The 486,434-nt window shown below is 41.7% G+C and overlaps 2 protein-coding genes, 3 non-coding genes and 1 pseudogene across 15 annotated transcripts; 3 read left to right on the top strand and 3 right to left on the bottom strand.

Annotated features, from left to right (window-relative positions):
• Positions 1–38,595: 38,595 nt before the first annotated feature.
• LOC120363816 (small nucleolar RNA SNORA21) lies at positions 38,596–38,731 on the bottom strand. Its single transcript, XR_005579253.1, has one exon. It is a non-coding gene; the product is annotated as a small nucleolar RNA SNORA21 (small nucleolar RNA).
• An 11,541-nt stretch (positions 38,732–50,272) lies between these two features.
• On the top strand, positions 50,273–50,436 carry LOC120363861 (U1 spliceosomal RNA). Its single transcript, XR_005579287.1, has one exon. It is a non-coding gene; the product is annotated as a U1 spliceosomal RNA (small nuclear RNA).
• A 47,617-nt stretch (positions 50,437–98,053) lies between these two features.
• Positions 98,054–107,458, top strand: CCKAR (cholecystokinin A receptor). Its single transcript, XM_003927497.3, has 5 exons — positions 98,054–98,391; positions 99,063–99,314; positions 102,717–102,978; positions 105,030–105,157; positions 106,157–107,458. Exons 1-5 carry the CDS (start codon positions 98,280–98,282, stop codon positions 106,699–106,701), a joined length of 1,299 nt encoding a protein of 432 aa, XP_003927546.1. The 5' UTR covers positions 98,054–98,279; the 3' UTR covers positions 106,702–107,458.
• A 41,908-nt stretch (positions 107,459–149,366) lies between these two features.
• Positions 149,367–425,536, bottom strand: RBPJ (recombination signal binding protein for immunoglobulin kappa J region). 11 transcript variants are annotated; one of them, XM_074395971.1, is made up of 12 exons: positions 425,380–425,536; positions 225,910–226,092; positions 202,304–202,342; positions 181,082–181,177; positions 172,475–172,640; positions 167,470–167,644; positions 163,075–163,212; positions 162,809–162,921; positions 155,418–155,558; positions 154,221–154,376; positions 153,754–153,857; positions 149,367–153,584 (listed from the first exon to the last, which is right to left on the bottom strand). In XM_074395971.1, the coding sequence occupies exons 2-12, from the start codon at positions 225,924–225,926 to the stop codon at positions 153,269–153,271; spliced, it is 1,461 nt and encodes a 486-aa protein (XP_074252072.1). In that variant the 5' UTR covers positions 225,927–226,092; positions 425,380–425,536; the 3' UTR covers positions 149,367–153,268. The 11 variants fall into 11 exon arrangements, with proteins under 11 accessions (XP_074252072.1, XP_074252071.1, XP_003927542.1 ...); XM_074395970.1 differs by lacking the exon at positions 425,380–425,536 and adding an exon at positions 271,375–271,490; XM_003927493.4 differs by lacking the exon at positions 425,380–425,536 and adding an exon at positions 271,143–271,359.
• On the top strand, positions 227,738–227,872 carry LOC120363813 (small nucleolar RNA SNORA42/SNORA80 family). Its single transcript, XR_005579251.1, has one exon. It is a non-coding gene; the product is annotated as a small nucleolar RNA SNORA42/SNORA80 family (small nucleolar RNA).
• A 51,342-nt stretch (positions 425,537–476,878) lies between the features above and the next one.
• On the bottom strand, positions 476,879–478,423 carry LOC101048207 (zinc finger protein 248-like; annotated as a pseudogene).
• Positions 478,424–486,434: the final 8,011 nt, after the last annotated feature.

The raw sequence follows: 486,434 nt of genomic DNA, 5'->3' as shown, positions 1-486,434 counted from the left end.
TAGCACTGTACCACAGCACACTATTTTACTTCGTTTTCTCCCGTTTCTCTAGTCTTACACCAGGAATAAGTAGACAATCTCGTCTCATCTAACAACTACAAATTAACAAAGACGTTATTGATAGGTTTTCTGCAAAGCATGAGCAATTCAAGGATGAATAAAACATTGTCCCAGCCTTCAAGGAATTTACCGTCTAGATTCATCCTCTTCCACGTATTCATTCGTTCAAGCATTTATTAACAATTCATTCAGCTTTCAACTTATTGAACATTTACATAAAAGGAATCATGTCGGCACAAAGGTTTAATAAAATAGGGTTCTTGCCTTCAAGGAAATACAAAAAAGATTTTTAGCAGAAATAAAAGTAACTGATTTAAATGATTGAAAGACATCCCAAAAGGCTAACAGCACCTCCACCTCCCCCCGCCAAAGGCCTAGTGAATAATACACACATTAGAATAACCTCACGAAAGTAATCGAAATTAAGTTCAAATGTATTTATGCATATCTTGTTTGTTTGTTTGAGACAGAGTCTCACTCTGCTGCCCAGGCTGGAGTGCAGTGGCCTGATCTCGGCTCACTGCAACCTCTGCCTCCCGGGTTCAAGTGATTATCCTGCTTCAGCCTTCTGAGTAGCTGGGACTACAGGCGTGCACCACCAGGCCTGGCTAATTGTTCTTGTATTTTTAGAGACAGGGTTTCGCCATGTTGGCCAGGCTGGTCTCGAACCACTACTGACCTCAAGTGATCCACCCACCCCAGCCTCCTAAAGTGCTGGGATTACAGGTGTAGGCCACAGCACCCAACCTGTATATGCATATTTTAAGAAAAGCAAAAGTAAGATTTCAAGAAAACAGACCAAGATTGCTGCAAAGGATACTCTAACGAGAAACAAAAGAGATCTTGTTCAATCAAATGCAGGTTCTAATTCAATAGGTCTCTGGTAAGAACTGGTAAACTGCATTTCTGACAAGTCCCAAGAGATTGTGATGCAGCTGGTCCAAAGGCTACATTCTGAATAGCAAAGGACTAAAGCAGGAAATAACACGAATTCAAAGGGCACGGCCTCGTCCTCTATGCACAACACTCTGCCATTTATAACACCACCATCCAGAATACTGGGATGATAAGTACAAATTCTAAATAACTCCCTTGGTATACTTTGTTTATCAAACCAAGTTTAGAAAGAGGCAGGCAGGAAAGAAACAAAGCACTTAAAGGCAATTAATGACAGACTCTATAAAATGCATTTTCTCTACAAAACATTCTCTCACAACTCAGAATTTCTCAAAGCTGCAGATAAGTAGATATTGTCAACTCGTCTATCTCAACACTCCACCCATCTGTGAATCCCCACCACAAACCTTACTTTGAACAAAGGGAGAGAGACAGATAGACAGACAGGAGAGAAGGCGCTACCGTAACAGTTCCTTTGCGATTGAAAGAGATGGAGTAATGAGTTGCCAAAGAGATAAAGATGCTTCGGCTGAAAACAGTAATAGAGCATTGAAGGGAGAGCTAAAGCCGCAGAACAGAAGAAAAGGCATAGTGCTTGGAGTCAGAAAACATTCTGGCATCCTTCTAGATCTGAGAAATGTATGAGTCTTTTTCCCTATCAGAGTTTCATTTTCTTCTCTCTATCAAGAATGTAAAATATCCAACTAAGGGAATAGTATGAGGAACAAATATACCAAGTATTAGAATATTCATATATATTAATAAATATTGAAATCGTGATAAAAAATAAAAATGCCCAGTACTATTGACAAGGGAATGGAAAGTAACTAAATAAACATAGCAACATATGGGAAAGTGCCCAGAACAATTCCTTGCACAGATGGAGATTCAAAATAATTTTGTTAAAGAAGAGAACAATAATAAGTTTAAAGCAACAATTACAAAGTTTGGATTTGATTCTGAAAGCACATCCAAGAAAAAAGAAAAAAGAAAAATCCCTTAATCCTAATATTTTTAAATTGTTTTTTACATACATAGAAGCAGATGTGTTGGAGTATAATTTAATTATACAATGCCCTCTGCTCTCTATTTCCAATTCAATTTAACACAACTTTTCCGACCACCTGCTCTAAACAAGAAATGGCAAGGAATACAAAAATGAGTAGGAAATGGTTCTTTTTCTCAAGGAATTTCAGTCACAAAGGAACAATGTGGCTGCTATATGAAGAGCCATTATGGTAAATAGACTACTTCAGTCTCCCACCTGTGTGTCTGGAAATTTTATTACTTCAAAGTCATTGTCTCATAAGAACTGAAGATACGGATTACCATCTCCATCCCACAAGGTAGAAGTTGGCCTTGAAAATTTGATGGCACATATACACCATGGAATACTATGCAGTCACAAAAAGGAATGAGTTCATGTCCTTTGCAGGGACATGGATAAAGCTGGAAACCATCATTCTCAGCAAACTGACACAGGAACAGAAAACCAAACACCGCATGTTCTCACTCCTAAGTGGGAGTTGAACAATGAGAACACATGGACACAGGGAGGGGAACATCACACACCAGGGTCTGTCGGGGGTGTGTGGGGCAAGGAGAGGGATAGCATGAAGACTTAATGCACACGGGTCTTAAAACCTAGGTGACGGGTTGATGGGTGCAGTAAACCACCACGGTGCACAACAAACCTGCATGTTCTGCACATGTAGCCCAGAACTTAAAGTATAATAAATAAAATTTTTAAAGAGAAGCATTTAAAAAAAAAAGAAAATTCTTACTGTACCCAAGGTGGGTAGAAAATGGGAAAACCCTCCATTTCTGACATTTCAGAGTGACTAACAGACGGATAGCAAGAGGGGCTGCAATTTTATCTGATTGGTTAAAACAATATAAACAGAGACAAAAGTAAAAGAGATACAGAGGGAAGTCTCCTCAAAATTCCCTCAAATTTAGGACGGAGATGCTTCTGGGCCAACATGTGTAGGGCTCTGGGCCCAACCCTGCCTTTCTCAGAACTGCTTGGTTTGATCTATTGTACATATAATGCTGTGTCAGATTTCACTGGGGAGGGGCAGAGGATGCATTTGAAAACCACTGACTAGTGGCATCACATGGCAAGGTTGTGAAACGCATCAGTAACAGCCTGCCAGCCTAACTCAACATTGAGGCACCCTTCAAGGGTACGCTGAAACATATCCTTACTGTATTCCCATGAGGGTGACTTGTATAAACTGTACCATCTACCGTGGAAAATACTTTCCACTGTTCTTTTAGAAAGAGACTGCTTTTAGCATGCGAGGTCTGCAGAATAAATTCAACTGTACATTGTCAGGAATTCACTTACAATAAATAAAGATCATGATGTGTGTTGCGTGTATCACACACGTCACAGGCCTCACTGTCTTTGGGAACAAATGAGCTCGTATTGATTTCAATTACCTGTCACTGCCTCATGTGCTGGCACAGGACGCCAACCCCTCTTCAGAGTCTCTTCACATTATTTCCAGGAGTCCTCAGGAAGTAATGCATGTGTGCTTACAAAGAATCTGGCTCATGATCTTCTGCTCTGCCTGCCTTGGTGATGTCTGATGCCCTCAAGCCACTGTCCAGGGTGCTTTCCTTGGCACTACCAAAGCACCAAAGGTGCTTAAACCCCAAGATTCACAAAGACCTTCATGGGGGGGAAAAAAAGCCCCTTCTGCTTCTGCTTGCCACCTCTCTTTACAACGGCAGTCATACCTCGTGTCTGAGTCCAGACTGTGTATCAGCCTGTGCTATCCTCCTCCACTTCCCCATTTTTCATGCCTATGGTCCCAGACAGTTGTATGTGAGTGGGAAAGACTGGGCTACTGGCTTCATGAGTAATCTCAGGGACCGTGCTGACTCTATGCAAAACATAACACTTACAGGAGAAAACCTGTGGTTTAAACGATAAGATCTTTGTTATTACCAACAAGTCTGGAAGAGAGTCCCAAGGTTGGTTCCGTGTCTCAAAAATGTCAAGTTTCTAAGCTCTTTCCATCTTTTCCATTCTACCACCCCTAGTGTATTGGCTTTCCCTCCATGGCATATTGCCGCAGGCTCGAGATGGCTGCTGCGGTTTCAAATATCTTGTTCTACCACCGTCTTGAAAGGCAGGAAAGAAGATGAAGCTGGAAACCATCATTCTCAGCAGACTAACACAGGAACAGAAAACCAGACACTGCATGTTCCACTCATAAGGGGGAGTTGAACAATGAGAACACATGGACACAGGGAGGGGAACATCACACACCGGGGCCTGTGGGAGTTAGGGGGAAAGGGGAAGGAGAGCATTAGGATGAATATCTAATGCACACAGGGCTTAAAACCTAGATAATGGGTTGATAGGTTCAGCAAACCACCATGGCACATGCATACCTACGGAAGAAACCTGCACATTCTGCACAGGTATCCTGGAACTTAAAGCAAAACATATAAAAAAAGAAAGAAAGGCAGGAAAGAAGAGGAAAAATTTTTTAAAGTTCTCAATGACTGTGCATGCATTTCTGTTTAAGAATATTTTTCAGCCGGGTGCGGTGGCTCAAGCCTGTAATCCCAGCACTTTGGGAGGCCGAGGCGGGTGGATCACGAGGTCAAGAGATCGAGACCATCCTGGTCAACATAGTGAAACCCCGTCTCTACTAAAAATACAAAAAATTAGCTGGGCATGGTGGCACGTGCCTGTAATCCCAGCTACTCAGGAGGCTGAGGCAGGAGAATTGCCTGAGCCCAGGAGGTGGAGGTTGTGGTGAGCTGAGATCGCCCCATTGCACTCCAGCCTGGGTAACAAGGGCGAAACTCCATCTCAAAAAAAAAAAAAAAAAGAATATTTTTCTGAGAAGCTCACAAGAAGACTTTCCCATATATCTTACTGCCTGAAGCTTTGTCACATGATCACCCCTAGCTACAAGAAAGTCTGGTAAGAGTTGATCTAGTGTTTTATCCGCAATCCTAGGAGAGAGATGAAGGAGTAGAAGAATATCTGGTTGCTTTTGCCATGTTGTCCGAAATGACTTTCACGTGAGAGCGGTGCTGGGATATGAACCTTTGTGAATGATATTTGGGCCACAAATAAACTACTTAAGGGTTAGACAATATCCAGATTACTTACCATTCACACGGAGACATTTGTGTGTAGTTTAGACCAAGCATCTAAATTATAGTACTTACCTAGGTGGCATTTGTTTAGTATCATGGTGACATTTTAAAAACGAAAAACAAATAAGGTTAACCCATTGCAAATAAGGCCTATGCATAGCAGATTACATGGCAGGAGCAGAACATTTGCAAACATCATTGTGAAAAGGACAAAAATCGATGACTTGTGAAGAAAGCAGCTTGCTCATAAATTGCTTTCAACTCAGGCCTCCCTATATCTGTAAGCCCCTCTGCTGGAATTTGAGAGGCTTCCCTCTGTGGAGTTGTACAAAAGAAATGAACATTGGAAATAGTCTATTCTCTAATACAATCTGTACAACTTGGGGCAAAAGAGGTTTACTAATGAAAAGTGATGTTCTAGTTTCTCCAGGCACTTCCTCTAGGTTTCAGCTAACAGACAGCAGGAGTCACTTGGCCTATTTTCTCCTCAATTCTGTGATCACAATTCTGTTCTCCTACCTCCTCGAACTACACCTAACACATTCATAATTGCACGTGTTCTCTCTCTCTCTCTCTCTCTCTCGTGTGTGTGTGTGTGTGTGTGTGTGTGTGTGTGTGTGTGTATTTCTACTGCCGAATGTTTCCTTTTATACTGTTCCTTCTTACTTTGGGCTTCCCTCCATTGCCTCCTGGGAACTTACCATCTATTTTAATCTTTCTTGTCCTTCCAGTTGTCTTGAAGGCCTAGCAATATGTACAAGACAAGCATACGCAGTAAGAATAGGATGGCTGCAATACTGGTCCTTGAGATCAAATTGAAGATTGCAGTTGGGCCTGTCTCTATCCATTATGGAAGTTAGCAAGTTGTCCATATGGACACAGATGGGGAATTATGATCAAGTTATAGGCCTGGAAATGTCAGAGGCCCAGTAATCTGGGAGCAGAGCTAATGTGTAGCAGAGCAAGGAGCTCTAGTGCATAACTGGCAGGCCCACTGTAGATGCTGTGAATAAGAAAGGGGTCTGGGGCAGGGACCAAGAGCCTGTTACCAAGACTTAAGCCTGAAGCAAACTCCATGTAGCAGACAGAACAACACATGGACACTGGAACAAGGTGGGTTTGTTAGCAAGGAGAGTCCTTTTAAACAGGACTCTCAATTAAGTGTTTAATACAAAGGAGAAGATAGAAGAAAAAAGACAAAGATCAAAGACAATGGTTCTTAGCTCAAAATGTCCTTGAGTTCTTAAGCTTTATCTAAAAAATGTATGAGACTATGTATGTATTCCAAAATATGCCTCTGTTTATAATATAACAATGTTTCAATAGTGCAACATCCAGAAGTTAATGCACCATTTTGATCCTTGCTTTTTAGCACATTCCAGACACACAGCTGGAGGCTCCCATGGACTACGTTCTCTCGAAAGTCCTAGTGACATTGAATCCAGTGGCCCCAGCCATACCCTTCTTGTTAACATGCCCTGTTGCATCTTCCTTTCCTCCCCTGTCTCACTTCCCCACTCCCCTACCAGTGTTTCCTAGAATTACTCCAATATACTCTTTATACTCAAATTCTTATTTTAGCATCTGCTTCAGGGGGAACCCAACCTGTCTAGTACCTAATATGTTGCCTGGAAGGTAACAAGTACTGAAGTTGTTCTGGTTGAAGAAAAGAAAACCCATTTCCAATTTGGATCACATGCCTGGGGAGGCTAGCAAGTCCAAAGTCTGTAGAGCAGACCAGCAAGCTGAATGTGCAGTTAAAAAAAAAAAAAAAAAGTTGATATTGCAATCTTGAATCCGAAATCCATAGGACAGAGCAGCAGGCAGAATTTCTATTTTCCAGCTTTGAGGAAGAATTCCTTCTTCTCTAGAAAACCTCAGTTTTTGCTGTTAAGGCCCTCAATGGATTAGATGAGGCCCACCCACATTATGGAGGGTCATTTGTTTTACTTAAAGTCCACTGACTGTAAATGTTTCTCACATCTACAAAAATACCTTTATAGCAACACCTAGATTACTGTTTGACCAAAAAACCGGGGACCATAGCCTGGCCAAGTTGACATACAATATTAACCATCCCAACAGACACAACAGGTTCATGACATAACCCTTTACCTGGCCATACCTGGCCCTTGTCCTGGTCATACCTTCATCCCCGAGTCTCATTTTACTTTGGCCCCTCCCTTCATCTCCCTGACATCTAGACTCTCTACAACAATTCCATTTCGATTTTCAGTTTGATGGAGCTCTATGGCTCACTACCCCGCTGTGTCGTTCTTCTGTCTGTGACATCACTGAATTGGACTCCACTCTTAGAGACTGACTTCTCGAGCAGGGTCCCAAGTCCCTTCCAGGATGCTCCCTGCAGGAATTCCAATCCAGTGGTTTGTTGTATAGATCCTTAAACAAGGCATAAGATTCTTTCCGGAATCCCCAAACAAAATGAAGTTGAGTTCATGGAACTACACATAAAATATATGTCAAATAGCACTTTTGTTAAGGAAAAAGAAAGGTGGCAAAATCACATGCAGCCCCTGGGGGAAAGGGGAGGGGCAGCTGTGACTTACCACTAGTATTATTGCCAGAGCATTTTTTAATGACATTGCTTACTGTCAAAGCATACCAGAAACCCTTTAAAAGAGCACCACTGACACATTATATCAGATAAATAAATCTTTCCATCTCAACTGACTCATTCGCTGGAACAACCTCATTTGACAATACAAATAAAGAAAGAGGACAGGAGAGGTGGAGGCTTAAAAAGTACATTTTTTTTTTTTTTTTTTTTTTTTTGGTATTCAGGGTGAGTAAAGATGTAACATTTTTTATAAATTTTAAGAATTGCTTTTATATTCCTGAAACAAGAACCATCAAAATTAGGACAAACTTGGAAAGTCAAAACTTTCATCTTCTTTTGACAAGAGGGAAATGTGTCCTTTTGAATAGCAAAATTAAAAGAATTGCTTCAAGTCACACAAGATGGAGGCGGAGTTGCAAGTTCAAAGCCAAATTTTCTGACAGTTTGTCCTGTGATTTTCCACTGTCTTAGTGTGTGACTTGTCACTGTCTCTTTTCTTTACCTATTTTTTTGTTTTTTTTTTGGTTGCTCCCTGCACAGATCCAAAGAAAGAACCTAATGTATCTCATTTAACTCTTACAACACCTCACAAGGTAGTGGTTATTTTCTCTGATTTTTACAGACTAGAAAACAAACACTTGAAAGGTAGATAACCTGCCAAAGTCACAATAAAGTCCAGAATAATAGCTGAGATTTGAATGCAGCTTGCTCACATTTCTTCTCTAGGATAAATCAGAGTAATTTTTGCCTCAAAAATGTTCAGGTGTCCCTTTTCTCCAGCAAGCCCAACATGGTGACTACATTGACAGTCCCAGAAGTTTTCAGAACTACTCCTTTCTTACAATGACCATATTTAAGTTTGATGACTCCTATGGACTGAAAAGCTTATAAAGTATGAAAGAGGAGAATATTTCCTCTTATTTGTTGTGCATTCTGCATATCTCTGTAAAATCTTCCTCTGTTATTAATTTCTAGATATTAGAAGAATAATAAGATTTTATTAAATCTTAGAGATGCAATCTTAAAAATGTCAGAAACATGATTAACAAAAAAAGAATATGAAACTTTGAAGCTTGATATACTATTCTTTTTGAAAAAAAATATAATGTTTTCTCTAATAAATGGATAGACCTAAGGGTCAGTTTTGCTATTTCTCACTTCAAAGATAATAATAAAATTCAAAGAATTGTTAGTTTTGTATCAGAGAGCAATTATTTCTTCAAGCTATTTCTTGATTTAAATAAGTCTTATCAGACTTTGAAGTACCTTTGCATTTACCAAAGAGACTATTGTTTCCTTGGAAGGATAGTTGTGAGTCCAACTTTTTTCTTTAGTAACTAAATGACCTTGTCAGAGAGACTGGGATATTGTTATGTTTAAAAAAATTATTTGAAGGAATCTGATTTAAATGTAAATGGGATTCATTCTGAGGCTTTGCAAAGAGTGGAGATCATTCGAGTGGAAGAGAGCAGTGATCACGAGCTTGGAGCTTACGGTCAGGTAGACACAGATTAGATACTGCCATGGTCTAGAATAGATGTTGATCCCCTCCAAAACTCATGTTGAAATTTGATCCCCAATGTTGGAGGTGGAGCCCAGGGAGGAGGTGTCTGGGTCTTGGGGCAGATCCCTCATGAAGAGATTAATACCCTCCCTCGGGGATGAGGAGTTCTCTCTTTATTGGTTCTCATGAAAGCTAGTTGTTGCTTCCTCTGTTATCATGTGATCTCTGCACATACCCGCTCCCCTTCAGAACTTCACCAGATGCAAATGCCCAGTCTCGGACTTTCTAGCCATCAGAATTGTGAGTCAAATAACACTTTTTTTTTTCTTATTTTTTGAGATGGAGTCTCACTCTGTCACCCAGGCTGGAGTGCCATGGCACGATCTTGGCTCACTGCCTCCCCGGTTCAAGGGATTCTCCTGCCTCAGCCTCCTGAGTAGCTGGGATTACAGGCACCCGCCATCATGCTGGCCTGATTTTTGTATTTTTGTAGAGACAGGGTTTCACCGTGTTGGCCCGGTTGAACTTGAACTCCTGACTTCAGGTGATCCACCTTCCTCGGACTCCCAAAATGCTGGGATTACAGGTGTGAGCCACTGCACCCTGCCTAACTTTTTTTTTAATTACCTAGCCTCAACTATTCTTTTATAGCAATGCAAAACAGACTAAGACAGATACTCAAGATGTTACCAGTTGTATGATCTTGGGTATTTTTCTAAGACTCTTTATATCTCAGCTTTCTCATATATAAGATGTGGATAATAATACTTCCTGCCTTATAAGGTTATTATCAGAATTAAATGAAACACTGGACATCACGTGCTTAGAAGGATGCCTCGTGTTTTGTAGGCCTGGGTGAATGTTTAAACCAATACTTCTCAAACTTTAATGAATATTATAATCATCTAGAGAACTTGATAAAAATATGAAGACTAGGGGCCTAGTCTATTTCAATGAGCTTGAGACTTTGGACTCTATTAGATTTCTAAGTGGATACAGTGTCATTATCTAGGTGATACTGATGTATAGCAAAGATTAAGAACTGCTGGTTTAAACAGCAACAATAAATACTTGTTCATCTTTTAAATATTCCAGGCATTGTGTTTAATGCCAAGAACACAAAGAAGAATGTATCAGTTTGGGCTCAGTTACAAAAAACAAACACCACCCTAGCTTTCTTAAACAGAAAGAAATTTGATCCAGACCACTAAACCCAAGATAGTTGGAAGGCCTTGGGAGCTAGTTCTAGATTTGCTTTTCAAAATTAACTCTCAGAGTCATACTGCCAAGGTGGCCCACCAAGGCAGCTGCTATCTCCACCATGATCACAGAAGCAGGAATCAGAAGACAGCCATCAGGAACTGTTGAGTTTGAGGATACACTGCCTTAGCTGCCACCTACTGATCAAGAGGCCACCTCAACCACCGCAACTCGCTCAATACTCTCTGAACTAGGAGCTGGATACTGCCTTGCTGCTGCAGAAACCCAGCACCTCCACAAGTGTGCTTGTTCCAGCCACACCTGCAGCGGCTGAAGATGGCCCCTACCTCACTTCCACCTTCCAAATCTTACATGAGGTCATCTAACTGGGGGAATTAATTTACATTTGGAGACCAGAAGGTAATTTTTTTTATTTTATAAATTTTTAATATTTATTATTTACACATAATAATTATACATGTTTATGGGGTACAGTGTGATGTTTCAATACATGTATGCATTGCATAATGATACAATCCAGGTAGCTAGCATGTTCATCACCTCAACATTTGTGGTGATAACTTTCAAGATCCTCTTTTTTAGCTGTTTTGAAATATACAATGCAAATGCCCATCAATCAACAAGTGAATAAACTGTAGTGTATATATATATATACACAAATATAGTGTACAGACACACACATACATATAGATGTATGTACATATATATACATACATATATATGTATGTATGTATATATGTATGTATATATACACACATACACATATATGTACATATATGTGTATATGTGTATATGTATGTATATATGTACATACGTACATATATATGTATATACATACATACATATGTGTACATGCATACATACATATATATGTACATACATACATACATATATATGTAAGTATATACATACATACATATATATGTACATACATGCATACATATATATGTAAGTATATACATACATATATATGTACATACATACATATATATGTAAGTATATATATACATACATATATATGTACATACATACATATATATGTATGTATATACATACATACATATGTATGTATGTATGTAAGTATATACATACATATATATGTATGTATATACATACATATGTATGCATGTAAGTATATACATACATATGTATGCATGTAAGTATATACATATATACACATATATATGTGTATATGTATGTATGTATATACATAAAGATAGTATATTCTTTATGTATATACAAAAAGAATAGTACATCAAGCTGCAAACATACATATATATGTATGTATGTATGTATGTATGTATGTACACGATATTTGCAGCAATCTGAATGGGATTGGAGACTATCATTCTAAGTGAAGTAACTCAGGAATGGAAAACCAAGCATCGTATGTTCTCACTCAGAAGTGGGAACTAAGCTGTGAGGATGCAAAGGCATAAGAATGACACAATGGACTTTGGTGACTGAGGGAGAAAGGGTGTGAAGAGGGTAAGGGATAAAAGACTACAAACTGGGTTCAGTGTATACTGCTCGGGAGATGGGTGCCCCAAAATCTTACAAATCACCACTAAAGAACTTACTTATGTAACCAAATACCACCTGTTTCCCAAAAACCTATGGAAATACTTAAGAAGAAAAAGGAAATATACAATACATTGTTATTTGCTATAGTCACCTTACTATGCAACAGAAATCCAGAACTCTTTCTTCCTACGTAACTGTAACTTTGTACCTGTTCACTAAACTTTCACCGTCCTCTTGACCCCCTCCCGTCCTGGGCCTCTGGTAACCACTATTCTACTCTCTAATTCTGTGAGATCAACTTGTTTTAGATTCTACATATGCATGGAATCATGTGGTGTTTGTCTTTCTGTGCCTGGCTTATTTCCCTTAGCGTTATGTCCCCCAGGTAATTCCATGTTGCCACAAGTGACAGGATTTCATTCCTTTTTATAGCTGAAGAATATTCCCTTGTGTGTATATACCAAATTTTTTTATTCATTCATCTACGAACAGACAATTAGGTTGATTCCATTTCCCGGCTGTTGTGAATAGTCACTCAGTAAACATGGGAGTGCAGAGAGCTGAAAGGGAACATTGAAATCTCTCTGGCAGTACAGAACCATGCACTGGAAGGGGGTTGGAAGAGATTCTGAGGATCAGCCTACCATATTCACCATAGATGATTGTATTAGTCTGCAAGGGTTGCCATAAAAAAGTACCACAGCCTGGGTGGCTTCAGCAACAGAAATTATTTCTCATAGTTCTGGAGGCTAGAAGTGTAAGATTGTGATGCTATTAGATTTGGTTTCTCCTCAGTCCTCTCTCCTTGCCTACAGACAGCTGCCTTCTTAATGTATCCTCACGTGATCTTTCTCCTGTGGGAACACACACTCCAGGTGTCTCTTTTATGAGGACACCATTCCTATTGGATTAGGGTGTCACTCTTATGAACTCATTTAACTTTAATTACTTCTTCAGAGGCCCTGTTTCCGAATAGTCATATTGGGGGTTGGGGTTTCAATATATGAATCTTTGGAGGACATAATTCAGTCCATAACCATGAGTAAGACAGACTTCTGCCCTGGAAGAATTTGCTTTAGGAGAAAAGATTATAAACGCACGGATACAGTTGCAGGTGCTAAATGCCACAACTGAAGTACGTAGACATTATGGGGAAAACAGCACCAGATGCAGGTGAACCTTTGGTGGTGAGTTATGTTTTTCCATACAGAGCTTATAAGTAGAATTCTTCACCCTTATTAATTCTTCTTTTCCATTCTAGACATATGGTTCTAACACAAGCTCAAGTGTTTAATAGTGAAAAGAGATGTTACAAGATGTACCTGTAGGTGGTTGCTGAAATTCTACACAAACTTTCACTCCTTTGACTTCAAGAGTAACCTAACTGTGGAAGGAAGGCAAGATAGCTTTTCTCACTAGCACCCTGTTTATTAATTGAAAAATACATAATAAGAGGTAACAGGATTGAACATTCATTGAGAAATATATGTATCTCTCCTTTAGGCCTTATCTCAGAATCATCTAGACTTTACAGCTACTATGGTCTGAGTGTTTGTGTCTTGTTAGAATTCAGATATTGAAATCTAACCCTCAAGATGATAGTATTAAGATATGGGGCCTTTGGGAGGTGATTAGGTTATGAGGGCTCTGCCTTCAAGAATGAGATTCATATTCTTAGGAAAGAGGCCCCAGACAGACATTGTTCTTTGTAACATGTGAGGATGCAGCTGGAAGGTGCCATCTATGAATCAGAAAGTAGACTGTCATCAGAAACCAAATCTGCTGACATCTCAATCTTGGGCTTCACAGCCTCCAGAACTGTAAGTAATAAATTTCTGTTACTTATAAATTACCCAGTCTAAGGTATTTTGTTATAGCTGCTTTCATTGAGTAAACCAACAGCTGAAGAAACTAAGTGACTTACTGTGGCTCACATGGAAGAAAATGGGAGAACTTGGATTTGAATCAGGGCCATCTGTTTCCAATGACTCTTATTTATTGTGCCAGAAAATCGTATCCTTTGTCCTTCTGACTTACCCAGGATTCTGACTCTTAAAGACCATTGCGGGAAGCATCTCAATCCTGCAGATCAAACCTTTGTACCAGAGGCTGACGTTTTTCCCTTGAATTTATTTATATTTTTTAATCTTTTTGCTGTCCTTTGAATATTTAAAAATCATTTAATGCTAGTTTTACTTTTTACATCCTTTCATGCCCTGGCTCTGCTTATTTTATTCAGTCTTGTTTTTTGGTTATTTTTTTTTCCAATTTCTCTATTTGTCTTATGCTTGTAGGACTTTCTTTCCATATAACCCTAGGTGGCAACTTTGAACTTAGTGTTCATTCTAGAGGACAGAGATCTAATTAAGGCCATGTGCTTTAGATGCTCAAATATTCACTTAACACATATTTATTGGGTGTCTTTCATGTGCCATGCGCTGTCCTAAACACTGGGGATTCAGCAGCAAACGAGATGGCCAAGGAACCTTATCTTATTCTGCTTATACCTCATGGAAGAAATGAACTATAAACACATAACCGGATTTTTTTAAAGGTGACCAGCTGAGATGATCATGATTATTTTGAAGAAAGCGAAACATGATGGTGGGGTAAAGGTGTTCGGTATATGGGCTGAGTGGTCAGGGATTGCCTCTGAGATGGTGACATTTAACAAGTCTGGGCCAAGCTACATTAAATTATTTCCAGCATCCAAATAATGCATACATAAAGGTACTTACTGTTTGTGTGAACAAATAAAAAACAAAGGCAGCAAAGCCCAATGTGCTGGTGATTAAAGTTTAGGTAGCTATGAGCAGCAAAGCTTCGGAAGGCTGATAAAAAAATGTGGACAAAAACAGACCTTTCTCATTTGGTACAATCTCCTGCTTTAGTAGGTCTTTTTCTCCTGTTTTCTGGGCACCAGGGATTTCTTTGCAAACCCCCCAAACAGATGTGTGTGAATCCTTAAAACTAAAAGTGATGTGTGGATATTCCTTCCTAATAGTAATCAGTAGGCTCACGGCTTAGTGTTTTAGAGACCCTGCCATTATACTGAAATTTTAAAAATGGGGGCTTCTGATTAAAAGTTGCAGCTAGATTGCTTCGGCCCTTTCTTTTACATGATATTTTCTCTTCAACTAATTTTTTATTATATGAGTTGTGCTATTTCATATCCAACTAACCTGTGTTTACTTATTAAGCTATTTATCATCAAAATCTGTGGCTTAAATTTTCAGTTATAGTCTGTGTAGTAATAAATTGCTCTTTGATGATAATACAGATTTGACTGGGTCCATGACTGGAAATCTGAATTATAAAAAATTCAGGCCATTCTATGATATTTACAAATAGACACATGTTTGTCATTGTGTGGCTAAAATACCCAGACAATTGACTGGTTTGGTTTTTGGGGTTTGGGTTTTGTTTTTATTCAATTTTCCTGCAGATGATTCAGGGTAGATAAATCTTAGAATTTTAAGTGCTCAATTTTCATGGCAGATTACAAACCTCTACAATCAGCGTAAGTTACCAGCTTTTCTCAGAAAGAATAGTTACTCCAAGGTCTAGGATCTTGGTTTCTCAGTCAGTATTCCCAGGAATTCTTTGATCTTAATCTTGCATGTAACCTTTGCTCCTTAAAATGATTTTCTGAATTTTAAACACAAAACGAAAATACTGAGGAAAACATAAAACAAATAGACTATTAAGATTTTAATGGCTTATCATTCAGCTAAGTGTTTTCCTTCCTTGTGAGGCCAGGCAAAACAAAAGGGAGCTAAATGAAAAAAAAATCAAACTTTTGGAGACTAACACATCATCTAAGATCATTTCCCATAATCTCATGAAGACTGGGAAAAGAACTGCTAAGTCTCCTGCCCTCTTCCAGAATGAAATTTATTTTGAAGGAATCATGCTAGTCAATATTCCCTAGGTTTGAAGTATCTGGAATAAATATCTTTCTGGAGCCACCAAAGGCTTCTGAGCCGATAGAATGGTGTCTTGTGATACGGCAGACAGAGACCCGGACTTGAGTTAAGGCGATTGGACTCTCACGTCAGCTCTGCTCCAAATCAGGGGTATAACCCTTTGGGTCTGTGTCTCATTTGAAAATATGATGTGGCTAGACAAGATGATCTTTCTGGATCTTCCATCAAAAATCTGTTGATGGGCTGGGCACAATGGCTCATGTCTATAATCCCAGCACTTTGGGAGGATCACTGGAGCCCAGGACTTTGCGAACAGCCTGGGCTCCATGGCAAAACTACATCTCTGCAAACAATACAAAAAAAAAGAAAAAGAAAAAGAAAAAAAAAATTAGCTGAGCATAGTAGCACAGCTACTCAAGATGCTGAGGTGAGAGGGTCACCTGAGTCCATGAGGTCAAAGCTGCAATGAGCCATAATTGTGCCAGTGTATTCCAGCCTGGGTGACAGAGCAAGACCCTATCTCAATAAAATAAAATAATAAAATAAAATCTATGATGGTGTAAAGCTAACAAGAAGTCCAGGAGCTCAGCAATACCACAGTGTAAGAAAGATATTTGCTAATGTGATGGAAGAACCCACTATTAAAAAGCATCAGTTGACATTTCTAGTATTCTGCTATCTATTAAGTGTCATAATACAATTACAATATAAAAGATTAATGCAGGGCCAGGCAAGGTGGCTCATGCCTGTAATCCCAGCACTTTGGGAGGCCAAGGCAGGCAGATCAGGAGGTCAGGAGTTAGAGACCAGCCTTGCCAACATGGTGAAACCCCATCTTGACTAAGAATCATTCTCAGCAAACTGACACAAGTGCAGAAAATCAAACACTGCATGTTCTCACTCATAGGTGGGTGTTGAACAATGAGAACATGTGGACACAGGGAGGGGAGCACTACACACTGGGGTCCGTTGGGGGAAATGGGGGAGGGACGGGGGGGTGGGGAGGTGGGAAGAGATAGCATGGGGAGAAATGCCAGATACAGGTGAGGGGAAGGAAGGCAGCAAACCACACTGCCATGTGTGTACCTATGCAACAATCTTGCATGTCCTTCACATGTACCCCAAAACCTAAAATGCAATAAAAAATAAATAAATAAATAAATAAATAAATAAAAAATTAGCCAGGCATAGTGGTGGGTGCCTGTAATCCCAGGTACTCAAGAGGCTGAGGCAGAAGAATTGCTTGAACATGGGTGGCGGAGGTTGCAGTAAGCCGAGATCGCAACACTCCAGCCTGGGCAACAAAGCAAGACTCCATCTCAGAAAAGAAAAAAAAAGATTAATGCAAGTAATAATGATTAACCTAGGGACAGAAGGTAATGATTATGCAGATGAAAATAACAAATTGATAGGCACTGGAATGGTAACATCTCCTTTTACTCAGACTTAGTTCTGTTACCTTTACGGAGCAACAACAAGACAGGCAAACTATGCTCGGCCTGCAGATCTAAGTAACAGCATATCTCACGAGACTTTCTCGGTCAACTACATGTTTAGTCCTCCCATTTTCAGTTTCCTTATTAAAGCCTTTGGATCTTGTGGCTCTGACTAATCAGAATGATTGAGAATTTCTTGTTCTCATTTTTCTTATCTGTAAAATAAGGGGTTTCACCATAATAACACTAAGATTCCCTAAATCTCTAAAATTCTGAGATTTTATATTTTTGGATGGTGTGAAAATCTGGACTCAAAATTAAATTCAACCAGTATAAGAAGTATATGCTACCAGCTATGCAGACCTGGAAAGAGAAATACCTCACCAGGAAGCAAAATGGCTTCCTAAATACGAAATTATTTCAGGGATATAAAATAAGACACTTCTAAGTGTTATGTTTTCCCTTCCCTCCAGAAAATCTCTCCTGCTGCCTTACTTTTAGAATTAGAGATTCATCTGTTTAACTTATGTTCTGATAAAATACAAATGGCTCTGGAAAGGTCATACATTGGACATTATCAGCCATTCTTTCCTTTGTTTGAATGATTTTTTTTTTTATTTGACCCTGTCTTCTTCCAAAAAGGATTTGAAGCTGCTTATTAGGAATGAGTTAAGCAAACGCATTTCTGAGATCAGAGCTCACGAAAGCCCCGGGGAGCCAGGGAAGAATGTGAGAAGGAGGACAGCACCAAGAAAAGCTCTATGTAAATTTCAAAGGGCTGTAAAAGCATTAGAGATCATTACTAATAACAGGGAAAGAAAGACTGGATGCTTAAAGACAAACCTGGTCTATTTCCCAGTGACTTCAACAGGTTAAATTATTCTTTATTCTTTTTATGGGGCTTAGTGTTCCTTGTCTAATTCTTTGGACACTTTATTAAACAGAAATCTATTCATAATTTTCTCTTTACCTTCCTCATGTTGTTTTCATATTTCCTGAATGGAACAAAATTCTATTAGTCACAGTTCTGCCTGGAACCATACTTCCAGTCTCACGATCTTCCCCATTTCCTGGAAATGCAAAGATCCGTTCTCTCTCTTTGCATAAATAGGTATCTAGTAAGCTCAGGAAGGAAAAAATGACTTTAATTTTAAATGGCTCTCTCAACACTGCCAGAGCTGATAGTAGTCCAATGGGGATAGTTCTGGCAAGCAAAGAAAAGTAAAAGCCCATTTTTCAAAGATACAAGTTTTAGCCACACATAACAACTTCCAGAAGTTTTTTAATGGGACTATAAAGATTACATATGGTTTGGGTCACAATGACAACATAAACTTAAGAAAGAAAGGAAAAGGCAGTTTTGAACCATGAGAATTGTGCTGAAAACATCTCACCTTACTGAAAGATGCCAGCCCAAGAATAAAATCTACCATGGGGGCAAAGAGCCAAGAAAGAGGTGAAGGCTTCTTGGTATAGGAAGCTGGCCTTTTGGAGTAGCCTTTTAGTCCCTGCTAGTAGAAACTAATCTTTTATTTTTTTACACAGGGTCTCACTCCGTCACCCAGACTGGAGTGCAGTGGTGAGATCACAGCTCACTGCAGCCTCAACCTCCTAGGCTCAAGTGGTCCTCCCGCTTTAGCTTCCCAAGTAGCCAGGACTATAAGCATGTGCCATCATGCCTAGATAATTTTTAATGTTTTTATAGATACAGAGTCTCACTATGTTGTCCAGACTGGTTTCAAATATCTGAGCTCAAGTGATTCTCCCACCTGGGCCTCCCAAACTGCTGGGATTATAAGAATGAGCCCTGCCTTGAACCTAATCTTGAACATATAATTAAACTATTCTATTAAGAAACTTTTTTTTACCACTACGTAACTGCTGACCTGAATTAGCAGTCACCAAAACAGGACTGTGGGATCAGGATTAGAAGTTCTATTTGTATGCATTTATCTTGCTCAAATGAAATTAGGCTTCATTATTGTATTAGTATGTTCTTAGCCTGTTAATAAAGACATACCCAAGACTCGGTAATTTATAAAGGAAGAGGTTTAATGGACTCACAATGTTCCACATGGCTGGGGAGACCTCACAATCATGGTGAATGAGGAACAAAGTCACATCTTACATGGCAGCAGGCAAGAGAGAGTATGTGAAGGGGAACTCCCATTTATAAAACCGTCAGATCTTGTGAGACTTGTTCACTATCATGAGAACAGCACAGGAAAATCCCACCCCCATGATTCAGTTACCTCTCACCAGGTCCCTCCCATGACACATGGGAATTATGGGAGTTATAATTCAAGATGAGATTTGGGTGGAGACAATTGTTCTTTACTAGAAGCAGTTATCTATCCTCTGTCCATGGTGCACACTCAGCTTGGGAGGTGTACTGGTGGAAGGATCCCATGAGGACCTGACAGTGGTAACCACAAGTATTTCACTTTCAGCAGCTTGAGGCACATCGGCTTCACCCAGGGGAAACAGATTTACAGATGCGTACTCAACTTTCAATTAAATTTCCATTTGGGAAATTACCTTCCCAAATGGAACAACAACAACAAAAAGATGCACAGAGAAATCACAGACCAACTCTATGGTGTTAATAACATAAGGGCATGCGCACAGAATGGCAAATCTGTTATTTTGGGGCCCCTAGTACAAGCCCTTTATCAGTCACATGTCCGTTTGTAAAAGAATGTTGTAAAAAATATATATGACTAGAAGTTGGCCAAAATTTCTCAAAAATATTAATGTCTATCTGAAATATAGGTGTATATCCACTTTCATAAATGATCATCCTTATTGTAAATGGACCTTGTGGTTGGGATATTAGTTATTGATAGTCTAGAAGGATCACAATTTGTAAGACCGTTAGAGGCTAAGCAGGCAAGAAGGATTATGGGAAGACAGCAAAGTAGGAACCACCAGGAATCTATCTTCCCACCTACACAACAATTACACTGGCTGAAACTGTGTGATATAACTATTTTGGAACTCTGGAGTTTATTGAGGGCTTGCAATTTCTAGGTGAAGGTTATAACAGTAAATTGCAGTCAATTTCAGCTCTTATCTCAGCAGCAGCAATCCTACAGGGTGAAGTGAAAGGACACTGGACAGTAACTTGAATCAGTATAAAGAAATAAAGATCTCAAGAAAGGTAAATACATGTGCAATTATAAAAGGAAGTATTATTGTAACTTTCACTTGTAATTCCACATATTGTCTTCTACATAATTTAGGAGGTAGCCAATAGAGTAAAAAAAAAAGTATTAATTTATGTTTTAGGGCACACAATGTAAAAAGATAATGTCATGACATCAATAACTAAAAGAGATGGGAATAGAGTTGTAAAGAAGCAGAGTATCTGTATGTTACTAAAGTTAAGATGGTATACATTCAAATTAGAGCATTATAACTTGCAGATGTTAAATATAACCCCAAAGTAATGACCAAAGAAAATATATAATGTACAAAAAAAAATGAAATGAGAAGAGAATTAAAACATTTCACTACAAAAAAAAAAAAAAAAAAAAAAAAAAAAACCAAACACAAAAAAAGATAGTATCACAGAAAATGCGGGACAAAGAAAAGCTGTAAGGTACATATAAAACAAACAGGAAAATAACAGTAGTAAGAGTCCCTTCTTATTAGTAATCATGTCAAATGTGAATAGATTAAATTCTCCAATCAAGAGATATACTGGCTAAATGGATTTTTAAAAGATCCAAATATATGCTGTCTTCAGGAGATCACTTTAGATACAAAGAAACAAATAGATTGAAAACGAAAGGATGGAAAAAGATATCTCATGTAAATAGCAGCCAAAAGGTGGTTTTGTGACTATTCTCATGTAAGACAACATAAACTTCAGATCAAAAAAATTATGAGTCAAAGAAGAACATTATATGTTGGTAAAAGGTTCAATATAGTAAGAAGATCAAGCAACTACAAACATTTAAATACCTAATAACAAATTATCAAAATATATGAAGCAAAAATGAACAGAATTGAAGGGAGAAATCGACATTTTTATAATAATTGTTGAAGATGTTAATAGCTTACTGTGAATAATGGACAGAAGAGCTAGACAGAAGATAAGTAAAGAAATAGAGAACTGAACACATAATTAACCAACTAGATCTAACAGATATATACAGAACACTAACCAACAACCACAGAATACACATTCTTCACAAGTACTCATAAGACGTTTTTCAGTATACATCATATATCAGGACAGAAATTAAGTTTTAATAGATTTTAAATGATAGGTATCTAAAAAGTATGTTCTCCAGCTATAAGTGAATGAAATTAAAAGTTAGTAACAGAAGGAAAATTGGAAAAGTTAGATTATTTTAAATTAAACATCATAATTTTTTTGAGTTAAGATCTCATTCTGTCACCCAGCTAGAATACAGTGCAGTGGCTTAATCATAGCTCACTGCAGCCTTGAACTCCTGCGCTCAAGAATTCCTCCCACCTCAGCCTCCTGAGTAGTTAGGACCACAAGTGCCCACCACCATGCCTGGTTATTACTTTTCTTTGGTAGAGATGAAGTCTTGCTATGTTGCCCAGGCTGGTCTCAAAATCCTGGCCTCAGGCAATCCTCCCACCTCAGCCTCCCAAAGGGCTGGAATTATAGGTAGGAACCACTGGCCCTGGCCGACAACACACTCAACAACCTATGAATTCAAGAGGAAATCACAAGGGAACATTTTAGTGCTTAGAGATGAATGAAAACAAAATTAGGGCATACCGAAACTGTGGCACACAGAGAAAGTAGTGCCCAGGACGAAATGTATAGCTATAAACACTTATATTAAAAAGCAGAACTCAAATCAACAGCCTAACTTTACCATTTATGGAGCTAGAAAAAAGATTAAACTCAAACCTAGGAGGAAGGAAATAAGAGTTAAGCAGAGATAAATGAAATAGAAAAAGAATAGAGAAAATCAATAAAACCAAAGATTCGCTGTTTGGATAGATCAACAAAATTGACAAACCTTTAGCTAGATTGACCAAAAGAAAAAAAGAGAGACTCAAATTACTAAAATCAAAAATGAAACTGGCAACTTTACTACTAATTCTACAGAAATAAAAAGGATTGTATGAACAACTATATTATAACAAATTGAATAACCTAGATGATATGGACAAATTCCTAGAAACACAAACCTACCAAGACATCATAAAGAAATAGAAATCTGAACAGATCTATAATGAGTAAGGAGGTTAAATCAGTAATTTAAAAATCTCTCAACAAAGAAAGCCCAAGACTTGATGGCTTTACTAGTGAGCTGTTTTAAACATTTAAACAAGAGTTAACACCAATTCTTCTCAAACTTTTCCATAAAGTTAAAGAAATGGGAACACAAAGAAATGTCAGGTCAGACAATGACACTACAAGAAAAGAAAACTACAGGCCAATATTTCTTATGAACATTGATGCAAAATTCTCAGCAGAATACCTGAAAATGGAACCCACCAACATATTAAAAGGAATGTATACCACTTCCAAGTGGAATGAGAAGATTGTTCAACAGATGAAAATTGATAAAGGTAATATACTATACTACTAAAATTAAGGAGGAAAAATCCAAACGATCACTTCGATTGATGCAGAAAAAGCATTTGACAAAATTCAACATTCTTCCATGACAAAAACCTTCAACAAACTAGAAATAAAGTTACCTCAACATAATAAAAGTCATATATGAAAAATGTACAGTGAATATACTACTCAAAAGTGAAAGACCAAAAGCTTGTCCTCTAAGATCAGGCCAGAGACAGGGATTATCTGCCTTCATCACTTCCAGTAGATACAGTACTGAAAGTTCTAGCCAGAGCAAATCGGCAAGAAAAAGAAATAAAAAACATCCATATTGATACTCCCTTTAAAATGGAGGGTGTGTGTGTGTGTGGGTGGGTGTGTGTGTGTGTGTATCTCTGATTTCATATTGAGTATTCTTCCATTAGATAAAGAAATAGGCCGGGCGCGGTGGCTCAAGCCTGTAATCCCAGCACTTTGGGAGGCCGAGGTGGGTGGATCACAAGGTCAAGAGATCAAGACCATCTTGGTCAACATGGTGAAACCCCGTCTCTACTAAAAATACAAAAAAAATAGCTGGGCATGGTGGCACGTGCCTGTAATCCCAGCTACTCAGGAGGCTGAGGCAGGAGAATTGCCTGAACCCAGGAGGCGGAGGTTGCGGTGAGCCGAGATCGCGCCATTGCACTCCAGCCTGGGTAACAAGAGCGAAACTCCGTCTATAAATAAATAAATAAATAAATAAATAAAATAAAATTTTTTCAGCCCATTCTCCTCCCTTTGAATGTTGAATGAAAAGAAAGTAAAAGTACCAAAGCATATTCAAGAAATTAAGAAGAAACAGAATTGTTCTTCCTCAGAGAAGAAGGTTAAATCATCTTTGAGAACAATCTGAGTGGTCTGAATTGTCTTGAATCATTTGTTTAACATTGGATTTAACTGTTCCAATATTTGGTAGAACTCGCTATTAAAATCGTTTTGAACTTGTGGTAGTTCTTCACTTTCCCCTTCTCCATTTTCTTTTTTTCCTTTTTTAGGGGTGGTAGAATAGAGTTTTATATAATTATAAATTCAGTGTCTTTAATGCTTGTAAGTCCCTTTGGTTTTCTATTTTTTTCTGACTCAGTTATGCAAAATTATATTTTCCTTGGAAATTGTTCATTTTGTATAAATGTTCAAATTTATTTGTATAATGTTCATACGATTCTTTTATTATTTTGATATCTGCTTTGTCTTAGTTTATCTTCCCTGTTTCATCTTAATATATTCATTTGTATTGTCTCCTTTCTAATTTTTAAAAAATTGCCCCCAAATATATCTATTGTATCAAACAAAATACTTCATTTGGTTGATTTTCTCTATTGTATTTAACAGGAAGGAAAACTTATTTCCAGAAGAAAAAAAGCATCCAGATTGGAAAGGAAGAAGTTAAATTATCTTCATTCACAGATGATATCATCTTATATATGGAAAACTTTAAAGATTCCACAAAAAAATTGTTGGAATAAACCAAACCATCAAAGTACCTGAATACAAAGACAACATAGAAAATTATTTGCATTTCTATACACTAACAAATGAACAATCCAAAAAAGAAATTGTGAAAGCTATTCCATTTATAATAGGATCAAAAAAAATAAAATACTTGGGAATTGACTTAACCAAGAAGGTAAAATGTTTGTACAATGAAAACTACAAAACATTGCTGAAAGAAATTAAAAAAGACATAAATAAATGAAAAGATATGCTCACAGATTGAAAGACTTAATTTTTTAGGATGTCAATACTATCCAAGTGATCTACCAGTACAACACACTCCCTATGAGAATTTCAATACTGTCTTTCAAAGAAATAGAAAAATTCATCCTAAAGTTCATATAGAATCTCCAAAGACCACAAATAGCTAAAACAATCTTGAAAAGAAAGAGCAATGCTGGAGGACTCGCAGTTCCTGTTTCAAAACTTACTACAAACAGTGACAACGGCATAAAGACAGACATATAGACCAATGGAAGAGGTAGCCCAGAAATAAGCCCTCCTGTACATGATCAAATAGTTTTCAGACAAGTGTGTCAAGGCCTTTCTTGTCCTTGCTGGGATATCTGGAAATCCACTTGCAAAAAGTGAAGTTGGACCCTTAACACGTATACAAAAATTAAATAAAAATGAATTGAAGACTAAATCTAATACCTAAAACTATAAAACTCTTAGAAGAAAGCATAGGACTTCAGGAAATTGGATTTGGAAATTATTTCTTGAGTAAGGTACCAAGGGCATAAGCAATTAAAAAAAAAAAAAAAAAAAAAAAAAAAAAAAACAGAAAATTGAACTTCACCAAAGTTTAAAAATGTTACATGTCAAAATACATTACCAGGTAAGAAGGCAATTCATAGAATGGGAGAAAATGTTTGCATTTCATGTATCTGCTAAGGCATTAATACCCAGAATATGCAGAGAGCTCCTAAAACTCAACAACAAAAAATTTAAAAACACAATTCAAAAATGGGCAAAGGACTTGAATAAACATTTCTCCAAAGAAGGCATATGAATGACTAATAAGCACATAAAAAGATTCTTGACATGACCAATAATTAGAGGAATGTAAATCAAAACTACAAAGAGACACTACTCCATCACACCTGTTAGGACACCTACAGTCCAAAAACACACACACACACACACACACACACACACACACTCACTAAGTGTTGGCGAGAATGTGCAGAAATTGGGAGCCCAATGTGTTATTGGTGGGAATGCAAAATGGTACAGCTGTTGTAAAAAACAGTATGATTGCCTCTCAAAAGATTAAAATAGAATTACCATATGATTCATCAATTCAACTTATGCATACATACGCAAAGTAATTGAAAGGAGAATATCAAGGAAACATTTGTAAACCCATGTTCCTGATGGCATTATTCACAGTAGCTAAAATATGGAAGCAGCTTAAGTGTTTATTAACAGATGAATGTGTACATAAAATATGGTGCTATACTATAAAATATTATTTAACCTTAAAAGGGAAAGAAATTCTGAGATATGCTAAACATGAGTGAAACTTGAGGATATTATGCTAAGCAAAAGAAGCCAATCACAAAAAGAAAAATACTCTATGGTTCCACTTATATGAGGTATTTACGGTAATCATAACCATAGGGACAGAAAATAAAATGGCAATTGCCAGAGAACAAGTGAAGGAAGAATGGGTAGATACAGAGTTTGATTTTTACGGAGTGAAAAGAGTTCTGGAGATGGACGCCTGTGGTGATGCTTGCACAACAATATAAATGTATGTAATATTGCTGAACTGTATACTTAAAAATGGTTAAAATGATAGATTTTATATGTGTTGTACCACAATAAAAAAACCAACAAGCTAAAACATGAATGACCCCTACCACTTTTCAGCAGTATTTTAAATCATGTGATATCAACCTAGTACTCTATAATATTTCACAATATTGAATGGTAAATATTTAGAATGGCCATATGAGATGTCTTAAAACTGAAACCAAGCAAGCGCAAGCCACACAGCACTGGAGGAAATACTCATTTTTCCCATGGTGGTGAAAACTGCTGAAACAATGCACTGAAAATAATAGTACTGTTACAAATAAATACATATTCATCTGTCATTAAATATTGTTGGAAGATGTACGAAAAAACCCACTGTTATAAAATGGACCAAATTAGAATTGGCACAAACTAAGTGGTTTGGGAGGTTCATAATTCTGTTGGGAGAAAGCACAGATGTTGCCAGCAGGTTTCACTGGACAGTTTGCAACATTCTGTTTTAGTAATAAACATAGGAAGGACTACGTTTGGGTGTGTGAACCTCTAAGGAAAGGTGTCTGATACAAGAATTCATTAGTTAATTCAGTAGAAAATGAGTTTCATTTAAAAAGAGGAAAAAAGCCACACTAACACTTGTGTTACCTGTGTGATATGGTTTGGCCGTGTCCCCACCCAAATCTCATCTTGAATTGTGGCTCCTGTAATTCCCATGTGTTGTGGGAGGGATGTGTGGGAGATAATTGAATTATGGGGATGGCTTCCCCTTTCACTAGACTCTGATTCTCTCTTGTCTGCCACCACATAAGATGTGTCTTTTGCCTTTCTCCATGGTTGCAAGGCCTCCCCAGCCATGCAGAACTGTGAGTCCATCAAACCTCTTTTTCTTTATAAATTACCCAGTCTTGAGTATGTCTTTATCAGCAGCCTGAAAATGTTCTGATACACTGTGTTAGTGTAACTCCTGATAGGGCAAGAGCTTTGATGGGAATAAATGAACACATTTGAGGAAAGGTTACAAAGATAAATTTCTTTAATGGAATTTGTGTAAGTATGCTTTAGTGAGATGAGGTGTGGCCACAACATATTTGGGAACCTGTGGTGAACTAAATTATTGGTCTCAGTTCTTTATTTTTCTGCTAAAAAATTCCATACCCTTGACATAAACTCATGGTGGGTGGAATGTTCTTACCACCGTTGACTTTGGGCTTACTGTGGGACTCATTTTGGCCAATGGGATATTAGAGGTTGTTGCATGAGCAGAGGCTTGAAATATGCTTGCCAGTTTGGCTTGACTCTGCTCACTTCTGCAATTGTCATGAGAAGAATATTCCCTGGGAGTTGGTACCCATTAGCCTGATCTCTGGAATAAGATGCATGCAGCATGTCTACTACCTGGCATCAATCCCAATCACCCACAGCTGGAAGCAGAGTTGCCCCAAACCTGTGAGCAAGAGATCATGCTTAAGCCAGAGGCCATTGAGATCCTGTTTGTGATCACTACAGCAACAATTGGCTGACACAGCACCCCAGATACAATGTGGTTATCTCAAGGTAAGATCAATGTCAAACACAAATATCTTGTTCATTTTTCCTTTAAGAAAAACATAAATACTCTAAATTTGCTAACCTTTTCTGTGATGACAAGTATCCAACTGAGGTACCCAGCTCATCTCATGGGACTGGTTAGACAGTGGGTGTAGTCCACAGAGGGCGAGCTGAAGCAGGTGGGGTGGTACCTCACCCAGGAAGCACAAGAGGTCAGGGAACTCCCTCCCCTAGCCAAGGGAAGCCTTGAGGGACTGTGCCATGAGGAATGGTGAATTCTGGCCCAGATACTGCACTTTTCCCACAGTCTTCTCAATCAACAAACCAGGAGATTCCTTTGGGTACCTACAACACCAGGGCCCTGGGTTTCAAGCACAAAACTGGGCGGTCATTTTGGCAGACACCGAGCTAGCTGCAAAAGTATTTTTTCATACCCCAGTGGCACCTGGAACACCAGCGAGACAGAACCATTCACTCTCCTGGAAAGGGGGCTGAAGCCAGGGAGCAAAGTGGCCTAGCTCAGTGGATCCCTCCCCCATGGAGCCCAGTAAGCTAAGATCCACTGGCTTGAAATTCTTGCTGCCAGCACAGCAGACTGAAGTCAACCTGGGACACTCGAGCCTGGTGGGGTGAGGGATGTCAATTACTGAGGATTGAGTAGGTGGTTTTCCCCTCACAGTGTAAACAAATCCAGAGGGAAGTTCAGACTGGGCAGAGCCCACTACAGCTTGGCAAAGCCCCTGTAGCCAGACTGCCTCTCTAGATTCCTCCTCTCTGGGCAGGGCATCTCTGAAGGAAAGGCAGCAGCCCCAGTCAGGGGCTCATAGATAGAACTCCTATCTCCTTGGGACAGAGCACCAGGGAAAGGGATGGCTGTGAACACAACTTTAACAGACTTAAAGGTTTCTGCCTGCCGGCTCTGAAGAGAGCAGTGGATCTCCCAGCACAGCACTTGAGCTCTGCTAAGGAACAGACTGCCTCAAGTGGGTCCCTGACCCCTGTGCCTCTAGACTAAGAGACACCTCCAGCAGGGGTCGACAAACACCTCATGCAGGAGAGCTGTGGCTGGCATCTGGCAGGTGTCCTTCTGGGACAAAGCTTCCAGAGGAAGGAAAAGGCAGAAATCTTTGCTGATCTGTAGGTTTCTCTGGTGATACCCATCCAAACAGGGTCTGGAGTGGACCTCCAGCAAACTCCAGCAGACCTGTAACAGAGGGACCTGACTGTTAGAAGGAAAACTAATAAACAGAAAGGAATAGCATCAACATCAACAAAAAGGATGTCCACACAGAAATGCCATCCAAAGGTCACCAACACCAAAGACCAAAGGTAGATAAATCCAAAAGATGAGGAAAAACCAGAACAAAAAAGGCTGAAAATTTCAAAAACCAGAATGTCTCTTCTCCTCCAAAGGATCACAGCTCCTCAGTAGCAAGGGAACAAAACGGGATGGAGAATGAGTTTGAAAAATTGACAGAAGTAGGCTTTGGGAGGTGGGTAATAACAAACTCCTCTGAGATAAAGGAGCATGTTCTAACCCAATGCAAGAAAGCTAAGAACTTTGAAAAAAGTTTAGAGTAATTGCTAACTACAATAACCAGTTTAGAGAAGAACATAAATGACCTAATGGAGATGAAAAGCATAGCATAAGAAGTTCGTGAAGCATACACGAGTATCAATAGGCAAATCAATCAAGTAAAAGAAAGGATATCAGAGAATGGAGATCAACTTAATGAAATAAAACATGAAGACAAAATTAGAGAAAAAAGAATGAAACAGAACAAACAAAAGCCTCCAAAAATATGGGACTATCTAAAAAGACCAAATCTACATTTGATGGGTGTATGTGAAAGTGACAGGGAGAATGAAATCAAGTTAGAAAACACTCTTCAGGATATTATCCAGGAGAACTTCCTCAGCCTGGCAAGACAAACCAAAATTCAAATTCAGGAAATACGGAGAACACCACAAAGATATTCCTTGAGAAGAGCAACTCCAAAACACATAATTGTCAGATTCACCAAGGTTGAAATGAAGGACAAAATGTTAAGGGCAGCCAGAAAGAAAGGTGGAATTACCCACAAAAGGAAGCTCATCAGACTAATAGTGGATCACGCTGCAGAAACTCTACAAGCCAGAAGACAGTGGGAGCCAATATTCAACATTCTTAAAGAAAATAATTTTAACCCAGAATCTCATACCCAGCCAAAATAAGCTTCATAAGTGAAGGAGAAATAAAATCCTTTAAAGACAAACAAATGCTGAGAGATTTTGTTACCACCAGGCCTGCCTTACAAGAGCTCCTGAAAAAAGCACTAAATATGAAAAGGAAAAACAGGTACCAGCCACTGCCAAAACATATCAAATGGTAAAGACTGTTAACACTATGAAGAAACTGCATCAATTAACAGACAAAATAACCGGCTAGCATCATAATGACAGGATCAAATTCACACATAACAATATTAATCTTAGATGAAAATGGGCTAAATGTCCCAATTAAAAGTCACAGACTGGCAAATTTGAATAGAGTCAAGACCCATCAGTGTGCTGTGTTCAGGAGACCTATCTTATGTGCAAAGACACACATGAGCTCAAAAAGAAGGGATAGAGGAATGTTTACCAAACAAATGAAAAGAAAAAAAAAAAAAAAAAAAGCAGGAGTTGCAATCCTAGTCTCTGATACCTGATGTAATACCTAGCCTCTGATATCTAATACCTTATGTGCTGCTGCTACCTGACTTCAAACTATACTACAAGGCTACAGTAACCAAAGCAGCATGTTACTGGTACCAAAACAGATATATAGACCAATGGAACAGAACAGAGGCCCCAGAAATAATGCCGCACATCTACAATCATCTGATCTTTGACAAACCTGACAAAAACAAGCAATGGGAAAAGGATTCCCAATTTAATACATGGTATTGGGAAAACTGGCTAGCCATATGCAAAAAAACTGAAACTAGACCCCTTCCTTACACATTATACAAAAATTAACTCAAGATGGCTTAAATACTTAAATGTGAGACCTATATCACAAAAACCCTAGAGGAAAACCTAGGCAATACCATTTAGGACATAGGCATGGGCAAAGACTTCCTGATTAAAACACCAAAAGCAATGGCAACAAAAGCCAAAATTGAAAAATGGAATCTAAACTAAAGAGCTCCTGCACAGCAAAAGAAATTATCAGAGTGAACAGGTAACCTACAGAATGGAAGAAAATCTTTGCAATCTATCCATCTAACGAAGAGCCAATACCTAGAATCTACAAGGAACTTAAACAAATTTACAAGAAAAGAACAAATAACCTAATCAAAAAGTGGGTGAAGGATATGAACAGACACTTCTCAAAATAAGACATTTATGCAGCCAACAAAAATATGAAAAAAAGCGTCATCACTGGTCATTAGAGAAGTGCAAATCAAAACCACGATGAGATACCATCTCACACCAGTTAGAATGGGGCTCATTAAAAAGTCAAGAAACAAGAGATGCTGGAGAGGAGGTGGAGAAATAGGAACGCTTCTACACTGTTGGTGGGAGTGTAAATTGGTTCAACCATTGTGCAAGACAGTGTGGCAATTCCTCAAGGATCTAGAAACAGAAATACATTTGACCCAGCAATCCCATTACTAGGTATACACCCAAAGGATTATAAATCATTCTACTTTAAAGACACGTACACTCATATGTTTATTGCAGCACTATTCACAATAGCAAAGACTTGTAATCAACCCAAGTGCCCATCAATGACAGACTGGATAAAGAAAACGTAGCACATATACACCATGGAATACTATGCAACTATAAAAAAGGATGAGTTCATGTCCTTGGCAGGGACATGAATTAAGCTGGAAGCCAGCATTCTCATCAAACTAACACAGGAACAGCAAACCAAATACCATATGTTCCCACTCATAAGTGGGAGTTGAACAATGAGAACATATGGACACAGGGAGGGGAACATCACACACCAGGGCCTGTTAGCGGGTGGGAGGCTAGAGGAGGGATAACATTAGAAGAAACGCCTAATGTAGATGATGGGTTGATGGGTGCAGCAAACCACCATGGCATGTGTATAGTTATTTAACAAACCTGCACATTCTGCACATGTATCCCAGAACTTAAAGTATATACATAAAAAAAGATAAGTAAATACATTTAAATGGTTTTTTCAAGGTAATATAATTTTTTAACAATGAGCTTAAAAGTTATTGTTTTTAAAAATACATATTTAGAAATATAAATGAAAAATAATGGCAAAAAACACAATTACTTTTGCAACAACCTAATATTTCTATTATGGGGGAATTATTTTTAAATTGGTTTTGGAATTTTTCTACAATTATTTCATGACTACTCCAAACAATTTCTATTTCTCTCCTGTTAAAAACAGCCATATCTACACACTTAAAAAATTCAGAAACTGAATTATCTACTGCTTAAAAATTAACTTAGACCTAGTTGGTAAGAACAAATACTTGACATCGGGGAAGATGGAAATTTCCTACCTGAATTTCAATTAACAACTCTTGCATAATTGATGGGTGTGAGTGAAAAATGAGTATCGTGATTTGGTAAGCAAAGCAAATTATATACTCCTTTTAGTTAGATCCACTTGGCTTTGTGAGCTATCTTTTTCAGATGTGACAGACATAAAATCAAGTATCAAAATAAGCTGAAATTAGAACCAGACTTTTTATTTGCCATGATAGAAAGCATTAAATCAAGATTTTCAAAAATAGGGAAGCATAAACTGTCACTTTGCTGCCACTAAAAATATAATTATTACTATTACTAATATAAAATGATAGATATAAATAATATTTTGAGTCCAAAGTTTCATATCATAAATAAAGCTATTTTAAAATATTTTATTTTTATATCATCCTTTAAGAATATCCATATTCTTGCACAATTTTATAATGCATGAAAAAATAGCACAAGCAAGCAATTTATAAATAACTAAACATACTTGTATCTAGAATAAACCCTCAAAAAGATATTACCGATAGGAATGGCACAATCAGAAATGTTTCAAGACCACTCATCTAAAATGATGCCTATTATTCTTATATCCATGGGCTCACATCTATGCCCTTCCTCTTTAACGTCTTTAGTTTCCCTTGGTGTCTTCTTTGTTGCTATTCAAGCATATACGCCCCCATCCTATCTTGAAATCAAACACACAAGGGGATCCTTGCTCAATCCTGTAGCTGTCGCCAAATTTCTTGACCAAGTGATCATCAAAACAGTAATGCCTGTTTTACTTGAATAGTCGCACTCCACTGCTTTTTGCCCTCACCACCATTTAAATATACATAAGCAAGCTCAGACCCTGTCCTTAAGACCCTGCAATATGACATCTGGCCTCTGAAACTGATAGTTTAAATGTTGCCACAGATCTTAAGGCCAAATCCAAAAGTCTTTCATTGGTCCTCCTTGTCCCCAGACAAATGTATTGCCCCTTTAAGTTATTTTTAGAAGTATATTCGAAAAAAATCTCTTAGTCCCATTCTACATTACTGAGGGAAATCCAGTTTCTTACCAAATATAGCTGAAAATTCCCAGATGAGTGATTGCAGTTACTTCTCTCCAGATAATTATGCCAGACTGTTTCTTTGAGTCCCTGTTGCCATCTTGAAACTCTTTCCCAAGTATAGACACAGCCCCTTTCCTCATTCCCCATGACTCTGATAACACAAGTTTATTGTAAGAAATTGTCACATGGGGCAAAAAAATTAAACATATTAGTCATAATGAAGAGGTAATCCTCCCTAACTCATTCCATGATGCCAGCATTATCCTGATACCAAAACCTGGCAGAGACACAACCTAAAATAAAGCTTCAGGTCAATATCCTTGATAAACATAGATGCAAAAATCCTCAACAAAATACTAGTCAACCAAATCCAGCAGTATATCAAAAAGGTAATCCATCATGATCAAGTAGGCTTTATCCCTGGGGTGCATATGCAAATAAAAAAATCAGACTAAAAACAAAAAACACATGATTATCTCAATAGATGCAGAAAGGGCTTTCAATAAAATTTAACATCTCTTTATACTAAAAATCCTCAGCTAACCAAGCATTGCAAGACATACCTCAAAATAATAAGAGCCATCTATGATAAACCCACAGCCAACATCATACTAAATGGGCAAAAGCTGGACACATTCCTCTTGAAAACCGGAACAAGACAAAGATGCCCTCGCTCACCACTCCTACTCAATATAGTACTGGAAGTCCTGGCCAGAGCAATCAGGCAAGATAAAAAATAAAAGGCATACAAATAAGAGAGGAAGTCAAAATATCCATATTTGCAGATGATATGATTCTGTACCTACAAAATCCCATAGTCTCTGCTCAAAAACTAGTTGATCTGGTAAACAATTTCAGCACAGTTTCAGAATACAAAATAAATGTACAAATATTAGTAACATTCCTACACATTAACAACATCCAAGCTCAGAGCCCAGTCAAGAATGCAATCCTATTCATTATAGCCACAAAAAGAATAAAATACCTAGCAATATAGCTAACCAGAAAGGTAAAAGATCTCTACAATGAGAATTACAAAACACTTTCCAAAGAAATCAGAGATGACACACACAAATGGAAAAATGTCCCATGCTTATAGACAGGAAGAATCAATATTGTTTAAATGGCCATACTGCCCATCACAATTTATAGATTTAATGCTATTCCTATCAAACCATCAATGACTTTCTTCACAAAATTAGAGAAAACTATTTAAAAATTCATAGGAAACCAAACACTTTTCAAAAGCTACACATGCAGGCAATAAGCATATGAAAAAATGCTCAACATCACTCATTATTAGAGAAATGCAAATCAAAACCGCAAGATGCTGTTTCACACAAGTCAGAATAGCTATTATTAAAAAGTGAAAAAAATAGCAGATGCTGATGAGGTTGCAGAAAAAAGTGAATGCATATACACTCACTGCTGATGGGAATGTAAGTTACTTCAGCCATTGTGAAAACAGTTTGGTAATTTCTCAATGAGCTCAAAGTGAATTACCATTCAATGCAGCAGTCTCATCATTAGGTATATATCCAAAGAATATAAATCATTCAACCATAAAGACACATGTACACATATGTTCAATGCAGCACTGTTCACAATAGTGAAAACGTGGAATCAACCTAAATGCCCAACAATAGTAGACTGGGCAAAGAAAATGTGGTACATATACACCATGGAATACTATGCAGCCACAAAAAAGAATGAGACACTGTCCTTTGCAGCAACATGGATGAAGCTGGAGGCCATTATCCTAAGTGAACTAAAGCAGGAACAGAAAAACAAAGTATTGTGTGTTATCACTTATAAGTGGGAGCTAAACACTGAGTACATATGGACACAAAGAAGAGAACAATGAACACTGAGGCCTTCTTGATGGTGGAGGTAGAGAGGAGGAGGAGGATTGAAAAACCACCTATTGGAAATGAAATTAAAGCAGAAGTCAAGAAGTTGTTTGGAACCACTGAGAATAAAGAGATAACATTCCAGAATCTCTGGGATGCAGCTAAAGCAGTGTTGACAGGGATATTTATAGTACTAAACACCCACATCAAAAAGTTAGAATGATCTCAAATTGACACCCTAACATGGCAACTAAAAGAACTAGAGAATCAAGAGCAAACAAACCCCCAAAAGTAGCTGAAGACAAGAAATAACCAAGATCAGAGTGGAATAGAAGGATATAGAAACATGAAATGAATCCAGAAGATGGCTTTTTGAAAAAATGAATACAATAGATAGCCTGCTAGCTAGACTAACAAAGAAGAAAAGAGAGAAGAATCAAATAAACACAATAAAAAAATGTAAAGGGGTTATCACCACTGACCCCACAGAAATACAACCATCAGAGAATTCTATAAATACCTCTATGCACATAAACTAGAAAATCTAGAAGAAATGGATACATTATTGGACACATACACTCTCCCAAGATTGACGCAGGAAAAGTTGAATCCCTGAATAAACCAATAACAAATTCTGAAATTGATGCAGTAATAAATAGCCTACCAACCAAAAAAAAGTATAGGACCAAATGGATTTGCAGCTGAATTCTACCAGAGGTACAAAAAGGAGCTGGTGCCAATTATTTTAAAACTGTTTCAAATAATTGAAAAGGAGGGACTTCTCCCTAACTCATTTATGAGGTCAGCATCATCCTGATGCCAAAACCTGGCAGAGACATAGCAAAAAAAGAAACCTTCAGGTCAATGTCCCTGATGAACATGGATGCAAAATCCTCAATAAAATACTGGCAATCTGAATCCAGTAGCATATCAAAAAGCTTTTCCACCAAGATCAAGATAGCTTCATCCCTGGGGTGCAAGGCTGGTTCAACATATGCAAATTAATTACATAAACAGAACTAAAGACAAAAACCACATGATTACCTCAATAGACACAGAAAAGGCTTTTGGTAAAATTCAACATTCCTTCATGTTAAAAACTCTCAATCAACTCGATCCTGATGAAACATACCTCAAAATAATAAAAGCCATTTATGACAAACCCACAGCCAATATCATACTGAATGGGCAAAATCTGTAAGCATTCCCCTTGAAAATTGGTACAAGTCAAGGATGCCCTCTCTCACCACTTCTATTCAACATAGTATTGGAAGTTCTGGCCAGGGTAGTCAGGCAAGAAAAAGAAATAAAGGATATTCAAATAGGAAGAGAGGAGGCCAAACTGTCTGTGTTTGCAAACAACATAATCCTATATCTAGAAAACCCCATCATCTCAGACCCAAATCTCCTAAAACTGATAAGCAGCTTCAGCAAAGTCTCAGGACACAAAAATCAATGTGCAAAAATCACAAGCATTCCTATACACCAATAACAGACAAACAGAGCCAAATCATGAATGAACTCCCATTCGCAATTGCTACAAAGAGAATAAAATACCTAGGAACACAGCTAACAGGGGAAGTGAAGTGAAAGACTTCTTCAAGGAGAACTACAAACACTGCTCAAGGAAATTAGAGAGGACACAAACAAACGGAAAAAACATTCCATGCTCATGAATAAGAAGAATCAATATCCTGAAAATGGCCATACCGCCCAAAGTAATTTATAAATTCAATGCTATTCCCATTAAACTATCATTGACATTCTTCACAGAATTAGAAAAAAAATTTTTTTAATTCATATGAGACCAAAAAAGAGCCCATATAGCCAAGACAATCCTAAACACAAAGAACAAAACTGGAGACATCATACCACCAGACTCTATGCTCCAAGGCTATAGTAACCAAAACAGCATGGTACTGGTATAAAATCAGACACATAGACCAATGGAACAGAATGGAAATCTTAGAAATAAGATATCACATCTACAACCATCTGATCTTCTAAGAACCTGACAGAAACAAGCAATGGGGAAAGGATTCTCTATTTAATAAATGGTGCTGAGAATACTGGCTAGCCATATGCAGAAAATTGAAACTGGACACCTTCCTTACACCTTATACAAAAATTAACTCGTGACGGATTAAAGACTTAAATGCAAAACCCAAAACTATAAAAACCCTAGAAGAAAATCTAGGCAATACCATTGAGGACACAGGCATAGGCAAAAGTTTTATGACTAAAACACCAAAAGCAATTGCAACAAAAGCAAAAATTGACAAATGGAATCTAATTAAACTAAAGAGTTTTCTGCACGGCAAAAGAAATAACATTTGACCCAGCAATCCCATTACTGGGTATACATCCAAAAGAATATAAATCATTTTGGTATAAAGATACACGTGCATGTATGTTCATTGCAGCACTATTCACAATAGCAAAGACGTAAAATCAACCCAAATACCCATCAATGATAGACTAGATAAAGAAAACACGGTACATGTACACCATGGAATACTATGCAACCATAAAAGGGAATGAAATCATGTCCTTTGCAGGGACATGGATGGAGCTGAAAGCCATTATCCTCAGCAAACTAATGCAAGAACAGAAAACCAAACACCATATATTCTCACTTTTAAGTGGCAGCTGAACAATGAGAACACATGGACACAGGGAGGGGGCAACAACGCTGGGGCCTGTCAGGGTGGTGGGGAGAGGGAGAACTAATGCATGTGGGGCTTAATACCTGGGTGATGGGTTAATAGGTGCAGCAAACCACTGTGGCACACATTTACCTATGTGACAAACCTGCGTGTTCTGCTTATATATCCTAGACCTTAAAATTAAATTTCATTAAAAAGACAAAACGAAACAGAAAAACACTACCTACTGGGTACTGTGCTTGTTACCTGGGTGGTGAAATAATCTGTACACCAAACCCCCACGACGTGCAATTTACCTCCTGTACAACCCTAAAGTCCAGCGGCTGCGTCCTTTTGTAGCAGGCAAGCATGGAAGTGGGACAGGAGGCGGAATTCGATACTGGCTGTCTGCCGCCTGAGCCCTAGGCTAGCCACCATGTTGCAGAGAGCCCACTCCTCCATCAGATTAAAGACTCCTCTCTCATATTCTCCCAAGTTCCAATGCCTCATAATTAGTCCCATGCAAAGGAAGCTCAGCTTCCAAAAGTCTCGGTCTCTGCCCGGCAAAGAAGACCTTGCTTTTACCACATATAAAACAGTTTAGTTCAATAGCTCTCAATCTTGACTACACATTAGAGTCACCTGGGAAGCTTTTACAAAATCCCGGTGATTGAGCTGCACCTGTGGAGAGCCTGATTCGCATGTTCTGAATTGGGGCCAGAGTATGGCTTATATTTGAAAAGCTGTCCATGTAGTTTAATGTGCAGCGGAGTAAAGCAGTTCCAGCTTCCTTGCTCATTGTTTTAGCTTTTCCATTCTAGTATGAGATTATATTCTTTTACATAGCAAAAGACCTAATCATTTCTTTTTTTCTTTCTTTCTTTTTTTCCTTGTCACACCACTGACTGAAGTAAAACAACACAGCATGCTACCACTTCCCCCAAAAGCGGTGTTTCCATTCTCCCCTTTCTTGATGGCTCACTAGATCATTAGCCACAGCCCCATTGAGTGCTTTTAAAAAGGGAGCTAATCATTTCTTTCACCCACCAAAAGGGAATCCCAATTTATGACCTTTAACAAAACAAATAACAAGCAGAAGCTTTGACATTATTCATTTTCCTTAAAGGCTGCAAAGACCCCCAGATCAAATCTGTAGGCTGGGTTCAAGGCCAAGGGCCTAAGTTTTTTCCACGTTGGGAGCTTGTCCTAACCCACAGAGAGACCAGTCCCTATATAGGTCTAGGATCATGGTAGTGGGTTGAATCTCAACTCTCTTTTCTAGAACAAACCTAGGGAGATAAGATTTTTCCAATTTTTATACTTTCCTGATTCACTGCAGCAAACACTTCCATCTCTTTATTTCACTGAAATTTCATCTAACTTGGCCAGAATGATGCCCAATACATCAAATATCCGTCCTCATCTCTATTCTCTTGCTCAATTTCATTTCGGCCCGCCCCCAGGCTCAGCACTTGGCTCTGAACTTTATCTCTTCTCCATACTTCCTCATATAAGAAATCGTGGTGAGATCTTTAGCAATTTCACCACCCTTTATTCTAAGAGTTGTGCTCAGTGCTGAGGATACAATGGAGAGTTCATACCGATGTAGTCTTGGCCTCAAAGGGCTTATACTCTAGTGGGAAGGGACAAACTTCTTCATAAATGGCAATTGTTATAAACACAGGCTGCCTTAAAAAAAGAGGGTGGGGAACAGATATCTGTAAGAACATGTAACAAAGGGATGTGTCAATTTTCTGAGATAAAGGAAGCTCCAGCGTTTAAGCTGGGATCTAGAAGACGAGTAGGTGAAATTGGCAGGTGGAATGGCTTTGGGACTCCTCAGTTGGCTGGTGAACTCCTTGAAGAGAGACATTGAGTCTAGAACTTTCGTTGTACCCAACCTTCAGCGTCAAGCTTCAGAAGCTTGGCAAGTATCTATTGATAGAAGATTTTCCAAATAGCAAAACACTTCTGAGATGATTATCTGCCCATCCAGCACATCTCCTCTAGATAGAGGAACAGATCCTCTCCCTCCAAATGAATGACACCCCTCACCCCAATCCCTCAGCCAATTCCCTGTGGAAGACAATTGTCTCCTATGCCCTGGGCCATGGAGAATGTTTCCAGGATAGGAAAGTGATCAGGCAGGGCCCAGCATAGCTTTTCTCTGGAATTTCTCCATTTGGAGTTGAAGGGACAAGAAGATAAAAAAATATGAAACTGAAGCAGCTGGTGACCCACCCCCTTCTCTGCCACATGGAAAAATCTCATCTTTTTTTTCTTTTTTGAGACAGGGTCTCGCTGTTGTCGCTGGAGCTGGAGTGCAATGGTGCGATCTTGGCTCACTGCAATCTCTGCCTCCCAAGTTCCAGCAATTCTCCTGCCTCAGCCTCCCAAGTAGTTGAGATTACAGGCACCCACCATGATGCCCAGCCAATTTTTGTATGTTTAGTAGAATTGGGGTGTCACCATGTTGGTCAGGCTGGTCTCGAACTCCTGACCTCAGGTGATCCACCTGCCTCAGCCTCCCAAAGTGCTGGGATTACAGGTATGAGCCACCGTGCCCAGCTGAGAAATCTCATATTTCATCAGTGAGAATAACAAAGAGAGATCAGAAAATACGTCATAAAGATGAGGTAGAGTTCTGAAGTATTGGGGTCCAGTTCCAATCCAGGTGCCCTTGGAGTTTCCATGATTCCTACAAGACTTGGTTTAATGTTGTGAGCTACCCCAGTTATAGGATTCACAGTTCTCCTCATTTCAGACAATTTGAGGTGAGTTGAGATTCCACCTGTTTCAACTGACAGAATCCTGATGAACTTGGCTCAACTCCTGTTCATAAACAGATTTTTTTTCTTTAAGTACTGGGATACATGTGCTGAACGTGCAGGTTTGTTCCATAGGTATGCATGTGCCATGGTGATTTGCTGCACCTGTCAACCCGTCATCTAGTTTCAGCCCTGCATACATTGGGTATTTGTCCTAATGCTCTCCCTCCACTTACCCCCACCCCCTGACAGGTCCTGGTATGTGATGTTCCCCTCCCTGTGTCCATGTGTTCTCATTGTCCAAATCCCCCTTCTGAATGAGAACATGGGGTGTTTGGTTTTCTGCTCCTGTGTTAGTTTGCTGAGAGTGATGGTTTCCAGCTTCATCCATGTACGTGCAAAGCACAAGAACTCATTCTTTTATATGACTGCATAGTATTCCACAGTGTATTGTGCCACATTTTCTTTATCTAGTCTATCACTGATGGGCATTTGGGTTGGTTCCAAGTCACAGACTTTTGAGAGGTCTAACTTGTCTTTAATTAGTAGCCAAATGAGTGTCCAGGATTTATTATAAGCCAAATTAACAAAGAATATGGCATTGGGGCTATTGAGATGAAAAAGAAGTAGGTACTTCTGTTTGGCACAATCAGTAAAGGGAACACCCAAGAATTAGTTATAAAACAGTACGGCAAGAACAGTGACAAAATTACGTACAGGATACAGTAATCTACTATTCCATCATAATTCCAATTGCATCTTGTCATTTGTATGTTATGGAGAGCTAGTTTTTAAATGATGTTTGTCCTCTCAGTTTTTTAAGCGTGCAAGTGGAATATACATTTTAAAATGCATGACGCTTTAGAAAAATAAGCCTGACAATTGACCTTTTTCATTCAACTGTGTGCCCATTTTGATGATTAATTTTAGGTGTCAACTTGACTGGATTAAGGAATACACAAATAGCTGGTAAAGCATGATTTCTGGGTGTATCTGTGGGAGTGATTTTGGAAGAGACTGGCATTTGAATCAGTGCACTGGGTATAGAAGATCTGCCTTCACCCCCTGGAAGTGAGCATCATCCAATTGGCCGATAGGCCAGTTAGAACAAAAATGCAGAAGAGAAGCGAATTCTCTCCTCTCTTTTGGAACTGATACACATTAGAACTCTGGGTTCTCTGATGTTTGGACTGGACTTTGGTATTTGCACCAGTGGCCTCCTGGGTTTCTCAGGCCTTTGGCTTTGGACTGAGATTTACACCATCAGTTTCCCTGGTTCTGAGGCTTTCAGACTTGGAATGAGCCACACCCCCAGCTTTCCTCATTCTTCGTCTTGCAGATGGCCTATCATGAGATGTCTCAGCCTCTGTGACCCTGAGAGTCAATTCCTCTAGTAATCGCTCATATATATAAAGTCATACATTGTTTAACGATGGAGACACAGCCTAAGAAATGTGTCGTTAGGTGATTCTGTTGTTTTGCAAACATCACAGAGCGTTATGTACACAAACCTGGGTGGGAGAGCTTCCTATACTCCTAGGCTATATGGTATGGCCTACTGCTTCTAGGCTACAAACCTGTAGAGCATGTTACTGTACTGAATACGATAGTACTAAATACCGTACCATAAGCAATCGCAACACAGTGGTAGTTTGTGTATCTAAACATAGTTCAACATTAAAAAGGTGCAATAAAAATATGATATAAAAAGACAAAGAATGATACACCTGTATAGAGCCCCTGGGGAACCACTGTTGTATATGCAGTCCGTCACTGACCGAAACATCATTATGTGGTATACAGTATATGTACAGTATCGGTTCTGTCTCTTTGGGGAAAATTAACTAATACAACTACTTATAATTTTGAATCAGGCAGCCAATCACCATACCTTTTTCTTTGCTATAGAGTAACAAATTATTTTAGAACAGGAAAGTTCAGGAAACATATTTGGTATAGACTAAATTTTTGTGCTTCCCCAAAATATTCATAAATTGAGACCTAATTCCCAATGTAATGGTATTAGGAGGTGGGACCCATCCCTTCCACCTTGAAATACACTTGATCTTGGACTTCCCGACCTTCAGAACTGTGAGAAACAAATTTCTATTGTTTCTAAGCTACCCAGTATTTTTGTTTTAGCAGCCTATATGGACTAAGAGAATATGGTTAGAGCAGGAAGTTGAGTAAACACATTGTTGCAAACCTTCCCCTCCTTTACCACGAATAGATTGATTTTTCTGCTTTCTTCACATATTTTCAACCCTTTCACTATTTTCCTCGGCCCCTTCGCGGGTTGAATCAAATCCTCTCTGAAACAGAATGAACTAGGACCCGAGGCTGTAATTCAAGATAAGAAGAGCATCCTCTCCGGGTGGATCATGAGGTCAAGAGATCGAGACCATCCTGGTCCACATGGTGAAACCCCGTCTCTACTAAAAATACAAAACATTAGCTGGGCATGATGGCGCGTGCCTGTAATCCCAGCTACTCAGGAGGCTGAGGCAGGAGAATTGCCTGAACCCAGGAAGCGGAGGTTGTGGTGAGCCGAGATTGCGCCATTGCACTCCAGCCTGGGTAACAAGAGTGAAACTCCGTCTCAAAAAAAAAAAAAAAAAAAAAGAAGAGCATCCGCTCTTTGCTTGTGATTCCTCTATGGGTATGTTCAGTGCCAGCTGGGGGTGCTAGACAGCACTGAGACCAACCAGGGGAGTACTGAGGAGAGCACTCAGCCTCCTGTAGCCTGCGTGGCCTGGGGCAATTAACCAGCCTCTGTGGATCTCTATTTGCTTATCAGTTAAATGGGGATGATAATATTACCTTCTCACAGGGTTCCATAGTGTCTGTTGAGTAGTAGTGGCCAATGAATGCCAGCTTCCCTCTTTCTATGGTACTGGGTCTGGCGTGGGTTGCATGCCAGCATGATGTCAGATCTCCCTCTGTTCTGGGCACAGGGAAGTCTTTCACAGCCCGAGATGTGGCCATTTATATACCCCCACCCCCCAGATTATCTCATTTATTCATTTTGAAGTTAGTTTTTACTTTAGATGGATCATTTTCTCTTTGGTAAAGGTGACTTTGAATTACATTTATTTTCCCCAATGTGTTAACAACAAGGCTCGGTGGAGTAATCAACAAGCAATATAAAAAAAGTTTGAAACTGTTTTCATCCACATAATAAGAATTAAATCATTTCAACCTCTGTATCATTGAGTACCAATCAGCAGGATCCTCCAGGGTGACTTTCAGCCAGCTGTCAGTCTCCTTAGCTCATCTTGTTGATTTAATGAGGAAAATCATTATCAGATTTTTATTAATTGTCTGAAGCAGTGCTAAGGAAGAGAGAGATGGAAATAGAGATAAATAGAGATGGAGATAGAGACTGAGAGATCCAGGAAGACCTGATCTTGCTTGCAGAGAGACACTGGGAATACATACGCTTGAACAGGACTTACAGCAAGGAAAAAAAAAATCACGAAAATGAGAACCTGGCCGATGGAGTATTACATCAGAAACAGGAAAGGAGCTCAATCAAGGAAACCAAAGTCAAGGATAATATGAGCTGGACACAGAGGCTCATATCTATACTCCCAGCATTTTGGGAGCTCGAGGTGGGAGGATTGCTTGAGGCCAGGAGTTTGAGAGCAGCCAGAGCAACATAGCGAGAGTCCATCTCTACAAAAAAAAAAAAAAAATAGTAATAATTTAACAAATTAGCTGGGCATAGTGGCATGCACCTGTAGTCCTAGCTACCCTTGAGCCCAGGAGTTTGAGGTTGTAGAGAGCACCATTGCACCCTAGCCTGGGCAACAGAGTGAGACCCTGTCTAAAAAATAAAAATAAAATGTTAATAATATGTCTAATCGCTTTTTAGGGTGGGAGCCAATTTTGAGTATATTAGCTCCAAGATATTACTTTAAGCCAGATCTTATCTTAAACACAGGGAATATATGACTGAAAACAGAAACTCTCTACCTTCATAGAGTCTACAATCTAGTGGGAAGAAACAGACAAAAATATAATAAGCTTTTGAATGTAAATATTACATGAGGTGGCCATTGGTCATTATGAAGAAAATAAAGCCAGGTGATAGAGTAAGAGTGGGAATGGTGGGATTGCATTATTTTGTAACTAATAGTTGAGAAGACCTTTCCATGAAGTGATATTTGAGCAGAGATCTGAATGGAGTGAGCTATCCAGCCATGCAAGGTATCTGCAAGAACACTCTTAGGAAGAGGGAGCAGCAAAGGCTAAGCCCTGAGGCAGGAGAGGCTTGACATGTTTGCAAAACAGTTGGAGGCCAGCGTGGCTACATCATGGTGGGTAGTGGGGTGGAAGGAGTAGGAAACAAAGTCAGAGAGTTGGCGGGGTGGCTGGGTGCCTAGGGCCTGGTAGGTCACAGAATGGCTTTGGGTCCTGTTTTGAGCGAGATGAGAAGCCACTAGAAAGCAATGGCAGAAAGACCATTGAGGAGGCTTTTGCAGTGACAATTTTGAGAGGTAATGGAGGCTTAGATGATGTGGAAAGTGGCAGAGGTGGAGGGAATGGCAGGACTGTGGGTAATTTTGAAGGAAGAACTGATGAAATGTACTGATACGAAATCCAGCTATGGAACCTGGAGAAAGCAAGGGACCAAGAATGATTCCAATCGTTTTGGCCTCTGAGCAACCAAAAAAAATGAGTTAACAGTTACAGAGACAAACAGGAACAAGTTCGAGGTTGGGATTAGCGCAGGGTGGAGAATCAAGAGTTTGGTTTCAATGTATCAAGCAGGGCCAGGATTGGGGTAAAAACCAATGAGGTACTCACCTTAGACACAAAATACAAGAGGCCACCCAAAACTCAGTAATCAACAGAAGTCACATTTGAATGCAATGTTTTTTAAATTTCAAATCAATTAATTGAATTAATAGTTGAAAAAGAGTGTTTTACTTGATATAATTTAGCTTTTAAAATAAATAAATCCCATATACTATTCAACATTGTATACACCTATAGTGTACAGCATAGAGTAGATAATCAATAACTCACTATTGAACTGAACCAAGCAAGCTTGATCTCCATCTTCCCATGTTTATTTATTTATTTATTTTTAATTATTATGCTTTAAGTTCTGGGATATATGTGCAGAATGTGCAGGTTTGTTGCATAGGTATACACGTGCCATGATGGTTTGCTGCATCCATCACCCTGTCATCAATAGATATTTCTCTTAATGCTATTGCTCCCCTATCCCCCCACTCCCTGCTATCCCTCCTCTAGCCCCCCCACTCCCTGACAGGCCCTGGTGTGTGACGTTCCTCTCCCTGTGCCCATGTGTTCTCATTGTTCAACACCTATTTATGAGTGAGAACATGTGGTGTTTGGTTTTCTGTTCCTGTGTGTGTTTGCTGAGAATGATGGTTTCGATTCATCCCTGTCTCTGCAAAAGACATGAACTCATCCTTTTTTGTGGCTGTGCTGAGAATGATGGTTTCCAGATTCATCCCTGTCTCTGCAGAAGACATGAACTCATCCTTTTTATGGCTGCATAGTATTCCATGGTGTATATGTGCCACATTTTCTTTATCCAGTCTATCACTGATGGTCATTTGGGTTGGTTCCAAGTCTTTGCTATTGTGAACAGTGCTGCAATAAACATACGTATGCATGTGTCTTTATAATAGAGTGATATATAATCCTTTGGGTATATACCCAGTAATGGGATTGCTGGGTCAAATGATATTTCTAGTTCTAGATTCTTGAGGGATGCCACACTGTCTTCCACAATGGTAGAACTAATTTATATTCCCATCAACAGTGTAAAAGTGTTCCTATTTCTCCACATCCTCTCCAGCAACTGTTGTCTTGAATGTAATATTTTTAAAAATCAAAGTTAATGCCAAAAAATTGATGTTGCACAAACTGTGAAAATTTAAAATAAAAATGACTGTGGTTGGTTTGTTTTATGACCCTCTATTATTGCACAGCGAGAACAGTCTTTTCCATCAGCCTGAGCTTCCTGGGCTGTGAGGCCATGAGATCTCCTCATTCTCTTGTGAGAATTGACAGTGGCATGCCGACAGGTTAGCCAATACAAGGCTTTACAGACAGCCTTTATTTTATTTTTTTAATATAGAGGTTTATTGCCTTTTTCCACTTGGTTTCAAATACTTGAGGATATCTGGATAAGGGAATATAGGCGCTCACATGCCTTCTTTTGTCTCGGGCTCCAATATGGCTCAGCAGGGCACTGCATCCAAGCAGGAACATTGAATTTGGATACAGAGTGTGAAGTGCAGGAGAAAAGCTGGAAGGGGAGAGAGAAGGCAGGAGCGTGGGCACCTAAATGTGGTATTTAAAACCTGGTTGAGATCAGATGGAGGCAAAGCATGAGAACAGAGAGATAAGAGGTCTGAAAAGAAAACCCTGGGAAGGAACGTGAAGAAGGAGAAACCAGCAAACGTGACGGAGAAGGAGCAGCCAGGAGAGAAAACCACAGACAGTGATGTCCCAGAACTCAAGAGACAAGAGCATTTGAAGAAGAAAGTATAAAACTAGAGTTGACCCTTGCACCACATGGGCATTAAGGATGCCGCCACTCTGCACAGTAGAAAATCCTCATGTAACTTTCAACTGCCCCCAAAGTTAATTACTAATAGCCTACTGTAGATCGGAAGTCTTGGTGATAACATGAACAGTCAATTAACTCATATTTTGTGTATGTATTATATATTGCATTGTTACAATTAAGTAAGCTAGAGGGAAGAAAATGTTATGGAGAAAATGATAAGGAAGAGAAAATATGTTGACTTTTTATTCAGTGGGAGTGGATCATCGTGGAGGTCTTCATCCTCACCGTCTTCGTATTGAGGAGGCTGGGGAGGAGGAGGAAGAGGACAGCTTCGTCTTGCTGTCCCAGCGGTGGCAGAGGCAGAAGAGAATTTGAGTGTAAGTGGACTCATGCAGTTTAAACCCATTTTTCGAGGGTCAACTGTATCCCGAGATTCTATCTTTTCATCTTTAATATTGGAAAAGGTCTTTAAAAGTTGTAATAAGCTTACAGGGGGTTGCATGGTGGGATCCCATAAAGATACGTCCATGTCCTAATCCCCAGAACATATGAATGTTGCCTTATAAAAATCCTGAGGCCAGGCATGTAATCTCAACACTTTGGAAGGCTGAGGCAGAAGGATGGCTTGAAACCAGGGGTTTGAGATCAGCCTGGGCAGCATGAGATTCTGTCTTTATAAAAACTGTAAAAATTAGCTGCACGTGGTGGCTGAGGTGGAAGGATCCTTTGAACCCCAGAGTTTGAGGCTGCAGTGGGCCCTCAGTCCCATGACCAGTGTCCTTGATAGAGTGCGGCAGAGGGAGATTACACGGGAGAGGGCACGGCCATGTGAAGACAGAGACAGATATGGCAGTGACGCAGTCACAAGCCCAGGAAGCCTGGGAATGATGAAGGCTGCCAGGAGCTGGAAGGGGCAAAGAAAGATTCCTCCTAGAGCATCCAGTGTGAGTGCAGCCCTGTTGACACCTGGGTTTTGGACTTCTGGCCTCCAGAACTGTGAAAGAATCACTTTCTATTGTTTTAGACCTTGTGATTGCAGCTTCTTTAATGTGGAGAATTCCCCCTCTGGCTGGCTATTTATAATTCCTCCGAAGCCTGTGGGCATAGACCCCGGGGTGCTAAACTGAAGGGCAGCCTCAACGGAGGGCAATGTGGCGATATTAATCAAAATTTCACACATGACATATCATTTGAACTAGCAGTTCCAATTCCAGGAACGTATACGGTTATACTCAACATGCCTGTAAAAATAAAATATGTATATGCAAGGTTATTCACTGAAGCATTGTTTATAACACAAAACTGGAAACAATTTAAACACGTTAACCTTGACATTCAATGAGCTCGATTCTATAGGGTGCCATAAAAATGACGCTCTTTTTCCTCTCATTGTTGAGCCAGCGCTTTTCTGCCCTGGATAAAACTGTAAGCGAAGCTCATAATTTTTCCTCCAGACATTTAAGATAATAAAAAGGCCTTTGGTAATTTTACTTACAAGATTGATCTTATTGTACTTGCCCAAATATCTAGCTCAGAGTAATATTAAAATTGTTCTATTCTTATTCTAATTAAGCTCTCTCCTTCCCCCATTTCGTTGGAAATGTGCGTTGGAGGAGGAGGCATGGCTGGCTGCTGCTGCTTTTCTTTGCCATTCCCCTCCTCCAGGCCCCACACAGAGTCTACCTCTGACTGCTCCACGATTGGAGGGCTAGGGTGGGTGTGGCAGGGGATCTAGGGGCAGCAAAGGCCTTAGCTGTTTGTCACAGATGGAATCTGACAATGGTAGGTGTCAGAGTATATTAACGAGATTCACACCAATGTAGTAACAATAACCCCAAATTAGCGTGACTTCACGGTGAAAGTTATTCTCACCCTTGTCACAGGCAACAGGCATCAGCGTTTGAGTGGCAAAGGGGACACAGGACTCTGCTCCACTCATTCAAAACCGCAACCTGCGGTGTCTTCATTTTCTAGGGCCTCTTCCTGCTCGGCTATTCATGGGGAAAGAGAAAAGGCATGGAGGATCCTGTGGGATCATCTACTTTAAGGCCAGGCCAGGTGGGAAGGTGTCTGTCATATCACTTCTGCCCACCCTTTATTGGCTGTCACTCGGTTATGTAGTCCCAGCTGCAAGGGCAGCTGGGAAATGTGGTTTTTGTGTCTGGGAGTTGGAATGCGTAGCATTGTCTCCACTGTATGGAGATTCTCAAAGCCCATTCTTTCTCTTGGAGGATGCTTTCAGAGATTCCCCAAATACGTCCCTTGTGATTGCAGCTACCTTAATGTGGAGAATTCCCCGCTCTGTCTGGCTACTTATAATTCCTCCAAAGCCAGTGGGCATGGGATCATCCTCCTTCTGTTGGGGTCCCATGAGTTGAGTGGAGTTCAGGCTGACCTCAAGCTGAATTCTTCTAATTGGTCTCCTGCTCCCATCAGTGAGGTACAGCTTGCTGCCAGTATGGGCCTTTCTACTTTAACCACATCTGGCTACTTCACCCAGCCACCTGCCTACAGAATTTTTCAGAAGTGGAACAAATATAAATCCCTATGCTTCTTTTACTCCACAGGATACATGCCAAGCTCTCACATTGGGCTTGAGGTGGGAAGGCAGCCCTCTCCTCCCCATCATCATGGAAGGAAGACAGACGCACATCATATGCGACTCTCTCTAAAGATCTTCAGCCTCGACCTTGCAAGATCATTCACTGTGATGTCACATACAGGTTTTTTTGAACTACCTTTTGTAAGGCTTGCATAGATGGTCTAGCAGCTCACACTGAAATGCGGAGACTCTGGACACATCGCTTTACTTAAGGTGTTTTGCAAACTTTTTTGTATTTTTTTAAAATGTAGTACAATATGTCATTATTTTGAAGGTGTTAAAAAAAAAAAAAAAGTCTTATTTTAGGCTGGGCACGGTGGCTCCTGCCTGTAATCCTAGCACTTTGGAAGGTAGAGGCAGGTGGTTCACTTGAGGTCAGCAGTTCGAGACCAGGCTGGCCAACATGGTGAAACACCCGTCTCTACTAAAAATACAAAAATTAGCCAGGTGTGGTGGCAGACGCCTGTAATCTCAGCTACTTGGGAGGCTGAGGCAGGAGAATTGTTCGAACCCAGTTAGCCAAGATTACATCACTGCACTCCAGGCTTGGTGACAAAGTGAGACTCCTTCTCAAAAAAAAAAAAAAAAAAAAAAATAGGTCTAGGACCTATTTTACTCCAGGTCCTAGAAACTTTGATTCCCATACTTACCTGACAGGGGAGATGCCATGATCACGGAGGTGGTTTTCCCAGGGTGAGGCTTACCCATTGCACTCCGGATGTACTGACCCCTGCGATTTCCCCAAATGTGGGAAACTCAACTGCATAATTTGTGGTAATGGTGGACTGTGTTCGCTCTTTCCCCTGGTTAAAAAAAAAAAAATTAAGAAAAAAAAAAGAAATTTTGATTCTCCTTCCAGTTCTCTCATTCCTAACTGGACAGCTATGGGCAGGTTATATAACAAGTTGAAGCCTCAGTTTCTTTATCAGTGTAATGAAGTAAGGCTATGCGATTCACAGAGTTATTACAGTAGTTCAATGGAACATTATTTACAAAAGCACCTGGCATAGCACCATGTACAGACAGTTAAAAAATGTTCAACTAGAAAGATGTTTCCTTTCTGTTCTAGAACAGAGATGGCCAACCTGTTTCCAAACTGAAAATGAATAAATAAAGTAACAGTTTTAAATTTATGTTTGCAATTAACAAATAGCTTTAAAGAGTAGCTTGAACAAGGGGATGAATTTGCTAGAAATCTAACCCAATCTTTCCCTTTCATGTTCTGTGTTGGATGCTCTGACTGTGTAGGCAGCATATTGCTTATTTAAGATGAACTAAGAGCCAGGAACAAAAATGAGGTTTAGATTTTACTTTATTTCAGTCACTCCCAAACCCAGTCCTGTATAAACATTACCAAACTGTAAACGTTGTCTACGGCTTTCTGGGAAGATCGTTATGAATATAAAATATGCTGGGTAGACTGATAATACATTTTGAAATAAAACAAAGAAAATATACCCAGCTTGCCACAGGCAATCGGCTTCCTTATCATTGTTTGGATGATACTTTGCCCTGACATACCCAGGGAGCCCTGTCAAGTCTGCACACGAGAGGACAGTGAAACGGGTGGTCCTGATGTGCTGAGCCAAACCTTGGCATTTGCAGTTAATACAACAAAAATCATGAGCCAAGCCTGAAGGGTTCCCGGAACCTACTGAGTGGTTTCTTTCACACTGTTTTCCGTACAAAGCGTGTCCTTTTGCTGGGAAACTGGATGTGTTTGAAAAATGGGCAACTCAGATAATTTAGGGAGTCACGGATGGAAATTTTAGCTGTTTCAGATTCCAGTGGCTTTGATCAGCTCCTGTCCTGTGTGAGAGTACTGAAGTTTTGAACAAATTGAGAAATGAGACAAAAGGGCCAGGTGCCGTGGTTCACGCCTGTAATCCTAACACTTTGGGAGGTGGAGGTGGGCAGATCACTTGAGGGCAGAACTTTAAGGTCAACGTGACCACATTGTGAAAACCCGGCTCTACCAAAAATATAAAAATTAGCTGGGTGCGGTGCCAGGTGCCTGTAATCCCAGCTGAGGCAGGAGAAACGCTTGAACCCAGGAATTGGAGGTTGCAGTGAGCCGAGATAGCACCACTGCCCTCCAGCCTGGGTAACAGAACAAGACTCTTTCTCAAAAGATAAATAAAACAAAATAATAAATGAGACAAAGGAGGCAGGCAGATTGAGCCCAAGTATTGCCGTTATCGCTGATAAACACTAGCAAGGGATGAGCATGGTGGCTCATGCTGTACTTCCAGCACTTTGGGAGGCCCAGTGGGGCAGATCGCCTGAGCCCAGGAGTTCAAGACCAGCCTAGGCAGCATGGCAAGATCACCCCTGTCTCTACCAAAAAATTTAAAAATTAGCCGGGAATGGTGGTGCACACCTATAGTTCTAGCTACTCAGGAGGCTGAGGTGGGAGAACCACCTGAGCCTGAGAAGTTGAGGCTGCAGGGAGCTGTGATCATGCCCGGGTAACAGTGTGAAATCCTGTCTCCAAAAAAAAAAAAAAAAAAAAGACTAGCGACATATCTGCACATAAGTGGATTTCCTAATTCTGAAACACAGAATTAGAGAAACCTCCTCAGTCCTAGATGTCCTGGGACCACCACCTGCCTCCCCAGTGTGGAGAAGCAAAGGGAGTGGGAGGAGCTGAGCTGAGCATGCACAGTTAATTGTTCCCAATTTACCAATCTAAGGCATGCTTCTCTGGGGTGGAGAGAGGCCGGTTTCCCCAATCAGTGGAGGGAAACAACAAGAGCGAGGAAGAAGCCTTGAGAACTCTGTGGTGGAACAAGAAATCACATACGTAAAGTATGTGAGCAGACCCTCCAGCCATCCACCCCCACCTCCCAGGCCAGCCAAGGGCTAAGCTTACTAACAGTTCCCAGCTCCAGGATCCTCAGGCAGCTGCTACCAGCCTCCTGGAGCTGACTTGTGAAGAGGAGCCTCTTTCTACCCTGGGGCTGGCTGCTTCCACTTTCACAATCCCATTCGATCTTCCTAGCAACCTTACAGGGACAGTGTAGGAGCTTTCTCTAGCTACTATTTAGCTAGTGAGGAAAAAGAAACCCAGGCAGTTTATAATAAACAACATGTATTCCTTCCCTGAAAACTGACCAACGTCCCTGGAGGTGGTCTCCAACCGCCAGTTCCTTCACACTATTTAAAGTTTTGAACTAAGAACACCAAGTAACAGTGATTGGAGCTGAGTCACATTAGTGGTGATTCTCTAGAAAAAAGAACCCGAAACATCCAAGGATAACGGCTGAATCACAAATTTCCTGGAGTTGCGTTGGGTCCTGGCTTTCCAGAGTATTAGATGTTGATCCTGTCACCAGATTATATGAACCAGCCATTATCTCTTAATTATCCTTTTTGCTTAAGGGGGCTAATGGAGTTGCTTAAGGATGTTTCAGTTGCCTTTCTGTTGCTGGCCACAAGAAGACACTGATGAAAACGGAGGTGGTTTACTCAAAGCTATAGTCACACGATGATGCAATCAAGATATGAAGCCAAGTGCTCTGTTTCCAAGCCGTGATGCACTTTGCGCCATATCCACTGTCACTCAGCATGAGGGTCATAGCCTGCAGTTGCCCATTTACTGATCTTCGGCAGCCCTCTTCTCAGCCCAATCCCCAACACCGCCATGCTGGACCATGGCTCATAGTGATAAGCCCATTGGCCTGAGAGTCAGCCATAGCTGGGTGTGGACCCTGCTTGGCCATGTGTTAGCTGTACAACTTGTTAATGTCATTCAGCTTACTTAAGACTCAGTATCCTCATAGATAAAACGGTGATGATGAGGTGGGAAGGTTTCCCTGACTCCTTTGCGGACTGGAACTGGGGTGCACAGGCACTAGAACTAGCTGGCTGCTTCAGTGCTGGTCGGGGTGGATTGTACTCACTCAGTCCCGCTGTGTTCCACCCTTCACAGGAGGAAGAGCACAGGTGAGTGGGCACAGGAGCTGGGGCAAGGGCTTTTGGGTGCTGGCAGGAGCAGAGCTCTGTGTGGCACCATGGCAGTGTCTAGAGGGGTGCATGCAATCCCCTGAAGCTCAGAGACTGTTATAGTCAGCACTCTTTTAGCTTTGCTGTCCACAAAAAGTTTCAGTGTTAACAGCTCAGTGGAAAGTCAGTGTGACATCCTTTTACACCCACACCCAAGTTCTCGTCTGGTGTTCAGCAGAAATGAGGTCATATTAACAAATTGAAGATACTAAATGTGGGGGATTTTTTTCCCAATGAAAGTGGCTCTTAGTAGGAAGGAGAGCTGAAAAGGGGATGGAGTAGGAGGATAATCTTTCCCCGAGTCTTGCCATCTCCTGCCGGACTCCTCACTGAAGCTGCGCCATTGAGCCATCCCTCTGAAGTCAAGCTGCGTCTCCCTGAAGTTCAACCACAGTCTCCCACGTCCCGCTGCTTCTCCTCTTCTCTCCTCCTCTCTCTGCTGGTGGAGCCTGGGGTTTTTATGAGCACAGGATGGGGTGGGGCGGGCCATGGGTGGTTTTGGAAAAGGCAACATTTGAGCGGGGAAACAGGAATGTATGCTCTCACTTTGGGGTCTGGTTCCAGGTTTGAGAATAGGACCCTCACCGGGGACCCACTCCTCACCTCCCCGGAATTTCCCTGCCTATTGACAACAGTACTTTCTTAATGGGGTTTTGTAAAGGTTTAAGGAGCAAATGTGCACGAAATACTTGACATAGTGCTTACCCTGTAGCAAGTGTGAAATAAATCTTAGCACAAATCACATGCAGTGGATCTTTATTATATGCAGATTTCTTATCTGTGAATTTACCTACTCCCTAAAATTTATTTGTAACCCCAAAATAATACTCACAGCGCTCTTGGAAGTCGTCTGCGGGCATGCACAGAACTGCAAAGCATTGGTGTCACTCCACGCACGTGATCACAGCTGACGTGGAGCAAGCAACGCTCCACCGTCTAGTTTCAGCTCTCATACTGATGTGAACAGGAGGCAGGGAAATATTGGGTACAAGAGGGTCATTTCCTGGCAAAGGCTGAACCCTCAAGCCTAGAACCACAGCTCTAAATGAGAACAGTTATCCCCATTTTCCTGCCCAAATGTTACTTTTCTGGCCTGCCCCATTCCCCCATCCTGTGCCCATATAAACCCTAGACTGTGCCCATATAAAACCCAGACCATCCTGTGCCCATATAAGCCCCAGACATCAGCTGGCAGAGAGACAAGCGGCTGAACATTGAGAAGAGAAGAAGCAATGGAGACTATGGATGGACGAGGCTTAACTTCAGATGGCCCGACTTTGGAGGGGAGCCCAGCTGCAGATGGCCAGGCTTAGGGAAAGATCACCTTCTTCCCGCACCATCCCCTGTCCTGCTCCCCTTCCGCTGAGAGCCACTTCTACCACTTAATAAAATCCTCCTCATTCATCATCTTTGAAACTGTTCATGTGACCTGATTCTTCCTGGATGCCAGACAAGAATTCGGGATGCCCTGGGTGCTGGAACCCAAAAAGGCTGTCACACTGACTCTTCATTGAGCTGTTTAACATTTAAGCTGTCTATGGACAGCAAAGCTAAAAGAGCATTAATTGTAACACACCCCTAAATGCTGCCGTTGGGCCAGAGTTGAAAAGTGCTCACCCTGGTTCCTGCGCCCACTCACCTGTGTGCTCCCCCTCAACAAGGGGCCGATTAAACGAGGTACACACCTGTTGCAAATCCCACAACAGAGTCAAGGGAACTCTCCCATCTCAATACTGTAGACAATAGTCCTTTTCGTGATCTTTTAATGCCACATTATTCCACATTTGTGTGCTTGCTTTTTGTTGCTAATTTTGCTGTTTAAAGTGTTCCCCATGCATAGTGCTAAAATCTTCCTCAGCACAAGAAGGCTGTGATATGCATTGCGAAGAAAACACACGTGTTAGTTAAGTTTCATTCAGGCGTGAGTTCTACTGCTGTTGACTGTAAATTGAATGCTAGTGAATCAACAATATATATCACATAAGGCATCTTTAAACACAAACACACATGAAAACAAGGTTATATATTGATCAATTGATGAAACTGTTGTGACCAGAGGCCCGCAGGAACTTAACCTTGCAGTTCTCCTAAAAATAGCTATTTAGGATTTGCTAATTCAGTGTTCATGTGAATTTTATGGAACACAACTATGGTGAATAATGAGAATTAGCTGTAATAATAGCAATGATAGGGCCGGGTGCGGCAGTTCGTGCCCATAGTCCCAGCACTTTGGGAGGCTGAGGTGAAATATACTTGCATAGAAGCATTTGTAAGTAGTATAAACTACACTGAGGATTGTGTAGAGGGGAGGAGGAGGCACTTTGCCTATCTCCTACCATAGCAATGACTTAGTGTTTCTTTCCATAGCTCCCCTTCTCTGCTAATCTGCTACAGAAGGGGATGGAGTGAGTGGGCAGTTTAAACTCAAAATCTATTTCTTTTTCTTCCTCTCCCTTAACTTTCCCCCAACTGTACACACTCTCAGCTTTCAGACTCCTCCTCCTCCCTCCAAGATCTTTCATCCCAAGCAACTCCATCAGACCATATCGTTTTGGCTCTAAGCATGCTCTGAATTCTACACTCACATTTGCGTATCTAACACACCATTTCGCAAACAAAGGGTCCTCCAGATATGTTATCGGGGCCCACCGTCTTGGTTACTGTTGCTGCATTAAAACACACACACACACACACACACACACACACACACACACACACTATATGGGCTTCACATAGCAAGAAGCATTTCTTTTCTTTCCCACAGTTCTTTGGGTGGGCTAGGCTTCTCCTGGTGGTTCCTTGGTTGCACATGGGGTCCACTGGTGTTACAGTCATCAGGAGGTTGGAATGTCCAAGATGGTTGACTCTCATGGCTGGCAGTTGGAGCTGGCTCTCTGCTGAAAGCTGAACTGGAGCAACTCAGGTCTCCATGTGGCCCTCCACTTGGTTGGGCTTTTCATAGCGTGGCAACTGGGTTCCATGAGCGTTCCAAGTGACGATCGAGCAAGACTTCATCAAAAAAAATAAAAAGGAGAAGGAAGGAGGGAGGGAGGGAGGGAAGGAAGGAAGGAAGGAAGAAGGAAGGAAGGAAGAAATAAAGGAAGGAAGGAAGGAAGGAAAAGAAAGAGAGAGAAAAAAACACACAGAAGTTGCTACTCTCTTAAGGCCCAAGGTTGAAAGTTTTACAGTAAAAAAATTCCCATCACTTTGTATAGTCAAAGCAAAGGCCAGCTTAAATTTAAGAGGGAGAGGAACAAAGAATTTGCACTATCTTCAATCTACTACACCCACCATCTTGAAAAAGGGGCTCATGCCTGTAATCCTAGCTACCCAGGAGGCTGAGGCAGGAGGATTGCTTGAACCCAGGAGTTTGAGACCAGCCTAGGCAAAAGCAAGATCCCAATTCTTAAAGAAAAAAAAAAGAAAGAAAAAGAAAAAGGATTATAAATAACGAATTATTTTTCTGTTTCCCATTCAAAGTACTTGACATGTAAAAGCAATAATGAGATTTTCTGACTTTTTCTATTTTTGGGGTTGAAACATGAACATCAGAAGGTTTACAGTGATGGCAAAAGATGGAAAGTACAAGTTAAAAATAGACCTTAATTTTCATATCTGCATACAAGTACCCTCTTTGGCTAAATTTTAAATCACAAACCCCAAAACAATTAAGGTCATGTTTTTTGGACAGCACTTTTTTTTTTTTTTTTTTTTTTGAGACAGAGTCTCACTCTGCCACCCAGGCTGGAATGCAGTGGCGTGATCTTGGTTCGCTGCAACCTCCACTTCCTAGGTGGAAGTGATCCTCCTGCCTCAGCCTCCCGAGTAGCTGGCACTACAGGCCCATGCCACCATACCTGGCTAATTTTTTGTAATTTTAGTAGAGACTGGGTTTCACCATATTGGTCAGGCTGGTCTTTAACTCCTAACCTCATGATCCACCTGCCTTGACCTCCCAAAGTGCTGGGATTACAGGCATGAGCCATCATACCCAGCCCCAGACAGCACTTCTTTATCTGCTCCCCATCCACAGCCTGCCTATTTCTCATCCTTTCACTCACCCTGGAGTGAGCCAAAAGGGGTATGCACCCCTGAGTCTGTACCACTCGCTGGCTCAGTGCCCCCAGCATCACACCCATCAGCTCAACTCTGTGCCAAAACTCTAATTTGCTCCTCTTCTTTATTTTCTTTGCAGATTCAGCTTATTACTAGCAGAATGATACATTTAAAATCTGACAGGAAATCAAAAAGCAATATATTTTGTGTTGCCAGTGAAGAGCAATTGTCAGACCGTAGCTAGCCACAGAAGCAAATCCAAACATCCTGCAGTAGCTGTAATGAAAAGGAATAGAGGATTCTTTTTAACCACCCTGTGTCTGCACCCACTTTAGCAATAAAACATTCACAATAACCTTATAAACAGAGGGAGCTGGGAGGGGGGGGAAATCTACTTTGTGACCCAAATCATTTCTCTTTCTAATTAAAAGAATCTCATAAGTCTAGATATGGATTAACTTAAGTTCCTCTAAAAGACAGAAAGTAATTTGGACAATAAAAATAATTAAACTTTCCAAATATGTAAGGGCAATTCTTAAGAGACTGGGAAAAACAAAAGCTTCTTCCTTTGAAATATAAATAATCTTCTGGAGTAGAACAGAGCTGAGTTTTAGGCAATTTTGAGAGGACTGAAATCCTTTCATTTTTGACTCAAATTTGTGATCTCGGATGAGCTTCCAAGTAGATTTTATCCCATTGACTTTGGCTTTGTATGGTGCAGACTTTAAAGGGGGCAAATGACACCAGAGGGTGATCAGTCACATTGTGCATGGTTTGCTTGACGGAAGGAGGATTGGCCTTTCAAGTAGTCATATCTATCGATCAGTTCCTTTGTGATTTCTTCTATTGCTTTTATGCTCAGAAAGTCCTTCCTCATCCCAGGATTGATTCAATATTTGCCCATTTCTTCTTCCAGTCATTTAGGGTTTCCTTTTGTACAGTTATTCTTTAACTTTTCAATGGCTAGAATTTATTTTAAAGTATTGTAATAAACATTTATTACGTTCTTGGTGGGCTAATAACTTTGATACATCCTTTGTGTGTGTGTGTGTGTGTGTGTGTGTGTGTGTGTGTGTGTGTGTTATGGGGGTGTCCTCACCTTGTCGTTTGTACTTACTCCACAGTAGAGGCCAGAAACTGGATGTTCCAGCAGCTGCCTTTGCATAGAGGGCACAGGCCTGTGACCCAGGCTCCACCATTCAGATAGTTCCATATGAAATTTTAATTTAGAAACCAGTGATAAGCAGAAGCAAGGGCCTCCAGAAATCCATTCTGTGGAGGGTGGTGGCACAGGCCTCCAGATATCAGACACAATAGCAGTAGTTCTGTGGCACCACCCTTTGCCTTGCTACAAGTGTGAGATCTGGAGGCTGGTACCTAGAAGGGAAGCTTTAGTGTTTCCACTACAGCTGGCCTGTTCTGTAATCTGGGCTTTGTTCTTGTCTGCATGGTCTCAGGCCCAATTCCTGACCTTCTTAGAGGGTTTCAGGGCTACCCCATCCTTTAATAATGTCAACATTTTCTTTTCCACTTACACTGGCTAGGGAGGTTTCTGTTATCTGCAACTAAGAATACTGACTGATTCAATCAAGCCATGAGATAAGAACTTACTTTTTGCAAATAACTAATCAATTTCCCCTACATGGCTCATTGAGAAATAATAATAATAATCTCTTTTTCCTACAACCAACTTGAAATGCCATCTTACTCTCTTAAATACACAGGGGTCAGTTTCTGTACTCTTGGTTGTGTTTGATTGATCAACAGTCAGTTAAATTGTCTGAAAAGGAAGGAGGGCAGACGACTATAAACCTTGTTCTGAGCTGCGACAGTGAATCTCTGTTTTCTGATTCCATCCACAGATAATTGTGTTCTTGCCTTGACTGCTATTTGTATCATTTAAAGTAATATGATTTTTACATTCTGAGTCATCACTCTAATTTTTTTCTTTAAGCAAAGCCAACTGTGGAGATGTCTAATCCTTTCTATACCTGTGCCAAGCAAACATCTTGATTATAGACAGAGAATTCTATTATTTAGCAATTTGAGGCTAGCAAATAAAAATTTAGGTGATGAATAGAGTTTTTCTATTTCACTGTATAGAATTGGTGGTGTAGACAGCTCTCTCTCTCTCTCTCTCTTTTCTCCTTTGCAGGAAGGATGGAAATTAAGGAACAAGTATATTTAACCAGTAATCCTATGATGAAGTGGATAATGGTCCAGGCTGATTTCCAGCAAGGGGTTCCTTGCTCCCGGCTGCCTCATTCTCTTCTTTAACCAGGTGTTCCCATGGAAACTCCCTCTTAAAAGCCTCAAGCCCAAAACGTAGGAAAAAGAGTCTTAATTTGTGCATCGTAAGAACAAGATTCAAATCCCAGTTTTACCACTCACTGGCTGTGCCATCTTGGGTAGCGGTCTCTGGGTAAGAAACAAGACCGGCATCAGGGTCTTGAGGGGTGTATTAGTGTCCTAGATGCTGCCATAACAAATGACCACATCTGGGTGGCTTGAAACTATGGAAAATGTCATATAGAAGTTCTAGAGGCTAGGAATCTGAAATCAAGGTGTTGGCAGGATTGGTTTCTTCTGAAGGTTCTGAAAGAGAATCTATTCCATGCCTCTCTCCTTAGCTTCCGGTGGTGGCTGGCAATCCTTGGCATTCCTTGGCTTCCAGGTGTGTCATTCCAGTCTCTGCTGCACCTTCACATGGCCTTCCTCTCTGTGTCTCTGTGTCCTCTCCAGCTCGCATGAGGACTTCAGTCATTGGATGTAGGCTGTACCCTAAATCCAGGATGATCTTGTCTCAAGATTCTAAATTACATCTGTAAAGATTATTTCTTTTTTTTTTTTTTTTGAGACGGAGTTTCACTCTTGTTACCCAGGCTGAAGTGCAATGGCACGATCTCGGCTCACGGCAACCTCTGCCTCCTGGGTTCAGGCAATTCTCCTGCCTCAGCCTCCTGAGTAGCTGGGATTACAGGCACGTGCCACCATGCCCAGCTAATTTTTTGTATTTTTAATAGAGACGGGGTTTCACTATGTTGACCAGGATGGTCTTGATCTCTTGACCTCGTGATCCACCCGCCTCGGCCTCCCAAAGTGCTGGGATTACAGGCATGAGCCACTGCGCCCGGCCTGTAAAGACTATTCCTAAGTCACAGTCTGAGGTTCAGAATGGACATACATTTTGGAGGAACGCTATTCAATCCATTACAATGAGCAAGGACAGATCTAAGCCTAGAGCCTGGCTGAAGTCAGTGCCTCATCCCTCCGTTCTCATCTGGATGTCTGGGAGACAAAACAAGCTATGGGTCAGACCAGAGAGTTAAATCAGGTGAGCACGAAATCCAGCTCCTCACAGACGGATAAGGCAAAAGGGAGACGTGGGGTGTCTGCAAGACCAACAGAGGGACAGAGATACTTGGAGAAGTGTGAACGTAACCAAAGGAGCAAGAGACTTTGGACAGAGGAGAGAGTTTGCTGTGCTAGCTACCTGCAACTGTCTTCCCACTTTTCATGAGAATTATTCCTGAATCAACTGGATCAGGTCCAAGCCAAGTCTCTCACTCCCATGCAGCCTCTGAGTTGATACAACCAGACGGTCAGCTCACATCCAGCAGCTGGAGTCTAGAATTTGGTGGGACAGGTGTCTGTTGTGCCTGGGAAAGCTCTGACTCACCAGGCCAGCCTCTGGTCCAGAAGCCCTCTCTGTGCTTGTTCCATTCTCAGGTCCCTTCTGCATTACCTCCTTGATTTTCACTATGCTTCCCCACTTGGAACCAAACCCTGGCGCATCTGCTGAGTTAGCCTCTCTGGTCTCCATGTTACTCCATCGGTGGATTTTTCAGACAATAATGATGCAGTTAAAACAAGTAACTCTAGTAAGTCATATCTCAGTGACTTAACAACAACAACAAAAAGTTTATTTCTAGCACATGCAAACTCCGATACCAGTCAGATGACACTATTTGGCAGTGTGCTTTCAGCAGTGACTCAGGCTCCACGCTCCTCCCATCATGTGACTCTATCACCTTTGGAGATCTTTGCTTCTAGCCATGTAGCTGGAGAACAAAACTGCATGGAGAATGGCAATGTGCCTTAGGGTTCTCCGGAGAGACAGAGCCAATAGGTTGTGTGTGTTGAAAGAGAGAAAGAGATTTACTTTAAGGAGCTGGTTCATGTGATTACAGAGACTGGCAAGTCCAAAATCTGCAGGATGGGCCAGCAGACTGGAGTCCAGGGAGGAGTCTGAAGGCTGTTTGCTGGTGCCAATTCTTGCTTGCAGGAGGCCAGTCTTTTATTTCAACCAGGCCTTCGGATGGATGAGGCCCACCCACATTACAGAGGGTAATCTATCTGCTTTACTCAAAGTCCCCTCATTTTAAGGTTAATCTCATCCAAAAACATCCTTCTGGCAACATCCATTATAATATTTAGCCACCTTTCTGGGTGCCATGGCACAGCCAAGTTGACACATAAAATTAATCATCATATGTGATATACTTTATTGTCAGTCCTGGAAGTGGTGGACATTACTTCTGACCACATTCCACCAGCCAAAACTCATCCCAAGGCCATGGTCTGTCCACAAGCAAGCTAAGGCATACCATCTTCACATGTGTTTAGGAAGAGGAAATCAGACTGCTGAACACCTACTTAGTGAGTTTCAACACAAAGAATCCTTATCTGGAAAGGAACCACTCCAGAAACGTCGGAACCAAGCAAGGAGGGTGCCCAAAAAATCGCCAAAGAGAGCAGAGAGTGGCCGATGTAGGGTGAGCTGGGAACTCGAAGCGGAGGGCAAATCAAGGTCCTGCTGACCAAACTCATTACCGGGAAATCTAATTTATAAAATTCAGTGGAATTAAAATAATATTAAGCTCTGACCAACAGCTTACATGGCATATTCTTTTCAGATGATACAGCTATGAAAATCACCAGAATAGAAAATATATTACTATGTGTTAGGGTTTGTTTTTTCCCAAATTCTTAATGCATGGGAAGTCCCTTTTGAGAATCAACTTTGAAAGAGGCACCCTTCCTCAGCATGGAAGCCGGGGAGTCAAGAGAACACCAGAAGCAATGGTTTCTGGGTAGTAAGAATGTGATGGTTAGAAAATGTAGGAAGTTGAGTCACCAATTACCATTATTGCCTAGTTCTTGTTATTTAAGAAGAGAATAATATAATGAAAAGAGCACATGTCTTGTAATGAGTCAAATAGAGTTTAGAAGCATGGATCCACCCCATCACACATCAGGCAAGTTAGTTAATATTTCTGAATCTTATTTATCATTTTTTTGAAAGGGAGATTTAAAAAACAAAGTTGGCCAGGAATGGTGGCTCATTCCTGTAATCCTGGCACTTTGGGAGGCCAAGGTCAGTGGATCACCTGAGGTAAGGAGTTCAATACCAGCCTGACCAACATGGAGAAACTCTGTCTCTACTAAAAATACAAAATTAGCTGGGCATGGTGGTGCCCGCCTGTAATCACAGCTACTCGGGAGGCTGAGGCAGGAGAATCGTTTGAACCCAGGAGGCAGAGGTTGCAGTGAGCTAAGATTGCACCATTGCACTCCAGCCTGGGCAATAAGTAAAACTCCATCTCAAAATCAAAACAAACAAACAAACAAAAAATAAAAAATAAACTTACCCACAAGCAGAGTATGTAATGCATGGTGAGTGCTTAGACTTGAAGTTACCTAAGAAAGCACCAGTCAGAATGAGCCAGGCATTCTATCAAATGCTCAGCATGTCTTATTTCATTGAACCATCACAACAGCATTATAAGACAGACACCATTATTGTTCTCATTTTCCAGATGAAGGAAATAAGCTCAAGAAAGATTTAATGACTTACCCCAAATCACACAGCTAATAAGTGGTATGGTTGGGATTTTTACGCAGGCAGTCTGATTCCAGAGCTTGTGGTTTCAACTGTGTGGTACCTATAATGTGCAGTGTAGAGCAAACATATATTAGGATGCTGGTTCAGATGCACAAATATATTATTGCTGGAACAGAACAGGGAATCCAGAAATGGAATAAAGACAGGTTTAGGAAATATGATAAAGGTGGTATTTCAGCTTAGAAGAAAAAGGGTGAACTTACTTAGACATTTTCTTGGGAGTAATTAGCTACCAGTTAGAAAAATTTAGTTCCTACGTTACATCATATTAAAAAGAAAAAGTAGCCAGGTGTGGTGACCCATGCCTATAATCCCAGCACTTTGGGAGGCCAGGGTGGGTGGATCATTTGAGGTCAAGAGTTCAAGACCAGCCTGGCCAACATGGTGAAACCCTGTCTCTACTAAAAATGCAAAAAATTACCTGGGCGTGGTGGCACATGCCTGTAATCCCAGCTACTCAGGAGGCTGAAGTGGGAGAATCGCTTGAATCCAGGAGGCGGAGGTTGCAGTGAGCCAAGATCACGCCACTGCACTCCAGCCTGGGTGACAGAGCAAGACTCTGTCACCCTCTCCAAAAAAGAAAAGTAAACTAAAAAGTATTTTAAATGTATTGGAGAAAAGTCAATTACTGACTGGAGAAGATTATCCTAATCATAAAGTGAAATCAAGAAGATCTTTTTATAAGGAAAAGCTAACAAACCCGACTACATAAATGTGGAGAGAAATCTATTTGGTAAATTAGAGTTAAATGAGTTACCACAGCATGTATAACGATATAAAGAATTTCTACAAAGTCAGTAAGAAGACTTCAAACAACCTGAAATGCTATGTTAAGGCAATTCACAGAAAAAAAATATTTCTGGCTGATAAATAGTAAAAAGGTAAAAAGAAAAGATTTAAAATAGCAACAAGATTTTCTTTCCACCTGTTGTCTGGTAAGAATCTTTTAAAAATGGACTACCTCCAATACTGGCAAACACGTTAAGAAAAGGGCACTTTTCTTTTCTTTTTCTTTTCTTTTTTTTTTTTTGAGATAAAGTTTCCCTCTTGTACAGGCTGCAGTGCAGTGGTGTGATCTCTACTCAGCACAACCTCCACCTCCTGGGTTCAAGCAATTCTCCTGCCTCAGCCTCCCAAGTAGCTGGGATTACAGGTGTCCGCCACCACAGCCGGATAAGTCTTTGTATTTTTAGTAGACACCAAGTTTCACCATGTTGGCCAGGCTGGTCTCGAACTCCTGACCTCAAGTGATCCACCAGCCTTTGCCTCCCAAAATGCTGGGATTACAGGCATGAGCCACCGCACCCGGTGGAAACAGGCCGTTTTCTACACTTTGACAGTAGTATAAACTGAAACAGCCTGTTTGAGCATCATTTGACAATATCAATAAAATTGTATATTTGTAACCTGTGACTCAGAAATGCCACTCTTGGATATTGAACCTTCAGAAATACTAATGCCAGTGTCTGAGGATATTTATTGCTCCATTGTTTATAAACATAGAAAATAAGCATGGTTTAGGTAACCATCATTGGAGAATGGATACATAAATAATGGTTTAACTGACTATAAAACTATTAGGCAGCCTTTGCAAAGAATGAGGCAGAGCTATACATGTTGACCTGAAAAGTGTTCATTACGTGCTTTTAGGTAAAAACAAGACTATTGTAGGACAGTAGAAAAATAGTCCCAATGACTACTCTAAGGTAGTAAAACTTGAGTATGGGCAGAGGAAATATTTTCTTCATACGTATATACTGTTTTATTTTTTTCAAATAGTATGTTTGAAATGTTTTCAAAATTATCTAGAAAGATTCCATTGTAATTTCTTACCAGTGATTATTTCTGGAGAATTGGGCCAGGAAGTGTGGGCTAATGGAAGGTAGGATTCTGTTTTTGATTTTATGTTCTTTATTGTTCAAAGTATTTGCAGGAAGTATGTATTAATTTTATGATAGCAAAAGCATAGAGGAAAAATACAAAACAAAAAGCAAAAGGAATAGACAGAGAATACCATCTCTAAGGTCAGGAGCTTTCACTGTTTTTTCTTTAATCTCTCTCTCTCTCCAAATAGAGAGGCTGGCTAAGAGTATTTAAAAGCTGAACATACTCCGATCAACCAGGTTTGATGGCATTTATTCTAAGGTACTCAGGGAATGGGAAGATATTACTGGAAAGCCATTAACCATTATTTTTCAGTTCTTTGGAAGAATAAAAGAAGCCCTCAAAAAATGAGAAAAGGTCACCATTCTACTGAAAATGAAAAAAAAGGGGGGGGGGTGACCTTGGTTCTTACAGGCCGGACATTTTTTCCTCTGTTTCTGTGACTGGAAAGAAATCAGAGAGATCCTTAAACAAGTAAAACTGCAAGGGCTCGGAGAAACATGAGGGTCTTCAGGGAGGAGAGGGGGTGATGTGGCAAGATGTCCCCTTAGTCTTTCTTCCTTTTCTTTTCTTTTTTTTATTTCAATAGGTTTAAGGGAAATAGGTGGGGTTTGCTCACATGAGTAAGTTCTTCAGTGGTGATTTCTGAGGTTTTGTTGTTCCCATGACCTGAGCAGTACACGCTGTGCCATGCCTACTCTTTTTCCCCTTTCTTACCGTACTCAGACACGTGGAGTTGCTGGCCTTTTGAAGGTGGCTCTGAGCAGTCAAACACCCCAATCCTAGAGCCTGGTGAACTGGGCCACATCCTCTCTGCTGCTTTTGCGAATGTGGAGGATGATTAGGGCTCAGCGGTAGAAACCCGGTTCACCTGGTGAAAGCCAGAAAGGGAGTGTCTCGGCTTTCTCTACTGAAACTCCCAGCTGGATCCAGATTCTGAGACACTAACTTTTTATAAGCTCTGCATTCTTCTGCATCGACTTCATTTTCACTTCACTCTTCTCCTGTGGCCCCTCCTCAGCTGCACGTCCAGTAAAAAGCCTTCTCCAGGTCAATGTCAAGATGACCTGTGATTGGCTGTGATGGGAAGTGGTCACTGAATGATTTTCACCTGGTGGTGTGTTACTCTAATATCTACTTCTGCACCCAGTGGTAAACTCCACTTCACAAGGACCTCACATCTCGAGAGTAGAGAAATTGATGCTAATAAATATTGAGATGGAACCAGCAACAGGGGGAATGATGCTGGATGAACAGTAAGTGTCTACTGCAATCACATTGGACAAATTGCCAAAAATACCTGATTCTCAATTTTCTGATCTGTATAATGGGGGTGAAATGCCTATCTCATGGAATTACTGAGAGGATTATAGTAATGTAAATGAGACCACTGTAATTCAGAAGATGCTACTCAAATAGAAGATATTAGTATCTCTATTGAACTTGAATGATAGGAAGCAAACTCCAAATACTGAAAAAAATAGACAGGGAAATGAATACAGAAAAAGCTGTCATTCCAAAAGAAATGAATATGGCAGTGGAAATAAATTAACCGGGACCACAACTTTAAAACTGAAGGGGTGGCCGGACGCGGTGGCTCATGCCTATAATCCCAGCACTTTGGGAGGCTGAGGCGGGTGGATCACGAGGTCAGGAGTTCAAGACCAGCATGGCCAACATAGTGAAAGCCTGTCTCTACTAAAATGCAAAAATTAGCTGGATGTGGCAGCAGGCACCTGTAATCCCTGCTACTCAGGAAGCTGAAAGAGGAGAATTGCTTGAACCTGGGAGGTGGAGGTTTCAGTAAGCCAAGATCATGCCACTGCACTCTAGCCTGGGTGACCGAGTAAGACCCTGTCTCAAAACAAACAAACAAAAAACTGAAGGGTTAAAAAGGCAAAGCTGATCCGACTTTCAAGATGGCCGCCTAAGAACAGCGCAGGACTTCAGCTCCCAGTGAAAGTGCAGAGGGTGAGTGGACGCCGCATTTCCAGACGAACTCTTATTGCCCACAGACCAGGAGATACCCAGGCAGAGGGGTCGCCAGCGTCGCAGTCCCAGCCGGTGCGGCTGTTTTGGCCCCCGCGGGGCTCATTCCGCCCGCGCGGCTGCTGTGACCACTCCCTGTTGCTGCGGTTCTCCGTACAAAAGCCACTGGTCTGGGAGCCCTCTTAGCTGGCGAGCAGAGCCTTGAGACGGCAGAATAGCCCATTCATCTGAAATAGCGAGTCAGGCCAGGAGATTCCTAGGCAAAAAATCCGCCAGGAGCCGGCGCCGCGGTTCGAGCCGACTCCGTGAGTCGCAGCACGGGAGATCCCGGCGCCTTTTCAACAAGCGACCGGAACGCGGGGTCGTTCAACTTAAAAGAAAAGACTCTGAGTCAGGGAGCCAGGTGATCAGGCTCGGTTGGTCCCAGCCCTCCACCCCCAACAACAACGAAAACAAAAACAGTAATTGGAAACCCTCTGGGTTGAGCCCTTCAAACCAAGCACAGCTGAACCGGGACGGTCCGGCTCCGTGGGGGAGGGGCTTCCGCCATTACTGAGACTCTCCACCGCTACGGAGGCAGGCAGCCGTTGCCGAGGCAACCCGCCGTTGCCGAGGCAACCTGCCACAACAGAGAGAGTCCCCCATAACAGAGGCGGGGCCACCATTGCCCAGACAGTTCTAACTACGCCCATATAAAAAGGACTGCAGGGAAGAGCTCAGGGCAGCTGGGCGGAGCCCACAGCAGCTCAGCAAAGCCCCTGCGGGCAGGCAGAGGCTAGGCGTGCTGCTAGCTGGGCGGGTCCGACCTGAAAAAAAAAAAATCAAAAAAGGCAGTATTGCAAGGGAAACTCATAAAGCTCCAACTCCCTGGGACAGAGACAGACAACAGGTGGATAAACCCACAAAAATGGGTAGAAACCAGCGTAAAAAGGATGAAAACTCCCGAAACCAGAACACCTCTCCTCCTAAAAGTGATCACAACTCCTCACCAGCAAGGGAACCAGACCGGATGGAGAAGGAGGGTGATGAAATGACAGAATCAGACTTCAGAAGATGGGTAGTAAGAAACTACAATGAGCTAAAAGAACATGTTCTAACCCATCGCAAAGAAAATAGGAACCTTGAAAAAAGATTGGACGAACTGCTGACGAGAATGGACAGCATAGAGAGGAGAATAAGTGAATTGATGGAGCTGAAAAACGCAACACGAGAACTTCGTGAAGCATGCACAAGCTTCAACAGCCGAATTGACCAAGCAGAAGAAAGGATATCAGAGGTCGAAGACCAACTCAATGAAATAAAAAGAGAAGGCAAGAACAGAGAAAAAAGCGCAAAAAGGAATGAACAAAATCTTCAAGAAATGTGGGACTATGTGAAAAGACCTAATCTACGTCTGATAGGCGTACCTGAATGTGATGAAGAGAATGAATCCAAGCTGGAAAATACTCTTCAGGATATTATCCAGGAAAACTTCCCTAACCTAGCAAGGCAGACCAATATTCAAATCCAGGAAATACAGAGAACACCACAGAGATATTCCTCAAGAAGAGCAACCCCAAGGCACATAATCGTCAGATTCACCAGGGTTGAAATGAAAGAGAAAATGCTAAGGGCAGCCAGAGAGAAAGGTCGGGTTACCCACAAAGGGAAGCCCATTAGACTCACAGCAGATCTCTCAGCAGAAACCCTACAAGCCAGAAGAGACTGGGGGCCAATATTCAACATCCTTAAAGAAAAGAACTTTCAACCCAGAATCTCCTATCCAGCCAAACTCAGCTTCATAAGTGAAGGAAAAATAAAATCCTTTGTGAACAAGCAAGCACTCAGAGATTTCATCACCACCAAACCTGCTCTACAAAAACTCCTGAAAGAGGCTCTACACATATAAAGGAACAACCAGTACCAGCCACTCCAAAAACACACCAAATGGTAAAAAAGCAGCAACACAATCAAGAATCAGCATCAACTAACCAACAAAACAGCCAGGTAGCATCAAAATGACAGCATCAAATTCACACATAACAATACTATCCCTAAATGTCAATGGACTAAATGCCCCAATCAAAAGACACAGACTGGCAAATTGGATAAAAAGCCAAAACCCATCAGTGTGCTGTATCCAGGAAACCCATCTTACATGCAAGGATACACAAAGGCTCAAAATAAAGGGATGGAGGAAGATCTACCAAGCAAATGGAGAGCAAAAAAAGGCAGGAGTTGCAATTCTCATCTCTGATAAAATAGACTTTAAAGCAACAAAGATCAAAAGAGACAAAGAAGGACATTACATAATGGTAAAAGGATCACTGCAACAAGAAGAGCTAACGATCCTAAATATATATGCACCCAATACAGGAGCACCCAGATACATAAGGCAAGTTCTTAATGACTTACAAAGAGACTTAGACTCCCACACAATAATAGTGGGAGACTTTAACACCCCATTGTCAATATTAGACAGATCAACCAGACAGAAAATCAACAAGGATATCCAGGACCTGAACACAGACCTGGAACGAGCAAACCTAATAGACATTTACAGAACTCTCCACCCCAAATCCACAGAATATACATTCTTCTCAGCACCACATCACACCTACTCTAAAATTGACCACATAATTGGCAATAAATCACTCCTCAGCAAATGCAAAAGAACAGAAATCATAACAAACAGTCTCTCAGACCACAGTGCAATCGAGTTAGAACTCAGAATGCAGAAACTAACTCAGAACCGCACAGCTTCATGGAAACTGAACAACTTGCTCTTGAATGTTGACTGGATAAACAATGAAATGAAGGCAGAAATAAAGATGTTCTTCGAAACCAATGAGAACGAAGACACAACATACCAGAATCTCTGGGACACATTTAAAGCAGTCTCTAGAGGAAAATATATAGCAATGAGTGCCCACATGAGAAGAAAGGAGAGATCTAAAATTGACACCCTATCATCAAAATTGAAAGAGCTAGAGGAGCAAGATCAAAAAAACTCAAAACCTCGCAGAAGACAGGAAATAACTAAGATCAGAGCAGAACTGAAGGAAATAGAGACACAAAAAACTCTTCAAAAAATCAATAAATCCAGGAGCTGGTTTTTTGAAAAGATCAACAAAATAGACAGACCACTAGCCAGATTAATAAAAAAGAAAAGAGAGAATAACCAAATTGATGCAATAAAAAACGATAAAGGGGATATCACCACAGATTCCACAGAAATCCAAACCATCATCAGAGATTATTACAAACAACTCTATGCACATAAACTAGTAAACCTGGAAGAAATGGATAAATTCCTGGACACCTGCAACCTCCCAAGCCTAAACCTGGAAGAAGCTGAAACCCTGAATAGACCAATAACATGGTCTGAAGTCGAGGCAGCAATAAAGAGCCTACCACCCAAAAAAAGCCCAGGTCCAGATGGGTCCACAGCTGAATTCTACCAGACATACAAGGAGGAGCTGATACCATTCCTTCTGAAACTATTCCAGACAATCCAAAAAGAGGGAATCCTTCCCAAATCATTTTACGAGACAAACATCATCCTGATACCAAAACCCGGCAGAGACTCAACAAGAAAAGAAAATTTCAGGCCAATATCCATGATGAACATAGATGCAAAAATCTTCAACAAAATACTGGCAAACCGATTGCAACAGCATATCAAAAAGCTCATCCACCATGATCAAGTAGGATTCATCCCGGGGATGCAAGGCTGGTTCAACATACGCAAGTCCATAAACGTAATTCACCACATAAACAGAACCAAAGACAAAAACCACATGATTGTCTCAATTGATGCAGAGAAGGCTTTTGACAAAATTCAACAACCCTTTATGCTAAAAACCCTCAATAAACTAGGTATTGACGGAACGTATCTCAAAACAATAAAAGCTATTTACGACAAACCAACAGCCAATATCATACTGAATGGGCAAAAACTGGAAGCATTCCCTTTGAAATCTGGCACTAGACAAGGATGCCCTCTCTCACCACTCCTATTCAATATAGTACTGGAAGTTCTAGCCAGAGCAATCAGGCAAGAAAAAGAAATAAAGGGTATCCAAATTGGAAAGGAGGAAATCAAATTGTCTCTATTTGCAGATGACATGATTGTATATCTGGAAGACCCCATCATCTCAGCCCAAAATCTCCTGAAACTGATCAACAACTTCAGCAAAGTCTCAGGATACAAAATCAACGTGCAAAAATCACAAGCATTCCTATACACCAGTAATAGACTTCAAGAGAGCCAAATCAAGAACGAACTGCCATTCACAATTGCTACAAAGAGAATAAAGTACCTAGGAATACAACTAACAAGGAACGTAAAGGACCTCTTCAAGGAGAACTACAAGCCATTGCTCAACGAAATAAGAGAGGATACAAACAGATGGAGAAACATTCCATGTTCATGGTTAGGAAGAATCAACATCGTGAAAATGGCCATACTGCCCAAAGTAATTTACAGATTCAACGCTATTCCCATCAAGCTACCAATGACCTTCTTCACAGAACTGGAAAAAAACACCTTAAACTTCATATGGAACCAAAAGAGAGCCCGCATAGCCAAGTCAATTCTAAGCAAAAAGAACAAAGCGGGAGGCATCACATTACCGGACTTCAAACTATACTACAAGGCTACAGTAATCAAAACAGTATGGTACTGGTACCAAAACAGAGATATAGACCAATGGAACAGAACAGAGGCCTCACAGGAAATACAACATACCCACAACCATCTGATCTTCGACAAACCTGACAAAAACAAGCAATGGGGAAAAGACTCCCTGTTTAATAAATGGTGTTGGGAAAACTGGCTAGCCATGTGCAGAAAGCAGAAACAGGACCCCTTCCTGACACCTTACACCAAAATTAACTCCAGATGGATTAAAGACTTAAACATCAGACCTAATACCATAAAAACCTTAGAAGAAAATCTAGGCAAAACCATTCAGGACATAGGTGTAGGCAAGGACTTCATGACCAAAACGCCAAAAGCAATGGCAACAAAAGCCAAAATAGACAAATGGGACCTAATCAAACTCCACAGCTTCTGCACGGCAAAAGAAACAGTCAGTAGAGTGAATCGGCAACCAACAGAATGGGAAAAAATTTTTGCAGTCTACCCATCTGACAAGGGGCTGATATCCAGAATTTACAAAGAACTAAAGCAGATCTACAAGAAAAAAACAAACAAGCCCATTCAAAAATGGGCAAAGGATATGAACAGATACTTTACAAAAGAAGACATACAGGAGGCCAACAAACATATGAAAAAATGCTCATCATCACTGGTCATCAGAGAAATGCAAATCAAAACCACATTGAGATACCATCTCACACCAGTTAGAATGGCGATCATTAAAAAATCGGGAAACAACAGATGCTGGAGAGGATGTGGAGAAATAGGAACACTTTTACACTGTTGGTGGGAATGTAAATTAATTCAACCATTGTGGAAGACAGTGTGGCGATTCCTCAAGGACCTAAAAATAGAAATCCCATTTGACCCAGCAATCCCATTACTGGGTATATATCCAAAGGATTATAAATCATTCTACTACAAGGACACGTGCACACGAATGTTCATTGCAGCACTGTTTACAATAGCAAAGACCTGGAACCAACCCAAATGCCCAACGATGATAGACTGGATAGGGAAAATGTGGTACATATACACCATGGAATATTATGCAGCCATCAAAAACGATGAGTTCACGTCCTTTATAGGGACATGGATGAACCTGGAAACCATCATTCTCAGCAAACTGACACAAGAGCAGAAAATCAAACACCGTATATTCTCGCTCATAGGCGGGTGTTGAACAATGAGAACACATGGACACAGGGAGGGGAGCACTACACACTGGGGTCTGTTGGGGGGAAATGGGGGAGGGGTGGGGGGTGGGGAGGTGGGAAGAGATAGCATGGGGAGAAATGACAGATACAGGTGAGGGGACGGAAGGCAGCAAAGCACACTGCCATGTGTGTACCTATGCAACAATCTTGCATGTTCATCACATGTACCCCAAAACCTAAAATGCAATAAAAAAAAAAGAAAAAAAAAAAAAAAAAGGCAAAGCTATTGAGGCAGTAAAAAGATCAGTGGTTGCCAGGGGTAACAGATGGAGTGAGGGAGGAATAGATGGAGCACAGAGGGTTTGCATGGCAGTGAAAACAGTGGTGGAAACGTGTCATTTCAAATTTCTCTGAACCCACAGAATACACAAGACCAAGAGTCAACCCTAAGGTGAACTATGGACTGTGGGTGATAGTGATGTGCGAAGTGGCTCATCAACGATAACAAATGTACCACTTTGGTAGGGGAATGTTGACAATGGGAGAGGCTGTGCATGTGTGGGGATATGGATGAGGGGTTAGGATGACAATTTGCTGAGTAATTATTCCTGACGTCAGCATAGGACATGTCCATCTGGAACCGGGAACCAGAGAAGTTTCAGTGCGGTGCCGATGAGGGGAGCGGTCAGTCTTGGCAGCCATAGATTGGAAACAGCAATTGCAGCAAACAGCAGCAGGAACCCAAAGTGGCCTCTAAAGGTAGACGTTAGTGTTACTCTGCAGGCAAGAAAAATGGTGAACTCTCTTCTCCAAGTGTAAATAAAGGCTTACGTGGCCTGCCTCTGTTCCCTGGCTCCCCAAATGGCCTTGGGTCGGCTCTACGTACATTTGGAACGATAAAGGCATTAAGGTTTGTTTTATGAAAAGCAAACATTTGTCCAACATTTACCTTGTTAAGGGCTGCGTGGACAGGGCCATTAGATAATGCTTATTTCTCTGGAGGAAATCAGCCTTTTTCACTCCAGTGGTAGAAGGGAGCTTCCATTGGGAGCACCAGCACGGAAGGCCAACTCCTGGCTTAAATCCCGCCTCCACCAAGACCTTGGCAAGGGCTCTAAAACCATCTCAGGGCTTCATTTTCCTCATCTATACAATGGGGATAATGCACTTTGTAGGTATGATATGAGAATTAAAGGAATTAACACCTGACACTCTAAAATGCACTAAAAATATTAGCTAAGATCATTATTACTACAACTAATTAATATCATTTCAACAGGGGGAATTGCCCATCTAAAATCAGAATTGCAATGAGACTAAAATGGGCTTTTCTATTGCATGATTTTCTAAACTGAAAAGCTTCCCGAGTTTAAGAAAAGGAAGAGAAGAAATCTTACTCTTTATTAAGACCCGTAAGGACCAGGACTGGGCTTTTCCTAGTTACTCGTTGGTTCTTACCACATAGAATAGTGACAGACACATATTAGCCGTTCAGCGTGTTGTATGTCAGCAATTCTACTTGCATTGCTTCAGTGAATCATTACAGTACTGAAAGGTATCACTTCTCGGCCCTTTGGCTAAGATCAGGTGTAATATTGGAAGGTAGCTGCTACAGCCATTTTACACATAACCCAAACAAAACAAAGATACCTTAAAAGAAGCACAAATCACGATATGAAAAAAATGCTCAATATCACTAATCATCAGGAAATGCAAATCAAAACCACAATCAGGTATCACCTCATCCCAGTCTGAAGGGAGTTATTATCAAAAAGACACACACACAAAAAAAAGCCAGTGAGGATGCAGAGAAAGGGAAACTCCTACATGCTGTTTGTGGGAATGTACCTTGGAATAACCTGTATGGAAAATAGTACGGAGGTTTCTCAAAAACCTAAAAATGGAACTACCGTACAATCTAGGAATCCCACTACTGAATATCTACCCAAATGAAAGGAAATCAGCATACAGAAGCCATACGGAGCCCATATTTATGGCAGCACTATTCATAACAACCAGGAAATGGAATCAACCTAAATGTCTATCAACAGATGATTAGATAAAGAAAATGTGGTGTATATATAAACAAAGGAATACTATTCAGCCATGGAAAAGAAATCCTGTCATTCATGGCAACATGAATGAAACTAGAAGACATTATGCTAAGGGAAAAAAGTCAGGCACAGAAAGATAAATACTGCAGATTCTCACTCACATGTGGGAACTGAAAAAATGAGTCCCTAGAAGTAGAGAGTATCATTATGATTATTAGAGACTGGAAAGGGTAAGGTGGAGGGGCGGATGGGGAGAAGTTGGTTAAGGGATAAGAAAATTCCAGCTAGCTAGGAGGAATAATACTAGTGCTCTGTAGCACTACAGCATGCTTAGAGTTAGCAATAATTTATTATATACGTCCAAAAAGCTAAAAGAGGATTTTGAGTGCTCCCAAAACAAAGAAATAATAAATGTTTGAGGCGATGGGTCTTCTAATTGCTCTGACTTGATCATTAAGTATCGTTTGCATGTATCAAAATATCATTCTGTATTCTATAAATAGGTAAAACTATATGTAAATGAAAAATACAAGAAAATATAATTTTTTAAAAAAGCAGCAGCACGAATTAGACCTCATGGCACTTAACACAACATCAATCTTTATGGAAGGCTGTACTGGGGAGGTAGCGGGATGAGAAGGTTGAGTAGATGATCACAAAGAAGGAACTACCTCGCAGAAGCCACCCAGACCCCCGTTCCACGACTCAAGACTCCACACATCAAGGAGCTGCCCACCTCATCTCTCCTCCCTCTTCACATCGCCAGCTTTCCTCAGCCACCTAAAGTTCGGTCTCTCTCCCCCCTCCACTCTCAAGTCTTTCTTCTGAGGAAGTCAAAAATCTTCCCTCTTTGCTGCTCCCAGTCAATGACAGTGTGATACGGCTGCCAGAGGCCAGCATTCCTGCCCACAGGGGCTGCTATAATGGGAAGCCTTTGATCTGGGCACCCCAGCAGTCCAGAGACTTCCTCAGAGCTACACTGTGGCCTGAAGTTACTCTTGTTCAGCCATCCTTCCTTCTCACTCTTTCTTCACAGATACCTAACCTGCCTCCTGCTCCTCCTGTTCCCTCTTCCTTTTATCCTACAGATACTTCACCCCATAAACCTTTGTTCTGATTCCATCTTGGCATCTGCTTCTTGAAAGACTGAAAATGCCACATCTTCTAAAGCCCAGCTTCATGATCCCATCCTTGTATTTTTCAAGGAAAGGGGCATCCCACTTGCTCCTTTCTGCCTCACCACCTCCCTCTATATTTTTCTTTAATAGTGCAATTCAGCTTCTCTTGGTTTATTTAATTTTCCTCCTCACCTCTCTCACCCTGATGGAACCCACACAAACTCCAATAAACAAGCAGGCATTGCAAGTGTGTTCTATTGTAGAGTGTGTGTGTGTGTGTGTGTGTGTGTGTGTGTGTGTGTGTAAAACTGGAAATATTCATAATCTCATATCTTTCCTTCTTTCTCTGTCACATGAAGATAAGGGACCTAAGGCTCCAAAGGTCAAATGACTTGGCCAACGTCACACACTGAGCACATGATGAAGTCACGTTCAATTCCAGGTCTGACTGACCAAAAAACCCATGCTGTCTTAACAAACCCGTGCACACCCTGTGTAGGCAAGTGCGTTTGTTGCAACATCAGTGGGTGTTTAGGACTCAGATGCATCTAGAGGCGTCGTGGGGAGAATCAGACCACGACCTTATTCCCAAGTATAATCCAAACGTAGCTGGATTCGCATTGGGGAACAGTTTGAGCCCTGCACGGGGGGTTCCCTAGTCACTTTCACAATCTGACCTGACCTAGCCTTTAGGGACTCATGCGTGAGTCCTAGAAAGAATGAATTAGAATAACAAGCCACTTTTCCATATGTTATCAATTACAAAAACTGTTCCGTATTAGCATCACTAATTTTAATAAAGCAGAAGAAAACCACCCCAAGCACAGAAACAGCATGGAAAATATTAATCACGAATCAAGTTCCTCTCAGTCTAGCCAGAAGCAAGAGCAGGCTGGGATAGTCTGAAGAGCCAGTTCCTTCAAATGAAGGAAATTGCCAATAAGACAGGAGCTGGAGGTGGGCAAGGAGGCTAACAAGGTAAATATTCCAGGGAGCAGCTGCACACATCTCCTGTGGTACCAGCAATACTGAGGATAGGCTCAGAATATTCGATGCCCCATAAAATGTTCTCTATGTGGCCAGGCACAGTAGCTCACACCTATAATCCCAACACTGACAGCCTGAAGCAGGAGAATCACTTAAGGCCAGGAGTTCGAGACCAGCCTGGACAACATAATGAGACCCTGTCGCTACAAAAAAAAAAAAAAGAAGAAAAAAAATAGCTGGGTGCAGTGGCTCACACCTGCACTCCCAGCTACCTAGGACGCTGATGTGGGAGGGTTCACTTGAGCTGGGAAGTTGCGTCTACATCGAGGTATAATCATACCACTGCACTCCAGCCTGGGCAACAGAGTAAGACCCTGTCTCAAAAAAAAAGAAAAAGAAAAAGAAAAAAAAAGGTGCTCTCCACTATCTATAAGCACCAAAGAACATTCTATGCCAGTGATTTCTTCCTTTTGTTTTCTCATTTAAAAGGGAGGTGGTGCTTCCTATCTTTCGAGAGCGAGAGCGTTGTCTTTGAATTCCATCCCCAGCTGAGCACAGTCGTGACATGTGGGCCATATTTAATAGATGAATGAGAGCTAGTCTGTAAGATAAAAGCAGCCCATGCATACTCTAAACAATTTGGAAATTAAAGGAAAGAAGAGAACACCCCTTCCCCTTTCCCCAAGCTCCTAAGCTAAAGGAAAGCGTAACAGTTTTCAGTTGGTCTGAAAACCTGTGCGTATGCTTTTGCTGTTCCTGGCTAGGGCCATCCTCCAGATTCCATGTTGATTGGTAAGAACAGCAGACAGTTAGCGTCACAGAAGTAGGAACAACCCCAGAGAGAGGCATGAGCCATTTCCCTGGCCCTCGGTTTATAGGGGTCATTCAGAACGGCTGTGGATTAAGAGCATACTGTAAATTCTGTGGCCTCCATTTCCCTCTCTCCACCCTCCCACAATCGAACGTTTGCATAGTAGCCCCATCAGACTCACCAGCCCCAGAAATACACTCATCCCAGCCCCAGTCCTCCTTCTTCACTGCTCTCTCTAATCTACAAGCCCCAGGGGAAAGCTGCTGAGCCCATCTCTGGGAGAAAGGGGGCCTCCAGTGTGCCTACTGCCCAGTTAAAGCAGGAGAGACTATGACGTGGACTCTGAGCTGTAAGTCTGGAAGCAATTTGCTTCCTGAAATGAGAAAATTCCAGCAGGCCAGTCAGGGAGGAATGGTCCAGCCAGAGGGGAGGAGGAGACAAGAGGGCATCAGTGAGGTGGTTTTCCCTGAAATGCCACCTCCCGCAGGCAAGGGCCAGCAGGCCCCAGGCCACCAGTCCCTCCCAGCTTTACCAAACTGAGGACTCGAGTGGGCTTTGCTGATGGACCACAGCAGTGCCCAGCCGGCCAAAGTCCTGTTAGAAGAACATGGATCTGCATTGTGTCAAGATTCCCCAGAGAGAAAGACAAAAAGAGCCTCTTCTTCTTATCCCTTGTGTTTATGAAGCTTGTCAAGAATGAAGCAAGTCAAATAACATCACAAATTGTGGCTACAAGGTCTGGCATCGTCATGTTTCATTGACAGAACCGTGTTTAAGATCACAGATAGGAGTTCGAGGAAGAGCATGAGGCTTGAAATATTATACAGAGATTATTCTAAGAGGCAGTGTGCCTCTTCCAAAGTTAGTGGGGCAGGAAAAGTGTCTAGCCTGGTTCTCTGTACACGCAACAGCATGACAGGTTGGGAGTGAGGAGCCAGGGGTACCGTGTTCATCATGGTGAAATGAGAAGAGAATTGATAAAAGCATATAAGGAAAGAAGGGAAGAGAGCGCATCACCTTGACCCATTACTAAGAGTCGGAGTGTACGTGAGCTAAGCAGCGCCAGGACAGAGACAAACAGGGTCAGGTGCCCTCTGATTTTTCTTTCAGAGGCCCCTGTCCCTGAGTCCCTCTGGAAGGCCAACTTCTTACTGGTTTTTCTACTTCCTATACCGAAGTCTCTTCTCAGATGGCCTTGAACATGGTTTATTCTGAGTAGAATATGTAAGAGCCCAATATGTTCTCAGTCCCCACCATCTGTTTTTTAATAAGGTTGAAAGATGGAATCTGGTGCTAGGGAAGACAGGGCATTCTGAAGCCTGGAGGGAGTGTACCTTGCAGTGCCCCCGACACATACCATGATTGACAGCTGTCTCCTCGGCCCTGGAGGTCAGGGAAGTACTTGGCGCTCTGAAGGGTGCAGGGAGGGGAGTTAGATGAAGGGAAGCCTGGGAAAGGGATTCTATATCAAGAGAAGAAAAAGAGAAGAGGGTTTTTTAAATTAGAGGTACATAGCATAAAGGTTAGCATGCTTCATATCGGCTTTGCTGAAAAACAGTTCGGCAACTTCTTAAAAAGTTAAGCATATGCTTATCATAAGACCCAGAAATTCTATTTCTTGGAATATCCGAGAGAAATTAAGACTTAGGTTCTTATAAAAACCTATATGAGATTGTTCATAGAAGCTCTGTTCATACTCGCTCACAAATGGAAACAACCTAAATTGTCTTCTATAGGTGAATGGGTTAAGGCACTGTGGTACATCACCCAAAGGAATACAGCTCAGCAGTAAAAAAGAACAAACTATTGACACATACAACAGCATGGCTGGCTCTCAGATGCATTATGTTGAGTGAAAGAAGCCATTCTTAAAAGATCACATACTGTTTGGTTCCATATAAAACAATCTTGAAAGACAAAGAGATAGTGATGAAAGGCTGGCCACAGTGGCTCATGCTTGCAATCCCAGTGCTTTGGGAGGCCAAGGCAGGAGGATCACTTGAGGCTAGATGTTTGAGGCTAACCCAGGCCCAAACATAGCAAGACCCATCTCTACAAAAAGTTAAAATAAAAAACAAAAATTAGCTGAGTGTGGTGGTGTGCCTGTAGTTGTAGCTACTTAGGATGCTGAGGAAGGAGGATCGCTTGAGCCCAGAGGTTTAAGGCTGCGGTGAGCTGTGATTGTAGCTGGGTGATCCACTCCAGCCTGGGTGACAGAATGGGGCCCTGTCTCCAAAAATTAAATAAATAAATACATAAAAGATATTGATGGATAACAGACAGATGGTCGCAGGAGCTGGGGTAAGGAAGGGTGTGACTCAAGGATAACAAGAAGTTTTTGTGATGATGGAACAGTTCTGTATCTTGATTGTAGAGGTGATTACATGAATCTACGTGTGTGGTAAAATTCATAGAACTCTATGAACACACTTCCCAAAGTCTATTTTCCTGTATGATTATTTGAAACATTATTTTAAAATTTTGACTACATTGAAAGGAGGGCTTGATATGGTTTATGGAGACCTGCCGTTTCTTACCAGGTAAGGTTTTGACTAAGTTTACCCATTCATCCACTCATCCATCCATCCATCCAATCCATCCATCCATCCTTCCTCCATCCATCATTCCTCCCTCCATCCTTCTCCCATCCATCCATGCATCCATCCATCCTTCCTCCATCCATCATCCCTCCCTTCATCCTTCTCCCATCCATCCATGCATGCTTCCAGCCTTCCTCTATCCATCATTCCTCCCTCCATCCTTCTCCCATCCATCCAAGCATCCATCCATCCCTCTTCCATCGATTTATCCATCCATTCATCCCTCCATCCATCCATTCATCTCTCCATGCATTCATACTAGGCAGGCATTAAGAGTGCACAGACAAAACATAAAGTTTCTGCTCACAAGGAATTTATGTAATAGAAGAGGCCAAGGCATATACTAGGACTTGAACATGGTTTCACGGAAGTTTATACATGGTGGATTGAAGGCTTCTACAAGGAGACCCCATTCAGATGGGGAAGGGCAAGAATGTCTTTGCCGTCAGAGCCTCTGTTTCCTCACTTGAAAGTTTGGAGAAAATAGTTTTTCCTGCCCGCATCTATTCTGAAGGCTTGTTGGGGTAATCAAGTGGATGAAGAAGGTCTGTGACCTAGAGAGCGTGGTTGTTTGCACAGGCTGTGATCATTCCGAATCAGAAGCTGTTTGGTCTCTCCAAACAAATGGGTGTTTTTAAGAACAATGAGTTTGTAGGCAATGTTACAGGGGGAAGAAGACAGGACTCCTCTCCATCTCCCCAGGCTGAGATTGTTATAAATTTGCTTTAAAAGCTTTTTGAATGAAAACAGAATTTTACTTCTATTCAGGCTTTCTCCTGCTGTGCTAACAATTTTATTTCTATAAAGTTGGCTGCAAGTAAAAATAAAGCAAGCCTATTGCAGAAGTTATAAACTAAAATCAGATGTGACCTTTTTCTACTATTTATCCTAAAAGATCTCTTGGACTTTGATTTTTGTTGCCTGTAGAAAACAGATTTATAGCCAACAGGTAGGAATTATTTTGGCTTATACATGGAAAAATCTTCTAAAAATTAGCAATGAAGAATAATAATTACCTTTAAGCATTTATTATATGTCAGGCACTGGGCTGAACATGTTATAATCATTATCTCATTTAATCCTAACAGCTCTAAAGGTAGATACTGTTACTACTTCCATATTACAAAAAAGGGCTCTAAAGCTCGAAGTGGTATTTATTCAAGTCATCTAGAATGTCAATATTTGTGCCAGAATTCCAGTCTAGGTGTGTAACTTACAAGGACAGGAGACAGAGAGAAAATATTTGTAGCATAGCTAATAAACGTTTGGTCAGAATATAATCGTGCACTTATAAATCAGTAATGAAAAGAATATGCTCAGAAAAATGAGCAAAAGAAATGAGCAAGTAATTCACCAAATAAAAAATACAAATGATCAATAAAATATAAAAAGATGCTCCACCTTATTAGTAATCCAAGAATGCAAGCTAAAACAAAGAGATACTATTTTTTATCCATCAGCTTGGAGAAAAGTTACAAAGATTGATAAAAAGTAATGGTTTAACATACATAAATTGCAAGTTTTATGCATTGTTAGAGAAAATACAAGTCGGCACCACCATTTTTAACAAAAATTTGGTGCATTTACATATTTTTAAATGCACATATTCAACATCCTGGCAATTCCAGTGTTTTGGTGTTCCTTCTGGAGAAACGCCTGCTGAGGAACTGGAGAAGGGTGTACAAAAGTGTTCACTATGGCTTTGCTTGTGAGGTCAAAAAGCAAAAACAATTGTGGTTTTCACCGTTACTTCCATTAAAAGTAATGGCAAGGCCGAGGCGGGTGGATCACGAGGTCAAGAGATCGACACCATCCAGGTCAACATGGTGAAACCCCATCTCTACTAAAAATACAAAAAATTAGCTGGGCATGGTGGCGCGTGCCTGTAGTCCCAGCTACCCAGGAGGCTGAGGCAGGAGAATTGCCTGAACCCAGGAGGCGGAGGTTGCGGTGAGCCGAGATTGCGCCATTGCACTCCAGCCTGGGTAACAAGAGCGAAACTCCGTCTTAAAAATAAATAAATAAATAAATAAAAGTAACGGCAAAACCCACGATTGCTTTTGCACCAACTTGTAAAAAACAACTTAAAGTCATTTAGTAAGAAAACAATAATAGTGCGGTGCATCTATGCTATGAAATGCTACACAGTAGTAAAAGGATATGTATCTATATGGGCTGAAAACCTCTAAGATGATTCTTAAGTGAAAAAAATGAAAGTTGCAGGAGGAAAAGATGTAACGCAACATCATTTGTGTAAACTCCTCATTAACATGCAACCATAGCAAGTAATTTCTGTGGATACAAAGTTAGGTATTTAATGTATAGAAAAAGTATATAAAATGAAGGGGTAACAATGGTTACTTCTAGGAAGGAATCTGGAAATAATTGGTAAAGGGAAATTTAGACATCACTTCTAATGTTTGAATTTTCACTAGAGAAGATGCAGTGCTCTCTTACTTTTAACTAACAATGAATACTTTTTTTAAAAATTGAGACAGAGTCTCACTCTGTCGCCCAAGTTGGAGTGCAGTGGTTCGACCTTGGCTCACTGCAACCTCTGCCTCCTGGGTTCAAGTGATTCTCCTGCCTCAGCTGCCTGAGTAGCTGGCAGGCGCCCACTACCATGCTGGGCTAATTTTTGTATTTTTAGTAGAGACAGGGTTTCATCATGTTGGCCAGGCTGGTTTCGAACTGCTGACCTTAAATGATCTGCCGCCTCAGCCTCCCAAAGTGCTGGCATTATAGGCGTGAGCCATCACACTTGGCCAATACTTTTTTAAAAAGAGAAAGAAATGAGCTGTGTCTGATTTCAGAGCCTAAGTATGTTGTCACATTGATGCTTAACCTATGGTTTATGGTTAGGTTTCAACAAGTTCATGAACTTCTAAAATTGTGCCCACATTGAGTGTATGTTGGGGCATGAACATCTTTTCTTAGATAAAGATTCACAATATTGGTTTCCAAAGGGAATCTGTCTTAGTCAATTTAGGTTACTATAACAGAATACCACAGACTAGATGACTTATAAACAGCAAACACTTATTTTTCACAGTTCTGGAGACCAGGAAGTCCAAGACTAAGGTGCTGGCAGACTCAGGTCTGGCGAGGGCTGCTTCCTGGTTCGTAAATGACCGCCATCTTGCTGTGTCCTCATGTAACAGAAGCGAAAAGAAAGCTCTCTGGGGTCGCTTTTATAAGGGAACTAATCCCATTCATAAGCACTCCAGTCTCATGACCTAATCACCTCCCAAGGCCCCACCGCCAAATATCATTACCTTGGGGGTTAGGATTTGACATATGAGTATTGGACAACATAAATATTCAGTCTGTAGCAGGATCCGAGACCCAAAAAAGGCCAAGGACAATTTTGGTGGCAAATGTTCCTGTTCTGTTGTGGCCTTAGGAAAGCTACTCAGCCTCTCTGGAAAATGAGGATCATAATAGTATTTACCTCGTGTGGTAGGTGTGAGGGTTATGCATCGATGTGTATAAAGCACTCAAAATAGAAGTCAATAAATATCAGCTATTAGTATTCCTTTTGTTGTTGCTGCTGTTTTTAATAGCTTGGAAAGAGCATGTCACTCAAGGGACTTGAGTTTTTGAAATGGTTATATCCCAAGTGAGATAGAGGGATAATTCTAACCAGTTTGAAAATCCTACAATTTCAGACTCTTAAATTTTCTTCCATATATAAAAATGATAAAATGACATTAAATGCCATCAATCCTCCCATCTGCTCATTCTTTTACCCCACAAACATTTAGTGAATGCTTGCAATGCACCAACTATTGCAGAAATAACTGGAGATACAACTGCAGCAAATGTGGTTGACAGGGCACTGCTCTCAGGGAGCTCAGGGTCCATCGTGGTGACCCCCGACCCAGCAGATGCGATGACAGCACTGCATAGTAGGCTCTGAGGTTGTGTGCTTGAAGCTATAACTATTCTGTGATCTGTAAGTGCCTAAGATAAGTTACTTTCAAATCCAAGCTTTTATTATTGGCAGGAGTAGAAATGATTATTTTCTGACATTGCTCTTTTAATTGAGTGGGTCACGAAAGGGTGGAAATACAAGTGTTCCATTCTGGCTCTCCCTTCCCAGTAATCAAGCCAGATAACCATTACGGTGTTTAAACATTTCAAGGCACTTGTGTTTCCAATTGCTTTCACTTTTAAACCAGTTAATGGATTCGGTAGCTGTTACAATCCCAAAATAGCAAGCAGACGTGTGGGTGGATCAGATGCCACCGGGCACAGCTCTGAAAGGTTCCCATAAAAGCCACGAAGCTTGTTCCCCCACGCCTCTGCGGAATGTGATCCTCAGGGTTTTAGTGACCCAGTGGTGCCCAGCAGCCTCCTCCTGGCATGATGGAACTTGGTAACAATAGTATAGCAGGGCATTGGGCTGGCTGCACTGAGACATAGACCTCCCACCACTCCAGGAAGACTCATCCATTTCTTTGCATCCTCTGATATTCCAGGGGGCTTTTGTCTCTTAATTTCCAGGGGATAAAGAAGTTTGGATGGGGCAGTGCAACAGGATAGTGGAGAGATGGAGGGCCACGGTGGCTTGGCCTAGATTTGAGGGCTGCAGTTGATGGGACTGTTTTCACAGGAGTCTTTCTAGGATCTAACCCAAGTGCAGCTCCTTGGGTGCTCAGTCCCCACTACCGCACACTGGTGCCTGAGGATGAGCCACTCCAGGACAGCGGCCTTTCGTGAGAATACACAGAAGATACAGATGCAGTATCCTTTCTATGTTCCGTGGCATTCTCATAATAAGATTCCAGTGGTTCAAGGTAGAACTTTCCCGCAGTGGGATCCAGGGCAGGGGATAAAGTCATGGGCGGCATGACATAGCCATAGCTAAGAAGGTGACTTGAAGGTGTGCGTGAGGTCTGCCTTGAGGACTCCCACGAATAACTGGAGGATGCTTCCCAGGGGGCAGCACACTGTTGGATGAGAAACAGGACAGCAGAAGAGAACATCTGACGGGGTATTTGTGCTCAAAAAATGGTGCTTTTTCCCCTCATCTCTCTAGAACTCAGACAGAACTTGCACTCACATGCACCGTCCCATGGGCTCCTAATGCCACCCTGTGAGGTTAAAATTATGATCTGCACTTCACAGATGAGGAACTGGAAATACAGACAGTCAGTGGTGGAGCCCAACTAGATCAGATCAGTGAAGATGGCCCAGTGAAGTAGCACACTGGGGTCCCATGTGTTCACCTCGTAGCAGTTGCCTCTTGGTTTCCTTCTCTGACTGGTCCTGGAGAGCCTAAGAAAGGGTGAGACAATTCTAAGCTAATTCTATTTCGGCTTTGTGTTGACTCCCAAGTTAAGAGAATCTCCTAATACCTTCCCCAGGGTCTACCATACGTTAAGAAATTTTATTCAAAGATTCATGTCCTTGAATCTCAAAGACTCACAAACCTCCTCCATGATTGTACTGAACACCAGACTGGAGTGGGAGCCAGTTTTCAGCCTCCACTTCCAATAGACTCTGGGAATTGTTACAGTGATACTTTGCACTATTGGAGTTGGCATCAAGCCTACTTGGGTCTGAGGGCTGATTCTGATATTATAATCTCTTTGAGACTCATTTTCATCATGTGCAGATGGAATTATAAAAATATCTACTTTCTAGAGGTTTGGGGAGGAATACTGACCAACACTTACATTGAGGAGTCACTGTAGTGACATGCAAAGCACAGCTCCTGTCCTCATGGAGCTTCCATCTAGTGTGCAGACAGGTGGTGACCCAACAATCACACAAACTGCGATTGTGAATACTGCCAACTTGATTGGATTGAAGGATACGAAGTATCGACCCTGGGTGTGTCTACGAGGGATTGCCAAATGAGATTAACAATTGTGTCAGTGGGCTAGAAAAGGCAGACCCACCTTTAATCTGGGTGGGGACCATCTAATCAGCTGCCAGCATGGCTAGAATACAAGCGGGCAGAAAAATGTGAAAAGAGAGACTGGCCTAGCCTTTCAGTCTGCATCTTTCTCCCGTGCTGGATGCTTCCTGCCCTTGAACGTCAGACTTCAAGTCCTTCAGTTTTGGGGAACTTGGACTGGCCACCTTTGCTCCTCAGCCTTCAGTCGGCCTATTGTGGAACTTTACAATCCTGTGAGTTAATACTTAATAAACTCCCACATATATATTCCATTAGTTCTGTCCCTCTAGAGAATCCTGACTAGTACACAAATCCACAAATCAATATTAAAAACCACAGTAAAGAGAACAAAAGAAAAGACCAGGAAACTGTGTGGGCAGCCAGTGGGGAAACTTGTTTTATTCTGGGTCCAAAGGCAGATTTCCCTGAGGAAGTGGCATTGGGGGCTGGGGATTAATGAGGGTTGGACAGTCCAGACAGACAGACAACATGTGTGGTGACTCCAGGCAAGACGGAGTGTGCTAAGATTATGTCACGGGGGAGAAGCGAGTCTGTGGCACACACAGAAAGGAGATGGGGTGGGGAAGGGTGTAAGATGAGGCCACAGAGGGAGGCAGGGGCCATCTAGGTCCCTGAGGAACTCACCAGAAGGGTCTGCAGAGTCAAGCAGGAGATGACATTCTGGCTTCCATTTTTAAACCATCACACAGGCTACTGCATGGAGGAGGGACTGGAGGGATCATAGGGAAAGCGGGAGGTGAGGGTCACATGCACTAGGGCAACAGCAGCAGAGATGGACAAAACTGGAAAAAATGAGGCAGAAATTTATCTTGAACCCATGAATGGACAAGACCACTCGATTAATTTCCAATGGGTGGGATCCATGGTAAGGGCTGTGGCGCCTGAGAGAAGAGAGAGAGCAATGAGGGCCGTGAACTGGATGAAGGCTGCTGGGAGGTGGGTTGACGGTGGGCCCTAAAGACTCACGCCTGTAATCCCAGCACTGGGGGAGACCAAAGAGGGTGAATCACTTGAGGTCAGGGGTTTGAAACCAGCCTGGTCAACATGACAAAACCCCATCTAGTCCCAGCTACTCATGAGGCTGGGCCAGAAGAATCGCTTGAACGCGCGAGGCGGAAGCTGTAGTGAGCTGAGATGGCACCACTGTACTCCAGCCTGGGTGACAGAGCAAGATGACATCTCAAAAAAAAAAAAAGGCAATAGTAGACTCTAGGTCAGGTGCAGTGACTATTACCTGTACCCAGCACTTTGGGATGCTGAGTTGATTAAAGGATCACTTGAGGCCTGGAGTCTGAGACCAGCCTGGGCAACATGGTGAGATCTTATCTCTACAAAATAAAAATAAATTTAAATAAGAATAGTAGACTCTGATGAGGTGCTAAGAAATCAGACAGGCACACCAGGAGCTGGGGAAATATCACCAATATTCCAACCAGTGTTGGAAATACCACCAGTGTTGATGTGAAAGCTACTGTGATATATCCTGATGTATATTAATAGCTGTGGAGTAGTGTGAGAAAAAAAGACTAGAAACTACACTATGCAGCCTCTCATTTACAGTGTTTCTATTCAACTTAGGCTGAGAGTGGCAGAAAATCCATGACAGCATTGGTTTTTTGAAGTAAAATCAATTTTTCTTCCTTACATAAATGAAGTTTAAAGGTAAGCAGTTCAGGTCTAGCAAATACGCCAGTTCTAAGATCATCAGGGCCGGGTGCGGCAGTTCATGCCTGTAATGCCAGCACTTTGGGAGGCCGAGATGGGCAGATTATTTGATGTCAGGAGTTCAAAGACTACCCTGGTCAACATGGCTAAACACCATCTCTACTAAAAATGCAACAAAATGAGCCGGGCATGCTGATGTGCACCTGTAATCCCAGCTACTCGGGGGGCTGAGGCACGAGAATCACTTGAACCCAGGAGGCGGAGGTTGGATTGAGCCAAGATCACGCCACTGCACTCCATCCAGCCTGGATGACAAAGTGAGACCCTGCCTCAAAACCTAAATAAATCAATATCTTTTATGCGTGTGTGTGTGTGTGTGTGTGTGTGTGTGTGTGTGTGTGTATGTATGTATATATGTTTGTATAAAAGATTGTCAGGAATCCAGGCTCAAGCATCTTGTTTCACTACATTCAACACAGGCACCCACCTCATGATACAAGATACCATCTCCAAGTCCAGTGGTCACATCTTCATTCTAGCCAGAGGAAAGATGAAAAGGAAAGAAAAGAACATGCTCCCTCTTTGTAAAGAAGCTTTCCAGAAGCAGCATGTTCATTTTTGCCTGCTTCTCAGTGGCCAGAACTTAGTCGCATGGCCCTATCTAGCTGCAAAGGAAGCAGGAAAACATCACTAACGCTAGGCAGTTGTGTACCCAATTAAAAATAGGAGACCCTGTTACCAAGTCAAAAAGAGAAGGGAAGGAGTCTCTGCCACACACATACTGCAGTTTATGACAGTGAATTGCAAATTAAACATCATTCCCAGCTCTTTAGAGCTCCTATCAGGTGATGAGAAAAACATGAAGACCACAATAAATGCCCTGTCTGGAATGGTCTTCTCCCGGACTGCCCTGAGACTCTTTCTGTCAATTCATGTCACTTCTTGATCACCCATCACTCTCCATCCCCAAATCCACTTTGTTCACTTCACAGCCCTTTTCACTCACTGACATAAAACTGGATTCACTTATTTGTTTATTGTGTGTCCCTCATAGCATGAGAGCTTGGTAAAGGGAGGGAATTTGTTTTGCTTGCCATTGTGAACAGCACCTGCCCCAGTTCCTGCTACAGAGCAGATGTTCAATAAATATTTGTTGATGGTATAAAGAAATGAGCAAAGCGCAGAATTCCTAAAAGATGCTCTGGCTTATCTTAGGTTTTGGTAAAGAAGAAATACAACTAGTAAATAAAGGCGGGAAACAGTGAGCATCTTTGATCATAAAAGACCTGCAAATTGGCCAGGCCCAGTGGCTCATGCCTGTAATCCCAGAACTTTGGGATGCCGAGGAGGACGAATCACTTGAGATCTAGGGTTCAAGACCAGTCTGGCCTGCATGGCGAAACCCTGTGTCTACTAAAAGTACAAAACTTAGCCAGGTGTGGTGGTGGGCGCCTGTGATCCCTGCTACTCAGGAGGCTGAGGCAGGAGAACCATTTGAAGCTAGGAGGTGGAGGTTGCAGTGAGCCGAGATCATGCCACGTCAATCAAGCCTGGGTGACAGGGCAGGACTTCATCTCAGAAAAAAAAAAAAAAAAAAAAAAAAAAAAGACCTGTGCAAATTAAATCAATCTTGAGGTACCTTTTTCAGTTATTAGCTAAATGAAAATGTTAAATTTGGATATCAGTGTTAAAATTTCCAGTGCTGACAAGCATATAATAAACTAGCTGGGCACAGTGGATCATGCCTGTAATCCCAGCTATTGGGGAGTCTCAGGCAGGAGGATCACTTTAGGCCAAGAGTTTGAGACCAGCCTGGGCAACCTAGCAAGACTCTGTCTCCAAAAATATTTTTTAAAAAGTAGCCAGATGTTGTGGTGCACACCTGTAATTCTACCTGCTCAGAAGGCTCAGCCAGGAGGAGACCTTGAGACCAGAAGTTTAAGTCTACAGTGAGCTATGATCACACCACTGCCTTCCAGCCTGGACAACGGAGGGAGCCCTCAACTCTAAAAAATGAAATAAAGTGGGCTGGACATGGTGGCTCACGCCTGTAATCCCGCACTTTGGGAGTCTGAGGCAGTTGGATCACTTGAGGTCAGGAGTTTGAGACCAGCCTGGCAAATATGGTGAAATCCCATCTCTACTTACAATACAAAAACTAGCCAGGTATGGTGGCGGGTGCCTGTAGTCCCAGCTACTCTGGAGGCCAAAGCAGGAGAATCACTTGAACCTGGGAGGCAGAGGTTGCAGTGAGCTGAGGTCGTACCGCTGTACTCCAGCACTCCAGCTTGAGACAGAGTGAGATTCTGTCTCAAGAAAAAAAAAAAAAAAGGAAATAGAAATAAAGTATACTAAACCAGTACTATGAAATAAGAGCTTTACAAAATAGTACGACCTTTTGGAAAGCAATTGCCCAGGCTTGCCAGGTGACCAGCTCCAGGAGATCATGCACCTTCTGTGGATATAAATGTAACTTTACGAGGTTACATTTGCATGGCATTCGATGTGAATGTTGTAGTTGTGCTGATGGCAACCCTGAAGTTACCAATGTACGTCAAATGTCACCAACATGTGTGTGCATATGTTCACTTATGAAGACAAAAAGCTAAAAATAAAATCTAAATATCCAATTTTAAGGAGATACTTTAGCAAATATGAGTACATATTATTAATGGAATAATAGACATCACTAAAAGTACTGTAGAAATCGATTAATGGGTCAGATGTACATTATTCAGGTGATAGATCCCCTGAGAGCCCTGACTTGGCCACTATGCAATCTATGCTTGCAACAAAATTTTACACGTACCTCATATATTTCTACAACTAAAAAGGAAAAAAAGGCCAGGCGCAGTGCCTCATGCCTGTACTCCCAGCACTTTGGGAGGCCAAGGCGGGAGGATTCCTTGAGTTAGGAGTTTGAGACTAGCCTAAGCAACACAGAGAAATCTCATCTCCACTAAAAACACAAAAAGTGCTCAGGCATGGTGGGGTGTACCTGTAGTCTCAGCTAGTGGGGAAGCTGAGGTTGGAGGATCACTTGAGCCCAGGTGGTCAAAGCTGCAGTGAGCCAAAATTGCACCACTGCACTCCAGGCTGGGTGACAAAGCAAGACCCCATCTCAAAAAAAAAAAAAAAAAAAAACCCAAAAAAAAAAAAAAAAAAAAGAAAACCCCATGGAATTATGGGATAATGTTAAGTGAAGAAAAGACATATACAAAAGAAATATACAAAATAGCATGTATCTAAAACAATTTTAAAATTCTCCAGATGATGGGGTTATAGATATTTTTACTTTCTTGTCTATCTAAATTTTTTAAAATACATTTTTCCATTATGCCACAAAAATCGTATTTCTCATTTTAAGAGAAAAATTTATCTTAAAGTTACATTTTCTAAAGAGTGATGAGTAGAATAATTATGGTATACAGAGTGTTATTCCAAATCTCTCTTTTTTTAAGAATGTATTTAGAGGAAAAGGCTGAACGGGTAACCACCAAATCATTACAAAGGCTATCCTGTGACAGTTCTATCAGGGTTGGTTTTAATGTTTCTATCGATATATTTTTTGTTTGTCACGATCATTTACTGAGCCCCTATGGCATGCGAAGCACTCTTACATGCACTGTGACAAGTAAGGTCCCAGCAGCCTCTGAGGTGTGTGTTATCACTGTTAATCCATTTTCCAGCGAGGAAATAAATAAAGACTCCGATAGGCAAAACTGCTTGCTCAAAGTCCAGCTACAGTTTACTAAGTGACATCTTCAAGTAGACACGGTACTGGTTTTCCTCCGTTCAAGGAGAGGGATCCATTCATCAGCAAAGGTCCGCGATGCTTTTTCGAAGGAGGCAGCTGGGGGCATGATGAAGAAGTTGAGAGGCTGGTTGCAAGCTGCCTTCTATGGGTACCAGGGGTACATGAGAGCCTCAGTGCATTAACTCTTCCCAGAGCAACCCAGCATGGCCAGCACGCAATGAGGAGGAAGAGAGGTCCCAGTCAGCCAGTTCCAGAATGCTGAGAAGGCTAGAGGAAGGAAAATAGAAAAAGCCTACCATGTGGCACTCTGAGTGAGTCTGGGAATGGAGTGAGAATGATGAATTCAGGGAAGCGCAATCTGAGCATCAGAGTGTATGGAGAAACTGCAGAGAGGTGAGAGAATTTCAAGAAATGTCAGGCTCCCCTATGAATTGAATCTTCCATAACATGAAATTGCCTGCTCACTACCTCTGAGTTTCTGAGTTTCTCTGAAAGCGGCACCACATTGAGAATGAATTACGTAGGGCCTCAAAATGTATTTGTGATATATTTATACCTATTTTTCCTTATTGTTAAAAAATTTTCAATAAGCATGTGATTAATGTCATAAAAAGGGGGAAAGTACATATAAATCCTTTAGGCATTTTAGAACAATTGTTTCTTAAAATGGAGAATAGTCTGGAGAACAGTAAAAAATATGATTATTCAGGAACCCATGGAGATTGCTCAAGTCTTTTCCTTCCAGGGCAGGGTTTGACAGAGAAGAGAGTCTCCAATACTTAAAGGGTTTTGTGGATTGCAGGAGGCACCTGGGCTTATGCCCTGCGGGTCTGTGTGTGTCTCAGAGAGAGGGGAGGCATTTATGCCATTCTAATTCACTTTAGTCCCTTTGTATCAATTCACCTGGAACCGTGCCTAATCACAGGGTAGGTCTCCAAGGTGAGAAGACATTTCCGCTTTGCCCAGGCTACTCATCATCTGTGTCCCACAGAGGACAGCAATTTCATGAGGACAGAAATTTCATCCACCTGGCTCACAAAATCCCTAGCACCAAACACAGCACCTGGCACTTACGAAGTACTCACCATAATGCACGTTGAGGAGTGAAACAAGGGCTGACTCTCTTGAAATGCAACAGCTTTTCCCTTGAAAGTGCTTTGGAATCTTTCTTTCTTTTCTTTTCTTTTCTTTTTTTTTTTTTTTTTTTTTTTTTTTTTGAGACGGAGTTTCGCTCTTGTTACCCAGGCTGGAGTGCAATGGCGTAATCTCGGCTCACTGCAACCTCCGCCTCCTGGGTTCAGGCAATTCTCCTGCCTCAGCCTCCTGAGTAGCTGGGATTACAGGCACGTGCCACCATGCCCAGCTAATTTTTTGTATTTTTAGTAGAGACGGGGTTTCACCATGTTGACCAGGTTGGTCTCGATCTCTCAACCTTGTGATCCACCCGCCTTGGCCTCCCAAAGTGCTGGGATTACAGGCTTGAGCCACCGTGCCTGGTGGAATCTTTCATTGCAATTCTTTTTTCCTTTAGTTGAACTCTTGGGTAATATGGTGTATTCATCTGCTTTCATGCTGCTAAACATACCCAAGACTGGGTAATTTATAAAGGAAAGAGGTTTAATGGACTCACAGTTCCACATGGCTGGGGAGGCCACACAATCACGGTAGAAGGCAAATGAGGAGGAAAGTCACATCTTACATGGTGGCAGGCAAGGCAGAGCATATGGAGGGGAGCTCCCCTTTATAAAACCATCAATTCTGGTGAGACTTATTCACTATCACAAGAACAGCAGGGGAAAGACCTACTCCTGTGATTCAATTACCTCCCATCCAGTCCCTCTCACCACACGTGGGAATTACGGGAACCACAATTCAAGATGAGATTTGGGCGGGGACACAACCAAACCATATCACATGGGCTTACAAATTCAAAGTGAAAAATCCAGAGATGGCAAGAAAAGGAATCAATGTAACACAGTTATCAATGGGTGTAATAAGCAATGAAATATTGGCCCCTCTAATTCTTGCTGTTTATTTATTCATATTTACCAAGCACATACTATATGCCAGATATTGGGCTAGGGTATTAAAGATATGAATACAAACTTTTAATCTGGCTGTGATCATGGGATAAATAGAGCATCTCTAGAATTAATTTTATCCATTAATAATAACAATTAGTATCCAGCACTATGTTCCAGGCATGGTTCTGAGTTCTTCCCATGTATTGTTTTATTTATAGTAGCATTTTGTCTTTCTTTTACAGATGAGCAAGCTGAGATTCAGAAAGGTTAAACAATTTCTTTGTTCACACTTCCCAGCCAGCCAGGGGTGAAGATCAGGCTTCAATTTCTGCCTTTTGATACATCCCCTTGACCTCTTAATGGTTCCCAGGGAGCGTTCTCACAAGCGACCCTGAGATCCTTCCTCACAGGTGATCTCCAAATCCCCAAGGATGCTGGATAAAAATGCAGATTTCCAGGCTCAGGGCTGAGGGATCAGAATCTCCAGGAGGAAAGTCTGGAAATAACCTTTTTTTTTTTTTTTAACAGTCTCATACTGTCACCTGGGCTGGTGTGCAATGGCACAATCCTGGCTCACTGCAACCTCTGCCTCATGGGTTCAAGCAATTTCCCTGCCTCAGCTTCCTGAGTAGCTGGGATTTCAGGCACCTGTCACCATGCCTGACTAATTTTTTGTATTTTTAGTAGACACAGGATTTCATTATGTTGTCCAGGCAGGTCTCAAGCTCCTGACCTCATGATCCGCCTGCCTTGGCCTTTCACAGTGCTGGGATTACAGGTGTGAATCACCACACCTGGCCAAAATCACCATTTTTAAACCACTAACCCAGGTAAATCTGTTGTGCAGTAAAGTCTGTGCAAAATGTACTCAAATACGCTGCCATTCCCCAAACCGTGAGTTCACAAAGTTGCAGCATCCACCACATCTCCCACTCCCACTTCCTGCCAACCAATGAGCAGGGGGAGAAAACAGAATAGGGAGAAGGGAAGAGAAAGGAGGAACTTGTCCCACATTGGGCTCCATTTTGGTTCAGAGCAGGTCAATGTCCAGCCCTCTGCTATTCTGGTTCTTGGGCCTACAGAGCCACTGTCCCCTCAGCCTTTGAAGCAGCTGCTGATGGGCCTGACCAGCCTAAGCGGGAGGCACCCTGAAGGGCTGGTGATGTCTGCCCAGCTGGAGCCGTTGAAGCAGCAGCCAAAACCCTGGATGCTCATCCCTTCTCACATCAGAACGCAGCTGCTCTGGGTCAATGCACGGTGAGCGGGGTCCATCATCTGTAGACAGGGAAGATTCAGCCAAAAGGACTGACGGCAGGAAGGAGGAGTAGAGACAAGAGCCCTGGCTCCAAACAGGCTGCATAATGCTAGAATAAGGATGCAAAGCTCCACACCATGGAAAGTGGCATGAGGATGGGGTCTGCAGGGTCCTGGAGGGGAAAATCCACCACTGGTTCTCACCAGCAAAGCACGAGGCCACTGGAAGCCTCAGCTTTCTCATTTGTAACAGGAAAATAGCCATTATTGTACGAAGGCTCTGAATACTGCTGCTATGATTTATTGAACATCTTTTGTATGTCAGACACTGTCTTGAGTTAATCATTCAATCTTCATAACAGATACCTATTAGATCATTTTGATCCCCATTTGACAGATGGAAACAAGTCTTAGGTTAAGAAACTTGCCCAAGCTGGGCACAGTGGCTCACGCCTGTAATCCCAGCACTTTGGGAGGCTGAGGCGAGTGGATCACTTGAGGTCAGGAATTTGAGACCAATGGATCACTTGAGGTCAGGAACTGGGTGAAACCCATCTCTACTAAAAATACAAAAATTAATTAGGCATGGTGGTGCATGCCTGTAATTCCAGTTACTCCGGAGGCTGAGGCACAACAATTGCTTGTGATTGGGAGTTGGAGTTTGCAGTGAGCCTAGATCATACCAGTGCACTCCAGCCTGGCCAACAGAGCAAGAGAAGAAAGAAAGAAGGAAAGAAAGAAGGAAGGAAAGGAAAGGAAAGAAAGAAAGACAGAAAGAAAGAAAAGAAAGAAACAAAGAAAGAAAGAAAGTAAGAAAGAAAGAGAAATAAAAGAAAGAAAGAGGAAGGAAGGAAGGAAGGAAGAAACTTGCCCAATATTTCCTAGCAAATAACCAATGAAGCCAGGATTTGATCCCAAGTCTGTCTGATGCCAAAGCCTGTCCTCCTAATGACATCCACAGCTTCTCCAATGTCCCTTCCCCTTCTGGTTTCTGTGACTAAGTGCCCCCAACCATGTGGTCTTCATGGTTTCAAAGAAAAGAGGCACCACTGTCATTCCAGCCCCACATTGACAGTAAAAATGCCAGTTAGTTCCTCTGTGTCTGCCAGAGACTCAGCAAGATGTAGCATGCAGCTCTGCCAGTGGAAGCATTATCAGTATACAAGGTGCCCCATGGGTATCTACAAAAGGGACCAAGTCTCAGTGTAGCCAAGCAGCGCATCAGAAATGCAGGTTCCACAGCCACTATCATCTGCTTTCCAAAGAGTGACCTCAGGAGGTAATCTGTGCAATGGGGGTTGAGGGACTTTCCAGCACCACAGAGCCTCATGGAACACCCAGACCTCTGAGCTGGTCCCTCTCTCTGATCTCATGTCCTGCTGTTTGCCCCTCACTCACTCCTGCTTCTATTTGTACCTCAATGGAGCCACACTCATTCTCACCTCAGGACCTTTGCACTTGCTGTTACTTCTGCTAAAAATCCTCCTCCTTTTGCCTGGGAAAAGCTGCCCCTGGATCTTGACTTCATCCTTCTTGTGGTTCAGGTCTCAGATCACAGTCCCCTCCTTGAGAAGCCTCTCCTGACCAGCCCTTCTAAATTAGCAGCCCCAGGCCAGGCACGGTAGCTCACACCTGTCATCCCAACACTGGGAGGCCAAGGCAGGAGGATTGCTTGAGCTCTAGAGCTTGAGACCAGCCTGGGTAACATAGCGAGACCTCCTCTCTTCTAAAACTAAAAAAAATCAGCTGGGCTTAGTGGTGTGTGCCTGTAGTCCCAGCTACTGAGGAGGCTAAGGTAGGAGACTTGCTTGAGCCAGGGAGATCAAGGCTGCAGCGAGCCATGATCACACCACTGCACTGCAACCTGGGTGACAGAGCAAGACCCTGTCCCCCAGATAAAGTCAGCATCCCCAATCTGTTTGTATACATCACATCTCCCTGCTTTACTTCCTTAGTAGTGCTTCCTACCTGAAATGATTTTGCTCATTATTTGCTGACATGCTAGAAAAATGCCTGGCAATGATTGAGTCTCAATGAAGACGTGCTGAATGAATGAATTCATGAATGAAGAGGAAATCTTAACATTTTTTGTAACAAGGACGCAGGTACCTATGTTCAAAAGTGCCTCGATCCTTCTAGGTAACAAGGGCAGAGACCACAGAAATAACACCGTGTTTAGTAACAACAACCACCCAGCAGTTCTGGCCACACGCACACCACCGGGCATGGTTCCAAAGCTAAAAAGGCACTAATTGCTTTTCTATAAGGAGGTAGAACACAGTCCCTCCTGTCCTTTAGGCCTGATGGTCTGCATTATCGGATCTGTTACGTGTTAATTGTTCCTGTCTCACACAGCCGGTTCTTCTGCATATGTCTGAGATGGTAACAGGTATAGAGGAGTACTGGGGAAGCATGTGTGTGTTTGTGTGTGTGTTTGTGCATGTGTACACATGTGTGTATAAAAGCAGCCACACTCTGAGAAGGGTTAACTTGTAGCCAGACTGTCTGTGCTCAGGGCCCTAAGACTGGCCCAGGAAAGGGTTGGGGGGTGGGGGCGTGGGGGGTGAAGGTGGAGCAGGCTTGGCTTACACTGCCTTTTCCACAACAGGAGGGCAAATGCTTGCCCAGCTGGAGTGAGCGTGGTGAACTCAAGTCGCCTTTAGGAATGGCTGAAAAAGCCCACACCTGGAAATCCCTCCCTCCCTGCTCTTCCACGCCAGGTTGCATTTGGGAGACGCTCCAGTCATAAGAGGAATGAGACGGGAGTGAGCAATTCACCAGCTCTCCAGCACTTGGGGGAAAGCAGCAGGCAAGGATGGATGTGGTCGACAGCCTTCTTGTGAATGGAAGCAACATCTCTCCTCCCTGTGAACTCGGGCTCGAAAATGAGACGCTTTTCTGTTTGGATCAGCCCCGTCCTTCCAAAGGTAAGTGTCAGAAGCTGTTATTTTAATTCAGGAAACTATTGAGTTGCAGGAGAAATCAGCAAAGGCAAGGCTGATAAAAACCATATATAATAAAGTCATTGTGAGGCAAGGCTGGATAAAGTCATATGTTCAGAAGTTTGCAGAAGATATTAAAAAGCAGAACAGAGTCAAAGATTCTTATTGTCCCCCATGGGAGAGTTAGGCGTTCATGAATAGGATTTAGGGGAACAAAAGCCGGGAAGAAGAGCTGAGTGAAGCAAGAGAGGGTACAAGTGTTAAAGCCTGAACTTACAAGCACAGCAGAAAAGGCGCTGTCACCACGCAGCTGTTGCCTTTTCTTGGGGGGAAACCCAGCGTGAAGTGATTAAAGCGAAATAATGCTTAGCAGCTAGGAAAGAAAGTGATCACTGTTCACTTGAGGAGCTTTGTTCTTAAGAAAAAAGTGATTACCAGACTGATCCTTTAACAAACCAACCTTCCAAAAACAAAATAATTCAGTCTCTGCTTTCCTCAGTTTCTTTCTGCAAAATGTTTTCAGGACAGGAGTCGTGGGTCCAATGATGTACCCCCGGTTGGGGGGGAAATCGGCAGGAAATCGCCCTTCGCTTCGGTTTTAGCATTCCGCTCTCATCACCTCCATCCCTCCGTCTTGCTCCTGTTACTCTCTGCAGAGTGGCAGCCGGCGGTGCAGATTCTCTTGTACTCCTTGATATTCCTGCTCAGCGTTCTGGGAAACACGCTGGTCATCACCGTGCTGATTCGGAACAAGCGGATGCGGACGGTCACCAACATCTTCCTCCTCTCCCTGGCTGTCAGTGACCTCATGCTCTGCCTCTTCTGCATGCCGTTCAACCTCATCCCCAACCTGCTCAAGGATTTCATCTTCGGGAGTGCTGTTTGCAAGACCACCACCTACTTCATGGGTAAGTTATGGCCGGTGACTCTTTCTGGAGCTTGCCCCAGGCCCCACTCAGCCCCAGACCTTCCCAAACCTCCGACAGTCACAGCAGAGGAGTCCTCTGAGGGCTGGAACGCAGAACATCAGGCTGTGCACAGCTGTGTGCAAAGACACTGGGGCTGGCTTGACGGTCCCTTACTCGTTCACCACAAGTCGGTCCCCATCATCCATGTCAGAGGTCAGTTTCTAAGAGTGAAACAAATCGATAGGAAACACACAGAGGCAGTGGATTTTGCTTGCTTCTGTGTGAAGGGAAGAGGGACTTGCCTGCTTCTGTTTGAAATCAAAAGTGACTTTAAGGCTGCTCTGTCCTCTGTCCCTTTCTGGAAGCTGTTGACTGTGTCCTGATCTCTATCCAACTTGAGTCCTGGCTTCTAGGGAGGGTGAGGATTATGGAGGAGGGTTCTTTGTCATTGTTTCTCTTGTTTTCTTGGGAACGGGACTATTTGAAAACCAGTTCTATCACAGTTCCAGATTCTCTTCTTAGAATTCACTTCCCAGCCCGTTCTCTGAAAAGCTGGGAGGTTCTCTGGCAGAGAGGAAGAGAGAGAGAGAAAGGTCTCTGCCCCTAGATAAGGAGTTGAATTGTTCCTGGGGGCTGTGGAGTCACTAAGCTGATTCTGATTGGCTGAGATATGTAGCTACTTGCATATGCCAATCAAAATGATGATAATGAAAATCAGAACAGTTAATGTTTTTAGTGCTTTTATGCACCCGATGTGATACTAAGTGCTTTACTCCCATGATCTTACTTACCACTCTATGAAGTAAATACAATGATTTTTCCTTGTCTCACAAGGGAGGAAACAGAGGCACAAAGAGATTCATAATGTGCCTAAAACCACACAGGTGGTGAGCCACAGAGCTGCAATTTGAACCCAGATTAATAGCTACACAGTGCTGAGCATGCTGCCTCAGTTTGCCAACCGTTGTGGTTCTCCTGAAGCCGAACAAAAAACACATTTCAATGTCCCCTCTAGATGCCAAATTGCCTTTTCCCTTGCCCTTTCTGAGAACTAGTTGGGAGAGGGGAAGAGGTGGGAAATAAGAAGGGAATTATTTTTTGTTCTGACGCAAGGCTTGCAAAATATGCAGAACTGAGTTGGGCTAGGGCAGCCTTCAAAGCTTTAGAAGTCTTCATTTTTCTCAGCTGAGGAAGTGGAATTCCGCACTGACAAAATGGTGATGAATTACGGACACTCGTGCTACCAAAAACCAAGAATGTATCAATCCATGTCCAAGTCCCCTGAAAAACAAAACAAAACAAAAGTTACAAAGGAAAAAGATTATTGTAAATGATCATTATTAAATGAAGCAATAATAACTAGCACAGTAGACATCCGAGGCCCATCTATATATTTCTTACGGTAATACTATTTGGGAGTCTTAACCAGAGAATGTGAATGGAGATTTAAAATGGGTGTTTGCACGGTGGCAAAACATTGTGAGTGCCACAGAATTGTTAAGTTTGAAATGTTTAATTTTACGTTATATAAATTTCAACTCCATAAAAAAAAAGTATTTGCCAAAAAGAAAAACATCATTCTGAAAGTATTTGCAATACCATAATGATTTTGTTGGATTTCTAGTTCCAATCATTTAGGTTCTTCTCTTAATTTTGCAAACTCCTCAATACTAACAATTAACATTCATTAGCTCCTAATTTGTAACAAAAAGAAAAAGAATGCCTGCCTGCCAGTGAGTTTATAGTTATTGAAGAATTGAGGACCCATTATGCAGAAATGACTCTTAGAGAGTTTGGGGCTATACTCTCAACTCTAAATGTCATCAACTCTTTAAGGTCAAATCCAGTAAAACACAGCAAATCTTATCCCCAGATGAGTGTTTAGTTAATGGTTTAGGGTCATAGACTCCTTTAAGACTAAGGAAAGCTAGAGCTAGGCTCCCTAGAAAAATGACATTTTTGGATATAGCTTCAGAGAATTAGTTTATATCTATAAGCATAACAAGAATCTAGGGACCTCAGTTTACGGACCTCTGCCCCCAAATTTGTATGAATTCTGAGGTTTAAGAAATCATGGCTTCATGTTTTGATAAGAAACATGGTTTCATGTTTTCATAAGAAATCATGGTTTCATTTCATTTAAGAAATCATGTCAATCACAGAATTGACAGAATTTATAGTGGAAGGACTCTACAGGGGATTTTAAGGGAATAATATAACATCTTAATAAGTACGCATATACAAATACAAAAATAATGGAAGTTCAGCTTTTGGACAATGCTGAAGCACATGATGTTATTTATTTTTGATTTTAATTTTTATTTTTTTCCATAGTCCATCTGAGACCAAGAAGTACATGATTTTATGTATTTTATTTTATTTTATTTTTGAGATAGAGTGTTGCTCTGTTGTCCAGACTGGAGTGCAGTGGTGCGATCTTGGCTCACTGCAACCTTGGCCTCCCAGGCTCCAGCAATTCTTCTGCCTCAGCCTCCCCAGTAGCTGGGATTACAGGCACATGCAACCATGCCAGGCTAATTTTTACATTTTTAATAGAGATGGGGTTTTACCATGTTGGCCAGGCTAGTCTCAAACTCCTGACCTCAAGTGATCTGCCTGCCTCACGCTCTCAAAGTGTTGGCATTATAGGCATGAACCATTGCACCCAGCCAAGAAATACATGATTTTAAATGAGGTGTATTTGGTATCTTTCTCACTGTAATGGTGATGCTTGCTCAGTCTGCAACATACAGAAAAGCAAAAACAATGAGTCGGGAGACTTTGGTCCCCACCCAGAGAAACCTTAGTTATAGTACCGGGCATTTTCCCTCATCTTTTTTACTACTTATGTTTTTCAACAAGCTACATTTTGAAATATAGATTGTTTCACTGTTAAAAACGGTATGTACTCAAAATTTTTAGAAAAAGCCTTCATGCCTCCGGCTCAGATCACAGTGACCTTTCAGGGTCACCGAGCCCTTGAGAATCTCAGGTCTTTAAGGTCAACTTCACTATTCAGACCATACTCGACATTAGAGCTTCTTTTCAGATTTCAGGAAAACCTCTTCGGTGGGGTCAAGAATGAATTTCATCCTCTTGGTTATTAATTAATGAGCACCTTGAGACCAAGCAGGAGTTAGGTGAAATCAAATCTCAATAAACTTATTAAAAATTGGTGATGGGATCTATTAACAAATTCATTTCTTTAACTGCCTTAAACCCATTCTGGAACACAGCTGAGAATAAATCGTCTTTTAAAAATATGCATACACAGTATTTCTTTACCTTCCAATTGTTTTCCTTTGATATCAAACCTGTGCAGATCAGATATGTTGAAGCTAATGTGCAAATAAACTTTGGATTTCAGAGCTAACATAACCGGCTTCTTTGTTCCTTTCCCAGGCACCTCTGTGAGTGTATCTACCTTTAATCTGGTAGCCATATCTCTAGAGAGATACGGTGCGATTTGCAAACCCTTGCAGTCCCGGGTCTGGCAAACGAAATCCCATGCTTTGAAGGTGATTGCTGCTACCTGGTGCCTTTCTTTTACCATCATGACTCCGTATCCCATTTACAGCAACTTGGTGCCTTTTACCAAAAACAACAACCAGACTGCGAATATGTGCCGTTTTCTACTGCCAAATGACGTTATGCAGCAGTCCTGGTAAGATTGCATTGTGTTTATTTTAAAAAATACAACTTGACATAGTTTTGTAATATTATGAAAAACTGAGACGCGTTGCCCAGAGTGGTTGGGGGATCAGTTTCTGGAGACTTTTTGAGAAGGTCATTCTAGCCTTGTTCTAGGACAATCATGATAGCAAACACTTAGCAAGCTCTGTTTTATATGCCATGCATATATTAAGTCAATCAGTCCTCTGAAAACACTCTAGGGTAGGTATTATTAGTACCGTGCCCATTTTGCAGTTGAGGAAACTGAGTCTTGAAAAGGTTAAGTTTCCCAATTCGCAAACCTAAGGAAGGGGCAGAGCCTCTGTGCTTAATCATTATGCAGTATGCTTTTCAACGCTGAGTGGAGGGTTAGGCTAGATGAATTGTAGAGCTATGCTTTTCTTGCTTTTTTTTTTTTTAATAAAACGTTTACTTTAAAATAGAGGCTGGGTCTCACTCACTCTATTGCCTAGGTTGGTCTTGAATTCTAAGACTCAAACGATCCTCCCACCTTGGTCTCCCAAAGTGCTGAGATTACAGGCATGAGCCACTGCACCTGGCCATGATTTTCTATGTCTAAAGAATTAAAACAGAGCAGGGAGTGAGTCTCAAATCCCTCATGATTTTTCTTAGAGCTGCAGCTCTGGTACTTACCCAGAGCATTTTACCAAAAATGAAAAGGCGAGGTTCTAATGCTGGTTCCTCTGCCTACTAACTGGGGGCCTTGGTCCAGTTCACGTAACCTCTCTGAACATCAGGTTCCTTATCTCTATAAGGAGTTAAAAATATGGATATTTTAAACATCTACCTCATTGGGCAGCTGTAAGACACAAAGAAGAATATGTGCATTAAAATGTCATTATAAAAAAGGCTACGCAAATTACAGGGTATTTTATTTACCAATTCCAAGGATGTTTTAGAAGCAGGGAACTAGACATTCAGTTAGAGCCCCAAACTGAGATCATCTCTGCTTTCTTTGCTTTCCTTCTTTCATTTCAACCAAGTAGCACCCACACAAAGGGATTACATTGCAAATGAGAGGGATAGTTCCAAGGCTTGAAAAGGAATCTTATCAAAACATGTCAAATTGAAATGAGAAATGGCCCAGCCACCATGAGCCTCTGACAATTTTATGGCCTAATCGTGTAACCTCACACATGCCAGACTGCAGAAGCGATTTAGGGGCCAGACTCATAAAGGAAGAGGCTGCAATTCCTCAGGAATCAAGGATGTTTAGAGAAAGCATAGCTCTACCCCGCCAGGCACAAGAATGGCTATGCCACTATGCCAGCTTCATGGGATCATGGAGAACGGATGCCCATGTAAATGTCTGAGCTGCTTATGGGTCAGAAACAGCCAGAATGGCATGTTTTGTAAAACACAGACAGGTTTCCATCATCCCTGCCTAAGTCTTTGATTATTCCGTTGTTTGGCAAATGGCATACTGTGATGCTTAAAGGCATAGCTTCTGGGAATCATATTTTGGGGGTTCACATTCCACCTCTGCTACCAGCTGTGTGACTTTGGACAAATTATTTAATCTCTTTAAGCCTCAGTTTCCTCCTCTCTGCTATAGGTATTAAGACAATAGCAGCTATCTCAATAGTTATTATGGGAGTTAAATGTAATGATATGTGTCAAATCTCAGTATGTAGCACATAGAAATCCTAAATGAATGTAAGCTCTCGTTTTTAAGGTTTTTTTAAAACAGCGTTATTGAAATGCTATTCACATACTCTCATCATTTTTTAAAGCTTACGTTCTTTTTAATACATAGACTTGTTTCAAGCACAGTATTAAACCAAACTTTTCCAATTAAACTAGTCCTTTATCAGAGACTTCATCTATAAAAAGAAAAGAAGTAAACAACTTATAATGACTGACTCTTACTCACCAGACGTGAAGTTGCCAAGGATATTAAATACTAGTAATTAATGTGTTTGCTCCAGCCAGTAAAAATCAACATAAACCCTATTCATTCCTTCCCATTTTAGTTTGAAGGCCTAAAGTTGCTGGTTATTGGATTTCTTTTGATTTCATTAGGCACACTTTCCTGTTACTCATCCTCTTTCTTGTTCCTGGAATTGTGATGATGGTGGCATATGGATTAATCTCTTTGGAACTCTACCAGGGTATAAAATTTGAGGCTAGCCAGAAGAAATCTGCTAAAGGTAACTATCTTGTGGCTGTGTGTTTCTGTCGAACGAGCACAAAAGCTTGTTTTCTATCCTTTAAATAGATATACCCAGAGTGTATGTAGAGTTTATTGGAACTTTTTTTTTTTTTTTTTTTAGACGGAGTTTCGCTCTTGTTACCCAGGCTGGAGTGCAATGGCGCGATCTCGGCTCACCGCAACCTCCGCTTCCTGGGTTCAGGCAATTCTCCTGCTTCGGCCTACTGAGTAGCTGGGATTACAGGCACACGCCACCATGCCCAGCTAATTTTTTGTACTTTTAGTAGAGACGGGGTTTCACCATGTTGACCAAGATGGTCTCGATCTCTTGACCTCGTGATCCACCCGCCTCGGCCTCCCAAAGTACTGGGATTACAGGTGTGAGCCACCACGGCCGGCCTATTGGAACATTTTCAAAGTATTCTTATTTTTTTATTTTTTACTTTTTGAGAGACAGAGTCTCCCTGTGTCGCCCAGGCTGGAGTGCAGCAGCACGATCTCGGCTCACTGCAACCTCCGTCTCCCGGGTTCAAGACATTCTCCTTCCTCAGCCTCCTGAGTAGCTGGGATGACAGGCACTTGCCACCACACCCGGCTAATCTTTGTATTTTTAGTGGAGCTGGGGTTTCTCCATGTTGGCCAGGCTGGTCTTGAATTCCCCAGCTCAGGTGATCCACCCACCTCAGCCTCCCAAAGTGCTGGGATTACAGGCGTGAGCCACCGCCCCTGGCTGAATTGTCATTCCTTAATAATTTTTTTCTTGTAACCTACATGCCTAAAATATTTTCATGATGGACATTCTATCCATTTTAAGTAGCTTTTTCTTGAAAGGAAGAACTTGTATAGACCAGTGCTTACCCACGTAAGCGTAAAGCCAGATTGCCGTTTTCCAGTTCTGGTTTGGTTTGGCCTTCTTGATGGAGGGAAGTGGGGGCTCCCTGCCTTCTACCTGGCACGACCCATCCCCAACAATGAGTGATGTCTCTTGCCCACCCAGAAAGGAAATCCAGCACCAGCAGCAGCGGCAGATATGAGGACAGCGATGGGTGTTACCTGCAGAAGTCCAGGCCTTCCAGGAAGCTGGAGCTCCGCCAGCTGTCCACCGGCGGCAGCAGCAGCAGCAGCAGCAGGGCCAGCCGCATCCGGAGCAGCAGCTCCGCGGCCAACCTGATGGCCAAGAAGCGAGTGATCCGCATGCTCATCGTCATCGTGGTCCTCTTCTTCCTGTGCTGGATGCCCATCTTCAGCGCCAACGCCTGGCGGGCCTACGACACCGCCTCTGCGGAGCGCCGCCTCTCGGGGACCCCCATTTCCTTCATCCTCCTCCTGTCATACACCTCCTCCTGCGTCAATCCCATCATCTACTGCTTCATGAACAAACGCTTCCGCCTCGGCTTCATGGCCACCTTCCCCTGCTGCCCCAATCCTGGTCCCCCAGGGGCGAGGGGAGAGGTGGGGGAGGAGGAGGAAGGCAGGACGACAGGGGCCTCCCTGTCCAGGTTCTCCTACAGCCATATGAGTGCCTCAGCGCCACCTCAGTGAGCTGTCCCTGACCCTCCACCACAGAAGGAAGGAGGGGAGAATGCGGAGGAGGAAGAACGGAAGAAGAGATCAGGAAGAGAAGGAAGCAGAGGTGATGGAGAGGGAAGGCTCCATCTCCAACAGGAACTCTTCAGAGTTTGCTTTTCAGCCTTCATCTGGATTCCAGAGCACTGCTCCAGTGGGGCTGTGACTTGGTTTCCAGGCAGTGCAAAGCAAGAAATGTTCAGTAACACTCACCATCGGAGAAACCTTGGCAGCCAGGAGCAGGAGCCCAGCAGGGTTCAGACTGCATAGGGAGTTGCCAAGCACATGTTCAGAATGGAGATGAGGGCCTGCTGAACTCCAAAACCTTCTAGAACATCCGAGGTGGGCTCTCACGCCTCCTGTGACACATTTCCATGCTCTGCTTTTTCCATTCATGCAGAATGATGGAGGTCGCTCTGCCTGCAGGGAGCCAGTCACTCTTTCCTGCATCCGCTGTAGCCGCCCACCTCATTGTAACCACAAAGAGAACACAAAGCAAACCCTCTCTAGCCATTTTGTCCTGGGTAAGATGGCAGCCTGATTTCTTCATCTCGAGGTTGGCCAGAAATATTCAGAGTCATAAGCTAGTTGACGTCAGAATAGCATAAGAAATGTCTGAAAGATGGAATTTTGAACTTAATGTTTCTTTTTCTCTTGAGGCTGGGCTGGCTCTGCCACCCAGGCTGAAGTGCCGTTGGACCACCTCAGCTTATTGCAAACTCTGCCTCGTGGGCTCAGGTGATCCTCCCACCTCTGCCTCCATAGTAGCTGGGACTACAGGCATGTGCTGCCATGCCTGGCTAACTTTTGCATTTTTTTTTCTTTTTTTTGTAGAGTTGGGGTTTCACCATGCTGCCCAGATTGGACTCAAACTCCTGGGCTCAAGTGATCCTTCCACCTGGCCTCTCAAAGTGCTGGAATTATAGGCATGAGCCACTACGCCCAGCCTTGAATTGAGCATTTCTACAGAGAAAAGAGTACATGGCAAATAGCTGGATGGAATACTATCTTACTATAAGAAATGTTAAGTGTCAGAAGATGCAGGGGATTTTTTTTTTCTATTTTAATGATATATATTACTTAGTTTCTCCTTTGTATGATGACATTAAACCTTACGGCTTCTTTGCCTTAACTCAATTTCTCACATTCATCTACACTTCCTTTTTCCTAGAAAAGATCTCCAGGAACAAAGGAGCATTGTAAGTTACATGTACCTGACCAAATGTAGAAGCACGTATAGTTGGTCCCAGAATGAAAACTGGCATACCTGGACTCAGTTAACAAATAGTTTTTGAATGTCAAAGCTGCCTATGCCTTTAAATGCAATCTGTACACTTGCCAATAACTGGTTAATTGTATGTATACATGTAAACCAAACACAAAATATGTTCTTTACATAGAAGCACACTCTTTGGTGTTTTTTTTTTAAAAAAAAAAAAAAAACAATAGTCGTTAGATACAGGAATTCAGCTAGTATTATACTTTTACGTTCCTTCATGACAGTTAAAGTTTCATGTGAATGTCATTTCTTAGCAGAATTAGTGTTGAAATATCTCTCCTCTGACTTCGAAATCTCAAATAAGATATAAGCTGTACATTCAGATACCAGAAAGTGCATTTCTAGAACAGTATGTATCAATTCAGTCTACCAACACTTCTTTCTTTTTTTTTTTTATTTTTTATTTTTTATTTTTTATTTTTTTTGAGATGGAGTTTCGCTCTTGTTACCTAGGCTGGAGTGCAATGGCGCGATCTCGGCTCACCGCAACCTCCGCCTCCTGGGTTCAGGCAATTCTCCTGCCTCAGCCTCCTGAGTAGCTGGGATTACAGGCATGTGCCACCATGCCCAGCTACTTTTTTGTATTTTTAGTAGAGACGGGGTTTCACCATGTTGACCAGGATGGTCTCGATCTCTCGACCTCATGATCCACCCGCCTCGGCCTCCCAAAGTGCTGGGATTACAGGCTTGAGCCACCGCGCCCGGCCCCAACACTTCTTTCTTAATTCTTTTAGAGCAACGTTGTCCTGTCTGCTTACACAAATAAACATGAACATGTTTTACAGAAGCAAGTTTGCCTGCTAGTGTGGGAAGCAAGCAGGAAATAAACCAAAAAAACCCCACTGTTCACAGTTTCATGCCTCTAGGTATCCGAGAAGTGAGCTTTGCTTTTTCTCGTTTCCATGGGGTCATGGCCAACCACTGATCCAGACCTGATGCTCTGTGTAGCACACAAGGATTTCAGTTATCCAAAAAATTCATTGTGGGAAGGGGAAAAGGGAAGAGTGACAAGCAATGATGATGAATCGCATCACAGATGTGTAACGGAAAAAGACGTGAGTGTCACATTTTCGGAGGATCTAGGTCAGATCCAGCGCCATGTTGGATGCAGTGGGTCTTAGCCAGCTTGGTCCACACCCTGGTTTTCGGGGCCTTATCTGCCCATATCCTCTATGGCTATTTCAACAGTTTCATTTTACTAGTCATGTGAAACTGCTACCTGGAATTTGGAGCGGGGATTGTCATGTGCTAACAGAAGGAATTCTTGAGTTTGTGACTAGTATAGGAGACCTTTCAAGCCGGACTGTTCCTCCGACTGCAATCTAATTTTACCGTCTATCACTAGCCACCTCAGTCAAAAGTTTCAAGGTAAAAATTCAGCAGACTCGAATGCGCACTGCTAAAATGGCAACGATAAAGGATGTAAGAAATAAAAATGTCTGATATTTGAGTAAGTCCTACATTAGCCACAACTTTCCTGCTGGAGAAGTAAGTCTTCCTTTCTAACAGTGTTAGCATATAAATGAAGATAAATTAGGTCCCCCATTATTGGGAAGCTCTGGAAGTTCCAAAGGCGTGTTAAACTAAAAATAGCTGCTAAATTCTAATTTCAGATTAGCAATGAATACTTTTTAGGATGACCACGTCTCGTTCTAAAATACATCCTGTATTTTATCCGGCAACCCTACCTTAAAATACTTTTAAAGCACATAAAAAATTTAAAAATGTTAAAAGCACATAAAATATGAACAAGTTGCCAGATAGAGAGCAGGAAAATGCCTCTGTTCCCCTAAATTATTGGAAAGTCTTTCACATATAGAAGCTTGTTTTAAAAAGAATTTTAAAGGGTATTAACTGTTAGAACTGTGTCTGTCCTTTGAAAAGGTCTGATTTTACTCTTTTTTAAAAAAATTAGCATAATTCTATTCTAGTACTTTCTATTCCATTAGTACTAGTAACTATTTTATTCTAGAACTTTACATTAACTGCCTTCATATTATGCTAAAGTAGAATGCTACTTTGAGTTTGAAATACAGTGGCTAATAGAGCTAAGAAAAGAGATTCATCATCATTCTCTGGTATTTTCTAGTGTCTTCTGGTAGCTTCCACTCATCCCCAGAGTAGCCCGTAGAACTTGAATCCTGGAATGGAGACTAGTATCTTTGCTCTTCAGTAAAGCTGTGTGTCTCGCTGGTTTCCTGTACCCCAGCTCCTGTGGAAATCTCGCATCATAAGTCTGTAGTCGTGAAGAAGCATGTATGTATGTATTTCTGTGGCTTGGTCACACACATCTGTGTATGCTTAACTGGTGTCCCCATCATTCAAATAAAATGCAACCTTCATGAGGCTGACAACGGCTGCTGAACCTCCGCTGTATTTCCCTCCAGTATTTCGCCCAGAACTCCGCACTCTGTGTGTTCAATAAACGCTGTTACTGACTCCCGCTGTGCCCTGTGCTTCCAGCGCCCTCATTCTGTCCACAGCTGTGATTCTCAACAAGCAAAGGTGTATTCTTGGGGAGGTGGAGGGGCATGATAGCAGAATTTCTAGAAGACCTTTTGCAACTCTGATGCATCCCCGCCCGAGATTCTGGTTGTGAGCATTTGCTGCCATCACTGCCTCCCCTTCTCTCCCCTCCTTGATGTGTGCAAGGGGAGAGGGTGAATGTTAATCAAAGTGATGCTGATGGGCTGGAGGAGATCCCCAAATGCCAGTGGGACCTGGATCCCAGCTTGTGTTCAGGCTCTTGACACCATCAATAGAAGGACTTCAAGGACGAGTCAGAAAATAGTGCAAGTATGGACATCTATTGCCAAAGGAAAAGTACATACTCAAGAAAAGGGGGTGCGGATATACCCAAGAGAGAGACACACCATGGAGTTTGGGGCTGCTGCCTCTACTCTATGGGTTTCTTTTTTTGTTTGTTTGTTTTTTTGAGACGGAGTTTTACTCTTGTAGCCCAGGCTGGAGTACAGTGGCACTATCTCAGCTCACTGCAACCTTCACCTCCTGGGTTCAAGCGATTTTCCTGCCTCAGCCTCTCAGGTAGCTGGAACTACAGGGGCACACCACCATATCCAGTTAATTTTTGCATTTTTAGTTGAGATGGTGTTTTACCATGTTGGCCAGGCTGGTCTCGAACTCCTGACCTCAGGTGATCTGTCCTCCTCAGCCTCCCAAAGTGCTAGCATGAGCCACCGTTCCCAGGGAACTCTATGGGTTGCTTTAACCAAGGGGTGGAATATTCATGAAGATTCCTGGGAAAAAGGAGGCGATCTCTCAAAACTGTCATGCCACCCATTTTTATACCAAATATAGCTGGTCTCAGAACTGTCATGGCACTGGTGGGTGTGTGTTTAATATGTTAATGAGCAAATAAGGAGATTCTAGGTAAAATCTAGGTCAGATCCAGCACCATGCTGTATGCAGTCAGTCTTAGCCAGCTTGGTCCACACCCCGAGGTCTTGTCAGCCCATAGCCTCTATGGCTATTTTAACAGTGTCCTTTTGCTAGTCATGTGAAACTGCTGCCTGGAATTTTCTGTTCTCCTGAGACCATCCTGTATTATTCCTGTCTCAAAAGGTGTCACCAATGGGAGGTGTTGACCCTGTGAATGATGTGAAGACACCGATAGAAGAGGGTTGGGAGCCTGTGGTCTATGAGATCCCTCAGCTTTGCGCCTCCTGCCCTCATTCCCTTTAAAGAAACAGTCAACAACCATCACCAGGTGTCTAAATCATACGAAAGTATCTAGTTCATTCATTAGCAGTGATAAATGTCATCGAAGCCACATGGCTCCCTTGGCCCTCCCCTCTCATCCATCCGCTCTCCTTCAGGGCCTCTCTGGGTACCTCTGGGAGACTTTCTGGGCCACCCAAACCCATGCTACATCTGCTGACCCTCCGTGGCTGACTCTCAGCTCCAAGCATGGCCCTTCCCTCCCTCTGCTTCCCTGAATTGGATGTTTCTGACTTCTCTGGTTTCCCACCCTCCCCCACGAACAGCCTCCTGGTTTCCTAAACCTGCTTCCACAGCCCAGGGCCAGCCCCACAGCAACTCCAAGCCAAACCTCAGGTCTTGGAAACCCAGTCTGGGTGTGGAATTTCAGATCTTCCTTCTTGCCTAGGAAGAGAAGTCAGACAAGTACACATTATTCAGCACTTAGCATTGTTCACGTAACATAACATGTGCTCAGTAAACATTTCGGGGAACGAGTAGATGCGTGAATGAGTGAATCCACTTGAATGGCGTTATTCCTTGATGCCAGTTCTTTCCTGGTGTCTTTGGGGAGGGTGTGCCTTCCCAATCAAGAGGACTTTTGCGCAGAGTGTGCGGTCATGCATGGTAAAGGAGACAGTTGATTGGCAATTTCATTGTGTTTCCAATCATCCTCGCTGTATGTGATGTCTGGTAAATTTTTCTTTTGAGTTTACTGACCATAAAAGCTTCTTCTGTGAGTAAAGAGGATATACTCTGGACTGGAAATTCTAAAACCTATATCCTAATGTCAACAGCTATCACTAACTTACAGTGTGGCTTCAAGCAAGTGAGGCCCCTCCCTGGGTATCAATTTCCTCCTGTACATAATGAGGGATGAGGGATTGTGGCTCTGATACTGTGTGACTCAGTGGGACAGAATGTGCTACCCTAGGTTGGATGCAGTGGCTCATGCCTGTAATCTCAGCACCTTGAGAGGCTGAAGTGGGAGGATCGCCTGAGGCCAAGAGTTCGAGACCAGCCTGAGCAACATAACAAGATCCTGTCTCTACAAAAAAAATACAAAAATTAGCCAGACACGGCGGCATGCCCCTGTAGTCCCAACTACTTAAGAAACTTAGGGGAGAAGATTGCTTTAACCTAGGAGTTTGATGCAGCAGTGAGCAAAGATCATGCCACTGCACTGCAGCCTGGATGGCAGAGTGAGACCTCATCTGAAAAACAAAAAAGGATGTGCTACTCTATTACTATTCCACACCCTCCCTTAATTTCATTCGCTTCCCATTGACTTTGCAACCAGAGAAGCTCCTTGACACCCTAGCACAGAACCAAGGCTTCCAGAACAAGAATAAAAAGGAGGGGCCCCGAGAGGAGTTTCCAGGCTTCTAGGTCACAGCTTCCCAGAGCAACTGGTGAGAGGCTTATCTCTGGACCACCAGCTTCATTCCAGTTAAGATGTAGCTATAAAAATCTACTCCAAACCCAAATGTGGCCTGGCATTGAGAAGGACACCAACATCTATTAAAGCCTGCCCTACATAGGCACTGTGAAAGTCACTAGTGACAGCAGGTGACAGTGAACACTGGCAGGAGGGAGGAATGAATGTCAGTTACATATGGTCTCTTATTTAACTCTCCAAACATGTGTGAGTCATTATTTTCCACATTTCACAGGTGAAGGGACTGAGGCTCTAAGGGGTGGTATTATGTCCAAGGTCAGACAGCTGGTGAATGACAGAGGCAGGGGTGAGCCCCATCCTCATTCTACCAGGCCACTGTGGGATTAGCTGGCATCCACCAGCTAAGTAAGCTGAATTTTGCATTTGTGTCCTGGATGCCTCCATCTCTACGTTTGCTTGTTTATTTATTTATTTATTTATTTATTTATTTATTTATTTATTCTTATTTTAGACACAGGATATCACTCTGTCACCCAGGCTGAAGTGCAGTGGCATGATCTTGGCTCACTGTAACCTTGAACTCCGGGGTTCAAGCAATCCTCCCACCTTAGCCTCCTCAGCAGCACTACAAGTGCACACCTCCGTGCCCCGCTAATTTTTAGATTGTTTGTAGAGATGGGGCTCGCAGTGTTGCTGAAGCTCATTTCAAACTCCTGGTCTCAAGCGATCCTCCTGCCTTGGCCTCCCAAAGCACTGGGATCACAGGCGTGAGCCACCGCACCCTGGCCCCTGTGTTTGTCTTTAGAAGGAAGATAATATACTTTGCCATTTCCTGGAAGCCAAGTGATAGTAACAATAAATGAACTTTCAGCAAATTATCTGCATTATTAAAGTAGATCTGTTTTCTCAGAATCATCAGAAAGGAGACAAATACAGTCCAACTGACCCATCAGCCTGCAATGGAAAGCTTCCTAGTTTTCCTGTTACCTTTTGATCAAATCCGCCTTTCCCTAGTGAAATGTGCAAGTTACTGTTGTCCATCGCTAGGATGTCCAGTGTCCCCTACAACTTCAAACTCGCCGTATCTAAAATGGAGCGAATTGTCATATTCCATATCACTTCTCTTCCTGATTCTTTCTAACTGCTCATGGTACCCCAGCCTTCCAGGTTCATAGGCTCAGAAATCTAGCTCGTCTTTTGAAAAATGGTCTCAGGAAGCGGTGAAGAGCCTAGTCTCTGGAGTCAGAAAGATGAATTCATTTCCTAGGCCTGGCTACATATGGAATAGTGGGCAAATGACTCAGCCCCAAAGTCTTAGATTCTTCATCCATAATACCCTACAGGGTTTTAAAATTTTTATTTTATTTCCAACTTTTATTTTAGATTCAGGGGTACATGTGCAGGTTTGTTACCTGGGTATATTGCATGTTGCTGAGGTTTGGGTTATGAATGATTTCATCACCCAGGTACTGAGCACAGTACCCAAGGTCAGTTTTTCAGCCTTTGTCCCCTTCTCTCCACACCCCTTCAGTAGTCTCCAGTAACTAATGGTGCCATCTTTATGTCCATGAGTACACAGTGTTGAACTCCCACTTATAAGTGATAACATGTATTACTTGGTGTTCTGTTCCTGCATTAATTTGCTTAGGATAATGGCCTCCAGCTGCAAAGGATATGATTTCATTCTTTTTTTATGGCTACATAATATTCCATGATGTATATGTGAAGCTGAATGGTAGTTCTGTTTTATGTTATTTGGGAAATCTTCAAACCGCTTTCCACAGTAGCTGAACTGTTTACATCCCCACCAGCAGTGTATAAACATTCCTTATAGGGTTTTTGTGAGAATTAAGTGATATTAAATAATATGACAAGATTTTAATGACATTAAATTTAAAAGAGATACCGAAGGAGTTCTAGGCTCAGCTTGCGGCTATAGACAGAGAATGACAAGTTGTCCAACATTTCAGAGTGGGACTGTGATTTGCTAAAAGATCATCAAATTTGTCCTTCATCGCCTGCCCCTTCACCTTTCTCCTGCCCCTACAAATACAAAGGAGAAAAAGAGAGTGAATTTCTCTGACAAGGGTTGTCAACTGAATGGGCAGGGAACTCGGCTCCATTTTCCTTTTCCCTCACCATGAAACCAGTTTTCAAACCTTGCAACCAGAAACGTTTGCAGAGGGTGGTGTTTTTGTCACAAGAGAAAACCGATCCTTTCTATCATGGGCCCTCAACTTAAAAACATTGCTCCAAGGGAGTTTGTGTCTCTGAGATTCAGAGTTTGTTCCTGGTGTCTAGTGTTGTGAAATGTCACAAAAGGGTGTGACTGGAGCCAGGTTTCCAAAGATCGAGAGTGTCTCGATCACTTAGGGTTTCTATAACAAAAACGTAGATCGGGTGGCTTAAACACTAGAAATTTATTCCTCACAGTTCTGAAGATTGGGACATCCAAGATCAAGCTGCCAGCCAGTTCTTGACCTTAGTGAGGCCCCTCAGTTCAGTCCTCTCAGTTCAGTCCCTGGTGAGGCCCTCTTCCTGGCTTGCAAAAGGATGCCTTCTTGCTGTGACTTCACTTAGCAGAGAGAATAATCATCTCTCTAGTGTCTCCTTATAAGGGCACTGGTCACATTCATGGGGACTCCACCCTCAAGGCTCAGTTACCTTCTAAAGGCCTCCAGATGCCATGACATTGGTGATTAAAGCTTCAACATAAGAATTTGGGAGGGGAACACAAGCATTGAGTTTACAGAAGAGATGGAAAGAGGGGTGGCTCCATGGACCCAGGAAGTAGCCAGGCCTGGTCACCTGGGGCAGAAGGAAGTCACATGGGCTATTCCGCCAGAGCAGGAGCTGACCAGAGAATGCGTCTCAGCACCGGAACATGACACAGTATTGGAGGTCCTCACACAGTGTGTGTGCGAAGGAGAGTGGTCTCTGGAAAACCACGAAGTTGCCCCAAAAGAGAAAGGCTCAGCATTTGCCAAAGGTCCTTTGACCATTGAAGAATTCTGCACGACATCACTTTTGCCCTTTTACCACTGACTTCTTTTTCCATTCTCAAGAGGAGGAAACGGAAAGAGAAACAGAGATAAGAAAAAAAAAAAAAAGACTACCAGCTTCTTCTTGCTGCAGATGCCTTGCCTTGCATCCTCTGATTTAGAGGAAAAGAAGGACGCTTCTAACTGAATGTGAGGTGAATGTTTGGATTTGTATTGTACTAAATACCTGAAGAGGAAGTTGTCTCAATGAAGAGATGAAATAGGCAGGAAAGATGTGGGAAAAGTATTGGCTGGGCAGAGATATGGCCAGGGCAGAATATCTAACAGACAGGGATTGAAGACAGAGGTAGAAGAAAAACAAAGCTGTTTCTTGATAATTTCACAACTTTCAATAAACTAATTACATGTGAAGAGTGTCTGACAAACAGTTCTTAATGAGCAATAGCCATTTTAAGTGATGTCTGAGACACTAATTTCAGTTATTAACCTGGTCCAGCTGGTCTTTTTTACTTGTATCGAGAACACTCTAAATCAGAATTAACTTCGTTACTCGTAACCCAAAATGTCACAGTGGCTGGCTAACTGGCCTCTCCCCCTCCCAATTCTTTCTCTCCTCCACTTGACCCCACTGTCTGGTATCAGATTGGCCTTGCCAATATAAGGCTTGGATCATTTTTCTACCTGCCCAATAGCTCCCCAGTGCTTAGTGGCTCAATTTCCTTAGCCTGGCATCCAGGTCCCCAGCAAGCAAGAGTCAATCTTTCTTCCCTGTCAGTCAATTTCCTCTTCCTTTCAGAACAGGTTTGCTGTTCCCAAGCACTGCCTCGGCTTGCATGCCTCCCTCAGTTTGGGGCACTCTCCTTTCTTTAGCTTTTCCTGATAAAATCTTATTCATTCTGCATAATTCTGCTCATCTGTTAACTTCCCCATAAAACCTCCAAAATTCTGTCAGAAAAGACTTTTTTTCCTGAGCTCTCATAACGTTGTCTGTATATTTCTTGTCATCTAACAACAGCTCAGTTGCCCCACCCTACTCCTTACCACTTGCTCATGAAACTCCATAATGGTACAGTGCAGGTATTGAGGGTTACTATGGTTTGAATGTGTCCCCCCAAAAGCATGTGTTGAAAACTTAATCCTCAGTGCTGCAGCGTTGGGAGGTGGGGCCTGATGCGATTGCTTGGGTCATGGGAACACTGCCTTCACAAATGGATTAATGTCATTATTTCAGGAGTGGGCTCCTTCTACAAGGACAAGTTTGGCCCCCTCTTGCTCACGCTCTCTCTCACCCTCTCTTTGGCATTCTGCCAGGTTATGACTCAGCAAGAAGGCCCTTACCAGATACAGGTCCCTTGGTATTAGACTTCCCAGTCTTCAAAATTGTGAGCCAATACATTCTTGTTTATCATCAATTACCTAGACTCGGGCATACTGTTAGAGCAGTACAAAACAGACTGAGACAATGGCATTATATTCACAGACAAAGAGCCCACTTCCAGAAGATAAATCATGATACATCTGAGCTAGACATGATCATCTCATTCCCTTTTGCTAGCATTGGTTTAGAGGTAGGTTTGGGTCCCAGTCTGGCCAGGAATGTTTGAAATTGAAAAAGAAAAAAAAAAATCTAATTTATCACAAGTTTGCTGATTTTTACTGTATAAATACTATCACAGAACATTTCAAGTCCCCAGCATGACCTCATTGAACAGGGAGCCGGGAAAGATGTGCTGTAGCACATCATTTTATAGTATTTTCACCACACAGATGCAAGAAACATAAATAACAAGAGCGTAGATAATAGCTATATGTAGTAAAATAATTAAAAAGTGATGCTGATCTACTTTGGATATTTGTCCTGGCCTAAAGCTCATCTTGAAATGTAATCCTCAATGCTGGAAGTGGGGCCTGGTGGGAGGTGATTGGATCAAGGGAGCAGATTTCTCAATGGTTTCGCACCATCCCCTTGGTGCTATCCTCATGATAGTGAATAAAATCTCCTAAGATCTGGTCATTTAAAAGTGTGAGGCACCTACCTCCCTGCATCTCTCTGTCTCTCTTGTTCTTGCTTTTCCTGCACAGCCTGCAGAACCATGAACCAGTTAAAACTCTTTTCCTTATAAATTACCCATGCCAGATATTTCTTTATAGAAATGCAAGAATGGCCTGATACGGGATGCATTTTGAGTATCAACTACCAAGTTTTCTGAAAATTTAACAACTGGCTTTTGCAAGTCAATACAAGCCAACTCTAGCACACCACTGGCTGTAGCCAATGAAGTGTAAGAAGGCTGCTTGATGTTTCTGGGCTTATTCATCAGTGTTTGTTGCCTTGTGCTCCAGTAACGAGCAACCCCAAAATGTAGCACAGGACATCATACATGAAGGTGTCATGATGGCTTCATGCACACCCATGCACAGAGAGACAATCATGTGAATAGGCAGCAAGAAGGTGGCCAAGTGCAAGCCAAGGAGAGAGCCCTTACCAGAAACCAACCCTGCTGACACCTTGATCTTGGACTTCCAGCCTCCAGAACTGTGAGACAAAACATATCTGTTGTTTAAGCCACCCACAATACTCCTTTGCTCCCTGAGGGATGCAGGATTCAAAAGTCCTCTCATTCCAAAGTCCCAGAACCAGCCCAAGATGGTCAGAGAAAATGGGACCTTAATAATGCCCCTTACATGGCATGAGCCAGAACCACTGAAAACTTAAGCCAAGGGCTCACATCTATTCTTTGATCTCTTCTCCCTCAATTGCTTCTGTCTTTCTCACCTGTTCTCTAATTTCAGTGATGTTCCTCAAGTACAGAGGCTCAGCTGCCACAAGAACACAGCCAGTTGAGGCAAATAAATGAGCCGGGCAAGGGAGAACACACTGAGCTATGGGACTTTCGGCCCAGCTGAAAAATTCTCCAGGGGTGGAGCAAGCAGATCCCAAGACCCAATTCTACAGGTGTTTTCTTGGGCACCTTCCAGGTGTAAGGTTGCCAGATAAAATACGAAACACCATTTGAATTTGAATTTTAGATAAACAGTGAATAATGTCTTAGTATAAGCACATCTTGTGCAATGTTGTAGTCATATTTACGTACTCTAACCATGAGCAGTCAATGGGATAGGCGTAGGGCAACAGGGAAGAAAGACCGAGAGATGAATGAGGACCATACTACAGCTGCACATGCAGAGGACATGGCCAGGATGCTCACATAACAGGCCCTGCGCCCATCTGGAAGGAAGGAAAGGAGTGCCTCTGGGCAATGGGTCTCTGACTCCTTCCCAGAGGCCCTCATTTGGAGTCAAGTCCAAGAATCCCAGCTGTGGTGTTTTCTTACAGCTGCTGTAGCAAATGACCACAAAGTTGGTGGCTTCAAACAGATTCGTGATCTTATAGTTCAGAAGTCTGAAATGGCCCCAGTGAGCTAACCTTAGGATGCCAGTAGGACTGCATGTCTTCTAGGAATTCCAGGGGAGTACCCACGTTTTACCTTTTTCAGTTTCCTGAGGAACCGTTTACTGTGGAGTGGGCACGTGGGGAGCCTGAGTGAATGGGACAGATCCTTGACTGGTGACCTCTTCTGTCATCTTCAAGGCCACATCAGCACAGCATCTTCAAATCTTTTTCTCTCTCCCATCCCTCTCCTCCCTTCTGAACCCTTCCCCTCCTCTTCCCATCCCCCTCCCCCTCTTCCTCCTCCTTCTTCTTCATCTTCTTCTTTCTCCGCAGTCTCTCTCCCCCATTCCGTCATTTCCTCTTCCCTCTTCTTCCTCCCCCTCCTCCTTCTTCTTCTCCTCCTCCTTTCCTTTTTTCCTTCCTTCCTTCCTTCCTTCCTTCCTTCCTTCCTTCCCTCCTCTTCTTTTCTCTCTCTCTCTCTGGGTTTCCATCTACCCATCTCCCTCTCTGCCTCTGACTCTCCCGCCTCCCTCCATAACCACCCTTGTGGTTGACGACACTGGCCTTCCTGGAGAGTGGCAGCCGTCACAGGTTCTGGGGATTCGGATGTGGTCATCTTTGGCAGGGGGGTGCATTATTCTATCATCCAACATTGTTTCTATCCTGTGACATTTTCCACCTGTCAAAGCTGCTGTGAAGAGAAAACAGTTTAACCAGGGTCCCTGGCTCCTGGATGTCTACAAGGGCAGTGCAGCAAATCCAGGTTCTGACTTTGGTGAGTGTTGCTAACCTCATTTTATAGTTGAGACTTTAAGAGACTGAGAAGCCTGCCCAGAGTCACACCACTGGTGAGGGCAGAGCAGGAATTTACACCTTTGGAACACACGTATTCATTGTCCCCACCCCCAGAAGAGGGACAAGTGAGCAAGGCTCAGGAGGGGCGCTCACCAAATGGTGTCCCCTTGCAGGGACCTGACTCCCCTCTAAGGAACTGAGTAGGTACCTGAGTCTGGACTCTTCTAGCAAATTCTTTGAAGTGCAAGAAGCACTGTCCACCAGGGAACCGTTTACTGTGGAGTGGGCACCTGGGGAGCCTGAGCGAATGGGATCAAATAGCACTTCTTCCCCAGACCAGAGCAGCATTGCGAGGACTCCCTGGTAAAAGTTACAAAAGAAAACCAGCGTTCTCAAATATGAATGTGCACAGAGAGCATGGGAAGCACTTAATAGAAATTCAGATTGCTGGGCCTTATCCCTAGGGCCTGGTGTGGGGCTGAGGAATATGCATGATTGGCAAGCTTGCAGGTGGCATGGATGTGGGTGGCTCATGGGTGCACCTTCAGAATTCCTGTTCTGGAACTTCCTGCTCCTCAGTAGGTTGTTTGCTTTTTGTTTTTTGAGACAGAGTGCAGTGTCTGTGATCTCTGTTCACTGCAGGCTCCGCCTCCCAGGTTCAAGCGATTCTCCTGCCTCAGCCTCCCAAGTAGCTGGGATTACAGACGTGCACCACCACATCCGGCTAATTTTTGTATATTTAGTAGAGACAGGGTTTCACCATATTGGCCAGGCTAGCCTCGAACTCCTGTCCTCAGGTCATCCACCCGCCTCAGCCTCCCAAAGTGCTGGGATTACAGGCGTGAGCCGCCTTGCCCAGTCTCTTCAGCAGGTTTGACTCCCTGTGTCCGAAGAGGAGTATTCACAGGGCCTTGGATCTCACTACCGCCCCCTGCCTGTGAGCCACTGGAGGGGCCTCTGAGTCACAGGCTGGGACTGAACCTGGACCAAAGTGGTCCAAAGGCAGGGAAGGCGGACCAGCCTTCCTATTCCCTAAACATTATGGGACAGACGAGGAATGGTGACATTGCCGGGGAGACAGGTGACATGGATTTGGGAGGGCACAAGATGTATGATGTCACCCACATTCCCAGCACCAGCCTCTGCCTCTCCCTCTCAGGCTTGACTCAAGAGGCCCGTTGCCAAACCGCCAAGACCGGCATAGTAATGGGAGGGTGGCTGGCGAGACCCCACCACAAGCTGAGGCCCTATCCTCGCTAATGTAGAGAGCGTTCCTGCGGTGACAAGGGGACAGGTAGCATGATGCAGCGGTACAGACAGGACTCCAGAGCCAGACTACCAGGTTTATGCCCAGACGCTCACCCTTGCTGGCTGTGAGCCCTCAGACAAGTCAATAACCTCTCCGGGTCTCCATTTGATTTTCTATGAAGTGAGGGGAGGAGAGCAGTGTCTATTTCAAAGGGAATTGCAGAGAATCAATGACATCATCTTTTCAAAAAGAATTTACATATCAAAGGTTCTCAAAAATGTTAGCTAATGTGCCGGGCGCAGTGACTCCCGCATCTCTACTAAAAATACAAAAATGAGCGGCGTGGTGGCTCACACCTGTAATCCCAGCTACTCGGGAGGCTGAGGCAGGAGAACTGCTTGAACCCGGAAGGTGGAGGTTGCAGTGAGCCAAGATCGCTCCACTGCACTCCAGCCTGGGCGACAGCGGGAGACTGTCTCAAAACAAAAACAAAACAAAACACAAACAAAAAGTTAGCTAACTAAAATTCCTTGCCAATGAGACAAGGCATGGTTGGAATTGTCAGTTTTGCTTCTGGCAAGCCCATTAAGAGGAACGCGGCACAGCAGAGATGCTGAATAAATATTTCTTGAATTTTGCAGTTATGTAGTTTTGCAGTGCACGGTTTTGCAGCTGTGCCCGTGTCTGCGCGTTTGCAAACCTTCCTTGCCTGTTCTTCCTGTCACCCCTCGTAGGTTCAGAGCTGGAAGAGTAGGTTCAGTGCCCTTCGACCTTCTCCATGGTCCTCAGCACAGCGTTTCCCCAGGGTGAGTCCTAATATCACGGACCAGCCCCCAGACATCACTTGAACAAAAGCTAGACAGAGAGAGAGATCCCATAAGACAGTTACATCACTTCCCCTAAACCTTCCTCTCCTACCTTGAAAGTGGGCTGCCAGGGTTTCCTTCCCTATAAAAGTGGGCACTCAGTGTTACTAATTCCTCACTCGGAGACTCCTTCATTATCCTAAATACTCCACTTGCAAACACATGGTGCCCTCCCCTCCTTTCTCACCCAGTCCCCAAGGGGGACCAGGCTGGATCTGCTGTTGGAGAAGATGGGGAGCCTGTTCCTGCTTCTCACAGACAATGTGCAGGGCAGGTATCATGCGGCCCAGGCTCTCCAATGGAGTGAATTTGCACAACATGAGCTGGGTCCTGCTGGTTCACTAAGGGTAAGGACTGCTCTTGCCCACTGTAATCAGGAGCCAGCACCTTCCAGGGAAGCAGAAAGGGTGCCTCACAGCCCTTTAAGGTTCCTATTCCTCCTGTTTACCCAAGTGGCTGCCTGTGAACCCAGCTGCCTGCAAATTGCGAGATCAAAGCCAAAGGTGAGCGGCACTGCGCATGTGTGCTGCAGGGCAAACGGGAAAATGTGTTTAGGTTTTGCTGTTGTCAGTTTTGATCTATCAATTTCTGATTTTTAGCCTGGCAGTGACAAAATGCACTTATTAACTATGAAAATAACCTTTCTATTGAATTTCCTGCAGGGAAAGGAAAAATCTCATTAAGGCGAGTCTGCAACTCTAGCTCCCAGGTCCCTGAACCTTTGTTTGTTTAAGGGGATTTTTGAAAAATTCCAGTATACCAAGCAACAGATAGGTTTTTTATGGGCGTGGGGGTTGGCCCCTAGTATTCAAACCAAAAATATAAAGGTCCAGTGAGGGAAAGGGAATCTAATCAGTTTTAGCCCAAGGAAGTAGAGTAAGTGGGGCCTGATGTCCTAGAGTTCAAAGTGAGAGGTGGAAATAGAGGAGCGTTTAGGAGAGAAGAGTTCTTTGCAGAATAAAATTATAATGCATTGATGGGGTGGCAGGAGACCCCCAACCTTGGTTAAAGCTCAATGTGCTAATTGTGAGAACCCACAGAAACCAAAAGGAACAAATGCAATGCAAGATACACTGTGAGGTTGGTCAACGTGGCCTTTGATATGCAGGCTGCCTGTGGAAAACTACATTATGGCCCAGCAAACATCACTATTAGCACATCCATGGGAGGCATATACTTCCCTGTCCCAGCATTATTGGGACTGACTGTGTGACTTGCTTTGGTCAAAAGAATGGGGGTTTGAAGTGACAGTGGGCAAGTTTTGAGCCTATGACTGAAAAGACATGAGTGTTTCCATTCCATTCATTCAGTATGAAGCTGGTCCAAGAAGGCCAAGAGAGACATGGGGCCAGATAAAGATCTTACCTGCAGCTTGGAGACAAGCCTAGAACAGATCAGCTGAACCCGAGTTGACCAATGGCCATGTAAGGGAGAAATAAATGCTCAATATATATCACTGAGTTTTGGACATTTTTGTTACACAGTGTTACTCTAGCGGTAGCTGACTGATACACTGTCATTTCTTTATTTCCTTCCACTTCTCTATATATGTCTCCCAATCTTTCTCCTCTGCCTTCTCCCTACCAAAACTTTTCAACCTAAAAGTCTAGGGTCAAGCTTCACTTCTTAGACTGAATTTCAATTACAGACTTTCTCCTCCCAAATGTGTGTGCTTTTTAAGTCACTTGTTTCTTTGCAAAAAGAAAGATTTAGTTATTAGGATTTGAGAAGTCAGCAGTCTCATGAGAACGACATTTACAGGCTGAGGACATTTTTTTTGGGTCTCCTGGTTTCATACTCCTAGCAGCCTGGAGTGAGGCAGACCCCAGCATAGAGCTAATTTTTCAGGAAGGCTCAAAATCCTGCAAGAAGGGCTTGGCAAAAGCCATGCATCTGTTTCATTCTATCATTTGCTCAGGGAAAGTTGAAGCCTGTTGGCAATTCTAGCTGGGCGTATGAGGACTTCTATTCCTCTTCACCCCTCCCTCAAAGTTTGGCCAGATCTCCAGTCCCAATGGCAGTATGTGTTCAAGAAGATGATTAATGTGAGCAGAAGGCTCCAGAAAATCTCTCAGGCCCTTCTGTTTATTAAATATAAAGAGCCATGTTTAAATATAATGCCAAAGGTATGACACACACCAACACGATCCAAGACAGACTGTTGGCTTTAACATTCCATAACCAGAGGTTCTTCAGGTCTTGACTTCCATGCATAAAGCCTCTAAAAGTTTTCCAAGAAGGCTCAGACCACTGAGGGAAGAAGTCAGCAGAGGCCAACAGAGTCCATCCACTTGTTTCCATCATCTGTTCCTAATGGCAGATGTTCCTGTGGCTTTTTTGGGTTGGGGTACACCATATAATGGAGTCAATGTCATGCACAATATCAGGAAGCCATTCCCTGACAGCCTGGCCTGAGCTGGAGAACACAACTATATGCGGTGTATCCCATAGCACCACAGTGTCTCATGTCTATTCATTTATTCCTTTAGTAAATAGTTCTTGAAAACCTACAATGTAGGTTCAGGTGCAGCTCCAGGAACCGGAAATGCGTGGGGTACAAGACAATGGCCAGGTTTCCTGGTTTAGATTCTAGAGGTGGAGAGACAGACAGCACACAAATAAACATACAGATGGTTTGATCACAAGGACTATAAAGAATGTATAACAGCGTGATGCGGTCAACCTGAATGGAAGGGAGTGTGTCCCAGGTAGGCAGGGTGGGTAGGGAATAACAGAGGCAGAAATGTCTATGCTGCTTATGCATTGACACACACCATTCTAAGAACTTCACGTATATTAACTCACTTAATGCTCTCAGCAACCCTATGGAGTAGAAGCTGTTACCTCCCCTTTTACAGATGAGAAAAGTGACACCCAGAGAAGTGAAGCAACTCACCCTGCTTCACACAGCAGAAGAGCTGAACAGCAGGCCCAGGTATTAGCACCATGAGTCACACTGTCACCTGCTGCCCCGCATACCGCCTCACGCACGGAGCAGGTGAGGTTGGAGTACAGGAATGGGTCAGCCTCATAAGGATCTAGGGAAGAGTATTCTAGATTAAAAAGTGAGAAAATCATTGCAGTCCTTTAGGCAATAGATGAGGGAGGAAAAGATCAGACAGCAGCACTGGACACAGGGAGAAGCGGAAGGTTTCAGATCTGTTTTTGCTCTGTGGTGTCATTTCTTATTTAAATGCCCACTTTTCCTGACAAGCTGGTAGATCCACAAGGACCGAAGCCTCATCTATTTTGCTTACCTTATGTCCCCAATGCCTAGTACAGCATTTAGTTCATAGATTTTTTTTAATAGAGATGGGGTCTTGCTATGTTGGCCAGGTTGAGGCTTGAACCCCTGGCCTCAAGCAATCTTCCTACCTTGGCCTCCCAAAGTGTTGTGATTACAGACATGAGCCGCCCCCGACATGGCCTAAAGATTTTTAAGTAATTCTGTATAAAGTAAGTAATTAGATAAGTAAGTAATTAAAGAGCATTGGGCCAGTCTGATGTTGGTTTGAATCCCAAATCCTTCACCTCCTTCACCTGTTTACTGTTCAACTCAGGCAAGTTGCGTAAGCTCTCTCATCCCGCTTTGATTGTATCTACAATGGAGATAATAAGGCAATCACAAGGTTAGGTGTGAAGAAGATTAAATGAGATAGCTTTTGTAAAGAGTCAATAGCAAGGCAGCCACAGAATGGTTCCTACAGAAATGTTAGCACACAACTTTCTTTTTTCCCTAAAACATAGAAAACCAGAATCATTTCACTGACAAGAATTTGTTCTATAATCGAGAGCTGAAAGGGGCTCGAAGCCCCTATTACTCTGTGTGCTCCAAGGACCAGCCTCACCATCAGCATCCTGTGGGAGCTGAATGAGGCCCGGCACAGTGGCTCACACCTATAATCCCAGCACGTCAGGAGGCCGAGGCAGGCAGATCACATGAGACCAGGAGTTCGAGACCTGCCTGGGCAACATGGCAAAACCCCATCTCTACTAAAAATAGAAAAATTAGCTGGGTACAGTGGCGTGCGCTTGTAATCCCAGCTATTTGGCAGGCTGAGGCAGGAAGACTGCTTGAATCTGGGAGGTGGAGGTTGCAGTGAGCCAAGATCACACCACTGCTTTCCAACCTGGGTGACGGAGTGAGACCCTGTCTCGAAAAAAAAAAAATAAATAAAAAGGAATAAAGAAACTCAGGCTCCACCCTAGACCACCAAAGCAGAACTTCTGGGGGAAAGGCTGGGTATATGTATACATACGTAGTCAGCATTGCCACCTCCCACAGGGTCTGGCTGTCCTTCCTCCCTCCCTTCCTTCCTTTCTTCTTTCCTTCTCTTTCTCTTTCTTCTTTCTTTTTCTCTCTCCTTCCTTCCTTTCTTTCTTCTTTCTTTCTCTTTCTTTCTTCCCCTTTCTTTCTTCTTTCTTTCCTTTTTTCTTTTTCTTTTCTTTCTTTCTTTTTCTTTCTTTCTTTCTCTTTCTGATGAAATCTTCTTTCACCCAGGCTGAAGTGCAATTGTGTGATCTCGGCTTACTGCAACCTCTGCCTCAGGGTTCAAGCCATTCTCCCGGCTCAGCCTCCCGAGTAGCGGGGACTATAGGCATGCATCACCACACCCAGCTAAGTTTTGTATTTTTAGTAGAGAGGGGGTTTCACCACGTTGCCTAGGCTGATCTCGATCTCCTGACCTCATCATGATCCACCTGCCTCGGCCTCTCAAAGTGCTTGGATTACAGGCATGAGCCCCCACACCCAGCCTCGCCCAGGGGATTCTTATCAAGGAGAAAGTTGGAATAGGTTGAGCCTGCTGCAGTTGAGGGTCTCGTGTCCTTTGTACTGTCCTGAACACTTGAACCCCAACCCTCTCCCTCCCTGGGGCTTGGTGCCTGGGCCTCCACACTTTGCTGCCAATCCATGTGCTGTGCTTCAGACACCTGCCACTCTGAGCTGGGCTTCTGGTGAACTGACAGGCGCCCTGTCAGACATCCACCTTGGAGTAATCAGCTGGGGCTGGGAGGTTCCAGTAGCATCACACACAAGGGGAAACTGAGCCTGGCTGGCTCGAACACCAGCATCACGGCACCCTGGGAGAAGTGGCTTCTGTCCTTGGCAATCCTCCTGGACCACCTGCTGTACCTGAAAAGCACAGCAGAACAGGATTCTGACTGTGAACGGCATCTTCCTTTTGGAATTATTCACCGCATAACCACTGGAGACGGAAGAATAAGAGGACACATTCTTCCAAGCCTCTGAAACACTACCCAGACCTGTCTGTGCACATTAATCAACTCTGAGCTCAAGGAATCATAAAAGTTTGTTTTTTTATATCGAAGAGATGATCCAGCCTTCTGGAAACTAAACTTTCTTTTCTTAGTTCATGCAGAAGTCATTTTGGTGAGCCACAGGGTCTGCTTTTCATTCTTTTTCTTTTTTTCTTTGGAGGCGGAGTTTCGCTCTTGTTGCCCAGGCTGGAGTGCAATGGCACGATCTCAGTTCACTGCTTTTCATTCTTGATGACTGTACCCATATGGGATTGTTAGAAGAGTCAAAAGAGGAAGTTATTAAAACCTTAACATCTTTGTTTTGTACCTCAGTACACCTGTTTCAAAGGGTCATTTAGAGACCATTTGTATGGGGATGGTAAACGAAGTGATTGTACTAAAATGTAACTTTCATAATGGCAACAATCCTGCATGCCACAACTGCCCCTCCTGGCACAAAGTGGGCCTTCAATACAGATTTCTTAACAAATCCATAAAGTATAGAGGTGCAAGCGGACTTTACAAAGATGCTTTCTCGATCACAATTGGCAGTCATGTTTCAGTTCATGTTTTTGTCGAAAGCTGTTTGCCTTTAAGCCTATACTATGCTCAGGCTGACTTGTGCGCTCTGTTACATCAAACTACAGAAAATCCATTTCCCAGGCCAAGTTTAAACTTACTGCCATCTACTGGCCAACACTTAAAATTATCCTCACTGGCATACGTTTAAATTTTTACTACCTGTGTGAAACAGAAAACATTTGCAGAAATTGTGGAAACATAATCTACTATAAAGACTTGAGGCCGGGCACGGTGGCTCATGTCTGTAATCCCAGCGTTTGGGGAGGCTGAGGCAGGAGGATCACCTGAGACCAGGAGTTCAAGACCAGCACAGCCAACACAGTGAAACCCTGTCCCTATTAAAAACACAAAAATTAGCCAGGAGTGGTGGCACATGCCTGCAATCCCAGCTACTCAGGAGGCTGAGGCAGGAGAATCACTTGAACCCAGGAATCAGAGGTTGCAGTGAGCCGAGATCACACCACTGCACTCCAGTCTGGGCAACAGAGCAAGACTCCATGTCAAAAAAGAAAAAAAAAAAAAACAAAACTGACAGTAGTATTCCATTTTTTAAAATAATGAACAGAAACTACAGTTTTTGCATTAATCGTGTTTTAAAAGGTTAGAATATATATATATATATATATATATATATATATATATATAACATATATATATATATATGTTAAAATATGTCTCCTAGGGCATTCTTGCAAAAAAAGAGCTTAGATTATAAATGACACCTTAATAAAATTTCTAACCAATAAATTGTGTGACAGGGCCTTTGATAGACGTGCTGTTTCTGCCAGGTTTGATGCTACTTCTTCGTAGACTGTGAGTCTGGGAAGGAGCAAATTGAGCTTGAAAGATGGAGATGGTCTCCTGAAGATGCTCAGGCCCGGAAAGTGGGGATTCACAAAAGCCTGGCAGGTGGGACTGCCCACTCAGGAGCATATGCCAAGTCCCCCTTCCCCACTCCCTACCAAAAAAATCTGGCGTGTGTGTGTGTGTGTGTGTGTGGTGTGTGTGTGTGTGTACGTGTGATTGCTATGCTTCTTAAGTATCTGCAACTGACATGGAGGGGAACAACAGCTCCCTTCACACTGCCCCCTACCCCACACTGCGTGTTAAAGAAAAGTCTGGCCCAACTTCCCTCTGAGGGCAGCAGAAGGAAAACACCCAGATACTGCAGCAGAGAAAACCACACAGACACATAAGCAAACAGATAGCTTCAATGTAAAAGATTGTTGCAAGACCCAGTGTGGCTCAGGAGTGGTCATCAAGAAGCTGCCGGTTCTGGAATGGGCCCTGATGTGAATACACTGAAGGCCTGGCAGGTGGCTTTTTTAGACTGATCACAGTGGCCACTACAGGTGGTTTTTTTAGACTGATCGGAGTGGCCAGTGCCTCACAGAATCACTAAGAGCTCACTCTGCTGGGGGCAGGCAGGCCGGCTCTGTTGTAGTCCAGGAAATATCTTCTTTCCTTGAAAGCAGATTTAAACTTTCTGAGAATTAATATTTGTTCCTAAGAACAGGTGTGTGTGCATGTTTGTGCACATGCGTGTGTGTGTGTGTGTGTGTGTGTGTGTGTGTGTGTGTATGTGTGTTTAATGGTTGCCCTTTGGACAACTTCTTACTGGTAGGGAACACAAACCCTCCAACCCCTTAACCCAAGTGACTTGCTGGGAAGTTCCCACAGAACTAATTTATTCTATAACTTCATCCAGTAAATAGGTATGGGGCCTTTACAGACACTTGGCTCTGGGAATACAGCAGTGGAGACAGATGTTTCCTTTCTCTTGGGTCTTGCCTTCTGGTGGGTGAGAAAGACAAGAAACTTGGGCACAAATGCAGGAACTGCAAGTGCTACACGCAGAATGAAGCAGGGAATGAGAGAAGAGTAAATGAGCCAGCGGGCTGGAGGAGAGAGAATTCTTGGGCTGGTCATCTTTGAGAGGTGACATTTGAGCCAACACTTGAATGAGGTGAGGGAGTCCACCATGTAGAAAACTCGGGAAGAGCAAATCAAGCAAAAGGAAAAGTGGACACAAAGGCTCAGGGCCAGGGAGCCCTTAGCATGTTCAAGGAACCAGAGAAAAGTGCTTTTTCATACACGATCTCAATGTATCCTCACGAAGATCCTAAGAATTACTGCTATGATCTTCATGTTAAAGATGAAGAAATTGGCCAGGCGCAGTGGCTCACGCCTGTAATCCCAGCACTTTGGGAGGCCAAAGCGAGACTCTGTCTCAAAAAAAAAAAAAAAGTTATTGATACAATCATAAATTGTATCATTTAAGCACAATTAAATTGTTATGAGTGCATAATTCTATGCATTTGACAAACACATATAGTTACATAACCATGGCCATAATCAAGATACAGAATATTTCTCTCACTGCAAAAATTCCCCTGGAGTCCCTTCATACTCAATGCTCTCTTTTCCCCTGTTCGTGAAGACCACTGCTCGGATGTCTGTCCCTCAGGCTTTGCCTTTCCTGGGTCATGGGATGGAAACCCAGAGTTCACGGCCTTTGCATGTGGCTCCTCTCACTTAGCACAGTGCACTTGAGATCCGTGCGACTGTTTCATGTCTTTGTGGTTCATTCTCATTGAGTTGCACTACACTGCAGATGTACTACCACAAATTTGGTGGCTTAAAACAACAGAAATTTATTCTCTCACTGTTCTGGAGGCCAGAAGGTGGAAGTCCAGGTGTCGGCATTAGGAAGAAGTCCAGGACTGTGCTCTCTCCAGAGGTCCGAGGGGGCATTCCAGTTTCCTGTCTCTTCCAGCTTCTGGTGGCTCCAGGAGGCCCTTGGCTTGTGGCTGAACCACTCCCGTCTCTGCGTCTGTCATCACGTGGCCTTCTCTTCTTCCTTTGTGGGCCTCTTAAAAGGACCCTTGTCATTGGCTTTGGAGCCTACTCAGACAATCCAGAATGATCTCATCTCAAGAGCCTTAATTAGATCTGCAAAGACCCCTTTTCCCAAAAAGGGTCACATTTACAGCTTCCAGGAATTAGCACGCAGATAGAACTTTTGGGGAGAGCCACCACTCCCTCCACCATATATGGATAAGCCACAATTTGTTGATTCTTTTGCCAGTTGAGGGAGATCTGGGTTATTCCCAGTTTGAGGACACTATAAATACAGTTGCTCTAAACATCTACTGGTCTTTGCAGGAACCCATGTTTCCATTTCTCTTGGTGGTGGGATTAGGAGGCATTACTTCACTCTGTAACATACAAGGAAAGTGCTGCAAAAAATGGAAGTGAATTAGCTGGGTGTGGTGGTGCAAGCCTGAAATCCCAGCTACTTGGGAGGTTGAGGCATAAGTATTGCTTGAACCTGGGAAGAGAGGGTTGTAGTGAGCCGAGATTGCATCACTGCACTCCAGGCTGGGCAATAGCGAGACTCTGTCTCAAAAAAAAATAAAATAAAAAATAAGGAAGTGGCCCACCTCTCTCTGTCTATCCCAAGTGGGCTTTGGTTCCTCCAGCTCTCAGCACACTTCTTCCCTACCCTGGCTTCAGGCATGTTCAGGTCCAGTTGCCTGCCCTGCTGCCCATGCTCCCACCCCCACACCCCTGCACATCCACAGTCCAGCACCGTCTGTTTACATAAATGGGCTTCTCCAAGGAAGGGCTGGAGAAGGGAACGGAGACTGAATCTCATTTCCTGGACCTGCTTCCTTGTGCGCCAGGGTTCAGGCTCAGATGTGGCAGGTTCTCTTTGTCACAAGCCCTGACTCATGAGTCCTTGGTGGCCTCGGGAAGCAACAGGTACACGGGCATCATGCTGCTGTGTGGGCCTCTGGCAGCCCCGCTGTGACCACAGCCAGGCTGACCCAGACAGATTGATAGGAGATTAAAAAAAAAAATAAAGGCACACCGCCAAGATGCAATTTTATAATCAGCCTGTAACTTGATTATCTCAAAAATAAATGAACAATCAATACCACTGATCTCAGCCTACTCCCCTGCCGAGACAGGGAACTTGAGCCTGCCTTGTGTTTGGCTACCCCTGTACCTCCTGTTGGTTCAAAGGAGTCTTGTTTAATGCCAACATTTGCTTTTGTACCTTTGTATGTATTTATTTTTCATTATTTGCTTCTGCTTGTCCTTGCTTTGCGTGAGAAAAACCCAGTGCAGGCACCCTTTTGTTCTAGCTGGCTCCTCATCTGTGAGATCCTGCACACCTGTGTGACCCTCAAACTCTGACTTGTCTCACGCTAATTAGGGCGCATCTGGGGAGGAAGGAGTCAGTGAGCTTATTTAGAAACACAGCTTGCTAATGACCACGCCTGTTCGCCAGGGATGGCTGCCTTCTACTGGGCAGGTGGGGTGGGGCGGGGGAGCAGTATGCCCTGATGCATCTATTGGAACTATTCCAGTTCCATTATTGACTCAGGGCTCTTTAAATTCTTTGTCCTTGACTTTCTGGCTGCAACACCAGCAGTAACTAAGCTCGACTGTGCTGTGTTATCATGGAAGGCTCCACTTTATCATTTTCCCCAAGGATTCATTCTCACCACTAAAAATCCCCCTCTCTAGCTTGAAATGCCTTGGTGTTTTTCAGGGATTCTAATTCCTAGCACAATCTCCATTGAGCAGAGCATCTGTTTCTACAGAAGAGGCAGAGATACATCCTAACTTCCTCCCAGCTCAACTTTGACATTCTCAGCTACCCCAGGAGCTAACTCTCTGAATTTTATGCAGCTTAAGTCATGATGGCAAACTTGGGTTCTGGGAGGCTGAGAACAGGGAGCATTCACCTTTCTTATTAGAGAATACAGATGGCTGCTCAGACATGGGTGAAGTCCCTTCTACCAAGAGAAAAGTCTCGGTGGGGTGAAAATTCAGCCGGCTTCCTTCCCATGTGAGGTCTGCCTTCCACCCCAAAACACAGCTGAGTTTCCGCATTGTCCAGATCAACCTAGAATTAGCTGAGGGTCAGCATGCCAGTCACTTTTCATATTCAGTTTTTTTTATGTTTATCAGCAAGCCTCCACGAGGCAGATAACATGACCCCATCTTACAGGAGGAAACTGACGGTTAGAGAAATATAACTAAGTGAGCTGTCCAAGACCACAGAGCTAGGAGTGAGAAAGCTTGAATCTGGTAAAGTCCAAAGATTTGTGCCTCTTGGGTTCCTGTTAATTTTCCCATATCATGCTACAGCTGCCCCTACAACTCCTCAGCTCTCACATCATTGACAATGTGCCTTGGTCACCTGACTTAGCTTCTCTGTGCCTCAGTTTCCTCATCTATGAAATGGGAATAAGAATTCCTGCACTCTGGAAATTTCTGTAAATTTCAGAAATGCAATCAGGCAGGTAAAGGATTTAGCACACTTCCTGGCACCTCAATGTTTAGCAAGTAGTATGATGATTATTTCCTAGTAGCAGCATTGAAGCTTTTGATGGTAGTCAAAGATCATAGAAACTTCCAGCCAGAAGTCACCTTTGAGCCCATCTCGCACAATCTTCCACTTTACAGAAGACACAGAGGCCAGAGAGTCTAGCTGACTTTCCTAAGGTCAGGGGGTCAGGGGCTGAAATGCCAGTCTGACTTGGGAAAAACAAAACAAATGAAAAAACTTTCCACCTGTCCTCTGAGCTGCCTAGCTGTATTCTGGGTCGCATGGTCTATTTTTTTTTTTTTTTTCTTTTGGTGTTTGGGCTGGGGAGTTGGGGGTGAGGGCAGGAAGACACAAATCACGATTGAAAAAAAGTGGCAAAGGAAAGGTAGTTACAGGCTAACACCCTAGGCTGCTGGTTCTCAAAGTGGGGTCTCTGCATTCACCTCGGCATCACCTGAAAACGTCTGAAACAGTTTCTTGGGCTCCAATCCAGACATTCTGAATAAGAAACTCTGGGAGAGGGTAATCTGAGTTTTAACCCTCAGGTAATTCTGTTGTAGGATCTATTGAACCATCACCCTGAGGCCAAGGATGGAAACACCTGGTGTCTGAGCAGGCGGTCTCCGTCTCACACACCAGGCACTGCTGCTCACAATGCCCTTCAGCTAACCACAGATGGAGCCTCTGAATCCTGTTTTTGAGTTCTGGGATACATGTACAGAACATGCAGGTTTGTTCCTCTGATATACACGCACCATGGTGGTTTGCTGCACCTATCAACCCATCATCTAGGTTTTAAGCCCTGCATGCATTAGGTATTTGTCCTAATGCTCTCCCTCCCCTTGCCCCCACCCCTGCACAGGCTGCGGTGTGTGATGTTCCCCTCCCTGTGTCCATGTGTTCTCATTATTTGACTTTCACTTAGGAGAACAGTCGGTGTTTGGTTTTCTGTTCCCGTGTTAGTTTGCTGAGAATGTTCCTTCTTGACACACAATCCTGACAACCATCACCACTTCGGGCCACGGGAAGGCACTGGAGCTGGTCACGTGTTCATCCGCACAGAGAACGCGTTACCTCCCTGGACTCAATTATCCATTCCGGAAGCAACTCCTGACATTTCTGCAGTCATGTTCAAGCCCAGAGCCTGGTACAGATCTGGGCCTGTTCCGAGAACTTTTTTCTCAACTGTCCCCTGTCTCCTTGGGGGTCTGGGCTTCCCTTGATAAGCTGGAGCAAAACTAAAACAAACATGGAGAGCAGCTCCACGTGGCGAGGCTGGGTTTGATCAGCAGCGGGGCTGTGGACCAGCTCAGAGGCCCTGGGAGAATCTCCAGCCTCATCCAACTTGTTAGTTCCCCCTGTAACGACAAAAACCTGTTAAGTGGAAGGGGCGCAACACAGGTTTTTGGAATCAGACAAATTTCGGTTTCTATCCCAGTTCCGTTGCTTTTGAGCTGTGGAATCTAAGGTGAGTCACTTAAGGTATCATTTTCTTATCTGTAAAATAGAAATAATACCTGCTTCTCAGAGCTGTTTGGAGGATTAAATAAGATGATCTATGGAGAGCCCCTGACTCAGCGTCTAGTTTACAGGACAAGAATGATACATTTACTCCAGGAGAAACCCTCTGTCTTTTGTCCGCCACAGCTCAATCAGGATCCTGGGTCAGTGAGTGAAGAAGAAAAAAAAAAAAAAAAAAAAAAAAAAAATCAGCTAAAGTGAACTATTCATGAAAACAGGAAATAGTAATTGTTTGATCTTTAATGTACAACTAAGGCCTTTTCTTTGAGAATGTGCCCACTAATTTACATTCTCCATGATTTTTCTTGCAAAAATCTCATCCCAAATCTCTGACTTCTGGTTTGGGTTGGTCTGTTTATCATTTATTTATATTTCAATAGCTTTTGGGGGTGCAAGTGGTTTTTGGTTACGTGGAGGAATTGTGTAATGGTGAAGTCTGAGATTAGTGTCCTCATCACTTGCGTAGTATATATTGTACCCAATATGTAGTCTTTTTAGCCCCCAACCTCTTCCTAGCCTCCCTGCTTCTGTGCTTCCAATGTCTATTATCCCATTCTGCATGCGTACACATAGCTTAGCTCCCATTAGTAAGTCAGAACATACAGTATTTGGCTTTCCATTCCTGAGTTACTAGAATCATGGCCTGGATCTCCTTCCAAGTTGCTGCAAAAGACATTATTTTATTCTTTTTTATGGCTGAGTAGTAGACCATGGTGTATATATACATTATGCATTCACTGGGCAACGGGCACGTAGCATGGTTCCATGTCTTTGCAACTGTGAATTGTGCTGTGATAAACATATGTGTACAGGTGTCTTTTGGATATAATGACTTCTTTTCCTTAGGGTAGACATCCAGTAGTGGGATTGCTGGATCAAATGGTAGATCTACTTTTTGTTTTTAAAGAAACCTCCATGGGGTTTTCCATAGCAGCTGCACTAATTTTCGTTCTCACCAGCAGTGTGTAAGTTGTTCCCTTTTCACCACATGCACATCAACACCTACGGTTTTTGTTTTGTTTTTTAATAATCCATTCTGGATGGGGTAAGGTGGTATCTCACTGTGGTTTTAATATGCATTTCCCTGATTTTGATGTTGAATATTTTTTTCACGTTCATTGGCCATTTGTATTATCTTCTTTTGAGAAATGTCTACTCATGTCATTTGCCCACTTTTTGATGAGATTTTTTTTCTCCTTCATTTGAGTTCCTTGAAGACTCTGGGTATTAGTTACTTGTCAGATGGATAGTTTGTGACAATTTTCTCCCATTCTATGGGTTGTTTACCCTGATGAACATTTATTTTGCTATGCAGAAGCTTTTTAGTTTAATTAAGTCCTATTTATTTATTTTTGTCTTTGTTGCATTTGCTTTTAGGGTTCCAGGTTTTCTTTCAGAATTTTTATGGATTTGGGTCTTAGATTTTTTTGATTCATCTTGAGTTGATTTTTGTATATGGTGACAGATACGGATCCAGTTTTCCCAGCACAGTTTATTGAATAGGGTGTCCTTTTCCTAGTTTGTTTTTGTATGTTTTGTTGCAGATCAGTTGGTTTTAAGTATTTGGCCTTACTTCTGGGTTCTCTATTCCAATTCCATTGGTCTGTGTAGCTACTTTTATACTAACACCATGCTGTTTCGGTAACTATAGCCTACTGTATAATTAAGTCAGATAATGTGATGCCTTCAGATTTATCCTTTCTGCTTAGGATTGCTTTGGCTACTTGGATTCTTTTTTGGTTCCATATGAATTTTAGGATGTTTTTTCTAATTCTGTGAAAAATGATGTTGGTATTTTGACAGAAATTGCATTGAATCTAAATTGCTTTGGGCAGTATGGTCATTTTCATGATATTAATTCTTCCTATCCATGAGCATGGGATGTGTTTCCATTTGTTTGTGTCATCTATGATTTCTTTTTCAGCAGTGTTTTGTACTTCTCCTTGTAGATAGCTCACCTTCTTGGTTAAGTATATTCCTAGAGTGTTTTTTTGTGTTTGTTTCTCAGCTGCTGTAAAAGGGATTGACTTCTCCATTTGATTCTCTGCTTGATGATCGTTGGTATATAGCAGTGCTACTAATTTGTGCACACTGATCTTCTAACCTGAGACTTTACTGAATTCATTTATTAAATCTAAGAATCTTTTGGAAGAGTCTTGTGGTCTTGTAGGTTCATGACCATATCAAGCTGGGCGTGGTGGCTTATGCCTGTAATCCCAGCATTTTGGGAGGCCGAGGCGGGTGGATCACTTAAGGTCAGGAGTTGGAGACCAGCCTGGCCAGCATGACAAAACCCCATCTCTACTAAAAACACAAAAATTAGCCAGGCATGGTGACAGGCACCTGTAATCCCAGCTACTTGGGAGGCTGAGGCAGCATAATCTCTTGAACCTGGGAGGTGGAGGTTGCAGTGAGCCAGATCCCACTACTGCAGTCCAGCCTAGATGACAGAGCAATACTTTGTCTCAAAAAAGAAAGAAAAGAAAATAGATAATTTGACTTCTCCTTTTTCAATTTGGATGCCCTTTATTTTTTTATCTTGACTGATTGCTCTGGCTAGAACTTCCAGTATTTTGAATAGGAATGCTGAAAGGGAACATTCCTGTCTTGTTCCATTTCTTACGGGGAATGCTTTTAATTTTTTCCCAATCAATACGATATTGGCTGTGGGTTTGTCATACACAGCTTTAATTATTTTGAGGTATGTTCCTTCTGTGCCTAGTTTGTTGAATGTTTTTAATCATAAAGGGATGCTGGATTTTATCAAATGCTTTTCCCACACCTATTGGGTTTTGTTTTTAATTCTGTTTATGTGATGTAACACATTTATTTACATATTTTAAATCATTCCTGCATTCCTGGGATGAAATCCACTTGATCATGGTGTATTGTCTTTTTGATGTGCTGCTAGATTCAGTTTTCTGGTATCTTTTTTTAAAGTTTTTTTTTTTTTCATTTATGTTAATCAGGGACACAGGTCTGTAGTTTTTTGTTATGTCCTTTCCTGGTTTTGGTATCAGGGTGATACTGCCTTCATAGAATGAGTTAGGGAGGATTCTCTCTTAAGTTTTTGGAAGTTTCAGGAGGACTGGTACCCATTCTTCTTTGAATGTGTGGTAGAATTCAGTTGTGAATCCGTCTGGTACTGGGCTTTTTTATTGTTGTTGGCAATTTTAAAATTACTGACTCAATCTCACTGCTTGTTATTGGTCTGTTCAGTATTCCTGTTACTTCTAGATTAAATCTAGGTGGGTTTTATGTTTCTAGGAATTTCTTCAATTCCCCTAGATGTTTGCAGTTTGTGTGCACAGAGGTATTCATAGTAGTCTTGAATCATCTTTTGTATTTCTGTGGTGTTAGTTGTAATGTTTCCTTAACATTTAAATTGTATTTGAATCTTTTCTCTTTTCTTGGTTAATCTAGCTAATGGTCTGTTGATTTTGTTTCTCTTTTAAAAGGACCAACTTTTCATTTTATTGATCTTCTGTAATTTTTTGTTGTTGTTTTAACTTCATGTAGTTCTGCTCTGATATTTGTTACTCCTTTTCTTCTGCTAGCTTTGGGTTTGTTCTTATTTCTTTGGGTCCTTGAGGTGTGGCATTAGGTTGCCAACTTGTATCTTTCAGACTTTTTGATGTAGGCATTTAGTGCTATAAACTTTCCTCTTAGCACTGCTTTTAATTATCAAACCCAAAGGTTTTGATAATTTGTCACTATTATACTATTATCATTTAATAATTTTTAAATTTCCATCTTGATTTCATTATTGACCCAGAAACCATTCCTGAGTAATTGTTTAATTCACATATTTGCATAGTTTTGAGGATTCCGTTTGGGGTTGATTTCTAATTTTATTCCACTGTGGTCTGAGAAGATACTTGATATGATTTCTATTTAAATTTATTGAGCCTTGCTTTGTGACATATCATACGGTCTATCTTAGAGAATGTTCCATTTGCCAATGAGAAGAATGTAAATAAGAATGAATGAACTGCAAGAATTCTGCAGTTCTTGAGTGGAATGTTCTGTAAATATCTGTTTGGTCCATCGTTTTAGAGTGTAGTTTAGGTTTGGTGTTTCCTTGTTGACTTTCTGTCTCAATGAATGATCTGCCTCGTGCTGTCCGTGGAAAGCTGAAGTCCCCTACTATTATTGTGTTGCTGTCTATATCCTTTCTCAGGTGTAGTAGTAATCGTTTTATAAATCTGGGAGATCCAGAGTTAGATGCATATATATTTGAGATTGTAATATATTCTTGTTGGGTTGACTCTTTTATCATTATATAATTACCTTGTCATTTTTACTTTAAAGTCAGGTATTAGGTAAGATATAAAAACAGTTACTCTCAGTAATATCTTTTTTTCACCTCTTTACCTTGAGTCTATAATATACCTCAGGTCAGTCTCTTGAACACAGCAGGTATTTGATTTGTGATTTTTATTTTTATTTTTTTCATTTTTTAAGTGGAGCATTTAGGCCATTTACATCCCATGTTAATACTGAGTTGTGAGACGTCGTTCCAGGCATTACGTTGATTGTTACCTACAGACTTTGTTTTCTTCATTATGTTGTTTTATAGGCCCTGTGAGTTTCATGCCTTCGGGAGGTTCTACTCTGTTGCATATCAACCTTTTGTTTCAAGATTCAGAACTCTATTTAACACTTCTTGTACGGCTGGTCTAGTAGTGACAAATTTCCTCAGCATTTGCTTGTCTGAAAAAGACGATTTCACCTTCATGTATGAAATTTAGTTTTGCTGGAGACAAAATTCTTAGCTGATGATTATTCGGTTTAAGAGGCTAAACATAGAACCTCAAGCCCTTCTGGCATGTAAGGTTTCTGCTGAGAAGTCTGCTCGTAATCTGATAGGCTCTCCTTTATAGGTTACGTGATACTTTTGTCTCACTGCTCTTAGAATTCTTTCCTTCACATTGACTTTAGATAGTGTGATGACTATATGCTTTGATGATGTCCTCTACAATGAACCTCAAGTTTGCATTTATTTAAAAGGTAGTTACGAAGTTGAGAGAGGGGTGGGGAGAGGAGGGCATGAACATAAAGTCGCCAACAGGGATGAAGTGAAGGTGACAAGGATTCTCTCCTTGACCAAACTCTAGCCAGGCTCCTCTCACCCTTTTCTCCACTAGATCTCAATCTTGGCCTATAAAGATTTGTACAAACACTAACACAGTTCTTAACAGCTCAAGGACACATCCCTAGGATGACCATATCCTCCCTTAAAGTGCCTGCCTTAAAAACTCAAGGCTTCCAAACAAACATAGTTTATGCCAGTCAACACCCAAAAATAGGGCCCCCATCTCTCAGTCTCTGTCCAGTGCCAGCTAGCAAGCCCAGATGGGTTTCTCATGGACCAATTCTTCCCCAACCCCTTCATACTTTTTGAAAAATACATGGGAGCTAAAATGAAACGGGGAGGGCTAAAAGAAAAATTGAAGAAAAACTGATTATGGGAAAGAAGGGTAAAGAGATGGAAAATAGATGATAAAAGAGAAGACAATTAAAGAATCCAGAGTGGTAGGGTCATCTGACTGGTAGAAATTCTAGAAAGAAAAGATAGAGACAATGGAAAGGAAGAAACTTTCAAAGAAATAACACTAGAAAACTGCACTGAAGTTCCCAAGTATCCATTTTGAAAGAGCCCAGTGGAATGTTCAGCACCTGCATGTGGAGGAAAAAAAAAGGTACAACAGTACATATGTATCAGTGTAAAATTTTAGAAACCAGGGATTTCATAATCCCAAAATCTTCTAGAGAGTGAAAAATCAAATAGATCCAAATAAGTAAACTGTCAGGGAACAGATATAAAAGAAAAAACCCACAGAACAAACAGCAGTCAACCAGAGGTCTCTGAAAGGAAGATTTTTAAGATAAAAAATTATTTTAATGATTATTTGATAAGTCCAAGTATTTGGGAAATAACTGATAGGAATTTAACCAAGTATAAATAAGCTCCATGACGGCAGAGATTTCGTCATTTGTTCAGTGCTGATCGCCAGTGCCAGGAAAAGTGCCTGGCGGATACTAGAAACTTAAAATTAATGAATCTGATGGAGCATTTAAAAATAAAGAGATTCGGTGCATAGAAAACTAAGTAGGGGAAGATGATGAGCTAATTAATTCCAATAAAAACAGTTGTACAAACAAGAAATACAGTATACTATACATACTGTATACTCTCACGAATGAACTGTAAAACAAGCACAACAATGTAAGCACTCGCCAGTAATTTAAGTGAAAACCGTATCTGCAAGTGTATTTAGAGGAAAGGAGGAGAGGAATAGCAACAAGATGTAGGCAAGCAAAGTCTTCATCTATCGTGGCAGTAACATGACAGACTTTTTACAGTCCTATATTCTTGGGATTTTTACAATCCCAAGAATCTCTTCAGTCCTAGTGTTTCCATTCTTGTCTCTGTGTTGGATCTCTGGTCTTGGGTAGTTGCTGTCACTTCCAGACACTTCTGTCACTGCCGTGTTCCAGGGTATGTTGTTCTTTCTCAAATTTCTGAATTAAAGCAGGGATCTAGATTGTCAAGGCAGATTGGCCACAATATCCCAGACACAGTCACCCATTTAGCAAATACTGAGCACCCAACATGTGCTCGGCACTGTGCTAGGGTCTACGGACACAGCAAAGAACAAAATGAAGTCCTCAGTCTCAAGGAGCTTTCATGCCTGTAGGAGGAGGCAGAAACCAACAAGTGGCCAAGTAATTACACAAAATGTCAGGTGATGTTAAGTGCTGTGAAGAAAAACAAAGCAGGTCAAGGGTAAAGAAACTGATGGGAGTAGACATATAATTTTGTATGTCTACATAAATAACCTTCAGGAAGGACAGATGGAAGCATTCTAGACATAAGGTACAGCAAGTGCAAAGGGTGAGAGCGTGTTTAATGAGTTCAAGAAGGTCAGAGTATTGGGAATACAGTGAACCCAGCGAGGGATGCAAAAGAGGAAGGCTGAGAATAGGAAGGCAAAGGTAGGAGGCATGAGGATGGTCTCGATGAGCAAAACAGAACGTCCATGAAGGTCTTTAAGCAGCAGAGGGACATATTATGAGAAAACTGGTCTGAATAGACCCTAAGATGGGAAGACAGGACGCTGCAGAAGCAGTTTTGGACCAGTGCCAGTTAGCAAGCCCAGAGGGGTTTCTCATGGACGAATTCTCCCATCTTAGGGTCTACTCAAACCAATTCCCTGAAAATTCTTAGAAAGATACTGTAACAATCAATGTGAGAGACCATGGTGGCTTCACCCACAGTGGTAGTGGCAGAGGTGTTAAGTGGCCAGAGTCTGAATATGTTTTGAAGGACTCAATGACTGGATGTGGCATGTGAGAGAGAGAACTAAATCAAGGCTGCCTTCACAGTCCTTCCCTGAGCAATTGGAAGAATGAGGCATTATTTACCCAAAGGGGAAGGCTGGCTGGGTACAGTGGATTAGGGTGAGGCAAGGGGAAAGAAATCATGAGTTCATTTGAAATAGAAATTTGGAATGCCTATAGACTTCAGATGTCAAATACACAGTTGTATTTACATTTCTGGAGTTCAAGTAAGAAGTCTGGGCAGGAAATATGAATTTTTGAATCGTTTCCATATAATTGGTGTTTCAATGTGAGATGGGGAGAGGTCGCCACAGGAGCAGCATAGTTGGGGAGCACCACTGCTTTGGTGATTTTGTTACTAGGTTAAAGGAAGTGGGTAAAACTTCCCAGGAACTGGAAGCACAGATGGTCCGTTTCCCCAATTCATTTTAGATAATTTCCATCAATATGGAAAGTGGGTGGGATTTGTAATACTTTCAGAGAAGATAATCACATGGCATCATTTTGTGTTAACAGAATTCAGGGGACGGGACTTTGTTGTGGAGCTGAGCAAGGTACAGAGGTTGGGGTGGTGAGAAGGAACCAGCAAGGGGGACTGAGAAAGAGCTGCCTGAAAGCTTGGCGTCCAGGAAGCCACGTGAAAAGGATTTCAAACATGAGAGGGTGATGAGCTGTGTCCAGTGAGTAAAAGCCTAGAATGTGCAGTATTTCAAGCCACACTATAATGAAGTGGTCTGCATCTAATGAACAAAATGTGAGCTTGCAATTTGTTTTTTACATCTCAGACAACAAAGTATTTCGTATGTCCTACCATGCTACTTTCAATCTTTTAAAATACGTTTTATATTACAAATGTGAAAACAAATAAACAAACACACAAAAAATAAAAGCAAAGCCTCAGGTTTGCCTGGGCTCTGGCGCCTACAAAGTTGTCTTTCCACTTGTCCACGATGAGTCAAACTCCAGTAACTGTGCCCGAAGCTTGCTCTTTGCACACGCTTGGCTGATGTTCAAATCACGTGACAGAAAATGCTACACATCACATTCCAAAAAGAGACTCCTTGGTTTTGTTGAAACATTTTCAGAGCAGGAGGTTTGCGGTGTGGTGGTGGTGGGCATGCACACCTGCACACACGTGTGTGTGTTCCAGCTCTCATTAGTGAGGGGAGTGCACATCTCAATTCCCTTCTGACAGCCCCTTTGGGCCCTCCACATTTCTGGGATTTCTCCCTTTACTTTGCCACTCTCTGCTCACCTTCCATCTACAATCCCCTCCCTAGAAGGCACTTGTGTTTTTGTTGGTGTCATTTAGATTTCAAATCACACTGTGGAAAAGAAAGCATGGCCTTTCCAGAGCCAGGCCACAGGAAGCTATCTCTAGATATGCCTGGCCAGTTTAGAGTCAGGAGGCCCATGCACAGCTCTGAGGATTGTCTCTGTCTATGAGTCTCAGCACAGATGCCTCTTACTAGGTTTTTGTGGTAATTTAGCCTCTTTCTTTTTCTTTTCTTTTTTTTTTTTTGAGGCTCACTCTGTCACCTAGGCTGGAGTGCGGTAGTGTGACGCTGGCTCACTGCAACCTCCGCCTCCTGGGTTCAAATAATTCTCATACCTCAGCCTCCCAAGTAGCTGGGATTACAGGCATGTACCACCACTCCCAACTAATTAAAACTGAGATGTTTCTTTTCCCCCAAACCAAAGGTTTTTAAAACTTGGAGTTACCCAACAGTCCTTTAACTTCCGCATACAGCAGCTTTGACTTGGATGTCAAAGGGCTCTGTGGTTTATATGCAAAGTTAGGTAATTAATGCAGGCCTCTGTAGGCAGCTGGATGGGAACATTTTGGCTTTTAGACGAGCCACATTATCACATTATCCGACTAGCTCATTTGTAATTTGGTATATGGGCTTTCTCAATTATAAGGAGAAATTGTAACTGTGTTTAAAGAAACAAGGTGGCAAATTCTAAAATGACTACTAGTTAACAGTCATTTGGAAAACAGTAACATTACTAAAAATAACTACTTTTGCGAAGCAAAGCCCCTCTTTCACTTTTTGTCAATCACTCTCACTTCTGCCACACAAAGCGGGGGTGTCTTTTGACCAGCGGCATTGGTGTTTCCTGGGAGCTTGCTGGAAAATGCAGAATCTCAGAGTCACACTGAAGACTCGAGAGTCAGACATGGTATCTCACACCCTTCTCTGGGTTCATCTCTTCTCTCCACACCCCTCCCTTGGTGATCTCATCAGGATGAGAGAGGCAAAAATGATAGCTTTAAATATCATTTCCAAGTGACTGACTCCCAAATGTCCCTGTCCAGCACAGATGTCACCCTGAGCTCCAGACATGGAGATCCAACTGCCTACTCGTCGTTTTAACTTGAAGTCTAACAGGCATCTCAAAATGAGCACAGCGCAAACTCTTGATTTCCTCTCCCATCCCCCAACTTGCTCCTCCTTCCACCCGCCTCCCCCTTCAGACTTCCTGTTACTCATCTAGTTGCATTCCTAAACCAAACCAAGAGTGACAGGGAGGCCGCTTCCTCAGTCCACCTGCGAGTTCCCTTGCCTTTCGTCAGCCTGGCTTCTCCATCCCTGCCTCCAGCTTGTCTGAGTCTACTCTAAGGTGGGGTTTTCTATCAGGAAACTCCTTCTTGGCATACAGCAATCCCAGAGTCACAGTTGGCTGTGTCAATGTCTGGTGGGCTTTCCTTGTCTCTTACTCCTCTCTCGACCCGTTCAGTTTACAGGGGTCATTCATTCTACCCTGATGAATGGTATACCCAGGGGTTGGTTACCCCAAGGTGGCTGAATCAGAACCAGAGAAAAACAGCTAGACCAGGCTTAAGTTACTTAACCAACTTCATCTTATTGTGATGTGTGCAGAGCACCTCCACTGCAATCAACAGCGACATGAGAGGCAGCAGTTTTATGCTGCACATCACATACTCTGTACCATAAAGACGTAATTCTCACCCTGGATGCTGCTAAGGTCCTTGGATGGTCAGATTCCATCTATCTCTTAGCCCTTTGACAGGTAAACATGCATCCATGTTGTTTTTTGTCTCTCCATTAGAAGAAAAGCTCCAGGTAGGAGGCCTTTATTTATTGCCACATCCACAGTTTCTGGCTGTGGAGGAGCTAAATTAACTAATTCAGCAAACAGTTATTAATACCTTGTCAAAAGCAGAGGCTAATGGCCAGGAGTGGTGGCTCACGCCTGTAATCCCAGCACTTCGGGAGACTGAGGCGGACAGATTGCTTGAGCCCAGGAGTTCAAGACCAACCTGGGCAACAGAAAAACCCTATCTCTACAAAAGATACAAAACAATTAGTCAGCTATGATAGGGCATGCATGTGGTTCCAGCTATTCAGGTGGCCGAGGGGGGAGGACAGCTTGAGCCCAGGAGGTCGAGCCTGCAGTGAGCCATGTTCGTGTCACTACACTCTAGCCTGGGCAACAAAGCAAGACCCTGTCTCAAAAAAACAAAAAGGCTGGGTGCAGTGGCTCACGCCTGTAGTCCTGGCACTTTAGAAGGCCAAGGTGGGTGGATCACTTGAGGTCAGGAGTTCAAGACCAGCCTGGCCAACAAGGCAAAACCCCGTCTCTACTAAAAAAAAAAAAAAAATACAAAAATTAGCCGGGGGTGGTGGCACACACCTGTAATCCCAGATACTGTGGTTGCTGAGGCAGGAGAATCACTTGAACCTCGGGGGCAGAGGTTGCAGTGAGCTGCACCCCAGTCTGGGTGACAAAGTAAGACTGTCTCAAAAACAACAACAAAAAGGTAGAGGCCAAGAATGTTAGCAGATGTCAATGGAAGGTTCCTCCACAAGGATGACAGTGGAGTCTCAGGACTGGCGCTGGGAATGCTCCCACTTCTTGCGGAGCGTCCGCTTCCTTCTTCTCGTTGCACACCAGTTCACTTTGATACTCCGTTCACACAGCAAAGCAAGGTCGATGGGATCTCCCAAGTTTGTTCTCCGCCCAGCGGCCAGCGGAGCCCGCCAGAAGTCTCTCAGCAGCCCTGAGTCTCTGAGTCACAGCGGGGAGAAAAGCAGTGAAGCTTGTTCATGGAAGGGATCTTTCTAGAGAAGACTGGCAAGTAGAGATGGGCGGGGCTCTGTGCCTCCTGACCTGGACATCCTTTCCAAAAGCTTCCCAGTGTATCAGCTCATAGGAATTTGAGGAGTAAGAAATATTTCATGTAAGAAATATTTCTCTTAGCACACAGAATAGAGTTTATTATTGAGCCTATTGCTTGGAGTCCTCTGGAATGGCTGGCTGGCACCTCTTCTCCCATTCTAGCAACCTCCAGGCCTCTCACCAGAGAAACTAAAGAGCCTCTAGAGGTTCCTTTTAACTGACTCTTCAAAATGTACAGGGAAAAGCAAGTGACCCACGCTCACTGGACCCATTATTCTCACCTGCAAAATGGAATCTTGATCAGGTATCTAAAGATAGTAAAGAGGGAATACATTCCAGTCCCCTCGGTAGGCTACTCCTATAATAAAAGATTCCCAACCTGCAGGACAAAACTCAGATGGAAAATGTTTCGAAGTGTCCAATGATGGCTATTATAGTGAAGGTCTACATTTCTAAACCTCTGAAGTATTACATTCAAAGCAACCATATCACTGTTTCCTTGAAAGATCACGCAAAAATCATGCCCGAGCACTGACTATCGTTGCTCCTAGAAGAACCAAAATAAAAAGATCCTTAAACCTGAGGACGGCCAAAGCAGATACTTGGACGTTGAAGCTAAACTAGCGCTGGTCGGGCAGGACAGAAACACAGCTAGGAGCTTTTGGTGTTCTCTCCTAACTACGCGCCATATTCCCCCACTTAAATGAAACAAATTAGCAAAGAAAAGCTGCACCATCAGCCACCAGGACGATAATCAATGGCAGGATGGTGTTTACAATTAGAGCACAAATCTCTGCCATGATTTCATACTCTGGTCCTCGGAGTTTGCGACTTCCTAAAGCGAATGTGAGGGCCAGAAACATGAGGTCTAATCTGAAGTCAGAAATGACTATTAGCTCTATTTATAGATGAAGATTCATTACCTTCAAGATGAAAAAGTGTTTTAAGGTAGGGGTGTCCAATCTTCTGGCTTCCCTGGACCACACTGGAAGAATTGTCTTGGGCCACACATAAAATGCACTAAAACTAATGACAGCTTTTTAGAAAACTGCAAAAAAAATCTCACGTTTTAAGAAAGTTGACAAATTTGTGTTGGGCCACATTCAAAGCCGTTCTGGGTTGCGGGCTGGACAAGCTTGCTTTAAGGTGTCCACAATCACTTTTCCCAGCTTTCTGTAATCTAGTGCATATTCAAGTGGCCAGGGGGACTAAGAATGTTAGCAAATAGGTCATATTTGTTCCCCAGACTTTTCCTTGTATCATCGAAATACAAACATCTGACCAACAATAACAATTGTCATGAAGGTTTAACAAGTAGGAGAAAACCAGAACATTACAGCTTCACCTAATTGTTGAATACCTATGTGCCAGGCATACGGACAGCCTTACTCTCAACACAAAGAACCACAGGCATAAACATCCAGTCATTGCAGGTCCTCACAGGGCTTGAGGCTCACAGCTCTACCTCTTTGATGAAACGGTCTCATTTGCACTTTATGTACAACAGTTGCATCTGTCTTCCTTCCATGTTTTCTAGTACCGAACTTTGTCAGGGTTTCCTTTTTAGTGTATCTTTCTAGTTTGTTGTTGTTGTTTTAGAGGAGGAAACTTCATTCTGTGCTCACTCACTAGATTTGGAAACTAAATCGGCTTGCATATTATCGTAACTGGTGGCCATCTAGGGGTTCAATGACCCCAACAAATACATAATTTTTTTTAAAGTTTAATGTGACCATGTAGTACTTACAGCAAGGAATACAAGATTATTCTAAATTCTAAATCAAGTGACTCACTGTCAGTCTCAACCTCTGGAGGCCTCACAATTTGAACCCCAACTAAATGTTTATTTCTAACCTAACAATGAGTATTCATAGCAAGATGTCTTTTGCAAAATTCTCATAACTTAGATTCTTTCTTTGGCGGGGTCAGTAACAACTGAACTTGCTATGATTTAAAAATTATGGGCCAGGCGTGGTGGCTCACGCCTCTAATCCCAGCATTTTGGGAGGCAGAAGTGTACGGATCATCATCCAGGTGGTCAGGAGTTCAAGACTAGCCTAGCCAACATGGTGAAACCCTGTCTCTACTAAAAATACAAAAATTAGCCAGGCTCAGTGGCGCGTGCATGTAATGCCAGCTACTGGGGAGGCTGAGGAAGAAGAATCACTTGAACTCAGAAGGCAGGGGATGCAGTGAGCCAGGACTGTGCCAGTGCACTCCAGCTCGGGGGTAACTGAGCAAGACTCTGTCTCAAAAAAAAAAAAAAAAAAAAAAAAAAAATTATGTAACTTCCCCATCTAATTGTGTTTCATATTAAAGAATACTATCCCCACTTCTAGGACCCACCCCCCGACCACCCAAAAGATAAACTATTATGTGTTCCTTCCTATACCAGACGAAATGACAATCTCATGTTGGAAAAGCAAATTACAGCTGAGTAATATTCTCCCATTTTGTAGAAATCAGCTGTAAATGACTCTGAACTGAGAGACATGCCCCTGGAGTGACAAAGCCCATGTCACCATTTACATGGGGGGAAAAAAATCTCTTTAAAGCACTACATAGTTAAAAACACTGACAAAGAAATTAAATTAGCAGAGCTATCACTTTGATGTGATATACCATGGTAAGGTAAGGCTGTAAATACACCAACTATGATATGGAATTTAATTTTATCTTTCTGAAGTGTTCTGATATCAAAGACGATAATACATGCATCAGGCACATTTGACAGAAGACTACAATGGTTTACATTTCCTTTTTATTTATTCCTTGGAACTGCTCATATTGCAGGTTTTTCATGGATGAAATATGGAACTGAGCAGATTCTTTTTTTCTACAAAATTATGGTATAAACTTGCTCAATTTTCTATCTTATTGCTAATAAACCTTACAGGCGCACAGTTTGTAAAATAAACCCCTTAAGGACTGAATGCGTAGAGCATGCTGCAAGGTACAAGAAATAAGCTAAAAATGAGCATATAAACCTACATCTGGACCAACACAGTACTGAATGCTGGCAAACATTTATCACAACACAGGGAAAAATTAACTAAAGGAGATACAGTTCAGTCCTGAAAGGGTTAAACAGAAACCCTAATATATTATTGTTTCTAACCATCCATCCCACATTACAGTGCTTGAAAACAAAGTCATAAGTCTGGCACAGAAATTACACACATTTGTTCAGTACTCATCAGAAACACAGCTGCTTTTGAAATTAAAGTAACTTGGTTACTAACAGCATTTTGTTTCAAAAGGAACCTCCTCCCCAGTAGATCTTCTGGTTAGCATGATTAGTTAGGTTAGTTCTCAAAAATGGCATTAGAAATCTCGTGTGAAAGCACAGATGGTACCAGTTTCATTAAAAACAACAAAACAAAACAAAACAAAACAAAACAACTAACCAGTTACAATTGCAAATAAGTCTGTGTAGTAAGAGTGACAAACATTTCACGATTAACTCATGTATGAGGATGCCTTTAATTGCCACAGTTTAAAGAAAGTGAGCAGCAAATTAGATAATATACTAGTGTTCAACTCTGAAATCACTCAAAATATAAAGGGCATTTTTATGGCCTTTAGCTTGCCTTCCCAATCTATGTGATAAATTAAATGCAATGAATAAAAACATACTAGATCAGAGACTCAGTTTCTACATGAATGTTTAGAAATTGCATAGAGTCATGAGAGCATTAAGATACATTTCTAAAACGGAATTACTAAAAATTCAAACATACTATAACTGAAGCACTCACCATTCTAAGAAGAGAATCTTTCTGAGAGTAAATGACTAGCATGTCTAATACTGCCATCACTGGAGGAGGGACACAGTCTACTATAACCAGAGGACAAGGTTCCTATAAATTATATACTGAAAATGATTCACAAAGCCATGAAAAAACATTTTTAAGCAGCTGACAAAAGAACTACTGATGAATAAGCTACAATAGACAAATCATTTCACTCTTTAGTCTGTGGTATGAGAATGGCCAAAAATAAGTGGGGAAAATGCCTGTGTAAGCACATTCTTGGACTTTTCAAAAAAAAGAGAAAGGGATTTACAATCTAATATTTCAATTATCTTATTGAAAGAAACAAAATAAGACAAACGTTTGTTAAAAAAGCAAAAGTTCATTTTAATAAAGTCATGAACTTGAAAAATTATTCTTGAGCTACAAAGCTGGATAAGGAATAGTTTGTTCTTCAAAAGTATCTCTTTTGTTATTGGTTAATTTAATATGGTTCCTTAACTAAAACCGAGGAAGTGGAGGAAACCTGTGGCCGTTAAAAGAAAAGCAGCACTAGGAACATGTCCATGCTCTGAACAAAAGCACTGCGTAATGACTCCTGCCATGACTCCAGAGAGGAATAACTACTACTCAGAAATAAGCAGTCTGTACGTAAGAGACGGTGAACAGTTACAACAAAGAAAGATAAGGCCACAATGAGTTCTGCCCTTGATCACTGAAACAGATTTAAGGTGTGAGGCAGGATTAGCTTATAAGAGAGAAGTGAGTGACTGGGGCAGATCTGAAGAAAAAAGGCGACATAGAATAAAATGCAGCCTGGGGGGTGATTAAAAAGGCTTGCAGTAAGAGAAAACCGCAATAACTGATTTAACCACCTAACGTGCTTTACAAATGACTTTCCCCTTGAAAACCGAGGAAAAGGCGATTTAAAGATGTTAGGAAGAGTATTTACAGTGGCATAGTCTGAGCAAAGAGTGAGTGATGAAGACAGCAAAGCTGGGAAAAAAATGCTACTACTAATTTCTAAAAAGTCTATTAATGGAAACTTTTTCAGAACAGCCCAAGACACCAGAAAGACAATGTTCTGTACAGAAACGCTGAAGGAAGTTACAGTTTTGCATTCATAAGGTACTGTGGCTCCTGTTTTATGGGACAGTAAAAGCTTACCACAATCTAGAGGTAGTTTTTACTCTAAGAAGGATGATTGTATTACTAGACTGTGTCATAAACATTACACACGTGGTTCCTGTACTAAATATAGCCCAATGAGTCTGCTGCAATTTCAAAGAAACCAAACAAAAGTATAACCAATGTTCAGGAATGAAAGCGAGGTAAAACTGGCAAGTTTAGCATGCAAGGCCAACATACAACCCTGAATGCAACCAAATCTCAGCTGAAAGGAAAATAAACATTTTCTGAGTTAGGAGACATTTGTGGAGATGCTCAGTATTAGAAAAGAGAAAACAAACAAAAAAGGCAGAGAAAAAAGTGAAAACATAAGTTACATTTGCATTTTATAATCTTACAACTATTTGTCTCTAAAGTACTGTCTTCCAGCTATTTTAGTTGATCATCTAATAAAAGCATCTTATGTTTTAAGATTACAATGATGTTCTGGCCTAGGCTACCCCTCCAACCCCCCAAAAAAGTAAAGATAATAAAACATGCTTTTGCTGACATTTTCCTCATTCTACCATAAGGGCACCATCTACCAACTGGTAGCAAATACTTCTCATATTTTTTGTCACTTGCCAACAAGGCAGAAAATACCCTGCTGAATGAAATCACTGGGAACATTCCAAGTTCAAAATAAAATGTTTAACTTACACATAATACAAGTTATGTACAAGATTAGGAGGGGGGAAACCTGAACAAATCCTGGAACACACATATGTATTTACGTTATGGGGAAAGGGGAAAGAATACTTCAAATATCAACATGTTCTGCGCCATTAACTCATTAATGGCTAAATGGCCACACCAAATTGCATGTGAATGTTAGAACCTCTTGGACAACCACTATAAATCCTTTTTTTTTTTTTAAAAAAAGGAAAACACAGAAATAACTACCAACAGTGTCTGAGAAGAGAGACTAAGTTAACATACATTGCATGTATTGCAGGCAAGGCAGAGGCATTTTTTTTTTTAAAGCTTTTGCACAGACTTCATATAATCTTAAAAAAAAAAAAAAATATGTAGGCCTTTACAAGATTTGACTTGCTGAAATCCAAACAATTTTGACTCACGAAGAGTCGTAAGACTTCAGCTGAAAAAAAAAAAAAAAAAGAAAAGAAAAAAGAAAAAGTTCCAGCCTTAGACCAAAAAAAAAAAAAAACCTGGAAGAGTATGATAATTAGATTAACCAAGCACGGTCAGGCTAGGAACCTGAATGTATTTTAGAGCAAAAGCTCAAAGGTGGGCGGGGAAGAGAACAACCTATTTGGTAACAAGGTGTACTATAATACCGTGATATAAAAGAAGGTATGGTGAAAATGTACCTTTTACTAAAGCTTATACAATATACAAGTTCCTTGGTCCATAAAAACTATGTTAGATTTGTGTCTTCTAGTTTGTTCAGCTTGTATTCCAGCCACATTATTTACTTCTTGCACATTTGAACAAAACCAAACAAAAACCAACCAACCAACCAACAAAACTGCTGAAAACTTGATTTCCAATAGTTTGTACATTTTGATGTTTTGTTTTGTTTTGTTTTACTGTGGCTTCTGCATTTCAAATCAGCACTTGTAGACAGATAATGGGGTTTTGAATAGTATCACTTGGTATGAAAAGTTTTCTCAAGAAACCACAAAAGATTGTTCATTTTTTTTCTCCTTTTTTGTCAACTGTTTGCCACACTCAAGTCAGTTTAAGTGCTAGCAAAAAGACGGTAGTTAGGATACCACTGTTGCTGTGGATGATGTGACACTGGTTGAATTTGTGCTGGCGTTTGTGTAACTTCCCTCGCTGTTTGTGTTTGATTCGTTAGGGGGCACCTGGCTTGAATTGGCTCGAAGGATCGCTCCTGCTGCGCTGCAGTGCGGCCGAGGCCCTGGTTCTGGTGTGTAGGTAAAGGTAAGGCTGGTGGAATAAATGATTCCATCATTTCGGACCAAAGTTACTGGAACCTGGACTGGTTGCCTGACCCATCTCCAACCTTCTCGGAATGCAGAAATGTCTGGGACGACGCAGAGCATACTTTCCCCACACCTGAGGAGGAAATATAAATCACTTAAAAGCACTTTAAAAAGCAAACTACATTTTTTAAATGAGACTTAAGGCAAGGTTGTTTAATACATTGTAATCAATGCCAGGAAAGAATCTCCTGTACCCACACCCCTCACAACCTCTGGATGATGTAAAAAGTTTTATCAAGTACCTGTACATAGTTTCAGCTTCTACATCCCCAAACCACACTCGTAAATTTGGAGTGAAATTCTGTCCTGTAAGTTCAAGCATTGCTACGTCCCCACCGCCATTCAACTGCAATTCACAGAAAATCACAACACTGAGAAAACTTTTCATTTTTCATTAAAGTACACAAATTAGATTCTCATTCAACTTTCATTTGCTTTTTTAAAAAAGGGCATTTAAAATGATTTTTATTACAAAGCTAGCTAAAAACATTTCAATTTAACAAACAAATTATTTCCATTTAAATTTTCTGGCAAGTATGCTCCTCCTAGTTTTTTTTTTTTTTTTAAATCAACAAATGGTGTATGTTAAAATCCCCAAATCACACAAAATTGGGGAAAAATAAAAACTCCCATGAAATGAAATGATGCCAAGTCATAGCTAAGAGTAACTGCAAAGAGCTAACGGCCAACTTGGATTAGGTGGTCTTACCTGAAGGCTCTCTACAACAGGCACAGGCGTGACTGGGGCAAGGACAGGGCCCATTCCCTCGTAAAATGTATACTCTGCCTTATCTGTGCTAATGATTGTCCAGGAAGCGCCATCATTTATCATCTCTTTATTTGGTTCTTTTGGGCATGGAGTGGCCTAATGAAGAAAGAAGTTTAGACACTAAGTTTTATACACTTCGTAGTAATAGTATAAGAAAATTCTACCAAAGTAACCCTCAGACAAGAGTTCTTAAGAAGAGAATTCGGTAAAAACTTAGAAACTTTCTAAAGCACGGTGCTTTGCCAATCCCTACATAAACACAAACAGAATATTAATACAGAAACCCCATGACATCAGTTTTTGTTATAATACAAACTATTTCAGTGACATATACCTTTCAGAACAACCAGTACAGGTACAATTTCATTAATAGCACAATATCTGTGATGTACATGGCTGTTTAAGACTCTTCAGAGACTCCTAAGAAAGAGAATGGGAGTCCTCATGCTTAGGAAACAGCTAGAAGCATATGCGCTTTCCACAGGAGGGACTCAAGATGGGAAGGCAAAGCCCCTACCCCTACCTTAACACACCTAGACCAGGGACTCACCATGCCTATCAGTGTGTGTGTGGCCATCTCTCTGGAACAGGAGTTTACAAAGGAGTTTCACATGAAACTGTACCTATCTTATTTTTAAAAAGGAGTTTCACATGAAACTGTAACTATCTTATGAAATCATCTGCCCACATCATAACTTCATGAAAGCAGAGTAAATGTAAAACATTAGGTTTTAAAGCATGTCATCATTACTATCTTGGGAAACCACGATGTAAATCTTGATGAGATTTTGAGCCTTCTCCCAGAAAAAAGCTTCGTCTATACAGTGTTTGCACACAATTTCAGAGGATTCAATGAGCACTGAAAATCTATTTTTGGACATCCTGAGGGGTTCTTCGTTCCTCAACTAAGAACCCTGGAACTAGATGTAACTGTTTTTCTGAGAACATGTTCATAATTTTGAGTTCTTCCTTGAGAAAGGATTGCTCACATGTCTGAGGACTGTGTATTAAGAATGCTCATACCTGAGATAAATATCTGCATATATAATTAACAGCAAATGAAAAGTTCGTATTTTTCTAAGCTGTTAACCTCCCAGTTTGTACATTTTAGATCTTACCAGTAATTAAAAAACATACCTGAAATTGAATTATTCTTTCTTGAGAAAGGCACAAGTACATTCTTTCTGTATCCTTAAGGTAAAATGCACATTTATGGAGTTGTGACACAGGATCATCTGCATCCAATAATGCGGTCTGCTTATCAACTTTCCTAATGATCTATATTTAACAATTAAGAAATAACAAAGGTCATCCACACATGGAAAGGATTTCCCTTATGTACAATGTCAAAAGTACACAGAAGTTATATACCATATAATAATATATCACTGTGTGTCCTATGCCTACATATATAAAAACATTCACAAACAAAAAGGCTAGGAATAAAAAACAGCTTTAGATTGCAAGCATGTCAGAATGTAGAAATTGTTACCCTCTTCCATGAACATCTAAAATAAAACCATCAGAATGGCAGGCAGTTGTTTTCTAGATCAGTGCTTTTCAAACATTAATGTGCACACAAATGACCTGGGGTTCTTATGAAAAATACAGGTTCTGATCTAGCAGGACTCTTGTGGGGCCTGATATTCCGCATTTCTAACAAAATCCCAGGTAATGTTAATGCCGCTGGCCTATGGACCATATCATGAATAGCAAGTTCTGACGATCTTTTCCAGTAATATGCATATAATGACAAATATTCCAACATCAAAGGGAAAAATCTCTAGAAGGCTACTGTCAGTGCAAACATCTTATATTCACTATCCAATACTTATGTATCTAAAAATAAAACAAAGTTAAACTCATGTTACAGATTACAAAATGGGCTTAGAGAGGTCAGATAAATTGCTCAAAATTACCAGTTTAGTAGCTGAAGGACCAGAATATGTCCTGATCCCAGGGCTGGCTGCCTGTCCAACTGATCTCTTTCCATTACACTGTAAAATCTTATAATCCAACTAGTCCACAAAGCACATGAATATCTGAAGGATAATACTATCAAATCCTACATGACACGTGACACCTAGAAGGTAATGGCTAAGTAGATAGAGGATCATGACCAAGAGCAAGATTTGACACAATAAACCTTTACTCTGTTTCCTTTTCTACTGATCACTTCCAACAACATACAAACATACTATCTCTCATCTCAAAATCTAAAGTAAAGAAAACCCGGACTACATGCCCCTGTCCCACCCTCTCACTACCTGCTTCTCTGCAAATGCCTCTTCCTTACTGTCCAATCTCCTGCAATCCCTCCAGCCTTTTATCTCAAAGACTCCACTACGACTGCTGTCAAAGCCACCAAGGATTTCCAGACAGATGCATCTCATGGCACTTTTCTGCCTTCATTTTTCTTCGTTTTCTCAGAAGCTCTTGATACATTTTGCTTTCAGGGCTACACCCGATCCAACTGACCTTTAGAATGCCCAGAACCAAGTCCTCAGCCCTTTACTCTCTTTATAATCTACACTGTTTAAAACATTTAGAGGTTGACAACTCCTAAATTTATTACAGATATTGATCGACTTACAACCTATGCAACTTACGACCATTCGACTTTACGACCACAATCGCTAGCCAAAACTGCTCTGCATCTGGCAGCGCAAACGTTGCCCAACTGGGCGTACGACAGTGCGGGGCAGCTTCCGGCAGCACTACCATCTCCATGTGCACCATTTCAACTGTTATCCCAGACTCAGTACAGCAATTTGTGTTTTGTGTCTTGGGTATTTTTCATCAAACCCCTCCCAAGATGTCTACCAAGAGGAAATTGTCTTTGTCTATGCCTCAGCCTGCCGAGAAGGAAAGAAAGGCCATCGATCTCCACACGAAAATGAAGGTAATTAAGCAGTACAAAGGAGGAAAGAAAGTGAATGTGATCGCACGTGATACGAAGTTACCACACTCGACTGTGTCGACGATTTTGAAAGATAAAGAAACAATTCGTGAAGCTGTGAAAGGTTCTGCACCCATGCGATCAACAGTTATAACAAAGCAACGAAGCGGGCCCATCCACGAAATGGAGAAATTCCTATATATTTGGATGGAAGATCAAATTCAAAAACGGACACCATTAAGTCTTTTTACTGTGCAGATGAAGGCAAGAAGTCTATTTCAGACTCTGAAGAAGCGTGCTGGAGAAGATTACAGTCAAGAATTTGTAGCAAGCACTGGCTGGTTCCAGAGATTCAAGAAAAGATTCCAAATGCACGATGTGTTTTGTCCGTATCGTGAAATTTATGGGAAAAAAAAAAAAAAAAGAAAGAAACATACAATTCAGACAAAACTCACCATGTTTATGAAAAAACCAACTCCGGTAACCCCGACTGCTGCCTCAGATGACGACATCAACGATCCGCAGCCAAGCACCAGCAGCCAATAAAATGTTTCATTCATGTTTATATATTTTGATATTTTTTGCAATGGGGAAAATGTTTCCTAAGGTATTTTTTACACCTGTATTTTGTATTTTTGTATGCATCTGTATTTCGTAAGTTTGTATGTTTTGCAAATATTAAACCTGTTGTACTGGTAATGCAGTGTTTTACTTAAACCTGACGAATGTAAAAGTAAGAAACAAAATGGTGTAGAGATGATACAAATGGCATAAAACGAACAAAGAAAATTATGATAACAATAATGAAAGAAAATTATGATAAAACATGACTTAAAGATTTTTATAACATCATTTCACAGTACTGTACATATAGCCTACTCAACTTACGACCAAATCATGTTACGACTGGTCTGTCGGAACCAATTGTGGTCGTAAGTCGAGCACTAGCTGTATCTCCAGACTTATCTTCTCTCTGGCATTCAATCTCTATGTACACTTAACTAGCTATTCAACATTTCCACTTCTGATGTCTAACAGGCATCTCAAGCTTACCATGTTGAAAATAGAATTTTGGATTTTCTCCTAAACTTGATCCTTTCAGGCCAACTCATCTAGGTTAATAAATAGCACCAGCATTCACTCAATCCAAAAACCTTGAGTCATCCTCGATAACCTTGCTTTCTCTCATACCCAACTATCCAATCTGTCAGTAAATTCTGTCAGGTCCACTTTCAAACAATCGGTCACCTCTCACCACCTTACTACTATGATCCGGGTCTAAGATAGCATCAGCTCTTGCCTCCATTGTGACAACAATCTAAACACCTGTCTCTGCTTCCACAGCCACATGGCCATGCTCCCTTCTCCACACAGCAGCCAGATGTATGCTTCTCAACAAAAACGAGCCATCATGCCCTGTTTAAAACCCTCCAGTGGCCTTCTAACAAACAGAGATAACATGAAGTCCTTACCCTAGATACAGAGGGAAATCCTACAAAATCTTGCCTAGGGCTAACATTACAGCTTAAGTTCCTGCCACTTGCCCTCTCCTCCTTCTGCTCCAGCTCCACTGGTTTCCTTACTAGTCCTCACACATCCCCTGCCTTCAGTTCTGTTTGCCTGAAATGCTCCTCTCTCAGTTAGTGGTTCTTTGACTTCATTCTGGTCCCTCCCTGGTGTCACTCTGTCACCCAGGCTGGAGTGCAGATGGTGCCACTGCACTCCAGCCTGGGTAACAGAGTGACACTCCATCTCATTAATTAATTCTAAAATTCAAAGACTTCCCCGACCTCTCTAAGTGCTCCTCCAATTCTCTAAACCTTTATTATCTTGTTTTGTCTTCTCATCGCTACATAAATCCCTTACATGGGTATTTGGCTTATCATGCTACCGAAATATAAACTCCAGGAGGAGAGGCACTCGACTATGCATGTCATTGTACCTCTAGCATCTAGACAGTGCCTGGCACACAGAAGGTGCTCAGGACTATTGTAGCTTGTATGTACACACGCCCAAATGTAATGCTTTCCTCCACAATCTTTAATAGTAACCTCTGTGAAGATTAAATGAATCAGAATATGTAAAGATGCTTACAATAGTGCTACTATTATGCAATGTATAGCTTTTATTGCTTGCCACACTTCGCTTATACTAAGAGATCATTTTGCTCCACTAATCCACAATTGTATAAAGCCCCAATCTTTAAAGTTAACATTTTTTATAATTACAGTTTTAGCTTTGTAGTTTATTAGAACTGTCATCCATCCTACTAACACTACCAATTTTTGAGTTTAAAAAACAGGCATTACACTTTTAGCAATTATATTTTCTAAGACAGTTGGTGAGACTAATTAAACACAAGCAAAATGTTTCAAATCAGGCTGAATGTGGTGGTTCATGCCTGTAATCCCAGCACTTTGAGAGACCAAGGCCAGCAGATTGCCTGAGGTCAGGGAGTTTGAGACAAGCCTGGCCAACATGGCAAAAACCCCATCTCTACTAAAAATACAAAAATTAGCCAGGCATGGTGGCACACTCCTGTAGTCACAACTATTCAGGAGGCTGAGGCAGGAGAATCGCTTGAACCCAGGAGGCAGAAGTTGCTGTGGGCTGAAATCGCGCCACTGCAACTCCAGCCTAGGCAATCGAGTAAGACTCTGTCTTAAAAAAATAAAAAGTTTCAAAACAATGCTAAAGTTTTAAAGCTGCATTTAAATTCAATAAGGTTAGGTTTTGGGGGGAATAATGGATTTTCTCAATGATGTAAGTCTAAAGCTTCCTTCCTCTAAGTCTACAGCACTCATTTACAAGTCTCCACCACAGGAGAATGGTAATTTTTCTACAGAACTGTTGCTGGTGTGCCCTACTGTTTCTCCACTAGCTAGTAAGAAGCACACTGAGAACATGGGCCACAACTGGTTTTTCATTCATGATGATAGTTCTTTGGACATAGATATTGCTGAATGACCTAGCTCTTCTCAATAAAGAAACCAAAGCTGTCCAAAGATTGTACCGAAACCTTGCTCTGATGATTTCTAATTAAGAAAAGGAAGAAAGAAATTTTAGAAAACAAGTAGTACTAACTCTAATTTAAACTATGTATGTGGTGGATTATGCGTCCAGAAAACATCAGGGGTTACTCCAACCAGCTCTCTCTTTTTCTCTAAGCTGGTTCTATAGTCTGTTTGTACAATATTTACCATACCTCTGAGGTTAAGTGGATACAGCCCTAAAGGACAAGAAACATGTCTTATTCACATTCTTAAATACTATACCTACTGAACGCTCAGTAAATATTGGTGAAATTTATTTTACTGGGTTGTTCACCAAAGCAATGATGTACTTTTATACCTTACACTGAAGAACACTGACAAAGCCTTAAAAGTGGAGTGAAACCAGTGACACAACAGATCTTAAATAACCCCCAACTCCTCGAGTATCTGACAACTTTGATCAGTACCTGGGGTAAATGGCCAACTGAGGTTTCTCATTAACTGGCTAGATCTGTGTGCACTGTGGCTGTTTTGAGAGCACCCTAAAAACAGAATGCGTACTTACTGAGACATTTATCCCATTAAAAGGTGGTCTTGGAGGGATAGTGTTTTCCAAGTAAAGCTCTCAAATGAGGTTGATATTCTAGGAAGCATTAAATACAACTTTCAGATAATAAGGTAGGATTATTCTTTTGAAGAGCCTATGCAAGCTACAGGATGTTATCTCTGTTGAAAACGGCATGTAAGCGGAGGTCAAAGGAGGTAGGAAGTAATGCAGATATCTAAAATCTAGATACGATTTTGAGAAAACTAGTCAGAATTCCTCAGTCATGAAACCCCTAGAAAGATTTATTTATCAGCATTTTAATAATGGTACTGTAACTTTTTCTAATAAGTTATTTTTTTATTGCAACATTTTTATATAAAGCCATATAGTTTTGAGTGGCTTCAATTAATGATGCCTTTATAAAAACTCCAATTAATGATGACTTTTAAACAAGGCAGACTACTGGTACTTTACAAACAACTGTAAATTGAAACATTGTTTTAAAATTTGGGGCTGTCTTCTAAATGGTTTGTATTGTAAACTATTGGTGATCAGAAGAATCGTCCTCCGGAATTGTGTTTCTGCAATACAAGCATTTAATACCAAAGCAAACAAACATCATCCTTGGAACAGAGGAAATGAATGAGAAGGGAAAAAAAATGAATAAATGCTGATTCAGATTTTTTGCTTGCTTCTGTCTTCTCTGTTTTTCATGTCCTTCACTCCCTAACATTACCCTTTTTATTATAATTTGTCTCAGCTGCAAACCTTTACCAATTACTGTTACTATACTTCATGTCTTCTAACCTATTGCATTGAGATGGGAAATAAAATCACCTTGTACAATCATGACAGAGGGAAAAAAACCAAAAACCAAAAAACAATAACAAAGAAATGAATCACTGGCTTAGAAAACTGTAGATTAACCCAGCCTCTGCTGAAATAGCCCCAGAAAATATAAGCCTGTGGAATATTTCACCAAAAAAAACAAATAGAAGGCATGTTTAGAAACAATACTAAACGTTCTACTTGCCCAACCTCCTCCATCTGACCTTGAATCAAACTTAATCATAAATCCCCTTCATCTTTTAATATAAATAAATTGCACTGTTTCAGAAAAGGAGAAGGAAAATTGGGAAGGGGTGGCGCTACAGAGGACTTTTCATTTTACTAACAAAAGTAGTTTTTACAGTTTCAAGATCTCCTTTACTGTGGTTGTTGAGACAGGATCTCACTCGGCTGCACCAGCTAAAGTGCAGTGGCACAATCACCGCTCACTGCAGCCTTGATCTCCTGAGCTCAAGTTATCCTCCCACTTCCGCTTGATACTACAGATGTGTGACACCATGCCTGACTAATTTTTTTTTTTTCTTTTTATGGTAAAGATGGAGTCTGACTATGTTGCCAGGGCTATCTCAAACTCCTGAGCTCAAGTGATACCAGGGCTAGTCACCTCTCCTCCTCCTGCCTTCACCTGTCAAAGTGCTGGGATTGCAGGTGTGAGCCACCATGCCTGGCTGAGTTTTAACGTCTTCTATTGAACAAAAGCCCTAAATCCTATGCCCCTCTCCCAAAGTTAGAAATACCAATTTTATTTAAGTTTTAATAAATCTATCTTCTTGTGAGAGAGTAAGCTAACAAAAATTATGCTTATATTTTGAAAGGAATAAGAATTTCTTCTTTTTGAAAACTTGGTCCTACATTGGGATATGGCAGGTACCACAAAAAATGAATACAGTATATCGCTGCATTAGTAAAGAAAAAAAAAAAATGCAATGTATAGTGCCCTCTACTGAATAGCTTCAGATAAACAGCCAAAAAGGAAATTGCCACCAAAATTTACTGGAAATCATTTAAGAAAAAAGTCATTAAAAATGTACTTGTAAAAACTGGCTAATTACCTTAAAGCACTTCCAAAATAAGGTACGGTATAACTGTCAACTATAAACAGCAGTGATTTCTGACATATTTTTTAAAATTAAAAGGCATAAAATTGAGGTATGTTTTTCACATTTGAATGTTGTGGCTTTCCTGTTTAAAGAATTAATTTTTACTTCATGTTATCACTAAAGCAAAAGAAGAGCCATACCAATCTTGGGAGTGCCATGCCAGTAACTGAGCACACAAGTTTGACTGTTTGTCCATAGTGGATATAGCCATCTCGGACTGTGAATTCTTCTCCTTCTGATTCATCATCATCCACTACAGTGGGTGGAAAAAGAAATCAAATTGTCATTTTTTGAATTCATTTTATGATGAGGCAAATGACAAAACTCAATCTATCCATGTAGCTCATTATCAAAAGAATTTAACAATTTCACACTAAAAACATTAAATGCACATTTTTATACTCACAGAGATGAATGTAAAATGCTCCCCACTGCTGTGAACTGGCATGAAAATTACCTCCTTCTACATGCAAGTATCTGGTACTAACTGTCTGGGATCGTAGTCGATTAAACAGAGCCACCTTTGTTCCTGAGGCAATGCATACTGCAAGAGAAAAACAGCTCTTATTTATGTGATTGGAGCAGAAGGTAGGGAAGGAGCACAAGAAGGAACTTCTGCTTGGCAGTTTATAATTATTCTTTGTTATCATTTAACAGTTTGACAAGTATTTTCACCTTCCAAGACAGTATAGATAATACCAAAAATGAAATCAAAGTAACTGTTATTAACAATATCCAGCTGATGATATCAAACATCCATAAAAATAATTTTAAAGGGAAAGCTACACAGAATGTTTAATGTGGTGCTGATTATTAAAGAAAAAAATTTTAAAATAATAAATGTTAGTAGAAATTTAAATGACCTATTTAAATGATGTATTTCTAAATATACTGATAAGAAAATATCACTGAATGGAAAAGCACATTATACAATACTCTGTATGCCGTGGTTCCATCAGGCAAAGTATATATTTTTAATATATGTTTGCATCCAACTCTACAGAATACATGCACAGAAAAGGGACTAGAAGGATGTTTATCAAACTTGATGACAAATGCCTCTGCATATTGTGATTTTAGAAAATCCTGCTTTCTTCTAAATACCTTAAAGTACCGTATGAAATTTCTTGAAAATAAATCTATGTAAGCAGAAAAATATTCTGAATGTGAAATATGTTCTCAGCCATCAAGAAACTAATATTCAGTACAACCACGAAGTTAAAGCAGTTAATAAAACTGTGTTATTTGAAATGCAGGAGCACACCACCACCTGTAAAGTAGGCTTTGCTTTTCAGCAAGAAAACAAGAACCAAAGGACAACAAACTTAAATCTGATCAAGATTCTAGACAAAAGATTCTCTCCTTAACCAAACTTTTAAGCAGGCTGCCTGAGCATTCAACTAGTATTCATCTTTGAGCCCTGCCATCAGTCTGTTTAGCGCAGTTGTAGCAAGAATCCTCCTAAATTATCCCCTACTCTGAATCTATGATCGCTTTAGCAGAAATCCTAAGTCAGGTCAGCAAGAAACGCCCTACCTGTGATGTCTCCTTTTAGTAAGTTTCCATCCATTGACCATCTAACTCTGCTCCTTGGCTATACATCCCTGATTGTCTGTTGTATTTTGAAATGGAACTTGGTTCTACACTAAGTCTTCTTTCCCAAATTGCAACAGTACTGAATGAAATCTGTCTTTCCAAATAGCAACCCCACTCTATTTCTTTTTGACTCTACCAATTTATAGAAAATACGTTAATATCAAATAAATGAAATTGGCAAAATCCAGTATGTGAAAATCTCTAGTGGTCAAATGTCTCAACTTACTTGAATAAATTGCAAGAGGTGGGGAGTGTCCATAAAGAATACTCAAGGACGTGTCGCAATATAAACTGTACTACGTGGTAGATCTGAATTTTGATTCAAGCAATCTGATTTTTTAAATGACATTTTAGACCATTTTAAATTTTAACACTGATTAGATATGCACCAAACTAAAATAAGGGCAGAAGCAAGTGGGGCTGGAGGTATGGGTATAGATGAAGATAAGATTGGTTGAATTTAAGATCACTGTTGAAATTAGAGAATGAACATTAAGTTTCATTTTATGATGCAACTCTGTCTACTTGAGTGTGTTTGAAAATTTTTCATAATAAAAACTAAGTGGTATTAGTGGACTGAATGAACTAAAATACAGCCAATATAAAAAACCCATGAGCTTATAAGACAAAATGAAAAGAAAGCAAGCAAAACAAATACCCTAAAATCCCACTGGTCACTTTCAAGGAATATGATCATTATTCTGCAAATGAGTAAACAATCAAGCAGCTAATCCTGCCTTTTCATTACATACTACAATTGAAGCAGAGAGCTGATACAGCAAAGTTCCTCTTCGTACAAAAAACTCCAGCTAACAAATGCAGAAGTTATGAATTTAAAAAATTAGAATATCACCATTTTGCAGCATTTAATAAAAGGGGTTTAAGCATCATCAATGGCTACTAAAACCATCAGGTTAAAGTGTGCTGAGGAACTTTATGGATGGATTAAACTAACAACAGCTGAAATACTATAATCAATCTTAACATGACAAAAAAATTGGATCACCAGATATTATGACTTTTGATCCAAAGAAAATGAATGTGTATTTCACCAACTAGTTCTGAAAGTTTTTATATCTAACCACCAGTTCATGGAAAATAAGAGAGAGAGAGAGAAACATGTAATCCAAACCCAGAATATGGAAATTCTGCAACAGGAAAAATGATCCAATTTCTTCAACAAATGACATAGAAGGAAAACAAAGGTGAGAGAGGATGAGAAGAAACTATTACAGACTAAAATGCATGGACCTTGTCTGAATCCATGTTTGAATAAACCACTGTAAAACAAAACAAAGCAAAAAAAACTATAAAAACATTGTGGGCCAATCTGATAAATCTGAACATGGAATGGGATATTAGATGGCATTAGAAGCTGCTGTCAACTCTGTTAGGTATAATGATGTTTCGAAAGAAAAGGCATGTATTAGTCACTATTGCAGAAATTCTGGTTGAAAGGACAGGATGAGATTTACATTAAAATACACTAGCAATTAGAAGACAAAGAGGTGCTGGTGGTGATGGAGATAATGAAACAGAATTGATAAAACTTGTTGAGGCTAGGTGGCTGGCTTCTCCCCTTTATATACATTTGAAAGTCTCAGCCAGCCACTGGCTCAAAATCCCAGCACTTTGGGAGGCCAAGGAGGGTGGATCACTTGAGGTCAGGAGTTCAAGAACAGCCTGGCCAACATGGTGAGGTAGAGATGGGGTGTCTCTACTGAAAAACACAAAAATCAGCTGGGCGTGATGATGGGCACCTGTAATCTCAGCTACCTGGGAGGCTGAAGCAGGGAGGATTGGTTGAACCTGGGAGATGGAGGTTGCAGCCTGGGCAACAGAGTGAGAGTCCATGTCAAAAAAAAAAAAAAAAAGTCTCCTTAATAAAAAGTTAAAAAAAGAAAAATGGGCGTGGAGGTTAAATTTATAATTCAAACAGACAGTATACTTCTTTGGTAGTCTAAAAATAGGCTGATGAGACAGCAGTCTCTGCCAGAGCAACCACATTACAAATTTTGTTTAGATTCTCAGGAAGGCCTGACAAAACCCATTTAATTAATAATGTTGAATCAACGGGGTGCTTTTTGACATTGTGGGTAGATCAATTCTTTGTGGAATGGGAACTATCTTGAACATTGCAGGACATTTCAATTCAGCATCACAGACTCAAGACACCCAAAGCCAACATCATCACCCTCTGCAGTCACCATAACAGAAAGAGAAAACTTCCCATTTCCCCAAAATGCCCCGAGGAGCACTGAGGAACAAACTCCTTAAGAACTGCTTCATTAGACCACATACTGTTGATTTACAAAAAAATTTTTTAAAAAAAGAGAATAAAGAGGGCCACAAAAATATTAGTAAAGAATGAATTGGAGAAAAAGGAACATTTTTACACTGTTGGTGAGAGTGTAAATTAGTTCAACCATTATAGAAGACAGTGTGGCAATTCCTCAAGGATCTAGAGACAGAAATTCCATTTGACCCAGCAATCCCATTACTGGGTATATACCCAAAGGATTAAAAATCGTTCTATTATAAAGACACATGCACACATATGTTTATTGTGGCACTGTTTACAATAGCAAAGAGTTGGAACCAACCCAAATGCCCATCAATGAGAGACTGGACAAAGAACATGTGGCACATATACACCACGGAATGCTCGCCATAACAAACGACGAGTTCATTTCCTTTCTAGAGACACGGATGAATCTAGAAACATGGATGAATCTAGAAACCATCTTTCTCAGCAAACTGACAAAAGAACAGAAACCCAAATACCGAGTGTTTTCACTCATAGGTGGGTGACGAACAATGAGAACACTTGGTCACAGGGAAGGGGACAACACTCACTGGGATAGGTGGAGGGGGGTAGGGGGAGGAACAGCAGGGGGCGGGGAGGGATAACACCAGGAGAAATGCCTGATGTAGGTGATTGGGGCGGGTGGTGGAGACCACAAACCACCATGGCATGTATGTACTTATGCAACAATCCTGCAGGACGCAGGATGTGCACAAGTACCCCAGATCCCTAAGTACAATTAAAAAAAAATATATTGAAAACGAAGAACAACAACAAAAAAGAATGAATAAATTGGCGATTGAAAAGGAAATTTTTAATTTAAAAAAGTCTCTTAATTATTTATTATTAATTATTAATGGTGGGAATTGGAGACAAATAAGAAAACTCAAGCATACATACAGTCAGCATTTTTCAACGACTGCTTCTTTTTGGAAGGTTTGGAGATGACTTTTATCCGCTTGCTGAGGAACACACCAATGTCATCACTGTTGCCATAGAACATCTTTACAGACAACATGAAGTGCTTTCGCTTGTCTGAATCAGATATGTACAATGTTTTGGCTGTGCAATAGTTCTGTGGGAAAAAAAAGTAATGTTTTAATAGCAGCAAAAACTTGTTTGTTTATGTAGCACCTACAACTCAGAATGACCACGGTTTAAGTGAAAATAAGCAACACAATTCCAATGGATAGCTGATAAAACCAACTACAAAAATGATCAACTGTAAAAATTACTGAATTGATTTCTGAAACGTACAAAATCTTCCCTATAAAGTCTATAAAACACAAACATTGTCATCTATTGTATCCTCTTTAAAAAACCATTTAAAAAAATAGTCCTTTCTTGTTTTATACAGCTCTACAATGGGGCCATGGAATTATCACTCAATGTTACAGCAGTAATTTTTAAAAGCAGAATTTTTACAGTTAAAAAAATCAGTGACTATCTTTCTGCAAAAAAAAAAAATGTGTGTGTGTATATATATACATGTATATAAATATAAAGCTATCAGAATTCGAGAGAATTATGTAAAAGATTTCAGCAGTTCTTCTCAAAATAGTGCATAGAATGTTTTTCTTTATATAGCCGAAAGCTAGAGTAATAATCACTTCTAAGTTTGAGGAAAACAATCACTTGTAAGTTTGAGGAAAACAAAGTGGATGACTATAAAATATCTTAAACCAGAAAGAGATTTAAGTATACTTTAAAGAACTATTTTTAAAAATGATTAACTTTGCCCAAAAGGACCATTCATATTCTATCACCAAAAGAAGTGAATTTAAAGGTAAAAGAGAAAATGCTCAAGGCATTATGTCAGTTTATGAGAATTCAAATTTTGATAACTGAAAAGATGGTATTAAAGAGTTATAGCACTTTACAAACAGCAAAGACACTTCAAAATGCTACTGCTTATATTATATGAGACAATTCTAAAATCTTTCCTATTCTCTTGATCCCTGTGTATTAGGGAGGGGTCTAAATTACTATCCTTTTCCAGATAGGATAGATAATGCTGAAACACAGTGCAAGTATCTAAAATATCTGAATTATATTTTTTAAAAGATCAACATTCCGCTTTAAAATTAAGCTAAACAAGTTTCTTCAACTACCTCTGCTGTATCTTCCTTTTAAAAAGCAGAGCAAATGTTACTCAGGAAACAGTTAATGCCTTCTAGGTTTTTATCTTTAAAATTTTACTCACAGACAGCCTTGGCAGCAGACAAAATTACTGCAATGGTTTACTGTATTTTTCATAGCAAAGCTATATGAGAAAATTCAGGTGCCATCCTGAACACTGTATATTCAATTAAGTTTTTAAAAATCAAAAGTTTGGTAAATGCTTTGAGAGGTTCTGCTCCGTAGAAGGCAAAAATAAAATAAAGCTAATCATGGTAATAAGAAAAATAAAAACAGGCTGGGGTAGTGGCTCATTCCTGTAATGCTAGCACTTTGGGAGGCTGAGGTGGGCAGACTGCTTGAGACTAGAAGTTCGAGACCTGCCTGGACAACATGGTAAAACCCCATCTCTATGAAAAACACAAAAATTATCCAGGCATGGTGGTGCAAGGCTGTAGTCCCAGCTACTCAGGAGGCTGAGGTGGGAGGGTCGATTGAGCCTGGGAGGCAGAGGTTGTAATGGGCTGTGATCCCACCATTGCACTCCAGCCTGGGTGACAGAGCGACATCCTGTCTCAAAATGAATAAAGAAACAAAAAATAACAGTACTTTGCAGTCACATTACTCCTTGCACCCAAGATCTCCAACACATTCAGAGACAGCATCTGTGAGCTGCTATACCCATGGGTCTGCCATACTCTTAAAAATGAGAACACTGAAGGTCAAATTAAGCCTAAACAATGAAATTGTTCTGGACCGTAAGATGAAGTCTATGAAAATGGGTATCAATGTACTAAAGCAGACAGTCACGGGAAGCAAAAATGAAATGTATATCTAAATGAAGGGAATCACATTCTAATGGGAAAGCTTAAAAATGTTGATTGCTTAATTTTTAGTGTTAAAATTAAAAGGTAAGCTCCATATCAGGAAAGAGAAAATACTGAAATCTAGCATAAATCGTACATATCCACAAACAAGAAAGAAAAAAAAGAAAAGGTTGGATAGTAAGACCTACACACAAAGAACTGCATTTTGTTTAGAAAAAACAAACATATATACATCTCATTGGAAAGAAAGGAAATATATCCCTAGTTACAATGAGTAGTTTGAATCCACAAAAATCAGAACCAAGATAACTTTATGGCAACTATTATTTTTAAAAAATTCTAAGGCCGCTGACCACAAACTACTCAAATTCCATTAAGAAGTAAAAAGTCACTGACTCACAGAAAACAAGCAAATAAAACTAAAATTACATTTGCTTTGCTTTTCTAAAAGGCCAAATTAGCTCATGGAATTCTAGAAGAGAAAATGGCATATAATTATCTCTCTAGAAACATCTTTGAAAACAAGATCTGCAGGCAATAAAGACATTGCCCTGAAAGGAAGAAGAAATACCAAATCTAATGTTGCAAAGTGATATTGCAGAAATGTTTGAATTATAGAAACAAAATGTTAGCAAGAGTATATGATATTTAATAATAAGAAAAACACAAATGTGTTAAGTAATCCTTGTTGCACAACTTACCTAGCTGCGACTATATAAAATGTAAATTTTTAAAAAGTTTTTAACAAATTAAAAACATTAAACAAAATCTGAGATCCAACATATTAGCTACACACAGCCAAATGTCATAACCATAAATTTAAAGGGCTAGATAGACTAGAATTTTGTAGTAGTAAATATTTAAAAGTACATTTTTATATTTAAGTATAAATACCAAAAAATGCAAAATGAATTTCCCATATTTCTCAATAACTAATTTGTATCACTTACTGAATAGACTATTGAAGGAAAATGGTATTTCCTTCAGTGAATGGAGGTTAAGTGAGGCATACAAGAGCAAAGTGCCTCTTACTGAAGCTCAGCATCCACTGCTCAGGACATCTTTGCCTACCTTGGTCAAAATCATGTTATTATACCTTTATGCTCTAAGCACATGATTATATATATATATATATATTTTTTTCTGACTGGGATGCCTTCTACTGACTCTCAGCAGTCTTACTTTACAAAAACTTCCCTAATAGCATTTTTCCTTAAAACTAACATATAATTTTGACTTACAGATACTGTACTATCCTATTACTAGGTATTTTAAATACTAGTTAAATGCTCAAGCTTTCAGGCATTCTGTTCCTCTTCTGCCAGTTTCTAGGCCTTGGGGAAAGGGTATACTGGTGGAAGTTAAAGAAAAATATAATCAAAAACAGCCATAAGATCTCCTCGTTGAGGGAGCCCCTGAAGTACAAAATTTTAATGTAACACTACTAAGCCACAAGGCTGCGAAAGGCAAGCAGTGACACTATTGGTTGGTTTGTTTGGTATTACCTCACTTAAAATTACTGGAAGCTGGAACTGGTTAAAATGAGCAATGAAGTAGGATTAAACAGTTAGATACACAGGTAGCTAGAATCCCTAGCTTCTCACTACCTATCTGATCCACTCATTTATAGAACTGAATGTCTAAATGTGAAGCCTGGAGGCATATAACTCTGAGACTTCCTAGGTAACAAGAAAACAGATGAGACAAGCTAAGATCTATTAGATCAACCCACCACTTAAACATATTCAGTACTTTAGCTCAGGGGTCATAATTTAGAAATAGTTTTACTGGTTTAAGATGAAACAACTTTTATTGTAGTAAGTATTATCCCAAATCTAATTTAAAATATATAGTCAACAAATCTTACTGACAAAAACTATAAAGTTATAAATTACATACAAATAGCTAAATTTGAAGGAGGCTGTTATTAAGACCTGTAGTACTTCAATTTGAGAATACAAATCCCCTAGCTCACCTCCATCAACACTACTTCCAACCTATATCCCTAGTGCCAACTACAACAAAGCAAACACTAAAATATTCAACAAAGATTTATCAAATAATGAAATAGCTGTTTATGCACTATTTTAGAAGACATTTATATAGTCACTGAGATCAGACTAACCATTTTCCAAATTATAGGTAGCAAGGAAAAATAAAATCACAGCTAAATTCTAAGTGAATAAAAAACTTTCAATACTAAAGGTACAGATTGGCTGGACATGGTGGCACATGCCCGTAATCCAAGCACTTTGGAAGGCTGAGGTGGGTGGATTGATTGAGCTCGGGAGTTCAAGATCAACCTAGGTAACATGGCAAGACCCCGTCGTTACCAAGAAAAATTAGTAAACTAGTTGATAAATTGTTTTCCCTAGAAATTAAAGAACCTGCACCACACACTAAAATTTGAGTAAAGCCAGCTGTGGCTGTTCTTGTCTAGAGTATCACTCTGCTTTACACTGATGTCGAGTAAACGTTTATGATCTTTATAACCCAGATAAATGCTTCCCAGAATATATAAATATATATATATATATATATATATATATATATAAAATTATATCTAGTATAAAACTAAGATTAAGACAGCAGAGTAAAACATTACTGAACAATGTATTTTTGTTGATATTTGAGTATCAAACCTCTGTCAAACAAAATGAGCATCCAGCCTCCTAAATTTATTACTGGCTTCCAACAGAAATCGGATTTACAGTCTGCTAAAACTGCTTGCAAGCTGAGGAAGCTTTCTGCATGCCACCTTCTGATGTCAGCAGCATAAGCTTCAAGAATGACTAGACCGAAGTTATCTCAGAGGCATATTTTTTGGTCCTAGTTTATATATTCAATAAACTGTTACCAACAGCTATTAAATAAACAAATCTCTACCACAAAAATGAATATGAAAAGTACATTCTGGTCCCATGGTAACCCTTTCTGATGAACTGGCAGTCTTGATTTACCTTTCCTTCCAAGTTTAGCTGCTGCATTTCTTGGTCACTATTTCCTATCCCAATAAATGCACACGGTTGAGACTCTTGTTCAGAACAACCATCACGTTCCATTTGTTCTTTTTTTTTCTTCCATCCACTGCCCATAAGATATACACAAGGAGGAGGGCAAAAAAACCTGAAGAATAATGGGGAAAAAACCAAAGCACAAATCAGTTAGATTCAAGAAAGCACTTCCTTTTCTTGATCATTATGAATACAAAATCATATTGAAATGCACCTATTTCCCAATGAAATATTTTGGTGAAGCGTTTTGTAATGCAAATAATCATGCTCTCGGCACAGAAATCAAGACTTCCACAATGACTATATCTGTTCAGGTAAAATACTGGAATTAGGTGTACAGTTACTTTTTAGAGTACAGAACTTATCTTTGTATTTTCACATGGCTCAGAGTTCCAAACTACCGGAATTCAGCAAATCCAGTGTACTCTAACACATTACAAAGCATGAAAAACCACCAGAAAATCTGTAATTACTAATTAAGGCTTATTCAAAATGACAAAATTGTTAATGAGTGACATTATTATTATGGATACTGCATTTAACTTTATGTGGTAATTAACCTGGAAAATTGTATTCGAGCACTGTCCCGAGTAGAAACATCAAAATATTAATAGAACTAAGTAAAAGAGTCAAAAGTAAATGGATATTCTGATTATGAGCACTGCTGTGTTTTACATAGCTTGAAATTTTACATACACCTGGACCACCTCATGCACTGTAGATATGTGAGAAATCTTTCATGCAAAAAGAACAAAACACTATATTCTTTCAACCCATAGACAACCAATGGTTTGTTTTGCCAATTGTCAAAAACCACCCTCAAGTTCTTTTGAGAATTACTTTCTTATAATCTCTTCTTTAGCAATTAAAAATATTATCTATTGCAAAGTCTAGCTCCAGGCTCATATTTTGCATAGCTTAGACCATCAATCCAGTCCTTATATAGGGTATAAATTCACACTGGCTCAATTATAATGCTGATTTAGACATACTTTAAAACATCTGTGTCATATCTCTCTGGGGACCTGAAAACTCAAATTAACTACATTAGCCACATAAGTAATATAAATGGGTGAACAGGGTATCCAATAAACAGGAATGTCAAGGATGGGCGCGGTGACTCATGCCTATAATCCTAGCACTCTGGGAGGCAGAGGCAGGCAAATTGTTTGAGCCCAGGATTTTGAGACCAGCCTGGGCAACATGGCAAAACCTCGTGTCTACAAAACAAGGCAAAAATTAGTGGGCATGGTGGCAGGCACCTATAGTCCCAACTACTAGGGTGGCTGAGGTGGGAGGACCACCTGAGCCTGGGAGGTCAAGGCTGTAGTGAGCTGTGACGGTGTACCTGCACTCCAGCCTGGATGAGAGTGAGACTCTGTTTCAAAACAATAACAATAATAATAATAATTAGAAATATCCTTTAGTTTAGTTAGGAATATCTTTAGTTTAGAACCAAAGAAGTTGGTTCTTTCCCTTCTTTCTTGAAACACACAGCCTCCACCACAGTCACTTTCACTTTTTGTACTGTTACTACATTAGTATGGAAAATTGCTTAATTTTCTTAATGCTAGTGTAAGAAAACCTGGAGCTTACATGCAGTGATAATCAACTACTGGTGTGTATATCCCCGCTCACATTCACGTGGCTGAACTATGGGTATGCAGGCCTAGTGTTGGTCCCATAATTGTTCAATAGATGCCTGAAATCAAATTTTATATGAAATACCTTTTTTTTAAATTTGGCAACTGATTTATACTTATTAACACTTTGTAGGCCAACAATATGCAGACTAAAAGAAAGAAACTTTATTTGCATAGATGCACGTGTATACGGACACGAGCAGGCTGTATCCGGCTCTCAGGTCTTCCTAAAGGTGGGAATATCTACTTCTTGTTTGCTTCCTCCTGTCTCTACAATATTATCTACTGAACTGACTCTGAATATATAATGGCACCTACCTTTTGCTCAACCCTAAACAGACTACTTTAGAGGCAATTTACACATGACTTACAAGAAGTAAGCTGGGTTTATTTAATATAAATTAATTCTCCAAATTATTTATTACAGCTTGAGTATGTCACAGATACTGGGGATACAGTAGTAAAAATAACAACAACAACAAAAAGAAGCAAAATTCCTGTCCTCATGGAGCTTACTTACACTCTAATAGGAGAAAGGTAACAAAAACAGATAAATGAGTAAAATAATGTGCATTATGTATGGAGAGAAAAAAATAAAGGAGGCAAGGGGTACCTGAAATGGGGACAACCCAAGGTGGCCAGGAAAAGCTTCCTTCAGATGATGACTTTGAGTCATAACCTAAAGTCATGTGGCCATCTGGGGCAAGAGCATTTCCACAGAGGAAAGAGCCAGTGCAAAGGCTCTGAGGTAGAAAGGACTGACCAACAGTGGGGAAACAACCAACAGACCAAAGTGGCTGCAGCAGAGAGCAGGAGGGGGATTAACAGGCAGCAAAGCCAGAGATAATGGACAAGTGGACCAAGGAGGCCCTAGGGATTTCATGGAGTGAGGAGGGAAGCCTCTGTAGTCCTCTCGTATTTATCTAATCCAATAGTAAACAGCAGTTTTCATCCTTGTATACTTACACTGAGGCCAAGGATATAAAGGTCACAGCCAAGGTAAAGGGCCCAGTTCCAGGTCACTCTAAGTTTGGAGGGAAGCCTGGATTAGCTGGGCTAGTTTTGGAGTGGGTTCAGTTCAAGTCTACAAAGGGGAACTTTCTGGCTTCTAATGCTGGGAGTCACCCAATGCTTACTATGGCACAGAATCAAATACCTAGGCTGGCACACTCTCAGGAGGTCGAGAAGGCATCAGTTTTGGAAACAAATCTCCTGCTAGATTTTACTGAACACTGAAGTTTAGACTCCTTAGTAAACTGGTGTATCAGCTATGAAACTCAAAGAGCTGTGCTTTAGTATAGGTCATGGATTCCTTATCTAAAATACTTGGGACCAATAGTGTTTTGAATTTTTTTTTCCAGATCTTGGATTGTTTGCATTTATACTGAGGGTTGAACATCCTAAATCTAAAATGCTTCAGGCTGGGCACAGTGACCCATGCCTGTAGTCTTAGCACTTTGGGAGGCTGAGGTGGGCAGATCACTTGAGGCCAGGAGTTCCAGACCAGCCTGGCCAACATGGCAAAATGCTGTCTCTACTAAAAATACTAAAATTAGCCAAGCATGGTGGCACATTCCTGTAGTCCCAGTTAGAAGGCTGAGGCATGAGAAACATTTGAACCCGGGAGGAGGGGGTTGCAGCAAGCCAAGATCACGCCACTGTATTCCAGCCCGGACGACAGAGTGAAACTCTTGCAGGGTCATGTTGGCAGTCAGGGTTTTCAGATCTTGGAGCATTTTTGGATTTTTGGATTGGGAATACACAACCTGTATACCAAATACAGTCAAATCTCAATGAACTATCATAAATAGTACTTCTAAATTTCACATCAGAAAAATATAAAGAGAGCTAAATTCATAAAAGAATGAGTAGTGCTGGTTTTCTCAAAAGCACTGTGACAAAATGCATGAAACGGTAAAAATCAGGTTGATAAAAAACTCTCTACTTAAAACACTGACCAAAAGATTCTATCTCGAAAGTGCTTTCCAACTATGTAATAAATAGAAGAAAAATGAAGACTTTTCAATAGGCTCTGAGTCTTAAAAAAAAAAAAGTCAACACACAATTATTTCAAAAAGCCATGATGGAAACAGCAAATCCAATATAAACACTGAAATTATTTCTGTATTGCTGATGGAATCACATCTTAAACATCCCAATATCACCATCCCCTAAAATACAGCAAATGAATCAAGTTGTTACTCAGACTTCAGTAACAATACAGTGGTTGAATAAAAGCATAGATAGAAAAAAAAAAGGGGGGCAAGAATACAGTCAAAAGAAACTAAAGGGAGTGGGGTAAAAATAAAAGGCCACCAAATTAACAGAAGAAAACTTAAAAACATATTTATTTATTTATTTACTTATTCAATTTTAAAGACAGAATCAGAGTTTCACTATGTTGCCCAGGCTGGTCTTGAACTCCTGGTCTCAAGAGATCCTCCTGTCTTGGCCTCTCAAAGTGTTGGGATTACAGGCGTGAGCTACTGCACCTGGCCTAAAATATATCTTATGTGGTATATTTTAGGCCAGGTATATGAAACCAACATTTTTTTTTTTTTTAATTTGGGCAGTTGGTCAATATATATCAGACACTCAGTGAAAAGTCTGACCAGTAAGTGGTTAGCTTACAGAGTTTAACTGCTGCTATAAAAAGATATCCTATGAAATACATACATTGCCTTTATTTTCTCATCTTTCCCAGCAGCTCTATCACCTATGACAAAACATACTTTCTCGCCACTTGGTGGCAATATGCACACATTTAAGATTTTATTCCTTTCATAGTTGTCTTTATTTTCAGAGACTGTTTCAACAACTCTTCTCTCAAACCTGGAGATGATGTCTGAAAACTGCCTTAAAAATTCAAAGAAGGTTTTTTGTCCATCCTGATATATAATGTAAGTTAGGTTAAACAGAATCCAAACTCATGACATTTGCATTATCTCGCTACCTTTGCAGAATGACTACTAACCTGTAATGATTATTCAGTTCACAAGGACCATATTTAGGAACTTTTCGTATACCACAATTATGCCAATTAACACAAATCTCAATATGACTTCAGAATCAGTCTAAATGGCTTTACTGTTAATTGTTTCAACAGCATCATTACTGCTACTGCTTAATTACTTCCTTTGAGAAAGCTGAATGTTAATATATCAAATGACGTATTAACATTTCCTCTAGATAAAATAATATTTTAAAAAGTATATTTTTTAACTTGAGAAGACCTTAATGAGAAATTAATCACTAATATAAATGGAGTAACCAGATGTGCCTTGCAAATAAATATTAGTTATTAGTTACCACACTTAATATTAAAAATAAATTTAAAACTTGGGAATAAAATTTCCTAACCAAGTATTTTTAAGCATTACTCACTGGAGTTATTTTGATTTCAAAAAGGCATAGCCAGGAGAACTGTGATCATGCCCCTAGGTAACCTCACGCCTTATGCATTTGAATCTCTTCAAAAGGGCCTGAACCAGGATCACCAAGAAAGAAGGAAGATCTTCTCTTCCTACTGTGACACTCCACCAACAATTAAGAGCCCAGAACTCTTCTCTGAATCCAGCACTTTGCCAGACATCTAGAGGGGCAGAATAGCATTAGCAGTCCCTTACTACTAACACCTGTTTTTTTAAAAACAATCAAGTACATTTAATGGGTTTCCCCTTTATTATAAAGTAATGGATGTCTACTTTGAAATTTTTAACACAACAAATCAGTAAAAATATAGGAAAGTAGTTACTCTGGCCTTTTCATCATTTTTGTTCATTTTTTAGACAACCTCAAAGTTTAGATTCTTCAAGCTTTCTTTTGACTGGGGTTTTAGACCAGCTAGGCCATGCCCAAACAATACAGAGAAACTGAAAATAGGCTGGGTGTGGTGGCTCACGCCTGTAATCCGAGCACTTTAGGAGGCTGAAGTGGGCAGATCACAAGGTCAGGAGTTCCAGACCAGCCTGGCCAACATGGTGAAAGCCTATCTCTACTAAAAATACAAAAATTAGCTGGGCGTGGTGGTAGGCACCTGTAATCCCAGCTACTCAAGAGGCTGAGGCAGGAAAATCATTTGAACTTGGAAGGCAGAGGTTGCAGTGAGCCGAGATCACAGGCAAGACTCCGTCTCAAAAAAAATTAAAAAATTAAAGCTACTACAACAAAAGATAAGGCTAAATTTTCCCATTTTAAATTAATAAAAACCACCACCAGCTCCATATGCATCTTTTTTTTTTTTTTTTTTTTAATTTGAGATGGAGTCTCACTGTTGCTCAGGCTGGAGTACAGTGGTGTGATCTTGGCTCACTGCAACCTCTGCTTCTCGGGTTCAAGCAATTCTCCTGCCTCAGCATCCTGAGTAGCTGGAATTATAGGCACCTGCCCCCACACCCAGTTGTTTTGAATTTTTAGTAGAGATGGGGGTTTCACCATGTTGGCCAGGCTGGTCTCGAACTCCTGACCTCAAGTGATCCACCTGCCTTTGCCTCCCAAAGTGCTGGGATTACAGGCGTGGGTAACCATGCCTGGCTGTATTTACGAACAGAAACCTTATCTAGACTTTAACACAATTTTCTAAATAGCTTCCCCTTTTGTTATCTCTACTGGGCCTCAGTTATTAAATGACACAGTGACTTTTAAAACTCCTGGTAAAGGTCCCTTGCATAAAACCTGGCACACAATAGCCAATCATAAATAAAGAATAAGTGAATTCAATTGTACTAAAATGCATCTTCAAAAATCCAGAGAAAGAAAAGCAGCTTGCCCAAGTTTAAAGATATATGATAAACATACATCTATTCAAAATTCAGTTAGAGGTAGCCCAGTCTCAGCTAGGTAATGGTAAAAGGGATAGTCCTAGGCAAAGTTAAGTTTACAAAGTTTTATGTTGTTAAAGGATCTTTTCCTCCTCAAGCCCTGCTCTAGATAACCAACATTCAAAGGCGAATGGAATGCTGTGGCAATTAGGGTAGCAAAAAGGGTAAATATTTGAAATCAGGCCCTCGGGAGTTCCAATCCTAGCTCCACATATTCCTAACTAATGTCAACCTGGACACATTTAAAGTCTCTGATCTTTAGATTCTTCGCCCACAGAATTTGGTTCATAACATGACAACTTTACAAAATTTCTCTGAGGATTATAACTTTAAAATATTTATAAAGCACTTTCAGAACAATGTCTGGCTCATGATTGGAGCTGATATGAAACTATTTCTACCTAAGATTCACTATGAGGTGCACAGCTGGCCTTTTAGATTTTTCTTCCATAATGATGGGTGTTGACTTTTTCTGTTTTGCTTAAAAAGCAGAAAACTTGCTATAAAAACAAAATTTTATTAATGGAAAAAAATACTGAATTTCTAGTATAAATTTCATGGCGGGGGGGGGGGGGGGGAAGGACCACTAATTTGATTTGGTATGCAATGTCCCAAACTAGAGATACCAACTTCTTCCCATTTTTAACCCTAAATCAGTGTTTAAGTTTTATTAGTAAAGTAAGATGAAATAATCAGAAATTAATAAGCCTGAATAACAACACCTGGCAGTATGAATAATAAATACTGTTATGGCTTATTCATCTTTGAGGATAAAACTCCCAATTAAATAGCTTTACCTTCTTGGCCAAGCACGGTGGCTCATGCCTGTAATCCTTTGGGAGGCAGAAGCAGGCAGGTGGATTACTTGAGCCCAGGAGTTTGAGATCAGCCTGGGCAGCATAGTGAAACCCCACTATAAAAAATACAAAAATTAGCCAGGCATGGTGGTAAGTGCCTATAGTCCCAGCTACTCAGGTGGCTGAAGTGGGAGAATCACCTGAGCCCAGTGAGCAGAAATCATACCACTGCACTCCAGCCAGAGCAACACAGTGAGACCCCATCTCAAAAAAAAAAAAAAAAAAAAAAAAAAAGCTTTACCTTCTTCTTAGCTCAGATCTAGTCAGCTTCAAGGAACTGCCTAATTCTCTTTTAGCATATAAGTTAATTTAACCACATACATACTACATTTCCCTTCTCTTAAGGATAAGCTGAGGTTTCCTCAACCCCAAACCTTAGTTTTCATTCCTTTTCTCTTCAGTTGGGTATCTTTCTAGCCAATTAAAAAAAAAACCTTTGGTCTTTCTCCATAAGCAGATTTTTTCCATAAAATGCCTAACCAAAAAATGCTGTTTGAGAGACTCGAAACTATTCACAAGAAAATTACAGTTACCAAGTGAAGAAACTACTTGGTGTGAAAGTCCCCAATTACACACACAAAAAAGCTGAAATTTATAGAATACTGTGAGAAATAGTTTTTATTAAATCACCTTGTAATTTAATTTTGGTTAATCTTCTTTATAGGTAATTTCTGTTGAGTCTACATTCAGGCAATATGAGAGTATGAATCCAGTTTTGCTGTTTCTTCTTAACAGCAACCCAGACAGGTATAGGATCAAGAGAGAGGGCCAGGAGTTTTCTTTATAATCACTCCATAGTTCAATTAACTTAAGCTCAAGAGAGTTTTAGGATCAAGAGAATGTTTAGCCTGTTCCTTTTCAAAACGGTACTTTTGGGGTGACATTTGTTTAAAAAACTATATTTCCCACCAAAAGAAAAGCTTCTTTGTGAATATGCGTATCACACAAGTAGTTGGGGAATGTTATATAGCCGCCCCCCCAAAAAACGTGAATTATTTCATTTTGTAAGATCAGGGATTTAACCAGATGACCTTTATTAAATTCTCCTTCTGACTTAAGTATATCACAATTCACTGTTTCTCTCCTTCCAGAGACAAATTCCCTATTTTTTATTTCGTACTAGCAAATGAACCCAGTAATCAAAGCCAACCTCTGACATGGATATTAATACATAAGTGGCAAATTCATGTGGTAACTACAATTAACTATCCACCAGAAAAACAATAATCTTACCTTTTTTCATTTCCATATGACTTCTGTGCAACTTTTGCATGAAGAATAAGTACTGTTTGATCCCCTCGCTCTTTTAAATAATTTCGCATAGCTTCCCTAAAATCAAATATAGATATTACTGTTACAGAGGTGAAATCCTTGATAAAATCTTTCATTACTATGCTCTGTAATGAGAATGTTTATATTTTTTAAAATAAGCAAACCTTAAAAACAAAAACAATAAAGCAAAGTAAATCCATAAATCTGAAGATTATACAATAAGACAATAAATACTGCTCATTTTCAGTTCTATTCCTTGTTCTTTAAAAATAAGAAACTGTCTTGCATTCTTTGAAATTTATGATATAGCTCAAACCACAATTACATCTTCCAGAATAACTAGAATCAACATATACACTGCTAATGTGACTTTAAAATATTATAAAGTTAATAAAATGCAGTAATTTTGTAGTTTAATAATGTTTTCCTACCCCAACTATCAGAAGCAATGTTTCCCATTTAACACAAAGGCCATAACAAGTCATTAGGTTATCCAAATGATCCTAAAATGACAATCCTATAAGGATCAAGAAAGGCCTATCATTCACATATAAATACATAATTATCTCAAGGATATTATTACATAAATAAAATTTAATAAAGGCTAATTGAAATCAGTGAAAATCAGAATTTTGAAAAAATTACAATGTTAATTCTTTTAAGTATAAACAACTCTACTTATTTATTGAGCAAATGCTCTATACAAAGTTCAGGATCTTAAATGCATTTATATACCCAATTGTTTTGCTAAGCAATACTAAATAAGCAATTTTTATAGTAAAAAGAAAGCAATCTCTACACAGATGAAACTATAACGATTCTGAATCAGCAGAATCCCAATTTCTTAGGATGTCTTACACATCCCAAACTTAAATGTTATTCTACTGATATTATAAAGACAAATATCAGGTATAAGAGGCTATCTAAACAATAGTAATAAATGATTAAAATGTGAGGACTTCTAGATTTACAAAACTTACACACTAAGTAGCCTGGGGCAAATCATTTAAACTCAACCAGCCTGACTCCTTAACTGAAAACTGAAGATAGTACCACCTCCCTTTCACAGGGTGGCTGAGGGGATTAAATGAGAGAACCTAGATGACAGCATTTATATTTACCAACTGAAAAAACCTGTTAGCTACAGGGCAGGACAGTAACACCAGGATATAAAAAGACTGAGAACTAGTCCCTACCACTGAAAAGGAACTCAAAGTCCAAAGTGTAATGAAATGCAATAATCCAAGTGGAGATATGTACAAACAGCACCAATGAGGGAATGCCTACGTAGAGACAGGGGTGAATGGTAAAGGACTACATGCTTGGAAAAGTTTCTTAGAAGCCCTAATTCCGAGAGAGAAGCCAGCACAAGAAGTGGGAGGAGGAAGGCGTAAGGTGTTCCAGGGCCTGAAAATAGTGTGAACAAAGGCATGAATAACTTTGCACATTCAGGCTAAGGAGTAAGGCAGCCACAACAATAACACAAGAGCAGCTAAAGTTTCTTGAGTGTTTACTATGTGACAGGCCCTGAACAAAGCACTTTAACTTCATTATTTTACTTAATCCTCATAATCCGAAAAGGTAAGTACTGCTAACACCATTTTGACTGTCATGTCCAAGGTCTTACAGTGAACAGCGGCAGTCAGGAATTGAAACAAATTTCGCGAGATTCTAAGGTGAGCCATGGCCATGAATAAGGTTGACAATGATAGAGTCAAACTATGGAAGGCTTTGAAAATTGACATTTGTATACTTAAATACTAAGTATAAAAGTTCAAGCTATTTCAAATATCACCCTATTAACAGGTGATGATAAAAGTGGTAATACATTTCTGCATAGCAAAAGAAACTATCAACAAAGAAAACAGACAACCCACAGAATGGGAGAAAATATGTGCATCTGATAAAGGTTTAATATCCGGCATCTATAAGGAACTTAAATTCATAAAAAAAAAAATAATAAAAATAGGCAAAGGATATGAATGCTTTTCAAAAGAAGACATATATGTGGCCAAGAATCATATGAAAAAAAGCTTAATATCACTGATCACTAGAGAAACACAAATCAAAATCACAATGAGACACCATCTCACTCACACCAGTCAGAATGGCTATTATTAAAAAGTCACAAAATAGCAGATACTGGAGAGGCTGAGGAGAAAAGGGAATATTTATACACTGTTGGTGGTACTGTAAATTAGTTCAACTCTTGTGGAAAGCAATATGGTGACTCCTCAAAGAGCTAAAACAGAAGCTTCATTCGACCCAGCAATATCATTATTGGGTATACCCAGAGGAATATATATACATCATTCTACCATAAAGACACATGCACACAAATGTTCACTGCAGCACTATTTGCAATAACAAAGACATGGAATCAACATAAATGCCCATCAATAACAGAAAGTGTGGTACATACACGCCATGGGATATTATGCAGCCATAAAAAAGAATGAGATTATGTCTTTTGTGGGAACATGAATGAAGCTGGAGGCTATCTTCCTTAGCAAACTAATGCAGAAACAGAAAATCAAATACCACATGTTCTCACAAGTGGAAACTAAATGATGAGAACTTATGAACATAAAGAAAAAAACAACAGTCACTGGGGTCTACTTGAGGGTGGAGGGTGGGCGGAGGGAGAGGAGCAGAAAAAATAACTATTGGGTACTGGGCTTAATACCTGGGTGATGAAATAATCAACAAATCCCCATGGCATGAGTTTACCTATGTAACAAAGCTTCACATGTAACCCTGAACCTAAAATAAAACTTTAAAAAAATATCCCGGAAAATACTTGAAGTACTTTTAGGAGAAGTATTGTTACATAGGTTATTCATTATGATTAAACCTTTAAGTATAAAAAAGGTGGTAGCATGCAGCAAAATTTTTAGAGATCCAGAGAAGAACTCAAAATGAAAAAAAAAAAAAAAATCCATCCTTTTGTGAATTGGGACAGGATCACCCATCATTTTTCTCTCAACCCCATTACAGAAAATCAATACTGAATTTTCAATCTAAACTAAAGGCAATGAGAGATCTTATTAAGGTTTTTAAAAAATAACATAATTAGGCCAGGCATGGTGGCTTACGCCTGTAATCCCAGCATAAGCTGGAACAGGCAGATCATGAGGTCAGGAGATCAAGATCATCCTGGCCAACATTGCGAAATCCTGTCTCTACTAAAAATATAAAAATTAGTTGGGTGTGGTATCACATGCCTGAAGTCCCAGCTACTTAGCCGACTGAGGCAGGAGAATCGCTTGAACCCAGGAGGCAGAGATTGCAGTGAGCTAAGATGGCGCCACTGTACTCCAGTCTGGTGACAGAGTGAGATCACATTTCAAAAAATAAATAAATAAAATAAATAATATGTAATTAATTTTACTTTTTAGTTGTTTAGTTATTATTTCTAGAGAAAGGATTCAAAAGCAGAGAGACAAGACAAACTTATAAACAGGCTCTCACACATCAAAGGTGAGATGGTGCAGAAGTCAAGGTCACTTTAATTCCAGCAAGAAGTCTAACAGATGCCAGCTAGGGGAAGGACATAAGTAGGAGTAAGTCTGAAAGCCTCTATTTTATTTGTAAAATAAGAGGCCATCATGGTGTCTAATGGATAAGAAAACAGCAGTAAATACCAGAAATACTTCCAGTATTTGGAAAGGGAAGCTAACTATGGACAAATAAAATGACTGAATATTGGTATCAACGGACCAGCTAATGTTGGAATCCAAAAATAATGGTGCCAATTCCCACTAACATTCCAAGGGAGGGAGCAGGGAGAGCATGCTCTCAAACCTGCTGGGTACTAGAGATGCAGCCTGGAAAGAGTGACAATGATGAGAGATGTGAGGTGCTGTAAAGTCAGGTGACTGAACATAAAGTTCAGGGTGAGTAAGAAAACAGAAGAAGGCTAGGCGCGGTGACTCACACCTGTAATCCCAGCACTTTGAGAGGCCAAGGTGGGCAGATCACCTGAGGTCGGAAGTTTGAGACCAGACTGACCAACATGAAGAAATCCCATCTCTACTAAAAATATCAAATTAGTCGGGCATGGTGGTGCATGCCTGTAATCCCAGCTACTCAGGAGGCTGAGACAGAAGAATTGTTTGAATCTGGGAGGCGGTGGTTGTAGTGAGCCGAGATCATGCCACTGCACTCCAGGCTGGACAACAAAAGTGAAACTCCATCTCAAAAAAAAAAAAAAAAAAAAAAAAAAAAAACGAAAAAGAAAACAAAAGTAAAACCAAAAGAAGGCCAATATCCTGAAAAAACTGGCACAAAATTTCCCAGCATAAAATTTGAAGAGCTGTTATACGTTTGTAATTTTAAGCTGTTAAGTCTATTTCCCGATACTAAATTCTATTTGCATTTGTAGTCTCTATTACATCATCTAGCAGTAACTTCATTGTGTTTGTCAGGTTTCATGTTTATTTTTCTTGTCTTCTCAAATAGACTACAAAGTCTTTAAAAACAAGACCCTATTTTACATTTCTATCCCTTTTGTGACAACTCAGGTAAAACAGGACACAAACTTGGTATTTGATAATATCCGAGGCAGTCACAAATCCTTTCTACAAAGATTTTAATTATAATCATTAAACAAGCTAAAATTAAGCAATTACTCTGCCAGTACTCTTCTAAGCAATTATTAACATAACCAACAACCTTGAGGGTAACATACTATTATGTACATTTTAGAAACTGGGTAGAAGTAACTTTTTTAAGATGATACTGAAGAGCGAGGATTCAAATCTAGGTAGTCTAGCTTGTGAGGACAAAATTATACTGTTAATGGTTATGAGTACAGCTTTGGTGTGAAATAGATCAGGGTCTGTTAATAAGGGTTTGTCAATCACTAAGCCTGTAAAATAAAGACAGTAATACCTCATATTGTGGGGGAAAAACACACACACACACTTTAAAGTAAGTTAGTCTCACAAACTGATAGAAAGCAAGTGTCAGAGTAACTTCTAGCTATTACTATTATTTTCTTAGAAAGAAGACTTCAACCTTCAATAGTTAATAAGTACACAGATGGCAGGGGGAGAGAAAATGTGACTTCCACTGAGGCTTTGAGAGCAAACTTAAAAATGACCTAGGAATGAATGAATGATCAGGCATCTTACCCAATGTGCAAAGCACAAATTTTGCAAGTACACTAGGTAAAGTGCACACTTATTCATTTTCCCACTGAAGATTTACTGAAAGCCTACTATATTCCTGGCACTGGGCATTCTGCTGGTTTCTGATACTGGATGTAACTGTTCACAGGTCTAAGATCTCAAGGTGCTTATGATGAATGCACCTGGTTTTCCTTCATATTTAGAATACAAATTCCTGAAAAAGTAACTAGAGCCTCAAGGTAATCATGAATAATAGCTGTCCTGTAAGAGTAATTTGCCAAACAGCTTCTTTCAACAATAAAAACAAACCGTTTTATTAAACAGAATATTAAACATTAAAAATCATGTTCTCTGTCAATTAAAGCTTGATCATTGACTTTCTGCACCTTAAGGAGCCATAAAACAAGGCAGTATACTCTAAAGAAGTACAATAAATAGTAAAGCCCGTCAAATAACAGCCCATATGCTTTTCATTCAAATAGAGTAAGGCTGGGTCAATCAACAGGATTTCTATCTCAGCACTGCTGACATCCTGGGGAAAATCATTTTCTGCTGTGGAAGACTGCACTGTGCATTGTAGGACTATAGCAGCATCACTAGCTTTTACCCTGCAGGTGCCAGTAGTACCCTTCCTTGAACTGTGACAAGCAAAAGTGTCTCCAGATGGTGCCAAATGTCAGGAAAGAGGGTAGAGTGGATGGTGGTCACATGAGTTAAAAACTATTGGGATAAACCCGAAAAATCCCAGTGGTAAGCTATCACAATCATCCAGGGTTTTTGTTTTTTTTTTTTCAAAATGAAAAAATAGTGAAAACTTTACTATTGGAAAAAACATATTATAGGTTTTGAAGGATCCCTGCCAATAGAATTACTATGTTTTATTATTGAACTGTTAAAAAAATTAATGAAAAAGTTAAAATTCAATTTTTTTGAGTAGTTACTTTAGAACACATTGTAAATTTTGAAGTCTGTTTACTAATTTCATTTAATGATTCCTTATATAAAATTTGCATTCTAAATGAAAACCAATTAAAAACTATTTGAAGAGTCCAGGAGCAGTGGATCACACCTGTAATCCCAGCACTTTGGGAGTCTGAGGTGGGCAAATCACTTGCGGTCAGGAATTTGAAACCAGCCTGGCCAACAGAGTGAAATCTCATCTCTATAAAAAATACAAAGTTAGCCAGCCATGGTGGCACGCGCCTGTATTCCCAGCTACTCAGGAGGCTGAGGCAGGAGAATCACTTGAACCTGGGAGGTGAAGGTTGCAGTAGGCCAAGATCGCGTCACTGTGGTCTGCTGGGTGACAGTGACACTTCCGTCTCAAAAAAAAAAAAAAAAAAAACTACTGTATTTGAAGACCATGAAACAACTACTTCTAAAGGAGTCTGCTCACTCAAAACACCGACGCTCCAATGATTGAAAAGATTTTATTTTTATCAAAAATAATTTTATTAACATGAAATTATGGCAAATGCCATTCTAGTTCAACATGTTTAATCTGTGAAAACCTCTGTCAACTTTTTGACTGTGGTTTGCTTTATGAAATTCAAACTTTTTTTCCACGGCAAAAAAAACTCCACAAAGAGAATGCTGAAGTGAAACATCCATGAATGGTAAGATAAGCTCATGTGCTGCTGTTTCCAGTGGATCTACTTTTACCAGTTATGCCACTGGAGTCGATGGGAGTCTGCAAATAAAGAGAAGAACCTGGTCCCAGTGTAAAGGTGAAAGAGAACTTCAGTTAAGGGAACATAATCAATGGTATTAAATATCACAGAACAGACAAGGAAGATAAAGATCAGAAAGTCTTCATAAATTTGAAATTTAGTTCATAAATGAAACAGCTTAATTAGAATCTTCTCAGTGAGCTGGTGGTGAGGCAACACCACTAAAGTCAGCTGCAAAATGAAAGGGAGGGAAGGAAGTGCAATGAACATGTCATGCCTCTTGGCTGCTAAGGAAAAGGGAATAACTAAGGATAAGGCAGAAAAGTCTGTCTCTTTACAGGATTTAAAAAATTTTGGATATAAAAGAAATTTTTTTTTTTTTTTGAGACGGAATCTCACTCTGTCGCCCAGCCTAGGTTGGAGTGCAATGGTGCAATCTTGGTTCGCCGCAACCTCCACCTCCCAGATTCAAGCAATTCTCTAGCCTCAGCCTCCCCAGTAGCTGGGATTACAGGCACCCACCACCACACCCAGCTAATTTTTTATATCTTTAATAGAGACGAGGTTTCACCATGTTAGCTAGGATGTCTCTATTTCCTGACTTCATGGTCTGCCCGCCTCCACCTCCCAAAGTGCAAGGGTTACAGGCGTGAGCCATGGCGCCTGGCCTAAGGGAAGTTTTTAATAACTAAGTTTGTTAAAACAAAAAAAGCCACAAAGAAAATGTAAAGATGCACTACAAAAACAAAACAAAACAAAACAAAACCAAAAACTAGTATCTATAAACCTGCTAAGTAGCTGAAGTGTAACACAGAATTCTGAAAAAGATGAAATTGGAAACACAGAGTGGGGTAAGATCAGCTCAGGCCTTAAACGCCATGATAGTAAACTGTACATTTAATCTATAGGTTAGTGTTTCTCAAAGTAAATTCCTGGAGGCAAGATCCCCTTAAAACAGAGTTGTGAGGTCCAAGACATATGGAAAACAATACATACCACATCTCCCTCTAGGACATAAATTATAGCAGTGAGAGTTCGCGGTGTCCTTACGGTGCTAACCGCCATTCTTCTGAAAACAGACTTCTTTACTTAGTCCCCGCACTCCTCCACACCTCTGTGACTGGTCCAAGGGGTGAGTGGAGTGAGTGTAGAGGAGAGGGAATAGGAGAAAACCACCACAAAGATGGGGGGTCCAGTCATCCTTATCTTCAGGCTCACTCTCTGCATGTCTCAAGTTGGATTACTGTCACTTGTAAAATCCAAATAATAAAAGTTCCAAAATGAACTCTGTCTTGTAGTAAAGAAATGTATTTCTGTTGTATCAAGAGTTTTCAAAGTAATCACACACACACAATATCACACATGTATACATTTTAGAGAGCTGAAGACCAAACTGAGAAACACTACAGGCCACGGTCATCAAATCACGAAGCAGCCTGTTTTTGTACCCCCTAGGAGCTAAGCATGCCTTTTACATTTTTAAAGAGTTATAGAACAGAGACTAATACCCAACAGAGACAGTATGTGGCCCTCAAAGCCTAAAATATATACTACTTGATGCCACAGAAAATGCTTGCTGATCCCTGCAGACAATTTTTAAAAGTAAAAGTTTTTAAAGAAAAGTTGTAAAACAGAATTCTAATTATTAAATCAATTCAGTATATTACACGGCTGACATTCAGTAAAGTTTGTTTTTTTGGTTTTTTTTTTTTTTAAATAAAACTCTTCCTCAAAACTAGACTTATGAACAACTGACAGTTCAGAAAGCTCAGCTTGACTCCTCATGTCTACTTCGGGCTGCTGCCAAAAGGCATCCGGATTTATACACAACCCCACAAAACCTCGAAGAAATGCCCTATTTTTGTCAGATTCTGTTCTGGCAGTCTCACTTTTCACACTGTCTCAGAAACTTTTTCTCTAAGTGAGCTCCACAGTAGTTATGGTTTACAAAGGAGCCTGTCTCAATCAAAGACACTTCAATGACATCAGATAAAATAAAGTGAAACCAATTAATGACAGGACTACTCAGAGCCTTAAACAAATCTTCAAGAGGAGGATATTTGTAGGCTTCATTTTCCAAGCTATTAGGCCAGACTAAGATCTCCTTGTTTTTCCCCCAAGGAAGCTTTCTGAGAACTACTATTTGCCTGGGGGCCAGTTTTTAAGATGACAATCTAGGGATACTATCAATAGTCAACAAAGTCCTGGTGCCCTTGTAAATACAACAAAACATGGAGGCTGCTATCCTACGAGTCTACATCTCCCAGTGACCAATGCCAAACAACAGTGCAGGTCCTGTTCCGAGGGAAACACCTGCAACTCTCACTTCAATCCCCTCTGTTTATGATAAAAGTAAAAATGTCTCAAAATTCCACAAAGTTTTTTGCAGATAAATAAGTAAATTGCTTTGAATCCTGCCACATAGCTATGAGACACAACCTTTCAAATTCTGACCAACTCTTGGTTTTTCCCTCCCCGCTCCCTACTCCCAAACAGGCATAGGCCGTGACATTGAGAGCAGTGGGTCATCAACACATCTGTAATACAACACATTTGTACAATAAGCCTAAAAGGTTATTGTACAAATAAGCCATTTTGCTACTTAAGGCTTTACATCTTGTGTTGAGAAAAATAGGAAACTAGAGGAATTTGAGAAGATAAAACGGCACAAGGTGATGACAATCAACGGCAGGTTCACCACCTTGGTTCTATTTCTAATCCTGGTCGATGCAAACTTGACTCTTCGAATCCCAGGGATCAGACCAGAGAGTCCCTTCCTACTCTATTCCATTCTTATTCTCTCAAGATACCCTACAACATGTGATTAGTCTAAGTAAAGTTGAATCACATTTGCAACCACTTGTTAATACAAATTATTTATCCATATATATAAGTTGGCTAACAAACAATATACAGCAAAGGTCATGTATTACTATTCATGTAGCAGATCAACTTTAGGGTTTAATTTGAGTATCAATTTAAATTCATTTTACATTTACCTACTTTATATGATGTTTGTTACTCATAGGGGTCTTATGATGAAATAAACTAATACATGATTAGGTTGAAACATGAATATTGCAACCTGCCATGCAAATAAACCTCTGTCTACCAGAAAAGGGCCAAAACATATTAATATGACCAATGTTAACAATTAAAAATGGATGGCTCTCCCTTCTCAAAGTGAGGAGATGAATCATAAAGAGTAACCAGAGTAGACAAAGAAAATACATTGTATTAAGAGTTTCTCATTAGACACTGGTAAAATGCTTCTAAAAATTACCTGCTATGGATAGGGAAGAGAAGATACACAAAAAGAAGAAAAAAAAAAAAAAAAAGCAGGGGTTTTCTCAAACACAATGCAATCCCTAAGTTAGTAGACAAATATGAACATATAATCATCTTAGTCCTTTTGTGCTGCTATAAAATAATAGCTGAAAATGGGTAATTTATTTTAGAAAGAGGTTTACTGGGCTCACAGTTCTGTGCACTGGAAGACTGGGCATCTGGTGAAAGGTTAGAGCTGCTTCCACTCCTGGCTAATGGGGGGCTAGCATGCAGAGATCACAGGGCAACAAAGGAAGGAAGAAAGGGAAGGTGCCAGACACACCTCCCATCAGACCCCACCTTAAACATTCGGGACTAAATTTCAACATGCTATTTAGAGGGTCGAAATATCCAAATCATAGTACCCATGTCAACTTGGACAATAGATATAAAGCTATTTTTTTTTTTTTTTTGTCTTCTTGAAGCAGGTTCTCACTTTGTCACCCAAAGTGGAGTACAGTGGCATAATCCTGGCTCACTGCAGCCTCAAATTCCCAGGCTAGAGGGATCACCCTACCTTAGCCTTCCAAGTAGCTGGGACCACAGGTGTGCATCAACACATCCAGCTAATTCTTTAATATTTTGTAATTCTCCTTCTGCTGCCCAGGCTAGTCTCAAACTCCTGGGCTCAAGCAATCCTTCTGCCTTGGCCTCCCAAAATGCTGGGATTATAGGTCTGAGCCACCATGCCTGGCCTGAAGCTTAGTTCTTAACCTTCACCTTAAGGTATTATTACTTACTCTGAGGCAACCTCCAAAGCAAGCCCAATAGAATTTCAGAAACTGATTGTTTCCATATAAGACCATGGCCACAATGTAGGTATATGTGAGAACAGAGAGGTACAGCAGGGAGACCAACAGAAGATGGGCTTTGCAAAAAGTATTAGGCCAAGTGACAGAGAAAAGGTATTCTGAGTGAGAGAACACTACAAAATAGTTAGAACAACTACAACAAACCTTGAAGAAATGGTAAATGTTTACGAAGAAAACCTCATGACATTAAACAAATTCAAGCAAAAGCATGAGTTAATGGCTACTAGTCTGGAGCGTTGCACGAGAGAAGGTTAAGACTACCTTCTTTGGAAGTCTTCAGGATTCCAGTCTAACCTTTTGGTTATTAACAACAGAACAGTCACATAGTACAAAAGAGTATTAAGCTGAGTAATATCTCTTTTTAAAAAAAGCACTTCAGAGCTCAGGCCTACTCATATCTAAGAAACAGGGACCTCAACACGACACACTAAGGACTCCTGAAGACCAATGCTTAACTGCACTGCAACTAAGATTTTCATGCTCTAAATGGCAAAATGATTTGAGGCTCTAAAAGCTTCAACAATACAAGAATAATTATTCTATGCATTAGCATAACATCTGATTATTCTATTTGAGTTTTTTGTTGTTTTTAAACTGACAGTCAAGTTATACCTGTGGGCCACCTTAAAGAGAGTACTTCGAGAGATTGGGATGCCCTTAAAAGTCAACACTCAATTCCTATCATATATATCCCTACTACGGATTCATAGTAACACTGAATAGTATATTATTAACTAGCCTTAATCAAAAGTTTAAACTCTGTGTCAGCAGAATTATGTTTAGAACACTATCTGAAAGATGATCTTGGAACAGGATGCTTTTTCAATATTGCTTTATTGGGAAAATGGGAGTAAGAATAGTGTATAATAGGTTTCAAAAAAAATTTTTTTAAGGAATAAATCTGCCCAATTTTAAACTCTCTAAACCTCAATGGAGAGAGAAAATGTTAAAATATTTTTCAACAAACAAAATAAAAGATACTAAAATTTTCTTAACTTGAATATTCTTTAAAGGAAAAATGGAGAGAAAACTATTTTAAAAAGCATTCTCAAGGCCCAGTGCGGTGGCTCTTGTCTGTAATCCCAGATTTTGGGAGGCTGAGGCAGAGGGATCACTGGAGCTTAGGAGTTCAACACTAGCCTGGGCAACATAGGGAAACCTTGTCTTTACAAAGAATATAAAAATTAGACGGGCATGGTTGTATGCACCTGTAGTCCTGCCTACTCAGGAGGCTGAGGTGGGAGGCTGGCTTGAACCCAGGAAGCAGAGGGTACAGTGAGCCAAGATTATACCACCACACTCAAGCCTGGGTGATAAAGCCAGATTTTGTCTCTTTCTCTCTCTCTCCCAAAAAAAAAAAAAAAAAAAAAGGGGTGGGGGGCAGGTGATACCTAAAATTGCAACATATCAAAAGGGAAATTTCTGATTTCCAAGTTTGTGCTTAATAAAATAAACTTCTATCACAGATTTAGCCATTGATTTCACATTTCCATTTGCTGTTATACAAACTTTTTGCTAAATCTGCCTTATTTTAGCTTCAATAATAAACAATATACATCTGTAGTTTGCTCTCTTTCAGAGATTTAAAAAGAAATAAAACTTACCTGAAGCCAGGCATAGTGGCTCACACCTGTAATCCCAGCATTTTGGGAAGCCAAGGCAGGCAAATCACTCGAGGTCAGGAGTTTGAGACCAGCCCGACCAACATGGTGAAAACACATCTCCACTAAAACTTAAAAATTAATCGGGCATTGTGGCAGGCACCTGTACTCTAGCCTGGGCGACAGAGCAAGACTGCCTCAAAAAAAAAAGAAAAAAAGAAAAAAAAAAACACAGAAAAACAAACAAAAAAAGTACCTGAATTTTCCCAAGAAGATAACACTAATCCTTTTCAGAATATTTTTAAAGTGTAAAATCTTCTAAGTTTTTAACGGCTTTATTGGGATTTAGTTGAAATCCAATAATATACACTTATTTTAAAATGTGCAATGAGACGAGTTTTGGCATATGTATATACACCATAACCAAAATCAAAATAAAGATACTCACAATTCGGAGTTTCCTTTCTGCCTCTTTGTAATCTTTCCTCCTGCCTCCCCTTGCCCCAGGAAACCATGGATCTACTTTTTGTCACTACAGATCAGTTTGCATTTTCTGTAATTTTAGGTAATATATACTCATGCAGTATATATTATTTTATCTTGATACATTTAGAAAAATACATTTAGAAAATTGAGTATAATTATTTTAAGATCCATCTATGTTGTTGCATGTATCAAGTTCATTCCTTTTTTACTGCTTAATAGAAATTCGTTGTGGAACACACTACAATTTGTTGATCCACTCACCTGTTGCTGGATATTGGGATTATGTCTGTGTTACTATTATAATAAAGCTAATAGGAACATTTGTGTTTAGGCCTTTGTGTTCAGATGTTTTCATTTTCTTTGGTTAAATATGTAGGAATGGAATGACTGGGCCATATGGTAGAGGTTTAACATTTTAAGAAAGTGTTAAATTATTTTCCAAAATTATTGTACCACTTCATATACTCACTGCCAATGTACTAGCTGTTCCACAGGATGAGGCCTTTAAATTTCAGACATTTTAACAGCTATATAATATTAATAGTACCTAACTGCTAGAAACTCTATGTGTCCCTCCGAAATTCTTATGCTGAAACCTAATCAGGAATGCCATGGTAGTAGGAGGTGGGGCATCTGGGAGGTAATGAGGTCATGAAGATGGAGCCTCCGAGAATAGGATCAGTGCCCTTGTCCCTCCTGCCATGTGAGCACACATAAAGACGGCCATCTATCAACCAGGAAGCATCTCCCAACAGACATGAAACACACTGGGGTCTTGATCTTAAGACTTCCCAGCCTCCAGAAATATAAGAAATAAATTTGTGGTTTATAAGCTACCCAGTTAATGGTACACTGTTACAGCAAACCAATGTGACTAACACACTCACTGTAGTCTTAATTTGCCCTTCCTTAATGGGTATTTGTCATATTCAAATTCTTTGGATTAGTATCTGTTCAGATCATTTCCGCCCTTTAAAAATTGATTATTTCCTTATTATTTACTTTTCAAAGTCTTTTAATCTTTGTTCTTTATTTTGATGAAGTAAAGTTTATTAATTTATTCCAGAGATTGTGTTTTTAGTATCTAAGAAATGTTTGCCTAATGAACAACATTTTCTCCTATGTTTTCTTCTAAAAGCTGTATACTTTTAAGTTTTATATTTAGGTCTACATTGAGCTATTTTTCAAATATGGTACTATGTATAGACTGTAGTTACTTTGTGGGGGGGAGGGTTAAAGGAGCAATGGATATCCAATTGTTCCACAGTTAACTATTAGAAAGACTATCGTTTTAAAAATCTAGCTAAATTGCCTTTGCACCTTGATTGGAAAGCAACTGACCATATCTGAATAACTACTTCTGGCTAGTAACACAATGATCTACTTAGCTATTTATGCCAATAGAATACTTTAAATTACCATAGCTTTATAATAAGTTTTGAAACCAGGCAGTATAAGTTCTTTTTGCTCTTGTTTGAATTTCTATATAAATTTTAGAAACAGCTTATCAACTATTACAAAAAAAGCCTGCTGAGATTTTGACTGCAATTGTGTTGAATCCATAGAATCAATTTGAAAAGAACTGACATTTTAACTATATATGTATTTGTTTGAGGCAGGGTCTCGCTCTACCATCGAGGCTGGAATGCAGTGGCGCATACATGGATCACTGCAGCCTGAACCACCTGGGCTCAGGCATTCCTCCTGCCTCAGCCTCCCAATGAAGCTTGGACCACAGGCCCGTGCCACCATGCCCAGCTAATTTTTTTACGATTTGTAGAGACAAGGTCTCACTTTGTTGCCCAAGCTGGTTTCAAACCCCTGGCCTTAAGTGAACCTCACACCTCAGCCTTTCAATGTGTTGGGATTACAGGTGTGAGCCATTGCACCCAGCCCACATCAACAATATTAAGTCTTCTACCTAAAGAACATTTAATTAGAACTTCAAGTTCTCCCAGTAGTGTTTGGTTGTCTTCAGTGTAGAGTTTTTACACGTTCTGTCATATTTTTGGGGAATTACATATATTTTTATACTACTGCATAAACTGTATTGCTTTCAAATTTCAATGTCCCATTGCTCATTGGTTTATAGAAATATAATTTAGTTGTGTAGGTTAATCATGTATTCTACTACCTTGCTAAACTCACTCATTAGTTCTAGTAGCAAGATACTGCAGTATTTTCTACATAGATGATCATGATATCTACAAATAAAGAGTTTTACTTCTTTCTTTCCCATCTAGGTGTCTTTCATTTCTTTTTCTGGCCTTATTGTACCAATCAGAACCTCAAATACAATGTTAAATGGAAGCAGTGAAAGCGGACATCCTGTGTTGTTCCTGAGGAAACATTCAGTGTTTGGTAGAGGAAAAGTATTCAGTGTTTCACCATCAGCACGTTGTAAAATACTGTTTTTTCACAGGCACCCTACAATGAGGAAATTCTCTTTTACTCTAAGTTTGCTGAGAATTTTTATTAAGAATGGATGTCAAAAGCTTTTTCTAAATCCCCTAAGATAACCGTGATTTTCCTCTTTTGTTCTATTAATACGCTGAATTACATGAACTGTTTTCCATTCCTGAGATAAAGCTCACTAGGTCATGACGTATCATTCCAGGAATATACTGTTGGATTCCATCTGAAAATTTGTTAAGACTTTTTATATCTATGTTCACAAGGGATATTGGTCTGTAATTTCATTTTCTTGCCTGCTTTTCACAACAGGGTAATGCTATGCTCACAGAATGAACTGAGAAGTATGTCCTGCTCTACAATTTTCTGAAAGAGTATGTATAGAATTAAGATAATTTTTTTTCTTAAATATATGGAATTCAACAGTGAAGCCATCTGGGCCTACAGTTTTCTTTGTCAGAAGGTTTATAAGTTCAATTTCCTAAAATATAGGAATATTCAGGTTACTTGTTTCTTGAGTAAGCTTTGGTAATTTGCTAATTTCAAAAAATTTGTGCATTTCTTCAAAAGTTGAGTATTACTGGTAAAAAGTTAATTGTAATATTTGCTTATTATCCTTCAAATACCTGTGACTCTGTAGTGATGTCACCTTTCTTGTTCTTGATACTAGTAATTTGTACAGAATCCGATTTCTATCCAGTATGATTGTCCTTCGGCTCGGAGAATTTCTTTTAACACTGTAGCTAAGGCCGATTTGCAATAAATTCTTTCAATTTTTAACATGCCTAAAAAGGTCTATATCTACTGGGTGTAGAATTCTAGGTTGACAAGTATAGGTCTCCCTTGAGCACTTCAAAGCACTTGCTCTCTTTGTTCCTGTCTTCCTCTCTTTGTTCCTCTGTGCCTAATTTGTCTTTTGTTTTCTGTTGTTGTTTTTTTTTCCTTTATCACTGACTTTAATCAATTTGATTAGAGTGCTTCCCGGTAGTTTTTATACTCAGGATTAACTGATGTTTTTTTTTTTTTTTAACTCTGTCACCCAGCTGGAGTGCAGTGGTGTGATCTCGGCTCACTGCAACCTCTGCCTCCTGGGTTCAAGTGATCCTCCCAACCTCAGTCTCCCAAGTAGCTGAGACTACAGGCAAGTGCCACAATGCCTAGCTAACTTTTAAAAAAAACTTTTTGATAGAGACAGGGTTTCACCATGTTGCCCATGCTGATCTTGAATTCCTGAGCTCAAGTAATCTGTCCACCTCAGCCTCCCAAAGTGCTGGGATTACAGGCATGAACCACAGCACCCAGCTTAGATCTGTGGTTTTACAATTTTCAGTAATTTCCCAGTTAGAACATTTTGCCATTATTTTTTCATATATTTTTTTAATCATACTCTCCCTTCAATGACTAACCACATATATATTAGGCCACTTGATAATAAACCATGGCTCACTAATGCTCACCACTTTTTTTCACTTTTTCTTTTCGTGCTTCATCTATTGCCGTATCTTTATGTTTACTAACCTACTCTTTGTTCATTCTGAAATTAATCTTAAGTACCTTTTTCCACCTTAAATATTGTAGTTTTCATCTTTGGAGATTTAATTTGAGAGAGAGAGAGAAAGAGAGAGGGAGAGAGAGAGTATGAGAGTGTGTGTGTGTGTGTCTGTGTGTGTGTGTTTATGTGTGTATCATCATCTTCTATGTCTATTAAAAAAGTTTCCTCTAGCTCAGGTATCTACTAATAGCTTGTAGGCCAAATCCTATCTACCACCTATTTTACAAATAAAGCTATACTTCACTGTACAGACACTCTTCATTGTTTACGCATTGTTTAGTGCTGCTTTCGTACTACAACAGAGGTGGGTAGTATGATAGAGGTTGTATGGGCAACAAAGCCTAAAATACATACCATCTGAGTCTTTAAAGAAAAATTTTCCCAGCTCTTGATCTTGGCATCTTGGGCTTATAGAACATAAATATAATAACTGTTTTAGGCTGGGCACCATGGATCACGCCCATAATCCCAGCGCTTTGGGAGGCCAAGGCAGAAGGACTGTTTGAAGCCAAGAGTTCAAGACGAGCCTGGGCAACATAGTGAGACCCAGTCTCTACAAAAAACAAAAAATATTACTGTTTTAACGTCCTTATCTAATAATTCTATCACCCATGTCATTTGTGGGTTGGTTTTGACTCACTGATTTTTTTCTTGTTATGGATATTTTCTTGCTCCTTTGTAAGACCGGCATATTTCAATTTTGCCCTTCTAAGTGCTGAATATTTTTCTATTCCTATGGTCTTGAGCTTTGTTCTGGTACACCGTTAAGTTTGATCCTTTCAATCCTTCTTTAGTTTGCCAGGTGAAAACAGAGCATCTTTAGTCTGAACCCAATTTTACATTACTACTAAAACAAAACCCTTCTAAGCACTCTAGTGAATGCCCTATAAATTATGAGCTTTTCCATTCTGGCTACTGTTAACAGGCAAAATTCATAGCCCTGGTGAACTTTAGAAATTGTTCCCCCTAATGTTTTTTGGATGGTTTTCCCCAGTTCCCACCATGGAGTAGCTTCCTTACACAAGCATGCTGATCAATATTCACCTGAAGACTGAAAGGAAACCTCTGCAGATCTCTGGAACTCTTTGCACAGTTCATTTCTCTCCACTCTGCAGCCCTACTAACTGTCTTACCCTCTGTGGACTCCCAGTTTCTCAGGAATCACTTATCCTTCCATGTCTGATGTTCAATATCCGGAAAATTATTGTTTTACATATTTTGTCCAGGTTTTTGTTCCAAGCCAGAGAGTAATTCTACCCCATGTTACTCCATCTTGGCAAGAGGCAAAAGTCTTTTTTTTTTTTTCTTTTTTTTTTTTTGAGACGGAGTTTTTGCTCTTGTTACCCAGGCTGGAGTGCAATGGCGCAATCTCGGCTCACTGCAACCTCCGCCTCCTGGGTTCAAACAATTCTCCTGCCTCAGCCTCCTGAGTAGCTGGGATTACAGGCACGCGCCACCATGCCCAGCTAATTTTTTGTATTTTTAGGAGAGATGGGGTTTCACCATGTTGACCAGGATGGTCTCGATCTCTTGACCTCGTGATCCACCCGCCTCGGCCTCCCAAAGTGCTGGGATTACAGGCTTGAGCCACCACGCCCGGCCGAGGCAAAAGTCTTAAAAGCTACTAAAGTTTTCCAAAGAGGGGAAACTGTTTAAAAGGCAAACAATGGAAAATAATGATAAAGTAAATGGGAGTTACTGCATATATTTAGGGGCAAAGAAAGGCAAATTTCCTCATGAAGTTTATTACTGTATTGATTGTTATTTTTAGAGGATGTTATTTTACATTAACTAACTTACTCATCAAAATACATCAGCAGTCACTCTAACTGCTGCTGGTAATGAAATAAAAATGTTAAATTTTAAATTTCAAAATGTTTACACATATGAATATAGCAATTCCACTTACCAGAATTTAGTCAACAGATTTTATATATAATATATATATATAAACAAGTAATTAAAAATATATTTACATGCCCTGTGAGACAAGCTATATTTTCCTAGTTCACTTAACCTAGAATATTTATATAATGCTTTTTCAAAAAAATATTTTAAATTTCAAAATAATACTGAGATTATAGAAGTGCTGTGAAAGCAGTACAAGCAGTACAAAGAATTCCTAGTCTCCTTTCACTCAGACCTCCGTAAGGCTAACATTTTACACCTTATTTGCATATTATGTTGTTCAAATCATTTAAGAGCACACTGCAGATATAGTACTACTTTACCCAAAATATTTCAGCATTTATTTCCTAACAATAAGTACGTTCTTTCATACAATTATCACTGATTCAATACTAATACCTAATCTACAGATTTTATTCAAATTTTGCCAGCTGTCCAACAGAAATCCTTTATGGGGATCCCTGGTGGGTGGAGTAGGTATTCTGAGACACTACCACTGTCCTCAGGCCAAATCAGGAGGGCCACCAGTTTTTGTAAATAAAGTTGTTCTGGAACACAGATATGCGATTCTTTTAGAAACTGTCTGTGGCTGATTTGGGGATACAAGGACAGAGTCCAGAAGTCCTAACACACTTAGTGAGGCCCTCTAAACTTAACATGCTTATTATCTGATCCATTACAGAAAACATTTGGCAACTCCAGCTTTACAGCAAAAGAAAAAATTTTTTTCCTGGTTCAGGATAACTATAGCTCTGTATCTTTGGTCTCCTTTAATCTAGAGGAGTTTCTCAATCTCTTGTATTTTATAACCTTAAAATTTAGGAAGCACACACAACAATTTATTTTCTAGAAAGTCCCTCAATTTATTTCTGTCTGACGTTTCCTTATTGTTAGATTTAGCTTATGCATTTTTGTCAAGAATACCACAAAAGTGATCATGTGTCTTTCTTGCGATGCACATGGTATCTATTTGTCCATTACTGGTGATAATAATTTACATAATTAAGGTGATGTCTGACAGGTTTCTTCACTTTCATGTTATTACTTTTCCCTATTATCATTAAATACATATTTTGTGAGGATATACTTTGAGACTCTGTAAATACTGTGTTTATCATCAAACATTAACCCAGTCGTGGAAGCATCCACTGATGATTTTTGTCTATTGAGGTTGTCAAAACCTTACATTCCTTCTACATTTATTAGGCAACGTGCTTCTGTAAGGAAAAGCTATCCTCTTTATCCCATTTATTGATTACAAATAATTTTTACTTATACAAATAAATCATATTTATCCTGAATTAATTATCTCAGTATAGACTTCTGAGCTGTTGTTTTATTACATGGTAATTAATCCATTACTATCATTATTTATCTTGATCAGAGTGTCCCAGATTTCCCCTTCAAACTGTCCTTGGTAAATCCTTCTGTAGGTCACCATCATTCTTTAAGTGTAACAGCTTTTTAAAATAATAGCCATAATTTGGAAATAACCTAAATGGTCATCAATGTGAAACATTAAATTAAAAACTGTATGAAAACAATGAAAAACCACAGAGCCATCAAAGGGAAATACCAAGGCAGAAGACGTACTGTTAAGTGGCGTTAGAAGGTGTAGAACAATGATAGAGTGTGATCTCAGTTGAGTTTATGAAGAAAAAGGACAGGCACATACATATATACATACAATTTGCTTCAAAGACACCAAAAATAAACTGCTAATGATGCGAGGTTTGTACTGACTATAGGACACGGGTATAGAACTAGGTCTCTTTATTTTACAACTCTGGCTGCTGGAAATTTTTAAAATCATTTAAGACTAATACTTTTAACATTAATAATTAAAATGTATACTGTACAACTTTTTATACTCAAGAATTGATAAAACTTGTGTTTTCTTAAAATGGGTAAAAATTTTGTTTTCCTTAAAATTCATTCCTAAAAGCATTTACTTTCAAATTTCACCTGCAATCAACAAATTGTGATGGGCTAACCATATCGAGATGTAGAAAGCTATCTCTAACCTGACATCCATGTCGTATTCACTACAGGAGACTCAAGACTAATTCTCAGGTTTCATTTTCCCTTTTCAATTACATCCTTTTATTTCTGTTTTTGGTTGGGGAGGGTAGGAGAGGGGAAAGAAAGAGAAGATGAGAATAAGTTTATACTCTACATAGTAATATCTGAATGACTTCAAGAGTACATAATATAATTTCTAAAACAACAGAGTCCATATTTCATAAAATGTGTGTGTAAAAAGCTGACTAATATAATGCTCACCTAGTAAGTCGTTTAGGTGGAGGCCGCTCACCAAATTTCCTGGGAAAAAAAATAAAGAAAATAAATTAAGTAAGCCACATGAGACACTCTACAGTAAGCTTTTCAGGCATCATAAAATCTCCGTTATGACTTACACTTCAATGTCACTGAAACACAATGAAGACAGAAATCCTCTGGTAAGCATTTGTATCCCAAAATTACAAAACACACATTTAAAAATGGTTCTTAAACACAAACAACATACCCTAAGTAAGCCTTATGGACCCACTCTGAACAAGTAGCACACTGATTACATGGGGAGGGTAGGTATCTTTTATGGATGACTTACCAATAAGACGACTAACCAAAGACCCTCACAAAGTTTATCATGTGTCAGGAACCAATGCTATACATCTGTTATACAACCTATGTAATCATTGTAAAATAATTCTATTGGTTGGGTGCAGCAGCTCACGCCTGTAATTCCAACACTTTGGGAGGCTGAGGCAGGTAGATTATTTAAGGTCAGGAGTTCGAGACCAGCCTGGCCAACATGGTAAAACTCCGTCTCTATTAGAAATACAAAAATTAGCTGGGCAGTAGTGGCGTGCACCTGTAATCCCAGCTACTCAGTAGGCTGAGACAGGAGAATCCCTTGAGGCTGAGAGGTACAGGTTGTGGTGAACCAAGATCAGGCCACTGCACTCCAGTCTGGGCAAGAGTGAGACCCTGTCTCAAAAAAAAGAAAAAAAATTCTATTAGACAGGTGTGTTGGTGTATGCCTGTAGTTGCAGCTACTTGGGAGGCTGAGGTAGCAAAACAGACTGAACGCAAGAGTTCAAGGCTACGATGAGCCATGACTGCGCCACTGTACTCCATCCTGGATGACACGGCAAGACTCTGTCTAAAAGCAAGAAGAAAATTGTATTGGGTATAAACAGGCCTCATTTTAAAGACGCAAAAAGCAACAAGCCCAATGTCGCAAAGTAAGCATTAGGCAGAGATGAGACATCCTAGATTTTAACTATTTAATTTGCCTATAGTCTACAGCAGGCATCCCCAAACTTTTTACACAGGGGGCCAGTTCAACTGTCCCTCAGACCGTTGGAGGGCCGCCACATACTGTGCTCCTCTCACTGACCATCAATGAAAGAGGTGCCCCTTCCTGAAGTGCGGCGGGGGCCGGATAAATGGCCTCAGGGGGCCGCATGCTGCCCGCGGGCCAGGCCGTAGTTTGGGGACACCTGGTCTACAGTCTTTAAAATGGCCTAGCATAGAAGCATTTCAGCTGGTTGGGAGTGGACAAAGAGAAAAGCAGGAGCAAAGGCAAGAAAGCACAACTCAGCTTGGAACTGGAGTACAACACGGCAGTTAAGAGAAAGTCTCCAGAGTAAGATTGGCTGGGTTTGAATCCATGATTTGGTATTTATTCGCTGTGTAACCCTGAAGTTACTTGACTCCCTAGATCTCAGTTTCCTCATCTGTAAAAAGGACACAGTGACTGTGCTTACCTCAAAGAGTTGTTGAGGGAACTAAATATATTAATCAATATACAGACAATACATAAGGCCAGGCACGGTGGCTCATGCCTGTAATCCCAGCACTTTGGGAGGCTGAGGAGGGTGGATCACCTCATTTCAGGATTTCAAGACCAGCCTGGCCAACATGGTGAAACCCCGTCCTATTAAAAATACAAAAATTAGCCAGATATGGTGGCACTGGCCTGTAATCACAGCTACTCGGGAGGCTGAGGCAGGAGAATTGCTTGAACCCAGGAGGCGGAGGGGTTGCAGTGAGCCAAGATCGTGCCACTGCACTCCAGCCTGAGCGACAGAGTGAGACTCCGTCAAGAAGGAAAGGAAAGGAAAAAGGAAAGGAAAAAGGGAAGGAAAAAGGGAAGGGAAAGGAAGGGAAGGGAAAGGAGGGGAGGGGAGGGGAGGAGAAGGAAGGGGGGGAAGGGAAAGAAAAGAGAGAGAGAGAGAAGGGAGGGAGGGAGAGAGGGAAGAAAACAGAGTAGTCCATGAAACACAGTAAGTACTCAATAATAGCTAGTAATTACTATCATTTTTAGTTACAAGTAGTTAAGCCCAAATCACTAAAGGAACTAAATATGATTTTAATAGAGATAAATAAGTATACGAAAAAGAAACTGTGGTTTCTACGTGATAACCTGTTATTTCCTCTGAAATAGGAAGCATACACTTCTAAAAGAGACAGTGAAGGCATAGCACTTGAACAAGAACAACAGAAGTTGTTTTTCATTTTGAAGCAAGATTGCAGTTATAAACAGTTATGTGACTTTTCCATAAACACAGTTATAGTGTATGAAGTCTTAGTTAATTAAAGATTTCTCTACTGTATTTGTAATGTTTCACAAGATTATTAACTTTGATGATAAAAGTCACAGGAACCCACTTAGTTCATTTTGTTGAGTAGTTAAATGTCCTAAGACACAGTTTATGAATTATCAATTCATAAGCAATAAGTATCTGTGACTGGAATATTTTAGTATTTTCATTAAACCTGCAATACTGAAAAACGGCTTTAACTGAAATAGCACAAAAGGCTGGGTGCAGTGGCTCACACCTGTAATCCCAGCACTTTGGGAGGCCGAGGCCGAGGCCGGTGGATCACTTGAGGTCAGAAGTTCAATACCAGCCTGATCAACATGGAGAAACCCCGTCTCTACTAAAAATACAAAATTAGCCAGGAATGGTGGTACATGCCTGTAGTTCTAGCTATTCAGGAGGCTGAGACAGAGAATCTCAAGAATCACTTGAACCTGGGAGCTGGAGGTTGCTGTGAGCCGAGATCACACCACTGTACTCCAGCCTGGGCAACAAGGGCAAAACTCCATGGGGTGGGGGGGAGAAAGCACAAAAAAAAATGGGCAAATAACCCAAGTTTTTGAAAGAAGATTTACTTATGATTAGTTCTATTTAGTTTTGTCATACATAATATTCAATTTCTAAAATCAGGAAACAAGGCAAGGCATGGTGGATCATACCTGTAATCCCGGCACTTTGGGAGGCCAGGGTGGGTGGATTGTTTGAGTTCAGGAATTTGAGACATGGCAAAACCCTGTCTCTACAAAAAGTACAAAAAATTAGTCCGGTATGGTGGTGTGAGCCCCTAATCCCAGGTACTCAGGAGGCTAAGGTGGGAGGATCACTTGAGTCCAGGAAGTTGAGGCTGTGGTGAGCCAAGATCACACTACTACACTCTAGCCTGGGTGACAGAGCAAGACCCTGTCTCAAAAACAAAAAGAAAGAAACAAAATACAGTGTTTTACTGGTAACACCAGCAAGGTGGCTGAGAATCACAGATTTCAAAACACTGATTAGCTATGGAATTAAATGCAAAAATTCTGCTCCTAAATCTTTTTCTACAAAAAAAAATTTTTACACTGATTAAATGTACCACTGTAACATATGATTACAATAAAACTGCATTAATAGGTTGTATACAGAATAGTTTACAAGAGCCAAAAATGTAAGCTACTTTTTAAAATACTTCTTTAGATATAGATACTTAGATATATCTGAATATGCAGTATTATACTTTATAAACAGAGGCAAAGTGAGGTATGACCAAATTCTACCTAAGAGCTTAAAATGATAAAAAAAATTTTAGAGACACACAGTTAACAAATGAGATAAAGCATTTGAATGATGCTGCCACCCATCGTACCAGCTACAAATACTAAATCTGTAACCACCAAGTACCCCTTTGGGATTTATGTAACACAGGACCTAACACAGATTTATTACATGACTAGTAAGAGATTCATCGCACTCAAAATTCAACTGTAAATTTTGCTCCTTGATGCTCTGAAATTCTGTCAATATTAGATTAACAAGTAGATACTAATTAAAATATCTAAGTCCTTTGTTTGAAATACCCATTAGATCAAGCCGACAATTACAAAACATGTCTGTGCAACAATACTCCTGCCCCACAGAAAGTATGTGCAAAAGGGCTCAATATATTTGTTTTTTGTTTTATTTTGTTTTATTTGAGATAGCGTCTCAATCCCGTTGCCCAGGCTGGAGTGCAGTGGCTAAATTACAATTCACTGCAGCCTCCATTCCCAGGCTCAGGTGATTCCCTCACATGATTTTATACAAAATGATACATCCTTCTAGGTACCATACTAAGTCTAGAAATCTCACAAATGTTACTAAGATCAAACTGCTTCTTCTGTATATAATAAAACATTTCTACTACTGGCATGTAATCCTTTTTAATCTTTTTAATGCATAGGCAATCATATTCCTGTTTATCTCATTAAAACTAATGGCTACTATAGATATAGGAGTAGGAAAAGAATAAGAAAATGAGTTTTCTGAAAAAAACTCAAAAGGAATTAGGCAGGTTGAGAAGGCAGAATTCTGGCTGGGCATGATAGCTCAGACCTGTAATCCCATCACTTTGGGAGTCCGGATCAGGCCAATAGTTTGAGTCCTGGAGATCAAGACCAGCCTGGACGACAGAGCAAAACCCTGTCTCTTCTAAAAATACAAAAAACAGCCAGGTGTAGCAGCTGGAGTCTGTAGTCCCAGCTACTTGGAAGCTGAAATGAGGGAATCACCTGCGCCTGGGAATGGAGGCTGCAGTGAGTTGTGATTGAGCCACTGCACTCCAGCCTGGGCAACAGGATTAAGACTCTATCTCAAACTAAACAAAATAAAACCAAAAAAAGACACTGCACAATTCTGAAGTTCACAATCAAATTAAATTCTAATTATTTAATAAGTCTACATAGGGCTACACATCAAAAACTGTCAAGTTATACTAAGGTACTACATGGATCCTGCACTCACCAAAATCCACTTCCACTACTAATTTGATTAAACAAAATTCATAATGTAATATTTATTTTATGCAACCAAAATAATCACTTCTCAGCAAAATGACAGCAGTCAGCTATAAATTACTCACAGATTGATTATAATTTAATAAATTATAAATCAATGATTGATTATATCGTCTCTCTATCTTGCAATGGGGGCACTGGGAAAGAAGGTACACGTTTTTATCTTTAAAGATAAGATGTCTACTGAAATGATCTGTGTTGAGAATCAAACCAAAAGTAAGTTGGACCAACCGTGTTTAGACAATTATTATGTAAAACATTTTTGATAATAGGTATATGGCGTATTTAACAATGGGAAAAAAATCAATTCCCATGCATCTAGGAGCCCTTTTAATTTCATGAAATAATGAGTTAATTCCTGTTTGTAACAAAGAAAAACTGCTACTACCCAATTTATCTTTTTGCTAAGTATAGATTATCAACATCTCATTTGCATGAGTAGGTTTCTCAAATTTCCTACATACTATATAAAATCTAGTTTATACTAAATGTAATAATCAATCCTGGCATATATTTAAAGAAAAAAGGTTATGATTCTGGGCTTTAACGACTAAAAAAACAAAGCAAAAATGAGCCAGAATATAGTTGATTTGTACCATGCTCTTTCCTTCTTGCTCTGTGTTCTGTATACTTTTCCCTCAGACTGATAGTGAGAATGAAGAAAACATTTGCTTCCCATCACCACCCAGTAATGCTCATATACTACTATGGCTCAAGAAAATTTACATTCTTCACCATATATATGTCGTAAGTAAAATTTACAACTAGCAAATTCATTTTACTTCAATTCCACTAACTTTCTTCTTCTAAGAAAACAACGATTTTATATTCAAAGTAAGAAAAGCTAGGGAAAATGCTAGCTACTGTAGGTAAATCTGATTTCATACACCTGGAAGGATGAGGTTCTTTTTTAAGCTTTAATCTATCATTAAACATAGTGCTTCTGACCCGTAAATAGTATTGAGGTTCCCACATATCCTCCAGTCCATTAGAATTTTTAAGTAAGTAAAAAACCTGCATACACATTAATATATATACATTTTTGTTTTGCTCACAGAAGAGGTAATGTTTTCTCCCAAACCAGATACATTTGCTTCTACATACGTCCTTAACAGATTGGTGAATATGACCACAAGTGTACTGAGGACAAATGTGATAAAAGTTATCAAAACTACACTATCTTAACACCTTTTCTGGCTAACAGATGCTTCACATAAGAAACCCAACTCAAAAATCACAAAAAAAAAAGAAAAAAAAAAAAGAAAAACAAGAAAAAACTTTTTTGAATACAGGAAAATACAGTAATTACACTGGTACAGAAAAAAAAAAAAAAGCAAAAATCTATCTAGAATGCTGCCTAGTAACACTACTAGAACTTTGATTTGAAAAACATAGCTGACTTAAAAAACAAACTCGTAGGGACACTCTACTTGCCGTCCCTTGGGTTGTGAAACTAAAAGTAACTTATTTTTTCTCTATTTCACAAATCTTTTATTTACACAGAAAATGAGATAAAATAATGGGATCAAAATGAATTAAAACAAGAAACATGGTGAGGTATGTGCTGGAGAGGAGTTTATAAAAAGCATCAACAATCCAAACTCACAAACCAAATTTTACACCAACGTACTGTAAATAGTACATAAATTTTATGCAGCTCAAAAGTACTGGGATTTCTGAACCATGCAGCAGCACTTGATTGGAGACAAATTTGGCCACCTGATCCACGCCCCCAAGGCAATATGAACCAAAAGAAGAAAACAAATAGGTGATATACATTATTACTATATTCTGTGATAACAGATAGTACCGGGAAGCTGCTTAGTAATTTAAACACACAAAAAATACTTAACAGGCTCATTAGTAAGACTGCTATTGCTCCTTGTGTCCAGATTTGTTCATTCACCAAATATGTATTGAGCACCTTGAGTAGGGGAACAATTATAGGTAGCTGGTACACATCAATGAATAAGACACACAAATCTATCTCCTTATGGACCTCAAATGCCACTAGGACAAATGAACAATGATGTAGCTTCAAAGATGTTCATCTATATAATGAATATCTTGTAATCCCAGCACTTTGGGAGGCTGAGGCGGGCAGATCACGAGGTCAGGAGTTCCGAGACCACCCTGACCAACATGGTGAAACTCCGTCTCTACTAAAAATACAAAAATTAGCTGGGCATGGTGGCAGGTACCTGTAATTCAAGCTACTCAGGAGGCTGAGGCAGGAGAATTGGCTGAACCCAGGAGACAGAGGCTGCAGTGAGCTGAGATTGTGCCACTGCACTCCAGCCTGGCAACAGAGCAAGACTCGGTCTTTAAAAAAAAAAAAGAAGAAGAAGAAGAAGAAGAAGAAGAAGAAGAAGGACCAACATCACTTCTCTGATACTCTATTACTGCCAAAAATGCAGAACCGGAATCTAAACATAAGGAATAAAGCCAAATTGAGGAACAAAGCCAAACTGTGGAACAGCTGACAAAATGAAACAAAAAACTGAGGAACTGGCCCAGATTAAAGAAGACTGAAGACACATAGCAACTGAAAGAGACTTACAGTCCAGAATTTACTTTTGCTATAAAAGACATTACATAAACAACTGACAAAATCTGTATAAAATCTGTAAATTACATAATAGGATTTTAACAATTAAAATGTCCAGATTTTGATAACTATACACTGGTTATGGAAGAGAACATCCTTACTTTTAGAACCACACACGGTGGTACTTAAAAACAACAGGGTATGATGTCTATTTACTCTCAGATGGTTTGAGGGGAAAACAGTTTGCATGCGTGTGACTACGGTTATGCACATGTGTACGTACAGATATACACAAGGATAAAGCAAATGTGGTAAAATGTTAATACTGAGGTATCTGGGTGAACTTTCTTCTAATATTTGTGCAACTTTTCTCCAAGTTGAAATAAAGAGAAGCACTCATTTCTTAATCAAGATGCTGGCCTACCTCTGCTTGCTACAGAACCTAGTAGTGACAAGCCTATCAAAAAACATTCATGGGAAGTGACATGTTAAGAGACTCTGGACAGCTTCTGGGTCTAATTTTTATGTTATTAAGATAATTATTGAAGAATTTCTTGCTGCAAATTTAAAGTTTGATAATACCCAGTGTCAGTGCACATGTGGAAAGAAAAGAACTTGCACACACTGTTGTTTTGAGTTTCAATTTTTGCACCCTTTTAACATTTTTCCGATGTCAATTATAATTAAAGATGTGTACTCTTTCGAACTAACCATTTCAATTCTGGAAATTTATTATACAGGTAGATAATCTGTTACTGTGCCAAAACATGCATACAAAGATGTCCAACAAAGCAAGTAGTAGTAACAAAAACATCCATGTGTACAACGAGGAATAAACTGCTAGTTAACACAGTACCTCCCAGTTATGCCTATATACTCACACAGACAGTCACTCAGTAACATCAATTTTGAAAGAGAAAATGAGATCTCCATTTCTCATCTCCCCTTCCCCAATGTATACGTAAAACACACACACCCTACACATGATTATCAATGATAACGGGCAGCAGCAAATACTGCATTTTGCTTTAAAATGCATAATATAATCTGACAAAAAAGCTGTGTTTTGTTTTACCAATTAAGTTTGGCTTGGGTAAACTGCAAGATAAAATTGCATTCACTAGACATCAACTGATGGTCACTCAAGCACGAACTCTAGAATACAAGTGGCTTAAAATAAAAACAGAGAGAGGCAGATAAATTAAGAATTTACAGCAAAAAAAAAAAGTCTCATTAAGCAAATTTCTCTAGGAAAACCATTTTAGAAAATATATGCTTGACTCAAACAAAGAATCACATCAAACCTAAGGGTGTTCCACAAAGAGAAATACAATGAAACTTTAAAGACATTCCAAGTGTTTATTGAGTTGTTACCAATAACTCCTTCAGACACCTCACTTCATCTTATGAACTGTCTTTAAAATTAAACACATGTCTTTATGAATTTCAGTCACAGTTTCCTGATGATTTTGTCTGCCTTTCAGTTTGGGCTTCTCCTATGCCCTTACCCAATGGAGAAAAGTAAGATAAACCTTTGAGAGAGGCAAAGTGTGTTGAAGACCTGAAAAGTGTCACTTGATCAGAGCACACAGAAAGTTTCTCATACATGCTAAGTGCATGGACTCAGGAACTAGGTTGCTTAAATTAAAATCCTGGCTTTATTGCAAACTAGTGGTGTGACCTGGAGCAAGAAATTTACTCAAATTCTCAATGCCTCAGTTTCTTCAATGGAAAACACAGATAAATGTACTTCCAATCAAAAAGGTTGACATATGTAAAGCACCTGTAATAGTGTCCATCACTGAGTAAGTCCACGACTACTCTTTCAAGGCTGGATTACTGAATGATATTTAATCTAATAAATACTGAGAAACTGAAATGGTCCCTTCAAAACAAGTATATATTTATATTGCCTTCAAATATCAATTTTATAAAGAATTACAACTCAACAACAAAGAAACTTGATGAATAAATGAGCAAAGGAATAGACATTTCTCAAAGAAAGATATACAAGTGGCCAATAAGCACATGAAAAGATGCTCAACCTCACTAATTAGGGAAATGTAAATCAAAATCATAATGAGATACCACTTCATTCCCATTAGGATGGCTCTGATTTAAAACAAAACAACAATAACAATAAAGGAACAAGGGTTGGCAAGGATATGGAGAAAACTGGAACCTTTTGTACACAGCTAGTGAGAATGTAAAATGGTACAGCTGCTATGGAAAACAATATGGTTCCTCAAAATATTAAACACAGAATTACCATACGATCCATTAGTTCCACTTCTGAGCATATACTCAGAAAAAATGAAAGCTGGGATTAAAAGACGGTTGTACACTAATATTCATAGTACCATTATTCACAATAGCCAAAGAGTGGAAACAACTCAAATGTACACTGAGAGTGAACAAATGGATAACAAAAACGTGGTACATACATACATATGATGGTATACTATTCAGCCTAAAAAGGAAATTCTGATACATGATACAACATGAATAAGCCTTGAAGATATGCTAAGCAAAATAAGCCAGACACAAAAGGACAAACATTACAGGATTCCACTTATATGAGGTACCTAGAGTAGTCAAATTTATGGAGACAGGAAAATTGGTGGCTACCAGGGACCTGGGGGAGAAGGGGGACTAGAGACTTACTGTTAAACGAGCACACAGGTTCAGTTTGGGAGGATGAAGCATTCTGGAGATGGATGGTGGTGACGGTTAACTACAATCACAACATCAATGTACCTAATGCCACTGGACTGTAAACTTTGTTAAGATGGTTAATTTTACATTATGTATATTTTACCACAAAAACATATATATTTAGTTTTTCCTTAAACTATGGCTTAGAGAGGGATAACTAAGCTCAGCTTTGAGGGGTCCTATGTTAGTGCCAGGTCAAGTGGCAGCAGCTGCTCAGTAACAGAAAAAAGACAAGTAGGTGCCAAAACTAGCAATAAAAAAAATAAAAAGGAGCCTGCGGAGTATATGTATGAATATAAATGGTTCCTATTACCATCAGGGTAAGGATACAAAAGCAGAGCGAAGCATAGTGAAGTCTGCTCTAGAATCCACACCTCCCTAGGAAGGGCCGCCAGACAGCACACTGCAAGCATCCCTTTCTCCAACTTGCTACATAACAGGCTTTGTAGGTGCTCTGTGTGTGTCCCAACAAATACTGCTGGAGACTGAACATATTCCATGGAAAATCCACAGTGTGATTATGGAAAACTGGCTTGTACACAGAAGACGTCACACAGTTTTCTTCCTTGCACTTTCCCTCTTATTTCTCACCCTCACTTCAAATTGTTAAGTAATCGAATTCTTTTGCCTATTTCACCTAAAACTGAGATGAAGAGGAAGGTGGGAAAATGGTAATAATTAATTGTTCTACTAGATTTTGGTTCCTTTTCCCTTTCACCATTCAACACACATGTAAGTGCCCATTAGGTCTAGGTACCACACTAGACATTTGGAACAGATAGTAACAAATAAGAAACTTGAAGCATTACAATAGCAGCTACTGGAGGGCAGGCATTATGTTACATACTTTGTATGCATATCTCACATCATACCCATATCAATCTTTATTTTTTGAGACAGGGTCTTGCTCTGTTGCCCAGGCGGGAGTGCAGTGACAGGATCTTGGCTCACTGCAATATCCATGGGCTAAAGTGATCCTACTCCCCAGTAGCTGGGACCACAGGTGCAAGCCACCATGCCCAGCTAATTTTTGTATTTCTTGTAGTAACAGGGTTTTACCATGTTGCCCAGGCTGGTCTTAAACTCCTGAGCTCCAGTGATCCTCCTGCCTCAGCCTCCCAATGTGCTAGGATTACATGCATGAGCCACCATGCCCAGCTCCCAGATCAATTTTACCAGGTAGGTATTATTATCCTCATCATACAGATGAGGAAACCAGCTCAGAAACTATCTTGCACAAGTTCATATACTGGTAGATTCGGTTCAAAATGTTTACTATATTACAATGTTCATGATTTTCTATGTACTCTGCATTAGGACAGAATTTAATTGCATTTCAATTATGGACACCACATTGTAAAAAGGGTGACAGAGGCTACGCGCAGTGGCTCACGCCTGTAATCCCAACACTTTGGGAGGCTGAGGCAGGCAGATCACAAGGTCAACAGATTGAGACCATCCTGGCCAAAATGGGTGAAACCCCATCTCTACTAAAAACACAAAAATTGGCTGGGCATGGTGGCACACACTTGTAGTCCCAGCTACTCGGGAGGTTGAGGCAGAAGAACACTTGAACCCAAGAGGTGGAGGTTGCAGTGAGCCAAGATTGTGCCACTGCACCCCAGCCTGGTGACACAGCGAGACTCCCATCTCGGAAAAAAAAAAAAAAAAAGAGAGTGACAGGATATGAATTTTTATAACAGGATTGTGAAGTGCACAACTGACCTAAAACTTTCGATGATACAGCACTGATTTGGTGTGTGTGTGTTGGGGGCGGGGGCAACAAAAAATCTGAAAGGAAACTTTCATTACCTTCCCAATCCTTCAGCTACTGACTAAATTTTATAAGGGTAAAGAGTAAAATTTTCTTTGATTACTACAAGTAAGAAAATGTTTTCTAAAGCTGTAAATATGGCTGAGTGCCATGGCTCATGCCTGTAATCCCAACATTTTGGAAGGCTGAGGCGAGTGGATCACCTGAGGTCAGGAGTTCTAGACCAGCCTGGCCAACATGGTGAAACTCTGTCTCTACTAAAAATATAAAAATTAGCTGGGTGTGGTGGTGGGCGCCTGTAATCCTAGCTATTACTCAGGAGGCTGAGGCAGGAGAATTGTTTGAACACAGGAGGCAGAGGTTTGCAGTGAACTGAGATCATGCCACTGTACTCTAACCTGGGCAACAGAACAAGGCTCCATCTCAACAACAACAATAACAAAAAATAAAGCTGTAAATACAAAATTCAGGAAATCTAAAGACATCCGTTATGGGAGCCACACCTAGACTACTACATACATATATACACTTGCATCTTGCATGTGTGCACACATATATGTATATCATAATCCGATTTATCTAAAACAAATTTTTCTTGCATTTTTCTGGCACAAGAACACTACGTTACAACTGCAATAGGGACTGTGAGAGTCTTCTGGATGTATGGCTTACATTATCAATCAGAATTCTGCAAAGAACTTTTTTTTCTAAATTGAAAAAGAATATGAAGATCTACATATACTTTCATTTAACTAAGAGGTTTTGGTTTCTTTTTTCTGTTGGTAGAAATTACGCAGTCACAGTACCAGTCTAGCCTCCATCAAACCATTTTTGGCCAATTTCTTAAGCAGCTAAGCCTCTGACACACAGTTTGGTATTTTCACGTACTTGAATCCAGCAGTGCATCTTTCCTCTTCAATAACACAGACTAGAGCATTTACGGAGCCCCACGAAATAAGGTCTAACACACAAAGGAAAGACTATGAGTCAGGTTTATAAGGAGTTAAGCTATTTCAGAGAAGCCTGCCCCTAAGGAAAAATTAAAGATAGCAATTCCCATTTTTAAATACATATAAAATAGGACATTGTAGATATTTTATACACAAGTTTAAATATACCCAATAAACTAAAATAACAGGAATCAAAATTCCTATGTTCAGAATGGGGGACAGCAGATTTCCAAAACACTTTCTGTAACACCATTCATGAAAAAGGAAATGCCTTTTTTGCTTGAGTGTTAATACAAAACAATTGTAACTTAGCTTTCTGTTACCATATATCATATTATAAGGATCAAACCTACACTTGTGGTAAAAATGAAAACCACTCTGAAGAAGCTGTCTTAACCACAATTCAAGCTTAAAGAATGGCTTTCTGCCAAAGAGTATCTGAGCCATCAAGCTGTCATGTTGCCTTCATGCATTGCTAGGACCAAAAGAGGAGGCCCACCACCTAGTATCCGCTCACTCAAGGCTCACAGGAGGCCATGGGACTCCGAAAGGGAAATAAACAGCACAGGAGCACAGGGCTTGATAGTGCAAGATCTAACTGCAAGCTGCTTTGCCTTGGGCAATACTACAGGCTGATTAATGCTTCTACAAACATCTGACAACATTTGCCTCTGCTCAGCACAGGCAAAGGAAAGGTCTGGAACTGAGACTGGCCAGACCACCAAGCACTGACTAAAGTATGCATCATCAGTAACTTATGGAAACAATAGTATATGAGGGAAAACATTGGGAGTAAGAGTCGGGATGGCAATGCAGAAAACAAGAACAAGGCCCCTAGTAAGTGCACACAATTTTCAGAGTTTTCAGTCATTTATGTTATGTATTTACTTGGTACTTTGCTATGCTATGTATGAACTTAAACTGTACAAGCTGCAAAGGTGTGTTACAGAGTTAATTTACTAGTTAACTGTCTAGTCAACAGCCCTATGCCAAATTGCTTAATTAGGAAACAGGAGATTAGTTTTTCTTTAAAGATGAGCTCTACTGGAGCTACTTAATTCTTAATATTCCTTCTCTCGCCAACTTACGCACAGGCATGTTTCCTAAAGTCATATGCAGTCTCCACTGTCTATAGCACCAGTACTACTGACCTCCCTCATCTTGCCTTCCACCACAGGCAATTCACTGACAAATTCCATCAATTTTATTTCCAAATTATCTTCTCTATCTCCATTCTCTAAATCAAGTGTCCCCAAACTACAGCCCGGCCCGCGGGCCACATGCGGCCCCCTGAGGCCATTTATCCGGCCCCCCGCTGCACTTCAGGAAGGGGCACCTCTTTCACTGGTGGTCAGTGAGAGGAGCACAGTATGTGGCGACCCTCCAACGGTCTGAGGGACAGTGAACTGGCCCCTGTGTAAAAAGTTTGGGGACGCCTGCTCTAAATTCCATAGGTCAGATGAAGTTCTCATTGCCACTTACACTTGTAGCTCTTCCTCGACTGGCTTCATATAGCAAAGTAAAGGAGACAGCAACAGGCAGAATACATCTCCTCATGTATATTCTCATTTAAGTCTCATTAACAATCCTGAGAGGTCAGCATTATTTCTAATTTAAAAGGGAAAAATGAAAGTCAGAAAGCCACAAGGTGAGGCTTTCCTTCACTTCTGACTCCACAATGATCAATAAAGGTTAAAGATAATGAGCCCCACATATAAAACAAATAAGGAAACCATATTTTGTTCTGTAAACTACTTATAGTCTTTGCCTTTCCAAAATAATGATTTTATCTCAATCCACTGAAAACATTTATTCTCTTTTCCCAGTAAACAAATCACCTATCATTACTTAATGTTTCAAAGAAATCACTTCTTAATCTGTAATCTACCTCTCAGTAAACCAAACTGTTGAATCCCAAGGATGAAATACTATAATATTCCAATTTGAGAATATGAAACAATATCATAATGTGAAATAAACCAGGGAAATTTGTGTTAACAGCTCTAGGGATCAGTCAAATTCAGACTCCTAAAGGATTATAATCTAGCAATGAAGAAAATGTCATACCACTGTATTTGCTGAGAAAAAAAGAAAAGAAAATGCCAACTTGCTTCCACAATAAACTGGAAATACACACTAACTATTTTAGGCTATAACTTTTAATGCTGGCTAATATTTTTTTTCTTAATAGCACACATGCCATTAGAGACATATGGCCAAAGTTATAAGCTTGTATTATTCACATTCAAGTTGACTCAAGTGTGTACAATATTAATATTGAGTTCTCAAATACAAATCTGTAAGCAGTAGGTGCCCACTACATGAATAAACTATAATAGCAAGTCATCTGTTAAAACACATGCAACAAAAATAAAAGGATTATGGAAGCTTAGCTATTAAACTGTATTATTTAGATCAATTACAATTTAACAATGATTAAAGCACAATTAAATGATGATTTAAAAAGCTGATCTGTAATGTCTAATTTCCACAACGGAGGAAAAAACTAAGTGATTTAACTTTTCAAATTTTACAATGCAGAGAAAAGGGAACTACTTTACCAAATTCAGGTAGCTAAAACTGATAGAACTATTTTTCTCATGTAGAATGCCCTACAAAGATACAACACTACAGGTTACTGTTATTACTTGCTCCACAAGCTTCAATTATTTTTGAAGCATGTTGCCACTTCAAAAAAGTCGTAATTCACATTTCTGACAGATGTTATAAAGAAGTGTTATCAAGATCTAAATGAGAGTCTCTCAATACACCTTAAACGTTCCCTCACGTAGTTTTGTTGAGTCTAAAACTAATTTATGAGAAAATGTGATATACCAAGTTCAGATCTCCAGCAGTTACACTCAAGACAATTCTTCAATTTAATAACAATAATCTAATAAGCTACTGTGTTTAAGACAATAGTGACAATATTATTAAACATAATGTTATTAGTTAACAAATTGGCTACTTGTACTTTTAAAATATTAGCAGCTCGGGATATGAGTTTCAGATTGAAATGAAATCCTTAATTCTAAGTAAAACGTGAACTTTGGAACAAAAATCAAGTTGAAGGGGAGTCATTCTAACTGTTAATTTTTTCCTACTATCCAGCAATGTTTTGGTTTGGTTACAGTATTTCTCCAAAATTAAAACCACCGGTCCAGGAATTATATTCAACGAGCTCTTTATTCTGAGAAATGCTACTTGTCCTAGATCAGCTCTCTCTTTTTTGGACAACTCCCAAGATCTGAGATTTATGCTATTTTCACAGCATCCTCCTGACTTCATCCTCACAGGCCAGATCACTTCTCACTTAACCTACCCAGTTGACTGACTCAAAACCAATGTTCATGTATTATTCTTTTACAGGCAGAATGCACAGCAAACTCTTTTGTTTGTTTAGGCTGTGTTTAAATGAGGGAAGGGAGAAGAGGGAGAATGGGGCTGGGAGGTTGGAAGAGAGGAGAGGGAGGAAAGCAAAGAACACTGGAGTACAAAAGAGCAGTGAAAAAAAAAGAGAGAGAGAAAAGATTGTTTGAGGGAGTTGTCAGAGCCACCAAGTTGAAGAGAAATAAAAAGAAGCAATAGAGTACCTAGTGGCCATAAAAGGGCAACTGTCTACCTCCTAACAAACCAAATCTGGTCAGTCCCAAATATGGAAATGTGCAGAGCTTTTCTTCTGTGGAATATGAGCATAGATCACAATCAGTCTTTCTTTATAAATGATCTCACATTTGGATATCTACCACTGTGAGAAAAATCTGGTGAATTATTACATAAACTCTTTCCATCTTTTGCTTCCCCAAAATCCAGGTTTTACTAACAAAAACAAACCCCAAAACCCCCAACACTTTTATAGGTATTCTAGAGCATCAGTTTCTGTAAAATAGGAATGTTAATTGTTAGCAGTCTGGAGAGCTGCTGTGAAGCCTAGGCAAATCACCTGGTGAGGGATATATGGTAAGCCAATATTGATTCAACGTTAGCATACACACTCAAGATTTTCTTGGCCTTCAGATTTACCAGTCCCCAACTCACAAAGAGTTCAATGATGACAACTTTCTAGAAATTGCAATCATTTCAAAATAAGACTACCTTCTTATATATCTAGTTATTCTCTCCATTTGTAAATTAAAAGCTTGGTAAATAAGAGTATTACCTGTTCTGCCATGACACAATAGATGCATGTCTGAAAAACCTAGTATTATCACAAGTTCATTCATTTAACTAATATTTGCTGAGTATCTGTTATGACTATTCAATGTCCCAGGAGATGAAGACATAGGAGTCAAGAAAATAAGCAAAATCTGTTAATGGGGGTGGGGGAAAGAATAGATCTAGAAAGTAGACCAAGGATTGAAAATTGGCTCCCTACAGGGAGAGTGATTGTTTATTTCAAATATGAATACTTTCAGTGGGTTTTGCCTGCACCCAGTCACCCCGTTTTATATAGCACATGTGTGTTGTCTCTGGCCTGTCCCTGCCCCAGGGCTAGAATTTCTCACTCAAATTAATTTTTCCACAGAAAATTCAACAATAAAGGAGTTTATTTAAAGTTAAATTTCATGCACATTTGATTAACCTAGCTGCCTAGCTGCTGGCACCAACACTTCTACAGGCATTTTTTTTTTTTTTTTTGAGACATAATCTTGCTCTGTCATCAGGCTGGAGCACAGTGGTGCAGTCTCGGCTCACTGCAACCTCTGCCTCCCGGGTTCAAGTGATCCTTCCGCCTCAACCTCCCAAGTAGCTGGGACTACAGGCGAGTGCCACCACACCCAGCTAATTTATGTATTTTTAGTAGAGACGGGGTTTCACTATGTTGGCCAGGATGGTCTCGAACTCTTGACCTTGTGATCTACCCGCCTCGGCCTACCAAAGTGCTGGGATTACAAGCGGGAGACACCACGCCCAGCCTCTAAAGGCATTTGTAATCCCTTCATCACCCTTGGGTGTCATCTCTGGTTACTGATCTCCATTTGGGGCCAACTAAACTAAAATGCAGTTAATTTCCTTCTAAAGTATACTCTAGGAAGAGAAATTTACCAAAGAAAAAGAATACAAGCCACTATCATACATAATGACAACTAAAGAAAAGAGACACAGCTTTCAAGAAACAAATGCCACAGAGAGACAACATGAAACCTTGTGCTTCCAACAGAATAACCAGCATGAGATGGAAAGTGAGTAAATGCGACTTAAGGAAAAAAAGAAGCAATCCTTTTATAATGCCCAAACACCAAACAATGCTATGGAAAACAGTAGGAAGAATCGGATAATCTGGAAGAAGACAAGGGGTTAATGTGGAATAGGGAGAATCTGGTGAAACAAAGCAATAGAAAAAAAAGAATTCAACTCTTCCATACTCTGAATCCATATGTTTTCATTTACTGCCTCCACCACTAAAGACATATGCCTACACACATCTGTACAAAGACAAGTAACCATCATCAGGGTAGTTAACACACTGATTGGGAGAGGTTATTTATCTTCTTTAATTTCAAACATGATTTCTAAAGAGCATATCATGCCCAATTCAGAGAACTGAACTATGTACTTTGACTCAATTTCCAAGAACTTGCAGAAAAAGATGAATTACATGTATTATCTTTTGTCCTCCTCTTTTGGCAAAGAATTCTTCCATTTTTCAACTCCCAAGTGTAGAAAACTAATGTGCAAATTCCACTGCTATGAAACAATTTACCACAAGTCATCATCCTCTTACTGTTTTCTGAGGTGAAAACTATATTTTAGACAATCTTAAAACATACATATGCTGATACCGCCCTACTTTGAAGCCTTATTTAATTTAAAATATTCACCAGAAACTCTGTGATCATCCTCAATAAATCTACAAAGCAAACGTCTGTTGTTACAAGGACCACTGTGGTATGCACAGGAACTAATCCAAGAAAAATAAAATTTTAAATGTTATCGAAATCTTCACAAAAACAGAAGCTTTAACATTTGAACATTTAACTACCTTCAATATTTGTAATGTATCTAACTTATGCTTAATTTTTTGCAACCTTTAATTTTATATTTACCTTCTGAATTAAAGAAGCATCTATTATACAAACAAGTCCTAACATATAAAGAATGAAAAATAAACTGAGAGGTTTTATTTTTATTTTTTATTTTTTTGAGACAAGACTCTTAATCTCTTGCCCAGGATGGAGTGTAGTGGCATGATCTTGGCTCACTGCAAACTTCAATGTCCTGGATTCCAGTGATTCTCCTGCCTCAGCCTCCCAAATAGTTGGGATTAACCACATCTGGTTAACTTTTGGATTTCTAATAGAGATGGGGTTTCACCATGTTGGCCAAGCTGATGTTGAACTCCTGACTCCAGGTGATCCACCCACCTAGGCCCCCCAAAGTGTTGGGATTACAGGTGTGAGCCACTGTGCTCAGGCTGAATTGAGAGGTTTTAGCATGCATCATTTTTTTTTTGCACTTTATTTTTATTTTTGAAATGGAATCTCACTCTGTTGTCTAGGCTGAAATGTAACGGCACAATCTTGGCTCACTGCAACCTCCGTCTCCCAGGTTCAAGCAATTCTCCTGCCTCAGCCTCCCAAGTAGGTGGGACTATGGGCGCCCACCGCCACGCCCAGCTAATTTTTATATTTTTAGTAGAGACGGGGTTTCACCATCTTGAGACCACCAGGCTAGTCTCAAACTTATGACCTTGTGATTTTTACTGGAGACGGGGGTTTCACCATCTTTGAGACCGCCAGGCTGGTCTCAAACTTATGACCTTGTGATCTGCCTGCCACGGCCTCCCAAAGTGCTGGGATTACAGACATGAGCCACCATGCCCCGCCTGCTTGTATTTTTTTTTTAACTGCATGGGTCTCTTCCATCAATACAAAGCAAAGGCAAGTCCTTCCACAACTAGGATGTACTGTGAATTTCTTACTTATGAACTTTTAAATATTAACCAGGGCAGGCTAGGTGCATTGGCTCACATCTGTAATCCCAGCTCTTCGGAAGGCCGAGGCAGGCAGATCATGAGGTCAGGAGATCGAGACCATCTTGGCTAATAAGGTGAAACCCCATCTCTACTAAAAATACAAAAAATTAGCCGGGCATAGTGGCATGCGCCTGTAGTCCCTGCTACAGTAGGCTGAGGCAGGAGAATTGCTTGAACCTGGGAAGTGGAGGTTGCAGTGAGCCAAGATAGCGCCACTGCACTCCAGCCTGGGTGAGAAAGCAAGACTCCATCTCAAAAAATCTATCTATCTATCTATCTATCTATCTATCTATCTATCTATCTATCTCAAAACATATTTATATATATATGTGTGTGTGTATATATATGAGGGCAAACAAATACATACACATCACAAAACAATACAGCAACAAAAAACAAAACCAAGGTTTCACAGCAAACTAACTGTTCTCTATCATCAAAGATTTTTTAAAAACTACTGATCTGGTAATACTTGTCTTAGATAGCTGAAGGCTTTTGTGGCTGAGGTCAGCTTGGTAATACGGATTTATTAGACTGCGTTTCATAGTTTTCCAGTTGACAACCACTAGAAATTAGGTCTTTGCAATCCCGTACCTACACAAGCCCCTGAAACAAAATTTTAGAATTGTGTGATAGACTCGTAACATTTTCTATTTTGTTCTTTTCTGTTTCATTTGGTGGGCAATGGGGTTCATGGGAGGCAGCAACTTACTAAATTGATTCCAGAGTGCGCTACTACTGGCAGTTTGAAAACCACTGATCTATGAGTTGATAACTATCACAATGTATGCCAAGAGACAGATACTACATCACTCTACTTAATAAAACAACCTTGGTAAATGTCACTCAAAAGCCACTGCTGCTATGTTCTCCTACTCTCTTCTATTCCTTAGATATTCTCTCTTAATAACCTTAACCTCAAAAAACAAAAGATGGTAGAAGGACCCCTGAAAGGAATGTAGATATGGCATACCATTAGAAGCCACGCTGAAACTTAAATGCCAGTCACTTCTTCTCAGAAGGCAAAATAATATAAAACTAATACCACTTCTAAGGGACATCTGTGACTAAGGAAAACATACACTAGTGGAACTAAACAACAGCCACATAAATCTGCATATATTTTATTTCAATCTTTTGATAAAATTAAAACAGGAGTTTTAAGAAATACATCCTTTTCTATATTCAATGCACTGATATTTTATTTTCTATATAATACATGCTTTAATGCTGGTCATAACCCACTGAATTTATTTCTTGATCCACTCATGAATGTGCTGAAACCTGCAACTTGAAAAACACAGCTTTAGAGAACACACAAATCAACCCAGCAGGGTAAGATGATCACAGATAAAGTAGCAGACCCCAGTGGCCAACTTCTTTCACTGATGAGAAAAAGTTCAAAGAATTAATAACATCTGTCAAATAATGATGGCTTATTTTGCTCTAGGAATAGCATAGAAGAGTACAAGACTCAGTCAGGGTAAGAAAAATGTAATAGCACACCCACTACAAAAAAAAGTTCTGATCTGCATTTAATAATCATCAATACTTAATCTGACACTGGCCTCCCACATGCCCAAACCTGCACTGGGTATATATGTACAATTATCCATATATAAATCATATTATAAAATTATGTAACAATTTGCTGTTTAAAAAAATATATAAATTTATGAGTTTTTTCAAGTCATTCTCAGAACTTGTTACAATAACAAGGGAAGCATTAGAATTGAAATGTAGGTGGGGTAACCCCAGAATCTAAGTAAGCTCTTAACCACAAAGTTATTAAGACTTACAGGCCGGGCACGGTGACTCATGTCTGTAATCCCAGCACTTTGGGAGGCCGAGGCAGGCAGATCATGAGGTCAGGAGTTCAAGACCAGCCTGGCCAATATGGTGAAATGCTGTATTTATTAAAAATACAAAAATATAAAAATACCAAGCTGGGCATGGTAGCTTGTGCCTGTAATCCCAGCTACTGGGGAGGCTGAGGCAGAAGAATTGCTTGAACCCAGGAGGTAGAGTTTCCAGTGAGATGAGATCACACCACTGCACTCCAGCCTGGGCAACAGAGTAAGACTCCATTTCAAGGGGGGGAAAAAAAAGTCTTGCAAAGAGAACAGGACTTCCCAACTCTAGCTGTACATCAAAAACCTCTGTGGAGTTAAAACCAGACAAATGGTTCTCAAGTGCTACCCCAAAAGAAAATGTTAATGTTGAGATATCAAGTAGTATAAAGAAACATATTTTGTAAACAACACATTGAACACTATCCTGAAACCATTATGTCCAAGAATATCTTTTGAGGGTGGATACTATTCTGTGCCATCAGACATAAAATTACTGATTGATTGATTGCCTTGGCTAATAAGCAGATGATTCTACCTTGGAACTTGATCAGACCACTGTGATTATGAATTAAGAGTTTAATATAAAGCAGTTTCATCTTAACAACTAAATTCCATTAAGAATTTAACGGCTAAGATACACCAAAAGGATTTTAACATGAGGTAGTCTAACTGATAAAAATCATGGACTATACCAGTATTTCTATTAAATTTACCCATGATAGATTTAAACCTCTGTCTTCCCAATATTGTTTCTTTTATTACCTAAAAGAGAGTTCTGAACCTAATGTAACAGCAATGAACTCAGCATTCTTTCTGGGTTGTTCACTTTTATCACTCTTTAAAAAGAGCAATTAATACCAATCACACAGTACAAAAGTTAGGTTTCCAACATTTCATATAATTAAGAAACTTTTTATTACATCACTCAAAATTTTACAAAAATAAAAACATCAAAGGTTTTTGATGGTTAAGTGGGTATTATGAAGACTAAAATTACTCTACTAGTAACCACAAGTAACAGCAAGGTTACATATCACAAACACATGAATGATTAACTGCATAAATACATTGGTAAACAAATAATAATCACAATATTAATTTTTTAAATTACTCATTTTTGGCCTGGCACAGTGGCTCACATCTGTAATCTCAGCACTTTGGGAGGCTGAGGTGGACGGATCACCTGAGGTCAGGAGCTTGAGACCAGCCTAACCAATATGGTGAAACACTGTCTCTACTTAAAATACAAGAATTAGCCGGACATGGTGGCGGATGCCTGTAGTCCCAGCTACTTGGGAGCCTGAGACAGGAGAACTGCTTGAACTTGGGAGGCAGAGATTGCAGTGAGCTGAGATTGTGCCACTGCACTTCAGCCTAGGCAATGGAGTGAGACTCCATCTCAATTAAAAAAAAAAAAAAGTAAAAACATAAATTATTCATTTTCCTTTATGTGAAAATTCTTTGTAAAAGACAAAACTGTACTAAAAGGTTCAAGTAAAAATTGTTTTGTTTGGTCAAACTGGTACCCCAACTGAAGACTTCATCCAATTATTTCCTGTTCAGGCTACCATAAAATGACAGTATTGCAGAGAACTAGTCTGTGATGTAAAAGATAATTACAGACTAACACATGAATAATCCCTAAACTATTTGGTGAATGAAATTACAGCTCATTACTATTAAAACCTAGGGAAAACATTTACCACAGTATTTTCCATAACTATATTTCAAAAAGAAAAAAGAAAATCCATGGGTTTTTGTAACAAAAAATACTACCATAAATCCATAACCACATCTATAATCAAAATATTTATATATCTTAAATATGCAATAACTAAATACAGAATATCTTAAATATGCAATAACTAAATACAGAATCATGAGTGTTCATTCTATCCATGACCCTGGAGTCACTGGGAGATTTCTAAAGCATACCTTTTAATCCACGCCATGGTACTTCAAGAACATGTTAAGGTAAGTCACAGCTTGGAACACTTCGATGCACCTCAAAACACCTCAGCCAGTGTATCTGTATCATTCTCCTTTCGTTTTGAGATCATAATGGTTCCGAAGAACTATAATGCTTCCATTTGAATGATAGTCTCATAATTTCAATGACTTAAAAACAAAAACAAAAAATAAGGCCTTAAGTGTTGGTATGTTAAACTATTAGTGCACTGTGTTAACTGCTGCCATGACTAAGAAAAACAAAAATCAGCTGCTACCACTGTGTAACACTGTCATTTTTTTATGTGAACCCTCATATGAATGAGGGATACAAGTCAGAGTGACAGTCCCTGCCTTTATCTTTCTAGTAAAACCCCACAAATCTCTTTGCCCCAATTGTTTCTTTAATTTTCTTCTCAAGGGAAAAAAAAATACTTAAAAGATTGGTCTGAAGACTTGCTAGGTGCTAGGCTTCACTTTTCAATGACCACTATTCTATTCTGTTTGGATGAGGGCCAGAAATCACCTATACACCTACCCAAAAGGAAACTTATAATAGATTAGGCAGAGGATCCTTCGAACAACGAACGCTCTTCCTGATGTTGATATTACTGAATCATGTTAATTCCATGGACATCATTAAACTGAAAACAGCTCCAGTTTCTAAAGCTTACTTCTATAATAGCATTCATAAAAATGAACAGATAGATGACTACTATCAAGTTTTACTGCCATTCTGTGATTGACCTGGCAGGTATCTGTTACTGTCTTCCACATCCTACCCCACCTTTCTTACATAAAAACATTTAAAAAAATTCACTTTTAGAAATGATATAGTAAGAAGTGTATGCATCACATTTGAAATCTACTAAGAATTCACTGTTTTTGCCACAAGTGTAGCATCATGTAGCTACAAGAAAGAACATTAAAGCTATACAAAGACAGTAAAAGTAACTGATAGCTAACTGATCAATAAATATATATATTTACTGTCATAAAGCAATTTAAATTACTTTAGGATGACTGATAAGGAAAATTTTATCATAGGCAAGCCATAAAAAGAGCTTCCTAAGAAAGAAGATGAGAAAGGTTCTGTTATACTCTAGGCATGTGGAACAGCTTGTGTAAAGAATGGAAGATGAAAAAGTTTCCCAGCTCAGGCTAAAAAGTATGTGCTAAGGAGAAAGTGAAACTATTTCCTAGTTGAAAAGGTAGATGTAACTGATTAAAATCTTTCAATCCACTGTCAGAAAAATTACATATTTTTAAGATTTAGATTTACTGTAGATTGTAGGGAATGTAGACTACAAAATGTAGGTCACTCTTCAGAAAGCTTATAATGGTGACAGAATTACATATAGGAAAGAACTCTACTAAAGTAGGGAAGAAACTAATGAAGAACAGAAACAAGAGACCTGGTCCAGTGAAATCTCTGCCTGTAGCCACAACCATATTTTCAAACTGATGACTTTAGCACATTAGTCCAACCCTCTGGCCCCTTCCCATTCCTTGGGACAAAAGGCCGGGAGCAGTGGCTCTCACCTGTAATTCCAGCACTTTGGGAGGCTGAGGCAGGCGGATCACCTGAGGTCAGGAGTTCGAGACCAGCCTGACCAACACGGAGAAGCCTCATTCTCTACTAAAAAATACAAAATTAGCTGGGCATGGTGGTGCATGCCTGTAATCCCAGCTACTTGGGAGACTGAGGCAGGAGAGTCGCTTGAACCCAGGAGGCGGAGGTTGCAGTGAGCCAACAGAACCATTATACTCCAGCCTAGCCAACAAAAGCAAAACTGCATCTCAAAACAAAAACAATGCATGGGTTTGGATTTATGACAGGCCCGTCCCCCTGGGCCTGTCGTCGTAACCCATGCCAGAGCAAACTGTGTCCCCAAACCATTGCCTGGCCTCTGTGCCCATAGGCTGCTGGCACTGAAGTGGTTGCACAGTGGAAAAGAAAAAAAGAAAGAAAGAAAGAAAGAAACAAACAAAGAAAAGAAAAAAATGGGATAAAAATGAAATAATAGAAGGGGAAATACTTAATACATGTAAAGCATTTAGAACAGTAATCTGGAACACAGTGATGACACAGTGAACTGGGAAAGCAGGCAGCAGTGAACCCATTGCCTCAAACCTGAATAAATGAATGGGCTTTTTTTTTAAAGAGACAAGATCTCGCTCTGTTATCCAGGCTGTAGTATAGTGACACAATTATGGCTCACTGCGGCCTCAACCTCCTGGCTCACTGCGGCCTCAATCCTCATGCCTCAGCCTCCTAAATAGCTGGAACTATAGGCATGCACCACATGGACAGCTAACTTTTTTTTTTTTTTTTTGCAGAGATGGGGTCTCACTATGCTGCCAGGCTGGTTTCAAACTCCTGGCCTCAAGCTGTCCTCCTGCCCTGGCCTCCCAAAGTGCTGGGATTATAGGCATGACCCATTGCCCCTGAACTGAGGGGACTGTTTTAAAAATATAGAAAGAAATGTTAGTAAAGCCACCTGTGTGGGAATTCGAAGACTAGAACATATATTACACCATCACTGTTTTTCAAAGTATATGTAATTTTGTACCTATTATACTTCCTCACAATAGTCTAATCACCATATATTAAGAACCCCAAGTCTTCTATCAACTTTATACTATACCTTTGACCATTATGGTACTTATCACTAGTAGGATACATATTTTATGCTATTTTTCCAATGGTCTTGATTAATTTGCACCGTATAATGTCCAGTCTTCTGTAATCATCCTTTTGGCAACCAACACTATTTTGTAACAATGGATCTATACAAGAGTGTGGTGGTTGGTAGTTTCATCAAACCCAATTTTATTTTATTTGCTCTTCAATAACTAGGCAATTCACTCTCTGATCATAAAAAAAAAAAAAAAAAAAAATACAAGAATCTCCCTCAAAAACATATAGAAAACACCTGAGCATAAGTGACCCAAATGTCTATCTACCAATGAATGGATTTTAAAATGTGGTAAATGCATACAATGGAATACTATTCTGTTGTAAAAAGAAACAAAATTCTGACAATGCTACATGGATGAACCTTGAAGACATTATGTAAGTGAAGTGAGCCAGTCGCAAAAAGACAAATACTACATGATTCCACTTACATGAAGTACTTAGAATAGTCAAATTCACAGAGACAAAAAGAATGGTGGTTACCAGGGACCTGGGGGCAATGGGGAGTTATTATTTAATGGGTTTGGAGTTTCAGTTTGGGCAGATGAAAACAGTTATAGAGATAGATGGTAGTGATGGTTGCACAGCAGCGTGAATGTACTTACTACCACTAAACTGTGCAGTTTCAAAGTGTTAAAATGGTAAGTTTTATTTATGTATATTTTGCCACAATAAACTGAACACACCTGATGAGGTACATAGTGGATAGGAACTTTCTTATATTTTGATATATTTTCTAAATAGTTCCCTTGATTTACAAATTGAACCTATTTCTATCATCTCTACTCATCCACCCAGAGATTACCCATATTCAACCATTTTCCTTCCCATCCTAAGCCAAGTCTTAAAAACTAATTTTTTAAGACTACTTGACGCTACTTGAGTCTGATGCCATTCTTTCACTTCTAATGCCTCAGTCTTTCTTAAGTTATTCCTTACAGAATCACTGTAATAACCCTATAGCCAATCACCTATCCTCAAAAGCCAGTCTTCACAATTATCACTAGCTATTTTCTTGAAATAAAGCTCCTGTTTTAAAACCTTTACAAAGGGTTCCATTGTTTCTTCAAATTTGAAGTTCAAAGCAAAACATTAAAAAATATCTTTCTGTCTGATCTAACCTACCTTTCTGGGCTCACTTTCACAAGACCATTCTGCTTTCCATACGCTATGCCAGATTCTTTACTCCCTCTTTCCTCACCATCCCCACTAGGCTCTCCTACCTCCATGCTCGAATGCATACTTCTCTCTGTGGAATCTTCTTCCTCCCAACTCCCATTGATATCTATTCAATTCTCAGACACTGCTATATGTTAATAGAAGCATGAGAACGATTTGGCAGTATCTAACTAAAGTATAAATGCACATATCCTTGCAACCAGCAATTTCACTTCTAAGTATCTGTCCTACAAAAATACTCAAACATATAGGACACAAAGATATTCACTACAGTGTTGTTTCTAAAAGAGAAAAACATCTAGTCAGGCAGCAAATGGGAACTGGCTAAATATATTGTTACAACTATATTATGGATATGGAATACTACACAAAATCATGATGGTGGTAACCAGAAATACATGCTGGTAAGAAAAGAACTAAAGAAGAATTATAAATTTTAAAAGTAAATACAACACATAATATACAATGATATGAGCCCATCTGCCCTGAAGAAAACCCAAACTGTATTTATATACTTTTATGTATATTTAAGTACACAAAAAAGTTGTCTGGGAGAATATACTCAAATTTTTAAGAGCAGTTATCTCTGGGGAAGGAAATGAAATTTGTGCAATATTTCAAATGGGTTACAGACAGGAAGAAGCCACACAGACTCACTATCTTACTTTCTCACTCCAAATCTAGGTGGCCTGATCTAGCTCCTACTCTACTTAGCCACTGATACAGAACTTAGCTAAATGGCAATAGCTACACAGAGCCCAAGTGCATATGCAGCCTGTCTTGGCACAGACTTACCTTGGCCACAAACTCCCTAGCTAAAGTTCTCACAGCTGCCAGTGACATACTCTGCAGGTCCAGCTCTGGCAGAGGTGAGAAAATAGCCACATTCTTACTGGGCCTCTACTCAGCCTTACCTTTCTACTGATGCTCTGTTTTCTTCCAGTTAAAGCAATGTTTACTAACACTGGGCACTCATGGTTTTTTAAATCTCTTACAAGAACCACATCCTGACTTGGCAGGAGGGTCAGAGGACAGTCCGTACTCAGGTATTCCTTCACAAAATCTCCTGCCCCAAAATTTCCAGAATTCATCTTTCTCTAACACGTAAAAAGTTTAAAACTGAGAAGTGGAAAAAGAAATGCTTCCTGAAGCTTTCACAGGAATCCCCAGTCTGAATTAACAATTCCCTCTTCTTGTATACCTCAATGCTCCTTGGGAAATGCCTGTTATATGAGCTATGGTGCTCTTCCTTAAGAGTTTCCTCAAGTGTACCTGGATTCCCCTATAAGGCACAAACTCCCAGGAGCCAGACTGTCTTCACTTACCCTTTATATAACTTAAGGTGTTCAAAGCTCTTATCTGTAAGGGGGTATTTTTGTTGGCGGGGGAGAGGTTAGAGTTTTGGTGGTTGTTTTTTTTTTTTTTAAGAGATGGGCATTTGCTCTGTTGCCCAGTCTGGAGGGCAGTAGCACAGATCATAGCCCATTGCAGCCCTGAACTCCCGGGGCTCAAGGGATCCTCTTGCGTAGCTGGGACTACAGGCGTGCACCCCCACCCCTCCTTTTTTTTTTTTTTTTTTTGTAGAGATGAAGTCTTGCTATATTGCCCAAGATGGTGTTGAATTCCTGAACACATGCAATCCTACCTTGGCCTTGTGAAATTACAGGTGTGAGCTACTAGACCCAGCCTTCTAACAACAGGTTTTTAAGAAATGTCTCTCGAGTATAATTTGTTTAAAATAGTTCATTGCACAATGTTTAACAAGTTCACAGATGGGATGTATTTAACTTCAGAATAAAAATGTCAGTAGACAGCCTAGGCAACAAAAAGTATATATAGAGAGAGAAGGCCAGGCCACATGGCACACACCTATAGTCCCAGCTACTGGGGGAGTTGGGGTCAGTGGGAGTAGCGGGTGTGTGTGTGTGGCAAGTGGCTAAGGTGAGAAGACTGCTGGAGCCTAGGAGGTTGAAGCTGCAGTGACCCGTGATTGCACCACTGCACTCTAACCCTGTACAAAAGAACAAGACCCAAAAAAGAGGGCAGAGGCAATATTAAATAAGAAAAATAGTAAGTTTTAAATGAAGTTCTATTTCAAATTATTTCATGAAATGAGAGCTTTGAGTTGGAAGAGAGAATATAAGCCTGAAAAACCAATACATATCACAGGCAAAGAAGAAAAGTATAAAAACTTTTAATGGCATTTAAATAGAAAACAGTCTATCTCTTATTTGTACTTAAAGGAAAAAAGCCTGTTTATATCTCCTTTACATTACAAGAATCTAAATAAAATTACAGTTTCTGTATATTGTAATTATTTGATCAGTTTCCCATGTAAAATCTCTTTGCTGGCTGGGCACAGTGGCTTATGCCTGTAACTGCACCACTTTGGGAGGCCAAGACAGGCAGATGACTTGAGGTCAGCAGTTCGTGACCAGCCTGGCCAACATGGAGAAACCCCATCTCCACTAAAAATACAAAAATTAGCTGGGCATAGGGGCACAAGCCTACAGTCCCAGCTCCTTGGAAGGCTGAGGCAGGAGAATCGCTTGAACCCAGGAGGCGGAGGTTGCAATAAGCCTGGGTCACACCACTGTACTCCAGCCTGAGGGACAAAGCAAGACTCTGTCTCAAAAAAGAAAAATCTTTTTGCCAATAAATAAAAATACAAATTTCTAATTTATCACATTTTCTATGTTTTCCTTGTGATCTACATTTGATGTTAAACAAAAATCCTGCCTTCTAGTAAATATTTTATATTTAAATAGGATATAAAAATAACATGAAAACATTAAGCTTACTTGCTGTAAACAGTCCTTGGGGCCGTATATGTTACACCATGATCTAAAAAATACTCTGAATTATAATAACAACAGCAAATAAGATTTAATAGTATATCTGAAGTATAAAAAGATTGTCTAGTATTTTAAATATCTCACTTATTTAGTACCAAACCTATGAAAGGCATAATAATTAATTCCATTTTATAGACACAGAAACTGAGGTTAAAGAAATCAAGTAACTTTCACAAAAAGATATTTAAGTGGCCGAACCAGAATTCAAAGCCTGGTCTCTCTGATTCCAAAACCAAATACCTACCACTGCATGCATTTAACGAATCAAATCAAAACAAAAGGTCTCTTCTGATATAATGTGTGTTTCTTTGCTGTGATCTGCTTCATAAGCAGCTAGTAATAGGGGAATGAGGTTGACATGAATAAAAATCATGTTATTTCATAGACAATTTTTCCTAGCATATTAATGTTTTGAAGCAACTGGAAATAACCTTTTCATGATTAAAGAAAAAATCCTTAGCAACAGATGAATATTTTAAGAAAAAATGCTGAAAATATACAAGTGCCTTTCTTTGTTGCAAGTAGCTAATGTAGTAGCTTCAGGAACTGCTATACTCTCCACTGGGTTTTGCTATGCTTTCCTTTCCACTGGGTTTTTCATTGCTACACTTTCTACTATTTCACAAAGCTACCAGTAAGTAAGAAGCTAGAAAACAAAAACAAAAACAAAAACAAATCTATATTAAAACAATGGATTAGTGATGAAGGCTACATGCTGGATTAGATTTCAATTTTAATGAAAATAGATCTAAGAAGCAACGTACTTCCAGGACTTACACGACACCACACTTCTGTACGTATTAGACAAAACACGCCCTATGAATCTTCAGTACCCATGGTCCTACCAGAATGCCATAGACAGCTTTCGTTTGGTTTTGTTTGAGGGTTTTTGTTGTTGTTGTTGTTGTTTGTGACAGTGTCTCAATCTGTCACCCAGGCTGAAATGCAATAGTGCAATCTGGGCTCACTGCAACCTCTGCCTCCCAGGTTCAAGTGATTCTCCTTCCTCAGCCTCATAGGTTGCTGTGATTACAGGCATGAGCCACCACACTCTGCTAACTTTTTATTTTTTTTAGTAGACACAGGATTTTGCCATGTTGGCCAGGCTGGTCTCAAATTTCTGAACTCAGGTGATTCATCTGCCTCAGTCTCCCAAAGTGCTGGGAGATTACAGGCGTGAGCCACCATGCCTAGTCTTGAGTTTTTTAATGATGTAAGTGCTATGGTCTGAATGTTTGTGCCCCCTCCCCAAAAGAGATATGTTGAAATTCTAATCCCTAATGTCACAGTATCAGAAGGAAGACCTTTGGGAGGTGATTTGGTCATAAGGGCATACCTCTCATGAATGGGATTAGTGTCCTTATAAAAGAGGCATAAGAGAGATCCTTCACCCCCTATTCCACCATGTGTAGACATATCTAGAAGATACCATCTATGAACCACAGCTAGACCTTCACCAGACACTAATCTACTGGCACCTTAGTATCGGACTGTGAGAAATAAATTCTATTGTTCATAAGCTACCTAGTTTATGGTATTTTGTTATAGCAGCCCTATAGACAAAGACAGTAAGGTAAATTCCCTTTATATTGAAACAATAATGAACATAAGCTAAAACTGCTACCATTGGGACAAAGACGCAGAAGTATACATTAATGCTACTCTGAATTGAAAACAATTTAAATACACAAAGATCAATGTCAATTCACGGTGCTCCTAAGGTAGGTATGAAAGGGAACTCCCCACCACAACCACACACCTCCCCTTCACCAAGCAGCTCTTAGCACACACTGTTTCTTAGTAGAAGATCTAGAAGTTAATAGCCATGGAGAGTGACTCTACTGCATAATCTGTATCAACTAGCAGTGGGGCCTATCTGGCATGCACATATTTCCAAATACATAAACGTACTATCAAAACAGAAAGCTCATACAGGAAGATACACATAGTTTGTAGAGAAAACAAGTAACATATAGCAGCTATTTTGATAGATACCATTGTCCTGTATGGTACCATACCATAACATTAAAGGCATTCTCAAGGCCAGGCATGGTGGCTGAGGCCTGTAATACCAACATTTTGGGAGGCCAAGCAGGTGTTCACAAATTCAAGACCAGCCTGGACAACATGGTGAGACCCTCTCTCTACAAAAAGAGGATAGAGAGAGGGTCTACCCTCTTTTTGTAGACCCTTTTTGTGGCACATACCTGTAGCCCCAGCTACTCGAGAAGCTGAGGTGGGAGAATTGCTTGAGCCCTGCGAGGCAGAGGTTACCGTGAGCCGATATCACGCTACTGCATTCCAGCCTGGGTGACAGGGCGAAACCCACCCACCTCCGCCAAAAAATAAACAAAGCATTCTCAGAAAAATTCTCTCATGATGCCTGGAGACATAAGTATGTAATCAAAAACTTCTGTGTCTTCTTCCTATTAGGATTAATATTTAACTTCAGGACTCCCTAATTCCCTTTTACTATCTCAATATTCTAGGTATTTATGTTCCTCAAGTGTCAGAGATCATGTACTAATGTACACAATGTTTCCACATGTACTTCTGAAATCCACAGGATGGGGCAAGGAGTTGGCATATTAAAAGGCAGAGCAAAATACTCTCAAGTAATTTTTTTCCAGTAACTGAAACCTAATGTATAAAAACACTTCTGTTTACTCCAGTAAAGTTCTCTTCCTTTATAATTATGTTTAGCCTGCACAATTAAATTAGTTCCTCTTCCTTAAGTATCATCAATAGAGTAAAACAGCTATGTAACCCATTTATGCCTAGTATTCCATTATTGGAACGCTAAGCTTGTGGGAGTTATTTATCCTACTGCTCAAGGTTACCACTAAGGTCTGATTTTTCACACACAAAAAAATTTGCAACCACTGGCATAAAATGGGTTAAAACCATGTTTCTTACCAAGAATTGACTAACCTGAGATTTTTTAAACCTGTCACAATGCAAAATCCAGAAGCCATGAAAGCAAATCATTCATTTATATGTAGCCTCATTTCACAAACTCATATCTAAAACCCGTTTCCCATATTAAATGATGGCAACCCCATAATTACCATTGCTCACGTCAAAAATGAGGAAGTCATCTTTGAATCCTGTCTTTACTTCACATGCCACATCTAATCCAGGCATACTCTGCCTGCGGATCTTTTACATTTGCTGTTTCTTCTTGCTAGAATGTTATCTCCCTTACATGCTGTCCATCCTCACCTTCTTAATGTCCTTTACTCAACTGGTCACCTATCATATGTCTATAGGCTGTAGGTTTTTTTCTCCCAAGCAAGATTTTCAATTCAGTACTTTAGGAAACTTCACTAAATTTAACGATGTACGTTCAGATGTCTTTTTTAATGTTTCTTTTCTATACTAGTGTAAGATAAGTAGTGAAATACCATGAGGAAAGACTTGTTCTTCTTGCGATGGCAGAAAAACTGATACATGACTTGGGAGATAATACGGACATAAACCAAAATGTATCTCTGTCAGCAAATTACTGTATAAATAAGCACATAAAAAGCTGCTGAAGATCATAGACAGAGGGGGCAGACTAGTATTAGAAAAATTACATAGTGTGAGAAATTTGCCATAAAGCTGGTAGTAAAAATCATTTTTCTAATATATCTTAGTTGATAGTCTTTGCTTGCTTCTTAATGAAATGTAAAAATTTGTAAGAAAATATCTACAGGAAAACATATTCTTAACTACAAATTCACTCCACAGTTAAAATTTATTATGTATTACATGACAGGCACTCTTGTAGGTTCAGAGCTAGAGCACTGAACAAAAAGATAAGGTCTCTGTCTTCATGGAGGGAGCTTCTTGACTTCTTTAATAAAAGCATTTTATGAAAAAACAGTGAGAGCATTATCTGCTACGCAAGTGGCTGCTTTAACCAAAATAAAACACATTTCTGTAGAAAGTGTACTGAAATTCCATCACACAAGACATTCATTCATTTCTGATCTTAAATTAGCAAGACAAGAAATTAAAGACAGAATGGCACAAAGTACTGCTGATGTAATAGATACAGTTAATATTGTAAAACAATACATCATCATGAGACAGAAAGTAACCGTGAAAATCTCTTGGGAGGGATCCAAAATGGCCGATTAGGTGCAGCTCAGGATTGCAGCTCCCAGCGAAAGCACAGAGGATGAGTGGACGCCACATTTCCAGACGGATTTTTATTGCCCACAGACCAGGAGATTCCCAGGCGGAGGAGCCCCAAGGGTCACCAGCGCGGCTGATTTGGCCCCCACGGCTGTTTTGGCTGGCGTGGCTGTTTTGCCAGTGCCCCGGCATGGTGGTTCTCCGTACAAAATACACAGGTCCGGGTGCCATTTTACCTGGAGATTGGAGCTCCTGGGAGACAGAGTCACCCATTCATCTGATTAAAAAGGGGACTGAAACAGAGCCAGGCCAGGAGATTCCCGGGTAAAAAAGCGCCACAAATCTCAGCGTGGCTGTTTCAGCCGGCGCAGTGGGTTGCCACACAGATCCCAGCACCTTTTCAACAGACCACTGGAACACCTGGGAGACAGAATCGACTGTTCAACTACAAAAAGAAAAAAAAAGAGGGCTCTGAGGCAGGGAGCCAGGTGATCAGGCTCGGCTGGTCCCACCCACACAAAAAAACAGCAATTGGAAATGCTCTGGATTGAGGGTTTCACAGCAAGCACAGCTGATTCCAGGATGGTCCAGCTCTGTGAGTGAGGGGCGTCCGCCATTACAGAGGCAGTCCACCACTACAGAGGTAGTTTGCCATTGTTGAGCCAGCCCGCCATTGCTGAGGCAGCCAACCATTACAGAGACAGTCAGCCATTATAGAGGTGGGCCACCATTGCCAAGGCAGTTCTAACTACACCCGTATAAACAGGACTGTAGGGAAGTTCACAAGGCAGCTGGGCAGAGCCCACAGCAGCTCAGCAAAGCCTCTGCAGGCAGAGGGTGATTAAGCTGCCTCCTCGTTGGGCAGGGCAACCCTGAAAAAAGCCAGCAGCACAACAGAAACTCATAAATAAAGTCCTAACTCCCCAAGACAGAGCACCTGGGGGAAAAAAAAGTGGGGGCAGGTTATGAGTTCTGCTGCAGCAAACTTAACTGTACCTGCCCAGCAGCTCTGAATGAACAATGGAGCTCACAGCTCAGCACTTGAGCTCCTATAAAGGACAGACTGTCTCCTCAAGCAGCTCCCTGACCCCTTTATATGCAAAGAGTCACCTCATAAAGGAGAGCTCAAACTGACATCTGCCAGGTATCCTTCTGGGACAAAGACAGCAGAAGAAAAAACTGGCAGCAACCCTTACTGTTCTGCAGCTGATGCAGGTGATCCCCAGGAAAGCAGGGCATGGAGTGGACCTAAGCAGTCCTACAGAGGAGCCAGACTGTTAGAAGGAAAACTAAGAAACAGAAAGAAAGAACTTCATCATCAACAAACGGGACGTCCACTCAGAGACCCAATCTGAAAGTCAACAACTACAAAGATGACAGGTGGATAAATCCACAAAGATGAGAAGAAACCAGTGCAAAAAGGACGAAAACACCTGAAACCAGAACGCCTCTCCTCCTACAAGGGATCACAACTCCTCACCAGCAAGGGAACAAGGCTGGATGGAGAACGACTGTTATGAATTGACGGAATCAGGCTTCAGAAGGTGTGTGATAAGAAATTTCTGTGAGCTAAAAGAACATGTTCTAACCCAATGCAAAGAAACTAAGAACCTTGAAAAAAGATTTGACAAAATGCTAACGAAAATAAACAACTTAGAGAGGAATATAAATGAATTGATGGAGCTGAAAAACACATGAGAACTTCACGAAGCATACACAAGTTTCAACAGCCGAACTGACCAAGCAGAAGAAAGGATATCAGAGGTTGAAGATCAACTCAATGAAATAAAACGAGAAGGCGGGCCAGGCATGGTGGCTCACGCCTGTAATCCTAGCACTTTGGGAGGCTGAGGCAGATGGATCACGAGGTCAAGAGATCGAGACCATCCTGGTCAACACGGTGAAACCCCATCTCTACTAAAAATACAAAAAATTAGCTGGGCATGGTGGCGCATACCTGTAATCCCAGCTACTCAGGGGGCTGAGGCAGGAGAATTGCCTGAACCCAGGAGACAGAGGTTGTGGTGAGCTGAGACCGCGCCATTGCACTCCAGCCTGGGTAACAAGAGCGAAACTCCATCTCGAAAAAAAAAAAAAAATGAGAAGGCAAGATTAGAGATAAAAGGAATGAATAAAATCTCCAAGAAATATGGGACTATGTGAAAAGACCTAATCTACATTTGATAGGTGTAACTGAATGTGACAGAGAGAATGAATCCAAGCTGGAAAATACTCTTCAGGATACCAAGAAAACTTCCCCAACCTAGCAAGGCAGGCCAATATTCAAGTCCAGGAAATACAGAGAACACCATAAAGATATTCCACAAGAAGAGCAACTCCAAGGCACATAATAGTCAGATTCACCAGGGTTGAAATGAAGGAGAAAATGCTAAGGGCAGTCAGAGAGAAAGGTCAGGTTACCCACAAAGGGAAGCCCATCAGACTCACAGCAGATCTCTCAGCAGAAACCCTACACGCCAGAAGAGAGTGGGGGCCAATATTCAACATTCTTAAAGAAATGAACTTTCAACCCAGAATTTCATATCCAGCCAAACTAAGCTTCATAAGTGAAGGAAAAATAAAATCCTTTACGAACAAGTAAGTACTCAGAGATTTCAACACCACCAGGCCGGCTTTACAAGAGCTCCTGAAAGAGGCACTAAACGTAGAAAGGAACAAACAGTACCAGCCACTCCGAAAACATATCAAATGGTAAGCAGCATCGACACAATGAAGAAACTGCATCAACTAATGGGCAAAACAGACAGCTAGCATGAAAATGGCAGAATCAAATTCACACATAACAATATTAACCCTAAATGTAAATGGGCTAAATGCCCAAATCAAGACACAGACTGGCAAATTGGATAAAAAGCCAAAACCCATCAGTGTGCTGTATCCAGGAAATCCATCTCACATGCAAGGATACACAAAGGCTCAAAATAAAGAGAGGAAGGAAGATTTACCAAGCAAATGGAGAGCAAACAAAAAGCAGGAGTTGTAATTCTCATCTCTGATATAATATACTTTAAACCAACAAAGATCAAAAGAGACAAAGAAGGATATTACATAATGCTGAAAGGATCAATGCAACAAGAAGAGCTAACGATCCTAAATAAATATGCACCCAATATAGGAGCACCCAGATACATAAGGCAAGTTCTTAATGACTTACAAAGAGACTTAGACTCACGTACAATAATAGTGAGAGACTTTAACACCTGATTGTCAACATTAAGACAGATCAACGAGACATAAAATTAACAAGGATATCCAGGACTTGAACTCAGCAAGTTCAGTCCTGAACTGAACCAAGCAAACCTAATAGACATTTACAGAACTCTCCACCCCAAATCCACAGAATATACATTCTTCTCAGCACCACGTCACACCTACTCTAAAACTGACCACATAATTGGAAGTAAATCACTCCTCAGCAAATGCAAAAGAACCAAAATCATAACAAACACTCACTCTCTCAGACCACAGTGCAATTGGGTTAAAACTCAGAATTCAGAAACTAACTCAGAACCGCAGAGCTTCATGCAAATGGAACAACTGGCTCTTGAATGTTGACTGGATAAACAATGAAATGAAGGCAGAAATAAAGATATTCTTAGAAACCAACGAGAATGAAGACACAACATACCAGAATATCTGGGACACATTTAAAGCAGTCTCTAGAGGAAAATACATAGCAATAAGTGCCCACATAAGAAGCCAGGAGAGATCTAAAATCAATATCCTATTGTCAAAATTCAAAGAGCTAGAGGAGCAAGATCAAAAAAACTCAAAACCTAGCAGAAGACAAGAAATAACTAAGATCAGAGAGAACTGAAGGAGACAGAGACACAAAAAAACCTTCAAAAAAAAAAATCAATAAATCCAGGAGCTGGTTTTTCAAAAAGATCAACAAAACAGACAGACCACTAGCCAGATTAATAAAAAAGAAAAGAGAGAATAATCAAATAGATGCAATAAAAAATGATAAAGGGGCTATCACCACAGATCCCACAGAAATACAAACTATCATCAGAGATTATTACGAACAACTCTATGCACATAAACTAGTAAACCTGGAAGAAATGGATAAATTCCTGGACACTTGCATCCTCCCAAGCCTAAACCAGGAAGAAGTCGAAACCCTGACTAGACCAATAACAAGGTCTGAAGTTGAGGCAGCAATTAAGAGCCTACCAACCAAAACAAGCCCAGGTCCAGATGGGTTCACAGCCGAATTCTATCAGACATTCAAAGGGGAGCTGGTACCATTCCTTCTGAAACTATTCCAAACTATCCAAAAAGAGGGAATCCTTCCCAAATCATTTTATGAAACCAACTTCATCCTGATACCAAAACCCAGCAGAGACTCAGCAAGAAAAGAAAACTTCAGGCCAATATCCATGATGAACACAGATGCAAAAATCTTCAATAAAATATTGGCAAGCTGATTGCAACAGCATATCAAAAAGCTTATCCACTATGATCAAATAGGATTCATCCCAGCACGTCTATAAACGTAATTCACCACATAAACAGAACCAAAGACAAAAACCACATGATTATCTCAATTGACGCAGAGAAGGCCTTTGACAAAATTCAACAGCCCTTTATGCTAAAAACTCTCAATAAGCTAGGTATTGAAGGAACGTATCTCAAAATAATAAAAGCTATTTACAACAAACCAACAGCCAATACCATACTGAATGGGCAAAAACTGGAAGCATTCCCTTTGACATCTGGCACTAGACAAGGATGCCCCCTCTCATCACTCCTATTCAATATAGTATTGGAAGTTCTAGCCACAGCAATCAGGCAAGAAAAATAAAAGGTATTCAATTAGAAAAGGAGGAAGTCAAATTGTCTCTATTTGCAGACAACATGATTGTATATCTAGAAAACCCCATCATCTCAGCCCAAAATCTCCTGAAACTGATAACTACAGCAAACTCTCAGGATACAAAATCAATGTGCAAAAATCACAAGCATTCCTATACACCAATAACAGACTTAAAGACAGCCAAATCAAGAACGAACTGCCATTCACAATTGCTACAAAGAGAATAAAATACCTAGGAATACACCTAACAAGGAACATAAAGGACCTGTTCAAGGAGAACTACAAGCCACTGCTCAAGGAAATAAGAGAGGACACAAACAGGTGGAGAAACATTCCATGTTCATGGTTAGGAAGAATAAATATTTTGAAAATGGTCATACTGCCCAAAGTAATTTACAGATTCAACGCCATCCCCATCAAGCTACCAATGACCTTCTTCAAAGAATTGGAAAAAATCACCTTAAACTTCATATGAAATCAAAAGAGAGCCCGCATAGCCAAGTCAATTCTAAGCAAAAAGAACAAAGCTGGAGGCATCACACTACTGGACTTCAAACTATACTACAAGGCTACAGTAATCAAAACAGCACAGTACTGGTACCAAAACAGAGATACAGACCAACGGAACAGAACAGAGGCCTCAGAGGCAACACAACACATCTACAACCATCCAATCTTTGACAAACCTGACAAAAACAAGCAATGGGGAAAGGATTCCCTGTTTAATAAATGGTGTTGGGTAAACTGGCTAGCCATGTGCAGAAAGCAGAAACTGGACCCCTTCCTGACACCTTACACTACAATTAACTCCAGATGGATTCAAGTCTTAAACATAAGACCTAACACCATAAAAACCCTAGAAGAAAATCTAGGCAAAACTATTCAGGACATAGGCATAGGCAAGGACTTCATGACCAACACACCAAAAGCATTGGCAACAAAAGCCAAAATAGACAAATGGGACCTAATCAAACTCCACAGCTTCTGCACCGCAAAAGTAACAGTCATTAGAGTTAATCAGCAACCAAGAGAATGGGAAAAAAATTTTTGCAGTCCACACATCTGACAAGGGGTTGATATCCAGAATCTACACAGAACTAAAACAGATTTACAAGAAAAAAACAAGCCCATTCAAAAATGAGCGAAGGATATGAACAGACACTTTACAAAAGAAGACATACATGAGGCCAACAAACATACGAAAAAATGCTCATCATCACTAGTCATTAGAGAAAGGCAAATCAAAACTACATTGAGATACCATCTCACGCCAGTTAGAATGGCGATCATTAAAAAATCTGGAGACAACAGATGCTGGAGAGGATGTGGAGAAATAGGAAAACTTTTACACTGTTGGTGGGAGTGTAAATTAGTTCAACCATTGTGGAAGACAGTGTGGAGATTCCTCAAGGACCTAGAAATAGAAATCCCATTTGACCCAGCAATCCCATTACTGGGTATATATCCAAAGGATTATACATCATTCTACTCTAAGGACACATGCACACGAATGTTCATTGCAGCACTGTTTACAATAGCAAAGACCTGGAACCAACCCAAATACCCATCGATAATAGACTGGACAGGGAAAACGTGGCACATAAACACCAAGGAATATTATGCAGCCTTCAAAAATGATGAGTTCATGTCCTTTGTAGGGACATGGATGAACCTGGAAACCATCATTCTCAGGAAACTGACACAAGAACAGAAAATCAAACACTGCATGTTCTCACTCATAGGTGGGTGTTGAACAGTGAGAACACATGGAAACAGGGAGGGGAGCATCACACACTAGGGTCTGTCGGGGGTAAACAGAGGAGGGACGGCGGGGGGTGGGGAGTTGGGGAGAGACAGCATGGGGAAAAATGTCATATATAGGTGATGGGGAGGAACGCAGCAAATCACACTGCCATGTATGTACCTATGCAACAATCTTGCATTCTTCACATGTACCCCAAAACCTAAAATGCAATTTTAAAAAAAGGAAAAAAAAAATCTCTTACACCACATGGAGTTCTGCTGTTTATCTCGTGGCAAAGCACTTAAAAGTAAAAGCGTTGTGAAACTTGATGAGTTACTCATTTTCTTTATATAAAACATTCCCCAAATCAATTACTTTTCCTGTAAAGACAAGTAGCCACCTGTAGTATGCCACCTAATGGACAGGACTATAAATCAAAACACTTAAACATGACATTTAAACAATGGCTTTTCAGCTAAGAAAATCACTTACTTATATAAAAATATAATGAACTTGGACCCAGTCCTTTGAATGACTCTATTCACAAAGTATTAACCAAACTGTTTAAAAGTAACAAGGTATATTATGTATATTTTACCACAACTTAAACAAAAAAGAAATGATATTCAAACACATTGTTCTCCCTAAAAACTACATGTGAAGATTGGCCAGGCACAGTGGCTCATGCTTGTAATCCCAGCACTTTGGGAAGCTAAGGTGGGAGGATCACTTGCATCCGGGAGTTTGAGGCCAGCCTGGACAACATAGCCAGACACTGTCTCTACAAAAATTTTTTTAAAAACATTAGCCAGGTATGGTGGCTCGTGCCTGTAGTGCCAGCTACTCATACTCAGGAGGCTGAGGTGGGAGGATGGCTTGAGCCCCTGAGGTCAAGGGTACAGTGAGCTGTGATTGCACTCCAGAGCCTGGCACAAAAAAAAAAAAAAAAAAAAAGAAAGGAAAACCTGTGATGATAAATAATAAAATGGGCTCCTACCATTAACTATTAAAAACATCTTTAAAACTTTGTTTACAGACCAGCTATGGTAGCTCACACCTGTAACCTCAACACGTAGGCAGCCTTGGTAGGAGGCCAACTAGAAGCCAGGAGTTTAAGACCAGCCTGAGCAACATAGTGAGACTCTGTGTCTATAAAAACATGCCTGTAACAGCTATCTACTTGGGAAACTAAGGCAGAAAGAAGGATGGCTTGAACTCAAGAGTTTAAGGCTGCAGTGAGCTATGCTCATGCCACTGCTCTCCAATCCGGGTGATAAAAGTGAGACCTTGTCTAAAAAAAAAAAAAAAAAAATCAAAAAACAACCAAACGAATTTTTTATTGTTGAGGTGAAAAACTTGTTTTATCTCATCACAATATTTTTTAACATTTCAAATTTATGTACACATTTTAGTATATTGGTACAGTACAATATGATAATCAAATATACTGGTGTACATGCTAACTTTCTACTTACTGATAAGAGCAAGCAATCAAAAATCTAGAGGCAATGATTTAGTTAAAAGAAAAAAACCAAAAACTGATGTATGTCCCACATAGCTCTTACAGTATGTAGATAAAGACTCCAAAAACAAGTACATTTCTTTGGCTTCAAAGTAATGAACCACGTCTATCACCTCATTTAGTACTAGAAGGACTGAGCAAAAATATCAAAGAATCAAAGCACAAACATCAACCCTCCAGGAAACAAACAGAGAATATTTTTCCTGATTAAAATGAAACAGCAGGCTGGGTGCAGTGGCTCAGGTCTGTAATCCCAGCACCTTGGGAGACCGAGGCGGGTGGATCATCTGAGGTCAGGAGTTCAAGACCAGCCTGGCCAACATGGTGAAACCCCTTCTCTACTAAAAATACAAAATTAGCCAGGTATCATGGTGTGTGCCTATAATCCCAGCTACTTGGGAGGCTGAGGCAGGAGAATCACTTGAACCCAGAAGGCAGAGTTTACAGTGAGCCGAGATGGCATCACTGCACTCCAGCCTAGGCAACAAGAGCCAAACTCCACCTTAAACACACACACACACACACACACACACACACACACACACACACAGCAGATGTAGAAAGACTCTAAGAGAATCAAATTAGTAAATGTCCTCTTGGTCACAGAATTACTGAATGTATGCCACTTTTAGTAACCCCTTTTTAATTCAGGCTTTCCATTAATATATAAGAAGCAGGGCAAGGTTACAGAAAAGGCAGCAATAGGAGTTAACAAGTTTCATCTTCTTTCCTCTTCGTGTGTTCCTTCCAATCAGCATCTACACATGTCAAGCCTAGTCCATCTTCAAAGCTCTACCTTTACACCTATGGCTCCACTCCCACCCTCCATGTTCAAAGCCACTGCTCTTAAAAGAGTTGCATACTTCCTTACCTCCAACTCCTCAACCACAGTAAGATCTCACCAGTTCACTGAAACTGTTCTTGCCATGGTCTCTGAAATCCTAAATCCAATGAAATTTAGACTTACCTCAGTCTCATTCCAGCATTTAACACCACTGACCAGTGTACCTCCTTCTAGAAGAACTTCGTCTTCATTGTAACACTCTACTATTCAGGCTTTTACTCTACCTTGTTTGCTGACAGTTTTCTTTTAATTGCTTTTATGCCTCTACCCATTCCTTACATTTTGGTGCTTGCCAAGTGTGTCACTGACTCACTCTGTCCAAAAGATCTTGCCTACTCCCAAGGTTCTAATTAGCATCTACTGGTCTTCAAGTATACATTTCCAATCGTGACCTCTCTCTTGAGCTCCTAGAATTGCATGTATAACTGGCCGATGGATATCTTCATCTAGCTTTCTCACAAGAACCTCAAAGTCGACATGGTTCATATCTGAAATCTTCTCCCCAAACTAACTCAATTCCTCTACTGTGCCTTTTACCTCACGGCCACCTCATCTCAACAAATGGTGCCACTGTTCCCCTGGCAACATGTGTAAAGCATCAGAATTTTTTTCCTTCTTGACAAATTTTGAATAGCTATAATGACTGTTCACTCTTACAACTTGTCCCAACTAGTTATATTAAAGATATAAAGCCCCAACCTATCTTCAAGGCAACTTGTCTTCACATATCTCAAAATGTCACTTTGTTCCTTTTAGAAGTCATGAAGAAAAACAGACTGAGCATTTCTTTTGACTTAAGCAATAAACTGTCTGGAAACTAGGTTATATTTATATTGAAAATATAGCCTGTTTTTAGAATCCTAATGATACAGGAGTTAAGAAGAAATTACTTAGGCAGATAGTGAGGGTACAGAAGTCCTTGGTAAGGTTTTCTAACGAAAAGCAACCCCAAATCATTTTCCTTTCTAACAAAGAGCAGCCTGTGAAATCGAACTACAGTCAGAGATGCCAGCAGTTGTGCTAATCATGTTCAAGATGGCGACTCCCTCTTCCCTTCTTTTTGTCAGCCATGTGTACAGCAAGGAACAGACAAGATGCACCGGCCAAGGGGGGAATTTACTTGCATAATAAAATTCGGGTGGGACAGGCAGCCTTCCCCCCTGTAAGCGTCATACCTGATTGAACCAATCTGTGAGCCCTATGTAAATCAGACCTCCCAGCCTCAAACCTGTAAAATCCAGTGCGTCCATAAAATCCAGTGCGTCCGCAGCCGGCTGGTCTTTTCCTCTTGGGAAGTCCCCTCTCTCCCACTAGAGAGAAAGCTGTTTTCCTTTCTCTTTCTTTTGCCTATTAAACCTCCACTCCTAAACTCCTCATGTGTGTCCATGTCCTAAATTTTCCTGGTGTGAGACGATGAACCTCAAGTACTTACCCCTGACAACAGACCCACTTCACTAATAATTGACTATTTTTGAAATTTCACTAACATAAATATACATGTAGATTCCCAATTTTGTGTGTTTGTGTGTGTGTTTTAATATCCAAATGAGAGAAGAAAAACAGACCTTTTAAAAAGAGAAAGTAATCCTGTTAGTAACAAGTGAAATCTCCAAAAACACTTCATTATAGAGCTCAGAAAAGGTGTGATTTTGTCATTTTAAGCACCAGCATCACTGTATTCTCTGAAAGTCTTCCCCATACACAATGGAATCCTACCCTCAATTCTAACAAAACCTACCAATGCCTCAAAGTACTGGATGGCGTAGTCATCTGACTAAGCAGAAATGAAAATAGCACGTAGATGACAGAGTAAATGAGAGTTTAAAAGGAGAAGTAGCAACTATGGAATCCCTGAGACTGCAACTGAGGCAGAAAGATACGAAAAGGGGACTCGTGATAAGAAAAGGAAAGCACTGGCTACCAGGCTTTCATTGGAACAGACGACTCTCCCCAGGGATGTGGCAACTATGTACACTTACAATTTTGGAAGCTTTCAAGTTCACTAAGTCATATTAATATCTACATCATATTCTGTTACCAGGTGTGATCTTTCAAAAGTATACCAAGTTGGTGTGATTAGGAAATTATCCAACATAAACATGAACCCTCAGTAGGCACTTTTTGGGACCAATAATAGGAAAGCCATCTGTTTGCTGAAAATAATATTCCTTTTCCCGAGTGACTACAGCTATCTATGACAACTGGGAAATCCCAAGAGAAGAAAAGAAATTTTAACTGCCTCAACACTTTAATTATTTATATAAGCTGTCCAAGAAATTAAAGTTAAATGTTACACAAAGGAATCTCTAGCCCCCTAATATTTTTTGGCTAATTATTCCACTGGTAGTCTACATCTGCTCTGCTAAAATTTGGTTATGAATCAGATGTAACTCACTGGCAAGCTTTTATATCTTTTTAAAAATGACTATGAATAATAACTACAATTCACAAAAATGGTTATTTTTAATGTGCACAAAAATCCTCCTGAAAACACGTCCCCCACAAAAGAACAGCTGCTACTGTCAAAGTTTAAACTCTTTTAAACACTAGGAAGAATGAGATTAAATTTAACGAAATTTTTTAAATGTTTAAAAATAAAGCGGCAGCTAATTTTAAGCAGCACATTCAACCTGTATTTTTTGAACCTCTTCAATATCAACATTTTATGATCAGGAAATGTGTTAAACACTGCCTTTAAACAGAATATGAATCTATTATGAGATTTGTATGTATACATAATTCAGAGATTTGCAAATATATACTCTAATGCCAGAAATACTGACTATAACCCCACACATACAGTGGGTCTTTGGGGTAAGATGGGGAGCAGGGACCCTCATTTGTTTCCATTGTTGCTATTCTACCCTTCCTTTTTTCCTCTTCTGCTTTAAAAGAAATACACAATTCCTAAGAGTCCTTTAAGAAATTTATCTTCTAGGTATATTTTGATTAAAAAATACCACATCTGCCTTATTATTTGTAGGTCAGCTCCCAGGTGATGTCTTTCAGAGTAAAACTACTTTTAATAATTACAGTTAGCTGTATGTCTCAATAACATATTAAAACCATATTCTTGGCCAGATGTAGTGGCTCACACCTGTAATCCCAGCACTTTGGGAGGCTGAGGCGGGCGGATCACTTGAGGCCAGGAGTTCAAGACCAGTGTGGCCAATACGGCAAAATGCTGTCTCTATTAAAAAGAAGTATAGGCTGGGCTCAGTGGCTCATACCTGTAATCCCAGCAATTTGTGAGGCTGAGGCAGGTAGATTACTTGAGTTCAGGAGTTCGAGACCAGCCTGGCCAATATAGTGAAATCTCATCTTTACTAAAAATACAAAACTTAGCTGGGTGTGGTGGCAGGTGCCTGTAATCCCAGCTAGTTGGGAGGCTGAGGCAGGCAAATCACTGGAACCTGGAAGCCAGAGGTTGCAGTGAGCCGAGACCACACCACTGCACTCCAGCCTGGGCAACAAGAGCAAAACACTGTCGAAAGAAAGAAAGAAAAGAAAAGAAGTACAAAAAAATTAGCCAGACATGGTGGCATACACATGTAATCCCAGCTTCTCAGATGGCTGAGGCACAAGAATTGCTTGAACCCAGGAGGTGGAGGTTGCAGCGAGCTGAGATCGTGCCACTGCACTCCAGTCAGGGCAACAGCATGAGATTCTTTCTCAAAAAAAAAAAAAAAAAACAATAAATAAATAAACCAACCATATTTTTCTGAAATAAAAGTGGGTATCATACATCATGCCTTAACTATTCCTATGTATAAGCTGGAAATGTGTAGCTTCAAATAACCCAACATTTATATCTTTAGACAGTAACTAGAGGTAAAGTATCATCTACAAGTGCTATTATACATAGTAGTTACTGTGAGCAAAAATATTTGATGACAGAAACCATGTCTACAACCTATCTTACAATTTACCTTCCCACATACCCAAATAATATGTTTAGAGAATCATTACAACACTCAAACAAAAATATTCCAAATTCCTTCAAAGTCATAAGAAGTAAAGATTACCAGCATAGTAACTCTCAGTTTGTACCATCCTAACTCGCCCTGCTGAAAAAACAGTCACCCTTAGGGATTCACAATAACAAACACAGAATTCATTGCAACTGTGGCTACGATTTGTAAGCAGCCTTTCATTGCTCCATAAAGGCTCATCATTGTAGATACTCATCAGTTTTTAAGCCACATCCACAGCTGCTGTCTTAGAAAAACAACAAAATTTGACAGCAGAGACTTTAAAATGACATTTATATAACAGTTTTACATAAAACAAAATTAAAAGTACTCCAGTATAATAGAAAGAATGAATGGCACATAGAATACCAAAAAAAAAAAAAAAAAAAATGAGAATCTTGAGTCACTGTTAATAGCAATACCTGTCATTTATATAATGCTAGAATCATTTTCCTAAGCTCCCTAGCATGTCAGAGGTATCATTTACACTGAAGAAAAGTGAAGCAGAGATACTACCCAAATTAATTAGTGGTGAGCAGAATGTGTTTCACGACCAGCAGCTTGTGTTTTTTGCACAAACCCTTCTTCCAAAATTGCATAGTGAAATGCGGAGACAAAAAATTCCACATAAACCTATTCCCTGTTCAACTTTACTCTCCTGCCTCAGATCTATAATCTGCCTGAACTAAGAGAGGCTCATCTGGTTAGTGAGCACACTCAATCATGTGTTGTCAAATGACTAAGTTAACTATGCATGGGAGAAAGGAAGGAGGAGGGGAAATGCTAGTAGGATCACCACATACTAAATCACACTATCGTTAGCAGATGTTCAGACTACAAAACTGCAATGGAATTGAAATCTGGAGATATGGGCTTGAATTCCAACTCTCCTACCAACTAGCAAGTAAACTTGACTACATTTCTGTAAAATAAGATAATACGGTTGGTTGCGGTGGCTCGCACCTGTACTCCCAGCACTTTGGGAGGCCGAGGTGGGTGGATCACCTGAGGTCAGGAGTTCAAGACCAGCCTGGCCACCATGGTGAAACCACATCTTTAAAAAAAAAAAATAATAATAATAATAATAATACCTCCCTCACTGAACTATAGCAAGGTCTAAACACAACTGGAGACCTCCTGGCTACTAAACACCACATTCAAGTAACAGATCATATTTAAAACACACTGTAGGCTGGCACGGTGGCTCGCACCTGCAATTCTCACACTTTGGGAGGCCAAGGTGCACAGATGGCTTGAAACCAAGGAGTCTGAGAATAGCCTGGGCAACATGGCAAAACCCTGCCTCTTAAAAAAAAAAAAAAAGTACGAAAAATTAGCCAGGCATGGTGGTGCGCAGCTGTAGCTTCAGCTATTCGGGAGGTTGAGGCTGCAGTGACCTGAGATTGAGACAGAGTAAGATCCTGTCTCAAAACACGCACACACAATCTGAAATAATAGCAGAGGCTCATTAAAACTTTGTAACAGGCCAGGTGCAGTGGCTCATGCCTGTAATCCCATAACTTTGGGAGGCCGAAGCAGGTAGATCACTTGAGGTCAGGAGTTCAAGACCAGCCTGGCCAACATGGTGAAACCCTGTCTCTACAAAAATACAAAACTTAGCCGAGCATGATAGCAGATGCCTGTAATCCCAGCTACTTGGTAGGCTGAGGCAGCAGAATCATTTGAACCCATGTTGCGGAGGTTGCAGTGAGCAAAGATCACGCCATTGGGCTCTGGCCTGGGTGACAGAGCCAGACTCCATCTCAAAAAAAAAAAAAAAAATCGTTCAACAAATACATATTGAATACACACTACTTACCAAGTAGTAGTAAAGACAAAATTTTAAAAGTAATTAATATTATGTTAGAAGGTAATGTATGCAACTGAGAAAAATAAAACGGGGAAAGAGCATAAAATTTGGAATAAAAAGCAGGCAAAGACGCTCAAGGAAAGCCTCACAGAGGTAATATCTGAGAAAGATCTGGAGGGAGGAAGAGATTCCTGTGGGTATGTGGGAGAACAGCATTCCACACAAAAGGAACAGCACCTGCCTGGATGGAGCAGAGTAGTAAGAGGAAGAACAGTAAGAGCTGAAGTCAAGGATAAAATGGCAGTCCAAAGTGTACAAGCTCTTAGACAAAGAGGAAGTTAGTTTTTATTTTGAGATGAGTAGCTACTGCAGGATCTTGAGAAGGATCCCTCAGCAACTTCACTAAGAACAAGAGCAGAGCTAAAGAAAAGTTAAGAGGATCCTGCAACAATTCAAGCTAGAGATGATGCTGATAATAAGAAACATAGCACATGGGGGCCAAGAGCAGTGGTTCATGCCTGTAATCCCAGCACTTTGGGAGGCTAAGGTGGGCATATCATGAGGTCAGGAAATCAAGACCATCCTGGCCAACATGGAGAAACCCTGTCTCTACTAAAAATATACAAAATTAGCTGGGCATGGTGGTGAAAGCCTGTAATCCCAGCTACTGGGGAGCCTGAGGCAGGAGAATTGCTTGAACCTGAGAAACAGAGGTTGCAATGAGTGGAGATCATGCCATTGCACTTCTGCCTGGCAACAGAGTGAGACTCTGTCTCAAAAAAGGAGGATAAAGAAAGACTTAAAAAAAAAAAAAAAAAAGGAGCATATGAGAGAGGAGTAAGAAACTATGTCATGGTTTTAGCTAGAACTGGAATGATGGATTTCCTAACTGAGATGGGAAACCCTGGAAAAAGTAGCATCATAAAGAAAAAAAAAAATCATTTTAGATGTGCTAGTTTGAAACGTTTTTTAGACACACAAGGGGAAATGTCTTTTGAGACAGATGGATGTAAGGCCTGGAGTTTAGAAAAGAGGTCAAGGCTGGGAATAAAAATTTGGGAGTCATCAGCATATTAATAGTGGTTAAAGCCATAATCATCAAGATCTGTGTTGGTGGGAACGTAATGCTAAGATCCAGAGGCTACATTCTGGACACTCCAAAGTTTAAATGTGGTGAGAAAACACTACAAAGGAGAATGAGGAAGACATGCCAGTGAGGTAGGAAGAAAAACAGAAGTGTAGTTTCCTGGAAGTCAAATAAAGAATATGTCTCTACAAGAAGGGAGTAATCTCAGATGTCAAATGCTGTTAATCAAGTAAATCAAGTCAGATAATGTGGTAAATAACAACTGACCACCGACCAGGCACAGTGGCTCATACCTGTAATCCTAGCACTTTGGAAGGCCAAGGCAGGCAGATCACTTGAGGTCAGGAGTTTCAGACCAGCCTGTCAACATGGTGACACCCTGTCTCTACTACAAATACAAAAATTGGTTGGGCATGGTGGCATGTGCCTGTAATCTGAGCTACTCAGGAGGCTGAGACAGAAGAATCACTTGATCTGGGGTGGTGGAGGTTGCAGTGAGCCAAGATTGCACCACCACACTCCACCACACCACACTTGAGACTCTGTGTCAAAAAAACAAAACGAAACACACTGACCACTATATTTAGCTGCATAGAGGGAACTGGTACGTTTTGCTGAAGTGATGGAGACAAATACCTAAATGGAATGGGAGAGTAACTGCAGACAGAAAGAACTCTTCAGAGGTCTGTTGTAAAAGGATGCAGAGAAACAGGAAACTAGAAGGGATTGTGGGGCCCAAAGGAAAAATAGCAGCACATTTGTATATTGTCAAGAATGTTTCAGTAGAAAGGTAAAAATTGAGGCAAGAGAGAAGAAAGGCTAGCTGGCTAGTCCAACGTCACAGAGTAGCTAAGAAGGGATGGAATCTAGTACAAAACTAGGCTACCCAAAGCAGAGTTCTCACAGCGGTTTGCAAACTTCAGCAGGCATCGGAATCACCTGGAGGGCTTGCTGAAGTACAGATGGTTGGATCCCCATCTCCAGAGTTTCTGACACAAAAGGTGTGCTGTGGAACCCCAAGAATTTGCGTTTCTAGCGAGTTCCCAGATGATTCCACTGCTGCTGGTCCAGAGACCTTATTTTGAGAACTACTGCTCTGTATCAAAAGGGGGGAAGACAGAAAAGATGAGTATAGACATTAGTACAAATGCTGAACACCTGGGTTATTCATTAAAAAAGTAAAGCTAGAGCCTACATCACATAACATACACCAAAACAAACAAAAAAGCCAAACTCCAAGAAGGGTTAAAGAGACACATCGATTTTTAAAATATAAAAGAATACACAAAAGAAAAACATATATAAAAATGTTTCCATAATGTTAGGGTACAGAAGATTAAAAAAAAAAATACCAAGCTGAAGGAAAAACTACAAATTTGACTACCTAAAAATTTTAATTCCTATATGACAAAAAATAAAAAGGAATCACAAATGAAAAATGAGGGGGAAAAACATAGAACTGACAAAAGTAATATGTGGAAAATAAAAGTTCTTATACAAAATGAGAAAATATATAATTCAATAAACAAAATGAATAGATAGCCTAGGCAACGTGGTGAGTTGCTGTCTCTACCAAAAATTTAAAAATTAGCCAAGCGTGGGTGGCATGTGCTTGTGGTCCCAGCTACTCGGGAGGCTGAGGCAGGAGGATTACCTGAGCCCATGAGGTTGAGGCCACAGTGAGCTACGGCTGTACCACTGCACTCCGGCCTGGGTGACAGAGTTAGAATCTGTCCTTTTTTTTAAAAAAAAAAAAGGGTAAGATTTATACATATATATTTCACAAGGAAAATACAAATGGCCAATAACCTCATGGAAAAACCAATGATTCCACTTAAAGATATTGAGATACAGCTGGGTGCAGTGGCTCACACCTGTAATACCAGCACTTTGGGAGGCCGAGGCGAGCAAATCACCTGAGGTTGGAAATTTGAGACCAGCCTGACCAACATTGAGAATCCTAGTCTCTACTAAAAATACAAAATTAGCCGGGCGTGGTAGTACATGTCTGTAATCCCAACTAGTCAGGAGGCTGAGGCAGGAGAATTACTTGAACCCAGGAGGCAGAGGTTGCAGTGAGCCAAGATCAAACCATTGCACTCCAGCCTGGGCAACAAGAGTAAAACTCTTATCTCAAAAAAAAAAAAAAAAAAAAAAAAAAAAAAAAAAAAGCCAGGCCCAGTGGCTGACGCCTGTAATCCCAGCACTTTGGGAGGCTGAGGCAGGTGGATCACCTGAGTTCAGGAGTTCAAGACCAGCCTGACCAACATGGAGAAACACTGTCTCTACTTAAAATACAAAATTAGCCAGGCATGGTGGCGCATGCCTGTAATCCCAGCTACTTGGGAGGCTGAGGCAGGAGAACTGCTTGAACCCAGGAGGTGGAGGTTGTGGTGAGCTGAGATCAAGCCATTGCACGACAACCTGTGCAACAAGAGCAAAGGTCCATCTCAAAAAAAAAAAAAAAAAAGTATCATGGTATTAGTTACCTTCACACATGCACAGATATGCTTATGGCAGCAATGTAAAAAAACAAAAAGTTGGAAACAACCTCAAAGCAGCCAGTAAGTGTGGGGAGCCACACCTACTGTCAGCCAGAACTACACAACAGATAATTGTTTAATGACCCAAGCAATATGCAGAACAATATGCTGTTTCATTGGTATAATTCAATTTATATAGAGGAAAGGACCAACAGAAGGACAGATAGAAGAAAAGATAAAAAAAGATTACATATGCATTTACATGCATTCAATAGCCATCTACAAAATGCTACACATCAAATGCTAAACAGGCTGGGCACAGTGGCTCACATCTGTAATCCTAGCACTTTGGGAGGCTGAGGCAGACAGATCACCTGAGATCAGGAATTTACGACTACCCTGGCCAAACATGACACAACCTGGACAAAAATTACCTGGATGTGGTAGAAGGCACCTGTAATCCCAGATACCTGGGAGGCTGAGGTGGGAGAATCGCCTTAACCCGGGAGGCAGAGATTGCAGCGAGCAGAGATTTGTTTTTTGAGATAGACTCTCACTGGAGTGCCTGAGCAATAGAGCGAGACTCCAACTCAACAAACAAACAAACAAACAAACATGCAATGTTAAACAGAGACCATCTGTGGCAGAAGCAAGGAAGCACTATACTGTCATTTAGGCATTTTTTTTACAATATATTTATAATTACTTTGGGAGGAAGTAAAACTTATTTTTAAGTTTGAAAGGATAAATATACCTTAAAATGTTAACGTGTTTTAATAGACTTACTTACGGTTTCTTTCCTTTTTATATTTTGTTACTTTTGCTATCAGGAGGAAAAAAACTTTATGTACAGCATTTTAAAAAGCAAAACCTACCCATATCCTTTGCAAAAACACCAAAAGCTTACTTAAATTTCTAAAGAATCTTTTTTCTTTTTAAAAGAAACAAGGTCTTGCTCTGCCACCCAGGCTGGAGTGCAGTGGTATAATCAGTTCACTGCAGACTCAAACTCCTGGGCTTAAGTGATCCTCTAGCCTCAGCCTCCCAAGTAGATAGGACTACAGACACACACCACACCTGACTTTTTTTTTTTTTTTTTAAGAGATGGGGTCTTTGTAAGTTGCCTACGCTGGTCTCCAACTCCTGCCCTCCAGCTATCCTTCCACCTCAGCCTTCAAATCTGCCATCCAGCAATCTTTCCACCTCAGCCTACGGAATAGCTGGGATTATAAGCCACGGTGCCTAGATCTCTAAAGAGTATTTCATAGCTATAGTAAGCATGACTCTTCCTTTCTCAATGCAAGAAACAGACATGAGCATGCCAAGGAAAGAACTAATTTAGAGTTTGGAAGGAAATTTATACCACTGTAAACATGCATGCATATCTCTGGGATCTAGTGAACTATCTTATTCACTTTGCATCGATTTAGCTTACAATTAATTTGTATTTGTCTGATGATATTTAGACAGGATTTTAGGGTAATATTGGCAGCAGCATAGCTTTCCAATCTCTCCCACATAAAACAGTCTTAAACTAAGACAGCAAAATCAAAATCCATGGGCACCATTTACAACAAAATTAGGTGACCAAGTCTCCCTATAAACCACCAAATACTCACAGGCGGGACAAACACCAACATCCAGACTAAAAAAGTAAGCAAGTGGGGACTGGGGAAGTTAACATGGCTGTCACAATAGTCTATGAGATGAAGCAGCTTGGAGAGTAAGGCAACGGCAGTGAGCAAAGAGAAGAGAACCCAGAATATCTGATAGGAAATAATGGATGCAGCCGAGCATGGTGGCTCACGCCTGTAATCTCAGCACTCTGGGAGGCCAACCGGCAGATCACCCGAGGTCAGGAGTTCGTAACCAGCCTGGCCAACATGGTGAAACCATGTCTCTACTAAAAATACAAAAAATTAGCTGGGTGTAGTAGCAGGCACCTGCAATCCCAGCTACTAAGGAGGCTGAGGCAGGAAAATCACTTGAACCAGGAGATTGCAGAGAGCCAAGATCACGCCATTGCACTCCAGTCTGGGCAACAACAGCAAAACTCCATCTCAAAAACAAACAAACAAACAAACAAACAAATAATGGATGCAATGGAGAGAGAGAAAGAGAGAGAGGTGGTGGGGAAGAGAAAGAGGGGAGAAACAGGAGGGAGGGGGAGAGAAAGGAGAGGGAGGAAGGGGTAGAGAGGGAGAGAAAGAGAAAGAAAAGACAAGAAAACAGAAGAGAAAAGAAAGAATGCAGAAGGGAAAGATTTGGACACCAATAAAATAAGAAAAACTGGCTAGGCGCAATGGCGTCCAGTACTTTGAGAGGCTGAGGTAGGTGGATAACCTGAGGTCGGGAGTTCAAGACCAGCCTGTCCAACATGGAGAAACACTGTCTCTACTAAAAGTACAAAATTAGCCAGGCGTGGTGGCACATACCTGTAATCTCAGCTACTCAGGAGGCTGAGGCAGGAGAATCTCTTGAACCCAGGAGGCAGAGGTTGCAGTGGGCCGATATCATGCCACTGCACCCCAGTCTGGACAACAAGAGCAAAACTCTGTCTCCAAAAAAAAGAAAAAAAAAGAAAAGAAAAAAGAACAACTGATAGTGGGAGGAAATAAGGAAGTTACTAAAGTTAATGTTTACCTGTGGCAGCCAGATGGACAACAGCACTCTTAACAGATATCAAGTCTATTTTATAGGATGGTATCAACAGATACTGGTGGTAAAAAGAACACGTTGTTTTGGAAAAACCAAGTTTAATGAGCCTGCAGAACAACCAGCAGGAATTTTTAAAATACGGATCTAAACATCCGCACTAATGACACAGACACAAAGTCAAAGAATAAATACAGCAAGAGGAAGACAAAAACTGCAAATCACAATACTTAAGACTGAAAGGAGAGTAAGTAGCAAAGAAGGAATAATCAAGTAGTGAAGATGGTAGCTTGTTAGTCAACAATAAAGACAAAACAAAACAAAACATAAGATGCGGGAAAATGAAATAGGCTGATGACTGAAATGAGGTTTGGGGATCTGGTGAAAAGAGGTTATTTACTTATGGCCTGGGTAAAAATCAGATTTTAATATGTAAGCATAAGGGATGGTAAAAACAAGATCAAGTCAAGTGATGAATAAAAGATATGGCAGTAGCTTGAAGTGAGAGGTAAGAAAGGAAATAAGACCGGGCACGGTGCCTCAAGGCCTGTAATCCCAGCACTTTGGGAGGCCGAGGCAGTCGGATCACCTGAAGTCGGGAGTTCAAGACCAGTCTGACCAACATAGAAAAGCCCCATCTCTACTAAAAATACAAAATTAGCCAGGCCTGGTAGCGCATGCCTGTAATCCCAGCTACTAGGGAGGCTGAGGCAGGAGAAAAGCTTGAACCCGGGAGGCAGAGGTTGTGGTAAGCCGAGATCACACCATCACACTCCAGACTGGACAACAAGAACAAACTCCATCTCAAAAAAAAAAAGGAAAGGAAATGGACATTAAGCAATTCTTATAGACCGAGCCTAGTCCTGCTGCCCCTTTGCATACACACATTTGATCCTTAGAAGAATTCTGATGTATGCTCTCCTTTGTACAAAAGGGGAAACCTAAGCTGCAATGCAATTAACTTGCCCAAGGCCACACAGGGTGCATACAAAATTTAAAACCTAAAAATTGGTCTGTAGAAAAAAAGGAATATTAGAAAAAACAGAAAATGCAGGCATAGCACTTTGGGAGGCTGTGCAGACCACTCTGGGAGCCGGGCGGACCACGTGAAGTTAGGAGTTCGAGACCAGCCTGGCCAACATGGTGAAACCCCATCTCTACTAAAAATACAAAAATTAGCTGGGCGTTGTGGCGGGCACCTATAATCCCAGCTACTCAGGAGGCTGAAGCAGGAGAATTGCTTGAACTTGGGAAGCAAACGTTGCAGTGAGCCAGGATAGCATCACTGCACTCCAGCCTGTGCGACAGAGCAAGACTCCATCAAAAAAAAGGCAGAAAAGGTGCAAGCCTGTAGTCCCAGGCAGGCTGAGGCAGGAGGATCACTTGAGCCTGGGAGGTTGAGGCAGTAGTGAGCCGTGATTTTGCCACTGCATTCCAGCCTGGGAGACAGAATAAGATCCTATCCCAATAAATAAGTAACATTAAAATCAAGCCAGGCACAGTGATACATGCCTGTAGTCTCAGGTACTCAGGAAGCTGAGGCAGGAAGACTGTTTGAGTCCAAAATTTCAAAGTCTGGCTGGGTAACACAGTGAGACCCCATCTCAAATTTAATTTAAAAAACTTTTTAAAAGTGAAATAGAAAATTTTACCTAAAGATATAAGTAGAGAAACGTTGAGTCCAAAGACTAGTCTAATCAAGTGCAACTTTAAAATAAGTTTATTTCCTAGAAATTCATTTAAAGGAATCTAATAGATAGAGATACCACTTTCCTCACAATGTAGTTGAGGACTGAGTAGATATTCAACAAAATGTCAGTTCCCTGGCCCATTAATATTATGTTTGCAAAACTATTTAAATGTTTAATATAAAATAGAATGTCAGTGTTTCCATTTCTTTAAATTAAGGAATACATAGTTGTTCCTTGGTATCTGTAGGGGATTAGTTGCAGGATCCTCCCATATATCAAAATCCACACATACTCAAGACCAGCAGTCACCACTCTCTATATACCACTCTTACATCCCATGAATACTGTATTTTCCATCCAAATTTGGAGAAAAAAATCCACATACAAGTGGACCCACTCAGTTCAAATCTGTGTTGTTGCCAGGCACGGTGGCTTAAGCCTGTAATCCCAGCACTTTGGGAGGTCAAGGCGGGTGGATCACAAGGTCAAGAGATCGAAACCATCCTGGTCAACATGGTGAAACCCCGTCTCTACTAAAAATACAAAAAATTAGCTGGGTATGGTGGCACGTGCCTGTAATCCCAGCTACTCAGGAGGCTGAGGCAAGAGAATTGCTTGAACCCAGGAGGCGGAGGTTGCGGTGAGCCGAGATCGTGCCATTGCACTCCAGCCTGGGTAACAAGAGCGAAACTCCATCTCAAAAAAAAAAAAAAAAAAAAATCTGTGTTGTTTAAGGGTGAAAGGTACTCCTAATTGTTAACAGTGATTATTTCCTGATATAAGACTACAGTGGCTCACCTCACACAATATACTTAAGTAACTTCTGAGACCAGGCATGGTAGCTCATGCCAGTAATCCCAGTGTTTTGGGAGGCCAAAGTGGCAGGATCACTTGAGATCAGGAGTTTGAAATCAGCCTAGGCTTCATAGTGAGAGACTCTGTCTCTACAAAAAATACAAAAATTAGCCAAAAGTGGTGGCAAGTGTCTGCAGCCCTACCTACTTGGGAGGCTGACATGGAAGGGCTGAGCCCAGGAGTTTCAGGCTTCAGTGGGCTATGACGGTGCACTGTACTCCAACCAGGATAGCAGAGCAAAACCTTGTCTCAAAGAATAAGTAACTTCTGAATTTCTTAAAACAAACATTATTTTTCTAATAAGAAAAATAATCTAGATGATTATTTTATAAAGATGTGAAATCAATTCCTAAGAAAAATTTCTATATCGATGGTCATTTCCCTGAAGTAACTATGAAAACAAGATAAAAATTAAATAAATGCCTTTTAAATTACATTAGAATTTAAACAAAAATGTATATGATAGCTTAGGTGGAGAGTGAATTTATGTTTATTTAATTATTTAAGCAACTGACAATTTCCAGGAGTTAGGTTACCTAAGAAACTGTAAGTTTAAGTAAATGACATGTCAGTAAGTCCTGTGTGCAAAGTATACATATTATATTGAATACAAGGGAGGAAGACCAGGACAAAGAATGGCTTACTTACTAATAATTATGAAATAACCTTTGAAAGCTACAGCTATCCAGGTCTTTTTTTAAAAAAAATTACAATAGTGACATGGCAACTCCCATTAATTCAGTAATAATTCATTTAATCAAATAATGGCCTTCATTATTATAAGCCGTAAGTAAATTGCCATATACTATCACCACTATCTTTGGAATGCTGAAATTAATTCATTTCCTTGACAAGTGGATAAGCATGAATGACAGATACAACAGACTTAATGAATTCCATAGTCAAGAGAGTAATATTGCCTTGGCATATACACTAAAAAAAATTCACTACACACATCATCATCATGTTCATAAACCAGACCATCTTTCAGTATAAAATTCTAAGTTGTAGCTTCTAGCCTTCTTTCTTCTCGCTCTCCTGTCCTTCCATCCTCCCTGCCAGAGGCTGTGAAAATAGCCAGCTGCAATGTATTACAGGTGGCATAACCAAGAAGCTAGAGAGATAAGACGTAGAGACTGGAGTGAGCCGGGGCAACTGCACCCAGCCAGTTCTTGAGTAGGAGCAACTGAAGAGGAATGGATAAGGAGATGTGCATTGAGGACAATTATGTTCCTAAAGAGGCCACCTGGTCAGTTAAAAATACAAGATAAAGACCATAAGTAACACCAAGAACAGGAACCCAGCAAAAGAGGAAAGAGCAGGCAGGTTCAGAACTGACCTTTTATGAAGCAACACTGGCCGCAGCACTCTACCGATCAAAGCTTAGGAGCTGAGGGATCTGCAGTCTTGATCTAAGCCTACACATATGAAAAAAAGGGCTGCTTTTTAAAAATGCAATATAATGTTAAAAGGCAGCTGAGTGGAATAAATAGAAAGGAATGGAAAAACAACAACAACAACATAAAGTTGGGCACAGTGGTTCACACTTGTAATCCCAGCACTTTGGAAGCCTGAGGCCAGCAGATCACTTGAGCCCAGAAGTTCAAGATTAGTCTGGGCAACATGGCGAAACCTGGTCTCTACAAAAATTAGCTAGACATAGTGGCATGCACCTAGTCACAACTACTCAGGAAGCTGAAGTGGGAAGACCTCAAGCCCGAGAGGTTGAGGCACATGACTGCATTCTAGCCTAGGTGACAGCAAATCCTGTTTCAAAAAAAAAAAAAAGACCAACATAAGCCTTCCCTTCCTCCAAAACAAACCAGGAACTAGCTCAGTCCCTGAATGTGTCTCAGCCATTATCCAACCTGTCTGTGTATATGTTTAAATGAGTGGATACTTTTAGAATGTATGATTAGTAAGGTCTTCTTCGGCTCTAAAACTTCCCGAAATTTCTGAAAATCCTGAGTCTAATGGATTTAATAATATATCTCACACGTGTCACAGAGGATGTAGTTACCATTCGATGGTATGTTACTCTTCAACAGGGAGAGTATAATATAAATAAGAGCACAGAGAATCATAGCTCAGCATCAGTACATACCACACTTCATCATGTTTAATCAAATCCTCTAAGATATCCTCACAGTATCTTCCTTTAAAGCAATCGACAGTCTTAACAACAAAAAACACTGTCTAAAATCAAACTATCATGCTTCACTTTAAGCACATTCAGAGACGGGAAATGTGTTTTGTTCACTTGTGAATTTCATTGTACTTCCATTCGGCTTCCTTCTACAGGACATATTCTAATGGCAGTACACTTCTCTAATTTTCAACAGTCTAAATGAGTTTTCTATAAGACATATGTTTCATGTTCCATTTCAAAAAATGTAGGTACAGAAAAGGCAAAAAACAGGATCAGTTTCTATGCAGGTTCTAGGTAGAAAAACCTGTATCTATGTGGAATGTCAGCCCTATCACTTAGACTAAGAGCCACCTAGTGGCAACTGTTATATATTACCAAATCTGTTCAAGCCATATTTACCCAGCAAATAACACTGGCAGATGGTAGGTATTCCACAATTGTGCAAGTAAGGTCAGTAAAATAATTGCTCCTTTTCTTACGAAGCTCACTGACAGATTAGATAGTCAATTACAGATAAATTTATATAACTGCAGAACAATGTTAAGTGTAACAGAAGTATGCAAAAATAAGTATTCAGCATTTATTAAAGACCTACAATAAGCACAACACTTTGTTAAGTAGGTTCTCAAATCTGTTCACCTTACTCAGAACTTTTCCTTTTCTGATTATTTTATCACCCAGGTTTTAATTTCAGGTTTTTTCCTACATTCCCTTCTGGTGGGTGTGTACCGCATTCCCATCTTATCTTTTAAATTCTACACTTCAGAAAAGGGGTAAGGAGAACCTATTTATTGAGCACCTACAATTACCAGAACTAAGCTAGGCATTTTCTATCTTTTATTAATCCTCACATCAATACCATCAAATATTACTGTCTTCCATTTTTTAGTCAAAGGAAAAGACCTAGCTTAAGTGACACGCTCATAGCCACAAAGTTATTTTAGTGACTTACAATTATTTTAAAGCTCCCTATATTACCCTGCTTCAGAAAGGGTTGCTTGACCTTTCATTCCTAGGCCCACCACCAAAATCAGATTTTGATTATATTCTCTTACGGTATCCACCAATTCCAATCTATTGTACGGTGTTTACATCCAGCCTTACCTCATCTTAAAAACTTCAATACCTTACCCCTATCCTCTGAATCCCTGATTAATATTCAAATAATCACCTTAGGCCATCTGAAATCACACCACATTGGGAGACCGAGGCAGGAGGATCATTTGAGCCCAGGAGTTCCGTACCAGCCTGCAAAACATAGCAAGACTGTCTCTACACAAAAAAAGTTTTACATTAGCTGGGGTTGCTGGTACACACCAAAACCTACTACTGGGGAGGTTGAGGCAGGAGGATCCCTTAAACCCAGGAGGTCGAGGCTGCAATGAACTATGGCTATGCCACTGTATTCCAGCCTGGGAAACAGAGTGACACCATCTCTAAAAAACAGCAACAAACAACAAACAAAACAAATAATCAGCTTAGCACCCAAGGTCTTCCAAGAGGCTCCCAATCACTTTTCCAGTTTAATTTCCCATCACTCCCTATGAACTCTCACCTCTTCTATGAACTCCCCTCCAAATGGACATAATCATTCACACCTTTGTTCCCACCAACACTAAGTATCTGTTACGGCACTTATCATAATCTCTCTTACACAATAATTACCTGTGTACTCTCTACTAAGTCATGAGCGACACCAAACCATTTCTTAGCGATCTTTATAGGACCAGCACATAACAATGTCTTAAACCTAATAAGTGTTCAACTATTTAATAAATAGGTTGTTATTAAAACAATACTACAAGGAGAGCCATTAAAGCATGGTTATACTATTAATATTTTCCTTAACACTCTTCCTACATGTCTTAGGACACCAATCTTTCTGCTTATTCCAAATGGTGTATGGATTAGGAGCTTTGTACAGCACTTGGTAATTTTTTGCATGAGAAATTTTATCACTCAAATTTTTTTTAAAATGTGAAAAAGTATGCTGGCAAAATAAGGCACAATCTTAGCAGGTCTGCAGTTTCCCAAAAGGGAACAAATGCCTTTTTTCTATTTATGCAAGCCAGTCTAAAGCTAGTATGTGCTGGAGGAAATCAGGCTATGTCCATTATTTAAAAAAATTTACAACATTTATATTACATAAAGCAATAATGTACTTCTATGACACAATCTTTATCATACTTATACAGAAGTTTTATAGAGTGAAAAACTTTTTTTTTTGAGACAGGGTCTTGCTCTGTCACCCACAGGGTGGAGTGCAGTTTGCTGCGGCCTCGAACTCCTGGGCTTAGGTGATTCTCCCACCTTGACCTCCCAAAGTGCTGGGATTACAGGCGTAAGCTATTAAGCCCAACGTAAACATTTTTTCTCGTGTTACATAAACTTTTTATGAGAAACTATTCTTGGTCACTTACAACTCTATCATCTAATTAACAATGCACAGATAATCATTAGCTCTTAGGCTAGGACTACTGAATAGAGAAAAAAACTCCAGAGTCAACTTGATTTTCTGGTGTATTCTGCTCCAGGTCAAACAGACGCAGCTTTCACTGCAATGCTTTTGCAACTCAGAATTCCTAAAAATCTGTTTTCTATGTTTTATTTTTTGTAAACTTAAAATGGTATAAATATTCTCAAGATTGCCATGAACTTCACCAATATGACTAAAAAGCTCTCACGCTTATCACTATGCATTGTCTCAACACATCAAAATTCCACAAATATTTATACAGATAGGTAATTACTACCACTTACAGTGCCTGTGATGCCTTCCCCAACATCCTACAGTAAGTGTGACATGTTTGGGAAATACATTACCCTTTTTAGACCATTAGGATATCATTTCATTCCCTTGAGCAGCAGGTCTAATGAGGCGTAAGAAACACCATGAAGTTGTGCGAGGCCTAAGAGGCATCCAGAACTGTGGGCAGAGTAAGTGTCTGAGAGATAGTAGCAGCTGGGCATTTAACATTCCTACATTGTTACAGCTGCCCAAGCAGAGAAGACAGCAGTAAGAAGTAGACCCCAAAAAGCTGGGGGTGACTCAATGATAACATCCGTGGTCAAGCAGTAATTTAACAAATATGTCTGTTTAAAATGCCAAAGCACATATTTCAAGGGTTGTGGTCCTCTGCACTAAATACGCTGCTGCCTTCCTAAAACATGAGCCACAAAATCACAGCTTGCAGTTTAAAAAGGTCCATCTTGAGCCCTGCTCATGAAAGGTTACCAGAGGAAACTGATTCTTAAAATAAAATATTTGTATAGAATGCTTTACTGTTTACAAGTCAGTTACACATACACTGTTTCATTTGACCTAATTTCACAAAATTTATCTTACTTGACAGTCACAATGTACCTGACAGATAAAATATTATTGTCCCCTATTTTGTAGAGGTAGAACCTGAAGCTTAAAGAAACTATCTATAAGTAATATGTCCACGAGACCTGAATCTCCCCATAGATTATCAACTTATTATTTGGTTTCATGGCATGGAGTCCCCAAAAAGCAGACTACAGTGTTCTAAGGTCTACTCTAAAGTGCATCCCTATCCACCTAGATACTGAAAACAATTAAAAATAATGGAATCTTTTGATAAACACTGAGAGCCAATCACATGAAAAACAAAATGAATTTTAAACTTGTCAATTTTGGACAAATATAATGTAGTATTTTCTAATAATAATAATTTTAAACACTTGCCTAAGAGCCTTACTATAATGCTCTCAGGGGATATGAGACTTCCTGTGGCTGAAAATATCAATTCCTCTTGGTACTTTGGTAAGTACTTCTTACAGAACCAAAGTCAAATATATATAAATTATACATATATTTATGAATTATACACACATACACTGTATACATACACACAAACACACACACATATATAATGGTGCCACACGAATTACGTTGTATCAAGGTTTCAAAGTAGTGAGTCCTGTGTTAAAAAAATATTTTTGCTGAGTCTCTACCATGTAATAGACAATCTTCTAAGAATATATAAATTAACCTGCCACTAAGTAACAGTATTTGGGTGGGATAATTACAACTTCATATCATGCTTCCAAGAGAATTACATACAGTATTTAGTACTGTATTAAATACACAGTATTTATACAGCCAGGCACCAAGTGTAGCTTGGTAGATCTGGTTAGAACAGTCCCTCAGTTTTGAGAAATAACCTGCCATTACTTTTCACACACTAGAAGGCGTTAAACCTCCAGGTTCATGCAGAGACATCAAAACTCTTAAATATGACTGGAGCACTGATTATGGAGAGAAAATGGCAAACAACTGAGTTGGAGAAGAGGCAAATGAAATAGTTATTGAAGATCCTATGTGCCACAATAGCTAACGACTTCTGAGTAACTGCTATGTGCCAGGAATTCTGCTAAATGCTTTCATACATTATCTCATTTAATCTTCACAATAACTTTCTGAGTTAGGAGTAATGATCTTGCAACTGATGAAGAGATTAACTGGTCAGGGGTTTTAAGTGGCAAGGGTTTAAGTGCCGGAGACAGAACTGGAACCCAGTTCAGATTAAACACTAAGTGTGAGCTCATAACCCTCCACTCTGTTGCCTCTCTTAACAAAGGCTGCTAGGGGGAGCCATTGAAAGGTTTTTAGATTAAGCAGTGATCAGATTTGCTCTTTAGAAAGACTGCTCTGCTACATGTGGAAGCTGGATAAAAGAGGTGACTCTAGAAGCAGAAAGAGGCTGTCAATATATCGCAGTAAACCAGGTGAGAAATGACAGCATGAACTGTAGCAGTGAGGATGGGGGAAAGAGATTCAAGATATTTTTAGGAGAAAAAATGATCATTCCTCAGAAATTAAATGTAAAGGGTTGGTGAGAAACGAATCAGGAATCCTGGCTTTGGGAATCAAATGGGATATGATATCATCTACCACGAACAGAGAATCTGCAAGAGGTTTCATTCAATCAGTAAGTATCTACAGAGTGTCCTTCAAATGCAGAACACTTTTTTAAGGCCAAGAGTCGAGTCTGAAATTATAGTCATGGTTATTAATATTGCTACATGCAGGCCAGGTACAGTGGCTCAGCCCTATAATCCTAGCACTTCAGGAGGTTGAGGTGGGCAGATCCCTTGAGGTCAGGAGTTAGAGATCAGCCTGGTCAACATGGTGAAACCTTGTCTCTACTAAAAATACAAAAATTAGCTGGGCTTGGTGATGCAAGCTTGTAATGCCAGCTACTCAGGAGGCTGAGGCAGGAGGATCGCTTGAACCCAGGATGTGGAGGTTGCAGTGAGCTAAAATTGTGCCACTGAACTCCAGCCAACACAGCGAGATCCTGTCTCAAAAAAATAAAATAGAATAAATAAAATATTGCTACACACAGAAAACAAAAGAGAAAAGGTATCCCATAATTTTATGTTATTACATTTGAGTTTTACGGAACTTCAATCTCATATGCCCCCCCACACACATACACACACAAAACACATCACCCTGTAATTTGTTTTACTTTCTCTCCCTATAAGTTTATGGGGGAAATAAAGTTATCTGTTTTATTACCCACACTGTAATACATACTTGGGACTTTAAAAATCCCACTATTACTACACTGTGTCTTGCCAAGAACTTAAAAACCTCCTATTTGACTTCCTATAAAATATGACCTACTTCACATTAGCTTATTTCAGTAACAATTCCTAGACCTTCACCAGTTTTCATCCAAGGATGCTCTCTGCGAATCTTAGGCACAGCAATCCTGTGCAGATGTAGCAAGTTATTATAATTCTCATTTTACTACATAGTTAGGAAACTGGCCTGGGGAAGTAGAGTAACTTGGAAATAATCACAAAGCCAGATGCCAAAAATAACAACTTTTAGTCAACCCATGAGAAAATACTGCCCCTAGTTGAAATAACATGAAATTTAGTATTAGGAGGAAGCAAAATGCAAAATAATGCTTCAAAGCCAAGTCCTGGGTCTTATTTCCAAAAATGAACAGAAGAATGAGATTTGTAAGAATTTTCAAACACAACAATTTTTTCCTAATGCCTTATCCATCAAGGGTTTCAAAGGTTATTTAATGAATTACATCTGGCAAAAACGGCCTTTCAACCAAACCAATTTTGATCTTACCCACTTAAAAAAACACTAATAGATATCTGTTGGTATAGGGCAATGGTAACTCTTTAACAAACCTAACTGCTTAAAATCCAACGCCTACTAGTGTATATTAGTACAGATTTGAAAATACTACAGGTCTCTTATTTTCTGAAAATATACTCACAGATGCATCAGTAATATGCATGGATAATAAATTTAAAGCTTTAACAGTTAATACTCAGAATGAAAGTTCTCTAGCCACAACTCATCCAGATTTTGAAATATGCTGCTGTTATAATTCAATTAAAAGCAGTTTTATTCCACCACAAAGTAAAAGTCTTACATGATTTAGAAACAAAAACACAGGTACAAGTCAGAGCAAAATACCTCCTATTATACACAGTATTTACACTTTGCTCCCAGTCGGAACCAGTGAGCTCAAGATTTTACTTTTAAAAGAATGATTTTGTACTAAGAACAAGTAAGGGAAACATAAGATTATTGGTAAAACCCAATCATGGGACCCGGACAGCAAATTTTCACACACAAAAAGAGCTTATATATCAACCATGACACCATGGTTTTCCATTAATTAAAATTCAAACTACTAATTCTAATCACAGCTAGAAAAACAAAAAAAATACTTTCCAATTCTCCAATACTCTGTTAGAGTAGATCTTGTATGTCCTCTATCAACAACACTTTACTATTGCAGAAATTCAGTTTGTAAATGAAATGACACTCCAAATGATTTTATGGGTAACATACCTTCCTTCTAAAAGTAGAGATCAACCAGTAGAAAAAAAACAAACTCTTAAAGAATACATTCAAAATAGCAATCCTGATAAATATACTACCTCCTATTCCTAGCACCAGAGTAACTCAAGTCATTAAAATACATCACACCACACCCCCACCCCCATTCACAGAACCCCAAGCTTTCAGTATTACCAAAACAATAAGAACTCTTCAATGGTCCTTTAACACTAGGAAGTGTCTTTAAAATAATCTCACTTGAAGTTATATAAAACGTTAATTTTTTGCTGCATTTGATTAGTATCTTCCACAAAGATCCTAGAAGCAGTATTCATCAACCAGAAATTGCACTCTTCGGTGCAGTCCTTATTTCAACCCCAATGGTGGGTCAGAAGGGTTGTCACGAATCTACAAAGCAAAAAGCACATAACTGTAAACTATCTAATGATTAAGAAAAAGCAAAACATTTATATATAATTCCCAAGCGGGATGCCTCTCCATTCCTTATGAGGCAGGAGTCACTGATAAACTCTAAATCTAGATTCTAGAAAATGCTGAAATTCTCCGCCCCAACACTCACAAGTTTTAAACATGGAAATTCACGCAACTCCTACTCACACGTCAAATGAATATCCATTGTGGATATCTGAAACTATTCTCAAATACTAACAGAAATATATATATACATCTTGAGCCTCCTTCTAACCGTCCCACAATACCCTCCAATCATCCTCAGGTAACCTAGATGCAAAGCTCCGACAGACAGCTGCCCTTGGCCTAGGCCGTCAGGAACCAGGAGCGGGGCGGGGGCCGGGGGGCGCAAGAACCACCAAGAGACCAGATCTTTTTCCAGGGCTACTGTTTCCAAGCAAAACAACCCACGGCACTAAAGAGACGGCGATGAAAATTGGAGACGCTTTAATCCCGAGAGAAAGGGGAGGTGGGGGGGGGGCGGATCGGGGGCTACAGGAAATCCCGAGAAAGGGGTACTAAAGAGGAAACTAAACTAAGTATCCCATGCATCTTTCAGACCCACGAAACAACAACAAACCGTTGAGTCTGTGTGCACTTAGAAGCAGCAGATGGAGTCCCCGGGGCTGAGACAGTTCAGCAGACGTACGTACACCGTAGGTAGTGGATAAATCAACCGATGACCGGAGGGGAAGGGGATGCGGAGAGAATAAGCCCGTGCATGGGGGAGACAAAGCCCCGGGGGGTGACCCAGAACCACAGAGAAGGGTGAGAGAGGACCCACAGGAGAAAAGACAATGGAAGAACCATTAAGGCAGAAATCTGGTGCCCGGGCTGTGGTAGGTCACCGGGCTACCGAGAAGAGTGGAGCACAACAAAGGGGCATGGGAGGAAGGACAGCGGAGGGGAGGAGATGGAGATGCGATGCGGGGCGCCACGGCTTGGACAAAGCGCCCAAGGCGGCGAAACAAAGGGCCGGGGGTAGAGAGTCGCGGGGGGCAGCGGGGAAAGACAAAGCGCCCGAGGCCGGGGGCACCAGCGGGGCGAGGCGGCGACGACTGCCGCGAGGAACAAAGCTGCACGGGGCCCCCAGGCAGGGCCCGCGGGAGGCGCGGAGCAGGCACGGCTCCCGCGGGCCCCGCGCTCCGGGCCGCACTCACGCCCGCACCCGCCCGCCTCGCCGCCGCCGCCCGCCCTCACGCGCCGGAGCCCGAGCCACAGCAGCGCAGAGCGGCAGCGCACGGCCACACGCCGCCGCCGCCGCGCTCGGCGCACGCGACGCCGCCCCCGCGGGCCCCTGGATGCCAAGCACGCCCCGGCCCCCGAACCCGCCGCCCGCCGCGGGCTGCCAGACGCCCGCAACTTTCCCGATTCCCAGCGCTCCGATTCCCTCAGACTTACCCTGTCACAACAGGCGCCATCTTCCACAAACTCTCGCCAAAACTCCAACCCTCGCGAGATTCCCCCCGACGCCTTCCCTGGTCCCTCTCCCCCTCCCCTTCCCTTTTTCCTCACTCCTCGATTCCACCCAGCCCCCGCGCTCCCTTTCCCCTCGCAGCCGCCGCGAAGAGCCAGATGCCTCGCGCGCCCGCGGAGTAGGGGATCCTGCTCGCTGCCTTCCCTGGAAACCTACCCAAGCGATGGAGCATGCGCAGGCGGCTCCTCCGCGGGCGAGCCCTCCGTTTGGTCCATGCGGAGTGCTCCGGTTATCCGGGTTTTGGGACGCGCCTTGAGAGACGTACGTGGAGACTGAGGAAAACCGGAGGGGATTACTACGGGGACAGGGAATGGAGGGGTCAGGAGGCGGGGCCGAGGGGAAGGGAGGAGGGGTCCTGGGAAAATCGGCCGCGTTTCACAGGCCTAGATGAAACACCTCCTCAAATGGGTGTTTTCCAAGCGGCTTCCCGCTCACTCTGGGTTCCCAGCTCTTTTCATTCATTCAAACGTTCCCTGGGCGCCTCCTTTATGCTAATCTCGGCGTTAGGTGCCGGAGCTTCAGAGGTGCCTGGGGTTCGGGCAAGTGACACGTCGGGAAGTGTCTCCTTTCATTACACCCACATGCTAATGAGGAGGCCCTTCCAGAGCTCCGCAAACGGAAAACTCATGCAGTTGAGCTTTCTCGCCTTCGCGTTCTCCTTGGGTGTGAAATGAGGTCAGGCCAAGGCTTCTGGCAAAGACACGCCTAATGGCTACCTCGTAGACACAGTTCTTTCCAGATGGGAAAACTGCCTTAGAATTGAGAGCCACATTCTCCCACCTCCGAGTCGGGCCAGAGGCCCCGATCAAAGCTCCCGCCGCTCGCGTGCTGCGTGGCCTCCCTAGGACCCCAACGCAACCGCTACGGTGTGTGAGCCCAGGTGTGTGTGGGGGGCCACTACTGCACAGGGAGCCGGGCCTCCCGAGGGGCTGACACGGCGGGGGATGCTGCCGGCTGCTCGAATCGCGCTTCTGGCCGCCTGATCCCGGAAGCCCCCGGGCGAACCTGGCCCGGCCGGGCACGGAACAGCACGATGCAGGGCCCGAACCCCGCCCCCTCCTCCTACCTGCAGCCCCCCATCTTTCCCCTTTCCTTCCTAGAGATTCCCAGATCCAGCACTGCCTCCCGCAGGGAGCCCCAAAACCCGGAGAACTGGAATTCGCCTCCCGAAACCTGCTGAAGGCGCTGCAGGATTGGCGCGGCCGCGCGAGCGGTAGTGCGCGTGCGCCAATGCAGGCAGTCCAGTCTCACGCTACACCTTCCCACCGCCTTCCACTACTCTGCTCAGACACAACACGGCCGTGGGAATTTCCTAAGCCTCGCGAGAACGCGCCCTCTGTTGCCTGGGCTTTCGCCCCAAATCTCGCGGAGCCCAAGCGGGACAGGTGTTTGTCTAGAGCTCCGGGCGCCGTTCGTGCCGCGCGTGCCCGGGAGGCTGGCAGCGGGCGGCGGGCCGCAAGCTGGGTGGGAAGGGAGCGGCTCGCCCCGGAGGCGGGGCGGGAGGGCGCGTGGCTGGGAGCACGGGGCGGAGGGCAGCGGGGGAGGAGGTCGGACGTCTAGCACACACACGCACACGCCCTGTGACGCTGGGTTGAAGACGAGGGGTGGGGAGCCTCGAAGGGGAAGCCAGGAGGTTGGAAGTCGCTCCCGGTGCGGAGAGTGAGCGGTCAGGGCCTAGGGCAGGAGGAGCCCCAGGCAGATCTCCCGGGGAGGTTTCCTGTCGCCCTCCACAAGCCTGGTACTTTCCTAAAACGTGCTAGACGCTGGGCCCCCAGCCTCTGGGAGCCGACAGACAGCCCCAGAGTCGGGTTTGAGTCATGCCTTGAGTCACCTAGTCTGGCCACCACTTCGCTTACTTGTTTAAGTTCTGATTCCCTTAGCTACTCTCCTTTAGCAATTGATTGTTTTCTTTCTCATCTACCCCCTGGCCCTGTGAGCTGGGTAGACTAAAAAAAAAAAAAAAAATTGCTGCGTGCTCACATTGCTGCCTTGTGTAGATTCTTGCTGCCGTTTAAGGACACGATTTTTTAAATTTCTTCTCAGTCTCTTCTTAGCCTTTTGAAGTAATCCTACAAATCAGTTTCTGGTCTCTTTTCCCTCTCACTAATAAGGCTTTTTTGGCTTTCCTTCACCTTTCCATATTTTTGTTAAAATATCCCATTTTACAAATTGCTGTGGCAGGTGCTGTAGTGACTACTGTTTTAAATGCATCCCTTCCTTGTGAATCATTCATCCAGTGAGTTCCTGATTACATTCTTCAACCAGCCACGTTTCAGATTGGCCCTGATGTGGTTTCTATACCACCCTTAACCTGGCGTTATCTAGAACTGGTGTCTTCCTGCTGACATCACAGCCCCGCAAACGTAGAGTTGAATTGAATTTTGATATTTGGAGGACAGTGAGTTCTCTAATAGGAGGAAATCCAAGTTGTTAAGTTGTTTTCAAGGTTTTAGGGATGTGTGTGTGTGTTTGCCATTCTTTTGATTATATATCACAGAGAAAAAAAAACCCACATATTTAAAAGCATTTAGTGCAATATCTCTGCAAGTCTGTTTTGAAACAGGATATCTCAGGAGGAAGACAAAGCCCTTGGGACACATATTCCTTGGAGCTGTCATCCTAAGAAGGTATTTCAGTCATAGCCTAGTCCAGACCACTGATCTATTTGGAATCATGGCCTTCTGAGAGCCCAGAGACCTTGGGAAGCCATGGTAACTACAAGCGTAATAACAGCTCCCCCTTCTTGCCCTAAAACATGCTCCCTTTGCAGCCCTCCTCAATCTGAGGAAAGGACAACTCCATTCTTCCACTTATGTCAAGAACCTTGGAGTCTTTGCCTCCTTTCTCACTCACCCAAGATACGATTGGACAGAAAATCATACTGGCTCCACCTTCAGAATACACTCAAAGCCCAAATACTGTCTGTCACACTTCTTTGGCTACCAGCCTAGTCTAACCCATTTCTTTCCACCTGGTTGAAGAAAGTTCCCTGACTCATTCTCCCTTCTTCCGTTTTTGCCTTCCCTAAATCAGTGCTAATAGAGCATTCTCAGTGACCCTCTAGAACTACCCCTCAACTTTCCTGTTTCGTTGTGAGGACCTAAACAGTGTGGCCTACTGCCAAACCCCCTGACCTCTCTGCCCTCACCTCCTCCTCTCCCCCTCACTCCATGGCTTCTCACTGGCTGCTTTTTCTTACTGTTCCTGGGACGCACCAGCCACCCTCTCAACTCCAAGCCTTTGCTTTTTCCACCACCTGGAATGCTCTTCCCTCAGACAACATGTAGCTCATTCCCTCACTCCTTTCTTCTCTGCCTGATGTCACCTCGTCAGGGAGCACTTCCCTCACACCCTTCCCAAGGGACTCCCATACTCCTCACCCTGCTTCCTGCTTGACTTTGTCCATGCCACCTATCATTAACTAACATAACATACATCACACTTGTGTGCTGTGTTAACTATCTGCCTCCTCCCATTGCAATGTAATCTTAATGAGGGCAAGGACTTTTGTCTATTTTGTTCATTACTCAAGCTTTAACTGCTAGAACAATGCCTGCTGCATTGTATTTGTAGAATGAATGGGGTGTCTTCCACTTTAGGGCAGGTAAAAATGATTCTGAAGACTCACTAAGCCTTCTAGGGTTCAGAATAATATTGGGGCTAGACTAGTAATGAGTACCCCAGTACCAGCCTGCCTGTGGAGGAGAAAAAGGCCTATAGAGCAACCACCTGTCTTGGTTTTTTACAAAAAGAAAAAAAAAAGTCTTCTGGGTTAGACTTGTAGATGAGGCTGCACTTAATTTTTAGAGTTTCCTTTACTCTCTATTTTAGAACCTCAAAGAAAAAACAACAAAAACACCACTAGCAGGATGAGTTGCTAGTGGGAGTGAAAATGAATATAATATTTATGGAAAGTATATTAGTTTGTTCTTGCACTGCTATAAAGAGATACCTAACACTGGGTAATTTATAAAGAAAAGAGGTTTAATTGGCTCGCAGGCTGTACAGGAAGCATGGCAGCATCTGCTTCTGGGGAGGCTTCAGAGAGCTTTTATTGGTGGCAGGCAGCAAAACAGGAGCAAAGCAGGCAACTTACACAGAAGAAGCGGGACCAAAGCGGGTAGGGGAGGTGCCACACACTTTCAAATGACCAGATCTCACGAGAACTCATTATCAGGAGAACAGCACCAAGAAGAAAATCCACCCCCACGATCTAGCCACCTCTCACCAGGCCCCACCTCCAACACTGGGAGTTACAGTTCGACCTAAGATTTGGGTGAAGACACAGATCCATAGCAGATCAGAAACCATTTGGCAAAATTTGTCACTACATATTTATCCTACAATTCCATTTCTAGAAGTTTATCCTATGAATACGCTCACACATGTAAAATTACCTATATTTTGCAGCATTACTGATGGTGAAAACAATACTGGTTGCTGGCTGCAGTGGCTCACACCTGTAATCCCAGCACTTTGGGAGGCCAGCGTGGGCGGATCACAGGGTCAGGAGATCAAGACCAGCCTGGCCAACATGGTGAAACCCCATCTCTACTAAAAATACAAACATTAGCTGGGTGTGGTGGTTCACGCCTGTAGTCCCAGCTACTCAGGAGGCTGAGGTAGGAGACTCTCTTGAACCCGGAAGGCAGGGATTGCAGTGAGTGGAGATTGTGCCACTGCACTCCAGCCTGGGGACAGAGTGAGATTCCATCTAAAAAAAAAAAAAAAAAAAAAAAAAAAAAAAAAAAAAAGCTGGTAACAAACATCAAGAGGTGTCTTTTTAAAAAAAAAAAAAATTATATATTCATAGAATGAAAGAGTGTATTTATTAATAAGCAGAGGCTGCTTTTTATGTACTTACCCAGAAAGATCACAGAGTTTAAAAAACTGCAAAACAGTGATATATATGTACTTACTATCCTATATGTGTCTAAAATGCCCCTGGAAGGAACACTAGAAACTAACAATGACAGGTCGAGTACAGTAGCTCACACCTGTAATCCTAGCACTTTGGGAGGCTGAGGCAGGTGGATAACGATGTCAGGAGTTCAAGACCAGCCTGGCCAATATGGCAAAACCCTGTCTCTACTAAAAAAAACAAAAATTAGCCAGGTGTGGTGGCGTGTGCCTGTAATCCCAGCTACTCGGAAGTTGAGGCAGAAGAATCACTTGAACTTGGGAGGCAGAGGTTGCCGTGAGCCGAGATTGTGCCACTGCACTCCAGCCCAGGTGACAAGTAAGACTCTGTCTCAAAAAAAAAAAAAAAAAAAAAAAAAAAAAACCTAACAGTGACTGCCTTCTTATGAGGAACTACAGTTGGTTGATGTAGGTGAGGGAGTGCCTTTCCTTGCAGTCTACTGTCTTGGATCCTTTGAATTTTGTACCATGCACATATATTTCCTATAAATACATATATGTAAAACTTAGGAAGGAAAAGAAAGAAATAGAATAAATGTGCAAGAAGACAAAAATTGTTTCCTTTCTTCTACTTTAGTAGAATTATTTTCTAGTAGAAGTTATGATTCCAGCTTGGTGGCTCACACTTGTAATCCCAGAAATTGGGAAGGCTGAGACAGGCAGATCACTTGAGCCCAGAAGTTCAAGAAAAGTCTGAACAATATAGTGAGACTGTCTCAATAAAAAACTACAAAACTTAGCTGGGCATGGTGGCATATGTCTGTAGTCCCAGCTACTCAGGAGGCTGAGGTGGGAGAATCGCTTGAGCCCCTGAGGTTGACGCTGCAGTGAGCTGTGATTTCGCCACCGCACTCCAGCCTGGGCGACAGAGAGAGACCCTGTCACCTGTCATATACACACACAGAAAAAAGTTATGTATGTAACCTATCATCTTGGTAGAATTAAAACAGCAAAACTGGCTCATGGTTCAAACAGCATGATTAGAGCATCTACCACTGCAGGTATCAGTGGTATTGATATCATCTTGGTATTTTACAAAAATAGGCAACACGAAGAACCCAACCTCCAAGGACTCCCTGTCTAAGAGAATACACTAATCAGTAGCAGTGCAATTCTATGCTAGGAAAGAGATACAAGAGTTTAACGGCTTGGGGATACAATGAAGGAAGACCTAACTTTTGCCTCATGGGCCCAGTCTTTGCAGAGATGACTTCTGAGCTGACTGATTGCAGTGGGAGTTCAGAAGACAAGAAGAGGGGGAAGCATGACAAGCACAGGAAACAGCCTGTTCAGCCTCTGAGGTGTGAAAGAGCATCTGCTGTTCAGGGGAACTCCAGGTGGGGAGTTGATGCACACAGAAAAGGGAAAGGCATTCTAAGCAGGGTCATCAGAAGGGCCTGGTAGAGCTGTGGTCCTCAGAACTTAGTGGGCATCAGAATCAATTAAGGACCTGAGTCTCACTCCCTAAGACGCTAAATGAGTAAATCTAGACTGAAGCATTTATAGCAGGTATTTTCAGCAGGCTGGTCAGAGATTCTGATACAAATTGTCCATGAACTGAGCTTTAAGATTTTTTTTTTTTTTTTTTTAAGACAGGGTCTCGCTCTGTTGCTTAGTCTGGAGTGCAGTGGTGCAGTCAAATGTCATTGTAGTTTCAAACTCCTGGGCTCAAGAGATCCTCCCATCTTGGCCTCCCAAAATGCTGGGATTACAGGCATGAGTCACTGCACCCAGCAAGAATCATTCTTTGTTATAGAACTTGAGTATAACCTTTATCTGGGAAGTTCTCACTAAAGGAGGTAATGGCACATAGTTTCTTTTTAAAAAATCAATAAATGAAATATTTAAATAGTGAAAGGGATGAGTTTGGAAGCCCCTAGATGAGTATCCAAAGGCATGCGAAGCAGCTAGTGGCTTGTGAGAGGGACATAACAGTTTGCTGTGGTGGTTTAAACACAGTGACACCTTTCTTTCTCTTTCTTTTCTTTCTTTTTTTTTTTTTTTAAACAGTCTCGCTCTTGTTGCCCAGGCTGGAGTGCAGTGGCACTATCTCAGCTCACTGCAACCTCTGCCTCCCAGGTTCAAGCAGTTCTCCTGCCTCAGCCTCCCAAGTAGCTGGGATTATAGGTGCACACCACCATGCCCGGCTAAATTTTTTTGTATTTTTAGTAGAAATGGGATTTCACCATGTTGGCCAGGCTGGTTTTCAACTCCTGACCTTAAGTGATCCTCCCACTTCTGCATCCCAAAGTTGCTAGGATTATAGCCATGAGCCACCATGCCTGGCCCCACAGTGATTTTGCTTCAACATTGCTAGGTATGTGATCTTAGACAAGTTGTTTAACTCGTCAGTGCCTCTGTTTCTTCCCCTGGAAAGTAGAGATGATAGCTTCTAATTCATAGGATCGTCAGAATTCAAAGTATTACTGTTTAAAGTACATAGAACAATGCTATAATATAATCACTATAGTAGTGTTAGTTGTTACTATTCAACAAACCCATAACTTGCATTCATCTCATCAAAAGTGTTACAGGCCGGGCGCGGTGGCTCAAGCCTGTAATCCCAGCACTTTGGGAGGCCGAGGCGGGTGGATCACGAGGTCGAGAGATCGAGACCATCCTGGTCAACATGGTGAAACCCCGTCTCTACTAAAAATACTAAAAATTAGCTGGGCATGGTGGCACGTGCCTGTAATCCCAGCTACTCAGGAGGCTGAGGCAGGAGAATTGCCTGAACCCAGGAGGCGGAGGTTGCAGTGAGCTGAGATCGCGCCATTGCACTCCAGCCTGGGTAACAAGAGCGAAACTCCGTCTCAAAAAAAAAAAAAAAAAAAAAGTGTTACAAAGCATGTCACAATGCCTTACTTCAAAAAGCAGTGTCAGTCGGGCACAGTGGCTCATCCCAGCACTTTGGGAGGCCAAGGTGGATGGATCATGTGAGGTCAGGAGTTCAAGACCAGCCTGGCCAACATGGTGAAACACCGCCTCTACTAAAAATACAAAAATCAGCTGGGTGCGGTGGCAGGCACCTGTAATCCCAGCTACTTGGGAGGCTGAGGCCAGGGAATCGCTTGAGCCCAGGAGGCAGAAGTTGCAGTGAACCCAGATCGCACCACTATACTCCAGCCTTGGCGACAGAATGAGACTGTCTCAAAAAAAAAAAAAAAAAAAAAGTTAAAACAGCCAAATAAACTGATGATTTTATCTCAGTTGGTGTTAATTCATTGTTTTTATCATATCCCACTCAGAAATGACAATATCATTATTACTGTCATTTAATTTCCAAGAGGATCACATGTCCAAAAGTTTGGAAATCCCCGTAGCCAATGGGAGCCTCTGAGGACACAAAGCAGGGTTTCTTGTTATCAGATTGTGCAGGGGCTCTGTGCCTAAGATGGCCTTACTGCTAACTCGTGTTAGAAACTAGAAGCTGCTCACTCTACAAATGCTTAACTGATTTTTTTTGTTCATCTTTATGTTTCTCTTATATTTATAACATTATCCCTGTCATTTTCTGCCATGTGCATGTGTTAATCAAGGTTAATAAAATGTACCAGAGACTGAAAGCGTGCCAAGAAGGATTCCATCAGACTCTGCAATTTTATATAGAAAATAAGCTCCAACTCCAGAATTAAAAGAAATAAAGAAAACACTGAAAATGAATCACAGCTTTAGGAGAACTTGAGAAACAAAAATAAATAGTCACCATTTTCTGTCCAATTGTGTTAAATTTTTCACAGGATTCTTTGGCCCCGGCAATTTCAGTTTTTTGCAGGCCTGGGTTAAGTTTTGCTTAGCTTGCTAACATGTGCAGCAGTTCAAGAAGGTAAAGCAAGAAATTGAATGGGCCATTTACTCTAGTGATGTGGAACGTGAATGGAATCAAATGCACATTTGGTGAAAAGAATGTGTACAAATCTAATAATTTGTCAGAAGTTTTTGTAGCTAATGTAATTGGAGGAAAATGTTTCCATGTGTGATTGATAGATTTTGTTCTTTTTACATCGTGAACAAGTTAAAGCCAGTTAACACTACCTACACAAGAAATGACAATGCCATATGAATAATAAAATTCTAGTTACCTGTTTATAAGGGAATATACTTAAATTTTGATTTCCTAAACTTTCCCCCTTTTTCATGCATCATATATTGCAGTGGCTTGGGTTCGGTGTTAAGCCAATGTTAAACATCCATAATTTTAAAAAAGCAGCTGGGGTACGAATGAAAGAACATTGAATAGCTTCACCACTAGGACTTCCACCACTAGCCAAATTCCCAACTTTAGGCAAGTTTTTTTCTCACCTGCAAAAGGTATAAAACCTATTGCATAGGGTTGCTTTATAATTAATTGAGGTATTACATAAAAAATCTGGGGACATAGTAGGCACTCAGTAAATTTCTTAGGAAATTATTTTAACCATACCCGTGTTCAGTTTTCTTGTATTAGACTAATAATACCTGCCTTAGAGGTTCATTGCATGAATCAAATTAGATAATCACAGGGCATGGTGGATCACGCCTGTAATCCCAGCTCTTTGGGAGGCCAAGGCAGGAGGATTGCTTGTGCCCAGGAGTTTGAGACCAGCCTGGGCAACACAGGAAAACCCCATCTCTACAAAAAATACAAAATTAGCTGGGAGTAGTGGCATGTGCCCAGCTACTTGAGAGGCTAAGCCCAGCAGGCCAAGGCTGCAAGTGAGCCATGATCACGCCACTGTACTCCTGGGTGACAGTAAGCACAAGACTCTGTCTCAAAAAAAAAAAAAAAAAAAAAAAAAAAAGATAGATAATTATGTGGGTAAGTAAATCGGAAAAATCCTGAGTAAAATCATGGTATTTAATTTTGGTTGGCACAATTGTTTTTAAGAATTTGACTGTGGTTATATAGGAAATCAATAGTACAGAAAAGATGCCTTTATTTTCTTCTCTGGCCTGTGTTGCTATTAACCTTGAACACATATGGCCTTTATCGCATTTTCACAGAAAACCTACTGGAAGGGTTTCATTCTTTGCATCTGTATTGCTTGGTATCATAGATAGTGTAATGATAAGCATCAGCTTACAGATATAACCTTTGTGGCTAGCACCCTTGTCCAAACCACGCTAAGAACTAAGAAGATCCACTTTGGATCCTGTTTATTCAAGCACTGATGAATAGTGACATAGCAAACAATTCACATCTTCTTAAGTACCTAGCTTTGTGAAAGATAGCTGACTAACTGCTAATCCCCTTGAACATCAAAAACGAAATTCTACATTGTCTCTTTTCAATAGTTGTTGCTATAATTAGGTCAATTTTTAAATTTTAATTAATTTTTAAAATTTTTATTGTCATCACAACGTGGAAATTTAAAAGAAACTTGTGAAATTACTACAAGAAAAAATCTCTAAGGAAATTTCTAATCATGCAATTAATAAATATTGAGCACATACTTCATTTGATACAATAGGTCTGTCTGAAGTTTCTTCTCAATCTAATAATGATGTATTTCATTTGTAAAATGCATTAGAGAAACTATTTAAAGGAATCTTTAAGACTCCATGTTAGATATTATAACGTATTATCCTGTGCTTTTGCTACTTAAAGTATTATTTTGATGACTAAATTCTGTCATAATTAGCATCCTGTAGAACAGGCATCCCCAAACTTTTTACACAGGGGGCCAGTTCACTGTCCCTCAGACCGTTGGAGGGCCGCCACATACTGTGCTCCTCTCACTGACCACCAATGAAAGAGGTGCCCCTTCCTGAAGTGCGGCGGGGGGCCGGATAAATGGCCTCAGGGGGCCGCATGCGGCCCACGGGCCATGGTTTGGGGACGCCTGCTATAGGAGGATGGTTAATATAATGAATTATATTAAAGTGTTATTAATATTCCACTAATGGATAAAAACATTTCTCAAGATCTTAACTACAAATCATTTTTCATCTCAATACTTTGGAAAAATTTAGAAATTGATGCATGCTTTTTTTTTTTCTGCCACCCTTCCAAAAACGTGGCCTAAATTTTACCCTCAGAATAACTTTTGACTTCAGTGAGACTTACAAACTATCATCCGGGAGAAGCATTTGGCTCCTACTTTTCTCAAGCCTAAAGTTCTCCAGAAATGTTCTTATGAGATGCAAATCTGATTTTCATCAAGCAGTTTTACCTACGTAGCATCATATTTTCCTTTACCGGCAAACACTAAGTATTTTATTTTTAACCAGCACAGCTATATCTGTATTTGCATGATGCTTTCCAACTTTCCGAAATAAGCAATGAAACACAGAATCTAGGCAAAAAAAAAAAAAAAAAAAAAAGAATTTAAGAACTGAAAAATGACCTCTGGAAAACAGATTGCATAGAGAAATATTTAGAGGGTTTTCAAAAGGTTGTATGCCCATCTAATATGCAACAGCTTTCTAATTATATATTATTTCCAAAGTGACGGTAAATATGACTGAGTCTCAAGCTCCATCACAGACATCAATCATCTCAGTCAGTCCTCAGGACAATGCTGACGGTCAGTAATTTTATTCCCGTTATTACAGATGTGCCTCAGAGGGTATGACTTACACAAGTCATTCTCCTAGAGCGGAATTTGTGATTGCCAGTGAGTTCTGTATTTTTTTGGCTATAAAATTTTAAATTTTTTATAGCCTGGTGCAGTGGCTCACGCCTGTAATCCCAGCACTTTGGGAGGCTGAGGTGGGTGGATCACGAGATCAGGAGTTTGAGACCATCCTGGCTAACATGGTGAAAACCCATCTCTACTAAAAATACTAAAAGTTAGCCAGGTATGGTGACACACGCCTGTAGTCTCAGCTACTCAGGAGGCTGAGGCAGGAGAATCACTTGAACCCAGAAGGCCGAGGTTGCAGTGAGCTGAGATTGTGCCACTGCACTCCAGCTTGGGCAACAGAGCAAGACTCTATAAAAAAAATTTTTTTTTAATTCTTTTTATTATAAATTGAAAGATAACATTTTATGTGAAGTACCCAGAGTATCAGATTATAATTTTAATAAACTAAGGTTATAAAAATGATTTATAAAAGTATAAATGATAAGAAATGCAAAAAAAATTTATTTTAAAATATATTTTAAATAGTTAATATATTTAATTTTTTAAAAAGTCCTACAAACAAGTAACAGTGAGTGTCCGAGAATGGGTGACCAAGACAGGGGCTACTGAATTTTAACCCGTTTGAATTTTCTGACACATTTATTATTTTAAAAAATAATTCTCCAAAGAAATGATAAGAAAACTACAGACCAATGCCTCTTATAATATAGACACAAAATCCTCGATAAAATACTTGCAAACACTCAACAAACTGGAATGGAAGGGAACTTTCTCAACCTGATAAAAGTCATCCATAGAAACCCACCACCAACATCAAAAGAATAAAACAAGGATTTCTATTCCCACCAATTCTATTCAACATGATACCGAAGGTTTTAGCCAGGATAATTAGGCAAGAAAATGAAGTAAAAGACATCAGATTGGAAAGAAAGAAGTAAAAGTGTCTATGCACAAGATCATGTCAATATACATCAGATGACATGATCTTGTATATTGACATGATCTTGTACACAGAAAATTATAAGAACTCGCCTGGGCACAGTGACTCACACTTGTAATCCCAGCACTTTGGGAGGCTGAGGTGGGCAGATTGCCCGAGGTCAAAAATTCAAGACCAGCCTGGCCAAAACAGTGAAACCCCATCTCTACTAAAAATACACATACAAAAAATTAGCCAAGTGTAGTAGTGAATGCCTATAGTCCCAGCTACTTGGAAGGTTGAGGCAGGAGAATCACTTGAACCCAGGAGGCAGAGGTTGCACTGAGCTGAGATCATGCCATTGCACTGCAGCCTAGGTGACAAGAGCAAAACTCCTCAAAAAACAGAAAAGAAAAGAAAAATGTAAGAACTCCACTCAAAAATTATTACCTGTACCACTAATACATATATTCAGCAAAGTTGGAGAATACAAGATTAATATAAAAAAATTGTATTCTATATGTTTTCAGTGAACCATCTAAAAACAAAACTAAGAAAACAATCCCATTTCCGATAGTGTGAGTATCAAATATCTAGAGTATCAAATTAAATAAATAAAGTACTTGGGAATAAATTTTTAAAAAGAAGTGCAAGCTTTATGCTCTGAAATCTACAAAACACTGTTGAAAGAAATTTTAAAGGATCCAAATTAATGGAAAAGCATCCCATGTTTATGGATCAAAAGGTATTATTATTAAAATGGCAACACTCACCAAATTATTCCACAGATTCAGTACAATCACTATCAAAATCCCTATTGGCCACTTTGTAGAAATTGACAAGGAGGGCCACAATTTTATGGAACCCAGAATAGCCAAACAATCTTGAAAAAGAAGAACAAAGTTGGAGAATTAACAGTTCCCCATTTCAAATTTACTACAGAGCTACAGTAAACAAAACTGTGTGGTGCTGGGTAAGAATAGACTTACAGATCAAATGAACAGAACTAAGAGTCCAGAATAAGCCTTCACATTTAGGTCATTTGATTTTTGACAAGTGTCAAAAGAATTCAGTGGGAAAAAGAACAGTCTTTGGAATAAATGGTGCTGGGACAACTGGATATCTACGTGGAAAAGAATGAAGTTGGGCCGGTAATTCACAACAAATTAAAACATTACCTTAGATTGTAGACGTGAATCTAAAAACCAAAACCATAGAAGAAAATATAGGAGTAAATCTTCATAACCTTGAATTAGCAGTGATTCTTAGCTGTGACACAAAAAGCCCAAGTAACAAATGAAAAAGCAGATAAATTGAACTTCATCAAAATTTAAAACTTTTGTGCTTCAAAGGACACTATCAAGAAGTAAAAAACGACAACCTACAGAATGGGAGAAAATATTTGTAAATCAAATATATCTGAAAAGGAACAAGTATCCAGAAGATACAAAGAATTATTAAAACTGAATAATAAAAAAACAAATAATTTAATAAAAAATGGGCAAAAGATCTGAAAAGACATTTCTCCAAAGATGTGCACATGACCATTAAACACATGAAAAAATATTCAGTATCATTAGCCATCATCGAAAAAACCAATCAAAACCACAATGAGATACCATTTCACACCTGCTAGTGTGGTAACAAGCAAAAAGACAGATAACAACAAGTGTTGACAAGGATGTGGAAAATTGAAACCCTCATACATTGATAGTGAGAATGTAAAATGATGTAATCATTTTAAAAAGCAACCTAACAGTTCCTCAAAAGGGCAACGATAGAGTTACTATATGACCCAACAATTCTACTCTAAGGTGTAAACTTAAGAGAACCGAAAATGTGTCCATACAAAAACATGAATGTTCATGGCACCATTATTCATAGAAGCCCCAAAGTGGAAGCAATGCAAATGTCCATCAGTTGATGAAAAACATAAAAATATCTAGAAAATAGAATACTATTAGGTTATAAAAAGACATAAAGCATGAAACACATCACAACATGGATGTACCTTGAAAACATACTAAACCAAAGAAGTGAATCATGAAAGATCTTTTATTGTGTGATTCTGAATGTCCAGAAAAGGCAAATCTATAGAGACAGAAAGCAGATTAATGGCTGTCTAGGGCAGGGCAATGTGTATGTGGGGATAACTGTGAAAGGATATAGGACTTCATTTGGAGTGATAAAAATGTTCTAAAGTTGATTTTGGTGGCAGCCGCACAACTCTGTGAATATACTATACACTACTGAACGTGCACTTTAAGTGAATGAATTATACGGCCTGGGAAGTGTACCTCAACGAAGCTGTTAAGCAAAGACAGGAGAGAGAGAGGAAATTTAACTTTATTCAATTACATGCTTGTTTTTTATGTAGTATTTTTAAAAATAGAGACGGGGTCTGACTGTTTTTAATAGACATTTGTCCCATGCAGTATTTGGGACATATTTATACTAAAAATTAATTTTTTAGTCATCTGAAACTATTAAAAATTTAAATGGACATGCTATATTTTATCTGGCAACCCAAAATGCACAGAGCAGTAAGACTGTCTCTAGCCAGGATCTCCCAGTGACCTAGTTGCCCTTTTAAAAGAAAATCCTATTACCATTTTCTCAAGAATCTTTCCAGGATAGTCTAAACAACCTTCGTTTACAGCAATCAAAGTTGTTAGCCCTAGCACAAAACAGAATCTGAAAAAAAAAAAAGGATCTCATAGAAGGATATCTGTGTTTTTTATTTGGACCCAGAACACTTATTAAAGGAATTTAAACAGAGGCCACGTGATGCAGGAGAATGGCTCAGATCTTAGTTCATACCAACTGGGAATCCTTGGGTATGTTCCTTAACTTCTGGGATCATTTGCAAACGGAGGATAAAAATACTCCCCTCATCCATTTGTAGTTAATAATAAGTAACACATGCAACGTACATTGCAAAATGCCTGGCACAAAGTAGTCATTGGATCAGCAGTCCCCTCCCTGTTTGGATGTTTTAGGGTGTTCATCTGTAACTTGCTTTCTTTCTTCCTGCCTTTTTTTTTTTTTTTTCGCCAGAGTTTGTTCTTGTTCTTGTTGCCCAGACTGGAGTACAATGGCGTGATCTCGGCTCACCGCAACCCCTGCTTCCCGGGTTCAAGGGATTCTCCTGCCTCAGCCTCCGAGTAGCTGGGTAGATTAAGGCATGTGCCACCACGCTTGGTTAATTTTTTTATTTTTAGTAAAGACGGGATTTCACCATGTTGCTCAGGCTGGTCTTGAACTCCTGACTTCAGATGATCTGCCATCCTCAACCTCCCAAAGTGCTGGGATTACAGGTGTGAGCCACCACGCCCAGCCAGTCATTTTTTAAAGAAGTTAACTGTGGGCCGGTGTGGCAGCTCATGCCTGTAATCCCAGCACTTTGGGAAGCCAAGGTAGTCGGATGGGAATTTGAGACAGCCTAACCAACATGGAGAAACCCCGTCTCTACTAAAAATGCAAAAATTAGCCGGGTGTGGTGGCGCACGCCTGTAATCTCACCTACTCCGGAGGCTGAGGCAGGAGAGTCACTTGAACCCGGGAAGTGGAGGTTGCATGAGCGGAGATCGTGCCATTGCACTGGAGTGCTACCACACTGTGGAGGACAGTGAGGCTCTGTCTCAAAAAAAAAAAAAAGAAAGAAAGAAAGAAAGAAAAGAAAAGAAAAGAGAGAAAAGGGAGGGGAGGGAAGGACAGGGAAGGGGAGGGGAGGGGAGAAGAAGTTAATTGTGAAGAGCTCTGGCTAGAACCACAGGTCAGGTAAACAGTGTGTCCGTGTAATCTTCTAAATTTGTCATCGGGTAGTTCAGTTGTTTCTTCAAAGCCTCTACTTTATCAAAGATTTAATACTTATATGATTCAAGCTCTAATGGCTTTATTTATCCTATCCCACTTTCAACTTATTGAATGTCATCTGTCATCCGTTGATTCAAAAAGTATTTCCTAAAAACCCACTATGAGTCAGGGGCTGTTACTTGGCACTGGAGAGACAGGTCAAGGCCCTCAGGGGACTTGCATTCAAGTATTCGAGTAGCAAGACTCAGATAACAAAAGAGCAACCACACAAGTCCGACATTTTAAATAATGATAAAGGCGATGCCAGAAAATTAAACAGGAGTGATCAGTGCTGGAGAGGGAAGGAGGCAGACTTCTATTCAGGTCAGCTGCCCTCTGAATAGTCAATTCCTTTTGCTTAGTTGTAAATTCCACCTTCTTAAGCTGCCCAGAGTGCTCTAAGTCTGCATTTCATGAAGGAAGGTTTCAAGCAATACAAGCAGAGAACAACAACATTTACGATTTAAAGTTCACTGTTTAGACTCTAGCACTATGTAGATATGAAGGTCTTCAGGAGTATAGACTTGGATATTTCTTCCTTCCTTTGGTTAAAGTCTAGATGGGAAAAGAAAAGTGATGAGCATTCAACTTCTGAGTGCCCGGTATAAAAGGGCAAAGCCTCCTGCCAACTATTAACAGTTATCATCAATGCCACGCACCCCCATTCCTGCCCACACATATACCTCCAGCTCTGCAAGCTGGATTTTTTTTATTCCTATTTTAAAGCAGGAAGAAATGAGGTGCCCAAAATTCAAGTGATTTGGCCAAGGACACTCTGGTCAGAAGTGGGCAAGTTAGATGTGATGCCGTCTTTCTGCTTCCAAGTCAAGAATCTTTTAATTTCTATCTGTTAACCTACAATTTCATGCTATTTGCACCCCTCCAGAAACCTTGCTTCTTCATTAAGAAGTTTGTGTTAAAAACACAACTGTACAGACAGCACGTATGTTAAGGAGGTTTGGCATAAATATTTTGGCATTGTTAAAAATCCAATATAATAACTCCCCACTTCATGTTGCCTGATTGGTCACATATTATCAGAGCTAATATTCAGAGATAATTATTTATTTTTAATGGTCATATTACTAAATTACTTTAAAAGGAGTCTTGGCCTGCCGTGGTGGCTCATGCCTACAATCCCAGCACTTCGGGAGGATGAGGTGGGTGGATCACCCCTGAGGTCAGGAGTTCGAGACCAGCTTGGCCAACAGGGTAAAACTCCATCTCTATTACAAATATGAAAAATTAGCTGGGCGTGGCGGTGGGCGCCTGTAATCTCAGCTACTTGGGAGGCTGAGGCAGGTGGCAGTAAGCCAAGATCACGCCATTGCACTCCGGCCTCGGCAACAAGAGCAAAACTCTGTCTCCAAATAAATAAATAGAGCAGTCTTAACTATCTTTTCTAAAATCTGCTTGTTATTTGCCAGGATAAAGCAATTCATATTTGTGTATTATAAACTTAATACAATTTATATGCAGAAAATCTTTTTCCTTTGTTCCTCCCAGTCAAATGATGCATTTTTAGCATGATTAAAAGCAAAACAGCCTAAAATGCTATATTTGTTCACACAAATTTCTCAGAATGGGGTATGAAAACTGAAACTGAAACATGACAGAGGTGGTGAAATCTACTCACATTCAATTACCAGTGGGCCGAAAAATATTAGCTACCGTCGGTGTCTACAGATCTACATGATGTGTTACTACTGATATTAAAAATAAGCATGAAATTTGGGGCAAATCCTCTAGATAAGGATGTTCTTCTAAACAGATTTAGAGAAGTTGATGAATTTCTAATCCATTAAAGTTAACTGAGGGCTAAAAAAATTAACTGAGGGATAAAAAGAGAAACACATAGAATATTATCATATTAAATTTTCCTAAGAAGGTAAGAATCACTTTAAAGTGTGACTGATTTCCATCTTCTTACTTGGCTCTGCCCTGACCCCAACTCCTTTATTTTTTTGAGATAGAAAGGATACCCTTGCTACATTCCTTTTTTGGAGTTCTTTTCTTTCATTCTTTTGGAATGGGAGAGAAACAAGTTGCTTCCCCAGGAAAGCCTGCATTTTTTGAGGTACAAATTCAGCTCTGTCTGACCTACCTTTTCTCTTTGGAGCCTCGATTTTAAATGTGCCTTCAAGGGTTAGTCTTAATTCTTAAATCGATTTCACAGGTTTACTTCTTTTTAAAAGCACATTTTCAGAATATGACTTTGTATACTGGTAATTTCTCTGGTCTTCCTGCCTCTAAAATTTGGATTTTCCTGACTTGATGACATAAGTTTTGGCGCCGGCCTTTGTCCCTCCCCTGCCCTGAATCAGTCTCCACTGTTAATAATACCAAACTAATGTGCTAAAGAACAGGCTTGTCAAGCACACTGCTTTGAACTCGAGTTTATAGGAATCTGTAAGCCAGAATGTTTTCTCCAATTATGGTTATAATGAACAAATACTAGGTTTTAAAAAGATCTTTTTAATACTTCTTCCTCTTCACTTACTGTAAAGAGTTTAGGTTCTCTGGAAGGCACACAGCTCATTTAACTTTGCCCATCTCGTGAAAATCCCCCGAGGAGTTTGTAAAACTGCAACCCATAATCTCCTCTTCAAAAAACACACTGATTATTTGTGCTATGCTAGTTCCAAATATTACAATCGTTTCTGGATTTTTGCCACATTCCTCTCTAGATGGTCATTGGGGAGACTTTGTTTATAACGTGTGTTTTGAATGAAATTTTAAAATTACAGGACCACAGGATGTGAGACTCAATTGTGAGTTAAACTTAATTTTTCATTTTTTCAAAGCGATCCCACTTAGATTACAACAATAGCAAACATTGAATAGAAAATGAGAAAAGGTATTTTTTTTTCCCCCAAGGATTAGCATTTGAAAAAAATATGAGGGAAAGCATGCTATTTTCGAGGATTAATGAATGTTTTTGAAATGGCCTATAGCATTCAGTTGGTGGTTCAGGTGAATTAAAACATTAATCTGTTTCATGGAAATCAGAAAAAAACAGTTTCATCAGTGATAGTGCTAAGTATCATTTTAAAATCGGAGACAAAACTCTGAATTTTGAAATAGTAACTCCCTCTCAAAACAGAAAAGTTCATGGAGATGAACAGTATTTTTTTTTTTTAATTTAAGGCAACATTAAAAACCTCCCTTGGTGCTGGATGCGGTGGCTCACGCCTATAATCCTAGGACTGTGGGAGGCTGAGACCGGTGGATCACCTGAGGTCAGATGTTCAAGACCAGCCTGGCCAACATGGTGAAACCCCATCTCTACTAAAGATCCAAAAAAAAAAAAAAAAAATTAGCCAGGCCTGGTGATAGATTCCTGTAATCCCAGCTACTTGGGAGGCTGAGGCAGAAGAATTACTTGAACCTGGGAGGTGGAGGGTTTTTTTTTTTTTAATTTATTTGTTTGTCTTTGAGACAGGGTCTCACTCTGTCACCCAGGCTAGAATGCTGAGTGCTGTGGTGTGCTCACAGCTCACTGCAGCCTTGACCTCCCAAGTTCAAGTCATCCTCCCACTTCAGCCTCCCAAGTAGCTGGGACTACAGGTGTGTGCCACCACACCTGGCTAATTTTTAAAATTTTTCATAGAGACAGGGTCTTACTGTGTTGCCTAAGCTGGTCTGAAATCGCTGGACTCAAGCAATCCTCCTGCCTTGGCCTCCTAAAGTAGTGGAATTTCAGACATGAGCCACAGTCCGCAAGTGATTTACATGACACAACCTTTCTGGAATTCCGTAAACACAGGATATGCAACACGGGTTAACCACTTGTCTAAGAAAGAAAATAAGCAGAGAGTTGCCCACAGAACACATCTTAACATTTGGGCTCCTATGTATGCCAAAAAAGTGATCCTTTTGAGTGTTTGCCTGAATAATAACAGGACCTTGAAAGCATGATGGCTATTTTAAATGGATGTTGCTTGTTAACAGAATGAAGAATGAATTATGGTCTCTGGATTAAGCTATTTTATTGTTGACCTTGATCTTCAGGGAGGGTGTGGTAGGTAACCAATTACAAATACGTAGCATGTATTAGGTACAAAGGAAAATATTCTACTTGGGCAAAAATAGAATATAAACATGAATGGAACTGATTAAAATGAAACTATTTGTTATTCATCAAAGTAAAGAATAAGATATTTAACAGTTTATATATGCCAGCTTCCTTAAAACTTGTATGAAATAGAGTGGCAAACAAATCAGTAAATAAATGGTCTAAGTATTGTCCTTCCTTGCTAATCCATTTGATTGACATTGAACCTGATTAATATTGCCCTAACTCAAGGACACCATCCATAGTCTGTAAAACTACATCCTTCTGTTGAATGTAGCTTTATGCTCAGCAGCTACATTCAACAGCAGTTTTAAGCTCAAGTCTTCTCCCAGCAACCTAATGCTAAAAAAAGAAAAAAAGAGTATTGTTAGAGGTGGGGTAGGTAGGGATGTGACTAACAGCCTTGTGTTCCTGTAATTATAGTGGGAGACTGCTGTGCCAAATATTAGGAACTTTTCTGTTCTACAGAAGAAATGACATCAGGAAGTTCAGCCACTACTGGTAATTACAGAAATTGCCAATTCAAGGAATCAAATAGTCCCTCTAAACTCCACTTAAGACAGGCCCAAAGGAAAGACATTCAGTGGAGGTAGAGGAAGTGCTTTCTCCCCATTCACATTTATAGACTCATTAATTAACACCTAATTAATGAGTCTATACATGTGACTCATTAATTCAGGTGCTCTTATAGCAGTTCTAAAGGGGATGAATCTGTTTTCTCAATTACTGATATCAAATGAGCATTGCAGTAGTGAAGTGATTTACTGTAGTTACGCAATTATATCCTTCCTCTAATTTCACCCCAGGGGTTAACTACGGCATCAAAATCTGAGAGTGGATTCAGCAGAGGGATTCAGATTGTAGAGGCGGAAAATCCCTAAACATCCTTGAATCATATGATCATTGGACCAGCCCACACTGAGTGGCTGAAGATCCACGATTAACGCCCCTCATCCAAGTTCCAAATCAGCCTTGCGCTTGATGTCATGATGTCACAGGGCTACGGGGAATGAGGTGACCTGCTCCCTTCATAGGACGATTTCCAGGTGTCGGGTGTAGTTGGGTAGAGTGTGCCTTTGAAATCTCTCCACATTCTTTCCCCTCTTCTACTGCCGTTAGTATCTCCCTTCCATTCACATCTCATCATCGTTTTGGCCCTACACTCTATCACATTAGTGCCCAGCTCTCTGCTTCCTAAAAAGCAGACTACCATTTTTTTGAGAAGCAGAGTTGGGCACTAAATGTCTAACTACTGCTACTACTGCAACTACTACTAGTACTACCAACAGTGAGATAGTTCATGCCACAAACGGAAGGAGAGAAGCACCTCTCTCCCTCACATGTATGTGCATGTGTGGAAGATAAACACACACCCACACACACACCACACACACCCACACCCACACACACCCATGCTCACACCTCCACACCCATATACACAGCCCTCACTCCCCACACCCACGCACACCCACGCACACACACCCCCCACACACACTCACTCCCCACACCCACGCACACCCATGCACACACCCCCACAGCAACACACACCCAGGAAAACACCCCCACGCCCACACACACACCCCCACACATACCCCCAAACACCCCCACCCCACACCCCCCACAAACGCACATCCATGCACACACACTCCGCCCCCCCCACACACACACCTCTCCCCCCCACAAACACACTGATGCACCCTTTCTTCCTGTACAACGGTCATTCTTGTTATTTCACCCCACAAAATCATTCTCGTGGAGGAAATGTAAGCCTAGTGGAGGGAAGAAAATGTCTTATCATTTCCCTGCTGAAATGTTTTCTTTTTTGTTTTTGAGATGGAGTTTCGCTCTTGTCACCCAGGCTGGAGTGCAATGGCGTCATCTCGGCTCACTGCAACCTTTGTCTCCTGGGTTCAAGCAATTCTCCCACTTCAGCCTCCAGAGTAGCTGAGATTACAGGTGCATGCCCCCATGCCCAGCTAATTTTTGCATTTTTAGTAGAGACAGGAGTTCACCATATTGGTCAGGTTGGTCTTGAACTCCTGACCTTGTGATCCGCCCTCCTCAGCCTCCCAAAGTGCTGGGATTACAGGCATGAGCCACTGCACCTGGCCTACAAAATGTTTTCATTTATTTATTATTATTATTATTACTTGAGACGGAGTCTCGCTCTGTCACCCAGGCTGGAGTGCAGTGGCACAATCTTGGCTCACAGCAACCTCCAGCAGTGGCATGATCTCCACTCATTGTAACCTCTGCCTCCTGAGTTCAATCGATTCTCCTGTCTCAGCCTCCCAAGTAGCTGGGATTACAGACATGTGCCACCACACCCAGCTAATTTTTGTATTTTTTTAGTACAGACGGGGTTTCACCATGTTGGTCAGGCTGGTCTCAAACTTCTGACCTTGTGATCCGCCTGTCTCGGCCTCCCAAAGTGCTGAGATTACAGGTATGAGCTACCATGCTCAGCCTGTTTTCAATTATTTACAGCTCCTTCTCCCAAAGCCCCAAACCCGTTAATCCAGAGGAAACGTCCAGAAGCGATCATTCCTAGGAAGGGCAAAGCCTGGTGAACAGAGCAATACCCCCCAGGGGTTCATAGTTTATCCTTGATTCTTCTTTCTGTTATCAACCGTATCCAACCCAGTGGGAAGTGTTGTTAGTCCTGTCGTTAAACTATGCCCACATCTAAAAATTTTTTTTTTAGGTGGAGTCTTTCGATGTCAGCCAGGCTGGAGTGCAATGGCACGATCTCAGCTCACTGCAAACTTCGCCTCTGAGGTTCAAGTGATTCTTGTGCCTCAGCCTCCCAAGTAGCTAGGATTATAGGCATGCACCACCATGCCATCTAATTTTTTTTGTATTTTTGGTAGAGATAGGGTTTCACCATGTTGGCCAGGCTGGTTTTGAACTTCTGGCCTCAAGTGATTCACCAACCTCAGCCTCCCAAAGTGCTGAGATTACAGGCATGAGCCATTACTCCCAGCCTACATCTAATAATTTTGACGATCTCCCCTCTATGCCCTAGTCCAGGGCACCGTCACCTCTCTCTAGGTATCTGTGTTATCCCCTTCTCCCCACTTCTACTCCACTTCCATCCCCTACAATCCAGTCTCTACAGGACATCTGGAGTAATCTTTTAAAAATGTAAATCAGATCATCTTACTCCTAAATTTAAAACTTCCTGGCCAGGCACCGGGTTCATACCTGTAATCCCAGCGCTTTGGGAGGTTGAGGTGAGCGGATCACCTGAGATCAGGAGTTTGAGACCAGCCTGGCCAACATGGTGAAACCCTGTGTTTATTAAAAACACAAAAATCAGCTGGATGTGGAGTGGGAGCCCGTAATCCCAGCTACTTGGGAGACTGAGGCAGCAGAATTGATTGAACCCAGGAGGCAGAGGTTGCAGTGAGCTGAGATCATTCCACTGCACTCCAGCCTTGGTGACAAAGCGAGACTCCATCTCAAAAAAAAAAGAAAAAAGAAAAAAGAAAAAAAAGTAACTGTGTGAGGTTTGGGATGTGTTGACTAACTTGATTGTGGTATCATTTCACAATATATACATATATCAAATCATCACATTGTACATGTTAAACTTGTACGGTTTTATTTGTCAATTATACATCAATAAAACTGGGAAAAATTAATATATATGTTAAACCTTAAAAAAACAAACCAAACGGCTGGGCGCTATGGCTCACACCTATAATCCCAGCACTTTGGGAGGCTGAGGCAGGTGGATCAACGGAGGTCAGGAGTTTGAGACCAGCCTGGCCAACATGGTGAAATGCTGTCTCTACTAAAAATATAAAAATTAGCCAGGCATGTTGGCGCACGCCTGTGATTACAGCTACTTGGGAGGCTGAGGCACGAGAATCACTTGAATCCAGGAGGCAGAGGTTGCAGTGAGCCAGGGTTGTGCCACTGCACTCCAGCCTGGGCAACAAAGTGAGACTCCATCTCAAAGAGAAAAAAAAAAAAGCAGATACTATTCATTCCTGAATGCAGGAATACCTGCTTGTCTTGTCGCTTTTTTGTTGTTGTTGTTTAGAAGGACCTTCCCCACCTTTTCTTATTGGTGAATATTTATTCAGTGATTATTTATTCTACAACTCCCCAGAATAGATTTTCCACATGACAAAGTAATGCCCTGATTTTCTGCCCTTGCACTGAAGCTTGTACAATGGTTAAGACTGTTCTTGGGCTGGGCACAGTGGCTCACGCCTGTAACCACAGCACTTTGGGAGGCCGAGGTGGGAGGATCAGCTGAGGTCAGGAGTTCGAGACCAGCCTGACCAACATGAAGAAACCCCGTCTCTTAAAAAAAAAAAAAAAAGAAAAAGAAAAAGACTGTTCTTGGACTCTAAATGACAACCTTATGATAACATCCTTTAGTCGTTCCCAACTTTTGATGCTTTTTATATGCCATAAAAATTAAGATTTGTATTACTGTTTGATGCAAAAAGGTTATACTGAGCCATATCCTGCTGTGAATACACCTCAACAGTGCTGATGCAAACCCATAACCCAGAAGGGAATCTTAATATACTAGGCATTCCAACAAATGGCTTCTCCCCCTATTTGCCTCTTTTTCTGGACTCTAGATTGTTCCACAAAGATCAACACTCATTTTCTCTGCTTTTGTTCATGCACATTAATTTTGTCTCTCTGCAACACTTCTGAAGCAGGTACTATAGAAATGTGGGTAATAAACAGAAAGCAAAGCCTTCTAAGTGCATACCTAGTTGTTCATGACCAATAAACAGTGTTCAAGGAGAATGCTTTCTATTTTTTAAAAGGAAGGATTATTTACTTTAGCATATCTACTTTCTTAGAGGAAGACCAGCTGGCTTCAGAAAGAAAGAAAGGTCATTAATCCTTATATATTTCATTTGTGGTTCTATTCTGAAAGGAGGAGATCCATTAATAGAAACCTTTATATGTACTATAATATTAAATAAAAGTGCGTTAAGTCATCTACTTTTGGAGGAATATTTAGGGTGTAATTTTCAGCGAACTGGAGAGAACCTAACAAAACTCGAGCGCTTAAAAGTAGGCACATTACCACTGAAGTTCAATTTGATTTCCTTTACGGCAGAAGTGGACAGCTGCTCGCACCTGCCTTTACTTTTTTTTTCCTTCAGGCAAAAGCTATCTATTCCAGGATCCTATGTCATATGGTATAAAGCTTTGGTTTCAATCAGTCACTAACATAGAAGCTTGGATATATTTGAAATTCCTTTTGGGGGAAAAAAAATTGGCCAAAGCGTTTGATAGCTTTGCTTCTCACACCCAGGCCAAACTGGGCTGGCTCTCTACTGGGACAAGAATGTATATTGGCATCTCATTCTTAAAGCCACAGAGTCACAGCATATTGGTCCAAAAAGGGATAGTCGAGCTCCTGTGGTCTAACTTGTTTTACTTTTATTTTTTTGAGACAGGGTCTTGTTCTGTTGCCCAGGCTAGGGAGCAGTGGTTCAATAATAGCTCACTGCAGCCTCAAACTCCTGAGCTCAAGTGATCCTCCTGCCACAGCCTTCTGAGTAGCTAGGACTACAGGTATGTACCACCATGCCAGCTAAGTAGAGATGGAAGGTGAGGTCTTGCTATGTTGCCCAGGCTGGTCTCGAACTCCTGGCCTCAAGCAACTCTTTCAACCTTGGCCTCCCAAAGTGCTGGGATTTCAGACATGAGCCACCATACCCAGTCTAACTTATTTATTTTATATTTTTCTTTAACTTTATATTAGCAGCCTGGCGTGACGGCTCATGCCTGTAATCCCAGCACTTTGGGTGGCTGAGGTGGGCAGATCACGAGGCCAGGAGATTGAGACCATCCTGGCCAACATGGTAAAAACCTGTCTCTACTAAAAGGCAAAAAAATTAACCGAGCTTGGGGGCATGCGCCTGTAGTTCCAGTTACTCAGGAGGCTGAGGCAGGGGAATTGCTTGAATCCGAGAGGCAGAGGTTGCAGTGAGCTGAGACCATGCCACTGCACTCCAGCCCGGCAACAGAGCAAGACTCCATCTCAAAATAAAATAAAATAAAATAAAATAAAATAAAATAAAATAAAATAAACATTATATTAGCATTCCTTGCTGTCTTTTAGCAAAGTCCTTAATTAATCGACAATATAGAATGTTTATATTATAGATACCTGTTACAAGATGCCAAGACAAATTAACAAGATTTAGCAGGCCGTTCAAGTACTCTCACAACTCTGATACTTTAGAGACAGTCCACCAGGCAGATCAACACTCAATTCCTGTATGTTCTCCAAATTCTATGCCTTAATTTGATAAGGACATTAGAGAACAAGGGACCTGGGCCACATTTTCTCAGCTTCTTGTTCAAATATATGAACCAAGTGACAGGCGAGACGTGTCCTCTGTATTTACATTCAGGGTTAATATGAGTACATCATTTGATTGACGATATTGACCACAATGTTAAGTGGTATTAACTCTACACAGTTCCGTGTGATAATGTCCTTCTTGAATTCAGTTTCAGGCAATGATCTCACTCTTGTCAGAAAGTGAAATCCCTGCAGCCTATCACATTTCTCTTTTCACCTTTGTTGCCAGAAAGATATGAACCAAATTTATTGCCAAGTGTTTTAGTATGATCATATCTGGTGCCTGGAAGTATTTACTCCTTTTTCTTTCTTTCCTTTTTTTTTATTTTTTATTTTTTGAGACAGAGTCTCATGCTGCCGCCCAGGCTGGAGTGCAGCGGTATGACCTTCCCACCACTCCTGAATTCAAGCGATTCTCCTATCTCAGCTGCCCAAGTAGCTGGGATCACAGGCACCTGCCACTATGCCCAGCTAATTTTTGTATTTGTAGTAGAGTCGGGGGTCTCACTACGTTGCTTAGGCTGGTCTCAAACACCTGACCTTAAGTGATCCTCCCACCTCAGCCTCCCAAAATGGTGAGATTACAGGCATGAGCCACCAGGCCCAGCCTTATTCCTCTTTCTTTCTTCTTAAACATTTTGTGTGTAAACTGCTTCAAGTAATTTTGGAAGTATATAAGTTAAGCATTAAAAAATTTAATAAAATAGGTGAAAACAGTTGGTAGGAAGTAAGGAATAGTCAATCTTCCTAATGAAACTTTTCTATGCAAAGACCTTTATGCCAAGTTCCTCGTTTGAGAGATAGTGAAGACACCTTATGCTTTGTGTCAGAAAACCTGGGCGTAATCCACAGCTATCCAACTTACTTGTTGAATGACTGTACAAAAGTGACCTCGCTTCCATTTCCTCATGTTTAAGTGGGTATATTAGTGCTGAGGATCCACTGGGTGGTTGTGACAATCCAATGAGAAAACAGGGGAAAATAGTTTCTGAACAGTGAATCACTCTAAAAATGTTGGTTGTTATAACTTCCCTAACTGTCTTGCATGGCTGAGCCACTCTGAGGAATACACGTTTGTGGAGGCTTTTGAAATAAATTCACAACTAAATTTGCAAGTTCTTTGATATCCCTACTTTCAAGAAGTGGATAAATCCCAATTATTCCTCTCTCCTAGAGTGTGTTCTATAGTCAGTAACTGATTTCTAGCGAACTGATTGTGGCAGCAGTGACAATGTGCAACCCGTGGGAATAAGTCATTACACGCATTATGGCTTCCTCCTTGCTCTTGCTGTTAGATCACTCATGGCAGGAGAAGCCAACTGCCATACCATAGGAGCATGCAAACAGCTCTACAAGGAAGTCCCTGTGATAAGCCATCAGCCACGAGAGCGCCATTGGCCATGAGAGCGCCATCTTGGAAACAGATTCTTCAGCCCCAGTCAAGTTTTCAGAAGACTCTATGTCCAGCCAACTTCTTGACTACAAACCCCTTAGAGACCCCAAGCTAGAACCTCCCAGCTAAGCCACTCCTGGATTCCCGACCCTCAGAAACTCTGTAAGAGAATAAATGTTTATTCTTGCCTTAAGCTCCTAAATTTGGGGGTAATTTGTTGCTCAGTGATATATAATTATAAACTGTCCAGTTATCTACCCATCCTTTTAGAGAGCACTATCGAGGACTAATAGCAGACTTTACTCTTCCCAGATGTTGTTATTGAAGGATATTCAGGTACTCAAATATCTTAGAATCACTGAGTGGGAAATCACCCCAGAGTCATGTGCAAATTTCTCATTTTGCAGATGCAAATACAGAGATGCAGAGAGAGTTCAATGAGGTGCTCAAAGACATTTAAATAAATGACAAAATTAGGCCTAGACCCTTCCCTGGTCTTTCTTCTATTTGAATTCCTCTTTTTTTTTTTTTTTTTTTTTGAGATGGGGTTTCACCATCTTGGCCAGGCTGGTTTTGAGCTCCTGACCTCGTGATCCACCCATCTCGGCCTCCCAAAGTGCTGGGATTACAGGCATGAGCCACTGCGCCCGGCCTGAATTCCTCTTTCTCCTTCTCTCCCTTCCTTCCCTGCCTGTCTTCCTTCCTTCCTTCCCTCTTTCTTTTTTCTCTTTCTCTCTTTTCTGTCTTCTTTTCATTCTTTTTCTTCCTTTTTTCTCTTTTTGAGGAAGCGTCTCACTTTGTCACCCAAGCTGGAGTGCAGCAGCAAGATCATAACTTACTGTAGCCTCCGTCTCTCTGGCTCAAGCAATCCTCCCAACTGAGCCTTCTCAGTAACTGAGACTACAGGAGCATGCCACCATGCCTGGATAATTTTTATTTTATTTTTTGCTTTTTTGCTAGAGACGGGGTCTTGCTATGCTGCCAGGCTGTTCTCAAACTCCTGGCCTAGGGTGATCTTCTTACCTTGGCCTCCCAAAGTGCTGCCATTACAGGCACAAACCACTGTGCCCAAACTTTTCTTTTTTTTTTCCCAATAACCTAAAGTACTCCTTTATTTTTGAGCACAAATTTCAGTGAATCGGCAACCAACAGAATGGGAAAAAATTTTTGCAGTCTACCCATCTGACAAGGGGCTGATATCCAGAATTTACAAAGAACTAAAGCAGATCTACAAGAAAAAAACAAACAAGCCCATTCAAAAATGGGCAAAGGATATGAACAGATACTTTACAAAAGAAGACATACAGGAGGCCAACAAACATATGAAAAAATGCTCATCATCACTGGTCATCAGAGAAATGCAAATCAAAACCACATTGAGATACCATCTCACACCAGTTAGAATGGCGATCATTAAAAAATTGGGAAACAACAGATGCTGGAGAGGATGTGGAGAAATAGGAACACTTTTACACTGTTGGTGGGAATGTAAATTAATTCAACCATTGTGGAAGACAGTGTGGCGATTCCTCAAGGACCTAAAAATAGAAATCTCATTTGACCCAGCAATCCCATTACTGGGTATATATCCAAAGGATTATAAATCATTCTACTACAAGGACACGTGCACACGAATGTTCATTGCAGCACTGTTTACAATAGCAAAGACCTGGAACCAACCCAAATGCCCAACGATGATAGACTGGATAGGGAAAATGTGGTACATATACACCATGGAATATTATGCAGCCATCAAAAACGATGAGTTCACGTCCTTTATAGGGACATGGATGAACCTGGAAACCATCATTCTCAGCAAACTGACACAAGAGCAGAAAATCAAACACCGTATATTCTCGCTCATAGGCGGGTGTTGAACAATGAGAACACATGGACACAGGGAGGGGAGCACTACACACTGGGGTCTGTTGGGGGGAAATGGGGGAGGGGCGGGGGGTGGGGAGGTGGGAAGAGACAGCATGGGGAGAAATGACAGATACAGGTGAGGGGACGGAAGGCAGCAAAGCACACTGCCATGTGTGTACCTATGCAACAATCTTGCATGTTCATCACATGTACCCCAAAACCTAAAATGCAATAAAAAAAAAAAAATTAATATTCACTTTATTTTTACCATACCATGCTACCTCTTTCCTTTGTCTTTTTCCCCTGAAAATGTGCCAACCTAAAGCTTTTAGGTTAGGCAGGTGCAGTGATTCATGCCTGTAATCCCAGCACTTTGGGAGGCTGAGGCAGGCGGATCACCTGATGTCAGGAGTTGGAGACCAGCCTGGCCAATGTGAAGAAATCCCGACTGTACTAAAATTACAAAAATTAGCCAGGCGTGGTGGTGCATGCCTGTGATCCCGGCTACTTGGGAAGCTGCTGTGTTTTGGGGTAACTTGTTATGCCGTAATATATAACTGAAAGGAAGGGGCAGATGCTACTAGTTCCAGAACGCCAGGACCCAGGTACCACCATGGTAGTCAGGGGGGTTGGAGGTGGGAGTGTAGAATATTTATCTGGGACTGGGGCTGCTATACAGAAATGCCTTTCCAGAGTCTGAGCGCTGAGATATATGTTAGAATAAAAAGTTAAGTTTAACTTGTTCTGGGGAGAGAGGATACACAATAGACTGGTTGTGGTTGTTGTTGTTTTTAATTTAAAATGAAGGATTTTAAAGAGTTCAGCTCGGGGCACAGCGGCTCACACCTGTAATCCCAGCCCTTTGGGAGGCTGAGGTGGGCGAACTTGAGGTCAGGAGTTGGAGACCAGCCAGGCCAATATGATGAAGCCCCGTCTCTACTAAAATCACAAAAATTAGCTGGGCGTGGTGGCGCATGCCTGTGATCCCAGCTACTCAGGAGAATTACTTGAACCCAGGAGGTGGAGGTTTCGATGAGCCAAGATCGCGCCATTGCACTCCAGCCTGGGTAACAAGAGCGAAACTCCATATCAAAAAAAAATAAATAAATAAAATTAAAAAATAATAAAATAAAAATAAAAATATAAGAGTTTATATGGACCAGAAGAGATGCTTTGCAGACACTCTCAACTTGGTAATGACAGTTTCTTACCAATAATAATTGCAAAACCAAAATTGTTTTCACTAAGTATGAAGTTGGGGGCTGAAGAATCTCAGTGATGGGAAGGAGTGGTAAGTAGAAGATAATCTTTGAAAATGCAACAACGAAGCTGTTAAGGAAAGACATTCGAGCATGCTCAGATGAAACGGTGTGAAGTCAGCAGTCCTGTGTTTTCTAGCCTTCATTCTTTTCACAACTTATTTTTCACTTTTGCATTTTGTAGGCAGGCAGTATAACATATAACCAAAAAAAAAAAAAAAAAAAAAAAAAAAAAAAAAAAAAAACAACACTACTGAGAAGAACTTTGCAGTTTGAGAGGTGCCTTCAATAACCATCACCATATTTAATGCTGTATTTTAAATACTGTAAGAAAATGGAAACTTAGGGGTTAAGTGACCTACCCAATAGCATTTGCCCCTAACTTAAAAATCATTGTATTAAAAAGTTTAGTTAAATGTATTCAGCAGGAAAGAAGAGAAAATCAGTAGCCTCAGGCCCCTTTTGCTTTAGAAAATTCTGTATCTTTATTTATTTTATTTTATTTTTATTTTTATTCTATTTTTTGAGATAGAGTTTCCCCATGGAGCTCAGGCTGGAGTGCAGTGGTGTGATCTCAGTTCACTGCAACCTCTGCCTTCCGGGTTCAAGCAATTCTTCTGCCTCAGCCTCTGGAGTAGCTGGGATTAGCAACTGGCGCCCACTACTGCCGGCTAATTTTTGTAGTTTTAGCAGAGACGAGGTTTGGCCATCTTGGCCAGGCTGGTCTTCAACTCCTGACCTCAGGTGATCTGTTTGCCTCGGCCTCCCAAAGTGCTGGGATTACAGGCGTAAGCCACTGTGCCTGGCCCAGAAAATCTTTTATGTTTAATTTAAAAATAAGAATCTACATTTAAAAAACAAAGGGACAGTATTTTCCTGGACTAGGCTGGGTGCATTGACTCATGCATTTAATCCCAGAACTTGGGGAGGCTGAGGTGGGTGGATCACCTGAGGTCATGAATTCGAGCAGGTCAGGTCTCAACCAGCCTGGCCAACATGGTGGAACCCCATCTCTACTTAAAATACAAAAATTAGCTGGGAGTGGTGGTGTGTGCCTGTAATCTCAGCTACTTGGGAGGCTGAGGCAGGAGAATCGCTTAAACCTGGGAGGTAGAGGTTGCAGTAAGCCGAGATCACACCATTGCACTTCAGTCTGGGCAACAAGAGTGAAACTGTCTCAAAAAAAAAAAAAAAAGAAAGAAAGAAAAGGAAAAAAAGAAATACGTGAAGCTCATTTAATTTGTCGTAATTTAAATTTCTTAGATCTTTATTTGAATATGAAATGTATCAGTCAACTGTTGTGTGGGTAAACTGATTTATTTTTATCAGATAATTTTGTTTATTAATTTTCATATTCTCATGTTTAATACTAAACTGGAAATTAAGGTTCAAGAGCAGTCTCATAATAATGTGGAGATTTTGACATGGTGTTGGCACTTTATCCCAGAAAAAAAATAAATGCCCAAGGATTTATTTTGCTTGGTGACATGATTCTACTATCCATAGCAAAATTCCTTTTCAGATGATTCATAGGCAAGATTTACATTAGCAAAAAAAAAAAAAAAAAAGAGGATTAAGGATGAAGGCAATTATTTACATTTTGTAGAATCCCTTGAGAATTTGATAAAACTATGACCCTCTTCATAGATAAACACATACATGCACAAATACACAGAAAGTTTGCATGGAACTCTGTCAAGGGAGGTTGCCCCTAGTCTAGATAATTTGGAAAGAGTGAAGCACTTTATTTGAGAGAGCTCTATGATTCAAATAGAATAGGAGGGTTGTATTAGAACAAAAGAAATAACTTTGAAAGACTAAAACTAAGGACTATTAAATTAGCATAACTCTTCTGTACAGACATCTTCAAGGAATGAAAACTCCAATGGCTGTGATTATTTACGTGTAACTTGTTGAAGATGGGGAAAGGCTTGCTGACAATTCCACCTTTTGCTTTGCCGACTCTGAAGATTAATACACAGCTTGCTTTGCTTATTATTCTTTTCATTGACTACTAAAAGTGACTGTATAGAATATAAATCTTTTCAAGCACCAAACATCTTATAATTACAATAATAATTCAGAGAGAATTATTTAAAGGTCATATCTCGGAGTGGTTTCAGACTTTTTTAGAAAAGCAGAGGGACTCTCAAACGGTATCCTAAAATACAAACTTAAATAAGATTTTTAGTTACTACCCATTCGGCCTATGGAACTGTGAGTCAATTAAACCTTTTTTCTTCATAAAATTGTTATATGTAAATTTTTGGTGTCGCAAAAGAAGTGGCACTTGAATACAAATTTCCTCAGCAAGGCAGTTTACTTCTATAGGAGGGTGCAGCTCACAGATGGAACAATGGTGAGTGCACGCCTGGACAAGGGAGGGGAAGGGGTTCTTATTCCTGACAGAGGTAGCCCCTACTGCTGTGTTGTTCCCCTATTGGCTAGGATTAGACTGCACAGTCTTGGTTAATTCCGATTGGCTATTTTAACGAGAGCAGTGGTACGAGCCTGAGTGGTGGAGTGAATAGTTTGGTGGGAGGGATGGTTACAGAACAGGTCAGAGCAGGTAGCCAGGGTTGACCTAGATCAAAGCAGGTGACCAGGATGAGTCAGGATGGAGCAGGGGATGGGGGGGACGTATGTGAACTACTGATTAGAACTGGTGGAAAAGGTTGTTTACTGAAACTACAGGGAAGTTAAACTTTAAAATGGAGGACAAAGAACTAAACATACTGACACTGATTCTTTGAAGAGAAACTTGGTGTTCACTATGTCTAACAAAAATAAATAAAAAATAAGTAAAATGAGATTTTTTTAGTATAAATTGTTTTTAATATGGTAAAATTAGGACAACTCCTTATTATCATGTCATTCAAATAGGCTGTTTTTGTTTAATACAAACGTTTACAAATAGGACCCAATGGAAAACAGAGTTTTCCTCATCATCTGATTGGTTTCTGTATTTAGTTTTGGTTGCTCAATATATGAGAAAATTCTTATTTCGATAGAAATACAGCTGCAAATGATAACAGTTTTTAAGGAGTTACCTTTCAATTTCAAAATATTCTTCAAGTAAACAAAAATGAAAAAAAAAATGTTTTATCCAGAAATCTGCATAAACTGGATAACACATGGGAAGTCCTCCAGTTTATTGAAATGTAGGACATAATGCATCTGTGTGTATTTGCTTTAAATTTTTTTATATTATGGTAAAATATTTATAACATAAAATTTGCCGTTTTAACCATCTTTCAGTGTACAATTCAAGGGCATTAAGTGCACTTACAATGTGCAACCATCACTCTTGTCCATTTCCAGAACTTTCTCATTATTCCAAGCCATTTGCTTTTAATAATAAATTTGTAAATAGTTAAAAATGAAATTTGAATGAAATGTTTACAAAGCTCCTAAAGCATTTTAATAGAACAGTTTAAAAAGTATGATCTCCTTAAGTTATCTGAGGCAAAATTAACCAGCTGGAACAAACACCATTGTCCAGGGACAGAATGGGCGTCTCTCTCTCTCTCTCTCTCTCTCTCAGATGGAATATTGCTCTGCCCCCCAGGTTGGAGTGCAATGGAGTGATCTCAGCTCACCGCAACCTCTGACTCTGGGGTTCAAACGATTCTCCTGCCTCAGCCACCCTAGTAGCTGGAATTACAGGCGCCTGCTACCACACCCAACTATTTTTTTTGTATTTTTAGTCAAGCTAGGTGTTCACCATGCTGGCCAGACTGGTCTCAAACTCCAGACCTCAAGTGAAACACCCACCTCAACCTCCCAACATACAGGCATTACAGGCTTCAGTCACCATGGCCAGCTGGGGCTCTCTCTTAAAAGACAATTTTGGCTGGGCACAGTAGCTCATGCCTGTAATTCCAGCACTTTGGGAGGCCAAGGTGGGTGATTTCTTAAGATCAGGATTTGGAGAGCAGCCTGGGCAATGTGGCAAAACCTGTCTCTGCAAAAAATACAAAAATTAGCCAGGAATTGTGGCATGCACCTGTGGTCCCAGCTACTTGGGAGGCTGAGATGGGAGGATTGGTTGAGCCCATAAAGTCGAGGCTGCAATGAGCCTTGTTTGAGACACTGCACTCCAGCCTGGGTGACAGAGCAAGACCCTGTCTAAAAAAAAAAAAAAAAAAAGACAGTTTCACCTTCACTGATTGAAACCTTTTCACCTCCCTCCACCTGAAAATGAATTCAAATTGCGACATGCAAAAACCTGCCATTTTCTTTTTTTTTTTTTTTCTTTTTTTCTCAGCTTGGAAGTTCCTAGACCATGTAGGTAGGGTAAATTCAAACTCCAAAGCTGCCTAAGGACGGCTGTGATCACTATCACAGCTGCATAGTGATCAATTTGACCATAAGACTTGAAACTAAGAAAGGCTTTTATCAACTACAGCATCTTGATCTCATTGAGAGAGCAGCAGCTACGTAAGTACATAGCTTCTGTGACTCCTTTTCCCACTTTGGATGTAACTGTCACCTTTGAGAGCCTTAGATGTCCGTAGGTCACTTTGATACACAGAAGCCACATCCCCTTTCTGCCAGCAATCTTTCATTCTGTACTGGTGACCCCAACCCAGATGCAGTCCCCTACAACAAAAGCTGTATACACATTACTCATCTATGCTAACTGTCATATTTCTTTCTTTAATAAAAATAATAATAATAATAAAAAGAACGAAGGAGAGGGAGAAAGAGGAAGAGAAAGACGGAGAGAGAACGGGGGTGTTACTTTATTGCCCGGGGTAGAATGCAGTCTAGAAATGGGTATGCCTATAACTGTGCTTAATAATGGAGACACGAGAAAAATGAGGGAAGAAAATAACAAACAAGCAGCCAACCAATATTTCATTTAAACCTGTAAGTAGGTGTGATGTGGTACTGATAAGAGTGTGTATTTTGTGTATTTAAAGTGCAGAGTTCTATAAATGTTAATTAAATCTACTTGTTCCAGATCTGAGTTCAAGTCCTGGATATCGTTGTTAATTTTCTGTCTCACTGATCTGTCTAATATTGATGTTGGAGTCTCCCACTATTATTGGGAAACTTAATAATATATGTGAGTTTAATACTGCCATTTAATGTTAGCTGGCTGTTTTGCCCATTAGTTGATGTAAATTTTTCATTATGTCGATGCTCTTTACTTTTTGGTATTTTGGGTATTTTTTAGAAAGGCTGATACTGGTTGTTCCTTTCTGTGTGTAGTGGTTCTTTCAGAAGCTCTTGTAAAGCAGGCCTGGTGGTGACGAAATCTCTGAGTACTTGCTTGTTCACAAAAGATTTTATTTTTCCTTCGCTTATGAAGCTTAGTTTGGCTGGATGTGAAATTCTTGGTTGAAAGTTCTTTTCTTTAAGGTTGTTGAATATTGGTCCCCACTCTCTTCTGGCTTGTAGGGTTTCTGCTGAGAGATCTGCTGTAAGTCTGATAGGCTTCCCTTTGTGGGTAACCTGACCCTTCTCTCAGGCTGCCCTTAGTATTTTCTCCTTCAATTCAACCCTGGTGAATCTGAGGATTATGTGCCTTGATGTTGGTCTTCTTGAGGAATATCTTTGTGGTGTTCTCTGTATTACCTGGAGTTGAATATTGTCCTGCCTTGCCAGGTTGGGAAAGTTTTTCTGAATAAAATCCTGAAGCGTGTTTTCCAGCTTGGATTCATTCTCTTCGTCACATTCAGGTACACCTATCAAGCGTAGATTAGGTCTTTTCACATAGTCCCATATTTCTTGGAGACTTTGCTTGTTCCTTTTTATCCTTTTTTCTCTAATCTTGTCTTTTCATTTTATTTCATTAAGTTGATCTTCGACCTCTGATATCTTTTCTTCTGCTTGATCAATTCGGCTGTTAAAACTTGTGCATACTTCACGAAGTTCTCGTATTGTGTTTTTCAGCTCCATTAATTCACTTATATTCCTTTCTAAATTGTGTATTCTTGATAGCATTTTGTCAGACCTTTTTTTAAAAGTTCTTAGTTTCTCTGCATTGGGTTCGAACAAGTTCTTTTAACTCACATAAGTTTCTTATCATCCACCTTTTGAAGCCTACTTCTGTTAATGGAACACACTCGTTCTCCATCAGGCCTTGTTCCATTGCTGATGAGGAACTGTGATCCCCTGTAGAGGGAGAGGCATTCTGATTTTGGGTATTCTCAGCTTTTTAGGTTGTTTTCTTCCCTTCTTTGTAGATTTATCCATCTGTGGTCTTTATAATTATCATCTTTATAATTGGGTTTCTGAGTGGACGTCTGACTTGTTGATTTCCAGTGCCGGAATCTAAGCAACCCACTGCGCTGGCTAAAACAGCAGCGTTAAGATTGATGGTGCTTTTCTGACTCTGCACCAAGAACCTCCGCACCGAGGCAAAACCGCCTCGCAGGCCACAAGAGATGCGCTGGCGACCCGTGGGGCTCCTCTGCTGGGAATCTCCTGGTGCATGAGCAACAAAAATTTGTCTGGAAGTGTGGCGTCCTCTCGTTCTCTGTGCTTTCACTGGGAGCTACAATCCCGAGCTGCTAGTGATCAGCCATCTTGGATCTCTCTAAAACCCTGCCATCTTCTTCAGAAGTTTTACTGAAATTCATTATCCCTTTCCTGAGCTGGCCTTTGAATCGTCCTACATTAAAAGCAAATCTAAGCCACCATGGGAATTGATGTAAACATTGAAAATATCAAACAGCAGCCAGTGCAGCAAAACTTGCCTTCTTCTATAAGTAGCTAGGCTCAGATCATCATCCTCTCTTCTACCCAATTGGGTTGAGTTTATTGATATTCATTAGAAATTACGACGTTTGACAGATATTTTCTTCAAATAGTTAACATTTATTGAGCACCTACTGTGGGCCAGGTACTGTGCTGGACGCTTCATGTATATTATCTCATTTAATTCTCAACATGATCCTGTGAAATAGCTACTGTTGTTTTCTCCACTTTAGAAAGGAAGAAATTGTGCAGAGAAAGCTAAGGTCATACAGGAGCACAACCACCCTGCTCCCACAGCAGCACCCTTAGCCGCCAGGCACTGTGACCTCCTTAGAACCTTATACATCCGTCCCATAGCCAAACTTCCTGATGTCTACCAGATGTCATGTAAGTGGAGCTCCCACAAAAGGCTCTTTTAATAATGGACTAATCATTGTTATTTCAAATCTGCTAGAAACTCACAAGAGTTGAGCTTAATTTTCTCCTTGTAAAGCCCCTGTCAAGAAAATTATCAAGAGTTGGAAAGAGGCAAAAGAGATTCTTGAGTGTTATTTGAGTAGAGTCTCTCAGTGTTGTTAAACAGATCGTCTGGGAAATATCTGCTTCTATAGGAAAAGAAACTTTTGATTATCTTAGATTGTCTATTTCATAATCCTGTTGGTGTAGAAGTTAAGTTGTAGAAAACTGATAATGCAGAAGTGTACCGTCCAGTTATTCAAACGATTCTTGTTTTGAATGCACACATCAATTTTATCTAATAGTAATGCAATTGATTTCTGCCAGTAGATGACCCAAAACACTACATATTTTTTTCTATCAGATGCCAGCCAATTTTATACCTATTAGTAAATTCATTGCACCATGCCAGTTTGCCTACATATATATCTGTTCTTCAGACTGTCCTCTGAATTGGTTTTAACATTTTTTTCTGGATCCCTCATAAATTAATATATTAATTTATGTTGACTTTATATTTGCATGACAGACTTTACTTTTTTTCAAAATGTTATGTAACACCCTATCTTTAGATGAAAAATTGAAGATGACTATGAAGCATATGGGATTAAGTAACTGGGAAGCCAAGGCAGCACAGAGAAGGTAAAGGGGCAGAATCAGTGAAGAGTTCCTCATTAGAATGTCAATACCACGGCATTTGCATTCATACTACTACGTACTGTCCTTGGCACATAATAGATGCTCAATACATATTCAGCAAAGGAGCTAGCTTGGAAGGCAAGACACACACACAAACACACACATATACGTGAGGAATAAGAGGCAACTTGGAAAAAGAGCATTAACACATGCGAAAATAACTAGTAAAGATTAGATGGACACCGAATTGAATTTCTAAAAGCCCGATGGAAATCTACAGGGGAGAGTAGCACATTTAAAAACACTAATCATGCTTGCAAAATTCTTCCTCTGGACTTTTGGGGCTAGAGAGGGTCAGGAGAGCATTTCTCTCATGAAAAAATCCGAGCCCATATGAGCATACTAAGTCTCTCCCTCTGACTAACACTTGCCATCTGTCCCTCCATCACTGCCGTCTTAGTTTTAAATCCTGCAAAGGAAATTCACAGGCCCCTGCCACTCCTTGGAGATTGTGTGCCCTCCACACCATGCACTCACAAATCAGGGCTTTCTTGGGTATCTATAGCTGGCCACGCTGGCACTTTCCCTCCGCAACTCCCAACGATAATTCACCAAAGCCATGCATTGAAGAACCCAGCTCTGCGGCCCTCAGGCTTGCAGCCTAGCCGCGGTCCCAAGAGAGGAAAGAGGCTTGTGTCTGGTGGGGCTGGGGAACCAGGCAGAGATTCCTAAATCATAAACTAAGGAATTCCACAAATACTGAAATTTTCATGAGTGCTAGCATTACAGAGAGGGTTCAGAATAAAATTTTCTCAAGTTCAGCTTTTTTGACTTTTGTCTTTTTTTTTTCCGCAGACAGGATCTTGCTCTGTCACCCAGGCTGAAATGCAGCAGCATGATCACAGCTCACTGAAGCCTTGAACTTGTGGACTCAAGCATCTTCCTGCTTCAGCCTCCCAAGTCTACAAATCACCATGCTGGCTAATTTTAAAAATTTTCTGTAGAAGTGGGGTCTCACTATGTTGCCCAGGTTGTTTTTCAACTCCTGGTCTCAAGCAATCCTCCCACTTCAGCCTTCAAAAGCACTGGGATTATAAGCAAGAGTGATTCTCCTGTACTCGGCAAGTTTTTTTTTACTTGTAGAAAACTCTGTGGCTAGTTTATTGTGTGCCAGCAAAGAGAATATCATCTAGCCAAAATAAATAAATTTAAATCTGATTTCACAGGTTGAAGAAGAAAGGCAGTTTTTAACTCTGCCCTTGCTACAAAGGAAACAGAAGAATTTCTTCAAAGATACAGGGACACTAAACCTAACAATTTGAGTTGCTTATTTAAGGTTGCTTTCTTAACATAGCATGTGCTCAGTTAAACATCAAACAATCAGAATCACTACTGTAGCTCTACTGTCATGGTGAAGCAAAGATGGGTGTTTTTTTTTTTTCTTTCTCCTTTAATGATTCTAAATGTTACACATATAGCATTTAATCAGCAAACCCATGGAAACAGAAAAGTAATCAACAGGGACAGAATTCCACTGTGTTGACAGCAATGCAAGAATAAGCCTGGGGCCCAAGGCCACTTTAGATTTTCCATAGATTGCATTTCACTAGATTTCTCTGCATTGTGTTGTTTCAAGGAAGTGATTTTTACTGGGACAATGTCCCGTGCAATCTCATCCACCAAGCCTTGCCCAAGCAGAAACTCCAATCTCATCTAACAGCCACGATTTCTAAAGCTTTGTTTTAGTTACCGTAAGGGAAGTATTTTTAAAATCAGAGACTGTAAAAGTAGACACTTAAAATTTACAACAGCTTTATGTACTTATTTATCTTATTCATTTATTTTTTGAGATGGAGTCTGGCTCTGTCTCCCAAGCTGGAGTGCGTGGCACAATCTTAGCCCACTGCAACCTCCACCTTCCGGATTCAAGCGATTCCCCTCCCTCAACCTCCCAAATAGCTGGGACTACAGCCATGCACCACCATGCCAGGCTAATTTTTGTATTTGTAGTAGAGATGGGTTTCACCATGTTGACCAGACTGGTCTCCAACTCCTGACCTCAAGCAATCTGCCCACCTCAGCTTCCCAAAGGGCTGGGATTTACAGGTGCGAGTCACCACGCCCAACCTACAATAGCTTTAAAGTTAGCATGTCACTCAGTATCTGTTTTCAGCCATAAAACTATGATTTGGAGAGAAGGTGGCAAGTGTGATACGTCAAGACATCTCTTCCTTGGATGGTTTTTCTCTGGACAACTGATTTGACATGTTGCTTAGCCACATGTGAATATCATGGTGAAGTAAATGAGTGAGTTGCATAGGCTGCCTGGGTTTTAATTTCTGTGTCCAGGGTAGTAATACTTGTTCCCTTCCTGCCCCACTGGACTTTTTGAAGGAGCAAGTAGAATCATAGAATGCTAGGTCACCCCTCTGCATTATCTTCCTAGGAAAACAGGTACCCATAGGTGCCCAGAACCTTGCCTAAAGTCACCCTGACAGCAAGTGGCAGAATTGGGATCTGAATTCAGGGCTTATGCATTTTAACTGATTCTGCTGAGGATGTCAGATGACCAGGATTTGGTCTAAACAGAACTCAGGCGACAGCAGCAAGGTGGAAAGAGCATGGTTCCACACCTTGATGCTGGCTGCCATTTTCTCTCTGTGTCACCTCGGGTAAGTTATGCAAATGTTCTGTGCCTCAGTTGCTTCATTAATGAAATATGGACGATGATGTCTCACTAGTCTATTACAAATATTAGATGACAACCTGGCCATCTCCCAATCCCATGAATGCTACCTTCTTTTATGCCTTTGAATCCCCTCCTCTAGCCCTGGTATTTTAAAAACATTTTTCTTTCCTTTATTTATTTATTTATTTCTTTTTTTTTTTTTTTTTTTTTTGAGACAGTGTCTCAGTCTGTCTCCCAGGCTGGGATTGTGCAGTGGCACAATCTCAGCTCACTGCAGCCACGCCTTCTAGGTTCAAGCAATTCTCCTTCTTTAGCCTCCCGAGTAGCTAGGATCACAAATGTGCACCACCACGCCCGGCTAACTTTTTTTTTTTTAAGATGGAGTTTTGCTCTTTTTGTCCAGCATTGGAGTACAATGGCACCATCTTGGCTCACTGCAACCTCTGCCTCTGGGGTTCAAGCAATTCTCCTGCCTCAGCCTCCTGAGTAACTGGAACTACAGGTGCATGCCACCATGCCCAGCTAATTTTTGTATTATTAGTAGAGATGGGGTTTCATCGTGTTGACCAGGATGGTCTCGATATCTTGATTTCATGATCCATCCGCCTCGGCCTCCCAAAGTTCTGGGATTATAGGCATGAGCCACTGCATCTGGCCTAATTTTTATATTTTCAATAGATGAGGTTTTGCCATGTTGGCAGGTTAGTCTCGAACTGCTGGCCTCATGTGATCCACCACCTCAGCTTACCAAAGTGCTGAGATTACAGGTGTGAGCCACCATGCCCCGCCTTTTTCTATTTTTTTTTTTTTTTTTTTGAGAGACAGGGTCTCACTCTGTCACCCAGGCTGGAATGCAGTGGCATGACCACAGTTCATTGCCACCTCAAACTTCTAGACTCCTCCCATCTCTGCCTCTTGAGTAGCTGAGAACATAGGCACATACCACTGTGCCAGACTAATTTTTAAAAAGTTTTATGTAGAGATAGGGCTTTGCCACATTGCCCATGCTGTTCTCAAACTCCTGGGATCACGCAATCCTCCTGCCTCAGCCTTTTGGAGTTCTGGGATTACAAGGGTGAGCCACTGTGCCTGACCAGAAACATTTTTCCTTTCTTTTTTTTTTTTTTTTTGAGATGGCGTCTCACTGTTTCCCAGGCTGGAGTGCAGTGGCATGGTCTCAGCTCACTGAAACCTCTGCCTCCTGGGTTCAAGTGATTATCCTGCCTCAGTCTCCTGACTAGCTGGGATTACAGGTGCCCACCATCACACCCACCAATTTTTTTGAATTTTTAGTAGAGATGGGGTTTCACCACGTTGGCCAGGATGGTTTTGAACTGTTGACCTCATTATCTTCCTGCCTCAACCTCCCAAAGTGCTGGGATTATAGGCATGAGCCACCTCTCCCGGAAACATTTTTCTTAATCAAAAATCATACCTTCTCCTATCTTCCTTAGAGTTTCAGAAAGTCTCCAATTCATTCATTATTTAACAAATACTTATCGAGCGCCTACTATGTACCTGACACCGCTCTGGGTGCTAGGGGTGCAGGGTGTGGTTGTGAGCATGGGGCAGATGGCAGAAGATAGGCAGAAAGTCAAATGAAGAAATAAAATGTAACATGTACAAAGTATGTCAGGAGGTGACAAGTGTCTAAACAGTAAACGATAAAGCAGAGAAGTAGAAGATCGCATATCTGAGGTTGGGGCCACACCTATGGTTGGGAAAGACTTCTCTGAAAAGGTGACATCTGAGCAAAGACCCACGGGCAGCAGGGGGCTGGAAGAAGAACAAACTTTTTTCCCTCAACACCAGAGAGGATGTGGACACCTGCAGGGGAGGTAAATCTGGGCCTAACCGGATTCCCAGGAAGACGCAAATGGAGATGACCGAGTCTCGGCTGCGTTCAGCTTCGAAGAAAAACAGGGAAGATCCGTTGGCATACCAAGCACTGAAAGGGTGGTGGAGAGGGGCACTGGGAACGGCTGTGGTTACCACTGATGGCAACAGGCCTCCCACTTCCCCACTTCTCCCCGAAAGCGGAGGAGGGGAGGGAGGCAGTTCAATGTAGAGGCAGTGGGCCCGCTGCTAGGTTTTTCTGCAGAAAGATTGGTACCCCTACGTGCAAGTGGGCTATAGAGCGCCTCTTCCCCGGGCCACTGGAATCCGTGCCCTCCTTCTCTTAGATTCCAGAATGCCCTCGGACATTGATACCTCTCTCTGCTGCCAGTTTCCTTCCAGCCAGCCAGAGCCGGAAAGTTCTTCCTCCTAGCTGCCTGCCAAGGCTGCGAGGCCTGCTCCAGGCTCGCTCAGAGGCATCCCGCCTCTGAGCTGTCGCCAGGCAGACAGCTTTGGAAAACTGGGAGCTTGGAAAAAAGTCACTTGAATTTTATAAAGTGGTAACTACTGTGGGGCTTTATGTAATAAAACCGAAATGCCATTTTCCTCCTAAAGCTCTCGGGTGAGGTAACAGTTCTCTTTAATGTCAACTCAGGAAGTTTTACCCAAGAAAAAGGAGGTGGGAGGGGGGTGGTGTTTGCCCAATCAGGAAATGTGCCTTAACTGACTAGGAACTTAAAAAAGAGATGGAGGCAACAAGAGGAAGGGAAGTGGGAGAGCGCAAAAGGTAGTCCTGCAAATGAGTAAACCCAAGACAGGCAGGCCCATGTTTATTTCAAGTCAATTCTGTTGGTTGAAACTTCCTTTTTATGGTGGGTTGTTTTGAAACATTTGGAGGGAAAGAAAATCCCAAACTTAATACAGTCTCCAGGGGAAAAAAAAAAAAAAAACCACCTAAGGTATTAACAGAGATTCCAGCCTCTGTAATGTAAACATTCACCTTAGGCATGGAAACTCTGGCTTGAAAGTTGCACTGAGTTCCCTGTTTCACACCACAAATCTAACCACAGCTTTCTGTGCAATGTATGGTTTTAAACAATGAGCACATTATGCAGATCCAATAAGGCTTTCCTCCAACCCATCACCCTTTCCTCCCTGGTACTAGACCTACCTCATGGTTTCAAATATGGTTGGCACATCCCAAAGACGCAGAAACGTAAGCTCTATTTTTAAGCAGGTGTTCAATAACCTGGAAGAATGAATCACTTTGGAAAAAAGACAAAATGCAAGTTCATCTGCAACCAAATCTGTAGTTTTGTTTTATTTATTTCTTTATTGTAGAGATAGATAGGGTCTTGTCCGTCACCCAGGCTAGAGTGAAGTGGCATGATCATAAATCATTGCAGCCTTGAACTGCTGGTCTCAAGTCATTCTCCCATTTCAGCCTCCCAAGTAGCTGGGACTGCAGGCATGTGCCGCCACCACACCTGACTAATTAAAAGAAATTTTTTTCTGGTGCAGATGGTGTCTCACTATGTTGCCCAGTCTAGTCTTGAACTCCTGGCCTAAAGTGAGCCTCTTGTCTTGACCTCCCAAATGGTAGGCTTACAGGCATGAGCCAAAATGTCCAACCTGTAGTGGGTTTTAGAAAGTAAAATTAACCACTTCATTTTTTTTTTCTTGCAAATATCTCAGGTTTATCTAGAAGAACTTTTCCTTTCCTACAAATATCTTGGTTTTATCTAGACCTTTGACTTCCATCAGGTATGAAATTTAAACCTTTGGAATTTTATCCAAAGCAAGCTTGCCCTATAAGCTTTTTTCCCTGTTGATTCTTCTACCTAATATTCCCAACCCAGTCCTGGTTAGGGCTACCTTAGACAGGAGGCTTTTTTTTTGAGATGGAGTCTCTCTCTGTCACCCAGGCTAGAGTGCAGTGGTGCGATCTCGGCTCACTGTAACCTCCGCCTCCTGAGTTCAAGCGATTCTCTCGCCTCAGCCTCCTGAGTAACTGGGATTACAGGCACGTACCACCATGCCCTGCTAACTTTTGTATTTTTAGTAGAGATGGGGTTTTACCATGTTGGTCAGGCTTGTCTTGAACTCCTCACTTCATGATTTGCCTGCCTTGGCCTCTGAAAGTGCTGGGATGACAGGCGTGAGCCACCGTGCCTGGCTACCAAGAGGCATTTTAAAGAGACAAGGCAAGTGGCTTAAGGCACTGACCCTACAGAAATCTGGAAGCTAGTACAAGAACATATGCACACGTGTGCCCAGGTACCTGTACCCACTCTGCACGTGGTCATGTATGCACGTGTCTCTGCATGTGGTTGCTCACACATGTGCATGCACGTGTGTGTGGCAGTGACACTTTGCAGAATGAATGAATGGACATCATAGTTTGTAAGTTTAAGACTCGTGGATCTTTCCAAGTTGATACATCTGGCTTTCACATAGAAGGCCAGCTCTTAGATGAAGATAAAGGAATTCAGGAAATATCATCCCCAAAATGACACTTTGGTATGCTGATTACTTTGAACTGAGGACCCCTGGGACATAGCATGTGCAGGCAGAGGCTTTCTCAGAACTCTCTTGTCTGCCTAAAGATGCATCCTCCAAAAAGAACTCGATTGTCATGAATCCCCTTCTGGGGAATTTCATCAAGCAGGGAAGATTAACTCAGATCCCAGGAGAGGAGACTGCAGTTCGACATCATGTCCAGACAGACTTTGTCACAGGCTGTCACCTATTCTTCTGAGGTCTCGTTCATCTTTCCCCCAGATCAATTACTCTCTCCTGACTTGCCTTCATCTCCCCTCCCTTTTCTTCTATGAAGAGAGTATGTAAGATTCTAGATCCAACAGGTTTTGGGGTGCAGTAGTCCCCCCTTATCCATAGGGGATAAATCCTAAGCCCTCCAGTAGATGCCTGAAATCAAAGATGACACCAAACCTTATACATAGTCTGATGTTTCCTATGCATGCATACCTATGATAAAGTGTAATTTATAAATTTGACTGGTAACCCCAGCACTTTGGGAGGCTGAGGCGGGCGGATCACAAAGTCAGGAGATCGAGACCATCCTGGCCAACGTGGTGAAACCTCGTCTCTACTAAAATAAAATAAAAAAAATTATCTGGGCATGATGATACACACCTGTAGTCCCAGCTACTCAGGAGGCTGAGGCAGGGGAATCTCTTAACCCAGGAGGTGGAGGTTGCAGTGAGCCAAGATCATGCCACTGCACTCCAGCTTGGGCAACAAGAGCGAAACTCCATCTCAAAAAAAAAAAAATTAGGCTGGGCAATGTGGCATGCATCTGTAATTCCAGCTACTTGGGAGGCTGGGCCAGGAGGAGAGCTTGAGCCTGGGAGTTTGAGACCAGCCTGGGAAACATAGTGACACCCCATCTCTAAAACACATTTTAAAAATAAATTAGGCACAGTAAGAGACTTAACAATATTAGTAATAAAATAGAACATTTAGAATAACATGTTGCATAAAAGTTGTGTGAATGTTTTTTTTTCTCTCTCAAAATATCATATTGTACTGTACTCACTTATTTTCGAACCATGGTTGGTGAGTAACTGAGACAGAGGAAAACAAAACTGTGGATAAGGGCGGTTGGGGTGGGTGGATTGTATTCATGTTTCTTTTATGTGATGACCCCGTGCATGTAACACATTTGTATATCTTGTCTCTTGTTAACCTGTCTACTGTCAGTTTATATCATGGAATCAGTCATCAAACCTTCAGGGGGTAGAGGGAAAGTTTTCCTTCCTCTTCTAAAAAAACCCTCCACACTAACTGGACCTGGGTAGATCAGGGGGGATGAGGTGCACCCAGGAAGGACCACATGGGTGGTTTTGAAATTCGGGTGACTGCAATACTTATTGAAAACTTTCAAAAGTTCCCAACCCCAAAGATTATGAGTCAGATTTCCAGGGTGGGGACAGGAGTTGGTATTTTAACCAATTTACCAGCAATTTCTCCTTCCTTTTCCTTCCTTCCTTCCTTCCTTCCTCCCCTCCCTTCTTTTCCCCTTCCCTCCCCTCCCCTCCCCTCCCTCCTCTCTTCTCATTGCCCTTCCTTTCCTTTCCATGATGTCTGTAGTGCAATGGTGTGATCTTGGCTCACTGCAACCTCTGCATTCCTGGTTCAAGTGATTCTTCTGCCTCAACCTCTCAAGTCGCTGGAATTACAGGCACCCGCCACCATGCCTTGCTAATTTTTGTATTGTTAGTAGAGATGGGGTTTCGCCCTGCTGGTCAGGCTGGTCTTGAACTCCTTACCTCAGGTGATCTGCCTGCCTCAGCCTCCCAAACTGCTGGGATGACAGACCTGAGCCACCGTGCCCGGCCCCATATCAGCAATTTCTCATGGTGAGGAATACCAGTTTACTCTATAAGCCAGATTCTTCCACAACGTTTCATCTACTCTTCCCTAAGTGTGTTGCTTTTTACTGAGGCCCGGGTCCTTTCTAAAAATAAATGCTAGTTTTGCCTCAAAGTAATTTGGTTTGCCAGTTTTAACTCTTTTCTCAGCCATTCTGCCCTTCTCCCTCCCCCTTCACTTCCTTCCCTCAAATTATCCTGCCTATACCCACTCACCACTTCCTCCTGTTCCCTAGTTTAGTTCAAGAAGCCATTTAATGAGCTTCCACTGCAGCTTAAAGGGCTGGGGCTGTAAGAATGAATTGAGACAGAGCCCTTGTCCTTGAGCAGGTGAAGTCTGGATGGGGAGACGGGTAGATAAAACAGATAATTTCAGCAGGAAGAGCCACACATTAAAATAACCAAGGTGAGGCCTAGCGAAGTGGCTCACACCTGTAATCCCAGCACTTTGGGAGACTGAGGCCAGCTGATCGGTATCTGAGGTCAGGAGATTGAGACCAGCCTGGCCAACATGGTGAAATCCCATCTCTACTAAAAATACAAAAATTAGCTGGGCATAGTGGCACATGCCTGTAGTCCCAGCTACTCTGGATGCTGAGACAGCAGAATCTCTTGAACCGGGGAGGTGTAGGTTGCAGTGAGCCAAGATCCCACCACTGTACTCCAGCCTGGATGATAGAGTGAGACCCTATCTCAAATAAATAACATAAAATAATAGCCAAGGCGAGAGCCTGGGCAGCAGCTGGCTGAGTGAATGGTGGGCTCAGGGGGAAGGGAATTGGAGAAAGTGTTTTCCAGGTAGCTGAAGTGGGGCTCAGTGACCAATCTCAGTTCCCGCCCCCCACCAAACTAAAGCACGTGCGTTTGCCTGTTGCCAGGGCATCAGGAGAACAGCCCAAGAAGCTGAATATCAGAGAAAAAGGGCAAAATTCAATTCAAAGTGTTCATTATGAAATCACATAGTATCCCAAATGTCCAGAGAGTAGACATACATTTATCAAGTTAACGTAGGAAATTTGTTCTAACAGATTTTCTAAATTTAGGTTTTGCTTTCGCCCAATTTCATAGACAGGGCATGACCTGGTGAACGTTGACAGCGAAGTGGACTTGGAAGTGAATATCCACCTGAGCCCCTTCCTCCCGCCTCTGCTGCTGCCCCTCCCACTTCAGTCCAGCTTGACCTTGGACAAGGCACTTTCTATTTTTTAGTTTCCAAGTTGTGAGAAAGGGGAAAAAAAAAAAAAAAAAAAGGTTTGCTTCCAGCTATTTGACAACGATGCTGAGAAGATTTAAGCACTCAGTCTGGCGAAATCACCTGAGTTGGCTGAAGGAACAAATAACGTGCGTGCTTTTTTATTGAAGAGAAAAGGGAAGCGGAAGACGCACGTGGCATTTCACTGTACTCCTCGCTGGCTAATTAGAAAGCAGCTTCATGAAGGGTTGTGCCCGAAGAAAAAGCCCAAAGCCCGAGAAGAGACCGAAGAGCATGACATCATTTCCCCTGTATCTTCCCTAAGGGCGTCCTGGTATTGGAGACAGGGACTTACGCCACAGAAATGAAGCAGAAACAGCCCGATTTCCAATACTGATCACTTTGACCAGAGTCCAAAGTAATTTTTTTTTTTTTAATAAAGGAATGAGGCAAACAAAGTCCATGGTTTTCTGACTGGGTTGAAACTAAAGCAGACAGGGAAGTTTCAGCTAAATTACAATGTGGGCTGTCCTTTTTCTTCTTCCCTTCGTATAGAAAGCAAAACAACTTACAGATTCTACCTGTTAGGAAATTTAGATTTGCTAAAATTCTTGAAATACAAGTATTGGCTTAAAAGCCTATACTTAAAAAAAATTATGTTTATAGAACTATTAGATGTAACTGGGCAGGTAAATTAAATTGGAAGATCTTTTTTTGAATGACTTCTGCAAGTAGCTGTTACTCTTACATTGAAACTGTGGGCAAGGTGCGGTGGCCCATGCCTGTAATCCCAGCACTTTGGGAAGCAGAGGTGGGCAGATCACCTGAGGTCAGGAGTTTGAGACCAGGCTGGCCAACATGGTGAAACCCCATCTCTACTAAAACTACAAAAATTAGCCAGGTGTAGTGACGCATGCCTGTAGTCCCAGCTACTCAGGAGGCTGAGGCAGGAGAATCGCCTGAACCCAGGAGGTGGAGGTTGCAGTGAGCCAAGACTGTGCCACTGTACTCCAGCCTGGGTGACAGAGAGAGATTCCATCTCAAAAAATTAAAAAATTTAAAAAATTTTTAAAATGTTTATATATTTATAGATAGATGACAGATAAATAGGTAGATAAATTGTGACGTTTCCTGCCAGGTGAATGCCTCATTAAATTCATTTCTTTGCCTCCAGCAATAAGATGCCCTTAAAAATCAATTGGTTTTGCTCCGGTGATGAGAAAATCCTGATCATTATATATGACTGCAAGTTGCTTCTCTCTTTCAGTTAGTCGAATATACTCAGAGGAACCCAGGAATGATCCCCGGGCAGTGTCCATAGCAGATTCCTATATTGGGAGTCTGTTATTCTGGCTGCTGAATTGCATTTACCCTGGGAGGCTGGACTCCGGTCAAGCCTTGTCCCATCTCCAAGCCCCACCCACTCCAGACTCCAAGACTCTGAAGCACACACGAGGAAATATGACTTGAAGAAAATCAAGTCCTCTCATATTTTACAGCTTGCATTTTGAGATCCATCAAACTCCACTGAGCCCAGGAAGAAGAGGCAAAGCCAATATTAGAATTCTGTGTAACCCCATCTTCTTCTCTACCTTGAAATCAAGAGGAGACAACTTATCAACTGTCTGCATCTCTAGAAAGGGCAAGCTTTTAGGCTATTTTTGTTTTAGAAGTTAATGTTATAGAAGAACCTCTATAGAACTGTTGCAATAAGATGAAAAGAAACTCAGATGATGGAAATAAATGTGAAAAAGCTTTTAGATAACTAACACTAATAACTTTAACACAATTTTGCCTGGGCATTGTAGCATTTCTAGCACTGAGGTTTTCTTAGCAGCTGCCACCAGTAATATTTGCTCTTAAACCCAACTCTCTCTCTCTCTCTTAAATGTCATTTATCTATCCATCCACCCACCTGATGGGGCTCAGGACATGCTATCCCCAAATATGGCACCTTGACATTTGAGAAAACAGCAGGAAAATCACTCTCTCCAACCTCACTCCTGCCTACCTTTCTTCTCTAAAGCAGGTCATAAAAACCCAGGAGGAATATTTTTCTTTCTCCTGAAGCAGGTCATAATATCTCGATGTAAGAGGTGCTCTCCGTATACCCAGTGGAAAAGAACATCCTTATCTTTTAAGACAAAAGGCCACAGAGAAGAATCTGAACAAACAGACCTTGCTAAGTTTCCCCCAGTTTATCACTATTGGATTATACCCTTTGTCCAATGCTATTTCTCCATGACTATCAACTTACTCATCAAACGTAGCATCTATTAATAAACACACAAGTTTAACCATTTCTTCAGGTCTTCATTTCCTTATGAAGATGTCCGTGTCATGTAAAACATAAATTAAGTAAACCTGTGTGCTTTTCTCTTATTAATCTGTCCTTTGGATGGGTGAGGAAAAGATACTTTTCTCCCCCACACATCCATCAGGTCACTTTTCCAGGATGTAGACTATGTGCTAATCAATGTTTAGAGGACCACAGGGAATAGGATGTGGCAAGACAGTCTTCCAGGGAAAAAGAACCTGGTAATGTTGGGGCACAGAGAATGATACCCCAAAGTATGAAATTTAAGGGAAATTGGAAGGCTTTAAAACCTGCCTCAGAACCAAGAACTTTTTCACTTTTTCTTTTGTTTTCCTCCCATCCAGCACAGAGAAGCACTCTCTCTAGAAGTTCCCTTATCTGATTGAAAACTTCCAAAGGAAATTCAATTGTGTTAAGACCCTCTCCTTAGGAATCTCATCAAATAATCAGGAACAATTAACCACCAGAGAGGAAAGGGAATAGAAGTCATCACCATGACCAAATAGAATTTTCATCTATTCCTTTTTTTTTTTTTTTTTTTTTTTTCAGATGCATTCTTGTCTATTGCCCAGGCTGGAGTGCAGTAGCACAATCTCAGCTCACTGCAGTCTCTGTCTCCCAGGTTCAAGCAATTCTCCTGCCTCAGCATCCAAAGTAGCTAAGATTACAGGTGCACACCACCACTCCTGGCTAATTTTTGTATTTTTACTAGAGATGGGATTTCACTATGTTGGCCAGGCTGGTCTCGAACCCCTGGCCTCAAGTGATCCACTTGCCTCAGCCTCCCAAAGTGCTGGGATTACAAGCATGAGCCACTGGGCCTCACCTCATCTGTTCTTTTGAGGACAGCTCTAAAAAATCACCTAGAAGGCTTTATATGCATGGTAAGACAACCTTTGTTCAGTGTAGTTCCACCCGTCACCTTCTGGTAACTTTTCCCCTTCAGTTTCCAAAGAAAAGTATTGAAAAACTGCTATCTGCTCTTTGGGCTCATTCAATTCACCTGAAAAATAATTTGTTACCCCTCAAAATTGCCTACACCCCCAATTTTTCTCTTCCCTATGAAAAAGATATAAGTACTTCAGCCATCTGTCCTTTCTTTGAGTCTCATATTTGCAGGACTCTTGTGTGATGTGCTCGTTAATCAATTTGTATGCCTTTTCTCCTGCTGATTTGTTTATTGTCAGTTTGTTTAGGAGACTTGAACCTTCAAAAGGTGACAGAAATTTTCTTTGCCTCTACAGTAACTTAAGGCAAATCATGAAATGCCTGCTGCAGTAGGCAGAGGGTTATGGGAGCATAGTGCAGGGGCACCAACATCATCTTGAGGGGCCAAAGGGTATTTCCAAGAAAGTGACGACCAAGCTGAGACTCGAGGCAATGAGCAGTTAGCCAGGGCCAGGGCATGGTGCTTTTGGGGTGAGTGTCAGTGTTTCAGCGAGGCTAGATGGGGAGGGGAGGAAGACAGCGAGTGTGTGTGTGAGTAAATGGGCTTATATGGTGAGAAGTGAGGCTGGAAAGATGAACAGGAGGGAATTACACGGCAAGATAAAAAATCTGGAGGGCAACGAAGGACCACTGAAGAGTTTGAAAGAAACTCCACTTTAAAGAAAATGGCAGGATCCAGTGGACAATTTACGAAGATCACTATGGCTACACTATGCAGGAGGCAAAGAGGAGTGATAGGGAGGTTAGTCGGAAGGCTGCTACAGTGCTGACTACACATGCTGAATTAATTATGCATAAATATATGACTACATATGCTGAATTAATTCATTAATTATTAATAAGTGCTAATAAGATCTGAATTAATAAGAATCCATTGATTTGAATTAATAAGTATTAATTGATTAATTCAACACATATTTGTTGAAACTTATTGGGACCAGGTCGACAATAAAAATGCATCTGTCAGCCGGGCATGGTGGCTCACACCTTAATTCCAGAACTTTGGGAGGCTGAGGTGGGCAGATCACTTGAGGTCAGGAGTTCAAGAGCAGCCTGGCCAACATGGTGAAACCCCATCTCTACTAAAAAAATACAAAGATTAGCCAGGCGTGGTGGTACATGTCTGTAATCCCAACTGCTTAGTGGGCTTAGGCAGGAGAATCCCTTGAACCCAGGAGGCAGAGGTTGCAGTGAGTCAAGAGCATGCCACTGCACTCCAACCTGGGCGACAGAGCTAGACTCCATCTCAAAAGAAAAAAAAAAAAAAAAGGCCAGGCGCAGTGGCTCACACCTGTAATCCCAGCACTTTGGGAGTCCAAGGCAGGAGGATCACGAGGTCAGGAGTTCGAGAACCCCATCTCTACTAAAAATACAAAAATTAGCCGGGTGTGGTGGTGCACACGTGTAGTCCCAGCTACTCAGGAGACTGAGGCAGGAGAATCCCTTGAGCCCCGGAAGTGGAGGTTGCAGTAAGCTGAGATTGTGCCATTTCACTCTGGCCTGGGCGACAGATCAAGATTCCGTCTCAAAAAAAAAAAAAAAAAACTGTCCTGATAGAGCTTAAAATTTGGTAGAGGAAACGGACAATCATGTAATTGCACAAAAAAAATGGAAAATGACAATTTTAACAAGGTGCTGCTGTGGCAGGGACTGCTTTTCCCCAAATCTGTTGTTTGCTTCTTTGCCCAGGTAGGCAGCTGCACTACATTTCCCAGCCTCCATTGCAGTGGAACAGTCATGTGACTAAAGCCTAGCCAATGACCTCTAAGTGGAAGTGACGCAGGAGGGTGGGGGATGGTAGAGTAATAAGCTGGGGGGAGATTGGCTAAGAGTGTGGATGAAAGTGGCTCTGACGACCTGAACACTACCCCCGGACTGTCATGTGAACAAACACTAACAAGGATTGGATGAGCAGTTTCATATTTGGGTTTATTTGTTACATCAGCTTAGCTCACTAAAACCAATATGTAGCATAAAAGTGAGCCATAGGGTACAATGAAAGTGCAAAACTGGGGAACCTGACATAATCTGGGGCAGGAGAATTGGGAAGGCTTCATTGTGGAATTCCGGAGTGGGAGTTAACTGGGATCGACAGACAAAGACAGTTCAAGAAATAGTCAACAGGTAGGCTCTGTGGAGCCAGATGACTGGACGTGTAGCTGAAAGAGAAATGAATGATAACATTCAGGATTCTGCTCTGTGAAGCCGGATGGATTATAGGGCTGAAGGAAGAGCATGCTGGAAGGCAAGCAAGTTTGGGGAAATAAATGATAAGAGCAATTTTGGACGTGTGAGGTTTATGGTGTCTGAGGACCACACAAGGCATGTCCCAGCTGTTGGAATTATGGTTGAAAAGCTCAGTAGAGAGGAACTAGGTGGCAGATACAGTCTTGGGAGTCATTAGACTCTGAACAATAGTTGAGACAAAGGAAACAGAGCAAATAATCCAAGGAGGTTGTGAAATGTCAAAAAAGCAGGCATTCAAGGGTGGACTCTCCGGGAATCTCAACACAAGGGAAGAATCTAGGAAGAAGAATCTTCAAAGAAGATGTGAGGGTAGTAGTCGGGGTGGTAAGAAGAAAACTGGACAAGAAAGTTATCCTCGAAGCCAAGGAAAGATGTCACACCTCTATTTTGAATTTTTGATTTAAATATCAGAATTAATTTTGCCCTGATAATCTTGCATAGTAGGAGAGATTCTGGCGTTAAAACAGGATAAAAGCCGTGTGTGACGGTTGTGCCTGTAACCCAAGCTACTCAGGAGGTTGGGAGGATTTTTTTGAGCCTAGGGGTTCTAGTCCAGCCTGGGCACCATGGTAAGACTTCATTTCTTAAAACAGTTTTAAGCTGGACATGGTGGCTCACCCCTGTAATCCCAGCATTTTGGGAGGCTATGGCAGGTGGATAATTTGAGTCCAGGAGTTCAAGACCAGCCTGGGCAACATGGTGGAACCCTGTCTCTATAAAAAATAAAAAAAATAGTGGGGTGTGGTGGTGTGCTCCTGTAGTCCCATCTGCTTAGGAGACTGAGGTGGGAGGACTGCTTGAGGAGGCCAAGGCTGTGGTGAGCATTGATTGTGCTACTGCCCTCTAGGCTAGAAGGCAGAGCAAGATCTTGTCTCAAAAACAAAAGCAAATGAAAATTTTAAAATAAAAAAAGAAAACCTTAGAATAATCATAAGACTTTGCTAGATTAGACAATCATTTAAAAGTTCTGGTATAGGCCAGACACGGTGGCTCATGCCTGTAATCCCAGGACTTTGGGAGGCCAAGGCAGGAGGATCACTTGAGGTCAGGAGTTTGAGACTGACCTAGCCAATATGGTGAAACCCTGTCTCTACTAAAAATACCAAAAAAAAAAAAAAAATTAGCTGGGCATGGTGGTGTATGCCTGCAGCCCCAGCTACTGGGGAAGCTAAAGCAGGAGAATCGCTTGAACCTGCGAAGTGGAGGTTGCAGTGAGCTGAGACCATGCCATTGCACTCCAGCCTGGGCAACAGAGAGAGACTCTGTCAAAAAAAAAGTTCTGGTATAAATGGCTGAAAACCTCTTATATGATGGCAAATAATTTAAGCACATGCTTTTGAAGTTTTGGCTAAAATTCTCCAAACTGCACATAATTTCTGACTCAAAGCATTGTGATATCACGTAACTAGTCCTGATAGAGAACTCACTGTCTTACATCACTGCTAAATAAAGCAGAAGGCAGAGGTAACTTCAAAAGTATCATAAAATATTCCACAGTAGCAAGAAAGCATCATCTGGACTCTAAGTTCCTTTTATTGTGGTTTTCTTTTTCTTCCCTTCACTTTTGCAACGTTGTCAAAAACTGATCTCATTTGGAATAATTTTAATAACCCAAAGAGAGCCTGACCACTTCCCTCTCTTCTTCCCCTTTATCCTGTATTTACTTTTCTCAGTTCTCTTACCTTTGACCAAGGGATACAGCCTTCCTCATTTCTTTTCTACTTCCTAAAGCCCAAATTAGCTTTTTTAGTTGACATAACTTATTTTCTTAAGGAGATTGTAAGAATGCTTCTCTGCCTTTTTTTTTTTCAACCTCCACCTTATAGAAAAAGAATCCATTCATTCATTCATCTCAGCCCTTCAGCTGAGGAGTCTCTTTTCTTCCGAATCCTTCTCATTCTTTCCTTGCCTGCTCATTTTTCTCTTTGGCAATCTCATTTTGTTTCTACATTTAAGCAGTTTTTCTTTGCTGTTGCTTCTTGTTCTATTACCTCCAGTTTCGGCCATCACAAATCAGTGCGATATTTTCTTCCATTCGCAAGTGGTGTGTTTTAATTTCCTCATCTATGAGGTGGGCATGATAATGCCTCTTCCAATCTGTCTACCTCAGCTTCTTCATATCTTTTTTATGTAAGATACTGTCTTATATGCTCCAGGGAATACAACATTGGTCATTTTCTTTGCTGTGAAATAATTTACCATAAACGAGTAAAAATGTATGGTTTCTTAAAAGTAATTACAGCAAGTGGTATCACACACATGAGAACAGCATAGGCAATGAGAGATGGTGAGGTCAGAGGAAGGAGGGATCAGAGTAGATTCAGGGAACCAGGGAAGCCTTCATGAAAAAGGAGAGGAGCCTTGAGTCGGGGCTTGAGGAAATGCTGATTTGCATTTTCTGGTGAGAGAGAGACAGCGGTTCCAGGGGAATTTCAAAGGAGTAAGAGAGTGGCATTTCAATGACACAGACTTTAAACACACAAAATAATTTGCAACTGCAAAGTATTATTGTTTCCATTCCTTTATAAGTCATTGTCATCAACAAAGCAACTTCAAAAACTTTCATTGTTCGGCCATTTTGAAAGGTCAGATTTATCAGAGCCCGTGGGTTACAATAGAATCAACAAGTAACAGCTGATTATTTTCTATATTCTCAGTCAACTAAAATTTTTGACTATAGATTCAGCAAGGAGGAGAATTGAAGATCAAGAGCATTAAGTTTATAGTGCCTAATTTTGAGTATAACACAACTAAATGGAACTCTAGCAAAAGTCTATAATGAAAGAATGGTTAGTAGTTACCCTTTATTTTTTGGTTTCTACCCTTAAGGTTAATTTATGTTATCTCAGCAAGAACTTTTGTGCTGATTAGGGCCATTAGTACATGAAACAAGATATGTATTTTTATTAGACAAGCCACACAAAGTACCTGCCAAACTCACAATTGTCTTCCAAACATACAGGTCCATGCTTTGTTCCAAAAGAGTCTTTTTAAAAATGCATACTATGAAAATGTATGTTATGATAAAACTATGCGTGGATTTCAAATTGGTTTTGCTCCAAAATAAACTTGTACTAAGTTGCTGTAGCATGTCTGAACAAGATCTAGTCTGAGGCAGTAAGAAGGATAATATATGTTTGAAAAGAGCCCCCTCCATCATGACATCAATTATACTAAAATTAAGCAAGAATAAAGATCAAACTTACAGTAAAAGAATGGTGAAATCACAGATACTTTATGAAAAGTTTGTGGGGATAATTCCCCAAGTAAATCAGCAGTTTATGAATGAATAATTCTTTTCAAGAAGGAATTAAGATGATGTTGAAGAAGAAATCTGCAGTGGCAGATCCTTCACATAAATTTTCAAGGAAAATCTTCATCTTGTCCCTGCCCTAATTGAAGAGGACCAACAGTTAACAGCAGAGATGACAGCCAACATCATACACCTCTCAACTGGTTCCACTTACACAATTCTGACTACAAAATTAAGGTTGAGCATACTTTCCACTCTCTGAGTGCCACAATTGGTGCACCTGGATTGACTATAGACAACAGCAAAGCTTTCAGTGGAAATTTTTTAAAGTGGGATTGAGATCCTGCAGCATTTATTTGAAGAATGGCTGCAGGAGTCAAAACATGGCTTTCCCAGCACAATCCTGAAGACAAAGCACAATCAAAGCAATGGCTACCAAGGGGTAGAAGTGGTCTAGTCAAAGAAAAAGTAGACCAGTCAAGAGCAAAGGTCATGGTGACTGTTTTTTGGGATACTCAAGTCATTTTTTCTTGTTGACTTTTTGGAGGGCCAAGGAATGATAGCAACTGCTTATTATCAGAATGTTTTGAGAAAGTTAGCCAGAGCTTTAATGAAAAAATGCCCTGGAAAGCATTCTTTGAGACGGAGTTTCGCTCTTGTTACCCAGGCTGGAGTGCAATGGTGCAATCTCGGCTCACCGCAACCTCCGCCTCCTGGGTTCAGGCAATTCTCCTGCCTCAGCCTCCTGAGTAGCTGAGATTACAGGCACGTGCCACCATGCCCAGCTAATTTTTTGTATTTGTAGTAGAGACGGTGTTTCACCATGTTGACCAGGATGGTCTCGGTCTCTCGACCTCATGATCCACCTGCCTCAGCCTCCCAAAGTGCTGGGATTACAGGCTTGAGCCATTGCGCCCGGCCACCCTGGAAAGCTTTATCAGTGAGTCTTGCAACATGACAATCCTTCAAATGAAAGCAATTTTGCATGAGTTTTGAGAAAAAATCACTAGGCATCCACCTTACAGTCCTGCTTTGAATCCTTCTGACTTCTTTTTGTTTTCTAATCTCAAAAAGTGTTTAGAGGGCACAGACCTTTTTTCAGTTAATAACGTAAAGAAGACTGCATGGATATGGTTAAATTCCCAAACCCTCAGTTCTTTAGGAGTGGACTAAATGGCTAGTATTATCACTCACAGAAGGGTCTTGAATTTGATGGAGCTTATGTTCAGAGGTAAAGTTGTTATTTTGTTTTTATCTTTTAATTGCACTTTTCTATGAACTTTTTGAAGTCCCCTTGTACATAATCCTACCACTTTGGCCACAGCTAGTGAACCGAGAGGCGTTCCCTGCTTCTCCCAGGGGAATGGGGCGTGAACAAGGCAGCCGTCTGGAAACTTTGAGATGGACTGATGAGAGAGCTCTGCCTAATGGGTGCACAATGTACTAGATGCACCGGTACGTCTCCTCACACCCCCAAACAGATCTTATTTTTCTAATGGAGTTTTGATTGTGAGCCCAACAGAAAATACATAGATGGAAAATATACAGAGGTGAAGAAGAGAGACCCAGAGCAGAGGCAGGAGAGAGAGGTAGGTGAGGAGAATAGAAAAAAGTCAATAAGTAGTGAGCAAGCTGAGAGACAGGAAGTAAGCAGAGATGCCAGATCACAAGCATGGACTGCTATGGAATGACTGCAGCTTCCACTGCCATCTGAAGCAAAATGAATAATGCTCTATGGGGCTTGGCTGCGCAGCCACTGAAACCATTTTCTGTGCTTTCTCACTTCCCCTGGTATTCTTACAACACATTCCCCCAATATCTGACATAATGTGAGCCTGTCTGCTTCTTTCTGCAGAAATAATCTAACTCGCATGGTAATGTACAGATTACATTTTCATACCGAGCCACCATGTGCAGAAACACACACTTTCGTGGGTCATAGCCATAACATGGTGAAGTTCAACCATGGCTGATACGTTAATCAAATCTTTGTTGTCTGGGTTATTTGGGTTACAGTTGGCCCTGGGCCCAGCCTTCTCTTTTATGGTTCCTCTGTCTTTAAGTGTCTCTATGCCAGCTAGTCTTGAGAAGGCAGGGGAGGCAGGGAGAAGATACTAAGTCAGCCACATATTTCTTTAATAGTTTGGTGGTGGAAAAGAAGAGACTAATGAGGAGTTGGTGTAGCGTAGAGGGGCAGCATATGTATTGGTTTAAAGGCATGACTCCACCTCATTATGACTGTTTCTTCACCGGTAAAAAGGGAATAATAGTACTTTATAGGATAGTTCTGAGGATTCAATAACTTGCTATACATAATAGGCTTGAACAAGTGCCCGTAACAAAATAATGTGTGATAGCAATCACGATTGTCATTATTACCTACCCCATCGCACTAGTGTGGGTATTAAATAGGTTGATGCAAGCAATACGTATAGTATAGTAACTGACACCTAAACTCAACAAATATTAGCAATTACTATAACAACCACATAACAATGAATACTATGATTCCTGAAGCAATGTCTCAGTTAATGGACAGATCATTTTATATTCCAGTCTACCACATGACTGGGTTGACACATATGATTGAAAGCTGCAGGTAATTACAGGGTCTCATAAACGCATAGAGTGATGAGAAAAGCATGGAACCGTCAACTGGGAGACCAGAGGTTTAGTTCTAAGCTCCAGCACTGATTTGACCCTCACCTGGTCATTTGATCGTTCCGAGTTTCGCTTCATTGTTAAATGAAGGCCTCAGTGTTCTTCCAGCTCATAAATACTGTGATTATAAATCTTCGTGTGGTTTTAAATTTTGAAAACTTGATTTGTAAGTATGCAATTAAAAGCAAATTAAAATTTGTCCTTACAACTGATAACTGATTTCAATTCTTCTAGCCAGGGAAGAAATTTCCTTTTTTATTTCCTAAGGCCATTTTTTCATAGGTTCTGAAATAAGGAATGATGTAAGTTCAAGTGTAACATTGCTATCTAATCATCATTATATTATTTTTAATGTATGTTTCTGGAATATTATACACTAAATGGCTAAAAGTTAAACATTTACAAGGGTAGGCACTTGAGTTAGGTATGGACTAGAAATAGCAACTTAAAAATTGTCTCTGATAGTATCTACAATTTGATATCACGATCTCCTATTAACTTCATGGGCTTCAGTATGTAAAAAAACTTTATAATAAAGTTTTCATCAGTCTTGTCAGTTGTACCCTGATTTCTCCAGAAACATCATGGTAGTTAAAAATCTGTGCAGTCATTTTTTCTTTTTTCCCCAGAAGCCAGAGATTCTCCTATTCCATTTCTATTTCCAAAGGCAGGGTGGGGCTGTGGCTTGGCAGTGGAGGGTGTGGTTTTGATGGGGTTGGCTAGGCAAGGGAAAATAAACACTATAACATGTGGTTGTGATGACAGTTTAGTGTCTAGAGACCATATATCTTTGAGAGTTCTATGTTTATGCATAAAATATCTCCAACTGGTTTAAAACTATTCATGAATCCAGGAGAGAGCTGCTAAATGAGAAAGGGAGAGGGGAGAGGAAATGAAAAAGAAAGGAAAAATCATACTTAAGTATGAACCATGGAAATATAAAACAAGAAACAGCCTTAAAGATCATCTAGCCCAGCTTATTGGTGATTCATAAGGAATACTGAGCTCCGAAGGGGTTCAGTACTTGCCAGAGGCTTCTCCATTTCTCAATATTCAAGCCAGGATTAGAACTTAGGTGATTTCTAAAGCTGAATAATTTATTCATTTCTTCAAGCAACATTACTGAAAAATGTCTATGTGCAGGAGTTGTATTAGGCATTACATTCTAGGGCGAGATATGTTATATATGTGACATAAATGTTTGTATAGCATGTATAGAACTTATAACATTTTGAAACATGTTATGTAGCACGTTAAACATGTCGGCCAGGTGCAGTGGCTCATGCCTGTAATCCTAGCACTTTGGGAGGCCTAGGCGGACGGATCACTTCAGGTCAGGAGTTTGAGAGCAGCCTGGTCTTGAGATCACCCTGAAACCTTGTCTCTACAAAAATACAAAAAAAAAAAAAAAAAGGTAGCTGGGCACGGTGTCATGCACCTGTAATCTCAGCTTCTCTGGAGGTCGAGAAATGAGAATTGCTTGAACAGGGGAGGCAGAGGTTGCAGTGAGACAAGATTGTGCCACTGTACTCCAGCCTGGGTGACAGGGTGTGACTCTGTCTCAAAAAAAATTTTATATATATATATATATATATATATATATATATATATATAGCATGTACAACATTCACATAGCATATATAGCATGTTCATAGCATAAACTAGTTACCAAATATGTTGCAAAGATAAAAATCAAAGCACTGAGTGCTTTGAAGAAAACAAAGTGGGGTGTTAGACACAGCGTGATGGCATGTGTGGGAGGAAGTCCGCTCTGAGGAGTTAGCCAAGGGCCATGAAAGAAAGCAACTATACAAAAATTGTGGAACAGAACCTTCTAGGCAGAGAACATGGCAAGTCCTGAGACCCTAAGTTTGCAGGGAATGCATTTGGAGTATTTGAAGAAAGCAGGCCTGTGAAGCTGCAGCACAGTGAACAAGAAGGATAGTGGCGTATATGGAGGTAGGAGAAGGAGATCTGGGCTCGATTAGGTAGGGCTGTATATTCCACAGTGAAAGATTGAATTTTATTTTATATGCAATGGAAGCCATTGGAGAGTTTTCAGCAGGCAGCAACATGATTTGATTGAAAGATTGGACAGTGCTACAGCAGAAGCAGGAGACCAGCCGGGATGCTATTGTCTTTGTTTTTAGTTTTTTTTTTTTTTCAATTTTGAGAGGGAGTCTCACTCTGTTGCCCAGGCTAGAGTGCAATGGCACGATCTCAGCTCACTGCAAACTCTGCCTCCTGGGTTCAAACCATTCTCCTGCTTCAGCCTCCGGAGTAGCTGGGATTACAGGCACCCACCACTGTGCCTGGCTAATTTTTGTATTTTTAGTAGAGACGGGGTTTTGCCATGTTGGCCAGGCTGGTTTTGAACTCCTGACCTCAGGTCAACCACCCACCTTGGCCTCCCAAAGTGCTGGGATGACAGACACGAGCCACGGTGCCCAGCTTGCTATTGGCTTTGTTTAGGCGCAGAATGATGTGGGTCCAGGACGGTGGCAGTAAAGGGAGAAGTGGACAGACTGATATGCAGAGAAGACACAACAGGCATACTCCCAGCCTTGTTGCTCAATGTTCTTAATTACTAATAAGGGGAAAGAAAAAAACGTACAGATAAAAAAAAAATCCCAAAACCTTTAAACATGATTAGCATCACTTTGCACCAATGTGTTTTAGGACTTGGAACTGCTTAACATATGCTTACTATGTGTAAACAGAGGGAGTGAAATGTCCACCCTCGTTTCACCCCAACTTTAGTATAAAAATAATTGATCACAAGAAAACAAGCAGAGAGCAGGATTTTCATAAAGTACAAAAACAGGTTTCCAATGTATGATCTGAAGTCAATGTAGATGTAGCTTTGTTTCACATACAGTGTACATATTTACATCTATGTAGATATTGACGTTTCAGTGATTTTTATGACCAGGAATGGGGAGGAAAATCAACAAAATATGCTCTCTAAAATGAGCTGAAAGGTTTTAGAAATATTTTCAGCATCAAGGGTTGAAATAGCAGATTAAGTTATCTGATAAAACACAGTTAGTCAAACTTTAAGCGTTTTAATTTTGTTTTGTTTGTGTTTTTGCGTTAGCACACACTACTTTGATTATATGAGTAATGCCGGGTTACCCAGTTTAGAATATTTTTCCAAATGTGGAAAAGGATTAAGCATGACATAAAACTCATGGAACATGCCAAAAACCTACAGCTCAAATGTCCCTGTAGTATCAGTGGCTGTCATTGAATACTTCTAAGATACCCCAGAAGCTTTAAATATATCAAATACAATCCTTATAGCAAACTTGTAAGTTTGGTGTTAATATAAATCCCTAGTGAAAAAGCAGCTGGGGTTCTTATATAGTAGAGCCAGGTCAAGAAGCAAACCCAGCCTACTTCCTCGGCCCAGGCTTTCTAATATGCCCATTTTTATGAATCATTTGTTCTCTGACATTAGAATAGAGAAACATTTATAAATGCATTCAACTCGAATCCAAAAGCTGATGTTCTCCAACGAAAGACTTATTTGGCTGTTTGTGCTGACATTTTCCCGTAATGATGAACCTGGTCTGGAAATTCTGTGTTGAATTACCTGCTAGGTTAATGTTTTCCAGACTTGGGCAATGTATGACACTCTTAAATAGAGTAAAGATTTATTGTTGATTTAAATCAATTTTCCAAGAATGTGGCTTTTCTTTTCTCTCTCTCTTTGAGGCAACGATCTCCTTCTTGGGCTGGAATGCAGTGGCACAATCCTGGCCCTCTGCAGCCTTGACCTCTGAGGCTCCTTCCTCAGCCTCCTGAATTGCTAGCTGTGACTACAGGTGTGCACCATCACACCTGGCAAATTTTTCTAGAGACAGGGTTTTGCCATGTTGCCCAAGCTGGTCTTGAACTCCTGGGTTCCAGTAATCTGCCCACATCGGCCCCCCAAAGTGCTGGGACTACATGCATGACCCACTGCATCCAGTCAAAGAATGTGACTTTAAAAAATCACATAAAACATAAACTAGAATGTGATTTTAAAAAGTTACATAGAACTAGTTATTGGTGGTAGGGTGGTGAATGATGAGAAATTACTTAATGGGTACAGAGTACATTATTCAGGAGATGGATATACTAAAATCCCAGACTTCACATCAACATACTATATCCATCCATGCAACAAAATTGCCCTTGTACCCTTAAATTAAAAAAAAAAAAAACTAGTTAAAACTTATTGCAGTTTTTACATATGCAATGATAGAACCCAAAACAAGTTTAAAAATAAACAAAGCTATTAAAACATATTAAAATTGTGTGGTTCACGTCATTATAGTCTTTCTGAAAGTCAGTTGATAGCCCCATTGTGAGAACGTTACTAACTTTTCCGTTGTGGAGTCTTTTTTCTTTTCTTTCTTTCTTTCTTTTTTTTTTTTTTTTTGTTTTGAGACAGAGTCTCACTCTGTTGCGCAGGCTGGAGTGCAGTGGCACGATCTCCACTCTCACTGCAACCTCTGCCTCCCAGGCAATTCTCATGTTTTAGCCTTCAGAGGTAGCTGGGACTATGGGAGCACAAAACCACAACACCATGGCCGGCTAATTTTTGTGATTTTATTTTCTTTATTTACTTTTTAATTTATTAATTTATTTTTTTTTTTGAGACAGAGTTTCACTCTTATTGCCCAGGATGGAGTGCAATGGTGCCATCTTGGCTTACTGCCACCTCTGCCTCCCGGGTTCAAGCGATTCTCCTGCCTCAGCCTCCCCAGCAGCTGGGATTACAGACATGCGCCACCAACCCGGCTAATCTTGTATTTTTAGGAGAGATGGGGTTTCTTCATTTTGGTCAGGCTGGTCTCGAACTCCTGACCTCAGGTGAGCCACCCACCTTGACCTCCCGAAGTGCTGGGATTACAGGCGTGAGCCACCGCAGTGGCTAATTTTTGTAATTTTAGTAGAAACTGGGTTTCATCATGTTGGCAAGGCTGGTCTTGAACTCCTGGCCTCAACTGATCCACCTGCCTCGGCCTCCCAAGGTGCTGGGATTACAGATGTGAGCCACTGCGACCCACCTAGAGTCTCTTTATTTGTTTGTTTGCTACTGTGCTGGTCCAGTTTTGCTACCACTTTTATCTCCTTAAAACTCTTGGTGCACACGATGTCATCTAGCATGAAATTTTGGCAAATGTATTAGGTTTGCCACTACTCTTTTGTGTTACCTTTTGACTGGGGACACCAACACTGGTTGGCAATACTTGGTTAGAAGCTGGTCATTTAGATGATCCAGATAATCCTTCCAGTTATATTTTAGATATCTCAAAAATGAAAGCACACAATTTCACATTGTAAAGGAAATGTGTAAATCCACAACATTACATCTACCCTAGGTGTCCTCAAACTCCACTTTAAGAAAACTTGCATTTGCATTATACAGTCTCAGACTCAGGAAAGATAAAGTTTCCTTCCATAGAATATCATCCTCACATCACACTATGGACTACAAGGAATTGGCTGAAAGAATGAGGTCGCTCTATTTGTACTGACTTGGAAAGATGTTCACAGTTTATTAAGTGACCAAAGAAATACATCAGAATTGAAAACAGGGACAACAACAGATACTTGCACAGCAATGTTCACAGTGACTATTCACAATAACCCCAAGGCAGAAACAACCTAAGCGTCTATCAACAGATGAATGGGTAAACAAAATGTAGCATCTACATACAAGGAAATATTACCTAAAAAGGAATGGAAGGCTGGGCGTGTGGCTTACACCTGTAATCCCAGTACTTTAGGAGGCCAAGGTGGGTGGCTCGCCTGAGGTCAGGAGTTCAAGACCAGCCTGGCCAACATGGCGAAACCCTGTGTCTACTAAAAACACAAATATGAGCTGGGCATTGTGGCACACACCTGTAATCCCAGATTCTCAAGAGGCTGAGGCAGGGGAATAGCTTCAACTCAGGAGGAGGAGGTTGCAGTGAGGTGAGATCATGTCACTGCCCTCCAGCCTGGGTGACAGAATGAGTGAAACTCTGTCTCAAAAAAAAAAAAAAAAAAAAAAATCAATGGAGTCTGATATACGCTACAACCTGTATGAGCCTTAAAAACATTAGGCTAAGTGAAATAGGCCAGGCACATGTTGTATGATTCTACTTTTATGAGGGATTGAGACAAGGCAAACTCATAGGGGCGGAAAGTAGAACAGTTTACTAGAAGTTTGAGGATGGGGAGAAGGAGGAGTTATTGCTTAATGGGTACAGAGTTTCTATTTAGGATGAAGAAAAAGTTCTGGAAATAGTAGTGATGGTTGCACAACATTGTGAATGTACTTATTAATGCCACTGAATTGTACACTTAAAAAGTTATTAGGTTGGTGCAGCAAAAGCAATCATGAGTTTTGCCATTACTATTTTTTTTTTTCTTTTTTTGAGATGGAGTTTCACTGTCACCCAGGCTGGAGTGCAATGGTGAGATCTTGGCTCACTGTAACCTCTGCCTCCTTGGTTCAAGTGATTCTTGGGCCTTAGCCTCCTGAGTAGCTGGGACCACAGGCACACACCACCACACCCAGCTAATTTTTGTATTTTTTTTTTTTTTTTTTTTTAGTAGAGACAAGGTTTCAGCATGTTGGTTAGGCTGGTCTTGAACTCCTGATCTCAGGTGATCTGCCCACCTTGGCCTCCAAAAGTGTTGGGATTACAGGCATGAGCCACCGTGCCTAGCTGCTATTACTTTTAAATGGCAAAAAAACCACAATTATTCTTGTACCAACCTATCTAATAAAATGGTAAATTTGATGTTAGATACAGGGAAAATTTTCTGTAGTATACATATTAAATTGGGTAGTTTTTTTTTGTTGTTTGTTTAGATACAGTTTCACTCTGTCACCCAGGCTGGAGTGCTGTGGTGTTAGCTCGGCTCACTGCAAACTTTGCCTCCTGGGTTCAAGCAATTCTCCTGCCTCAGCCTCCTGAGTAGCTGGGACTACAGGTGTGTGCCACCACACCTGGCTAATTTTTTTTTTTTTTCAGTAGAGACAGGGGTTTCACCATGTTGGCCAGGCTGATCTCAAATTCCTGACCTCAAGTGATCTGCTGGCCTTGGCCTCCCAAAACGTTGCGATTACAGGTGTGAGTCACCGCACTCAGCCAAAATTGGGTGTTGTGGATTGAATTATGTCCCTTCAAAAGAGATCTTGAATGTTTAATTCCCAGAACCTCAGAAGGTGACCTTATTGGGAACTAGGGTTGTGCAGGTGGAGCTAGTTAAGATGAGGTCATGTTGGAGTCCTGTGGGTACTTAATTCAATAGAACTTGCATCTGTCTAAGAAACTGACCAGGTGAAGACAGAAACACGGGGAGAATGCCATGTGAAGACAAGGGATGAAGTGATACATTTATAAGCCAAGGAGCATCAGAGGTTACCAGCCAACCACCAGGAGAGAGGCAGAGGCAAAGAATCCCACATGTTTTAGAGGAAATATGGTCCTGCTGACAGTTTGATTTTGGTCTTTCAGCCTCCAGAACTGTGAGATGACCATTTTCTGTTGTTGAACTACTCAATTTGTGGTAGTTTGTTGTGGTGTGGCAGTCCTAGGAAACCAATACGAGGGGCTTTACTTATAATTATGCATTGCCAGATATTATACAGTAGACATGATTTAATTTTATTACCAAAATTAAACATTTACTCGATCACATTAGTCATCAGGGAAATAAAACTTAAAATTACAATGTGATATGCCATTACGCATCCACTAGAATGGCTAAAATGTGAAAGACAACACAGGTTTGGTGAGGATATTGCAGTGACTGGAGTGCAGTGGCCCAGTCTCAGCTCACTGCAAATTCCACCTTCCGAGTTCAAGCAATTCTGATGCCCCAGTCTCCTGAGTAGCTGGGATTATAGGCGTGCGCCACCACTCCCGACTAATTTTTTGTTTTTGCTTTTTTCTTTGAAACTGAGTCTTGCTCCATCACCCAGGCTGCAGTGCAATGGCGCGATCTCAGTTCACCACCAACCTCAGCCTCCTGAGTTCAAGTGATCCTCCTGCCTCAGCCTCCCGAGTAGTTGGGATTACAGGTGCACACCACCACATCTGGCTAATTCTGTATTTTTGGTAGTGATGGGTTTTCACAATGTCAGCCAGACTTTTCTTAAACTCCTGACCTCAAGTGATCCGTCCACTTTGGCCTCCCAAAGTACTGGGATTACAGGTATAAATCACCATGCTTGGCTGATTCCATTTCTTAATACTATAATATTAGAGATTAGGTTCTAACATATACATTTTGAAGGAACATGGACATTGAGACCAGAGTATATAAAGTAATGATTTATGGAGCTGTGTGCTTCATAATTTATTTATATACTTTGCCGTATGCGTGTTATAATGCAATAAAATGCTTACTTAAAAGACTTTTTTAAAAAGTCATCTGTTTCAGTATGAGACTTTGCCCCTTTTGCTTTCGAGATGCTATTACTTCTCTTTCTTCTTTTCTATTTATTCAACAAATAGTTACTGTACACCAACTGTACACAAGGCACTGTGCTAGGCAAAAGACTAGTACACCTGTAGGAAGTTCATATTTTGAAAGCTGAAACTGTCTCTAGGAGCTGCTTATCAGGACTTTCTGTTAACCTTTAAGATTCTTTCCTATCAGAGCTTCATATCCCCTCTTTGGCTTCTGCATAAAACTGTTTTGACATAGTGATTACCTCCCAGCTGACGTTTTTGGCTTTTGCCCAAGAAAATCCTGCGTGCTGATCTCTCGTCTCTTGTTCTCCTCAGCTGTTTCTAATCTTTGAACTCTTAATCTGCCATCTTGGATATATCAGATTTTTACTGGCTCCTCTCTCCCAACACTTTCTTAAAAAAATTAAGGAATTAAAAATTCCTCAAGTCCCTATTTCTGGCCCGTGGAGATTCAGACTTCCTCTGCTCTTCGGGAATTATTTTCTGTTAAATAATCTAACTATAATTATTGTATCCTAAAGGTATATAGTTTATTTTCCTTTCTTTGTATTAAAATTTGTATTGCCTACAAAATGTTTAAGAGCAAATACTCTTGACTTCAACATCAGGTAAACAAATATCACGATTATTCAGCGCTGTTTAGGAGGTTCTAATATGTAATAAGACAAGAAAAGCAAATGAAAACTTCAAATATTTTAAAAGGAGTTATTTTTATTTGCATATAATATGACTATATGCCTATAAATTCCAAATGACTCAATTAAAAATATAAAACCAATAGAGAATTGGCAGAGTGACTAGGTATATTTTATCTATTTATCTTTGAGATGGAATCTCATTCTGTCACTTAGGCTGGAGTGCAATGGCATGGTCTTGGCTCATTGCAACCTCCACTTTCCAGGTTCAATTGATTTTTGGGCCTCAAACTCCCAAGTAGCTGGAACTACAGGTGTGTGTCACCACACTGGATTAATTTTTGTGTTTTTAGTACAGATGAGGGTTTCACTATGTTGGCCAGGCTGGTCTTAAAACTCCTGACCTCATGATTCCCCCTGCCTTGGCCTCCCAAAGTGCTGGGATTACAGGCATGAGCCACCGAGCCTGGTCTTTACTTATTTATTTTAAACTTTTAGATTCACAGGGTACATGTACAGGTTTGTTACATGAATATATTGTGTGATGCTGAGGATTGGGCTTCTATTGAACCCATCGCCCAAATAGTGATCATAGTACCCGGTAGGTAGTTTTTCAACTCTTGCTCTCCTTCCTCCCCACTCCTTGGAATTTTCAGTGTCTACTGTTTCTATAAAATAAATATTTTAAAATATCAATAACTTGTCTTTATGTTAGTAGTAGCAAATTATATGTAGAAATTACAAACTAAATTCTTTAAAAATAGTATTATGAAGGCCGGGTGCATGGCTAATGCCTATAATCCCAGCACTTTGGGAGGCTGAGGCAGGAGGATCACCTGAGGTCAGGAGTTTGCAACCAGCTTGACCAACAGGAAGAAACCCCGTCTCTACTAAAAATACAAAATTAGCTGGACTTGGTGGCGCATGCCTGTAATCCCAGCTACTCGGGAGGCTGAGGCAGGAGAATCACTTGAACTGGGGAGGCATAGGTTGCAGTGAGCCAAGACCATGCCATTGTGCTCCAGGCTGAGCAACAAGAGCGAAACTCCATCTCAAAATAATAAAAATAGTATTATGAAAATATTTAACAAAAAAATATTTGAAACTGTGTGAATAAAGCAATACGATTTTATTGAAGAAAATAAATCATATCCTGAATAAATGGAGAAACATACCCAAATCATAGATTGGAAAAATATCATCAAAATAAAATTCTCTATAAGTTAATTTTAAAATGTTATCAAATCCGGTCAAAATTCACCAAGAATCCAGTAATGAAAAAAAAAAAAAAATAAACTTTCAAAAGTGTCAAGAAAATGTTGAATGAGAATAATAAAGGATAATTTGCTGTACCACAGAAAAGTCCTATAAAGTGACTGCAATAAAAATAGTATATTAATTGCTTGAGCCTGAGAGATTGAGCCTGCCCTGAGCCATAATTGCACCACTGCCTGGATGAGAGTGAGATCCTGCCTCAAAAAAAAAAAAAAAAAAGCATATTATGTTCCATAGATAATAGATAATACTTCTATAGTTCTAGAAACTACTCTTTTATGAATAAGATGATTGTAAATAAGCCACACCTGAGTACAGTAGTGGTGAGAGGCCCCCTAAGCAAGATAAGATCTCATTGATCTCAGCTGCCCTGAACTGTTCCATTTTTTTCCCTCCATTTAGTCAGGAAGTCAGGCAGCAGACTTAAAGCAGGCACTAAACTGGGCTTTAGAGAGAGAATTGTGCAAAAGACTTCATTGCTGCTTTTAGAGAGTTTTAAGTCCAGTGGGAGAACCTGACAGTTACAGTAGTGAGGAATAGCATATTCACTGGTGGGAGGCTTGCTTCTTCCCGATTTCATGGGTTTATCTGAGCTTACAATCTGACAGGTTATGTTTATAATCCCTTGGTTAATGTCAGTGGCATTTTTCCAAAGAGCCAAACTAATACAATTCCCAGAAAAGTAAAATTAATATAATTGCCACTGAAACATGGAATGTGAATTATATCTTCTTAGGACAATGACTTTCAAATTTTTGGTTTCAGGACTCTTATATTCTTAAACGTTATAGGGATCAATATACCAAAATCAAATTTCTTGTGTTGAACAATCTGAAAATGAAATTTAAAAAGACAATTCTATTTATGATGGCATCAAAAAGAATAAAATACTTAGGAATAAATTTAACAAAAAACAGTGCAAGTCTTCAACACTGGAAACTATGAAACATCATTGAAATTAATTAAAGAAGACCTAAGTAAGTGGAAAGACATTCCATGTTCATGGATTGGAAGACTTGCTACAATTAAGATGACAATAGTTCCCAAATTGTGCCACAGACTCAAAACAATCCCTATCAAAATAGCACCTTTTGATATTGAAAAGCAGATCCTAAAATTCATGTGGGAATGGAAGGGGCTCAGAATAGCTCTAACGACCTTTTAAAGAAGAAGAAGTTTGGAGACTTACACTTTCCCGTTTCAAAACTTACGACAAAGCAACGGTAATCAAGATTGTGTGGTATAGGCATTAACACGGACTTATAGATCAAAATAATTGAATTTATAGTCCAGAAATAAATCTAGACATGTACAGTTGATCAATTTTCCACGAGGGTACCAAGACAATTCAAGGAGGAAAGAACAGTCTTTTCAACAAATGATGCTGGAACAACTAGATATTCACATATACAAGGATGAAGTTGGACCCCTACTTCACACAAGAATAAAGAGAAAATTATAGGCCTAACTGTAAGAGCTAAAGCTATAAAACTCATAGAAGAAAACTTGGGAACAACTCTTTATGATTGTGGATTAGGCAATGATTTCTTAAATATAAAGCTAAAATCACAGGCATCAAAAAAAGATGAATTGAACTTCATCAAAATTATACTTTTGTGCTTCAAAGGAGACTGTTACAAAAGTGAAAAGATAACCTATGCATAAAAGTACATTAGCGATTGCCAGGAACCAGAGAAAGGAAGAATGAGGAATGACTGCTAATGGATAGTGTTTCTTGAAGTAATAAAAATGTTCTGCAACTAGAGGTGATTGTTGTATAACCTTGAGGATAGGCTAAAAAAACCACGGAATTGTATACTTCAAGAAGGTGATTCTTGTGGTATGTAAATTTAAGTATTATTTAATATTAATGAAATAAATACATGTTTTTTGAGATAGAGTTTTGCTCTTGTTGCCCAGACTGGAGTTCAACAGCACAATCTTGGCTCACTGCAACCTCCATCTCCCAGGTTCAAGTGATTCTCCTGCCTCAGCCTCCCGGGTGGCTGGGATTACAGGCATGTGCCACCATGCCCGGCTAATTTTTGAATTTTTAGTAGAGCTGGGGTTTCACCATGTTGGTCAAGCTGGTCTTGAACTCCTGACCCCAAGTGATCTGCCTGCCTTGGCTTCCCAAAGAGCTGGGATTATGGGTGTGAGCCACTGTGCCCAGCCAAAAAATAAAATATTAATATTAGATAACAATTAGCATTTAAAATATTTATTTTAAAATATTCTTATGAGAAATTAAAAATTTACTCCTGTAATCCCAGCACTTTGGGAAGCTGAGGTAGGTGGATCACTTGAAGCCAGGAGTTCAAGATCAGCCTGGTCAGCATGTTGAAACTTCACCTCTACTAAAAATATAAAATTAGCTGGGTGTGGTGGCACATGCCTCTAATCTCAGTTACTCAGGAGGCTGAGGAGAATTGCTTGAACCCATGAGGCGAAGGTTGCAGTGAGCTGAGATCACACCACTGCACTCCAGCCTGGGCAACAGAGCGAGACTCCGTTTAAAAAAAAAAAAGAAATTAAAATTGATAAAATTAAAAATATTGGTTTGTAAAGTAATTATAACTTTAAAATTTAGTCATTTAAAATAACAATAAAAAACTATTTACATTTAGCATTTTAAATATATATATTTAAAATTTTTATAATTTGTATTTATAATTTTAAAATTTCTTCTTTTGTTTTTTTGAGACAGGGTCTCACTCTGTTGCCCAGGCCAGAGTGCAGTGGTCTCACTGCAACCTCCTCCTCCCGGGCTTAAGTGATCCTCCCACTTTCAGCCTCCTCAGTAGCTGGAACTACAAGTAAGTGTGACCATGTCCGGCTAATGTTTGTGTTTCTTTGTAGAGACGGGTTTCGCCATGTCACCCAGGCTGGTCTTGAACTCCTGGATTCAAGTAATCCATCCACATTGGCCTGAGATTAAAGGAGTGAGCCACTGTGCCTGGCCAAGGGAAGAGTATATTAATAGCTTTTAAGATAAATGTAGATATTCTTTCTTGACATTACATTAAAATCTGACAAGTTGCAGTTTCTTAAAGATGAAGATCATCTTTATGTGGAATCTGAAACCATAATGATGAAGTTTCATTGCTAAATTAAAATTAATTCACCCACCTTGCACTTTGAATGAGTCTTTACCCATGCATGATTTTATAGTATCATGCTTTGTCATTTGGAAAATACTGGTTTACTAAATCATGCAGATCATCCAAATGTTGGTCTATTTCAATTCAATCAATACACAAAAATCTTATTCATTAATATCACAGTCATTCTCACTCGAAAGTCCAGAAATGCTGAGAAAGTCTCAAACTCACCATAGTGAATACAAGCAATCTACAATGCTACTTTTCTTGTGAAAGCTCAAATCCTATCATTGGGAACAGATACATTCAGTCGTTTTGTTAGTGACAGACTCACTTTATCCATTTTGTAAGAAAATGTTTGCCAGTTACCCATGTCTGAATAACAATAGTTTGGCAGTTGAGAGAGTGTTCTTTTACAAAGGTAGCTGGTTTAGTTCACAATTCTAACAATTGCAAAAGTACTTTTCCTCAAGGCAACCTTCGTATTTCAGCATGCGGCACATGTGCTTTACGTGTTCTTTCCATTTAATCACACAGAATATTAAAAAGACATGAACTTAAGTGTGAGTATGGAGGTTTAAGAAAATTAATAATTTTTACGACTTCAATCAAGGAGACTCTTTAATGAACTTGGCCTTTTTTTTTTTTTTTTTTTTTTTTAACTGTGGGTAGGTCTGATGGTGAAAAATTCCATGATTACTCACGCATTGTATTACTTTGTGCTAAGGTGCCAGCACTTTATCCACCGTTACTTTTGTGCTAACAGGGGCAAATGTCAATGCAACCAAAGGCCAAATAGCCTCTTGGTATTAGTATGGAGATAGTTAGGACCTTCTTACCTCAAAGGGTCTCAGTGGATCCTGGGGATCTGTGGGCCACACCCTGAGAACCTCTGCACTGAGCTCTAAGGCCATAGGGCACCCTGTAAGGACTTCAATGATTTGGTTCACTGCTGTACCCTCAAGACATGAGAAAAAGGCTGGACAAGAAATGAGGCTCTCAATGGGTATTTGCTGAATAAATACATGAACAAATCCCACAGAGAATCCAACTTCGTGTTCTCTCTAGTTAGATTATGGGTCTTGTATTGAGCACTTCAAGAGTTACTGGTAGCGTGAGTCAGTGAAATATATCAAGTAGTGCTTCAAATTCTCTTCAGAAGTAGAGTACAATTTTTTTTTTAAGTTCACCTTCAAGAGGAGTGTACAGATCATAGTATTAAGACAGAAGGTTATGGCTGGGCTCAGTGGCTCACACCTGTAATCCCAGCACTTTGGGAGGCCTAGGTGGGCAGATCACTTCAGGCCAGGAGTTCAAGACCAGCCTGGCCAACATGGCGAAACCTTTCTCTACTAAAATACAAAAACATAGATGGGTATGGTAGTGCATGCCTGTCATCTCAGCTTCTTATGAGGCTGAGGCAGGAGAATTGCTTGAACCCGGAAGGCAGAGGTCACAGTGAGCCGGGATCACGCCACTGCATTCCAGCCTGGGTGACAGAGTGAGACTCTTTCTCAAAAAAGAAGAAAAAAAAAGTAAAAAGAAGACAGAAAGTCAGAAGTTCTGGATCTGAATTGTCTTTCCATATGTATAGATCATGTTAAACTGTCCCTCAACCTCTGTGACTTTGCCTGGAATTTTCTTTATGCTTGATTCCAAGTCAGTTCATTAAAATAATTTTTCTTCTGCTTAAGTCTCCAATGTCAGCTGTTTTTTACACAAAGATCTCACCAGCACTAACTGGGCAAACAGATTCTATAGTGAAACAGAGCTGGTTAACTTTCATCTGTGTGGTGGCAAGTGCCCAACTTTTTTTTTTTTCTTTTTTTCTTGAGACAGGGCCTTGCTCTGTCACCCAGGCTGGAGTGCAGTGGTGCAATATTGGCTCACTGCAGCCTCAACTACCCAGGCTCAAGTGATCCTCCCACCTCAGCCTCCCTGGTAGCTGGGACCACAGGTGCATGCCACCACGTCCAGCTAATTTATTCATAGAAATGGGGTTTTGGCATGTTGCTTAGGCTTCAACTCTGCAATTCCTGAATTGTATATGTGTGATATGCTGTTGCCAGTAATGAAGTATGGATTAGTAATACCTTGATTTCCTTTCTGCACCCACCTTGTCCAGGAGGTGAGGACCCATAATAAAGGACAACCCCAGGAATCCTTTCTCAACTTGAAGACCTTTCTCCCTCTTTCTCATCAACTATTGGGGTCACGGGATGTTGTACAAAATGAAGGCAGCTTGGGAGTCGAAAACCATTTCATATCCTCTGTGTGAAAATTTCAGGAAGGAAATCAGCAGGATAAACTTGACAGGGCTGGGCGTGGTGGCTCATGCCTGTAATCCCAGAACTTTGGGAGGCTGAGGCGGACAGATCACAGATCAGGAGTTCAAGACCAGCCGGGCCAACATGGTGAAACTCCGTCTCTACTAAAAACACAAAAATTAGCCAGGTATGGTGGCGAGTGCCTTAATCTCAGTTACTTGGGAGGTTGAGGCAAGAGAATCTCTTGAACCTGGGAGGTGAAGGGTGCAGTGAGCCAAGATTTTGTTGCCACTACATTCCAGCCTGGGCAACAAGAGCAAAGCCCCATCTCAAAACAAAATAAAACAAAAAACAAAAATCATGAAAGGTCCAGCATTAAAGGTGGAAAGCAGTATGGGTCCAACAGATGAATCTGAATCTAAATGATCATTTTGCTTTTCATCTTCTGAAGACACCAAGGACTTCACTTCCTTCTATAGACAAGAGCCCACTAAAACATGCTCTGCCTCACCTTCTCCTTCCACGTGTCCTTCCCTACTTGAGCATGGGTACAGCTCGGTTCCTCTTCTCTCACCTCTAATCCTACATCTGGCACTTTGTAGGTGTTTAATAATTATATGTTCAGATTAATTTCTTCTAAATGTCTGCCCCAGATTAATTCGAACTGTGTGAATGTTATTGGAGAGGAGGGTGTAGTTTAGAGAATAAAGTATTTGAAAGGAGGAGCGAATGACCTAGATGGGGCATCCCAGTGAATGACAAAAAGTAAAATCCAAGGTGAGAAAGAAGAGGAACTAACAGAAATAGTGCTGTTAGGTGAAAAACAACATCCAGTTAAATTTGCATTTCAGGTAAACTGCAAATGATTTTTTAGTAGGCCTCATGTGATGTTGGGGAATAGTTATACTAAAAATATTATTTGTTATTTATCTGAAATTCAGCGGTAATTGGGCCTCCTGTATTATTTGTGAAATCTGGCAACCCTAAATGGGGAATGACAGGGAAGCTTTGCTCACACAGAACTTTGCTCTGCCAAGGCTCAGAGGAAGGCGTGGTGGGAGTCCTAAGTATTTAGTAACTTAAATTTCTGCTAACGGGATCTTATTTTCTTTATAAAGCATCCTTTACAAGAAAAATTTTGCGAAGTGAAAAACTACATTCTACAATTCGTTAAAAAAAAAAATCTTTTGGCTTTGAGTAGAGCTGTGATGGAAATAGAGAATGAAGCAGTGTAATTGAATTCATTGTAATCACTGGAACAAGGGGACTTTTCCATTTCCCCATCAACAAAGTTTCACTCTAGCCTGGTCTTCTCTCTTCTCTGCACTCCAGCCTCCCCTCCCCTCCCCTACACTGCAGCCTCCCCTCCCCTCCCCTCCCCCCTCCTCTCCTCTCTACGCTGCAGCTTCCCCTCCCCTCCCCTCCCCCCTCCTCTCCTCTCTACGCTGCAGCTTCCCCTCCCCTCCCCTCCCCTCTCCTCTCCTCTCTCTGCACTCCAGCTTCCTCTCCCCTCCCCTCCCCTCCCCTCTCCTCTCTACACTGCAGCCTCCCCTCCCCTCCCCTCCCCTCCCCTCCCCTCTCCTCTCCTCTCTCTGCACTCCAGCTTCCTCTCCCCTCCCCTCCCCTCCCCTCTCCTCTCTACACTGCAGCCTCCCCTCCCCTTCCCTCCCCTCCCCTCCCCTCTCCTCTCCTCTCTACACTGCAGCCTCCCCTCCCCTCCCCTCCCCCTCCTCTCCTCTCCTCTCTACACTGCAGCCTCCTCTCCCCTCCCCCCTCCTCTCCTCTCTACACTGCAGCCTCCCCTTCCCTCCCCTCCCCTCCCCTCCCCTCCTCTCCCCTCCCCTCTCCTCTCCTCTTTTTGTCCCTCTCATCTCTCTTCTCTTCTCTCTTACTTTCCCTCCCTCCAATACACTATAAAGGATGCATTAACTACACCGTGACTGCTCTGAAAATATATCCTGGGATCCTTGGTTGGCATTTGCTTTTAGTATAGATGGAGGTCACTTGGAGCAAAGTTTACAAGCCTTTCCTTGATTACACTGTGCTTAAAGCGTTAACCCTGTTAGCAGTCACAGCACAGATTTCCTCAATGAGACTCTTGTGCGCCTGACAATGTAACTATTTATTTGCAAAGTCACTACCATTGACATTTGTGCTGCTCAATGCAAAGTGTTACCAGTGCTTTCTTTATGTCACTGTTTCTCTTCAGTAACCAAGAAAAGCAAAACAAAGTACAAATAACTGCTTATTCAGAAAGAAATCTCAGATTGTTCCTTAAACCTGCTCCAGGCAGCGGATACAGACTTTTGAGTGATCTGGAAAATATGAAAAGCACTTGGCTGGGATACAAAACCCAAACTGATCTGCGGTGATGGCAAAAGCAGAAATAGGAGCTCAGTAATAAAAATAAATTTCTATATGGCTGATCATGGGCCGGCTGGCTTGTGGAGGGAGGAGCGGGTCTTGGAAGTTAGGCTGTTATCTGTGCAGTCGTTGCGTTGGTGGTGGTGGGCTGGGGGAATGCGGCTTTGCTTCATGGGCAGTCCCTCAATTGTTGTCTGATTGATTGAAAAAGGCAAATGGGGCCGCCCTATTCCTGCCAAGTGTTTTCTTCTGCCTCTGCTCTCCCTGGGTGCCTGGAGCATTGATCTCTGTGGCTCTCACCTGCTGCTTTGCTCCAACAAAGCTGGCGTCTTACAGCCGCCGCCGCCACTCACTCTTCCAAGCGGTTGTCCTGGCTGTCCTGACTGTGTAAGCCCTGCCACCCCCATCTGCCCAGCCACCTGCCTCCTTGTCTTTAAATATCCTCCTGCGACCCCACCACTTCTGGGAAACTTTCCGGAATTATTACCACCCGCTTGTCTCCAACTGCTGGCCCAACCCTCTTCCCCAAGCCACTCTCAAAACGACTACATCTCATTTCTGTTGATTGTTTCTATGCCACAGCAGAGGGGACAGTGCGTGCACACTGAGTCAGGCTGGGATTCGTTTATTGACTTTGTCACTTACCAGCTTCGTGACCTTTGTCCACAACAATAATGATGATACCCTCCAACTATAGAGCTGGTGTCATGTGCCAAGCATGCGTGCTATGCTTTCCATACTCCATTCTATTTCATCCCTGCATTGAAGCTATAAGATATACTAATACAATGATGCTCCTTGTTTTACAGACTAGAAAGCTGAAGCTCAAAGAAGTTAAGACCTTGATCAAGCCAGGCATAATAGCTCATGCCCATAATCCCAGCACTTTGGGAGGCTGAGGTAAGCGGATCACTCGAGCTCAGAAGTTTGAGACCAGCCTAGGCAACATAACAGAATCCTATCTCTACAAAAAATAAAAAAATTAGCCAGACATGGTGGTGCGCACCTGTGGTCCCAGCTACTTAGGAGGCTGAGGTGGGAGGATTGCTTGAGCCTGAGAGGTGGAGGCCACAGTGATCAATGATTGCATCACTGCACTCCAGCTTGGGTGACAGAGTGAGACCCCATCTCAAAACATGCAAAGAAACACACATGAAATTCTTAATAAGGGTCAAATAGCTCCTTAATGGCCAGACATGATGGCTCACAACTGTAATTCTAGCACTTTGGGAGGCTGAGATGGGAGGATCACTTGAGGCCAGGAGTGCAAGACCAACTTGGTCAAAATAGCAGAACCTCATCTCAAAACAAAACAAAACAAATCCAAGTAGCTCCTTAATGACAGAGCCAGGATTGAAACTCAAAGCATCAAGCTGCAAGTCCAAACTCTTATTGGGATCCAAGCACAAGGCTAGGTATCTTTATTATTTAATTATCTCAACAGCCCAATGAAGTGTGTACTGTCCAAACTGTACAGATAGGGAGGCAGAGGATCAAAAAATTGAAGTGATTTTTTTCATGGCCATGGCTCTAATAGGCAATGATGGATTCAGCTCCCTAAAACGCTGTTCCTTCACTTACCACAAGCATCTTCCAGACAGAAGGCTTCCACCTGCAGTGGAGGGACAATAGCGCGTTGTGCACTGACAAGTTTGCACGATGATGGAAATGCTGAGTCAAATCCAACTAAGCAAACATTTTCCTTCCAATTTTTTTTTTTTTATCATTTAATCATAGGACTTCCTAGAGTTTTTTACACCATGCAAAATATGCTCTGTGAGGCTTCAAAAAAGGTTGTAATAGCCTTTTCAAATGTATTTGACTTTAAAGCGGTTTTCTTTTCTTTTCTTTTCTTTTTTTTCTGAGACTCACCTATTAACGCTTTTTTGTAGTGTTGCCCAGGACACAAATTCAAAAAACATTGCAATGTACTACTTAAGTGACGGCACACATAGATAAGGATACAGATAGAGACATCGTTGTTGCTGTTGGTATTCAGGAGTCCTAAGGTAGTGATAAGATTCTCCCAGAGCTATCAAGTCTGCCAGGGGCAACCAGCTGCTGTTGGTACTCAGGAGCCCGCACCCAGATGTCGTTTGCTTTGTGAGTTACTTGAATTGGTGTTTGCCATTGCTGCTGTTTTGCTTGAGCTCTACTGCTTTATGGCGTCTTCCTGCTGGGTTCTAATGCGGGCTCAGGCATTTCACAAGAGAGTCTCTTGTTAAAATCCAGTAAAATCTTCCAGGCACGGTGGCTGATGCCTGTAATCTCAGCATTTTGGGAGGCCGAGGAGGGCAGATCATCTGAGGTCAGGAGTTTGAGACCAGCCTGGCCAACATGGTGAAACTCTGTCTCTACTAAAAATACAAAAGTTAGCTGGGCACAGTGGTGGGTGCCTGTAATCCCAGCTACTCAGGAGGCTGAGGCAGGAGAATCACTTGAACCCAAGAAGTGGAGTTTTCAGTGAGCTGAGATGGTGCCACTTCACTCCAGCTTGGGCAACAGAACCAGACTCCATCTCAAAAAAAAAAAAAAAAAAAAAAAAAAAAATCCAATAAAATCAAACTCAGAGCAGAGATCAGAATTAGCACCAACCTTAGTAAAGCCAGGCATTTAGCACTTTAGGACTGTTGTAATAATAACTGCCACTTGGTCAGTGTTTACTATGTACTGGGCTTAACATGGGTTGTTTTCATTTAATCTTCCGATAATGGTAGATACTGTTGCAGAAATCCCCAAAAGGACCCTTGGGTGGTCCCATTCACACTGCATTAGGGACTGTCATGTGTGACTCATACATTATCACAGAGGTGGTACTGTGAGATTTCCAGGGGTAGGAATAAAGTCATTGAGCTTCCATCTTGGTTTCTTGAATTGCTTGCTCAGGATGAAACCAGCTGCCATTTTGCCGAGACACTCAAGCAGCACTGTGAAGAGCCCATGTGGGGAGGAATTGACTTGTCAGCCAACGTGAGTGCACCACCTTGGAAGTGGATCTGCCAGCCCCAGTCAGACTTTCAGATGAATGTAGATCCCAGCTGACATCCGACTACAACTTCATGGGAGACCTTGAGTGAAAACTTCCCAGCCTGAGGTACTCTTGAATTCCTGAACTGTAGGGATAACTATTGTTGTTTTAAGCTACTGAGTTGTAGAGCGACTTGTTATAAGCAGGAAATAATGAATACAGATACTATTATTATTCCCTATTTTTTCAGATGAGGACACTGAAGGTATAAGAAAAGGTAAATTACTTATTGAAGGTCACAGGGTCTACTCACTCAAGGTCACAGCCAGAGTTTGTATGTCTGAGGCAAGATGCCACAAAGAACCTCTTTCCTCAATCCCCAAAATATTGCCCCAGAAGTCTGCAATAATATCCACAATTCTATTTCTGGGCTCATTTATTCAGTGTGCTGATGTGATAATACAGAACGTTTTGGAGTCTGTCCATATTTTACCTCTTATAAATTCCAGCTCCTTAGAGAGTAATATCATCTACCTGGTTGTGAATAAAATGATTTAATATATTGAAATTTCAGGCAGATTCTAGGCACTGGATATTTGGCAGTTCCCTTCCCTTCCAATTCCTTCTTTAGCATTGGGCTTCACTTTGGTGGTGAGGAAAACAGAAGGTTAGCCCAGCCAACAATCTGTCATTCTCACCCTAGAGGGAATTAGCTCATCAGGATCCAGTCCTAACTGGCAGGAGATTGAAGAGGCAGGCTTTTTGCTTGGAGAGCAAAGGACAGGAAGACATAATTTCTGAGTATGGGTTACATCGGGAGCAGGCAGGCCTGGCTGAGTGCCCCAGGGAGCTCTGGAACAGCTGGAGGGCATCATGAGAGCCTGGAGAAGGCAGAAATGGGGCCCAGTAACTGCAACTGGGAGGGAACTTTCCTTCATTGATTTGCCTAAGGCTGGCCATTCCTAAATTGCATCAACAAAGATGATCATGTGCAAAGCATCGTCAAGAATATCTGCTGTTTCCATTTTGGCCAGGAGAAGCTAAGAAAAAAAAAAACATCGTAATTCTGTTGGAAGTGTTTTTGTTTTTGTTTTTAAATGTTAATCCATGTAAAGGTGTAAGTTCTTGGCCCCAGGTATATATACCTTCAGAGATCCACAAAATAGCAAAGTTACACATCTTACTCAGGTTGCATAGCTAAATAGAGGCAGAGTTTGGTCTAGAACCCAAAATCCGTGTTGTAATCACTGTGTTTGATCAAATCAGTTTGTTTTGGTTTGAAAAGCACATACATCACTTCTTCCAAGAAACTTTTCCTCATTAACATTGCCAAAGGTTACTTATTTTGAATTTTTCAGTACTAATATGTAGTCTAGCATACACTATTAGACACTTGATTAAGCAAGTTTTTTTTTGAACACGTACTATGTGCCAGGTACTCTACGACCTGCTAAGGATTTTCTAATGAGCGAAATGCTCAGTTCCTGTTGTTATGAAGGCTTCATTCAGCAGTGGGGTAGGGTGGGGTTATAAGATAGTTGAAAAACGGGCCAGGCATGGTGGCTCACACCTGTAATTCCAGCACTTTGGAAGGCCAAGGCAGGCAGATCAGTTGAGGTCAGGAGTCTGAAACCAGCCTGAACAGCATGGTGAAACCCTGTCTCTACTAAAAACACAAAAATTAGCCAGGTGTGTTGGCTTGTGCCTGTAATCCCAGCTACTTGAGAGGCTGAGGCAGTAGGATCACTTGAACCCGGGAGGCAGAGGTTGCAGTGAGCCCAGATCTTGCCACTGCACTCCAGCCTGGGCGACAGAGTGAGACTCCATCTCAAAAAAAAAAAAAAAAAAAAAAAAAAAAAAGTTGGAGACAAAATTATGTAATAAACTAAAAGGTGATGAGGAAAAGTAAAACAGGAATAGGGGACAGAGACAGGGTCTATGGACTGGAGTGGTACAATTTATATAGAGAGTGGTCAGGGAAGTTCTCAGTGAAAAGGTGACATCTGAGCAAAGACTTCAAGGAGGTTAGAGGATGAGCCTTGTGGTTATCTGGGGGAAGAGTATGCCACACATTTGTTTATTACTCCAGAATCATTCTCTGGTTCTTTCATGCTTATATGTTTATTATTCTCCATCCCCTACTAAATTGTCAGGCATGTGTATTTCATCTTCAGCTTCCTTTGGGTCTAACTAATAGGAGTGCTTTCTGCAGAATGTTATTTGTACCACAGACTGAATAAATGCTTGTTGAATATTTTGGTTAAAGTCATTTTCTCACTATTGCCCTTTTTAGGCAAGAAATGAAGAAAAAACTACAGCAGTTGAGTACTCTGTCCAATATTCTAAATTATTTAGAATGCGCAAACCAACATCTAGCTGTACTATCCAACATTCTGGGTTAATATTCTTTGGCTTCCATATATACTAAAAATATTTGCAAAAATCGTGGCTTCTTCTAAATTCAAAACAGGAAACCCCTATGGCCTCTAAGCTGTTTTTTTTTTACCTCCAAACCCCAAACTAGAATCCCCCATTACTACTTTTCAGTTATGAATTTCTTTTGTACAATGAGCTCTGATATTTTTAAAAAATGGTTTCCTGCCTAAGATAGAGACATCCTGTTATTCTTAATGATAGTCTATGCCACCTACATACTAAGATATCTTCAATTCATAAGAACAGAACCATTCATGGCTAATCACTTGTTCCTCTTTGATTTTTGCAAAAAGAGACACTTCACAGATCTGCTTTCCAATTTCCTTTTGACAGGATTCTTAGTTTTGCTATCAGTGAGATCTTGATCTTGTTTGATTTCAGTGCTTTGCATAAGGGTATATAGCCCGAATCTGTTTTATTTGCTCTAATTTTATTTTGAAGAGACAGATTGAAAATGAAAAGCAGTTATAACAATGGTGAAAGTACTAAGGAGCCCAATACTAATGACACTAGGGTAAATCAAACAGAAAATCAAAATGAGAAGATAGTGTCAGCAGCTGAGTAATAAACTAACATGACACATACGAAGTGGAGACAAGGTTACATCTTAACGAAACTGAAGGGTGTATAATTTTCTGAAGGATAACTGAATTCAGCTCTCAATGGAGAAGGAAAGCTATTTGCGAGGAAACCTGTTACTAAGTCAGAAAGTAGGTAATAAGACACAGAAAACGTGAAACAGAAGAACTTGTATGTGGACACCTATGGGGTGTATAAATGGCCCTAACAATGGATATTAGAATAATGCGGAGATAATCATTCCCAGCTTTCCCCCAGTATTTTAATTTATAGCTCCATATATTATCTTATCAAATGTATTCATGATTTATTTATCCTCTGAGGAAATAAAAGTGCAACAAGTACCAACTATCCCAAATCTTAATCCTTTCAGGATGTCAGAAATAGAAAAAAGAGACTGTCTTTATTCTTTCTGCAGTGCATATGACACTGCTTGAACATCTGGAGAAGGAAAAGCAGCTGCTCTCTCTGCCTGTGAGACCTTGGTCTAATTATTTATCTTTTTGAACTTGACTTCTTTTAACTGCAACATAGAAAAAATAGTACAAAATTTAGATGGTGTTTAGGAACATAAATAACAATAGCCACATCATAGCAGGTTCCAGGCACTCTCTTTAACCCTTTACATATAGGGATCTATTTAATTGTAATAACAGTCTCATGACATAGGCGTCATGATTTACAATGAGGGAACAAAGCACAAAGAAATCCAAAGCATTTGCTTCCAGCCACACAACTGTGGAACTAGCTGCAGAGACCACATACTTGACCGCCACTCTGAAATTTTTCTCTAATAATGGAGATAAAGCACATAGTAAATGCTCAGTAAATGATGATGATGATTGTTGTTATAGAGAAGAGATACATTCTTTCTTACACTTGAGAACATTCAGTTACAAATTGCTTCCCTGAGACTCCTAAGTGGATTCAGATGGCAGAGAAATTGGAACTGATAAAACAAAAATCTTAAATATAATTAATTGGCTGGGTGTAGTGGCTCACGACCGTAACCCTAGGACTTTGGGATGCTGAGGTGGATTGCCTTAGGCCAGGAATTCAAGACCAGCCTGTCTTTACGAAAAGTAAAAAAATGAGGGCTGGGAGGAGGGAGAGTATCAGGAAAAACAGCTAATGAATTCTGGACTTAATACCCAGGTGATGGGATGACGCGTGCAGCAAACCACTGTGACACGTTGACCTATGTAACAAACCTCACATCCTGCGCATGTGCCCCTGAACTTAAAAATAAAAGTTGGAAAAAAAAGATACTAAAATGCCTTTATTTAGAAATAAAGGAATTGGCTGTCCTCGGTGGTTCACGTCTGTAATCCCAGCACTTTGGGAGGCCGAGGCAGGCAGATCATTTGAGGTCAGGAGTTCGAGACCAGCCTGACCAGCATGGTAAAAGCCTATCTCTATTAAAAATGCAAAAAAATTAGCCAGGCGTGGTGGTGCATGCCTGTAGTCCCAGCTACTTGGGAGGCTGAGGCAGGAGAATCACTTAAACCCGGGAGACGGAGGTTGCAGTGAGCCGAGATCATGCCACTTCACTGCAGCCTGGGTGACAGAGTGAGACTCTGTCTCCAAAAAAATAAATAAATGCATAATTTTTTTTTTTAAAAAAGCAGTTAAGTCTTGGTGCGGAGGCTCATGGTTGTAATTCTAGCACTTTGGGAGGCCGAGGCAAGTGGATCACCTGAGGTCCCGAGTTCAAGACCAGCCTGGCCAACATGGTGAAACCCTGTCTCTACTAAAAATACAAAAAAATAGGCTGGGCACAATGACTCACACCTGTAATCCCAGCACTTTGGGAGACCGAGACAGGCAGATCACTTGATGTCAGGCATTCCAGATCAGCCTAGCCAACATGGTGAAACCCTGTCTCTACTGAAAATACAAAAAGTAGCTGGGCATGGTGGTGGGTGCCTGTAATCCCAGCTGCTCTGGAGGCTGCGTTAGGAGAATCGCTTCAATTCAGGAAGCAGAGGTTGCGTTGCCGTGAGCTGAGATGGTGCATTACACTCCAATCTGGGCAACAAGAGTGAAACTTCACCTCAGAAAAAATAAAAAAGCATTTTAAAAAGTAAAACATTTAAAAAAAATGGGTTAGGTACATCTCCTTTTGGATCATATGTTCCAGATTTACAAGTGGGTTGAACTGACTAGTCATCTCAGTCAAAAAACTGCTCCCTTAAATACAGATAGCAGTTCAAGCTAATCGCTTGGCTAAATCAATTGTTTAATTCCATTTAAAGTAATCAACCTGTCAGCTCCTCGAGGCTCTAGCCTTTCTCCTATGGTTTTGTGGCTCTTTTGGGCATAAGACAGAGTTAAAGTATTAAAATTGCTCCATCAGTCAATAAACGGACCTGGTAAACAGGTCACATCGTAGAAATGGCTGTTTCTTCTACCTCCACATTTTTATGTTGAGAATCCATCACTTCTGCTGATGTTTATAGAGCCTGCTTATGTGCTTCCTTGTTTGATGTTGTCAGAGAGCCCGGGGGAGGGGTTTATTCCTGCCATTATCTCTGGGTGAGGTGATAAAAATGACAGTCAATTGGAGTACTTTACTCAAAGTGTCAAAATAAATCAGTAGCTATATTTCATCATACTTCATGATCAGGGATCAGAATCCTAAAGCTATGCTTGTCATTTATATTTTGCTATAAATATATTTTGTGGGCCATTTTGATGCTAGGACAAAAGTGTGGAAAGCTAATGGTTGTTTGAAAAAAAATAGAAGAGAAATGAACTGAACTTATTTGTAAGGAAATAAAAATATGCCATTGGTCGCATCAGAAATAAAGAATGCTTAATGAAACAAAGAAATCTACATAACACAGCAACCACGTGTTGACAGTGGAGGCTGGTGGTTAGAATGGGACTCATTGGAGTTAGTCTTTTAAGGTCAAACCCTGGCCCTGTCGCTCATGGGCTGCATGTCCATAAACATGTTGCTGACCTCCTTGTGCCTGTGTTCTCATCTATAATACGGGGGTTAAAATAAGACCCAACTCCAAGGGTTTTTGTGAAGACGAAAGTGGTTAATCTATGTAAAGCACTGGGAACAATGCCTAGCATAGTACAGTATCTACTGCGTAAGAGTTAGATGTTATCAATATTATTACTGGTTCATGTTTATAAGTATGTAAGTTAAAACCTAAATTTGCTTCAATTATGGTACCTAGTCATGTAGGAAAGTCAGTCAACCTGGGTGTTTCCAATTTTTGGCTATTAAAGTAGTGCCGCTATGAACCTGTGTCATAACAACTTTTTTTTTTTTTTTTAAGCTAGGGTCTCACTGTGTTGCCCAGGCTGGAGTGCAGTGGTGCAATCTTGGCTCACAGCCTTGACCTCCTGGGCTCCCTTAATCTTCCCACCTCAGCCTCCCACGTATCTGGGATTATAGGTGCACGCCACCACACCCAGCTCATTTTTGTATTTGTTTTGCAGAAGGTGGAGTTTCGCCATGTTTCCCAGGCTAGTCTCCAACTCCTGGACTCAAGCCATTCTCCCACCTTGGCCTCCCAAAATGCTAGGATTACAGGTGTGAGCCACTGCGCTTGGCCAATGACTGAATTTTTGATCCATTTTATAGGGGGCGGTTATAGCACAGTTGTCAAACATGTGGCCTCTACAGTTAGACTATCTGAGTTCTAAACCTGGCTCTGTACTTTCCATTTATTATCCTATTTTATCTTGGCGATTTTTTTTTCATCCTACTATTACTGTCTTCTAATAATACCCATAGAGCATTGGCACTATTGTTAATCCACTCTTTGCAGATGAAAGAAGCTGAAGCTTAGATGACGCACAGCTGGTAAGTGGTCACAATGGGATGTGATCCCGCTCTAGTTTCACCGAAGCCTGTGCATTTCACTATGACTTTATTCTGCCTCTAAGTGAGGGGAACGTTTGGAAAGTTCTACAGTGGATTGTGATGGACCACTTCTCAGTTGAGTTGAGAAGCTGTGAAAAAATGAAGATAGCTAAGGGGAACGGGAAGGAGTAAGAATGGAAAAGTTAAAGGGGCAGGTACTTCTGGATGGGAGGGGTCAGTGGGGATGGCATGCCCTTTCGTGAAATAGCCAAGTCCAGAGCAGCACAGACCAGAGGGTGCTGTGGGGCCACCAACAGAAGGAAGAAAATGCGAAACAGAGGCCAGCTCTGGAAATCTTTGCCCGTTTCTGAGTTGTGCCAGGCTTCAGCCCCATAGGTCAGACACACCGATTCATTCTGTAGGGATCCTTCCCATTCCCCTTAGCTATCTTCATTTTTTCACGGCTTCTCAACTCAACTGAGAAGGTGATTGGCCCATCACAATCTGCTGTAGAACTTTCCACCACATTTAGGAAAATCTACCCAAAAGGAAAAAGAAGAGAGGCATGAGTTTATTAAATTTCCTTTAGGCTTCCTGCCTGATTCTCTATCCTGCTGCCTAACTTGTTTTAATTTCTCCTGAGGGAGCCCATGGCTATATAATGATTTGCTTGGCTATAGTCATGGGTACTTTTTAGAAAAACAAAGCCAAGAAGAGCTCTGAGGCTCCTGTGACTTGCACCATCGGCCAATAGTTGTTTTATTAAGTGCTGATTCCCCTTGTAGAGCTGAGTAAATGGTCGTGGGAAAAAAAAAAAAAAAAAAAAGTCAGGCCTGAAACAAGGAGCCATTCAGATGTATTCAAAACATAAAGGTAACAGAGAGAGTTTCTGTACCAAGCTCTGCAGGTCCAAGTTCTGTATGAATGAAAAGGGAATGGTTGTTCTCTATCCAGCCAGCCAATAGATTTATAGAGATTCAGCAAGAGAGAAGAGACCCATTACTCATGGCTTCCACCACTAGCCAGCTCCAGATTACTCCCTAAGAGAGAATTCCTTGCATTGTGTCCAATTTCATTTCAGTTTTACCTAGGATTTTGTGGATTGGTAACACATTGCGGTCTCGGGTGTTGTTTTTCTTCTCTTGTTTTTCGAAAGAGAAAGATTTTACAGAAATTTGAAAACAAGATGCAAATCAGGAAATACAGTCTTGAATTAAGAACCTTGCAAAATGTAGAACAGAACCCGAATTGGAGGGGAAACTGAAAGTGGTATATAAATCACGGCTATCAGAATAAAACATCGCTACCATATTGACAAATAATTGCGGCAATAACATCAAGACTGGATGAGTCTTCTACGTGCCTTGCGTGTCTACGTGTGGGTGTGAGTGTAAGTGTACAAATGCATGTAATAGCATGCTTGCGTTTATATTTTGAAAGGAATAACCCAAACAGAAAGAGATAGTCCGCAAAACAGCAACTGGAGGAAATGGCAAAACGAGGAGCGCGGGATAAAGTAGCCAGACCGAGTCTGCTGCTGAAATTACAACCAGATTGCCTCTGAAAAGCAAATAAGCTCGAACACATAAACCCCTGTGGCAGATTTGCCTTCAGGAGGGTACCTGCGAGACAATGTCCAGACCTCCCTTCCAGAAGAATGGTGAAATGACTAAGGGAAGGGCGGGGCGAAAGGCTGAGGCCATGTATTCCTAGTGACTTGCAGCGGCATGGAGGTCCTGAGCTGTCCCTGAGGGGCCCCAGACCAGTGGCTTGGGTATCACCGTTAGATCGGCACAGAGGCAGGAACTGCCCATGAAGCCTGGAGACAGGGAGGAGTTCAGGAAGCACAGAAACCAGCGATGGTCAGGAGCAGTCATAGGACACTTGGGAATGAGGAGTGAAAAACTCAACTGGAGAAGGACTAGGCTGGCAGGGAGACATGGAGCGAACGTGCTGACATCTGACATGTGTCAGTGGCACTCGGAGGCTCCGCGACTCATGTAAAGTTTGCTTTTCGCTGGTGAATTTCCACATCACGAGCAGCAGATCCCGGGAGGGAGTTCTCCAAAGGAGGTGGACATATGGTCATGTATCCTGGGCCTACTGCCTCAGATGTTCTGAAGCAGCAGCATCTCCAAATGAAAAATAATACATGTATGCATTCAGACTGTGCAAAACTCAGTTCCTCTCAGGGTGGGGAGGGTATTAATTTAACCTCACTTAGCTCCTCACATAGAGTCTCATCTTGGGCCCTTTTCCCTGGACTAGTGGAATACTAATAAGGATTATAGTAATTGCTAATATTTATTGTCACTTAACGGTGTGCCAAGTTCTTTATTTACATTGCCTTATTGGCTTCTCACAACTACCCTATGAAGTAGCCATGATTATTTTCCGTCTATTATACATAGATGTTGGGCAGCTAGCCAGCTTGTCATAGCCAGGATGAGACAGCTGGGATCTGATCAGCAGGTTTTACTCACTCCAGAGTCCACTTAACCACCCTGCCCAAAGGTCTGAGGTTCTGAACTCTCTGTTAGTTAAGAAATTATCCAAGTCTTTGCAATTGCAAAGGATACAGGAAAGGATTCAAATCAAATTACATGGCTGCCAATCATGCAGGATCCAATCCCCAGATGACTCCAGTGAAACGTTTCACATTCTTCTAATGTTGCTGTGCAAACATTCTCTACTCCACTTTCTTGAGACACAGACAAATGATCGATGCACAGGTGAATATCTTGGGAGTCATACAGAAGAGCCACCTACAGGGCTTTCTTGTATGGTCAGTAAAGATCCATCCACTTCTCCTGGACTTGTGTCTTTGCAGTTCTGAACAAGGAGAAGTGACGTTTGAAATGACACACTGGGGCTCTGCGGGATCCTGGAGTGCCTTCCCCATTACCAAGGACTCATCATCAAATAAATTTAAGTGACGTTCAGCCTAGTTTTCTCATTAAACCAGTTTTATTGCACTCATTCTAATTCTGAGGAAATTGGATGGCTACGTATGGTATCCATGGCAACCCTCACTTAAACAGAATATAAAATTAACCAGACCACTCTGTGCCTCTGACATTCTAGATAAATGAGTTAAGCATGCACAGAAGCAAGTTAACACATTTTTAAGGCAATTTTGGGAGTTACATGCTTATTGGGTCTTAGAAAAGATCAGACTACATTCTGTGTAACCCAACTTGAGTAAATGATCATCACAAAGCCAGATGAGCCTTAATTTCCCCATTTTAGAATTGCAGAAATTGGGTGTTAGCTTCTCTAATTCCCTTCCCACCCGCAATTTTCACTGCATGAATCCAGATTTTTTTTTTTTTTTCCTTGAGACAGGGCCTCATTCTATCACGCAGGCTGGAGTGCAGTGGTACACTCATAGCTCAATGCAGCCTTGAAATCCTGGGCTCGAGCAATCCTCTGACCTCACCTTCCCAAGTTATCTGGGACCATAGGTGGGAACCACCACACCTGGCTAATTAAATTTTTTCTTTCTTTCTTTTTTTTTTTTTTTTAATAGAGATGGGATCTTGCTATGTTACCCAGGCTTGTCTTGGACTCCTGGCTTCAAGTGATCTCTCCTTGGCCTCCCGAAGTGTTGGGATTACAAATGTAAACCAGCCAGACATTTTTATTCCTTTTCTTTTTTTTTTTTTTAAGACAGAGTCTCACTCTGTCACCTAGGCTGGAGTGCAGTGGCGAAATCTTGGCTCACTGCAACCTCCACCTCCTGGGTTCAAGCAATTCTACTGCCTCAGCCTCCTGAATAGCTGAGATTACAGGTGCCCACCAACACGCCTGGCTAATTTTTTGAATCTTTAGTAGAAATGGGGTTTCACCATGTTGACCAGGCTGGTCTCGAACTCCTTACCTCAGGTGATCCACCCACCTCGACCTCCCAAAGTGCTGGGATCACAGGCAAGAGCCACCATGCCCAGCTTATTTCTTCTTCTTCCTCAACCCCCCTATTTAGTAGAATGGCAGTGGAAAATATTCTACTTCTATTTTATTAGTGTTTGCCCTTGATTTTTTAAAATTAATATACCTTTTTTTTTTACAATGCCATTAGTTTTCCAGAAAAACAGCAGAAACTACCGTTCCCATATATTTCCCCCACCCTACAAGTTTCCCGTATTATTAACATTTTGCATTGGTGTGTTACATTTGTTACAAGTAATAATCCCATACTGAGGCATTATTAATAGCTAAAGTCCATAGTTTACATCAGGGTTCTCTCTTTATGTTGTATATTCTATGGGTTTTGACAAATGCATAATGTCACATATCCACCATTACAGTATCATACAGAATAAATGCACCACCTGAAAATCCTCTGTGCTCTGCCTCTTTATCCCTTTCTTCTTCCCTGGCAGATGCTGATGTTTTTACTATCTCCATAGTTTTGCCTTTTCTAGAAGGTCATATAGTTGGAATCACACAGCATGTGATTATTTTATCATACAGACAAGCTTATTTTACTTAACTACAGGCAATTAAGCTTTTTTCATGTCTTTTCATTGCCCTTGATTTTCTAATAAACAGGTTAACCTCTATTTATCTACCAAATAAAGACTTAATCATTACAGCCCACCCTGCTTTCCTACCACAAAGCAATGAGTTCTCTTAAATTTTGATTTCCTTTATACCAGCTACCTCCAACTCAAGTTCTGCTAACATTCTGGTTCCAGATGGGTATTAAAGTTTTCTTTTATATGATACATTTTATATCAGGAAAATCTTTTCTTAATATATGAAGCCCAACAAGTCCATTGCCATCAGTTGTCTGGACTTTGCTCTATGTCTCCCTGGTTCTTTTCACAATTTCTTGTACACCACATCTTTTCCTCATTAATCTTTGTTTTGTCTCTGTTTTAGAGCTCTCTTTGAGGCTGGGTGAGCAGAGCTAGATCAGATGGGACAGCAATTCCTTGGAGGTTGAAGTTCCAGTTGGAGCTATAGCTGGGCTTCTAATGCCAACATCTTGTGACTGCTTCTGGAAAATTGTTTCACTGTCAATTTACTGAGACTTGTTTTTGCTGCCCCGACTGGCATGCATTTAGCAAACATTAAGCAACTACTACATGCTAACATCGTGGTTCAGTAGAAGCACATGTCACTTGGATTCTGCCATCAAGAATGTTCTGTTCTGGGCCGGGCGCAGTGGCTCACACCCATAATTCCAGCACTTTGGGAGGCCAAGGTGGGCAGATTTCTTGAGGTCAGGAGTTCAAGACCAGCCTGGCCAACATGGTGAAACCCTGTCTCTACTAAAAATACAAAAAATTAGCTGGGTGTGGTGGCACATAACTGTAGTCTCAGCTACTTAGGAGGCTGAGGCAGGAGGATCACTTCAACCTGGGAGGCAGAGGTTGCAGTGAGCCGAGACTGTGCCACTCCACTCCAGCCTAGGTGACAGAGCAGGACTCCACCTCAAAAAAAAAGAACGCTCTGTTCTTACAGAACAGAATGCCCAGGTGTAAATGGCAGTGGAGGGGGAAGGGAATGGGATGATGGTGATTGGTGTCCAAGATACATGCTCTGAGTCAGAAACAAATGGAGATCAGTTCAAGACAATTAACCACTATCAATACTAATCATATTAATCACTAACATTTATTGAGAGTGGCAGGCACTAGCCGGGCGCGGTGGCTCAAGCCTGTAATCCCAGCACTTTGGGAGGCCGAGGCGGGTGGATCACAAGGTCAAGAGATCGAGACCATTCCAGTCAACATGGTGAAACCCCGTCTCTACTAAAAATACAAAACATTAGCTGTGCATGGTGGCGTGTGCCTGTAATCCCAGCTACTCAGGAGGCTGAGGCAGGAGAATTGCCTGAACCCAGGAGGCGGAGGTTGCGGTGAGCCGAGATCGCGCCATTGCACTCCAGCCTGGGTAACAAGAGCGAAACTCCATCTCAAAAAAAAAAAAAAAAAAAAAAAAAAAGAGAGAGTGGCAGGCACTTTTCTAAGCTCTCTCTAGTATCTTAGTTAATTCTCACAATTATTCCCATTTACAAAACCAAAGCACAGAGAAATCAAGCAATTTCCAATAGAGTTTCATAAATTGCAGAGCATGGACTCCAACTTGGGCAATCATCTTATTATGATAACGTGATGATCCTTTTTGTGCAAAGCACTGGACTAAATCCTGCGGAAAGTCAGAGTTTCTTACCCCAGACTCTCTCCTGGCCTCCATCTAGCCTCTAACTTCCGCTCCGGCTATTTCTCTAAGAAAGACTATGCTTCTGGTCCGACGCGGTGGCTCATGCCTGTAATCCCAGCACTTTGGGCGTTCCGAGGTGGGCGTATCACGAGGTCAAGAGATTGAGACCATCCCGGCGAGCACAGTGAAAACCCACCTCTATTAAAAATACAAAAATTGGCTGGGCTTTGGTGGTGCATGCCTGTAGTCCCAGCTACTCAGGAGGCTGAATCAGGAGGATCACTTGAACCCAGGAGACGGAGGTTGCAGTGAGCCGAGATCGTGCCTCTGCACTCCAGCCTGGCAATAGAGTGAGACTCCAACTTAAAAAAAACAAAACAAAACAAAACAAAAAAACTGTGTTTCTGTCACTTACCTCTTTGAAGATTTCTACTGGCTTTGCCTACTACAGGGCCAACCTAAATCCTCAGCGGGCAACACAAAGCCCTTGGTCAGCCAGCCCAGCACTGGTTTCTCTCTTAGCTCACTCCAGCCTCTCTGAATCTTCACTCCTCTCTGCTTCTGCCTTGCTGTACTAGGACATCTCTGCTCCTCTACTTTTTGGAATGTCTTTTCCCTATTTAGTTGGAAAACTTCTGCTGTTTACAAGATCGCTGTCAGACATAACCTCCTTTGTGCAGATTGACAGGCAGAATTGGTCATGCCCATCTCGGAGCACCCATACGCATGATTCATTTCTCAGTTACACTCCTTGACAAAGTGGGATGGACATTGCTATCTGCTCATGGGTCTGTGATACTCCTCAGTGTCAGGGAGTGTGCCTATGTCATGAGTGTCCCTCAGTGCACAACCCACATAAAGCCAGTGAGCCTCATTCCAGTCTCAAAGAGTGCTCCTCAAAGCAGCACATCTACCATCAAACATTAATTCAAGTATATATTTCTTTTCTTTTCTTTTTTTTTTTTGAAACAGAGTCTTGCTCTTGTTGACCAGGCTGGAGTGCAGTGGTGTGATCTTGGCTCACTGCAACCTTCACCTCCCGGGTTCAAGTGATTCTCCTGCCTCAGTCTCCCTAGTAGCTGGAACTACAGGCATGCACTACCACACACAACTAATTTTTGTATTTGTAGTAGAGATGGGGTTTCACCATGTTGGCCAGGATGGTCTCGATCTCTTGACCTTGTGATCGGCCTGCCTCAGCCTCCCAAAGTGCTGGGATTACAGGTGTGAGCCACTGTGACTGGCCTAAAGCATGATTCTTAGTCTCTTGAGGAAACATCAAAGGATTATATGTTTTATGCCCTGTAAAACCTCTTACAGATGCTCCTCCTTATCACTGCCCCTTTAGTAGCCTCCATACAGATGGCAGCTTTATATTCATTCATTCATTTATTCATTCATTTGTTCATCTGTTCTTTTTCTTTCTTTCCTTTTGTTGCTACATAATAGGCATATTTTCAGGGTACATGATAGGTATGTATATTTTCAGGGTACACATGATAATTTGATACACTTATATAATGTGTAAAATCAAATAAGGATAATTGGACAACTCATCACCTTAAATTTTTTTTTTTTTTTTTTTTTTTTTTTTTTTTTTTTGAGATCGAGTCTCACTCTGTTGCTCAGGCTGGAGTGCAGTGGCACGATCTCGGCTCACTGCAACCTCTGCCTCCCAGGTTCAAGCCATTCTCTTGCCTCAGTCTCCTGAGTAGCTGGGATTACAGGCACCTGCCACTACGCCCAGCTCATTTTTTGTATTTTTAGTAGAGATGGGGTTTCACCATGTTGGCCAGGCTGGTCTCGAACTCCTGACCTCAAGTGATCCACCTGCCTCAGTCGCCCAAAGTGCTGGGACTACAGGCGTGAGCCACCATGCCCACCCTGAAATGTGCTTTTAAATACACTTCTACCTATCTAGAAGTGAACAATTTTGCTGCAAGAACATTTCCGAGATTTCCCAACATGTCCTGAGATAATGGAAGACACACTGAAGTGTCGTGAAAATAGGGTTGCAGATCACACACTCTCACTCTAGGTCCCTCTAAGGGGAGAGCGACACCCATAAATTGGAGGCGCCTCAAAAACTGCTATCTTTTTGCACCTCTCAGTTAATATCCTCACTCCTGCTTCTCCAAACCCTCTCACCCTCTTGCCAGACTCCGGATTGAATTGGTTCAGTGCTGGGCAGCACACTGGGAGTGAGGGGCACAGCACTGCGCCTGGCCTCAAGTATTTATCTTTATGAGAGGAACATTTAAATTCTTCTCGCTAGCTGTTTAAAAGTGTACAATGGATTATTGTTAACTACGGGCATCCCACCGATCTACTGAACATATCTATTCAATCAGCAAACACTTATTGAGAACCAACTGGGTGCTCTTTTTAGTATTCTACTCTTTGTAAGTATTATTTCTTTTAAAATGCTCTCTTTTTCTCCTACTCTCACTTTTCAAGTCTCAAAATTCTGTCCAGACATCTAGCCCAAGCGTCTCACTGTCTCTCTCATTCTATACCTGTGCTGGCCTTTATTCTGAAGATCATATTCTAAAGAGCATTCTATCCTTTCTGGACTCTTTCATTATCTCTGTTGGTCCTTTAACAGGATTCCCCTAAACAAACAATAGTCTAGAAATGGACCCAGCAAACTAGAATTCTTCCCCTTCAAGATCTAATTCAGAGGAAGAAGAAGATTATGTATATTAGTATTTTAATAATATTTGTCCTATTTATAAATTAATGAATATGTATACACACAAAAATAAGAATCAGGGCAAACATATTCTGAGTTCCAAATGGATGATGCAATCCATAGATGCTATAGGATCAAGGGCCCCAGATGTTTGGGCCCCAGATGAATTTCCTCATAGTGATCTCACCACTGTCGTACAGTGAAATAAATTCTGGACTTCAGGCCAGGGGGCCGCAGCTCCCGGCTCTGTCCCTTAGCGCTGTGGGGGAACATCTGGAACAAACACCTTAACTCTTTGAGCCTCTGGTTCCTCATCTCTGGAGATAGGAATGATTACACTAGCAATATCCCTATCAGAGGAGCTTGGAGGCTCTGATCACATAGTGGGCATTTGGCCCTTCAGAGTTCAGGGAATGATTGTTCAGTCTGAATCCTTCAGTTCTAAATTATTTATGAATGGGACCCAGGGAGAGGCAAGTGATGCTGTGACCAGAGTTCAAGACTCGTATTGAGACAAAGTAAACTAAACCCACCAACATATCAACTGGCAAGGCCTGGAGTTTTGTCTCTTTTGCTCACTAATTAATATATCCCAAGTGCCTACAAGGATGCCTGGCCCATTGTAGGAGCTCAACAGATACTCATTAAATTAAAAAAAAAATACGTTGCAGTATAAGCTACATTTTGTTGCATTTGAAACCTAGGTCTCAGACATTGCTAGAGAGGATAACTATTGCAACAGCTTTGTGAGGTGCAATCAGGCAGAAGCTATCCAAGTTGAAAACGCACACACACATCTTCGCAGGTATGATGTAAATTTCTATGCTCCAGGTAGTTGATTAAATATTACTACAACTCATCTGCATATTAACTAGGCCTGCCTATTATAGTGGTAGCTATCATTTACCCAGCACGAAAACGGTGTAAAGTAGTGGCTCAGAGCACAAACTCTAAAGCAGAGTCCCCCGCTTTAAACCCTGACTCTGCCATATACCAGCGAATGTGACCTGGAGTTAGTCATTTTAAGCTGTTTCTTTGTCTGCAAAATATGGATGATAGCAGCACGCATTTGCCTCCAGGGGTTTTTAACAGCGTGAAAGGGGTTCAGACATAGAAATGCTTAGGGTAGCACTTGCTATACGAAGAGTTCATGTTCACGTTTTATTTGTAGGGACTTCAGAGGCTCGACTCAGCTCCCGTATAGCTGAAGCTTAGAGAAGTTAAATAATGAAGTTTAGAAGCAGCTAGTCAGCCGCAGAACTGGAACTTGAACTCTTGTCCCTCTATCCTAGTGCCTGGAGGCTTAACCATCTCATTCCTCAGTGACAAGAGACGGCACCAACAGGTTTTCTTTGACTCACAAAGCGTTTCTGTCCTGATCCATGTTTGCCAAGTGTTCCACCCTGATCCTGTCACAACCACCATGCTGGAGGTTAAGAAAACAACAAACATTGTCGTCTCCAGGTAATCACGCCACCCCTAATAAGACCCTTTGCTGGTAGTCTGAATGGGCAGGTCTTCCTCTAGTGGCATAACGAGGGGGCCAGAACTGCTTCTCCCTCCACCTGACCCCAAACTTGAATTTCCACCATTAGATAATCCTGCCCTTATTTCCCTTTGGTTCATTTTTTTTCTTCTAAATTTACTTCCTCTTATGGTATTGCTTCTTTTCTGAAAAATGCTTGAAATTCTTCCTGGGGCACGGTGGGCTATAAATACACTCATTAGCTTCCACAGTGGGGGCTAGACGTTCGATAGCCCTGAAGAGGCTCAGGCTGGGGCCTCCACCCTAGGTCTTTGTCTGAGCTCTCGGAGGAGTGCTGGTGCTGAGAGGCAGGGTAATCAATTTCTCATCAGTACTGAGGCCTGTTTCTCGTTAGGGCTCTGGCTCCACGTGGCTCCTTGCCTCCCCTGCCCCACCCCCATGCATGCTATTCCAGGCTCTGAACACCCAACCATGGCTTATCCTGCCACGATGGGGGTTGATCAGCGAGTGGTTATTGAATGCCTGCTGTGTGCAGAGACCACGCTGGGGACCACAGTGGCGAGGCTGAGGGAGTATGGCAGGAGAAAAGAAAGGCCCAGCCCTTGGGGATTTGCACGCCTGGCACAGACAGCAACAGCGACAGCCACAGCAGTAACAACAACAGTGTGGCCAGAAGACCAACTAGGAACCAGTAGAATGCCAGGCTCTGGAGTCATGGCCCCATCTGAACCCATGAGTACATCCTGGTGGGAGTGTTCACGCTTCAGTGCTTTGGGGATTAAGCGCCCTTCTGGGGGTAGAGGGGATGGGATGTGAGCAGGACCATGCATTTTGGTCCTCGGCGCCCATCCGAGTGCCGCCTCCCGGGGAGTTTCCTCCGCCGGCCACGGTTCTGGAATGGACTTTCACTTCTGTCTTTTCAGTCATCTGCTCGGTTCTCTTGGTTACATCACTGAGAATCTGTCTCTGGTTATTTCCCATCAACAACAGAGAGTCTGTGTTTGCACGTACCCACCAGCGACAGCTGGGTGGATACTGGCGCCCTGATTGCCTTTGCGTAGGGTCTCTTAACCCAGATCCTCACTTGAACAGAGACAAAACTGAGGCCCTGGGCTTGTTCAAGGTCACACAATAAGAAACAATGTCAAGTGGGACTTTAATAAGGTGGAAAGGCCCTGTTCTGTTTTCTTTTTCCTCTCCCTTTCCAAAACCTTTGAGCGCAGAGCTTCTCCTTCTTCTGTGTACGCGTGTGTGTGTTTTTAATGGAGTCTCACTCTTGTCACCCATTGGATTGCAGTGGTGCTATCTTGGCTCACTGCAACCTCCACCTCCCAGATCCAAGCGATTCTCCTGCCTCAGCCTCCTGAGTAGCTAGGATTACAGGCACCTGCCACCATGCCCAGGTAATTTTGTATTTTTAGTAGAGACGGGATTTCTCCATGTTGGTCAGGCTGGTCTCGAACTCCCGACCTCAAGTGATCTGTCTGCCTCGGCCTCCCAAAGTGCTGGGATTGCAGGCATGAGCCACCATGCCCAGCCAAACACAAAGCTTCTTATCCATGAGTATTTACTGAGCATATCTATGTCTCTAGCACTTGTGAGGCCCTGTAAGAGCCACAGAGACCTAAAGACCTGTTTCTCAGGAGCAGTCCAAACCCAGATCTGACCCTGAAGACAGCCCCAGCTACTCAGCAGGTTGGATTTTGCGAGGGAATGTAGGAAGTTTTTTGTCATAGTAGAAGGAATTGGTAAAAATTCCAATTACTTGGTTTGCATTTTTGTTGTTTTTTCCCAGCTGGGCAGCATTTCCACCCTCTTTGGGTTTTACATTGAATGCGAACAGCACTGCTGAGAGAATGTTCCACCTTCAAATCAGGAGGCCGCTTCTCGGTTCTGAGTCCTGGTGTAGGGGCTTCTCATGACCTTCTAAGTTGCTGGGCATTCAGATTCTAGAGACAATAATTGGACCTTCGGGGTCTGCTTGCATCCTCCTGGCGAAAATAGCTCAGGCCATAAAAATACCAGAATGAAAAAAAATACGTGTAACAACCGCACATCCACATACTCCAAGCAGAGGCTATTAAAACCTCCAAAGTACACCGCTGCTGCTTTTCAAGGCCACAAGAGCACACAGCTGAACGGAAAAAGAAGGGGTGTTTTTAGGGTGAGTTTACCGCCCATCAGTATAAGCTTTCATTTATACTCCTAAAAAAATCATCTTGAAGCCTTTCAGAATAATGGATCAAGGTTGAGTCCCTTTTGAAAGAGTCACTTAATGTGGCCCTCTACCAGGCCACATTAAGGCGTGGTCTTACCTACTGCCTTTGTCAATGGGAGTAATTAAATCTCTGGTTGAGAGAGACAAGGTTCAGTAACATTTGGTGGTTCTGACTTACCCATTCCACTCCACATCTGCCAGCTGTCTAGTCCAGACCACATCCATGTCTTGCCTAGAATCCCAAAGAACGCCTTACCCGACCTGTCTACCCTCTGTTTTCCCCTTTCACATCCATTCTCCACAAAGCACATGTCTAATTTTTTTTCAAAGGCATGCCTGGTCATGATCCTTGATTTACTGACTGAGACAGAGTCTTACTCTGTTGCCCAGGCTGGAGTGCGGTGGTGCAATCATGGCTCACTGCAGCCTCAACCTCCCCAGTTCAGGCAATTGTCTCACCTCAGCCTCCCAAGTAGCTGGGACTGCAGGTGTGCACCACCACACCCAGCTCATTTTTGTAGTTTTTTTTGTAGAGACAGGGTTTTGCCATGTTGCCCAGGTTGGTCGCAAACTCCCAGGTTCAAATGATTCAGCCAGGCCTTTGCCTCAGCCTCCCAAAGTGCTGGGATTACAGGCATGAGCCACCGTATTTGGTCTCAATCCTCTCCTGTTTAAAACCCTCTAGAAGCTCCCCACTGTCTCCAAGTTTAAACATCTTCCCAGGGCTTAGGAGGCTCTCAGTGGCTGGCCCACCCCCACCCCTTGGGCTACACCTCGCTCCATTTCTAACTTGGTGCCCATCCTTGGATGCTCCGCACTCTCTCTTCAAGGTCTTCAAGCCTGCCAGCATCTCTGCAGGCTCCCTCCGTCCTTCACTGTTCATCCACATGCACCCTTTGGGTCTCAGTTACTATCCCATGAGAAGAGGGAGCAAATCCCTCATTCATTACTCGTAGTGAGTGGAATGGTGCCCCACTCCCCAGACAATATTCTCATCTAGTACCTGAGAATGTGACCTGAGTTGCAAAAAGAGTCTTTGCAAGAGTAATTAACTTAAAGATATCCTGATGAGGTCATCTTAGATTATCCAGGTAAGCCTTAAATCCAGTGACAAGTGTCCTTACAAGAGAAAGGCAGAGGGAGATTTGAGACACAGAACAGGCCATGTGACAGTGGCTGCAGAGATTAAAGCCATGCAGCCATGAGCCCTAAAGCACGTGGAGCCGCTAAAAGCTAAGAGGCAAGGAACTGGCTTTCCCCGGGGGCCATTGGAGATAGGGAGGGTGGCCCTGATGACAGCTTGTTTTCAGACTTCTGGCCTCCAGAACTTTGACAGAATACATTTTTGGTTTTATTTGTTTTTAACATGCAGTTTTGCACGGTTTCCTGGGCTGGAATACAGTGGTGTGATCTCAGCTCACTGCAAACTCTGCCTCCTGGGTTCAAGCGATTCTCCTGCCTCAGCCTCCCAAGTAGCTGGGATTACAGGTGCCTGCCACTATGCCCGGCTAATTTTTTTTGTATTTTTAGTAGAGACGGGGTTTCGCTATGTTGGCCAGTCTGGTCTCGAACTACTGACCTCATGATTTGCCCACCTCAGCCTCCCAAAGTGCTGGGACTACAGGCATGAGCCTCCATGCCTGGCCAAATTTCTGTTGTTTTAAGCCACTTAGCTGGTGATCATTTGTTATATCAGCCCTAGGAAGCCAATGCAGTGCTGGACCCCCCACTCCCAATGTGCTGCCCAGCACTGAACAAATTCAATCCAGACACTGGCAAGGGGGTGGGAAGGATAGGGGAGGGAGGAGTGAAGAGATGAACTGAGGTGTGAAAGGATAGCAATTTCTAGAGGTGCCTTCAATTTATGGGTGTCTCTCTCCCCTTAGAGGTGGGGCCCTAGAGTGAGAGGGCCTCGTTTTCACGACACTCCAGTGTGTCTTCTATTGTCTCAGGACATGTTTCAAAATCTCAGAAATGTTGTTGCAGCAAAATCATTCACTTCCAGATAGGCAGTTGTGTATTTAAAAACAGTTCAGTCAATTAATAAATATAGCTTAGCATCTGAAGGAGTCCTTCAAACTTTACAGGACTTAATTTTCTCCCTGAAATTTGTTCTTTGTTGCTGTTCTTCTTCATGGTCATTGTTGCCTTTCTTTCTTTCTCTCTCTCCTTCCTTCCTTTATCTTTCTTTCTCTCTTTTCTTTCTTTTCTTCCTTCCTCCCTCCCTCTTTCTTTCTTTCTCTTTCTTTTTGTCTTTCTTTCTTCTTTCTTTCTTTTTCTTTCTCTTTCTTCTTTCTTTCTTTTTTCTTTCTTTCTCTTTCTTCTTTCTTTCTTTCTTTCCTTCTTCCTTTCCTTCTGTCTCTCTCTCGCTTTCTCCGTTTCTCTCTCCCTCAGTTCCTTCCTTCCTTCCATCCACTGTTCCTAGCATGAGGTCTCTCTATGTTACCCAGGCTGATTTTGAGCTCCTGAGCTTCAGTGATCCTCCCACCTCGGCCTCTCGGAGTGCTGGGCTTACAGTTTTTTTTTAGTTCTTCTATTTTGGAAAATGGTACCTCCATCCCCTAATTTTCCCCTTTGCCATCACCCTCATCAGCAAATCCTGTGGAATCTATTTTCAGAACCCATTTGGGGGTGGTCTGCCACTCTCCAGCCCCAAGCCTCCACTGGAGTTCAAGCTGCCATCATCTCCCTCCTGGACTTCTACAATGGCCTCTTCCCATAAAGTCACAGCTGTTCTTACAACCTAGTCTCCATCCCACAGCCAGAGTCACCTTTCGAGGAATAAATCTGATCCTGGCAGTCTTCTGTGTGAATCCTTCAGTGGCTTTTCATTGCAGTTGGAAGCCAATCCAAGCCCATTTCCATGACCTCCCGGTCCACGCTAGGTCGAGCCCCGCCTACCTTTCCATTCTTGTGGGGAGCCCCTCTCCCCAGGGCTGCTCACTCACCATCTGCTGTTCTTCTAATCTTCTCATCTCATTCCTGCCTCGGGGCGTTTGCATTTACTGTGTCCTCTGTCAGGAATGCTCTTATGATTTTTCAAACACCTGACTCCTTCTCGTTTTCCTGAGTCAGGCTTATTCTCAGAGGAATAAAAACCAATCAACAGTTTTTTTTTTCTCTGCTCTCAAATCATAACAATGAACACAGAGGACTTTGGTGATGAAATGTAGAGGATTTTCTTCCCACCAGCAAACAAGCAATCAATTCTGCAGCAGACACCAGCTGGGTGTCCCCCAGTCCAGTTCAATTCTGACGCTAGCCCCCTGGGAGAGAGATGTCCTGCTGCTCCAGGACCTGTGGAACTTTTGACCTACTGACTTCAAGTTGGGGTTCTCGTGACCTATCCTTTAGGCTTGATTAGTTTGTGAGAGTAGCTCACAGAACTCAAGGAAACACTTTTGTTTGCCAGTTTATTATAAAGGACATTTTAAAGAATACAAACAGCTGGAAGAAGAGACACATAGTACGAGACCTGGAAGGTCCCGAGCGCAGGAACTTCCGTTCCTGCTGAGCTGGGATGTGCCCCGCTCCTGGCGTATGGCGATGAGTTCTTGTTCACCTTCCTGCACCCTCCAGGACTTCAGCTGTCCAGAAGCTCCTGTACCCTGTCCTCTTGGGCCTTTTATAGAGACTTCACTGGATGGGCGTGATTGAAGGGTGGGCAATGATATAGAAATGTAACTGGATAAAAATGGTATGATCTCGTCCTGAAAGACCAGGTGGGGAAATCCAGCAAAGCCTGTCTGTTTAGATTCTGTTTGGCCTCTCTGTACCATATTCATTTCCACTGTGGGGCAAGACCCCTTCTGAAATGAGGGTCTTATGACCACAATCAGACAAGGGAGGTCAGAGAATTTCTTTATAGCCAGCTCCAAGGCAAAAAGGCAGTGAAAGATTAAAGTCCTATCTTGAGGAGAAAAAGGAGTATGTGAAAAAGGAAGGCAGGAATCGCTTGAACCCGGGAGGTGGAGATTGCAGTCAGCCAATATCATGCCACTGCACTCTAGCCTAGGTGACAGAGTGAGACTTTGTCTCAAAAAAAAAAAAAAAAAAAAAAAAAAAAAAAAAAAAATGGGCAGGGGAAGATGAGAAGGGAGATTTTGTTTTCTGAGGCCTGTTTCTGAGGCTTAAAATGCCCTAATATTATAATAATAGAATAATAGACTGTAACAAGAACTATGGAAGTTATAAGCCGGGAACCATGGATAGAAACCTGCTGTGTGTGTGTGTGTGTGTGTGTGTGTGTGTGTGTGTCTAATATCACACCTTCCCTGACTACCCTATGTTAAAAGTAAAATTAGCCACTTTTCCCATCCATCACATGAGATACTGAAATTTCCATTATAGTGGGAGGATCACAAGCTGAAGTGAGGTGTGTATTAGTTTGCTAGGGCTGTTGTAACAAAAAGTGCTACAAACTGAGTGACTAGAAATCCAAGAGCAGGGCCGGTTCCTTCTGAGGGCCAAGAGGGCTGCCCTGTTCCCGCCCTGCCCCTGGCTTCTGTGCTTGCTGGCAGTCTTTGGTGGTCCTTGGCATCTGGTGCATCACCCCCATCTCTGCCTTCATCTTTGCGTGGCCTTCACCCTGGATCCAGATTTCCCCTTTTCCTAATGACACCAGTCATACTGCAGTGGGGTCCCCCCTACTCCATATGATCTCATCTTAACTAATTACAGCTACAGTGACCTGTTTCTAAATAATATCACATGAAGCAGCATTAGAGGTTCAGACTTCAACATAAGAATTTTGAAAGGGCCACAGTTGAACCTATAACATATAGAGTATAATTATTTGATTTCTTATTTGCTGTTTATCCCAAAGGAAGGTGAGTTTCTGGAGGGCAGACACGTTGTCCCTCATGTTCCCACTGCTATATCCACTGCCCTAAGGGTGGTGCTTGGCACAAAGGCTCTCGATAAGTCATACTTATGGGAAACGGGTGATGGCAGCACAACTTTATGAATATATTAAAAACTATCGAATTCACCCTTTTGGAAATACATCTCAAATATAAATGAGTAAATAACAAACAATCCCTGTGGAGATACAATGATTATTTATTGGGTAAATATCTAATCTCTCTGGGACTCCATTCCTCTCTAACACTTCCCAGTTCCCTAGGGGCTTACTGAAGACACACCATTGTCTTTGGGGCTCTGTAGGCCTTGAGTAGAGTGGTAGATCTTTAACATTTTTGAAAATCAGGCCGGGCACGGTGGCTCACACCTGTAATCCCAGAACTTTGGGAGGCCGAGGTGGGTGGATCACCTGAGGTCAGGAGTTTGAGACTAGCCTGGCCAACATAGTGAAACCCTGTCTCTACTAAAAATACAAAAATTAGCCGGGTGCAGTGGTAGGCACCTGTAATCCCAGCTACTCGGGAGGCTGGCTGAGGCAGGAGAATCGATTGAACCCAGGACACGGAGGTTGCAGTGAGTAGATATCATGCCTCTGCACTTTAGCCTGAGTTTCAGAGTGAGACTGTCTCAAAAAAAAAAAAAAAAAAAAAAAGGAGGAAAATCTGATGAACATTCGTCCCCAGAAAAGTGATGCTAGGCATATGTACATTGATTGCATGCATACACCTGCGTATTGTACTCTATATAATTTCAGAGAGTTCACAGACACCTTGAGTAAGGCTATTTCCATGAATCAAAATAACAATAACCTGGGTTGGAAAATCTCACCAATGACCCCTCTAGCTTTGAAACTTATGGGAGTCCATACACCTGTGCTCTGCAAAGCACAGGAGCTCTATGGGCAGAATGAAATGCTTTGCTTCTACTTACAAGAAACTTATGGACTACCTAAGGCAGGCGTCCCCAAACGTTTTACACAGGGGGCCAGTTCACTGTCCCTCAGACCATTGGAGGGCCGCCACATACTGTGCTCCTCTCACTGACCACCAATGAAAGAGGTGCCACTTCCTGAAGTGCGGCAGGGGGCCGGATAAATGGCCTCAGGGGGCCGCATGCGGCCCTCGGGCTGTAGTTTGGGGATGCCTGACCTAAGGAGAAAAAAATATCCCAATGCAAAACCCAGTGGAGAATGCCAAGTACTTCAGAAAAGCTTCGTGCAGCCTCTTCGGTTGAAAGTACCCATAACTAGGCTTTTCATTGGCACTCCAATAAAAGAGCCAGACATGCAGAAAAAAGAAAAGAGAAAGCAAGCTGGCTTAAGGGTTTGAGAATGAGTGTAATGAAGAACAAGTGAGTTTTGCCATGATAAATTTAATTAAAAGCCTGATTGATATTTGAAATAAAAAGTTCTTAGTTACTTTCCTTTTGAAAAACGATTAATGTCATATAGCTTGTTTTAAATGATATTAGCAATGGTTTTTGACACTATGGGAGTGGCTTTGAATTGATGTGATTGCCTTCTACTGCTCTCTGCACCCAGGTAGGTCCCATCAGAGAAGTTGTAAAGGAGCTAGTTTCCACGTATGGATACACCTGAACCTCTCTCCCTCCCTCAACCACTGCACCAAATAGAAATTCTCCTAACTAGAGGGGGGTTTTTGTTTTGTTTTGTTTTTGAGACAGAGTCTCTCTTTGTTGCCCAGGCTGAGGTGCAGTGGTGCGATCTTGGCTCACTGCAACCTCTGCCTCCTGGGTTCAAGCAATTCTTCTGCCTCAGCCTCCCAAGTAGCTGGGATTACAGGCACGCACCACCCCACCCAGCTAATTTTTGCATTTTTAGTAGAGACGGGGTTTCACCATATTGGCCAGGCTGGTCTCAAACTCCTGACCTCGTGATCCACCTGCCTCGGCCTCCCAAAGTGCTGGGATTACAGGCATGAGCCACCATGCCCGGCCGACTAGAGGTTTAATGAAGAGAAGGGGTTGTCCCTGTGGGGAAGGGGAGAGAACCGGCAGTTACAATCTAAATTCAGGGAAGAATACATTCCTAGCTATAGAACGCTGTCAGACTCTTGGATCTGTGTTGAGAGTTATCTTTTATCCTCTAAAATGATTGTGGTTTTGTATTCCATTAAGGACACATTAGGAATTCTGAATGAAAAGCTGAAGTAGAAGAAGAAAGCCTTCCCGGAAGATTGGCTAGAAGCAAAATCAATCCAATAGTTGTTTAAAACTCTGCAGTGGGTCCTCATATGGGTTTAGGTCGGCAAGATTGTTGGTCTTGAAAGTGTTTTCTTAACCCAGAAACGTTTCCATAAGTTAAGAGCAAAACCTCCCACCCAAAATGAAAATGGTATGAATGGGACGGGCGGTGAGGTAATGGGAAAAGAAAAAGAAAGGAAAAAAAGAGAGTGAAGGAGGAGGAAAGGAAAAAAGGAAGAAAAAAGATAGGAGACAGAATGTCACTTGGTTGTTTGGCTTAAAAAACAAATTGGCTTAAATTTTGATTTTTTTTTTTTTGAGCTACATTAATTTAAACACAAAACTTTTTCCACAACTTGACCCTGGAATGACTAAGTAAGTAACTGCTGCGTTGCTAGGTTTGTATTTCAAATGATCATAAACGCAAACCAAAAATCTTGCATTTTAGGCAAACCTGGTGTAAGCCTTTACTAAGAAAGCCTTTATTGAGACAGAAAACCGAAAGTCACCACATTCAGCAAAGATCATATTTTGGAAGAAACTGCAGTGTTTCAGAGCCACCCACACCAGCTTCATCGAATCAGCCTTTTAACTTTCAGGCATTTTGCAAGCCAGTTGACATCATGCTGGTAGCTTGAAATAGGCCATTTTGAGAGTATTTTTACTATGGTAAATGCTTTTATACATATATGTAAATATTCTTTTTTCTGTAATGCTGGTGGTTAAACATTTCCTAGCATACTCTCTTTATATCTGAAAATTTACAGTTCTATCTGTAACAAAACAAAAAATGAATAAGGAACAAGCACAAATACTTCTGCAGAAGCAACTGAGAATTCAGCCAAAGACTATAAGCATTCAACAAATATTGAATATCTACTGTCTTATCCCTGCCACCCTAGGTTAGGGCTAAAGGGCCAAGGAAGGCATATGACAGAGTTCTCAGTCATTGAGTGTCTCATCGTTTGTTTGGGGAGATAGTCTGGGCACCCGTGGACAACCTATGTAAGAGTACAAAGAAGCAACATCTATTTACGTGTGTATTGCCTTGTGGAGACTGAGTACAGCAAGATTTCAGAGAAGAGAGAGATCACAGGGTGGTCGAAATCAAGCAAGAAAATTGTGCAAATCATGGTCTATTAGTTCAAACAAGCAACAGATAAACTGGCTTCACCATAGTAGGATATTTGGCTTGTGGCAAAGGGATCTTCAGACAATTTAAAAATCCTTTCCATTTGTCTCCCTCTTACTTGATGTCATTATCACTCTTGAAATACATCATTAGCACAGAAAGACTATTGTTCTTTGTGATAGATGGTGACATCTCTGGCTGTGTGGCTATTCATGTGTTCCTGGCCAGTCTATCAATGGATCAACCTTCTCTTCCGCACTTGAGAGAGTGTAGTAGTGCCCTTGGGCCCAGATCTGTAGCTACCATTTCAGGAGGCTGCTTGGGTTTGCATGACCTGGGTTGGAATCCAAACTTCTGTCACTTTTTATCAGTAGGAACTTAGGTAAATGACTCAACCACTCTGTGCCTCAAATATCTCATCTGTAAGATGGGAAAATCATTGTCTCTATCTCGATGGGATGTTTTAAGGACTGAAATGGATTACTTCATATAGAACACTTAGCATAGCACCAAGCATGTAGTAAACACTATTGTAGCAAACACTGTTACTATTATTCTGCTGCGCTTAAAGCCCAGCCCTGCCATGTGGGTTGCATGACCTTGTGCAATCATTCTTGGTCTTGAAACCCTGGTTGCCTCATTTACAGGACTGAAAGGCGAATCACTGCTCATCTGGCAGGGCGATTGTGAGGAGCATAGGAAGCAGTGTCTGTGGAAAGCTCTTGGGAAACTGGAGAGCTCCATACAGGTGTGAGCTCTCAGTGCTGGTACAACACATCTCTGCTCAAAATGAGCTTCGCAGTTCCTGGCCTCCTGATGGCTCATGCGTTTGGTGTGTTGCTGTGGTTTCCAGAATCCCACTGCTGTGTCCAAGTGCAGAGTCATGACTTGCCTGACTTCTCTGTGATCACGTATAAACAGACTCAAAGCATCTCCTCTAAAAATGCAATCATTGTTGGCAGTTTACCCCCTCCTCCCAGCAGAGCATCGGCTCCCTGAGGGCAGGCATTGCTTCTCTGTTGTATTCGGGGATGTACCCTACGTGCCTAAACAAGAGCTTGGCATAGGATAGGAGCTCAACGCACATCTGTATCCAGAACAAATGCTCACCTTTATCCTTAGCTCACATTTTCTCCAAACTAGAAAAGTGAACTAAGGCATCTCCATAGGAATGAATCAGTATAATGTTGGTATCCAAAACGAACCAATCAATCCATCAGCTAACACCACGGTATGTGTATAATCCGCTTGGCAAGGTGCATTTCGGGGAAGGCTGACATGGAGAAGGAGGTGTAACCTCTGTTAACCCTGTTTTGTTGTTGTTGTTGCATTTTTTTTTTAAACAAGACACTGCCCAACTGGACAGCTCACAAATTTCATTATTATCCCCGCTTGGTTCTGCAGCCCAAACCCAGCCTGCTCACTGCCGACAGCAGCTCCCAGAAGTGGATCTAGAAGAATCATGAGGAACTGGTTTACAAAGCACCATCTGCTCACCATTTATTTGCTAAGGTTTTCCATTTCAGAATCAGACGAGAACCACAAAACCCTGTGCCTTACTCCGGGGGCTCAGTAAAACTCTGTCATTTCCCTATTAAAAGGAGAGGTGGGAAAGGAGAGCCGGCTTGAATCTAAACCTGCAAAAGGGGAAGCTGACTCATGGAATTCTGCAGGTGGGCAGCTCTGGGGCAGAAATGTAGGCCTTAGTCACCTGTGCAACTGGCGTTTGTGATTTTCAGAACAGGTACAGAATGTTAGGGGACTTTTACATAGACATTTAGTACAATCCTGCTTTAAAAAACTGCCCAAATTCAGGAAAAAAAAAAAAAGAGAGACCAAAAAAAATGTTTTCTTGGCTGTGTTTCTTGTAGTGACTGCGAAAACCCATGAAGGAGGAAAACTGGCCAGGATTTTTTTTTTTTTTTTTTTTTTGAGGGTATGAAAGCCTCTCATTTTTATAGTTTTGAAAATCCTTGGAGTTTAACTTTGAACTTTAACCAAGAAAAATTATATCTTATAAACAATGGCATTTGTTGATTGGATGAAGGACTAGATCAATATTGGTCTTGGCAACCCATTTTGGCTGCTGTTGCCTGCAGAAATATGCTGGTTGTGGTGTTAAAAAATTATGTCAGTTCCTCACCATGTGTCTCTTTTTCTTGGAGTTATGCCTGAGAATTACTTTCCAAAGATACTTCCAGAAGTTAACCTAGAGCCTGGCCTCCACAGCAAAGGAAGTTACACATAAACTCTCGGAAAGCAGAGTGCCACAGTGAGCTCCTGGGAAGGAAGAGGAAGAAATCTGGACCCATGGAGGAAGAAGACCATTTGAAGCAACTCCTAATTTCACAAGAATAGTCACAGTCCCTCTTCTTGCTAAAGTTATCACTGAGACTTGTCACACCAAGGGTGAAAAAACACTAAACAAAAATAAATCAATCTTGGTAAATGCAAACCATTGCTTTGAAAGAAAATAATCATTGCAGCCATGATGGAACTGTCTACATTAGAATGTTCGAAATCTTTTCATTTTGGGGAGAAGGCAGAGGCAGCAGTGGCTGTTGGGATGTGTCAGAAAAGTAGTAAAGCTTTTAGTGTGTTCATGGAGACTACCATATTATCCATTTATTTTAGGTATAAGACTACATGCCACATGTTTATCTACATGCAATTTATAAAGAAAATATGCAGCCGGGCGTGGTGGCTCACGTCTGTCATCCCAGAACTTTGGGAGGCCGAGATGGGCAGATCACGAGGTGAAGAGATCGAGATCATCCTGGCCAACATGGTGAAACCCCATCTCTACTAAAAATACAAAAAAAATTAGCCAGGCATGATGGCACATGCCTGTGGTCCCAGCTACTCAGGAGGCTGAGGCAGGAGAATCTCTTGAACCCAGGAGGCGGAGGTTGCAGTGAGCCGGGATTGCACCACTGCACTCCAGCCTGGCGACAGAGCGAGACTCCATCTCAAAAAAAAAAAAAAAAAAGAAAAGAAAATATGCATATATGATGTTTATTCAACTCAACAGACTGAATGGGTTACTTATTCTTTGTAATTTTGGCTTTGAGTTTCATTTAGAAGTTTTTTTTTTTTTTTTGAGATAGAGTTTTACTCTTGTTACCCAGGCTAGAGTGTAATGGCAAGATCTCAGCTTACCACAACCTCTGCCTCCCGGGTTCAAGCAATTCTCCTGCCTCAGCTTCCCCAGTAGCTGGGATTACCGGCATGTGCCACTATGCCTGGCTAATTTTGTATTTTTAGTAGAGACAGGGTTTCTCCATGTTGGTCAGGCTGGTCTCAAACTTCTGACCTCAGGTGATCCACTTGCCTCAGGCTCCCAAAGTGCTGGGATTACAGGTGTCAGCCACACTGCCCTGCCCTTTTTCCTTTTTTTTCTTAAAAAATTTTTTTTAGACTGGGCACTGTGGCTTCAGCCTGTAATTCCAACACTTTGGGAGGATAAAGTGGGCATATCACTTGAGGTCAGGAGTTCGAGACCAGCTTGGCCAAGATGGTGAAACCCCATCTCTACTAAAAATACAAAAATTAGCCAGGAGTAGTAGTGCATGCCTGTAATCCCAGCTATTCAGGAGGCTGCAGGTGGCGGAATTGCTTGAAACTGGGAGGCGGAGGTTACCGTGAGCTGAGATTATACTACTGCACTCCACCCTGGGCAATAGAGTAAGACTCTGTCTCAAAAAAAATTTTTTTTTTCTTAGATGGGGTCTCTCTATGTTGCCCAGGCTGGTCTGGAACCCCCACTTCCCAGGTAGCTGGGATTACAGGCTCATGCCATGCCACCCAGCGGCATTTGAAAGTTTGACAACTGAAGCAATGTAGTACTGTGCAGTGGGGCAAGAAGAGGGCAATAAGAAAAGTTAAAAAGGAATCTCACGCTGTCACCCCAGGAGTCTGACTCCAGAACCGCAGCTGCTAATCCAGCCTCGTGGGTGCTCATGGTCTGTGTTGGGCTCTTCTACAACGTGCAGAGGGTGAGGCAACGTCCTATACTCCACACTGGCAGCTGGCGGTGAAAGATGGATCAGGGCCGGGGCTGATCCCACGTCCTTCTCCTTGCTAAAGATAAGTGCACACCTGCCACTGCTTGAGAAAGACTGAGCCAAGAGCTGTCACTGCATGCCTGTTCTGAGAACCTGCTGACTGGCTCCCTCCCTGTGTTCCTGGTGGCTAGCAGGAGCCCTGGGCCCCTAACTGAGCCCCTCCCCCATCCTGCAGTCATAACTCTGCTCCCAGAGACGGCTCCTTCCAGCCACGTGGCCCCTGGCGCAGAGGCCAGGACCTTGGCACGTCCCTTTGGAAAGGTGGCCAACTCTGCACTTGCCAGATTCTCACAGTTTTCTGACCGGTGTCTCCAGTGAAATGAGCGCAGTGGGTGAGGCTATATTTAGCCCAACTCAGAAAGAACATGCCAGGGCACATTCTAACGGTAATAAAACGAGGCTACTGTTAACGTTCATTGAGCACTTACTGTCTACCATGCTTTACGCTACACACTTTGTATGATGCATTTTATTGAACCCTCACAACCATTTTATGAGCAGCACTACGTTCATGCTAAGAAAACCATCATTCTCAGCAAACAGACACAAGAACAGAAAATCAAACACCACATGTTCTCACTCATAGACGAGTGTTGAACAATGAGAACACGTGGACACAGAAAGGGGCACACCAGGGTCATTTGAGGGGGGCTAGGGGAGGGATAGTGGGAGGGAGGGCGAGGAGGGATAACGTGGGGAGAAACGCTGGGTATAGGTGACGGGGGGATGGAGGCAGCAAACCACCTTGCCATGAATGTACCTACGCAACAATCCTGCATGATCTGCACATGTACCCCAGAATCTAAAGTACAATTTAAAAAAAGAAGAAAACTGACGTCAGGCGTCTCATAGCTGGTAAAGTATTGGGATTTCCCTCGTGTGTCCCACTGCTGAGCTGTGTCACTTCTAACTTGGACACAACAGTGAGCCTCCCCAGATCATCTCATCTCAGTGTGCTGCACCCCTGCAAGGCCACATCTACCAGGGTCCCCACCAGCAGTCCCATCCCCAGCGGATGGCTAGAAGGGCCACCCAGGCTCATAAGCACATTGTGTAACTGCACAGATGCCTGGGCTGCAATGACCCCTCGCCAAGGCCAAGGACCAGTAGGGCACCCTCCTCTGCAAATCGTTTCCTGAACTTTGACAGTCTTTACTGAGCAGACTCAGTGTGTCCTGTCCTCAAAGGCTATCACCTCCTTCATTGGTGTGGGGACAACTTCCTCTGCTAGATTTCTTGAGTGCAAAAACTATGTATTCTATTTCTTTCACATTAAAGAAAAAAAGTCGCTGACTTCAGCCAGGCGTAGTGGCTCACACCCGTAATCCCAGTGTTTTGGGAGGCCAAGGCGGAAGGATCACTTAAGTCCAGGAGTTTAAGACCAGCTTGGGAAATATGGTGAGACTCCCATCTCTACGAAAAATACAAAAATTAGCTGGGCATGGTGGCATGCACCTGTGGTCCCAGCTATTCAGGAGGCTGAGGCAGGAGGACTGCTTGAGCCTGGGAGGTTGAGGCTGCAGTGAGCTGTGATCACACCACTGCACTCCAGCCTGGGCGGTAGAGTGAGACCCTGATTACTTGATCATCTGGCTTCATTTTAAGGCCTATTGAGGTTAAGAGGTTAAACGACAGCTGAGACCAGGCAGCAGGACAGAGATAGCATCAGGACCAGAATGTCAGGGTCTTGACCGTCAGGCACAATAAATCCTGTTCCAGTTGGTCTGATGGATGTAGTCAGGTAGAGTGAGGCCACGAAGTGATTACTTAAAGGCCAACCTCAGTGGCGTCATTGCTACCGATCACCTCCTCACTTTGTTGCGATGAAAGCACGTTGGGGTTAGGGTGGGTCTGTAGGTTCAGCAATGCTTGTGATGGGGAAGTACTGCAGGACAGTGCCTTAGAAGAAAATCAATGAAGCCTTCTTTCCGGGTTGGGCTGAGTCCCATGGGTTCCCCATGGACACACAGCCATAGGCCTGTTTGGGGCACAGGTCTCCCCACGGTGCCTCTCCAAACTCTGTGTGCCCTGGCCAGACACCCCTTTGGCCAGCTCCCACCTGCCCTCAGAGCCAGCTCTTGGAAACACTGCTGGCCAGGAACCATTCTGCATATCCAGGAATGCGCCCCTTGGGACTCCTGCCCTTCCCAGCTCACACCTAAGATGCCATGCCCTCCCTGGAAGGCCCAGTGTGCTGGGGGCAGGAAGCAGGAAATCCCTAGGGGGCTGTCTGTGTGGACCCCTGGCTCTCACAGGTCCCTTCCCTGCTCAGTCTTCTCCTGTGCCAAGATCCTGCGCCAAGCCGGTTTTGCACAGAGAAGGCTGCTGGAGGAGGCAGGATTGTACGTAGACACCTTTGCAAGTGAGAATGGGCAGGGACTGAAGAAAGAATTCAATTAATACTATTAATTTGAGGACTCCCTCCTCCTTACCTGCACCCCAGGCTAAACCAACTTCACTTCAAGAATAATAGGTCCATTCATTAAGCGTGCACTCCAAGCTCGACATTGTGCTTGGCTGTGGTTAACTTGTGTCTTGCTTGGTGTTCGCAGCCCTGGCACCTGATAAGCATCCAGGCAGGATTTGGTGAAGAAGAGAATTTATTCCTCACAGCAATTCTACAGTTAGCTCCAACTCAAGGGTAACAGAAGCTCTGTGGGTTATAAAGCCCATCACTCCTCAATATGAATTTCCTTTATGTGACCGTTTACTCTATCTGCATTAACAGGGGTTTAACGAGAAATTAATCTGTGTATCTGTCTGTTGCTTGCACAGCACTAGCCTTTATTTCTCCTTTCCTCCCTCTTTTTCATTTTCCTCACTCCTCTTTTTCCCCTCCCTCCCTTCCTCCCTTCCTTCCTTCCTTTATTCTTTCTTTCTTTTCTTCCTTCCTTTCTTCTTCCCACCCTCCTTCCCTTCCTCCCTTCCACCCCCCCTCATTCCCTTCCTTCCTTCCCTCCCTCCTTCCTTCCTTCCTGTTTCCCTTCCTTCTTTCCTTCTTCCCTTCCTCCTCTCCTTCCTTTCTTCCTTCCCTCCTTCTTCCCCCTTTCCTTCCTTCTTGTAGTGTAGAATATCTCGGGAGAAAAAAACCCCACCTCTTACTCCATAGCTCACCTCCTTAAGGAAGAAACTGACATCTTACAAAAATAATAGCAAACACGTTTGCTAAATATAATTCTAAGCACTTAACATAGATTAACTTGTCCTCACAGCAGATCCATAAGGATAAGACTTTTATTATCATCTCTATTTTGAAGATGAGGACACAAAGACGCAGAGAGGTTAAGAGAGTCGCCCCAAGTCTCACCATTGTTGAGCGACCAGGATTTGGACCTTAGCAATTTGCCCCAGAGTTTTATTTTTATTTTTGAGATGGAGCCTCGCTCTGTCACCCAGGCTGGAGCACGGTGTCACGATCTTGGCTCACTGCAACCTCCACTTCCCAGGTTCAAGTGATTCTCATGCCTTAGCCTCCTGAGTAGCTGGGATTACAGGCACATGCCATCGTGTCTGCCCAATTTTTGTATTTTTAGTAGAGACAGCATTTCGCCATGTTGGCCGGCCCGTCTTGAACTCCTGACCTCAAGTGATCCATCCACCTCAGCCTCCCAAAGTGCTCGATTAGAGGCATGAGCTCTCGTGCCTGGGTCTGCCTCCAGAGTTTATTTTTATTTATTTATTTTTACTTTTGGAAATTCAGTTGTCTTTATTTTTCTCATGCAGAATCAGAAATAAAAAACAGTACCAAACTCCAGGTAAAATGGTTTGATCTGATCGATTTGGCTCCATACTTTTGGTACGTATAACATTCTAAATTTAAAATTGACATTTTTATATTATAAAATGTAGAAGTAAATTTTTTTTAAAGTTAAAATACTAGGGGATGGAGGCAGCAAACCACATTGCCATGTATGTACCTATGCAACAATCCTACATGTTCTTCACATGTACTCCAAAACCTAAAATGCAACTATATATATATATATATATATATATATATGAACACATACATGTGTTAGAGAAATTGTCTCTGTCAATTGCCCATTTTCCCAATTAAATTAACCTATAATTTCCTTTTTTAACAGCTTATTTTTTTTTCCATAAAAGTAGTACTTTCAGAAGTTACTTTCTAATTATGTCGTGAGAACACAACTTAGAATTAGCGACACTTCTGTCCCTCTAGATCACTTCTTCTGCAGAGAGCTTTTCTACCAAGTTGGCATCAACCAGTCTCTCAGTCTTCTCCTCCCCTCCAGGGGAGAAGTAAAGCAATGTGTGTGCGTATTTGAAAGGTGGTGGTGAAATTCTCATCTGCAGGACAGGGAGGAGGTGTGGAGTGGGCAGTTCTGAAGAAGGCAGAGATCTATGCTCTGTGTCAGTGCTGGACCCCCGAAAGGCACGGGTATTGCATAAGACGGCTATACGGTAAGCTGTGAGGGCTTCTCATAATGGGGCAGATGTGGGGAACTTGGCAGAGGCCAGAGAGGGAGATGCAGCTAGCAGCTACCACCTTTATGTGGCTGATCTCACAGGTAGCAGCAGCGGCCGATCATTCTTTCACTCAACAGAGTCTTTGGTCTGAACCAGTTCCTGTTTAGGAGTGAAGGACAGAACAGAGAGAAGTCCCTTCTCTCACTGAGCTTACCTGTTACTGGAGGTAGACAGACAGTACAGAGATAAATAAATTTATGACAGATCACGCTGAAGGCCATGAATAAGAATAAAGCTGGCAAGGGGACGGAGAGACAGGGGTAGGGGGACCCTACTGAATGTGGGGTGGTCAGGGAGGGGACTGAAAAGAAGGTTGCATTTGAATAAAGACATGAAGAAGATGAGGAAACGAGCCTTGGGCACATGGGAAAGACTGTTCGAGAAGGAGAGAGCCACATCATACAGGTGTTGTGCCGATCCTTGTGCAGTGCTTCCATTTTATTCTCACAGTAATGAAAAACTATTAGATAATTTTGAGCATAGAAGTTTGAGTTTTGATTTCCAAAGATCATTCTGGCTACTACGTGAAGACACACTATGGGGATAAGAATGGATCTGAAACAGACAGACACTTTTTAGCAAAAATATGCTGATGACTCGGACTAGGGTGGACCAAATTATATTTCTTTTCTTTCTTTCTTTTTTTTTTTGTTTTGAGAGAGTATGGTTCTGTTACTCTGCTGCCCAGGCTGGAGTGCAGTGGCATGACTCAGCTCACTGTAACCTCCACCTCCTGGGTTCAAGCGATTCTCCTGCCTCAGCCTCCTAAGTGGCTGGGATTACAGGTGCATACCACCACTCCCGGATAATGTTTGTATGTTTTTGTAGAGACAGGATTTAGCCATGTTGTCTAGGCTGGTCTCAAACTACTGGGCTCACCCACTTTGACCTCCTAAAGTGCTGGGATGACAGCCACGAGTCACTGCGCTGAACTGAGAAACATATTTCTAAAAAGAGACAACCAGATTTGCTGTGGATTGAATGTGGGATTTTTAAAAAGAGGGAATTGATAGTCAAGAATGACTCCAAGGTTTTTAGCCTAAGCAAACAGTGCCAATGAAATTGTCGTTTATTGAGACAGGAAACAGTGAGGATGAAGCTGGGTTGCGGGGAAGGGGAGATGAGGTTTTAGATACGTTGAATTTGAGTTGTCTATTGGACATGTAAATGGGGGTGTCAATTAGGCAGCCTATAGGGACCAGGCATTGAAGGAAGAAGTTGGAACTGGAGATTCCTTTGGAAATTATCTATGTAGGCTGATGGCATTTAGAGCTGTGGACAAGATGTGTTCCTCTAGAGAATGAGTGAAGATAGAAAAGAAGGCTAAAAGTGGAGGCCTGGGATACGCCAGCTTTGAAATTAGAGATGAGGAGGAGGAATCAGCAAACTGCTGAGAAGAAGTGGTCAGAAAAAGTGAAGGACAAGCCAGAGAATGGGAAAGAAAGTTTTTTCGAGGAAAAAGGAGAAATCAACCATGTTCAGTGCTGCTGATCGTTGGTGTACATGAAGCCTGAAAAGTTAGCATTGAATTTTGTAACTGGCAGCTCATGGATATCATTGAAATGATGGATGGAGGGCCAGAGTTCTCCCGGTAAATTTCTGATTTGTGTAAGCCTTGAGTTTCTTGTGTGACCCAGGGGGCAAGAATAAACCACAAAAAAACTTCTGGGATTTGGCAACTCTTGGCTCTTTTGAGTGGAGGGCATGAGGTAGGTGTAACTTGGTTTAGAACATTAGAGAAATATCACCTGTTTGCACTCCAGGGTATGACAGAATAGTCTATCTAAATCTCATTGTAAAGGCATTGAGATTTATAGCAGTGTACTTTTTGCTTCCAGGGACTGTAAATTGCAGATCATGTGTGTTGAGGGTGAAAATGGAAGGTAGAGGTAAAAGTGGGAGAAGGGTGGGGGGTTTTGCAATGAAGCCATGGAGTGAAAATAGAAAATGAGAATAAAGCCCACCTGGTCCTTGGAGTCACACTGATACCATCTTGGGGAGGAAAATTTTGGCACCTGTAAAGGGAGTTCTATGACATGTTTTTTACAAAGAGTCACTGTAACAGAGCTAAAGCTCTTTATTCTTGAGTACCACAGAGGGACTTATGAAATGCCTATTCAGCTATGTCACCCAGTTAAGTAAAAGTTACACCATTCTTTTTCCATCTCCAATATCCTAATTACACCACAAGTTTGGGACCACAATTAAAACCAGGAGGACAGATCCCAGAGGCAAAAACCAGTCAACAAGTCTGAGTCACAAAACGAGAAAAGCAAACATTTGGAAAGAAACTGATTAGTGGAGGAGAGCTTTATAGTATGGACATTACTGGTGACAAAGCAGAAAAAACTTCCAAACCTTTTCTGGGAAATTATAGACTAGAGAGACCCCAAAAATAATCTCAAGAGTAAGAGATAGTAAATAGATACTCATTCGTTTATTCATTCAACTTGATTTTGGAACAACATTCATACACCAAGCATGGGAATACATTAGAGAACAAGGTATATGTGATCCCTGCACTCACACCATTTACAAACTAGGTACAGTCAGGTAAATAAGCAATTTACAGCTTGATTTGGTAAATAGCATGAGAAAGGTGAAATACAGGAACTAGATGGCCATAGACAAGAGGTACCTAATCACACTAAGGGGTCATAGGGGCTCCTGAGATGAAACAATGACTAATCTGAGACCTGAAGATGAGATTTGTGGGCATCTATTATATGGGAGGATAGTACAGTGAACATTAGGTCTGATTGCTTGGGTTTTTTATTGTTTTGCGATAGGAAGTCTTGCTTTGGATTACAGTGATGCAATCACGGCTGACTGCAGCCGTGACCTCCTGGGCTCAAGTGATCCTCCCACCTCAGCCTTCCAGATAGCTGGGACCAGTATGCACCACCATGCCTGGCTAATTTCTTTTTAGTTTTTGTAGACACAGGGTTTCCCTATGTTGCCCAGGCTGATCACAAACTCCTGGGCTCTGGTGATCTTTCCACCTCAGCCTCCCAAAGTTCTGAGACTACAGGTATGAGTCACTGTCCCTGGCCATGATTGCTTGGGTTTAAATCTGAGCTCTGCCACCAGTTGTGGACCTTGGTAAAATTCGTCTTCTTTCTATACCTCAATAGCCTCCTGGAATAATAATTCCACCATTTCAAAGAGTTATTATGATGAGTAAATTGTCAGTAAAGCATTAAGCCCCACATCTAACCACAGTTAAGAGATAGAGTAAAATGCCAACAATATCTTCTAAAATTAAAGTTTTGCATCATAACTGTGCCTGTAAAAATAAGGACTACTGGCTTTGCTAACTTCATCCAAAGTCCTGTTTTCTTTACAACATTTTAAGTTCCTCAATGGCAAACACACCTCCCACCAGGTCTGCCCTTGAGGTGGTGAAGAGATGCTAGAGGTGAACGTGAGAATAAGAACTGGCAGAACTTGATGTGACAAGGTTGCTGGAGGGAGGATGGTGCCAGCTTCCGTCATCCACAGCAGGACTGAATCACAGGGAGCAGGTTCCCCAAGAAACATTTATGGAAGAAACGAGCCACAGCATCACCTCGACTGAATGGTTCTGGCCAGGATTTGTGTGCATGTGTTTTAAGGATTTTAAAAATTGAAATATAATTCACATATCATAAAATTCACCCTTTCAAAGTGTACAATTCAGTGGTTTTTAGTACATTCCCAAGGTTGTGCAACCACCATCACTGTCTGATTCCAGGACATGTTCAACACCCCCAAAAAGAAACCACTTGCCAGATTTTTGAAAGGGCCAAATCTGTGCCAGAGCTGCCCATGGAGAAATCGTCTCTGTGATAAAGAAGCTAACCATTTCCGCATCAGGTCTGAACTGTAAAGCTCATTTCCAGTGATTTTCTGCCTCTCCCCTCCCTAGCCACCCCAGGTTAACTCTAGACTTTTAGCTTCTGCTTACCTAGAAGAATTGCCCCACAGCGGCATTGTCCTGTGTTCCAACACCGTTTCGTGTTTCTGACATGTGTGTATATTTCCTCACCCTCCTGTTAGCGAATGCTTGTTATCCCGAGGTTAACTTGCTCTCTTATCAACGTTTTTTCTCCCTCACTGTCTCTAATCCCTGCCTACAAGAGAGGAAAGGATCATTCTAGCAGTCCCTTCTCTCCATATCCTCGACCTCTTTCCTTGCCCGTTTTGCAGAACCCTCACCTGAACTTGTCCGAAATGGAACTGATTCAACTCACACCCGAACCAGCTCCTCTCCCAGGGTCTCTTATCTCAGGCAATGGGTGGATGAAACCACCAGCCATTCAGTCATTGGTCTGGGGGCCCAGGCATTGCTTGTGACTTTCGTCTTCCCTGTTCCTCATCTGCACACCTCACTTGGTTCAGAGCACCCTCACCTCTGGCCCGGCTTACAAAATCAGCTGGCATTGCCCTTCTTCCTTTCCACCCTCCACATTTCTTGAAATGCAAATCTGATTATGGTACCTCCTGGCTTATAATCCTCCTGTGCCTCCTGGTTGCTGTCTGGATGAAGTTCCAGTTCCTTAATTTGGTTTTCGAGGCCTGCCTGTCGGATCCTGTACACCACTTTTTAAAATACTTTTTTTTTTAATTTCAATAGGTTTTTGGGGAACAGGTGGTGTTGGGTTATTTGAATACATTCTTTAGTGGTGATTTTGAGATTTTGTATGCCCATCCCCCGAGCGGTATACACTGCACCCCGTGTGTAGTCTTTTATCCCTCCCCCCAACACTTTTCCCTGAGGCCCAAAGTCCATTATATTATTTCTATGCCTTTGCATCCTGATAGCTTAGTTCACACTGATGAGAGAATATACAATGTTTGGTTTTTTATTCCTGAGTTACTTCGCTTAGAATAATAGTCTCTAATTCCATCCACACTATTGGGAATGTCATTATTTCATTCCTTTTTATGGCTGAGTAGTATTCCATGGGCTGATTTCCTATTTTTGCAGTTGTGAATTGTGCTGCTATAAACGTGTATGTACAAGTATCTTTTTCATATAACGACTTTTCCCCCCCTCTGGATAGATACCCAGCAGTGGGATTGCTGGATCAAGCAGTAGGTCTGCTCCCAGTTCCTTTGGGAATCTCCGCATCGCTTTCCGTATGTCCTAGTTTCTGTTCCCACCAGTGGTGTAAAAGTGTCCCCTTTTCACCATATCCACGCCAACATCTATTATTTTTTGATGTTTTGACTGTGGCCATTCTTGCAGGAGTAAGGTGGCATCACCCTGTGGTTCTGATGTGCATTTCCCTGATCATTAGCGATGCCGAGCATTTTTTCCATATGTTTGTCTGTGCACCCCTGGAACCTCCGCTCTCCCCACCCTCTCCAGGTCATACCTTATGATCATCATGCAGTTTCTCACCTAGATATCTGCATTCTAGTCTTACACACACAGTTCTTTCTCCTGGAACCCTCTTCCTTCCCCCCGAGTCCCTTTCATCTAGCTAACCCCACTCAAAGTTTAGGTCTGGGCTTCCATGTTGCTTCTCCTGGGAAGCATTCCTGGAACCCCTTGGATGTGTTCCCAGAGTGTAGAGAACTTCTCTTTCCACAGCAGAGACTGCCACACTGTTTATCCACTGGCCTCAACAACAGTGCTCATCAGCAGGTCCCCAGGGCCTCCAAAGTGCCAGGTACACAATGGGCATGCATCAGTATTGGTGGAGCAAATGAATGATGGCAGTTCCGAGCTAGGGGGACGTTACAGTGAGAGAAGTTCTTGGGGCCAGGCTTCTAGTTTTCCCTCTGGACCCTCCCTGGATCCTCCACACATACTCCATCTACACATAAGGCTGGGCTCTTAAAGCCCCCAAGATTTTCAAAACCTCAAGAATAACTTCCTAATGGCAGAATTTCTAACTTTATGACACATGACAAAAGCAGCAAATTTCAAGGGCAGGAATTCTTAATCGCTCCTCCCTGATGACTTCCCACAGCTGACTTCCTGCATTTCCCCTTGCTAAGAATGTTATAGGAACGAGGGGTTTAATGGGTGTAGAGTTGTAGTTGGGGAAGAAGAAAAAGTCCCGGAGAGGAGATGAATGGTGGTGATGGATGCATCACAATGTGAATAAATTTACTTCATGCCACAGAACGGTACACTTCGAAATGGTTAAAATGAGCCAGAAACAGTGGTTCACACGTGTAATCCCAGCACTTTGAGAGGCCAAGGTGGGCGGATCATGAGGTCAGGAATTTGAGACCAGGCTGGCCAATATGGTGAAATCCCGTCTCTACTAAAAATACAAAAATTAACCGGGTGTGGTGGTACTCAGGAGGCTGAGGCAGAAGAATTGCTTGAACCCGGGTAGTGGAGGTTGCAGTGAGCCAAGATCACACCATTGCACTCCAGCCTGGGTAACTGAGCAAGACTCTGTCTCAAAAAAGAAAAGATTAAAATGACAAATTTTATGTTGCGTATATTTTAGCGCAATAAGAAAACAATAATTTTATAGGCTGTGGTTATGATCCTGCAAGGGTGAAACTTAGCAAAAAGATGAGTTTCTTCTTCTGTGAAATGGGTACAATCATTCATTCAACAAATACTTTTCAAGCATCCTTTATGAGAAGACAAGATGGTATTATGGTTAAAAACTCAGACTCTAGAGGTTGGTGGCTTGGATTTGAATCTTGGCTCTGAGGATCTCTCACTGCTGGGAAATGGGCAAGTCAAATTTTTCTCTATGCCTTAGTTTTCTCAACTGGAAAATGAAGATAGTAGTTCCTCTGTCATTAGGATTGTTGTGAGAAATAATTGAGTGAATATATGAAAATAGAACAGGGTCCTGCGCAAGATAAATGCTGTTAGCATCATCATCATCATCATCATTTGCTTGAGTTAGTGTATAAAAATACATAAACAGTATGCAGCATGAAATAAGTGCTACCTATAATTACTATTTGTTGTTTTGTGCCAGGCACCATTCTAGAAGTTGGAGATACAGCAATGAACTCTTGCCTTCCCGGAGCTTACCATTTAGAGAGGGAAATAGCCAATAAACAAGGAAATGTATAGTATGACAGGTAGGAGTTCATATCTGCCTCACAGTATTATAAGAAAGTTACATGAGGTAATATAGGCAGAGTGGCAGATACAGTCAGAACCTGTCTGAAAATGGGCACCTAATTAAGTAAATGCTAACTCTCCTCTTCTCCCTGGTCCCCTCTCTCCTCCCCTCTTCTCGCCTCTCCTCTACCTATTCTCTCTTTGGAGAGAAACCAGCCAGAGAACAGCAGCCACGGGTACCCCTGCACATCAGCAGAGGAGGCTGGTGGAACATCAGGCCAGGGCTTCCAAAGGCTGGCTGCAATTTCTGCGGCAGGTAGTTTCTCTCTTGCCGCTTTAGGGGAAATATGAATCATCGGTTGTTGTTTGGTTTCCATTTCCTGGGAGGCTGCAAGCCCAGGAAATCTGTGGTTTGAGCATCAGTGCGGAGATCAAATTATATGGCTATTAGCAACAGAGTGTGTTGCTGGGACCACTGACAAAGTTCTCTTGAGCCAAATGACTCACCTTGAGCTGGCTCCTTGGCCCTCTTTCTCCTGATTGCATTCAGCTCATGAAATGAGTTGAATTTCCTGGCCCAGGGTGACTCTTTCTTAGCCGTGCTGGGTGGTAGAGCACATCTGGACCATGATGGGGCAGGGGTCCAGCCTGAGTTATTATCCCCATTGTAACATGACGGAAAGGTGGTCCTGGGTCTCCAGTTCTTCTACTACACAACATGCTGTTTGCCCAAGTGCTGAGTAGATCCTATCACAACCAGTCCGAGGACAACCAAACACTGGCCACCACAACCTCGCCACTGCTGACCTTGGTTGAAGTCCACTTACTTGATTCAGCTATATTCCGTTATAATGAACATTACAATGAAACAATCAGGACAACCTCATGGAGCTTTCGAAAGGAGAATTAACCGGTTATTACAAAAAATAAAAGAGAGAGAGAAATCGAGAGAAAGATCGATACAGATGGTAGATGTAAAGAGAAATAAGTTCAAGTGTTTCGACATCATTCTTCCTTTGGGTCTCAATTCTCTTTCATACCATTCTTATGGACCAAGGAAATCTCCATGAACATTAATTTGAAAGTGAAGGAAGAAGGAGCCTCCGTGACAGGGGAGCCATCCAAGCCTCTCCAGCATGGCAGATTTGGCACAGGATAAAGAAGAATGATGTCATGATCAAGACACAGTGGGAAGAGTCGGGGGAGCTCCAGGGCAAATGCAGCAAAATGCTGACATCTGTTTTATCCCAGTGGTGGGTATGTGGGTGTTATGTGATTTTGTACTTTTATGTATTTTTGAAATATCTCATACTATTATAAATCAAGAAATATTTCATACTTCTTGATTTACAAGAAGTGTGGAATTCGAAGTCACAAAATTTGAGCTCAAATTTCACCTCTCTGGATAGGCCACTCAGCTTCTGAATGTGTGGATCTATCAAATGTGGATAATCCCAGTACTTTGGGAGACTGAGGTGGTGGGTCACGAGGTCAGGAAATCGAGACCAGCCTGGCCAAGATGGTGAAATCCTGTCTCTCCTAAAAATACAAAAATTAGCTGGGCACAGTGGCAGGCACCTGTAATCCCAGCTACTCGGGAGACTGAGGCAGGAGACTCACTTGCACCCAGGAGGTGGAGGTTGCAGTGAGCCAAGATTGCGCCACTGCATTCTAGCCTCGGTGACAGAGCAAGACTTCGTCTCAGTAAAAAAACTGGATAACAATAAGCAATTCATAGGTTTGCTATGATACTCAGGCAAGATAAAGCATTTGAAGCATTTTGTAAATTTAGAATCACCCCCCAAAAGAAATCCCATACCCCCTCGCAGTCACACGCTGCTCCTCCTTTCCTCGCAGGCAGCCACTAATATGCTTTCTTGTCTCTGCAGATTCACCTCTTCTGGACATTTCATGTGAATAGAATCATATGATATCGGGCCTTTGACAACTTGCTTCTTTCACTTAGTATAAGGTTTTTCAAGGTCCATTCATGCTGCAGCATGTATCAATACTTCATTCCTTTTTCTTACTAAATGATATTCTGCTGCATGGATCCAGAACATTTCATTCATGCACTCACCAGCTGATGGACATTGGAGCTGCTTCTACTTTGAGGCTATTATAAATGATGCTGCTATGCACATTCAATTTGTAGAGGATGTTTTCATTTATCTTGGGTATATACCCAGAGGCTGCTAGATGTTTCAACATTTCAGTAGAACCAGAACTGATACATTTCTGTCTCTCTTTCTCTGTGCTCTTTTCTCTCTCTTTTTCCTCTCCCTTTCTGTGTGTGTATATGTTTGTGTGTACACTCAATTTGAAAATATTGACTCTCCAAAATGTCATATGGATCAAAATACAAAACATACTTAGAGACCAGTTTTCAAAGTTTGATATAGACCTTAGTTCTTTTGTCTGAGAGAGGGGAGAAGTAAAGTGGCTGACCATCATGGATCATTTAGCTTTAAAACTTATCATCATCATCATGATTATTGTTTTTTTCTTGGAGACAGTCTCTTGCTCTGTTGCCCAGGCTGGAATGCAGTGGTGTGATCATAGCCTTATTCCTTTTTTCTACTGAATAATATTCTGCTGTACAGAACATTTCATTAATCCATTCACCAGTTGAATGTATTAATTGAACTGGTGATTAATCTATTAATTAATTGAATTAATGGATTGAAGGGATTAATCATTGAATTGAATGAGTTAATTCAATCATGAATTAATGGATTGAATCAATTAATAATTGAATGGATTAATCGATGGACAACTGGTGAATGGATGAAAAACTTCAGCTTTGAACTCCTGACTATGCGGACCAGGCTGGTCTTGAACTCCTGGCTTCAAGGGATCCTCCCACCTTGGCCTTCCAAAGTGTTGGGATTAAAGACGTGAGCCAGCCATCCCCGGCTCTAGGTTTGTATTAATCTCCCAGATAAACAGGTATTCATTTGTAAATAAACTCACTTTTATTTCACAAGAGATTTGAGGTGGCTTACAATATAAACCTGAAAAGACAGTTACAAATCAGTTCAGAAAGTGAACTCACCACCGTACAGGAACTGAGCAGAGAGTGTTAGCAGGGGTCTCACATTTTATGCTTTGCTCCCTGGCAGGTGCACACATAGGTATGGTTAGGAGGGTGTGCAAAGCCAGGGCAGTAGAGACTTCGGGACCACTGGTCACAGCCACTCATTGAGGGAGACACTGTATTTTGAATTTGCATTGTGTGCTCCAGGATGAAAGTCAGGCTCCTTCCTTTGGGCGGCTCATGGTCTGGTCTGGGAAACACACAGGTCCACACAATTAGAACCCAGGGTACAAAATGCAAATGTCACTGTGGTAGCTCACAGGAGTGGTGAAATGTGGTGGTGACAGGTGAGTGCCCACAGGCCCAGAAAAACTGTTCTGGGGGTAATGGCTGAGCTGTCTGAAGTCATATGACCTGGTGGTTCCATCACTGATAGGCTGTGTGGCACAGGACAAGTTATTTCATCTAAATGAACGTAGTTTCCTCATCTGACAGTGGGCACAAGATAATTGAAGTGCTTAGCACAGTGCCTGGCATGCTGTAAGTGCTCAGTAGATATGATCTATGGTTATTATTACCAGTGCTCCTTAGTGTTTCCTCTTCTGGGTTAAATTGTGTGTGTGTGTGTGTGTGTGTGTATGTGTGTGCCCACGCATGCGCATGCTCATGTCCATGTCTGTATCTGAGTGAGGGGTTGGTAATGCCTGAGACTAGAGCCTTTGGAAGCATTTCTTACCTGGGGCTGCAAATGTACCAGATTCTCAGAGTGAGTTTCATAGTGTCAGCTGTCCAATGGGAAAGGTCAAGACCAAAGAGCCAGAGAACAGGGGTCGATAGGCCAGTATCCAGCCAAGAAATTAGACATAGATGACATGGGGAACCACGGTTGAGAAGTAAACAGGATGAATGTTCTAGATAAATACCTGTGTGTCTATCAAGTGCTATGACCCGTGTGTTTGCAGGTGACACAGGGACAATTGAGTGTAATAATGAGCCAAAGAAGGAATGGATAGAATTAGCCCGATGGAAGAGAGAGGGAATGTTGCCCTGTGTGAAGAAGCAGGATGTATGAGGGAGACAGGCTTGGGAGAACCTGCCATGTTTTGGAGCAATGAGCAACTTGGTAGGACCAGAGAATGGGAAGCTATGCAAGGAGACAGAGGCTGAGAAGGCAATGGGGGCCAGGTCTTGTGGGCTCTGGAGGTCAGGCTGAGCAATCTGCTCTTCATTCTGAGCATAAGAGGAGGCCAGGGAAGGAACAGGAGAACAGGACTGGCAGTGTCAGATTTCTGGATTAAAAAGTTCCTCTGGCTGTGGTGTGGAGCTTGAGCTATGGGAAGGCAATCTGACAGCAGCGATTGTAATTCTGTGGGAGTGGAGAAGGTGCTTATGTTGAACAAGGGTAATAGTTCCGTGATTTATTATGCTAGCGATGATGGTGATGCCAGCGTTCTGGAGCAAGTTGAAAGGCAGATCCAGGGCTCAAACCCAGTGGAAAATGTTCAGGAAGGGAAAGTTTTAAAAAGTCTTCAAGTAAAAAAAAAAAAAAAAAAACTGACATTGAAACAAAGAAGCAAGGGGAAATTTTCATAAAAAGAACCACCAAAGTCAACTTTGTAAAAGTAAAAATGAGAATACGTCTCCGGATAACCTTTACTTATTCCAAAACTGAGACAAGAGGCACCTTCATTTTCAACATGGAAGCAAGAACCTCTTTGCTGCTCTGGGCAACCTGTGGCACCCTGTTGCTGTGATCAGCTTGTATGAAATGGTTTGTGAATATTCATCCCTCCACCGATGAATGCCTTTTCATTTCCCGTTGCTACCGTGATAACTTCCCATTAGTTCTGCGGCTTAAAGCAACACAAATTTATTATTTTACAGTATGGGAGCTCAGAAGGTGGCATGGGTCTTAACGGAGCTGTAAGTGCAAGTTAGCAGGGCTGCGCTTTTTTTTTCTGAATGTCCCAGCTTCCAGGGGCCTGAATTCCTTGGCTTACGGCCCCTTCTTCCATCTTCAAAGCCAGCAATGCCTCACTCCAACCTCTGTTTCTGTCATCATATCTGCTTCTCTGATTCTGGTTTATCTATCTCCCCCTTTCACTTATAAGGACCCTTGTAGAATCCAGGATATTCTCCCAACCTCAGGACCCCTAATGTAATCACACCTGCGAAGTCCCTTTGCTCATGTATTTGCAAGTTCTGTTGACTAGGATGTGGACATTTTGGAGGGCTGTTATCCTGCCTATTCCAGTGCTTTTGCTTATTATGGAATGGAAATAATAAGAAATGGGCTTACATGGCAGCAAGGCAATGTGTGGTGATGGTTCAACCTCAGCTGGTGGGGTCAGGCTTCCTGGGTTTGCATGCTGTGTCTCCCAACAACCGGCCTACTAGTCTCTGTTCATTTCCTCATCCAGCAACAGGACGTTAATCAGACCCATCTCATACAGTTGCTTTGAGAACCAATTAAGTGCTAGTATATATCAATAACTTCAAATAGTAACTGGCATATAGTAAGTGCTCATTAGAAACTGGCCATTTTTATCTAAAAAGTGGGTATTGCATAATCCTTTTGTTCTGTGATTGAATTTAATGATTAATAGCAACATCTGTGTTGTGTGTATGGAGGAATTTGTGTGTTCAGGACAAATACTTAGATGAATATTATTTTAAGTGAAAAAGTTAGACACAAAAGAGTATGTTTTATATCATTCTATTTACAAAGTTAAAGAATTGGGCTGGGTGTGGTGGCTCATGCCTATAATTCCAGCACTTTGGGAGGCCCAGGTGGGCAGGTCACTTGAGGTCAGGAGTTCTAGATCAGTCTGGTCAACATGTTGAAACCTTGTTTCTACTAAAAATACAAAAATTAGCCATGCGTGGTGGTGCAGCCTGTCGTCCCAGCTACTTGAGAAGCTGAGGCAGGAGAATCACTTGATCCTGGGAGGTGGAGGTTGCAGTGAGCTGAGATTGTGCCACTGCACTCCAGCTTGGGCGAGACTCTGTCTCAAAAAATCATTTAAACAATGGGACAAACAAATGTGTGCTCAGGATGTTGGTTAGCGGAAGAGTTTACATTGCAGGCCTGAGATTGGTATCCCTAGAAAGGTCTGCTTGAAAGGTTAACTCTTACCTGGCATCTGGAAACTTGGCTTTCAGAGTATTCTCAGTGAATATTTAATTGATAAGCATGTTTCACTGCACCTAGACAGTATGGTTTATACTGAGTATCTGCCTTGAATTTTGTATGTGGTAGGCAAAGTGTGCCTTTATGATCAGCACCCATTAAAACTCTGGGTACTAAGTCTCTAATGAGCTTCCCTGGTAGATCACAGTTTATACATGTAGTCTCCTCTCATTGCCGGGAGAGTGAAATGGGTCTTGCATGATTCTGTTGGGAGAGGACTCTTGGTGCTGGCTCCTGCTTTTCTCTGCACTTTGCTCCCTGCACTTTTCCCTTTTGCTGATTTTGCTGCTTATCTTTTCACTGTAATAAATTATAGCCATGAGTATGACTATGTTCTGAGTCTCATGAGGCGTCCTGGTGAGTCATTGAAACTGGGTGATCTTGGGCACTTCCAATGCAGATGTTACCTGGATAATAGATTGAAAAAGAACACAAGAAAACCCTCTGTGGAGCTGGATTGTTCTCTCTCTTGATCTGGATGGTAGAGGAGTGTGTATATGTAATCATAATTGAGTGGCACACTTGAAACGATCACTCTGTACATTTTTTTTCTTGAGACAGAATCTTGCTCTGTTGCCCAGGCTGGCATGCCATGGTTCAATCATAGCTTACTGCAACCTTGACCTCCTGGGCTCATGTGATCCTCCCACCTCAGCCTCCTGAGTAGCTAGGACTACAGGCGTGTGCCACTGTGCCTGGCTATTATTTTTATTTTTAGTAGAGACAAGGTCTTGATATGTTGCCCAGGCTGGTGCTAAACTCCTGAGCTCAAGTGATTCTTCTGCCTCAGCCTCCCAAAATGCTGGGATTATAGGCATAAGCCATCACACATGGCTATACTCTATACATTTCAATATATGTATGCTATTTCTCAAGAAATTGATCTGCAAAATCCCAAACAAAACTGACAGTCATTTCTCAATGCGACAGACATTGACAGCTTACTCTAGACATAGCTAGTAAATATCTTCTGCTCTTACGGAGAAGGCTCAAACAGCAAAACAGGGTCCCCTGTATTCAAGAAAATTACCCATAGGCTAATGTCTTCAAACTCCCTGAAGACTGTCCACAAAGTACGTGGGTAAGGATAGTTTTGAGGCTCCTCCTGGAGCCCTGGAAGAGAGGCATGCATACCCCAGCAGCTTCTCCCTTTCCATAAGTCCTTTTCCTTCTCTCGCTGTAGAAAAGGAAGACAGACGCCCTCACCTATTTCTAATCATATCATGGTGCATTATCCATGATGTGAAAGCCTCTTGGGTACCAAACTCAGGTCCAATATGAGTTATCATTTTGGGGAAACCCTCATGTAATTATTAATCCAAGTCCCATGTCTAGGACCTGCCTTTCGTCTTCTTATTCTCCTCATAGGGACCAGGTTTTGGCTTAGAAGCTGGGTATCTTAGTCCATGAAGGGATGTTTCCAATCAAGATAAATTGTGGAATGGAGGGGGAGCACCACCATCTAAACCAGCACTGCTCTCAAATGGTTTGCGGCTCTCAAGGGAGATTTTCAGGAGAACAAAGCAAAGCAAGCAGCAAATGCTCCAAGTGGCTTATTTCCATATGCTTGAGGGCAAGTGATTCTTTCTAGCTACTGGTATTCAGGTATTGGAACGGTGAGTGCACATAGCAAGTGCTCATTAAATATTGACTATTATTATCTGATGAACAGGTACTGTATAATCCATTTGCTCCAGTGTTTGAATTTGATATTAATGGCAGCATCTGTTGTGTGTGTATCTGTGTGTGTGTGTGTGTGTGTGTGTGTGTATGTGTGTGTGTGTATGTGTGTGTACTGGGGGAACTTGTATGTTTAAGAAAAGTCTTCTTCCTAGGACTTGCTATTTGTTGTTAAGGAAAGAACCTGACAATAGTTGAGCCCTGCAGGTTAATTAATGATGCTGACTCTTCAATAAATGTAGCAACGTTTTCTGGAACTATTAAGATTTCCATGATAAAACCTGCAGATACAAATTTTAGGTTATGTCTTTCAGAGTTTGTGTCTACTATTCCATGAGGTATAAATTTTATCAAATCATACATTTTCTTTCTTCTTCTTCTTTTTCTTTTTTTTTTTTTTTTTTTTTTTTTTTTTTTGGCAGAGTCTTGCTCTGTTACCCAGGCTGGAATGTTGGAATGCAGTGATGCAATCTCGGCTCACTGAAACCTCCACCTCCCAGGTTTAAGCGATTCTCCTGCCTCAGCCTCCCAAGTAGCTGGGATTTCAGGTGCATTCCACCACACCTGGCTGATTTTTGTATTTATGGTAGAGATGGGGTTTCACTATGTTGACCAGGCTGGTCTCGAGTTCCTGACTTCAAGTGATCCACCTGCCTTGGCCTCCCAAAGTGCTGAGATTATAGGTGTGAGCCACTGTGCCTGGCCAAAATCATACATTTTCTACTTCTTATTTGGTACATGTGGCAGGTTGGATCAGTTTTAGCAGTATAGAGATATACTTTGTTTTCTATTAAATAACTTCAATAAACAGAAAAGTTTGAACATGAGGACTAATAAAATTATTTATGATTTTTTTTTTTTTTTGAGACAGCGTTTCTCTCTTGTTGCCCAAGCTGCAGTACAGTGGCACAATCTCGGCTCACCACAACCTCCACTTCTGGGGTTCAAGTGATTCTCCTGCTTCAGCCTCCCGAGTAGCTGGGATCACAGGTGTGTGCCACCACGCCCAGCTAATTTAGTACTTTTAGTAGAGACGGGGTTTTCCATGTTGGTCAGGCTGGTCTCGAACTCCCAACCTCAGGTAATCCACTCACCTTGACCTCCCAAAGTGCTGGGATTACAGGCATGAGCTACTGCACCCAGCCTATTTATGATTTTTTTAAAATATAGAGACCGGATCTTGCCCTGTTTCCCAGGCAGGAGTACAGTAGTGTGATCATAGCTCACTGCAGCCTCAAATTTCTGGCATCAGTTGATCCTTCCACCTTGGCCTCCCAAAGCACTGGCATTATGGGTGTGAGTCTTTTGCTCAGGTATTTCTTATTTTTAAACATAATTGTCATTTATGCTCAAGGTCACACATCAGAGTTATATGCACACACTCACACAGCTTAAGGAAAGACTATCTTGCCTTCTATCACATTTCTGGCTTCATAAATAACATAATTTTAATAACAAAGTATACCATTTTATTGCAAATCAAGTTATGAGAAACAGCATTCTTACCCTGTTTAATATGAATAAAATTAATTAAATCAGATCTATATCAGTGTAAACTTGACTACTCTTTAGTAATCTATCTTATATGATGCATGCAAATTTATTCTCAGTGGTTTTTATAATATTCTTCAAAATGAATATTAAGACACTTAAATTGAACAATAAAGTCATACTTTTAATGACAAGAAATATATCTAATTTGGCTGATTGACTTGAAAATTAGGTTATATGATGAAACATTTTTCATCAGTTGAATGAGCCAAATCAGTAGCTCCAAGATTTTGACAAAATTTTATTTAAGGTCCACAAGATAAAAGCATTAATGTTAGTTCTATTACAAAAGATCTGTAAGTAGAAACGTTTTATTTTCTCAATTTGTTCTGAGACAGATTTAATAATATGCCTCTAAGTGTAAAAATAGCAGGCAAGGCTCACGCCTGTAATCCCAGCACTTTGGGAGGCCGAGGCGGGTGGATCACGAGGTCAACAGATCGAGACCATCCTGGTCAACATGGTGAAACCCCTTCTCTACTAAAAATACAAAAAATTAGCTGGGCATGGTGGTGCGTGTCTGTAATCCCAGCTACTCAGGAGGCTGAGGCAGGAGAATTGCCTGAACCCAGGAGGCAGAGGTTGCGGTGAGCCGAGATCGCACTATTGCACTCCAGCCTTGGTAACAAGAGAGAAACTCTGTTTCAAAAAAAAAAAAAAAAAAAAAAAAAAAAAAAAAAAAAAAAAGCAGGTAAAATAATACTTATTTAAAAGTCTTGCCCTTTTTAGTGTACTTCAGAGAATGAGACATTAAACAATAAATTTGTTCTCAAATTGAATGGTTTCTAATTACTTGCTTTTGACAAACTGTAGGGAGACCTAACCAAAGCGATAGATCCTTAAGATTTACTTATTTATTTTATGTTTTGGACATACTATCTAAAAGGAGTTCAAAGAATTGTTTGTTGGTGCTTTGAGAAAATTATTTTCCTTCTTATCTACTTTTTTATGTGTGTGTGTGTGTGCGTGTGTGTGTGTGTTTGTGTTTCAGATTATTGCTCTGTCACCCAGGCTGGCTGGAGTGCAGTCGTGCCACCTTGATTCACTGCAACCTCTGCCTCCCGGGTTCAAACGATTTTCATGCCTCAGCCTCCCAAGTAGCTGGGATTACAGGCAAACTCCATCCCACCCAGCTAATTTATTTTTATTTTTATTTTATTTTTTGAGATGCAGTCTCACTCTATCACCCAGACTGGAGTGCAGTGGCATGATCTCAGCTCATTGTAACCTCCACCTCCTGGGCTCAAGTGATTCTTCTGCCTCAGTCTCCCAGGTAGCTGGGATTACAGGGACGTGCCACGAGGCCCATCTAATTTTTGTATTTTTAGTAGAGATGGAATATCACCATGTTGGCCAGGTTTGTCTTGAACTCCTGACCTCAGCTGATCTGCCGTCTTAACCTCCCAAACTTCTGGGATTACAGGCGTGAGCCACCGCTCCCGGTCCCAGTCCTGTTTCTATACTTAACCTTTGCCTGGCTTACAAATAGACTGGATTTACCTGTGGGGATCCCAGGAATCTAGTACAGAATTAAGAGGCATTGGGGTTGAATCTCAGTGGCCTGGTTATTGACACTGGCGTTCACAGCCTGTGAATCACCATACAAATGTCTTATTCAGAAGCTGAGGTGGAGACGGAGGGAGGCTGGATAATTAGTATTGCAGGTCACTAGTGAAAGGCCTCAGAAAGCATCAAACCATCCCAAGAAATTATTTTTCCTGGCCTTCTCCATACAAACTCTTAATTCCAATTTCAGATGTTTGGAGGAGGCAAAATGCTCTTACGATTTCCTTTGCAACAATGAGGAAAGCACATTACCCTGACAGCGGTGTTGAGAAGAGAAACCATTTTTTCTTCCATCTGCTGCCTCTGTCTTCCAAACGGCTTCCATTAAATTTGCCATTTGACACAGGCAGAGGGTGGCAAAAAACACAGCAAGAACTTTGAGAGTGAAAAATACCTTAGGAAGTGTGCTACTAAAGAAAAAACACTTTAAAAAATACAAGCCCTTCTTCAAAAAACCAATTCCTCCTTCCGGCAAAACAACATAACTATCCTTTTTTATTTTTGGAGACACAATCTCACTCTACCCGCTAGGCTGGAGTGCAGTGGTGCGATCCCGGCTCACTGCAAACTCTGCCTCCCGATTTCAAGTGATTCTCCTGCCACAGCCTCACAAGTAGCTGGGTTTACGGCAGGTGCCGGCTAATTTTTGTATTTTTAGTAGAGACCGGGCTTCACCATGTTGGCCAGGCTAGTCTCAAACTCCTGATCTCAGGTGATCTGTCTTTCTTGGCCTCCCAGTGTGCTGGGGTTACAGGCGTGAGCCACCACGCCCAGCCCAACATAACTATCTTTTAAAAAAGTTCTTCATTTATAGACAGATTGGTATCTATTACTGTGCCTTCTGACAAACTATACTGCTGGGCAACTCTGGGACTTTTCCACATCCTTAATATTGCATAGGATACTTTGGAGCTCTGAGCCAGTCCCACATCCTAGACTTGGTCTCCCATTCCAGTCCATTAAGGGGATTGACAGAGATCATCTCCTTTCACCAAAACTTGACTCAGCCTCCCCTGAATCCCCTGCCTGACTGGTCCTGAAGTCCTGACCTTGGGCCTTTCTTTCTGTCCTTGTAGAATCCAGTTTGAGCAAGAATCCTCCTAAATCAGTTAAGCAAAGTCCCCCACCCTTGGTATCAGGCCACCCGCTGTGATAGCTTATCATCCTGGCCTGCCTTCAGCAAAAATCCTACCAAGGCAGAACTCTCGACCCTTGATGTTTCGTTTTAGTAATTTTTCATCCACTGCCCCCGCCCTGTTCCTTGGCTGTCAGTCCCTGCTTGCTGCTACAGTCAGAGTCCAATTCTCTCCCCCGGTGCCACTCCATTGCAGTGATCCCTGTACCTACGGCCATGGGCCCCTTGAATAGTCCACAGTACTGTCTTTAAAAAGTGTTTGGATACATTTCTTCTTCCTCTTTTTTTTTTTTTTTGTGATGAAGTCTCACTTTGTCACTCAAGCTGGAGTGCTGTGGCATGATCTCAGACTGCAACCTCTGCCTCCCAGGTTCAAACGATTCTCCTGCCTCAGACTCCCAAGTAGCTGGGGCTACAGGCACCTGCTACCATGCTTGGCTAATATTTCTTTCTTTCTTTCTTTCTTTCTTTCTTTTTTTTTTTTTTTTTTGAGATGGAGGCTCACTCTGTTACCGAGGCTGGAGTGCAGTGGCACGATCTTGGCACACTGCAACCTCCACCTCCAGAGTTCAAGCGATTCTCATGCCTCAGTTTTTTAAGTTGCTGGGACTACAGCCATATGCCACCTTAACTGGCTAATTTTTTGTATTTTTAGTAGAGATGGGGTTTCACCATGTTGGCCAGGCTGGTCTCGAACTCCTGACCTTCAAGTGATTTGCCCGCCTCAGCCTCCCAAAGTGCTGGGATTACAGGCGTGAGCCACTGCACCTGCCTGCATTTTTTCTTTAACAGGACAGACCACACGGGCTATTATCAATCCTGGTAAGAAGGCTGCTGGGATTGGCCAGGTCCTAGCCCGCCGCTAACCAGACTTGAATGTTTTAGAAAGATTTTCCAGCACTTCAGTTTTACTGCAAAAGATTGAATTGCCTTCTAGTTGTCTGAATTGGGAACATCAAAAGAACTGGAGTGAAAAACAAACTGGCTTCAGGGGAGCTGCGCCAGTTTCAGGCCCTACCAGTGGCATTGGACAGCCCTGTCAGTGAGTGATGGGACAGGTGGTTATTAACAAGAATGAATGATTACATGCGCTCTGACTCTTCCCCGTTCTCTGCCTTGCAGAAAGGAATTGAATATGGTTATACGCCGCATCACAGAGTTTCTGTGTATGATGGGCCGCATGGATGAGGGTGGTCTTATAAAATCATAACGGAGCTGAAAAGTTCCTATCGCCTAGTGGCACCGCAGTGCAATGCGTTACTTATGTGTTTATGAGTAATGCATTGATGATTGGTGATGCTGGTGTAAACAAACTTTCTGCTCTCTCAGTCCTATAAAAATCTACACATACAATATGCAATTGAGTACAGTATATAATACTTAATAATAAATTGACTGTTACTGGTTTCTGTATTTACTGCACTACATTTTTATTGTTATGTTAGAGTGTACACCAACTTATATACAAAGAAAAGTTAACTGTAAAGCAGCATTGTTATCATAGGGGATGACAGCTCCATGCATGGCATTGCCCCAAAGATGTTCCAGTGGGTTGAGCTGTGGAAGGAGAAGGCAGTGATACTGATGATCCTGACCCTGTGGAGGTCTACGCTAATGTCTATGTGTGTCTTAGCTTTTAACCAAGAGCAGGCCGGGTGGTAGCTCATACCAGTAATCCCAGGGCTTTAGGAGGCTGAGGCAGGAGGATTGTTTGAGCTCAGGAGGTCAAGTCCAGTCTAGGCAACATAATGAGACCCTTGTCTCTATAAAAAATTAAAAAATTAGCCAGATGTGGTGGGGCATGCCTGTAGTCCCAGCTATTTAGGAGGCTGGGATAGGAGTGTTGCTTGAACCTAAGAGGTTGAGGCAGAAATGAGCCGTGACTGGGCCACTGCACTCCAGCCTGGGTGACAGAGCAAGATCCTGTCTCAGGAAAATAAGTAAAAAAGATTAAAAAGTAAAACAGATTTTAAAAATGTTAAAAAGATTTTAGAATAAGGATATAAGGAAAATATTTTTGTACAGCTACACAATGTGTTTATCGTTTTGTTTTGGTTTATTTATTTTTTTTTTTTGAGACAGAGTCTCGCCCTGTTGCCAGGCACCAAGCTGGGGTGCGGTGGCACAATCTCGGCTCACTGCAACCTCCACCTCCTGGGTTCAAGCAATTCTCCTGCCTCAGCCTCCCGAGTAGCTGGGACTACAGGTGTGCACCACCATGCCCAGCTAATTTTTGTATTTTAGTAGACATGGGGTTTCACCATGTTGGCCAGGATGGTCTCGATCTCTTGACCTCGTGATCCGCCCACCTCAGCCTCCCAAAGTGCTGGGATTACAGGCATGAGCCACCGCACCTGGCCACAATATGTGTTTTAAGCTAAATGTTATGATGAAAGAGTCAAAAAGTTTTAAAAGATCAACAAGTTTAACATGTAAAAAAGCTACAGTAATCTAAAGTTAATGGATCATTGAAGAAAGAACAAAAATTTAAATAAATGTAGTGTAGCCTAAGTTACAGCATTTCTAAAGTCTGTAGTAGTGTACAGTAATGTCCTAGGCCTTCACGTTCACTCGCCACTCACTCACCTAGAGCAACTTACAGTCCTTTGAGCTCCATTCATGGTAAGTGCCTTATGCAAGTATTCCATTTTTTATCTTTTAGACCATATTTTTACTGTATATGTTCTATGTTTAGATAGACACATGCTTTCCAAAGTGTTCCAGTTGCCTACAGTACTCAGTACAGTCACACACTATACTGGTTTGCAGCTTAGAAATTGGTGGGTAGCCTATTACTGAGCCATACAGACTAGATGGGTAGTAGGTTGTACTATCTAGGTTTGTGTAGGTGCACTCTGCGATGTTCACACGAGAATGAAGTTGCCTAGCAGTGCATTTCTTAGAACATGTCCCCATTGTTAAGGGACACATGACTATAATAAAAAGTTGAAGGCCGGTGCCATGGCTCATGCCTGTAATCCCAGCACTTCGGGAGGCTGAGGCAGATGGATCACAAGGTCAGGAGTTTGAGACCAGACTGGCCAGTATGGTGAAACACCATCTCTACTAAAAATACAAAAAATTAGCTGGGCATGGTGGCACATGCCTGTAGTCCCAGCTACTTGGGAGGCTAAGGCAGGAGAAGTGCTTGAGCCCAGCAGGCAGAGATTGCAGGGAGCCAAGATAGTGCTACTGCACTCCAGCCTGGGTGCAGAGCAAGACTCTGTCTCAGTGAAATAAAATAATATAAAAATAAAAAAATAAAAAGTCGAGACACTGAAGGGAAGGGAAGGGAGAGAGGATATTCTTTGTGGCCTAAGAATATAGAGAGAGGGATGAAGGCTATTTCATTAGATAGGGGAGAATTTAGGAGTTATATGTTGCTGGAGTGTTCTGCGTGCAATCTTCATTAATTTTGTTTTGAAAGATGTAAATCAGAGATGAAAAGATTTTTTAGAAATTTCCTTTGATTGTTTAGATGTGCTTCTTCGAAGGTAAACTCGCACTGATACTTGATGGGTCACACAGACTTACGGTGACAAAGAGCTTCAGGAAAATCAGAAGAGAAATCTGAGCCATAATTAAAAACACATTGTATTAGTCTGTTCTCACACTGCCAATAAAGACATATCTGAGTCTGGGCAATTTCTAAAGAAAAGAGGTTTACTGGACTCACAGTTCCACGTGGCGAGGGAGGCCTCAGATTCATGGCAGAAGTCAAAGGAAGAGCAAAAGGATGCCTTACATCAGGCAGGCAGGAGGGTGTTTAGAAACTGCCCTTTCTAAAACCATCAGATCTCTTGGGACTTATTCACCACCACGAGAACAGCTCGGGAAAGACCCAAGACCCGCCCCCATGATTCAATTATCTTGCTTTCCTGACCTATGTAAATCCCTTGTCTACGTTGCCCTTCATAATGGCTGTGTAGCATCTTCTGGTTATTACAACTATTTGTGAACACATCTATTCTCCTTAACTATTAATAATATAAGCAATTTGAGGGTAGGGCATACTATATTTTACCTTTTAACCTTTAGGGTCACAATGCCATAGTTTGAATGTTGAATGTTTGTGTTCCTCCTCCCCCCGGCCCAAATTCATGCACTGAAATCTGAATTCCCAAGGTATTGGGAGATGAAGCCTTTGGGAGGTGATTAGGTCACAAGGGTGAGGCCCTTATGAATGGGATTAGCGTCCCTATGAAAGAGGCCCCAGAGAGACCTCTCACCCCTTCCAACTTGTGAGGACACAGGTAGAAGACACCATCTATGAACCAGGAAGTGGGCCCTCATCAGGCACCGAATCTGCTGACATCTTGATTTTAGACATTCCAGCCTCCAAAACTATGAGGTATAAATTTCGGTTGTTTATAAACACTCGGTTCATGGTATTTTCTTATAACAGCTCCAACAGACTGAGAAGCCCTCAGGGTCTCCTACTTTCTTTCTTTCTTTCTTTTTGAGCTTTAGTAAAGTTTCAAGGGTATATGTGTCAGTTTGTTATACAGGTAAACTCATGTCACAGGGGTTTGTTGTCCAGATTATTTTGTCACCCAGGTACTAAGCCTAGTAGTACCCAAGAGTTACTTTCCACAATCCTCTGCTTCCTCCCACCCTCCACCCTCAAGTACCTGCTGTTCCTTTCCTTGTGTCCATGAGCTCTCATCATTCAGCTCCCACTTACAAGTCAGAACATGCAGTATTTGGTTTTCTGTTCCTGTGCTAGTTTGCTAAAGAAAATTACCTCCAGTTCCACCCACATTCCTGCAAAAGACAGAATCTCATTCTTTTCATGGCTGCATCATATTCCGTGGTATAGATGTACCCCATTTTCCTTATCAAATCTGTAATCAATGGGCATTTCGGTTGATTCCATGTCTTTGCTATTATGAATAGTGCTGCAATAAACATTTGTGTGAATGTGTGCTTATGATAGAATGATTTATTAATATATCCCTTTGGGTATATGCCCAGAAATGGTATTTCTGTGTAGAATGGCAGTTCTGCTTCCAGTCCTTTGAGAAGTCACCATGCTGCTTTCCACAACAGTTGAACTAATTTACACTCTTCCGACGAGTGTGAACTGTTCCCTTTGCTCCACAACGTTTTCAGCATCTGTTATTTTTTGACTTTTTAATAATAGCCATTCTGACTGGTATGAGATAGTAACTCACTGTGGTTTTGATTTGCATCTAACAATCAGTGATATTGAGCATTTTTTTCATATGCTCGTTGTCCTACTTTCTAAGATCACGCTAAGTACGTTACATAAATACTTGCATGAATGGACTCATTGCATGGGTGTGATCTCGGCTCACTGCCACCTCTGCCTCCTGGGCTCAAGCAGTCCTCCCATCTCAGCCTCCCAAGAAGCTGGGACCACAGGTATGCACCGCCACACCTGGCTAATTAAAACAATTCTTTTTTGTGCAGGCAGGGACTTGCTACTGGCTTCAGGCGATTCACCTTGGCCTCATATTCGTATTACTCTAGGAATGCATGGAGCATTCTGGGGTCCACCAGACCCCTGGACCTCTTCTGTCCCTTGCAGTGGCTCTGACAGCTGGGTCCACGGTGGGGCTCCATCTGCATTAGTAATTCTTTGAGAAACCTGACATGGTTTTTTCTGGAGGAGCTTTCTAATAAATATACAGTCATCACCTCACTTCCCACCAAAATGCTTCCAGCTCTCAAGCAGAAGATGATCGTTCTTGGATAACACCATGAAACCTTTCAAAACCTCTAATGCTGGGGGAGAGAGTAAGGGAAAAAGAAGTCTATCATCAGCTACCGGTGGTTATGCTGGCTTTTTTGTTCCTCTTCACTATCTTCTAAGCACTGGGAGTGTCTTCTAGATACCACAGGGTGCATGCAGCATGGGAGCCTGGTGGGTGTTGGCACTCCAATTAGCAGCTGGGTTCAGGGACCGCTGGAAAGCACTCCTGCTGCTCCACCCCCAGGTCGCACGTGAGGCCCATCTGTAAGACGGGAGCCTTGGTTTCCAAAACCCGATCCTCCAAAATGTGGGCTTATGTAACTTATTTGTTTATTTTTAAGCCAGCCCTGTCCAAGTGGAGAACATTTAAGACTCCCTTTTAGAGAAAATTTGGATCTCCACATTATGATTAACTAAATCAGCAAGCAACGGTTTTGTAGTATTTCCAAGCGGTACAGTTCTGTGGACTGAGAGCTTCCTGTCCTCAGTGGAATTAGATCGCACGGTGGGTTCTCGAAATTGTTCCTGGGATTTCACTCTCACTCCCTCCTCTGCCCCACGCACGCTGGCCTGAGTCTAAGGGAGTCTGGAACTTCTTTTACTTTTTGATGCAGGGTCATGCTCTGTCACCCAGGCTGAAGTGCATTGGTGTGATCTCAGCTCACTGCAACCTCTGCCTCCTGGGCTCAAGCAGTTCTCAGCCTTCCTAGAAGCTGGGACCATAGGCATGCACCACCACACCTGGCTAATTAAAAAATTTTTTTTTGTACAGAGATGGACTTGATACTGGCTTCCAGCAATTCACCTTGGCCTCCGAAAGTGCTGGATTACAGGTGTGTGCCACCATGCCCAGCCTGGGCCTGGGCCTTCTGCACTGGAGCCCCCTCCATTTGATAAGGGGCCATGGAGTCCCTGTTCTATAACTGAGTCCAGTGGTTCTCCAGCTAGTACAGTTGCTGGGGCCTCTGGAAGACACGCCACTCTTCACAGAGCACGGTAAAACAGAAAATGTAAGACATATCTTTGGGTCAGATCAGATCACTTTATATTAGATTCTAAACATGGGGCACCATGTGCCAAGGGTCTGATATAAATGTCTGTGGGGATGTTCACTGCTGTTTGATTTCTCCCTGGAAAAACACTAAAAACAATCTAAATGTTCAGCAAGAGTGGCTAATAAATTGTGGCCATTTTCAATCTATCCATCGAAGTCATTAAGATTCTTTGCAGAGCCTTTAATAATGTGAGGGAAGTGTTTATGATTTGTTAACTTAAAAAAAAGTCACATATGAGAGCAATGGTGTTTATTACATGTGCAGAGACTCTTAGAAAATATACTACAATTTTAGAAGAGGTTATATCCCTGAATGATGGCTTTATGGGTTGTTTTTATTGCTTTATTTTTATTGTTCCACATTTTCAATTTTTCTAAAATAAGTATATATTACTGTGATCATCAGAAAATAAAATGATGAGAAGGTAGCTGACTTTCTTAGTGATGCTGGATTTGGCTTCACATTTTTCTTTCTTTCTTTCTTACCTTCTCTCTCTCTCTCTCTCTCTCTCTCTCTCTCTCTCTCTTATTGAGACAGGGTCTCACCTTTGTTGCACAGGTTGGAGTGCAGTGGTGCAATCTCAGCTCACTACAACCTCCACCTCCCATGTTCAAGCGATCCTCCCACCTCAGCCTCCCAAATAGCTGGGACTACAGGTGCACAATACCAGGCCCGGCTAATTTTTTGTATTTATAGTAGAGACGGGGTGTCACAATGTTACCCAGGCTTGTCTTGAACTCCTGACCTCAAGTGATCTGCCCACCTTGGCCTCCCAAAGTGCTGGGATTACAGGCATGAACCACTGTGCCCGACCCACATTTTCTTTAGATACCATTTTCCTTGGTCCTTACTCTGCTCTTCACCCTCTCATGACCCCTCCGGGGAGGGGCTCGAGGGAAAGGCCAGAATTTAAGATGAGAAGGAGGAGATGCTCTCCTATGCACAGAGTCACAGTAATTCTCCCTGGGGACCTGGAGGCTTATGAACATCTGGAAGCAGCACATACTCTGCCCAGATTCCCGTGTGTAAACTCAGAGTGTCACAGATCTGAGAAGGAAAGAAACCAGACTCACAGCAACTTTGCACGTACTGATTCATCCCATCTTCAGACAAGAAAGGGTTCCAGCAGGACACTCCTCCCCTCGCCCTGTTACCGCAGCTTCCGCACCCCTAAAAGAACTTGACTGAAGTGCAGATAGACATCTTCAGGGTCTGGCAAGGCAGCCTGGTTCATACAAGGCAACTGGGCTGCACACGCTGAGCTTTGAAGGTGGTCCCGCCAAGACAGGCCTGGCTGACGCCTTGGGCCAGCCCGTTCCTTCAGTCCTTGTGGGTTTCCTCCATGTGTTAAATGAATGTAATGTGACTCGTAGCTTCTCTTAGAGCCATGTCCCATGACCTCATCTACCACTGCCTATACACGTGGGGAAGTGCCTGCCTCCAAGCGCTGAAGTATAGTGTTGAAGGGGGACCTTAGCTAGGCATGAGCAGCAAGGCTTTTCTTAAGACTGTTTATAGGAGGGGAGCAGTCAGTTAGCAAGCATGGCGATAATTCCATTCCATTACATCCACCAACTGTTGATTGAGTGATTAGCTACATTCTGAGCAAAGCATCCAGGAATCCCCCCAAATTCCTTAGAGCATGCCTCAGTTTTCCCCATTTGCATCCCATCTATCCCCTTACTTTAAAGCTTGGATTCTTTTGTGGTGCTGTGGAGCCAACACTGGTTTTAAAATCAGTGGGTCTGGCTGAAAATCCCATCGCTGCTCTAACACTCACAAGCAAGTTGCTTAGTCTCCCGAAGTCTCATTTTCCCTGCCTTTGAAACAGGAATAATAAAGCCAGCTTCGGGGGAGTGTTCTTGAGTAGAGTTGCCGGATTAAGCAAAGAAAAGTACAGGCAACCAGTCAAACTGAAATGTTAAATAAACAAGAACTTTTTTTAGTTTAAGTATGTCCCGTGTAGTATTAAGGACATTCTTATACTAAAAAATTATTTGTTGTTTTTCTAACATTTCAGTTTAACAGGGTGTCCTGCATTTTATCTGACAACCCTATTCTTGAGGCTGAAATGAATGAGGCTGAAATGATTTACCTGAAAGCCCTGCCCATGGGCTCGTAAGTTCACTTTTCTCTGCACCTTTCTCTCTCAGGGTGGATCCCACAGGGTGCTCAACACCTTGACCCTTGCATATCAGAGGAAATGAAGACTGTGGGCAGGTGGATGGAGGGAAGGTCAGGATGCTCAGTTAGGGGCTGCATTTACCCCAAAACAGTAAGAGAGCGCAAAACATAGCACTGGCATGCTGCTAACCCTCTACTTCACGGACATCTTCAAAGACCTTAGAGAATAGTGTTGTGTGCCTTCAACACACTGTTTGCTGCCTGTAGGTTGGTCAGTTGGAGTGACACCACAGGGCCAGGAGGAGCCCTAATGGGGACACCAACCCCAGGGAAACCCCATCTAGGCATGATCATTCCACTGGCTTCAGAGGCCACTGCAGTGCACATTTGATACCGGGACTTTCCTGGAGGTGATTTTTACCCAAAGGGGATAAAGGTAACTGGGTGCCCCAGAAACCTCCCTACAACTTGCGGGAAACCCGGGGGGTGATGCAGGCCTGTGCTTCTGCTCCTTTCTTTGCTTTTCTGCTCCCTCTTTGTGGCTTCTCTCTGTTGCCTCCCCCAGACCCAAATCCCCGCACCCCAGCTTAAGCTCCCCCAGCTTGTGGGGTGGAGGTGGGCAGGTGGCAGGTCCACTCGCCCGAGTCATGCACGTCACAAGCTGCCCAGGAGCCCTCAGGACCTCGGGTATACTTTTCCTCCTCCGAGCATCTGAATTCCAGGCGGGGAGCTCAGCTGTCGTCGGCTTCAGGAAATTTTTCCACCAGGATTGAAACTGGGGCCAAGAAAGCGTGACTCTGCGGAAGACATTCGCTTCTGCTATTCAGATGCACTTTCCCTGCGGTTCAGGCATTAGAAAATGGGGCCTTTACTCAAGTCACAGAGGAAAGTTTTGAATTTCATTAGAAATTTCATGAGAAAACACATGAAGCGGGGCCATCAGAGGCTGCATTTCCAAATATCTGCCATGTCTTTTTCTCCTATCCCTTGCCCTTCTCTTATTTACTAGTTTTCTTTAAGTGAATTCGTTTTCCGTAATTTTTTAGAAAAATTTATTTTAAGTGGCAATATTTATAAAATCTAGGGTTTAATGTGATTGTATATATGTATATATATATAATTTTCTCCAACATATGAAAATAAATATACACTGCAAATTTAAAAATGCTCAACTGGGCTGGGCGCAGTGGTTCATGCCTGTAATCCTAGCACTGTGGGAGGCCGAGGTGGGTGGATCACAGGAGGTCAGAAGTTCAAGACCAGCCTTGCCAACATAGTGAAACCCCCATCTCTACTAAAAATACAAAATTTAGCCAGGTGTAGTGGTTTGCACCTGTAGTCTCAGCTACTCAGGTGGCTGAGGAACAAGAATGGCTTGAAGCCAGAAGGCAGAGGTTGTCAGGAGCCGAGATTGCGCCACTGCACTCCAGCCTGAGTGACAGAGCGAGACTCCATCTCAAATAAATAAATAAATAAATAAATAAACAAATAAATAGGCCGGACGCGGTGGCTCAAGCCTGTAATCCCAGCACTTTGGGAGGCCGAGGCGGGTGGATCACGAGGTCAAGAGATCGAGACCATCCTGGTCAACATGGTGAAACCCCGTCTCTACTAAAAATACAAAAAATCAGCTGGGCATGGTGGTGTGCGTCGGTAATCCCAGCTACTCAGGAGGCTGAGGCAGTAGAATTGCCCGAACCCAGGAGGTGGAGGTTTCGGTGAGCCGAGATCGCGCCATTGCACTCCAGCCTGGGTAACAAGAGCGAAACTCCGTCTCAAAATAAATAAATAAATAAATAAATAAATAAATAATAAATGCTCACTTGTGTATCACTTAAAACTACCTCTCCGAAACACAGCTCTACTGCATGAAGTTATTTGATGCCGGGGAGTCCTGCCTTATTCAGTTAAGAGTAGCCAGATTTGAGTGAGAAATTGACTCCATGTCAGTCACCAGAAGAAGTCCTTCCAGGAGCTCTAGAAATCAGGTGTTTTCATTGGCCCTGTTTTACAGACAAGGAAGCAGACTTAGGTAAAGGGCGTCTCACTAGTAAGTGCAAGTCAGATTCAAACCCGAGCAGTCTGAGTTCGGAGTCCACGCAATCATCATTCTCGCTCGCCTCTTGGGAAAAAACACAGGTGTTGATACTACTGTTTGCCAAGGAAAAAAACAACCGAAGGTCCTGTTGAAGAATGAATTCATTCAGTACTAAATGGTAAGCACGTCCTTCTTGTACCTTCTAATGCATTGCTTGCAGCTACCAGCTTGCAGAGGAGTTGGATTCCGAAAGTTCATTTCAAAGCAATTTCCCAGTCTCCTTCCTCAGTGCTTCCTGCGGTACTTTGTACACACCTCTCCTATTGCGCTTAACACGTGCCTTAGTTCCTCACACATTTCCTTCCTTCACAGGGCTCCGGCTGCCCAAGGACAGGAACCTTGCTTTGTTTATTTTAATATCCTCAGCACCTAGTCCAGTGCCCAGCCCATGGAGACGCAGAGTATACACATGTTGTATTAAATTACAAGTCATTTGTTTGGAACTCAGCACGCATTTCCCCAAGGAAACACATTACAAATGGGAGTGGAAGCGTTCTGTTTCCAACCAGCCCACAAAAATTTATTTAACCCACCTTGTAGCCTACCAAGTTATCTGGAGTCCTGGGTGGGATGAAAGATATAAATCTTCCCCATCTCCTGGGTGTAGGGTTAGATGTAAATAAAATTTCACATAGGTCAGTGTTCATTTTCAACTTCCTCCAGATTGCCCTTTTTTCTGCATCTCCCAGCTATAGCGATCTCTGTCTCCAAGCTTCCTACTCAAAACCTACTGCAGGCTGGGTGCGGTGACTCATGCCTATAATCCCAGCACTTTGGGAGGCCAAGATGGGCAGATGACTTCAGGTCAGGGGTTTGAGACCAGCCTGGCCAACATGGTAAAACTCCATCTCCACTAAAAATACAAAAATTAGCCAGGCATGGTGACACATGCCTGTAGTCCCAACTACTTGGGAGGCTGAGTCAGGAGAATCACTTGAACCTGGGAGACGGAGGTTGCAGTGAGCGGAGATCATACCACTGCACTCCAGCCTGGCAACAGAGCAAGACACCATCTCAAAAAAAAAAAAAAAAAAGAAAGAAAAGAAAAGAAAAGAAAAGAAAGAAAAAAGGAAACCCCCCACTGTAGTCCCTTACCCCAATTCTTTCTCCAGATAACCTGCTTGTCCTGCTCATTCATCAAAATTTCCATTTTCTGAGTGTGCCTGAGCTCATCTGATTTTCAGTAGGAAAACAATCTGACAGAGTTAATTCTTGCTAACCTGTGAATGACCGCCCCTAATATTCCTTCACTTGCCCCCACCTCCAAAGCCAGGCATATGGCTATGTATAGCACAGTGGTTAGGACTGTAGGATTGAAAGACAGACCCTGGATTTGAATCCTGGTTCTACATAAAAGTTATGTAGTCTAGGCAGAGTGATGTGACTCTTCTCTACCTCAGTTCTCTCATCTGTAAAATGGGAATCATTGTAATTATCTAGAGAGCTGGTGCTTTTAAAACACTTCTCAGAGTTATACCATCTAACAGGCACAGTTCTAAGGACTCTACATGTATTAATACAGTTTGTCTTCACAACAACCCCAAAAGGAGAGTGACATTCTAAAAGATTTCTAATGGTCAGTTAAAATTAATTATTATTGGCCAGGTGCGGTGGCTCAAGCCTGCAATCCCAGCACTTTGGGAGGCCGAGGTGGGTGGATCATGAGGTCAAGAGATCGAGACCATGGTGAAACCCTGTCTCTACTAAAAAATACAAAAATTAGCTGATCGTGGTGGCGCATGCCTGTGGTCCTAGCTACTTGGGAGGCTGAGGCAGGAGAATTGCCTGAACCCGGGAAGTGGGGGTTGCAGTGAGCCGAGATCGCGTCACTGCTCGCGTCACTGCACTCCAGCCTGGTGCCTGGCAACAGAGCAAGACTCTGCCTAAAAAAAAAAAAAAAAAAAAAAAAATTATCATTTATTCCCTGCTTTCCTTCTTCGAAAAAGGCCTTTGAGTAAAGAATGCTACATTGAGAAAATTTCTGGCAGTGTGGATTCAGTCATTCCCAGGAGGAGACTTTTCAGGGCAAAGAGGGAATTGCTGCTAGATCACCCATGGCAGAAAATGTATCCTGAGAGTCGATTCCCTTATGCTGTTCCTCTTTCCACAGTTTTCCTCCTTCCTCTGCCTCTGAATGTGTGGAATCTGCAAGTGGTCCAATTTTTTTTTTCTATCCCTTTCTTTCTTTTTTAATTTTTTTCACACAGTCCGCGGCAGCTGCAGGGTGCTGGGGGCCGGGCGGATGGCGGCAGCTGTTTGTATGTATGGGACCTCTGTAGTCTTTCTTTGTGAGTCAGGGGCTGTCTGTATATATCACGAGCTACCACCTGGCAAGACATTTAGTTCCATCCATGTTGTCGAAATGTTTCCTGGATGATATCATCAATGTGCACGGATGGAAGGAGGTTTACGATGTGGATTTCCAGCCTTCGCTGCCCCCCGCCCCGCCAGCCTTACACAGAAACAGTCTGGGGCGATTTTAACCTTCAGCCTAGCAGGCAGCCTTGGATTTGCTCTCCAGTATTTCCCACTTACCAGATGTAGAGACCTAAAGCCCATGGCGTATACATCGGAACAGAACTAGCAGCGTCGTCATGCAAAATCCCGAGGCTGCCAGTGACAGAGGAGGAGGCAGCCCGCTCCTCAGCCCCCTTGCTGCGGTGGCCTTGTGATGAAGTCACTGCCCTTCTCTGAGCCTCAGTTTCCTCTTCCACCACATAGAGGGGTGGCTGCACTATCTCTACTCCCTCTGAGCGTTAGAACTCTTGGATGCTCTGACAAAGGACCTGGACATATGGCAGTTGATCCTTTCTGATGTCACCCAGGGGTGGACAGTCCTTTGTGCCTATTGTAAGCCTGTTCGAATGTGTCCTCTTCCTTAAAATTGAGAATCGTTCCCTTTGCTAATTATACATTTCTTGTTTTAATTTGAAATTTGTCTCACTCTGGCACCCAAGCTGGAGGGAACAATCACAGCTTGCTGCAGCCTCTAACTCGTGGGGCTCAAAAGATCCTCCTGTCTCAGCCTCTCAAGTAGCTTGGGCTATAGGAACATGCCACCCATACTCAACTAATTTGAGACTTTTTTATTGTTTTTTGCAGGACTTCTGAAAATATAGATAAGATTCTACCCCATATTTCCGTTACAGTGATACCTTGCATACTGTACGGTGACATGTCTGTTTTAACCTAGGTGATTAGTTTTCAAAGAATTAGTGGCAGTGATACTCAATTTTATGACATTTATATTTAATAAATATTTCATATGAACCTCAAAACAAAAATAGAAAGGGAAATTATACTCATTTTTAAAAGTGATGAGATTAAGGATGAATGAGTCTAAATACCTTCGACAATATCACATTACTAAATGGGAGAGGCATGGCTCAAACGCAGGTCCTATGACTCCAAGTCTAATGCTCAAGCCACAAGATCACATATTAATATAAACCACCATCAGCACCCAAAACAACAGCCCCCTGACAGTTGAGTTTCTGCCACATGCTGGACACCTTACTAGGTGCTTTGCATACAATGTCTCCAATCTTTGAAGCAACTGTGTGGAGGAGGCATTATCATCCTCAGTTCAGAGATGGAAAAACTGAAGTTCAGAAAGATTAAGCATTAAGATTGGCCTGATGACTGATGTGTGCTGAAGGCAAAATTCAAACCCAAGGCTGTTTTATTGACAGTGCTGCCTCTTGCTTAATTATGCATCAACTAAAACGAGAGCCAATATAATTTACTCTTCAGGATTTTTTCAGGTCCCATAAATTATTGTTCCATGAAAATACAGTGAACAAAAATTACTGGTTGGTTGAATCACATTCGGCCAAATTAGATCTCACTTAACTGTCTTAAATTTTCCTATTTGTATCCTTCTTCTTCACGGATTTTCTCTTCCATTCTTTTTTTTTTTTTTTTTTTTTTTTTTTTGACAGGACCTCACTTTGTTGCGCAGGCTGGAGTGCAGTGGCACCATCACGGCTCACTGCAAGCTTGACCTCCCTGGCTCAGATGATCCTCCTGCCTCAGCCTCCCAAGTAGCTTGGACATCAGGTATGCACCGCTACACCCGGCTAATTTTTGTATTTTCTATAGAGATAGAGTTTTGTCATGCTGCACGGGCTGGTCTCAAATTCCTGGGCTCAAGCAATCCACCCACTTCGGTCTCCCAAAGCCCTGGGATTATAAGCATGAGGCACCATGACTGGCTTATTTTCCATTCTTTCAAAGATATTTTATTTTTTTCCTGGACCCCCTTAAAATATCTTTACTTCATTTTTAAGTGATGGGCATTTAAACTGAGCATGGTGGTCTTAGTTAGAACTTGAATGATGTCCTTCAGAATCCAATAGAAGAAAAGGATTCTAGCTTACCTCCCTCTTCACTCATTCAAATTATATATCCTGGGATCATTTTAGATTTATTTAGAATCCATTTTTTGGCCATCTTACTTAGGGGACCCTTGCCCATTTTATATCTGCATAATTCATCCATGAAACTTCTATAACTCACATCCATAACTTCATCTATGAAATGAGGACAGTGATTCCTGTCCTGTCCATATCTCATAGTTTTGGACGTTCAACCAAGCAGTATATAGGGAAGGCACATTGAAAGGTATAAAGAACCATCAACATAGACAATTACTATAGCATATTTTGCTTTAGAAAAAGCTAAACCGCAGAGATGGAGCCATATAATTATTTAGTAAGACTGAGATTTGGATGTCCAAATTTATGTACTATTTATCATATGTAATAGGTAATAATGACAAAGTAATTAGTCATAAAATTATTTTAAAAGAGAATTATTTTGCATAACAAAAAGCAGTGCCCTCTTTATACCATAGACAAACATAAAGACTAATTAAATAGTATGCTGTGGTCAAATACTGTACTAGTTAAATACAGTATACTACTACACTATATTTAACTAGTCCTTTGTTTGTCTGTGGTATGAAAAGGCATTGCTCTAAGTCATGCTTTCTGAGCTTTCTGCAGGCCTCCCTGGTTTTCCGGCCTCTGCTGGTCTACAAAACCCCACATCTTCTGGAATTACTATGAATTCTGCACTAGGCTTCTGATACAGAACTAACAGAAGGTCCCCCCATTTTCCAGTAAGAAAACACATTTTAACCCTTTTTGTGCAGTTCCATGACAACAATAAACTTTTGGAATCCATTGGCTGAGAAAATGATTATAAAAGGACATTAAAAGTTTCAGTAAAATTTTTAAATGAATTTATATTTAGTTGATCACAGCTGCATCCAAATGCTTTTGGAAGCTACACAGGCACACCTGAAACGTGATGCTACCAGGCGTGTCGCAGACATGCAGTAGATATCTGTGAAGTGAGTGTACACATAAGAAGAGAATAAAAACTGGCAGACAGTGCTCGGGGTACATGGGGACTTGTTACTCTTCTGTCGTAACTCCACTCCCTGGCCACTGCTCTGAGAGCCAGAGCTCAGAGCTCAGGAACCACTTGCATTGTTTCTTAAATATCCAGTATACTGCAGGCACTCAATAATAGTGTTCGGAACGCAGGTATGTATAAACGAATAAATGCAGACATGAATATTTCTCTTGTCTTTCAGCTAAATTACAATTTTGAAGACAGCTAATATGTTATGGGCCTTTGTCTGTCCCTGGCAGAGCCCAGCACTGAGTTTCGAGAAAACTGCTTGCTTTCAGATAAACAACCAATGTGATCGGTGTCACCTACCGACAGAGGCATTTCTGGAGGAGCTTATTTAAAAGGAAACATCTAAAAATTTAAATATCCAGAGGGACTGTAGATATTTTTGATTCTAGAAAATGCTTTTCGTTTCTCTGCAAAGGCACATGAAAGAAAGTTTGGAGTTAGAAAAATACGAGGAGACAAGAAAGGTCCTAAGAAGGAAGACGTGTCGACAGTCTGGATGCACAGGGAAGAAGATCTTGACCGAGGACGGGACAGCTTCTTTTGCAGCCTAGCGCGGATCTTCCACTGAGTGAGCTAAGGCCTTATCAGAAAGAAGGCAGTGTGACCAGAACACTACTGTGCAGAGATTTCAATGGCAAAGGAGTTGGTTAACTTGTTACCCCTTGAGGTGGCAGTGGCAAAAAGAAATTTACATATTCCTAAATCATGAACTAAAGTAGGTTCAGTATTTTTATGGGCAACATAACATAGATAACTCATTAGAGAATTCACTCACCTCAACGATGCTGGATAGAGCAGTCCGGTCATCTCACGGAGAAACTCCATACAGGTTCCTCTTGGAGGCTCAGTCGTGAAATGCCAAAGAAAGAGTCCCTGCCACCCAATCTGGTGGCCACTTTTCCTGGCAGCAAAGGAAGTGAAAATGTCAAAATGAAGAGGAAGAAATTCAACATTCTGTCTCTCTAAGGGGAAAAATGCAGACACAAGTTTTTTTTTTGTTTTTTTTTTTTGTTTGTTTGTTTGTTTGTTTTTTTGGTGGGGTAAAGGGTTTGGAAGTGCTTTGATTACAGAGGGTATCTGTAAAGCCTAACATAAATTAATCTTTATTGCTTCTTGTCGTCCCTCAGCTTATCCTGAAATCAGAGGCCTGATTTTCATCTAACAGCAGCCTGGAAAACAAATCACCAAGGGCAAAAAGGAAATAAAGATGCTACAGCTGCTTTAGGTTAATTTTTCTTTCATGTTTAGTGACTGCCTTGATGTTCCTGACCTCAGTTATTTCTGATGAGTTAAATATTTAATACCCTAAATCCGAGGTGAGGCCTTCACCATCATCTGGTCCAGATTCGCAGTCTCCTAGCTCTGAAAGTTGAAGTATGGTGATGTGACGTACCGTGTCACCAGCTCAATAACCCATAATGTCATACTCACCACAGAGCAGCACCTTCAAGCTTAACCTCTTGAGCGGAAACTCAGCCTTTTCCTCAGCTTATCCTGAAATCAAAGGCCTGATTTTTACATAACAGCTTCCTGGAAAACAAATCTGATGCAAAGCAACCGTCTGTAACATGCCTTTCTTAGTTTCCCTGCTTCCCTTTCTCCAGACGCTTGTCAGCCTGATAGCTTACTTCATCCTTAGCGGGGAGCCTGAATGGATGTGGACTGGAATGCAGTCTGGGTCCACAGGCTGTGCCTCCTGAGATGGCTTCTGAACTGTGCACATGAGATGAAGACATGTGCTCGGAGCCTGACTACCTGAGACATCCTGGTCTTCCCACCTGATGGCTGTCTGACCTGGGCAAGTTATTCGACCTCTCTGTGTCTCAGTATGTTCATCTGTTGAATGGGGATAATATATCACCTCTTTCCCAGGATTGTTGTGACGATTAAATAGATCAATACATGTGAAGTGCCTAGACCTGTGCCGGGCACAGTTCTACAGATGATAGACACTTGGTAAAGTAACATTGAAAACATCAGTGACCAATGAAGGAAAGGGATGAATGAATTAGCAGAGTGACCCTGGGCATGGCTCTTGACCTCTCCGGCCCTTTCTAGCTTCTCTTAACATGATGCAAAATTATGAACTCACTGGCCTTGTCGTAGTGGGAACAATTTGTCCTGATTTGCCCAGTCCTTGGCTGATTTTTCGCATGGAAAGTCCCATATCCTGGGAAACCCCTGTCACAGGCAAAGGAGACAGTTGGCTGCCCTAGGCCTCTGTGGCTGTCCTTGTGTTCCAGATACACTAACAGTCACCCCCTTGGGCCTTGAGTTTCTCTGTCCTGTGTCCCCCATTCCACTTCACCACCAGGAGTGAATCAGGGCATGCATCGCAGACACTGTGGGCTGTTTACGCCGTTTTAGCTTCCCCCAGCACCTCCTTCCTTGTTGGCAGAGTCCTGATTTTATCTTATTCACTCACTGAACGGCCATATGCCCAGAAAAGGTGACACTAACCCCAGTTCACCAAGGTGGGGCTGAATCTTGATTAATCTAAGCCAAGTATATAATTCTGTTCTCCTTACCAGAGGCTGGTTAGCAGGGGATAGTTCTATGCACTGGGATGGTATCACTAGCTGGAAAAGCGTTGAGACGTTGTTGTGATGGTCAGTAATGGGATGTTACCCGCATGCCCCCTCCTCCCTGCCCCCGGACTTCTGTGCTGAAGGCTCTCATAATGCAGCCGCTAAAGGGTAAACATCTGGCCCCACCAGGGCCTCCCGGACCCCAGCTCCTGGCCTCCTGCTTTGGTGGCTTAGTACTGTTGCCTTTGTAAATGCTGTTTATTTTGTAGCTTATCTTGCCTGTATGTGACCTACTTCTGGCTACAGGAGGCAGCAATAACAGCTCCATCCACTTTTCTGAGGACAGTGGGCCCTATGGCAGTGACCAGGATCCGGGTCAGCGTGCAGTGTCGGTGTTCACAGTGGCAGACCCAGTGGGATCTCTGTTAGGCTGGCCCTGTGGTATGATTCTGGGTAAGCCTCTAAGCTTCACGGTGCCCCAGTTTTTCGGGGGATGCAAACTTTTAATAAATCCCATTTCTGCTTAAATCACGATGCCAGTTAGCTTTTGCCTATACCGTATCACCTAAAACCAAGTAGCGTAAAGCAATCACCATTTATCTACCATGGGTCATCATTCTGGGCTGGGCTTGGCTGGGACTGCCTGATGTAGGATGACCTCAGCTGAAATGGCTCATTTCTGCCCCATGTGGCCTGTCACCCTCCAGCAGATGACCCCAAGCTTGATCATATAGTGATTACACAGTGTTGTTAGCGACCTGAGGGAAAGAAAGTGAATGTGTACAAGGCCTCTCGAGGCTGAGGCTTGGAACTGTCACAATGTCATTTCTGTACATTCCATGATCAGAGCGAGTCACAAACCTAGCCCAGATATAATGGCTGGTGAAATAGCCTCTGCCTCTTGACAGTATGGCCAGTATACAGGGAGAACAGTAACTGGAAACATTTTTTGTCAATTACCATCATCATCCAGAGCTAGTGTTTGGTACTCCAGCTGATGCAACATGGTGGGATATCAGGAAACAGAAGCAGGCCCCTTTCCCCTCAACAGACTGTTGAAGAACCAGAGTGGGATCTGTCCGATTAATACCCCTTTGTTCCCTCATTCTGGGAACAAAGGCCTGGTTTGAGGAAAATGTATGTGACGTAGACTATGAAATGCCATTAAACTCTACTCAGCATTCCTGGAAGTTAGATATGATGGTGCCTCATTCACCCACACTCTTTCTCCTTTTACTCTGGAAATCAGCCTTGTTCTAGATGACAGCTTCTCCATCAACCTCCTTACCAGAGACAAGAGCAGACCATCTTCTCTATTACACCATGGACATGTGGGGGTGTTTGTTACTGCATCATTAACTATCTTATCCTGACTGGTACATTATTGGATGAGATACTAGCCCTAGGGCACATTGCATACAAAAAAAGAGTTTTGTGGGTAAATAAATCTGGGGACAATGACAAACTGCCAGTTGTCTTTTGGTATTTGTCCTCTCCTTGTGGGTTTTGGTAAAAAACACTTGGAGTTTCAGCCTGACACTTGGGCACTTAACCAGAGACTGCCTCTCCTAGATTCCCTTGTATCTGACTGTGTTCATATGACTGAATTCAGACCTTTGAAATGAATCGGAAGTGATGTGTGTAACTTCTATGTTATCTCCTTAATGAGAAAGCTTCTTGCTTGGGACTCTCTCTCTTCCTCTGCCTGAGAAATGGTAACTGTTGGTGCCATCTTGAAAGCCATGGATTGAGAATGGAAGAGCCACTTGGCCAGCTTTGAACAATTCACGTCTGTAATGATATGAAAGATAAATTCTACCCTCCTTTAGCCACTGTACTTTAGGGCATCTTCGTTATAGTGGGCTAAAGTATGTCCTAAATAATATCACATTATATCTTCCTCTTGGAGATTCGTGGAGGCACTATAAACATGCCAAAGGTTCTGAGGTGTCCTGCATAAGGAAAACAGTTCAAATCTTGTGGAATGAGGAAATCCTTTTTATTGAACACTTATTGACATATACACTGGGACACTGGGAAATTTTCTCACAGAGATAGTCCTAACATAGAGTTGCTCTTTGGGAAGTGCTGGGATAGAGTCATCTTGGTACCTGGAGAAGGCTGTGGAATTATCGTTTCTAATGATTGTTAATAAGGGACATGACACCATCCATCCCCACCCCAACTCAGCTTCTCCTCCATTCTTGGAAGAACAGCCAGGTGGTAGAAAAGCTGGAACTTGTGCAACAAGTCTGGACCCAAATCAAGATTTGTGACCTTAGACATCCTCCTTCACCTTTCCAGGCCTCCAGTTCCTCAGATGTAAAATGAGAACACTGATGTCTACTTTACAGGGTTGCTTGGATCTTATACATGAAAGTTTCTAGCATATGAATACCTCCTACCCACTTTCCTTTTTCTTTTTGCCTTCTCCATGCACTTCCAATCAGGGTCTCACAATTCTTCTGACAAAGTCTATCCTGAGGTCTCCCTTTCTTCCCAAGTAAAAGTAAAATGATAGATCATTTAAAGGAATGCCTTTCCTTATGGTACCTGCATTCTGAAAGGGACTAAATTAAGAGAGAAAGGGAGAGAGAGAGAGCAAAAGAGAGAGAGGGAGAAAGTCTTCTTAAAAGTCACAAGGAAAATTACTAGCTCTGTTTTGGGCTGCAGGATATTCAGGAAGAGAAGTGGCTTTTAGTTCCTCATCTTTCAAGGATCTGAATGGCTTTAGGCAACTGGTGAAGAATCAGATCTGCTTGTGGGTTTTCCTAGTAAAGCCCAGGATGACACATGGTTTTACAATTCAAGTTAATTAGAGATAATTCAAAGTCCACACCATTGGCAGAACTCTCTTTAGTTGCCAAGTCTGCAAATCAAGAGAAAAAGTAGGCAGAAAATTGAGCCAGACTCCATGAGGGTAAAGTTGATGCCTTGTCTTCACTTTTTCTTCCTCTGAACAAGTCAGCAGGGTGCTCTGTGTACAAGGAAGGTTTTAAGCATACTTAACTGCCTGCCTTTTCCTCATCTGGAAGGTAAAGCTCTTCATAGGGGGCTTTTATTAATCAGTAATTTCGGAGTACAAGTAACAGAAACCAACTCTAGCTATCTTGAGGGTAAATGCAATTTATTTGAAGAATACCAGGGAAGCACATCAAATCCAAGGAACTGTAGAATAATCAGGCCTTTAGAAGACCAGAATCAAGACAACCTTGAGAAGACCAGAATCAAGATGACCTCAGCAACTTGAAGTCCGTGGGCCATCCACCTAGAACACTGTCCTAATGTGAGAGGGAATGTGACTGGTCCATCTTTAGACAGTGTTCACCCTTGACCAAGTGACTATGGCTGAGGTAGCAGGGCTGCTGGGAGCCTACAACAGTGACATAATGATGAGTCACTATGTCAGGAGATAGTGTCTATAGAATGAATATTTATTATGAACCAAGCAGCCACCCACAGAATTACCCGTTGTAGATTGTGTGTATCAGTTATCTTTTGTGCGTTAAAAAAAATCACTTCAAAACTGGTTTTAAACAACAATAATTATTTTACTTTCTCATGATTCTCTGGGTCAGCAATTTGGGCTGGTATCAGCTAAATGGTTCATCTGTTGGTTTCACTTACAATCATTCTTATAGTTGTAGCTATCTGATAGCTTAACTCAGGCTGGATCATCCAAAATTATTTCACTAACATGTCTAGAAGTTGTCATTTGTTACCAGCTGGAAAAACGTGTTGGTACTCTACATGACTTCTCATTGTCTAGTAGGCTAACCTGAGCTTTTTTGCATGGTGGTCTCAGGGAAGCAAGAGAGGGCAGATCCCAGTGTTCCTATGCTTATATCACATTTGCCATTTTCCTTGGTTGTATAAGCGAGTTATACAACCAAGACTAGAGTCAAGATGTTGAGAAATAAACTCTCCTAATGGGTGAAGAGGTGACATCACATTACAATAAGGAATGCGGAAAGGGACTGAAAAAGATTATGGAGAGTTTTGCAGTCCAATCCACCTTGTATTGGCTTCCATCTATATATATTCCCTGAAGCATAATTAATTTTAAAAATCTTTTGATTTTTCTTTGAAAGTAAGCAAATTGCTTAGAGTAATAAAATTTATCCATAGGAAGATTTAATTTTTCTTTTTATCTTTTTCATTTTTAGTTTTTAGAGTCTTGCTTTGTCACCTGGGCTGGAGTGCGGTGGTGTGACCATCACTCACTCTAACCTCAAACTCCTGGGCTCAAGTGATCCTTCTGCTTCAGCCCCTCAATTAGCTGCAAATGCAGATGTGTGTCACCATGACTGGCTAATTTAAAACAATTTTTGGAGAGGTGGGGTCTCACTATGATCCCAGGCTGATCTTGAACTCCTGGGTTCAAGCAATCCTCCTGTCTTGACTTCCCAAAGCACTGGAATTATAGATATGAGCCACCTTGCCCTACTGGATTTAATGTTTAGTTTATTGGGGTTGTTTGTTTATTTGTTTGACACAGGGTCTCATTCTGTCACCCAGGCTGGAGGCACAGTGATATGAACCTGGCACACCACAGCCTCAACCTCCCTTAACTCAAGTGATCCTCTCACCTCAGCCTTCCAAGTTTCTGAAACCAGAGGCACCTGCCACTATACCTGGCTAATTTCTGTATTTTTTGTACAGACAAGGTTTTACCCTGTTGCCCAGGTTGGCCTCCAATTCTCGGGCTCAAGCAATCTGCCTGCCTCAGCTGCCCAAAGTGCTGGAAGTACAGGTATGAGCCACTGCGCCTAGCCCTGAATTTAGTTTTAATTAGAAATTCCAACCTATGCTGGACATGGTGGCTCATGTCTGTAATCCCAGTACTTTGGGAGGCCAAGGTGAGTGGATCACCTGAGGTTGGGAGTTTGAGACCAGCTTGGCCAACATGGTGAAACTCCATCTCTCCTAAAAATACAAAAATTAGCTGGACATGGGTAGTGGGCACCTGTGATCCCAGCTACTCAGAAGGCTGAGGCATAAGAATCTCTTGAACTTAGGTGACAGAGGTTGTAATGATCCAAGATCACACCACAAAACTCCAGCCTGGGTGACAGAGTGAGATTCTGAATTAAAAAAAATAAATAAATAAAGGAAAAGAAAAGAAATTCCAACCTATGTAGTTATAGTTTTTGCAATAAATCCGAAGTGTGGAAATAGTAAAAACAAACAAACAAAAAAACCTGGATAAGTCCTTAGCCTGCTGCTTGAGACTCCATCTGACAGGTTTTGAAATGCAATTCTTGCTCAGCTGGTATTCATAAGTATCAGATTGTCAACTTGACTTTACACTACATTAGCAATAACAGTAATCATTTCTGGAAAACGTACTATGCACTAGGTGTTTTTATACAATACCTTTAATTTTTGTAGTACTCTGTCAAATATGAGTTATTATTCCCATTTTATGGTTGAGGCACTGCAACCCACGGGTTAAGCTTCCTGCCTCCATTACACAAGTTGTTTCTTCAGACACAGTGTTTGGATCTGGCTCTGTCTGCCTCTATGGGAACTGTCACTGCCCCTTTCTGCCTCTCGGTGATATTTGTTTCTTTCCAGGGGAGATCTGCATTACACAGATAAAATGGGAAAGGAACACATACCATCCTTTCTTCTCAACATGGTCAATTTTGTGAATGGAGAGAAAATTTCAATCTGCCAGTGGTGAAATGAAACTTCTCTCCTCTGTACCTTCACTGAAGCAACCTACAGGTTTTCCCTCTCAGACTTTCAACCTTCCACTATGGAAGAAGTTGCACATTTGACAAAACGTCCTTACTTTAACCCTCTTAAGAAAAAGGTCACCTGCAATCTCAGCGCTTTGGGAGGCCAAGGTGGGCTGATCACTTGAAGTCAGGAGCTTGAGACCAGCCTGGCCAACATGACAAAACCACATCTCTACTAAAAATACAAAAATTAGCCAGGTGTGGTGATGCATGCCTGAAGTCCCAGCTACTCGGGGGGCTGAGGCAGGAGAATCACTTGAACCCAGGAGGTGGAGGTTGTGATGAGCTGAGTTTGTGCCACTGCACTCCAGCCTAGGTAACAGAGTAAGACTCTATCGAATGAACAAAAGAAAGAAAGAAAGAAAGAAAAAGAAAGAAAGAAAGGGAAAAAAAAGAGAGAGAAAGAGAAAGAAAGAAAAAGGAAGGAAGGAAGAGAAAAAGGTGAATAGCTCAGTAAGCCAGAGGGCATGGGCCTGAGGAGGTTGACTCTTGGGTTCCCTGGCTCCCCACCTCAGCCCTGAGGGCTTAAGAGCTGAGAGGCTGAGAAGAAGATGGAAATGGTGCTTTGCTTGTCACTTAGAAAATGTTTTCGTGTCTGTAAGAGTTAGCTGGAAATGGCCCAAATACGCCATTTTTCTTTCACGATTTCATGTAGTAAGTAATGATTGGGATTAATGCGTACGTGTATAGGTATTCACCCCTCCTTTCCAAAAGACTGTGATCCATATGTTTGCTAGGAATTGAGTGTTTGAAGTTGTTTACATTTTCCTCTGTAAATGATCTTCCAAAAAATAGTTTCCTGGACTGGGACTGTGACTTGTTTAACTCTTAATATTCTTTTAAGTTTTCAGCCCTGATGTGATTGGGAAGTGTGGCCCCTCTAAATCTCAGTGTTGGAGGCAAAGCCTGGTGGGAGGTATTACATCAGGGGGTGGATCCCTCATGAATGGCTTAACACCTTCCCCTGGGTGTTAAGTGCATTCTCATTCTACTAGTTAAAGCAAGAGCTGGTGGTTTAAAAGGAGCCTGGCACCTCTTCCTCTTGCTTGCTCCCTCCCTTGCTGTGGGACATGCTGGCAATAACAGTAATCATTTCTTGAATACTTGTGCACTGGGTACTGTGTACAATACCCTTTGCCTTCCTCCATGATTATAAACTTCCTGAGGACTCGCCAGAAGCAGATGCCGGCACTGTGCTTTGCGTGCAGGCTGAAGACCCTCGAGCCAAAAATAACCTCTTTTTTTTTTTTTTTTTAGTAAATTACCCAGTCCTGGATATTCCTTTATAATAACGCAAATGAACTAACATAAAACCTGTTTTCAAGCCAAACAATCTTCCGGCTAAAACCACGTTCCTGAGAACAGATGTGTGTTCAGGTCAAAGTACGGTGGGTTCCGTCTGGGACCACAGCAGCATGGAAGGAATAGGGAGGTCACAAGCACAGGGCAAGAGGAGGTGGAAAAGCAAGTGGGTCCAATGGTGTTTTCCTGGTAAATTCCTATGGGAACGCATATTCATTGAGTGCCTGTTACATCCCAGATCCTGCACAGACACTTGTCAGAATGATTCCTTTCATCCCCTGAATCACCCAGTGAGGGAGCCATCATTAGCTTACTTATCCCATTTTAGAGATGCAGAAAAGGGAGCAACTTGCCCTAAGTCCCACATCTGGTAAGTGGCAGAGCCAGAGCTTGAACTCAGGTCTCTGTCATTCCAAAGTTTCTGTTCTTTCTGTTCCCCATGCTATGGTTGGCTCTACCCAGAGAGTGGAGGGGAGCTCCCTGTGTCTTTGACCCCTGAAGGAGAGATGGCACGAACTCTGGTCAGGGGCTGAACAGAACTTCTTCACTGGGGAAGGAGTTTGCAATGAATAAGGGAATATCAAGGAAGTTCCAAATACAGATCGGGCATCCCTGATCCAAAAATCTGAAATCTCAAATGCTCCAAAATCTGAATTTTTTTTTTTTTTTTTCTGAGAGGGAGTCTCGCTCTGTTGCCTAGACTGGAGTGCAGTGGCACCATCTTGGCTCACTGCAACCTCCACCTCCCCGGTTGAAGCGATTCTCCTGCCTCAGCCTCATGTGATGCCACAGGTGGAAGATTCCACACCTGACCTCATGTTATGAGCTGCAGTCAAAACACAGGTGCACACGGTGAAGATGATGTTAACACTACAGAAAAACTGCCCAAGACAATATGGTGAAAATGTATGATGGGTTTATTGAAGGAAGAGAGCTGTGTGCCTTCATAACAGAACAAGAAATCATGTCAGTTCATAAAATCAAAGAGAGACCCCCAAGACCGAAAAAAAAAAAAAAAAAAAGCCGTTGTTACTAAGGCCAGTGACGCTGGAGGAAACATTTGAAAAAAAACCATCTGCCAGCAGGTCTCTTCTTCATCCTTGGAGGACCTATATCCTCAACCCTCAGCTGCCTCCAATGTTCTTCTCACCTAAAAAATAGAGCACAGTGTAGAGTAACGTTTTAATCAAAACACAGCACCGCAGGTGGAGGTGGGACGCCTGCTGTCATCTCTTGTTGCTGCTGTTTCACAGCGGATGCAGGAATTCTCTGAATGCTGCTGTGCTGCTTGATTACCCTGAACACTCTGTGTTTTCTCTGCATTAATGGCGTGTCATGTTTTTTACCTTAAGCACTTATGTGTGAATAAATGTAAGAAAATAGTGGCTTCTCAGTAGCATCTAAATTCGGAGGCAGGAATGATGGTGATGCGGAATAACCACAGATTGTCCACATTGGCTGAGCCTGGGACATTTTTGCTTTCTGATGGTTCAATGCACACAAACTTTGTTTCATGCAGAAAATTGTTTAAAATATCACGTAAAATTACCTTCAGTCTATGTGTATAAGGTATATACAAAACATAAAATAATTTTCTGTTTAGACTTTGGTGCCATCCCCAAGATATCTCATTATGTATATGCAAATATTCCAAAATCCCAAAACATCCCAAATCTCAAAACACCCAAGCATTTTGGACAAAGGACACTTAACTTGTATTTCTACCTCTTCTGCCCATGCCCAGGATGCTCATTAGGTGATGGGTCATAAACTAGGCAGGAGCTTCATATCATTTTCTTGACTTTGTAAGTTGCATACATCACGTCTGACAGCCTCACAGTGGTTAGTAAATTCATTCTACTCTTTTCAACTTCTCAAGCTCTGTGTCTTCAAGAACTGAACAAAGAATTCCACATGAATTAGTGATTGAGAGCTTAGGATATGGATTCAGCACCACCTGGGTTCAAGTCCTGGATCTACTCCTTATAAGCTGTGTGAGTTGAAATGTCAGTTTAAAAATTGAGATAAGAATTGTTTATACAAGTTATGAAAGTTATGAGCTCTTTGTGAGAATTAATAAAGATAACATGTAGAAAGTACTTAGCATAGTTTATGCACATAGTAAGCACTCATGAAATGCTGCAGATGAACTGTTCTGGCTTTACTATGTGCCAGCTATGGAATCTCATGCAAGTTTTCCCATCACGAGGGGCTAGGCCAGGCTGCTGTAACAACAATCTGAAAGTGTCAGTGGCTGACAGCAAAGAGGGTCCATTGCGGATTGGCTGAAGCTTGGCTTCTCCCGTTCTCTCTAGGATTCAGGGAATATCTGGAACATTGCAAGTCTATGTGGTGGATGAAAAAGACAGATGGCCAACCACATGCTGGAAGACATGTGTCAACTCTGTCTACATGTCACTAGCCAACACAAGTCTCATAGCCACTCCCGAGTTCACCAGTGCAGGAGTGGATAGTATTCCTCCAGGGTGGGGTATTGAAAGGAAGAAAATCGTAATGTTTTCTCATAGTGTATAATTTGCCAGCTATTTATTCTGAGCCTGACCACTCTGTAAACTTTCTGGCACATCTTAGGCACTTTTGAATGAGAACCTTATTATACTCTCAACTGCTCGAGGGGCCCTTCTGCTCTCAGTTTGCGTAAAGAGGCATCAGACCCCAAAAGCCCAATTGTGCCTTATTTAGTTCAACATCTGGAGAGACTCAGCTGTCCCATATACTTGCTCCTAAATCACTGAATTGCTCACCGAATTGGCCACTGAGCCACCTTTTCCAGACAGGAGAAGAGGAAAAACTTACTTGCAAAGAAAAAGAGAAGGCTCCTCTTGGCCAGGCCAAGGCCTCCTTTGGAGATGGGCCATAACAAACAGAGATTTATAATGACTGGGATACCCTAAACCGGCAGTAAAATGGAAATCCACGGGGTCAGCAGCAGAGGGACTGGGGGGTCAGAAGGCTGTCATCGGCCGGTGTTGTGACCTCAGACCTGCTCCTTTGCAGCTCTGTGCCTCAGTTTCTTCCTCTGTAAAAGGCAGGTGGTGGTGGTGGGGATAGTGACACTCTCAAAAAGCAGAGATGAGAGTAAAATATAGGATCCATGGCCAAGTCACAAACTATAAACACTATTCCACAACAGTTTAACAAATGGTGAAATCTAACAAAAATAGGATAGGCTATGCAATATATCTGACTTGAATAATAATTTGATAGTAAACATGGAAGTTGAGTTGAGTGCCCAAAACACAGGACATATTCCCAGTTCTTGGAGATCTTCAGCAGATCACAAAAAAGAGAAAGTTAGATCAGTTGGGTGTTCAATTTGCTGGCAACCATTTTATGCTATGATTTAGCATTAGTCATGGCTGACTAAACTTTTTCTCTAGGAAATTAGACGGAACATGTAAACACAAAGGGACAACATGGCCTCCTGGAAAAAACCCAAAACGTACTGCGTCTTCGGGCAAGATTGAGGGATCAAAGGCCAGGTGGACTGCCTGGTCTGCTGCTTGGGCGCCATTTGGTATCATTTCCGTATTTCACTCAGTTGGCGTTGCTCAACTTCCACTCCCTCCATCATCAAAAAGTATTTTTAGAGCCTTTCATTACAGGAAATCTTTGACATTGTTCTCAGGGCTGGTCAGATGGGGGAACATGTTTTCCATTGTCAGTACATCCATAAATAAAGACTAGCAAATGCATCTTTACATCTTGGAGGGCAGATTTACTCTTGTCTGATGCTGCATTGTATATTGAACCAAGGGAGGGGACCAGAGCAAAAATGATCTTTCTCACTAGTGTAAACATGGCTCAGGGGCTCACCAAGTACGAGGCTTCCTATAAACATTTCCCTCACTCCCTGAGACCGGGGTATGAGCTCCTGCTTTGTATTCTTATGCTCATCACTGTCCTTGGCCCATTGTGTACCCTATGGACTTAATTAGGTAAGTGTTTGCCCTGTGTGAGCCACTGTTTTAAATTATTAAGCTAATGTCTACAAAGTGGTTTATGCAGGGTCCAACACATGGTAAGTGCTCTAAAAGTGTTTGTTAAGTGAATACGCAGAGTGTTTGTTAAGTGAATATGCAGAGTGTAGGCAGAGCCATACTACTAGGGGTCTGATCATGTTTGCAGCAGGTAGGGGTGAAAAGGCCTGGTTTCCAGCCCCCTGCTGTGCCTCTGCCCTGCAGGGAGATCTTGGCGGGTTGTTTGGCCTCTCTAAGACCTGTGGTTCTCATCTGTAAAATGTATCTGATGATCAGGGTGACTTTCTCAGGTCAAAGCATTACTGGTTGTGTAACACATGATAGGGAGTATCTATCTAGGGAATATCACTAGACGATTTACCATCGACATCCAATTTTTAGGAATAGCCTTGGGGATGGAGGCCTGGAAGTTTTTCCTCCTGAATTCAGAAATTTATCTGATAAAAAGGAGCTCATTTCAGAGACACGTGTTTCCCTAGAACCTTGTAACCAGAGGCAGTGGTAACATCAGAGGCATGGTTAAAGAATGTTACAGTGTGGAAGAGTCTTTAAATGCTAACTCTAATCTCACTGGAGAGGCTAAGAAACGTGAATTCTGCCTCTTGGAGTCTTGGGGCATAGCTGACACTGGAGAAAGCTGGCAAAACTGGCAAACCTAGGGGAAAAGTCGGGAAGGAAGTTGATGGAGGAGAATCAGCCACCAGTGTGGCTTAGTCTGTTTTGTGTTGCTGTAAGAGAACACCACAGACTGAGTAATCTACAAAGAAAAGAAATTTACTTCCCATGGTTCCGGAGTCTGGAAAGTCCAATATCAAGGTACTGGCCCCTGGAGAGGGCCTTCTTGCTGTGTCATCCCACGGTGAAAGGTAGAAGGGCATAGAGCATGAAAGAGGACGAGAGAACTGAGCTCACTTTTACAATGTGCCCACTCCCGAGATAATGAGATTAATCTATTCATGTGACCTAATCACCTCTTAAGGATTCCACTTCCCAGTGCCACCACATTGGGGATCAAGTCTTCAACACATACATTTTGGGGAACGCATTCAAACAATAGCAGCTTGGATTCCCACTCACACGCCCCTTGAATGTAACACTCCTTACTACTATCATCTACTGTTATCCATGATACTAACTTTGCCAAGCCCACCCAGCCCTTCTACCATTATCTCACCTGATCGGAGGCCGGACAGTAATGGATTGCCCTCCACTTGACAAATCACTGAAGAAAGGCTCAGAGAGGTTCAGTGACTTGCTCACCTTTTACAACCTTGAAGTTGGGGAGTTAAACTTGAGATTCTAACTCCCTAATTCAGGTTTCTTCTCAGCCCTCCACAGAGTCATGTACGTGACCTTTTCCATTTCCCTTATGACTTTGGAAAAACTGCTTCTCACTTCCTTCTTAAATTGGGCTCTCCTAATATCAGCCCTTCTTGAAGCATTTTCATGGCAAGGCCTGTGAGGGAAATGTGCCTCTCACTGTTCATGTTTCCATGGTGGGAGAGACTTGACCCCATTCCCTGGAGAGAAATACACAGGAGAAACACTTCCGTTGCTTCCCACTCTTTTTTTCTTTCTTCCCAGAAAGATAAGTAACTTTCTCAGAAGAAGGGTCTTCTCGTCGGGGTCCTGATGGTCTTTCATTGCTCAGTGTCAGAGTATCCTGTTCTCTGGAGGCAGGCATCCTTGGCTTCCCTGTAGAACCAGACCTGTGGTTCGGGCTCCAGCTCATTTTCTGGAAGATGGCTTATCCCTAGGTCTTCAATCAGAGGAAGGTATTCAGATGCCCAACAGAGTCTCTGACAGAATCTTCTTCACGTCCAGACAGACTGCCAGGAAACACACTGCTTTTTTTTTTTTTTTTTTTTGCAATTTCTGGCAGGTTCCTCTGTCTATCTCTCATTTGGATTAGAATAGACCATGCCCTTTTTCTGAAAACACTGTTTTCTTTTTTCTGCTTCTGCTGCCCCATTCTATAAGGGTTGCCTGCCATGCTCACTTGACCTCTCTGTCTCAGTCTCCTTGGCAGAATCCTCCTCTCACACTTGCCTTTGACTTTGAAGTCTGTCTTGAATCCCATTTTCTTTCCTGTGTTTACACTGTCTCTGTGACTCCGCTAGTCCTTTGTTTGAAGCGCTATCTACATGCGTTTCCTACCTATCTCTTCAAGGCTGACCTCTCCAAAACACACCAGACTCATAGCCAACTGCCTGCCTCATGGGAGCCCAGCGAACTTTGGGTGCTCACAGCAAAATTCCCAGATCCGAAGTTCCTTAAGTAGCTCATCTCACAGTCTCTCTGTCTTGGTAAAAGGCACTGTTATCTAACATGTTGCTTAAGTGAAAAGCTACATGTTCTCTTGGATTCCACTGTCTCTCCCTCAAGTTCCACAATCCATCAAGAAGTCCTATAGACTACTTCCAGATCTTCCTCTTCTATTCATGTCCTCTACCAGTGGTTCGTAAATGTTAGCATACCCCAAAATCATCCGAGTAGGCCTGTTAAAACCAGATTGCTGGGCCTCAACTTCAGAGTTTCCATAAGTGCAGGGTGGGGCCTGCAATGTGCATTTCTGACAAAGTTTGCAGACGTTGGTGCTGCTGGTCAGGGGCCAGGCTTTGAGAACCACTCTCCTATACATTACCAGCCTATCAGGCCTCGCATGATACCCACCTAAACCAATGACTGCAACAGCTTCCTAACAGGGATCTGTATTTTTACTCTTAGTTGATTGCATGGATTTTTATTGTGTTTTCTGACTTCTCAGTACTTTTTAAAAAATTTCTCTTCTATTTGGGAAAATTCCTCCTTTGGGAGTTTCACTCCCTGAAATTAGAACCTAGAAAACCAAATTCCCAGATTCCTTTGCAACTAGAATGTAAGCTGGTGACCCAGGCTCTGCCACTTGGTATACCTGGGAGAAGCTGATGTGGCAGTGGTGAGCAATGTGAAGAAAGAAAGTCAGTGCACACTTCTTGTTGCAAAAGCAGAGGTAACAGACTTTGTGGGGGGCAAAAGCAGAGGTAACAGACTTTGGAAGTGACCAAAGCAGAGTTCCACACACAGAATTATCAGCAAAGGGGCATCAATAGTGGGCAATCCTCCTTGTGGTTTTAGGAATTGTCCCTGGACCCTTGACATAGAGTCCCATTTTTCAGGACCTTCAGATCTGTGAGCTTGCCAATATCCCTTTAAGATAAGTGTCTTTCTGCTAAACCAGCCACAGTCAGCTTTGCCGTTTGCAACTAAGAACTCTGAGTGGCATATTTTTTGGAATCCATTTTCTACAGCAGAGCTTATACATGTATCTGATTCAATCACGCTTGAGGGCATGTGAACTCCTCACCTAGCACACAAAGCCCTCCAGAACCATGCCTCCCCTTCTCCAGCCACCTGTCCGGTGACTCCCTCCTCCTCTCCTACTTTGACAGAGCCATTGTTCCTCTCCTGAAACATGCCATGCTCATGCCCTGCTCAGGGCCCTTGCGCATACTATTGCTTCTGCCTGGAGGGTGCTCCCACTGGATCTTCAGGTGCCTGACCTTTTGTTTTCCATTTAGAGTTCAGATTGCTCAATTTAAATGAGCAATCTCTTTCCTGACTGACTACACAATCCAGCATGGCCAGCATATCACAGTAGTTTGCTTTTCTGCAGAGCAGGAATCACTGCTTGATATTTTTCTTATCCATTAATGTTTATTGTGGGTCCCTCATGCTTCCCAAAGAAGGTAAACTCCATGAGAGCAGGAGTTACGTTCACAGATACTTTCTCCCAGTCTGTTGCTTGTCGTTCCATATTCTTAATGGTGTCTTGTGAAGCAGAGAAGTGTTTGAGAAGGTCCAACTAATCAGTGTGTTCTTTTACAGGTCGCACTTGTGGTGTCATAACTATGAAATCTTTGTTTATCTCAAGGTCTTGAAGACTTTCTTGTGTACTGTCTTCTAAATGTTTTCTTGTTTTAGTTCTTACCTTTAAGTCTATGATCCAATTGAATTACATTTTGTATACAATGTGAGGCAAGGGTCTAAGTTCATCTTTTTGCATGGGATATCTGATTTTCCCAGAACCGTTTGTTGAAAAGACTCTCTTTTCCCCAGTAGATTACGTTGCACCGTTGTTGAAAATCAGTTGGCCAAGGCTGGCTGGCTCATGCCTGTCATCTCAGCACTTTGGGAGGCCGAAGTGGAAAGAATGCTTGAGGATAGGAGTTTGAGACCATCCTGGGCATCATGGTAAGACCCTATCTCTATAAAAAATTTTTTTAAATTTAAAAAGTAGCCAGGCAAGGTGGTATGTGCCTATAGTTGTAGCTACTTGAGAGGCTGAGGGGAGAGGATTACTTGAGCACAGAAGGTGGAGGCTTTGGTGACCTGTGATCATACCACTGCACTTGACCTGCAGGCAGAGTGAGATCCTGTCTCTAAAACAACAACAAACAACTGACCAAAATATAAGAACTTACTTCTGGACTCTCAATTCCGTTCTATTGATCTATGTGCCTATTTAATGATTTTCTTTGATATCACTTGTCTCTTTAATCCTTCTGAAATTTATTTTGATTCATAGTACAAGTTTAAAGCCCAAATGAAGTTTTTTCCTTTCTAAAGAGCTAATGAAGATCCCGGCATCATTTATTGAATAATTGTTTTTTTTTTCTCCATTGATTTGTTCGATTTATCAATGGTTAAAAGACATTTACCAAAACCTCCTCCATATTATTCTGGCTGGTCTCAGTTCTTCCCACCCAGCATTTTAGAAGTCTCCAATCCTGCGTTGTTTGACCAAATGATAAAAATTGTCTCTGCCTCAGAAGAGCTTATGTTGGCAAATACAAAGAGGACGTGGATATGTTGGGACAATAAACATAAGACAGATATTTGCACTGGACTCAAGGAAGATTAGTGTATTTGTGGAACAGTCACTGACATGAAGAGATTCTCAGGGGAGTTTTATGTTTACTCTGGGTGGGGCTATGGACACTGAATCCAAAAGTCACCCAACCTCTACTCAGATCACTCCTACCTGTTTGTCTGATACCATTAATCTGATGGTGGTTGTGGGGTTTTTAAACACTTAATGACTGTGAAATTCTGCAGAAAAGTCCACCCACTCCAACAGGGTTTAAAAGTTCAACATTTTTGTCAACGAAGACACCCAATGCATAGTTGTAAAATTTCCGGAAGACCTAAGTCTGGGACGAGCAGTGTGTATGACAGGTGATCCAATTAAAGTTCAATCGGTCTTGACAGGCTGGAAAAACTGTTGAAACCAGGAAGATGAAATGAAACTCAGAAAAACGTAAACAACTGCATTTTGCCTCTAAAAAAAAGAAGGCAGGTTGAGGGAAACTTGGTAAAAAGAATCTGATATTTCAGTTGCCTGAAAACCCAACACGGTTGATCTGACTTGGACCTGTTCTGTTTGCAAGGAACAGTGACATAAATTCCACTGAAGACACATACAAAAGGGTGACGAAATTACAGGGAGGGAAGGGAGAGTGGAACCAAATTCAATGGCTTGGTAATCACAGTCAGGCTTCCCCAGCCTGTCACCCAGGTTATATAATGAAACTGCATTCATTGCACATGGGGCTAGATCAAAGGTAACAACAAAACAAAACATTATAAACCTTGAGGTTTAAATTTCCACAGTCATCAGGTACTGGGCTGTGTGTGGCTCAGCCTAGGAATTAACTTACTCTCTTTTTGCATTTCAGCCGTGGCGATCCTCTTTCTGGGATTTACAAGTTTGGAGGATAAGAAATGAAAGACTTTTTAGGCTGGACGCAGACGCTCACGCCTGTAATCCTAGCACTTTGGGAGGCTGAGGCAGGCCGATGACCTGAGGTCAGGGATTCAAAAGCAGCCTGGCCAACATGGAGAAACCCCGTCTCTACTGAAAATACAAAAATCAGCTGGGCTCAGTGACACATACCTGTGATCCCAGCTACTTGAGAGGCTGAAGCAGGAGAATTGCTTGAACTCGGGAGGCAGAGGTTGCAGTGAACTGAAACCATGGCACTGCACTCCAGCCTGGGTGACGGAGTGAGACTCTGTCTCAAAAAAAAAAAAAAAGAATTTTCTTCCTACCGCTCATGCTCTCTTTACCTCTATAAAGAAATTGAAAGAAATAAATCGAGAATTTTATTTAAATATTGAGTTGCATTTTGCAACTTGTTTATACCTATTACAGAAGTGATTTTATTTAAAAATTCAAGTTGCATGAAAACTTTACAGATATCTTGTGCCCTAAAAAACATTTTTATTCTATAGATACTGTTTTGTGGCCTTTGGAAATTTAATGCATAATAAAAAGTTTATCTTTTCATTAGATATTTTTCTACAATAATGTCCTTTGGCTCTTTTTAGCAGTGAACTGTTTTTTTAAATGTGAATTGCTTTTTTGTTTGTTTTTTGAGATAGAGTCTTGCTCTAGTGCCCAGGCTGGAGTGCAGCCGGTACCATCTTTGCAACTTCCACTTCCCAAGCTCAAGTGATCCTCTTTCTTCAGCCTCCAGAGTAGCTGAGACTACAGGTGTGTGTCACCATGTCTGGCTAATTTTTATATTTTTTTGTAGAGATGGGGTTTTGCCATGTTGCCCAGGCTGGCCTTAACTCCTGGGCTCAAGCGATCCACCTGCCTTGGCCTCCCAAAGTGCTGGGATTACAGGCATGAGCCACTATGCCCAGCCTTAATGTGAAAGCTTAATGGTTATTTATTTCTGTGTAACAAACCACCTCAAACTTAGCGGCTTATAAAAATAACAACCGTTTAGTCACTCCTGATTCTGTAATTTCTGTAGGCTCAGCAGAGAAAAACTCATCTCTGTTCCCCATGGTGTTGGCTGCAGTGGCTCCCCTGGAGCTTGAAGGACCACTTCCAAGATGGCTCCACGGCAGGTAACGCAGGGCCCTGGAAGTCGTTCATTGGAGGGACTCTGGCTTTTACTTTTTGCGAGACGAGGGTTTTTGAGCACAAGAGTGACGTGATGTAACTTACATGTTAACAAGATTTCCTTGGCTACTGTGTTGGAAATAAATTGAAAGAGGGATGAGGTGTCAAAGATGGCACAGAGGGACTGGTTAGAAAGTGACTGCCGTAACTCGGGGGAGAGACAAAGGCAGCTTGGACCATTGAGGTAGCAGAGATATAATGAGATGAGATTGAATTTGGATTAACATTCGTCTATGCTGGCTTCTCCTTATTTAATTGCATTATTATGTTATACGAGTTAATTTCAGTGTAACGTTTGAGGTAGTCATGAAATAGACAAATACTACACCTGTAATCCCAGAACTTTGGGAGGCCGAGGTAGGTGGATCACCTGAGGTCAAGAGTTTGAGACCAGCCTGGTCAACATGATGAAACCCCATCTCTACTAAAAATACAAAAATTAACCAGGCATGGTGGTGCCTGCCTGTAATCCCAGCTACCTGGAAGGCTGAGGTGGGAGAATCGCTTGAACCCGGGAGGCAGAGGTTGCAGTGAGCTGAGATTGCAAAACTGCATTCTAACCTAGGCAACAGAATGAGACTCTGTCTTAAAAAAAAAAAAATAGACAAGTTCTTCTTGAATGCCTATTTCTCCTGTGCCTGCAGTGCAGGAAACTCATTGGATACTTAAGAAGTATCTGTAGGTTGACCTGAACAGTTCATTTAACTTATGTGACATCTGAGCACCTACAAATGAAGACCCTGACTGTGTCCTCTGGTAAGGGATGTGTGACACCGTGAACACTTTGCAATTTAGATTCCTTCACCATATAGCCAGCTCTTCCCCATCCAAGAGCCCCCTACTCCTGTCTAGAGTGTAGCACAGCCTAACGATCCTGTGAAGCCACCGTCTTCCTCTCTCCAGCCTCCCAGTGAAGGCCCCACAAATGTGGATTGAATCAACTGCATCCCATCGGCCTTCACTCTGCTTGGAATGATGTGGAGTGAGATTCCTTAGATCCAGTTCCTGGAGGCCTCTGAGTGGTGGCATATCATCCTGGGCTATGTTTCTTTTCTCTTTTTCTCCCTTCTGGGAGACCCCGTGTTCTGCAGCTGTTCCGTCAGCCGGCTGTCCCAGCTGCCAGATGAGCAGAACAAAAGATTCGACTTGGTGACTACACACATCTGTACTTCTCAAAAGCAAACAGAACAGATGCCCTTAGCCATGGGGCTCCCGGGCTCAGGGCAGGGGAAATGTACCCTGAAGGGGGAAGTTTCCTTTCTAAGAGCTGACGGAGCCACTTAGCGATGGCAAGGAACATCGTGAAACAGAACATTAAACTTTGATGAACTGCAAAGCCTCAGAGGTTTAAGCTTCGAGTCAACAGAGATGTTCTAATCTATATAAACACTCTGCATGCAAATTCCGGCACAGCTTTGGGCCTTATTTGGATGGTGTTTTTGACTGCTTCCCTCTCAAGAGGGGGCTCTGAAGGCCAGAAGAGATTCTGCTAGAAGTAAAGCAGAATGGCAGGAACCGGAGGCTGGGAAGGGAAAGGGAAGGAGAGGATCGGGAGAGGGTGGTGAAGGAACACGAAACTACAGCTGGCTAGGAGAAAGGAGCCCTAGTGTTCTACAGCTCTGTAGGGTGACTATGGTTAGTGGTGATCTATTGCATGTTTTCAAGTAGCTAGAAAAGAGGAGTTGAATATTCCCAACACAAAGAAATGATAAATGTTTGAGGGGGCGGAAATGCTAATTATCCTGATCTGATCCTCATACATTGTATGCAGAGATTGTACCCCATAAATATGTGCAATTACGTGTCAGTTAATAAAAAATGCTGTGGTTTTCTTATTAACTTAGGGTAAGGAGCATTCCTGGGTATTCGGGGCCTGGCTTGGGTCCTGCCCTGGGTCCTGGGCTGCAATCTGGCCTTCCTGGGTCCTGCACTCACAGCTTCTTCCCACCCTCAGGAGGGCGGTAGGAAGTCTCTGAGTGCTGGCCTCACCCCTGGCCTGCCGTTGCCTTCTTTCTCCTATAGGATTTTAGCCAGGGCCTAGTGCTGGGTTAGAGAACAGAGCTGGAGCAGGAGCGTCCACGCATGGATAGCAACTGCAAGTGCAAACTGATTATTTACTGTGGGCCGGACACACCCTCCAAGGACTTATCCTATCATTTAATTCTCAGCACAGCCCAGAAAGCAGGTAATTATTGGCCTTGTCTTCCAGACAGGGGACTGAGGCCCAAGAGAGTTAAGGGAATTGCCCTGGGTCGCACAAAGCCAGGATCTGTCCCAGACAGTCTTATTCCAAAGCCTGGATTCTTAACCATTTTCACAACCTGCCTGGCTCTCATTCTTTTTTTTTTTTTTTTTTTTTTTTTTGAGACGGAGTTTCGCTCTTGTTACCCAGGCTGGAGTGCAATGGCGCTATCTCGGCTCACCGCAACTTCTGCCTCCTGGGTTCAGGCAATTCTCCTGCCTCAGCCTCCTGAGTAGCTGGGATTACAGGCACGCGCCACCATGCCCAGCTAATTTTTTTTGTATTTTTAGTAGAGACGGAGTTTCATCTTGTTGACCAAGATGGTCTCGATCTCTTGACCTTGTGATCCACCCTCCTCGGCCTCCCAAAGTGCTGGGATTACAGGCTTGAGCCACTGCGCCCGGCCCTGGCTCTCATTCTTGGAACAGAAAGAGGAGATGAATTGTTCAGAGATGTTAAGGAAAAAGAAAGCAGCACTTTTCCTTGCTACATTAGAATTCTCCACTGCCATCCTCTAATATTGCAAACATTTTATTTTTTGTGGAGGGGGTCAGCACGCTAGCTTCTGCATGGGCATCCATTTCTCCCTGTGGCTCCAATTCTGGCTTCAGGAGTGGTCCTTGACCCAGACCTAAGTCATCAGAACATTAGGGTGGTGCTAGATCCAGACCTAACCAATCAAACACTAGGGTAGTGCTTGACCCAGACCTAACTAATCGAAATGCTGGTGCCCATCCTGGGATCAAGTCAGGCCAGAGGCAATGTGATTTGATGGGGAGGGCGTGGGGGGCTTTTGTTTGAGTCTCCAGAGCACTGGTCTTGCTCTTTTGTCACTAATTGTGAGCCAGGGGGAAAGAAGGTAGCCCCTGCCCATTAGGAGCCATTTTGTCACCACGAACGGAGATCGAGTCTGAGAATAAAATCAACGCAGGGAGGAGAGCCAAGTTGGGGGAGAGTGACAGCAGATCCTGACCTCATCCTTTGAGCATCTCAGCCAAGCCGTGCACTCTTCAGTTACGTGTGCTCATTAAATGTTATTTTTGCTGATGTCAGTTTGGGGCAGGTTTACGGCTGCTTATAACCAAAAGAATCCTAGTGGAGACGTGAGGCCTTTCCTCCATTTGTGGTTCGTGCCACAGTCCGGGCAATTGAGGAAGCCCCTGTGTCCTCTCCCCAGTGCGCAGCAGCCTGGGGGATGCCAATCAAGGCCGCGGTAACAGTCTTAGCAAATGTGCGATATTTACCTAGTACAGTGGCAAGTGATTTCATCCATGAGTTCACTGAAGTCACCACTATCTCTACAGTTGTAGATGGAAACTGAAGGCCCAGAGAGGTTGGAGAACATATGCAAGATGGCACAGCTCCTAATTTTGGGTGTAGTGGGGCTGGGTTCCAAGGCAGCTGTCGTCAGGGGTGTGTTCTCAGCATTCTGCCCCACCCCTCTCATGACCTACAGCCAGGGAACAGAGGTTCCAGGTGGGTGTGTAGGACACAGGCATCTTTGTAGAATATAGAGTTTTTAAAAAAAAATTCTTTAATTCTTAAAAATTAAGTACAGAAATATGAGTGAAAATCCAACGGCCTCTGGTTAAGGAACCCCATGAGCAGAGGCAGACTCCCGTCTCTTTGGCTTTTAGTCTGACTTAACTGATCCACCCATTTCACTCAGAGGAACAGAAAACAGAGGCCTCTGTGGTCCCACCGTATGTAATGCCAGGCTCCATTGGCCTCTGCCTGTCTCTGCCTCATTCTCCAGGCTCTGCCTTGCCCAGACCCCAGCGGAGGCCCACTGAGTGCTCCTGGGTGAGGCTCACCCGCTGGGAGGCCTTAGCCCAGCCCCCCAGGAGGACTCAGCTTCACTGAGCTGCAGGCTATGACTGGCTCTCATTCTGTCTGCGTCTCCAGCTGGGAGCCCGCATGCCACCGCGGATGCTAAGTGTTCCATGAATGACTAGAAAGGGGAAGCCTGGAGCTTCTGCTTTGCTCCTGGCCCCTCCCCTGTCCCAGTACCCAGCCCCCTGGTTCCCCACAGAATCCCAGCTTTTTAAAAAATCCCCAATAACTAGTGAAGAAGCTCAACCATGGGCTGGGCACTACGCTAAGCACTTAACTTGAACTCACTCTTCAGACAACCTTATAAAGGAGAAATTATTACTCCCACTGCCCATATGAGGAAACTGAGTCTCCAAGAGGTTCTTAGAGGGCAGTGGCTGGAATGTGTTGGAACCAGAGACTGGGGTCTGTGGCCGTGTGCCTGTGAACACATGCCTTGGGTAGTGGCCGGCTCCCCAGCTCCTGGCTGCTGTGATGGGCTCCCGCCTCTCAGAACCTCAGGTGCTGGCAGCTACTCAGTTGTCCTGAGCTGGCCCAGCCCTTTGGATGTCCTGGATGGTTGGCTGTTACTCTGTTGGCCCACCTCCCTCCTTCCTCTTGGGCTCGGAGCAATCTCAGGTGGTCCTAATTACCTCCAGCTTCTTGCCTAGCGCTTCATGGAACCCCTGAGCCTTGCTCTTCCACAATCCTGCTACCAATACAGCCAAGATTGGCCCTCAGGCCTCATTCCTTCTTGTTATTTGGGACATGAGGAACAGATAGATAAGGGGCTGCTTCTAAGCTGCTCTCTAGCGTCTATGAAGTGGCTCATGCGCTCCAGATGGGTCACTCACATGGGGCGGCCTCTGCCCCTAGCCCTGGGCTCATGCTAAACACACTCTCTGGAAAGACTCAGACTCGAGCAGTGACATTTCTCTGGCTGTGTTTGCTGGGGATTACCACTCCCAGCCAACTCTTGATTGTCTGTGGGAGAAGAGAAAGCAGAGACCATTGACATCTCCAGGTAACCCTGGAACTTAGTTCTGCTAACATCTCTGAGACTCTTCTGTTGAGGCTCTTTCCAGCTACCAAGAATTTAAATCCGTGGGCTTGGCTTTCACATCCTCTCCTCTTTTCATCCCTGCCCTGCCTTTTTTTCCAGAGCCAGAGAAGCCCCAGCATTGAACAGGGAGAGGCAGGGGCCGCAGGAAGACTGACCTAGCCAGGCACCCTGCTGTAAATAACAAAGCCCAGCTCAGCCTGGCTGCCACGGTGGAAGATATTTATTTGCATATGCCAAAATGTCTGGCGGTTGGGATGATATCAGGTAAGGTTTGCTCCAGCAACAAACTGAGGTCGTCAAGGCCCTATTTCTCTCTGTCTGCCTCCCAGAGTGTGGGGCTTCATCCTGAGGCCTCACACAGTGGTCCCCTGGCAGTTCCAGGGTCTCACCTCATAGTAGCAGATAGCTATGACAGTGCCAGACCCTCTGTGCTCTAAGGGAAGCTATCATGCCTTCTGGTAGCTTCTACATATGTTTGAGGAATCACACTCCCTCATTGGTTCAGACTGAGCTGCATACGCTTCCCCAAGTCAGTCGTTGTCAGGAGGAGAGTTTATCCTTATTAGCTTCAGCTATCTAAGGTAGGATCAATTCCGATCAGTATGCATGGTTGAGACTAGGGAGGGCTGAATCCCCCAAATGGAAATCAGGGTACTTTGACAGGAGGAGGGAGGTGACATAGGCCAGGTTGACGGCACCCAGGTGACAGGACACACATGTTTTCCAAAGCCATTCTGTTTTCCTCTGTTAGATCCTTAGGCAAACCTGTGTGTCAGCTCCAGCAGCCAGTCATTATATTCCATGTTTTACAAACAAAGCAAGGAGGCTTAGAGAGGTACAGTGACCTGCACCACGCCCCAGCCATACTCAGCAGGACCTGGGCTTCACCCTACACTGCTTCTCTCCGTGGTACTCCGATGGGCAGCTGGCAGCTGGCAGGGCACAGGCAGGTCACAAAACAGTGTCATCAGCTGCATCCCTGACGATGGATTTGTTTAAAGCCAAGAAAGAAGTTCAAGGCTCACAGATGGAGAGTTTAGAAACCAAGGTCACCAGAGGGCAGGGAGTGGGATGAGCAGAGAGTCTGCAATGAGAGGGTGGGTCAGGACGCATACCTATAACTCGGGGGACAAGATCTCCCCCAAATCCTGTAAGCTGCAGAACATAAAGCTGGGGTGGGAAAAATCCCAGGAGCCTGAGAAAGGAGAGAATTCCAAAGCCTGTGCCTTCTCTGTTAAGCTTGGCTGCGGACCCTCCCAGCCCGCAGGCACCCCCTTCCCCACCATCTGCCTCCCCGACTGCTCCTGTGGGAGTTCCCAGATTACTCCGGGGAACTCGGAGCATCCCACAGGGCAGGGGCACTTCGACTTGTGTCCTGTCCCCCATTTGTGAGGCTTCTCCTGAACAGACAGGCTTGTTTATTTCCGCAACTTTATCTAGTTCTGCAAGTGACTCTTGAAGATGTTTACATGGTACAAAGACAAGTTTTGGGATCAGCAGTATTTGGAGTTCAGTTTCAGGTCTACCACTTATGGGCTGTGTGACCTTTCCCATCGATGAAACAGGCAAACAATAGTCCCAGCTCTTCAGGCCCGCTGGGGAGAAGATAAATAAGGAAGTCAGATATGCTCAGCGCTCAGTGAATAGAGTCATATGTGAAAGTGTTTGCAGTAGCGGCTGGCACAAAATACCTGGCTTTAAAAAAAAGTTTCCGGTGATGATGATGATCATGATGTTTCTAGGCGGCTGTCATGCTGTACTTTTGTGTGTAAGTAATCTAAGTTGTTGACAGGCCTGACCACTGCCAGTGGCAATCCAAGGAGAGGCCTGGGAGCAGTGATGGAGGTAGCTGACTGTTTTCACCCAAAATCTCCCTCCCTCTCCTTTTGTTACTTCCCTGCAGTCTCTTGCTTCCGGATCATTCCAGGAGGCATTGCCCACCCAGTTTCCATGCCATGTCAGGGGATGTGGAAGCTGGGATGAGGGAGTCAACAAGGAATGGGTGCCGGTGCAGGACTGGACTGCACCGAGGTTTGGCGCTGGGGGCGTGCCCATGGAGCTGGGATAGATGGGAGAGGAGGGGCGGGAAGCTAAGATCTCATGTCCTGGGGCCGGGCGCAGTGGTTCACACCTGTAATCCCAGCACTTTGGGAGGCCGAGGCGGGTGGATCACAAGATCAAGAGATGGAGACCATCCTGGTCAACATGGTGAAACCCCGTCTCTACTAAAAAAAAAAAAAAAACAAAAAATTAGCTTGGCATGGTGGCGCGTGCCTGTAATCCCAGCTACTCAGGAGGCTGAGGCAGGAGAATTGCCTGAACCCAGGAGGCGGAGGTTGTGGTGAGCTGAGATCGCGCACCATTGCACTCCAGCCTGGGTGGTAACAAGAGCGAAACTCCATCTCAAAAAAAAAAAAAAAAAAAAAAAAAAAAAAAACAATCTCATGTCCTGGGAGAGAAGAGATTCTTTCAGCTCCCTGGATTGTGAAGCGGGGTCCATAATATGGTTTCACTGCATCCTCACCCAAATCTCACCTTGAAATGTAATAATCCCCACATGTCAAGGGGGAGCCAGGTGGAGACAATTGAATCATGGGGGTGGTTTCCTTGTCCTTGTGGTAGTGAATGTGTCTCATGAAATCTGACGGGTTTTAAAATGGGAGTTCCCCTGCACAAGCTCTCTTGCCTGCTAGCACGTAAGACACGACTGTGCTCCTCATTTGCCTTCCACAAACTGATTGTGATTGTGAAGCCTCCCCAGCCCTGTGGAACTGTGAGTCAACGATACCTCTTTTCTTTATCAATTACCCAGTGTCAGGTATGTCTTTATTAGCAGCATGAGAACAGACAATTACACTCTCTCTGAGCTTCTTCTTCAAGCAGAGCTGCCAGGGATGGCCCTGGAGGGGGACACCCACCGCACCTGGGGTTGACCTTGTCAGCTTCCATTGCTTGGACGTTCCTAGGTCAAAGGCTGTTGCAAACTTCCCAGGTGAGCCGTGAAGGTCAGCATGTAATGAGCATCCCTCCCTCCTCACAGCTGAACGCTTCCTCAATACCTAGCAGGGCCTCCTGGGTTTCTGCCAAAGAGTACAGAGGGAAGTCTATTGAGAGAAGCTCCGAGGAGGTGGGCTGGAGAGAGCCTCAGGCCTGAGATCAAGTCACGTGGGTTCATATCTCAGCTCTTCTGCCTGCAGCATTTATGTCCTTGGGCAATTGCCTAACCCATCAGAGCTCAGCTGTAAAATGAGGATTGCTAATGTTGCTCTCATCTGCCTTGTAGGGTTGTTGCATTTAAATACCATGTCCACCGCTTCCTGACAAAATAGTCATAAATCATCCTCAGCTTCCTCATCTGTAAAATGGGGCTACACAGACTCCCTCAGAGGTCTGCAGTGAGGGTTAAATGAAGGGATGGGTGAGAGTTGCTCATCACAACGGGGCTATGAGCGTTGTTAAGCTCCAAGGCGTGCTAAGATCTGGAAATAGTGAGGAAGCTGCATTTTCTTTAGTACTGGAGAGAGATGTAGACCCTCTTGGATCTGAGTCTCCCTGTGAGGCACATGGAGGGTGTTGAGGGGTGAACAGGACCACAGAGCCCAAGGGGACAGGATTCAAGAGGCAAGGCAAGCTGTTTAAGGATGTCAAGGAGGAATGCAGTGAGGAATGCAGTGAGGAATGCAGACTAAGGCCACCCTGGGGATGTGAGGCAGGGCTGCAGGGTGAGCCCCTGAGCTGCAGAAAGAACTGTGCTACCGAAGACCTGCCCCTGCCACTGCGGGACTTGCTGTGTCCAGGGGTGAGTTTTGTTTAGTGATGGTCCTGCATGCCAAACTAGACTTGAAATCCCAAATGTCAAAGCTCCTGGTGACCAGCTGTGTCAGTTCACGCACCTGCAGCCATTTCCCCAGGCACACCCAGAGTGTCAGGTGCTTGGGTTTGCAAAAACCATCTCCTTTAATGACTTACCTGCTAGGTGAAGGAGCTAAGCTTCTCAAAGGGCACCTGCCATTTCTTTCTCTCTCTCTCTCTTTCTCTTTCTTTCTTTCTTTCTACTTTCTCTCTCTCTCTCTCTCTCTCTCTTTCTTTCTTTCCTTCTTTCTTTCTCTCCTGATGAAGTTTCACTCTTGTTGCCCAGGCTGGAATGCAATGGCACAATCTTGGCTCACCACGATCTCCACCTCCTGGGTTCAAGCAATTCTCCTGACTCTGCCTCCTGAGTAACTGGGATGACAGGCATGCACCACCACACCCAGCTACTTTTGTATTTTTAGTAGAGATGGGGATTTCTCCATGTTGGTCAGGCTGGTCTCGATCTCCCGACCTCAGGTGATCCACCCACCTCCGACTCCCAGAGTGTTGGGATTATAGGTGTGAGCCATCGCACCTGGCTGGTAGTTGCTATTTCTTTCAGAATCTCCTGAGTATCCTTGGTAAAATGCATGTTTCCAGGCCCCACTCTGGAATTAGAATGGACCAGGGAAGCACAGGGAAGTCAGTTTGCAGGGAGCAGCCATGTGGGTCTTCTGGCAGAAGAACCATTGGCCAAAGGAAAGAAAGGAACATTTCGTTAACCACTGAATTCTTACACTTTCTCCATGAGACAGTTCTCCACTCTCAGGGCTGGCTTCATGGTTTTGAGACCTGAGCACAGGCACGGGGCCTGTGCTTAGAAGGGCCCCAGCCTGGGTTTAATACTCTGTTGTCACCATCTTGAAATTCTTAATAGCTTTTGAACAAGGGGCTACTGCAAATTATGTCTCAGTGCATGTCCTCTAAACAGGTGAGACCTGCAGAAAGGATAGACCTGCCCAGGGCCACATGGCTACATTGTAAAAATGGATTTGGTATCCTGATGCGTGTGACTCCAAAGCTCTGCTATCCCATGATGTTGAGACCCAAAAGGAATAAACTCTAAATGGTAGGGTTTCAGATTTCAACCATCTTGGCAGGACCCAGGAAATTTCAGGGTGAGCAGAGGACCTCTTCCAGGAACCCTCACACCATACCAGGGAGGTTACTGATGAAGATAAGGAATGGTTTAGAAATGTATTCAACTTTAGGGTAGGAAAGCTTCTGTGTAACTCAGTCTGACAGTCCCTGTTGGAGAGCTAGGGTAGAGAAACCCTCTGTTTCCTTCCCTCCTCTTTAAAGCTTTGCTATTCTGAGAAAATAAGGCAAAGAAGCAGAGTGGGAAGTGGGTAGGATCTAGAGTCTGAAAAGGGGGTCCTAAAGCCAGCTCTGTTACCTACTAGATCAGCGGTCCCCCACCTTTTGGACACCAGGGACCACCTGATGGAAGACAATTTTTTCCACAGACTGGAGGCGGGGAGGGGAGGGGAGGAAGGAAACTGTTGCACCTCAGATCATCAGGCACTAGTTAGCTTCTCATAAGGACTGTGCAACCAAGATCCCGCACGCGTGCAGTTCCCTACAGGGTTCGCGCTCCTGTGAGAATCTGATGCCGCCGCTCACCCGACAGGAGGCAGAGCTCAGGTGGTAATGCTCGCTCGTCTGCCACTCACCTGATGCACAGCCCCGTTTCTAACACCTGCTGTATGGCCACGGACTGTTTAGGTCTGCAGCCCCGGGGTCAGGGACCCCCTGTGCTAAGTGAACAGTAGTAGAGCAATGAGTTCTTTGAACTCTGAGTTTCAGTTTTTGTTTGTTTTTTAGTAGAGATGAGGTCTTGCCTACTGCCCAAGCTGGTCATGAACTCCTGAGCTCAAGTAATCTGTCTGTCCCAGCCTCAAAGTGCTGGGATGACAGTCATCAACCACTGCACTTGGCTTTGAGTCTTAGTTTTTTATCTGTAAAATGGAGTGATGCAAACACAATCAATGGCCAAGGTCATGGTGAGGGTCCGGTGAGCAGACATAGGTGAAAACAGTGTGTAAAGCACTATACAAACTTGGATGATGGTGATTGCTATGATGGTTGGCTGGTACACGTGCAAGGAAATGGTTTAGCCAGAGAGGACACCTACCTGGGTCACACCGAGTTTTCAGCTCTGGGCGGGCACCTCTGGTGGCCTCAAAGTGGAACCGAAGCTCGGGCATAATCTGGTTTGGGAAAGACATAGGAAGGCTCAGGAACACACAGGGAGGCGGCTCAAGGCTTTTCTGCCGCAAAGGGTGGCAGAGCTACCAATAACAATACGAAAACCCGCCCGTGATGAAGCAGGGCCTGAAGGATTTAGGAGAGCAGACGGGATGTTTGGTTGATAGGTAAGGACCCCGCCCCTTCTAGCATGGGGGTGGGGGATGTGGGGCAGGGGGTTGAAAAGTAAAGAGGAGAAGAAAAGAGGCTCCAGAGAAATAAGTTTGTTACACCCCAGTGACAGTGGTTTGGTTTGGTTTTGTTTCTAAAGCAGCTTTTGCTCAAAATCTTTGCTTCTAAGACTGTAGGGCTAAGTCAGACCTCTCGGGCTGTGGCCAGCAAAGAGCCCGGGGCTTCCTAGAAGAAAAGGCCATATGGGTCCCGAGGCAGAGAGAGAGAGGAACAGCACAGCGGGAGGGCAGATTGTCAGAGTGGCTCCCAGCCTGCACAGCCAAGGGTGGGGCGTCCCAGAAGCCTCAAACCCACCCTCCTGGGCAGGTAGCTGTGGGAAGGAGCAGGTGCCATGAGCAGCTCCAGAAGGGAGCTCAGGTGGGCACACTTGGAGGTGGCTGAGCCCACACTAATTAGGCTTAAGGTACAAGAGATACAATAAAGAGTAATCCTTGCCTGATGCTGGGTGCAGGCATTCTTACTGAGTTTCTTAAAGTGGGGTGCAGGGCTCCTTGAGTGCCTGCAGATGAATCTTGGAGTCCACAGAGTCTCTATAAGAATATTTAAATTTTGTGTTTTCATATGGATGGCAGCCTTAAAATTAGTCAGTCTAAGAATAGACTGGGTCATATGAGTGAGTGACCTTCAAACTTTTTTTTGGCAGCCACCCACACGAGGAATCCACCTTACACAGTGGCCCAGTTTCCATCACTGATGTCTACGCACAAATAGAACTGACAGGCAACCAGTCTAGACCAGTGCAGGTGTACCAGCTGTGAAAATACTGCAATACTCCAAACCACTTGGGAAATCGCTCTGAGCCTACAGGTCATCTCCCCACCCCCGAATAGTCTTGGTACCTCCTCTGGCATTGCCCTCAACTACCCCAGGAAACACCCACCAGCAAGGGTGAGGGGAGAGGGAGCTCTATTGGTTTCCTGTGGCTGCTGTAACCAACAACCACAAACGCGGTGGTTTCAAACAGCAGAATTTATTCTCTGCAAGTTCGGGAAAGTGCGAGTCTGAAGTCAGTTTCACCGGGCTAAACCAAGGAGTCAACAGGGCCACCATTCTGTCTTCATCAAATCTCCCTGTCTTTCTCTTCAGGATACTTGTGATTATAGTTAGGCCCCACGTGGATAATCCAGGATAATCAATCCTTCTCAATGTCCTTACTTTAATCACATCTGCAAAGACCCTTTTTGCTTATAAAGCAACATTTGCAGGTTCTGGGGATTAGGACGTGGTATCTTTGGGGGCCATGATTTAGCCTATGTCAGTGGGCTTCTAGGGATCTTCCCCAGAAACAATACTGGCATCTGTTTAGATTGGTTACGTGAGTGTGTGTGTGTGTGTGTGTGTGTGTGTGTGTGTGTGAGAGAGAGACAATTTTCTAAATACTTATTCTAACACTATGTAATACTTGATATTTTCTCTTCTTTTCTGTAACAATTTAAAAAAATTGCTTGTAACAACTCACTACATTGATCTCGCGCTGCACGACAGGGATGTGACCCAGTTTGAAAAACACGACAACCACCTTATAACCTAGTAACTTACTAGTGCCACAGCTTCCACAGCCTGTGCTGTCTCTATCACAATGGCACTCAACCTAATGATCGCAGGCTAAGGAGAAAAGCACAGAGCCTTGATATGCACATGATGTGTTTCTCATAAGCTGAGGCCGGTTGGCATGTTGCACAAATGAAGACTAGACGGTAGCTTGGGTGGCTGAAAAAGATGAGAGAATCAGTGCTCACATGGCACATGATGGTACCGGCAGACTAAGCTCTAAAGATCCTAAGCCATCATGGCCCAGGCCACAGTCACGTTCCACGCCAAAATGTAATTTTTGCAATTTCAAACAGCATCGTCTGCCGTGTTAAATTAATACATTAAATTAATTAGGATTTGATAGTGTTGCTTGTACTTTATTTGTAAGATTGTTTAGTTTTTAAAAATCATATGCAAGCTGTAAACCTAAGGACTTTTAAAAACCCGGCTTTGGCCGGGTGCGGTGGCTCAAGCCTGTAATCCCAGCACTTTGGGAGGCCGAGGCGGGTGGATCACGAGGTCGAGAGATCAAGACCATCCTGGTCAACATGGTGAAACCCCGTCTCTACTAAAAATACAAAAAATTAGCTGGGCATGGTGGCTCGTGCCTGTAATCCCAGCTACTCAGGAGGCTGAGGCAGGAGAATTGCCTGAACCCAGGAGGCGGAGGTTGCGGTGAGCCAAGATCGCGCCATTGCACTCCAGCCTGGGTAACAAGAGCAAAACTCCGTCTCAAAAAAAAAAAAACAAAAAACAAAAAACAAAAAAAAAACCCCGGCTTTATAGTTGTACATTTTCAGGTGATGAGATAAAAAGAAACATAATTCACATCAACTCTCTAACAGTGATGGCGGTGGGGGAGCGCACAGAATGTTTTTCTTCTGATTGAAAAAGGAGTAGGTTTCTTAAACCTCAGTGAGGTTTAAGAAACACTGTGGCATTATGGGTAGTGTAATGAGATTCATGAATGTGGAAATACAGAGAGAAAATGAGTGAGAAACAGAGCAAGGAAGGAGGCAGGACTTGGTTGTTGCAGCTTGAGCAGCTATGTGAAGCTTGAATAAACAAGGCCTGAGTCCAGGCAGGGGAGACCAAGGAGCAGCTGCAGCCAGCATGCTTCTCACGACGTCCCTACCCGCAGAAGCTGACAAACTCAAGCAGACAGGTTTGGAGTTCAAGTAGGAGAACGATTCAAAAATGGAGCGAAACAGAGGCCTGCCCTTAATTACTCATAGTGAGAAGATGTAACCCGTTCTTGGGGAGGATGGGCAGTGAGCAAGCACTCAGCTCCTGGGTTGTATCCGTCTAGGCGAACTAGGTGCAGGTCTGACTTACCTGTTCGAGAAAGTGCAGGTGTAGGTATTTAGGTATGTACCACCTTTTGATTTGCTTTGATTCTTCAAAAATAATCCCTCTGAAGCCAGGCACAGTGGCTTACGCCTGTAATCCCAGCACTTTGGAGGCCAAGGCAGGCAGATCCCTTGAGGCAAGGAGTTTGAGACCAGGCTAGCCGACACGGTGAAACCCCATCTCTACTAAAAATACAGAGATTAGCTGAACATGGGGGTGCACACCTGTACTCCCAGCTCCTCATAAAACTGAGGCAGGAGAACCACTTGGACCTGGGAGGCGGAGGTTGCAGTGAGCTGAGATGGTGCCACTGCATTCCAGCCTGGGTGACAGAGCGAGACTCTGTCTCAAAAAAATAAAAATAATCTCTCTGCCATCAATATTAAAGAAATAAAAGAAATTCAGGCAATGCCCAACAACATCCCAGATAGTCCATCTTGAGGCCACTGTCTGGAGACTGGTAAGGAGCACCCATGAATGAATGGGCTGGTTGCTTTTACACAGATGCTGGTTGTTGAAAGTCTTCAACTGGAAATTTCATGGATTTGAAGATTGACAGGTAACTTCGTCTTACAATAGCATCGTCATATCTATAATTTAAGACTTGTAAGACACAGTCAGTTCATAAAAACTCACTGGTTTTTCAGATGAGAAAAATGAGGTCCCCAAAAGTAAGTTATTAGTTAAGGTTATTTGACATGCAGGATGGAGCAAAGATGAAAACCCAGGAGTCTTGAGGGGCAGCTCAGAGCTCTTTCCACTCAGCTTTACTCGAATTTTACTTAATGTTCATGCTTTAGAAAACATCCACTATATGAAATAGATGTACAACACCAATGTGTAGTCACTTCGAAGTACTATTAGGATCCACATATTCAAGGACTTATTTTGAATACAGATACTCTTAGGCCCCTTTGAAATGATTCATGACAGGGTAAAATGGAAAAATCCCTGGGCTGGGAAACAGAACACCTATTTGAGGTGCTAAGCTGGGCACAGAGTGATTATAAATTTGCTTCTCTGAGCCTGCATTTTCTCATCTGTAAATGGGAATGACAGCATTTTCCTTGACTCCCTCATTGGACTAATAGGAAGATGAAGTAAGATAATGTACGTGAAGGAATTTGTATTAATAGATTGTTGAGCATTTTCAGTTAGTCCATATTCATCTGCTGCTAAAGACGTACCCATGACTGGGCGATTTACAAAGAAAAAGAAGTTTAATGAACTCACAGTTCCACGTGGCTGGGGAAGGCGAAAGGCACGTCTTACATGGCGGCAGACAAGAAAGAAAATGAGAGCCAAGCCAAAGGGAAAACCTCTTATATAAGCATCTGATCTTGTGAGACTTATTCACTACCATAAGAACAGTATGGGGGAAACCACCCCCACGATTCTATTATCTCCCACTGGGTCCCTCCCACAACACGTGGGAATTATGAGAGCTACAATTCAAGAGGAGATTTGGGTGGGGACACAGCCAAATCATATCAGACGTCATCTCATAAGACACCAGTTTAGTCATTAGAACATAGGCTGATTTGGTATAGTGTGTACTATATATCATACTTTATAGTGATTGAGAAGGAGGGGATTGTCTGAGTTCAAATCCAGTGATAAAGTGTGTGATTTTGAGCTTAGCTACTTCATTTCTTCTGTTCCTCTATTTCCTCGTATGTTAAATAGGGATAATAAGAGGGTCTATCTTGCGGGTTTTTGTGATGGCCATATACTTTAATTTCCATAAACTACTGCTTGGCACATAGAACGTGCTCAATAAATGTTTGCCATTATTATTATCTTGCAAACTTGCTGCTGATGACATCTTTTGCTTTGTTGTAAGTGTTATTCATTGACACATTTGTATGATGCTTTAAAACCCAGCAAACTTCAGTGCCCCTGGAGACCATACGTAGAACCTCACACATCTTCTGGGAATCTTTCCATTCTTAGTATGAAGAAATAGGAACAGCAGTGCTGCCTTCCAGAGCCAAGTTGGCAACTAAACTCACCTGCTTCCCTGCCTCCCAAGTCTCAGCTGACGTCAGTGGGAACCTCACCTATGTGAGGAGGGACTAGTATTAGCCTTGGCCTGGCAGCTGCTGTTATCTGAAAGGCAGCAGGGGCCCAAGGCTATGCCACCCCTTGCAGGGATCATGGCAGAGCACACAAGTCAAACAGGATCAGGGTGGGGCATGACTTGGCCCAGAGAACTCACTGGCACCAGCTTATGAAAGGTGGGAGCAGGGAGTGCCCCAGATGAATCAACAGGTGGCATGTTTCCCTCTGAGCAGCTGCCAAAAATGCCTCCCAGGCATCTGGTTAACAGGCAGTGAGTACATAGGGTGGCTGGGAGGCCAACCCCTTTGGGGCCACAATGATTTCTCTCATGTCTCTGTGTACATGTGGTTCCCTCTACTAGGAGTGTCTTACTTTACTTACCTACTGGGCAACACCCTATTCCTAGCTCATCCTTCAAGTCCTAGTTCAAGTCTATGGGGAACCTTCCTGGGATCTAATGGGCAGATTTAGGTGTTTTGTTCCCTATACAAATTGTACTTATGTATTTACTCCATCCACTTTATCCGGATATATTCCATCTTACACGCTTATATACTCCATCCACGGTAACACTTTACAATTGTTTATTGGTATATGGATAAGACATGCCATCATGCCTGATGCCTGCCAACAGGATTTTCTCCTGCTCTGCCCACAGACCTGTCAAATGGGTGAGGCTGGGAGGGTACGTTTCTACCACATGATCCTGCTTCCCAACCGTAGCCAAGGGGGGCCAATGTGCAGATGGTTATTGACCTGTGATGTGGGCTAGGTCAGATCAGATTCTCACTGTCAGTGATTTGAATTGGGAAAGACTTTAGCAAGGAGCAGAAGCAACTGAAGCTGGAAGGTCATGAAATACAGAAAGATCTGATGCAGTAGATGCTCTGAGGTGCTGTCTGGATCCCTCTTTGGAAATGATGGATTTATTCTCCATGCCACTGGAAGTGCTGCCAACAGACAGCCATCAGTTGCCAGCTCTCTTCAGGAAGGGTCTCTTTTAAAGGAAGTCACCCCACCCAAGATCATGCACCCTTCCCAGGAAAGCCCATATCCAGTGAAATTCTGAGATGGCTAAAAAGCTGAGATGGCTGAAATTCTCAGTGCCACCTCAGCTTCAGGGTGACCTGTGTGGTTGGCTGAATCCTTCATCAAGACTAGGGGCACCACACATCCCTGTTTGTCTGGGATAGAGTTGTCCTTTAAGGCAGAATGATTTTTTAAGCTCAGTCCATGAAGTTCATGAAGACTCTCCTGTAATGGCAGCTGCCCTTACATTCTTAGGCTTTTTCACTTCCTATATGATTCTCTGTATTCCTACAATAAACTCTACTTATTTGATGTAATTGGGGCGGGTTTCTTAAATTTGCATTCAAAAGTACCTAAGTAGATAATCATTTTTGCATTAGCAGGGAATTTGGTTGTTGACCACAACTCACAGAACCCAATTCTGGCCACCCTAAGGGAAAGAAATGAATATATCAGATGATATTAGAGGTTCTCAAAATCAAAGAAAGACTTCAAAACACGTTGGAAAATGAGCAGGACATTCATTTGAACCTGCCACAAGCATCGTAATGCCTATAACCTACAGCTAGAGCCAAGTTTTTTACAGCACCGTGAAGAATTCACAGAAAAGCATCTGATTGGCTAAGCTTAGTCATGTGCCCACCTGCTCTGTACCAGAAAAGGAAAAAGGAAAGAGAGGAGAGTATCTGTCTCCTTCGGCTTCTGTAGTGGGAGGCAGGCTACCCACCCCAAAATACACAATGGGGGATTCCCCAAAAAGGGGAGTGATGGGCTAGGAGGAAGTTGGGGTTGGGGGCAGGAAGCCAGAAAACGACAGATGTCTTCAGCAGTGTTTGTCTCCTTCCTAGGCTAAAAGCCTTCATAAAGGCAGGGACCGCCAGTTTTCATCTTCGTATCCCAAATCCCTAGTGCCTGGCACTAAATAGGTGTTTCTTTTAAAAATGCAGATTTTATGATTTTGTCCATTCAAGGAATCAAATACATCTGGAAAGGCTGGCATTTACTCCTTCCGGAATGCAAAGATGGATTTTTTTTTTTTAAGCAATTCTTAAGCGCTTTAAAATCTAGATGTACAATTCGAGCACACAGGCAGTGATGTCTATATATCCATACACATTGCATGTGACAGACACCGTAGAGGACAGGTGTGTCTCCATCCGTGCACCAGGAGAGAGCATGTGGAGGATCTCTGTTATGCTACCTCTCCAGCTACCTCGTTCTTATAAGTGGAATCCTCAGACATCTTATAATCCGTCATGAGGGTGCCTGCTGGTAACTAAAGAAGGTGGATTTTTTCTTTTCTTTTCTTTCTTTTTTTTTTTTTTTCTTTTTTTTTTTTTTTTTGAGACTGAGTCTTGCTCTATTGCCCAGGCTGGAGTGCAGTGGCACAATCTTGGCTCACTGCAACCTCCACCTCCTAGGTTCAAGCAATTCTCCTGCCTTAGCCCCTTGAGTAGCTGGGATTACAGGCATGCACCACCATGCCGGGCTAATTTTTGTCAGTAGAGACAGGGTTTCATCATGTTGGCCAGGCTGGTGTCGAACTTCTGATCTCAAGTGATCCACTCCCAACGGCCTCCCAAAGTGCTGGGATTACAGGTGTGAGCCATTGCGCCTGACTGAAGAGGGACCATTTTTCTCGTTCCAGATACCCCTTTGGCCGTTTTCTCCAAAGCAATTACATATGAAACCTGCCCTCCAAGAAAGGCTAAGCAGCCTTTTACTCAGAGATTACAGGATACATAAAAACATTCCTGAGTCAGGAGTGTAGAAAAATCAACCTTTGTGCCCCCAGGCTGGCTTCATCCTCTTCCTATAAAAGTGTGTGTGGTGGAGAGGGGACCTCACTGCCTAGATGGCAGGGTGCCCCGTGCGGAGTTGGGTAGCATAGCCTGCAGCAGCTATCCACATGCAGCTGACAATATAGCCTACATTTCCCAGCTGCCCTTGCAGGTAGGTGTGGCCAGATGACTAAGTTCTGGCCAATAGAATGTGAGCAAGAGGGATGACTGCAATTCCTGATTGGCGTCCTTAAAGGGAAGAGTTGTGTCTTTTCTCTCCCCTTTTTCCTACTCCCTTTCTCCCTTCCTGCTGACTGGATTGTGGACGTGGTAGTCAGTCATCTCAAATCATGTGTCCGACGGCAGAGCAGGATGGAAAATGTCTGGGTCGCCGGGCATGGTAATCTCAGCATTTCGGGAGGCTGCGGCAGGCAGATCATGAGGTCTAGAGATCGAGACCAGCCTGGCCAACATGTGAAACGCTGTCACTATTAAAAATACAAAAATTAACCAGGTGTGGTGGCGTGCGCCTGTACTCACAGCTACTCAGGAGGCTGAGGCAGGGGCATCCCTCGAACACGGGAGGTGGAGGTCGCAGTGAGCCGAGATCGCGCCACTGCACTCCAGCCTTGCCACGTTGCTGTTGCCATAGCAGTCCTGAACCACAGCCACGTGCCGCATCAGGACATTCAGTCAAAGATGAACTTCATATGGGACATGGTCCCATAAGATTATATGAAGCCGAAAAATCAACGTCCTAAACTCGTAGCACAATGTATTACTCATGTGTTTGTGATAATGCTGATGTAAACAGACCTGCTATGCTGCCAGTAATATAAAAATCTAGCACATACAGATGCGGTGAACAGGTAACACTTCCACACCACTGGTGGAATGTAAACTAGCACAATCACTGTGGAAACCCGTGTGGAGACTCCTTAAAGAACTAGAAGTACAACTCACATTTGATCCAGCAACTTCACTACTGGATATCTACCCAGAGGGAAATAAGTCATTATATGGAAAAGATAACTCACACACTCATGTTTGTAACAGCACAATTCACAATTGAAAAACCTGGAACTAACCCAAATGTCCATCAATCAACGAGTGGTAAAGAAACTACGGTATATATATTGTATATACCAGAGACAGACGTATAGGGATCTTGATGCTGACAGCCGTGGCAAGCAGAGCCCCCACCATGAGAGGCCAGAGCCTGAACCTCGTCGTCGATTTTTTGTCGACCAGTGGCAGCTTTCTCTTAGTCTCCGCTCCTCTGGCTGCCCTGCCTCTCCCTCCTCCGACTCCCTCCGACAGGTAGCATGGCCTAGGACTCACTGAATCTCTGCCCTCTGCAGCCTCCACTCACTCCCTTTCCCAGTGCCGTTGCCCAGGAGGTGGCGGGGCTCCTCACTTGAGCCTGTCTCTTCAGGCAGCTGGCTGCGTGTGTTGCTGGCTGCGTGTGCCGGTCTTGTGTGTGAGGTGTGTGGCACACTCCTCAGCTGAAGCGTCTGCTATTGCCTATAGTATTAAGTATTAAGTGTTAAATCCATATATATATATGGATTACTACTCAGCCATAAAAAGCAAAGAGTTAGTGGCATTCACAGCGACCTGGATGGGATTGGAGACTAAGTGAAGTAACTCAGGAATGGAAAACCAAGCATCACATGTTCTCACTCATAAATGGGAGCGAAGCTACGAGGGTGCAAAGGCATAAGAATGACACAGTGGACTTTAGGGACTCAGGAGGAAAGGGTGGGAAACAGGAGAGGGATAAAAGACTACAAGTAGTGTGCAGTGTATACAGCGTGGCTGATGGGCACACCAAAACCTCACAAATCATCAATCAACGAGTGGTTAAAGAAACTATGGTATATATATATATATATATATATATATGTATATATATATATATATATGTATGTATATATATATATTCTTCCCAAAGAACTGACTCCTGTAACCAAATACCACCTGTTCCCCAATAACCTGCAGAAATAAAAAATCTAGCACATACAATTCTGTACAGTAGTAATAAATGATTGTTACTGGTTCATGTATTTACTATACTTTTTATTGTTGTTTTAAAATGTATTACCTCTACTTATTTTTATTCTCCAGATCTTTTTTTTTTTTTTTTTTTTTTTTTTTTTCAGATGGAGTTTTGCTCTTGTTACCCAGGCTAGAGTGCAATGGCACGATCTCGGCTCACCGCAACCTCCGCCTCCTGAGTTCAGGCAATTCTCCTGCCTCAGCCTCCTGAGTAGCTGGGATCACAGGCACGTGCCACCATGCCCAGCTAATTTTTTGTATATTTAGTAGAGACGGGGTTTCACCATGTTGACCAGGATGGTCTCGATCTCTTGACCTCGTGATCCACCCGCCTCGGCCTCCCAAAGTGCTGGGATTACAGGCTTGAGCCACCGCGCCCGGCCCTTTTTTTTTTTTTTCCCCAAAGCAGCATTTATTTACCCATTGAATTCTAAAACATTTATTTTAGAAGTCTGGCATTTCATAATCACCCATCTTGGTTGACATGGGCTGACACACATGGCACTGTCAGGATACACATATATATATACACATATGGTATATATAAATATATACCATATGGAATATTACTCAGCCGTAGAAAGGAATGAGTTACCAAAGAACTGACTCCTGTAACCAAATACCACCTGTTCCCCAATAACCTGCGGAAATAAAAAATCTAGCACATACAATTCTGTACAGTAGTAATAAATGACTGTTACTTGTTCATGTATTTACTATACTTTTTATTGTTGTTTTAAAATGTATTATCTCTACTTATTTTTAAAAAGTTAACTGTAAAACAGCTGCAGCAAAGTACTTCCAGAAGTACAAAAGACTACTGTTATCCTAGGAAATGACAGCTCCATGCCCCTGAAAACCTTCCAGTGGAACAAGATGTGGAGGGCAAAGACAGTGATATTGGTGACCCTGACCCTGTGGAGGCCTAGGCCAGTGTGTGTGTTTGTGTCTTAGTTTTTAACATCCAAGTTTAAAAGGCAAAAAAAGAAATAAAAATGTCAAAAATAGAAAAAAGCCTATAGACTGAGGATATGAAGAAGGAAAATATTTTTGTATTGCTGTACAATGTGTGTTTTAAGCTGTACGAGTCAAATTTTTTTTAAAAAATTAAAAAGATTATAAAGTAAAAAATTATAGTAAGCAAAGATTAATACATTCTAGAAGAAAGAAAAAAACTTTTTTATAAATTTAGTGTAGGCTAAGTGTACAGTGTTTATAAAGTCTACAGCATATAGTATAGATGGTAAACAGTGTTTATAAAATCGACAGCACATAGTGTAGATGGTAATGTCCTAGGCCTTCGCAGTCACGCACCACCTATTCACACTCACCCGGAACAACTTGCAGTCCTGCAAGCTCCATTTATGGTAAGCGCTCTATACATATATACCATTAAAAAAAATCTTTTATACCATATTTTCGCTGTACTTTTTCTATGTTTCGATATGCTTAGATACATAAATGTTTCCCACTGTGCTCTGGTTACCTATAGTATTAAGTACAGTCACATGCTGTCCAGATTTGTATCCAGGGAGCAACAGGCCACACCACATAGCTTAGTTGTGTAGTAGGCTACACCATCTAGCTTTGTACACTAGTATGTAAGTACACTCTATGATGTTCTCACAATAACGAACTCACCTAATGACACATTTCTCAGAACGTATCCCCATTGGTAAGCAATGCATAACCGTATTTATGCCCAATCTGTTCCTGAGAGGGGAGTGTGCTGCTTGTTTGCTTATGTTGCTGCCATTTTGAGTTTTTGTTAGAGCAGCTAATTCTAATCAGGAGGGTCAGCCGATTATGGACAAATCTGGCCCACCATCTGATTTTGTAAATAAAGTTTTATTGGAACACAACCACACACATTCCTTGTTGAATTGTTTATGGCTGTGTTTTCCCTGCAATGGCAGGTTGCATTAGAGACCCTATGGTTCACAAAGCCTAAAGGTTTACTCTTTGGATCTTTGCAGCAAAAGTTTGCCAGTTCCTAATATATCCTACTAATTCATATGTTTATAAAAATATTAATGATGTTTACCTCAGGATTTGTTACTCTTTCCTTATGTTTTGCTGTATTTTCCAAATTTATTCCAATAAATATATTTTACATTAATCATCTCCAAAAATTCCCAAGAAATGTTAGTTTAAAATGTTTAAGTGCGCTTCTAACCAGTTCTCATTACTTTGATCACTCTATTCTTCCCCAAACATCTCTGCATCGAATGGGTGAATTCACTCCTGATTCTGCCCTATTTGAACATACAATACTCACATTCTGTCACTCTCTCGTCTGCCAGACACATTTGAACCACACACCAGTTTGTATAGAAGTACTGGAATTTGGTGTTGTTTGTGATAGGATGCTTTTGGTTGCTTGTAACTGAAATTCATCTTAATAGGAATAATATTTTCTGTTATTGTTGGACAGTCCTAAGACAGGGCTTACATCAGATATGGCTTGATCTAGCATGCAAATCAGGACTCTATTTTTCTCTGGATCACTTCGCTTTGCTTATCTCTAATAATCTATGTTATCTTCATTGGACTTTATGTGTCCTGAAAATATGACTGCTGGAAAGCCAGAGCTTGCATCCTTTTGGCTAATAATTTATAAATGTGTCCATATGTAAAATTTCAGAGATGATTCTGATTAGCGTTGCTTAGGTCAAAGGTTATGCCTGAGCCAATTATGTGCCTCAGAGAACGTAATAATTTGAATGGCCAGGCGAAGAGGTTCGAGGTCAACAATGGAATGTGTTTCTCCCATGAAAAAGTAGTTTTACTACCTAAAAGAAAAAAGAGAGCACAGGAGATAAGCACACACACACAAAAGGAAACTCATTCAAAGTAACTGGAGGTTCTTGTCTAATCTTAATTGCTTCTGGGTGTGTGATGTAACATTTATTTGAAGGCTAATGTCCACTTCTGTTTTCTGATTGTATGCTACTAGATTATTGTTAAATTACTGTGCTAGGCTCAACACATCATAATGCCTATGTGAACTCAGAATAATTTTTTCTTTTTTTTAAATTCCATTTTGATTAAAACTATGGTTTACAGAGTAATTATGTCTGGTTGAAAACTGATATGTAGGTAACAACCAGTTTCCTCCAAAAAGCAGGCTATAAAGAGGCCGTGTCATGCAGCAGTGGACAAAAGATGGAATCAGGAGTGAGACGAGGGAGAGTTGAGGCTCTGATTTTCTACTTCTTAGGGTGTCACAAACAATTTATTTATGGTCTTTCAGACTCAGTTTAGTCATCTCTAAAATGGTGATAAGATTGATCTCATGATTTTTTTGAGGATTAAATCTCTTCTGCCAGATGCTTCCATTTAATTATTTGGACACATACTTGTCTCTGTCTATTTGGCTCTCAACCCACACAGGACCACTTGAACAGAGATAATTTGTTGACACGGTAAAATTCAGAGGTGAAAAAGCAGGGCAGCCCACTGGCTTCAGATCCTTTCCGTGATGAGATGAAACATTTGCTTCTGTCCATGGAGCTTGATGTATCAGGTAAGTGCTTGGGATCTGTCATTTTCTGAAAATGTCGAAAGGACTCCTTGGAGGAAGTCAATCATTTTGCTAAATTGCTGCTTCAGTTACTACCCACTTTTGAGAATGGGTTTTTCTACTCCCTCTCCCTCTGCCTCTCTCTTCCCCCTTCATCTCTCTCTCTCTCCTTCCTTCCTTATTTTTAAAAATGGATGTCCATTCATCTTGGTTTAGTCACATAAGGCTAGATAAGAATAGCTGGGACATCTTAGGAATTCTAATTTACATTTTTGCTTCTAAACTACAGTACTCTTGCCAGGCTTCATTCTGTCCATGCCTCAATGGTCTCACCTATAAGGTTGAGATATTCCTTATTTTCCAGTGTGCAAAAGAAAAAAAAGTAGTTGGGAAAATGGTCTTGAGTAACCTGTTGGGTTATGAAGCTGACAAATGGTCATTAGGAAACCTGAGATGAGCCGGAACTTTGAAACAATATGGTATTGAGCAACATGGTGCCAAGGTTAGGATGTAGGCAAGAAAGTCTCAGAAATTTACCAGGATATTTGCTGTTTGGACAGTATGAAAGGCCGTAAGAATTTCTGCATTTCACTAACAGGCTATGGGCCAAGACAGAGAGCACTAAATTTGACTCTCAAGGGAAAAATAGAGGTACTGAGAGAACAAGTTCATGTCTGGGTGTTCTATAAAAGGCTCTTCTAGACTGTTCAGAACAAAGACTTGTTTGCCCAAGGTGGTGAGTGTTTACTGTAGTGGTACTTAGCTATTTAAAAAGCACAGAAAGTCAACATCAGTTAAAAGCCTGCCCAGCAGAGATCTAGAAGGACGTCACGCCATTCCAGGTCTCAGAAACGGATTTTGCGGTTGGTTTGCCGATGCCTCCGCTTCTGCTGCTGCTTTCGCTGGACGCAGTCTGTGTCCACTACCGTGGCTGACTTCCTGCTCTCTGCTTTCTGCTCGACCTCTTGGTTCTTGTTCACTCCCAGCTTCTGCCTCAGGGTGTCTATTTACTGGTGTCTCATGTGGCTTCTTAGCATCTTTCAAATTCTAGTTTTTCCAACTATTCTCTTTTGATAAGGTTCAAATTCAGACTTTTCTAGAAGGAGAAGCTACCTATAAAGTGACTGTCTGCCTCAGGCACAAAGCCCTATTCAATCATTTGGATCCCTGACAGTAGGGTCTTATCATCCCAAACATGGTATTTTATCTTTAAGCCATGAAGGAAAGGGTTCTTGTAACTCTCATCCTTTTTAAGGCCTTAGGCCAGATCTAGGACTTGAACGTATTTATTTATTTTCTGCTTTGTATTGTGAAAGAATTGAGGCTGTTACACTGATAATGCCACTGTAATATAGAAGGTGACCTATACCCTAGGAAAGGTGCTAAAATGTTCTGTGGAAATTCAGAAAGAATGTTGATTTCAGCTGGTGATTTGGAAAGACATCAGGAGTGAAGCGAAATAAAATGGAACATGGAAGAATGGGTAGAATGTGGATAGAAAGGAAGGAGGAGCCTAGTGCCTTCTAGGCAGAGAGAACAGTGTAAAGAAGGCCGGGCGCGGTGGCTCATGCCTGTAATCCCAGCGCTTTGGGAGGCCAAGGCGGGTGGATCACGAGGTCAGGAAATTGAGATCATCCTGACTAACACGGTGAAACCCAGTTTCTACCAAAAATATGAAAATATAGAAAGAAAAGAAAACAGTGTAAAGAAAAGCACAGACATCTTTTTCTTTATACTGTTTTCTTTTCTTTTTATTTATTTATTTACTTATTTATTTTTGAGACAGAGTCTTACTCTGTCATCCAGGCTGGAGTGCAGTGGCGTGATCTCAGCTCACTGCAACCTCCACCTCCGAGGGTCAAGCAATTCCCCTGCCTCAACCTCCCGAGTAGCCGGGACCACAGGCACACACCACCACGCCTGGCTAATTTTTCATATTTTTGGTGACACATCCAGTTTGAGTAGGTCAGAGACTTTCATAGGAAGGAAGGAGGGGGAGCTAATCTGAAAAACAAAAGGGTCCACATTTTCTTTATTGGGTTGGCATTGGAGGAGTCATGAAAGATTTCCAGTCTACTCAACGAAGGGATTGGAACTGCTCGTAGTCACGCCTTCTGACAGCTGGGTATATAATGGGTTGGGGAGGAAAACAATGGAAGACAAGGAGGTTATTATTGTCATTCCAGGGTGTGTTAGAGAAAACAAGACGAGACAATGGATGTGAAATACCTATCAGGTGTAGAAAATAACAGCTATGATTACTGAGAGTTCACTATATGCAGCCCTGTGCCACGGGACTTCCTTACAGTATTTATTTAACCCACGGTGATATTATAAGGTAGAAGTTATTAGTCTTATTTTGCTGATCATGAAACTGAGATTTGGATCAATGCAATATCCTATTAAAGGTCACATGTTTCATGAGTGATAGAGCTGGACTTTTTACCCAAGTGTGGAGGACTCCAAAAGCCAAGCCCCTTTGACTACTCTGGACCACTCCCAGAGGGACTAGCAACTGACCTAATAAAAGCGTGATGTCAAATAGAGCCTCCGGTTTTCTGTGCAATGGAGAGTACAAATAGCGATGTGGACAGAAACGGGAAGTCAAAAGAGCACCTTTTTCTTGGGAGTTGGAAGTTTGGAAGATATTTTGGGAGATGAGAAAGGTTGTGAGCTTATTTTGACCTTCCCTCAAGGTAAAATACATGAATGAACAGTAGAAATTAAAGGACATAAAGATGTCAGAAGACAGTGTTACAAAAACAACCAATCGTTACACCAACTATCCTCTTGTATTTAGACTGGCGCGAATGACCACCCTGTTCCCCAGGCCACATTGCCCTGTAAGCCCAAGTGATCTTTCACACCTGCCTGCTGGTATTAAACAATGCCAACACCTGGGCCCAGTCTACCTGCCCTGCCTACAGCCCTAAGGAAGAAGCAGTGCCTGTTTTGTACCACGTGATCCCACCCACTTGGCCACAGCTGGCTGGAGAATAACGAAACCACGGGTGGACCGATAGATAACCCATGCCTCACCTGGTGAATGATTAATGCTGTAGGATGAACTTTTTTTTTTTTCCAAAGAGATTCTTTAGCTCTTCACACAAATAAACATTTGGCAGATCTGTGTCTCTAATTCTCCAGCCCAAGCCTCTGACTACACAGGGTTTCCAGAGCAGGACTGAATCTCCACGAGTCCTTTGCACCCCTCTGTCTTCCAGCCCCAGCTCAGTATCTGATACCCTGTGGGCATTCAGTAAATATATATGGGTGCATACACATTTGAATCTTAGTGCTGGACGTAGCTTTGGCTCAAGCAAGTTCGTAGAAGTAAAAATACAAATAACTATACACAAATATACATATTTGTGATATATATATTTCACAAATACATATGGAGATATATATGTGACATATATGTTAAATATGTGAAATATCACATATGTGATATATGTCACATATATTTATATGTCACATGCATATCACATGTGTCATATATTATGTCACACATATATCACATAGGTGTCACGTATATACACAGATATGTATATATACATACAAATAAATCTATATATTTGTGTATAGTTTTTTGTACTTTTAAATCTCTGCCAAATATTTTATTTTATCATATCGTAGGCAGTTATGTCTGCATCTGTCTCCACTTATAATTATTTTAAGTGCTCATAGTGTTAGGCACTTTATGAGTGTTTTATGTGTATCGACTTACTTCTTCACAGAAATACCAAGCATTAGATTCTCTTCTTAACTCCTTTTTCAGGATGAGTAAACATGCAAGAAAGTTAATTCTTTTGTCAAAGGGTTATAAAGTGAATTAAGTGGAGGAACCTGGCTTCTAGTTTGTCCCCTACACTCTATGCTCCACTGCGCTTTCAGGACGACGGTAAACTCCATGAAGTCAGTCTGATTCATCTCTGTTCATTCTCTGCTCGTCACTTAGCAGGTGGTCAGCACGCGTGTGCAATAGAGAATTGAATTGTCTTTTCTCCAGTTGGCCATCATGGGCTGTAATATGACGTATTGCCTATCGTATAATAGGTCACATGGAGGGTCTTGGTTTTGTTAGGTATAATGATAATTCAGATAAAATCCAGGAAGATTGTTAGAACTTGGGGTCCCAGGAGGAGGTAAAGTGAGGTATCTGGGGCCAGAAAAACCAGGGCAGGATGCTTGGGCTGCAGGGATTTGTGTACACTGTTTTGTGGTCATGGGAGATGCTCAGAGGGTGGGGAGTAGGGGTAGCCCCATGGGGCAGGAGTACCAAGAACAGGGTTTCTTTAAGGGTTCTTTCCATTTTGAAAGACCACTGTGTTCTATCCAGCAATATTAATAGTCCTTCACTTAAAAAATCAACTCTCCTGCTTCAATTGACATTTAGTAAGTGTTCCAAGTTGATTGGCTAAGTTTGTGGACCAGTCTACATGACTTTTCCTCTGAAAAATGGTTGTGGCTTTGAATCTGTGAAAAGTCAGTTTTCTCCATTAGAACTAAGCTACTTTCACCATAGGCTTTAATCTAGACCTGGGCTTACACAAAGGTTCCCATGCGTCTCAATGAAGAGCAGTTTCCCTGGAATCTATAGAGACTCCGGGGGCCCAAGGCACATGAGCTTTGGGAACCACATTATAGCTTGCCACTCCAGGAGGGACAGAAGTTTCCCCCTAGTGACAGAGAAGGTGGAGTGGCTTTGGTGCCATTTTGGGCTTGTGGCGTGGGTGGCAGCATCCACGAGTGGCAGTGCTCCATTGTGCAGTGGCTTTATGGAACCTTGCGTGGGTTGATCAGACCTTTGCAATCTGTGTGGTGTGCCTTCGTGAGCGTAAGAAGCTTTTGCTATAGTTCTTTCTAGGAACCTAGGGCTGCAGAGGAAAAGCATGGCATGTGCCCAGGAAGCAGAGAGGACCGTCCCACGAGTACATGCCACCTATCTCCAGGGGACTCCCAGAAACTGCTGGGAGGAACTTTGAAGATGGAAAATCCAAGGCTTCTGCAATAGCTGGTGGGAAAAAATGATAGACATAGTGTGTAAACCTGTTTCCCTGAGGCCAGGACTCCTTGAGAGATTTGGCTTCCATACAGGTTAAGAATAGGTAAGATTTTCTTCTTCTGGCTTTTCACGGCATACCGGGCATTCCGTAGAATGAAGACCAGCTGCAGGCAGCTGTGATAGAAAGGTCTTCTGACATCATCCCTGCCCATTCACTGGTTTGACAACCCGTCAGCTCAATGCAGCCTGCGATGCCTCCATGTGAGTCAGTCTGTTAGCTGCTGTCAACACGGTGGATGTGCGTTTTCAGTGCTGATAGCACAAACAGAAAATGTTGGAATGGTCAATTTTATTGAATGAGAACGTGATGAAAACTTGAAATCTTGTACCAAATGCTAATGTTGGTATGGCTTTATCTTGACAAATTTAATTCGTGGTGCCTATTTATATTAAATAGGATGTTTAAAAGACTATTGTAGAGTTTCTTATTTTTTTTAACATACCACCACTTTTTATTTGTAGAGTGCAGTGAGTACTACTGTTTACAACTGATGTTAACCTTTGCATAATTTATGTAAATACCATCTTTATTAACAGCATTTACATTACTCACTGACCCAGAGGCAGCTGAAAAACCTCCAAAAAATACTGTTTCACACTTCTTTACTGAAGTGCTAGGTTAGTAATAACAGCCATACTCATTCACATATGCCAGGAAACTGTCAGAGGCAAGGTATGTAATATAGTTGCTTGTGAAATAGTATTTCACTTAAAACATATACTGGCCAACCTGCAGAGAGAGTCTGATAGTATTTAGAATAGGACTGACTCAGGGGTAGTTAAAAACCTCACAAAAACATTTTTTGGCTTCTTTATTGAAGAGACAGTTCAGCAGTAATGGCCAGAGGCATTTATGTGTGACAGGAAATAGAAAAAGGGGTATGTGGTTTATGCTATCAAACACGTTGTCATGTCGATATGGTGGTGTGCTGGTAAATATTTGACAGCCAATTCTCTGAAGAAGATACCAGCCTTGATTAATAGTTTGCCGATCTTGATGGTGTAAATACTCCCGCTATGTCCAAGCTACCAGCAACATAGTACTGAATGTGGAGTCGGGAAGAGACGGGCAGTAGCAGTAGCTGTGTATAGTATTTTCGGCATACAGTTGGTAATGTAAGTAACCTAAACAACAAAGATCGCAGTGAAACGTAGCAACCTAATTAGGGGGTGGTAAGTGTTGGGTATTTATTACCTTTGTTTTTAAGATAATTTAACCATAAATTTATATGTTTTAAATAATGACTGTGTTTAATAACTGGCTCACAAAATTACTGAAAACCTAACAGTCAGTATCACTTTTAAGTCAGTATGAGGTGACGTAGCACATCATTATACTTAAGTATGTGTGAACAAATATAATTACATATACAATCATATATATACAAAGACATAAGTACATGCACACATATAATTATGTCAGCCTATAAAGATACCAGTCGTATTTAGTGTGAGAAATGTTAGCACATACCATAATAGTTACTAAACTAAGGGTGTGTAATTTCTCCTGTTGGATTGCAATATGGAAATGAAGCATACCAAATTAGCATACTCATATAAAGTCTACAAACGTCAGGGACTTTTCACATATATGTTTAATGCTATGTCATTCAACGTTTATACACTTCAGATTCCACAGTGACGTTGAGTAAATGAATATTGTCCATTATATTTACAATAACATTTTGGTATTACATTTGGAATCTGACACTAAACATAAATTTTAGATAAAGGTTTTTGCTGCATTACTCAGATAAATAGAATTTCCCTCAGTACAAATTTCCTAATGAAAAGGTTTAATTTTTCTTGAATGCTTTCATACATTCAAACAAGAAGTTATTTTCTAGCAATTTCTGACATTCTTTGCTTTCTCTAGTCTCAGTTTTAAAAACCGAACAAAAATTTGACAGGTGTGTATGAAGGCTTCTAACATTCAGGATGTGGAAAGACCTTTTAGCCTTTTGTGGATTCTCTGATGTTCAGCGAGAGCTGACTTTTCACAGATTTTCCCACATTCACAACATTTCAAGGGTTTCTCTCCTGTGTGAGTTCTTTGATGGACAATGAGATTTGACTTCACGCAGAAGAATTTTCCACATTCATTACATATAAAGGGTTTCTCTCCTGTGTGTGTTCCCTGATGGACGGTGAGGGCTGGCCTAGGGCAGAAAGATTTCCCATGTGCTTTGCATTTATAGGGTTTCTGCCCTGTGTGAGTTCTCTGATGTTCAGTGAGGTTTGACTTTGCACAGAACTTTTTTCTACATTGCTTACATTCATAGGGCTTTTCTGCTGTGTGTGTTTGCTGATGGTTGGTAAGATGTGGTTTCTGGCAAAAGGCTTTTACACAGTCGGTACATGCATAGGGTTTCTCTCCTGTGAGTGTTCTCTGATGCAGAGTGACAAGGTTTTCCCACGTTCACCACATTCGTAGATTTTTTTTCCTCCTGAGTGAGCTCTCCAAAGCTGGGTGAGATGTGACTTCTTGCTGAAATCATTCACATTTGCGTTGTGGTCAGAGGCCTTCTCCCCATGTGTACTATCTGACGTTTAAAGAGCATTGAGTTTTCCCAGGTTTTGTCACTCAATTGATATTCACGGGGAATCTTTCTTGTGCAAGCTCCCTGATGGATCTTGAAAGTTGAATTGTCACAGAAGATATCTCATATTTGTTGTACTCAGAAAGATTTTCCCTTTTAGGCCAGGCACAGTGGCTCACACCTGTAATCCCAGCACTTTGGGAGGCTGAGGTGGGTGAATCACTTGAGACCAGGAGTTTGAAACCAGCCTGGCCAACATGGCAAAACCCCATCACTACTAAAAATACAAAAAAAATTAGCCAGATGTGATGGCATGCACCTGTAGTCCCAGCTACACAGGAGGCTGAGACAAGAGACTCGCTTGAACCTGAGAGGTGGAGGTTGCAGTGAGCGAGGTCCTGCCACTACAGTCCAGCCTGGGTGACGAGTGCAAAACTCTTTTTTTTTTTCTTTTTGTTGCAAAACTCTGTCTTAAAAAAAATTCTCCCTTATAAGAGTTCTCTGATGCCCCAATCTAAAATCAATACAAGGGCTTCTCACAAATACTGCACCCATATGGCTCCATTTACAAATGAGTTATTTGAGATATATTGAGCTTTCAACAGTGAAGTTTCTTCCTCACTCGCTATATTTAGAATGTCTCTCCTATCCAAGATTAACTCTAACTTGTAAAAAAAAAAAAAAAAAGGCTGCCTGCAAGTGGAAGTCTTGTCCATTTTTATTGTACTCAAAAGGTTGGTCAAAAATTGGCAGCTGAGATCCTGGTGATGATTAATGACATCCCTCTTTTGATCATATTTATACAATTTCTCTCCAATAGGAGTTTTCTCATGCCTACTATCAAGGAGGAATTTCTCACATACATTAAACGCATCAGGCTTCTTTCTGGAACCGTTCTTTTGATCAATAATGAAGCACAAAATATTTCTCAAACTCATTTCACACATGTCACATATTTTATAAGGAAAATTTCTCGAAGAAACAGGGTTTGTACCCAAATTGAAATACCTTCTATGCTTACTGTTTTGCTTTTGGTTAACACAAGCTCCGAAAAATACTTTTCTTGTTTTTTTCTGGCCACTTTGGGACAGGTCATCAACTTTGCAGTTCCTTTCTGGGTGGCACTGGCTTGGGAATCCTTCCTCTAATGTCCAGGGCTCCCCTAGCTCTATCTTGAAGATCTCTTCTGGCTTAGTAATGCAATACCCAGCTGAGACCAGATTGCTGTTTCCAGAATCCCCTCTCTGGACAGCATCTGCCGAGCAGGATTCAGCAGACACCGCTCCTGCTGGGTGAAGTCCACACGTACATCTTTGAGTGACATTTGCTCTTGGGATTTTTGTTTGTTTGTTTTCTGCATAGTAGAGGAGGGAGAGGTCTCCATGTGTGGCTCTGATATGTGTTGAGCTTAGAAATGACACTTTTCAATGAGTGAATGTAAACATTTATTTCTTATTGATTGACTTCCAATTTAGGTTCTCTCTCTTATGTTCCAAACCTTTCACCGTCACACAGACTTCAGTGGCTTCGGGATATCACCACTCCCTGGTCATGTGTGACCAGAGGCCAGGGATTGTTTCCCATGAGGGACTGGAGGCTGGGGAGGGATGAGCCGGGAAGCTGCGGGGAAGGCAGGGACGTACAGGCATATTGTAGAGTTATTTTCCCTGAAGCCCCAAAGCCGGCCATGCAGAACGTGCTATGAAGTTGCAAAGCTTGCCAGGCCAGCTTTAGCCCATCGAGCATGCCTGGGCTATAGGAGAAGAGAAGAAAGAGGCGAGGAGTCCAGTGAAGAATCAGAAACTCTTGGGGTGCACCATGGGGGTGCTGGGCCTTTCTGTGAACACTAGACAGGAATAGGGAAGGGAGTGTGTTCCCTTCACCTGGAACCTAGTGAGGGATGTGTTTGGAGAGCTGCTTGCAGAGATGTGAAGAGTCTCTTAGAGCTCATGGGGTGCAGGGACAGGGACCGTTTGTGACTCTCAACAAGAAGAGTTTGAAGGAGTGGGGCTGGGCCAGTCACCTTTCTCTGATGGTAGCGTGGAGACAGGCGGTGGTGTCTGAGCAGGCTGCACGTTGACGACAGTGAACCCCTTGGATGCGGCTCCTGAAGGGAAGCCGGCCTAGAGTCATCCTCAGAGGGAACTGGTTCAATGATCCTCTCCTGGGGGTGGAGGAATTCAAGCTTGCTAAGAGTTCTTAGTTGCAGATGACAGAAGCCCTGTCAGTCGGCCTCAATAGAAAGGAATTTATCAGAGGACATTAGTGACTTAACAAAATCCTGGGAATATATTCCTAGTCTGCTCTCCCAGGACCAAGTGTCAGAACCTCACCAGAGAGACTGGCCTGAGAAGGGAGCTGATGCCAGCCCTCCACCTCCACCGACTCCAGGGCAGAGCGGCACCTGGAGACACCCGCACTGGCATTACGGAAGCCACACCCACCTATGGACATGCCCACTGGCATCGTCGAGGCCATGCCCACCTGCCTGTTTGCTCACGTTCAGCTTCAGTGCGAAAGCCTCACATGGCACCTCTGATGGGTAGAATTGTTCATGCTCTGCACTAAGAGAACTGAAAATGTTGTGTTTTGGGTTATTCCTTGGGAAGCTGAGTTCATACTGTTCATTCATGCCAAATTCTAAGAAGCTGTGCAAAGGACAGTTGCCCACTTATCCTGATGGACAGGTTTTGGCTGCTGGAAGTCAGGGCTGAGCGGAGAGCTCTAAGCAGCCAGCTGAATGACAGGAATCTAACTATGTCGAAAAGATTAGATGTGGAGGTGCCCGGCAAGAGGTTCTCCAAAGAGACAGCCACAGAGCTACGGGAGAGTAAAAGTCTGCAGAGGGCACCACCACGCCACAGGGCACCAATGCCCCGAGTAACTTCTCCCTCCAAGTAAGCCCTTCCCTCCATCCCTCCTCCTGTCCCCCTGTGCTGGACCCCAAATATCCACAATTAGAAACTAATGAATGGGGTAGGAGATGGAGTAAGAAGTATCGAGAAATTGACGCTCTTGCCTACCGTAGGAGTCAATTTCTACTGTTTTGGGAGATGGATAAAGTTTTAACTAGGGGAGAGCTTGCAGTTTTGATGATTTGGTTATTACACTGGATCCATCTCCTTAATGTTTGGATATGACTTGAAGACATTTTATTATCTAAGCGTGATGAGGAAAGCTATGGCATCCCACTTAAGATTTATCTCAGAGTGGGGAAGAAGAGGGTCAAAGAGCACATTGACTGGGCAATGAGAGAATGAATAAAATGATTCTGTCTGATTTCTAGCAAGTCTTGTCTGTTCAATCAGTTGATTATAAGAATTATTTTTATAAGGTATATTTATTGTTGCTTCAACTTTATTTTAATCAAGTTATGTTTTCCATAATGTCAATTGAGAATACAGGAGAAAAAAAAAAAAATATATATATATATATATATATATATATATATATATAAAGAGGAAGGTGGCCAGGCACAGTGGCTCATGCTTATAATCTCAGCACTTTAAGAGGCCAAGGCGGGCAGATCACTTGAGGTAAAGAGTTCGAGACCAGCCTGTCTAACATGGTGAAACCCCATCTCTACTAAAAATCTGATAATTAGCTGGCATGGTAGCCATGCCTGCAATTTCAGCTATTCAGGAGGCTGAGGAACAAGAATCACTTCAACCTGGGAAGTGGAGGTTGCAGTGAGCCAAGATCATGTCACTGTACTCCAGCCTGGGCAACAGAGAGAGATTCTGCCTCAAAAAAAAAAAAAAAAAAAAAAAAAGAGGTAGGCAAGAGAGACATTTCTAAATTCCTGTTGCTGGTGGTTTTGTTTTGTTTTTTTTTGTTTGTTTTTTTGTTTTTTTTTTTTTGAGACGGAGTTTCGCTCTTGTTACCCAGGCTGGAGTGCAATGGCACGATCTCGGCTCACCGCAACCTCCGCCTCCTGGGCTCAGGCAATTCTCCTGCCTCAGCCTCCTAAGTAGCTGGGATTACAGGCACGCGCCACCATGCCCAGCTAATTTTTTGTATTTTTAGTAGAGACGGGGTTTCACCATGTTGACCAGGATGGTCTCGATCTTTCGACCTCGTGATCCACCCGCCTCGGCCTCCCAAAATGCTAGGATTACAGGCTTGAGCCACCACGCCCGGCCGCTGGTGTTTTTAATTCCTACCAGCTAGCATAGAAGAGTAAGAATGAGGGATCAGTCTGGGTGTGACGCTCACATCCCAGACAAGGACAGACTTTATAGTGCCACTGTGCCATTCTCTTTATAAGTGTTAGTGTCTTTTATTCCTGGAAGACCCCCAGGAGGTAGGTATAATCATCCCTATTTTTTTTTTTTTTTTTTTTTTTTTTGAGATGGAGACTCGCTCTGTCACCAGGCTGGAGTGCAGCGGTGCGATCTCAGCTCACTGCAACCTCCACCTCTTGGGTTTAAGCAATTCTCCAGCCTCAGCCTCCCGAGTAGCTGGGATTACAGGTGAACCCCAACAATCCCAGCTAATCTTTGTATTTTTAATTAGAGACAGGGTTTCATCATGTTGGCCAAGATGGTCTCCATCCCTTTATCTTGTGAGGCACCTGCCTCAGCCTCACAAAGTGTTAGGATTACAGGTGTGAGCCACTGTGCCCAGCCAATTACCCCTACTTTGTGGGTAAGGGAACTGAGCTTGGACAGGTTATGCACCTGTGCAAAGCCACATAGCTTTTCAATAGCTGAGTGGGAGACTCAACTGCTTAATCTTACTGTACTGTCCAATTCTTTTTTGCTGAGTCTTAGAAGATGTGTTTATCCCAGTCTGGTTCCTTTAAGAGGCCACTCCCATTACCAGAACATAGCTGGTTTTTATTGAGCACTTAAGATATTTGAGTCACTGTTCTATACATTTTATGCTTTTTTCATTTAATAATCCCATAAACCCTATAAGATAGATAATATTGTTATCCTCATTTTACAAAATGCAGAGTCAGGCAAACTTGCCCGGCAGCCATGCAGCTTGTAAGTGCGGAGCGTGGGTTTACGTTCAAGCCACCTGGCTCTAGTGCAGACTTTGTTTTTTTTGGCTTGGAATTCTGTCATTTTTCTCAGTATAGTGCAGACACCTGACCACCATGCTTTGACATGGAAGGCACCAAAGCTGAATTAAAAGAAAAAGGGACCCGCCCATTTATTCTCAGCCTTCCAGGAAGAGAGTGGGAAGAGTCTTCTCTCTTCTGTCCCTTCCTCTCTTGCCTACCTCTGCAATTTAATCGTCCCTTCCATCTAAGCCCTGGATGGCATTCCCCATTCTTCCTCTAGGAGTTTAATCCAAATAAACCCTCTCTACCATGTCTTCAAAATCACCTCCTGCTCTGATTTAAGGGCTAACGGCAGAAAATGTCTTAGAGGACAAGCTCTCTCCATGGACCATCTTGCCTGGAGAAAACGTAATCTGGGCAGGCCACACTGGATGAGGAGAGACACAAAAATGTAAATGGCTCAACAGAAGAAATAAAAAATAATTTGCTGAGGTTAGCCGGTGGGGAAGAGGAGGGTCCTGACACCTGGCACAGTGAAGCAGGAGCTCCAGTAGGAGGAAGAACAAAAGGAAATTTTTTTTTTTTCTTTTCTGAGACAGAATCTTGCTCTGTTGCCCAGGCTGGGAGTACAGTGGTATGATCTCAGCTCACTGCAACCTCCACCTCATTGGTTCAAGCAATTCTCTTGCCTCGGCCTCCGAAGTAGCTGGGACTACAGGTGTGTACCGCCACACCTGGCTGATTTTTGTATTCTTAAAAATGGGGTTTCACCATGTTGGCCAGGTTAGTCTCGAACTTCTGATCTCAAGTGATCCTCCCACCTTGGCCTCCCAAAGCGCTGGGATTACAGTTGTGAGCCACCATGCCTGTCTCCAAAAAGAAGCATCCGAGGGCCACATTGGCCAAGGAACTTTGAAGAAAGAAACGCATTCAATGCTGTAGTTTTCTATAACAAGCTGTGCTGTAATATCCGCTGTTCTCAACCCTTGTGTGAAGTCCACTGGGTGTGGTCTTGAACTGGTGGCGCTTTGAGAAGCAAAAAGTTTGAAGTGGTGTCCTGCAGGCAGTACCTTGGGGAGAGGCACTGCTCTTCTTGAGGGCGGAAGCTGAGATGGAGGTCGCAGTAGAAGCAGAGGCCTGAGGGGGTTTTAGGGAACGTGAGTCACACCTTTCCAAGGCACTTTGCTGCTTTAGGAGGAATCCGGATTTCTTAGGGCATGTGGAATGGACACTTGAGCCTATTTTTACCTAATTCTTAAGGACAGTTGGCCTCAGCTACCTGAAGTATGTGGGGCTGGCCAGAGTTGAATCTCTCCTTGCTCCATGCTCTCAATTTCCTTTACTACCTACTTTTCAACTCATTCTCAGTCTCTGCCTCCATAAACCTCTCCCATTCACCGTGGGATTTACTTTCTCCTCTGCTGTAACCTTGGCTCCATTTCCTGACTTCTGATTTTCTCTCTCCATCATAACTCATCAGTTTAGAAAGGTTTCCTGGGTAAAAAATTTCCCCTAGGTTCAGGGATCTCCTGGCAACAACCCTTCTGTTTCCTTCTCCACCCCCACTTCTCATTCAGTCTCTCTCAGGTCTGTGTGCAAAACCAGGAAGAAACTGGGATTTCTGCAGATGTAAGGGAGAGAGTGCCTTGGTCAGAGTCCAGCTGCAGACAGCAGAACACATTCTAGCCAGTCTAAAGCAAAGAGGGATTAAGGGGTACTCAGTGACTTACCAAATTATTGGGGAGGTTGAGTTTATAGGAGCAGCTCTCAAAGCCATCCTACAAAACAGGGACACCAGGGCAGCCACTGAATCTCCCACAACCATGACGCTGCTCATAAAATGTGAAAGCTCTTGCAATGGCTGCATGCTCTAGAAATACCCCATCCAAGTCACAATCAGAAAAGCAGTAGAAATGAGATACACAGGACACCAGCATGACCCGGTGATATGCCATCATCGAGAAATCCATGCTATTGAGCAGCTCAAGAATTTTGGCATATCTACTGCAATCCATACTTGTAAAATAGATGGCCGCGGGCTGGGTACTGAGAGCATACTAATTCTGCCATTGTGGTCTTGGCCTCCAGAAATAACAGAAGCAGAAGTGTGGTATTCATCTCACCAGCCACCTCAAAGCTTTCACTTGTGATTCCAATTAGTGGAATTCAAATAATATCTAGAACTCTATTGCAAGAAAGCCTGGAAAATACTGTTTGACTTTCTGAACCTCTGCTATACAGGCAGGCATGCAAAAAGTTTGGAAGGGACGTTGTGTTTAAATGAATTGCGTTTACTGTAGTGGGTTATCCTTGCTCTTCAGTGGCTCTTCAGGATCGCCTTCTCTAAATAGATTTATTGCCCACTCTTTGGCATGACAAAGAATAGTCCTGTTTGGCTCAGGGAAGGATGACTCACAATCGGACTATTATTTATCACAGATTGCATCAGAGCCTCTTCCAACTTGTTGCCACAAATTTAGTAATGGCTACGGGTAGATAAATCACCCTCCGTGACACCGGGCCATTGCACAGATTTGCTTGCAGTCTACATCATAGATGGCATGGGGGCCACCTTGTAATCTCTCTTTGGGGGTAGAGATCAAAATAAGAAAGGATGAAATCCTTCAGACTTTTTTTCTAGGAAAATAGAAGTCAACTTATTTTCAGCACCATGTTTTAATGATCCTCATTTCTCTTGCAGCTGGAAACAGTACACACTATCTTTACTCTCTCTCTCTCTTTTTTAAATTCTTTCAATGTTCTCCAGTTACATCCAACTGGTTCTAGTCATTAGCAGACTCTTCCTGAGATAGGCCAGCTCTGCTGGAAACCTTACTAGAAAATAGAGTCCATTTCTGGCCTAGTGTTGCCAGAGTTTTGATAAGCCTCCAAAGTTTTGGTTGTTTATTCAGATTGAGCTTCTGAATCTCTGGAGATTCACTCCTTGCAACTGGTAAGCAAACAGCCTGCAGGGAAAAAAAAAAAAAAAAAATCACACATTTTCTGACTGATCCTTGGAAAAATGTCTGCCTTTTCTCTGCCAGATTTACTAATTTACACGTGTTCAAAGCCGAGGCCAGCTGGTTGAAACTGGAATGCTGATTTTTAACAATTGAACAATCCAGCAGTGAAAATTATGTGAATTATTTCAATACCGGACTAAGCTTTAATTACTCTTACTTAAGGTTATGTGGATTATTTAAAAGTTTAGGAATTGAGCCTAAAAATATAAGAGCTGGATTTTTTTTTTTTTTTTTTTTGGCAGGATCTGGATTTTTTAAAAATGAAAAATGTAACTTAAAATGTATAATAAAGGTTGGGGTGGGATCATAGAGTCAGAGTACTTGTATTTAGAAGGGAACTTGTGGGTTCTAATATTCCTGATAGGTTGTCTTCTGTTATCTTGGGTAAGTGGGTGTTACTGTAAATATGGTTTAGGTTTTCACCCAATGTTAGAAAATTCTTGACAAAACACAAGGATGCATTTATTTAGAGGAAGATAATAACATTCATTACAAAACCATGATGTTAAAGTATCTCTTCATCAGGATTAGATGTTGGTTCAAATTGTGGGACTAGTTACATAAGCTTGTGAATGTTACACATTTTTTTCTGAATTTATTTCTTCATCAATATGTAATTCAGCCTTTTGTATTCTCACCAACACGTTGCTTAAAACAGCTGAATTTAAGGATGATAAAGCATATTCCATTATTTGTACTTCCACTAAACCAATGGAATATTTCTCAAGTATTTCTGAGAGTCTTAGGGTAGCTTTCATTAACTCCCCTACAAATCTAAATCCACTTAGCTATCATGTAGACCACCATGGGGAACACACTTTTCTCTGTAATATTTGACAGGTACCTTCATATCTGCTGGCTGCTAGTGAAGAGTGCTATGTCCTGATATGCAGCACATCTCCAATGCCTGTATTG

Source organism: Saimiri boliviensis, chromosome 3, assembly GCF_048565385.1.
Source record: "Saimiri boliviensis isolate mSaiBol1 chromosome 3, mSaiBol1.pri, whole genome shotgun sequence".
NCBI lineage: Eukaryota > Metazoa > Chordata > Mammalia > Primates > Cebidae > Saimiri > Saimiri boliviensis.
The sequence above is the reverse complement of the archived record's forward strand: the minus strand, read 5'-3'. Positions and strand labels throughout refer to the sequence as shown.

Excerpts from the sequence above, each read along its gene's own strand:
- CCKAR (XM_003927497.3), top strand. The coding sequence starts at position 98,280 with ATGGATGTGGTCGACAGCCTTCTTGTGAATGGAAGCAACATCTCTCCT. Across the intron at positions 102,979-105,029 it reads GACGTTATGCAGCAGTCCTG|GCACACTTTCCTGTTACTCA; the intron begins GTAAGATTGCAT and ends TGATTTCATTAG. Across the intron at positions 105,158-106,156 it reads CCAGAAGAAATCTGCTAAAG|AAAGGAAATCCAGCACCAGC; the intron begins GTAACTATCTTG and ends TTGCCCACCCAG.
- RBPJ (XM_010338174.3), bottom strand. The coding sequence starts at position 271,433 with ATGGACCAAACGGAGGGCTCGCCCGCGGAGGAGCCGCCTGCGCATGCT. Across the intron at positions 181,178-202,303 it reads CCACCTAAACGACTTACTAG|GGAAGCTATGCGAAATTATT; the intron begins GTGAGCATTATA and ends ATTTGATTTTAG. Across the intron at positions 167,645-172,474 it reads AGCTAAACTTGGAAGGAAAG|AACTATTGCACAGCCAAAAC; the intron begins GTAAATCAAGAC and ends TTTTTCCCACAG.